Source organism: Meleagris gallopavo, chromosome 1, assembly GCF_905368555.1.
Source record: "Meleagris gallopavo chromosome 1, MGAL_WU_HG_1.1, whole genome shotgun sequence".
Classification (NCBI taxonomy): domain Eukaryota; kingdom Metazoa; phylum Chordata; class Aves; order Galliformes; family Phasianidae; genus Meleagris; species Meleagris gallopavo.
Genome location: NC_139404.1, coordinates 121,286,189 through 121,816,712, shown reverse-complemented (window position 1 = coordinate 121,816,712; position 530,524 = coordinate 121,286,189). Strand labels below are relative to the sequence as shown.

The 530,524-nt window shown below is 39.7% G+C and overlaps 5 protein-coding genes and 1 long non-coding RNA gene across 10 annotated transcripts in view; 5 read left to right on the top strand and 1 right to left on the bottom strand.

The window, feature by feature from the left end:
• Positions 1 to 43,202: 43,202 nt before the first annotated feature.
• FRMPD4 (FERM and PDZ domain containing 4) lies at positions 43,203 to 342,177 on the top strand. Of its 3 annotated transcripts, none has more exons than XM_085212172.1 (17): positions 43,203 to 43,638; positions 217,139 to 217,255; positions 266,522 to 266,682; positions 268,852 to 268,954; positions 310,828 to 310,873; positions 319,076 to 319,180; positions 319,973 to 320,080; positions 323,240 to 323,371; positions 327,065 to 327,184; positions 327,833 to 327,969; positions 329,062 to 329,188; positions 331,501 to 331,590; positions 332,148 to 332,327; positions 335,709 to 335,847; positions 336,393 to 337,451; positions 337,765 to 339,033; positions 340,260 to 342,177. In XM_085212172.1, exons 1-17 carry the CDS (start codon positions 43,598 to 43,600, stop codon positions 341,609 to 341,611), a joined length of 5,286 nt encoding a protein of 1,761 aa, XP_085068298.1. In that variant the 5' UTR covers positions 43,203 to 43,597; the 3' UTR covers positions 341,612 to 342,177. The 3 variants fall into 3 exon arrangements, with proteins under 3 accessions (XP_085068298.1, XP_085068291.1, XP_085068308.1); XM_085212165.1 differs by having other exon boundaries at positions 332,145 to 332,327; XM_085212182.1 differs by lacking the exon at positions 43,203 to 43,638 and adding an exon at positions 52,669 to 52,749 and having other exon boundaries at positions 332,145 to 332,327.
• Positions 342,178 to 377,006: 34,829 nt separating this feature from the next.
• On the bottom strand, positions 377,007 to 387,345 carry LOC146545601 (maestro heat-like repeat-containing protein family member 2B). Its single transcript, XM_085224691.1, has 30 exons — positions 387,321 to 387,345; positions 386,912 to 387,033; positions 386,649 to 386,771; positions 386,348 to 386,513; positions 386,105 to 386,203; positions 385,776 to 385,927; positions 385,288 to 385,431; positions 384,666 to 384,758; positions 384,311 to 384,380; positions 384,082 to 384,195; positions 383,924 to 383,997; positions 383,475 to 383,594; positions 383,222 to 383,329; positions 382,961 to 383,120; positions 382,793 to 382,833; positions 382,475 to 382,616; positions 382,013 to 382,065; positions 381,574 to 381,681; positions 381,181 to 381,300; positions 380,891 to 381,013; positions 380,601 to 380,756; positions 380,257 to 380,379; positions 379,885 to 379,964; positions 379,347 to 379,482; positions 379,140 to 379,232; positions 378,653 to 378,739; positions 378,355 to 378,478; positions 378,043 to 378,152; positions 377,426 to 377,578; positions 377,007 to 377,168 (listed from the first exon to the last, which is right to left on the bottom strand). The coding sequence occupies exons 1-30, from the start codon at positions 387,343 to 387,345 to the stop codon at positions 377,007 to 377,009; spliced, it is 3,381 nt and encodes a 1,126-aa protein (XP_085080817.1).
• Positions 387,346 to 391,738: 4,393 nt separating this feature from the next.
• On the top strand, positions 391,739 to 417,332 carry PRPS2 (phosphoribosyl pyrophosphate synthetase 2). 2 transcript variants are annotated; one of them, XM_003203087.5, is made up of 8 exons: positions 391,739 to 391,933; positions 401,672 to 401,855; positions 404,633 to 404,653; positions 408,188 to 408,286; positions 409,389 to 409,513; positions 412,149 to 412,322; positions 415,552 to 415,711; positions 416,626 to 417,332. In XM_003203087.5, the coding sequence occupies exons 1-8, from the start codon at positions 391,812 to 391,814 to the stop codon at positions 416,716 to 416,718; spliced, it is 978 nt and encodes a 325-aa protein (XP_003203135.1). In that variant the 5' UTR covers positions 391,739 to 391,811; the 3' UTR covers positions 416,719 to 417,332. The 2 variants fall into 2 exon arrangements, with proteins under 2 accessions (XP_003203135.1, XP_010724789.1); XM_010726487.4 differs by lacking the exon at positions 404,633 to 404,653.
• Positions 417,333 to 417,474: 142 nt separating this feature from the next.
• On the top strand, positions 417,475 to 437,036 carry TLR7 (toll like receptor 7). Its single transcript, XM_010726471.4, has 2 exons — positions 417,475 to 423,205; positions 426,489 to 437,036. The coding sequence occupies exons 1-2, from the start codon at positions 423,203 to 423,205 to the stop codon at positions 429,627 to 429,629; spliced, it is 3,144 nt and encodes a 1,047-aa protein (XP_010724773.2). The 5' UTR covers positions 417,475 to 423,202; the 3' UTR covers positions 429,630 to 437,036.
• Positions 437,037 to 479,488: 42,452 nt separating this feature from the next.
• TMSB4X (thymosin beta 4 X-linked) lies at positions 479,489 to 481,075 on the top strand. 2 transcript variants are annotated; one of them, XM_085212111.1, is made up of 3 exons: positions 479,489 to 479,610; positions 480,222 to 480,335; positions 480,614 to 481,075. In XM_085212111.1, exons 2-3 carry the CDS (start codon positions 480,236 to 480,238, stop codon positions 480,646 to 480,648), a joined length of 135 nt encoding a protein of 44 aa, XP_085068237.1. In that variant the 5' UTR covers positions 479,489 to 479,610; positions 480,222 to 480,235; the 3' UTR covers positions 480,649 to 481,075. The 2 variants fall into 2 exon arrangements, with proteins under 2 accessions (XP_085068237.1, XP_085068244.1); XM_085212118.1 differs by lacking the exon at positions 479,489 to 479,610 and adding an exon at positions 479,798 to 479,817.
• A 37,592-nt stretch (positions 481,076 to 518,667) lies between these two features.
• The window catches only part of LOC104915547 (uncharacterized), a 14,460-nt gene continuing 2,603 nt past the window's right edge, over positions 518,668 to 530,524 (top strand). The window contains exons 1-2 of the long non-coding RNA XR_796390.4: positions 518,668 to 518,887; positions 529,468 to 529,566. This is a non-coding gene — a long non-coding RNA (uncharacterized LOC104915547). The remainder of the gene's footprint in view (positions 518,888 to 529,467; positions 529,567 to 530,524) is intronic.

The following is a 530,524-nucleotide window of genomic DNA, read 5'->3' as shown; positions in this document are numbered from 1 at the left end:
ATCTTCTCTCTAGCAGCACATTTTAATTGGCAACTTATCAGCAATATTCCTTGTAGTCATTTATTCAGGAAGCATGCCTCCAGTTTCAAAAAATGGTATTGACACATTATCCTTAGAAACCACGCTACAGCCAGTGGAGTGAAACTGATGTGGAGTAAAAATAAATGCTTAGTTCCACTGTTATGCAACCAGCTGTAGGAAGAGGGATGAAGCTCCTGCTTGTCTCTGTTTAGAAGGCTGTCCCTACTCTCAGAATGAAATTCTGAGACCCAAAATGTATCTCCAAGAAGCTGAGATAGGATATATCCTATATGTGCATAATTCTGTTCTGTTCTTTGATTTAAGAATCTCAGCAGGGGTATTAAATATCTGCACTTAATTAGATGGGTCATATTTTTCCAATATAATTGGAAAACTGTTCAATGGAGGAATTTGTTTTGTTGTGAGTTCCAGGAACGCTGCTATCGTTGTTTTAGATGTTTGTCTTTTTTTCCTATTTTTTTTTTTTAATGCTTTGGCATCTTTTCTGGGGTTAACTTTATAGACATGCTCATCTTGACAGAGTCAATTTATTAAAAACAAATCCTGTAGTGGAATTACCAGTTACATAACCTATGATGCCTTTTATTAAGGACCAATTGTCGTAACTTCTAAAATATACATATAATCACTGCTTTCTTGGTTTTCATGTGTGCATGTCAAGTTTGTGCCAGCTGAGCACCTGGCCCCAAATGTTCAGCACATGCTTCTCAAGATGCTATTAAGAGCATTGTGAGAAAAAGGATTATGTTAAATGCTGGTTTATTTTTGTATTGATTGATTCACAAGAGGTGCACCGAGAAAAGCAAATAAATTAAAACATTATGTATGTATATATACACGTAGATATGTATGTATGTACGTATTTATTCCCTAGCTCTTTCAGTGATATTTCTTCTTGGATTTTAGAGCAGGGAAGTCTGAAATGGAGAAACTGTATTGAAGTTTGGCTTATGGGACCTGCTTGATTTTTGTTGTGTTATTTCTAAAAGGGCCCGTTGAATTTCTAGAGGGTAATGAGTTACTGGATGTGACTTTGAACTCTGTGTCTAGTGGCACATTATTCAGTAGCATGCCTTACATAGCACAGAGGAATAACAAGGCCGTTATGCAGAACAGTATGGTCTGAAACAGAAGTAAGGAAAAGATCCAGCTAAAACATATGCAATGGGGTGAAAACATGGGAGTGTAAGCAACGAGACTATCTAACAATTTCATGTGTGAAAAAATGGTATGGGGTGGCTACCACTTCAACTCCTCCACAGATATTGCCTGATATTTTAGATATGTAAGGTTCTATCCCTGTTTTGGAGATGTGAAAACTAACATTACATAAATAGCTGCTTTACTCAAATTCAGTAGAAACTTTCTAAAAAGCACACTGAGATTGAAATGAAAAACTATGTATTTAAAAGTGGTGGGTGATTACAGATGGGCAACTAGTGATAGCTTGTACCCGAGTTTTAGAGACAGTGATATCTGTAGTTAAGCCCTCAGAATGATACTCACTTTGAAAATACAGCCCTGCACACCTTTGGCTCAAAGCTGAAGGTCAGTAGCTATGTATGAAGAGCTATTTTCCAGTGTCTGCTAGCAATTTGCCCACCTCCAGAAATCAAATTTGTTTCAGTACTAAGATCTAAATTCACAAATTATGTCCAAGCCCATGTTTATACTCAATCTGGAGCTTCTCACCGCCCTGCAGATTTTTTTAACCTTTAGATCACCTGTTCCAACCAACCTCATGAAAATAGCAATTAAAACTGTGATGGGCTCTTTAGCCTGAGTCAAAGCTTATAATGCAGAAAAAAAAAAAAACCAACAAAAAAAAAAAAAAACAAACCTTGCCTGCTCCTTTCTAAAGTGGAGATGTTCCTTTTTCCTATGATCCCAAAAGAAAAACCCAAAAATAAATGTTCAGAGGCCAAGCTGTTCTGTCAGTATGTAGCAGACCCTTTAGACAGCAGCATTTCAGTGAGGCTGATGTTGGATGTGCTCAACCTCTATCTTCTAAGTTCAGGTTCTTGGCTCAGCCTTTGGCAATTTTGGAAAGATTCAGAATAGTATCCATTTCTTCTCCCCACTGTGTGAAAATATGAGTTTGGAAATACAATAAAAACCCAGGTGGATGCCAGCTTTGCACTTGCAGTGAACCTCTGTAGGCCTGGTATGGATGGTCTTGGTGCTTTCTTCATCCATTGAAACCGCTGCCTTCCCTTCTCCCTTCTGATGTCCTGGTCTGCTTGGGGACTGCAATGAAACTTGCTTGGTCTTGGTCATTAGAGTTTTGTTGAAATGGTCTCTGCTGTGTGCTGTCTTCATCAATGCTACCAATGTTTATGATCCAGCTGCCTGCACGTCTGTTCTGGAGGAATTTTTGCCCTTGTTGGGACAGACAAACCAAAACTGTGGTTTGGCAAGAGCTGTGAGAGAGCAGATGATCTAGCTTGGTAGAAGCAGGTTCCATTTCACTAACTGCTTTCAGGACATCCATCTCCCTGATTCGAAGATCCCCACCCCCTGATTCTCAGCTCGGTGACCATATATATCATATTCCCCCTCATTTTGCTCCTCCCCATCTGCTCCCTGTGGTCTGGAATGAAGGGCCAGTGCTCTCTGACACAGTTTGTCACAGGTATGTGGCCCCCAGCCTCCCTGTACTGAGTATCCTTGTTCTGTTCTGAATCAAAGCCATGCCTGGTGCTGTGATCCATCTCACGGCCATGAAAAAACACCTCTTAGAAACAGAGTGGTGGCACATTGGGGCTGGAGGGGGGAAGGAGATGGAGTATTCCCATCGATGTGTTCAGCTGTCATCAGAGTCACTCGGCCAAAGGATTTTTCCAGGTAGGATCACTGGGGAATCATTTGTTCTTTCAGCGCCATTAGTCTTATCATGGTGATGTTTAAAGTGCAGTACAGACTGATTAGGAAAAATCTCTTCATCTAAAGAAACTGAATTTCTCCAAAGTGTTTGTAAGATAATTTGAATGCCTAAAAGAGCTTTTCAAAAACTGGAGTCATAGTCCTCTGAATATCAGAGGTCTACACCAGGACAGAGGAAAATCAAAGTGCAGCAAATGAATATACTATTACTCTTGAATATATCATCAGATTCAATGGACAGGTTTGTAATGCTTTTTATCTTGTGGCACTTACTTGATTAAGATTTTTTTTCTCTTACCATCATTTCTTTTTGGTGCAATTAGAAGAAAACTTTATTACATTACAAATTCAAGGTCACTCCTATGTTCTGAACACTTGCAAAGAAAACAAAGCAGAACTGCTGTTCTCTCTCGATACCAGAAGACACCAACACTTTATTGACGTTAGGCTGAAATCACAAGTAATGTTTGCTATACATTACAGCTGACTACATAAAAGCAGTTCTTTATATTTATTAAGGCTAATCTCAAGGCTTGTTTCAAGGTGAAGCTACAGAACAGTTTTTAAAATAGTCATTAAATCATTAGAGGCCAGCCCATGTGATGCAATTTTCACATTGATCTCCTACTGCCAGCAGCACTGACATGGAATGGCATGTGGAAACACCATGACAGCAGCAAGTAGCCCCCAAGCATCCCTTGCCACTGGCCAGTGCCAACTATAGCTCCCAACCAGCAGCAACATTCGTGGTCTGACGTGGGTTGCTGAGCTGGGTAAAACCAAGCAAGAAGTGCAGAGGGCTTTGTGCACATCTGTGCACGTGAAAAGGGCAGAGCAGAGGAAGAGGCATAGATTTGCTGCCCAAGGCTGCTGGGTCCCAGGAGAAGACCTCTTGGCCAACTGCTTCAATCTACTTTAAATACAATGGACATCTACGAGAATCCATTGGGAATCTTTACCGTGATACAGTGAGTAAGCTAAATACATCTGTACTTCATACTTTAAGTTAATGAGAATATAAATATTTAAATATATACACACTTTGCAAGGGCAGTATGGTCTGGAATACTTGTGCTGCTGTGCCCTTAGCGATAAGACGTTTTGAAATAATTTAGCAAAACACTGAAAATAATTTGACCTTTCTGTTAAGCTAATCTAAGTAGCATTTCAACAAGCAGTAGCATGGACTTCCTAGATAACTTATTGAAAATGCCACAAAACTGCAAGGAATTTCCGGAAGTAAAGTATCGGGCACTTTCTTTGTCCAAAGAATGCTGACCCTCTGAGAAGTTTTAAGAATCCTTAACTATTTTAGCAAGCATCTATTTATTTCACAGCTGGAAAAATACACTTGAAAGATCCTGAAATTTATGGAACTAATATCCCATTACACTAGAAAGCATGATTTTCTTTAAAGAATGAGCTCATATCCTAGATAAATTATCCACGATCTTTCTGTCTTCTGTGTTTCTTGGATCACAGCATAGCAAATGTTTGTTTAAAGCGTATCTCACTGCATTTATACTCAAAAAGGCTGTCCAAAATTTAGAATCATAGAATGGGTTTTAGGAGGGCTGAGAGTTGATGTGCCTGGATTCTGCTTCCACTGTTACCAAAGACTCATGAGGTAGTTTTATTTCATTTTAATGTTTTGATCCATGCTTTTTTTTTTTTCCCCCATCTCTGAAAGGGGTGTAAAGCTGGAACTTACTGAATAGCATTGTGGGAGAAAACTTAAAATTTACATAATCCGATTCTAATATTCAAGAATTGTAAGGCTTTGCATCAGCTGATTCCTTTCTACTTGAATAAAAGTTTATTTCCTTGTGGAACTGGACTGCAGCTGAAATAATTTTTTCTGGGTATTCCAGTGGTTGCTTTGTTTCATTTTTTTTTGTAAGTTATTTACCTTTTTAATGTCTATTTAATATTCCATAAGTTATCCGAAATAGGCTGAGCCAAAAGATATCTGTATGCTTTTATTTACCTCATGAACATAAATTTTGTGTATCATTTTTTCCTACTGTTTCCTTTTCATTACTCTTTGTCATCTTCATTTATCAAGGCAAGGTTTAAATCTGTGCTGGAAATCCTTCTGAATAGGGACCTTTTCTTTGCAGATCTCCAGTGAAAAGGCTGGTGTATTCTGTGGCACTTTAAAATAAATGCCAGGATTAGAGGTAGTTTCTTTTTCAACTTAAGTACATCTTTCATCCTCTGCTTGCACTCAACGGCAGATTGGCCACCACTGCAGGGTTAGCTTTCCCCCTCACACTGGATGCTGCAGATGAATACAAAAACTGTCCTGACAGAAAAAGAAGAGATCAGAAACAGAGACCCCCCCCCCCCCCAAAAAAAAAGATAGCAAATGCAGAACTATATTTATAATGGTTCCTCTTCCCTCCTTTTCCTCTCTCCAAAAAAAAAAGAAAACAAAAATCAAGCCTGGAAGAGACAATGCAGTAGGAATCCAAACTGGCATTTTCCCAAGAGCAGGAGAGGGACAGCAGCTTGAGCTGCACGCACATGAGGGACCTGCCCAGGGTGATGCTGCTGTGGATGCCTGCAGTCTCCCAGGGCTCCCAGCACACTGTCTTTCAGTCCTGCTGAGCTGCTGCGTAAATCGAGACAACTGCTGCCGGTTTGATGGGGCGTAGCAGCTGAACTCCTGCAGGGAGATTTTTCCAAATAAATTGATGGAAGGAGAGGTGATACTTCATAGTCTTTCACATTTCAGTGGGGTTGAAATGTGTTTGTAAATTTGTACTTTGTCAGTGTGGTTGAAGGGAGCTCTTACCCCAAAGTCTGTGTACGGTAGTTACTGTTACTAACATTCATAAGCAGTGGAGTTATACTCTGCTGACTTAGAACAGGTCATTAATTTTTAAAACTATTTTTAAAGCGTAATTGTTTGAACACATTACATCAGAACAAGAGAAGCCTGGAATGAGTGGGCAGCTCCACAGTAGAGCCATGAATAAGAGGGAGAGCTCCCTATTATGCATGTTCCTCCCAAAGCATGAAGAAAGCTGGCAGGTCTTGCACAAGCATAAATAATACCAGTAAGGACTTTGGAGGCTTAGAAAGAAAGGAAATATTCAGAAACAGTCATTACGGTCCCTGTTCTTTCACTGTCTGGATTAGGGGTGGCAGGAATAAAAAAACTGATACACAGCAAATTAAACGAGGACTCTTTTATAGGCATCAAACCCCTGTATTATTTGCTGCAGACCCAGAATTCAGTCATTAGAAGGCAGGTTGAGCTTTTTTCAGAGAGCCTAGCTTTCCCCTGGAAGTCAGTAATGCAGCTGCCTGACTGCTTGTGAAATTCCCACTCTCAAATCTCGACTAGGCATATGCTCCACCATATGAATGGCAGCCCTCATCTCTGTGTGAAGGCCATTTACCTGAATGCATTGTTGCTTTCATAGTGAAGGCAATTAAAAGAAAAACATAACAGCCCACCATAATTGACAAAATTCCCAACACCACAAAACAACAGTAACAATGACAACACAACAAACAACCAAAGAAAGCAGTATATTTCATCATCTTCCTTGTAACAGTTGAGCAGTAAATAAGGGTCACACCAGTATGTCAGGATGTTTTTCTGAGTCAATTTTTGACACGCTCCTTTCTGAGAGCCCATCAGGTTGGCTGTGAAGTGAGCCTGAAGGAGATAGAGCAGGAGAGTCAGCTTTTTGGAATACAGTGTGGTTTCTGTGATTTGGCAGCAATAAGCATCTCCCCTACGCATCCACACGGTGCTGTCCCCAGAGCACCACTCCTGATTCATGAAGCATCATCAGAGCAGGCAGCTCTCCATGGACATGCTTGGAAGATGACAGTCTCTGGCAGTGATGACCTGAGCTGAGTACACTTCAGGAGCCAGTTAGTATCAAAGTGTGACAGAAAATTCTCACAGTATCAAAGGGCTTCAAAATCAGTGACTCGTGCTGCTCATTTTTAAACTTTCAAATTACAGGAAGGCAAGTACTTCCTAATTTGAATCTCTTTGAGAGTCCTAACTATGTAACAGAAAAGTGGGATGTAGTTCTACCTTTGCAGTAAAGAATGACTAGCAGTCATAGTGGCTCATCAAACTTTACAGTCCTGTGTTTGACCCTGTGCTTTTATTAACTCTTCAGTCAGAGTATCTCCCACACAAAAGACTTCCCAAGACACCTAAGGATGTGTCTGCTCTAGCAGTTTAGTTAAGATCAGGAGTGTACTTGGGAAGCAAATATCCTTTCCTATTTACTGCACCCTAATTCTCAGTGTGAAGTTGTCTTGGAGCACACAAACTGGATACCCCTTTGGTGAAACCAGATGATATGGTCCAGGTAGGCACCTGCTGCATCCCAGCCACAACAAGAGCTAGTTTAAAGTAAAATCCTTAAAGTGTGCATATGGTGGCCCTTATCTCTGCATCCACTGTTTCACTCAGTGGATCCAGTCCAACCACGCTGCACCACTTGCTCATGTAGAGATGCCCTGGACTTCTAAAGAGGACAGTCAAAATCGGGCTGGCATTGGGCCAGATCAGCTATTAGCTTGCCAGCCTTTGCAGCATTTGCATTGAGATTACAGAGAGGTGCCTAGCAGGAAATCTATGACTGCGGTGTGAGTGGTGTTTAAAGCAGTTTTTAGCTTTAGGTTAGATGAAGGTTTCCAAGAGAGTGGTCTTAGTGACTGCTTTTGTTGCTAGATAAGATGTGTTGTTCTCTTTCTCTTGTTCGTCACAGTTATGTGGAAGGCTATGTCAGGACAGAGTAAATTCTAGACAAAGCCCATAAAAACATTGCCATTGAAAAACAGTCACAAGCCATACACACTGAAACAAAGGCAAACTAGAGCAAGTATTACAAACCCTGTCAGAGAGATCATCTAGGCGATATAACTTGAGCTGTGACCTTCCTCAACTCACTGGGGAGCTTTTCTGCTCAATAGGGTCCTGAAATAGCTGACTTCTGGCTAGATTTAAATAAGCCACTTGTAAATAATTTTGTCATGTGTACTGGGAGGGAAAAAATCTGGCTGCAATTGATTTTGTTCCTGTACTTTCACAGCACATAGCCATGAGCCCTCAGTATTGACAGACTTCCCAGTGAATTCATAGTGGCTGCCCTCAGTGTCTGCTGTTTTCCTGAATGCTGATGTTGAATAAACACTGAAAGAATTCCTCTCCCTGATTTTTTTGCATACTACAGTAAAGACTCTGAAAAGGCAGATGGATAATTCTGTCCTTTGAACAACTCCTAATAGACACTTTAGTGAAAAGGCTGGGAATCTGATGGTGATGTTATGTTTCTGTCTACTGGAAGGTTTATATTCATTTAAATGGTTGAATACTGATATTATGGAATTTTTTGACTCAGCCATCACTTCAAATTTATCTGAGAGAATTGTTCAGTGATTGTGGTTGACTTCTCCTATTACACCATTGGCCTGTCTTGGTGGAGGGACAGGATGATCTCAGACATAGGCTACCGAGCTCTTGTTGGATAGGAGCACAGTGGTTGTCTTTGAACTGGTGATCTACAGCTGAAAGCAAAATAAATCATTCTGACAGGTGCCATAGAAGGTATATGAGGGAAGAACCTTGCCGAGTGTCTTCTAATGTGGCATAAGGCATTTCAGTGTTGGCCCTGCTTTGAGCAGGAAGCTGGATGAGGGGCCTCCTGAAATCCCTTCCACTCTGAATGACTCTGTGATGGTACTGACAGTACAGAGAAGAAGAAGCATGCTACAAGCAGCTTCTGGAAAATAAGTTTATATGCCTCTCAAGAGCTGCAGATGTGTTATTTAAATGTAAACCAAATGCTATTTTATGATGTTGAAATCAAGAACTGCAGGCAATTACTGTACCAGCATGAAAGACTGTATTAGAGAATCAGATACACAGTTACATTAGCAATTGCAAATTTTGTCTCCTTCCTCTGTGGTGCTCTTCCTTCTACTTCAGTACTAATGGTTGGCAGTGACAGAGAACGTAGGGGAAGATTTAGTCTTGACAAACTTAGTAAACAGGAAAGGCATTTTTGGCTTTGCATACAGAGAGTGGACAGCTGTTTGCTGGTCTTTTGGATTAGGAGACACCACTGAAACACAGCTTTTCAGTGGTCCTGACTGCGTAATCAGAGAAAGAAACACTTAGCTGAAAGAGCTGCAGAAAAGCATCCTCAGTTTATTCAGTTTCCACTGACCCTCAGTGTCAAAGCTTGCCCTGTGCAACCTCACTTGGGCTTGCAATGGTCTGAATGTGGCAGAGAGAAACTTGGTGTTGGCTGGGACACCTTGGCCTTCAGCAGGACAAATCAGTGCTCACTCAGAGCAAGCGAGGCCAACCATACTCTGTAATCCACAGTAAACACATTCTTGCTCCACTTCAAGTCAGTAGCATGTAAGTATTTTTTTTTTTTAAGAGTTGTCTGGCACCTGCATCATGAGTCACCCTTGATAATGTGCCTCTCTGAGCACAGTTTTCAAAGGTATTGACTGCTTGCGCTGCTGCTGACGGTGAGTCTGGAAGAGAGGGCTTTTTCCTGTAGCTCCGCAAATCAAGTCAAAGAATCAGATGTTACTACCATCTGATAGCAGAATCAATGGTCATTTTAAAGTGTTCTTGTGTATATTTCTGTGATTTCATGGTGTTTTTACTGCAGAGCTGCTGAGAAGGAAAATGTTCATTTGCATGCTGCAAAGCATAGGCATGGAGCCAGCTCTGTGCTATTACAATATCTGATCTCTGTAAGGCAAACACCTTTCTGAAAGGAGTTAATGTTTCTGCCCATTCAATTCTGATTCACAGTTCAGCACTTTCTTCACTCGAACACCCTGGGGAAGACTGTTATCTATATTTTTTTCTTCGTCTTTTATCTTTATTCCTGGATGAAGTGAAGAAATCATCGGTTCATGTTACAGTCCCTTTTTCCCCCTTGCAGTAAATCTGCAACATTTTTCATTATTGGTGAGCTGCATGTTGAGTATATTTCTGTTATTTGAGGCTGAAGGTGTGAATTACTTGCATGAAGAACACTCACGTTGCATGGTATGCACTCCATGGGGAGTACGTGTTGTTAACTGATGCATATCCACACATACCATCAAAGGCATCGGAATGTGCTTTTCATCAAAACCGAAGAATTGATTTAAAACATTTCACAGCAAAAGTACTTGATTTTTTTTCCTTCTGTTTATGAACACAGATCATAATATTTGATGTAGTCATTAGTAGAATCTCAGAAAAAAATTGTATCCGCCGTTCCCTTGCTGTCTGAGAATTGCAAACACTTTACAGAAATTAATTGACGTGGATCACAAGGTGTGGCATTTTCTTTCTGAGAGGACATGAGTGACTGTTAACAGGGATTTTTCTTCTGTGAATACAAACTTCAGAATTATTTTTCTATAAATACCATGGAACACACAATTCATATTTATCACTTGTATTCCTGCCAGGAAATTTAATTGCTGTTCACAGAGAGCAAGTGAGGAGAAGCAATTTCATTTAAATAATTAAACCTTTCCAGTATGTGCTTTATGTGGAAAAAAAACCCCACAAAACTCTTCTAATTGGAAGAAACTTTGCATTTATCAGCACAAAGGCCAGTCGTGTCTTTCTAATCAGTCAGCCTGCTTACGGTTTCTCTGACACAGCAGTTGTTCTCCACACCTGTAGTGTCCGTATGGACCCCTTGCTTTTCCAGAAGAACAGACACAGGAGCTAATTATTCCTGCAGCGATCCTCCAGGTAAAACCTGGGGAGCATTTGGACAGTGCAAGCCTCTCTTCCCTCCCACTGGCTGCTTCTTAACCAGCATGCCGCATAAGCTGAAATGCTGAATAAATAACTTCCCTCAAAAATCAATGCGTGTTATACATTGCTCCTCCATTTAAATAACATCCTGTTTATCTAAGAGCTTCAGGCTGTGGCTGTGTAACATGAAGGCAAATTATCCCGGCTTGGTTTCAGGTCTAATTTACAGGCTGGCTATGTTAGCACAGGCTATTCAGCCACCTTTCTCTTTCAAACATTTCTGCTTCTCTGCCAGATTTACCTTATTGCGAGTGATGCTACGGGCTTGGGTCAGGGTGGCTGGAAGACTGCATGGAGGAAAAGGATTTGGGGCTATTAGTTGACAGCCAGCTGAACATGAGCCAGCAGCGTGCCCAGGTAGCCAAGAAGGCCAATGGTCTGCTGTGCAGCCAGCAGGAGCAGGGAGATGATTGGCCTTCTGTACTAAGCTCTGGTGAGACCACACCTGGAGGGCTGCATTCAATTCTGGGCCCCTCACTACAAGGAAGATATTAAGGGCCTGGAGTGTGTCCAGACAAGGGCAGTGAAGCTGTGAGGGGTCTGGAGCACAACTCTTATGAGAAGCAGCTGAGAGAACTGGGACTGTTCAGATTGAAGTATCTACAGTCAACTGAAAGGAGGTTGTGGCGAGGTGGTTGTCAGCCTCAGGTCCCAGGTAACATGTGATAGGAAGAAAGGGGACAGCCTCAATTTGCACCAAGGAAAGTGCAACTCTTTTCTTTTTCAGAAAGAGCAGTGAGGCAGTGGCACAGGCTGCCTAGGGAGGTAGTAGATTCCCATCCCTGGAGGTGTTCAAGGACTGTGTGGATGTGGCACTGAGGGACATGACTAGTGGGCATGGTGGGTTGATAGTTGGACTAGATGATCTTGGTGGTCTTTTCCACCCTTAATGATTCTATGATTCTATAGTTCTATGACAGCTTACAGTAGTGTCAGGTTTGGAATTTAAGGCCATATCAGCTAGTCCTTCCTTTCACTGGGGTACTGGAATCCTGCTGCAAGGTCCCTGTGCAGCTCTATCTGCAGAAGTCCCACCATAGTCGCAGCTTGGGACACATGGCATCAAGGGGCTCTGAACTCTGTGTTGCTGCTGCCGATATAGCTGCCAGAGCAAAAGCATCTGAGAGTTGGCGAGAGAGGCACTTTCTAAACACTTGTGTTTCCACAGGTAGATTTTAGCGAAGAGGTCCCTGTTGCACAGCTTGCCTGGGGTCTTGCTGAATCCTGCCACCAGTCTTTGGGATCTGGGGCAGGGGAAAAGGGCTGTGTTTGGTTATGTTTTTGTTTAGCATTAGATTTTTTTATCTTTTATTGAAAAAAAAAAAAAGGGGGGGGGGAATAATATGTTGTTAATATTGACATATTGAATCTAGGACAGCACAGCTCAATGGCTGTTAATGAACTTTGCATAAAGAGAAAAACACATGGATGGTTTTCCAGTCCCAGCCTTTACCAGCTGCAGTTGGTCACACAGGGCAGGCACTCAGCATCCCATCTCTACCCACATAGGAAAGCGTTCCTCCAACTGTCGCTCCTTCAGCCATCGACAAGGGAAAAAAATTGCTGCAGTTTATTGTGACTACTTATCATTTTAACTGGTGTTTATAAGCAAATATTTTACCCACAGAAAAAATAAACTTCAGCAGTCAAATACAGCACTCAATTGAAAAAATACAAGCAGTATGTGGAAAATTGTATCCTTTTCTGTGTAAGAGCATCAGCAGCAGCAGGGAGAAAAATGTCTCTTGCAATCTTTTTTTATGTTGAATGTTGTTATATACTTATTTCTAAAGAGTTAAACTTGCTTTTAAAGGATAATAAAACACAAGGAAATAATGCAGGCATTTCAAGATCTGCAATTTTCTTCCCTGCTGAAGGTCACGAATTTTGGCTTTGCACCTCATTGACCGAGTCAGGAAGAGACCTTAAAAAAAAAGATGTAGTACTGAGCAGTCAGTGTATCCCTGAGCATTTATGCATGTGGGAAGGTTTCTTATAAATTAATTTCCCTTGTCTCTAAGAAGCTTTCTCTCTGATTCATATGGGTCAAAGAAAGTTCCTCTCGTGAAAACAATTTAGAAAATTCAAAGGTAATCCAATTCCAGGCTCTGAGCCATCCAGGTGCTTGTACCCAGCAGGAAAAAAATATCTTTTTAATCCTTTTTTGTTTTTATAATTACTTGTTTTTCTGCTTCCCAGCAGTTCTTCTATTCAGTTCAAAAGTTACCGTATCCAATTATAATTTGTTGTCCTTGCTTTTAAAATCTCCGTGTCTCCTCGGCTATCTATTAACACAAGATTAATTACTTGATTAATCTCAGTTTTTTTCTCCTCTTCCACAGTGACAACCAGTGACAGCAGTCACCTGTTGGCACATTCTGAGGGTTATGTGTGGCCAATATATACATGTGACTACGTGGGAGATAAAGGGCGAACTGGGGAGAATGCAAGAGGAAGAACATTAGTACTGTACTTAATACAGTGAAAGCCACGGCATTTTGGAAGCCAGCTTCCACACATGACCATCTAATAGCATCTGTTCTACATTGCTTTGTATTTCATTTTTATGTAATGGAGGCTGACAGGAGGGGCACTTCTTGGCAGCTAATGATCTCTGCCATTGACCCAGCCAATCAGTCAGTAACTGGAAATATCTGACCTTTACGTCTTCCCTCCTTTGATGATTCCCTTTAATCATATATTTTTTTAACCTTTCCTGTTAGATCTAATATCCTCTTCTTTGACATTAATGGAATATGCCATGCTACAATGAGTAATTTTTTTTCCCCCTAGATGGCTCTTGAAAGGTACTGTAACCAAAAGGAAAGCAAGATTTCATCCTGAAAGCTCCATCATATTTACCCTGTCTTTTAATGATTTTTCTTTCTCTGTCTTACCTTTGCTGGAGGTGCCATTAATTTGAACCATCTACAGCATCTAATCTTCAGAGCTACTCAGGAAAAGTCTTGAATTTGTCAATGATTATTTGCTTAAGGTCTGCCACAATATAGGGCTTTTAATCCACATGATGTAATGGTGCCCAAAATTGAGTTTTTTGGACAAAAATACATCAGTTGATAAACACTGTAGCCTTTCTTTGAGAAGAGGGTTTTTAGCTTTCACATGATCTGTCTTTATTCTTAAAACAATTATGAGTTCAAACAAAAAGCAATTTCGTAGAGTATATCATATAGTGGCTTCTATAAAACAACTGTTCTTTCTAAGCCACTTTCTGAATAGCTGAATTTATTAGAGCAAACTATTATATGCTTCTGGTCAGGGAGAAATGTTCTGATTTATGTAGGTAGATAGAAATACGAGACTGAATCTCACATTTACAAAGTGTGTGCCCGTGATAAGTGCAGGTGCTCCGTGTCCCAGAGGGAGGGTTTTTCTCCCTGGCGCTGATGCCTGGAAATGTGCAGGCATGGGGTGAGCTCAGCTCCATGACAAAATCGATTTCCATGGTGATATTTCGTTTTCTCTACTGGTTAAGCCTTTAACGCTATTTCACATATATAACAATATATACAGCAATCCACAAGAAAAAGCAGACCTTTTTTGAATGAAAAGTAGCACAAGTCCCATGGCTGATGGTCAGCAGTCTCTCCTATTGCCATTAACATGGAGCTTCTAGCTAGAAAGATCCAGGAAGTTCAACATTTGTTAGTGCCATCCTAGACTTCCTTCAGTGAAACTGAGTTATGCTGTTCTACCCAGTGGTGAATCTGTGAGTTTGACTAATATGGCAAAGAAAAAGTTAGAGGTACTTATGAACTGCACCTTTAAGCAACAGACTTCATGTCTTGAAGCATTTGTGTAGGTTTAGATAACATTTCTAAACTGATACAAATCTTCCTGCTTGATGCCTTTTGAATTACTGTTTGTGAACTGAAATTACTGCTCAGTGAATCAGTCAAAAATCATCTCTCACTGAAAAGCCTGAACACCTGAAATACCCCAGTAAATTTCTATACTTAAAAGACCAGAGTGTAGTATTGCTCTGTATAAGCACTGTGCAATATAATTTAAGATTAGATTTTGTCCTACTGAAAACACATGAATATTACAAGAAGAAAGATCAGCTTATTTGCATGAGTTTTATTATTATTAAACATTTTCCCTCAGTGAGAAAAAAATTGCTTACAAATTCTGTTTAGTAGAATAGTTAGAGGTATCTCAACAAGATTGTAGAATTCACATTTATTAAACCTTATTACATTTCCATTTTATTTCCTGTTGCTGAAGTCATTAGAAATCTGTTTTTTCCACTGTTTACAGAGAACTCAAGTCTTCTTTGAGCTGAACTGTGTCCACATTTTACATCTAGACACAATTAACTATCTGGGTATAACTATACTATGTGGGTACAGAATCAGGAGATAAATATGTAAATATATACTAATATAGGCAAAGCCTAATTTGTTTAGAATGCTGACTAACTCACTGAAGAGTCATGTGCTTTTAACACTGGCTTTTTTTTTTCTTTTAACACTGTTTTTTAAAAATTAAATAGCCTTTTTTTTTTGACCTCACACTTAGATTTGACCTCACAGCTTCCTTAGATTCTATTGACCCACTCATCTTTACACCCTGGGCTTTGTCATGATCTATTATATAGATTACACTGGTAGTATCACATCTGTATCACGGTGGTAATGCAGAATGCGGCATGTATTTACGTTTCATTAACAAGGGCTCCTCACTACAAGAAAGAGATTGAGGCCCTGGAATGTATCCAGAGATAGGCAATGAAGCTATGAAGGGTATGGAGCACAAGTCTTACGGGGAACAACTGAGGGAACTGGGACTGTTTACTCTGGAGAAGAGGATTCTTAAGGGAGGCCTTATAACTCTCTACAGCCACCTGAAAAGAGATTGTGGAAAGGTGGGGGTCAGCCTCACGTCCCAGATAACAGTGATAGGACAAGAGGGAATGGCTTCAAGTTGCATCATGGGAGGTTCAGTTAGATACTGGGAAAAATTTATTCTCTGAAAGAGTGGTTAGGTACTATAATGGGCTGCCCAGGGAGGTGGCTGAGTCCTTGTCCCTGGAGGTGTTAAAGAAACGTTTAGATGTTGTACTAAGGGACACGGTTAAGTGGGGAAATATTGGTGGGAAGAGAGTGGTTGAACTAGATGATCTCGGAATTCTTTTCCAGCCTTGGTGATTCTATGATTCTGTGATTCTAAGATATTCATGAATTCCTGCTGGTATCATTATTTTAATAAATCAGTCCAGTGGGCCATACATTAATACATCTAGAAGTTCCAACATTCTTGCTAATTAAACATTACAACAGGACTGTTTACATTCATATCATAATGCTGAAGCTATACATGCTTTCAGAAGAATAGGCTCCCTCGGGAATAACTCAGTAATAAAAAGGAGGACTGCAGTATTTGTAGAGTGGGAGAAGACGGATGGCCAAGAACAAAGATTTACTGGGGGAAGATTCTAGTTTAGATTCAGTCTCTGTAGAATGACAGTACTGTGGAACAAAACAGATGGCCATGTATTGGAAACAATGGTGGTGTAAAGAGGCCTGCGTAGCTAGGAAATTCATGGTTGTCTCCTCTAATGCCACCTTCTGAACTGACCTCAGCTTTGCACAGACTGAGATGAGTTAAGTAACAGGAGTTGGCCAACTTAGGCTTTGCTCACCCAAATCTGGAAATGTGTTAAGCCCTGGAAAGGTCCCCCTTGCAGGCATCTGAAGAAATATGGGTTTTTGGTTCTCCCTTGCAGACATTATATGTGTAAAACATGACCAGATAAAAAAGCCTGGCCAGAGCCACTCATCCTGAGGGCAGATATTTTCTGCCTCTGTACTTACTATGGTGGGAAAAAGCCCATAAAGTCACAGAGAACAATTAGTCAGTGGGCCTGCCGGTGAGGGTGAGTTCTCATTTCTGATGCCAAGCTGTCAGTAGGCAACATGAAAAGGTCTTTAAAATGACTGGCCTCCCCCCAGCCCTAGAAATACGGGAAACAAGCCCAGTGTCTTGTTCACTGTACAGCCTTGATTCATACAGTAGCCCTAAGCCAGATGCCTACCACCCACCTTCAGCAGTGAGAATTACAGCCACAATTTTGTGAGATGCCTCCAGTTTGGATGACAAGAAATGCTGCCAGTGAGCTGCCAAGCAAACAACTGCCCGAAGCCCATGCTCCTGCTGCCAAGGGAGAGCTGAGGAGCACACCCGAGTGTGCAACTCATCTAATTAAACATTAACAAAATCCCTTGAAAGGAGGAGGAAGCTTGTTTCACCCTTCTGAATGTTTAAATTCGATCTGTAAGTGTTTGTTTTCCCTATTTTAGCTCTTTAATTTACTCCTCAATTTTCTAGCCTTCAAAATGATAACAAAATGTGCTAGATCTGAAATAGAAGTCTCCAAGCAGTATTTTAGCAATCTGTTAGGAGTTGCAATACCTATGGATTACCCTGTAAATCTAAATTATCGAGACTCATGAGATTATTTCCATTTCTTTTGTTTTATTGTGTAATATTTTGCATCAGTGGCTGCAGTGCTGTTATTAACTTGTGGTATTTCCAAGCCCTGGTGGAATTTTACATTGCTCCAAAGCAAGGTGGTGCTAAGCAGTGAAGCCATAGGAGCCCTGGTTACTCTGCCTCTCCAGGATTTGAGACAGTATCACAGAAGGATTGGAAGGGACCTCAAGAATCATGAATCTCCAACCCCCCTGCCACATGCAGGGCCACGAACCTCCCCATTTAACACTAGACAAGGCTGCCCAGGGCCCCATTCAGTCTGGCCTTGAACACCTCCGGGGATGGGGCATCCACAACCTCTCTGGGCAGCCTGTTCCAGCACCTCTCCACTCTCTCTGTAAAGAACTTCCCTCTGACATCCAACCTAAATCATCCCTCCCTCAACTTCAAATAATTTCCCCTTGTCCTGCAGTTATCTACCCTTTCAAAGAGTTGATTCCCTTCCTGTTTGTAGGCTCCCTTTAGGTACTGAAAGGCTGCAATGAGGTCACCCCACAGCCTTCTTTTCTCCAGGCTGAACAAGCCCAGCTCCCTCAGCCTGTCCTCATAGGGAAGGTGCTCCACTCCCCTGATCATCTTCGTAGCTCTTCTCTGGACCCTCTCCAACAGCTCTCTGCCATTCTGGTACTGGAGGCTCCAGACCTGGACGCAGTCCTCCACATGGGGCCTCACAAAAGCAGAGTAGAGGAACACAATCACCTCCCTGTCCCTGCTGATCACCCCTCTTTTGATGGAGCCCAGGATACCATAGTAAGGGAGATAAGTCTCTAGAGAATTTTAATTTGTTATTGCAAACTCTAGTTGTGTTTTTTTTTTGTTTTTTTTTTTGTTTTTTTTTTTTTTTTGTTGATCTGTTGTTGTAGAGATAAGATACAGAAAGCATTGGCATAGCATAGGATGATTTTAATTTCTACAAAGCAGTTAATGACAAGAAACCAGCCTTTCCAAAGACAGTGGTAGTTCACTCATTGCAAACATGGGTTTCAGACCATTTTGAAGGAAAGTGTTTTTCTCTGTGAAAGTTAATTCCTTCTTATATTAGTATGAATCACTTATGTATCTAAAAAAACATAAGATACTTCTCCGTACTAAAATGACAGCTTGTATTGGTGAAGGATAATCTTGCAGCTCAGGCACTCAGGAGATATGGTATTGCTACAAACTCATTGCTGATCCTCAGGCAAGCCATTCTATTAGATTTTGGGACTGTAAAGTGAGATAATTCGTCTTGCATAGCTAAAATAGGATTTTTTCCCCCGTCTCTCCACATTTTTGTATGTTCAATAAATCTGAATTTCCTCATTTAGCAAACAAAATAAAACAACATCTTTGCTCGTGAAGCACCCAAACTGATTTAAGCCCAAATTTTTGAGTATTGCAAAGTCCAACATCAATTTCAGCAGCGAGGAGAAGAGGACAAGTAGAAACTCAGTCACTCATTACAGGTCATGAGGATGCTTTTCTTTCTGGGCAGGAAGAACAATGCTGGGGTTTGTCTTCTGCCAAAGACCTTCTAGGCCTGGCTATAGACACCACCGATGCAGGCAGTACTTGCTCTGGAGAACTTCAGCAGAAATAATCACTGTATTCACAAATCCAACCAACATAAACTGTTTCAGTTACACCACTAACAAAGACAGGAGATGATCCCAGAACTTCTCATTCCAAGTCCTGTATTTCACAGAAGATAAAACCTCTTTCCTTAGACACAGTATTTGATCATAATGTATAAAAATGTATTACTCTTGCTGTGTTATGTCTATTTGGGGTCATTTGATCATGGGCTTTGCTATGATTCTTTCTGTATATACTTTTTCTAAAAAACAAATCACCATAAGAAATAGCATATGAGTTAAGAAGCAGAGATTCTGTATCTTTCAATCATGCAATCTTACCAAGAGAAGTTTCGAGGAACCCTTACAAGCATAGGGCTACAATGTCACCCTTTAGGTTTGCAATTAATGTGCATTAATAACTAAGGGCAACTCACCTAAAAGCAGAATAAAAGTGCAGTTTTCTTTGTTATTTATCCTCTTCCCTACTTCTGTTTTTCTTTCCCCAAAGCAGCTGCTGTAGAACATTTTTTAAAGTACGGTTAATTTCCCATACCAGATGACTGGTATCAATCAAATATTTCAAAGATGACTGAACACAGGTTTTAATTTTCTGTATTTCAGGGAAGTCAGTTTAAGCTAGATATAAAAAAAAAAGAAGGAATTTAACTTAATCAGTTTAGCAGTTTAGCAAAGGATTCTTAAAACAATAGCCCCTCTGAAAATCCCAGCTGATCCTTTCCTTCCTCTACACTTTAATGGCTACTTACCAGAAATTCAGACAGATGTCCTGACTCATTAGCATTTATGGCTTATAAGGCTCTTTTTCATCCTTGTTCTTCTAATAGGGCAATGAGGTCATTCCTAATCTATGGAAACACTTGATTTACCTACTTGCCCCATGCTGGCTAGTCATTTGCAGTTCTCACCAGGCTTTTAGCCACCTGTATGACCAGATATCCCAAGGGACTCAATAACACATGTTAGAGAAGGATGGTGGTGAGCACAAAGATGGAAAATGTGGGAGAGCTAATTTGGGATATTGAAGCTGGCTCTTACTTTTGTCCCTTCACTGTACTGAGAAATTCATATGCCATTGGCAACTCTTTGTTTTGTTTGAACCCAGAGCTAGCATCACTCTTCAGACACAAAGTTTTTAACTTTGATTAAGGAAATCTTTAATACCTGTAGGTGTTTGGAAAGAGATGAGATGCAGGTGCTAAAAATATTTATGGATTGAGATTGTGATTTATAAATTCTCTGGCAAAAGGACTCTCTTCTTTGCATTTCTTTTTGATCTTGACAGTATTCTTTGAGCACATCTTACACAGATGGTTTATGTCCTTTATGTTGTCACCCACAGGATGTCTGATCTACAGCCCATGTTCTGCTCAAACACAACTCATGAGAAGCTTGTTTACTTATTACATATCATGATCTAATCATATCACTCAGCAGAGAAGGTTAAAAAGGTTAAAAAATAGTAGTTTTCAATTATATGAGCTTCACATCCTTATAAGAAGGAAAATATGTAATTTGAATTGCAACAGATCAACAACTGACCTTAGAAAACAAAAGCAGGAGGTCAGCACAGGGTCACTTTCACATCCTTAAAACAACAAAGTATCTCTCATCTAAACATTCTGTCTGCTCTTCAAACTACTGTTCATATGATCAGACATCCATGCACACTGCGGTATGTGTCCCTTCCACATTTTTGTCAGCCTCATCAACTGAGCTCAATAAAGACTAATAAAAAAATATGAAAATCTCCTTATGCTTCTGCTGTGAGGGTCACATTACTAACATTCACAGCAACGTTGCACTGAGCTAAGATCTTGTCGGAGCTCATAAAACCAGCTGAGCCAGGTCTTATTGGCAGGAGATGGCGAATTTCCAGGACTCCCAGGTGCTACAGAGTTCAGCTGTGATCAGAGCTGTGCCACTCTTTTGCCCTGAGCCAAGACCTGGCAGCTTTTAAAGCCCCACCTATAAACGTTGGTTTATAGACACAAGGTGAAGCATGAGACCTGGTGCAAAGGGTCTCTGAAAATCCCTTAAAGCCTTTGGAAGTTGTAGTATGATTCCTTTGCCCTGTACAGGTGCTACTTGGGCTTCCTTGCTCTTTTGATAGCTCAAGGTTCCTGCCTCTGCTGCCCCTGGTGAGTGTGATGGTATGAAGTAAGGGCATGGCTGGTGGGCTTTTATTCCACTGGCTTTTATCCTCTGCATGGTCAATATGAAAGTGAGCTCCTCAACTTTCAGGCCAGCGAGAGAATCCCAGCAATGAGAGCAGGTAGACAGCATTTAATGAGGAAAACGTGTAACTTAATTACTTGAGAAGCAGAGCCACACAGAAGTTTTATGCATTATCCTAAACCTTTGTGTATTAAACTCATTTGCTTTTCCAGTCAATTGCTTCGTAACTGACTTCCTCTCAGAGCTGTGACCTGTAGTTTGTTTCTGAAATCTTTCGGAGTGAGATTAGCCATTCTTCAAACATGCCTGAAGTTCCTACCTACCCCTGCAGACTGGACTTGAGGTGTCACAACTCAAATAACACTACAATACGTACAGTTTGCATTAATATAAATAACTTCTTAGTGTACCTTTTATCTCCTGACTGCCATATTGGATAACTCAATAGCCTGTGTCTAGCTCTACAGTTCCTGCATAGAAAGCAGAAGTTATGAATAGTAAATGCTCTACATTCTCTAAATTATTTAAAGCAGTCTTTTAGTCACTAAGAGGTGGTTGTTGTCTCTCCAACACTGCATATTAAACTGAAAAGTTGGGGTTTGGCAGTTATCAGTATGATGCAACAATTTTCTGACCTGCTGGATTTGGATAACACAATAAAGGTGTCACTGATTTAGGAATAGTTACGGCCTACAGTGAGTTCCATGTCAATATATTTTAGGGAGATGAGAGGAAAGCTTTGTGGATGGATTATGCTGCTGGAATAAAAAATCTTTAAAGAAACAGCTCTAAAAAGATATACAAATGTTAAAAATGTTACGAAAAGATACGATGAGGTGAAGCAGTCAACAAAATAATTCTGAAATGGTCAAAGGCTTAAAAAAAAAAAAAAAAAAAAAAAGCATTTATTGCTGTGATCTGTTGTTCATCAGGGTAACACTTCCGAATTCGTGGACTGTTGCTAGGAGGTCCAGGAGTATTGTGATAAAAGAAGAAAAAGAGTGAAGGTTTGGACTGGAATACAAATGTTTTTCTAAGGCATTTTGAGTGAGACCAATGTGGAAAAAATTGCCACCTGCATTCTCTTCATTCTCACAATAGCAAACTCGTAAGGAATATAAACAACGCAAAAACTAAGTGACAGAGAGCACTGCTTTCCAGAGCTCCTGCCATTGATCTCTGAAAATATGAGGATTCACTCTACTTCTCTTCCACACGGGCTGATTAAAAGTTTTTGAAATTCTATTTCACAGCTTTTGTGTTTACAAAATGCTGTTACCCTCAGCTCAGATCTCCAGAGAACCATTCATCTCTTTCAAAAACAGACATCTGAAATAGGTCAGCAAATGGTGTTCTATTAAGATTATTCTATTAAGGGAGGGTAGACTTAGATATCTAACTTTAAGAAGTCTGTAATTAGATGACATGATTTTCATCCATCATGCTACTGTTATGTAATATGCCTTCATATTTTCTCCCTACTACTCTATGAAATCTTACATTTTATCAGATGGAAAAATACACTACAACCCTCCTAATTTCTTAGTCCTGCACCTAATTAGGTGGGCTTTATTCTTACTTAAGCTAGACCAAGCTTTAAGTAAAAATGTGATCTACAAATCCAGCCATACTTTTAGATTTCTCCTTTTTCACCACCAAATGCCAGAATACTACAGGGGCACTGCTTTCTCTATATTTACAGATGTAACTCACTGCAAAAGTGTCTGAAAACTCATGAAAAACACTGCACTTGTCACATTCTCAGCTCTGGTTCAGAGCCATATCTGATTCGAAGAATCTTCTAAATATTCATACTCTTATCCCAACTAAAATTAAATATCACCTTTCCGAGATTCATCCACAATTGATGATAGGGGTGCCATAAAGAAATATCCAGTTATTCCACTAGAGATGAAATAGAATTAAACATAGTAAAAACTGCGCTTACAGATTTACAGCAATGTAATGCTATGAGCTTACCAGGGAGATGTGCAAAGAGCGTGGCAGACATTTTGCATTCTTTGTACTGGTGCTAAACTCTACTGAAAATATACCCCTAGAGCACTGTGCACAGAAAGAATGGCAAATTCTGTCCACCTCAAACCACCACACGCGTCAGGTCAACTTGAACAGCCTCTCTCATTCATTTCATGTTATCACTCTGAGCCTCCATAGGGCCGGCGCTCACACCCGCAGCTGTTTGCATAACCTCCCACCTCTCCTCCTCTCTGGGCCACAATAAGGAGAAGGGCCACATTGTTTCCAGAAATAAAACAGATTACTTTAATCCTAAACCTCCTGCCCTGCCCTGCCACCATAATAATTCCCAGTTTTTAACTGAGTGTTTAACCATTTTTAAGGAAGTTGAAATAGCTGGTCATTTGTTTATGATTACTGCTTAAGGTGCAGTCCTCAGCTGGGTTAAGGGTTTGTTTGCTTTTTTCTCCAGTTCGAACAAATGTAGCCCAGAAAAATAAAGTCAGAAGCCTTTGAACAAATATTTGCTAGCCTCATTAAAACACACATATTTAGAGTTTTCTCTCACTCAGCATGCTGCTTCTCCAGACAACCATTATGCAAGGTATGTTCACCTTCTTTCAAGGAATGGTTACTAGTAAGTTTTTCCATGAAAGTCTACATCTGCTTTCTTTTCTAATTAACAAGCTAATTGATGTCTTCTGTGAGGAGGCTTTTCTCCATAACCTTTTTCTCCTATATTTTTACTGTGTCCACAGTACTTTTGATTTACTTGCATTTCACAGAATCACAGGAGTTGGAAGGGGCCTCAAGAAATCATTGAGTCCAACCAACTGCTAGAGAAGGTACCTACAATAGGTTGCACAGGTAGGCATCTACCCAGGTCTTAAATATCTCCACAGGAGACTCCACAACTTCTGTGGGCAACTTGTTCCAGTAGTCCATCACCGTTACTGTAAAGAAGTTCTTCTGTATTTTTGTATGGAGTTTCCTAAGTTCAAGTTTTAGGTCATTGCTCCTTGTTCTACTACATACCGCTGAGAAAATCTGGCCCAACCCATCTGCCCTTCATCTTTAGCAATCTACTAATTTACACTCTCCATCATCCATAAGGATAGGAATGTCCAGAGGGTAATCTGTCCCCTGCTAAGATGAGTGCTCAGGGCAGGTGCTTTTAGTGGATATTTGCCCTTACCTCACTCTTTGAGTAAATACAGTACCTTGGTGAACTGGCTTAAATTTGATGCGCAACATGTTGCAGGGTCAAGTTATACAAGATGAGATTTACCCATTGCATTGGAATATAGTTAAGAATCTATAGTCCTAAAAATCCAGCTGTTGCCAGATCATCCAAAATCATATTCACGGAAAACAAGAAGTGCATGATCTTCTATCACATTTTTAAATGAAAATGAAAGCAATCACTAAAGAATGAGTTCCCACTGATTACAGAGTTTTGTTTTCATTTCTGTGTCCTTTTGGAAAGAAAATTGCTCAGCCATCAGAACAAGGATTTAGTAGTAGCTTTGATTATGCGTCACCTAGTAATGCCCTGTTTATATGCATAAGAAATACATATATTTATTATATTGATATGGTGTTGCTAAGAACTGCTCAAGCTTTATGTCTTGATGAAGAAAGAGAAAAGAAAGAGTTGTTTTATCTCACTCATCTTCTATGTATAAACTTGATGCTTTCTAGAATAAATCTTAAAATACCGACTTTCACAAAGGTTGAAACCACAAGAATCTAACAACAGTATTTCACAGGACACATAAAGATATCAAAATTAGTAATAAACAATTCATCTGAAAATGGCATAAATCTGCTTGAGCATCAGTACAGCTATGTTGAACATGTGTCTAAAAGTATTAGTAGATTCAGGACTTAAAACTCTGAGTGATTTTCATAAACCTGTTCTAAACATAACCTTATTCATACTCTTGTAGAATAGTATACAGTTGTAAAGATGAGAATAAGCATTTGACTTGAGTGGAGTGATTTTTATTAGCCAAATGCATTTTACTGCATTGTTTTTTCACTATGCCTTCCTCCTTCTAGACCTAGAGCAGGTGCTGTTAACCTTAACACCACCCAAAATAGCATTACATTGGCAGGAGGATCCTGCTTCTGTACTACCTGAAAAATTGCTATGGCACTGTTGTAAAATGTCCTTATTTCCATCTCTGTTGTATCATGACATGTGTGTGCAAGATTAGAAGGCTAAGAGAAGGAAAACATCTTCTAGGTAATACTAATGGTGTTATCTTTTGGACTGTTTGACTAAAGATAAGCTCTTACTTTTGAACCAGCAAGCAGTGAAATTTTTTTCCCTGTCTCTCCTTGAAAAGGAATTCACTAGTTTTAGGTTGTAGAGTTTAACTCTTGTGAATTTAACTCTTCCATTTGACAGAAGTACAGAATTTAAACACCAAGAGAAGACTTGTTTCTTTAATGATACAGGCTTTGGTTCATGCTCTCTATAGAGTATATACATGAGGAAAACTATTTTGAAAGTAATCTGCTATTAAAGAGGGAATCATTAACGGGTCAGCATGACAGCAGATCCCTGCAGTTGCCTCCTGAAAATGGTTTCGTCATTATAACGAGGCGACAAATTTTTCAAGTCAGTGTTCTATCCTTGGAGAGCCTGAGTTACAATGAACCACTCTAAAGGTGATGAAGTCTCAGACCATTGTAACCATGTTTGTTACCCATGTGTAGGAATTTAGGCTTTCTGCTCTCAGAGATAGAAGAGCGTTTTTATCTGCTGGAGGGCTGAATTTGTGAAGTGTATAGGAAAAGCCCCAGGTCAAAGCTCCATTTATTTAGTGTTGCAAATGGAGTTCTCTGGCAGTAAAAGAGCTGTGATATGGCATGTTTCTTCTTAATATTGCTCTCTTTCCATCATTATGTTCCCCACGGCATTATGGAGGAGGCTTTTGTACCATTCCTGGGTGCTTCTGTAAACTCACTGCACACTGATGCCTGAAGAAGGAGGAATTATAGGTTTACATGCAACTGCATGGCTAAGATCTCACTGGGAACATGAGGATGTGGTGGGGTTGCATAGACATAGAATCTCTTTGGAAAGGATGGCACGATGGGTGAATTGCCCTATATGTGAGTGGGCAGTACAGATGCATGGAGCTCTGCTGTGGGATGTGTGATGAGGAAGCTGAGAGCTTCTGGGTCAGAATTACGAGTAGAGTGATATGGGTGACTGTGTGAGTGTTTATAACAGATTTCAATAACAGCTGAAAGAAAACTAGTCAAAAAACAACAGTCTCAGAGGTTCCTATGGGAAACTTGGCAGAGGACATGGGGAAGAATTTTGGCTAAAGAGAGTAACAGCACAGCCTATGCAGCCTATTATTTCATGGGGCATTATCCAGGGATCTGAGCAGGATTCATTCTAACTTTGGACCTGGTTCACAGGATAAATTTTACAGAGTAAGAAACTTACCTACCGCTGGGACAGAAAGTGATCCTCATTGCTGGTATTTTAGACGATATCTCATAATTTTCTCCAGTGTCTTTGTACGGATATTGAGAAGAAAGAGTGATTGATGTTGAAGCTGGAGGGTCTTCATATCAATGGCAACTAAGACAAAGTGGGCCATCAGTACTCTGATTGCATTCTGTACAAAGAATGTTTTCCACCTCAGTGCTTAACCATTAACTTCCTCAAGGTAAAATAACTACTCGCTGTGGTGAATACACTGAATGCTGTAGAAAGACAGAGAAATCTTTAAATGGGCAAGAGTAGGTCATCCATCATGGCAGACAAAATGGTGTATCTTTTCCAAATCTTGGCCTGAAATTTAAGTGGAAGAAATATCTAGGCCGGGTGATAAGTTCATTGTGAGCAAACACAAATCAAAAGTGGTGGGTGTGCAGAGGTGACAGAAAAATGGCACAAAGCATCTAAAAAAGTCTTCTAAACTTGCATTAATAACTCTGCACTCTCAAACTGCTCTTTTTTTTTTTTTTTTTTTCAATACAGACATTACTATCTACTACTGAAATGACACTTGGGGTCATATAACTGTGGAAAGAACATGGCATTCAAAATATAAAACGTACCTCTATTTTGCAAAATTTCTAACTAGGTACAATGGAAAAAAGCAAATATATTCAATACGAACTACATATACTTTAGCACTTTGACATATAAGGAAAAGTTGTAGACTTCAAGATAGTCTCTTATACCATCTTTTGACACTAAACTACTAAGCTTTAAAAAGAGGACTTTATATATTTGATGGAGATATATGCACACACATGCATACATGGGCTGCTCTGAAAGTAATGCATCCTATTTTAATATGTTGGCTGAAGATGGCAGAGGCAGATGCTGGTGGTATAGCAGTAGAATCTGAACCTTCCCACCGATATCCCTTTATATTTTGTTGCCGTGTGACAAATGGCAGCGGGAGGCCAATCTGACAAAACGGCATCTGACATGGAAGCGTAGATTAATCAAAGTTGTATCACTGAATTTCTCCTCATAGAAAAAGTGGCACCTGCTGACATTCATTGATGCTTCATCGATGAACATTTCTGGAGTGCAAACAGTGGATGTGAGCACAGTGAGGCAGTGGGTGGTGTGTTTCAGCATTGGTGATGGCAATAGTGGCTCACCTACACTGGTGCAGATTTGTACAACTGTGGCATGAATGCTCTTGTTCATTGTTAGTGAAAATGCATAGCTAATCATAGTGACTATGTTGAAAAAAAGTATTTTGTAGCTGAGAATTTGCTCTGTCAAACAGTGTTATTTTGTTTTTTTCTACCTATTTTCATTTTCATGGAAATAAATATGGGGCACTACTTTTGAAGCAACTTCTGTATATATGCACACTCACATATACACAATGATATGTGAAGGTGTTATAGTTAGGAGATCTTAGAGTAAGAAGCAGTAATTGATGCACCACAAAGATATATAGGTATGCTGCTAATGTTTTTTTTGTTGTTGTTCTGTTTTTAGTTAAATGGCATCTATTTAAATTATTTGTCAGTTAATGTGAAGGAGGATAATGGATAGAAAGTATTCACAAAGTATTTTCTTACATTATTGCTCTCGTTAGATATCTGGTAAATTTAGAATTTCACTTTTAATATTAGTTTAACTAACTGAGGGAAAGCTCTTTGGTATACTCTAATGCAGTTGAAACTCTTGAAGTTACAATATAAACTTTATTCTAGAGGGTATTGTTTTCAGTGTTTTAAAATCATACTGGTCTAAAAGAAATCTGCAATGAAACATCTGCCTAATCATGTCTTTACAGTTACAGAGAGAAAAATAAAAATAATCTCCATGGTTCCAATTGCTTTTCTAACCAACTATCCCATACTTACAAAAATAATTAAACTATAGAGAAAGCTAGTTGTAATGTGTTGGGGTTTTTTTTTTGAATTTTTGGTGCTTTTACTAAGATAACTGAGTATCAGAGCCAACTACTGAAACTACATTCTTCAGTGAATGGGTATTGTGTTTACAATAGGATAGTGTGAAAAATGTCAGCCACAGAAAAAACAGTCTGAGTCTATAGAGATCTTATTAGAGTGCCAAGACAAAAGATCTTTCAAGTAAATTACGCTAGCACCAAAATATAAATTATGACCTATAAATTATGAGTGAACAGAAACTCTTAATAACTAATACAGAAATCTGTCTTTTTTTATATCTGTTGTGCCAGCATATAGCCTCAAAAATAGTAATGTCTGTCCTTAAATTGGCATGCAATTACCAGTTCAATACTTCTGGAATAAATAAGCTCCAGAAGGTTACCTGTGATGTTTGAAATACAGGCTAGATATTTTAGGAGGCAGGCTAACAGGGATCCCTCAGCTCCTAAGTCTTACCTTATTCTTTCAAGCTGCAGAAGAAATCAGTAGGCAGGGTGATAAAAGGAGTGAAATCTTGTCTTCCTGAATGTTTTTACTGTTCTTATTGTGTAAACAAAGTGTGTTTTAAAGTTGAATTGGATATTGGAATGTTTATGCATGGGTGCCAAAGATGTCTTCATAGAGCCAAGCATGACAGCATGATATTGGTGGTGGATCATCTGTACACTGGATATGCAAATAACTTAGACTATATACAAACTCAAAATCTCTACAAACTAAATCACTGGAGTCCCCAAATCAATTACAGAATAATAGCATAATTTTGTAAAAATACTTCTGACTTTAACCTGCCCCTTGTGTTGAGACAATTCTTATGCTACAACATTCTCAGCATCACAGTCATCTGTTACGAAGTCATCTGCAGTACTTAAAAAAACAAATTGAAAAAATGTGTTTCCTATCTCTTCCTTGAATTGTTGAATCTCTGTCCACCTCAGTGACCTAACATCTATGACTGATGAATTCCACTCTGCACAGTGATTGCTGATATGAATAATTTAAAACTGTAAATAGATGCTTTAACTCAAAACAGGCATAAAATTGTGTAGAATGCTTATGTGAGTTCAGGCATATTGTGGGATACCAGACTATAAGCTCACATTACTCTGATTTATAGACAAGCCAAGCCACTGTTGATAGTTGGGGAGGGTTAAACTCGTATGACTGCTACTTTCTCTATCATTCCAAGGATTCTGCTCTGTAACTAGGCAACCATGCTATAGAGATCACTACAAAACTGTAATTTTAAAAATTCTTTAAGAATATTGTAGTTATTTCTCTATATTGGTTTCTAAATTTCTCCAAAATGCTGCCAGTCACTTGTTTGTGTCTTCGGACTATATTGTCAATTTAGATGATTTTTTCATGTATTGTGAGTGATCCTCACTCGCATAGCCTGCTTCTGCCTTTAACGTTTGTCACTAATTACCAGTCATTCCATTTTCCACTTTGTGGGAGTACATCCAAACCAAAAATATGATCAGTTCTTCTTCTGCCCTATTGATTCTTTTGTGTAGGATGCTGTGAAGCTCAGCTTGATCATTTCTCCTTTTCTTTTAAGAGGTCATGAGTGTTTTGAGCTGTACTGGCACCATTGGGCTGATGACTCTGAACTCAGTGATTTCTCATCGAAATAGTGTTAAGGTCCATCAGTTTTCCCACTGAGCGGGCCAAAATTCAGATTTCAGTGAGAACTGCAGCAGCATATTTCTTGCAAAAGACAGGGAAGCGATACTGGCAGGATGCTGATAATAGAATTTGTACCTATTCCTCTATCCTATGCATTTCATTATGAAGCAAACAAAAATGGCAGATCAGTCAATATCTGTGGATAGCAGAAGTTTGTATCTGACATCTTTTGGGGAAAGTGCAGAGTGGGATGAGCCAAATACATGGAATGAATGTGGCATGAAGGTACTATCAGCGTTACCCATAGTTTTGTTAGCCCTGCATTGTGTTAGACCAATACAAACCTACTGAAGCTAATACTCCTATTTACTGCTCAGAAACCTCCACAGGGGAAGAGTATGGTGCCTATTTATTTCTGCAGATGAACTTGGGTGTGACTGTAACTGTGCACTGTGTGTGCATCCTTACATAATAATTCAAAGCATTATTTTTGACATAAAAATTCATCTAATGAATGAATGCAGGTGATGACTTTATGAATTGCATGAAAATAAAAAATACGTAGAATAAAAAATAATTGCAAAAATAATTGCAAGGGATGTTAAGCTCATGCTTTGGGATTTAAGTTCATCTTTGTGCAGGAACTGGGATGAGACCTGTGTGTATGTGGTTGCGTGTGTCCCATTTGCCCTTATAGGGATTCCTTTGAAGTGTGGCACTGAAACTGTCAGAGAAGAGAGGATACTGGATCTGGAGTCTAATGCAGAACATCAATTGCTGACTGCCCAGGCTTTCCAAGTTCCTTTGCTTTTAAAGCAGAGGTATTAGCAGTGCTATTACTAGAATCCTCAATTTTTTTTTTTCCCCTAATAAGTTCAGTCTAAAGTGGTTATGAAATTTCTAGCAGCTGCTTGAGATTAGACCCTGTTGAGGAACTGTCTCATTTGTACCACTGCCAAAATGTTAGTTTCCATAGAAGTTTGAATAGACAATGCTTTAACAAACACACAGTAATAACACTGTGAAGGAAGGAAAGAACAGTTGTCCAAGAAACCTCTTTACTGTAGTATATACAACATAGGCTGCTCAGTGAGATATTTCTTAAAGCTTAAGAGTGAGAGTGATACTTGTATAAAGTTGGCAAAGTGATTTTGTTAGAAGAATCATATCCAGGTCTGCCAACTGCAGCATCTACTCTCCTCAAACTCTTGCTTTATCTGGAAAGCTCTTAGACCCCACATTTTAATTTCAAAGGAACAGCAAAAAAAAAATTATCTGATGACTCTAAGGCCATATATATTCAGTATAGACTGAATGTATATTCAGTACAGACTGAAACGTGAAGTCTGATCTTCAGATGAGAAAAGTCTCCATAACTTCCTCTGAAAGGGCAGAAGTGGCTAAAGATAGGCCACATATAACTAACACTCACAATGATACATTCATCCATTTTCAAGACCCTTTGCTGCATCTGACTCACCAAGGTACAATTTGAGACAAAAAAAGATTTAGATTTTTAGGTGATATTTAATTAAGTTGTTCCTGAGAAGAAATGGATGAGTGCATGGAAATTTCTTCTAGATGCGTAAGGTAGATTTAGATCAATTCATAATAGATATTTTAGGAAATAGGTTATTTACTTCACTACATGTTGTATATATTTATATAAAAGTCTGGCTGATAGATAACAGAAAACTAACCCAACACTACAACATGGTTACAACAACCCAACTAACTACAACATGGTTGGATTTCATTGGATATTTTGCCTGAATCAGAATACTGGACTGTATACTCTTCAGGTCAGAGATCCAGCAATCTCTGCAGTCCTTTGACCGCACACTTTTTCATGCCCACGTAAGCTATAATAGAAGAAATAGCGTTGATAAACTTGCCAGAGATCCTCAGGACCTTTTTCATCTTTCATCTGCATTTAGTTTAACTTTTAAAGCTGTATTTCCGTTTACGTAAGGAGAGATGTTTTGATTTAAATTCTGTGCCAAATCATTCCAGTTTGTCTAGATATGTCTGACCTTCAAATGGTTGCAGTCTCACTACTCGTGTACAATTTAACTCTTTTGCAAACAGGACCATGAGTATTTAATGCTAAAACATAAGAATGAAAATGAGAGGAGAAAATCCATCAATCCATAGAGGATTGGACCCAGATGGACAAAATGCTGACAGAGGTGTAACAGCAAGCTGGAGAATAGATAACAGTGCAATACTGAACAAGTGCCAGGAGATTTGGGATCTCTTTTGGCAGGATAGGCTGTACTGAGGAATGAAAGTAAAATTACATGTGATAATGTGGATTCAAACGTGGAAGCTCCTGTATACATAGTGAGTATATCTCTTAATGCAGCTTAGAAAATGATAGTCAGCTGTTCTCCTTTTACTCTTCAGCTGACAGTCAAACTGAGGAATGGCCTCAGCTTACCTCAGCACAGACACTGGCTGAGGCATCTCGCTTTGGAGCACAACTGGTGCTGGGGAAACAGAGACCCAACACCATTCCTCCGAAATACCCATCAGAACACAGCAAGTGCCTGCAGTCAGTCTCTACCATTTAGTAGGGACCTGGAGAGAACCACAGTTTGAGGTGACTTTCAGGTAAGTGGAGTTCATTATTCACATATGTATAGCAAACATTTTAAGCAGGAAGTTGATGTGGGTTGTCATGACCCTTAATGTGTGATTTTAATTCATCTTCATGCTGCAATGGCTTTTTGACATTTCAACCATTCATCTGGCAGGAGCATAAGAGAAATGGACTCTGGAAGATAGCCAGTGTTACCTAGTTCACCTGAAGGATAAAAAGAATAATTATTCAAGTGGATACTGTATCTCTGAAGAAAAAAAAAACCTTACCTTTTGACATGTTTTCAAACTATGTTAAGCCATTTTCATCCTGAGGCAGTCTTAAACCAAATGCTGTCATATCTCTTAAAGAAGTATTTACTGAGGAAATCTTAAACTGTAACATCTAATATGCAAAATCTGAGGCTGATCATGCTTAGAAAAGTAGTACAGGCCTGGGATGGCACCAGGAGAGACTGAAGGAACTGGGGCTGTTTAGTCTGAGGAAAAGGAATCTGAAGGGAGACCTTATTGCTCTTCTCCAATATCTGAAAGGTGCTTAAAGCGAGAGCGGGGTTGGTCTCTTCTCACTGGTGACAGGTGACAGGATGAGGGGAAATGGCCTCCAGTTGTGCCAGGGTAAGTTTAGGTTGGATATCAGGAAACACTTCTTTACAGAAAGGGTTGTTAAGCACTGGAATAGGCTCCCTAGGGAGGTGGCTGAGTCACCATCCCTGGATGTGTTTAAAAACCATTTGGATGTGGTGCTCAGGGATGTGATTTAGTGAGTTTAGATGGTTGTATGGGTAGTATGGTTAGGTTGTGGTTGGACCCAATGACCTTTAAGGTCTTTTCCAACCTGAGTGATTCTATGATTGATTCTATTCAGTAAGACATTGTTAGCAGCAAGACAGGCTGGAGTTGGTCTTGCAAGTCCTCTGTAGTACATTAATTTTCTTTTTATTTATAGTGTTCAGGTTTTAGTTTTCATTCAGTTTTTTTTTTTTTTTTTGTTTGTTTTTGTTTGTTTTTTGTTTTTTTTTTAATGACTGTGGAGGTCTTATATTTGTCTTTGCTGAGCTCTGACTGGAGACTGCACTGAATGCCTGTCGCAGGTGTATGGTTAATTCCTGGCTCAGTCAGTAGAGTTTTGGCATGTTTTTAAAAGAAAGATCTTCCAGATAAACACAAAAATATGCTGATCAGACCACATCAAAAGCCCTCTTTGTACAGTGATGCATAGCATACTATATAAGCAAAAAGTTGTTGAATATTGAAAATCCTGAAATCTGCCTTCTCTTGAATGTTTATTGTTTATACTTCCTGATAACATTTTAAATTAATTGTCACAGCAGCAGATTATTTCCATTCAGTGTTGGATGGAAACCGAAAACACAAGATCCATTATACAAACTGTGAATTAGTATCAACCTGTAGTCTGTAGAAGAACTTGGGATCTGCTGTGAATATCAGAAAAAAAAGTCAATTTAAAAAAAAGAAAAAGTTATTACACAAACTAAGATTTTAAAATGTAAAGCATCACAGTTAGTAATTATTAGAAATGCATATTCAAATTGCACAATATTATCTGTGCAATGAAGATAGTGAGGCACTGCCAGAGGTAGTCCAGAGAGGTGGGGATTCCCCATCCCTGGAGACACTCAAAGTCAGGTTGGACAGGGACCTCAGCACCTGATCTAGCTGTAGGTGTCCCTGTTCATTGTAAGGGAGTTGGATCAGATGGCCTTTAAGGGTCCCTTCCAACTCAAAGCCAAACTACGATTCTATGTTTGGAAAATTTGCCTACCTTACCTACTAAATTTTCGAACATTATGTAAAACTGTATAAACAGAATGAGGCTGTGCATTCAAAAAGTTTGAACAAGATGTTCCCTAAGAAAAGCAGGTCACTCTGCTGTGTCGTAAAGATATCAAATACTACACACTAAGATCAACCTTTTTCAGCTATGGCTATAATTTGCTTTGCTATGCTCTGTCACAGGAAGCAAAGAACACAGCCCTAGTAGGAGAGATCATCCAATTTTGAGAAACATAGGGCCTGGCCCGTCATATCAATTACCAGCTAAATCCTGAAGCAAAAATGGTATTTAGCTTTTCAAAAGGAATATTAAGGATTTTTTAGGATTTTCTCTTTTAATCCTGTGGGCAAATATGTCATGGACCTGTAAAATTTACGTGTTTACTTATGTAACAAAATGCAGACATGCACAAATCAAACTTTGAAGGAATTGTCCTGGGATGCTACTGGAATACTGTAAACATATTGTAGTACTAATCTCAACAGAGAAAAACAGGAAGCTGTTATCTGGACAACATTTCTATCTTCTTAAAACTACTCCTAAAGCACTCATGGGATTGATTTAAATCTGCAGCCACAGTGTATTTCAGAGAGAATGAAGTGTGCAGGTCCTTTCCTCACCTCCCCTTCCTTTCTGCCTCTCCACAAGATGAAAAATCTCATTTAGATCTGTGTTCCTTGCTGCATGAAGCAGCAAGCTTCTTGGCAGTTTCACTGGTATTTTTCTGGCTGCTAAGCTTCAAAATAGTTCTGAATCTCAGCCATTTTATAAGGCTGGCATTGATTTGAAAATACCAATGCCTGTAGTTTACATGGAATATGTTCTGATTTATTGGACCCTACTGCAAATCCATTCACCTCTAACTACTGAGACTAAAGAGATAGGGCAGGCAGTGTGAACCCATGCATTGATGTATGAACATTTCTCCACCAGGCTCGTGGAAATTATGCTAGGTTACTTTTTGAAAGAGCTAGGGATATCTGGTAAGTATGTCATTGCTCTTTCATGAAACAGAATCACCTTTAATTCCTTTCATTATTACATTTGGATGTAAAATGCTTCTCATAAGATCTGGGTGCACTTCACAAAATTTAGATCAGAATTAGGCAACCATTTCTGTGACAACCCCCACACAGTACCAAAATAACTACTCTGAAAAGGAGTGATACGAGGCAGATGATTAAATGTCAGTGAATTCTAAAGACTGTTTCTACTAGGGAGCACAAAGAAAGTGATCTTCCATTGTGCTCTAAAATGTCTCTCCTCTGTAAGCTGATCTGTACAGACTGATGGTTCTTACACTGTGCATTGGCTTTTTGACTCTCATTTGACACTAGGAGCGTATGGTCGCTTGTGTGATCGAAGGGCATGACCTAGGCTGCAGTCGCTGCTGCTGGGGCTGGTGGTGTAAATGGCCTTCTCCTGGGAGTGCTCTGCAGGTGACCCCCTTGCTTTCAGCTTTGGGACCAGGAGTGCTGCGAAGGGGTAGGGTAAGACAAGTCTGAGAAAGGGTATGGAGACAGTGGGGGTCAGTTTCACTCAGACTGGAGCCTGGTAGCCAAAGAAGGAAATACAGATGTGAAATGCATGTTGGCAATCTATTTTCATAATAATCTGGGTAGGTTTTGTTTAGCAGAAGACATGACATGGGCACTTTCACCTACAGATTACTCAGCCACATCACATGTCATCCACACTTGCTGATGGGAATTACAAATCTTATTTCCTAACCAAAAGCACTGGGCTCATACAGAGTATGGGGATTGCTAGGTCATGGCCTGAACCAGTGATCGAGTACCAGGTGAGAAGGCTAACACAGTGTGCACAGATGCAAGCTATGCACCTGGGTTATCGAATGGGGGTGGACCCAGAGTCCACTCCTCCTTGCTCTCCTTTAAGGATGAGGGAGCAGGATCTCTATTTGGAGACTGGCCCTTTTAGGATTCTTTACCAACCTTTGGAAAGGGTAATCCACTTGTCCCTGTATCACCTTCTGAACTATTTTTTGATGAATACCTTTACAAGTGTGCTTGTATTCTGGTAGAAGATAATATCATTGCCTTCTCTTGCTCCACAAATGCAGTAAATAGATAGTTTCTTAATTGTGTTGTGTTTACACAATATTTCTGTTGGCTGTAGTGGATTTCTTGGAATTGCTTGCGCTTTCCTAGGAAACATTTGTGAATTTTATGGCACATTGTCATCTCTTCCAGCTTTGAAGCTCCTATTGCTCTTTCTATATTCCCTCTTTCTATGGTAATTCTGCTCCAGTATTTACAGCTAAGCTACGTTAGGGCACTTACTTTCTGTTCTAGAAGCACTGCATAGCCTGATCAAAATGAAAATCCTCAATGCTTGCTTACAGTAGTCACTGAATAATCAGAAATGCCTTGAGCACGGAAGGCTCCTTATCGCGTTACTCAGTATGCTGAACAAGTGACTACCTTGCTGTATTTTATTCTGCAGGCAGACTGGCAGCCTTGCTTTCACCTAGAAAAAGCAGCATTCCTAATGCAAGTCGCATAGTCTGCTTGACTGTACACACCTTGTATACACACCACTACACCAAAACCAAACACAGTCATTTCTGTTAGTGCTCTGGTCAGGAATAGAACCTGCAGTGCACTACAGTGTGCCTCAGCTAAGAATAATTATCTGCTTTCTAAGACCCTGCACATTATAGGCCTAGATTTACTGAATGTGCTATTAAGATCATAAGGACACATTTTAGTGGATAAAATATGGCGTGTGTGATCTTTAAAGAGATAGGCTGAAATCTTCAGAAGTATGTGCTAAAGAAGTTTGACTCCTTAGATATTCAGGCAGTTTTGTGTAAGCTGCTTGGGTTTTAGGAGAAACTGGCAATTTCTTGTTCATTTGTGAATGCTAGTATTGCTGACAAGTAGGCCACCTATCTGCAAGTGCCTAAATATGGACTGAGAAAACTAGGTTTTGGCACCCAGATATGAATGCTGTGTCTGTGAAGTTCCTAATCATTGTGATTTTTTTTTTTTTTAATCTCTGAATGTAAACTATTTTGCTCCCATGAAACTGCTATTTTTTCCTCCCCTTTTACTCAGATGGTTGCAGATATTTCCCAGGGAAACGCACGCATAACAAAGGTTTACAACATTTCTCAGAGAGTTTCATGCTCGTATCCTATTCTGGCAGAGAAAACAATCAAATATTTTATGTTTGTATATTGACAAGCTGGCCAATTTATAAGCCATAACTAAAAACATATTGTAGTACTGGCAAATAATAATGATTAAAACACATTTATGAAGATTTTAAGCTTCAGACTGTAAACAAAAGTAACTGTTTCCCCACACCTGCCTTTCTCATGTAACTGGCTTTTCCTTTCATTTCAAATGCAAAATTGCAATTGATGCAAAATAGAATATGCATCTGATTTTTCACACTTGCCACATACTTGATCATTTTTATCACAACTGAATAACAGAATGGAAAGAAAACTTCACTGTTTTACCTGATTTTCAATGTTTCAAATGATTTTAAAATTCCTACTTTTATCATTTTCCCTAAAGTTGCCACAAAATTTTCATTCTGCACACTATTTTGATTAAAGTATAAAAAAAAACTATTGGCAGATTCCAGATTTGCCTTGAGACAGGGTGGGTGAGATTTTACACTTCCCTCAATTTTCCTTTATTGTGAATATCTTCAAGCGTGTACATTTGCATTTTACATTTCTATTTTACTGATTCATCTTCATACATTTTCTTATGATTTGTGAAATCGTATTTATTCAAACAACACTTAAACACATGCTTTGCAGTTTTCAAGTTATATGTTAGTCTGAGAAATGCCATGAATAGGGCTTATCTTATATGCATGTGTTAGAGATGTTCCTGAGTTGATCCTTTTGTCAGTGAAATAGCCACTGTAGATAACTCTGCTCTTTTCATATTCTGCTTTGAATATTTCATAGTATCCATTATGAACAAATTAATCTTTTTGTTTTAATTTTATCAGGATCAGTTTATTTTAAAAGAAATAATGAACTGCTATTGCTTTCTTCACTGAAGAAGAAAATGGTACTATCTTTGTGTTGCCTTAGGTTCCGCCTCTTATCTTGATATCATCTGTGGAATGACAGCATCTAGAAACAATTAAGTATCATGTTTAAAGTTCTGTAGAAGTTTTCCATTCGTGATAGCAACCAGTAGTCATTGTTAACTTTTCAATGAACCTGTCTGGATATGTTTGATTATGTGTGTATGGCTTCAGCAGAACTGTTACCCCAGTTCTAAGATTTGTACCTATTTTGTTCCATGCAAAAGCCTGAAGTATCCTTTAGGCTTTTGGATTTATTCATTCTTAACTCACAAGTTAGAAAATCTTGTCTGCTTTTATATCAATTTTCAACCATCTATGATTTAACTTTGCATTTGTATGTGACATATCATATCTGCCTCACTAAATCATATGACAACATCAAAAACATGTAGTGTTTGAAGAACTGCATGGGTCAATAAAAAACAGACATTTGCCTGATAAATCTCTATTCAGTGAAGGTGCAAAAAGTGATGTGTGTATAGATTTGAGGTGAGCAGAGGGATTTCTTAATAACACATAAATGGGGACAGAAAATCTGTAAACGTTACTATATTTCATAGGGATCTGTAACTGTACAGTAATCACTAGACTAAATAAATGGATTCTAGAAAAGATGCAGACTTTGAAGATTCAAGGCTGAAAAAGGAATTTGAAATACAACTAGGCCAAGAGTACTACAGAACAGGACATGACACAGTCATAAACAGCTCTCTCTCCAAATAACCAGACTACAATGCCAACATCATAGCTTTCTTCAAACTTTCCAATCGTCAGCTACACATTAACAACCCATTACTCAACAGATTTTATCATCACGCTCCTCTACACGTATACAACATCTGGATACGAGCAATAGCATGAAGCACAGCAGAAACATAATTGAACCTTCAGCTGTTATCTCAGGAGGTAGAAAGTCATTCCAACTTAATGAATTGAAGCTCTTCATAGAGTTGAAATGCAGCACAGTTAAGTACCTTTTTATGATTTCAAATCATTAAAAAAATCTTGACCAGCCTTAGAGGAAAAAAAACTATAGAATTAAATGGGTAACTTAAGTGAAAGGAAAGAACTTGTAAGATGTCCAGAGTTACTAAAAAAAAAAAAAAAATTATCTACAATAACAGAATACATATCCTGTAAATAATAGAACAGATACTATTGGTGCAGCTGCAGGGCTGAACGTTTGTGCAGTGCAATCCCTAGGAAAGCATTCAAAGCATACTCTTCTGGTGAGCATTCAGTGTCTCAAAAGGAAAGATGAAAAATCCTAAAACCTGTGAGCACGTAAAGAAATGTATGTTCATGCCATTCATAAAGATATTTACATTCTTTCTTCATAGCAGTTTCTGTAGGACAAAAGCAACTCAGGTTGTTAAAAAAGTTTAGTCCTTAGAGTAATTTAATAGGTCTTAAGTTATTAGTAAGTTAAGATCACATAACGTTCCCATGTTTGTTGCATATGTCTGACATTTTCTTCAGAATAAGCAGCAGTGAGGAAAAGACTTCTGTAGAAAAGCATAATATGCAGATGTGACATGCTTTATGAAATTAAGGCTTTTTCTGGCCTACCATCTACAGTAGAATAGTTATGATTACACAAAACATTAGTATTAAGTGTCCTGATTAAATTAGTTTGGGCAAAAGCAATAAAATTATAATAGTACATAGTAACAAAACATCCTCAAAAGGAGGTATTTACTGTTCTGTTCTAAAAAAAGCCAGCTAAGATTTCAGCCAGGAATTGATGTCAGACTCCTGGTTTAAGATTAGGAATTTCATGTTCAATTATGGTTTGCTACTGAGATACTAAATACATGTTGTTTTTCTGTCTTTGGCTGTCTGTTCTCATTCAGCATTTACATGCACCTTTGTCGCCTTCAAATGTTTTTTTATCTCACATAACTTCTGTCATTGAGAAGACAAGCCTTTAGTCAAAGATAGGCATCTGGGGTGCCTCTCATTGGAGCTGACAGAGAAAATAATGCACCTGCAAAAGGCAATATAAATCTTTTTTTCTAGAAGGAGATGCATAGGAGTGATAGGTGCCTGTCCACCATAAGTGTAAGGTATGACTCACTAGTGTTGGATCCCTAAATTTAAGTTACTGAGAAGAATCCCATAGTAGAAACTTAAAGTGTATGTGCAAGAGTTGGGGCTCATTGTGAGTTCACTGTTGTCTTCTTGACTATCTTGTTGATATTTCTACAAATGAAGATATAATCCCAGAACATGATATCGATGTACAGATGAAGGCTCTAAAGCCAATCCAAACTACATATATTTACTCATGAAATAGAGCCCTCCAGCTTGCAAATTTTATCCTTTTCCTGCAGCTGAGATGTGGTTTCATATCCTCTTGCTGTGACGCTGGTACCCAAAAAGCCATGAATGGAATTATGCACACTGATACCACAGCCTCCTTCTCCATGTTGAATTCCTGCATAACAGTGCTCCAAAATGTTGCCAGTATTTAGCACAGGTGGAAAAAACAAGCTCATTGAGCTTGTCTTATCATGCCTGTACATCTCAGAATTATGTCTCATGATACTGCTCTTAGTGCACCCCCAGAATATCAGCTATCAGCTATCCAAAAGTGTCTCCATAGCCATTCTAGAAAAGTTCTACTGTTGTAATAGCTTCTGCCTTGGAAAACAAAAATATAGAAGTGGTTATTAACTTAGTAATATTTCATACAATTGTTTGGGATGAAAAAGAAAGATAATTTCTCTTAAATTTTAATGACTTACCATAAAGCCCTATCATTTTGAGTACATATCCTATGCTTACCAGATGGACATATCCATAAACAGCAATATTTTCAGCTTTTTGTCTTCATTTTGCTAGGCTTAGCTCTTTCAGCCTCTTCTCATAAGACAGACTCATCATTACCTTTAAGTCTCTTTTAGCATTCTTCTGCACCTGCTTTCCTTTGTTCTCAAATGCACTGCTTGAAGGAGCTGAATATGGCATTTCTGATCAGCTTTCTGCTTCTTTATGCATCTTTACATCCTAGGACCACATCTGCTTTCTCACCAACAGAACCTGGAAACCACAGAAGTTCTAGAGACCACTTAACTCCTCTTTCATTTCTCTGGCTCTCACCACTGTGCTTTAAGGCACCTGCATGGGAGAAATATTGGAGCACCAACTACAGAGGACTGGAGCCTTGTTTGATTCAGGACTTACGTGCTTAATTTTATATATGGTATATAAGCTACAGTTGGCTTTGTAAGATCTTGGCCTGTCTTGGTCTCTAAATAAATGACAGTTTTTTATAAATAAGCCAATTTCTAATAGATGAGACTCTATTATCTTTGTAACTTTCACCAATCAACACAGCAATGTGAATGACAGGCACAGGTTCTTCGCTTTCAAAAAAAAAAGTGGCATAAGAATAAATAAATATAATTCCATGCGAGAACCACATAAATATTTTGATGTAGAAACGTGAAACACTTCATAAGGCATTTCTGAATAATTCCAAACTATTTAGGCCTATGGTAGGCCAGTGAGTGTTGTGCAGCTAGTGGCTCAACCTTCTCTCAGTGTAAATAGATGATCAATCATCCTCTCTTATTATTGTTTTAAAGAATAGTTTGAGACTCATTTCACAGTGAGTGTTTGTACTGCCTGTTCTTTTTGCTCTCCTATCAGTACAAGTTTTAATATTTAAAAAAAATGCATTGTTTTTCACCTGGCTGCTAGAGCCTACTTGTTTGGCTCATGTCGGGGGTGGTGGGACAGCACAGGCATAGATCCTCAAAAGAGAAGGAAATAATGTACAGGCAGGAAGCAAAGGGCTCATCTACCTATTTAGCAAAGACACAAATAAAAAGACTGAACTAGTAGAAAATGCATTCCCATGCATTCTGCTGTAGAACTGCATGAAGATAAGTTTGAATTTCATCACCTTTCTATCCTGCTCACTCAAAGGAAGCTCGTGGAAAGCTAACTCAAGAGCCTATTTGTAAGCCTGACACAGGGCAAAAGCAGAAAGTAGTGTGTCTGCATTGCTCATGCATCAGGACATACCATTCATCTGCAAAATGTAAGGTGAAGGCTGCTTACGCTGCTGTGAATTGGCCTGGACGTGCTTCTGGCAGGACCAGGAGGATTCCCTGCTGTAAGAAACCTGCTTTAGCAGGGGGCTGGACCAAGTGATCTCCAGAGGTCCCTTCCAATTCCTATGGTTCTGTGATTCTGTGACTCCAGATCCCCTTAGAGACAGAGGTAGGTCACAGGCTGCTCACTGCCTCCCACAGTGCCAGCCAGGCAGGTGGATGTGTGCCCTATTGCCGGTCAGTGCCCATCCTTGACACACAGTGCAGAGGGCCACTGAGACCTTCCCCACTATACAGGGAAGCACGGAATGGTGCGGTCACTCAGGGAGGACCACCGGGGCAAAGAGCTGTCTGCTTTCCACAGTTTCCGCTTTTGGAGGAGCACTCCCAGCCGCAGCCTTCTCTCCCTCGAGTGCAGCGGAGCGTTCTCCCACTCCCCAGGGCCGCTCGTCCACTCTCCATCAGGCGTGCAACCTGGCCTCGAAGGAAGCGCGGGTGCCGAGAATGCCGGGGAGTTCCGCGGGCAGCGAGGCCTCGAAGCCCGGCCGGCTCCGGCGGCTGCAGCGCCGCCTCCAGCAGCAGCCAGCGGGCGGCGCTCGCCCTGGCCGCGGCCGCCTGCGCCCTCCGCTCCCCAACGGGAGCGGCGCGAGGAGAAACTCCCTCTTCCCCACCCTCCGCTCTCCTCGTGAGCCGCGACACAGGGACGGCGGGGGCCCGGGCTGACGGCGACCCTCCGGCCACGCAGCCCCAGTGTCTTGAGTTACCCGGGGAGGGGGCCGGGCAGGCGGGGAGCGAGGGGGCGGAGGAGGAGGAGGAGGGCTGCGCGCGGCTGAACGCCGCTCCTGCGAGATGCTGCAAGCCCAGCTCCCCGCCGGAGGGGGGTAGCAGCCTCTGCCGCCGCCGGCTGCTGCCTGTGCGAGGGCTGTTGCCGCTGCTGGACGCAACCTTCTCTCCCGACATGGAGCTGTCGCCGCCACGGCTGGAGTGAGCGAGTGAGCGACGGGCGGAGCAGCCGGCCGCATGGATGGATGTGTTTAGCTTTGTGAAGCTTGGGAAGCTCTCCGGGTAGGTGTCCGTACCGGGGGGCGGGAGGACGGAGGGCTGCCGGCGAGGGGTGCCCAACTTCCCCGGCAGAGGGGCGAAGGGGCGGCTCGGGCGGCTCGCCTGCCGGGACCTCTCCGCGCGGGACGGGTCATCGCCCTCCGCGGGCGGGCGGGAGAGAGCGGTGCCCGCCTCGGAGCGCCGCCGTGAAGGGGCGGCCAGAACTGTTGGGAACGGGGAGAGCGGCGGTGGGAGCCGGCGCCGGGGGCAGGGGGGCGAGCCCGGGGGGAAAGGGGCAGCGCCTGGCCAAGGAGTGGGCAGGGAGGGACAGGGCGCGTCGTGCTGTGCTGTGCCGTGCCCTCCCGGCTCGCCTGGCCACAACTCTGCGCTGAGCGCGGCTCCGGGAGCGCCGGCTCCTCCACAGCGATATTTTTAGAGAAGCGGTGAAATCATCGGCAGATGATGAGCGCTGCCCCTCTTTTTCGCACGGTGTATGCTGGGGCGCGAGTGAACCCCTGCGCGCAGGGCATGTGCTTCCCGCTGCTGCTTGGTGAGGGTATACGTGTGCTCTCGAATGGATCTTCATTGAGCGGCCTCGGAGTTGCGTTCAGTGTCTGTACTGTTGCGCTGTCAGCGAGTTGCCAGGCCCCAGGCTGCGCAGAGGGGTGAAGGAACACAGCCCCATTAGCCCGTGCCTCTGTACTGGAGGTGGCCCTCCTCAGTAACAGGGGAAACGACGCTTTGCCTGGGAGACGCGGTATAAAAGTGCTCGAGCTGTGGGATTTTTGCAAGGTTTTGGTGTGGATAATCTTCCTAAAGGATTTAGCTTTGATCGCGGTAACCAAGAGTGCTCTGAATTCTTATGATTTTGTGTTGGTACACCATAGTTACCACAGCCCTTGCTGTTTGTGAGGCACAGAATGAAAGCGGGTGTTATGCAAAAGGAAGGGCCTTGCTGAGGAAAGGCAAGGCTGCTGCTTGCTCCGGTGCCGCTCAGGTGGGAGAGTGTCACAGTGATGGATGGTCCTTAAAGACAAATACTGCGTGGCTGGAAGTCACTGAATGCCACAGGTACAAAGAGAGCTGTTATTTCCCAATTCCCTCCACTGCACCTGGCTGTGATTACAGCTCTGTTCTTGGCCCTGCTGGGGCAGAGCAGCTGTTCTCGTTGAAGCACATCATCGTCTCACCCTGCTCCGAGCGATCTGACATGAGGTGGAGGCTGGAATACAGGCATCCTGCATGGCATTCCCTGTCCGTTCTCCCAGCTGACACCGCCAGAGCTGTAACTACAGTGCAAACTTGAAGAAGAGAAAAATATGTGAGAACAGACAAGGAGCAGGGCATGTAGTGTGGTATTTATTTCTAGGTAATTGAATTGCTCAAGCTCTCATATTTGTTGGTAAGCGGTATTTTAGAGAAGCTCACGAATCTTCATGTCTCATAGTTGTCATGCTTGAGTTAAGTGAAAGGGAAAGAAAGGGATATGCCGCTTGGAGATGTTACTAAGCCAAGTACCTGGCAGTTTTTGTACACGTGGTAGGATTTGATCTTTGTTGGTGTACAAAGGCTGTAGCTTTCTGCATGCCTGAAGGCACAAACACTGCCAACACTGAGGTTTGTGTTTAAGTAATTATGGGAAGATCACGCCATTTCTCCAGAAGGACCTGAAAGTTCTTCTGAAATGAAACCGTGAGTTTCAAAGCTTGTGTCCAGCTTCATTGGAATTGAGCATATGAAGCACTCAGGGATTTAGTTTGCTTGTAGATCACAGTAAATCATTTCTGTACCGAGCTACTCTTTTCATTTCTAATTTTCTGGTTGTTAAACAACCTAATAGTTTACACAGGACTTTACTTTTCTTGCAGTTTCCTAGGTAACAGCTAGTTATCTGTTCCAGTTTCACAAGAGCTTTGTGGAGCAAGTGGGCTTCAACGTAAACCCGGTTTGTAATCCCTTGGTGTGTCCGCGTTGAAAGCACCAGCTCTCCCTCAGCTGTTGGAAGAAAGGCCTTTCTGGAAGAAAGCTCTCATACAACAAACAGTATTTTACTGAGAGGGCGATCTTCAGACAGAGTACCTATGGAAAGTTGTTTCAGACTTGGCTTGTACTGAATCTTTTCAAGACTTTCAGTCTTCTTTCTGTTTTACTGTGCGTTCAGATCTTCTCATTTGAAGTTGCAAGTCATCTCTTAGTGTTGAAACCAGTGGCCTTGATTTTGCAGGCAGTGGCATGGGCAAGCCTGTTATGCATGGCTACTGCAAGGGGATGCTTCCTAATGCTGTAGTGTAATTGTAATACACATGGTGAGAATTTTAATTTTTCCTTGATCACTTTGTGTATTAGGGCTCTTATCTAGAATAATCTTGAGATGGAGCAGGAACTCTTAAATAATGCCTGCCAGATAGAAGATTTGACATAGCATTAGTTTGTTGTGTTTTAATTATCTGTGCAGTTTTCTGCCTGCTACCTGTGGTCTTTTAGAGACTCTCACTTCTGCAGCTCCTTCAAGACTCATCCACAGTTGTTGTGGAGGAATGTGTGCATAATTTGGAAAATGGAGGAGTGCAGAAATGTAAGGGAGCCAAACTGGTATGACGGGTGTAATCTTCAGTAGGTTATATGTGTATGCTTCTAGAAGGTGGGAGGGTGTCCCTTGTTATTTCCTTGCCTTTATGGATCTGTCACGTTGTATACCATGCATCTAATAAAGATGTTCATAGTGAAGTTTCTATTGATTTGTAAAAATTGGAGATGTCCATTGTGGTGTTGAAAATAAAAGTATTGTTTAGAAATACTGATTGCACTTTTGTTGGCATACCTTCTCTCCCTTCCCCTTTTCAGAAATTCATAGACTCATAGAATGGCTTAGGTTGGAAGAGATCTTAAAGGTCACTGAGCTCCAACCATCCTGCTTTAGACAAGAAGCTTGGTTTTGAAAATTCTTGTGTAGAATTCTCCACTGGTCTAGTGAATATTTGGTAATAATTGTTTTGGTATAAATTTTGTGGGGCCATTCTCTGGAAAAAGTTATAACATCCTGCTTTTCTAATGAATGTCCACATATAGAAAGTGTTTGCCAAGTCTTAATGGATCATGTGCAGCTGTACAAAGCAGGTGAATATTTTTATAGTGTGGGCTGCATAAGTATCTGGTGCAGTAGCATCTGTAATTCAGAAAGGAGGATTAGTAGGATAGATAAAGTGCACACAAAAATTGCTGGATTAGGTTGGATCAGAGGTCTGCCTTGCCCAGTGTTCTCTCTTAATTGCTTTTAGGGGGAAGGAGTAAAAAGAGTATAAATATGGAGTGATGATTTTTTTTTTTTTTTTTTTTAGTGCAGGTATGAGGAGTGCTGCTGCCCTGCCCAATGTGAATGAGAACGTTTTCAGACCTAATTAAACCTGGCAAAAGGCACAGTGTCAAGCATCTAGTCTGTATGGGACAGATGAACCATGAAACAATAGGTTGGAACAGTGAAAAGGCATTGGCAAAAGTTTAAAGCCTGTATTCGTGGAACGTATATTTAGTTAGAAGATCAGCAGTAGCTCTTCTGGTGATGCCCACAGAGATTCAGTTTCAGAACTTTCACAACGAGACATAAAACTTTCATGCATCTATCTGGATACCACCGTCATGAGTGGGGATAGTGACCCTCCAGACTGGTCCTTAACAGTAATGCTAATCTGTGATGTGTGATAGGTAAATTTAGCGTAACTGGATCTCAAGTTTTGCATTACTGTCATTATTGTTGGGTTGCTTCAATTTATGGCTGTGAGCAGCCATATTCCTGCTGTGCTCCACGGGATCAGCTTAACAACAGAGCAACCCTAAATTTCTGCAAGGGCTTTTCAGTGAGCTTCCAAATACCACTTTTTTCCTGTGAGGTGGAAGTAGGAATCCCTCACAAGGGTGTTTTTCATTGAGGTGGGTAAATATTATTTTCAATTTTTGCACGTCTTTGTGTAGCTAGCCATCCTTAACCAGGTAGATTGAGAAGGCAGCAAGTCAAACAGTTGTGCTTTTGGGTCTCCACTGCTTATAAAAGTGAAACAAGTCTATACAGAGTCCAAGTCTCAGTCTTACACTTTTTGTCTAGTTTTGTAGCCTCTGCAGTCCTGCTCTCACCTCCTGTTCTCCACAGGCCTCCTGTCTTTAGCTGTCTTATCAAGATGGGGTGAAAGGTCTGCTCCTGAAAATCTATGAAGCCAGAAGGTGTGTTTGTAGGCTGTGGGTGTGAGGCCCTGCTTTTGTGAGGAAAAAGATTGCTTGGCTTTGTGGTCTGGTTGTTTGTACGTGGCCAGGAACAGATATGTCTTCCAGGTTTTAGATTTCCAGATTAGTCTGTTTGTTATTTGACTTTTTTCAAAGCAATATTAGAAGATTTCAGGATGTTTGTCTTCGGTTTGTCAGTATATTGTCTTTCTTTGCTTCCTTATCTATTGCTAGTTTGCTGTGGCGTTTATAAAATCACCTTAGGAGAGACACACTTAAAAGTATACATAAGTTACTGAAGTGATACTGTGTACTATTATTGGAATACTTTTATCAGTGCTCTCCGGAATGGCAATATCATAGCTTGCAAGTTACTTTCAGTATTTACAAAAGAATGTGTCAGTAAGAAAGCCTGTGATTATCTTTTTTATGTTCAAAGGAGGTAATTTAAACCTAAAAAGGATTTTATTATACTGGATGATAATTCAAATAACCACAAGTTCACTTCACCTTTCTTTCTATGCTTCATTTAGTAAAACGTTTGTCTATTTATATTAATATAAAAGCTTTGCCTTATATTTTATTATTCATCCATTTTGTTAGCTGACACATAATAAAGATATGTGCTTTAGTATCTATGGTGTTAGTAATATTCTCTGGTATAACAGCTTCAGCAGTTTAGAGATTTATTAAAAACACTCCTTATGTTATAGACTGCTGTAAACTTGTCAAGTTGCCAGTGAATGATGATGCAACTCTTCTAAATATGTATGTTCTCTAAATACTGTTTGCTTAGATACAGTGCTTAAAGGATGTGACATGACGCAACCTTATTTCTTGAAGTATTTGGAAACCCAAAGTCCACAGGTAATATTTTTATTCCTCTTCTTTCCCTAATAATTACTGAAGAGGATGGAATGAAAACTTAAAAGTGCTCTGATTTAACAAGTCATAGCATTTGCAGTGTAATTCTTGAGATCTTTGTTCTGCGGTGTCAAGCCCTTAGTGACAGGGTTGAAACAGGGATGTGGGGATAGTTTCCTTTATAATCACAACCAGTTCTAATGTTTTTGTATGTGTGCTAAGCCAATCTGATCATTGATATTCTCATATGGTTGTACAGAATCGTAGAATGGTTTGCATTGGATGACCTTTAAGGTGCCTTCCATTTCCAACCCTCCTGCCCAGGGCTGCTCCCCACCAGCTCAAGCTGCCCAAGGCCCCATTCAACTTGGTTTTCAATGCCTTCAAGAATGGGGCACCCACAGCTTCTCTGGGCAGCTGTGCCAACACCTCACCTCCATTATTGTAGAATACTTTTTTCTTATATCCAATCTAAATCTCCCCTCTTTTACTTTGAAACTGTTTCCCCTTGTTCTGTCATCACAGTCCCTGCTAAAGAGTTTGTCCCCTTCTTTCTCATAGCCCGTCTTTAGATACTCGAAGGCTGCTCTCAGATCTCCCCAGAGCCTTTTCTTTCCCGGGCTTAACAGCCCCAGCTCTCTCAGCCTGTTCTCACAGGCAAAGTGTTCCATCCCTTGGATCATTTTTGTGGCCCTCCTCTGCATGGGCTCCAACAGCTCCATGTCTCTCCTGTACTGAGGTCTACACATCTGGACTGTACTCCAAGAGAGGCCTCACCAGCGCAGAGTATGGAGGGGCAGGATCACCCTGCTGGCCTTGCTTCTTTTGATGCAGCCCAGAATATGGTTGGTTTTCTGGGCTGTGAGGGCACATTCCTGGCTCATGTCCAGCTTCTCATCCACCAGTATCCCCAAGTATTTTTGGCAGGGCTGCACTCAGTCCCTTTGTCCTTCAACTTGCCCTGGGGCTGCTGTGACCCAGGTGCAAGACCTTGCACTTGGCTTTGTTGAATCTCATGAAACTCTCCCTGATTTTTAAAAACCTTCTTATTTTGTTGTCAATCTGCAAGATTTATGTGGGAAATTCCAGTTAAATTGAAGGATACCATTACAGAAATGTAAAAATGAGGGTATCTTTTCATTTTTTATAATGTTCTAGGTCATTATGGAAATCCAACAAGCTGTTTGTAGAAAATACAAACTGTTACCTGAAATAACAAGGGGATATTATATGTCTTCAGCTCTGCTGGCAATATGGCAGAGAAGGGGTCTTTTGCAATTCTTGACAGCATTTTCATGTTATGTCAGTGTATCGCAGCTGGGTATCTGACTAATGGGATGAAGTAAAATCATGCTGGAGCTAACACCTCTTATAAAACAAGCCATCATCTGGGAAGGATGCAAAAAATCCAATGTGAGGAAGGGAAAAATGATTTTGGTTCCCAGTGTCATGCTCAAGCACCTCTTTTAAAAGAGATGAGACCATCCAGATGTACATGAAATTATTCATTTTCAAAACTGCTTGCATATACTCTGTTTGATTCTAACACAAGTTGGAAACTTCTGGTGCTTATAAGATGTCAGAGTTTAAAATATTAGAGAGACATGCCTTGAATAAGAAGGAACTTCTGATAATATGAAACTCTACTTAAAGCTGCTTTCTATAATCATGAGTAATCATAATTAAAGTTTTCTGAAGTTCCTTGGAGATGTTTTTGAACTCATAAGATTGTACAGGTTTTGAAGGTATGTTATATAGAGACTTTGAAAGCAATCTGTGAGAGTCTGTTTCTGACAATTATCCCATTGATTTGGAATGATGTAAATAACAGTACCAACAGTATCAATTTTAATAATTAATTGCATGCTCAAATCTTAGTGAATTCAGCAACGCCTAAAATTTGTTTCTGTGTGAAAATACATTGGAACTGGAAAAGTAGAGTACTCCAGGACTTAAAACTACCTCCTACCTGAGTCAGGATCTAGCTTGTTAGAAATCTCTATCAATATTTCTTTAGTGTGGAGTCTATAAAAATAACATTTCATAAGTTGAGTGTTACAAAAACAGAAAATTATTTTCATTAGTTTCAAGCAACAAAGAATTTTGGGGAAAAAAAGTTCTAAATGAGAGAGCGCATTCTGAAGGCATGGTGGAGGGTTATGCAAAGGTCTGTCCTATTAAATAATCTTTTGCTGGTGATTTGAAATAGGAGAGAGATGTGATTAAAAGCTGATGAGTATCTTCTTAGAAAAGTCCTTTGTGAGATTTATTGCTTGGACAAAAATAACTTCCCTCGATGGTAAGGAAAATGATTGCTGATTGACTTGGCTGTTTTTACAACTGTTTTAAGACTTTAACTTTATATAAAATTCTTGATTTTCTTCTTCAATTTTATTATTATGATCAGGGCCTACAGCACAAGATTGCATTTTTATTATTGTGAAGTTAGTGAGGGGAATTGCCAGGTATTTTGTTTTTAGTTTAGGGAGTTTGAAAAGATGGTATCTTTCAGGATTTTGGTAATCATTGGTAAAAAGGAGATTTATACAGAGGAAAAAAGAGATGGTGAAGAGAGAGGAGATGTTTGTATGCCAAAGTTTTGAGAGTGAATCCTTTTCTGATCTTCTCATTCTCAGTAGTTTTTTAGGTTCTGATTGAACATTTTGAAACTTTAAGGGGAAAAAACCTTGGGTGACTGGAATTAGGACCATTTTTTTAAAAAAAAGATATCAATAAATACAGTAAGTATGTATGCATTTGTTGACGGAAACTGCTTGGTGATTTTCATTAACAACCAGAAAAAGTCAAGGAAGTTTCTCCAGTGTTCTTCAGAATTTGATTCTGTATATGTACTTTTTGTATTGGTGAGTTTTTGATCTGTATGGGGGGCCAAGGGGTGGACTGGATTTTGCCATTTTACTGTTTGTTTTTAATCTTGAATTTTTATTAGGTTGCTCTAGATTTGGCAATATTTGTATTTTGGAGAGCAAAATGCTCATTGTGCTGTAAATGTTCCTTGAAGCGCTAGTGGTTGCACCAACAATGTAGAATAAACCAGGAATGTGTTACATGAGGTGTGTTATTTCACTTGAACTCCATGTTTGATTGAAGTAGAGCAGTAGAGAACTGAGGAGAAATCTGGAAAAGGTCTGTATCTACAAGATTGCTAGTGCCAGAATGTGCCATAGCCACCTGAAAGCCTGAACAATGGCGATGACTTAGACCTACTGTAAATTAGACTATTACAAGCTTGGCTTTCTTGAAACATCCATATTACAACATGGACCACAAGAGAAGGGAGGTGACAGTTGCACAGAAGCCCAAATGGTGCTGAAGTTCAGATTTGTCTTTATTGCTTGCCTTTATTAGCCCAAGAAGTTACTACCTTTGATGCCTCACGTGCTTTAGCAAGATGGGGCTGTTTGCTCAGCAGCTCAGTGTGTAGCAGGTTGCTGTAGCTTCAGCTGTTCCAACTTTGGAAGAGACGAGTGTCACTAGTTTGGAGCGTGCAGTGTGACTAATCAAGTCCAAGTGCAGTTTATGTATTCAGGCAGAAGTGATCAACATTCACGGAGAAGTGTTTTGACTGAGGTTAAGTTACTGAGCAAAGTTGTGCTTTAAAAGTATTTGCATGCATTTTTTTATTTTTTTTTTATGGGCTGAAAACCTCAGATGATCTTAACCCAAACATTCGTTTTTATTTCTGAATATGTACATGTATTTTTTTTTTTTTTTTTACCTAGGAGAAAGAAGCAGACAGCTTTCTCATTAAGTTGGCTACCTGCCTAGGTTTTCTGTTTGCATTCTGTATGTTGCCTGCGATGTTTACAAGGGGTGCATTTTCTTCTGCCAGGGCAGAGAGTCAAGAGGGATGGAGAAGAACTGCACACGGGGAATGTTCTGTACTTCATGACTCCACTCTAAGGGCAGGGTGAATAGGGGCTGGAGTGTGTAATAGGGGAGGAGTGTGTAATAGGGGAGGAGTGGCAGAGGACAGAAGACGGAAGAAACCGAAGAAAGTTAATGATTGCTGCATTGAAGGAGGGCTTATTTGTCGTGAGTGTATTGAAGTAATTGTTCCAGGCTGGCTGATCTTTATGCGAAGATGAACTTGCATTGTTGTCGACGTAGGAGTTTATTTGCTCCATAATGCTGCCTGAATTAATTGGTGTGTTTAATCTGTGTGACTGCTATGGGGGAAGAAAAGGAAGATTTTGCTTCTGCATTACAACAGAAAACTTTTTTCCTTTGATTCATCACTTCTTGGATCTAGTGTTATCTAGGGGATATAAGTGACTTGAAAGGTGAAATAAGGAGGTTCCTGTTTTCTTGTGCTCTGGCTACATTCAGACACTGGTGAGGAAGGTATTCTTTCTCAGGGTGAGCCTCAGCCCCCCTGCTGCAGGATTGCTGCAGGTTGACTATTTTTTTTCTCCCAAATGCAGATGACTTTATTGCAAAATTTATAGTAACTGGAGATTGTGCTTTACTGTGGCTTAAAAAAAAAACCAAAAACACACACAAAAGAAGACAATCAACCCGAAGCCCTGAAAACCAGAAACATATGGAGGAGCTGTGAATGTGGGGAAGAGTTAGGAGTAGGTCCAAGCACTTTCAAGTGCTGCAGGAGTGCACTTCCTTCTTGTGGTTAACCTGGCCTAACAACCAATGCAGGGAGGCCTTATGAGACTGTGAGGTCTGATCTCACAAAGGCGGTTTTCCCTTCTCTTGTCTTATTCCCTATAACCCTTTAGATGAATCTTATAGCACGGTGAGCTACTTGAGGGAGTAAAGCCAGCAGTACACTGGTTTTGGTATGTTTCTTTTCCTGCTGGTATTTAAACTGGACCGGAGGAAGTGATTGGGGGATGTGGCACCAGGGAACGTGGTGGCAGGAGGAGAAGTAAAGCAGGGCTCCTCTGGTGAGCTCTGCTACGTTATCAGTTGGTTATGTGAGAGCTGTGGTACGGTGGTAGGAGCTGCTGCAGGAGGTTATGGAGAAAAAGACTCCCATTCTAGTTGCTTGTGGGGAGGCTGGGTGAGAACCCCTCACCTGAGAGGCTTTGGGGAGAGGCAGGCAACCTGGAGATGGGTGGGATGGGAAGAGGCTGCTTCAGCCCCTATGAAGTTCAGCAGATCTTTCCTGGTTCCTTTGGCTTTTCCCTTTCCATTTTCTGCCTTTGGAGATTGTTAAGCTGCCTTTGAGTAATGTGGCTTTTTCTGGACAGTGGCAAAACCAAGTACTCTCAGGATGCTAAATGTGGCTTTCAAGCACCTTGCACATCCCAATGTACCTAGGAAGGATTCCGGACTTCCTTAGGACTGTGAACTGTTTTAATAAGCAGGAGGGTGAAACAGTTGTCCGAGGTATTAATTCATGTATTATAGGAGATGAGCTGTCCAGGACAAATTACAGACATGTTGTTTAATTCAATAATTTATTTATTTTTCACTAACAAGCATGTATTTGTTCATATCAGTAAGCTTATGGTTATATGCTTCTCATGTACAAGTTTTCCTGATTCTGGAAGCTGTCTAATGAGCTGTCTAATTTTCAAATGCTCTGTTTCTGAACTGAGAAAGGACATTACTTAGGGAAAATACTGTGCTGCATCTCTGCTGCTTTTGAAACGACAAAGAATTAGTTGGAGAGTATTAGTAGCCTATTTTTTCAAACGCTCTTTATTTTTAAACTGGAAATCAAAGTTTTACAGAATGTATTAATTAGCCTGAATTTTTAATTCAACTTCAGACACTGTGTTTATTTCTTTTTTAACACAAAGAGAAGTATACTTCAAGGAGTTTATATGCAGCAAATTTTCAGTTCCTGCCATTTCTTCTGTCACTCCTTATACATATATGGCACTTCAGCAGCTCTTAACTATTGCTCAGATGCTTTGTGATATTTACCTACCAATTTGTATTTACAGCACTGAAAATGTGAGTGAGAGAAGGTGGTGGTATCAGCGTATCCAGATTACTAATATTACTTTGTAAGTAATTCTTACAATATGAGCGGTAGAACGAGTACTTCCAATATTTTTCTTTTATGTTAATTCTCTGTTGCTAGATGCCAAGTATATTGCTTTTTTTTTTTTTTTAATACCAGAAATGAACTTTTTTTCCCAAAGCAAAGCAGTAAATTGTTTATTTTTTCCTCTTGATGCTCTTAATAGGCATTAAGGTACAGTGACAGGTCTTGTTGAAATGGGATGTTGTGCAAAGGCAGTGGAAATGGTGATCTGGAAAACTGGCAGATTCTGTGCCCCTGCAAATTGTTTCCATGCTTGCCCTAATTGGGATAAAGGCATCTGTTCTGTCTGGGTATTCTTACTACCTGTAGTGATAATTGTTTAATGCATTTAAGGGTAGTCTGCTGTGTAAAGCCTGTAAGAGGAACTTCCACTTTTCTAGAAGTTAATGCAAGCTTCATCCTTTATCCCAACAAAAGTACTCTGTGTTAATGGCAAAATGCACTGCTGTTGATGTGCTTTTGTTTTGTTGTCTAGAGTACAGCTTGACCTCACACTGTTCTGTGGCCTTGAAGCAAAGAGACAAGTGCATGCTTGTGGGAGTACTTTCATTTATGTTCATTAGCCATTACTGTTGGAGTTAATATTGTTTTCTCATGTTATGTTCTGCTTCTCAAAAAGAGAAATTGTGTTCTCATGTTAAATGTTTAAAATTTTTATTTCACAGGACAAGATAAAGCAGCATTAGTTTAATTTTTCAAATGGTTCATAGTTCGGTGCTGCAATGAACAGCATCCTAATTAGAAGGCACAACACCTATCTCACTGTGCATTAGCTCAAAATGGCTGAAATTGATTTCAGCTGCATAAAATATTACAAGATCAACATGTATTTACCAAGCTGCAGTGATAGCAGCTGACATTTATTCTCTCCAGTGTTTAAAATACTCTTTTTCCAGCTCTAAATGTGGTGGAAAGCAGGGAACAGTTTGTCTCTGATTCTCTCTGGTATAGTTTGCTGCATTATATTCCCCTTCCCAGTTGGTTTTCCATTGAAGCAGCTTTCTTGTGCTAGATCCCCCTTTTCATTATGAATACTCGATGCCAACTTGCAAGTTGTTGGAGGAGGAAACTTCATTCGTTTTCATTTGATCTTCGCATAAGTTTGGTAAATAAGGACAGCATTGGCTGCTTTATATTTCAAATATAGTCATTTTGTTCTCTCTTCACTTACATGTTTTTGACTCTGTGGACAGTGTGATACCAACTCTTATAATTAAGTTGTAGTTTGTTAATTTTTTTTTTCCTTTTGCCAAACTGTATGAACATTGCATAGGCTAAATAACCCTGTGTACAGTGTTTCTCTCTTCACTAAGAAAATAACAGTGTAAGTTCAATCCCAGCCAAAACCTTCTTTTCAAGAAGACCTGTTGGATTCATCTGGTAGGACCTGCACATCTCAGGTATCGGTTGTTTTTGTGTAGTTAACCACGTGTGGCCTTCGGTACCAAGAATGGTGGAATCAAGGAAGCTCCTGTGGCACAGAGCTGCAGTAGCTCCTGTAGGTATGTTTAGCACCTGTGTCAGGTTGACTGAGGGGAGGAAATGTGCTACATAGTTTTGGGTCATCTTCCCGTGCTGATAGAGTACTTCTGAATGTGACAGTTCCCAGGCTTGGCAAATTCTTCATCTGGCATGTAAAATTTGCATTACATTTGCAGATGACATGATTTGCTCTTCAAGATGGCAAGCTTAGTCTAACTACTGATTTGGATAATTTGCTGAATAATGAGTATTAATTATGACAAAGTAGTTGAATGTAAGGGTGTAGGAGTCTGTAAATGTGCTGATGCACATACACATGCACATACTTATTGTATATCTCCTACAGAATATATAGCAAAGACTCTTTAAAATGTAGCAGTCATTTGAGAGGTAGTGTCCACATCTTTCTGTTCACGAGTTAGACTTTCATAAATCGTGCCTGTTGTGTTGAAGTCTATAGCTTCAGAGTAGAAAAAAGGATACTACTTCATCTCTATGGAAAGGTTTGATATGTGGTGACTAGTGATGTTTGATAAACATCAAAAAATGCTAAACACATACAGAAAATACAAATGCTCTAACAGTGATAGTGGCCAACTGAATGGAAATCTTATTTATGCCGTTATCAGGCACTGACCCTTTCTCAGCTTGCTTTTGAGATTGGATCACAGAATTCTGATGTGAACTGTATAAGGGGATGGTTCTTCCAAAGGAAGCCACTAGTCAAAGAATCACAAGTTTGAAAAGGACCTACAGGATCATCTAGTCCAACCTTCCTCCCATTACCACTGCTACCACAAGCCTTTAAACCATATCTTGTAGCACTTAACCAGATGCCTCTTGAACACTGCCAGGGACGGCGACTCTACCACCTCCCGAGGCAGCCATTCCAGTGCCTGACCGCTCTCTGAGAGAAAAAGTTTTTCCTCATGTCTAACCTGAACCTCCTCTGGTACAACTTGTGACCATTTCCTCAGGTCCTGTTCGTTGCCTGGGAGAAGAGGCCAAACCCCTCCTCACCACAACCTCCCTTCAGGAAGTTGTAGAGTGCAACGAGGTCTCCCCTGAGCCTCCTCTTCTCCGGACTGAACAATCCCAGCTCCCTCAGCCTCTCCTCACAAGATTTGTGCTCCAGACCCCTCACCAGTTTTGTTGCCCTTCTCTGGACACGCTCCAGGGCCTCAATGTCTTTCTTGTAGTGAGGGGCCCAAAACTGAACACAATACTCGAGGTGTGGCCTCACCAGTGCTGAGTACAAGGGGATGATCACCTCCCTGCTCCTGCTGGCCACACTATTTCTAATGCAGGCCAGGATGCCGTTGGCCCTCTTGGCCATCTGGGCACACTGTCGGCTCACGTTCATCCGAGCATCAACCAACACCCCCAGGTCCCTTTCCTCTTCACAATCATCCAGTTACTCGTCCCCAAGCCCATAACACTGCATTGGGTTAATGTAGCCAAAGTGCAGGACCCGGCACTTGGCCTTGCTGAACCTCATCCCATTTACCTCAGCTTATCTAGATACCTCTGAAGGGCCTCCCTACTCTCAGGCAGATTGAAACTACCTCCCAGCTTGGTGTCATCTGCAAACTTACTGAGGGTTCTGAGTACCTTGCTGTGTATTTCTTTTGATGGCCTGCTTACTGGAGGAAAAATAACTGAAGACAATTTGTTTTATTTTCCTTCTAGAACTTTTAGTTGGTTTGTCATGATTATCAGTAAATTAACAGATGATGACTTCTAAACAATAATGCCAAATCATGAGCAGTTTTTGAGAATGAATGCCACGTTTGGTGTTACATTACTACAGTTAGGTATTGGATGATATTTAAGGATTTTCTGCAGAAAACATTATTCCCATGCGGAATTGTTTTAAAACATCGTTTTCTGGTTTGTTTATATTTAAAGACACTTATTCACACTAAAATTAAAAAAAAAAAAAAACAACAAACCACAAGCTTTCCTCTGTCCTGTGTCCCTGTAGTGATTCTGATTCATTGCAGAGGCACTTGGTTGTGACAGAAGAGTGGATCACCTGCAGTCTGCTCAGCTTGCTTCTGGATTTAGCCAGAAGTCTGCTCCCTAGGATGGGAGCAGCACCAACACTGTCAACTGCCTCTTAAATTTTTTTCCCCTGGTTTCATCTTAAGCAGGTAAAGATGGCTGCAGGAGTGCTTCTGCTGAGAATGTTTAGTGTGACATGTCTACTAATAATTTGGAAGGAATACTTCAAACTGTTTGCATGTGTTGCCAGCTTACAGCTTCTTAACCATTTGCAGAAAAAAAATTGTATTTTCCTGAATGTGGAGAAAACCTGACAGCATTCAATTCAGTGTTCCCTTTGACCAGTGTGGACTTACCAGTATTTTTTAGGAACTATTTTGTGTTCTTCTGTATAATAAAAAATTAACATTCATGAAGATGTCCATTCTTACGTGGAATGTTATGCTTAGTTTCAGGTACTTTTTTTTTTTTTTTAAAGAATCAGAGAATAAAAACTACAGGAGAGGAAAAGCTTTTATATGGTGATGAATTCCAAAATTTGGGAACTGGTTAAAAGAAGGGAACTTTCTTGAAGATGTACATGTAGCAAAAGTACTAAGTCATGGCCTGAACCAGTGACTGAGCACCTGGTGGCTTCCCAGGGCCAACCCAGGGGAGCTCAGGTGCATGCAATGTACCTGAGTGACTGGAAAGGGTGGATCCAAGATCCACCCCTTCCCAGACCTCATTTAAGGGTTGGCAGTGGAGGCAATAGTATCCCTGCATACCTGAGGCCTTCTGAAGATTCTTTCCTTCCTTTCAATGCACAACTGTTGCACAGAAAGAAGTTCTCACTTGCTGCAGCCTAGGACCTTGCTTCTCTGCTATTGTTGCTGTGCTTTCCAGTGTGTTACAGCATTACAGTACAAAACTAAATTTTGGGGTAAGGTAAAATGGAAGTTCCCCCCCTAGAGAAAAAAAAAAAAAAAAAAAAAGTTTTACGACAGTACATCCAATGAAAATGAGCTTTTGTTTAGTATTTATACTCTTTGCAAATCTTTGGTACCATTGAGAGCCAGATTTTTCTGGAATTTTAGAGTCTGATATACAGTACAGTGTATTAGATTAGTTCAACTTTTAGTTGATTAAGTAAAAAAAAAAAAAAAGTTGAAAGATCAGTTTACTACAAATCGCAGCCATGACTGGCCATAGTATGAACATACAGATGAGGGAAATCTTTTAAAACTCTTTGCTTTGTTAGTGATTGTTGTATTTGGGCCCACTAATATGTTAGTGCAAAGGAAAATACAAACCTTACAGTGTTCATTAAGCATAATTGGGAAAAGTCTTCTCATCCGTTTTCTACATACTATAGGGTATAATACTTAATTGAAACTGTAATGGAGCAAGGTTTACAGTCTCTAGCAATCTATATATATATTGGTGATAGGGAAAATAGAATTTTATAACATTTTCTCCATTCAGAGAATAATACAGTTGAAGTGTTGAGAATCTGAAAGATCTGATGTTGTTTGGCTGACGGTAAATGACTTTATGATGACTTGTGTTTAGATTTCTCTGGGATTTTTTTTTTTTTAATTTTGTAGTTTAAATGTCTGTTTATAAGAGCTGCAGAAAAATACAGAACACATGGAGGGCGAAGAGGTAAGCCACCTACTGAGGGATGTCCCTACATTTGCTATGTGGTATGTGAAAGTGAGCTAGTGTTAGGTGGTTTCATGTATGTTAACTTGCTATCTGTGTGAGCTTGTAAGCACCATTTCTGTACTTGTGTGTCTACAAGCCATGTAGAATCACTTATGTTTGAACAAATATCTTTAGAAAGTGGAATAGCTGAGTAACTTGGTTTCTAAAATGTTAGTGACCTCTTAAGCTTCTCAAGTGTTAAGTAACTTTGTTCTCACAGAAAATATCTTTAAATATGAGAATTTGCACATAATTCCTGATGTTATTAAGTGTTCCAGACAAGTTCATGTTGGCTGACGCAGAATACCAGATGTCTCTGATGAGCAGATCTGGGAAATGGCTTGGCTTTAGATAGTAGAAAGCATCGTTAGGAACAGTAGTGTTTGAGAATTTTTGTCCTTCTTTGGATTTGTGTGTTTCATATCCCCTTTGGATGTGTGAACCAGCAGCTGTTCCTGAGTACCAGGCATCGGGATGTTCCAGGGAGAAGGAATGAGTGCAAATACAGGAATGAAAAATGGAGCTGTAAAGAATGTAACGGCCGACTGTTAAGCAGCCCTAATTAATAGGGTTGCCTGCCTTGGGAAAGTGAGTCTTCTGTTTCCACTCTCTTTTCCGGAGTAGCTGTGGTTTTTATTCTCTCACAATCGTGCAGGCAGCTTTGGGATTGGAGACTGTGTTAGGACTCCCTACTGCCAGTGCTCCCTCTAACTGGTTGCTTTTTGCAGTTTCCCTCCAACACTGCTGTTAATAAAGAAGTTGTGCTCTTGGCAGAGGTGCCTAAATGCTGTTTTGCTCTCTCAACTTATCCTTTGTCTCTGGTCTACTTCCAGTTTGTAGCATGTATCTCATACATTTCAAAGAAAAGCACAGGTTATTTTACTCGTGCTCTTTTCCTGCTCAGAGATAACATTTTGTAAAATGCTTTATTAGAGGACAGTCACAAATTTCCGTTTCATTTTAAAACAAGGCCAGGTAAAATCTTCCAAATCCAGCAAGATTCCTTAGAACATAGCTGTCAAAATATTGTTTTGACAACTTCTACCAAAATGATACAAGAAGGCTACAGTACTGGCAACTATGGTTTTCTCAAAGTAGAGCTCCAGTGCAATATAACACTGCACTGGGAGAGTAAGCTACTGTGCAGTTGGTTTTTTATCCCCTTCCTTTTCCTCTTGTTCTTTGATGCCAATGTCAGTACCAATTAAAACATCAACAACAACCAGAAAAACCCAACACCCCCAGTAACTAACTGGTTTAATTATGAAAATATATTAAAAAAATGATTAAAACGGTTTAAGCTTGAAAATGAATGTCTCTTATGCCGGAAAGACATCCAAAAATGAACTTTTAATGATACTGCCTTTTTTCCTGATGCACTGCTGCCTTTTTCTGTTATATGTGCCAACTTTACAGAGCTAAAATTAACAGTGGGACAGAGCAAAAAATAAACTGGAAACTATTTCTGTGCTGTCCTTGGAAGTTGAGTATGTAGTCTTTTGTGTTGAGCAGTGAAATAAGATAAATTACTTTTATGGTTACTGATCTGTATTTTCACACATTTTATGTGTGCTCTTAATACAGCGAGATGTAACTTGTAGATTGGAAGAACTTTTCTTATGGCTTTGCTTTGATTTTTGGAGGAAAAGCTGTTTTGGTAGTTTTCACATCATTGTGATGTTGTTGAGATGTGTTATGTGCCTGCTAAGCCAGAAGAGGGAGCACAAATTAAGACCTTACTGGCAAAGTATTGTGTTTATATCCTGAAGGCTAATCAGGAACCATGGAAATATTGAGGTCAAACGTGTTAAGTCAGAGCACCTTATTCTGTCATAAGCATGTGCATAGAGAGTAGGAAATAGTGAGCCTAATGAAGGCTAGAAAAGAGGGAAATGAGCATGTTGCCTACTGAAGAAGTGAAAAAGGTTAGTAAAACAAGTGCTTGGTATGAGGCCTTTTAAAACAAAACTGAATGTGTAGGTCAACTTCAAATAACAGGCTTAATAAACCAGTTCAGTCAGTGTGTTTGATTTGTAAGTTTGGCAGTGTTTCTTATGAATAAAAAATGATTTATGTGTCATTGTACAGACCAAATCTGTTGGATACCTGAGAGCTTAATTCTTGCTAGAGCTTATTCAAATGCAGTTTATTGAATAAAGCTCTTGGGCCATAACATTGCTATAGTGTGTTTGTAAAGATTTTATTTTTTAAATGAGAATGCTGATTTGTAGGGTTGCTAATTTCCATATATATGGATATATACAAATACTGCTGTCATGGTTTTATGATTTTTGGTTATCAATATTCCACACCACAACATCATGTAGTGCACTGGGAGTTGCAGAGTTAATGCTCCAAGTCCGGGAACCTGTCTGGAAGAGAGTTAGAACTACATTCCCCAGAAGATTGTTCACTGTTCTGTTACAGTTTCTCTCGGGAACAGATACAAGGCTTCGGTAGTTCCACCTGACGGGCCCTTTTTTTGGCTCTCTTCTCTGGAGCTTGACCCAACTGCATGTCTTACCTCATCATTATGGTGAGGCCTATCCACCTTTATCCACATTTCAGACACTCTCTAATTATATTTATTAGCTTCAATTCTAATTATATTGTATTGGAGTGTGCTATCTTGCATTCTGATAGCATATTTAGTAAATTAGTTTGTTTCTCCTCAGATCATTGCTGCTGTTTTTAATTATTTTGGGGTCTCCTGTTTCACCTTTCCAGAGGCATGGATTTGTGAATCCCTCTGCCCTGCTAGTCACAGAACCGGGCCCAACCAGCCCGTAAACCATTGACACTGCACATACATATATTTATGTAAAAGTACATACTTTATATCTGTAAAAATTCTTAGTATTTGTCCTTTTATAAGTTATATATTTTTTCATGATAATACCAACTATGTGATGAGTGTAACACTAGTCACTAATGACAAATGTGCAAGGACACTGACATATTGATTAAACTTCACAAATTGTTCTTCTTGATGTAGACAATTGATATTTTAGCTCCAAAGAGCTGTTGACAGATTAATAGATATTTTGAGAGTATAGTTATCTTCTGAGTTTGTAATTTTGGGCGCATTAGCTTACTCAAAGAGTGTGATGTAGCTAAATGATATTTTGAATACAGTAATGAAAAAAGTAAAACCACATGTGTATTATTCTCTTGCATGGTGGTGGTTTTTTTTTTTGTTTTTGTTTTCTGTTTATTGTGGGGTAGAACTGCAAATCTTGTGTCTGCAGCTATTTGCTTTATTACCTTAGATGTGCTGTTTCCAATGTTATGCTCACAGACTTAATAAGCTAATCCAGGAAACTAAAGCAGAACTGTCATTTTGAAGCCACTCAGCTGGAAGACTCTTTGAAATCAGTTTAGAAAGCTGCAAGACTATTTTTGTTTTCTCTTTAATTTTTAAAGATGTATTGACGTGTTCTGTTGTTAGTGGTCCCCTTTAGTAGAAGAGGTGTTACAGAAAGTTTGCCTCTCTTTGTCCAATGCAAATTACACCCCAAATGGATGTGATTTACATTTAGGAATGATGCCAGTCTGTGGATGATTTAAGGATGCCTGTTTTCCTGATACGTATTTTTCTTAAGCTGCTAGGGCTAAATTTTGAGAACGTACGCTTCAGTACTTAAGCAAAAGCTCACACAAGCAACCCGAGTACTGGAGTCTCTGCTGATGTTCCACGATATAACAGAAAGGCATAACTGAATTAGGAATGATAGAATAATTATTTTTATTTAACTTGCTATTACTCATAGAAGCTTCCAAGACTGTGGAATATTTACATGGGCTGTGCTTTATGAAATCTGAACTCTTACAGTTTGATCATCTCTTCTTCCTCTCTGCTTAGGAGACAGTTGAAGCATAGGTGTGAAACTATTGTGTTGTTTTTTTTTCACTTGAAGAGGACTAAGGCTATAAAAAATCTGTGGTGAGCTGCCAAGCGATGCATCAGTGGTTCAAGGAAGTGTGATGGGCCACTCCTCCCTCAGGATTCCTGAACCTCAGAGACTTAGTCCTATAAGTGTTTTGAGGTTCAAATGTCAGCACACATTTGATCATCCCTATAGCAAGGCAGTACTGTGCTGATGGCAGTGAACCATGGTGACTCAGGTTAATTTCTCATCCTTGAGCAAATAAATGAAATATGTTATTAATCAGACTAATTCCACACTAGCTCATGCTCTGAATTGTGCTTTGTCTTAGATGATCCCCAGGCAGGTGGTTGAGTCACCATTCTTGGATGTGTTTAAAAACTGTTTGGATGTAGTACTCAGGGATATGATTTAGCAATGGGCTGTTAGGGTAGTACGGTTAGATTGTGGTTGGACTTGATGATCTTTAAGGTCTTTTCCAACTTGAGCTATTCTATGAACCAGAAGATAGCTTTCAATTTCGTTCAATGTGATGGTACCTCCAAAGTACCAGCTTAGAAGTAAGTGTTCTTAGGTAATGTTCTTTTCCCTTTTCCCAATGAAAGTTTAGAACTGTCAAGGTTGTTTGGTCTAGCAAGGATGAAGCATTATTGGACTTGTTGCTTATCAGTGTAGAGATCTTTAAAGAGGTTAAGATTGGAGGCATTCTGGGATGTAGTGACATCTGGGATATAGTATGGAGGAACATCAGCTTGGCAAAGAGTGGCATCAGGACCCTGAACGAGTGCGAACTTTCTAACTGTTTAAGGAATTATTGGATGAGATCCACTGGGAAACTGTCCTTATCGACGTAGGAATGAAACAGAGCTGGCAGCTCTTTAAGGATACCTTTCTGAGAGCACAAGAGCATTCCTCAGCATAAGAAATCAAGCAGAGGAGGCAGGAAACCAGCACGGCTGAGCAATGACTTGCTGGTCAAACTGAGGGGAAAAAAAGAAAAAGTACAAGCAGTGGAAGCAGGGATGTGTGTCCTGGGAAGAATATGGTGATGCTGTTCAGACATTCAAAGATGGAATCAGGAAAGCCACAGCACAAATGGAAACAAAATTGGTAAAGGATGTGAAAAATAATAAGGTACATAGCTATAGGTATGTTGGTCAGAAGAGACATAGACAGTGGGATTGAGTGTACCCTCAGCAAGTTTAGTGATGGCATCAAGCCGAGTGGTGAATTTGACATAAGAGAAGTAGTGCATGCCATCTGAAGGGACCCGGACAAGCTTGAAAAGTGGGCCCACGTGAATTGAATGAGGTTCAACAAAGCAGAATGCAAGGTTTTCTACTTGGGTTGGGGTAATCCCTATGTGTGCAGACTGGTAGAGGAATTCATTGAGAGCAGTCGCTCAGAGAAGGACCTGGGGGTTCTCAAGGATGAAGAGCTCAACGTGAACCAGGAGTGTGTTTGCAGCTTGGAATGCCAACGTTATCCTGGACTGCATCAAAAGAAGGGATGGCCAGTAGGGAGAGGGAGGTGACTGTCCCCCTCTACTCTGCTCTTGTGAGGCTCCGTCTGTGATAGTGTGTCCAGAACAGGGGCCTCCAGCACAAGAAAAATGAGGAGCTATTGGAGCAGGTCCAGAGGAAGGCCCCGAAGATGATCAGAGAGCTGGAATGCCTTTCTTATGAAGAAAGGCTGGGAGAGCTGGACTTGAGTATCTTGGAGAGGAGAAGGCTCTGGGGAGACCTCATTGCAGCCCTCCAGTACTAAAAGGGCGTTTATAAGTAGGAGGGAGACTGACTTTTTACATGAGCAGATAGTGATAGGACAAGGGAGAATGTTTTTAAACTAAAAGAGAGGAGATTTAGGTTAAATGTTAGGAAGAAGCTCTTTACTCAGAGGTTGGTGAGGCCCTGGCACAGCTGCCCAGAGAAGCTGTGATGCCCCATCCCTGGAGGCACTCAAGGCCAGGCTGGATGGGGCCCTGGGCAGCCTGAGCTGGTGGGGGCAGCCCTGCCTATGGCAGGGAGGGTTGGAACTAGATGATCTTAACTTGCAACCAAAACTGTTCTGTAATTCTAAGAAGTAATGATCTGCAGGCTTTAAAGGAGCATTGTCAGGTTTCAATGCAACTGCAACTTGAAATGCTTCTTGAGATATCTGAGAGAAAAATCCTGATGTTTCTCAAGCCAAAAGATCTGAATGAGGTGTAGCAGAGGTATTAGATCTTCAGCATAACTGATCTGTGCTCTTCTTCCCTCTCTATTTTAGCACTTTCAGAGAGAAGAGAGTTAACACTCATCTAGATTTTAAGGCATCCAAGTGGGAATGCTCTGAGGAGTGTGTTGTGTGGATAATGTAGCTATTCTTGCAAGTGAGTACATGAGGAAATTCTGTGAACTTTATTGTCTCTTTCTCTGAATACATTCATCTGAAGCGGGTTATGCAAGCTGAATGGACTGTAAGATAGAAGCATATTCTCTGAACAGGTAAAAAAAGTGTTCATATTTGGGCAATGTGTTTGTGCTCTTTGCTGTCTTGTCTTGATTGTTATTAGTCTGCCAGCAAACTTGTACATGTCATCAAAAGAGGCCATTGAAACAAACTACCTGTTTTTTTTGTTTGTTTTTTGTTTTTTTTTTCTTTTAAATAGCAGGTTTTGGAACTTTCTAAAGATCAGCATGTAAGTAAGTTTAGCTATTTTAGAATTGCTGTTTTATTTTCAAGCATGCAGTATGCTTGAAAAAACAGTTTTAAGAGGATAGCGCCTCCTTAGACTGAGTTATTGCATTGCTGTTAAGTGATTTCTGGGCATTATATTTCAGTTGCAGCTGAAGAAACTGGTGCCTATATGGCTCCTCAAACTGTTTGAGGTTGTTGAGGTGCTGCAGATGCTTGCCTGCTCTTTTCCTTGATCCTTGTGAGTCAAGATGCAGAAAAATGCAAAGATTTTGTAGATCTCATGTAAAAAGAGATCTGGTACAGTCTTGTAGGGAGGAGTGGGTTAGGTCATGCTCCACAGCTTGAAGCTGAAGAACATGTCTGCGGTCCAGCTCTAGACCAGTAGGGCAGCACAGATTTTTTTATAAAGTGAGGTTGACTGAGAATTTACTTCTGTTCTGTTCTTCATATAAGAACAGCCAAGCTTCTGTGCTGACAAATTAAATTTTGCATTCTCTCTGGTGCTGAGTTGGAAGTAGAGTATGTGCCTTAAACATCAGTTCTTTGATTTTCATTCTTATTTTGCAGAATTAATATCACTTAGTTTAAAATGATTCAGGCCATGCCTGGAAAAAAAGCTTTACATTCTGAAAAAGGATGGAAATAGACTGAAGATTCCCATGCAAGAACAATGGATAGAAAGCTCTGGAGACTATAGGAATGGCATTAATTTAATTCATGCAGGAAATCCCGTGGTTTATATGGATTAGTATTCAAAGCATGACTCAAAATGATGCTGAATATATGTAGCAGCAAGATCAGTTAAAAGCTGGTAGGTACTCCAGTTTTAGACTGAATTGGTAAGGTAGCTGAGGAGGAAATAGCCAAGCAAGTCAATGCAATGAGAAGATAGAAGAAAATGACCAATGGGAAGAAAACTGAAGTCACTTATCCTTAGAAAAAGTACACCTGTTCTTGTCCTGCTTGTGCTCTCTAGTAGCAGCTTCTTAAAGGTAACTGCTATAAATCACCTAATTTGCAGGTTATGCTAAATTGCTCCAGCTCTTACAGAAGCCCTCATCTGAGATCTTATCTCAGAAGCATTCCTGGGCAGAGTCCTGATGAGATGTGCTTGTTTGCTTATGGTTTTATGAGTACTTTATAAAGAAAAGTTGGTAGTCCCTAAAGAATTACGGATTTGCAGTGGAGTACTTATTACAGTCCTGGATGATGCTGCGTTTTGTTTTTGGAACAAAACATACAAATTAGTATGAAACAGTTAAGCAGGAAGCAGGGACTATATTGTGGCAATAGCTCTTAAATTATTTTGTCAGGAATGTCACCTACTTGTAATTCAGGATACGTTGATGACAGGGGAAGGTTGTTTCAGGTGGATGCAAAAGATTAAACAGCATGCAGAAGGAAATGAGAGAAATAAATGCATTTTGGGGAGAGAAATAACGGGGATAGGATAAGTGTTTAAAGAGAATGAGATAAAAATCAAGCCATTCTCCAGTTTTGAGGCCAAAATTACCCCCCTTGACTCACTTAATTCTTCCTCTCAGACCAAGAATTGGTTATTTAATGAAATTTCACAGACAGCAAAGGGACCTTGAAAAGAGGGGATCAAGCAGCGCAGTTCATAAGCTTATACCTCTTTTATTTCTGTCTGCTCAATGTAGCTTTCAGTTAGAGATGAGATTTTAACAGTCTTTGTGTTGTGTTTATATGTATGTTATACTTCCTTTCCTACTTGGCATCAAGCGAGATGGTGATTTTACTTTAATATATACAGAATCACGGGATGGAGGAGAGTGGAGGGGCACCTCTGGAAGACATCTGGCCCAACCCCTTTCTGCAGGCAGTGTCTGCAATAGCATGTTGCTCAGGACTGCGTCCAGCTGGGTTTTGAGGTATCTCCACAGCCTCTTTCTGCAGTCTGTCCCATTGTTCAGTCACCATCACTGTAAAAAAATATTTTCTTACATCTAATGAAATGTTCTGTATTTCATTTTGTGCCCAATTGCCTCTTGTTGTGTCTTTGGGCATCACTGAGCAGGATCTGGCTTTGTTGTCTTTATTTTCCCCATCAGGTATTTGTACATGTGGATAAGAACATCCTGAGCCTTTCCTTCTCCAGGTTTAACAGTCCCAGCTGTCTCAGTCTCTCCTTGTATATCAGTTGATCTTCTTCATGGCCTGTTGCTGGACTCACTCCATTGTGTTTCATACTGGAGAGCTGAGAACCAGACCCAGCACTGAAGATGCATCTTACCAAGAATGAATATAAGAAAGGGATCTCCCCACTCGATCTGCTGCCATCTCTCTTCTGAACTTAGCTCCTGTGTGAACATTTCTGTAAACTGAAATATTTTATGAAGCAGTTCAGTACTTCCTGGGAGCCTTTCTTTTAGAGTTGCTTTGCCACAAACTGAGGCTGTGCTCTATGAGCTTGCAGTGTTTTCCTTAGATTGCTGTGCTGCTCTCAAGGCACACATTCGCTCTTGGTAGCTGAGAGGAGTCTACGTTGGACTTTGTTTATTTCTGTCATTGTTTTCATTTTTCTGTTACCAGCTTTCTTTTCCTTGCTCTTAACCCGTCTCAGAAAACAAAGAACCAAACAAATCCCAGCAAAATAGCTGTGAGATTTACAGAATTGCTCAGAATTGGGAATTTTTATTAAGAAATTTGTCCAAAACATTCCTTTTTAAATGTAGAAGAGAAAGATGCTTCTGTCATTCCCTTTCCCACTTACTGGAGGATCGAGGTGTTTGATAATTGCTAAATATTACAAGATTGGTGATTTAATTGCTATTAATAAATTAGCAAATATGAGGTAAGTTGTTATTAGTATATAATCAGTATAAATTATGTAGAATCTACAACATTTACAAAATGTTTGCTCATTAAATTCTGAGTAATGCTTTTCAAAGGACTGCATTTTGAAATCCATCGTACTTCAGTGGAATTGTGAGATAGAGAACTCATTGAGGTGTGTACATTTGATTACAATAATTTCATGTTTCTTATCGTAATTTCTTTCAGTGTTTTTCTTACACTGATACTTACAATTAGAGGAATAATTAGGACTTCTGGGAGAAAGCCTGTGATAGGTTAACTCCATCATACAGTGCTCGAATAACTGTCATTTTGATGAGTTACTCAGTTGTAAGATTTGCTTGCTGGTTGCTCTGGTGCAAGCCAAGACAGCGTTAATCACACTCACATGTGGTTGTTGCTGAGCAATAGGAGCACCTCTGGGCCAGGCCAGGCTGCTTGGGTGGGGTAGAACTGCTCCCATAATGGTGCAGGGCAGGGGCAGGATGGAGCCAGGACAGTGCCTGAATGAGGCTGGGGCCATTGCGTGCCATGTGACAACCTGCAGAGGGCCATAATGCTGTGGGCATTCCTTCCACACTTTGTTTCCTCATGGCTCTTCGATATTTCTTCCTGTGCAGCCAGGAGATAGCTGCTTGGTATTTCATTTTGCCCATGCCATCTCTGTTTCAGATTACCTAGCGTGTGCCTGCATTCTGCAGTACATACAGAATCATTTGCTTTCTTACAGTTGCTTTGTGACATCCATATTGCAGTGTTTGCATGCTCAAAAATATCATGAATTTCTTTTATGTTTCTGTGCTGTAAGATTAGACAGATTTTTTATTTGTTTACAGAATTGGAATTGAAAAATGAAATGATTAAAGCTGGAGCATTTGAACATCTCAGTCTTCATGTGCAGAGCAGGACAAGTATCATAGAATCACAGAATGGTTTGGGTTAGAAGGGACCTCAAAGCCCACCCAGCCCCACCCCCTGCCATGGGCAGGGCTGCCCCCCACCAGCTCAGGCTGTCCAGGGCCCCATCCAACCTGGCCTTGAGCGCCTCCAGGGATGGGGCACCACAGCTTCTCTGGGCAGCAGTGTCTGCCCCCTGAGAAAAGTAGACCTATTGGGGTTTTCTGGTTTTATTTATTTATTTTTTAATTATACTGGATGTTTTTGTAGACCTTTCCAATAATAAGAACCCTTTTTTTTCCCACAAGTCTGGTCTGAAATTAATTTAAAAATAAACTATTTTCTGTTATCTTAGAGAAAAGTCAAAATCCTTATTTGTACAAGTATTTGGCCAATTTTGCTTTACGTGGTCAGTGTCCTGGTACCTCTGTAGGGCAACTGCTTAGCACTTCTGCAAAAAAAGAGAAGAAGGAAAAGCCTTTATTCATCGCCTGCAAAGGGCAAATCCCAGAGGGCATAAGTGATTTGGGAGATCTCTAAAGTTGTCCTTGTTACACTGTGGACCTGTATTATTATTATTATTATTACTTCTATTTTTTAAAACCTATCCATCTCGGATATTGTGGCATTTCCTGTTTTTATGTCTGTGTGCTTCTACAGACAGCATACAGTTATATGTACTTCTTGTTTTGGTTGGCTGATATTATTAAACGTGTTATCTGTCATCCAGAATTTTAGCAGTTGACTGTTACCTTCTGTGTCCATGACTGAACGAAGTAAAGGTAGGATTCTAGCAAACTTTGCAGCTGGTCATAATTGCATCTTTTGGCTCTGGTCTCCTCTTGAATTTATTTATTTCCAGCTTCTACTAGTTCTGGGGTTCTTCTGTCCCGTCCTTCCTCCTCACGTATCTCTAATGCTGTGTTGGCTGCCTCTGACATTTCATCTTCTGCATGCCAGCAAGCCAGTGTGGTAGCACTGTGTGCTCAGTTCTTTTGCCATGTGCTCAGATGCTTCATGTCAGCAGCTGTAGATGCTCAGCTGCTCCAGCTTGCGGGTGGAGCATGCTTACCCCCTTGGTAAAAGTGTTTGCTTTCTTCAGCGGATATATGGATGGCAGGTAATGTGAGAATGTGAAAATTGCCTTTGTTTGCATTCTGGAGAGAACAGAGCTGCAGGCATCCCCAGAAGGATGAGCTTTCCCTGCCATTTATTTATTTATTTCAGTTTTGAAAAGGCTGCTGATTTAATCAGTTCTGCAGCAGAGCAGCAGTAAGGCTGATTCAGGTGAAGAAGACTAGTTAGGCTGGTTAGCAGAACTGTATTTACATTAGGTAGAATTAAACATCTATACACTTTTGTGTAGTGAAATACTGAAATACTTATTGGGAAGGAGGAGGAGGAGGGGAAGACCATGGAAAGCACAAGTGTTTCTTGCTTCCAAAAAAAACCCTAACCGTCTGGCTTCAGGCAGAATTGGTAGAGGGGGATTGTAAGGATAGAGAGAAATCTGTTATATTTCAATCTCTGTATGAAGCAAGTGTGCAGTAAAATACAGACTCTATTAAACCTGAACCATCTCTGCTTGTATTTTGTTCCTTTCTTGGAAGGACATTATTGAATATAGCCAACTGTAGTGATGTGGCTAAAAAAAAATATATATATATTATTTTTTGTACTTCCATTCTTTCTCTGGTTGTATTTTTTCCCCCCAGTAATATCTCAAATTCAGGAAGGGAAATAATGCAAAATTAGCATATTCCAGTGTATGAATAAGTATGCCAGAAAATTCCTGTTAAGTTTTACAGCTGGTTCCTTTTTTTTTTTTTTTTTTTTTTTAATGAATCTGCATTTGTATCTTGAAGGCCATATTATTAGCACTAGGCCTACAGTGATTTGTTATGCCTAATCTTCTGCACTGTAAAGTGATGCAGTGGGGGAAATAAAAATCCAATGTGAAAGTTACCAGTAGCATCATGTATTGAGCAGAACTTCTTGAAGGCATTTGTGCCATTTAATTGTGGCAACCACTGTGCTTTTCTCGGGATTAGAAAACCATTCCTGTTGGTGAAACATTGCAGCACATACAATGATTTTTATGCTGTCGGGCGTTTAAAATGTTTTTGCAATTGAAAGCTGTAATTGCTCGGCTTCATTCACAGAAGCAGGTTTTATCTTTTATTACATAAGTACCACAGATCTCAGAGCATGCTCTGTGACCTTTTCGGGTTATTTATCTTGTTTCTTGTATGCACTGGAGCTTGTGTGCTTTAAGCTTTGTTTGTGGAAAAGCTGCCAAATTGCCTCTTCTGTGCCAATCTATCTCTTTTTGTGTGTGTGTGTGTGTGTGTGTGTGTGTGTGTGTGTGTGTGTGTGTATGTAATCCATGCTCTGATTGATGCATTAAAGATTTTGTGGGGAAAAAAATGGAAACCATCTGTATCGGTATTTGCTTATGAATGACATTTTTTCACAAGTTCATTAAATATGTTAATACTTTAAATATTCAGCTGCGGTGTGTATTAGAATATATACTTGAGTGTTTAAATGTGCTTTTAGCATGTCAGGGTGGGTGAAACGTGGTGCCTTTTCCATGTATGTTTTTCCCTTGTTTGTTGACTGAAGCTTTCAGGTGCAACCTATGTAAATCATTGACAAGTTGATGGAGATTAAATAAATGTGATTTATTCAATTTTCTCGTATGTATAAGTAGGCCTGAAGGGCTGAGAATAACAAGGAATTTGCTTGTAGTGCAGAAAGTCTTAAAACATTGCAATAACCATTGCTGATATGAGATATGACTGCACCAAAGAAATCAGTGAAGAAAATCCATTGAAAGCTGCACATTCTGATATGTCTGCCCATACATTTGCCTTTTTGAAGTCGGTATTATTGGAATATAGGTGCCTAGGTCAGGATCTAAAGATAGCAGGAAATGAACAGGTGGAAGACATCACATGAAACAATGGTGTGCTAATTTATGCTGAATTATTTCAAAATACAGTCTGGCTGTTGGTTTCGGATATTTTTGAGAAGTAAGTTCTTTTGTACTTTGCTAAAATACTAGAAAATACATGTTCTAAAAATTACTGAAATGAGCCAGAATATTTACTGTATGTTACTACTTTGACCTCACAAGTGGTTGCATTTGCAGCCGAGGATTTGAAGAAACTCTAATCCCATGTGTGCTTTGACAGCCACTTTTTCTGATCTAATCTTTAACTGTAACTATTAGAAGGTGTGCGGTTGTTCGGAAGTCTGGATTGATGCCGACCTTATTTCACCCTGCTGTGAGTCTCCTCTGAGACCACAGAGCCCTGGATCCCATTGTGGGTTTGCTCTAAGCTCTTAGCAATGCCTGCACACACTGTGGATTTACTGGCTCTGTTTGCTTCCGCACTTGAATGTACTGGCCATGCGATGGAACAGACTGCTCAGGGTGGTGGTAGAATCCCAATCCCTGAAGGTATCCAAGAGGCATGCAGACATGGCACTAAGGGGCATGGTTTAGTGATAGGACTTTTTTGTGCACTGGAACAGGTTGCCCAAAGAGGCTGTGGATGCCCCATCCCTGAAGGCATTCAAGGCCAGGCTGGATGTGTCTCTGGGCAGCCTGGTCTGGTGGTTGGCAACCCTGCACATAGCAGGGGGGTTGAAACTAGATGATCATTGTGATGCTTTTCAACCCAGGCCATTCTATGATATGATTCTGTGATATGATTTGACTTTGTGTGTCAGGTTGACTAAATCTTCTTGAAGGTCTTTTCCAATCTAAGTGATTCATGTATAATATTTCCCCTCCTTTTTTTTTCTTCTTCCCGATTGTAATGTAGTTATAGTGGTTTTTCTGTTTGTTTATTATACTATAAGCCTCAGGTAGAATCGTAATCCCTTCCATTTCTTATTATGCTGTATAAATAAAATTTATAAGTAAGCAAAAGTAATTTTGACTGAAATATTGATATAAAATGTATGTAGTTGGGAACAATATGTATATATACTTTTTTCCTAGAATTTTGGTGCATGTGGTCTCCCATAGTATTCTCCTTTTCTTCCATTGGTTTCTCAACTTCTGATTTTTGTGCAGACTGTGTGAGGATTGCTCACAAAATGGTTGAAGTTGGAAGATCCCCTGAATCCATCAGGTCCAACCCCTGCTCTGGCAGAGACACCCAGAACAGGTTGCCCAGGATAACATCCAACTTCTCTTTACAGTCTGGGCCAGTGCTCTGTTGCACACACAGCACATAAATGCTTCCTGATGTTCAGAGGGAACCCTGTGTTCCAGTTTCTGCCCACTGCCTCTTGTCATGTCACTTGCTCTACTGCAGTTGAGTCTGTTCATGAAGGCATGGTTATGTTTCTGTCTCGTGCACTACCATGGTAAAGGTACTGGGGTTCAAGAAAGAAGAGAACCACTTGGCTTTGGAGAAGGAAACAAATCTAAGAAAAGTGGCCTTTAAGGAATTTTGAGTAAGTTGTGGTTATTTACTGGAGGGAGAAATAAATTTTTAATATATTTAAAAGAGGGATGCTGGAAGAGAAGCAGTAATCAGCTTTCTATTCATAGAGCGTCGAACAAGAAGCTTAACTGTAGCTCAGAGAATTTGGGTTAGATATTAAGAAAAAAAGCAAAATAAGTTTGTGTCCTGAACCATGTGACCTCCTTAAGTCTCCTTACATGCTTTTCTGGTTATTTATCCTCTCCTCCACATTTGGCCTTGTGTCCCATAAAGATCCACACTCTGTATGTCCAAATTTGGTATGAATATACACTACCCAGAATTTCCCAGTTGTTTTTTTTGGAATAGATTTGTGCAGGTCAATAAGTCCCAGCATCCCATGTCTGTTTACATTATGGTACTCCAAACTGGCATCATTTTTGTCTTTTCTGCTTCTGTATGCTAGGGGAGCAGCTATTTACTTAATGGAACTGTTTCCCATGAAGCAGTCCAGAAACAATGCAGTTTCAGAGACCTGTTCTGCCTCTTTACTTAATCTCTTCTCAGATGTGTATTTGGAGTGCAGGTGTTGTTAGGAATGAGATGAATATCTGGAAAATGCCAATTTAGGGGCATAAGATGCATTTACATTCAGTCAGGGAATATACTCGCTGTCTATGAGTCAGCAGTGTCAAACAACTACTCAGTGAAAAGAGAAAATAATAAAACACAGGAGACAGAAGTGACAAAATGAGTGCAAATTATGTAATCAATGTTTCTGGTTTTATCAAAACAGTTATTTCTAACCCTAATGAGCTTTGCCAGCCAGTTGTAACATTTTGAATTGTTACATTAATAACCATTCATTTAATTTTGTTAGTTTTTTATGGTCTTAATTTTCAGTAATACTGTTTTAATATATAGATTAAATTTATCACAGTTATTGAGTAGGAGTACTGAAAAAAGGCTAAATGTGGTTTTTAAGGTTTGCATGAAAGGATGAAATATTGAAAGAAAAAAGCTTTTATTTATGAAATGAGACAATATCAGTGAAATATGTTGTTATTGCAAGATGGAGATCCTTTGGTCCCATCTAGGTAAGCTGGACATAATACTGAAAATGAAATATCTGTCTGTAATAGAGCTGTGTGACCTTACATGGTTTATTACTGCCAATTTATCTAAGCACTGATTCATATTAAAAGCTCTATAGTACTAGTTCTTTCTATATTTATTCAGCTCCTCCTGCATTAAGCTAGTACTTAGCATAGAATGCATCTTCAAAAAGTATTTGGTCTTCATTTAGAGGTGTGAAAGGACAGAGAAGCTACATTTTAATCTAACTTCATCAGCGGTTGGTAACCCTTATTGCTGAAAAACATAATTATGCTCTATTGTTAATATGAATTTGGCTGGCTTTGGTTTCCAGGCATTGCCTCTGGTTTCTGCTGCAGAGTTCCAATAGTTCATTCTCAGTGAGATGTTTATACTCTAATGAAGTCACCTTTCAATTCTTCTGTTCTAAACTAATCAGTTCTTCAAGTCTTGCTATAAGGCATTTTGTCTAGCTCTTTCTTATTACTGTACTTACATGAATTGGTTTGATTGTGTTGTTATGAAAAGGTTAAATGGAGAAGTGCACGCAGAGCATTAACATCAGTCACCCCAGTACTGTGCAGCTTAGTAACAGCAACACTGTTCTGTGCCTCTTGATTTCTGTGTCTTGGAGCTCAGAATCACCTGCTTGCTCAGTTTTCAGATGTTCCTCATCAGGACATGCATAGAATTCTACAGAATAGGTTGGAATTGTTAATCACCAGGTATGAACTCTGTGTTTGCAGAAATAGTTTTTTTTAGGAAGAAACCCAAGTGATTAACTGAGTGCCGACCTTGTGAGACCAACTTTTCAGATTTTTTTTTTGTTGTTGTTTATTGTCAGATGAGTGGTGGAAATGTTGATTATGATTGCATCTGCACATGACGGAAGTGCATTTTCAGAGTGGAAACTGTTTTTATGAGGTTATGTACTCAGTATGACCTGCATAGCGCTTTTAAATTAAACTATTAGAAGTGAAATGTCCTTCAACCCCATCCCATACTACTTTTTTGGAAATAAAAGAACAGATGACTGAGAGAGGTTGCCTTCTGTAATATATCTTTGGTTTTTCTGGGGCTCTTTGTGCCAATTTGGTGGAATATGTTGGCATTTATGTTTGTAAATTGCTACCAGTTGGGGTTCAGTTTGCTAATACCGAGCATGACTGCTTATTACAGGAAAAATGGCTCCAGTTCTGCAGTTTGTTCGTGTTTAACTTCATAATGAAACACCAAGCAGCTATTTGGGATGCTTGATGCGGTGATGTTTGTATTGAAAAAGCAATAATGATCTTTTTTTGATGAATTCCAGTGATGTTTTAACTATTAATTGCTGGAGTTTTTTTGCAGGTATTTTCTGAAGTGGAGTTATCCCCATTCAAACAGATACATTTCCAAACTTTACGTACACATATTATCCATTATACATTTTTCTGGGTTGATTTACTGACGTGGAACACATCCCTGTTGGTAAACACGTATGGTGATCCGTATGCTTTTGGGTTGAGACTTTCAATGGTAACTTCAAAAGCACTTATCGGAGACAATTAGATTGTGGGACTGCATCATCTGATGGCTTTCACTAGAAATGTATTTGGTCACTTGCATCAGGCTTGGGTGCAGTTTAAGTAATATAACAACTAGATGCCTCAGTACTTGGGGAAAATGGTGGCTCTTCTATATTTTATTCTCTGTTTTATTGTAGGCTTTTCTAAGTACAGATGTTTTCCATGTGCTTTGAACTGGACGCTGCCTTACCCCTATATTTCTTCCTCAGAAGGAGAAATGTTGTAATACACTCATCTGGCCTCTATAAAGCATTCAGAATATTTCCCTGCTGTATTTGCATATGTTAGAATGCATATTTAAGAAAACCTGAAATTGCTCATCAAAAGCAGCCTGTGACTTTTGCAGCAGTTTAACTGACCTTGTGTTCGGGTGTGTTAAGATAAAAAAGAATTCTCAACTCTTTTCTTTTCTGAATCTAACTTCGACTTCTGGCTATTAGATCTTGCTTGACCTTTGGCTGCTCTATTGAAGAAGTTTTGGTACAGCTTTTGTTCCCGTAGGTGACATGGTTGTGGATCCACATGGTTGTGGATGGGGAACTCAGCTACTCAATAATTTCCTTCTTGCTACAGTAAGGAATTTACTACCAACTCAGGATGTGGAGTTTTTGTTTAGGCACCTCCTAAGTAATGTTAGTCTTCATGGCGTCATGCCCAGTTACGTTTTTATATTAAATGATGATTTTTTTCCTTAAATAATTTTTTTTTTTTTTTGGTAAATGATTTGAAGTTTTTAATGAAAATGATGAGCAGACGAATAATGTATCTTCCAAATTCCCAGGTATATTGCATCAGCTCTCTTTTTACATTTTTGTATTAGATTCACCTATTTTTAGCTGTATATCTTCCATGTAGATGTGTCAATTTTAGTGCTGGCAGTCATATTCTGATTCATTCATATAAATAATTATTTAAGAAATTAGTGGCTTAACTTCTACAACTTCTGTCTCTCAAGATTAATGACAGAATCTTTATTCCACTGATGCTTGGGGAAAAATACGCATTGAATTCTGTGGGGACTGCATTTTACATAACTGGGCCTGCATATCTGAAGACTAAGTAGCATATATATCCAGCATCGTTTCTATATTTAACCATCTAATATATTAAACACTTATCTGACTGCTAATCTAATAAAATAATAGGTGTCTGGTGAATCACTGGCAAGTGCTATCCCAAATTTTAAGACTTGGAAAAAAGCTTTCCTTTCCCTGTGTTGAAAACTATACCATTCGTTCTCTTGTGGTTGCCGAGTGAATGTGCCTGAGTTGGACCCGATGAGCTGAACTCAGTGATCCTTATAGAGCCCTTCCAGCTTTGGGACACTGCGTGATTCTCTCAAATGTAGGCAAGAGCATGGGGTGTGTTGATAATTATCCAAGTTGGCATTCTTGGTGCAGTCTGTAATTTACACGCAGTGCTTAACTGGTTGTAGCAATCCCCAGAAAGTTGGACTTGGCAGGCTGATTCATGGCGAAGCTTTGCAACAGCCCTTGCTGAGAGCAGTTTGGGGTTCCCATGTGCTCTGGGGAAGTCATCGGTGAGAAAGGTGTTTCCCAGGGCTCCATTTGTTTTCTGCCCTTCACAGGGGATGGAAGACAGGTGGATGGGCTCCAAGTCCATCTAGAGAGTGGTGGCCAGTTATCTGAATCCTCTTCTTGAGGTAGGCACGTTGCTGTAGGTTGATCTTTTTAAAAATACATTAAACATGTTTTCCCATACTTGCCTGCTAGCACACAAGCTGGGTCACTGGGATTCAGCCCCTCCTTCAGCACAAATGAATTCAGACCCACAGGTCCTTCTTATGTGCTCAGGTGTTTGTGCTCAGGGCAGATGGAGAAGAAAAGGAGGAAGGATACCTTCTTTCCTCTGCAGCTAGAAAACATCAATGAAAAATGCAGATCTTGAAGTGAAAGGGAGAAGAAGCAATTTTTTGTTGTCAGAATACTCCAAGAGTTTATTCAGTGAACATGCAGTATGTTTATTTAACGCTGAGGTTTAGTTTATATCTTGACTATTATATCATTTATGATTTGTTGTTACAGTTGTATTTTAATATTGTAGCTGTTTTTCAACAATTCCTCATAAAAGCAGCTTCTCATTGTACCGTGTTTTATGGTGGTCATGCCTTATTTAGCTCACACATGTGAGTGGCAATGGCCTTTGTATCTGTAGGGTTATTTTCTTTTTTCTTCCTACATCACTGCGGATAATCATCGCTCTCAGCATACAGCTAGAACACCCTTCCTTCCTGTGCATTTGTTGAAGAATAATAATGTGAGTGGGTGGTTTTTTAAAAAATATTTTGTTATTTACATCAATTGGTATAGGCTTGCTGCTTGTACACTTATTTTTTAAATTTCATGATTGCTAGTTTGTCTGCCATTCATTTTGGAGTTCTCTGCTGAGTTGGAAAAAAATGTTATCTTTCTTCATTTATAAAGAAAAAGCCATGGATTTAAAATATATGAAGCTCCCTTCTCATCTGTTGTTTCTCAGTTTTAATTTTTACATTTTACAGTTTACTTGTTGACATTAACTACTCCACTACTAATTGCTTAAGCAGTAGGCGTAGCTGATGTGCTTCCATTGGCTTGATGGCGACTACTGCAGCAGGTTTACTGTTAGATACAAAAATTGTGCCACTGTCCTTAAATGCCTCTGGCCGCAGGATACAGATGGAATAGGAAAATGCATCTCATTGCATTAGCTCTGGACCTTGTTTTTCTTCCCAGACTTTGGGATGCCATCAGTCCTTGCAGCTCGGTTTGTATTTCATCCTCATTCTTAACATTTGGATGTAAAGTAATGCATTATCAGCATGCAGCAGAATGTGAATATTAATTGGAAAGCACGAGAACATCGTTGTAAAAATAAAAGTCACAAGGAGCGTTTGTCTCACTGCTTCTCATTTTCTTTATCCTCTTTCATTTGGCTCTGCTATTGAAAGTGGTGGAATGCGTTACCCAGTGTAGCTCTTGATTTATAGGAAAGACTGTTTGCATCTGGATTCAGCTGTAGCATGCGGTTGGATATATGTATGAGTATGAGTATGTGCAGCTGGGTCATTTTAAGTACACTAGAAAAGCCAAGGGAAGAAGAAAACTTCACGGTTATCTCGCTATTATTGCCCCCCAGCAATATGGCTATTACTGTTGCTCTGTCCTTCTACACATGCAGGTAGTACCACCTCAGGACAGTGGTTTCATGAGTCATACTGCTGGGTAATGGCCATGCCGTAAGCAAACACTCCATGCGAGTCTGTGTGCTTTTAAAAAAATTAGCTGGAGTACGGAGTGCTCTTCCATGCATGTAAACTGCAAAGAAATACCACCTCTCCAAATGTATTTTTTGTCATAGTCTTTTTTTTTTTTTTCCTGCTTCCTGAGGTGTTTTCTTGAGCTGTTCTTCAGAAATAGGTTTTCTTTGATTTATTATCTTGTAGGGTTGTGAGTGTGGTGGTTTATTTATTTATTTGTTTCTAAGCTTCTGTGCTGTCAGTGTCCCCAATATTTGGAGGATGAAATAAACTTTTTCAGGTTGAGAGGAAAAAATCTGGTGGGTGCAATGAGATACTGCGCTTCAGCAGAGCTCTGGTAGCCCATTATTTATAAATACTGGCTTTAGAGTTGGGTTTAAACAGCAGTGCTTAAAATCTTATTTCTGGGATAATTAGAATTTCTCAGATAATTATAATAGTGAACTCATTTCCAAAGCTCAGGCTCTGTGCACATTGCACGCACAGCATTAGATCATAATATTTATGTTTTGTGAAAATCCAGAAGGGGAATGCAGGTGTGAAATAAACGTCATGAAGGCTATCTGAATGACTCGGTAGTCATCTTGGAGGCAGTGAGTTGAGTCTGTGATGGATGCATTTGGAAGGAGAGGATGTGAATACGAAGACAATATAATGATTCTAAGTCTGTTAGTAAAAGCCGTGTGGGGAAGGTGCTAATTTGGGGCTGATAGGTCACCTCTGGCTGTTCTTTAATAATTGATGGACTTGTTTTTCCTGCTAATAGCACATGTTCAAATTCTGTTTAAGGGAAATTTAATTGCAAGTGTTCTGGAAATCTCATCCAGTAAGACTGAATTAGAGAATATAATTTTTAAATCGGTAATGTGGAAGCAAAAGATGAAACAGAGAATGAGACTTTAACTAAGTTTTGAGTAATGTACCCAGGTAGATGATTTGCAAACTTGTTTTTTCTGGATGCCAGAAAGGCATGCGTGCATTTCTTTCAATTTGCAAGCTGTCCCCAGGCTCAGCTGGTGACACCAGTTACACTGCTACATTGCCACCAAGGCTATGGGATTGTACAGATTAAGTGAGGGCTATGTTTTGGTTTGCTGAGTTTTAGTGGTAATACAGAAGGAGAGAACCCAGGTTGACTTTTGGATTTAGTTACGCTCTTCTCTGTGGTAGAGATTTTTAGAAGAAAGAAAACGTTATTTGCTGCAAATCTTTTTGTACACTCAAAGATCAGTGAGGCAGAACAACCTCTAATACTGTTAAATCCTTTAGAAATCATTCATCGAAACGAAGCTGTATCTCCCATATGGCTTCACTAGTCTGAGTGTTAATGCTTTTTGCTGTCCTGTTTAGAAAGTGGAGCACAGGCTGTAGAGGTGTGGCAGAGGTGCAGCATGCCTACCTTGTGCTCAGTAGGAGTTTTGCTTCTTGAAGAAACCAAGTGTTACCCTCTGGCTCATCTGCTGTTCTCCCAAATCTCAGGAAATTGGTAGCAGGTTTATCTTAAGCTGTGGTTTGTGGTTCCTTGAACTGTGGTGGAGGCTGGGCACGGGCTCCTATTTGGGTCACACATTTTAAATTGCTGAGCCATAATTTAAATCCTCCGGAAGCCAAATGTAGGAATTTAGTGTTATGAATTTTTATCTTCCTGTAACTTTTGTGCTTTCTTCTTTCCCTTTCCCTCCAAACAAAGTAGAAAATGATGAGCGCAATTGAAAGAAATGTGCTTTGGGAATTGGAGAGCAGGTGAAGTAGGTAAAAAGCTGTTTTAAAAACATATCGCAGAATCACACACAGAATCACAGAATTGCAGGGATTCATTATAACTAATAGATTGGCATAAAATAGTAACTGGTTTTTACAAAGCATTGTCATAATGTTAGCTGCTTATCCAAGAATGGAGTGAAGAGCTCAATGTCTCAGACAGTAAATCATCTAATAAAACAGACTTAGATGACTTAGATGATGTGATACTTTTAAGTGTTGTATTGAATAAGCAGTTGTAATCTATCTCAGGATTAATGTATGATTTTAAATAAGCTTTGTAGAACGTACGCTATCATAGTAAATATTTAGGTGCATATATACACTTTTAGTAAAAGTGTATTTAGGCAATATTTGTTTTGATCCTGTACAGTGCAGTGATTTGGTCGGTCTGCCTCCTCCATTACTGCTCCTTCTACCTGTTCTGTTACTGAATTACAGTCCCTCAGATCTTTGTTACTTATATTCATTCAGAATCCTGAAACTCACTAAAAAAAATGCATGTGCATACGTGACAGTTGGGATGCAATCGGCTAAAATTTTTAATGAGAAAATTTGAATGAATTTTGCTGTTTAACTGAAGTTGTCTTCACCCATGTCAATTTAAGGATTCTTTAGGTGTTAAAAACAGGAGAGTAAAGGTTTAAATAAAAGGGAGTACATTCCATAGCTGTGGATGGGAATATAGTGAATGTACTAAATGGAGAGGAAGATAAATAGGGGAAAAAAAATTGAGCATTATTTTTATATTTGTATATATTTACAATATGTAAATATATATGTATATATATATATGTACAATATGTAAAAATAAAAAAAATATGTATTTTTTAATAGGATGAAACTCTTATGTAAATACCTGAAGTATTAAATAAGTAAAGAAATAAAAGCTCAAGTGCTGGAAGTCTATGAGTCTAAGAGAAGTAATATATCCAAGAGAAGCCAAAACAGCAGAGGCTATTTAAAAAATGAGGGCTAGGTACATTAATGTTAATTCAGATATATCTATTGCAATGAGAGTAATAAAAAAAAAAAAAAAAAAAAAAAAAAAAAAGACTGAAAAGCTTGTTTGCTAGAGGAGACCTTTATTACTAAGGGCAGCAGTAAAGGAAGTCTTTAACAAGTACATTACAGATGAGCCTCAGAAGGTTGGAAGGGAAGGTTGGATTTTGAATGAGGGAACAGTTGGGATGCAGCCAGATACATCTCACATCAACAACTGCCCCATTGCCAATGGGAGCTTAATCTTTATCTCAATCTGCAAAACTGTTGGTATGTTTTTTAATTTATTAGAATATTTAATTGGTTACATCAAAAAAACTTAAATATTGCAATCAGTGTCAATGCTTAGAAAATTTTAGCATGATGAGAATGCTTTTCATTTTTACCACTTTTCTAAAACCTCAATTTTGTTCACATCTTAACTCTACCTACTGTAAATTTAACTACATTATATGGTAAATAAAGCTTTTGAGAAAATTCAAAGTTTGGCCTTAGCAAATTTGGTCTTTTGCCTAGAATTCTAAATGCATTAACCTGCCCTTGGGCAAGTTGTACTAAGTGTATCCTGTACAAAGTTATGAATTCTTTGACTTCAGTTGTGCTCTTGTGATAACTGGCTGCTTGTTGAACTGTGAAATATTTTGTGAGTTAATGAAATCACAGAATTGTAGGGGTTAGGAGGGATTTCCAGAGATCATTCAGTCCAGGCTCCCTGCAAAGCAGACTCCCTACAGCAGGTTGTACAGGTAGGCATCCAGGTGGGTCTTGAATATCTCCAGGGAAGAGAATCCACAACCTCCCAAGCCAGCCTGTTTCAGTGCTCCGTCACCTTCACTGTGAAGAAGTTCCTTCACATATTGGTGCAGAACTTTCTATGCTCCAGTTTCTGGCTGTTTCTCCTTGTCCTGTCCCCACAGACCACTGAAAAGAGGTTGGGCATGTCCCTTTGTCTCCCAAATGCGTTACTCCAGTTCCCGTGTTCATTCTTTTTTTTCATCTGAGTAGCATCAGAAGCTTTAATAACAAGTAAATAGCCATTTTAATGTGCTCCTATAGACAGATGGAATTGCTCTCCTTTTGACCAATATAGAATAACAACAATAAGACCTAGTGATTAATTGCTATCAGAAGAAATTTAGTGTAGCATCTGTAGATAAATCTTGGAATGTTTGGCTTCTGAATGTGGACTTTCTGTTCCTGATACTTTACCGTGTAAGTGGAAGGTCTCTTTTTGTGTGTGTGTGTATAATTAGTTTTCTAGTTTCTGTTTTGCCTCCTGCTTCGTGACAAGTATTGCTATCTATTTTATTTTCTTTAGCTTTTCAAACGTTGCAAAGTACTGAATATGTGTATCTGATAATTCTCAATAGCTTTGTCTCTATAGTGATAAGAGCACAATTCCAAAAATTCCCGCATTCAGTGGAATTTGTGTGTGCTTATTTGCTATCATTTTTCTAAATAAATGGTAAACTTACAGAATTCAACAGAAAAACAAAGAATGCACCTACACTTCTGGGGAGAAAAGAAAGAAGCAGAATAAAGAATTCTGGTTTATAATACGATTATTAAGGATTTTACAAAATTAGATATAGTTTAGCTACTAATTGCCAGAAGATGAACAAGTCGTACTGCTGGCAGATGGTATAGGGAATTGCAATAAATCTTCTGTACTTTTAGAGCGGTCAGGCTGTCCTGACATACAGACAATTGTCTTTAGGAGGTATTTGAACTAACTTGTGCTGCTTTTTGAAGGGAGGTTATGTTGGGTAAATCTCAGTGCCTTGTTTTGTGGCAGAAAATAACTCTGCTTCCTGATGGTATTTTCTTCTACAAAGTCGTATGGTTGTATGTGGAGATCTGCTCCTTTGAAATACTTTTCCTTTGACAAAAACAAACAAACAAAAAACCTACCACAAAAAACCAACACGTTTTTACAAGAAGGTGCAATACTTCCAAATTAATTTCTTAAAGGGATGGAAGAGTTGTTTTGTTTTGTTTTGTTTTTACTGCTTGTTCAGCAGTTGATGGACTGCAAGAAAAATACGACCACTATCATCACAAAGAGAACACCAAAGTGTGTTAATGTGAACAGTCCTTCATAGCTGTGTGTGTCAAAGCACTGCCTACTCCTTAATCTGATTGCATGGCAGAGAACAAAATTACCTTGCTTAATTCCCCCTGTGCTTAGCATGGCACCTCACTGCATGAGAACAAAAGCTGTGTAGTATGTTTGGTTTGTTTAAGTCTATTGATGATTTCTGGTCACAATTGATGATGTCTTGTGTGAATCTTTTGCTTGGAGTCCTTACATGTAGCAAGAGCCAAGTTGGGATGGTCTCTCAGGACTCTGTTAAGCCACAAACAGAAAGTTGGGTTCATAAATCCTCCAGAAACATTGTGCTCTCAGACCAAATCACAGAAGAATTTTAGTGACTTGTAGCATTCCCTTGGGAAAGTAGTTAGAAGCCTTGGGGAATAAAAGCACCTTGATAGTCCTAGACTAGAAAAACACCAAAGATGTTTGGGAAGCATAACAGCATTTGTTCAGCGAAATCTTAAATAGCGGATGGAAGGTAAAGGGAAACCATATAGTCTGCCCTTTCCCCACTGATGTCCTTTTACAGCAGGCTCATGTGGGTGCTGAGGGAACAAGGACTCTCTGGTTTGGGAGAGGCCGTGCTGTTGGCACACAGTGGGTTGCCGTGGGAGCGTGCTGGCCCTGCCCCAGCTCACCTGCCCACATCACATCAGCTCCCTCTGTCATGAGGTCTAGCACCATATGCTGTGTCTGCAGGCTTGGAGAAGAAGACAGAGATGGTTGTAGGAAGGAGCCCTACTCCTATTTTGAGACTTGTCATTGGTTACCAGATACTTCTGTATGACCAGGAACATGCCCTTGACTGCCTACTCTGTACACGTGTGTACCTGTGCCCTGCATTATTAACTCACAGCCCAAGCATGTTCCCAACAATATAAAATCATGTGTACGTGTTGCCCTGTGGTGACCTCACATAAATAAATTAAACCTTATGGAGATGCTTATTCCCTTTCACCATTAGATGGAGTGAAGAGCTTTCTTCCCCACTGAGTTTTGGAGCTGTGAGATCTTTGCTTAAGTTTGTCCAAGGAAGTGAAGGAAGCGTGAAGACTTTCAAGGGCTGTGTTTCAGTTCAGAAAAATAAAGTGTCTCATGTAAGATCTCAGTGTTTCACCATCTACTTGAAGTTGGAAAGCTGAGTATGTGGTAAACAAATACTGTTTGTAGTGAAGCAGCTTTTCTGGATGAGCTCAGTCTTTGATGCATGATTTCTACTTCAGATCTCTTAGTTGTCCTCCAGAGTTCAGCCAAAAGGAAGGGATATATAATCAAATGATTCTTTGTAAGAAGTCACTGAGAAATACAGTTCCTAGTGATTTGCAATAACTTCTATTGGAGGATGTTTACATACTATGAAGCTATCCCAGTATCACAGGACCATGGAATGGCTTGCGTTTGAAGGGACCTCAAAGATCACTAGTTTCAACCCTGTGCCGCAGGCAGGATTGCCAGCTGCTAGAACCAGCACTAGTCCTTCAATGAAGGGCTTCCTATTTATGTTCTTAAGAATAACGTTCGCTCAATGTTATCTTGCATTTCTCCCCATCAAAGTAAAGAAGAAAAGGTTTTCATTTTACAAAAACATAAATTTGTTCACTTTAACAGACTGATCAGACTTGATACCATTTTTTATTTGTTGTTGTTTCATGCAATAGCTGCTTTTTAAAACTTATTCCTCCTTTAACTCTTGCTGTTCTTTGAATGTTTGTAAGGGGGAAGAAAGCAAATATGGAACAGGGTGAAAGTCTGCTTGTGCCTGGCTTTGTTAAAACACTGTGAATGTTTTTCTGCATGTGTATACAAGCCCCAGTGTCTTCTGTTCATTTTGCAAGGGTAGTTCCTTGATCAAAAATAGTACTTTTGCCTATTTTTGTTGTTTCCTGATGCTTGAGTTGCATCTGGTAGGCACGGATTTGTTTGTGCTTTTAGTTTTAGATTGAGAGCCAGGTTTGTGAACTCATTCTTACTCTCCAGGTGCCTGTCGGTGTGTAGCTGCTTTCTGCCAGCGCTTTTTTTTCTTTTCACTTGCATGGTTTTCTTGTGCTGTGCTGAGCAAGTATTTGACAATGAGCATTTGGTTCTGCAAATAATAATTCATTTGCAAAAACACTGGAGTTTCTTACCTAGATCACATCCTGCAGAAAGCCTGCTGTAAAACTGTCCTGAGGTAGTCAGTGCATGAATAATTGTCAAAAATAAGCCATATTGCTTGCAGCTTGGCATACCTTAGCTATAAGTATGTAGTCATGCTGTACGGTAGTAATTCGCTAGCATAGTCTTCTATGTACCTAGTACTACTTGAGACAGCATTACATCAAGTGCTTTACAGTTTTATGAGGTGAAATGGTTACTCTTTTTAAGGAGGCCTTAGATACTCTCTGGAGATGACCTGCCTTAATTTGTAAATCACTGCTTGTGGTTACATAATCAATTCAGAAAGAAGAGGTTTATGAACTGAAGCACAATTAATAATAGTGTTGGTTTGAGATAAAAAGAAATGAGTTATTGTTCCTTTGTGGTCCTAATGGTGATTTGAGCCTCTTCAGGGCAGTCAGTGGTTGTGGCAAAGCGTGAATCACATTCTATGGGGACAGAGCCACGTGGCAGACTTGTTGCTAATGTGCAAGGCGCTGTGAAGTTGTACAAAGCACTGGCAGGATAGAGGGCCTTTGGAGAATGAAATGAAGATATTACAGGATTTCGTTGGTAGTTCAGTGATTGGACGCAATCTTCAGTTTTATTATTTCATTGAATGTGAGTACTGTAGAAGGATCATCTCAGGATTACTGAAAGTGAGGTGATGCACGGATGGCTCTTTTACATAGAAGTTTCCATTTCAAACTCAGCTTTAAAGTCATTTATCATTCTGCAAAGGTTATTAGAACTTCAGCTCCTCCAGCTTTTTTACAATACCAAGCACAAAGAAATGAATATTTGCTTATTCATAGCAAAGAGTCAGTTGCCTGTGATTCGCAGAGATTATTCCAATCCAGCCTGATTTTTTTTTTTATTTATTTCCCTCTTTTTGCTCTTTCTTGGAATCTAACGAGCAATTTACTTAATTTCAAAATCTATGCTACACCAGTAGCAGGAACATTTCTCTATGACCCCTAAAGGATATCAGTGCATTCATATTACATTAAACAGTTGATGGAAAGTTGCTTGACAGATTTTTGATGTGGTCTCTTTTTTTTATAAACCAAACGTAGTATTCGCTGTTTAAAAAGTGAACTGGATTAACAAACACTGGTAACTCAGTCTGCTTACCTTTATATGTTGAGATCTCTGTAAGAATCCTTTTGGATCAGGCAAGTGAGGTGAGCGATCTGGTATGTTAAAAGCAGAACTGAATTTTTTTTTTCCTCCCCTATTTGAAATATGCAGATGTTTCCTGCTGCTGAAGCAACTTTAACTAAGTCTTGCCTCCATATACAACGTGGTGCAGTATCCAGGGCACTCATTTGGGAATTCCAAATATAGATCAGTTCTCTGTGATATCTGAAGTGGAGATCAGATAAATAGTCACCAGTGGGTGTTATATGGAAAGACCGAGGTCTGTTTTCTAGAAAGTTTTATGGAGTCAAACACTGGAAGATGAAGTGAAAGTTAAGATGAAGCTCTTTGGACAATTTAATTTGTGCTCATGTACATCTTTCTGGGGTGGGTGAAACTGATTGTGTCTTCCAGTCTATTTGTGACAGTGAAATGACCTTTTGATAATTAAAAAGAAATATGTTCCTTAGGTAGATGTTATCCATTTATACACTGTCAATAAGCCTGACAGTGACAAAATGACTTGGCAGAGTATCTCTATTTAAAATGTAAGCAATCCTTTTAAAACTTGTTTTTTTTATGTAGAGACATGTTAATTTCCATTTGTATTTTTGCCGATGCATCATTATGCATGTAATAAAAGCACTATTAACACTCATGAGCTGTCTATGCTGTATTTGCATCTGCTAAACTGAAAGAAGTCAACGTTTTGTTATGGTAACATAACAGGATTCTTACAAAAGGGATAAACTCTTATGAAACACTATTAAACTATTTATTTTAACTAGTGGTGGGCTGAGGACTTGTGTTATTATTGAAGTAAAGGCTTGCTAAAGGCTTCCAGTACCCAGTTGACTTCTGCAATCTACAGAGTAGAGGTTCTCCTCCCCCTCTACTCTGCCCTGGTGAGGCCACATCTGCACTACTGTGTCCAGTTCAAGAGAGACAGAACCTCTGGAGAGGGCCCAGCGGAGGGCCACAGAGATGATGAGGGGCCTGAAGCATCTCCTGTATGAGGAAAGGCGGAGAGACCTGGGGCTGCTCAGCCTGGAGAAGAGAAGGCTGAGGGGGAGGATCTGATCAATGCTTATAAAAAAACTAAAGAAGAGGAGTCAAGCAGATGGAGCCAGGCTCTTTTTGATGATTGCCAGTAACAGGACAAGGGGCAGTAGGCACTAACTGGAACACAGGAAGTTCAATCTGAATATGAGAAAGAACTTAATTACGGTAGTGTGACAGAGCACTGAACAGGCTGCCCAGAGAAGTTGTGGAGTCTCCTTCTCTGGAGGTATTCAAAACCCTCCTGAACAGTTTCCTGCATAACTTGCTATAGAGAACCTGCTTTAGCAGGAGGTTGGACTCAGTGATCCCCAAAAGTCCTTTCCAACATTTTTGATTCTGTAATTTCTGTCCACACTCCAGCTATTTTCATATTGTGCATTTATCTGTATGTTTTGTATGTTAAAAACTGGAAATAAATTTTAGCCCTCTCTTACTCTTTCTGTACAAAAAACGATTTCTGCAAAGTATCCCACCAAAGCCATGTGTTTGGTTTGTTTTTGTTTGTTTGTTTGTTTTTACTTAGAAACTAATAAATCCAGAATTCAGCAGTTCTTTTCATTTGAATCCAACACCATTTTAAGTATCCTTTGTTGCTTTAATGCAGTAACATGAGAATCCAGGAACTGCAAATAATACTTACTGCCTCTCTTCTGGATTTCTGCTGTCAGCAATGGACAGGTGTGGGTGAGAGAATGGAGGCATGATGAAGTTCAAATTAGCAACAGTGCATCTCTTTTACTCATGATTAATGGCAGAGGTGGTTTAATTGTATTGTTTTTATCTGCTGTTGGAAGTAGAAACTGAATCTGTGTTCTTGTGATTTGGAGAAGCTGTGTACACTGAGAATAGCACAATAAAAGAATAATGGCGAGCATGAGTAACTTGCATTTAAAAGTGTCTTTTTACCCCACTTAGTACCTAATGTAGATCCCATTGGAAACGTCCATGCAGGATGTTGCCAATACATGTATTTCCCGTCAGATCTGAGAGATTTCAATTTTCTGTGATTTTTATTTCTAAGAACTATAGGATGCATACATTTTTTTCCATAGTGTTTAACCTGTAATTTATATAGGCAAAAGATATAAAAATATTAGCCTCTTCAAAGTGAATGAAGGGCAAAAATACAATATTTTCTTATTTGGTTATTGTTTATCTTGGCTTTTTTTTTCCCTTATTATCTTTTTCTTTTTTCCATTTCTTTTTGGTCTCCAGACTGTGTTATATGAATGAGAGGAAACAGAAGTGGTCCTTTTGTGCTATCAGAATGAATTAAATCAAAAATGTGCTGTACAAATATGATTACCTTTTAGCTTATCTTTTTCTCCTTTTGTTCTTTTGGTATTTCAAGAGAGAACCATTGCCTACAGCTGGCTGGAAAGGGGCAAAGGGAAGAGTACTTGTGTAAAGAAATGCATGTTTACTCTGCAGTTGCTTGAATTTTAACTTGTTCTCTTAGTGTCCTTGTCCTCTCATCTCTGTTCCTAGGGATGTTGTTATATGGTGAATTGCAGGCCGTATATAATATCTGCAGAGATGTTATCTGCTAAATAACTGTAAATAGAAAGCAGCTTCTTGGATTGTAGCCTGCCTGAATTAGCTGTGAAGTTTGAGGAGCTGCAAAACAAACAAACAAAAAAAAAAACAGGAATTTTGTTTATTCTCCAAGAAGCAAAGGTGATGGGTTTTTTTTGGTCTAATTGCTTGCTTTTTTTAAATGCATATTATTTGAAATGTGAATGAGCTCTCACGTGCCATCACGAAGAGAGCAAAGGCCCATCAAAGATCTGAAGTGGCTGGTAGGGTAACATTTGTAAGCTCCGTCGTTAATGCACTGAGCTTTTGGGCAAGGGAAGGGGGAAGGTCTTGACACAAAAGTTGGAAAATCCATTAATGTTTGGACATAAGTGACCTGCACTGCTCTCCTTTCAAATAGCTTCAATACTTTAGAGATGTAGTTAATGGAAGAAGTATTAGATTTTTAATGTGAACAGGCGTAGCCATCCACTATATATTTAAAAACCTGTAGGAACTTTTTATTGCTAGCCCACAAGTAATAAGTCCTGGAGAATTACTGCAAATTGCTGTAGTGATGCCTAATCAGAGAGGTTCTTCAGAGCCACGAAGTGCTTGGAGGTATTGGGATTTTTTTGTTGCATTCAGCCCAAGGGCTTTGGATGTTGCCGTATCTTTATGAAAGTGCTAAGAGTATCTTCCAGACCTGAAACAGCTGTGCTCTTTAGGGCAAGCTAATCTCAGAAATGGAAAAAGTAAAGGGAATATTTGGATGGATGCCTGAAGATGGTGTGGTTTCAGCTCGGCTGTGCGACGTGTGTGAGGGCTTCCATCACGTGGTATGGGGGAGCTGGGTGGCTGCTGACTAAAATCCTGAGAACAAAGGCCTTGTGAAGGAGCGGCGACGTCGCGAAGGATTTCTGCCTTGACCTTGCTGACCCTTTACCTCTGCTGAACTCAGTCTTTATCTGAATATCTGGCCCAGGCGTAGGGGCACAGGCAGTTGGCAATGCGCTGGTCTTAAAAACGCAAGCGAGGCAACAGTGCTGGGCTTTGATTTGCACATTACGTGAATTTGTTCATAATCCCTTCTGAAGGTTTGGGCACATCTACAGACTGCATTAACAGTGCACCAGCAAAACGTACTTCAGAATACGTAGCTTTTGCTGTTCCACTTTGCAACAGCAGCAGTATGGAGGGAATGAGACTGTGATGAAGTGAAGGTAGGGGAGGTCAGAGTCAGGCTTCGTGTTCAAAGAGGTAATGTCCTTTGTCATTGATTTGTTCTGCTGTGGATACCTATTATGTACATGTGCACAGAAGCAGGTCTTGCAGTTTTTGGATCTTTGTTGATGGTTAATGCAGGCATGTAAGGTAAGACGAGTTTTAGGATTCCTCATGAGGTTTGCAAATGCTCCCTTAGGGATTTGCGTCTAAGATTTCTGTTCAAGCTGTCTTACTTTTAAATGATGTGAGGATAAATGTCTTAGGTTTGCTTCTAACACCTACCTGAAACTTACTGTGAATATTCAATTTAGGAATGCTAACACTTGAAATGCAAGTTATATTTAAAGTGTTTAGAACTTCAAAAGAAAAAAAAAAAAAACACCAAAAAACCTAACAACAAAGGAGTAAACCTTGACTTACAAAGTAACTCTGTGGTGAGTTTGTTTTTAATAGCCCTCTTATTGTTTCCATTTTCCCAGCTTCGTTTCTACAGTCAGTCTTGTTATTTCTCATTTCTTGGCTTGCTGAGTTTCAGCTTCATTACTTGTGCAGCTTTGGGCTGGCACTCTTCCATTGCCATTAAGAAAGTTATCTGTAGCCTTGCAAGCACAAATCTTTTTGGTTTGAGGACAACCTTGTATTTAGTTTACTCTTATTTTCTGTAAATCAAATCCTTTATGAAATGGACGTGCAGTAGCTGTGATTAGAATGTCTTGTGTTTTTTTGCACATTTTTGCATACTGTTTATTGATTCTTATACTTGGCTTTCTTCAGGTTTCTCATCTGTTATTTAATATTAGATGTTTTGGCCTCCAACAGACAAAGCATTGTATTTTTTCAGTTGTCATTTTACGAGATGAGAAAAAAATATAAGTTGGTTACTGGTAAGACCAAGGAAAGTCTTAATCCTAACAGTAATGATGTTGAGGAACAGCAAAACTCATGTTTGTTCCAGAAATAGAATGCATAACACAAAACTGACCTAACTGCGGTGGAGAAGCTGCGTTGAGGAAACCAGAGCAACCCTACATGGTCAGCTTCAGGGTAGCTCTGGTGAGAACAATGGTGTTTATTTTGGAGGATATTGTATGGTTTACTCCTTAAGAAACACCAGTAATCGCTCCTTCTCTCTGTTTTGCGTGGTCTTTGTGTGATGAATCACAAGATCTGTACGTCACTGAACATGCAGGAACTGCCTGAATTTGTGGTTGTGAGATCTCCTAACAGTACATCCTAACAGTACAGTTGTCAGTCTGGATTTGTCTGTAGGTTGCAATTGTGACTAAAATTAACCAATGTGGATATAACGAAACAGACTGACATCCAGCCTAAGATCTGCTGTTCAGCTTTCTTCCATCTACAGTGATTTGTATGAGGAGTTTTTTCCACTGGGGAAATAGAAGTTGTTTTGCATGGTCCTTGCATGTTCCAGAACTGGAAAACAACTGTGCTGTCTCAAATTTTCTCCAATCTTAGACATCAAATAAATCTTGCTTTTTTTTTTTTTTTTTTTTTTTAGTTATGAGGCCAGGGAAATCTTTTCAGAAAAATATATATTAATTCTCTTTTTTTTCCTTTTTAAAATTTTTTAACTTTTAATCTAAACTTTGAAGATAAATGCCAAAATATTATCATATAACGTTCCCAGGACTTTGAGCTGAAAATTCTTCTAGTTCTTGATTTCTGCTGAGCTGAAAATTCTTCTAGTTCTTGATTTCTGCTGTCCTGTCCACTAAGACTTTTCGCATGACGATACAGCTGGCTTTTATTTTCATCTTTTTATTTTCAGTTTCCCCAGAGTATTAGTTTAGTTCATTAGTACAATCAGCTCACCTGCCAAACCGTAGGAAAAAAATGAAACAGGGGTTTTCTCTGTAGGAAGAAGAAAACAAACCACATTTCATTTTTACTCCTATGTCTAAGACTTGCCAGATGTCGTGCAGAGCAGAAGAAATATGCAAAGAATCTGATACGTAATGATGTACCTGGGGAACTAAATAATTGCTTCATTTTAGTATGGCTGTTTATTTAACAAATATTTTTGTCTTCATGATTTTTTTCATAAATTCTTTTGATGGATGCTCAGTAGATGCAAATGACAGCCAGCAGGTAATTTTCCCAAAAGAAGAGCTCTTTTTTGACAAGAGAAAAAAAATCAAATAATTTACTCCAGTCAATGCCAACTGGCTTCATCAAAGACCTTTAATTGAAATGCCATTGTTGTGAGCTATTGTTTTGTACTGCAGATTTCTCCTAACTCTCGCACTTCCAATCAAAGACATTGGTAGACATTATAAATATCTACTGTAGTTCTGAGTATTTCTTTTCCTTGGTTTACTAGTTCATGGTGCAGTTAGATAAGCATAAAAGCACTAATGAAATATTCAGAGTTTTCTCCAAACATCATCTTGTCAGTTGCTCGTACAGACGGGTATGCATGCACACAGAATCCTAAATACAAGTTTGAAGAAGAAAACCATCAAGTGCTTAGTATGACTCAGACTGCCATTAAGGGTGCAAAAAAACCCAAACTCCAATCAAACCCAAACAAACAAACAAAAAAATAACCCCCCAAACCTATGTAGGTATGGGTTTTTTTTTTCCAAGTCTTTTTTTTTTTTTTCTCTTGCCGTAAGCAGATGTATTATAAAATGAAATTCTGTCTCTCAGTTGTTCCTCAACTGATCAACAGTTTTTTTTCTTAGGAGTAGATTGTATAGCAGTGACTTGTCTATGGGAATGCATTTTAATATACCATTAATGACTACCTTCTATACAGAAAATTAGAAATAGAAATTTATTAGTTCCTTCCTCTGATAATTATGTAGATAGATGTTTCTAATCCAGTTTCCTGTGACACAAATATAATACCTTCAGTTTCCTCTGGAAGGAGTCACCCTTCAAATGACAGTTCTAATTATGCAAAATCATTTATGCAAAATCATTTTATTTCACGTGTACTCATCTTCTTTGCGATGACACTTGTTTGTTCATATTTAGATCACTTGTATATCAGTGCAGCAGCGTTGTCATTAAGTAGGCATCAAACACAGGATTGTTCATGAGTTGTGCACAAACATGCAGCATGTTAGGTATTCTTGTTCCTTCTTCTCACTTAGTGTACACAATTTCATTCTTTGCTGTATTTGGATGTTTTTCACAAAAGCTTGTTACAGAATAGAGAAAGGAAAAGGTTTTCAAAGGGGAGTGCTTTTAAAATTTATGAAGTCCTCTCTTAAAGCCTGAGAACTGTTTGAAAATTTCAGGACAAGTAAATGTGATGAAAGGAATAAATCTTGAGGGATGTCAAAGAAAATAGAGTGGACCACGGACAAGGGAGTATAAAACCATTTACAAAAAGAGCAATATTCAGATGGTGGCATTTAGAGAAAACTATTTAAAATATTTTTCCTTAGATAACATGGAAGACACCAAATGATAATTTCTTAAAACTTTACGTATGTATACCTTATTACTCGCTGCTAGACGATTTGTCTGAGGTAGGGTCTTGGAAATGTCAGGTTAAACTTTTTACCGTCTGCAGAAACTGAGGTGACAAATCACAACCAAAAAGACATTATCAGGGCAAAGACAGAATGGAAAGCTGCTGGTATTTTGGAAAGCAAAGAGTAAATGGAAATAATATTTTTCAGTTTGGTTTCCTGTCTGTTTGCAGAACCGTTATCATGAGTATTCATTACTTTCCCAGTCTGATGGCATGTATAGACAGTGCAACTGCAGTACTTCATATGTAGTTATTTAGTTTTCTGTTCCTTTTCCTTGGATTTATGTATATTCTTATATACATAGCTAGTCTATGCCAGATCATATATCTACCGCTCTCATTCATCCTGGCCTCCTACATGGAACATTGGTTGTGCCATCTGTACCTAATGTATCGTGGGTTTACATGGATGGAGGAGGGGGAAAAGGCAGGATTCCATAACACAATGACAAATTAGGATGATCTTTATGGTTAGTAAAAAGCAAATATCTTGGGCGGTAAGGAGCTGTATTGAGGTGATTGTTCTGTATGTTTTGATAGAGTACTTTGGTGTATGCCTTCAACCACAGCAAAAAATATTGACTCTAATAATCTTCCTCATTTGCATCTTGGTTTGTGCACACCCTCTTATTCCTCTCTTCTAGTGAGGAATTAAACCATTAAATATGTTAGGTTAGGTATTTATGTGCTAACAGTCCTTAGTTTAAAACATTCCAAAATAAAAGGTTTGGTAACAGTCAACTCATAAATAAACAGGGTACAGGAAAAGATAGGAGGGATGGTAATTGAAAAAGGAATGAAGAGGATTTTCTCGTAGTAGCAGGCTAAGTGTATTTGCAGTTATGTTTGGTGAACTCGTTGTACCATAGTTGATACTTCTCAATGAAAGGTTACAAGACAGAGTAGGACCAAAAAAAAAATTCAAAATCTTTTCACTCTGAAATGGTAAATTGTCTTTGAATTCTGCTTTGCTTTTTGTTCAGTCTTGTAGTAGTATAGACTGTGGGGTATGAGTTTTGGTTGTTTTTTTTTTTTTTTTTTTTTTTTTTTTTTTTCAGTTATGGGACCACTGCAGTAAGTAGTTCCCCCATCCTCCAAAGGAACCATAAGTCTGAAGAATATTAATGTATTAATTGCAGTGTGTCTCACTGTCTTTAAGTCATTTTCCCACTGCATTGTTGGTGTCACAGAATATAGAATGATTCCATAATTTACAGTCAACTCCTCCTTCTCCTCATCTCATCTTTGTAGAGGAAAAAGCAAATAATACTCAAAGAGACTGGTACATTTTTTGCTTTTTATTACCATATAACCATTTATAAGAGTTGTTAAGAAGCCAGAAGTGAAAGGTTCTTAGATGATCCTGAAGAATGGAAAAATGGGACCAGGAGTGATCTAACTATTGATTTCAGTGTGTTTTGTGGTGCAGGAAACTAGAGGACACTAGCATTGGTACCACTGACAGAATGGTTTTTTTTTTGGTTTGTTTGTTTGTTTTTTTTTTAACCTCTGAATGCCTTTAGGAAACTTACACCTTAGCATTATAAGCTTTTGGAGTCATGGGTAAACTAATTTGAAGTGTAGTGCAGCTGGTACTGTATGCTTTGTTCTCTAATTCCTTTTTGCTACAAAAGCACTGCATGATCTCCAGATAGTGTGATGTAATTGGATGTTGCTGTCTTGTTTGACTCTACTGTGGAGTGTCTTTACAATCTTCAGTGTTTTCTGGCCACTCTGTCTGCAAGCTGTCCTTCTAAAATAATTGATCTTAGAAACAGAAGTGCATGTACGAGTATAGGGAGCACCAAATAAAGAAGTAACTCTTTTTGTTCTGTTAGAGATTGTTCTGTACTCTTGGCCAGCACAGATATCAGAGACTCCATGCAGATTGTCTGTATTTGACAGCTCTTAGTCAAAACCCATCTCGCAAATGAGAATGTTTGTGAAGATGATAATGATGCAGTCTGGCTAGGTGGCATAGAACCTTCCACATCTTGTAGGTGAATTGAATTAGCTATATGCTCCGTTGTTTCCCAAATGTAGATTTAATTGTTAGCAATATTTCACATTTATTTATTTTTTAGTGGCAGACTTCATCCTGAATCTTCAGCGTTGACATTTTTGCTTTTCCCAGTAAGATGAAGAATCAGTGGAGAGTGAATTCATCCAGATATGACCACCCTTCCTTTTACACAGTAAACATCCTCGTATACGGGGAGCTACTGCATGCATCACTTGCCAAGAAGCTCCTCCTTATGAAAGGCTGTAGTTGTTGAAGGGTCTTCTATAGGCTAGTGGACTAGGTTGTAGCTGAGTTCTCAGGGAAATATAATGCTGTATCTCACTTGCTGTAGACCTTCCTAGCACACTAATGCCACAGAATTAAATCTGAACAAAATAATAGAGTTAGGTATGCAAAAAGGGAAAAAAAAAAAAAAAAAAAAACCCACTTTCAGAAGCACTGCAACGCAGATGTTTTTTTTTCTGGAAATATGAGTGGAAAGATTGTTGACGTGACAGTTATGCTGTCTAGATAAATGCCTAATCACCTTTTTTTTTTTTTTTTTTTAATTGAGGCGTTGATCAACTCCAGCAGGCAATAGTGTGATTGGAAGAGACTTGTTCAGATATCGAGATTATTAGTATGAAAGAATTGTAAACAAACCTTAACAGTTTTTAACAATCAACTAATTTTTCTCATGTGTAAAAAGTGTTTTCTGGGGAACGTTTTGTGAGACTATGCAGATAATTATTTTTCACATAATAAGTTATGTAAAAAACCAAATTCCTTACTAGTATAGGTAAAACAATTCATAGCTTTACCTATGGATATGTATTTCTTTTTAAACTTATGAAAGCTATTAAAGACAAAAAAAAAAAAACAAGGCGACAAATCCAGAGAACAGCTCTGATACTCTAATTTAATAAAGAGTTTATTCATCTGTCTTTGCAGAAGCATTACTGTAGCTTGAGTGAAAATATCAAATAATACATGATGCTCATAAAAAGAAGTTAATACTTTGGTAGATTTCTATCAGTGCACGGAGAAATTTGGCCAGTGGCTCCAGAACTGAGTAAATGAGGAAGGAAAATCCTTAAGATTGTGAAGTCCGTACAAAATAAATGATTTTTTTTTTTTTTTTTTCCTAAAAGTTTTATTCAGATGGTGGGAATGAGAGGTATTTATACCTGGCAGCTATTTGACGAACAGCTTATCATTATTTTTCTTAAACTCTTGCAGATTATCTGTGGTCTGAATATGTAATTTGCAGCCTTTTGCAAAAGCAGGAGGCCATTCTCCTTTTGCTTCTGAGTTCAAACAGTGAATGTCAGCATTCAAAAACTTCTTCTCTATTACATTATTACACTGTCATGCTTTCCATACAGACTACCACTCCTTTAAAATTAGTTGAAAAGTTACTGGCATTGTCTGTCTGAAACAAACAAAAAAGCACCAAAATAAAACAAAGCACAGAGAAACCTGTAAAAAATACATTTGTGTGCAAGTGGCGACGGATGAACTGCAGGTTTTTTCTTCTTCTGTTAGTGATTTTTATGTCAATGCATGGAGGCATGCTTAAAGAATAGCATAATGTATGCTGAGTGATCCAGTCTGAACTTGTACCCCCTTGCATAACTGAAAGGATGCCCAAGCTGAAGATTCCTATTGCATAGGGATGATGTTAATTACTCCCCTAAGCCCTAGAGATGCACCCAGTCTTTACTGAAGTCTTTACTCTGCTGAAATTTGGTTCAGCAGTGATGAAGATGCACTGAGGCTGACATCTTATTTCCATGATTGAGTCAGTGTTATCTGTAGTATTCTAATGTTGTATGAGGGAAGCTTTTTTTGTCGTAAAAAAAAAGAAAATTGGACATTCTTTAATACTTTTCAGTTTGTAGCTGAACGCTTCTCATAAAGGGATCACAATTCTTCAAAAGAACTTTAAGAAACTTTTTTATTTTCCTCATCTATTCTGAGTATTATTACAGGACACTGAATGCTGTTTCTGTTATTTTAATAAAAAGGAGACATTGATCAATCCTGTCACTGCTTTCTGATGGTCCTCCCATTTGTCACTATCTTCTGAAAATCCTTCATTTCTGTATTTATTTAGAAAATGAGAATTAAAAGCCATTTAAATTCCATTTGCTTTATTCTCTATCTCCCTCTTGATATGTCTGCTTTGTGCAGGGATGTCTGATGACAGAGCACTGAACAGGCTGCCCAGAGAGGCTGTGGAGTTTCTTCTCTGGAGTTTCTCAACCCTTCCTTGGATGCCTACCTGTGTGACTTGCTGTAGGGAACCTGCTTTAGCAGGAGGTGGGAGTTGATCCCCTAAAGTACTCTTACATATGTGGAATATTGTTCTGGACTGGACTGGAATTTAAAATGGAGGCGAAGAGACATAACAGTGGGAGACAGTGACCCTGAACTTAAACTTGCCAAAGGAAGTTTAGAACAACTCTACTGACTTCAGCATCCTCTTGGGATGTTTGTTCTCTTGGGGATTAATAAGTGAAATAAGGCTAAAGTAGCTACAGAACTTTATTATTTGTTTCCATAAATTGCATCTATCTGTTTTGTGTACAAGCTGAGAGACTTCAGGTTGTATTGTTTTAACAAGGGAGAGCATTCAGAAAAGGTACTTCTGAAACTGTGCTGTGGAATCAGTGTTTGTAGGGCTGCTTAATCTTCCCTCTAATTCTTTCTTTTTGAAATCATTCCTTGTTAGAATAAAAAGAGGCTTTCCAGTCTGTGCTTGATTCATCAAATAGGCTGGCTAAACATGGAATAATGCTGCCTGGCACCTGCTGTGCAGGAAGTAATCATGTTTTAATATACCACAGGAAAAAATACCTTGATAGTAAAAGCATAATATGTGGCATCTGTTCAGTAGACAAAAGGCACAATTAAGATATTTTTGAAAACTATCAGGAGGGTATTCAGAAAGTAATTTTTACTTATTATAAAAAGCAATTATCTGGTATGCAAACTAATTTGATATTAAAATCAGAGTCATTTTAAGAGAAGCACTTTATGAGCAAGCTTGTTTTCTTGGTAGACTTGGTGATGTTGCATATTGGATTGAAATAAACCTTATAGTTGCCCATTCAGTTGAAATGTGATTCTTGTAGGACAATCAGTAGTTTTACAAATAAACTCATATGCAGAGTAGTTTGCTTTCAGGTGGAGGATAATTGTAAAACCAGTTTTCAAATGTCAGATGGGTTCAAGAAGCTGAGTAATTTTCTTCAGCTTCTAATGCACACCATGTTCTTGTGACCTACGTATGTGATCATGAGGATGCTTATACCACTGTTTTGTTGAAAATTTGTCTAGTATTGTAAAACTGTAATTTTTTCTTGTTTGTTTTTTGAGAGGAGAATTCTCTCTACCCCCCATTTTCTACATGTTTTTTGTATTCCACTGGAAATTTTGGGTTATTTTCTTTGAGGCAGCATAAAGGTGCCAGTGATAAGAAATGTAAATCTATAGTTGAACGTATGACCCTTACAAATATTCAGTTTTGTTACCTCCATTCAGAAGGTCCTTTTAAAAATTACTCTGTGTGTATTCAGTCTGGGTGACCTAGATAAATTGTTTTCTTTATAAAACCATAATAACCAAAGGGAAAAAAATACTTAGTATTCTGCTGCTCCTCTTCCAAGAGGAGCTTTCTCTTATAAGAAACAATGCTAACAAATATGAAAGCCTGAGACTGAGAGATAGCTGTAAGTTCCAGCATGGGTTAAATCGAGTTCAGCACCAGTGATTGCTTTTAATGCCTGAAATGTCATGATTTTTAAAAATCTTTTGAAAAATTCTCCCTGAAGAAGTAAAAATGCAGTTGTATTGTCAACCTTTGAATTGTGGGAAGGCGTGACAACAGTCTCCTTACTGCTGCTTCATTGTAAACCTGTTAACAAAAAGGCTAACAAATTTTCCTTTGATTTTCAACAAATGTATGTAGCTTCCTCTTTTTCTGGGAATGCTGGGAAAGATGAAGTCCACGTAAAAATTATCTCTGGACTTCTGAAGATGACTTCTTTCTTAACTTTAAGAAAAATCTGCATTGTTCATCTCCATCTGCATGTATTATTTCCACTTACAATATTTTATGTTGTATGATGTATTGTAGCTTTAAAAATCAGGAAACAAGCTTTTAGAAATTATGTAATTTCTAGAGCCTAGAATGAGTGACCTTTGTTTTCCTCCCAGAATTTGGAAAAGGTCTGCAATGATGGAATTTATAATAGTCCTGCAATGCCAAATGAGATGCAAAATAATCTGAAATAAGATGATGTGTGGGATTAAATTTTAATTCCCCTGTGTTCTTCCTTATGTCCAGAAGGCAAGTTTTTTAGTGCATGTATTTTTTTTCTGTTGATGTTAATGATATCAAGCTTGCAAAGCTTGACATCCCACTGGTGATACAATCTGCTTCCTTGAAAGAGTGAGAGTCTTGAAACCAAAACCTGCCATAAGCTACAGAGAATAAATGTAACTTATTCTCTTCTTTGAAATGATGAGGAACTCTGTAAATTCAGTCTGTCATTTTTATTGAGCTTCATTTGCTAAATTTGCCCCTGCTTGTGTATGAAAAGTTGTTCTGTGTTCTGTTTGAATTTTTCTTTTATTTATTCTCTTCTGTTTTACGTGGCCCCTGTTGTGGCTGGTTCTCTTTAGACACTATAAAACACAGAGATTATAATGGATTATTATTTACTGCACAGCATAATGATGTATGTCAAAGTCCTGCAGTGCTTAGTTACATTTTGAGAAAATACATCATATAGTATGAATATTACTATTGTGATGGTGAAGTACTTTCTCTTTTTAATGGTATTCTTATATTTACGCTTCTAAATCATTCTGTCTTTCTTTCTCATCATGTGCCATGTGCTCCTTCAAATTAATTCGAGGGTACTTATGAGAACTTAATTATGAGATGAATAAAATCTGAAGCACAGTCTACACTAGCAGAGTTGCTAATATGTCTGTAACTAACCTATCCAGGACAGATTTAGCAGCGCTTCTCTGTGAGCACTTAGCAAGCTGTGCTGCTTGAGCCTTCTAACTCTGGAGGCAACTATCGGAAATAGGAACAGCTATAGGACTGGATGAGTCTGAATTTGTAATTTGTTGCACATACAAGATCTTTTCAGTGGTATGCTGAAAAATGACTTCTAGCTCTGAGGTATAATACAAAACTTAGTTAAAAAATTTTGTACACTGATTCTCTGCACTGATCCTTTACGAGCCTATGGGCTAATAGAACAGCTCCTAAATTCTGTTTTTTGTCTGTGGATGTTGTTAAGACTGAGATCATACTGTATAGCTAGAGCTGGACTTTTTGTTGTTGCTTAATTGATTTCAAACCTTTTGGTTATAGTAACACCTTTAATCTGAGAGAAGGCAATTATTTAGTGTTGCATTTCAGTGATGAGACCAATGTTACTCTGAGCTGGGATATTCTGACTAGCCAGTGTAACAGGACGAAAATCATGAAATATCCTGAATTGGAAGGGACCCACAAGAATCATCAAGTCCAACTGCTGGCCACACACAGGACCATCCAAAAATCAAACCCTATGTCTGAGATCGCTGTCCAGACGCATCTTGAACTCCGGCACTGGGGACCCATGCCCACTGCCCTGGGCAGCTCGTTCCATGCCCACCGCCCTGTGGTGCAGCCCCTTTCCCTGTCCCCCAACTGCCCCTCCCCTGACACAGCTCCATGCCGTTCCCTCAGGCCCTGTCGCTGTCACACAGAGCAGAGCTCAGCGCTGCCTCTCCGCTCCCTGTGAGGAGCTGCAGCCGCCATCAGGCCTCCCCTCAGCTCCTCTGCTCTGCGCTGAGCAAACGCAGGGACTTCAGCCCTCCAGACACTTCACGATATTTGTCGCCCTCCTTTGAATGCTTTCTAATAGTTTATGTCCTTCTCATTGTGGCACCCAAACTTGCCAGTGCAGGAGGTGAGGGTGCACAGCTCAGAGCAGGACAACTCATCCCGTCTCCTGACAGTGCTGGGCCTGATGCACTCCAGAGTATGGTTGGCCCTTTTGGGCTGCCAGGGAAAGGAACCAAATCTATATGAAAAGTGAGGGAAAGTATGGTGTGTACGAAAGGAGGAGAGATGAGCAGAAGATGAGTGTCCCTAAGAGAACAATTCTAGTTTTCTGCTGCATACAACCATGGGAGCTGGCACAGCAGATGCTTGGCAGCCTGCGGGCCACGAGGCTGGGTAGCAGTTCTGTACAGAAATAGAAAGGTATATGTGATGCTTTTTCACTTTGGCAATGTGCGCTGTGAAACCACTCTGTCACAGAAGCTCTAAAAGAGGATAAATACGTCATGTGTTGCTGGAAAAGACATTACTTTTAGCATGAGATGCAAACACTGTTATGTGAGCATTAGAAACTTGCCAAGGTACCTCCACTCTCTACTGCAGCCAGTTTGTGTATGAAGTGTACATACTTTTATGGAAAGGGAATCAGTAGCATCCAGGTTGGCATTGACTGAAATGAACAAATGCAAAATCGTTCAGGGTGGGAAGGAGCCTCAAGAGGACTCAAATTCTACCTCTTGCTCAAAGCAGTGTCAGTCCTGGATTTGAGGTGCTCTGGCTCTGGGCTCTGTGCTAATTTAGGTCTTCAGGTAACCAATGCTTGAGCAGCCTTGCACTGAAAAATTTTAAAAGGTAGCTGTAAGGAAAAATGTTGTAGTGCACCCTGAAATATTCGCAACCACTCCATAAAGAGAGCAGCAGCTCCTGCACCTCTAATGGTGTGGAAGTAGAAGGTAGCTGACATAGTAAATTGTAAAATATCCCTTGAGATCATGTTACAGAGCAGTCTTAAAATATAAAGGTCAGTATCTGAACAACTTTGAAGTGAAAAGCTTGGCTTTGTGAACACAGACTTCATGTACATAACAGTTTGGAGGTGTTCTAGTAGAAGCATGCTAGGAAAATCTGGGAGTTTGAACCATGGAAGCAGACAGTGCAAATTTCAGTGGCTTCAAAAGTAATGCCTCGTATTTATTTTCATGGAAACTGCAGATACAAAGAACACAAGCTGTTTGATAGAGCAAATTTTCAACTACAAAACTCTATTTTTCAACATAGTCACCGCCATTACCTATACATTCTTGCCAGCAATGAACAAGAGTCTGCATGCTGCGCTTGTGGAAATCTGCACCTGTGGAGGTCACCCACTGTTTCACAGCTGCTATGACAGCATCATTGCTAGGAAAACATTGTCTACAAAGTCCATCTTTCATTGGCCCAAACGGATGGGAGTCAGAAGGCACCAAATCTGGACTATATGGTGAGTGTGGTAGGGCAGTCCAGCCAAGATTGTCAATGTGCTCCACGGTTCTTCAAACTGATACGAAGTCTGGTATTATGCTGGTAGAGAAAGGTTGTCTTCTCCTTTGGCATTACTCTGAAAGTTCGAGTCATCAGTGTTGTAATGTAGCAGTCAGAGTTGATGGTTTCTCTGGGTTTCAGGAAATCCAAAAGAATCGCTCCTTTCCTATCACAGAAGACAGTCATATTACTTTACCCACTGACAGCTGTGTCTTGAACTTGGGGAATTCACATGTTGCCACTCCGTGGACTGGCCTTTTGACTTTGATTTGTGGTGACACCACATCATCTCATCGCTTGTATTGGTTCAGTAGCTCCTGACAAACTTGCATACGGTGTTCTTTCTGTTGCTGTATAAGCATTTGTGAGACCCAACTGGTGCAAACTTAGTGATATTGCAGCGTTGCCACCATTGTTTCCAGTGCATTGAAGCTGATACTCAGCTCCGTACACAGTTCCCTGGTTGTAATCTGCTGATTCGCATACATGACGTGATTGAGACACTCTTCATTTCATTTGTGGGTGGCCATCTGGAATGTGGCTTATCTTTCAGGTTGCTGTCGCCACTGCTGAAACACACCATCCCACTGCCTCGCTGTGCTCACATCCACTGTTTTGTCTCCATAAATGTTCAGTAAGTGTCAATGAATGTCACTGGGTGCCATTTTTTCTGCATGGAGAAATTCATTGCTACCCCTTTATTTCGTCCACGCTGCCATATCAGATGCTATTGTGTCAGAGTGCCCCTCTGCTGCCATCTGTCTCATGGTAACAACGTGTAACGGGATACAGGTGGGAAGATTCAACCTCTACTGCCATACCATCACCATCTGTCTCTGTTGACATGGGCTAACAGAATTAAATAGGAGGCACAATTTTTGGACTAGCTCTCGTAGTAGTGGCAATGTTTGTGCTGGGTCTTTAAGAATGTTTGTAGCTGTTAGCCTGTTTGTAGCTTCGTGTGGTTTTGTTGGATGATTGGGTGGGCTGCCATTATCTGTCTACCTGCCCAGGAGCAGAGTAAAGCTGGGCACCTCTGCTGCTGTATTCAGCTTTGTGGCAGAAATCTGCATCTGGAAAAGCAGTAACAGCTGCTGCTTTTTGGTAAATATAATTTGCAGCACAAAAAATGATAAATATTCATTTAAATATGCATCCCAAAGGATTGTGTAGAGAATCACAGCTGGCCTAGTGCCTTCAGGAAAAGAAGACCACGTTGCCATTGGTTTCTGTACATTCAACTTTTAGCTGACTCTGTAAAAAAAATCGCCTTAATGTGCAACCATTTGTGTAAATAGTGTTTCAACTGTTGCTGTCATCAATATATTTGCATATCATCTTTATTTATACTGCGTGAGTGCTGACAGCTTCAGTTTTTCTTTAGATAACTGCATTGGGCTAACTAAGGCATCTTCATGTAACAAAGCTTTTCTTCTGTGTCAGTCAGTTGTCATCTAAGCTCATGTGGCCAGCTACAGCACAGGGCAGGGAGAAAGAGAAAGAAGTCCTTACTAGTGCTCTTTCAATTCAAATTCCTTTTGGAATTTCATGTTCTAAACATTTCTCTTGAAGTTAACTGGCTCTTAGCCTTTGATTTCCTCTTCTGAGTACTTCCAAAGATGGTTTTATTCCTTTTTTTCCTACTCTAAGGCAGTGTGGCTACAACTCAATTTAAAGAGCTCTTTATTCTTAATTTGTATTAAGCCACCTCTTTGTCTTCTCTCTGAAAAGCTAACTAGGTTATATGTTTTGATGTGCTCATTGTAAAACATGCTTTTCAGTCCTTTCAGTTATTCTCATTGCTCTTTACTGGACCCTCTTCAATATGTGAGCACCCAAATTGGATATTGTTTTCTGATGTTATCTTTGGGGATCTGTGAGAGCAGCAGAGGTAATAAAATCTCCAATATGTAGGTGTTTAGATTCAAGATCCATTTCATTCATTTCCCTGCAGGTTTTCTTGGATAGTTTGTTGCATTCGTTAGCTCTTACAATTCATAAGCCTTACTTAGAAGTTATTCAGACTGAAGTTCATCAATCTAAAATGTAGGGCTTTTTTGTTGTTTTGTTTTTCTAATTTTTGCTAAAGCTGTGGCTCTTTACTTATAGCCATATGGTTTACTGAAATCAAATTACTGTTGTCAGTGATCCATACTACTGAACTCGTTGGTTCATCATTTATTACCTGTTTTTGTATCATTAGATAGCTAAGTAGTCTTTGTTTTCAATAATTTAATGAAAATACAGGAGGTGATGGAATGTTGCTAGAACTACATTCAACTAAATCTTCCACCATATTTATGTTATATTAACTATATTTTTCTTAGCTATCTTTTTGAAAACTCCTCGATGCTTCACAGTTTAAAAAAAAAAAAAAGCCAACACCTAAATATAGGAAAGTAGTGCTTTTATATTTTTTTTCTGTATTATTGTTGTTGCTCCAACATTTATTAGTGAACCAACACACTGGCACTTTGTTCTTGTATGCCCCCTTTTCCATCCTCCATGTTTTCAGCCGTGCTTGCAGTAGATTTCTCTTTTGTTCTACTGAATGCTTTTGAACTTGGCTTTTTATATATAAAAAAAAAAGGTATGTTGATGAGGAATCTATTAATGGGTATCATGCTTGACTGAGCACATAATTATTTTAAGTTTAGCAAAATTATTCATTTTTAAAAGATCAAGAAATCCTTTGTTTCTAAGTTGAATTCCAGTATAAACCTGTTTTATTTTTTTTTTTAAGTTGCCCCAAGTGTATTTAAGTACAAGTCATTCTCCTTTCCTCCCACTTTCAGTTCCCAAAGATGCTGTAACTTTAAGAAGTAATGATTTCACTGCTCTGTTTATTGTGTTTTTTGTTGTTTGAGGTAAACATGAGATGCAAGTAATTTGTTTCAGAAGTGTTAATTACTAGGGAAAAGGAAGTGACTCTTTGAAAAAGTTGGCTACCTCTCTTGCACCATTGATCCTTCGTAATTAGACTTGAGCCATTGAACTCAGTTTCCAATCATGAACATTCTTTAGAAAATTAATACTGAAAGTAATGAGTTCTGGTGCTACTTACAGAGTACACAACCCCTTGTATAGGTATTTAGGTAATAAAATAATCTCATCTTCATGTGTCCTATGCCTTTAATTGTATTCTCTTAATAGACCTAAGAGTTCCATGTTAAGATAACACTGTTGGGATGGGGTTTTCTTGTAGTAGCTTCTGCCTTTGGGCTTCTTCCTTTGCCTTAAAGTATGAATTGGATTTTAGAGAATGTGAAACAAATTTCAGACTGATACAGCCGGAGCTTTTTATCCATTCAAGAAGTGTTTTGAGTTTTTTGTGATGTAGATAGTGAAGCTGTGAAGTTGGAATCCAGAGAGATGATTGCTGTGAAGTGGACTAACTTTATTGCTGCTACTTGTGTCTTAGCTTCAAGAAAGAAACGTCCTGAGATCTGCCTGTGCCTTATTAAATAGTATTTATATATAATAATAATATATATGTTATATATATATAGATAGATAGATAGATAAAAATAATATATATTTCAGTATTTTGTTCTCTATGAAAACAATAGGTGTTTTTGGATGTCTTGCTACCTCTTTAATAACATTTCTCTGGCTGTTAAATTTCAGTACTAAGGGTCATAGATATTTCTGATTGTATGGATGGAGGTCTTTTTCATTGCATACCATATTTCTACAAAGAACTTCTTGCTCTGCAAAGTGAAACCTCAGGTACTGAAGCTGGAATCCAGTTGCAGTGTCCTCTGGGCTGATAGTGTAGGGTCCCACTCTGGGATCAGTTTTAGATACTCAGAGCCTTTTGGAGATGTTTTGGTTATTTAATTCTCTGCTTATAGCCCTGTCATTCTCCTTGTGAAGCTGGGGTCTGGCTTTCTTTGTGAGACTCGTCTTACCTTTATATCTTGTTTGAGGGCATCTGCTCCTTTTTACCTCCTGTGGCATGGCCATCTGAAGTGCATGGATGACCAGAAAGCTTGAAGGAGTCTACTATGTACTTTGTGGAGATGGCTCGCATCTCATAGGCATTTGCAAAATGAATCTTTTCCTAAGAAAGTGCTATTGTTTGTTATCTAGTCATGAAAAAGCAGATTAGAAATTGTTTATTGAATGTTCTTTAAGTTAATGTTTTAATTTTGCTGTTCTGGCCTTTTGGCTTTACTTTTGTTTTTCCTAAGTGGCATTCAGGGGAAGTATACTGCTTATACAGAAGATCTGAATTCAATTGCCAATCCTATGTCACTGGACTGCATTAAAAGTTCATTTTCAGTCTTCTCATCAAAAGGTATTGGATGTGATTTTTTTGGAGAGTGCTTTCATAGTAAGTGGCAAATGGACAATTTGAGAAAAGGCAAATAAATGCACTCTCTTGTATTTCTTGACTTCTGGTTACTAAGATGCCAGTTACTGCTGTTCTGATGTATTGAGCAAAACCTGAACTTTTAGCCAAGCAGTGTGATAACAGCAGAGACCAAAAATACAGTAGAAAGAGTCTTTGCATGTGAAGTCCTGAAAATAAAGGCTTCTGATGCTGACCTAACTGAACAAATGATTGTTAAGCTGTTGTTTTAAATCCTGCCTATTTGGGTTATCTGCAGCCATCTTAATGTAAAAAGAATCTTAAAATACAAAATACTGATGTATTTATCCAAAATTACATTTTAAGAATCTCTTAGAGTGAGAGATGCTGGAGACTATTACAGTTTAATTTAAAGTCTGTTCTGAGGAACCGGGTGCTGTGACTGACAGTGCAAGTAAATACAACAAGCTATAATTCACTTGGTTGTACTTAAATTATAATTTATGAGGTTAAAAATGTGTTACTCACTTCATTAATCTGTATGCTTTGACTATGATGTCATGGCTGTGAATGTATGCTATAACTAGTGTAGCATATTTATCATTAGGAGCTTTGCCATTTTTGTTGTGACAGTGGGTACGTGGAAAGGGACTGAAGAGGTCTGGCTAATAGTGGAGTCTCAAAAGACTGCCTGTTCACAGAGTGCCAGTGCTCTTCAACCAGGCACACTGATGGCCATATCATATTCATCGTGGCTTTTTTTAATCACGTTCAGTCCTTCTGAACTGTCGGGTAAAAACTGCCTGCTGTGGTGATAATAAGCTGTTTGCCTATTAATTGTATCTTAAGGTGAATGATTTATGAACTTGATGAGTTGTTTTGTATAGGTGAAAATGGGTCTTTATGAATGGAATAAAAGCACGAAGTTACTCTCAGAGAGTTCAAGTGAAATAACATTTCTTTCAGCACTCTGTGTTTGCTGTATCTGGGACTATATGTATCGTGAAGCTGGTGCCACAGGAGCCAGTACTTGGAGCTTTCAAATTCCGTTGTGTAAGTTCTGCTTGGCATTCGTTTTGGAACTGATTAGAACATGTCAAGAGTGGACAGTGAAAGGGGAACTGGGGTTCTGCAGAAGTCTGTATTCAAAGTATTTGGCCAAGGGAAAGAAGAAGTATGGAAACGTTACTCCTGCCATGGATCGAGGGACTCTGTGAGGATGCCCTGTGATTACAAAGTATAAATGTCTCGCTCAAGTTTAAGTGAGGCTTCATTTAGGACATATGAAATAATAATTTTGTTATGTTCAGCTTTGATAAGACATTATAGGAAGATGTGGGCCCATTTCAATCCAGAAGGAAACAATAAAAATAACCTAGGATCCGAGAACTATTCCTTAAGTTGGAGATGGTAATAGGCAATTAGTGCTACAAGGCCTAAAAAGGAGAAGATTAAGGTGAAATGCAAGTCTCCAAATGTCTAAAATGGCATTGTGAGATGGACTGTGTATTTTGCCCTTCCTGTGAACATCCAAATCGTTACAGCCAGAAGAAAAAAAAGCTCAGACTTCAGCAGCTCAGTATTTAAAATATGTATTGTGCAACTGTGAAGCACTTTCCTGTCAGAATGTGGACAGGGAAGGGATTGTTGTTAAGCATAATTAATAATTAATTTAAATAACCATCAACTTATGGGTTTTCCAGCTTAATCTACAGTACTCATCCCTGCATCAGGAATTGTTTATTTCCCACCTAATAGTAGAAAAAACATTTCAGGTTTAGATAGACAGTACTATATGTGTTCTTTGATTCTCCCTTTGTTCTATCACCGTGTTCTTGTGCTCATGGAAAAGCAGAATATAATGTATTTGGAGGAGAGAAGGAATAGCTGTTTTTAAATGACCACACATCATCAAGAGACAGCAGGGTCTGCTGCCTTGAAGTTGTTTATGAAATTATATCTTTCAAAATTGAAAGGTTTTGTGGGCAGACAGACAGTCAAAAGCATCCTGTTTACTGTAGTGCAGGTTATGTGATGTAGAATTAGAGGTCCTAAATCCTGTGAAGGTATTAAGCTTTACAAAGCCTAAAATCACTTTGCTTTTTTGCACAGATGGGTTTATGTATTTGGAAGAGCTGCAGCACGGAAGTCTGACATGAACTGCGTTGATCTCATCAGTTGAAGCAGTTCAAATAAAGTGATTTGGATTTTATCTTTAAGAACAACTGTTTGCATGAGTAGAACCGATCAAAACCTGCACAGGTGTTGAATTGACTTCTTAGAGTATCCATTTAAAGTAGTTAAGTGCTGTTATGCATCATATATTAGAGAATGAACAGGAATTGTGTAAGTGATGCAACTGTAGCTTAGACAGAAAAAGAATGTTAGATGGCTAAGTTTTAGAGGTTCTGGTCAGCTATAGTATATGGTACATGTGCTGTGTTTGTTCCCCACTTTTAAACTGCGTTCACTTTTTTAAGTGATAAGAACGAGATCAACATTATCAATTGCTTGATATTTCTGATGAAAGACTTTCTTAACCTGTAATCAGTGCAAACACGTCAAAGAAAGCTGAAATCTTAAACTGCTGGAACAGATCTGGCAAAAGAGTTCTTTATGATAAGATTTAAACAACTATAACAAAACTTTAGAGAAGAGTTTAGGCGCTCTCTCTGATACAAAGTGAATCTTTAATTTAAATATTTGTATTTTTCTACCGACATAATTTATTAGGCAGTAGATGTTTTTCCTTAAATTTTAATTGCTCATTCATTAAGGAACTGATTTGACAAAGCCCTAAAGAATAAGCTTAATTATAAGCTTGTGAAAAGAGACATTGTCATTAGTGTTATTTTAAGATTGTGTATTTGCTGTGCTCAGTAGTTTCGTTGAATTAAAGGCATGAAAAAGACTTGTACTTCCTAATTGTACTTCATTGTTTTTTCTTCTAAGGAGAGAAATTCACGCAAATTAACCTTTTACCTTTGCAACTAATTCAGTGTGTATTTGGCTCATTTGCCTGTTCCTCCATCCCATCACCATTTGTGAAAGAGGGAAATGTTCTTCTGTAACACTGGTGTCATGGAGGTTGTGTGGGGTGCAGAGGGGGCAGATGCTGTACTTCCATGCAAGCAGGGTGCTTAGAAAAGCTGGGCATCCTAATTTGATACTATGCTCCTGGCATTAGAGGCAAGTTAGCAAGATCTTGTAAACAAGTCTGTTTTAGGACAGATTTTCAGTTTCAAACATTTAGACTCTAGAATTTCAACAGTTGTTTTTTGTGTTGGTTTTTTTTTTTTTTTTTTTGAAGCTTTGTTCGGTGATCTTAAGTGAATCTTGTCAGGACAAAGGCATCATTTTCAGTAAGTTCACAGTACCAGTAGTAAATACTGGATAGTCTGAAGCCAGTTGGTCTCTGCTGTTCTCAACTAGAGAACAAAAACATTTAGTAAACTGAACATATCTTCAGAGTCAAAATGAGATTTTAGATCTGAATTAATCTTTGCTACAGAAGCAGAGGATGTGCTTTTGATCTTCCCAGGAGACCTCCTTAGAAGTATAGTGCTTTGAATTCTGACGTGTGACTGGCAGTGCAGAAGAGGTGTTATGAAGCCTATGTCTGGAGAAGCCTCATCGTCTGAAAGGTCAATCAGATTGAGGGTGAGAATAAACATTTTTCCGCTAATGCATTTTTAAAACACAAAGGTTGTCAGTGAACAGTGCTGCTGAAATGGATGGTAGATGTCTAGAGTGACTCATGGCTCATTATCTGATGGCTCTTTCTAAGATACTAGAGGCAGGAAAAAGAATTAGTGCTGTTTGGCATGTTCTAAAATTCAGAAGATTACACAATGCCAAGGAAATGTCTTAAGACTTACGAAGGCAAAATGTTTTTCTCTCTCTTTTCTTTAGATAACTTTAGTTGTGACACATCTCTTGTCAGTGATGTCTTTGAGATGATGACGTTGCAGATGCTGTATGACAGGGTGCTAGCAGGTGAACTGCAACACCTAGACTGGGCTGCTTGAGATGTGAGGGCTCCTGTGGTATCTGGGCCAGTGACTCTTGATCTCCTTGCTCAACATTTGTTAAGTACTGGAATAGGCTCCCCAGGGAGGTGGTTGAGTCACCATCCCTGGATGTGTTTAAAAACCATTTAGTGTTTCTGTGGTGCTCAGGGACATGATTTAGCAGAGGATTGTTACTTAGGGTAGTATGGATAGGTTGTGGTTGGACTTGATGATCATTAAGGTCTTTTCCAACCTGAGCAATTCTATGGTTCTACAATTTACCATCTTTCCTTTTGTGGCAAAAAGCAGAATGTACGTTCTTTTGTTCATAGATTTATTTTTTGTAAGCACTCATTCTTCTCAAAAAACAGAAGTTCTTTTGTCTTAAAGCAGTTAGATCAGGTATCTAAGAGGCTAGAATTAAGTCCTAGGCCAGCTTCCTAATTAATGTAAGTTTGCACAGTTCAAATTAAGTAAATTGAGTGATAATTGCTTGAACTGGCTGAGAATCTGAATTACTGTGTGCTCTGTAGTTACATGAAATCCAACAAGTCCCTTCATTTCATTACCACTCTCAACATGTGGGGAGGAATGAAATCTTTTGAACTCCTGCAAATGATTCTTATGGTGTTGAAAGATTTCTAGCTTCATCTGTTGATAGTGTTATTTGAAATATCTAATTGCTTATTTAAGTGCTGACTTTGCACTCCTGCTCCTTGAAGGAAGTGGAACAGACTATTTTATTTTTTAAAAATTTATTTGTTGTTATTTCTTTTTTTTTTTTTCCCAAGTGGTTGTAAGTGGAATTTCAGGATTTTCTCGTACAGTCCAAATCTTGGAAAGAATAAGTGATCAACCCAGAAGGACTGTATAGCTTATGAATTTTGATTTCATTGTGTATTTGATGCTAGATGCCAGTATGGATTCTCAAGCTGCATTAAACTGCATTATAACTTAGCTGAAATCCATTACAAATTCATGTGATGGTAAAATGTGACCTCAACCTGTTTCGTAGGTAAATGTAGATGGACATGTTGCATTGGGAATTTTATAAGCAGCTGTACACATTGGTATGTAAAATATGCTGGAGGGGGTAGCTGGCTGTGTCCTACGTTCATGGATGCCATCTGGTAGCTTTTCTTCTTTGTTGTTTCTTCCTACAGCTTCATCCTATGCCCTGCAGTATCGCAACAGTAGATCCTGCTCCTTGTGACATCCTTTCCTGCTACAATACAAAGCTGCAGGGGCTTAGAAATTAGCAGTTAAAGAAAGAAGCGTTCTGACACTTGCACTTGATTATGATGCTGTTTTTTGTACTCATGCATAGGAATCAGTTCACATTAGAAGTGAATTACTTGAGGAGGTTGGGGAATAGGATGGTTGAAGTACCAGATGGGAGCTTTTCATAGCTGGTGTTGGTGAGCTGCCTGGCTTTACTGACCATTTGCCTCAGGAAGGAGCTTGCCTGCAAGCGGGAAGACAAGCTCTCAGAAGAACATCTGCCAGATGTGTAAGTGATGCTTATGTGTATAGAGGGCAGTGCACCAGGGTACTTTCTGAGCTTCTGCTAGTTCCATAGAGCATGTACATGCTAGATCAGTCTAGCACAGAAAATAAATATCAGACTATCTGACTGTATATATGAGCGTACATGCATTTTTTATAAAGATTTCTAAAAAATATGCCACACTGCTATGTTGACAAAACAGATGGTTTTCCTTTTTTGGAAACTGAAATATTGACTATACATCAATCGTCAGACCGTTGACTCTGGTTTCTTGGTTTCCTTGAAGCATGCATGCACTGTTACTTTCTTTTCAAATTCTCTTGTTTTTGTTTCTTGTTTTTAAGCTTTTCCTTTTGACAGTGACTTGATGAAAAACAGGAGAGCTTGGATATGTAAACAGATTTCTCCTTACTTGGTCATATTTTTTTTACTGTTTCTGAATGTCTGTTTTATCATGTCCAGACATAAACCGTGCTGGTTCTTATTGGCAACAAAAAACCCTTCATGAAACAGGTATGTTATCAAGTATTTTCTTCTTCTTCATTCTTACCTGATATTCTTAATGAGTATGGCATTCATCTTTGTTTAATGCCTGGTATTTACTGCCTTTGTCTGCTAATAACAAGACTCTTCAATAACTTGGATATTGTTTGCTAATAACAAGACTCTTCAATAACTTGGATGTGTCCGTCACCGTGTATCTATTTTAATTGTAAATGTTAGGATTAAAAACCCAAAACTCTTGCCTTCATAGAATCATCGAATCGCTCAGGTTGGAAAAGACCTTAAAGATCATCAAGTCCAACCAGAACCTGGCCATACTACCCTAAGTAACAACCCTCTGCTAAATCACGTCCCTGAGCACCACATCCAAATGGTTTTTAAACACATCCAGGGATGGTGACTCAACCACCTCCCTAGGGAGCCTATTCCAGTGCTTAACAACCCTTTCTGTGAAGAAGTGTTTCCTGATATCCAACCTAAATCCTGGTGCAACTTGAGGCCATTTCCCCTCATCCTGTCACCCATCACCAGTGAGAAGAGACCAGCCCCTCTCTTGCTGTAAGCACCTTTCAAATATTGGAAGAGAGCAATAAGGTCTCCCCTCAGCCTCTTTTTCCCCAGGCTAAATGGCCCCTGTTCCTTCAATTGCTCCTCATAGAGCATATTCTCCAAGCTCTTCAGGAGTCTTGGATCTGCCACGGATCTTCATTGGATCTGTCATGGAAACTATATATTCTTAACTTCTGAATACAACAGTCTCACAAACCACGTGCAGACTTATACAGATTTTGCAAGCTTTCACATGCTAGGAGAAGAACAACTTGCTTTGGGAAAATACTGGGTCCTATTCATGCAATCCTTTGTATGATGGAATTCAGCATCTTCAACTGCAGTTCCAGAAGAAGTGCATTATGCTCTTATTTATAAAGTATGAATATTGGTCTAAAATTATTTCTTTCATGAATACCCTTAAACTCATATACTGCTTACTTGTAATTGCAGGAGGACATAATGGCTTACTATCTATTTGAACTGTTTTAAAGCACAATATTGAAAAGTATCCAGAAGTGTCACCAAGTATGTACATTCTTACTGAAAATTAATTGTGGTGGAAAGTCTTTCTTCTTACCTGAACTAACGGTGAAATTTTTCTTAGTTTGAAAGTATTGGAAATAGTATGTAATGGTGGCACTTCCTTCCCCGTGGAAAAAATGTTTTCGTGTACTTGACATATATGTTCAACATTATGTAAACTCTTTAAAACTTCTCCAAGACAGACAAGGAGAAAGTCAAATGCTGCATGTATTTGATTTTAGCTTCTTGAGTCTGTGAAGATTTCAGTTTCAGATCCAGGTAATTGCTGCTTTTTCTTAGAATGAGTTATTCATTATCTAATACGTGAACATTGCCTGTCTTCATAATTAATACCTATCCCTTTTACAGCATGGTGAGTTTTTTGTTTAGAAAGTAGGTTAAAAAGGAAAGTAAAAAACTGTGTTTAGAGGAGAAGCATCTTTGTGTTGATCTGCTTATTTTTAAATCAAGCCCCTTTTTACCAAATACTTTAGATAATTCTATTATATCATATTTGCATGTGCCTATCTGTGAAATTATGGTCTCTAATTGTATTTGTTGATGGTGTATTTCCCCGGAGTTTGTTGACTGTTGACTTTTTATTGTTTCTGGCGGTACTGAATTAAAATTTTAACACTTAAGAGAATTAATTTGATTTCTCTTCCTTCTTTTCATTGCAGTCAGATACTGTGGCCAACGTTGGCTTCAAAAGAGTGTCCCTCTCTAAGGATTCTCAGGTTTCTGTGTGTAGTGGTAGTTTTCTTATGAATTTTTATCTCAGGAACAAAACAGCTGTAGTGGTGTTTATGCTGGGCAAAGTCCTTCAACTCAGAGTGAGAGCCAAAAAAGTTTAAATAAATAAATTAATAAATAAAATGTTTTGATTATTTTAGCTAATTCTAAAACACTTATTGTAGATGCTTTCTGAATACATACAGATTCTATGACCCAGTGTATTCCATAATTAAACTCTTCCTGTATTCCTCTAGAGTGGAAATGAAGTGCTGTGTTTACCATAGCAGGTTTTTCTCAGACATATAAGCTTTTCTTCTTGCAAGCTATTATTCATTAAATTGCATTTAGTCCGTATTCACTAATCTCTTGAATGTCTTTGATTTACTTGCTAACTGCGTAAGGGAGGAAAAAATATGTTGGCCTTTGTTAAGGACCACACTGCTGTTTTGAATCACCCAAAGCTGGAGCAGAAAACTAAGGGTAAACTGTATAAAGTGTCTTTTTTTTTTTTTTTTTTTTTTTTCCCCACTAACAGCAAAGAAATCCCTAAAGCAGGAATTTTAAGCTCAGAGTTTAATACTTTTGTCAGCATGCAAATGGAACTGCTGCAACTGGTGTATTTTCACTGGCAAAAGGAAGGAAAGGTGCTGGTTCTGCCTTTTCAGGAATGTACTCGACTGCAATTCATCTCTCTTTTCTAAATGCTAAGCAGTAAAAGCCCTGCAAACCATGCAGTCTTTCAATAGACCTTAGAGCACGATGATTTGCAGTTGTATATGCTGACTAAAAAGCTTATGTTTAATATATCTGTAAGAGACGGGGATATTAGTTTTCCCTACTCATCTTGGAGTAGACAATAGAATATTATGGCTATTAGGAAATGCTCTATAACAAAGCTTATGATTATGTACTGTCTGCGGTATTTTTCAGTAATGTAGAAAGAATTGCTGACCTTCATAATGACAAATGTCTTACATTAGTACAATAATGTCTAGGCTCTCTTCTTCCAAAGCCTGCAAATACTCTAGTGGCTGTTAAGTATGATGGAGTACTCGGTGGAAGTGAAAAACAGTCATTACTGCTCCTGGCAAGCATGTGGCTTTCTTTTAGTGCTCCTTTAAATATGTACAATTAAAAATGCTTGACAAAAAGTGCAAGCATTGGTTATGTACACAGAAATAGGGGAAGTAAAGTGGATTTGACAAAAGGTGCACTGCAGATGAAATGCCATGGTATGGAGCTTTTTATGTTGTATGACATCTAAAAAGAAGACATGAAGTAGATGGTGTTGCGGATTATAAAAGTGAGCTGAAGGGAGGTAGTTTAGAGAAGGTGATATGAAGCAAACCAGCACATTGGTGAAAGGAACATCCTTTCCACACCAGAAATATTGTACAGTTTAGTGTTGGCCATATTCTACCTGCAGAGGGTACAGTCTGGCCTTAGCACGTGCAGAGATCTTCAGATAGGAAACTAGGAGCGGCTCACAATTGGAGCCAGAGGTTCCTCTGTGTGGTGAACAGGTTGTGTGTGCAAGGATTAGCTTTGGGAACAAAAGAGTTTCTGCAACTTCTCATCTCAGTAGCTTGCTTAGGGTAATGGTCAAGAAGGGTGCAGAGAAAAAGGGCATGCTACTATCTCTGCCTTTGCTGGTTTTGTTTTTCTTTTTGCATAAAGGGAGAATGAATGCTGAGGAAGCAGTAGACCAGTTTGCTAGTCTTCCTTTATGACAGAAATACTGGAGAAAATACAGATTTTTTTAAAGACTTATGGAACAAAGCAGTGTGATCCAAGAGCAAAGTACCTTAGGCCGAGTCAATCCATTACAGTAGGTCAGAAGGAAATGAGATGCAGTAGAAGTTTCTTCTCTTAACTTCTGATGTGAATGTTGATAAAATGTAATGAACACATGAGGTAAAACTGGATTTGGTGATGCTGTGTAAAACAGATTGATGCTGGAAAGGTTCCCTCCTGTTGCCACCACTTCACTCTTACACAGAAAGTCTGGCAGAGATCTGATGTTGTTCTGCATTTCTGTTAGCAGTCTGAGTGATGGAGCAAATGTACTCTGTTTCCGGGTGACATTTCAACCTTAAGGGCTTTTAAGGATAAGTTAGACAGTTGTCAGAATGATGTAGGTAAAGCTGATCCTGCCTTTAAGGAAAGAGATGCAGCACGTAACCTTTCCAGGTTCCGGCCCATTTCCCTGTTACCGTCTGGCTCCTGATATCTCTCTCTGTCTGACAGCCTGGGATGGGTAAGGGCTGTGTTTGCTCATTTTATTTGCTTTTTAATATTCCAAAATTTCCAGGGAAGAGCAGACTTTGTATATTTTTGCTTTTAAGCAGCAGAATATGTTATTATAGTAACCAGGGCCTGATGGAATGTCTCTAGAAACTGCTTTGATCAGTTCTTCACTTATGTCTAGATAGAGGGGAAATTGCTTTTGAAGAGGCCTCCTGCCTTCAGTGCTAACATGCATGTGGTAGACGATTCTGAAAGTCTTACGCAACTAGTTAGAGAACTGGATTGCTTGCTGTGCTAGAATGCAGTGTTTTGTATGCATGCACCATTAAAATGACTTGGTTGTGGTCAGAGCTGCTGTTTAGTACAGATGTACAGTTAGGAAGTGTAGGTTTCCAAATTATTTGAATGTGGTAAGATTTGAATAGGCCTATTTTCTAACACCACTTGAGAAGGAAATACCGTGTTTTGGCTGAGTCTATCTCTTCCAACAGTCAATTCTGACTTCTTAAAACAAGGATAACTAGCCATAAGAGTCAGTAAACTGAAAGATGTTAAGACGTAATTGTTTGGATTTCTTCCTTTAGTGCTGTGAATGTCTTGGTCCACGCTGTCTGAAATAAAGTCCAGGTCCTTAATAACAGGCTCGCTGTACAATGTGCCATTTCTTAATCAGCTATTTATCCCCCCAAATATGAAGCATATGGCTGTTACCCTTCCTAAAATGCATGGTTCGATTTTACTAATTCCACTGGGATGTATCAGCCTGGATTGAAAGGTACAAGGTGACCTTTCTTCAACTCTAATAGGTTAGAATGGTGGCTTCCCATCCGTTTTGTGCCATTCTTCCAAATGTCCAAACCAGATACAAGCTCATATTTTATTTACTGTCATACTGCAAGAGTTCAAGTTACGTACTTTATCTGAGTGATACTTAATTACTGAAACATTTTTTTCCCTTTTTTAAAGAAAGAAGAAGAAAGGGGGAAGAAAAGACGGTAACTTTCATTGAAATACTCACGAAGTATTGCTTACTGCTAAATCTGTGCTTCTTTTCCATTTGAGCTTGCAGAGGCCATTGGAAGACCAGCAGATATAAGTTCTTTGCCATTAGGCTAATAACAAGCTTCTGTCTTCTCTCCCTCTCTAGACCATCCCAACTTAAGGAAAAAGTATGTGTGTCGTGAGATGTCTTGTATTTTTATTAGAAAAATTACTTACTAGAGAATTGGTACGAATTATTCCTTTATTTCTGTCTGTCAGTGCCTTTGTTATACATGTCAGAACAACTCGGCTAACTTTCTCACTTCAGAATTAATGAAAAGCAATTAAAAAACAGGTTTGAACATTGTTCAGCAGAAATGCAATAGTTGGTACTATGATGAAGGCCCACATTAAACAAAGAGAGATTGTAATTTAGAGAGTATAATAAATAATTATAGTTATGCTACAGCTATCAACATAAATGAGCAAAGTACACTTTGCAGTTAAGAATCCTTTTGTGCTATTTGTTCTGGAGCCTGTTCACAATAATTTAATGATTCAGTGTTGGTCTTACCTGCATGAATTGAATTAATGAGGGTCCATTACACTCTATTTCACAATCAAAAGCTGATGGGGAGGCGTGCCTCTTTTTCCATCCCTCTGTTCTCTGACACACTATGTACAATACTCCTCTGCTAAGTACAGCAAATGTGATTGAGTGTAAAGCACACAGTAAAAACTGACTCTGTTATATGCTTAAGTAAAAATGCCTTTTTATTTTAATTAGGCACCTTCGAATGTATGGGATGACTAATTCAGTGCAGTCTGTAGGGCTTTGTCTTGCTACCGCCCATCTCTCCATCACGAGCAAGTGGCTGCCTCCAGTGTGAAGCCTGTGTTGCTCTTTGTGTCTGGCAAGGAGAAATGAGGAGAGGTGGCAGAGTGGGAAAGGGGAGAACGGCCAGAGAACTTCAGAGACATGAAGGCATACTGAAATAAAGGAGACAGAGGCAGATGAGAGGATTTTAAGGAAAATTCACTTAAGAAAGGGATGAAGAAAGTGAATTCTGGGGTAAGACACTGCATAAGTATGAAGAAAAGGGACTGTCTGAAATTTGAGGAATTCTGTTGGCCGAAATCAGGCCCACTCCTCATTAAAGAAGTACTTCATAAATCATACCTTAAAAATATATGAGCTGTTGAAGAGCAGCAGAAGAAAACAGTGTGAAAGGGAAGACTAAAATCATGGAAAATAGGGAGTAACAAAGGATTCGGTAGCAGGAAGATAGAAAACAGAAGAAACATAAAAACAGGCAAAGAATACAAAAGCCTGCATGGAGAAAGTGATAGGAGTTGAAGGAAATGGTAATAAGCAGCAGCAATGATTGTTTTCCTCCACCCTGTCATTAGTGTTTGTGGTTTTGGTAAAGAGGCAATGGCAAGTGGCCATGCTTTTAGTCCATTGTGTTGAGAGGAGGCCAGGAGATTGATGGCTCCCCAGGCGGCCTCTTTGTAGCCTCACAAGTGATGAGCCAGCCAGCTGCTCTCCGTCCTCATCCTGTTATTCTGTTTTGGTAGTCTTACAGTTGGATATGGTCAACTTTGCTAAAAAGGTGCTGGCATTTGTTATTTTTAACATGGGGAAATTATTGAGAGGAACTACGAAACTCTGTCCATATTATTTGAGAGCCAGACATGATTCAGAAGCAATTTTTTTTTTCAACATTAGATAAAAATAAAATCATTTTTCCCTCTTGTCTCTTAAGTCCTCATTTCACAAATAATATTTAGTGACAAATTAGCTACTGTGGCGAGCAAAACCAGTGCAAGTATAACACTAGAATGGATTGGAATAGAATAGAATAGTTCAATTGGAAGGAACCTACAAAGATCATCAGGTCCAACTGCCTGGCCACTTCCCGGCTAGCCAGAAGTTAAAGTGTGTTTTTGGGGGCGTTATTCAAATGCCCTGTGAGCACTGACAGCCATACGGCATCACCCACCTCTCTACAAAGCCTGTCTCAGTGTTTGACCATCCTCGTGGTGAATAAATTTTTTGTAATAGCCGGTCTCAAACTGAAAAATGTTCCAAAACCTGTATTTCTTCTATCTTTATGCTTTGGAGAACTGTGAAGCAGGTGATAGCACTCTGGGGAAAAAGAAAAAAGAAAAAACAAAACAAACAAACAAAAACCCCAACATTTAAATTAGCTTGTATTCCAGCATTATACATCTTAGAGGCTTGGTCCTTGCATGTGAGACTGTTAAAAATGATATCTTGTTAGAAATGATATCTTGTTATGAGGGATTGAAATTAGGAATATAGTTTATCTGGTCAATAGAAAAATCAGAGATGACTCTTTTCTTTCTTCCTTGTTAGATCTTCTTGAATAACGTGATCCATTTTAATTTAAAAAACATTGATTGTGAGAGAAAATACTTGGTAACCATAAAGGCACCCAGTGCAGGAACAGTTCCTATTAAGGTTATATTTTGTGGGCTCAAATCTAGTTTGAAGTTTAGTTTGTTAATCATCTTTGTGCCAGAGTGAAGATAGCGATATATGTATACGTGTATAAATAGACAAACAAAATCAGGTACTGGTGAAATACTGTGTGTTATAAGCACCGTCTATGAGGACGTGGTGTCTCTTGTTGTGCAAGGTAGTGCCAATCAGCTGTGCCCAGAGCAATGAGAATTTGAACAGAGCTGATTGAGAGAGTGGGAAATGTTAGAATTGAAGACCAGCTTAGAAAAGGACATTTTAGTCTGTCTGCTGGCAAAGAAATTCTCATCGTTCTTTCTAACTGATCACAAGTGACTCTTATTTTTTTGTGGGCTTGAGTGTCTCTTACATGGTGTTGCTTTGCCAATTGAGCACTGCTTGAATGTTGCTGGCTCCTGTTGCAGTTGTAATCATCTCTTTCCAATTAAAGAGGAGCCACTATGGTTTGGACTGCTTATTCAGACAGAGCAAAATGTATTCACTCTGTTCTTTTCAGACATAGAAGTACTAGAAGTTCTTTGTGTGCTGGAGGATGTGGTTCTGCACAAATGCTTAGCAGCCATCCTGTTTTGTTTTGAGATAGGCACACACAACATAGATGTGGATATACATAGGTTCTCCTGCAATTTTTAATTTTGTTTTTACAATCCCATGTTAGAATAAAAAATAGGTTTATTTTAAAATTGTTGCTGGTTTTGGATATGTTAGCTTGTGTCATGCATAAGTAGTTTTCTAGGACATAGAAGGCAGCGTTTGCCATCTTAATTTTACCACTGCTGCAAGAAACATTATATCTCAACAGTACCTATTTCTTTTAGTAATGATTTTGATTAAATTTTCTGCTTTCACACTTTATTCATGGTTGCGTAACTTTGATGTGCTGCTCATTTCCAAGTAAAATGCCTTCTGAAATAATAGGATGCTTTCTCATTGCCAGACTCAGGCTTATATCTGTGGCTGGCAATTATTCAAACATTTTAACTTTCCTTCTAGTTGTTGCTTAGTAGTAACTTCGTATTTGCCCATTAGTTCTACCTTGGGCAACTCACTTTTTGTAGCCTCTGTGCAAAGTGCAGAAGAAAATATGTGCTTGACAATTAAACAATTATGGAGCATATTTGTGCTTAATAGATAACTCTTAGATTGTTACTTAATGAAATGTGTGCCCTTAAGGTTGCAGAAAGGGGAGAGATCTGTGTATTTAATAAAAAGCTGAATGTGTTACTAATAACAAGGAATTCCAGCTTGTATTTACTAACAGTTAATTATAAGCAAAATGTATTACTCCTAGAGCAAATTTTAGAACTTAGTTTTAGGAAGCCATTTGTCCTCAATAACCTGATGCAAAAATGTTTAGTGATTACATAAGTGTTGTTATTTTTGTAGGTTTCTAACATTCTTTCAGAGACATGAATACAAATGACAAGAATAAAATATTGCCTGATTTCTCCTAATCCACATTGCATTTTCCCACATTACCAAACTTTGTAATGGCTTTACCATCCTCGCAAAGAGAATACATCTCCTTTGAATTAAATGAAGTTCATAACTGAGTCATTAGTCTCCAACCAAGTGTGGCATCTGTATTCCTGGCCCAAAATGTGCAGTTCCCTTCATGAGCACTGTGCTTTTGTTTTTTTTTTGCATAAAAATTGATATGAAAGTGGCATGCTGCAACCTGTTTTCATAGGTTACTTACGGAAGCTTGCAGAAACTTCATTCCACTCCTAACTCTTTTCCCCTCCCAAGCAGGTTTTCCCCATTTCATTTTCTGTTATGTAGTTTTTAAAAGAATTGGGGCTTTCTATTAGGAAAATGTTTATGCAGAAGTCAAAGTCACAATTTCAGATATATAATTTTCTTACTGAATAGTTGCTTCTCCAAATGTTTTTTTTTAGCTACAAAGCTGGGACAAATGGAAGGCAAGATGGGCTTGCTTTTTTGGTTTGATTAGCTGTTACAATTAGAATAGGTGGCTCCTAAAAGCTGGCCTTAGCAAGGGAGATGGCAGCCTGTGGGAGAGGTTCCATCCCAAACAGTATCAGGGCAGAACTCCTCTAATTCCATTGCTGCGTGAAGCAGAGGCCTTTATTTTAGAGATAGCGGTACGTTTGTTTGTTTGGTACACTGAAATGTGGAGAATGCTGCAAAGCAAAGTGCCCTCAGGTAGTGATATTCCAGTGGATTAGTGTCTAAAGGAAGTGGGTGAGTATAATCATCATCTAGACAGCCTACTTATTTAAAACATTCAAATTCCTGAGCCTGGCCCATGAATCACACAGCTCCTGTGCCTGGTATTCTTCTCTTCTGGGGGAGAATGAGTTATCCATATTGCATTTAATTTATTAATTCTTATTTTCCTTTCCAAAACAGCAATCACAATATGTATCTTAGTCTTTATTTTCTTTCTTCAGTGCTTAGATACTGAGCATGGTTTTAGGTTTTTCATAGTACTTTGAATAGGAAGTAAGTTTAGATAAATACTCCAAAAAATTCTGTTAGAAAGGAAATACTTACTTTTCAATAGAAATGATAACTAGGAATGTTAAGTTCAGAACTCAAAGAGAATGTCTTGTGAACAGTATCATCTTATAAAAATCATTCTTTTATTAGTATTCCTTCTAGATAAGTTATTTAAAAGTTATTTATAAGCACTGGAATAGGCTCCCCAGGGAGGTGGTTGAGTCACTGTCCTTGGATGTGTCTAAAAACTGTTTGGATGTGGTGCTCAGGGACATGATTTAGCGGAGGGTTGTTAGAATTAGGGTAGTATGGTTAGGTTGTGGTTGGACTTGTTGATCTTTAGGTCTTTTCCAACCTGAGCAATTCTGTGATTCTATGATTTTATAAAACATATTTATCATTGTCTATTTCAATGAACAAGCCATCTATTATTAAACACTTAGTATTTTTAAGGCTTATATTACAAGTGTATTCAATAATTTATTCCGTGTTAGAAACTGCATCAAAAAGAGAGTTCAAAAATTGGGTTCCTAAAAATAATGTTTTAAAATAACTTCTTTGTTATTTTTTCTGAGGCCACAGTAGAGGATGAGTGGTGATTTGTGAAGGCTGAATTAAAATGGCAGGAGTTTGCAGAGCTTCTCTGTATATTTTAAAAATGGTTTTAGATGTAACATTAGCACTGAAGCAGAGACTGTTTTACTGGAACAGAGTGAAGGGGTGTGATCTAGCCACAATGGCATTTGATGTTCCATAGTAAGGTGCATGTTGATATGAGGAAATGTCTGAGGAATTGCAAAGACTGTCTTAACTCTGAATGAAGTAAAAAATATTTTTTCCTGCTGAATAATGGATGAAAAGATCATTTTTAACTTAGGAAAGAGTGATTATGATTTTTTTGCTATAATGCTGAGTAATTTTCCTTAGTGACAGAACTTCTTTAAACCAAATGAAAATTGCATCATACATTTTGGCATGCTGGGTTGCATATGAAGGAAGTGCCAATTGTTGTAGAATAATTAAGGGTATTTTTTCTTAACAGTTATATTAGTTTTTCTTATCAATTAGTGTAGTAGAATTTATCTGGGGTGCACTGCTAAAGGTCCAAGAGTTCTAACGTAACAATTTTTACCACTGCAAGCATATCTTAATTACGATTGCGAGTCTTCTGAGAGTGCAGTTCATCAGCTTTTTAAGGGGTCTGAGCTGGAGGCTCCTAACTACAAAAGCATTGGTAGATGTTGAAATTCCAGATAGCCAGGGCACTGCACAGCTCTCTTCTCATCATTATTTTTAGTTTTGCTGATATTACATGCTTTTTTCTGATGGTGGTGGCAGAGGGAAGTTCTAGTTTCTTCCTCAGGTGGTTGCTACTCATTCTTTTTCTTATCTCCCAAACCAGGGAGACAATCTCTGTAGAGGAATAGAAAGTGTAGGCCCTTTAGAGGAGTACTTGTCTCTTGAGAGTGAGGAATGGTTTGCAAGATATGTGCTCTTCAAATAGAAATGCAGTTATCCTTGCGCTGGGACATAATAAGTCTGAGCAGAAAGAAGAAGGAAACTACATGAGATGGTTAAATAGGTTTGGTGATACAGAAATTCTACAAAGGTTTGAGGACAGATGTCAAAGCAGGCAACAAGATTTGCACGCAGTGAAAAGATGTTCTTGTACATGTTAATGACTTCTGGCTGCTGGTGTCCTTCTCCTTTCTCTCCGGGCAGGAATGGAATGAATGAAGTCACCCAGAAAACTTTTCTTGAGACAGATGTGCCTAGTGACTTCCTATGCAACTCTCAGGGCCAAAGTAGATGAATTGCTAATTAAAGTATGAAGATAGGATCTACTATGATAGATGACTAACCCATAATCCTTAATGATACGGAATTTAGCAACTTGATACAATAGTAAAATACTTGCTTTATTAAGCAAGAGTATACCTTGGCTATGTAATTAATTATAAAATAAGGGGAAATTACTAGCAAGGCTTCAGGAAGACTGTTCTGTTCCTTGTCCTTGTCTTGAGCATGTTTAAGTATGTTGTCTGGATTATTCCAAAGAAGAGAGCAAAACTAGAAATTACAGTAGACAAAACAAAAATAAGTATCTTGAGATGATGTGGATACATGCTGGGGTTCCGTAAGAGGAAATAATGAGTACTAGAAGTGTGTGAGGGACTGGCAGTGAATATAAAGTTGTACAAGAGTCACCTCATCAGGATTTTATTTATAAAACTGGGAAATAAAGATTTGATTTTTCTAAGTATTTCTGCTGGAGTTGGTCTGACTTTTTATTTAAAGCAAAACTGTTTGGAATCCACAATTTTATAGGTTTTTAATGTGGAATCTTACCTTGGATTTGGTAGCAATAATGATGGCTCCGGATTTCACAAAGGTTTAGGACAATTTACTGAAATAAGTCAAGAAATAATATTTCAGGAAATAATATCTGCTTGTGTCCTTCTATCATGAAATCATTATATTTTTATAACTTGACTTGGACTGCTCTATTCAGAAGAGATGATATGTTAGAAAAAAAGCATTGTTACAGTTGAACAGTTTATTCTCTATTTATTGTAGATATTTTTGTAGAATTCATTCCCTTAGTATCCTAGAGTTAGGTTCTTGGAAGCTTTGTGGTGGTTTTGCTCGTGTATGAAGAAAATCTTTTTCAACTCTGTAGCTCATCTTACCCCCTAAAGGGATGGTAAAAAATATGTGCTCCATAATTCTGTTCAACTTCGTGTTGGTAGGCCCTATTTCCACATCTCAATCAACTGAAGATTATAGTGACCATCTAGCTGATGAGCATTGTTACTGGTGAGAGTGAATTAATCCTATTTATTCGTCTGAACTTTCCTTTTCTGCAACACTGAAGTCATATCCTTTAGTAGTTGTTTTTTGTTGTTGTTTCTGCTCAGTTTTTTTTTTTTTTTTTTCTGTGAATGTTTCAGTCTTTGAGAGTATTGTCAAAATGCTGGGGAAGAATCATAGAATCATAGAATGGCCTGGGCTGAAAAGGACCACAGTGATCATCCAGATTCAACCCCCCTGCTATGTGCAGGGTCGCCAACAACCAGACCAGGCTGCTCAGAGCCACATCCAGCCTGGCTTGAATGCCTCCAGGGATGGGGCATCCACAGCCTCCTTGGGCATTCCCCCTTACCTTGTATGTGTTATGTGGAGGGGAAGGTGTAAAGCTTCCTGGATGAACTGCAGTGGATAATGCTTGTTTCTTTTAAGCATGTTCTGCATCTATGATCTTCATGACCATTTTGAGGGAACAGTAGCATATGAAATCATTCTTACCAAAACCAAGGCAGACTTGTGTCAGTGTGAACTATCTTGAATTCAGTACTGTGTGAGCAGTTACAACTTATTTTTCTGTCGTTGCCTTACTAGTACTAAATTCTTGAATTGTCAAAATAAAGAAATGAATAATATTTTCCGCATTTGGCTCAGCCTAGCTGTGCAGCTGTTCCCTCATTCCCATTGATGTGCTGGACGTCTCAGCTGGGCTTTAGAGGGCAGAGTTATTAGAGATGTGTGTCTGTGCAAACCAGGCTGTGGGCTGGGGAGAGCAGCGCCATGGTGATGAGGTGCCCACGTGCACAATTTCTGCTGCCCTTAATGGGCATTATGAACATAAAGTCAGGCTAGCGCACCGTGATTACACACGAAGAGCCAAATTAGTACTGTTAATGGTGATGTGTATAGGTTTCAGTGAAGGCTGAATTGCTTCTAATGGTTTTTCTTTTCATTCTTTTTTCCAGTGTGAGGTAATTCTGGCTCCTGAGCTAGTGTTTTAAATAGGTTTTCCCTCTTCTGATATCTGTGAAGCATTATTCCTGGTTTCTGATTTATGTATGATTCTCTTTGCTGACTTTTTTTTTGTTTGCTTCAGCAATAATCATATTTTGAAATGGCATTGTATATAACCTATGTGAACTATGAAAAAAGGCAATAAATTGAGGGAGAAGTTAGCAATTAGTGGTAGATCAAAAGCTAAGAGAACTGGGACTTCATGGAAGGAGGAAAAGCTTCAGTGGGCTTACTGTCACATTACCGAGGTGTGTGTGGGGCTGGCATTGGTCCTGACTTGCATGCAGTCTTGAAGGAGTGTGTTCCTGGCTTTGTGTAGAACCTGCAAGCATTAAATGCACCTCAAGAACTGATAAAGTAAGTGTTCATGTAACTAGTGAATATTACAAGCTACCTGTCAATCTTCCTCAGCAAAAGGCTGAGTTTAGAGGAGTACAGCTGTGAGGAGCAATTCTGAGCTCTGCCTCAGGTGCTGATGGCCTGGCTGGTATGCATGCTTGCACTGCATTCAATAGCTGGAGCAAAGGAAAATTTCTTGGGAATGGTGAGGGCTGTTACCTGCAGGTCCTATTATATTGGCTTATGGTATAGTTGCACCATATGGACAATGTGGTTTAGATATATGCTGTAGACAATGAAAGGAATGGCCAAACGCGTTCTCTTTATCCTCATTCTCCTCCTTCCTTGCTCCCTTCTGTTTCCTTAGATCAGTTTGACTGAGGAGAAAGTGAGCTCATCTCCTGCCATTCCTGGCCTTCCCTCCTGTGCCGCATGTTGGCTCCACTCCCTACTCTCTCATTTAAGGTGTTGGCTGCACGATTGCTACGTGGCCAAAGGGGCGATCCCTCTTGGTGGCTTTTGGGCCTAGACACAACTGAACACATGGGTCTGCTTCCTCAGTGTCTTTACATTGCTGGGGCTGAATTCACTGCAGGGAGGATGTGCAGCAGCTGGGAGGGATCACAGATTGGGAGTGGAAGTGTGCCGGCTAATGGCTTGGTACCAAAAATATTTGTGAAGCAGGTGTAGTCATCACTGCTCCTCTGTACCTGGAAAAGCTCCTCAGCATACTTAGGAAAGCAGTTCACAATTCTGATTCACTGATGTGTAACAGGCCTTATTATTCACTTTCAACGTGTCTGTTCCTCTCTCTGAGTTTCTGTGCTAGGCAGTCCAGCCTGAGATGCTGTCTGTGCTACTTCCTATCCTCCTTTATAATGATACTAATGGTGAAATGGCATGGCAGGTGATGTTTAGACATTAGTTTGCTCAGGGCAAAGGAAGGAGTATGAACAGCCAACCTTAAAATACCTACCATTTAAAAATGGGGGGAAAAAAAAAAAGAAGAAAAAGAAAAAAAATTAAAAAAAAAAAAAAGAATACTTCATAAAGAAACAAAAGTTAAGTGTTATATTAAAAAAAAAAAAAAGTTCTTTTGCTGAAGAAAACCAAAACGAACAAAACAAAGAATTCTGGCTGTTCCCCCCCCCCCCCCCCCCCCCCCGTCAGTCTTCCCTGTGGAAAGAACTCTGTTAGTTGTGATGGTGAAATTCTTTGTAAGTGCTGTTCCTGAACTTGAATCCTGTCTGTTGTTCAGACTGGTAAATTGAGCTTTCGGAGTAGTTTACTACAAAGAAAAAAAGAAGGAAGAAAGAAAATAAATTAATAGTCTTCCTAGGCATCTTCACAGAGGATACCCTTCCTCTTTTCCCAAGTAAGAGAAATAGGAACTGGATGTTTTTAAAAGAAAAAGTGTTTTAAAATTTTATTGCTCCTTGTTTATTTAAGATCAGTGTGCATCTCTCAACAAAACAAAAGAGAAGCCTTGTAAATTAAACTGAAAGCTTCATCTCAAGATCAGACATGTCAGTAAAACCAGAGGGTTTTGTTCCCCAGACATTTCAGAGCAACCCCATTGAGTTCATTTCATTTATTTCGAGTTCTTTCAAGTGCTTCACTTAGAAATTGATGCTTAACTCAGGCTACTCTGTGGTTTTATGTTGTCATCACTAGTTTACCAAACATGAACAAAATTTGCCAAATTTTTATTATAGTTCTAATAAATAATTTCAACCCATGTTTTTTATTTTCTTTACTGTCTCCTGACTGAGAGATTTTCAGAGACCTTCATTCAACTGCTTAATTTACCTAATGCACATTATAGTATTACAAAAGCTATATCTACTTCTGTATAAGAAAGTGGAGACTACAGGCTAGGAATAGCTGGCATAGCAGTTATTTTGTGCTGGTATTTTATTTTTGTATCCACCGCTTTCTGACAGCATTTAGTATTTATAGCTGCTTTTAGTGGAGCATTAGTTTCTATGTCTTTAATACAGATTTTCTTAATTTAGTCAGAATGGAAGGAGAGAAATGTTCCATTGCGTTTATTTGTTCTTTCTTTGTTGTTTGTGCTGAAAGATGCATTGTTTGCAAGTCTACTTGCAGACCATGACACAATAAAACAATAAAAAAGATAAAATTATAAAGGCCAAAGTTTTAGGTTTCTGCTTGTTGTGGAAGGCTGGCATTCCCAGAGATTCCTGGGAAAACTACAGTGATGCACTGAAATCTTAGCAAAAATCTTATTTTAGTGAGTATTAGCCTACTTCTCACGTGATGCCTGAGGACTCCTCCTTTCTTCGTTGCACTCTCTTTTGATTATTCCTGCAAAATGAGGCAAGATCATATATTCATTTTGTCTAGTATTTTACTGAAGAGCCTTTATTGAGGGAGGTGGCAATGTGTGCTAGTGTGGATTGCAAATAACAGGGAATGATGAAAGAAACAACAGTTTAGACCATTTGCTGTAGGCAGTAATAGACTTGCTCTGTTGGAGTTCCGTTGTGAACCAAATTGGACGTGAAAGGATTAATACTGCACAATTCAAAGAAAAGTAGTAGTCTGTAGTCTGTGAGATGGAGTGAGATTAATATGGCAGTGAGAGATAGGTATGAAACAATGGAAATGTGTTGTATTAGGAACTCCTTTAGGGTAAGGAGAAGCAGAAGGCTGCATGCATTTATTTATGATGCATATAGTTTATTCGTTTACTCATGTTTTTTAAAGGTCCCCCCTCCTTCCCCCCCATGGAGAATTGGATTCACTAAGAAACTTAAAAAAAAAAAAAAGAAAAGAAAAGAAAATACAAAAAAGAAAAAAGAAAAGAACCCCTTTTTTTTGTTAACCTTCTGAAATGAACTTTGCAAGTACTGAGTTTCTTCTACTTCTGTCATTGACAGAATGTGAATCCTGAACCTCTAGATCTGCACTGTGCAGAATTTCTGCAGGATGAGAGTAGAAGCAATGCTGATCAGCATGGGATACCAGGTGCTGAGAAGAAGCTCGATATATGTTTGTTTATATGAGACCTGTTTGGAGCACAGTGGCACAGTAGTGGAGACCAGAAGCTGAATTCTACTTTCATGTCTGGGAAGGGAATGTTTTCTATAGGTTAGAGATAAAATGGCCAAAACCCTTGTTTGATCAGTCCAGGACCATGATAATTTTTTGATTTGGAGATAATTTCATAGAGCTGCTCCATGGGTGGGATGGAATTGCTTTATTTTATAGAGAAAGATAAGAAATCTTAGTTGTAAATAACTGGCAACTGTGAACATAAGAGCACAGTTAAAAACTGTTAAAAAGAGGAACGTATATTAGAAAATATACTGCTTCTGAAAGGAAAATGAACTGCAATCTAGTTGGAGTTCTGACATTTAATTAAAATTGAGCATTCATGAGAAGCAGATTTTGTATGATTTTTTTCTCCTAGTTGGTCACTGAACCCTTCTTGTAGAGCTTTCCAGTGTTTGGATTCTATTAGTGCCAGTTGCAGTTCTCACAATTTTCTAAGTCAGAAGCTGGAATAATTGCGCGCATAATAAAGAAGAAAATATAGGGTATTATCATGCAGTTAATCAGCAAAAACTTTGCCTGATTTTTTTTTTTTTTTCCTAATTTACTAATTTATTCCATGAATGTTATGACTCCAAGATTGATGAACAAAATATTGGCAACTATGGAGCTCCACCCCACTTCTGAATCTCTCTCAGGAACGAGTGCTTTTTTTGTTTTGAAGTAACCATTCGGTATACCAGCTTAACTTTTCTTTCCTGGTGTTCTTGTGAGACTGCCCTAAGGAATTAATACTATACTTTTCCTTAGCAATAGCAGAGCTAGCACAGTATACTTTCAATTATGCAGATGGACTTAAGGCTACACATGCTCACTTCATTAAATGCCAAGCCAAGTTTTGACTTAAAAAAATGATAGCAGCTACTTAAAGTTGTACGTATGCTCTTAGAGAGCTAGGTAGTTATCAACATTTCGTGGAAAAATAAGGCATGTTGAGTTTCAGAAATTACTTTTGACTAATTTAAATGCAGTGCTACTAAGCAGGCAGCAGTCAAATTCTGGTTCAGTGATCCCACATCCTCTAAGATCGCAACTAGTTAAGGGATGCTTCCTTCACATACTCCAGATCTTGCAGCTCCAAATTCTCTAGCTGTACTTGATCTAGAAGATCAGATTCTTTCATTGCCTTTTTTTATTAACAAAAGTCAGTTATAAAAGCCAAAAGAAGAAGCTGTCTTATTGAGCATGCTGTGTTTAGTATGTCATAAGTGTAGCTTTGCCAAAGGTCCTCCCGATGAAAGTGGATGTGTCATTTCTTCCCTGCCTTGGCCACAAGGGACACTTATCTTTTCTGTTTATGTGGTGTTGGGATAGGTGTTGCAATCAGCCTAGGAAAGGTTTCCCACCACTCTTTCACATGCCTGCAAGTAATGGGGAATTTGCTTCTGCTGGTGTGAATTCCAGACCCTGACAAGTTTAGTTTGTGAACTTCTTCTGAAAGGATGACATCCAGAGTGAAACTTTTTGTAAATAAGAATATGAGGAATATATATCTCTCATGTTTTTGACAGGGAAAAAAAAAAAAAATCTCCAAACCAGATGCTGGTGTTAATTGAGCAGAGGTTGCCTTGAAATCATTCATTAGCCTAGAGTTACATTGTTCCCAATCTCTTGCAGTTTCATTTCAGTCAGAAAATGGTAAGATAATATTTTTTTAATTAAAGTAACATTATAAATTAACCTGTCAATAAATGGCATTAACATTTTCAGCAGCGCAGTTACAAGTAGATGAATTCATTGCACTGGTCTTTAGCCAAAGGAGAAATATTGGATCCAGTGCTGAGTTGTTAAATGCTAATGAATAATTGATGTAATGAATTTTGTCTTCCTGTGTTCACTGTGTGACTGGCAGCAGACCAGTCTCCTCCAAATGTGCTGTTCAGAATTACTCAGATTTTTGGAGGGGCTTATAGTGTTGAGTTGCTACTCCAGGATCTCAGTTCCTTCCCTATATCACGTAGACACACAGCTTCCCTGGTTTGACTGAAGGCCATTTTTGTTTGGTGGATTTTGGTGGCAATACGTATTGGTAATTAGTTTTTAAATTCAGTTTCTGTGGAAGCTTTGCTTGTGTGTTCCACAATAAACTTGATTGTGTAAATGATCATGAAAGTGAATGTGCAGTGGCTCAGGAATCAAAGAGACTTACAAATATGTTGAACTGCAGAAATGTGGGCTCATTCAGACTGTTACTCTCTTTTACAAGATTAATTGAACTCTTGGAAGAAAAGCAAACTTTCTTCAATAGCATTACTGGAAGAAAATTGGCTTTCAATGGCTATTTCAATTTAGTATAAAGAAATCTATAATAAAATAACAACCATTCTACTAAAGGACTCAAAGCTGGAGGTCCAACCGCATTAGTGAAACATTGACTGCTGGAGCAGCTGCTCTCTTCAGAAGGTGCTCTGAATATACAGTAACTTTTGACCAGGTTACAACAAAACAAAAATTATGAAGTATTTCAGTGTGCTGAGCTCCAGAGGAAATGAAATTCCGAGTGTGTGGTTGGGGTTGTATTGAGATGGGGCTTTTGCTCTAAGAGTTGCTGAGATGTGAAGACGTATTCCTGAGGCATATCTGGAATTTGTGAGTGCCATTGCTCTTATTCACGAGCTGCTCTTGCTGCATTTTGAGCTCATGTGCTTCTGCTGCTGGCTCACTCCCTGCCCTGCAGTACTCGGGTTTCCAGGAAGACACTTGACATTTTAAGAATTTGTTTTCTGCTTATTTTTCTCTTTGTCTGTCATCTTCTGACATTTGCACACGATTTAAAATTGTCACAACACTGTCCTTACGTCTTACTACATCACTTGCTTCCTGAATGTTACCAAATAAGCTTCTGGTGGAAGAGATTCTGTTGTTTCTTTTTTTTTTTCCTCCACCCTCTATCAAACAATAGAGTTTGAAGATTGTTACTGAGGTCTGGGGAGGTGTTTTGCTTTTCTAAGTGCGAAGGAAAGCAAAGCACGTGCAGTAGCTCACATATAGATCTGGGCAGAGGCAGGAGAAAAAGTGTTCCAGCATTCGTTGCTGGACATCTGGTAGGAGCAGCTGTGGGGCTGAGGTCAAAGTATTTTGAGTGCAAATGCCATTTGCTTAGTTCCCAAACACAGATTGCTTGGCTTACCTGATCTGTCAGAAACGGTAGCTTTTTACTGCTCTTTAAAATCAATTGATGCAGTCGTGCTTATGGCACACTGCCTTAACTGAAAAGGTCTGTCCTGTAGAAAACCAAGAGCTAGGTCCTGAATGTGCATGCCTTGAACGGTAGTCAATTATTTGATAGTTGGATTTTTTCATGCTTTTTCCATGACGTTATCTGTGTTACCCACAGGCATATTGGGGTGGTGAAGTGGATTTTTTTTTTTTTTAATTACTGTTTTTGATTGATTTGAGAGGACACGGAGGGCATGAGATTCTACTACTGCAAATTAAAACCAAAAAGCACAAGGAACTGAACAATGTAATTCAGTTGCATTTATTCTCCCTTTGCAAAATATAATAATTACTTTTTAGTTCTTATTTCCTCTCTGAATAATTGCGTTTAATACTTGGTTGTGTGTTTTTCTGAATTATTCTCTTGTTAATGAACTTCCTGCTTAACAGCCTTTCTTCTTCTGTGCCCTTCACAGTAACATAAACGTTTGTGTTTTTCTCCCCTTTTCCCCAATTAACTGTTTGCATATTCCCACCACAGTTCATACATTTCAGCAGTGGTTGGAGCTCCTTTTGTTCTATTCCTATGCACTACAGATCGTTGATTTTCTATCAGGAGGCATAATCACTTTTTTAAGGAAGACTTCTATGTTACTGTGTAATATTGTAGCAGTGAGAAAACCTAGTATTTCTCTGGGACCTCCAAAAGATCTGAAGAAAATGTGGGGATTCAAATGACTTTGAACATGCTCTGCCATTTCTTCCCTTGAGAGACTCCAGTGCTAACACAAGGCTCCTGAATTTCCTGATGTTTGTGAGTAACTCAGGGTGTGGATCAGACCTACAGGACTCTGTCCTGATAAAGAAGAACTGGGGAGAAAGAGGGATAAATACATATAGATGCTATCTGTGCCTTACATCCATCTTCACGCTGGCCAGCAACAAGAACTTCACCCTGTTGAAAATAAAGATGTAAGCAAAGCCAGTGCATTTAAATTTATCTGTTTCACTACATCTCTCACCAGGAGGCAAGAAAAATGTTGGTTAGGTAGTTGAATACCACGTTGCAAATTAAAGGTTGGCCAGCACAGAATTTCATCCTAAGTGGAGGAAGCTACTTTCAGTGCAAAAAGAAGAAAAAAAAAACACAACATGATAAAGACTGTCTTCTTAGGGAAGTACAGGGAAAATATTGTTACTAGAGTTTGTTCTTAGAAGGGAGTAAAGGATATTGCCTAGTGCTGTGACAGGCTGTACATGAGAAAATGCTGCACCAGATGGAGGTATTCTCTCCCAGTCTGACCAGAAGATACTCTTATCAATTAAAATTAGCACTGTTTTAGCACTAGAAAAGAGGAAGAAATCACTCTTGGTTTTGGCACTTGCAATATTGCTGCAAAATTTTCCTTAGCAGCAGGTACGTCTTCGCATGCTATGTGAAGTGGCTGCACAGTGGTCTGCTGTCAGCTCCTCTCTCACCTGTTTTTTACTATTAATAGGGTAGTTATATGAGTCTTCAGCTCTGATTTTATTTGTCAAGTGTTCAACTTGTCTGGCTTACCTCTTACGATTTTTGATCTTGAAAACCAAAAATATTTAAGCAGAAGAGCTGAGTGTATTTTGAACTGCCTAGGCTTAAATGGAAGTCTTGTGGCTTTGGTGGATGGATGTGTTTTGGCCATATGCAGTCTATTTAACTGCCAGCCTGGAGTTACTAAATGGAATGGAAATTCTCAGGACAAAGATGGTGCCAGCAGCCAAGCGCCTGTTCTGAGCTTTCTCATTATGCCAAACAATAAAATAAAGACTTTGTGAAGCTGTGTAACACTTGTATTGTGATTAGTTGCATCACTTATTCATGTTCTGCAAAATAAACACATTTAGATGGCTGACCACGACAAGCATTTCAAGAAATGATGGTCTTTAAGAGTCAGCGAAGACATAATGAAGCTGAATATTGAAAAGAACTTCACAGCTGTGAGTACAGTTAATCAATGAAATGGGTTCTTGGAAAAGCCAGAGGTGTTACACATCAGCTTTCAGTCCTGCGTTTTTGTGTCTGAGAATACTATAATTAATGCCCTACTGAAGGTGGTGAAGACCAAACTTATGAGCCTTGATTTGTGCTTCAATCGTTCTGTAGTGCACCCTCTCTGAAGCCTTTTGGGGAGCTGCTCTGCTGAAATAATGCTTGGGATTGGGGCAAGATTTTAACTCACGAGATTAGATGATTTCATGTCGTGTGTAGGAAGAAGGATTGCTGATCTGAAGCTGTGATAAATGGTTAGCAATAGCCTTTTCAGCAGTGACACAGTGCATGATGATGTGGAAGTCGATACAAATTCATGGTTTCTTCCTTAGCAAAAGGAAATGTAATTTGCCCAAAGTGGAAATTTTACACTTTAGTGTTTCAGCTACAAATGCCTTGCTCTTCAGTGCATTCACATTGGGACTGTAATGTTTTACTAGTAGTTAAATACGTTACTTGCTTGCACTCCTGGTTTTATAAACCTTGGTCTTGTGGCAATAAATTGATTAAGCACAGAGGTTTCACTTTCTGCATGGTGGTTAAGATGATGGAGTGAGTCGTGCTCAGACTGTTACAGTGTGGATCTGTCTGCTCATCTGGAGTTGGTGGAAAAGGGCAGGAGGCGTACAACAGGGAAGGAGAGAAAGCAAAGAAGTCAGATTTTGAAGCAGAAGTAAACCACAGCGTGAAATGGAAAAGCAGAAATAGCACAGTGAAAGAAGAGTTTGAAAAGACTGATGGGACTGCTGGAGAAAGACTTAAAGAAGGAAATTAAAGACAAGGAGTAATGCAGGAAAGTGAATACTTGAGGACCAAATTGGGAGAGAAGGAGGGGAAACAAGTAGTAATTTAATAGTAGTATGTTTTATTTTAACACACAAAAAAGTAAAACCCCTGCAGTGATAAAGAGCGTACATTTATTATAACAGTTGTGCAAGCATGCAAAACCCAGAAAAAATCCAATGCACGTATTAAAAGATGCTTCAGTTGCAGTGGTTTATGTGAGCCACAGACTCTACTGTGTCTCATTTACTCTCCTCCTTGCCTTTTAAGATACATGGTATACACTGGCCTGGCAATATGAGGAGGATGATGGTTGTGGAAAATTCTTCTCCTGCTTGAGAAAGAGGTATTGAAGATTCTATACCATTTAATACAAGACCATCTTATCCGTGTGTACAGGCATTCAGATAAGATGGTCCTGTATTAAATGGAGCCTTCAAGATTGCATGTAAGATGGGTGCTGGGTAAGTCTCCATGCTTAGATTACTTTGAGTGACTCCATAGCCCTGTCCCGAACCCCTAAGTGGGACTTTATAAACACTTCTGTGATTATAAAGGGAGGTGGGGAAGAGAGTCATGTTTCTATATCCTCACAGTAAAGCATAGACTCTGATGTGTGTAGGCTCCATTGCTACACTGCTGGAATCTGCATGTATTAGGAAGACTGGAAAACAAGTCTATCATATCTATTGCTTTTCAGCTGATTTCTATTTGCATCCGATCTTTTGTGAAGTGGGGAAATAGTATGAAGTTATCATTGCTTTGATCTATTACAATGTTTACAAAGAAAAGCCTGATTTGGATAGGTATGTAGTAGTAGAGTGTAACATTCTTACTGGTCCTCTGTGTTGCTAAGAATCAATATTTAAAAGTTCGTATCTGTGGTGTTCCAAAAAGTGAGATGTCTAAATGCAGTTGAAGTTCAGTGGGATTTTAGTTTTTGAAATTTTGGCACCTTACAAACTGAGCTATAAAAGTTCCCTTTGTTCAGTGCTGTCACCCAGTCTCTTTCTTTGTGTTTCTGAACAATCACCTTGTACTAAATCAGACCTAAATAAAGATATCCCCTAGATAGAACCTTTATCTGCTGTTTTAGAGTATACTTGATCCGAACTTTTGAATAATTGCTTTCTAAGGGCACCTCTCTGGGGAGGTTTTTCTTTGTGCCCTTTCGCTGTTTTGGTAGAGCAGTGACCTTGTTAAGTGCTGATTTGATGATCATTTGTGTAAGAAATGTGTGTGCGCACAATTGATATTCTTGGCATATTTCTCACACTCTCATGTAATTCCTCTGCAGCATGAGAAATGTAGGGTTTTGTTTTGTTTTCCCATCTGACAGCCGTATGTTTATCAAGGCTTCTTATGAACCACTGGTGCAGTTATGTTTGAACTTGTATTTGTTTTCTTGTTAACTAGTGGTGACTATAGCCAGTCAGTTGCATCCTTTGACTTCCTGAAGGTAAGCATGCAAATGCATTGAGTAAGAATCTTTGATTTGTACAAACAGGAAAATTTCATCTTGTTCATTTGTTTCTTGTTCCTTGGGATAGTGTAGTATCCAAAATGAGACTGGAGCAAGGTTACAGTGTTCTGCACAAAATGAACACAGCTACATAACAGAGAGATCAAAGTTCGTTCCTGGAGTGGTTTAATCCATGTTTTACTTCCATTTGAGTGATTGCAGAAGAAAAGAGGACCTGCTTATAAGTTTTCACTCAGTTGTTTCAAGCAGTATAAACAAAACTTGGCACATCAGAACAACAAAAGCCTTTGCATTTTGCACATGTGGTGCATCCACTTTTAGGTTCCTGAATGCTGTCTCTTTCTCTGTGCCTTCCTAGTCGTGCTGATGAAGAGTAAAGTAGTTGAAAAGACTGGTTTCCTCAGTAGGCAAAATAAAACGGCCTTGATCTGAATACAAAACACCTAGTACTTTCCCTGGAATTATTCACGGAAGGGCATACTAGAAAGATGATGATTTCTTACCTCTGAAGAAAAGAGAACAAGTGAAACATTTGAACCAAAGCTAGCTGATGCTTTCTTGCTTTGTTAGCTCATAGATTGTACCCCCATACACATCTCATATGTTTATTTCTAATTAAGTTGTATTACAGTCAGCAGTCTTCAGCAAATCTTATTTCCACTGAGTAGAATATATGTACTTCAGTGTGTCTTCTATTTCAGTTGAAAAAAAAAAGGAACATCATTATGATCTGAGAGTTTTTTTCATTGCTTTTCTTGTTTTATTGATGTGCATTCTTTTCCTCCTGTTGTTCGCTTACTGAGGGCAGAGGGCGTTGGTAAATGGATACCTTAAGCTTTTGACAAAAATCCAAGCACAAACACCAAAAATGTATGAATTTGAATGGTGATAACTTACTTGCAGCAGTCATCTTGAATAGGAATAACAAGGGAAAGAAAGGAATGATACTGATAATCACTAATATTTGATTAAATGTTGAATGAGCGAAATTCTGAAAGATGCTCAATTGTTTTGATATGCTGTTTATCCACCACATAGACATAACCTTGAACACGGTGGCACAGTGCACAGAATGTGGAATTAGGAACTCTGGATATACAGAGGAAGCTATCTTAATTCTTCTTTGCAAGTGTGGACTGCAGTCAATAAAATAGGAAGAAAGATACCAAATTAATGTGGTGGAGGACTGTTTCAGCAAACTGTTATGCACATGAATATCTTAGGTATGACTAATTGTTTTCTGTACATGTGACTTAGGTATGACTAATACGTTTTCTGTATTGCCATTGTCATGTCTTTGCTGTTTTCTGGAGATGCTCTTATTGTAGATTCTCTTGGGGATTAAGCCAATAAAAATGACCTCTTTATTTCAAAACACATGGATTGCTGTCATTATGTTATGTTCTTTTTTCCCCCAAACACTTAGTAGTGAGTGACATCAGCACTACTAAAAGAATAGTCCTGTTGTGCTTTATGGTGTTTTGCTGGAGAGAATTCCTTCACTGGATCATTGGGTGTCCTGCAGGACGCATCCAGGCCAGTCAGTGCAGAGGAGTGTAGTTTATGCACACCTTTTGTCCCAGCACTTTCTCAAATGGCCAGACATTTCTGAAGATTCCTAGGGTCAACCATGCAGAATAATTATAAGAAGTAAAAGTAAAAAGAACTGGTTGCTCAGTAAAGACCTAGTGATTGAATGAGAAAGGCAGTTGAAGAGAAATGAATATTAGTTACATTGACTTTATTAGAATAAAGAGAAATGAACGAAAAAAGTAGAAGCCCTTAGGATGAGTTACTCTTAATACTTTCATTTTATTGAACTTTTTTTCTATATTGTTCTATATTGTTATATTGTTCTATATTGTTCTCTATATATTGTTATATATTGTTCTATACAGTGGTGTCTTGCCAACAATTGTGATGCTCTTGAACTGAGTATTTTGAAGAGTTGTTCATTTAGGAGGAAACCAGCATCTCTGTCCCATTACTTGAAACATTTGTTTCTAGTCTAGTACCAGATCTTGAGGTTGGCAGCCCTGCCTGTGGCAGGGGGGTTGGAAATTGATGATCCTTGGGGTCTCTTCCAACCCAAGCCATTCTATGATTCTACTATAAGTAGGAAACCATAGTTTTAAAAATATGAACTTCTTGCTTCTTTGCTGTCTAGGAGTGGAAGATCCTTGCCGTACAGACTTCTTCCTCACTTATGTAGAAGACAGTTACTGCATGGAGAATAGTATTTGAATATAAATAATGGATTGAGAGGAACTGTAGAACCGTGTAGGTGGAGGACTAGAAAAACGGAATGTTTGCCAGGCTCTTTCATTATTTATCAAAGCTGGTGAAATCTAATTGTCGCAGCTTAAGATACTCAAAGTTCTGAATAAAAGCCATTCTATTTCTGATTTTGTTACTTTAACCAAAAACTCTTTGCAGTAGTTGTGGTCTTTATAGAGCTGCAGGCTCTAGAAAGTGATTATAGGTTATTTTTGTTCTTTTAATGACTTTAATGTAAAATTGTCTACTGATAAATTAGGAATTGATATAGTTTACTCATATGGAGCTCTGATACAGTAGACAAAATATTTTTAATTGTGAGCTCACTGGCGTTTTTAATTAAATGGCCAAATTTTCCACTAAGGGCCATAGAGCTAGTTTTTAAAATGAGTTTACATTTAGTCACATTTAAAAATTCAAGCCCCTAATGATTTTGGAAGCCAAAACACTTCTATAATCTGGCTCTTAATGACGAGAAAGTTATCTGTATGCAATATTAATAGAATATTTGTAATGTCAGTATCCCAGAGAAGCACTTTCAGTAGCAAAGTTGATTATTTTTACCTAGCTGCAATTAGGTTATGATGCATATATGATGTGTAGTGTGTTCACATAGAGCATGTGTACATACCAAATATAAACACAAGCATACAGATCACGTTTGGAAGAAGTAAAATAATGGTAGGCGTGTTGCTACATGCCAGAAAAAGAAAGAGAGCCCTGTAATGAAATCTCATTGAGGATGCAGAGAGTATGTTTCACCATTAGACATTCTCCTCATGTTTCACTTAAATGCATCCTGCTCTCATGAGAGGATGAGCAGTGCATTTGTGCCGGCTCATTCAAATTGAATGTTGGTAAAGGAAGAGTCTTGAGCAAACAGTGAACAGTCTGGCATTTTTTAAAGACAGGAGAAAGGTTAAGCTGTCTGCTGTTTAAACTGCTCCTTTATTGGATATTTATTCGCTGATCGTGTGTATTGAAGGTGTTCTTGAAAGAGTCACTGACAAGATTTCGGATGGCTGCATAGCACAGGTCTGGATTAAATTAAACTAAGGCTGTTTTTACAATAAAGTTTAGGTCTTCATAAGTGCCTTGTTACGTTGTTTTTATATTGGAGGATAGATTGACTGGGATAGATTTTGCTGGGAGAGAAAAGAGGACGTGATGTGCCTTCTCTGTATCCTTTCTCTCCCTCAGTTTTGACAGCACTGCATCTTTAGCTTCGCTTACAGCTATCAAAAATAAGAAACTTTGCTAGATGAAGCGCTTGCTAACCTGAAAATTTGGTAAAAATGATTAAAGTCAGGCTTTTCTATCAGTGTTCTTTTTTTTTCCTATTGTTTGTGTTTGCTGTTTCAAAACTGCTGTAGAGCTCACTGAACTTGAACTTGATCATCTCCTCCACAGTGCACTGAGTGACTGCGTGGAGGACAGTCGCTCATTTGCGTAGCACAGCATCATCTTGTGGTGCTGCAGGCATATTTTATAAGCATCACTGGTTCATTACAGAAAGAAAAGGCAAGGCTATACGAGCGCGTTAGATTTAATCTTGCACTATTCACTCAGTGAAGAGATTTCTAAGAGCGAAATAACTTTTTTTGTTATTCTAAACTACTCGCCTAACTCTCAAACTCCAGCACATGTGCACGTGATCACGACCTGCATATATAAATGAACATCAGAAATATCTTCACTGTTTTATCAGATATCTGTTCAGCACTGTCGTAAACATTATGGAAAGTCTTTTCATCTAAAGGCTCCTGAAGACTTTTCTTCCCTCTCTCTGTTTCTGCTCTTGACCTCTTTCTCTCTGTCTTTTGAAGATATCCAGCCTTTACAGGTCCCTGATGCTGTTTTATTATTTTTTATTAAGATTTTTATTTGTTTTTCCCTGCCTTTCCCAGTGATAGGCTTAAATGTTTTATAAGGCAACTGTTACACTGAAACTTAGTGTTCCTGGATTATGCAGTATGTGTTCTATAAGGGAGCTGTCATTCTGAGAAAATGTTCAAAATAAGACTGACATATATATGTGTGTGTGTGTGTGTTTGCATTAGTTCGTTTATGTATGTAAATATATGTCATAAACACAATGTCAGGACTTAGTGTGATTTCTGTCTATGCAAAAAAGGCATGCAGAGTAATTGTGTGGCTGCCTTCAAGCAGCTTCAATATATTTCCATGGATGTTCTGGATCAGAGATCTGTACAGGAGTAATACAAACTCACATGCAGCTAATCTCGGGGTCATCTGGCTCCACTTGGATGACTTACTGTGGACTTGTAAGCTCTAACACATCTGTACATGCTTCCTCAGGCAGTTGGGATGCCTTGTGAGGCAAGCAGCAAAAGTGATCATGCTGTCATTGCTGGTAGTGAACTCAGCAACAGCACATAAACCTTGGGAGCCTATGTAGTGTTTCAGTGGTGTTTTGTTTTGCTGTTATGTTGTGTTTTGGTTTTTGTTGTTGTTTGGTTTGTTTTTTTTTTTGTCATGGGAAAAACTGTATTTCATTGAACTCTGTGTGCATACATTGTATGAGTTGCAGTAATAGTGGGAATGAGAATAAGCCTGGAATCATCAGGTTGTAAAACCTGCTCCAGGCTTCAGTAAATGCTGTCTGTGAGCTTTCCAGGTACAAGGATTTGTTGTAGTGCTCTCTCCTACCATCTCTGTTGCATCTGCTTATTGTGGAACACCTAGATGCCTTGTTCAGCTTATAGTGAAAAGGTTGCTATGGAAGAACTGACAAAAAAAACCCCACAAAATTACTATTTTCCAAGCATTGCTTTTTGCTTCCAAATTGTCAGGTGCTCTGGATTTGACTATAGGTAGTGCATGGTACAATGAGAGAAGTAGGAGGCAACCCTGTAATGTTCCAGCGTTCACAGGCTTGCACCACTTCCAGTACTGGTTGAAAGACTGAAACATGCTAATCATTTACATTCCTGACAGCCTTCTTTCTGCTCAGTTTTATGACTGCATTCTATTTTATGATGTTCCACTTGGGTTATTCTAGGGTGGCTGTGTTTTTTCCTTCTTTTTTTTCTTTTTTTAAGTCAACCAGTTTTTTGAAAACTTGGAGTAGAATCAGAGTATTGTCTTAAACAGTAATTAACTTCCAGTAGCAAAAGTTAGTTTCTTCCTTTTCTGATGATTAATGCTTTTGATTAGTTCTAAGTAATATGTTGTTTGTCATGTCATGAGAATACTTACGTAGTCCTGTTCCTTTTCTCAAATGAGTGTTCTTGGTTTTGTCAGGCAAACATTTCCATTTTGGTTGCAGGATGCTTTGTTCCTCATGGATAATCTTCAAATAGAGAACGGAGTTTCAAAATTGAATTAATGTTAAAACAGTATTTAACAATTAAACCTTAACAGCAAGTTTCAGTAAGTTAGAATTATACCTTTCCTCTGACCGCTGGTAAGAAAGCTGAAGGCGCTGACAGCCCATGTTTCTAAATGAAAGAAGTGTGCTCTTAATGGCATTAATTAGATGGTTGTTCTGATAATCTCAGAGGTCTCTAATTCTGAAGTAATAGAAAATAACCATTCAGTCAGCTTCTCTGCATGTCATTTCATCTTTGAACTTTTTAACCATTTGCATTCTAGGAGAGCTGTTAGCCAGTTCTTTATTGATATTTACAGTACTTAATTTCTTAGACATGTAGAATATCTCCAGTTCATTTTGCCTGTGATTGAGCGTAGCCTTTCATTAGTTGGTAGAGAAATGCCAAAGGGGGCTGTGTGATCATCCCTGTATAGTTCCAGAATGGCAGAGAAGAGCCACTCCGTTTGAGCTGTCCTGAGGAAGACCTAAACTGATGCTTAGAACAGATGGAAAGAGAGATAGAGCTAACGTTACTGGGGAAGGGTTTGTCATTTTTTTGCAAGTGTAACTTCTCTGCCGATGTCCTCGGAGCTGTCCTTAGCTGGTACTGGGCTTTCACAGCAAATATCAATCTTTGTGTTTATACACTTACACTGTAAGCGCAATTACCATGTCTGCTTCAGTTATATACTCACTGAGTGCAAAGTCTGACTGAGCCTAAGAATCCTCTAATGCTGAGTTTAGTAGGCTGCTTACTCATTTTGCAGAAGTGAAAATATCTTTTGTCTTACTGAGATGTTGAGGGTAGCTAGATTCTCAGAAGGCCCAGTTCAAGTGAAAATGTAAATATTTCTTATTGAAAAAGAAAATGTTGACTATTTTCCTATCTACAATTTAATTAAAGAATGGAAATATTCCAAATCGAAGGAACGCACTAGATGTTGTACTTGAAAAGTCTTTGCCAGTTCAAGCTTCAGTAATTTTGGTAAGTTCAGTCATTTCACCACCAACGTGCCAGAGAAACAGAGGTCAAAAAGACACACTTGCAGGGTTTGTGAAAATCTACAGCTGCACAGATTGATAGAGCTCAAAGTTGTGCTTATGCCCTAAGAAGGAGTGAACTCAGCCCTTACGCTCCATGTTCGCTGATCTGCCAGAATGGAGGCAGCCCCAGTCAAACACATGGGTTGCCTTTTTGCCAAGCTGTTCTCACGGGACTGCCCCTCTAGTCAGTGAAAGAGATTTCTTTGTGGAGGGAGAGATAGTGCTGTGTCTGTGGGCAGCTGCTTCTGCCAAGTGCCTCAGTGTTTAGAGAAGAGATTTTTCTTTCAGATCCTGAAGAACAATTTCAGATTGCAATTTCCTTTGGATTTAGAGTGTTTTTATTACTCTGCAAAGAATGAACAAGGTCCTTGAATTGATGCAGCCGTGCTAGGCAACTGAATTATTTATCTACTTGAGTATATGCAGTAGACTTCATCAGTCAAACTTTATTGAAGAGGACTCTGCAGCTGCTGTAAAATGGCATGAATGAAATTAAAGGGTAATTATAACTCGGTATTCTTCTGCAAAGAATTTCCAATAAATCGTAAACTTATTTACTGATGAAAACATTGGCATGCTTTATGTGTATTAAAAAGAGAAGGCTATCAGTGTAGTGGAATATCAGCAATACAGTGCAGCTCTTGCTGAAGATCAGGTTGTCTTGTATCAGGTTTTTGTTGCTCTTTGAAAATCTTTCTGCAGTTATATTTTTGGTCAGTTGTAAAGGCTTTTTCCCATGCAGTGTTTATAATGCTGAAAATGTAAATGTCAATTCCATATTAAGGATTAGCTGTGGGCTTGGAGAAAGTGTAGAGTTAATTGAAAGGTCATAAATAAATTAGTGCTTTTCATATGTGTGTTTGTGCATATACTTCTAAGACCCACTTCTGGAGAGAGAGATGTTTGGATGTATAAAATTTGGATATACTTGTGAAGCTTGTTGAATGTCTGTACTGATATTGAGCTGCAGTATAAAGGGTTCTCCAGCTGTCTCTTGAGAAAGCTGTTGCACAATGACTGGATTGCTTCAGAAACAAAAAATAATCACAGGATGAGAGATGCGATATTCAGTGCTCAGTGAAAATTAATTTCTGATGATTTAGCACCTCATTTCAAAGATAATGAAAGGAAAAGGAGAAAAAGAGAAAAAATTTATTATTGCAGAAGAGACTGCATTTCTTGAAAAGTTTGTGGCTGTTCATTCATGGTGTCAGATCTTGAAATAAGTCGGATTTCTCGGCTGCAGTGAGGCTGTATAATGTGAAATGCCAGCTCTATGGAAAGAGGAGTTTCCTTAAACCAGGAAATGTGTTGTATTAGTGGTATACATTCTTCTGCAGTTTTTGGGTCTTGTTTAAACTGGATAAACCCCAAGTCCCAAAGACATAAAAGGCAAAGTTATTGAACATTACTAGAGTTGCAACTTACCCAGCGCATCAAAAGCTTTAGGATAGGTGACGGCATTGTAAATTCAGTATTGGCTACACTGAAATATTTCCAGGTTAATGAACAAGGATATGCTGCAGATGCATTCGCACTCATTCAATAATGATTATTTTCATTCTGTGTTCTTTTAAAGAGACAGCAGTTAAGATGCTGCAAACATTCCCATGTGTAAATGCCTCTAACTCCCATACAGGTAAGTCTGTCCAATAGAAAGTTTTCAATGAGTGCTGCTCACATCTCAGCAGGAAGGATTTTAGACCTTTCCTGAAGAAAAGTCTGTCTAGATGCCCTGTGTTCAAACAGTGGCTTTTCAGACCTACTGAAGCTCAAGTATTTGGAGTGACAACCTGCAATGTACTTACATACTGTAGTATCCTAAATACTGTTGTGCATTCAAATGAAGATTTACATACAGAACTTAAACAAGTGATGATTTTTGAACCACAAAATATATATGCTGTGTTGCTAGAAGTAATAAGCTAATATAAACAATATTTTGAACATTCAAGGGGACGTTTTTAAAATTCAGAATTGGAGGAGAAAAGATGAAAAGATATCACTGCATTTTCTGCAGGTGTGAACTGCAGGAAGTTTCATTTTTTGTACGGTGTGATCATGTGAACGAATATAATCTTAGAAGCACAGAAATGAATACACGTCTGTTGTTTGAGAATAACAGATTTCCAAGAGAAGTTTGTGAATATATCTGCCGTTAATTAAATATCGAAACTTGTTTAAACACTTGTTACAGTTAAGATGGCTCAGAAGTGGCAGTGAATAGCTGGTTCTGGCTGCTTTGAGCCTCTAACGATTATGGGGCAATACTTGACTCCACAAGGCTGGGCAGAACGGACAGGTGGCAGGGGGGTGCTGCTTTTGTGGCTCAAAACCCAAAGGACTGGGAGCTGTGCAGAAGCAGACCACTCTTCTGACTGGGCAATGGGGACGTTTGTACTCTGTGGTGTTGGTTCATGCACATAATCTTGGATAACCTCCTTCAGTCCACTGTGTCTGTGGAGAGACCTTAACTGTAGCACTTGAGTTATTTGTGGGCATTAGAGCATCTCATTGGACGTCAGTGATTTGATTAGAGCAGATATTTCAAAGATGGAGGCAATGCAGAGATAAAGAGGGGCACATTCAGTTCATATCAAAGGGCTTTGCTAAACCAAACTGCACTGAGCTGATGTGCAGCGAAGACGTTTGCAAGGTACTTTCTGTGTGATGTACTCTCCATTAGTGAGAGTCTCTCAATTTAATGTGAGAATAATGAGTGGCAGTTTTTAGCATTTAGGGACTGTCACCTCACTATTATTTTATTAATTGTTTTTTTTTTTTTTTTTTTTTTCCTAAAAGGACATTGCCTTCATCAGTTTTTTTGTTTGTTTGTTTTTAGCTTTTTTTTTTTTAATTATTCCTCTGTCTTTATAAGTATGAAATTAATACTGAGCAACGTTGTGCATAGAAAACAAACGTTGAACATAATGCTGTTTGGAATTAAAGTGGCAGCATGCCCATATATCATTATTGATACTCTATTGGGCTGTACACAGAGCATATATCAGTGTTCCAGACAGCAGACATTTCTTCTGGGATACCAGAAAAGAGTAATGGATAACATAAGAAAATGAAGTGGAAATTGACTTAGTTGTGTCCCATGTCTGTTATAAATAGGTAATGATTATACACGAGAAATCACTGTTCTGCAAGGTTAGGTTTATGAAAACTACAAGATACTTTCTTTTTGCTCAAAATCTAATCAAAACAGTTACTTGAGCAAATTTGCAAATCTAGTAGTAGTTCAAACAAGGTTAAGAATTTCCGGCTGACCTCTCAATGGCACTTGTCCTAAGAATTTCTTGCCTCTGGGTACGTACTGTGTATGGTGAGGCTGTGACTAATGGCCTCATCACAGGATGGGCTAGAGCTGTGATGACGGTGTTGCTATAAAAACAGCAGCCTAGCCAGTGTGCTCTGCTATGCTTTTCCAGACTTTGTGACATATTAACTTGTAGATGATGATAATAATGGATCCAAGAGAGATGGCAGAGATGGGAAATATAAAAGATGAAACAAGGTAATGAATCGAAAGAAAGGTTCCTCTCCAAAGACTGATGGTGTAACCAGATGAAACCAGCATGCATTTCCAATGAAACTTGTGTGTTGTGTTTTGTCTGTCTTCTGATGCATTTCCACTTTGGCTGGAGAAAAAAGCCTCGAACTTGGCATGAAGGTGCTTGAAGAAAAAGGCTTCTTCAGAAAGGAATTACTATTAGGGATGTAGTTTTATGTACTTATTTATATGTAGATATATTTATACAGGTGCATATATGCATGTACAGGCACGCAGATATGTTGGAGGTGGGAATGGGATTTATTCTGGGCCCTTTTAAGTTTTAAGTACTCAATTGTTAAACAAAATTTAGCTGGAGCCAAGTTGCTTTTTTGTATTGATTAGGTGAACCTCGCAACTGTCTGGCAGAGCTGAAATGCAGTTGTTGTTTACATCTCTGTGCTCATATTTCATTTCTGTTCTCAGCCAAAGTGCTGAACCATAACAAATCTACAATGCAGAACGCTTCTTTATAAAGATTGAGCACAGTAATTTTGTGAACTGGAATAGAGTTTATTTAACAAAGTGCTGGGGAAAAAAACACAAAACAGATTCACTGATGCAAGCATCAACCCATTATTCCTATTTGACTGCAGATAGGCAAAGCAGGCTTCCAGCTTGACACTTTAGGAGCTTGAATTTACTCAGGGTAAAGGTTGGGCACTGACATAATAAACTGAGCAAGCATCTGTTGTAGCGAATGACCAACAGTTACAGTTCTCCATCTGTGAACCTGATGCATCATATGGACTTTTAAAAGCTGTATTGACAAGCATGTAGTCAAAATAATTAGCCTCTGGAGGTGTCACTGAGAGACACGAGGAAGCAGCCCTGCGGTGCTCCAAGGCCAGCTGGTCAGTTGCAGCGGCATAAAGTTGAATTCTTGTGAAATAAAAGATGTGAAACACAACAAAATGCAGTAACACAACTGCTTGCTGATGACACTGTCAATTTCTGGTGATACAGCAAAGCACGAGGGAGGCAAGACTGTCTTGTAGTTGCAGCAGCTGTGCTTGCTGAAGCATCCGTTTGTTAGCTGTGAGCCAGAAGTAATGGTAAGTGATGTTTGGAAATGTGAGCAAAAGTTTGACTCTAGGTTGAAAGGGTTAGGTGGGAGTGAGGGAAATAAGGAAGCATTTTTCTCTGTGCTGCTTTATCTTCTGGAAAATGGCAGCATCGGTTCGGAATGTGAAAATAAGGCTGTAGTGCAAAATATAGCAAAAAATGAGTTTCCAGCTTTAAATGTACTGTTCCCTGTACAGAATCTGACATGGTTTGTACGTTTCCTTCCCTGCATGTTAACACCTCTTAAGAAAAGAATAAAGAAGCCCTGATGTGTTAGGGGCTCCCATCTACCAGTTCAGTTGAGGAAAAATGGCTTGAGAAAGAACGAGACTGAAGTCTGCTCATCCATAACTGTACTTGTTCGTAGAATCACACCTTTTCATTGTATTTTTTCACATTTTTTCTTTGAAAATGTAAAACTTCTGTAATGTTTATTCTGGCTATAACTTTTTTTTTGCTTCTGTTCTTAGGTATACAGTAGTGAAACATGAAATCTGGAAAGCAAGACTTGCAGGAAGATAGATAGCTGAGCAAGGTTGACTACACAACTTGTTTGAAATGTTCAGAAATTGAATAGGAAGAAATTAAAGCTGAATCAAGAACTTTCCAGCTATTCTAAACAGCAGTTTCCAGGAGAATGATGATTCTAATAGTGTAGCCCAGAACTTTCTGTATCTACATAGCAGCTGCACCTGAGTACCAGAAATGATGAGTAATTTGTAGCTCTGGAGCAGTTCTCAGTATGGATTCATTCCTCTTACAGTTTCTAAGCTCAGAACATGAGGGTATATGACAGAAATCTGGGTAGGAAAGGAAGGAAGGAAAAATTATTTTCCAAAATATGGAGTTCCTTAAATATAACTTAAATTCTTCATGTGCTTTGCACTTGCAAACAAAAGAGGAGCTGTCTGCCTGCAGGTAGATGACAAGTGGATTCTTAGTATTGCATAGAATCATAGAATCACCAAGGTGGAAAAGACCTCCAAGATCATCCAACTCAACTATCCATCTAGCACCAATATATTTCCCCACTAAACCATGTCCCTTAGTACAACATCATTTTTGTCTAATGAATGAAGCTGTGTAAAGAGCTCAATAAGAATTTGGAAAGCAAAAAAAATGCTTTACTCATCCTTCCTGCTTGTCATAGGGAACTATTTGTAGAAGACGATGCTGAGTAAACTGCCCCTGTTTGCAGAAGGTATTTGGGGACTTTCCCTTATGGTTGGCCCTTTTATTCTAACATACAACTCTCTGAAAAGTGATTGTCAAAAGCTCTGTTTCAATACATCACCTGTATATTTATATATATAATGCTAGGAATTGCACTACCTGGAGAATAGGTTCTCTTTTTGGCATTCCCATGTCTTCAATTTTTACAGGTAGCAACAGCAATATCCTCCCCAAACTTCATTTCTTCTGTTAAATATCTGCTCCTGCATTTAAACTAGTTTAGAATTCATTACAAAAATGGTGGTTTTTGAAAGATGGTTGTTAGAGTTGTGTGCTTTTGGAATGTGACCAAAAATAAGTTAATAAGTCGGTTCCCCATCTAATTACATGTATACATCTATGTGTAAGAGAAGAGTACAATAGTGTGTATCCTATGCCCCAGAGGAGTAGTGGCCAACTTCCTGACAGTGGTGTGGCTTGGTGGTGGTGTGGGAAGGGCTCAGTATGATGCTTGGCACTATTACAGGTGAGCATGTTGGAACTCCAGGGGAGCACTAATGTCTAACATTGGCAAGTTAAATACTGGCATTTCATAGAATCATTAAGCTTGGAAAAGACCACTGAGGTCGTCTAGTCCAACCACCAACGCATCACATCATGCCCACTAAGCATGTCCTGCAGTACCACATCTATGCTTTTCCTGCATACCTCCAGGGATGGTGACTCTACCACAATTTATTCCTTTCCTTTCTCCCGTGACAGAATGGTGCTGCTCTACTGAATTTACTGTAGCAAACCTTACTCATTGCTACACAGGTTATGTTATGTCTTGGTACAGGAAGTATGTTAACATCCAGCTGTACCTGGGCTCTTTGGAGATAGCTTTGGGATCTGCTTATGCTATGTTCATACAAAAACAAAGAAAAAGCTAACCCAGGTCACTCTTTTCAGTTTCTCCACTTGTCTGAGCAGATCTCAGCAGTGAAAAGGCTGTTCTGGTCAGGTCAGGTACCTCTTATTTGCAAGGTGGGTCTGTATGTGTGTTTTCACTAGCCTGCCTTTCTGCGACTGGCAATTTTTTGCTATATATTTTGCTATATTTATATTGATGTAGGGTCAAAGCCTTTTCTTTTTAGAAACGTACTAGAGCAAAACCCAATTTCATTAAGTGTTGAGTAAAATTACTACCTCTTAATTGTTTGCATTTTCTTTTTTGGAACAGTGGAATATCCGTTTGGCTCTTCGGGTAGTTGTGTATGTAATTCTAAAAGGATATTAAACATATGTGTAGTGCCACGTGTATTATTGCTGGTATGGGCTCAAGATCAGATCTTAAGGAAGTTGAATTCTTGCTCTTAATCTTGCATTGTCTTTTCAATAACGTGTTGTTAGCAAATACTCCCAAGTAAAGTTTATTATTTTAATCAATCTATTAGGTCTTGAAAGATAAGCACATCAAAGGACATGCTGGTTGAATGAAGGCAGAAAAGGTGTGATCTTACACAAAAACTGGTCTAAATAACTCCTTTGGCAACTTTCTGGTTCCTGGCTCTTCTTTCTCTGCTTCATCTTTGCCAAGTGCGCTGTTGTTTAGGAATAATGTTAAGGAACAATTAGTACAGAGTGTGGCTGAGGTGTGCTGGACATTGGCAGCGGAATAACAACCAGATTGCAGTATTACAGTTGCTGCTTAAAGATGTATCCTTTCCAATTTATGTTCTAAGTTTATTGGTGGCATTTTTTGAATATTTTGGTGACACATGTTAAGTTTTCAGAAACTCATTCCAAGTTGGACATTGACATTCTTTAAATTTTGTGTCTGTCTAAGCAAAATTAAAGGCAACTTCTGTGTGAATTGTTCCTTATAGTAAGAAGGAGCTACGTGTACCTTTTTTATTGTGCTTAGGAAAAAATGTGAAAATAACATGTGGAAGTGGGGTTGGCACAGTCATTGTATTTCACAGACCCTTTGAGAATGGTTGGGACTTGTACATAAGCTTTTGGCTTAAGACATTTCTGAATGTCACTTCTGGCCTGATAGAAAGCAAGGACACAGAATTCGCTGTCACAAGTTGGAAGGTGAACTTTTTTGCGGGGAAAAAATGGTGTAAGCTGGTCTTATTCAGATGAATAACTCTGGAGGAATACACTTGGGAGGGTTGTCATGGAGAAGGAAGAGAGGAGGAAGATCTCTTAGGATATTTCAGATGATAGAAAGCACATCCAGAGGAGGACCACAAAAATGATCCAAGGGGTGGAACACCACCCCTACAAGGACAGGCTGAGAGAGCTGGGGCTGTTCAGCCTGGAAAAGAGAAGGTTCTGAGGTGACCTGATAGTGGCCTTTCAGTATCTGAAGGGTGCTGTGAGAAAGAAGGGGACAGACTCTTTAGCAGGGTCTGCTGTGACAAAACAAGGGGAAATGGTTTCAAACTAAAAGAGGGGATATTTAGATTGGATACAAGGAAGATGTTTTTTGCTAGGGAAGTGGGCACGGGTTGCCCAGAGAGAGATGGTAGAAGCCCCATCCTTGAAGATGGTGTTAGGCTGAAGGGAACTCTAAGCACCCTGATGTAGCTGTAAGCATCCCTGTTCGTTGCGGGGGAGTTGGACTGGATGGCCTTTAAGGGTCGTTCCAGAAGTAAAATCTCAACTGTGTGCCAAGGGCATTATTGGTGGCTCTTTGTTCAGAGATGTCTGCTAGGATACAGTGTCATGGTGTAGGATGGTACGGGTCTGTTTATAATTGAGCCTTGTCTGCCTTTTCAAAATACATAATATGGCTAAATGAAGAAACTTTAAACCACCAGGGCAACAGGGCTTCTTTTGTAGGAATGTGTGTTTTGGTTCTTTCTCATTGCCATCAGTCCTCATGGCGCTGTCATGTAAATCAGCGCCTGAGTGGCCTTTCTCATTTATATCACTTGCAGCAATTCATTAGCTGTGTCTTATCCAAAGGGCATTTACTTCTAGCTTTACAGTCCTTTAATGTGCTCCTTTCTGGAAATGACCCATGACTCTGGGCCTGTCTCTCAGGTCCAGATTGAAAATGTGTATGAGTATGAATACACTGGAAATTCCTCCAGTTTGTTCAGTGATTTAAAACAACAACTTACAGGCATGTCCTGTGACATGAAGAATAAGTTCTTGGGTGAAACACTGCAGAATAGGAGTGGATGCTAATGACTTTATGGACGCTGTAAGAGTAGGTTTAGCCACACTGTTTCTTATGCTAGTGAGTGCATTACAATGATTTAACAAGCACAGTATAATGCATTCCAACACAGGCATCTCTCACATAAGGGCTGCCATGCATCCACATGTAGTCTCCTGTTTACTCCATCATAAACAACTTCTCTTAATTTGTTTCATATATTTACCTGTCTCCTATAACTTAATGGAATACATCATCAGTGCATTATTTAGAGCTCCCTTATCTTTCTTTTAGTAGCCAAGCTAATGGGCAGCTTTCACTGTTGAGTAGGTAAATGAAATACATTTACAGCGGTCTTCTCACAGTTGTTAACTTGCTAGATTTAGAGAGCGGATGAGTGATAAATTTCAGCAGGGGTAGGGGACCATGCCTGGAAATTTAAGATAGGGGTCTCCTAAAGTGTTGGGTAAGGAGGGTCTTCAGTAATGCTGATGCACAGAATGGCCTTCAGAGACTGCTGTCCCTGAGCTTTCTGTAATCAAGGGACAGAAAATGGCTCTTGCGAAAGGGAGTTCACGGCCAAAACCAAGGAGCAGCTGCTGGTTGCCAGAGCCTCTTTTCTTTGTCAGTGATTGATGAAGGGGACAAGCATCACTAAAGCAGAGGTTGCTTTTCTGAGTATTTCCCACAGTCTCTCTGAGGGCAGCATTCAAGTGAAATATGTAAGAAGCACTTAAGATTTCTAAGAGACAGTGAGAGCCGTCTGCTCTCAGCGTTTGCTTGGATCACAGAAAAAGGAATAAGCAGTGCAGTGAAGATGCACATATACGTAAGATCCAATAGGAGAGAAAAAGCACCACAATAAAAAGACTGGCTACCTCACCTGCCACATACTTTTCTGTATTGTTACTGTATCTCTAAAAGGGAGTGTTAAACAGCACCGTAAATTTGGCTTATTGATAAACAAGAAAAAGTATTTAAGGGATTTAAAATTCCTTTTCCATTTTAAAGACGAGCCATGAGGGGCTCGTGTGTTGGAAGCAGGATTGCAGAAGTGGCATCTCCACATGTCATGTTTCTGAAAAAGCACCTTGGATGAGGTGAGTGTCATCTGCTTAGGTGTACATTTGCTGGGAGAAGTAGCATCATAGGGGATTTAACTGCATGTAAGTCGGCGGTGCGACTTGGTTAGGATGAGACATGTGGCTGCCAGAGGAGAGGACATCCTGCTTCCTGATGCTCCGGTAGAGGAGTCTAGGTGTGCCGCACTCTTGTTTAGGGCAATCTGAGTACCTGCGTTGGTTTTATTCTAGATGCAAATCAAAGTGATTTTGAATACTTCTGTATTCCCTGCCCCCTTTCTGGTGACCAGAATTTATTTCTCTTTTTAACAAACTTGAACAATGCTGCTCTCTTAGTTGCTGCACAAACTTTCAGTAGTATGTCATGTTACCTGTGGTAGCTGGTTGCCTCTTCAGTAGATGAAGAGCATCTTTGTGGCCTCCTCAGCACAGCTAAACAGTTTTCCAGTTTCCTGACTGAGACTGACTCATTTCAAACTCTACTGTGTTCACATTTCTCATGCAGATGGAGTCACTGACAGGAAGTGTAATTGGGTAATATTTGTGTCTAAATTGATTGGAGGTGGAGTTTTAAAGGGCTGCCAAAACAACCCTAGTAAAGAATTTCTTCAGAATTTCTCTGGATTTGATAAGGATGTAATATATATGTAGTCTGTTCTTTAGTGATAACCCAGATCATGGGGGGAAAAAAAAACTTTATTGTAGGTGTGTCTTTGTCTTCAGTTACAGAACATCTAGCACAGACTTGCAACTGCTGTATTTCTGGCCTGGTTGGTATAGTTCATCAGATGGCAGATGAGAATGCAAATGACTTTTATCCAACACTCTGCTTTTTCCCCAAAGATGGGACCAGTTGCTCAGGCACTGAACCTTCCCCCCTCAAAGCCAACTTTCAAGCCCCCAGCCACGGTCTGATGGAGATTTGGCAGATGGAGAGGTTTTGTGAGCTGGGTAGAGAAGAAAAGGGCAAAAAACAGAGTGTGGCTGGGTCTGCCTGGTCCCTACTGGAGGAATGGGATGCTGCTTGAGGGGAGCGGTGAAGATGCTCACACTTGGGTTTGCTTCCTGTGCTGCTGAAATTGTGAACATCTGGACTTGAAAGGAAAAAAAAAAAATGGGAGAAAAAAATTCCAAAGAGGAATTTTGTTGATGAGAAAAGGATGTTTGTAGTGTTATATTGCAGATACCCCCATGCCTCTTCTTTCAGCATTCCCAAGGATTTGATTTCTTGCCATGTGCTGTTGAAATTCAAGGTTTCTGTGAGCCATCTCTTCCTGGCACAGTGGTGCTCTCGCCAAGCAGGTGTTGTCTGGCTTGTCCTTTCAGCACCAGCTCTCCTCACCAGCCTCTGCTAGCTAGTGGCATCTTCAGAGATGAGGATGGTGTCTGGGGTGCCATCTGGGGGGACCTGAACATCACCGGGGCAAAAAAAAGAGCCAGAGATGGTCTTTGATGGGGGAGATGTGTTTCTTAGCAACTGAGGCAGGTATTGAGTGGAGGTGGTGTCTCTTGTGATAATTAGGATATGAGAGACCAGATAACCACTTCTTTAATGGTTGTCTGCACACCTTTCAAATAATATTGCATAATTTGTTCTCACCAGAAATTCAAGTTCTGGAAAGTAGTAAAACTAACTGCATGATTGAAAGCTTAGAACAAAGAAATAGCATAGGCTTCAAGTCCTTACATTCTGACAGTCTTAGATGGTTCTCTTTCTAGAAAAGACAAATAATAAGTAAATAGAAGTCTGATATTATGGAAAAATGTCTCCCTTCTCTTACCACAGTATGTACGTGTGGGGAAAAAAGATACTTAGAGGAGTTTATCCTTTTCATCATTCCCATCCAAGAAGACACTAATTTTCCTGTCTCCGAAGTAGTATTTCAGGATTTCAGATTTCCTTTTACTTCCATCACATGCCATCCACTGTCAGATTTACAACCTGAAGTTTCCTGTGAGAGTGATTGGATCTGGGGGCTTCTCATTTCCTCCCAAAACATATATCCTAAATTTGCCATCTCAGAAACACTGGTGTGACTGTTAAGTATTCTGAAGCAGTAGATGTGAAACAAACACTTTGTAAACGGGATAACTGCTGAGGAGCTATGTTCTGCAGAGTTATCCAGCTGGAGCAAGCAAATGTTTAGGACATGTTCCACATTTTGGAGTGTAAATAGTTCTCTTAAAGAGGAAGGAAAATAGTTTTGTTATAATCCAGGTTACCAAATGATTTTTTCTTTGTCACAAAACACTTTAGTATCTCAAGCAAAAGAGGGCTAGGAACAGGTGGCCTCTGTACTGTATAATGATTCTTTAATTTGAACAAAGTTGTCATCTGAGAAAAACAAATGTGAGGATTCTCCTTGCACTGTATCACATTGTCAATGCACGGCATCCCCTCAAAGATTATTTATTGCACTTGGCAACAGTTTCAGAAGTGGTCATAAGGAGATAATCCATCAGGTTAAGCCTTTGTATAGGGACAAACAAAAATGTCTGCTTTGTGTTTATGGGATGTTCTGTAGGCAGAAATTAGAGAAGGGACCAGCAGTGTCCTCAGGACCCATAAGCTCAGGTGTTTGGTGCTGAAAGATATTCACAGATGTTAATCCTTCACTTCATATTTGAGTTTCCTGAGTTTCTATCAACAAATTTGTAACGACTAGACAACTTCATTTGACTAGCAGAAACAATAATAAAAAAAAAGGGTACAGTTGCTAGAAAGCTACTGTGTAGTAGTGGTGACTGATACTATGTGCAAACAAGGTTTTTGTTATAGTGAAAAGTCCTGCCTCGGGTCACAGGGCTGTCAGAAATCTTTTGAAGAAAGATGGCTGTGTCAAATTCAAAAGGAAAAAAATATATATTGAGAGAATTGATTAGTTTACTTTCTTTATGGGGATTAGTGTCCTTTTCTGTAAAATAAAAGATTTTTTTTTTTTTTTCTGTAGTGCTGCTAAAGCAAGTGTCTGAAATACCATTGCAACCAATGTACTATTGCAGTGTAGATATTACTCGGCAGCTTAGCTTATTCTCATGTTACAAGAGTCATACTAATAATTCCTATTGACTGCTGTGACCTCTGCTGGAGGGAATAGAGTCAATCTTCTTGTAGCCATACCTCTCAGAGCCTGGCAAAAATGTTCTGCTTTAATTTGTTTGTTCCCTGCAGCAAAATTTGTTTGCTTTCCAGGTAGATGACATGATTTGCATACCTTGACATCTATTTCCTGACATAAATCAAGTTTTAAAATAAATAAATCTAATGACATTTTAATCCTAATAAGCTTTCGTATTGATTCTGGATGTGTGCTTTGTACGCAGCATCATGTAATTCATCATCGCATACAAATGTCCATCTTAAATGTATCTGTGGACTTAAACACGGTGCTTGTCCCCCCCGTCTTACATTACATTAAGACTGTGTTTGTACCGTGTCACACTTCAAATGTCTCCAAGATGTTTATACCTTAGTCCAGATTGAATCCTGCTTTGTACACTGGATCTGCACTTGAATCTCTGTAGTTTGAAATCCATTGCAATTCTGTCTCTGTTGGAAACCACTGACAATAATTTCAGAATAACAAATCTTTGGCTTGAGACTCAGAATAGCTGCTCGTTGAATATTTCTTGTTCTTAAACATACAGGTATATGGCAAACATAAGCTCACAGACTGACTGTGTGCTCCAGCTTACTAATTACTCTTATTTAGAATGAGTCAAATTAAGGAAATCTAATGCTCAACTATTCTTGTTTTGTGAAACTTCATAGTTGTTTATTTATTTTTTTAGCTTGAAGAACTTTTAGCTGACTGTAAAGCAGAGTAATAGTGGTTTCAGAGAAACAACCCCTTTGCCGTGGCCTTATGGAGTAGCAGCGTGTGTGCCTACGCCTTGTTTTTCCAGGCAGTGCACCAGCCCTCTTGTGCAAAAAAAACCCTAAACATGTTGAGTTCTAACCCAGAGGAAGTGACCCCAAGTTACTTTGGATTGATACCTCTTCTCTGAAAATCTACTCATAGCTGAGGAGGAACTTCTGAGAGGCACATGTAGTCCCATGGGTTCTTTGTTCTCTGCACATCTGTGGGCAGTGTTGTGGCCTGGTGGGAGAGGCAGCCTTTTCAGATGAGGAAACAGGTCAGTGGGGTGCTGGGGTTTGGGTGGGAGTGGGAAGTTGTCAGGGAGGTGTGTGAGTGGAGGTAATGCTTCATGTCACCTTCGAGTTCCTCTACATGTTCACTTCCTTTGTTGGAACAGCTTTGTTCTGCACCATCCCTGGTGCCTGTGGGGAGACAGGCATATGGGTGAGGGACGCCTACAGCTAGATCAGGGTGCTCAGAGCAAGGTCAGGCTGGACAAGGCTCAGAGCACCCTGATGTAGTTGTAGGGGTCCCTGTTCATTGCAGGAGAGTTGGACTAGATGGTCTTCAAGATGCCTTCCAACTCGAGGCATTCTGTGATTCTATGAGGTGGGATGCTGATAGATGAGAAGAACTGGGAGGGTCAAACAGAAGGATTGACTTAAAAGGTCAAATCTATGTTTGAGATAGGGAGCCCAAAGTTTCCTATTCTGTTATTGGACTGAACGCTGGAATGGCACCAAAACTGTGGGGTGGGGAATGCCAAAGAAAGCTGAGGAAGGGAAAAAGGAGGTCTTGGGAAATTGAAGGCAACCTACAGGGCATAAAGGAGTTTGAGAGGAACAATAAAGGAGACTGAGTGACCATTATGTGGCACGTGGAAAGGAATCTGCAAATCCAGGCTCTCACCTTTGTTAGAGTCAAGAATTAATTATGAAAGAACTTTCAAGCTTTTGACAAAATTATAAAAGCAATCTCCAAATGTAGAAACAAATAATCAGGAGAAAATGAAATGGAACTTATTTTGAAACATGAATAATATTTTTAGAAATGAAAACCTTCAGGGGTTTTTTTAACCTTTATTGTATAAAACCCTGATCTTTATTCCAGGGGAGCAGTGGTATTTCAGCCCCGTGATATTTACGTAGTAAAGTGGCAGTTATTTCCTCTTCTGAGAAGATTGATTTAAGTAACATTTCCATTGTCTGGCAAAAAAAATAAAAAAATAAAAATCTGCCTGCCTGCTTGATATCTCTTGTTAAAAGCTTCTGAAGACCTTGTGACAGAAGGCAGTCTTTAAAGAATCCTAATTACTCCTTTCAGATTACAAGATGAATTCTACCGTGAGCTTCACTAGAATAGATGGAATACAATGGTTACTGAAATTAGAGTGATGGTACTTTAAATATAGTACCTCCACCCTTCTGGGGGAGCTGGAGCTTAGGGGGGTGGACATATATACTGAGAAAGCACTGTTTTGTGGAAAACTTTTAAATAAGCCTTCATATTCCACCTTAAATAGAAGTCCGTAATGCCAATGAGCAGAGTCCTTGCAGCTTCCATAGGAACAGGTTGAAGTAGCACTTCAGTGACAGATGAAATACTGAGATGCAGAGTGATGCAGTGGTAGAAGAGTTTGGATCATGCATTCTTTGTGCGATACTAAAACATCCAACTAGCAGGCAGTGCGAGTTTAGTAGTGCCTGCAGTGCAATTTAAAGCATCTTTGGAGAGCAAAGGGTATTTTTTGTACTGTTTGCAGTGTTTTCTGTTCTGGTGTGTTGTGATGTTGTTACAGAACCTAGTATGTAATCTTTGAGACTGCTCGTGTCAGTGCCTGCTTTTCTTCAAACCACACCTTTATGGGAATATTCCCAGAAAGATGACAGGAAGGTTCCATTCTTGATGGGGAAGGTCTGAGCTTCTGCTCAGTAACTGCAGTATTGCTTAGTTTGTGTGGTTTGAAGAATTTGCATAGGCCCCTCCTCACACCAAGCAGTCATGGATGCCATGGCTTCCAGAGAGGATTACTTGCACAATGAAGGGACAACATTTATCAGGTTTAGTTGTATAGTTTCTAAAGTGGTGCGTTTTCTTGTTTCTTTGTTACTTTCTGTTGTTTGGTTTAGGTTCTTTTGTGCTTTTTTTTTCTTCTTTTTTTCCAGACTGTAGGGACATCATAAGCAATATTATTTTCACATGGGAGGTGTGCAAATACAATCTTGTATTGAAAAGCCTGCATTAGGATAGAGTTGGAAAGAATACAGTATAATTTGCTTTGGTTCACCTGCCAGAAATGCTTCAATTGAAGACTTTCTACTCCAGAGGATAGGGGGAAGGTTAGTGATAAAGCCTGATTGTTTTGTAATTTTCTGCTTGCTAATCCATAAAGATCTCTCCCCTTTATAAAGAAGACAGTAATAGTTAGCTTCATTATTTTTACAGTTGTTTCTATTTCAGTTAACAAATTTTGCCACTCCACTCCGGAAAAGTGGAACTGAAAGATAAATTTGACTGTCCCTTCTTTAAATGCCAGCCAGCTTTCCTGGGATTGAAACAATTACCTTTACTACTGACTTCTGAAGCATACAAAGCATTTCTGCTTTGTATGAACTGATATAGGACTTTCAGCTTTCCATTGTGTTTAACTACTTACCATTGCTCAGGTCAGGCAATTTAACCTTTTCAAAAACTGGATGTTGAGCTGCAATTTAACTATTAGACATTTCAGGAAAAGCATGTTTTGTGTCCAGGCAACAGTTCTGTGTTCTTTCCCTCACCCTGTAGTGTACTAGTGTCGTACTATCCCCTTCAGTTCCTCATAAGATCGTTTTCTGGCTTCAGCAGCACAAAAGCTTTCTGTGGTGACTCTTGAGAGAGCCTCCTCAAAGTTAGTTATCTTTTTGACATGTATTAAAACCAAGTTTCAGTCATCGATTAGCAGTAGCCTGTACTGCTATATATGTCAAAAATTATGACCCCAAACCTTCACTTGTTAGCTCGACTTAGTAAGAATGACATCTATGATCATCAGTAAGGAAGAAAAAGTTAAGTGATTCTTGAATTTTATTTATTATTAGAAGGACTGCAGGGAGCAATCTGACCTGAACCTACAGGCTATCATTTCTGTTTTTGCTAGTACTGTTTGGTGCTTTCATTATCTAAATCATAGATATTGAATGAAAAAGTCAATATGAATTTACTTGTAGTACATCAGTATCCTAAATCCCACAGGGGTCTCAACTGGTTTTCTTTTTTACGTTACAGCTAATATGCTGCATTTTTATTCCTCATTTTATTAGGAGTTACATCTTGGATTAGCTCTACTTGGAAGAATGTGGAAGATGTTAATCTGCCAAGTTATGGGCTATTAACCATTTAGATTCATCAGTGTGGGTAGTAGTATTTTTTTGTAATATCTCTAATGTGAGAAAATGTGCTATGTTCTGTGAAGCTACATTTTCAATGTTATGGTAGGAAATCTGCAATAAGATTTCAATACTGTTGGGCCATTTAGATTATATCTTGATGGAACCCGAGTAACAGACTGCCCAACAACAGTGGAATTTTTAGCATCTGCTTCATCTTCTGCTTTAAGGCATAAAACAAAACCTGATTTTCATAACTAAGTGCTGGAAGAAGGGAGTTTAGAGAAAATCTTGTATTCTGGAGAAGTCGTGCACCTTTCTTCCAGTGTGTAGAAACAAAAAGAGCATATTTGACTGCATGATCTCAGTAGTGTCAAATAAGATTTAGAGGAAAAGTAATGGAGAAGGAAATCAAGATATTTTCAGTGAGTGGAATAAATACAAGCTGATAGTTTACCTGGATTTTAGCGAGACTTGTTTGCTGATAAGGAGGACTTGTGAGTGTGTGGGAGTGACTTTACAGCCTGATTTCTGAATGGTAACATAAAGCTTATGTAACTTCACTGTCTGTTTATTTGTCTGTCACACATTTTAGCTCATTGTCAGATGTATTTCAAGCTGGCCAGATGGGTGGTGATCTCAGTGGTCCTAAAATAGTCTTCTGCAATCTTTAGCCAAAAGGACCTGTGCTCCCTTCCCAAGTGCTCATCATTGACCTGCTCTGGAGATCTGGCAGTGCTTGCTGGTGGCCCAGCACAGCAGCCATGTGGCCAGCCTGTTGGAATCCCCGTGGGCTTGTGCTGAGTTACACCAGCTCACGATGCTCTCTCTTTCCCATCCATCAGCTCACATTAACCTTGGTAGGTGTCTGCTGCCAGTTTTCAAGTGTTGGACTGGGGGAAGCTGGCAGATGCAATGACACACACAAATGGCTCTATCTCTATTTATGGCTGCTTGCCTGGGCTTCAGCAGCAAAGGAAAAAGGAGATTTCCTTTGGCAGAAGAATTGTAGGCAGGATACTGTGTGGCACTGAGCTTAGACTCATCCTATGAAGATGCAATGACAGGTGTTAGTGGTCAGCAGCAACTTCTCCCTCTGCAGGACAGCGCATCCTGCTTGCCACCCAGATCAGATGTCCATGGAGCTTTGCTGCTTGCCTGGAGCCTGCGTGCGTGATGTTACAGAGAGGGTGCCATGGCTTTATCTGGTTTTCTGACTGTTTCTCTGGCAGTTCATTGAGATAGGCATCAGTGACACAGTCAGGAAAAGCTTCCAGCAGATTGAAGGTGACTGTTGGGTTCTGGGGGCAGAGGTGAGATGGATAAGCAACCAAGTGGCAAGCTGCTCAGACTTCTACCTGACTGGGCAGGGTATATCTCTGTGAAATGCAGCTGAGAAAGGGAGCATACAAAAAGTGGTAATCAGGGACAGATAACAAAGGAGGAGCATAAGAGCACAGCTTGATCACATATGAATGAAATTGAGAAAAGCAAGTTCAGTTAGAACTAAAGTGAAGTTGAAAGGGGGACCACAAGGATCATAATCATATAGTTCCCACTCACTGCTGTGGGCAGGGATGCCTTCCACTAAATCAGGTTGTACAAAGCACCATCCAGTCTCACCTTAAGCACTTTCAGAGATGGGGTATCTACAGGGCAATGTATTCCAGTGTCCACTCTCATTCTGAATAATTTCTTCCTTACATCTAATCTAAACCTACCAGCTTTGGCTTAAAACTCTTCTTGCCTAATTACTATATTCCTTGAGTTTTTCCATGTCTTTCCCCTTTAGTTCCTTGAAGGTCATTATCTAGCTTTCCCAGACTCTTCTTTTCTCTAAGCTAAAAAAAAAAAAAAAAACAACAACAAACAAAACAACAGATTTCCCAGCCTTTTTTCTGATCATCTTCATGGCCCTTGAATACTCGTTTCAGTTTTGGCAGCCACTTGTTTTGAGAGGTAGGTAGAAAAGTTGGAGAAAGGACTGTCAAAGTGAGGGGCTTCAGGAATATGGCTGCCAAAGGAGAAGTTAGCAGAGTTGTGCTTGTGTGGTCTGGAAAATAAGAGGATGAAGAACAGTCCAGTTGCAGCCTAAAACTTCTTGAAGGGCATTTACAAAGATGTTAAAGCTGATCTGTATTCAATAGTGACAGATGGTAAAATCGGGGATATAATGCAGCAAATTGTAATTCGGGATCAAACAGTTGGGGAAAACTGCAAGAACAGAGCGGTGCTGGAAGAGGCTCTCCATGGAATTGCTTTAATCTCCTTCCTCAGTGGTTTGCGAGACTCAGTTGGACAGGGCCATAGTTGACTTGATCTGCTGTTAGCAGTAGTTGCTACATGAGCAGTAAGCTGGGCAGAAACTCACTGAAGTTGGAACTTCTCTGATTCAAACACAGTATCAATCACAGTATCCCTGTATCAAACACACAGGGAGGAGTTATGGAGTTGTGGTGAAAAGAGATCTAGTGGTGATTTGAAGACAGTTTGGTTCAAGTATGATGGAAAAATGTAGGAAACCAGTTTGTATTCAGCAGAATGTTTTTTATTTTTCTGTGTTTTGTTTTTTATTTTTTTTTAAATTATTTTTCCATGATTTGTTTTGTTTTTGTAGGTTTTCACCATCCTGGATTTCACAGGTGGCTGGGGAAAAAAATGGTGAAGGGAAAGAGATTCCCTCTGGACCTTTTAAAAAGCTCCAAATACATACAAAGAGATGGCTGCTCTATTAGTACCAATGTGCATTACTCATAAGAGTGCAGTTTTATCATTAGGGAGCTATGCTTTGCACATGGATCTATAGGCACTGTTATCACTTAAGCTCAAATAAAGAAGCTCAGTATTTTTACACTTGAACGAGAATTTGAAGAGTTTATAATCAACTTTTTTTTTTTTTTTTTTTTTTGAGACATGGGTACGTTTAGCACAGATCATTTCTAAAGCTGTTGTCCATGTACTGTCGGCTCATCTTTTTTTATGAGCACAGATAAGGTAAACTTCTAAAGCCCTGGAAGAGTGGACCGTTTAAGATCTCCCTAGATTCTGAGAAACTGTGATGAAAACACGTGTAATTCTGAGCTTGACTGCCTTTCGTGGTACTGCTTCTTAGTCTCACAGTCTGCTGCCAAGAGAGCATTTTGGTTTCATTGAGCAATGGTCGATAGATGTTTTTATATACTTTATCTTTGTGAGGCTTAGGAGATAGTCTCAAATTACATTTATTACCTTCCTTTCATCCTCTTTCATGCTTGAGATCTGTCTTCACAGAGCAGTGTGTGTGTGCTTGCATGGATGCTTGTAATCAGGTTTGTAGAATCCTGGTTTTCTGGTTGTGGTTTCTTTGTTTGCTTGCTTTTGTTGGTGTTTTAAAATCCCACTCATATCTTTGTGAGAAGCTCTCTTCTGGCACATGAAGTGACTGGATATATGCCAGTGAGATGTGGAAGCAATAAAAATAAAATTTCAGCTGCTTCTTAAATGCTTAAATAAAATGCAGATCTTCCAGTCAGTATCTCAGACTTCTTTAATCTCATCGTGATGCATAGAGCCTATTTGCTTCTGTAGCTTTCATTAGTGTTTATGCAAATTTTGTGTTAAATCCCATCAGCAATAATGTAGTTTTTATTAGGTAGGCAGTTATTTTGCTTAGAAATTTCTGACGCCGTGTTTGATATCTGAGCAGAGAAGATTATCTGAAATATCCATTTTAAGGTGTGCCCGAACTCTCTCCTTTTTGACTAGTTAGTTTGGTTGATAATAATAATGCAGCTGGTTGTTGCAGCAATGGTGTGTTGCCGTGATGACGCAGTTGTTGATACAAGTATGTAGTTACTGTAGGAATTAAAGGAGCATACAAGGGATGTAGCAGGAAGTCCACTGTGCGGTATGGTGAGCAAGTTACATGGGCAGCTGATGCATCTGGTCTTGAAGGTGTAATGCATGTGCACTGATTGGATACATTAAGTACCTCCATAATTAATTTGGTGAACTTTGGGTGTTTTTTCTCATGGTCTTTGCTTCTCAAGGGCTGAAGGGAAATATGAGATACACCGCTCAGAGAGAAGTTTGCTCTACCACCTATCCTTCCACCATGAGATCAAGGCTGTGTTTGTCTGGCATTTGTTTATACCTTTGGTTTATCTGCAGGAAGTATAGTTATACCTTAGTACTGATATTCCTTAAATAGACTCAGGATCTGACCTGAAAGTTAACTGGAAATTGCAGATGTATGAGTTCAGATGTATTATAGATGTTTATGACTGAAGTCCAAAACAGTTGCAAACATGATGTTCTAATTTGTCTCTGTTTATTTTCTAAACTTAGTAGCTAATTCCTAATGCTGATTTCAGACTGCATATTGCTAATACTCTCCACCACTCTGCTCCTGTGGCAAAGAAATCTGAAAGCAGATACCTATTTTAGTGGTAATTCATGAAATATTGTTAGAATTTCTTTATGAATCCACTTATTTTGCAATGCTAAAAATTGATATTTTTTTTTTCCTCAGTTGCTTATATTTCACATATGAAGAAAAATTAAAAAGATTATCTTCCATTCTGTAGGACCAAAACAAAACTGTAGATCTTGTTTTTATGTGTTGGGTTGTATTTTGCATCCCATAGTATGACCTATAGGACACCCCAGTTTCAGAACTTTTCTTGGATATTTACTTGACATTATTGCCTTAGAAATATGTACTAAGACTATGGAATATTCATAATTACATGCTCATTTTGTAAGATCTTCTCCAAATACCAGTTTTTGCAGTTCTGATTTTATAATCTTCAGTTTTCGATGTATATGTCAGGATGTTCCAAGAATTGACTGCATGGTGCAGCCAAAATGCATTTTAGTTTTTCTTCTGCCTGGCTCTGAGTCTAAGCGCCTCCCGTGTGAAATTAACAGCAGTAAAGCCTGAAGTAGCAACTGAATTTGAACCTCCTGACTTTTAAAAGGACTTCTTTAATTTTGTTGCATATATCATTTTTAAATGAACAGTGTTACAACTGGCAGTAGGAGACATGTTTAGAGGATGGTCGATGTGTAAAATAAAATTTGGAAAGTTCATACTTTTCCAAACACTAATGTGGAACTGCATATTCCTTCCATAAGGAATAACGAATTGCAGTGAATACAGAATTACATTCTGATTTTCATTCCCTGTCTTTTCTCATGTGCACATCTACATTTGAAACTCAGAACCGTAAACTCTGGATCATTCTACTGAGTGGAAGATAATTTTTATGTTGTGATAGTCACTGGATTCACTTTGGCTTTGTTTTCTTAGATCTGCTGACCAAAGAATGTAGCAGTATGAAACATTATTTGAAAACTACAACTCAGACAACACGTAGAGGAAAAGAAAGCAGAGCTGAAAACAACAGCAACAAAAAAAAAAGTACATAAGATGGCTTGTGTGGTTGTATAACTTCAACAAGTCAGCAATACCAAAACGTGTATTTGCACTCTTTTTTTTCTCCTTGTTACATACATCAGTATTGTTTGGGTTGCCACTTGTTACTACTAACAGCCAATAAATGTTAAAGAGAAATGGTATTGAGTGCATGTATTCATAAATTCATGTGCTGACATAGTTTGCAAGTCTGTCGTATTATTAAAATATATTTTAATCAATGTTTAGAAAGTAGATATTTTTTCCTGTAAAATTAGGTACGGAAGATCCATCTTCATTTTTGTCTTGTCTAATCTATTTTAGATATTTTGCCTCTCTTTCTTTCATTAATCAATATGAATATGACTGAAGGTAATTATTTCAATGAGCTAATTCTGACTAAATCCTGTGATGCAGAACCACATGTGGACCTGCTTGTGCCCATTCGTTACACAGGCCTGCAGGAGAAAAAGGAAAAAAATAGCATATGTGTCATGGATTATATTTTGCTTCAGGCACTTTCTGACCTACTGTATTATGATTTGGCAGCAACATAAAAAAAAATTAAAAGCTATTTGGGTTCTTACCAAATACATTATTTAAAAATAGAAAATACCAGTTATTCATGCTGTGGAGTAGCTTTAGATGGATGATTATTCTGAAGATTTTAATAGTCCAATAAGAACCTAATCTAATTGCATGTTGAAATGAAGTTAAATATTTTCCAAATAGATTAGAGAAAGGGAATTGCATTTTGGCAGTGTGGTATGACACCCTTCTTTCTCATTGAGCACACACATTTAAAACCTATATAATTTTGACTAAACGAACATCTCCCAGAGGAAATAAATATAACCAAGTGATTACAATATTCTCATTGCTTACTTGGCCAGAGGATTACTAACTGTACTGCACTGTCTCTTCAGTGCACCCATCAGAGCCTACATCTTGGTCTCTGAGTTACAGCCTCTGCAAGACATCTGTTGGGATAAAGGCAGATCCTGGTTGAAGCTCAAAGAGAGGCCAACTGTAAAAAGGCTCTCAGTTTGTTATCAAAGCATTTTGGTACCTGAAAGCCTGCTCACTTGCCTTTAGATACTGTCGCTGGCTGAAGTGAAATAAAGCATTTGGGATAGTTTTATGAATGGTGACTCATCTCTGTGCTGTCAGCAGAGTGAGGCTGAAGACAGTAAAGAGAATGACCCAGGACTTGCTTTTACCACTTGACGAAGCCTTCAAAGCAATTCTTATTCCTGTGTCCCTCTCCTTTTGGTCGTATTTTGGTCCAGATGGTGCTGACCCTGCTTGACTGTCAAGGATTAATCCTCTCTTCCTTTCAGACTCTAAAGGAGAAACCATGATTAGGGTCGGAACTTTTTGGTGACAAGTCTCAGAGTGGTTTATGTTCAGATGAGTGGCACCATTATGTTTGACCTTCTTGACCTTGCACCTCCTTGCACAGGCTGCACAGGGAGATGATGGAGTTGTCATCCCTGGAGGTGTAAAAGAAATGCGTAGATGTGGCACTGAGGGACATGGTTAATGGGCATGGTGTGATGGGTTGATGATTGCACTAGGGGATCATAGAAATCTTTTTTCAACCTTAATGATTCCATGATACTGTTCAGCTGTGGTACCTGAAGCCCATGCAGTTGCTGCCCCTCCAGACTGTCATTCAAATTAAAGGAGTGGTTCAACTAAAAGGCAGCAAAACAAGGTTCTCTAAGGTAGTATGCACAGTTAGACACTCTGCAGTCCTCAGGCATTTTGTCCTTCCAACATCTCCAAGCGTAGTCGTAAAATAAACTCCTACTCTGATCAGACGCTAACTTCTATACGAAGATTTTATTTTTAACAAGGGAAAACAAAGCCTTTCTTCCATTTGAGCATGAGGTACAGCGGTGGGATATGTCTGGGGGAAAGAATACAGCAGAAGTGACTTCAACCCCTAACAGCTCTAAAACATCTATTTTTGAATAATACACTCCTGACTTTTTCCTCCAGAGCTTATTTTGTTATTACACTTGAGAGGAGTATGTTGTAGTTTACACAGTAGGCATTTAAGATTGTGTTTTGTTCACTGTCTGAAATGGCCAAAGAGTGGTCTTTGAGAAGATGATGAGGAGCTATTCCAGACACAGCAGCTGCAGGTATGGGTCTCGTCTACCATTAGCGTAGTTGGTTCAGTGCTTCTGTGCTCAGTGCTGGCGGAGCACTGAGTATCACATACACTGAAAGACTTTTGAGGAGGAAATTTGTGAACTGCTCTGACAAAAATGTTCTGAAAGCGTTATTAGAAAAATTGCTGAAATGTGGCATGTGCATTTCAGTCATCGAAGTGGGAAGGTGGAAAGGAAAATTGTACAGTTCTCGTCAGATGCCCAAGTTTCTGCATTGAAAACGTGATAATTTTAAAGATCTATAACCCCAAGGGACTGGATAAATATACCATATTAACATACTCTTCAAATATTAACATAAGGAATACTTACACGGGAATAATTTCTCTGTTCTTTATGCTAAGTGTTGCTTTAAAAGAGTATGGGGTGGGAGGAAGAATGAAGAAAATGTAGAATGGGAGCAGAAAAGAAAGTTTTAAAAGCACTGGTTTTGTAAGGTTTTGCTTTGTTTTTATTTATGCATGGATCATAGAATGGTTTGGGTTGGAAGGGACCTTTAAGATCACCTCGTTCCCACCCCTACTATAGGCAGGGACACCTTGTTCACAGTCCCATCCTGCCTAGCCTTGAACTCTTCCATGGATGGGGCATCCACAACCCCATTGGAAAACCTGTTCCACTGTCTCACCACACTCACAGTAAAGAATTTCTTCCTGATATCTAGTCTAAATCTACCCTCTTCCACTTCAAAGCCATTTCCCCTCATCCTGTCACTACGTGCCCTTATAAAAAGTCCCTCCCCAGCTTTCCCATAGATCCCTTCAGCTAGTTGAAGGCTGCCGTAAGGCCACCTCAGATCCTTCTTCAGGCTGAAGAGCCCCAGCTCTCTCAACCTGTCCTCGTAGGAGAGATGCTCCAGCCCTCTGATCACCTTTGTGGTCCTCCTCTGGACGTGCTCCAACAACTCCATGTCCTTTTTGTTTTGAGGGCTCCAGAAGTGAACACAGTACTCCAGGTGGGGTCTCACAAGGGCAGAGTAGAGGGGCAGAATGATTTCTTTAGCCAGCTTGGTATTGCCAATTTTTATATAGTGTTATTTTTAATTTAAAATAAAGGAAGAGGAGAAGCCAAAGAATAAAAACAAAACTTGTAACAATTTAAGATGTATTTGTGAGGATCAGTAATCTCAGAAGGAACGACTCTGAGGAAGAAGGGTATTACATTAGCAATACTTATACTAAATAGTAGCAGTAATAAGTGGCATTATTTAATCTTGAGTTAAATATGCTTTTTACATATGTAAGTCTTCAGGAAAAAAAGAAACAACTCTGTTTCTAAAAAACATATTCTTTTCATGAAAGATTATTAGCAGCTCAGAAAACTCCCAGCCTTTACTACAGGCTCCCAGTTTCTGAAGTGATTCTTTCCTTTCATCTAGTTTTGAACTTGTGTCCTGACTGTGACCTCACAGGCTAAAAAATCCCATACCTTACCTCTAGTGCTAAACTGAAACAACCCATTCAAGCAGCTTTTGATTAATTCAAGGCTGAGAAATAGGCTGGGCTTATTTTTATGACTCTCTCCTTACCCTTGTTCTTACATATCCCTGTCAAAAATTCTGTTCAGTATTAAACAAAAATAATAGGTCAGAATGATTCAATTCTTCTATTTCAAATGGAGTCTTTTTCAGTACTCCTTCAAAACATTGAAGGCTTGAGTGTGGTATTTTATATCTGTGCTGCTAGAGGTAAAACCCTACACATTTACAAATATATTGTATTTCAAAGAAAGTAAAGGCTTTCTGCTCCTTTGAATAGTCTGTTTTCATGTTTATATTTACCTCTCTTAAAATAGTTATTAATTAAAGCTAAAGCTTTTTTTTAAGTAAGAAGGAGAGTGTGTCAGTGTAAAATAAAGCCATATGGAGTAAAGAAATTATCAAAAATAGTGATTGGCATCCATTATTCTATTTCAATCATCTTTTATATTCCAAAAGTTTAGTGGTTTTAATGCTTATGTTTTTGGTGTTTTTTTTTTGTTGTTTGTTTGTTTTTGAAGAAATAAGATATCACAGCTCAGCTCTTGACACCTAATTTGTGTCTTCTCCCCTGCTTTTATGAAGAATGAGCTAAATTTGCCTATACTTAAGCTGCATAGTTAAAAGTTCAAGTCATATCTTTATTTTATAATAGACTGTTTCATCTCTAGCATTACTAGCTGAGAGGGTTGCAAGCTCCCTGTAGCTGGAGGCCTGGCGTGCAGCTACTGTACTCTGCTGAAAGGGAAGCTCTCCAAGCCCTGGCTGCTCCCCTCTTTAATGCTTTTAGGAAACCTTGTCATACTCTAGTCAACGTAATAGTTTCTGCTTCAGCAATCAATTACTGGCCCCTTGGCAACTTCATTTTATTTCAAAATTCAGCAGTATGCATTGCTGTACAATTTTTATAGCGCTCTCATTAACGGGAAAGTTCTCTACTACCAAATTCTGCCTTTGGATATCTGATTTTGTAGATAATTCTCTTCATTTGAAGGGAGGAACACCTGAACCCCATAGGTAAAACTATAGCTGCGACTGACTGACCCAAGAGTGCCCTTAGTCTTTGAAATGAGTCCTGGCTTCTTGGGACAGCTTTTAGAGAGGTGGTTTCTTGTGAAGAGTGGAGGAGGGTAAGAAAGGATAAGATGAAAATCAGAAAAACAGTGAAGAAATAGTGAATGACTTGAGGGAAGAATGGAGAGCAACAAAGTAGGAATCTTGGAGAAAAATGAAACCGTTTGTAATTGTTTTTTGTTGTTTTTTTTTTGAATGAATGAATGAAACTCTTGGAAGGATTTCACAGCTGATTTCTCCACATCTGTCATGTTTCTTCCTTTTAGAGATGCTGTTCCAAAATAGGAGAGGTAAACTCTCCCCTTGGAAAAGGTACAAATTACCTTTCAAATTGAAATTTGAGATTGAAATATACCTTATTTAAAGGGGATCTATGAGGCAGAAAAAATATCACAAGATGCTCCGAGGGCTGGAGCACCTCTCTTGCGTAGAAAGACTGAAGAAGCTGGGATTGTTCAGCCTGAGGAAGAGAAGGCTCTGGGGAGACCTCGCTGTGGCCTGCCAGTACTTGAGGTGAGCATATAAACAGGAGGGAGACTGACTTCTTACAAGATCTAATAGATAGGACAACATAGAATGGTTTTAAACTAAAAGAGTGGAGATTTAGGTGAGATGTTACACAGAACCCAGAGAAGCTGTGGTGCCCATGCCTGGAGGCACTCAAGGCCAGGTTGGATGGGGCCCTGTGCAACCTGAGCTGGTGGGGGACAGCCCTGCCCATGGCAGACAAAAAACACGTTAATCCACTTCCCTGTTATTTACAAAGGATTATAAAAAGTGCCTTCTCATTTTTTTTTTGACTGCATATTTTTTATTTTAGTGTTCTCATGCAAGTGGTCTTAAGGAGCGATGAAGGGAGTTGATTTTAGGAAGGGAGTGCAAAGCAGAAGCATCACAGGAATTTTCCTGCTCTTCAATTGATAGTGTCCCACAGTCTTAAATCTCCAAAATGATACAGCAATCTAGAACCCTTTTCAGAGCCAATACAAAGATTTTATAAAGGTTCAAGTGAATAAGGAGGTCGCTTCCTCATCAAACATAGTAACGTTTTTAAACAGCAATACATAGGTTGTTGATGATGAATTTAATAGTATTAGTAAGTAAAATATACATTCCCTTGCTGTTTGGAAGTAGTCCCAAAAATCTCATATGTAGGTAACAAAACATTAGGGAATGTTAGATTCAGTCTTTTTTTTTTTTTTTTTTTTTTTTTTGAAACTATTAACAGAAGAATAGCAATAATCACTGCCTCTAGTATTTTAAGTTAGCTGCAGATTTCATTCAGTCCTCACTTAACTGCTGGACTATGTTTGATGTTCTTTCTCAGTGTCTTCTGACAATTGCTCCTGCTGTCACCTGTGGCCAAGTATTTTGCAGAATTTCTGTCTGCAGCCTCAAGAAACAGTTTGCAAAATGCACATGGATAGCTTTTAAAGTTCTCTAGTACTGGAAAATAAAGCAACAGAAGTTCACATATACAGACAGTTATTTCTAGGCTCAATCTATTGGGAGTACAAAAGTAAAAAAGAACAAATATGATCATGTAGAACTGAAAACTGTGGGGGATGATCAAGTTTTTATTTTCGATGTGGTTCTTTCTCTGTTCTTCTATTCAATAGAAAAAGGTTCCGCATACTCTAACTGAGTATGGCAGGTAAGACTAGACTCCCAGTGTCCTGGGAAGTTAATCATTAACTATTAGATCAATGTCTGTATTTCAAAAACAGATGAGTATTGTGTACTCCCAGAAATGCAGCCATGGGCTGTGAAATCTTACTGAAACATGATGACTCTGTTAACCACATATATTGAGGCTTTTCTAGCTATAAATGAAAGTGCTGAAACAACTCATTATTAACTAAGCTACTACGAAGTAAACACATTTTGTTATCAACAGATTGCTAAACTAATGAAGAGTAATTTCTCTGCCATTTGCAATTGTTATGTCATTCTTTAGAATTAATTGATTAAGAAAGACATGCCTGACCCTGCAAGATACGTAAAATGCACAAAATCTTGCATTTAACACTTCAAGAACTTCTAGATACTGTAATAAAGAAATGCTCATGCATTTAGTCTTTTTTGTTTACTGGTGTTGTTTAATGATGCTCAAGATGTAAGTAATTATAAAGCTAGAAGAAAAATGCTTACATTTCTGATATTTTCAAAAGTTTTCTGTTTCAAAAATTCCCCCTCTTGAAAGTTTGTGATATTTCAAAGTGATGTTGAAACATCAATCACAAACATCTACTGTCTCATTATTATTTATGGTCTCAAAAAGAAGAAAGGGGAAAAAAATAATAATAAAAAAATGTCTTTACATATATAAAATATGTATTTAAAAATCTTTATTTATATATAAAGAGGAAAAAAAAAGTTCCTGACAGCAATCCAACATAATACAGAAATCTCCAGTATACACTTTCCAGTCCAGATTTTGTGTTTGTTTTTTTGTTGTTGTTGTTCTTGTTGGTTTTTCTTTTAATATTCAGGATACTGAACAAATGCAAGAATAATACTAAATAATCTTGACATGATCTCTTAGCTTAGTTGCTATTGAACAGTGATAATTCTAAAATTATTTGTTACTTCTCTTGTCTTACGTCGTTTGATACGTGTTTCTGTCATAGGCATGAAAATTGAATGTTTTCTTTAGCTGCCTTCTACAAAACAGGAGAGGAAAGCGCTGAGGGCGAGCACGCTTGAGAGAGCTGCGGAGCAGTTGTGGAGCAGCAATCAGTCTTGCATATTGTAGTATCTTAGTGGGTAATGGTGATTAATGTTCAGTGGGATGCTACTTCCCTTCAATTTGTATGCAGATACAGTCCGGTGAAGCTGTAAGAAAATCGGGATGATTTGCTTTGGCACAGCCTTGTTAGCACTATGATTTCTTATATCAAATTGCGTGCTGCTCATGTGTGTTTTTATTATTATTATTATTGGGTTGTTTGAGCTTTTTAATTTGCTGTTTTCTTTGCTAGACAGTGAATAAGACTGTGAAAACTTGTTTTGTTTTCACAGGGGAACCTACCTTATGGTAAATAAAAATCTTGTTTTTTGCTTTACTGTAGTGTCAGCCTCTCTGGATGTATGTCTGTAAAATATTAAAGGTTTCCATTAAAATATAAAATAATCCTTGAATTTATCTTCTTATCTAATGACAGACATCTTTTTATTTGGAGATCAAGCTGGTGTTATTTTTTGCTGACTGAAATGGAATGATGATTTAAGGGACGCAGTCATGAATTTGAGTGGGAAGGGCTGGAAAGCTGCTGCTGCTGGGGTTAATTGCACAGTGAAATGTAACTAAGTTCCATTCAAAGACAGTGAATTATTTGAAGAGAAGGAAAGTTAAATGGTATGAAAGGTGTGCTGGTTGCTTTTCTGGGTTTTGTTGAGGATTGTGTGGTGTTTTTTTTTTCCAAATATACTTGTAAGCATCTGATGTTCTGTGATGGAAAGGCTGATTGTGAGGAGTAGGGGTGTAGAGTCTGCTCTAATAAATGTGGGTACTTGGTGGTGTTGAAAGGGGACATGGTTGCAAAATCAAGGTGTTAAGAAAAATCTTTGCCAAAAGATCCAATTTTATGGTGGGTTTGTTGCTTTGAACACTTGGATCCCTTTCTGAGAAGAGAAGACATGCTGGGAAAGGGGCTTTGGGGAGCTCAAGGGCCTGCAAATGTGGAACCACGTGTTGGAGCATGGCCTGGGGGAAAGGAGACTTCTCTGAAGTTATTGTCCAGGGCCTGGAAATGAAAATGGTTTTCTCTTGATGTCTCAATTGTGGGCAAATGTGTTTTTTGTGTAAACAAAAACATGCAAAAAACAACTCAACAGCCGTCTGCATGTCACGAGTATTCAGATCTTCAGTAACTTAGATAGTAATAGCGGTGTGGTTTGAAGATACCACCTTAAAAGTTACATGGCACTCAGTGATCTGAAAACTTGCCCAAGGATAGTTTACAAAACATGGTTATTAACAGAAAGGCACTGATGGGGTGTATCCCAAGAAGTATGTAGGTGAACTGGGATACGGGCAGCTGGCATTTGCAGTTGTCACAGAGCATGAGGAGTCCCCAGAGCTACTTGGTTAGCTGCCATCATTCTGTGTGTGCAGGTTGCTCTTACTGAATGGCTTGGCTGTCCCAGCAGTGATGTCTTTCAGCGTTGATAGTTGTGAGCCCTTTCTATGTGTACATCTAGGTGTTGCTGCCTTTTAGTCATGGGCTCCAGTTGAATTGCTCTAATGCTGCTGCTGCTCGGAGATTTTTTTCTAGAAAAGTTCCATATGTTTTCCTTCAGTTCTTTGTCCATGAATGTGTTAGCTCATAAATGTAATTTAAGATTTCAGTCAGCTGCTTAATGAGTTTGAATGGACCAAATCACTACACAATGTCTCGGTATGGCTGCCTTATCTTTCCCATTTTTGCCCCAACCATCACCAAAAATTTCCATCAAACCTTTGTACCCTTACAACTGTGAAATATGTGTGCTTGAAATGCATTATTGTATAAAATAGGGATTGAAACTGTTTTCATTTTTTGTTCATGTGGAACCTAGTCAGAGCTAAGGGAATGAGACCGTACCTCAATGATTCATTCACTTTAATTTTCATAATGAATTCCAGGTTGGTCTGCCTGGAGCTTGGTAAAGAAGTGGTTATTTTTCTGCTAAAAGCTGATTCTCTTCTTGCATGTGCACTCAATTAAAATTCTATTCAGACTTCTGTGATAATTTTTGGTCAGAATTTTAAAATTTTTGAACGATCTTGTTTACAAAAAAAAAAAAAACCCGATTAAGTAAAGGAGGTTTTTATACAGTGACTCAGTGCTTCTTCTGGAAGGCTTATGGAAATGGAAACTATTTCAAAGCTTATGTAATGGGAACAAATTAATTAAAAATAAATGAGGCTGTTCTTTTTTTATTAGTTCAACATGGTATATTTTTAGTTTTCTGTATTTCTTTTAAATATTTCACTGTTTCTCTCTGTAGGAAATGTCAACAACATACTAACTAATCGTTGTACTGAATAAAGAAGGGTAGGCTTTTTATATATGAGCAGCACCAATCTACTGCTATATATTTACAGAAAATCAATGAGAAAAAATTTAGCTAGAACGTTGTCACTTTCCAAAGGTAGTCAAATTTAATTTTCACCCATAAAAATGCCAATTTGACGAATGTACATAGGACTCTGTACGTCAAACCACAGAGTTAATTGTATGAATATAAACCACAGAGTAATAATTATATTAATTATATAATATATGTAATAAAATAAGTTTGACAGCTCTCTTCTGGTTTTGTTTTTTTTTTTTTTAAATGATTGTCTATATAATTTGCCTTTATTTGAAGAGACAATGACTTCCAGTAACTTCTGTCCTCTGAAGTCATGCTTTCCAGAGCAGTCATGAGGGGCTCTACTCAAACATTTGTTGTTCTTTGTCAGCATCTCCTTTTTAATAGGTGAAAACCTTAACATCCTTCTAAATATTTCTGTTTAAATACTTATATTATGATTGTTAATGCTTTGTCCTTTTCTAATTTCAAATATTTGCTAGTGTTTTGTCTGATTAGTTTTCCATTACTCTTACAAGGTGGGCACCCTAGGTTCAGCACACAAAACCACCAAAGAAGTCAGAGCTTGTTGTTACTACCATGTTGTTCACATCACACTGTCCATGAGACAGTGGTTTAAGCCAGAACAGCCTAGATCCCTCATCTCCCTTACTGTTGTGGTGAGATGAAACCTGGGCCTCTCCTCCAAAAGCAAGGCCAGTACTGAGCTCAGACAAGGCTGATGAGGGCTTGATCCAGCTGGGGCTTGAAACCCTTGAAGGACAGAGGTGACTCAGCTTCTCAAGGTCAGACTCCTCCACTTTTCCACTTATTAGTGGTCTCCTGGTTGTTTATAATCCACTCTGAGCCTGACCATCCAACCAGGTTTTTATCCACTTAGTTAGCTGTACAATAATCCTCTCTCCTTCTCCATTGTCTTCTTGGGCACTGTTTGTATTGTTAACAGTATGTAGAGAATCACAGAACCATAGGTGTTGGAAAGGATCATCTAGTCCAACCTCTGCTAAAGCAGGTTCCCTGCAGGTCTCACAGGAAAGTGTCCAGGTGGCTTTAGAATATCTCCAGTGAAGGAGATGCCACAACCTCTTGGGGCAGCTTGTTCAGTTCTCTGTCATCCTCACAGAAAAAAAGTATTTTCTCATGTTCAGATGGAACTTCTTGTGTTTCAGTTTGTGCCCATTGCCTCTCTTTCTGTTTCTGGGCACCACCAAAAAAAAGCCTGCCCCCTTACTCTGCAGATAAGCGTTGATAAGATCCCCTCTCAGTCTTCCCTTCTCCAGGCTGACCAGTCCCAGATCTCTCAACCTTTCCTCATAAGGAAATGCTCCAGGCCCCCAGTCATCTTTGTGCCCCTCCACTGGGCTCTCTCCATCAGTTCCCTGTCTTTATCAAACTGGGGAGCCCAGAACTGGTCACAGTGCTCCAGATGTGGCCTCACCAGGGCAAAGCAGGGGGGAGGGATCACCTCCCTTACCCTGCTGGTGCACTTTCTAATGCACCCCAGGATATCTTTGGCCTTCTTTTTCTTTCTTTTCTTTTTTTTTTTTTTCTTCACAGTGTGCAACCCTATACATAAAGGGTAGGTGGAATGAGAGTGATGCAGTAAACTGGATAAATAATACATTGGGGAGGGGAGGTTCATATGTATTTCCCCTGCTTGCCTTTCTTGAGAGCAAATAGCTGAACAGTAAGTAGGATAATTAAATTACTTCTTGAAGGGTTCTAGAAGGACAGATCATTGTGAGCACTCTTAAGGTCCTGCACTGCGTGTTTAATCTAATCTTGCCAAGATGGAGTTTAACAGCCGTTATCTCCACAGTGTATCCTTTTAAGTAGAAACCAGGCAGGCTTTAGTGAATTGGTACTTTGCTTTCATTCTCCTTGGTTATCTGCTGCTGAACTTATGTTTGCATGTTTGGTGCTGAAGAGTTGGAGAAAGTTTTGAGAGGCTTTAAAAAGACATGAATTTACACATGAACTTGAAATAAATGGTGCAATTTTTTTTTTTTTTTTTTTTTTTTTTTTTTTTGTCAATACAGGCTGTAGCCAGATTTGCGCATTACTAACACGGTGCCTTTGAAAATATAAGTACAACTTTGTGCTCACCTAATCCTGCCAGTATTTCTGCCTATTTTTTTCCACTTTTGTTATTCTTCCCCATGACTAGGGATATGATGATGGGGAGGAATTTGGTTAAGTTTATTGTTACCCAGAACAAATAATTTCTTGACAAGAGAAAACAAAACCCAGATGCCTTTATAATCTGTGAAACTTGCAACTTTTAGGACTTTTATTGTAAAGTTATCATGGATCTGTTGTCATGATTAATAATGTATTATTCCACTCAGTTTCTGTCCTAAGGCAGGCTTCCTCAGCTCTTTTTGTACCAACTTTTCATGCTGCTCTCTATATTTCAAGAGCCATTTCCTTCATTATAGCTAATTGCACCTCTTTTGGTTCATATATAACTAAAGGAAATTCTTTTGTCCAGGGCCCTTCAGATGGCATCCATTACTTCTGTTGTGTCAACTTCACCACTCAGCTTCATGCCATCATTAAACTTGCTGAGGGTACACTCAATCCCATTGTCTATGTCTCTTCGTTTGCACCGGTACCTGTAACTCTGGTTTAAGAATTATGTACCTCTTAAAAATGAAATGTGACTTACCCATTATTCTCCATGTGCTCCATTTGGATCATGGCGCATGTATCTGATTTTAGGGAGCTGTCTTGTGGTTTGGAAGTTTAAGAACTTGAAACACGTTATGTCTTTTCTTGCAGAGCTGGAGGTTATACAGTGGAGGGAAAAGGAATAGTATACTCTGGGGGAGCTGCACAATTGGGACCCAAAGTTACAGTAGTCTGGGGAGGGCAGTTTGCTGAAAACATTTGCCTGAATGGCAATTCATGCTGTAATAACTCTGTGCTGTCATTGACTTTTTGCAGGCAACATCTATGCCCCCATGGCTTCTGAATACCACCCTGAGCTGAGCAGTGTCAGGATCTGACCCCTGTGGGATTTTCTAAAGCACAGAGGGCTGGGCAGCCTCTTCAGTTTCTGTGTGTCGTAGGTGATAGGTAGCTCTTTGCTTTGGCAGGGTGTCAAATGGGCAGACAGTCAGCAATAAAATACATGTATTTGCATATGCATGTGCTCTCCAAACTGAACTGCTTTAACCTGAGATTAGATTTGGGAAATTTTAGCTATAAGGAGATGCATTATGATAATGTGAAGTGTTGCAAAATAGGGAATGGGGTCTTTGCAGTTTGGCTGAGGAGATTATGGTGCTATTCTTCGTGCTATAGTTTGAATTTAGTAGCACACAGAATTTTGTTTGGCCTATTGGGTGTACAAATTTCCTTTGAAGCATGTACAAGCTTGTGCCATGTTTAAAAGACTGCCAGCAGCCTCTTTAGATTAAATTTTCTTTTTTTTGCTAGCTGTATGAATTGTTCTGAGAAAAAGAAAAATTAATTTTGAACAGATTAGAACTATCATTCTGATTTAAGGAAATACAGAAACACTGCACATAACTGTACAGCATTTGCAGGACATAGAGGAGCTCTTTTCAGATCAGTGCGTATTCTTCCACAACATTGATGCTAATGGTTCATTACTCCCTAAGTAACACGAAAATTAATTTTAAAAATATTGTTAAGACTGATAATTACTGTTTCAACTGATTATTGATGTATTCCAGCTCTACATCTTATTTTGCCTGGAAAGAAGTTAATGTCTTCTCTAGAAATTAGTATTTTGTGGCAGAGGACTTTATGTTACAATTGTCTTGGTGGTTTGATGATGATGTGTCCTCCATCAGCTCTTCTCACCTACCTGCCCTCCCCTTCCAATGACAACCACTTAGCATAGTTTTATTATTGATTTTGAACTTTTCCATTATTCTGCTTTTTGATGTCCGGTCAGAAACGTGATACCAGGCATATGATTTAGCATCAATAAAAAAGCCTTCCCATTACCACTGATGACAGCAAAAACACTGACTCTAAAAAGGAACTACTTCAAGGTCTTCCTGTAGGTACTTCAAAGTGTCATTCAGATGAAGTTGGCATTGGCACAGACTTATGGACTTTCTAGTCGAGCTATGATAAATGCAGTGATTCCAGCTGTCTTGGAAATAGACATGGATATATTTCCCCTTCTATTCTTTGTAAATACGATTGCATATACTTCTGATCGAAAAGGCAGATTACAATTAAAAGCATGGGAACAAAATAATCACATAGTTTGAGAATTAACAGTGCTTTGTGGGGGATGGAGTTTGTCACATTAGCTGGTTCATGCAGCAGTAAGCACGGCTTTAATTGACGTTAGCATGGTTTCCAAAAATCTTGAAAATTGCCATTTTCATGCTTGCAGTCACTGGTTAGTATTTTTAAACTAACTAAAACTTGAAGCTAGTTTGCCAGATTTTAATCTTCTGAAACAAGTATATATTAAGAAAAAATGTTACATGTCCCCTCTAGAAGAAAGTAAATGCCTAATTTGGCTTTTGAATGCTTATTCGCATCTGATGTCCTGAATCCGTGGTAATAGGTCACATCTGATGATGTTTTCTAAACATTATTTTATATATTATATATGTATGTAGTAGTAATGGCACGATGCTCCTAGGTTTGAGTCCCAGCTCATTAAGTGGATGCCTTGTAATTCAAGCTGGGCTGTTAATTTTTCATGTATTTATACAGTAATGAATAATTAATGTGTGTTCCTGAACTAGAGTCAAAGATTTTGAAATGGGGAATAACAGATGATACAGCATTCTTTCAGCTCTGAAAATGTTTCCAAGGGGGACATTGAAACCTGAGAAAGAGTAAGCAGACCAAAAATAGTTAAATGAAAGGAAATGCTTTGGTTTCTTTTCTTTTGAAAACAGATAACATAACTTCCCATGAACACTGAATATCTAGGCTTTCCTAGAACTGTAGGCAACCATGCAATGCAGAAACATTGACGTGTCAGGTATGGTACTTCAGAAACCTTAAATAAAGTGTGTGTGGGGGGGAACTGTTTGTTTATTTTATTCAAATGAGCTTCAATAGGAGTTTATTCAGTAGGTCCCAGGGGAGATGCTGTACCAACAATTCCCTGCTGGGGGTTGCTTTAGCAGTAGCTCTTTGTGGAGATTCTGTTCAGTCTCTGCAGGTTGGGATAATGCAGCAAAGCAGCAATTACAGCTGTGTTTGCTACAAGTCTGTTCTGCTAGATTTCTTAGGTAGAAACTATGAAAGAAACACATGTACAGGGCCAGAAGCCAAAGGCTGCAAATAAAAGAGATAACAAGGACTGGGATGCACTAGGGGATAGTTTGTGCCGTTGAGTCATTCATTTTCCTCTGCTGATGACAATTTAAAGTCATTCAGTGAAGAGGCACTATGAAGTGTATGACTAATGCAAAGGGCACAATGTAAAACAAGCACAGGTTTGTTTGTTTCCAATTGCCATTGTGAAAAACTGCCCTTCCAGTGCTTAGTCCTTCACTGTTGTTTAGGAGATAGACTTCTTTACAAAAGCACAGTATGAATTTTTACATGTTCTCTACCGACTGAACCTCTGAGACTTCTTTCAACAGCACTCCCTAACCAGTAGTTACACTAAGGATCGTTCTCAACAACGCGCTGCCTTCAGAGAGCTGTTTTGTTGCCTTACCTCTCCTACCTCTCTCTCTCCGCATTTTCAGGATCCAGTATTTGCTTTCTGTCCCTAAATCCTGTTCTTCCCATGACCCCCACCCTGGCCCATGAAGATGTGGCTGATGGGGATGCCAGGAATATCTATCACCTGCAAACCACAGCAGGTTTTTGGCATGCCATGAGCATGCCATGAGCATTTATCATACTGCTTTCCTTGTGGCCTACAAAAACACTGGTACTCTTCATCACATGATGTGTTGAGAATCACATGATGTGTTGAGAATACAGCTAATAGAATTTTCATGGAAAATTCTCTCCTCATCATCCTTTCTCTCATGATTTTTGTTGGATACGTGGGCTCAGGCCATGGAAAGAAGCTGAAGAAATACTTGCATTTTGCTGATTATTTAAGTAGTGCTCTCAGAAGAAAATGCATTTGAGGAGGTTTTGGTGTAATTCATTACTTCAGCAGTCCATTTCTGGGCTCCCAGTGTGTAAGAGGCAAGGATATACTGGAGAGAGTCCAACTTATAGCAACCAACATGATCAAGGGACTGAAGCAATCTCTCCTATGAGGAGTGGCTGAGAGAGCTGGGGCTGTTCAGCTTGGAGAAGAGGAGGCCCAGGAGTATCTCATCCATGTGCATAAATATCTGAAGTGAACGTGTAAAGAAAAAGGAGCCGGGCTCCTTTCTGTGGTTTCCAGTGACAAGACAAGAGACTGTGGGAACAAACTGGTACACAGGATGTTTCCTGTGAACATCAAGTGATGAAAAAGTATTACTGTTAATGTGTAACATAAGGCAACTTGAAATTGAGTAAAACTTTTATATGTGATTTTTATTCTCCCATCTTCCATACCCTTTCCTTCTTACAAACAGCATAAAAACTCAGATCTACCAGTCATGCAAATGAAAATCATTGCGACTGTCAGGGATTTGGCTTTGCCAATGTTTTAGGCTCAGAGTTATTAATCACATGTTACCTCAGTGATATGCAGGTATGTATTCACTGAATGTTTTTCTGAGGTTGCCTAAGGTAGAAATGAAAATGCAGTAAGTAAATCCTTCAGTGCAAAGAATGAATTTATCGCAAAATTCCAGCGGCAGTCAAGGAGCTGCTTTTTCCTGGAAAATACTGCAGCTTTTTTGGCAATGGAAAATTTCACCCTGAGCCTTTAATCTGACCCGTCAGTGTATAAGACTAGCCTGTTCGACACAGATTAAGCCTCAGATTTCCTTTAAGGTGGGAGGAAAACAAAGGCTGTGCAGTGCAGTTCAAGGAACCGTGTTCTGGTGCACGGTGGTCACTGCTTTTCAGTCAGCTGCAGAGCTGCAGCATGCACTCCTGCTTCCCATTCATGTGCTGGAGGAAAGCTGGGTGCGCTGGGTGCCAGGAGTGCAACCTCACTCGGTGGTTTTTTTTAATGCTCTTTTTTATTTATTTATTTATTTATTTTTAATTGTGATATGAGTAAATACAAGCTTCTGGTACAAGTTTCTGGTAAGGACAGCAATCACATGAAGGCTCCATATCTGTTCTTTTCCGTCTGACAACTGGCACAAGAATGAGAAGCAAGGTATTGATATCAGGATGTCAGCTTAATATTCAGAGGGAAAAAGTGTTTAGAGCCTGCAAGAGCTGGCTGCTGGGCACAGAATTGCTGTCTGGCTAAATTACTTTGGATGTCATCTTATGGTACTGCTTAACAGGATTTTTCATAGCTCTATCCGAAAAAAAAAATAAAAATACAAAGAGTGGGTAAGGTTTTGTTGATTGCTTATTGTGTGGAGGTAGCATTGAATGCTTTGTGATTGGCCAATTTAAAAACTAAGTGGATAGTTCCAAGAAGAAATTAGGCGGTGCACACATCAAGAAAATAAATGTTAATCTCTCTCTTTAGATGAGCTTTAAATATCCAGTGCTCTTCTGAAAATCTGCACGTTGTATCTTAGCACCAGACAAATTTATTTGCTAGTTCTCCCTTCATTATTATCATTATATGATTATACAAAAAGCTGTCTGGATTTTATAGCCTCTGACGTGGCTGCCAGCTCTCTTTTAATTAATTCTGTCATCTCTATCACATATTGCTTGAGTGGAGGATGCTCAAGAAGGAATATTGTAGCTTTCAAGACCACAGCTATCCATCTACTTTGCTCGCTCGTTGCCTTTCCTGCTATCCTTTGTAGGTAAGACTGGTGCTGTACCTATGAGAAGTTTTGGTTGCTATTTTTCTTTTTCTCTCAACAGACATTTTGCTGTAATAATGCTGTATTTGTACTTCATAGTGATTGGCAGACTCAGTACTTCAGTGTTAGTTTTGCCTCTTAACCTCTGCGAATGGGGCCTGTATCCATGTTGCAGATTAATTCCCAGAGCTAATTAAATCTCATGAAATGCATTTTTTAAGTCTGGCAAAAGCGCTGCAAGTGAAGATGGATTTGCATTGGCTGAGGGGCTTAGCTGAAACTTGTGAAGTGTGCTGTGTCTGTTTGTGCTCAGTCTTTCATGGGTTGGGAGAAAATTTAGTATCTTTTAAATAAGAGGCTGTAAGAAAATAAAATATATTTGATAAATAATACTTATTCTGTGAGGTGGTATGGGGACACTGGCTGATAACAGAATATTCAGTATGGATAAGCATCTGTGCTTGAGTTCTGCCATAGTTTTGTAAAAAATCAGGAGATTAATTTCTCATTGAACTCCAACGGCTTTCCCATTCCAAACAAGTTAACTCAGATTACAAATGTTGAGGTCTTCAACATTTGTTGGGGGTGTTCAAGGCCAGGTTGGATGGGTCTAGTATTAAATGGGGAGGTTGGTGGCCCTTCCTGTGGCAGGAGGGTTGGAGATTCATGATCCTTGAGGTCCCTTCCAACCCTGGCCATTCTATGATTCTGTGAGTCTTCATTCTCAAGCCAGCATCTTTCTGAAACATCAGTAAAAGAGATTTGTGTAGTATTTGTGTAGTCTCCACTAGATAAATAACATTAGTTGTGAGGGGTACACAGGTAACTATCGGCAGAAAGGCTGTTGATACTGCTTGCAAGCAAATTGCTTAGAAGCGGTTTCATATCATCCATGAAAAATGCTAATTGGTTTAGCTGAAAGCTCTATGCTCACAATCTTTCAAAACTGTCTAATGACTCAAAGCCTACTTTGAATTTCAAGTATTTTTTTCTTAACCAGATAAGGATCGTAGATAATATGTTAGTCTTACATGATTACTTTATTACAATCAAAATATATCTGGAGGATATTGTTTTCTTTTGTTACTTTAGTTTTCTTCGTAATCCTATTTCTGCTGCTTCATAGAAACTAATACAGAGGATTTGTTTTCTTATGTCATTCACAAGACACAAGTTTATTTGGTCTGAAAAAAAAAAAAAAGCCTTATTTACTGATCTTGCGTAGGTATCAATAATTTCAGATGTTGGTGCTGTCTCCCTCCAAAATGTTTGTATTCAGTCAAAATTGAATGTATGTTCATATGAGCCCTCCAAGATCTGTTGTCCTTGATTTTGGACCACAAACAACAGTTTGTTCTTAGCAGCCTCGATCATCTCACTAATGAGCATCTCTCATGAACACGCTTTGCTTTATTCTGCTCTCTATTCTGCAAAAGAGTTTAAGAGTACTTCATCTGCCTTTGAAGAATCTCATTTATCATTGCTTCTCATTTTTGTTTACTTCGGTATAAGGTGGAATTAGCTTTCATATTTGAACTATGAAGTTCTTCAGCTGCTAATGTTAAAAAAAAAAAATCAACAAAGAGCAACATTCCCAATATCAGTTTTAACACTGGGAGCCTGGTCCCCATGAGTGGAAAGAATGTGGAGGCCCCATTGGGAAAAAAATGTGTTCCACCTTCCTGGTCTGGCTCGCTATCTCTGTGTCCACTGAGAGTAGAGGAAACCTCATGAGATTATTATCCTTAAGCCAGTTGTTTTCTGTGTTTCCCTAAGTGATACTGAGCAGCTGAAAATCAGAGAGCTGTAAAGAATTCTCTTGAATAGCAGGAGGCCAAATCAGCATGCCGAATGTGTACCTGCATGCTGATTGCTGTATTGTAAATGCAGTGTATTTACTCCTGTAAGAATTGTTATCCATTCAACAACTTGAACTTAAAACGATACAGTGAATGAGCTGTCAACCTATGATTTCTTATACAAGTCCCAATTGAGTAAAAAATAGTAATTATGTGTATACATATATATCTAATATTTAATAACATTGAGATCGTGTTTTTCAGTAATCTAAAATATCTTCACAGTGGAGTAACCAGTAGTACTTCAAGGAATCTATACCTAAAACTAGGTTATTAATAGAAGAACACTGGAATGGATACTGCACATTTTTCTGATGCTTTTTTGCCATTTTAATTAAAAGAACTATCTGTCTAAAATTAAAAAATCAATATGGTAGTAAACTGCATGCTGAACTGTCCATGTAGACATGTTAAATAGCAAAGGCTGCTGGCATTTCATGATATAAGTTCAACAATTACAGATATGATTTTTAAATTAACGTCTGGTAACACAAAACTATGCTTTACATGTTATTTTTTCCTTTACTTGCTGTCACGTATTAAACTGTGTATTATTCCCAATGTAGTCCAGGTTCTGCACTTTAAGAAAAAATGTAGCTTCAAATTAAATTTTGAAGAAAGAAGTTTATATTTCCATTAGAGAGTTTTTTATAGCATTTAATTAATAAGGCAAGTATAATGACACATTGCATTAATTTGAGATAATAGCATTACTCAGTGGTGATGCACCTGGAGATGATCTAAAACATATGTTAATGGAAGTTTCATAACCTTAACAATTAGAAAGTTGTTGCCTTTGCTAGAACTGATATTAGATCCAGATAAAAATAAATCTGTCTCAAAAACAAATTCAAAATTGCTGATACAAGAAAGGAACAAACAAGTATGTGAAGTGGAGTTTCCCAGGGAAAGATATTTTCATTTGTACTCTTGATTGTAGTTGTTTGAAAGTCTTGAACTTCTTGAAATACTCTTGCTGTGACGAGCTAGTTGACAGAACATAGCCTGTAGGCTATTAAAAAGTTTATAGCCTGTTTTTATGTTTTATTGTGAAGATAGTAGTGTGTATATAATAGAGAAGTTTATTAATTTGCATGACTATGTTTGTCTGAATTGGGATTTTTTTTTGCCATGGATAATGAGACATGCAAGTTTGCTCTGTACCAGGTCTGTCTGGGAGACATTTTCTTCCTTTGTCCCACGGCAATTTCATGGCCTCGACTCCTTCGTCCCAGTAATAGTGATTTGAGTAGATAAAGAGCATTTGTAAGAACCAGACTGTAATCTGTTTTTCTAACATGGTGGATGGTAGCCAACAAAATATTTTATTTTGTTCATTTTCACGCTATCATTTCTTTCTTACTAATGTGTTAAAATGTAGCCTCTGAATATGAGTAACAACATAAGCTGTGTGTGCGGTGAGATATCTACCTGATTTCTCTTCTCTCTGCTGCTCTGAATTGTCTAATGAGCAAGCTATTCTTCAGTCATATTACTGCGAAATATGCCAGGAATTAATGTCTGGCACTGGGTAGCAATATTTCACGAAGTGTTACATGTGCCAGCTTTCAGACTTTTAAATGCCAGATGCTCTGATTTTGTTTTGTTTTGTTGTTGTTTTGATGCCAGAGGTAAAGATGTAAACAGGGTGAGGTGGGTTTGTCTGCAAGTTTTTGGTCAGTAGGAAGAGCAATCTGTTCAATTGCCCGGAGTGGAAGTAGTGGCTTTGCATCAGCCTCAGCCCCTCTTGGTTTGGCTCCTCTCAAGGCTTCTATCTCTGAAGCAGCAGTATATGATAGACACAATTTCTAGGCATGATATTGCTCCTTTGTATGGGCTTTGTAAATATATATTTTTAATTATTTAAAATACTTAGCTCAGAATGATCGTTTGTAGCTTGGAACGTACATTCTTATGCATTTTTTTTTTTACTCATCTCTCTGAGAACCTTCAACACGGCAAAAATGCACTGTAGCAGATATGAGTAACGTAGTGCACATCAGAAGAAAGCTTTTGATGAAATTAAATCTAAAAATGTTTGATATTCAGCCAAAGGACATTGCACTGCCTCTGGTTTGTTTTCACAGAATCACAGAATCGAATCATAGAATCATTAAGATTGGAAAAGATCTCTAAGATCATCTAGACCAACCATCCATCTACTATCAGTATTGCCAATTAGGCTGGGCTTGTCCAGCCCACAGGCAACAGGCAGCCCAGCACAGCTCACGCTGCGACCATCCCCTGCCCCGCGCCGTCATGGTGCAGACTGTGCACTGAGCCATCCAACCCCATCTCAGGACATGGGGAGGGCACAGCGCAGTGCTGAATCTTCCTCACGTCCCCTTGAACCCCCATCTATTACACATGGCATGTGCTCGAGCTGGTTGTTGAATAAAATTCAGTGATTGCTGATATTAATATTTCAACTTGTCTAATGGCATCTCGAAAGAAAACAGAACTCAAAAAAAAAAAAAAGAAAAAGTGTGGATAAGAGTATTAACAAAAAAGTGAACAGTTAGTTGAATACTTCTTTGTCAAGACAAATAATGTGGCACTATGCTTAATTTGCAAGAAAATCATGTCAGTTTTCAAAGATTACCATTTGAAAAGACGTTATGTGCAGAATCATGCTGCCAAATTTGATGATTATCAAGGAGTGCTTCATAAAGGCAAAATAGCGGAACTGAAAAAAAATCTGTCACCTCAACATAATCTTTTTACAAAAAATTAAAACCCAAATGGACTCTGACATGTCACTAAGGGGCATGGTTTAACGATAGGACTTTTTACACACTGGAGCAGGTTGCCCAAGGAGGTTGTGGATGCCCCATCCCTGGAGGCATTCAAGGCCAAGCTGGATGTGACTCTGGGCAGCCTGGTCTGGTGGTTGGCAACCCTGCACATAGCAGGGAGGTTGAAACTAGATGATATTTGAGGTCCTTTTCAACCCAGGCCATTCTGTGATATGATATGATTCCACGATATAAACATTAGTTACACGGTAGCAGATCTGATTGCAAAAAAATCAAAATAATTTACTGGAAGTGAGTTTATAAAGCAATGCATAGAAAGTGTGGCAGATATAATATGTCCTGATTAAAAAAACAAAACAAAACAAAAACAGATTTTTCTAAAATTAATTAATCTCACCAGACTGTAACCAGGTGAATAGAAGAAATAGGAAAATCTATTGAAGGAAATTTGGAGAGCTAATTAGCTAAATTAAATAATTAGCTAAAAGCTGCTAATTTCAATTTCTTTTTAGTTTTGCGATAGGTGAAAGTAATGATGCTATAGACATGGCTCAACTTGCCATTTTCATTAGAGGTATTGATAACAAACAAAAGGTCACTGAGGAAATGGCTTCTCTGGTGCTAATACATCTAAATCTCTCGATTTGTATGAAGCAGTAAAAATTACATTAATGCAGTTTTCTTTAATCTTTGTTAACTTATCTGGTGTAGCTGCTGATGGTGCCCCAGTGACGGTTGGTTAAAAAAAAAACGATGATGCAATGGCCATTAGCAGCTCACATTTGCTGAAATAACACTGCATCATACATCAAGCAAAGGTATATGTGAAAGCTTTAAAAATTGATGATGTAATGCAAATCACCATCAAAGCTGTGAGTTTCATGAAGTCTGATGAAACAAATCGTTGCCAATTCCAGGAGCTCCTTAAAAGTATGGATGCTGATTATGGGGACTTCATTTACTTTTCTGAAGGAAGGTGGCTAGGTTGATATAAAATGCAAAAAAGGTTTTATTATTTGCGAAATGAAATCAAGTCCTTTATGAAATCAAAAAGGAAAATTTGTGCCAGAATGTGAAGATGAATAATGGCTCACAAATTGAACATTTTTGGTGGATTTGATCGCTCCTTGAATCGCTACATGGATCTTCAAGGTGAAAATCAACTCTATATCTCTGCTATGTTTCAATCCATTATAGTATTTGAAACGAAACTTAAGTTTACGGCAATTCAAGTTATGGCAAATAACTTCATGCATTTTAATACATTGGCTAAACACAGTCCTGTGAACAAAGAAATTGCTTTCTTTGAGAAAGGAATTTGAGAATAGGTTTCAGGATTTCCAAGAAATCATCAATTCTTTCTGTGTGTATTTGGTACTCTATTTTCAATTGACATAAATACTTCACCTGTGAATTTTCAAATGGGATGTATACAGTTGCAATCTGCCATCCTACTCAAAGAAAAATTTGGTCATCTCTCTTTACCAAATTTTTATGAGCACTATCATAATACAGAAAAATACCTCTCGTTTCACAACCACGTCATTGCCTTATGGCAGTACATACATTTGTGAACAATTACTGTCAAGGATGAAACACAGGAAGAGTAATAGTTCTTCAAAAATCTCTGACAAACACCTTGAGAACTCGCTAAGAATTGCAACTTCAATTGAAGCAGACGTTGATGCATTAGTTTCACATGGCCAAATATTCCACTAATTTAATACCACTGTATTTTTAGAGTATGAAGGGATAGCTAATGCAGGAACATGAGCTGACAAGAATATTTGTGCAAAACAAAGTAAACTTACACTTTTTAGCCAGGTACATTAGTGCCTTCTCTAATGCCTTACTTGAAAATATATTAGTGTTTACAAGATGAAATTAGAAGAAAAGAAATTGCATGAAATTCAGGAGCTTCTGTTTTTCTGTATCATGCATAGTGCTCATGTATTGATATTAAGGGCTTAATTATGTTATATAATCAAATTCAAAGTAGCTCAGCTTCCAAGAGGTTTGCTTTAATCAAGGTAGTGTTTAATCTAGTGGGTTCATCTGATTTCTAGGCAGAAGGTAATTTGGAAATGTTTGGTTTTGCATGGCAAATCTGAGGTGTTTGATAAGGGCTGATGTGAAAGTTTGGAGTATTGTTTTCAGATGACATCAGAAGTTCATAGGCAAAGGTTATCATGTCCTTCAAACCAACCAGATTATTGTGGTGCAAGCAATATTAAGATTCTTCACTGCAGCCTCTCAAATTGAGTCCTAGATTATGTGGACAGAAAAAAAAAAATCTTTGGATTTTTAGATTTAGATATTTAGATTTTCAGCCATTCTGTTGAATTAGAGTGCCTAAAAGAAAGAGGAATCTGAACTTCAAACATCTGTAGTGATTTGGGATTATAAAAATATAAGTATTTTTGACGTGTGAAAGTTCATGGATATAGATTTTTTTTTCTTGTTCACCATTATATCATCTATATATATTCTCTCTCTGTTTATTTAGTGAAGACTAGCAACCTAAAAATTCTTTTCACCTGCATAATATAACTTGTATTTTTCTCCCATTTCTCTGATTTATCACCTTTTTGACTGGTCATATTCTAATTTGGAAAGAACATTCTTCCTTATCTGTGCTATTTTTCTTCATGTTTCCTCTAGAGCCACCTATGAATTCTGTGAGCATCACAGTTCATCATTTGTAGGTGTTCAATTTTAGCTAATATTAGATCTGAGGCAAGAAAACAGTAGCCTATTACCACTTGAACTAGCTTAAGAACTTCTTATATCATCTTGTCTTCTTTTTGTATAAATCATCATGGGTCAACTAGTAGGAGATCTAACCTAGATCTCCTTTGTTTTAGTTTAAAACCATTCCCCCTTGTTCTATCACTATCCGCCCTCGTAAACAGCCATTCCCCCTCTTGTTTATATGCTCCTTTCAAGTACTGGAAGGCCGCACTGAGGTCTCCCTGGAGCCTTCTTTTCTCCAAGCCAAGCAAAACAATCCCAGTTCCCTCAACCTTTCTTCATAGGAGAGGTGTTCCAGCCCTCTGATCATCTGGACGTTCTCTGGACCCAATTCAAGAGCTCTGCGTCTTTCTTGTGATGTGGGCCCCAGGCCTGGATGCAGTACTCCAGATGGAGTACTTTATGAGGTACCGTAGAACCTCTGCAGTTCTCTTAAATGATATTTTCATTATGATTTGTTGATTTTCTCTGGGCTGCATCTATCTGCTGAAGGTGGGGTGTTCCTACCACCCCAAACCCCTATGGCAGATGTTGGGGTGCATTATAAGTCGAATTACTATGCATGGAGTTTCTGCAATTTCTCTTCCATTACCTACTGCTCTCATTTTTGTCATTGATAAACAGGTTTAGTCCCAGCTAAACCAAATAAATCCTGCCGTTTGATAAAAAGGGAAATGAGGAATGTTGTGCCTAAAGGAATATTTCAGCTTGTCATTCCTTTTCAGGAAAAAATGTTACCTTGCTTTACTGCTACTCCCAGAAAGGAGAAGAATATAGAATGCCTGAGACTAATATCTCTTCTGGTGCATCATTCAACCGTTTCCTTTAACTTGAAAATAAAAACCTCACTGATCATAATTCATACTTGGGCTGCTGCTTTTCTGCATCTCTGTATGAGTACTTGCAACTCAGGATAGCAGCTCAATATGGGGACAGCATGGGAGTGAGTTTAATGTACCTTGGGTATGCTGTAGATATCATTTTCCTTTGAAAAAAGAGTTATGAAAAACAAGTTTTCAAAATCGCAGTTAGGAAAGTATATATCTGCTTAGAGGAAAATGACAAGTCTCTAAAGTGCTTTTATAATAAAGCAGCTTCCTTTTGTTTGCCATCAACAGAGAATTCACTCAAGGATATCAAGTGTGTACCTGTTCAAAAAGTAACACAGTGATGTTGATGCATTTGATACAGCTTGGCACCTCCTGGACTTCTAATCTTGTAGCCAGCAAACTGGAAAACAATCTAAAGCATCAGAAGAAATATTTGGAAGCATAAATGCGTAATCTGGCATAACGCAAATTATCCTTATCTTAAGGCAGACTCTCGGTGAGCAGATTGCAAAAAACAAAACAAAACAGCTATATATAAAAAAACCTATAAAGCAAAACTATACTTCAGAGCCTTTGTATTCTGGAAAGCTGCTCTGAGGGCAGTTAGGGAAGAATAGGTATATGCTCCACACAAGATTGTTTGTTCTTGTTTTGTTTGGAGTGTTTTATTGTTGATTTTATTTGTGTGTGTTTGTCTTAATGAAGAGTTTAAAACCTTATCTCTGCAGAAGAGAAGGCTCAGGGGAGACCTCATTGTGACCTTCCAGTACCTGAAAGGAGCTTACAAGCAGGAGGGGGACCAACTGTTTATACGATCTAGTAGTGATAAGACAAGGGGAAGTGGCTTTAAGTTAAAAGAGGAGAGATTTAGATTGGATGTTAGGAGTAAATTTTTTATTCAGAGTTAGTAAGGAGCTGGAACAAGAAGCTGTGGGGCCCCATCCCTGGAGGCACTCAAGCCAGCTTGGATGGGGCCCTGTGCAGGCTGAGCTGTTGGGGGGCAGCTCTGCCCATGGCAGGGAAGTTTGGAACTGGATGATCTTTCAGGTCCCTTCCAACCCAAACCATTCAGTGATTCTGTGAAAATTATGTGATTTGCTCCCTGTCCCTAGGGAGTGCACTTCCTACATCACAGGCAATGATGCTACCTCCCCTCTGCTTGCCCCAGTTACCAGCTTGCCCCAGGCTATGGATTAATGGCTACCAGGGCCGGTGCTTGCCCTTCTTGCTAGCTGTAAATGAAGTGTGATCTTCAGTGCCAGAAGCTTTCAAAATGTCATGAATATGCATCTCAAAAATACAACTAAATGGCCTATGTAAAGACTTTGGCCTTGTGGGACCTGAGCATTGTTCTGTTGTATTTTAGTATACAGTTTAAGGATTTTAAGAAAGCAGACCCTGAAAGAATGCTGTTAAGCAGTAGCTGAAATAAATTCTGAAATTGTCTTTCCTACTTCTTTTAAAATGAGTAGTGTCTGGATTTTTTGTTGAGCTTCTTGTGAAGCCAAATGATGATTCTCAGGCCCCCACACAGAGCCTGCTGAGACCATGTTTCACGTGCTGCTGGGACTGGATGGCAGGACAGGGCCGCATCTCATGGCAGGGTCAAGCCCAGGGGCTTTCTGTTGGAGGTGAAATCGTAAACCTCTGAATATTGCCTTGAAAAATGGTCTTGGGTGTCTCACAGTCATCAGTACACAAAATATTAATGTGCTTTTTTGTAACTGCTGACTTCATTTGAGATCTGAGTTACAGCTTGTGGTGCTGTCTTTACCTGCTGGTATATTTCTTTCTCTTATCCTGGAGTTTAACAGGATTTCAAATTCTGTTTTCCTTTAGTCTTGTTGAGTGGACAAGCTCCTAGTTGCAACACTTCCTAGCCCTATCTCACTCAGCACTTTCTGCAATCCTCTTGTGGAAGCAATAAAGTCAGATTTTGTATGGAATAAGCTCTGATAAAGTGTGTGCATGCACGTATACACTTTCATGTATTTGGTGGATGCAGGCGAATTGAATTTCTCTCACTCCAGGAGTGAATAATACCATCAATTTGTCCTTAAAAGCCTTTTAGGAATTTCTGGAATCACATTTTGTCCTTTCTAGATGATGCAGCAGACCCTGATGACCTAATCCACAGATGACTCAGGACCTGGGTTGATTGATAGTTTGAGCTGAGAAGGAAGCTCCTGTTGCTGAATTCCCTGTTAAGCAGACAGCTCTGTTTGAAGCTTTCTCCATTTTTCCTGGGCTACCTCTAGTGCCTCTGAAAGGAAGCACATCTCGAAGGTGTGCTCTTGAAAGGTGTTTCTTGGAAGATGAATGCTGACTTGATTTGTGAGCAACAAAATGCTTTCAGGAGAGGGAATTGAGAAATATGGAAGGAGTAAGGAATTCAGGCCATTTATGAGGTGCTGCATGCAAGTGAATTGAGAGTGAAATAGCAGAGGAGGCAAACAGATGTATCCACAGGAAAAACCCCAGCATATAGAGTATGGTGACACAAACCTGTGACAGGGACAGAAGCGCTGTTTCTGGCTCTGACCATATGGGGAGTCACTGTAGGATGAGATCAAGAGTCATATAAGTTTAGTACATCGAGAAGGGAGTGATCACTTTAAATAAAAACAACTGAGAAAATTATCAAAGAAGCCAAGATTGCAGTAGGAAAAAAAGAGCTTCACAAAGGACATAAACAGAGCAAGACAGAGCCTGCAGGCTCGTGCTAGTATTTAGTGGAAGTGTTTATCTTCAATGCCTTGGGTAGTGTTAGAGGAAGAGATGAAATTGAACTAATGTGTATTCTCCATGCTTTCCCCCCTCTGCTGTCACCTCCCAAAGGACATGATTATGCTGCCCTTTGGTTGGAGGGGTGACTCAGAGTTTATTGCCCCATCTCACTGCCTCACCCCCGCTACCTCTGGCTTTGCAGCTGGGCTGCAGGGGGGAGAAAGGAGCGCAGGGAGTGCTGGTTCCTGGAGGCTGGGACAGTCAAGTTACAGGGCAGAGCAAGGGAGCTAAGAAATGTACTCAAAGATAATTGTGTTCCACTTAGGTGCAGTTGCAAATTGTTTTGTGCACTGAGTGAAGGGCAGAAAGGGGTGGCAAAGGAAATTTGGTGTCAGTGAAGTTTGCATTGTTTGGGTGGAGAAGGACGCTGCTTTATGACTCCATGTGCAGCAAAGCACATGACGTAAATATGACAGTAAATTGAGAAGCACTTTCCTTCCCAAGAGACACTAAATATTAATGAAGGTACAGGTGGTGCGCATGCAGGCACACACAGAAGAAAATATAAAAGGAAGTAGAGCAGTTATAAAAAAACAACCCTGGAAGAGGCTGATGGCTGGCTTCCCGGAGGCTTTTGGCAGGGGGAAGGTTGAGGCAAAGGCAACAGAAGCAAACAACAAAAGAAAATCAAAACAGGGTTTTATAAACTCCTTAGGAACTGGGAAATGAGACTGAAACGAGAAGAGCATCCTCTTTTTAACAGATAAAAGGAGATGTGCGGTAACAAGCAATATGGAGGTTTGATCTCTCTAGAGGTGACGTGTTTGTGATTGATTTAGGCCAGTCGCTTTGCAGAGGCTGCAGCAGGCCATGCTGGGTCTGACTGCAGCATCTCACAGCTTTGGGGAGCCAGGCCTTGGGGCTGGAAGTGACAAGGGAACAACTTCTGCTGTCGTGAAGAGAGCTCGTAATATAATAATGGGGCTTAAAGCTAAATTGGAATGCAGGGCCAGATATCAAGCACAACAAATACGATGGTTCAGTAGCTACCCCGTGCAGAAGGAGAAATGCCCAACCCAGTAACCCTTAGCAGAGAATGGTGGCCCAGAAACCAGAACTGAACAGAAGGCATTTTAAGTCCAACGTTGCCAAATGTGAACTTACTTTAGCTTCTTATGGGGGAAGGATCAGATCACTGAAGTATTTGTTAAATTTTTACACTTCCAGAACAATGCTGAACCTGAAGCTTCCAAGTCTTTCCCCACACCATTTCCTTCTCGCTCTCACCCAGCAGGTGCTCAGCCTTGGCCTCTCATGGTTTTTCTAGCCCAACAGTAACAGGGAAGGAAGCTTTTACTCAACCTGTTGAAATAGGAAGAGAAAGGTTTGGAGGATCATCATGGTGTTTTGCTATTCCTGCAGGCAGACTGTTGGGAATGGGACTTTGTCACTGTATCTTCAGAAGGGAAGTCTGATGTGGTGAGGGCACAGAGAAATGGCAGTGAAGAAGCTATGCAGCTCTGCGACCATTCAAAACCATCAGCAAAAAAATTATGCATCTGGAAGATTGAGTTACTTTGTAAAGGCATGAATGCAAAACTCACCTATCTCAGAAGAATGGTGCTTTTTGTCACCAGCTTTTTTTAAGCGTGTGATAATTGGATATCCGTGGGAGTAACAGAAGCTGATACTAAACAGGGCCTGGCTACAAAATGATGTTCCTTAATTAAGTCCTGAATGAAGAACTTGCATTTTGCTTGTATTTCAGCTACCTAATTGTATGCTCATTGCATATATCTTTAAAAAGCTTTTGGCATTTCCATTGAGATTGGATAGCAAGATAATAAAAAGTATGTCTGAATCCGAGAGAGAAATGACAAATCTTAAGGTCTAAAGTTTGAACTATTTCTTAGGGAGGATCATAACAAGCTGCCACTGCTCTGCAGTGCTGGCTGATTTGCTGTGTTCTTTGAATGCTGTCCTGTGTGGAGGAAACTTAGAAGTTTCTTCCCTTGGTGTCTGAAAAGAAATCAAAGTAAATGTTGAGTGCAAAATGGAGTAAGCAGCTGCAAGAAGTTTTCTACAGGGGAATGAAGGAGAGTCCATGGGAGTTACAAAAAGGGAAGCCACAAATTGTTCCTTTAAAAAGTTGTCCTTTTAGGGAAAAGTTAGAGCAGGAGTTACCACTTTAAAGTGTACGGCTAGCATGTAGAGACTGCTAGTATTTCAAGACAGATGTTGCTACCATGTAATAGAAAAGATTGATGTATGATGCTAGGAAGCAGTCCTTGGCAGCAAGTTACTCAATTACACAGTGACTTCACATGTGCATTGGAAGAAGTGGAGCCTTGAGCAACATTCACTGAAAAGAACAGGTTGTGCCGACTTATTAATATTCCTCTTTCCCTTTCAATTTGATTCTGTCTGTATATTTTTCCAATGCCAGTTAAATGCCAGTTGAAGTATTTGGACGTTCAGTTGCCTTTCTAGTTTATTTGAAATTGTATGCCTTCTGCTGAAATTATTGCTAGATTCCTTACAGTGTTTAGGAAAAGAAGCAATATGTTTCGTTTTCTGTCCTCTGATAAACAAATGTGGAAATTTTGTATTTTATTTTATTTTTCATTTTTAAACTCTTGAATTGGGACAGTAAGGGTAGATTTTTTTTTTTTTAATGTGGTTAAGAATAAATATAGAAGGACAATTAAAAGTTTGTTGAAACTTCAACTAGTAAGAGGGTATCAGATTGCAAGTTAGCATAAAAAATCAAGATTCTAAGAAGTTTAATTGGAAGGCAAGGTCATGACACTTGCAATAGAATCAGAGGTTTTAGATCAAAAATAATGATGATGGGAAGAAGAATGCTGGTAGTGGGAAGCTGCAAACACAGGTGAATTGAGCTGTGAGTGTGAAAGCAAAGTGCTTTGCAAGATGTCTATTTGCGGTACTTTATGCATAAGCATTTCTGTGCGTTCTTTTTATGTGTAGTTAGATACACTTCTTCATCAGTTGGTCTTAAGAAGCTTTAAGAGTATAAAATGTTTGTGCAAACAATATTTGACAGAAAAAGGGATGGATAAATAAATAATGTTTACCTATTTTGGCAGGATTATATTCTCATACAATGCCCCGTAAACTTGTAGGTATTAAAACATTCCTATTAATGCCACAGTAGATCACAAGCACCGGTCTGAAAAACATTGCTTGCTGCCTGCTTGCATTTCAAATGTGCCTGTGTGTCTGTTCACCGTGACTGGGTTGATGAAAGCAAAACATTGCCTTGTGGTGACTTTTAAGAAAGCAAGTTTATTTTCTGAACAATGAATGAAATATTTACCTTCAAGGAGGGAAGAGAAAAAAGTACACCCTCTCAGATATATGCCTGTTTACCTGCTTAGCAATGAGCATCGTTTTTATACAAACAGTAAACCAACTTCATAGCTTCAGGACTCTGAGTCAACAGTGCTTAAACCATCAGCAGAGTTCTGCAGCTGCAACTCAACTTGACAGTCTGTAAATATTTACCACCCAAACCACAATGGATCTTTCTTTGTGCTGTCAGTTCTGTGAAAGAAATTCTGTGCTGTGTGAGACACTAACATGGACAGCAACATTTCTGGGCACGTGCTGCACTCCAGTGCCCGCAGTCTGACCACATACATACCTGTAGCAAGCATCAGAAAACCTTCCTGTGGGGCTGGTGTGGAAAATGAAGACTGTGCTGCAGAGGTCAGCAGCATCACTAAAGTTTTATGCAGGAGTGCTAGTTTGGGCTGGAATAGTCTGTCTTCTTAATTATTATCATTATTATTGTTCACGTATTCTTCTACTACGAAGGGATTTGTCTCAGCCCAAATCAGTACAACAGGGAATAGAGTTTGTCATTGATCATATTCCAGGGATAAAATAAGTTCTCATTGAAGTGAATAATAAAATTTCCTCCACCTCAGATGGAATTTGACCGTCTCTATATCTTTAATAAATACCACAAAATATAATTGTGTTAAATCTTGTTAAATGACAAATTATAAAAACAATTTTAATTTTAAAAGGCTTGTCATATCTACGTTTATTCTGTTGGAGGGATTGGTGATAAACAAAATTAATTAAGTCATTTAGTAATAATATATATGGTGATATACTCATTTACTTTAAAAATGCCTTGGTCTGAAGTCGTAGAATCATAGAATTCTTAGAGTTGGAAGGGATCTTTAAAGGTCATCTAGTCCAACTCCCCTGCAATGAACAGGGACATGCACAGCTGGATCAGGTCACCCAGGGCCTGATCCAGCCTCTCCTTGAAAATCTCCAGTGACAGGATGTCAACCATATTTTTGGGCAACACAGAATCACAGTATGGCCAGGGTTGGAAGGGACCTCAAGGATCACAAATCTCCAACCCCCTGCCACAGGCAGGTCTACCAGCCTCCCCATTTAATGCTAGACCAGGCTGCCCAGGGCCCCATTCAGTCTGGCCTTGAACACCTCCAGGGACAGGGCAACCTGTGCCAGTGCCTCACCACCCTCACTGTAAGATTTTTTTCCTTTATCTAATCTAAATCTATTTTTAGGCTTGGCAGTCTGTTTATAAAACACATGCTTAAATCACTTCAAACTTAGATTTATTTTTCTAAGTAATTACGAGCAAGTTTATAAGCAGTTGAAGCAGCTAAAGGTTCTGTAGGAACATGAAGAATGCTGCAGTGAATAACTCCACTTACTAAGCATCTTTTTTGCCTGTTTTGTAAGTAAGTAGGCTGCTATGAATGTATGTAAAATTTCTGGATTTCTTTGCAATAAGCAAGCTGTCAAGTTCTGCTCCATGCTTCAGAAAATGAGTGGGAGAATTAATACATTGAAGATACCGAAATAGCTCCCTGAAGTATAGTGGAGTCCTTGGTGATTAAAAACCTCAGGCCTTCAGCCTGCTGACCTGAAGCTTGGGCTTGTGCTTGTTGGCAAAGCCTGACCTTTCTAAAATGTTGGCATGTTCCCCAGCTGGAAGCAGGCTCTGGTAACCTCGACTGCCCTCTGGGGTCTGGGCATCCTGTGACCTGCTAGGCTTCAGAAAACCTGCAGAAGGAAAGACTTAGAAAGATAGCAGAGCAAAAAGATGAGGATGCTTGTGTGACTGGAGTCAAATTTGATGAGGCTTTTCTTGTTGTTTCTGTCTACAGTAGCCATCTCAAGTAGGATACATTTGTGCAAGATAAAATGAAAGGATGACAAGGATAATCTGTCATTTAATGGCTTCTGTAAAATAGGTGATTAAGTAATTTAAGAACCACAGCTGGGAGAGAATCTGTTTGGAAATAATGGTTGCTTCTTCCCCAAGTACCATCGCCTTCTGCAAAGAGCATGATATTGAGGCTGGGCTGAAGCTCACCTAGGTCTTACAGACTGGCCATTCGTGAGGCCATTTTTCCTTCTTCCCTGGGTGAAACGAACTCCTGTGGTGCCCTGCAAGCACCCTGAGCTTCCTGTAGCCTGACACAGCCATTCCTTCTTAGAGCCCTTCTGCTGTGAGGGCCTTACCTACTGTTCTGGGCTGCTGGCAGCAGTAGGCGAGCAGATTTTACTTCTCCCTTCCTTTACTTTTATGCTTTGTATTTCTCAGTTTGTACATTCCCCTATTCCCCTATGCTTTATCTTTTTTCTTTCTTTCTTGGGAGTCAGGAAGATGACTTGCATTTCATGAATGGCATGGGGGAGCTGGTAGTGTGACTAGGACTTACTAATTATACAGAAAAAGTGTGAGAGGACCCAAGTTACAGACAGTGTTGTAAAGTTATTTGGAAACAAGGCAGTTGTGGCTGGAATGATGATAATGTCAAATGTTAAATGGGTTAAGCCTTTTTCATCTGTGGAGCTCTTAAAAGCATGAAGGAAACAGCGAAGAGTAGAGCTGGCTAGATGAGTCTGAGCTTTGCAGTAGAGTTTTCTATTCAGTCACTGAAAACTAAAGTTTATCTCAGAATTGCATTGGCTATTAAACTTCAGTACTCATACGCTCCCAACTCACATTTGCCTATACTGATACCTGGTTTCATCGTTGTTGGTCACCCAGTTATCAAGCTCTAAGAACTTTGAGTGTAGAGAATAGGTAGTTTCAAAAAGCTGAACTGCATTCATCTATGTATACATATATATATATATATTTATACACCTCAGCTACACTCTGCAACCAGATACATCTTTTTTACTATATGAAATCACCCAGCAGCACTACAACTTGGTGTCAGTATTAAACCTCTGTAAGTCCCAGAGTCCCTCTAATTTTCTGACTGCAGGGAAACTTTTTTTCTCTGCTGCAAGATTTCTAGGAATCTGCTTGTCAGTGGCTGTTAGTAGGTTAGCTGTATCTGTTGTACTTTTGCTTGAATCCTTTTTTCTTAGCTATCACCTGTGTTTGGCTGGGTGTTTTTGAACACTTTCTAGTAGCTGTCATAGTGGCAATACAGCTACAGCTTGCCAGAATGTATTCGTGTCAAGCAGAAATATCCATATTTCTGTTGAGGTCTGTAAATGAGTGTTAATATAAAGAAGGATTTAGACGTTGTTGTTGTTTCCTATTGTTTTCTTTTTCAAGAACCTGTTGTTAGGAAGGAAGTTATAAGTCCATTTGCCTAGATATATAACTAAACAACTTCATATCATTTGATAAGAGGGATTTAGGTGGTTAAATTCTTGTTATTCTATGAGTGTTTTATATAGCAAGATCTTAAATTTTTCTTCTAGTTGTAAAAGTACTTAATAGAATCATAGAATGGCCTGGGTTGAGAAGGACCACAATGATTATTGAGTTTCAATCCCCCTGCTATGTGCAGGGTCACCAACCACCAGACCAGGCTGCCCAGAGCCACATCCAGCCTGGCCTTGAATGCCTGCAGGGATGGGGCATCCACAGCCTCCTTGGGCGACCTGTTCCAGTGCCTCATCACCCTCTGTGTGAAAAACTTCCTCCTATTATCTAACCTAAATGTCTCTTGTCTCAGTTTAAAACCATTCTCCTTTGTCCTATCACAATCCACCCTTGTAAACAGTCTTCCCCTCCAGTTTATATGCTCCTTTCAAGTACTGGAAAGCCACAGTGAGGTCTCCCCAGAGCCTTCTTTTCTCCAAGCTAAACAATCCCAGTTCCCTCAACCTTTCCTCATAGGAGAGGTGCTCCAGCCCTCTGATCATCTTAGTGGACCTATTCGAAGAGCTCCCTACCTTGGACTTACTACATTCCAAGAACTTAATACCTTCAGAGTGCATTTTCAGACATTAAATTAAATTGGAGAAAAAAAACCCCACATTTTATGTTGCGTTTTTGGCTCACAGATTATCCTAATCACTGTCTTAGGGAAGGTGATACAAAAATAACAAGGATATAGTCCACATAACAACAAAAAACAAAACAAAAACAGAGAATAAGCAATTTTATATTGATTAATAGAATATAGTAATGGAATTCAACTATGCAGGAGTAACTCTAGGCAACTTATTTGGCATTGTAATATGTATTTTTCCCTCTCTTCCAGACCATTTTCTCCTGTAATCCTATGACACATACAAGCTAGTAGCCTGCTGATGTAGGGTAAACACTGCATTGTTATTCAGCAGTAGCATTTGCTGTTGACTGTGGGCCATGAGCCCATTCATTTGAGGCAGCTGGTATTAGAAATGACATTCCAGTTAAATTGTAAGCCTCGCTGCTAATGTTAAGGACAAACAAAAGAAATTGGTGCAGGCGTATGAACTCGTTTTAGAATACACCTTTGTTTCTCTTTAGCAGAGATTCTATCATTGCTTTCCAAGTCTGGCTTCTGAAGCTCCATGCGTAACTGCATGTTTTGAATTCTCCTCTGTTGCACGTGATTGGGTAATCACAACGTCACATCATGCTGAGACAGAGGCTTGTACTTTCTTGTGTCCAAGGGCTGGCAGGACAAAGGAGGGAAGAAAAAGGTATATATTGCTATGACTGGAATTACGTATGTCTTTGATTGTTGGATCATCAGAGCGTGGATAAAATATTTCTTGGCTACTCATGGCAGCCTGGGAGCAAGAGCATTAGAAGAAATCTAGATTTTTCTGAGCCTTTGGGATCTAGAGGGTACAAAAATGTGTTTTAACCAACTTTAGAAGTGAAATAATGAAATTTCAGTGCTAATGCCCTCATCTTTCAGATTTTTTATTGAAGACAACATCTTATGTAAATTGTGGGCTAATATCATAAAGAGGCAGATAAGTTCAGCTTTTTAATGTCTTAGTAATCATAAAATGACACACTCAGGAAAAGTAGTTGTATTTATATATAATTAAAATATCTCTAGCATTTCTGCTCCAGCTACGGGCTATTTTATGATATAATGCTTTAATACATTTAATGGGAAGTGATAAAATATTAGAATTTTATCTTTTCTAAGTGGCGTAGTCCCTCTTTTGTGAACACGTGATATCTTAAAAGCTGCTTTTTCTGATTTTTTTTGAGAACAGTATTCTCTCTGAGAGCTGAATTGTACGAGTTGTCGATAAGTAAAAACAAAAACAGAAACAACAAAAAACAAAAACCTAATCTGAGTATTTAGGTTGATGAAGAATCTAGAGGTGAATCTTAATTAAAAGTTGACAATCTTAAGAAATGATAAGCTGACCTGATGCTTGATTTCCTGTTTCTGTAGCAACTTTCTTGAGAAATTCTATCCTTTGCAGTGAGGGTGAGAGCCAGTTTGACATCACACCGTGTATTCTGTCTGCCAAGAAAAAGTGAGGTCAGGTAATGAAATGACATTGGCAGAGGTTTAAGAGAATGCTATTAGTTCTGTATTGTGCTGAGTTTTTACTGACTGAGATTTTGAAAATTCAGTGGAGATCATTCCTGACTACGGTGTATGGCAAGATAGTAGGAAAATGTGATTTTAAAATGGTAGAAAAGGTTGGTGCTACTTGTACTCTAGTGCACATGTGGTTCTCGTAAAATGCTGAAGCTTACCCTGTTGTGGTTTCTTTTTGTTTTGGTTTGGTTTTGTTTTTCTTTCTTAAGACAAGTTTTAAGTGTAGTGGTTTAGCCTGGCAGGCAGCTAAGCACAGCACAGCCATTCACTCATTCAAGGCATGCAGTACTGGGGAGGGAGAAGTAAAATGGAAGTAAAATTCATGGGTTGAGATAAGGACAGTTTAATAGGAAAGAAAAAGGGTGTAAAAATATACAAAGCAAGTGTATGTAGCTGCTCCGAAACTAATGATTCCTCTTTTCATGGTAACAGCAACAAAGAGCACAGTATCAGTGTTTGACGGAGCAGTGTTTTTTTAGACACATTTGAAAGAAGGCATTTTGGTTCAGTTCTGTTGGCTCCCTCTTCTTGGAGCCATTAAGTCTAAGGAAGGAGAAGAGAAAGAAAAAATAAAATTGCCCTTTTGGGTTTGTTAATGTTTGTTTTGGTTCTACGTGCATCTTGGTTTGCAGCATAAGTCTGCATCAGAACCTACTGTTGCTGCCTTCCCAGTAATTCAACTACTTCAAATTTGCTATTATTTGCTTGGCTTCATAAGTGGGTCTATTTCTAGACTGTTTTAAATAACCCCATGTCTGGATAAGGACTTTGTAACAATAGTGAAAAGTTAACTTTTGATTATTACGCAAAATATTCTTTAAGTGTGCTGTTTTCTCAGGAGGTTACTAATTGGCCAATAATGCAGATATTTTGATGGAAGCCTATTATAGGCCTCTCAACCATGATGAAGCAGATTAAATTCTGTAAGTAGCCGAGAGAAGTCTCACTATCACTAGCCCATATTCTCATGGGGGACTTGAACATCTCAGATGTCTGCTGGAAATAAAATACATCAGAATGCAAACAAGAGAAGATGCCCTCTTTGACCTGATATTTGCAGACAGGGTAGGGCTTGTGTGTGATGTGAAGGTTAGAGGCTGCCTTAGGCATAGATAGCACAGAATCATGGAGGGTTTGATCCTTGATAAGGAAGGCAGTTAGGAGCACTAGGCTTTCCAGAGGGTAGGCTTTGGCTTATTTAGGGACTTGTTGACAGAGTGCCACGAGAGGTGGCACTAAAAGGCAAAGGAGTTCAGGAAGGCCAGACCTTCTTCAAGAATGAAGTATTCAGAGTGCAGGAGAAGGCTGTGACTAGATGCCTAAAATTGAGCCAGTGTGGGGGAAGACAGTATTGCATTTCCAACATTCTGCTCTGCACTGCATTAAGCCATTAGTAACAATGCATTCAGAGAGCTAAATAACATTTCTATTGCAGGTATTAGGTTTTAGAAAGATAGTAAATATTATATGGTTGGTAAAGTTTTCTGATCTGTTCAGGTCTGAGGGGAAAAAAAAAAAACAGAAAAAAAAAAAGATTTTCTGGAAAATCCAGAAAGAAATACAAATAAACCACTCACTAAATGTGAAAGAGCCAAATATTCTTCATTTTCTTCTTTTCCACCCCCCTCCCCAGAAATACTGAGTAAATCTAAGAAAGCCTGCGGTCAAAATCCCCATTAAAATAGGAAAACTGTCTCACATACACCAGTGTTTAGTGATGTACAAAAAGTGAAAGAGCCTTTTTCAGGCAGCTGAGTACAAATCACAATTTGCTTCCTAGAATCCTTTCTGGCTTTTACAATACAAGGTTCCAAAAAGGAAACAAGTCTGTTGCTGAAATAATGAGAGCTGATGAAAAGGCTAATATGAATACATAGTAGCCCAGCCCTAAAGGTGAATTATTTTTAGCTAGCATTGTGGAAGCTATGTATAGGTACATTTCTAGTTTAAATTACACATGGTGAAACATACGGACTGTGAGGGAGTCCATGACATCATCTACAGGCCCCTAATCCTCAAGAATCTCTCTTCACAAGCCTACAGGTTTTAGGACTAGCGATGCATTTTGCAAAGCTGTCATGTCAGGCAGAGTATTCTTTTTGATCTCTCTGGTCCTGACTAATCCCAAACCTGATAATGAGAGTGATAATCAACTTCACATGCCCAAGCAAACATCTCGGGCTTCCATCTGTTCCTTATATGTGCTCGTTGAGTCTGTCCCAAGGCACATATCTGCATATACACCAGCAGAAGCTTCTCTTTGCTCTTAATGGACGAAGGTGTGCAGACTTTCTGTAGAGGAGTGAAGTAGGTGAAGGCAATTTTTTCCAGTCATGTCGAATTGCCCCTTTTTCCCCCATCAAGTGATGGGCAGCTGCTGAGTTTCCCTGCTTGTCTGGCAGCCAGGAGATCCCCGGTAAAAGGGATCCCTTACTGATCTGACCCACTGCATGGCACTGAGCTCTCATTATCTCACTGCTTTAGATCAGCAGCAATGGCAGGTGGAGGAGGAATTAATGTGAATGCCTCCTATCCTCCGCCCGAGTATAGACTGTCATTTAGACATCTCAGTTTTAGGCACTGTGGAATTGAAAGCTCAGGTGATCTGCAGAAAAAAAAAAAAAAAAAGGCTGTCAAGATTCCCTACAAAGGTGTTTCCTCGACTAGATTGTTATCTGGCCAGGAGGAGTCTACTGTGAAGTTTTGAGTCATACTTGTGTTTTTTTATTCTGTTGCACCGAAGGATCTCAAGGTTGAGTGAAGCCCTTAGCATTGGTTTAGAGTAAGAATAGCTTATACTCTGTGAAACTCGAATAATTGAGGGGGTCTATAGTGGAAGATTGAAAGAGGGGAAAAAAAGTCAGGAGCTATTTTCTCTTTCCAGAGTATGAGGAGTAGCTATTGCCTAGATCCTCTTGCTAAGAAAGCAATATTTACAGTTGGACACAATTTCTGAACATCTAGCTTTCCTCCTATGAGGAAAGGTTGAGGGAACTGGGCTTGTTTCGCTTGGAGAAGAGAAGGCTCTGGGGAGACGTCATTGTAGCCTTCCGGTACTTGAAGGGAGCAGATAAAAAGGAGGGGGAAAGACTGTTTACAAGAGTGGATAGTGATAGGACAAGGGGGAATGGTTTTAAACTGAGACGGGGAGGTTTAGGTTAGATATTAGGAGGAAGTTTTTCACTCAGAGGGTGGTGACACACTGGAACAAGTTGCCTAAGGAGGTTGTGGATGCCCCATCCCTGGAGGCATTCAAGGCCAGGCTGGATGTGGCTCTGGGCAGCCTGGTCTGGTGGTTGGCAACCCTGCACATAGCAGGGGGGTTGAAACTCAATGATCATAAATGATCATAAATGATCATTGTGGTCCTTTTCAACCCAGGTCTTCTATGACTCTGAATCTAAGGGAACCTGGCTTACTCATCATTTTCACTATTAAATTAAAAATAGAATAATAATTAGAAATAAATCACTAGAGAAGGCACCAGTTAACACCATATTCAAAGAAGGCAAGAGGTGTCTTTTTTTTTTTTTTTTTTTTTTTTGAATTTTATTTTCTAGGAGTAACATTAATCTTGTATTTGACTATGCATGGTCTGGGCAGAAATTCAGAATAAATGTGAAATGCATTGTAACATTACTCTGCCTTTGTCCAGACCATGGATTTGTCTTGGAGGATTACTGAGGCAGACACATGGCAAAAATACATTTTTCTAGCATTTCATTTGCATGGCTAAACAAGAGAAACAGTCATTAGGTCATTAGGGTTCCACTCTCTATTTACATGACTTAGCTGTAGGAGGCCCAGAATGATTTTTTCTTAATACAGTGAAGTGCATCTGGGGCAGTTCATTGTCTTCTGTTCTGCTCTGTGATAGAACTGCTTCTATGAGGTTTTATGGGGCTTTGTGCAGAAACATCAATCTTTGCCATGTTCTTGATCTTGAATCAGAAAATTACTGTTCATTATATATGTCTTATTGTACAGTGCCTCTCAGGAGTGTTTTGATAGCTGGGTATGATGTCTGCTCTTGATAGTATACCTGCAAAGTCTTCCAAACTTCTCCCTGCTTCTTCCTTTTTTTTTTTTTTTTTTTAAATTAAAATGGTAGGATCAAAGTAGGCTTAGTGTTGTAGTCTTCTAGGACGGGAGAGTGGGTGAGAACTGGGTTGAGAAAGCAGGCTTCTATTCCTGAGGCAGTAGAAGATTAAATATCACAGAGATACTATTATTGAACTCTGTGTTGCAAGCACAGTCTCATTCTTACTTATAAGAAAGAACTTTTGAAAGTACAGTGTAGCTTTTGTTTAGGGTGTCTTCCTTTTGGAATGGATTGGTGAGGGTCTGATTTCTGAACAAGTACATGGGTGATAGAGGAACTGGTCTTTATGTTCTTCTGCATATATATTCTCAGGGATGAAGAAGTGCTGTAAATAAGTACAGACTATGAGAAGTATCAAGAATTTAAATGAGATCCTTCCGATACATTAAATATCCAAGTGGTAAGCATAGGGGCTATGGAATGGGAATAAATAATCAGATAATAAAAATTAATGATTTATTATGTTATGTGAGAATTTAAAGATAGAAATTCAGTGCTTGTCGAGTTGTTGAGGCTTCTTTTGAGGGTGACATAGAATTCATCTTCAGATTCATATGCATGAAATTCAAATTTTGATATCCCCATGGAGTGAAATATTGAAGTTCCAAATATCAGTCAGTGAAGACCTATCAAAATGGGTAGAAAGACTGCAAATTCACATGACTGCTTTAAAATAGAACTGAATCTAGCTCTTCAGTGAGAGCCTGCATGCTAGAAGTGCTCTTCAGCTCCTTCTTGATATACTTATTTCAGAGTTTCTTCAGGGTCTGTCCAGATATGCCACATCATGAGTGCAGGCCTGAACTGGTTTCTCAACACTCAGAGGAGTGGAGGAATTTCAGAGGATGACAATGAGAATGACAAAGCCTGTGAAAACCATCGCTGCAAGAGTGAGAGGGCATCAAACAGAAAGTGGCAGGTGTCCATGATATCTTTGTTACACCAATGTCAATCAGTAAAGGTGAAAACAGCGGAACAAGCGATACCATGCCATAGAAATAAACTAATTCAACACCTTCCCTTCCTGCCTAGTAAGGGATTTGGCTGGCCTAGGTAAGAGGAATGGGGCAGTGGAGTCAACTCAGATGGTTTAGCACTACTCTTCATCCTTCTCCTAATGGGAAGGGAAAAAGACAGATGCATTGTGAAAGTGAGGAAGGGCTTATAAACTCTGTGTTATGACTTCTCCATCTAGCTACTTTGGACTCCGGTCTCAAGGGGTCAACCAGAACTCATCAGTCCAGACCTATGTAGAGAGATCATGCTGCAAGGGTACCTGCTGCCTGAGATTGCAGGGAGCAAGAGTTGAAGACCGCTGTGACAAAGACTGTCCAGGTTTCTGTCTTCTTCATATCATTAGGGGAAAAAATTGGAAAGTTTCAAGTTCGCTACTGTTTTTAGTCATGGTTTGAAATCTGTCAGCAGATTAGGGGTTCTTGGGCAAGGGACTGGAGTGTACTCCAGTGATTAAGCAGACCTGACTCTGTGTCCAACTTCGTTCCTAAGGAAAGAAGAATATTTGTATCCCGTCTACAGAGAAGGATGGACATAAACACAGTGTCTGTCTTTGGGATGGATAGGCATCTTATTCCTATCTAGCAAGTGTTATGCCTTAGTAGACACTAAGTACACTAAATAAAGTTGGGACATTCCATTTTACTTAAGTGCTCTCTTATTTTTGCCCAAGGAATATCTGAAGCAGGCAGGTTTTGTCCTATCCTTCATTTTTGCTGCTGTGTGGCCTTCTGTGAGGCCATGGAAGAGGCAGAGATGAACCCAAGTGAAAAACTAGCCACTAGTTTTAAGGTGATCCAATTTACTTGTGCTGGCACAGGAGCAGTTGTGACGTGAAGGAGGACTGATTACAGGAGGGTGTGAATGCTGCTTTGTGTCAGTGCCACTTCATGTTGTTTGAAAATTGCAGCCTGGAAGCTTCATTTCCACCAGTTCAGGGAAACATCACATTTGTAACAAAATTTACAGGCTTGGGCCCATAAAGTGGTTTAATTAAGTAGTCTGTCAAGATTTCTATAACAAAGATCTATCGAGAGAGATCTCCAGTTTCTAGTTTTAAAAAGAAGTTCTGGATAAAATTGCATGCATATTGTCTGAATCTGTAAATGCTAGTTTATGTTTTGTATTCAGTTTTCCATAATATTTAAATATTTGATTTTTTTTAATTCTTTAAAAAAAAAACGTTTCTATTTTAGGGTATCTATTAGGCTTTCTGTTTTAGGCTATCTAAGATTTCCTGGACAGCAGGATCTAACAGTAGAGTTTAGATATTGAAACTGTTCTAGTTTTGATTTTTAAGAAGAGATGGGTACTATTTACAGGCTTTTGCTTCCTGTAGCACCATGGTTTATGCTGAGTATATTCTGAATATTGTGTGAGTTGCATACTGCTGATGTCAAGTACAGAATACTTGACATATGAACATGTTTTTCAGCCATGCCTCAAGCACGCAGTAGCAAATAGGCTGACCTTAAGACCTTTGCTGTGGTGTAGCTATTATATTCCCAGTATGAAGCTGCCTCACAGGGCACGTTGATTCCTTATGTGCTACTTGAAGTATTTAATGAATTGATTGTTCAGTGTGAAGCAGTTTGAAGTGATCTGTTTTTCTACTGTTACAAGATATCAACAGAAGGCTGATGCAACATCATAGCTATCACTACCTTGCTTTCAGAACTCTGCTGGCATGATACTGGCTTAGGTTCTTTCAATGAACTTACCTGCCTAAGAGCTGTGCAATGGCGTGTGCTGCAGTGACAGGTGTGATTGCAGAGAGCAGGGATGGTGATGGACAGCAAGCAGTGACATAGCAGTGCTGGAGCTTCCTCCACAGGCAGGCTTGCTGGGGTTGAAGTTGTATTTCTTGATCTTTCCACTCTTAGGAAACATCTGTCAGAGACGTGGGCCATTTTAGTGTGCTCCCTCTCCTCTGCCTATGAGGGAAGGAATGGCAAATGGTGATCAGAGAGCTGAGGGATTTATCCAAGATCATGTGCAGGGTTTGTACTGGAATCTCGTAACAGTCTTCCTCAACAGTGAGGCAGCCCCCTGATTTAAAACATGCCAAAATGGCTTTGTGCTCCTTCCAGGTGAAATGTTTGGTCTTCTTGTGGTTTCCTACAAGAGGCTTTGATATTCCTTCAAGCACTGATCTCTTCCTTGCCATCTTTTGCCTAGCAGTGTCCACTGAATAGAATCCTCGCAGACAAACAGAATAATATTCAACAAGTGAGTTAAATAAATGAGATTTGTCATCTCATTTTTTTTGAGACTCTACTGTTTGAGATGCTGGGAATCACCAGTGCTAATCACCTTGGAATTTCATGTATTCTGGAACAGAAAAAATCTTGTTTTATTGATGTGACACGAGTGTGGATTATTGAATTGTACTAACAGCTATAGCAAGCATTCTGTTGGGTATTTGTTTTTCCCCCACCTTGAGCCACCTCAGTGTTTGTACTCATCTGATATCACATCTTAGGTGTATACATGTAGACAGACAGGTGAATGCAATCAAATGCTGATTTCTTTTCCACTGATCATAAGAAAGTTTGGAGGACTAGAGAAGATATGTCTGTATCTGTAGATAAGTAAGGCAGTTAGTGCCCATCATTATATGAGAGCTTCTGTCATCAATAGAAATTCAAGGGCTCAGAGGAGGTTTTCAGGGGAATTAAATTTACTTTAAAAACTGCTGAAGTTATAATTCATACAAAGATGAGCCCTTAGTTTGAATGCAGAGAGGAGTAGTATTGATCATCACTACTGTTGTGGACTCATACACATTCTGTTGTAATTGAAGTTTGATGTGCTTTACACAGGAATTTAAATGTCCCTGTGCCCTTTTTTCAGATGGAGTAACTGACACAGGGATTGTACAATGTATTTTAATTCATTTGAACAGTACTAAATGTAGGGGTATGCCTTTATAATCCAGGTAAAATATGTTACGTTCTACTTTTTTTTAGCCAACTGCGGTATTTCAGGTCCAAAATGATCTTAAGTATAGTTTGAATTCTAGGGAGATAGTTAAGCTGTCGTTCTTAGGTTGTAGAATGGTCAATCAAGTATAAAGAGAAGCGTGAATGCTACAGCTTAACTTCCCATCAATCTCTATGAGAAACTGTTCAAACCTTGTTTTCTTACCTCAGATGCCTGCTTTTTAATTAATCCCTTTGATCAGGAATGGGTTAGTTACATTTATCCAAGGAAATGTAGCATATTTCACATTTATGTGTTACGCTCACCATGAGTAACTGTCATTTTATTAAGATTTCTCTCATGTTCAAATATTAGACTTAGGCCCTGTCCTATGGCAAATAGCAGTGTTTGAATGTGCTAACAGAAATGTTTTTCTACTCCTAGAAGATAGAGTACTTAATGTAATTGGTAAATCAGATGATATCTAGCTCTTCATTGTAATGCTCTACTTTACATGTAAATTATGTTTTGAAGCACCCTATCTGTTCTCAGTAGTGATTAATCCTTGAAATAAAGGGGGAGGGGAAGTAGCTAGTTTGTTTTTAATGATGCATTCCTCCTTTGGGAAAGATTAACTATGTACAACTTTGTTGAGTTTAGCAATTTGCAATGAATTGTTGAGTTCTCCACAGAGACCAATTCAGTTCTTCCACAAATGCGTTCATCAGGTTATATTACCTTCTGTTTCTCTACGGGAATGAAATTCTTACATCTCTATCTAAGAGAATAGATGTTCATGCTAGTATTTGAATTTAACGTAAATATAGCAAGAAAAACTAAGCAGTAATATATTTCATGGGCAGATCAAAGAGAGGGAGAAGGTGGCTATTTCTAAACATACTCTTATTTTATGTCTTTTGTTTTGCACTTCTAGATTTTAGGCTGTAGTTGATGCTCCTTGCTGATTCATCTTGGCTGTCTATGACACGCTGTCAGCTGGTCTTTAGCATCTTTGGTTACTCTACCTCATTTTCCAGTTCATTTTCTTTTTTTTTGAATCATATACAGCTATCCATGACTTGATTAATTTTGCTGACAGACTTATTTGTTGCCTTCTGGTCCTGTAAGTCCCACAGCAAAAGTGTGAATATGTGGTAAAATCTAGCTTAACTCTTGCAAGTGAGGGGCAAAATGTCTGTGCGAATGTTTGGATTTCCTGTGGGAATCTGTGGAGGATTCTTGTTAACTCCCTTTTTTTGTGTGTGGAGTCAGTAGATCACACTGCACAGAATTTATCAGACCTGTGGAGAAATACTGTCATTTCGGAGAGCTGTTGAATTTCTCTGAGTTAAGTGAACTCTGAAAGCTGCTGTTTTATTTAAGATGGTCTGACTTGGCACATGCTCAGTAGCTGGATATTAGCAGAGAGTGCTCGAGCAGTGATACATGAGTGCACAGAGATACTGCAGAGATACTGCAGCCTTTCAGATGTTGTCCGGAGGAAGGGATTAATGGATAATGATCAAATGCACCACATCTGCACGTTGAATCAGTTTAGTATCCATACACAAACAGTAGTGTGATGGTCTTTCATACTGTCATATGAAGCAACAATGCTAGCAGTGAGAACAGGTGCTTATACCTGTCCCTGGGCATTTGAACAGGAGATGGCAATGAACAGAAATGCTCCTCCTTCCCCGTGCTGGAAACTATGACAAATGAGTATCGTGTTTGTGGGCTGACAATGTGTAACAACTTTCACCTGCTAAACGTTTAGGCTCAAATACCATTGGAAATGGTCTTCTTTCCACTTCCTCAAGGAATATTACAAATATGAGTAGGCCTGCTGGCCTGTTTTTGCTTGGCTGAATTCTGACTGTATTTTTTGCAACTTTGAAAGTATTGAGTTGTTGAGTGAATGACTTGAAATAAGTAGATGTAAAGAATAAATACGACAGACAAGTCAGATGTTCTTTTCTTTCTTCCCTCCAATTGCAGCCACAGGAACAAGTCTTCAGGCTGGCCTCATCCATCAGGGACCTGGAGCTTGAACCAGGGGACACCTTATGGATGGGAGATGACGGCAAACAGAGATGGAAGGGACTACTTCATCAAGTAAGTGGGTAGTGGGAGCTGTACGCACCACAGCATGGTGTTGCAGCACTACTCCTGACAGCACTTCCTTGGGATCCTAATTGCAATTTCAGCATTACACAGTTCTTGTTTCACTGCTTTGTTTTATTGCAAACTTTGGCTGTATTTCTCTGAGCCTTATCTTTTATTAAGCAATGTTTTGGTACTTGGTTATTTAATTTACCCAAGCAAACACTGATATAAGGACCTGTAATTCACTGAAGAATTGCAACAAATGTCATTAACAAAAAATAGAAATAAAAATGCCATGTTTAAAGAGTGAGACAGAAGGTCAGTTTTGACTGGGATTAACTACTCTCCTCCATTTCTGCCATGTGAGCTCTTGTAGCTTGTCTAATATATTCATTATACTAGTAATAACAAGGCACTTGTTTACTATTCTAATTCTTAGGTTACCCATAGTCTTTTAACTCTGGACTTAAAGGTTTACAAAATAAATGTCAATTCGATTTTATCACAAACAAAACTGTATTTCCTTTTCCCAGTAAAAAGTGTACAGAATTATTCTTAAAATTACTTAAATGGCTTGGATAAAATACAGTTTGCTCTTTGAGTACTTTTATGTGGCTTTGGAAATCCTTTGCTAAGAATGGGAGGCGCTAAGATAGCAGAATGACTGCTTGATGCTGAAGCATTAGTTACTTTCACTTATGTGTCATTTTAAGGCCAGTGTATAGATTCTGCTCATGTGAAGGAATGTTTTTTGTTGTTTCTTTTCCCAATTATTAATTAATTTTTATGTTTATCATTCCAATTAGAAACTTGCAAATGCTTTAAAGTTTCCTTCTTGAGAGTTGCAGCTTTTTCTTTTAACACGATACAAGGATCAGACTTGCTTAAAATTCACCATTAAAAAGTCCTACATTTTCTCAAGATCTTTAATCAAAAACAATTCCACAGGGTGAGATCCCCTTTCCTTTCCTTTGCATTCCTCCCCATTTGCCCAGTGCGTGCCTCGGCTTCCCAGGAGGCAATTACTATTGGAGCCAAAGCAGTATTTGTAGCTGTGCGGTAACCTGAAGGCAACCAGGGTAAGGCTTTCAGGGTTTAGAGAACTTTCAGACATGTCCAAATTGAAGCAAGTTGTCCGTGTTAATGAGGGCTCAAAGCTGACTTTGAAATGCCGCATTCTTTCTATTAGAAGTATTTTGCTCTGCTTGTCTGTGAGACACAGGGTGCAGTGCTGGGCAACGTGGTGCTGAATGCCAGGCACAATACAGCTATATTAGCATAGATTTTCTGCCTGAACTAATTAGGCTTGTCAAGAAGTATAGGTGAGCCTCAAAAGCACTGTGCTGATGGGACTGTGCTACTTCTGTTACTCTAATTACTGAGGGAACCTGCACCACTTAAAATTGCAAATGTAGATGTGAGTAACTGCAAGCTGCCTGGAGTGCAGTAGGTCTTTCTCAATATTGGAAACTACTCTTCAGGGGCTTAGATTTTTTTCTGCAGAATTTCAGTGTGTTCTCCTCTGCCTGTCTGAGAATCGTCTGAACAATAATATCCAGCTTATGAGGACTGGCACCACATTAGATTCTTCCTTTTTTCTCACTGGTCACATAATGAGATGCTCTACTAGGCTAACTATAAACAGCTGTGTATAATGCAAAGCATTAATTATCATTAATTTCATAATTTGTGAGCATTTTCTAGCATGCAGATGAAAATGATCATTATGTTTGGGTTTTTCGATTGCCTTTTAGTACCTTGATGTGCCATAACCCTCTCTTAAGTGCAGAAAAAGTGAGTCTAGGAACAAGATTCCAAAACAAGCAGTGAATGATGCCAAAAGCAGTGTCAGATTTTTTTTGTTGGTGTTACTTTAGTTTTGTTTTCAGTTTTTTTTCTGTATTTCTGTGTTGCTGCAAGGTGCTTGCTCACAATTCTCTTTGAGGCCCTAGGCTCCCATTTATCTCTGAATGTAGATTGCAGGTACAAATCATAGAAGCAAACTGACAAGATCTTAGCCTTGGTTTTCAAAAAGAATTTAATAAAAAACATGGATTTAGCAAAGTGCCATTTGCTGTAGTTCATTTTCAGGGTGACCATGATATTGATATGATATCTAGGGGCAGGAAAAACTTACAAGCTTCACGGCAACTGTCATTTGATTAATTACATGCTTTCTGCTTAAAATATGTAGCAAAAGCAATGTAATACAAACATTACATGAATTTTGTGGTATTATTTCAGAAATTTAACAGAAAGAGTCATGCTCTTTCACAAATTTCAAGTGTTTTAACACCAATAACTGCTGTAAAAATACAACATACTCTAGGGGTAAATCTTTCCTAAGCTGCACATGCGAGGATTTTTGAGAAAGCAAGGATCTTCCTACACATCCAGTTGGGTGACCTTCACTCTGAAAATGCAGACTGATATTAGAAAAACTTTTCCATGGAAGAGCTCTTCTTTGCCTTGTTAACTACAGCTGTACCTAAATAGTCACTTTTTCACCAAGCAGAGGTCTAAATGCTAGCCTAGGTTTTACCTAAACTTTTCAGACCTGGATCCAGGTCAGGTCTGTAAGTATGAATGTTTATTCTCTGTTGCTTGTGACCATTTCTTCTCATGGTATCTCGTTTTGGCCTAGATCATTCTAAAAAAGCCTCATTTGCTTTGCAAATGCCTACTAGAAGAGCCACACATTTATCTAGGTATTACTTTATTCTCATACTATATACTTCATACATTTCTTTATTCTGTATGCCACTTTTAATTCTCCCTTCAAAACTTAACAGAATCAAAACGGCGGATCCTTGCGCTGTAAAATAGGTTTGTGGTACAGTAGTAGTGATGGGCTAAGGGATGGTTTGCATTGCAAAGCACAGGTATGGAATTGCATCTGAACATTTGTGTTCTAGGCAAGGACATTAATCAAAGCATATTCAAATAACAAAGAAAGATTGTAGGATGGCTATTTTGTACGAATTTGGCATCTGGGAATCAAGTCGCTCTAGGTTAGAATGATGAAACAGCCCAGTTTAGAATTGACCTCAGAAGACCAAGTCCAGCCTTTTTTGGGAAAAAGTGAGCCTAGATGAGATTATCTAGCACCCTGTCCAATCACATCTTGCAAAACTCCAGTGATGGAGATTCCACCACACCCTTGGGGAGGTTGGTCCAGTCATTGGCTGTTCTCACTCTGAAAAATTTCATACTGATATCAAGACGGAGCCCGTCCTGGTGCAACTTGAATCCATTACCTCTTGTCTTCTCTATGTGGCTCACTGTGAAGAGACATCCTCTGTCCTTTTGTAGCAAGCCTTCAAGTGCTGAATACAATGCTAAGCCTTCTTTTCTCATGGGTGTAAAGACTTACCTCCTTCAGTCTTTCATCAAAGGACTGCTTCTCCAGCCCTTTGAACAACTTTCTGGGCCTCATTTGGACCCTCTTCAATTTGCCCACATCTTTTTTTCAGATTGCAGGAGCAGTGTTCCATGTGTGATCTGACAAGCGCTGAGTAGTGTGGGATGATCACATCTCTATTTCTGCTGATAAAGCTCCCATAGATGCAGCCCAGGGTCCAATTTGCATCCCATGGTGGCTGCTGACTGCTGTTCAGCTGTGAGCCCCCAGGGCCCCCAGGTCTTCTCCAGCAAGGCAGCTCCCAGCCACACAGATCCCTGCCTGTATTGGGCTCTTTGGGTGCATTGTCCCAGGAGCAGGGCCTGGCTCTTATCTTTGTTAAGCATCACACAGCTCTTGCTTGCCCATTCCTCCAGCCTGGCCAAGTCTCTCTGTAAGACAGCTCTCCCTTCTAATGTTAAGTAGGCTGGGAAACTAGAAGAAACTCCTTTTCTATACAGAGAGTCCCATTTTGAAGGGAAATGTCCTTTTTTCCTTTTTCTTTGCATTAATATCCAGGGAAGGAGCCAACGATGCAAAATTCTAGCTTCTATGCTATCACATATTTCTGCATGTCACAGTTGCTCTTTTAGTAATGTCCAGAATCCCCAAGCGTAGCCTGTACAAAGCCAAGAATTTATCAGGCTTGCAATGTCTCTTGAGATCTATTTGAGGATTTAGCATCAAATGTGTACCCATCTAAATTACCTTATGGCGATGTCTCGCAGTTGTCTGTATTGAAAGCTGATGTACAGTTTTATGTTAGTAAAGCAGAACATACTCCAACTGTAATGAAGTCATACTATCTGAAAAAACAGAGCTGTTATTGCAGTCTCTAATTATTTGTCTAAAGAAAAGCCCTCTTTGCTTTTCAAAACAACTATTTTTGCTACCACTAAATGAAACTATGTAAATGAAAACATTATGAAGTTCTCTTCCCTTCTTCTTTTGCCTCTGGATTTTAGGAATGAAATAGTGAGATGATTGTTGACAGTTATGTCAATAAAGGAAGAAGACAGATCAGTGAGATAGCATATCAGATTGTCTCCGAGGGTTTTTATAGCCATACACATTAACAAATTGCATCACGCTAAAGGAGAAAAAGCAATTCAAATCCTCTGCTTGTTTTGATTAAAGATGTGTAAACCAGGTATTGTAACAGAGAAATGTGCACATGAGTTCTATGCGAGCAAATAACATAATTCATAGCAATGCTAACTGCTTTTTAGTTAAATAATTTACTTAGTGCCATATGAACGTATCCATTCAACTGCAAGCAGACATACTGTAATTTTGAAATTGTGGGAGGAATAGAGAATCCAGGAGAATCTCTACGTGAAATGAAAAGTAATTATATAGTGTCGGTGCAAATGCTTTAAGGCGAGAATGTGAAGAGATGTTTATTCTTTCTGCTGACGCAAATTTGGTTTCTTTCAAAGCTCTGAAAGCCTCTATGGCCTGAGCTGATCGGTGGGACTCCCTGTGCCAGGAAGCACTTCGGTGAAACTCTGAGAAGAGTCTTTTATCACAATGTTTTGGAACGTCACTATCAATTCATTATCTCTCTGTACAAATGGCACAACTGGGGTCATTTTGAAAACCTCTAAAATACTTTTCTTCAGTTTAGGCCATGGTAAATTAAAGTTGCAAAACTTTACCTGCTCTCTTTGATCTTGCCGCTTTTACTTGAAATAGCTTTATGAGATAAGTAATTCATTTTAGTATGAGAGAAGAGCAGTCATCTTGTATTTATCCAGCGTATTTCATATCCAGTACAACACAGGCTGTATTAACTAGACCTTCAATGTAAAATAGTTTGCAGTGTGTACATAATCATTTTCTAAACATTTATTACCCATACTGTGTGGCGTTTAGCAATGAGAAATTTCTTCAGTGCTAGTACAAGCATGAATCTTATTAAGAATGTAGTTGGTGTGATTGGATGTTTCAGGGGGATATGCAAAGCAGGAGTACTTTGGCTGGTTTTGTCCGTTTTGTTTAGCCTCATGGCAATTTCAGCTTGCCTAAGTTTCCACTGCTGTGATCTTACCAACTGTCTGACCTGCACAGTTTCACCCTTTCCCTTGTGTCAGTTTTAATGCTCATCAGATCTGGAGAGGAGTTGATACAGGGAAATAAACTGGCAAAAGCTAATAAAAAATCAATCCTGCAGAGAAAGCAGTGAATTTTATGTCAGTTTAATCTCAGCCAGTCTTATGCATGGTCAGATAGAATCTCAGAATAATTGAGAATGGAAGAAACCTCTGGAAACCAGCAGGTTCAACCTCCTACTCAGTGCATGGCAGATGCCATAAGGTGACACAGTGAAATACCTGACTGATAGGAGGACGGGGTGACAACAGGATTGTGTTGCCTTAAGCTGCCCTGCAGTGGTACATTAAGGCATAGGCTGCCATGGAATGTTGTGACCTTTTGGTTCCTATTTAACTCCTGAGGTATTCAGTCTTTTGATATTTTTGTGGATCTGTCATTCAAATAATTCCTGTTCTTTTGGTATGATGTGGTTGCTGTGTCAGTTGAAATATGGCAGTACATATTTTGACATCCTGAGTGCCTGCTGTTGCTTTTTACTGGTGCTTTTGTATTTAGTAACTTCCAGGCTTCTTCCAGATGTCTCTGAAAACTTTTTTTCCTTAGGATACATTATTTTTCAGGTATTATTAGCTCCATGAATTTAGGATTGTGAAATCATTGCCTTTTGGTTGTCCTTGCTTGGCTAATTTCTTCACTGACAAGCTTACTATGAAATTCTTGAATGACACCTTTAGTCCTATCCGTAAACTGGAGGTGATGTGTTTTGTTGTTTAGTAACCAGTGCAGCTCATAATATCTAAAAGCATACACTGTATAATATTTCTTTATCATAGAATCATTAAGGTTGGAAAAGACCACTAAGATCATGTAGTCCAACCACAAAGACGAAATAGGATGTTCTCCTATACTCAAATACTTACCTATTTATTCAGTCTGTGTCTCACTCTTCCACTGCTTGCTTTGCGTCAAAAAGGAAATTCATCCACATTTTCTGAATGGTGAAGTTCTTCAGTATGTGCTGCATGCATCCTGTCTTGCCAGCCACTCCAGTTACTCCTCCCTGTACACACCATTCTCAGAGCTGGCCAGCAGTGCAGGATGACAGAACACACAGTCATTGATAATATTAATGACAATATCAGTGAAGCATCCTGCTTATTAAGGACGCTAATTTGTACCAGATGCAAAAATGAGGCTCACAGCAGGCTAATCAATTTACTTCAAAATAAATAAGCACAGAAGAGGATCAGTTCAAACCATTTACTTACTCGCTTTTTTTTTTTTTTTTTCCCCTAATATTGCTCATCCTACTCCAGCCTTCTTCTCCATAAGTCTGCAGGTTGTATGTGCCTGTTGATAGTTCAATTCTTTCTCAGAGTATTTCTCTGGGGTTTGCTCTATTACAGAAATTCTGAAAACAGAGCATGTGCCATGTAGTGGAAGCCTTGATTGTGGTTACAGTGTTGTTCATCTTCCTGGGTTTTGAAAAGGCCACTGCTATTTGTTCTTCAGGTCTACCTTAGTACATGAGGCTTAAATGTTTAGTTCCACAGGAGCCACCTTCTAGCCTGTAGGGGTTTTGTTACAGCTCTTTGCTAAATACATTGCATTCATTCAGCTCTAGATACAAAAAAAGATATTGATTGGATTGGCTGCAGGATTTCTATGACATTTGTAAAAAAAAAAAAAAGAGCAGCATCACTGCTTCTGTTCTGTCCCCCCAGGCTGGTATGAGAGCACCTACATTTAGTCAATGTATCAGAAAGAGGGTTTGTTTCCTTCTCAGTCTATTTTAGACTGGTGATATGGATGCAGCTGTCTGCATCCCAGGTAGTGCCTTGTTCCCAAGGCTGGCTGCAGGCTGCCTCTCCAAGCATCTCCTCTCCCAGGTGAGAGGCTGAGCAAACAGGCAGTGGCATCGCACTCTCTGGCCCACTTATTCCCACAGCCTTAAAAGGGACATCCAATGAGATTGAATGGCAGTCAGTCTAACAATGATAAAAATAGTGCAACCTATATAATTAGCAAATATAACTTCTAGCTACAGGTTACAGTAAAACCTAAAATGCTTAGAAGGATTCAAAACAGGATTAGAAATGTACATTTGTAATGAGTCCTCCACTGTTAAATTACATAGGATTTAAAAAAAAATTAGAGCAGATAGAAATTCTTATGTTTCAGACAAGCAGGTGAGTCAGCTGCTGACTGCCTAAGGCTAGGACGAAACTTCCTGTATTAATCAGGTTATTCTATAATTACAAGGTTTCTTGCACCTTCCTCTGAAGCGGGTACTGTCAGAGAAAGCATACTGGACCAGGCGGACAACAGGTCTGATTGGTATGGTGATTCTTGTTTTTTTCTTTCTTTTTTTGTAATTCCCTTGCTAGTTATATTGACTGTTGATATGAATAGTGTACTGTGAAAGAAAGATTGCTGCTCTGCTCCTTTCGTGTTGCTTTCTGTTGCTAAGGGTTTGACCTGCTCAAGGACAGGATTGTTTGGTGGAAGGGGGAGTGGGGAGAGACGAGAAGAGCAGCAGCAGAGATGGGTGTCCACAAGCGGCTGTTTAAGGAAAACCTGAATAATTAGAAAGGAGAGAAGAATTATTATACAGTAAACTGCTTGTGTCAGTGGTCTGCCTAAGACAACTTTGGCACATGCTGAAAAAGAAAGCTTTGTGAAATCAGCTCAACCTCCTGAAAAGAGATGATGTTTTAACAATTGCCCTTCCTGCGTGAGGAACTGTTGCTCTAGTCATAAATAGGGCAGGCATGATGGGCAAAATGATATTGACTGGGATAAATCATTTCTTTAATGGAGGAAATAATGGCAAGGAGATGCCGGTCTGTGGGGTAATTTTATTTTAACTGGAGCAAGGAATAATAGAGGCTTCATTGTGCTGCCAGGCAGCTGTACCTAAACCAGTTCATGTGCAGTGACTTGGGACCCAGCCACAGCAGCGCTGCTCAGTTCGTGTGTGCTGGCTTGTCCTTTCCAAATTCCCTGTGCACACACAGGCAATGATCCCTTGCTGAATGAAGAGGATATCTCTTACTGAAAAGATGAGGAGAGCTGTGCAAAAAGGTACGCATGAAGATGGGACTGCTTAGAAGAGAAGCCTTGATCTAGTCACTATCCTTTGCCTTGAGTAGCCTGAATGTAATTGTACGTAAGTGAAGTACAGGGAATTCTTCAGTTCAGGTCTCTATTATTACATAATCAGGAATGCTTAAATTGTAATGCGTACTCTTTCTGCAAACACAAACTGAATGAGGGCACCATGAAAGAGCTATTGCATCCTGAAAAGTATTAACTTTTGTGTGTTTAAGTTGGATTGAGAAACAGAGTAAAACTTTTGGAGTAGAACCTATACATAATTTAAAAGAGAGCCCAAAGGAGATAGAGCTGAACATCTTCCTGAGACCAGGGAGCTCTCTGCAACAACCTGAAGGAAGGTTGCAATGAGATGGAGATCAGTCTCTTCTCCCAGGTAACAGTGATAGGATGAGAGGAAATTGCCTCAAGTTATGCCAGGAGAGGTTCAGGACGTTAGGAAAAAATTCTCAGAAAAAGTGGTGAGGCAGTGGCACAGGCTGCCCTGGGGGACGGTGGACTCACTGTCCCTGGAGCTGTTAAAGAAACGTGGAGATGTGACCCTGAGGGATAATGTTAGTGGGCATGGTGTGATGGGCTGACGGTTGGACTAGATGATCTTAGAGGTATTTTCCAACCATAATGATTCCAGGATTCTAAAAAAAAACCAGGGTATCCTGACCCAGGTTCACCGTGTTCGAAGATGAGAAAACAAATCAGTTCTCTTTTGAATTCATGTGCTTCTGAGTAGAGGTTTCTTTTGGTATAACAGCATCTCATCTGTGCATTGCACACAAAAGTGAATCTGTGTAAGCATTACATCAGAACTCTAAGCTACCATTCCTGGGAGAGTATAAAATGAATTAATTCTTGCATGAGAACGAGAGCCCAAGTTAGAGTCTGCTTTTCAAATACCTCTTCTGTCAAACAAAGTAGAGTCTGTATGGGAGTCTGGTAATGCTTTCTAAGAAACTCATAGGTCATATTTCAAGTCACAATCTGGTGTCTTCAGTTATGCAAACAAAGAGACTCTGCATTTGAGTTTGTACTGGATTCTCCATCCCTGGAGGTACTTGAGACCAGGTTGGATGGGGCCCTGGGCAGCCTGAGCTGCTGGGGCTGGGTGGGCTTTGAGGTTCTTTCACAGAATCACAGAATCACAGAATTGTAGGGGTTGGAAGGGACCTCTAGAGATCATCGAGACCAACCCCCCTGCCAAAGCAGGTTCCCTACACCAGGTCGCACAGGTAGGCGTCCAGGCGAGACTTGAATATCTCCACAGAAGGAGACTCCACAACCCCCCTGGGCAGCCTGTTCCAGTGCTCCATCACCCTCACAGTGAAGAAGTTCTTACGCACATTCGTGTGAAACTTCCTATGCTGCAGCTTATGTCCGTTTCCCCTCGTCCTGTCTCCACGTACCACTGAAAAGAGACTGGCCTCACCACTATGGCCGCCACACTTCAGATATTTATAAGCCTGGATCAGGTCCCCTCTCAGTCATCTTTTCTCAAGGTTAAACAGGCCCAGTTCACTTAGCCTTTCTTCATAGGGGAGATGCTCCAGGCCCTTCACCATCTTTGTGGCCCTCCGCTGGACTCTTTCCAAGAGATCCCTGTCTTTTTTGTACTGGGGAGCCCAGAACTGGACACAGTACTCCAGATGAGGCCTTACCAGGGCAGAGTAGAGGGGGAGGATCACCTCCCTCGACCTGCTGGACACGCTCTTCTTAATGCACCCCAGAATGCCATTGGCCTTTTTGGCCACGAGGGCACACTGCTGGCTCATGGCCAACCTGTCGTCCACCAGGACGCCCAGGTCCCTCTCTGCAGAGCTCCTCTCCAGCAGCTCATCCCCCAGCCTGTATTGGTGCATGCAATTATTCCTCCATAGGTGTAAGACCCTACACTTGCTTTTGTTGAACCTCATCCGGTTTCTTACTGCCCAGCTCTCCAGCCTGTCCAGGTCTCGCTGAATGGCAGCACAGCCTTCAGGCGTGTCAGCCAATCCTCCCAACTTCGTATCATCAGCAAACTTGCTGAGGGTGGCCACTATCCCCTCATCAAGGTCATTGATGAAGATGTTGAACAAGACCGGACAAGCCATTCTGTGATTCTGTGAGATAGAACTACGCTAGTTAACAGTCTGTTTAAAAAAAAAAAAACAACAACAAAAAACAACCTCCAAACAATGAAAAGATAGTATGATATTACAGGCTGTATGTTGGGGCCTTGGTGGCTACAACCGTGAAAAAAATAAATGAAGTAAAGCTGTCCAGTAGAAATGGAACTGGGGCATTTGCTGTAAAGGCTGGGTGAAATTCCCCAGCATTAAGAAGAAAATGTGCTGGAGGTTGGTTAGAGCAGAAAAAGAGGGTGAGGATTGTCACAGTATTTTGTTGCTGCTGTTTGAAGGCTACAGTGGAAGTAGACCAGTTCTTCACAGCATATGTACAGAATTTAAAACAAGTTGTCAAATATGTTATGTCAGGCCAGGAAATATCGTAATGATGATTTGATGTCTTTCCAGCAGTCATTAGAATACTGAACTGCATACTGAGGCATATAGATGCCAGCAATGAACAAGCTGTATTTTTCCTTTGGTTTAATTTCTGTTGCATTAATATATTTACAATATTCTATAAAGAAAATCAAATATAAGCCTACTGTATTCTTATCTGGGTTACTATTGTAGAACAGCAAGGTAATTTGTTTTAGCATAGCAAGTTGATGTTACCAACAAAAGCTTACTGAATTTTAATTCTCATTTAGGTTTTAATTGCCCTTCTTGCAATAGCATACTGCTTAATTATACTCAAAATGCTCAGCTTCCAAATATAATGCTAAAAATCCTCATATTATGTATGTTGTCATATATATAAGATTAAGGTGAAGGAATAGTTTAACTGAACTCAAATTAATCCAGTCACTGACAGCAGTATGACTCACTGCAATATTTTGAAAGCCATTTATCTAATGTTCACTGCTATCCTGCACAGTTCCACAGAAAAACTTCAATTTAAAATAAACCAATCAAACTGTGTGGCTGTTCAATTAAATATCGCCATGGTAACGGGGATTAAGCGCACAAGGTAAAGACATGCTGACAGTGCAGAGATTATTTCAAGTTTCTTACTCTTCCCACAGCCAAATGAATTTACATTTTCTGTATCAAACATCGGGAGACAAAATGAAGGAGATGGAAATACTTGCATGGCATCCTGGGACTTTAAAGATTATTTTCCTGACAGAGGAAGTAATTAGCTGAAATTACTAATAGGAACTCAGCAGACAGATAGGGATAAGTGTTTGCTCATGGGATTTGTTTAGAATTTCATAATTAAAACCTGGTGAGGCTAATTATTTATGATACAAATAGCTTGAAAAAAAAAAATGCTAGAATTTACAAAATTAAACAGAAAAATAACACTGTTTTGCTTATAATTTTTAAGTGAACTTCCTGATGCCTTTTTGTGTGATGAGAAGAGGTGGTTATTTGCAGCTCTGCCACTAAGTAACACTTCTAATGTGTAATATACTTATTAAGTTATAGTGCAAATAAATACAGTGGCATTCAGTGAAGACACAATGATGCATTAATCAATCCTAACATATTTCTTCTTGTCTCTGGTTCTGTTCTTAGCTTTTTATATGTATATATGAAAAACACTGGAGATACAAATTTGCTGGCATTTGGATTTTTCAGCTTTCAGTTACATTTTAGGGTTGCTCTTTCTCCCCCCTGCCTTCCCTCTCCTCTCCTTCCCTTTTTCCTCCCATGCCCTCCCCTTCCCTCCCTTTTTCAGGCTGTCTTTTGATTTCAGTGTACAAGAGCTATTCTGATCATGGTGGAATCGTCTCTCACTTCTGCATAAAGCTGAAGTACCTTGTTTAAATTAGGATCGTTAATCACTACCTTCTATTGATCAGGAAGTGTTCAGTGTGGTGGGGATGTTCTTGTTGTGGGCTCTTTGTCCAAAAAAAAAAAAAACCTGCCAGTGTTTTTGGGCTGTGCTGACTTTCTGTGAGATTCAATTTATGAGGACATTTTCTGTCACTTTTCTGTCAACCTGTGAGAAATTAAACTGAGCTTCCTTAAACGCGCAAATGATTTGCAGCTGTTCATTCTGTAGGCAGATGTAGCCTCAGTACTGCCCCTGTTATCTGAATATCCGGTCAGTATTTTGTGCTCACAAGAGCTGCTCTTGAGAGCACACTGTGTCCTTCCATTGGTGCATACCATTGGTGAAGTGCTGGAACAGGCTGCCCAGAGAGGTTGTGGATGCTCCGCCCCTGGAGGTGTTCAAGACCAGGTTAGATGGGGCCCTGGGCAGCCTGGTCTGGTACCAAATCTGGAGGCTGGCGGCTCTGCCTGTGGCAGAGAGGTTGGAACTTAATCATTCTTCCAACCCAAGCCATTCTATGATTCTGTGATATGATACTGATGATCTGAGGTTAGTTTGAGGATCCCATGGTTCTTATTGTGTTAGGATAGGTTTTCCACCCTTGGAGAGCAGACTTGGTGCTTTGAAAATATTTTAGGAGACCAACTGCATCTTTTCTATGGGAATCAGAACTTGCCAACCATGTCTGAGTACATTTCGGTATCTGCATTTTGTTTGGTTTTGATTACAAGAGTCTATGCATTCTTTGAAGCTTTTAGCTCTCCATTCATTTCAGTAGGTCTCTCAGTGTAAACAGATGTTTTAGCTGTGCTCTTATGAAAATACATTGCTTCAGTTTTACTAGTTGTCTGATGCCTGGGACCTCTGGCTTTAAAGGAAGTTAGAATATTTTTGTTTTTGTTCTTTTTCTTTATTTTTTCTTTTTTTTTCCCCATCACCTTCCCCCCTCATCCTTCAATCATGGGATGAAAAAAATTTGTTAAAAGATTCATGATAAATACTGCAGTTATATCCAAAATCACTGCATCTGGTGAGTTTCTAAAGAAGGCGATCCATACGGAACACGTTTTGTAGGAAGTAGTGAGGAATGTCATGGTTGCTTTCATCCTCCATAAAAATATGCAGAAACCTTTATAAAGTCAACCTCTGGAATATATATCCAGCAAGTATTAAAGGGAAAACTAGAGAAATAATTATGATTTATAGGGTAAATAATCAGAAGGTCAGGGATACATGCGAAAACTTTCTTAAGAAACAGCTGAGGGAGATGCAGGAGGCATTTTATTAGAAGCGCTGTATTACAAACAGCTGTCCCTAGGCTTGATCAGGTGGGAACAACACAGTTTTAGCTCGAGTCTGAAGAGATACTTTCTGCTTCTCTTCCTGCTTATAATCCCTTTTGCACAGCATTTTCTTTTTGCTGCTGTTCTTATTGTTTTTGTTTAATCCAGTTAGTGCCTTGGGCTGGACAGCAGAGACTTGGAAAAAAGCCATACTGATAAAAGACATTTTGTTTTGGGCCACGAGAGGCCGATTCTGGCAGCTCATAGTAATGACATTCAGGGATTATGTTGCATGACTCTTGTTGCCAGCATCCTATTAAAATGCATGTTCCAGCATTTTAATAGCATACCAGAGAAGGATGAGCTAATGGTCCACCCTGAAGAGGGAAGCCATAAAGAGTAGCTTGACATTGTTTTTGCACCCAGAAAAGTCACAACTTTGTAGTTAAATCATAGGTGTAAGAAAAAGGGCTTTCCAAGCCTTCAGAGTTGGGTGAGGATCGTAACTGTGTCTTTAAAGTCTTGGCAGAGCTAAGGACTTTGTTCCCCAGACTGTCACCCTGTGTCTGGCCAGGAATTTCCAAAAGCCTCAGTCAGAGGGATCCACACGTCAGCATCCTCCAAGTCTGTTTAAAAACTGCCCTGTTAGTTTCCAGAGGAGAATTAATTAAAGCAAGTGCAAGCTAATGAGCACATCATAGGACCAGCTGCTTTCATGGCATGAGCCTTCAGGAAAGCAGATCCTGAAGGAGGAACCCTCTCACCTGAACAAGATGTGTAATAGCTGCACAGCTGCTGTGCTAGGCCTGCCTCTGTGACTTGCATAGGCAATCTAGTTTCATGTGGCGCTACTTGGAAAGCCTGGGCACCATTAGGAAGCATGACAGAGCAAGGTTTTCTGTGGAAGGAAGCTCAGCTGAGTTGACTGCCTTCTTGTCTGTGAGCTACTTCTTCAGCACAGAGTGCTCGGAATCAACTGGCTTTTCCCTGGTGTCCTCAGGGAGGAAGGATATCAGGCCTGTGTGCTCAGGATCTGGCAGCACAAGCCAACCTGACCACAGAGCTCATTGTTACTGGAATTAGAAAGTGGATTTGATTTTGTGCTGAAAGCTAAAGAATTGGCTGGAAGGTTGCCACATAAAATTGAGGTCCTCATTTGCTTATTGGTTATACTTTAATCAGCAGGTGCTATCATGGCATTATCGGTATTGTCCATTCTGATCACTGTGCTGAGGTATGGTGAGATTAAGTGAATCGCTCAAGATTCTGCCACTTCTTCCCCTCCCTCCCCCAGCCCCCTGTCAAAACTTAAGAATAAGATACAAATTCTTTTTTGAGCTACTGTTCAGTGACAAATGAAAAGGCTGATCAGTCCCCATGTTGCCATGCTAAGTGCTGTGCCAAATTTGATGTTTTGGAGTAAATATTAATGATAGGAAAGTGATTTTCTGTAGAGTCTTTGACTAGGTTTACAGAGATGACAGTACCAATACTTCTGTTACAGGAGAAGAAAAATGTGCTGTGTATCTGCACTGACGACCCAGTGTAGCACAGGCATGCCCTACCAAGCTTTTAAGTTACTTGGACTGCCGGCTATTCCCAGGTTATTGTAAAGTTCATCATGAACTATCTGGAAATTTGTTTTGCTCCTCAAGCAGGTTTTTACAGCTTGGGTTGATCTCTCTGCTACTACAGCTAAGCTGCTACTGGCATCTGACTTCACTATTTTACAGTTACTTTGATATATCTGTGGAAGACAGCAAGTGCAGATTGCCTCATGGCTGCATTATAGACAGCCTACTGCTTATGCTAACTGCAAATTGTTGTTTTTACTGGAAAGCCAAACTTGGGTCTTTGTCAGAATAAGGATTATTCTCAGTGAACCTCAAAGGAAAAAGCGAGAAAAACAAGGAGTGGTAAATTTCTCCAAGCTTCAGCGTGGTGGCGTGCAGCTGTGTGCATAACAAATGTGTATCTGTCCTCCGTTTGTACAATGATTCCTGCTGACAACAAAAGGTGTAGAAGGTGTATTATGTCTTTTAGGAAGAGATTTTTAATCATGAGTTTTAAATTCTGATTCATAAAGTCTCAAGTCATACAATGATACACGTGCAACTTCAAACAGGAGGAGAGAGGCATAATTAGTTGAATAACCACATCAGAAAATCTTACCATTGTAAGTGAAGACACTGCAAAAAAAGAAACAAATGTGCAACAAAAAGTTAAAAGGACTGACCAACACAGAAACCTTCTGGAAAAGTGAGATTTGCACAAAGTGAGCCTGAATTGTTCCTTACAGCAGTATTATAACACCTTTTAGTGTCACAAAGGATGAACAAAGGAAGAATAGGAATCTCTGTGTAGAGAACATACATTACTAAAATTTGAACATGCATATAAGACTTAATAACACTATCCTTCTAATGTATGTGTTCAAAATGCCAGAGGAGAGGAGTCTTGATTTACTGACTGAATCATCAGCTGAGAGATGTCCAAGTGTTTGTTGTTTGGATTTGACAGTGGTAAATGCAAATGTTAGAGATAGCAAAGTATTGTGGCTAGACATGCTTCAGAGCAGAAGATTCCAACTGCAACACAGAAAATGCAGTTAAGATGATTAGGGCAGGGAAAAAGCAGTGTGTGAGAGGAGTCTAGAAGACATAGACTGGTTTAATATAGCAAAACTAAGATCAAGAGGGAATAAACACCAGGCAGAAATGAGGACTGTTCAAAACAAAATTAAAAAAAACAAAAAGTACTTGTGACAAAGAACTAAAGGAACAATAAATTTAAATGTTGAGAAGTCTCTTGAGCATTAGAGCAGTGGAGTTCATTCCCAACCTTGCAGTCATAGCTCTGGGTTGAATAATCTAAAATACATTTATGACTGGTAGATATTTAAAAGAGGTTATGATACGTTGTAAAATAGCAAGGGATTATAGGTGATCAGGTCTTTTCCCTTCTTTTTTATGTTTGAGTCAAGTGACACTTCTTTCTTTAGCATGTAGAGGGTGAAATGTGAGCAACATGTTTGCAAACCAGACTTTAATCCTCTGCATGCCCTTGGAACCTTTTACAGATATTAATGAAACACATTTAATTATCTCTGTTAGACAGATCACTCAGGGCAATTTAGATTACCACATAGAAAGTGAAATAAAAATCAGTGTTTTTAGAAAGTATGGGTAATAGAAGTACTTAAATGGGATGATATTCAGGAGATACTATTTGACAAGGCCTTAGATTACTGTAAAAATGCAGTTTTCTAAATGCTGTCAAAAATGATGAATTATAGCTATTAAAAAAATGCTTTCATTGAAAGGATAGGAAACGTCTTTTCCTTAAATGTTTTTACATAGTATCAACAAAATGTTTTTCTTTTTTTGGAAAACATGCATTGTCATCAATCTTATTAAAGTGAAAAGTACTGAAGTGGGCTGCAAATCTGAGGACAAGTTCAATGTATCAGCAGTATTTCTTGCTGGCAGTTTTGAGATTCATATGGTTGCCCAATGAGAACAGGATGAGTTATTAATTTTATCAGATTACGTTGGCTGTCCTATTCTGCCCACCTAGATAAAAAAGTAACTGCTGGTATCTGATATCGTTTTTGAAGCACCATTTAGGGAATTCAGTTGCCTGTGTGAACTTCTGCATAGCTATGGTAAATACATCAAATGATGTAAGAGTTGTGACATTTTTGAGTGAGTAGATTTTTACTGCCAATAATACAAATGCTAGTACTTTGGATATGTGCTAGTTTGACAGCTCCTCAGAGACTCAAGAAACAACAATTTGAATTCATTTAACGTGTATACAGTGGAAGTTGCCAAAGTCTCTGTAGTTCAGGCATCCTCTATAGTAATAAAGTTCTTTCACTGAATTCTAGAAGTTATTTTCAGACAGTTTTAGTTATTTCTTTGGTTTTCCTGAGGGAGGGTGGTGGTAGTGGATTCGTTAGTTTCTGTGTGTTGTTTATTTATTTACTTAGTTAGATTGACTTTTATTACATTAAAAATCAATAGCATGTTTTTGTTGGCAGTTGATACACAAGATTCCTTGAGCAGGCCCGTCAACGACTTGGGATATTGCAGCTCAGTACCAACTGTCCAAGAAAGAGCTTCACTTAGAGCACAGTTCATGAAATTTAAGAAAATAATTGCTGGCAAAATGAGGTCAGACAAGTGGTTGATATTGAATCTTGACAAAAGATTTGATTATCATGTTCTGGAGTGTATTTCACATGCTGCACTTTTTTCTAACTGTGCAAATGTCATCTGTATTTGGGGGTTGGACTCAATGATCTGTGGAGGTCCCTTCCAACCCTACAATTCTGTAATTCTGTGATCTCGTTATCCTGATGTAAATAATACCAATGCTCTTGATAAGTTCTCAAACTCATATCCAATATATTTTAAACTTGATTATTTCAATTAAAATAGCACAACTGAAATTCTACCAGTAAACAGTAGATGTTCTAGGAGAGAACAAGTTGGTAGCCCTCTGTATCTAGGGGAATCCTTCCCATTCTGATCTTGTAGTTCTGGGCCACTGCTGTTCCCCATCCACAGATCGATCTGGCAGTGAGGTTGAACATGTTTTTACTGTACACGTGTGCTCTGTACTGACACAGCCCACAACAAAATCTGGTCTCTCCTTAGCAGACTTTTAGCCCCTAGTGTCTCCAGTGTCTGGCTGCAGACTTGTGGTCTCTTTGGCAGCTGTATCACAGACCTGTTCTTCTGCCTTTCAACTGGTCTGGTGTGAAGGTGGCTAATCTTTCTGTCTGTGTGTGTGCCTTGCACACATGCCTTTTTATCCACAATGTACATAAACAGTCAGATCAGACGATAGGAAAGATAGGTGCTCAGCTAAATGTTCTGTCTGAACAGATGTGGCCAGAAGCTTGCCTCTATGCAACCAGTCCCATTTGATATTCTCTCCATTTTACCAGTTTACTTCCTTATCTACTTTCATCTATCCTTTTCTGCATTCATTTCCTCCGAATTAAGCAATGACTCCTAATTTTGCTCCCTAATTAGTTACACATTTGTGGTATCAGTACTTAAATTGGTATTTCTTACACTGTTCTCTAGGTAACCTCAGCTTTCCATAGTATGATGAATCCAGGTCCATCGAAGGGCCATCAAGGTGTCCCTCCAACATGGTTACCTCTCATCACTCCCCCCCACCTCCCTGTGAAATCCAACCGGTCCTCATGGTCCTCTGCAATTTCTGTCACTTCTCACACTATTAGTTACAGCCAGCTGTTTCTCTGGACATTCCCAGTAGTTTTTCACGGTCAGTTTGTTGAACCTCCATCTGTCCATTAAAAAAAGAAAATGAAAACCCTCCATAAACTCCCTTATGTTACTGTGTTTATTGTGTAGTTCCAAGAAGGGGCAATTCCAAATTCTTTAAATAGCCATTAAACTCGGAAAAAGAATGATGGCCGAATACGCCATAAGCTAGAAGAAAGGTGTATGGATTCTAATTTGCCATTATTATTGCATTTGAATCCTATCAAGCAGTACTTCAGGACCTGTATTATTTTTGTTTGTACGTGCTTTCTTTCGTCTTCAGCAAATGTACATGGTTATTTACGCCAACTAATACAGATTTTTGAAAATGTTCACATTTGTCTCAGAAAACCTGGAATGAAATTACCAGGCTCTGTTTGATTCAGACCCTTCACAAAGTCCACTAAATGCTACACCCCTGAGGAACCTTTTTAGTTATTTATCTATAATGTTTGCATACTTTCATTGACTGACATGAAAATTTTTGTTCCTCTCACTTTTCTGAGACCAGATCAATATTCTGACAAACAGCAGCCATTTCCTGGAAAAACAGAAGTTGTTTTGCCAAAGGTTCTCACAAAGGTTAGTTCCTGTTCTTTGAAAAAGATGTTTGAAAGGTCACCCTTTAGCCTTTTAGCCAGAGATGTCATTTCTGATTTTGCCTTCTGCAAATTTTAGAAATTGCAGAAGACAATTGAAGGAAATTGAGGAAATTGAGTAAGTACAATGTGGAAACTGAATTCTCCAAAAGAAAGTCCGTGCAGTGTGTTTGAAAATTACATGGCTGAAAAGAAGTATCCCAAAAATGAATGACCACTAGGCTTGAGAACTGTTGAGGAAACTAGGGAAATAAGTGTCTGAACACGTGAATTACTTGAATATAAGAAATTCATTAGGAAATAGGAGAGGAGAAGGAGAAAATGGAGAAGAATTCATCTGACAGATTTGGGGAGTGGAAAGAGGGAGAATGGAGCAAGTGTTATCTGTGATATTTTTTTTCTGTAACATGATGGCATTGAGTCATGATCCAGTTCTGACCCATAACGATTCTTGCTACAGTTATGCAAGATGTCTTTCCTTAAGTGTTAGTTTGAATGCTGTCTGGTGTTTATAATACATTTTTTGCTTATAAATTTTCCAGAGATAGGATCTAGAATGTTAATATTTTACATTATTGAATGCTCAAAACATACAGCCAAGTGTTATAAGCAGACATATAGTCCACATTACGAAAACATCTGAGTTCAGCTGTGGGATCAGATGAGTTAAAAGTTGCAATTCCTGGTGACTAAATCAAAATTTGTCCCGTAAAATAATGTTTTGTTGTTCTGAAATACAGCTGTCAGTTCTTAGTTCTAGAGTGTTCATTTCACACTGTGTTGCTAGCATTTACAGAGATGTTATTCATTTTTTAATTATGTATATCAGTGCCATTGGCAATATGAGGCCACAAGATGAATACAGAGCTATTGCACAGACTATATTTGTGCTATATATCGTTGTAGACCTTCAATTATAGTTGTATGAATTACGTTTCTGAATTTAGGCATCAGTCATTATAGCAAACAAAGAGCCAGATTCTCTGCCGTAAGTCATCTTAGTTTCATTAATGTCAGCAGAGTTGCACTGATTTACATCAACACAGTTGACACAAAAGGACTTGTTATATTTTACAGCCTTTCCCATGACTTGCACTATCACGGTATTTAATGACTACTAGAAAAACAGCTGATTTTTTTTTTTAACTTCTTTGTGTTTCCGTTGTTTTGTCAGCCGCTTGAGCTTCAAATTATCCTTCCTTAATTTAAATGTGGAAAAGGGTTTGGTATGGTGATATTTGTCCATGGTTGTCACTGAGGCTTTAATTTTTTACTTTTTAATCAGAGATAATAGTCAAAGTGTGATTAGGGGCTTTGTGAATAAGCTGTTTGCCCATAGATTTAGGGCTTAGTTTTGCACTCAAACACACTTGGATGTGTATGAATGTGAATGGAGGTCCTTCTGCTTTTGCAGTAGAACCAAACTGCAAATAACTGAGCACTGAATCTGCTTAATTAGGCTTGCTAAATCAACTGTGGGGACCTTGATGCACTTCTTTTAGTTAAGTGTGCTACAGATTCATTTTGCTGGATTGAGGTCTCAATACTTACTTGTGAGGAAAATAGAACTACCAAAAACCCAGGTATTTTAGGGTGAACTGAAACCTACTTGAGTCAGTTCAACTTGCATTTATTTATCTTTGTTAGGAAATTTGAGACAAAGCTGAGCAGGCAGCTTTTCACACCAGGGACTCTGGTAGGGCTAGGGCTTTAAAACAAATTCTTTTTTTCCCAGCTAAAGCAACAGTTTTGTGGTGTGAAAGCAGCTGCTGTTACTGCCTGTCAGGTACTTTATAAATAAATGGGAAGACAGGTCCTGTCCTGACATAGCAGCCTATATGCATTTGCCTGCACTGCAGTCACAGCAAGATCTGCTCTGAATGCCTCGCAGTCCTGATGTGCTCGATGCATTGCAGTCAGTTTCCTGAGAGGCACCATAGACTCCAGTAACATTCTTGCCACAGCAGCCTGAAGGTTAGGCTGATGCAAAGCTGGGCAGATCAAGCTTGTACTTTGCTCTGCAATGCAGCAGCCAGGCTTCCCACAACACCCCAGCAGCACTGACTGAAAACTGAATATGTTTCAAGCTTCTCACAGCTCAATACTCAAGTCCTTGTTTTTTAGATAGTTGTCTTTAATGATGGACTCAGATTTTTGAGCTGAATTATCTTCTGATGGAGAACTTGCAGCTATGTTCAGTGAATAATTGTTTTTTTCAGCTTGGTTGCTATTGGATCTAATAAAATATAATGTGTTTTACTGTTTCTTCTCTTCCTGGCTTTTTCCTGACTGGCATAAAAAGTTCTCCAAAATTCACTTTCTTCTAAAGAAAGCATCTCATTCAGGGCTAAATTCACAAAAGTGCTTATAGACAGGAAACTGCATCTCTTTTTCAAAGTGATTCATGCTTTCATGTCTGCCAGTTTCATCATATACCTGGTGAGATAAGCCCATAATTCCAGTTTGTTGTGCAAGATCGCCCAGCATTTGATATTCTTGGTCATAATGGTACTGTTTCATGCTGCGTAAGCATGAATGAAACATTCACTGAAGCAGAGATTAGGACCGAGGACATTCCTCAGGAGGTGCATGCAAGGCGTGGTATTACTCTTTATCTCAGTGACAATGGATTTCATGCTTATGATCTCATTGGCAGAAGAAATCAAAAAGAATTTATATCAGACCACTCTTGTTGTTGAGACTCATATGAGTGTTGAGAAACACTGATCTTCAATTTGAATCGTGCTAAGTGAACAGATCCTGAGTTTTTTACTCAAATGGCTGCCGGTTTGTTCCAGGTTGGCAGCTTGTGGTCCATTCAGATGCTTCTGTGCCACAGATCATGAGGCAGTATGGAGTCTGAAGAGATCTCTGTGGTAAACACCAAGCAGTACCATAAAAATGACAAAGCATGTGGAGAAAGTAGATGGCAGGTGCTGTGGAGTTGGACTGCTTTTAAACTTGCTCTCTGTGACTGGGAGAAGACAAAGGACTGGTTCACGTGCAGGTTTCAGGCAGGGTGTGCATGCAGGCTTTTGGAGCATTGCTTCATGACAGAGCCATGTCTTTTTGACCTGAGGAACTTGCTTAGTGCCTATACCTTAGGAGGCTGGGGAAAAGGCTGTTTTTTCTGGGTCCTGAACTTCTTCTGGGTCAGCATGGATCCAGTCTGATTCTGAGGTATCTTTCTCCTCTGGCAACCTTGAAGTTTTAGTTCCTCTCCTGTTGATCCCTAGAACAACATTTTTTCAAGATCAAAATCTGTACGAAAGCCCACAGCAAATAAAGGTCACTTGCAGCAAGTTCTGAAGTGTTTCCCTGGCTCGAGAGGTACCAGAGGGTCTTGTGCTCCTCACGCTGGAACAGTATGTCCTAGTGGGCTGCCCTCTCACCAGCTGCACCAGTCCACACTGCAGTGCTCGAGCTGTGACCTAAGTGGGTCATTGTTCTCCAGGATGTTGTTTTTATGAGGGAACTGAGGGATTGCATCACAGCTGCCTTCCTCTTCTGTTCTCTAGTGGGGATTATTAGGAGGTAGAGAGCAGCTGTATCATTTTTTATGGACACGTAAATCAAGACAAATCAGAGTGGCACACGTATAGTGAATGTGTAAATTCAGGAGGATGTGTTCTGACCTCTAGAGAACTCTTGTTTGCTACAGAATAAGCACTTGGTCTTCCACATGTTTCTGTGAAAGTTCTTTTTGGAAGTGAAATAATTATTTTTTCATGTAATGAAGTGAAACAGCGACTGCTTCTTCGAGTGAAGGCAGGAGAGGGGTCTGAAATGATTAAAACAAGACTATAAAAGTTAACTACCTTACAACAGATTATAGTTTATTTTAATAAACTCTGTAGTAAGTTGCACTGTAAGACCTTGATTTCAATCTTACAAACAGCATTGCTTATAATTCAATGATTTATTCCCTATGCAACCCCAAATATTTCTTTTCCAATAAGTATTGTGCAAGTCTTTTTGACCCTATATGCTTCAGAGAAATTCTGAATAAAGTTTGCAATTAACGTGTCTGAACACGATTCATTACACCATTTGTACTTTGCTTTTCAAATTACCTTTCTTTCTATAGAATATATGTGATACACATATGCCTATTGCAAGTGACCTACTGAAGTCCTGCAATAGTTGACTCAAGTTTTATGGAGTGTTTCAAAATGTTCACAGTAATGTTTTGCCAGCCTGAGGGAGGGGGTCTCATCCCACATAGCTGTAAATGTCTAAGCCCAGGATAATTATTTTAGATTGCATGTGCTTGAACAAAATAGGCTTTTTAGGTTGTTAGTCTACTTCATTATCTGAGAGTGAAGTTAATCATGCCCTATAACTTGATGTTCTCTTTAAAAAGTAAGCCCTGGTGCCTAGTTCAGTCTTGATTATTTTTATCTTGTCAAATGAATTGCCTCTCTTGTTACCTGCTGAAGTCTAAAGTTAAAAGTTTGAAGATAAGGGATTTGAGTAGGAGGAGGAGGCCTAACACATGGGGAAAATTGGTTTCCTTGCATGTGATTTCTGAGACTGCCTGTAGGGATATAAGCTGTTCAGGATTTTTATAGCTTCTTTTGTTTTGATCTTCTAAACCAGACTTCCTGCCACAAAGGCTGCTTCTAAAAGCTGTAATGTGGAACAGCAACCCTAGTCAAAAGTGCTTTTTGAGTGTTGCAATGGAAATGGATCTGGTTGTGCTGTGACCAGTGGATTTCCTGCAATACATGGGTATAATGCTGGCAAAAGTTATTTTTGTGTACTTACCAAACCACAAAAGCATTATCATTCAATTAACTCATTTGGGTAATGGATACGGCAAACTTCTTGCTCCAGGTTCACCATGCATGAAAACAGGATTCCTGCTGTTTAAGTGTCTTCAGCCTGTTAAGGTTAGACAGCTCAGCACTCAGAAATGACAGCGCTGTTTCCTGGGCTATCATACCTCTTTCTGCTTGAAATTATGTGTTACAGCACAGCTGTGCTCTTCTGAATGCTGTGTGGCATTATGGTTTGTACACTTGTGTATTGTGCTTCATACTGTGTTATTATTTCTTCGTTTTCCACATTTGATAAGGTTTTTTGTTTTTTGTTTTTAATTAGCTACTAAATCTGGATGTGCTGTAAAGCCTCAAAGAGGGAGGTTCCTATCTGCTAAAAGTGTGAATTATTTCAATTGTTTGGTGTTTATTCATCCCTAGATAGCTGAAAAATTTTGACCTGTGGTCAAGCATTTTTTAATTGAGGTAAACATGAGTAATAATAATAGTAGTTATTATTGCCCATTGTTCTGTATCCACATATATAATTAATGACTAAAGTGCTTATATGTGCTATTAAGTTTTATTGCCAACATCATATGTCTCCTTAGGAGATAAGCATTTGAGAAATTAAGTCATATATCTTGAATCTCATTTATTTTCATGTACACAAAAAGCATGGCCTTTTCTGAGGCAGTTAACTATAAAGTTAACTTACCCTACGCTTTTTGGCCTACAGACAGCAGCAGCACTTTGCTCATACACTATCTGGTATTTAATCTGTGTCATGTTGTTTGTTCCATACTATTTGTTTGTTTTATAAAAGTACTTCAGACTGGGTTAATGTGGCATGTACAGAATAATGCAAGATATTTACAGAATATGTATCTAAGGTAAGAGATGAAAATGTTATTAGATACTATAGTGCTTTTCATTTGTGTTATGGCTGTATTCAGAAATAACAAGTTTGTGGTTGTTTTTTTTTAACCTCACTACTTTTATTATCCGACACCTGCAAGCAGAAGCATGAAATCTGTTTTCTTTATAGGTTATTCAAAGGGATTTTAATAGAACAGTCCCCATGTTTAGTTTATGCATAGTAAAGGCTTAGGGGAAAAAGTTGTCAATGTGAATTATAAATTAGGTATTTTTAAAGTTGGTATGAGAAGTATTTTTGCAACATAAGTTTCTGGTGTTGCATGGAAAAGACTTACTTCTTCATAATATTCATCTATGTGTCTAATTAATACTATAAGTAAAACTTTGCTGACTCAGACCAAAGTCCATCCAGCTCCTATTCTTGTGTCTAACAGTGGACAGATAGTAGCAGATTCTTAGGGAGGGAGTAGAATGAAACTGTTTGTCTAACCTGATAAGAAAAGCTTTAAAATAGGGAAAGGTGGGAGAGGACAGCAATTCTCAACAGTGGAGGGGAAATGTGGTAGTAGGCATGCCAGAGGCTCAGGGTGATGGTAACAGAAGAGGCACAGCATTCACCAACACAAGGTTGAATAAATCATCTGAAGCATAGATGTGTACAAAAAGAAGTGCCACCAGGACAGCCCTAACATGGAGAGCTTTCATGCCCTTTCTGGGGTACCACCATGCTTTGGTACCTCTATGAAATGCATCTACGCTAAATCCTATGGCATGGGAAACAAACAGGAGGAATGTGTTTGTAGTTGCTAGAACCTCACAGGGGTCACAGGGACATGTTGGTATAACTTATGCGATTAAAGTGCTGCAGTGGATGGATACAGACTCTTGGGAAGACAGTTTGGGAAGTTGAGGAAGGGGAGTGGTCGTGTATGTGAGATTGAAGTTGGGAAGCAAAGAGTTCTGCTGTGTAGATGCATGGTAAGCCAACTGTGAGTCGGTGGTTCAGGACTGGCAGGTAGACCAACATTGTCAATCCTGTAAGTGTTCATTATAGCCACCTGATCAGGAAAAAGCAGGTGAGGCTTTCTTTAGATATGTCACATTCACAGCCGCTGGTCCTCTTGGATGATTTGAACCACTCGTACCTACTGGTGTGCATTAGCAACAGCTTTGTGATACAGATGAGCAGTGAGCCAATGACAGAGCTGCTTTGCTGAATCTTATGTTTACAGAGATGGGGCTAGAATACAAAGGTCAGGATCAGTTTTGGCTGCAAAGACCATGAGATGGTGGAGTTCAGGACCCTGAGGGGAGGGAGAAGGGCTAAAAACAGAATTACAGCCTTGAACTTCAGAGAGAGCCAGTTGATCTTCAAGGATCACTTTTATCAAGGTTTCTTATGATCCATTTCAGCAAGCAGGAAGTCAAGCAAAGGCAGCAGGGATCCTACATGTGAAGAACGAGCTCCTGACTAAACTCAAACATAAAAAGGAAATATCCAGGAGGTAGAAGCAGGTCTTGTGACCAGGAGGAATATAGAGACACTGTCTGAGCATGCAGGGATGAGATTAGGAAAGCCAAAGCCCATCTGGAATGGAATCTGGTGAGTGATGCAAGAAGTGTTTTACAGATACGTCAGCAGCGAAAGAAAGACTAGGGAGAAAATTGGCCCACTGCTAAGTTATGGACCATATTGGCCTTCTGCCAGCAGAAAACACAAAAAAGGCCAGGGTACTCAGTGCCTTCGTGACCTCAGCATTTTTAGTCATAGGCCACTGAGACCAGAGGAAAAGTACTCAATATCAAAGACTTGACATTAGAGGATTATTTAAACAAACTGGATGTAAACATGTCCATAGTGCCTGATAGATTGCAACTGCAAGTGCTGAAGAAACTTGCAGATTTCATTATGAAGTCTCTCAACTATCTTTGAAAGGCCATGTAAACTGGGGAAATTTTCTGGTAGTGGGACTAAAATGAATGTCATTCCTGTTTTCCGGAATGGCAAGGAGGAGTATATTATGTTAATCAGCCTCACCTCACTCGCTAAGAAGGTGATGGAGTAACTAATCTTGGGAATGGTTTCCACACACATAAAGGACAAGAAGATGATCCAGAGTAGTCATTATAGATTTAAGGAGAGCAAATCAAACAACTTGATAGCCTTCTACAATGGTGTGGCTGGCTTGATGGATGAAGCAGATGTTTTTCACTTTGTGAGGCTTTTCACACTTTCTCTCAGTAATGTTCTGGTAGACAAGCATGATGAAGTAAGGATTAGGTAAGAGTGGCAGATGGAAAAATGACAGAATGGCTGAGCCCAGAAGGCTGTGGTTAGTGGCACAAAGTCAAGATGGAAAGCCTGACGGTCCCAGTGGGTACCAAGCTAACCATGAGCCTGCAAAGGCAAAGAGCCTCATTGCAAAGGAGCCCAGAAGCACAGTGGGCTGTAATACAAAGTATTGCCAGCTGGCTGAAGGTAATGATCCTTGCTCTCTGCTTAGCTCTGATGTCCAGTGCTGGGCTTCCCAATACAAGAGAGATATAGGCTTACTGGAGTAAGTCCAGAATTTGTCAACTAAAATGATTAAGGGACTATCAGGTGAGGAGACGCTATTCATCCTGGAGAAGAGAAAGCTCAGGGGGATCTTATTAATGTACCTTATCATACCTTATGGGAGGGAGAGAAGATAAAGATCTCAAGCAGGAGAAGAGGCAACAAACACAAACTGAAATATAAGGAGTATACTAGGAACACAAGAAAGCACTGTGAGGATGATCAAATACTGGAACAGATTTCCTAGAGAGGTTTTGAAGTCTTCATCCTTGGAGGTACTCAGGTGGACACAATCCTGGACAACATGCTGCAGGTGACTCTGTTTGAGAAGGTGGTTGAACTAGATTAGCTCAAGAGACTCCCATCAGCCTCAAACTCTGTGATCCTGTAAATTTCCTGATGCACCTTTTCATCCTCCAACAGTCTGTGAGAATTCCCGTGCAGAAGCTGTGTTCAAAGAAATTGACCAGAAATTAGTTTGCTGTTGTTAGATGTATTTAATGGACCGTGTTATAGATCTTTCTACACATGATAGTTCTACTAGTGTTCTGTGCAGAATGAGACACAGGATGATGATAGACTTAAAACTCCAAAGCTTTTACTTCTATTATCAAAGCTTTTATTGCTATTATCAGTTAATTTGCGCTAAAAATGCTACAGTCTTTCTCAACAATGTCCTATTGTTTTAGACACCACTGAATTAAAAGCCTCTGTAAATTAAGCACATGATGATTTCAGAGACTAGAATTTAATGGGGCCATACAGCTGAATTGTTACAATCTTCATACTTTTACACGTGCCATTTAATTGTTTCCCAAATAATTGCTGGCTATGGGTTGAGATTTGTATGAGCTGTGGTCTGTCCCCACAAGGCTTTTTGGATATGATACCTTCTGCTGTGGAGGCTAAGAGAGTAGCTACTGTGAGAACAACAGAGCAGTAATAATGTTGGCATAGGCTGTTCTGTGCCGCTTGCTCTCAGTGCCAGAGAACAGCCTCTGGCACAATTCATTTATTACCATTGCCATAGTGACAAAAATGTTCTCAGGCTAATACTGCTTGCATATTATCTGGAACTTTATAGCAGGGAGCTGGTAAGTACTGGGAGGCTTTTAGTCCCATTTCCAAAGCAAGACTGGTTATCAGTTGAAAAATACCTGGGGAATGAAAAATGAGTAAGTATTTGGAGAAGGTGTCTATCTTAGTATAACTCTGTCTTCAATTTTCACTCTCTATGAATAACCATTTTTGCTGGTTATCCAGCTGGCTAAAGATATTTTTTGCCAAAGGAGAGTTTCTGTTTCTTACAGAACACATGTAATGATCATTTCCCTGCAAAGCGTGATAAAGGATTCTTTAAACACATGCTGTGTAGACTTGAAAAGGTACACTATTGTGTCATTGAAGCTTACAAAATGTATGATGTGTAACATTATTGTCAAGCTGGTTGAGTCTTTGTACTGGTTAAAAATTGCATAGTAACCCACAGCCACTGTGGGCATCTACAGACACGTCTGTCAGTGGCAGGCTTATTCAGGAAAGAACAATAGTGCTGACAGGGACAGGTACAATTAAATGAGAGATTTGTCATTTAAAAGGCAGAGGGAGAATGAATGGGTTTGTTCTCAAGTTTGATTTATGTTCCATTGTGTCTTTTTAGGCACCTTATTGTCGTAATGAATTATTCCATAAAAGTTACTTAAAAGACTTTAGACTCTAAGGTACACAGGCACTTGTTGGCTCCTTATTTAGTCTCATAATTAGTCATTCCACAATTTTGATAAATATGGGCAAATTAGCAGGACTTTTCCAGTGATTAACCCTTGTCATAAAAGGAAGAAATGCTTTCTGGTTACCTGTTGATTAAATTAAAGAGGAAATCCAAAATATGAGTGCTTGCCCTCGACTGTTCTATTGTGGTTAGCAAGGATGTGGCATTTTACACATTTTGTATGTGAAAGTAACCATATCATTTGTAGCGTCATGAGTCACAAAGCAAAGGGCTGTAGAAGCTTCATCCATCCAAAAGCTAAAAAGGAGGATGTATGGAAAGCTTCATTCACTTTCCATATATGATTTATCATGAGCTATAGCTGATTTATTGAACAGAGCTGCCAAGCAATAGTTCCAGATGATCTGTTCTGATATTTATGGTTGAATTTAATCTGATCTAAGATAAGGCAGGATAAGCCTATACAGTATCCAGTATATTAAAAACAATGACTCAGAAAAACCCCTCCTGAGATACAGTGAACAAATTTGTATGAGCAGTGTTATTGTAACTGTGATGAGTCTAGAAATAGAAATGAGGCAGTGCCTTAGCAGAGGTAGTATCTGTTTTGGGGATGATGGGATAGTTTGGAAAATATAAAAGCAAACAACAACAAAAAAACTTACAGGCAACAAAATCTTCTGGTTAAAAGCTTCCCTGTATGTAAACTGATCTTATAACTTGTTAGACAAACCAGTACTCAAAATATTTTTTTTTGCCCAGAAGCTTCTTAATATTTTTCAGCTACTGCTGTTCTTCATCAAAAGATATCATTCCTAGCTAAATAAATAGGTACAGTAGTGCCTTGATGCAAAGAAGCATGCCTTCCAGCTTGGTTAGAGGATGGTGAAGTTACTGACAACATCATTCTTTATAGAGCTTGTATAAAGAAGTTTGTTCATGAGGATCTGAGCACTCTCCAAAAGTGCATTAAGCAGTTAGGTATCTGTTCTAGGGGCAGGCACAGGTAGTGAAGCACACCCTGTGGTTGCCGCTGGCTTCTTCAGTAGAAGAAACAGGTGAGCTAGAAGCTCTCTTATTGTTTCGTCTCAGTGGATGTGTGTTCCCACAACGTGAGGCCCTTATTTCCCAGCATGCAGGATCTCAGTCTGTGCTGAAAGGACTCGAAGAGTTTGCTACTGAAACTACTGAAACCAAAGGTGTCAAGTATATGCTGTGTCAGGTTCACTGCTCAGGCTCAAAGGATACTGTGTTTTATGCACTGTGGGTTCAAACTGACTCTATGTGCAGTGTGTGATGTACCTATGCCTTAAAACTGATTAAGACTGCCCTCAGAGGAACACTTATTTGCACTAAGACTTAGTTTTCGTTGTCTTGCTGAAAATAAGGAAGAATGATGTACTACATCAAACCTTCTCACTTTCCGATCCAAACATGAGATGTACTTAAACAACACTGATTTTATTCAAGAAACCCAAATATGATAATTCTAGCATATACAGATATACTGGAAGAAGAATAGACATTTACCACATTTAGTAAATACTACCCTTGTTACTTTATAGTAAACCCACAAGGTGTCATCATTATGATACAATAACTGTATAATATAGTCTTTATTAATAAATCCTGATTTATGCAGTATATCCCTTTGATTTGTAGGCTCACATGCTTTGAAGTTTCTTCTGATCAATCATTCGCCATTTCTACATCTATACTTACTGAAATATTCTGTGTTTTAAAAGAATGAGCATTTTTGTCTCAAAACCCTGCCATTTCATTTCTTTTGTTTCACAGTTTTTATAGTACATTCTGTCTTCCAGTTTAATATGTATCAGTAGTAATAACTGACTGCCAGGGTATTTTCAACATTAATTCCGGGTGTCTGTGCACTGGATAGTCCTGCATTTAGAATTACTAAGTAGACCATGCAGGCAGACACTTTGGCTGTAACTTGTTTGCTCATTTATATACAGAAGAATGGAGATGAATAGCTAATTTTACTGCAGAGAGCTGTCTGCTCTGAATCCTAAACACTCCATATTTTGTAACTCCAAGGGTCTCATCAAGCTATTATAGTAGTCTTCTACTGGTAGGATGGGTTAATTGTTCCAAACCCCCTTTTCCTTCTTCCCCTCAACTTTCAGTAAAAGAGAACAAATCATGATTGAGAAAGCAAATTAAATACTTCCAGAATGTCTAATTATAATTTTAATTTCTCCTAAGGTTTATGTGGAAAGGGTAGTCTTGAATAAGGGCTGAGAAAGAAAAACACATGCAAAGGCAAAGGCAGGCCAGACAGGAAAGAACAAGTTGAGAATCTGGAGGTACAGATTTTCTGAAATAAATTTTGCCACATTGTTTCGGTCCAAGGGTTTTATTTGACCCTAACATCACATTACATGCATGATTATGGCCAGCTGTCAAATACAGAAGCTACACAGCAGCATCAATTTTACAAAAGCTGTGCAAAATACAAGCAAAAGTCTGGTCTTTTCATAGCCTTTAGTTTCAACCAGGAAGAAATCTGAGAGAAGGAAAAGGTTTTGTTCTTCCAGAAAGCATTCAGCTGGTATTCATTTTTTATTTCGTCTGGCATCTTGTACTCAGGTGTGGGGATGTAGTAGTGCTGGCTCCTCCTCTGAGGATCTAAGTGCTACTCAGTGATTTCCCCTGACACGTACTCAGTAGAATGGATGATGCCAGTGGCTTTAGCTGTGCTTTTGTGGGCTGGACTAATTAGAACCCTTTCAATTTTGTAAGTTTTTTCAGTCTGGATACAGTGTCTTACCTATGTTTTAGTTGAACAGAAGCATCTCTTCAGTTTATCCAGAACACAGGAAATGCAGATTGATTTAACATGCTGATGACAACAGTATTTGATGGAGGGTGAGATAATAGTTGCCAAGGCTTCCGAATGTTTTCCTGCTTCTTACAAACACCACCTCTGTCTTGCCTGAACTGAATTTCACTCACGTACTGCTATAAGTCAAGCTGCTACTGGTCTCAGAAAGGAGTTAAATGTTGAATGATGTTCACACTGAGCAGTAAGAAAACACTCTTATGTTCACTCCAAGTTCCGGGTCCTACATTTTGGCCTCAACAACCCCAGGCAATGTTACAGACTTGAGGCAGAAATGGCATCCTGGCTTGCACCAGAAATAGTGTGGCCAGCAGGAGCAAGAAAGTGATCGTCCCTCTGTACTCAGTTCTGGTGAGGCAGCACCTCAAGTACTTTGTTCAGGTTTGGGCCTCTCACTACAAGGAAGACGTTGAGGCCATGGTGTGTGTGTCCAGAGAACGGCAACAAAGCTGGTGAGAGTTCAATCAAGTCTTATGGGGAGCAGCTGAAAGAACTTGAATTGTTCAGTCTGGAGAAGAGAAGGCTCAGGGAGACTTTATTGCTCTCTACAGCTGCCTGAAAGGAGGATATGGTGAAGTGGAAGTCCGCCTCTTCTCCCGCATGACTAGTGATAGGATGAAAGGGAATGGCCTCAAGTTGCTCCAGGAGATGCTCAGGTTGGATATTAGGAAAATTTTCTTCTCCAAAAGAGTGATCAGGTGCTGGAATGGGCTGCCCAAGGAAGTGGTTGAATCGCTGTTCCTGGAGATGTTCAAGAAATGTTTAGATGTTGCAGTGAGGGACGTGGTTTAGTGAGAAAATACTGGTGGTAGGTAGATGGTTAGACTGTGTGATCTTGGAGGTCTTTTCCAATCTTGGTGATTCTATGATTCAGGTAGGAGAAGAATAAGTCGTTTGTTGTCAGTCTCTGGGAAGAGACTGAAAGGAGGTTGTGGAAATGATGGAGTTTACTAAAAAGTTTTCCTTGTAATCTTCCTCAGCACTGAGACTGTGCAATATCATGGAAATAACACAGTATATAACACCCCTCCAAGGTATTGAGGGGTTTGCTGATAAGTGGTTAATCCTGTTATTTCATCTCTACCAACTTTTCTTTCCTCCCTATTCCTCTTTCTGTTGCATGGATTGACTGTGAGAAATTGCCCCAGACTTGTTTGCTTATATTCCCTGTTATTTTCTTCTCTTCTCTCACATCAGTCTTCAAATATATGTATATGACCTATGGTTTGGTTTGGTTGTTAGGTTTAGTTTTTCTTTCTGTTCTTTTTCTTTTTTTTTCTTGTGTGTGTGTGTGTGTGTGTGAGAGAGAGAGAGACTGCTTTTCTTCTAGATTATGCATCACATTATTATGAGGATGGGATTCTTCTTCTCACTGGGGTACTCTGAATTGTTGCCAGGTGCCTGCCTATATTTTAAAGAAGAATGTGTATGGTATTTTTGAAAAAAAGTGGTTAGTTTTCCTATACCTATTCTTTTAGGAGAACAGAAGAGGAGAAACTTCATTGAAGAAGTGTAGAAAGACTTATTGCAGGATATTTTCTATTTTTTTACTGTTGTTTCTTTTCATTTGTGTGGTTGTTTTTTTTAAATGCTTTCTGTATTTGAATCTGAATAAAATCGGGAGGTAGAAATACACTTCCCAGAACAGACAGTGTAGCAACCTACATAACTCTACAGAATATGAATGCAGAAGCTTGAATGGAACTTCTTCTAAAATACAGATTTTGATTTTTGTTCTGCTGTTTCCCTATAGAAAATTGTATTGGCATGGCATAGTGATCCTGATTCGCTGATACTTCAGTGGATCTTAATTTTTCCACACTAGAGAATATATTGTCACTTTCTACATGGATATTAGTCTGATTGAAATTGTAAAACATTTGCAAAATCTGTTGCTGATATTTAAATAAATTTTGGTAGATAGTGAGTATGCTGCTTATCCATCAGCAGAGGACCCTTGTTAATTTCTCTTGGCAGATGTTTAAATTAAGTTTAGAAAGTAGCAAAATGAGCTTTGCCTTTTTTTAGTTCCAGTTGCTTTAAACCAATTATGAGGATGCATAACTCCAATGAAGTTTTACAAAATGTTTCAAAACAGAACTTGGAGAATAATTTTTCTTCCACAGTGCTATTTTCTACCCTGGCCCCTAAATGAGAATTACATAGTTTTTGAAGATAAAAAATTTGTCAGAACTGAGTAAAACTTATCTAATTAATCTGAGTTCTTCATTTCTGGAATAATAACAGTTTCATTTGCATATTATGCTAACTAAGAATGGTATATGATTAAATGATTAGAATTGGTTCCATTTATAGACTAGACTTCATGTGATCTGAAAATATAAAAGTTGGTTGTCTGAGTAGCTAAAGATGCGAAGAGGTGTTTTTCTTTTGAGGAATATATGCTTCCCACACAGGCTGATGACTTCTATTAAAAATGGATCAACTAGGTGTCCAGAAAGTGATTCCTGCTTTCACTCAGTAGGCTTTGTCATACCAAGAGCTACATAATCTCTGGAAATGATAGTAAAGATATTATTACCATACATATGAGGATACATATATATACATATTTTGATGGGGTGTGTGTGTGTGTGTGTGTGTTTGTAAAATGTGCTTTGCTCAGCACAGACCTGATGGTCTATATTGCGATTTGCCTCACTTGAACAGATGGCAGTTAATTATTACTCTGTACCCTTGTCCTTATTTAGCACGTTCCTTTTTCAGTAATGATTATTCCTTGAGTCCCTAAGCAGTTCTTCCTTTTCTAGTTGCCGAGTTCATGGTTCTTAACTATGAAAGCTGAAGGCAGAGGTGAGCACCATGAAGTCAGTCTTGTCTGAGGAGGTGTGGGCCAATGAGTGCTACTTAGAAAATGAGTCGTAGCAATGGTGCAGTGGGCTGACGTGAAAGTGTTAAGACCTCAGAATGGTGGCCAAGTTATGGAAATACGGGATATCCATCCTGAGCAGGGCAGCTCTGCTTTGACACTGGTGATACGGAGGCATTCATGTATGGCTCCACCAAATCCTGTAGGCCTAGAGCAGTTCTTTTGGCAATGTGATTTAAACAGCTGCTTGGAAATACCAAGAGCCTGACTCATTTCAACTAAAGTGTGTTAGTGTGCTCTGACATCAGTTGATATGCCATGTAAAAGGAAAACACAGGCTTCTGCCTGAAGCAGCAGACGGGTTTGCTCAGCTTTTCATTCCTTGATGAAGCTGCTCCTTGCATTGAACCGAAGTTTAGCACACTTCACGTGGATATTAAAATAAGACCTCAGTACATTTCATGAAAAGTTGAAGGTTTGACTGATTTAATTGTGCAAAGGATCCTTCCGCCCCCCTTTTTTTAATGAGATGCCATGCAGTCTAACTTCTGACCCTTGTTTTAAAGCATGATGGTTTCAGTGATGCTACAGGAATATTAAAGTGCTTTGGGCCAAGAGGTGCAATATAACTATAGAACATTACTGTAGAATACCCTTTTTAAACGAGTCATAGTGAACTGAGGACTTTTCACAGGAATGTTTCTTGTGATACTGATGTATCCTGATAATAATGACTGAAGCTTAAAGGGAGGTGGCCACTACTGACCTAAATTTAGCTCATGGTGTAGTCAGATCACGTCACCAATGGTGTTTACACAAGTGTGAATTTAAACACTGTTATTTTCTGTTCTGTTTTGCTTTTATAACACACACATACACACACACACAATACCCACAAACAAAACACAGCACTTTCTGAGTGTGGTGTGGGTGCAGAACATCTTTCTTTCTCTTTAACCCTGAGTGCAGAACTGCTTGAGCCTCAAGGTGACCAACACCTACAAGCTCATCTTGTTCATATTCACTGCAGATGACTTGAATATCTCCTTGTTCTTAAATTTGAGAAGATAAATAAGAAATGAACATAGTTCAGAACATTAAGGCTTGTTTTCTTAAAGTTTGGCCTCTTTTATCCAAACTTAAAGTTACTCTAAGTTCTGCCTAATCTGACTGATGTATGTTCAGTGAGAGATTCTAAGTTTCATCTTGTATTGCAGTAAATTGAAAATATGTGAAGTACCAGTGATCAGTGTTTTAATCCTGCTTGTTTATCCTGAAGTCTGAGTCTCTAAACTCTTGGTTTCAGCTCTGCATTTAGCGTTACAAATGCTGTTAGTCTTTAAGTATTCTGAAACACTTTTCATACACTGTCAGTTGTTACTTTAAAGGCCTTTAATCAAATTTTTCATGGGATTGGGCTTTGCAGAGGCTTTTAGAGTCCAAAGCAGAGCAACATGCTTGTTGTTTCATTAAAAAGCAAATCATCTGTAGAATGGTTCAGAACGGCAAAGCGAGGATTGTCGGAGTTCATAATTAACTGAAAAATGTGAAGTTGATAGATGTTTTTGGTACATTCTCACCAATGTACAGGAGGGCTTGGTCACTGGGTCTGCTGCAGGTGTCAGTTGCAGCAATGGTGGCTACGCTCTGTATTTATGCTCCTGTCAGACCTTGATGGGGCTGGATATGACCATAACTCCTTTTAGTGCCCTCAGCTGAGATGAAAGGGACAAGAGCATTTTTAAGACTGCGTAGAATGACATGTTGTTTTTATAAGTTACTTAAAGATGTTGATTAGAGTTTAAAGGTGAAGCTTGTAGGAGTTAATCATCTATCAGCAGAATTAATTGTGGAAAGTCCTAACATTAAATGTATTTATACCATTTAATTGTCTTATAGTCTTTGTTAAGAGTTTATTACACGTATTAAGGCTGCATTTTTCATAAGATTGTGCCAATTATAATGTGATGATAATTAAACTTGAGTCTCATGTTCTCTTTTTAAAATGCAAACATGCTATATTAAAATCTTCCTATTTCCACATCATCAAAATTAAATGTCTATTTAGAAATCTTGTAAAACTTTCTCTTCATGAATTACAATAGGAAAAGAGGAGATCATGAAGCAGTATTTGCTGCACGTATTGCAGAATAAATTTTTCTCAAATTTGTTACATTTTTTTAAACATTTAAAAAATACCTGTTTGTAATAATTGAAGAGTAGTCATTGAGTAACGTGCAGTAGTAAATGAGAATGTCTCAAGATACCTTTCTAGTTTGGATTTACCATTTTTCTCTGCTGATGCCACTGCTCTGTGAGCATTGCTGTGTAGACAAGAGTTAAACAACTCATAGTGCCTGTTTATTTATAGTTTTCTTTTAGAAGCAGTAAAGATTTGTTTTTCTCTATGGGAAGAGAGCATCATCCCGGGTTATTAAATTTTTCAGGCAGTTCAACTAAAATTGTAGTTTTTGTTAGGAACTGATAAAGTGAACATAAAGTTTGCCTGTAATTAAAAAATGACAGATGACATAGTAAATATTTATATTAAATGCATCAATTTTCTTCCATATATTAGGTATAATTGTACCATTATTATAGTTGGATTAGACATTGGCTAGCTTAATAACTAGCTTAATAATTTTTTATTTAGCAGTGGGATTTTTGATCAACATTCATTAGTCTGTTGTACTAATTCAGCCACCACTTTATGAGACTTTCCTGGTAAGAAGGCATCCCAGCCTTTATCCCAGCGTGGGTGCCTGGATATACACTCTTCTCTTACAGTCCTTAATGCAGCATTTTCTTTCACTTTTTTACACTTTCAAATCAGAATGTTTCACCAAAACATTAATGGATCTTCATTCCACAACGCTTGAAGTCCCATTCTGACACTTTTCATTTACTTATTTAGAGTTTCCAATATCCGGCGACTGAAATCTTTCTGTTTACAATGAATTGGGACTTCTTAAGATAAACAGGAAGATTTGATGTGCTGACCAGCATAACTGCAACTTCTATTATCATTTCCTTTTAATTTGTTTTTCAGCATTACAGTAAATGACAATTCTGTTTGACTTTTTTCTTAGCCATAAAAAGAGAGTTTCAGTCTGAACAAACTTCTCAATAGGAAGGTGTCAACCCATTTCAATCCACTTGTTCCAGGGAGTCTGTTCTGAAATACTTAGTTTTGCTTTTTAGTTCCTTTCCTTTCTAAAAAGCTTGAATCATGGATCCTCAACAGTCATCAAGTTCCAACCCCGTGCCACAGGCAGTGTTGCCCACTGCTAGACCAAGTACTAGATCAGATTGGTCAGAGACCCATCCAGCTTGGCCTTAAACACTCCCAAAGACGGAGCATCCACAGCCTCTCTGCACTTCCTGGTCCAGCACCTCACCACTCTCTCAGTGAAAAACTTCCCCTGATATCTGATCTAAGTCTTCCGTCCTTTAGTTTAAAACCATTCTCACTTGTCCTATCACTGTCTACTCATGTAAAAAGTTGATTTCCCTCCTGTTTATAATCTTCCTTTAAATATTTGAAGGCCATAATGAGCTTGCTCATGTTGTTACGAATGCAAGGACGCAATATTTCTTGTACATTAGGTGCGTCATTAGGCTGATCTTAAGCGTGCGTACTATCTTTAATATTGTTTATATACACACTGTCAAATTTAATGGATTAGTAGTTGTGACTTTTTATACATGGATAAATAGAAACTAACACAGGCATTAGCAAAAGCTCCTTGAATGTAATTAAATTGGAAAATGATCATCAGCACCCCTAATTTTAAGGTATATTGAATATCCCGTGGCTACTAGGAGCTATTTCATTTAGACAGATTAGCAACTTACTTTGAAATGAAAAAGAATGCCAAGAAAAATTGTTCATCCATGTTGTGTTCAGGTGTATGAAACAGCTTATCAGAAAAAGAAAGATCAAAGGCACCTGTCTTTTTCTTTTTATTATATTCCAAGTTTAATTTTCACATGACAGCTCTATCTGGCAACGTCACCTCCCATCACTGCATTCTGTCATTCTGGATTATTTCAGTTAAGTTCTCTTTCTCATTTGGATTTACTGAGGAGTTGCAATGGCATACTACCAAATTAGCAATCAAGAAGAGTAATTCTCTCTATTTGTATGTTGTTAAAAGAAAGAGGGATGGAGGAGATAATTTCTCTTCCCCCTCTGTCCTGTAGGCCTTCTCTGGAGTTGTTATAGAATTAGATTTGTTTTGAAGACCAGTTATGAAGACTTAGTTATTGAATATGAAGATTTCGTTCGGAGGTTTCAGGATTTATTATGAGACTCTTTTAAAGTCATTTTTCCCACATTAGTTGCTGGTAGAATCTTTTCACTCCTTTTCGATAGGCAAAGAATAAAAAACTTTCTTGTGCTCTTTACTTCAGTGCAGTAGTTGGACAAAAGCACAGTAACTCTCTTAGGTACTCTGCGCTTGGCTCTCCTGGGAAGTAATTTCATATCCTGCATGTGAAGCTGAACAGTTTTCTGTGTTGATCTTCAGACTGCTTCTCCGCATGTGCCTCGGTGATGCTCACTATTCTAACTGGGCTGTTCTGCTGCTCTTTGCTGAAGCCAGGCCTTCAGCTTGTTTGTGAGTGTGGATTATGGTACCCATGGTATCTCATCCTGATATAATACATCCCTGAATCTTTAAATATAGAATTGTGGATAAACTAAGCAGCTGTAGTACTATGTACCCACCTGCAATCCAGAACTTAAATTTTGTGTTGCTACTTTCATCTAACAGATGCTTGCACTTGATGTTTAGTGCTCACCTGAGAAAAGTTATGTTTTGCTGGAGATGTAGTAGATTAAATCAGTTTGTGATACCATCAGAGGGTTGGCTTTGACTCAGGATCCTTACCATTTATATTGTAAGAGAAAGAAAATTAGTAAAAGCTCTGGACCTCTTTCTGTGACCTGTTCATCTGTTCAGTTGCTGAAGGAATTTTGTTTTTGTTTGTATTTATTATTGCATCTGCTTATCTGAATATCCTCGTAACTGTACTGAGTTGATGCTCACTTCCCTCCTTGTGATACTGCCATAGCTGCAAACAATTACAAAAATTTTGGATGGTCACTTTCTACTGACTCTCTTGGCTCATAACTTTTCTGCTTCTTTTTGTCAGAAGGACTTGAAGCTTTCTATATCATAAAAGATAGTCTTTCAAGGTCTTCAGATGGATGGAGCAGCATTGCATACTTTCTTCTTTTTTTTTTTTCATTGTAAATAACTGACTAGTAAATTAATGAGTATTCGTCCTCTTTTTAATTTGCTTCTAGGGGTTCCATGGTTTGGATTGTTAATTATGCCCATCCTGATGTCCTTTTACGTTGTTTTTCCCTCCCTGTGCCAGAGTGTAGTCCAAGAGGAATTACATGGATACAAGGGTGTTGAAGCAGTCTTTGGTGTTACAGGTGTTTGTTCCTGCTAAGCCCAGCTGGACTGGGGATTACTACAAAACCCATCAAAATCTAGGTTCTGTCATCTGAGGGGTGGCCAGCAGGGACAGGGAGGTGATTGTCCCCCTCTACTCTGCTCTCCATCTGGAGTACTGTGTCCACATCTGCAGCCCGCAATACCAGAAAGACAGGGAGTTGTTGGAGAGGGTCCAGAGGAGAGCCACAAAGATGATCAGGAGACTGGAACTCCTCTCCTACGAAGGCAGGCTGAGGGAACTGGGCTTGTTCAGCCTGGAGAAAAGAAGGCTGCGGGGTGACCTCATTGCAACATTTGAATACCTAAAGGGAGCCTACAGACAGGAGGGGAATCAACTCTTTTAAAGGGTTGATAACTGCAAGAAAAGGGAAAATGGTTTGAAGTTGAGGGAGGGAAGACTTAGGTTGGATGTCAGGGGGAAATTCTTTACAGAGAGAGTGGTGAGGTGCTGGAACAGGCTGCCCAGAGACGTTGTGGATGCCCCATCCCTGGAGGTGTTCAAGACCAGGTTGGATGGGGCCCTGGGCAGCCTGGTCTTGTATTAAATGTGGAGGTTGGTGGCCCTGCATGTGGCAGGGAGGTTGGAGATTCATGATCCTTAAGGTCCCTTCCAACCCTGGCCATTCTGTGATTCTGTGATCTTACCATGTTACCTTTCTACTGTCAGTGTTTATAGACTGATGTGCACATTAGAGCAAGTCAGATTTCCTCAGCAGTTCACAAGACCAGTTTTCTTTTAGTCAGGAGCCTTCCTAATTTAATAAACACATGAAAATCTATTTTCAAGGTGTTTCTCCTTCCCCTTTCTTATTTTAATGTTTCAGTTAGACCAATTGTTCATGTTGAGTTAGAGATCGCAGCTCCTTTCCCTGCAGCATTTGGCATAGGTCTGTGCTTCTTGCTGGCTTTCTGCAGAGCTCAACAAGGCAAGAGCCCACAGATTACTGCTGATCTACTTGGAATGAAACCTGCCAAAGCAGAACAAATAGGAACTGTTCACTCTATTTTCCAGGGGACACTTTCAGTCAAAATTAATTTATTGTGTATTTGCAGTTCAGTAAATCTTCTTTTCCCCTTGCTATGTCTTCAGTTGTATCAGGGTTTATTGATGCATGTGTAGAAGATAATGAAAAGCTATGTTTCAGTTTATCTTTAAAGGTCTCAATATAGTTTATGGTTCTAAATGTGGTTGTTCCACTCACATAAGAAAAAAAAAAATGCTTTTTGAGGAAAACATAGGGTGTATTTCTGGTCCTACCTCTGTGATGTGAGAAGTTGATTCTTTGGAGGAGTGCCAGCAATTCTAATTCCTAAAAAAATGTGGTTTCCTTCTTAAGAAACCGTGGTCAGGTATGCGAGCAAGCCTCCTGCCTCCCTGAGCTGCACCATGAACAGGTGCGGCCTACATGACAGCCACGCTGACGAAAGGCTGCTTCCGTGAGGGCATTGTAGTGATGTCTTGCTGCCCTAAACTTCTGAGAAAAGATGAGGTTGATTCGGTGGTGCATTTGAGGCACATCCAGCTGATGTTCACTCTGGCCATTTGGGTGGCCTTGTTCACTCCCACACTGGGATTACCCTGTGCCCACATAGCCCCAGTAAGGGACTTGCTCTGGAGTTGCTTGTGCAATGCATTGGGCTCCTTGGCCATAGTTTTGACCACTCAATCTAGTACGTATGAATAATTTGTGAGCTTTTGTTGGCTGTGAAAGAAAGCAGTAAGGAAAGCAGAGGCTGGCATCACGCTTTGCCTACAAAGAAAGGAATTCCAGCATTCGCATGGCCAGTGTTACTTGTATTTTCTTCTTTTGTGAAAGGTGGTTATTTGAGAGATTTTTCTAATGTAATCAAATGCCATTAACCTTATTTTTTTTTTTCTTCCATACCTCATGTTGTGATATTCCTAAATCCTCTCTGCACAGTCTCTACTTATATTTCTTACCATCCTTTGTGGCCTTTCCTTAGCTGCAGCCAGTTTGCACTGAGATATTTCTGTGTGATTTCTTCTATTTAACTGGTACCTTGAAAGCTCCGTCCCACTTTAGCAGGCAGAAAACTCAGAACTCACAGCAAACAGAGCTCTAGAAATGCTTTTGGCCATGTTGAGAGAAAAATGTCAGACTGAACCTCTTGATGGTAGATACAAAACTGAAAATAAGCAGCTGCTAGTCTGCAGTGGGGCTTATGGCTTGTTTCCATGCTTTTGTGGGATTCAAGTACAGAATTCTGTTTCCTTCCTAATATATATCATTCATATGTGCAACAGAAGAATTCATGCTTTACATCTAATATCCTCTAATATGAAGTGCTAATTGTTGCTGTAAAATATGCTTTCTGTATTTCTGACAGTGCTGGCCTGAAGCTGAGCATAAATCTTTCCCCCCCCCTACATATTTGCATTCATGTCACTTTTATTCACTGTGATTTTGTTTCACGTTGTCTTGCTTTAGATTGCACATCATGCCCAGCAGTAGAGGAAGAAGATTTTGAATTTTTTTGTGTGTCAGATTTCCTTGTATCCAATTTTATCAAAAAGCTGTCACCAACTTCTGAAACCAGCAAACCTTTTTCTTTCTAATTACATTTTTACCATATGTTCAACCAGATGGCATATGCCAACATTTTCTAGGGTGCTATAAAATGACCTGACTTTAGAGGATTTAACTGCTGAAGAAGTTTATGAAAAAACAGAATTGACGCCAGGGCAGAAAAACAGTCCTAGGAAGAAAAAACAAATTTGATACGTCTTCCCAGTTATATTGTTTGCCTGTGATATTGAATTCTCAACATACACACCTGCAGAAAACTAGTGAAAAAGTAGAGAATGTAGAGTTGTTTCACTGGTGTATCAAAAGTTAACTCCTTTCTGAACAGCTGAAAAAGCAACTTTCGTCCATTGAATATGACTAAAAGGAATGTTTGAGCTGTGAGCAACTATCTTGTTTGCTGCAAAATGGAGTTAAAGAAGAGTTTCTCAAGGCATCAGATTCTCTGCAGGAGCAGCAATTTCACTTAACAATTCGATGACTATTTCGACACTTCTTTTCTAAAATGTCATTTTCAAATAGAAGGCAGATAAAGTTGATACATGATTTTGACGTATCCTCGCTCTTAATAATTTTGTGGGATTTCCTGGAGAAAATAAATTAACTTGAGGTATAGTGAGAGGTGTCAGGAACTTGAGGAAACAGGAAAGAAAAGATTATCTTTCATATTTAGCTACTTGTTAAGATAAAACTAGTTAAGATAAAACATTTTTTGCAGAGTTTGTGTATTTGATAAGTCCTCACCTATAACAGTTTGTTTTGATAGTCTTTCCAGATCAAGGGAAACATGATAAAATATCTTCTACTATTATCAATTTCCATAATATTGTCTCAAGACTTAAGCCATTTTACTTGCTGCTGATTCCTGAAGACAGATGACAGAGTGCGAGTCAGACCTTCTTTATTTTCTTGCTGAAATAACTTCTATCACTCCCAGTTACAAAGGAATTTTAAGCACACAACCCAGGACTCTGAACAGGATAAGAACCAAGATATAGTTTCAGGGCAGGATGGGAATCTGGTGGGCTGAGTGGTTCAGGTGGACAGATGCACCTGAATGTTTGCTTTGTGTCTAATATTATCAGTCTGAAAATCATAACTGCAGTCAGCAAAACAGGTTTTCCACATCCTTCAAGTTAATGAGACAGACTTTTAACAGTACTCAACAATTTGAAGCGTTTTTGCTATTTCTGAATTGAACCTATGTTAAGAATTTCTTATCTCTGTCCTCCAAGCCAACTTCCACTCATCAGTCCATGAGTGGTTTGACATTTCCACAGATTTTTCTCAATCATTGCCCAGGATTAAAGCTGCCCTGCATGAAAGTCAAATGGGAGTCTATTTTGTAGCTAGATCAACTGGTATAGCAGAGAAATTTTACAGCTAAGGATTAAAACCATCAAACAGAGACTTGGTGTTAGCCTCTGAAGTTATCAATGCTAACTGTAATACCAAAATACAAAGTAAAACACCAAAATGCAGCTTGTCTCCAAGCTGTAATGATAAAATGGAAGTATCTGATTATAGTTAAGATAGTGTTTGTGCAGCTATATTTAACTCGCCTTGAGGTAACACCTTCTATGCTCTTTCTTGAATGTCACTGCAGAATGGAACTAAAGTAGTTCAGGTATCTTTTTTTACATATTACCAAAGTAATCTCATGATCAGAGTCACTGGCTTCTTGAGATAGTTTTAAGATTCATAGCATAATTAGACCCTGAAGCAAACTCACCCATAACAAATGTCAGCCTGCTGAGGACAGTACTTTCCTAGCTGCCATGTACAAACCTCTCGGAATTAGCCTACTTAGTATTCCAAATATCAGTGAATGACACAAGAAAATTTAAAGGTGGAAAAACATTTTGCTAGGATACTTAGATTTTGATGACTAATATACATTATTAAAATCAAGCTCTCATTTTAACTGAAGTCTTTGTTTAGGTATTCTTTGGGTTACTCATCATGTCTAATTTGAATGAGGAAAATACTGACAAAATTTCCAAAGAAAACATAAACAAGTTAGCCATTCTGAAGCTAATGATCCAAAGATGCAAAGTACCATCCTTAAACCGTATCTCTAATTTTGCTGGCGTGAATTCAGATATGCACTTATTACACTGGGCAGTTGATTTGTTGTTGTAGTTGATGGCTGCCTTGTCCCAGCTGGTCAGTATTCACCAGGACATTCTTCTTTGTTATTTTTCTTCCTCTTTCACTCATTGCACATCCATTTGGGACTGAGGATGCACGCCAATTTTATTCAACACTGTAATGCCTCCAGTCTGTTCTGTGTCCAGGCACACACAGGCACCTTCTCTTTCATTTTCCACTACAGTCTTTTTTGAATGGAATAATTGCTGCAGAGAGATTTTAAGCACATACTTGGAATTAAACTTTTGCTATGATTTTTCATAGTAGGTACTTCATCTTGGAAGATATAAAATTTCTGTTCAAGAAGTTGTCTGAGAATTACTCTCTTCAATGCTGGCAGCTGTCTCTTACTGTTCACAAAAAGAGTGTCAGAGAAGAGAGCTTTTTGTAAAGTTATTGAGAATGGTGGGAAATAAGGATCTCTTATGAAAAGGTGGTGTAAGGGCAGTTTGTGTTTGTATATGTAAAAAGAAAAGTTCACACTTAAAATCTGAGTCTTCTTCCTTTTCTTCCATTTTTCCTTAAAAAAAAATTAGAGAGAGAGAGTGAGGTATAATCTAAGCACAGTACCATTTAAATGTATTTCTACTATGCTTGAAACAAATGGGAACCTTGCATTGTTGGAGTTATTGTAAGATCTTTCACTGTTTAAGTGATGCTCAGTCTAAGGTTCCCCAAGGTGCTGGTTTTGAGTTCACAGGCTTCTGGTTTGGAACTCTTAGCATATTAATTGCTTACATCAGGAGTCAGTTTTTTCCATAACTGAGATGGAGATCAAATACCTCAAATTAATGCAACATTTAAATAAGTCTTTACTTTGGCACTACAACTGGCATCTGAATAATGAGTTATCCGCAGGAAGAGATGGGTTTGTCAGCCTATTATCACACAAAGCGTTGAGTACTCATCTCCTCTGAGGTCATATGCACATATCGTACTGCTCTCTCGAAATACACTTCCAAAGTACTGAGTGATACAAGAATGCCTGATGCAGCGAGCTCTGGAAGCACGAGATGCAGAGCCTTTTTCGTTGGTGTGTTTGAAGGTGGATAACCTTAAAAATCAATAAAGCCTGCTGCGGCACTCAGCATCTTGATGAACTGCTCTTTGCTGATCCTTTTACTTAGGCTTTGAATAAATGTTACGGTGCTGCTACGGTGCTGCAGAATTGCAGTATGAGATGATGCGGTGGCTGGAGCGAGGCATCCACTAGCGGAGCTCTCTTTGTCCAAACCATAGGTCTGATCCTGGAATTTATTATCTGAAATGTGGCTCTTGAGCTTTTCTCCCTACCAATTCAGTTTTCAAACCAAAGTGCTTGAAGAAAGAGGATGTAAAATGGCAGAAAAGTAGTTCTCAAAGGCTTAAGCAGTATGTTCAACTTGCTTGTAAATACTGCATTTCTTCTTCAGAAACAGTGGCAGATCATAGTGCCCCAATTACAAAAGTGGAAACAGCTATTAGGAAGAAGTGATTAAATAGAGCGTTTTAACTTTGAGGGAAGTTTAGTAAGGCTGTCACCTAGAGGAGGTGACAAATGCGGAACGTTGTGTTCCCTACCAAAGCAAAGTTCACAACTTTAAATAGATAGTTTTTGAAATACCAGTGACAGCTCAGAAAATGTCCCATCTGAGAGACAAAATGTTTGGGTATCTGGGAGCCCTAATTGTGATAGGAATTGATGGGGAGGAGTGTGGCTGATGGATCTGAAGATAATTTCATAGAGGGTCTGCATAAAACACTCTAGACTTTCTAACTTCTTTTGAATGAAAGTAATGGAAATAGACCTAGAATTTACTGATGAAAAATGGAAGAGCAGAAGGGAGAGGAGAATGAAGTCTGAGATATGATTTTATACATAGCAAAAATACATATTCTTTTCTGACTTCACCTAGCAGATGCTAGGACAGCACAGAGATATTCTCTCTCCTGCTTTTGTAAGGACATAGCCTTCTGCTACCTCTGATCATATGCATAAAAAAGCAGCATTTTGCTTTTAGGCAGTCTGAATCTAGTGATAGGGATAGAGAGTTTCTTTGAAGAAAAGCCCTAGAAAAATCCAGTAATGGGAAAAAAACTCCTGCTGAGAGTTTACAGGGATTTTTCTGCTGTTTTGTGTAACAGTAATAAAAGAGCACAGAAGGAATGGAGATTGGTGTCATGCACAGTGTGTATGTGTTAGGAAAAAGATCAGAAGAACTTTCTGCATGCCACTGGTGCTGAAAACAAATCTATGACATTTTTCTCCTTATGAATCACATATGTCTGGAGTACTTTGGGGATGGTAAAGAGAAAGGAGATGAGAGCAGTGATTATGGTTGTGTGGAACATTTCCTAATTTTCATTTTTTAATATTGTATGTGTAAGGCTGTCAGATATGGAAATTTACTTGATTTTTGTATTTTTATTTATTTATTTGTCCAGCTTTCAAAATGATGAAGAGATATCTGCCTCTCTGATGTCCTGCAGAACTTACTTAGGTTGGGCACCTGGCTGTGACCTTTCTCAGAGCAGGACTTTGTGCTTTTCTTGCAGATGGGGTCAGAATTTTCCTTCCTTTGTCTATTGTGTTAACTCTCAAGAACTGGAGTTAGTCGTGCACCTGCAGACTTACAGTCTCTTGAAGATAAAGAAAAGTTACCTCCTGGCCATGCAGCTTTAAACAAATATTTGAGCATTATCAAAGCCAGTGAGGAGCTGATGACAATCTGTCTCCATAATAAATGGATCAAGTGTTGCTTTGTCTTCAGTGCTGCCAGTTTGTCAGTTCTCTTGAATCAAGACTCCAGTGGCGGTTTATAAAGAAGCATGACTGTTTTCCTAGGTTACCTGAAGCATAAGCTTAATTAATGGCATTTTGAAGGATATGAGTGGTTTGGTTGTCAGTGGAAGTAGTGCTGGGAATTGGTAGCCATGATTAAGGAGGGAGCTCCAGTCATTGGGCAGAAAACATGAAGTACAGTCCTGTGCAAAGCAGCGAAGTTCAGTCTGCATGCAGTGGCCACACTTCAGTGTTCATTAATGTTAGCTTATCAGTCTCTATGTTTTTAATCTATTACATCTTTCATGGATATGTTGTACTGGATAGCTTTCTTCCTTTTTTTTTTCTTCTAGAAAAATCAAAATATTTCCCTCCGTGGGAAATGGAGGCCATGATAATTTTTTCTTCTATGTCCAACATGTAAACTTTGTTGTAACACTTAAACTGAAATTAAGATATTTTAATAATTGCTGATAAAGAGATTTTCTCAATAAGTTCTCCCTCCCCCCTTCCCCTCCCCGCCCCATACCTGCTGGAACAGTTTGGTGTGACATTGGAGAGTTTACTCAAGAAGGAAATGAAGATCTGTTACCTGTGCTTCAGGAAGTCTGAAAGAGCTCCGCTCTGAATATTTCTCAATGTCTTAGAAAAACAAATTTGAATACCTGTCGTCTCCTCTTGCAAAAGACTGTTGGAGTCTAATTGGTATGTTTTATATTATAAGGAGGTCACTCTATTATTTTTCTCTTCCAACAAATGAAGGATGGAAATTTCAAACACAGGTGACAAGGATTTTATTGTTGGGTTATTTTTCTTTCATATATGGGATATGATTAAATGTATGCTGTCAAAGAGGGACCTTTTTACAGGTTGATACTATTGATTAGTATTTGAGACCTGTAAACAACAGTATTATTTTATGTATAAGAAAATATAATTAAAAATTATTACATTGATATTTTATTTCTCACGGTGGAAACATTTCAAATATTCATCTCATGTTGTAGCAGAAATTACTTGGTTCAAGTAGATATCCCAAAATCATGTTTTAATAATTTCTTCCTTTTTTCATCTTTTTTTTTTTTTCCCCCACAGTCACATGACACAATCAGCCACATTTGAAGACCCTCGAATAGAGAGCTGCCAAATAACCCCTCCAGCCCCTCGGAAAGTGGAAATGAGGAGGGATCCTGTGCTAGGATTTGGTTTTGTGGCTGGTAGTGAAAAGCCAGTTGTTGTACGCTCAGTAACACCAGGTATGTTTTCCTCACGTGACCACAAAAGCAAACTTGGCACTTCTTAGTATCACTAATTGGCTGGATTGCTAAATGAGAAAATAGCTGTAGTGATATTCCTAAAAAATTGTATTGATTTCCATTGTTTTCTTCAAAAGAAGTGCAATTATTTGAGAGTGTCAACAATAATTCTGTGAATGTATTTATACTGACTGGGAACTTAATCTACTGAGATGAGATATAGTTACAAATGTAAGTACTGTTGAAGTCTTCAAGCAGAAAAACTAAACAAAATTGCTTGGTCGGTAGTATTAGGAGGTAGTTTTCTCCTTTTTGAATCCTATGTAAATACATTAACAAAAAGTCAGTTTTAGATTATTGCTCGGAGCTGTTACTATTGTTTGCCTGAAACAAAATTATCTACTTCATTCGGAAAGGAAAGTCTTCTCCCACTTACGTTCATATTGATTTGATGTCACCCTCATTGCCATCTAATTAGCATTTCAGGAGGTATACTGAGTTGCATGATTATAACTTACATGTTTTTCGTGCTGTCACTGGCTTTAAAGAACATTATTCTGGCATTTTTTCTTTCCTTTTTCTTTTCTTTTTTTTTTTTTAAGGATTCCTCTGTTAATCAAGTGGTAAAAAAAGCAAGATCAAAACGTATCTACAAAACTTCCTAACTGCAGTGAAAATTATTGAAGTTTTTGGTATTTTTGAATTTGTGGGACTGCTTAGTCTCCTGAACCAGCAGGCTTTATGCTTAAAAGTTCAGCTGTTACATAAATTGCCTTGGAGCTAAGGACGGGGATTTGACTTTGCCCCTGTTCAATATGTTCTGCAGAATCCCCATAGAGAGCAGAGGAGAGGCAAAATTGACTGCATGGAGTTCTGATGTCATTTACCCGCGTGTGTGCATTGATTTTATTTGTATTGCTTTCAGATGGAGTGAATGTTGTAACTAATATTTGAACTGAAGCAGACAGATCTTTTCTCCCAAGTTAGCGTTATTAATGTAATTTTTTGTTGTTGTTGTTTGATTTGGAAAAAGTATTACCTTGCATTCCAAGTGAATAGAAGGAAAGATGAGTTCAAAGCAACATTCTTGTATATGGATTTGTATCCATGAATGCTGGATGTATAAGCAAAGTAAAATCTTCAAGTCAAAGAGAGGAGAGGAATAGCATTAGCTTAACTACTAATTGAATTGTTTCTGATACTGAAACATTTTCTTTTAAGACTATCTTCATATTGGTGAATTTTTTTGATACTTTTTGATGTATCGTGGATGCAGAGCTTAAAGGCAAAAGACTAGAGGATATAACTTTTGATTTGGAATTGTGATATTATTCTCTCCTTTGGGCATGTAATCATGCTGGAAGCAAAATATTATGTACATTTTATAAAACATAGCATGAATTTAAATAGTGTTAAAATTCAAAAGCACATAGGCACGTCTGATTGCCTAGTTACACTAATCTTTAATGTCTGCATCTAACTGAAAGTGCCAGTGCTTTTGAACGCATTATGTAAAATTCTGTTCACCAAGCAGTAGGAATGCAAAGGAAAAGAGACTCCAAGACTGGAGGCATAGAAACTTACTATTTTAGGACAGAAGGAAGCAGGTTTGTTTTGCCCAGAACAGGAAAGTCAGAGGAAAGTTGTGCAAATGACTTTCAAACATGGTGAGTGACGTCTCATAGAAAAGAGGAATATGATGTTCTCCAGTGCTACTTTGGCTGGGACAAGAAGTAATGTGTAGACACCAGAGAAGATTTTCTGATCTTAACAGTAGTTAAAGAGGATTACATAATTATAGGAAAAGGAGTCTTTACCAGGGGTGGTCTTATATGAATGTCAAACAAACATTGATAAGCAAGCTATGAATTATGGCTGATCATAACTTGAAGAATGAATTAGGTCACTCTAATGGGCCCTATTTCTCCTCCAGAAAATCTAGCTCTTATTGTTATGTTCCCAAATATAGTTTTGGAACTTAACTTGAGTAACTTCAATAGAAACTGTTTAGTCAGTGGCTTTCAAGATATTCTTGGTGAGGAAGTAAAGTTAAAAAAAGTGTTAAGCACGCCATTAGTTGAAGAGAAGGGACTTACAGCATATGAACTGCAGAGTGTGCATGTCATTTTGAATAGTCTACTAACCTTGCTTTTTTCCATTTATCTGCAGGCGGCCCCTCTGAAGGAAAGCTTATACCGGGGGATCAGATCATAATGATTAATGATGAGCCCGTCAGCACTGCTCCGAGGGAGAGAGTCATCGACCTTGTCAGGTAGTTGATGTCCTGTCACTTAAACTATGAACCCACTGGCTTACTTCCTGTGCAGTTATTTGATTATACTGCAGTCTTGCCTTCTCATGGTGGAAAAAAGAGAAAATAATGTTATTTCAGTCATAATGAATAAGTGTGAGATACTCCAATACGGAAATGAAGTATCCTTTTAAATGTCCTTCGGGTAGCTGTAGAAATATAATGGGGTATTGGAACAGTTCCAAAATGCTTGAGCATCGAAAGAGGAATGGTATTCTCTGGGCATTTTGTTTTGGTATGAGTTATTGAAAAGATAAATCCTGGAGCTAAGCAGCTTCAGTCATTGTTTCTCTGTTGCATTTCTTACAAAAAGAAAGTTGAGACAGTCTGTTGTATGTGAAAAGTAAAGAAAAAGTGTTGGGAGAATTTTGAGAGTGGAGATAGGAGTATGTAGAGAAGCTCAAAGAGTGGTACATGTTTGGGTGGATTGCTGGTGAAGAGTTTGTGTGAGGAGAGCAGGCAGGGCTGTGTAAATATGAGGCAGAAAACAAGAGAAATGTGTGACTGGATACTTCAGGAAAGGAAAAGTGTCGATATTTATAATGGGCCATAGAAAGAAAGGAAAGAGAAACTGAAAATGCTCAAGGTGAAGAAACTGACGTGATGTGGCCAACAAACTGTATTTTGAGTAACAAGAAATGTTAGTATATTGCATTTAAAAAAAAAACAAAAAAAACCTGTTAATTCAAAAATTAAAAATTAAATATAAGACAGCTTATTTTCAGGACCTAGGTCGCTGGAGACGTGTTTGGTTTGTATGTCTTTTTTCTTATTGGTACAAGCTCTGAATTGGTCCAGTTAATTTCTAGGACATACACAAGTTTTAATTGTGCAGGTACCTCTCCTCAGGACTGGTAGCTGTCAGTGTTATCACTGTCACCTGTATAATTTTGAAAAGTTACATTTGCTTCCAGAAATGGATGAGCTGCCCTTATAGTTGTATTCCCCCTACAGATCACATTTTGCACAGATGGATGCTCAATTCCTGGGGAAAGAAGCTACAGTAATATTATGAAAGCCTCTTCACTACAGCAATAGAGGTGCAAGCAACACATGCTTATCTCTATTAGATGATTGTGGTCAAAATACCATGCATTTCCAGATTTTAAAAAAAGTATCAACCTGAAAGTCATATAACAGTCAGGAGGGAACTTTGACACTTGCTTTTTGCTGAAAAAAAAGATCTGAGACCACATAAACTGCAGAAACAATCTTACTCCTATTAAATTTGTGACTTACGGTCTCTTGACCACTGGCATAAGCTTCACAAATGGATCTTAAATTCATTTTTGATATCATTGTGTCTTCGTAAAGGGTTCATATTGAAGTCTTCATTCTTTTCTTGATTCTTTGATAACTTAGTAATCAGAATTAGGATTTCCGTCTCATTTATATGCTTCCAGCAATATATAGTAATAACAACTAGGAAAACTAGACTGATTGCAACTGAAACAAAGAGGGCTTACTATGTGGCTGATTCCTCTGTCTGCTCTCAGATGAGAATAAGAATGTAGCCCTTCCTGATTACCTTGACTCTATAGGTAACAAATTAGGTGCTGTTGTATTCCAGTAGAATCTTTCGGTGACACTTTTTTTAAACTATAAGCCCACCTCAGCTCTCAAAATCTATCTGCCATTGGAATTTTGTCAGAGACTCATTCTTTGATTAGACTCGAAATGAAATGTACTGGAGTTGTATATTACAGCATTTCAAATGAAGAGCTTTCTTTTCATGCCAGTGGGACACCTGGAATGAATAGAAACTGTCGCTGTATGTCCTGACATCATAGCAGAAGCTTTTCTCTACGCCAATAAAGTGATGAATTCCTTCTACTATAACAAAATATTTTCATAAGGATAGGATATGTCTGCAACTCTGAAAACAATACTTGCTTTCAGCTTTCGATGTGGATGGAAGCAATTTTGAAATCTTGTTTTCCAGCTGATAGCAATGAGTATGTTTTAGATGCATAGAGGAGGCAGTGAGTATAATCACAAAATCATTCAAAAATTGAGGTGGAAGGGATTTCTGAAGGTCAGTTCAGAATCTCTTGATCAAAGCAGAGCTAGTGTCAAAGTTGGACATGTTTTCTCAGCACCTGTCCAGTCAAGTTTATCTTCAAAGAGAACCATACTGAGCAGATGTTTCAGCGCTTAGCCAGTGGCATCATAAACAATTTTCTTCCTTATATCCAACTGGAATTTCCCTTGGTACAAATTGTGGCCTTTACCTTTTGTTCCATGTCTTACCGCCTCTTTGGAGGGTCTGGCTCTGCTCTCTCTGTAGCAACCTATTAGATATTGGAAGACTTGGCTTTCTCCCTAAGTTTTTTCAGGCTAAACCCTCTTTCCTTAGTCAGTTCCAAGTCTTGTGCTTGAGCCTTATAGGTATCTTAGAGGCCCTCCACTAGAGTCTCTAGTTGTCGTTAACTGTTAGCAGCTTTTTGTCAGTGAACATCTGAGACCCAAAACTGGAAAGAATGGTAAATGTACAGCTTTGCAAGGTAAAGAAATAATTAGTTCCCTCAGATTCCTGGCTATGCTTTTGCTTGTGCAGCGCACTATGCACTTCACTCCACTGGCAGAGGACGCTGTAGACTCATGTTCTAGTTGTTGTCCAACAGGATCCCACATCATTTTCTGTGGAAAATTTTCCTGAGACTGAAGTGAACTTTACTGATCTGGAGTTTCCTAGCCCCCTTTCTCTGTTTTTTTTTTTTACTTTTGTTTTGTTTAAGCAAGATATTCCTCTTTTTTTCGGTCATTAAGAATCTGCTTTGATCAATATGACTTTGCAAAGATGTTAGAAAGAATCAAGTACCTCAGCCTTTTTAGTGTCTTCTTTTAGGTTTCCCATCCTATTCAGCAGCTTTCCCTTGGTTTTTCTTTCATTGCTGATGTATCAAAAGAGGCCCATCTTAATCTTCACATCTTTACTGGTTTCAGTGATAGTTAAGCTTAGGCTAAGGCTGACTGGAAATTCCATTCCTGCCTGGCTAAGTAGTATTTTCCTGTTTCTCTTAGGTAGCCTGTCCATTTCCATCTCCTGCACACTTCTGTTTTGTGCTGGATCTTAGCCTGGAATTCCCTATGAAGTGAAGCTGGTGTTTTACTTTGACTACCCACTTCCTTGCAGATCAGACTGGACCATTCTGGCACTTGAGGGAGGCTCTCCATGAAGATCAACCAGCTTCATTAGGCTTCTGCTTTTCAGAGCTGCATCAAATTGAAGTCTTTTCTTTAGGTTTGTGTTGTGCCATGTCTTGCACAGTACTGTAACTAGTCAGTGGAAAGTTGATATTCCAACACAGTATTCTTCTGTGATTATATGGTCTTTTGCTGATTAGGTATAGAAAGGTATATATTATATTTGTGATGTGACATTCTATGACTGTTTTCATGCAGCTTTCCCTCACAGCTTTTTGTAAAGACAAGAAATGCTTTGACTTTATGATTGCAGAGAGTAAGAGAAAAAATAATCTTCTTTCAAATTACAGGCATAAGGATCACAGTATACCAAACAAAGAAAACAAACAAACTTCATGTGAAAAAAGACAGATTTCATAACTGGATAATCGTAAAGCTTTATCAAACTTAATTGGATTCAAAACTTTTAAATAAAAGTCTATACAAATGTTAGCTGTTAGGTGAACCTTGAAAAATGAACAGAGTTTTTAGTCTAATGCAATATGTAATTGTTTTCCAAAAAAACACTGCTGGGAAATTTACTTTTAAAAAGTTGTGGTACTGAGGGAAAAGGAAATGGAAAATGAAATTTTTGCTCCACTCTATCTTCAATCCAAAAAAATTACACAAGATTCTGAATTTCCACCAAGGAGAATGTTGTGGTTTAACCCAGCTCCACGGTCATTTGCTCACCTCCACCTCCCCAAACTCCAACTCTCAGTGGGATGGGGGAGAGAATCAGAAGAGAAAACGAAGTAGAAAAGGAAGAAGAAAAAGATAATAGTAATGATAATTGTATATATACAAAACAAGTGAAGCACAAACAATTACTCGCCACCCACTGACCAGTGCAGAGTCAGGCCCCAAGCAGCAGCAGCAGCCTGCCCTGGCCAACTCCCCACCATTTTTCAAGGTTTTTTTTCCACATTTTTTTTCTCAGCCTCCCAGTGCCCTCCCAGTGCCTCCTCACTTCACTCGCAGGACAGTACCAGAAGCTGAAACAGCCTTGGCTCTGTACAGCACTGCTCAGCAGTAACTAAAGCATCAGTGTGTTATCAATATCATTTTTGTCCTAAAGCCAAAACACATCATCATACCAGACACTATGAAAGGAAGATCAATTCTGTCCCAGCTGAAACCAGGACAAAGAACATTTGAAAAATGTCAGTTAAATCTTTTTTTCATTAGCAAAGAGCATGTCCCTAAGCAATACATTTGCTGTATTTCTAAGTTATCCACAAAATTCATAGCATCCATGTTTTCAGATTATTTTGTTCATCTTCAGCAAAACAGCTGCAATTTCAGCCATCTTATCAAGTGCAAATTCATAATGTACATTTAACTCCTAAAAGATGGCTAAAAGTGGTTACGCCAGTCTTTTAAGGAAGTCAATTTTGTGTAGCAGTTTTACTACATGAAAATGCAAGAAAATAAGGGGAATACACAGTACACAAATTTTTGCAATGTCTCTATTGCATGTTAATATTTTAATTATGTTTAATTATTTCTAACTATTTCTTACTGAAATGAGCTTTCTTAACTATAAAACTGTATTTAAAACCAGCTCTTCAGACTCCACGGCTGCAGAGAAGGAATATGGTGAAAGATTTTGTTGGTGGTTTGATTTTTTGTGTTTTTGTGTATGTATGTGTTTTTTTTAAATTAATTAAGGGATACTATTGTTATCCTAAGAGGTCTCAGGACTGAGAATTATCAGAGTTATTCATTATAAATATCCCCTGTAGATCATTTTCATCCATCTAATTCCTTTAGTCCTGTTTTACTGGCAACATTTAATTAGTGTTCAAGTCATCCTTTGAAAGCCAAGGTTGCAGAGAGATGAATACTGCGTGGTTTGCAGACCAAATACATAAGCACTCATTATTTCTGGGTAATGCTCAATGGCTTTTGTACCATATTGAGTTCTCCTGAGCTATTTTCAAGCAGAAATCTAGAAGTCGTGTTTATGGTTTCCCATACAAAAAGAGGTCACCTTTGTGAGAGTCACTTGTGGTTGCATTCTAGAAGTGTTCCATTTAAGACAGAAAGTTATTGAAGTTGGAAAAAGAAGAAACAAGCCCAGTTTTCTAAATGTATTGTTAAAATCAAAGCAAGAAGCAAGTGAACACAATACTAAAGAAAGAAGGTGCATTTGAAGTACGGATTGTTCAAAACTGTAGCCCAAGCTACTCATCCTGTTTTTATTTTACTGCCAGTACAGATACTGTGATGTACAGCTTTTTATTCATCCTTAACAATTCGTACTTTGAGATGCCATTAAAGTAATTGCAGAATATAGGATTTTTTTAAGTATTTGAAAGTAACCAACAATGTAAATCTGACACATTATACAGTGTATTAATGTACTGTGTCAGTTGATTTGCTTAGTGTTACATTTATTTTACTTTTCTTGGTTAATTTTAAATGTGCATCTTTGTAGTTAAGAATCAGTATAACCTCCCAAAGCTGCTTTTAAAACACAAAGAAATATATCCAACTAGTAATTTACTTATAGTATGCTTATAGATAACTTCTATAATGTCTTACTCAATAGCCCTGGATTGTACTAAGTATACATTAGTCTACAAGGTCCGTAACATGAGTAAAGGGTCTTTCTATTTAGCAAGATGTTCTACTGATAGTTTGAGTGACACACAGACACAGTGCTTACTTGTAAAACAAACTTCAAATAGGGCACAGTAATGGTACTTTGTTCATACTTTGATTAAAATAATGATCTAGGTTCCCTATATATCCCAAGTGCAAAGACATTGGAAGAGCGTGATCTGTATGAAATAATTGCCTCATTTTAAGGGAAACTGTCCTGTTGCAGAAAGCTTTATTTACTCATTGATTACAGAAGGAGGACAGAAAACCATCTTTGAAAAGAAACCTGACTTAATTGCTAAATTAGAGCAGACTAGTCTCATTCCTTGAAACTGTAGAAGCAATAGATCAGTATTTGGCTTCCTGTGGAATTCCATCAAAAGACTTTAATTGCAGAGCTGTAACAAAAAAAAAAAAGGTGAAATTCATTAAAGCCTATTCTTTCCTATTGTCTCTATTTTCTATTTAAGAGACATGAGATAACAAAATAATATGATGGCAAGTTTTTTGTCATGGGGATCTGGAGGATTCTTTCAATTCTGCAGTGGCATTTCTGTTTGAATTTGTATTACAATATGACTGGAGAGAAACAACCCTCCAGGGTTTTAGGCTGTGTTGCATTTTAAGTGCCAAAGTAAATTTAATCAATACTGACCTTCCTCACCATCATCCGGCAGTGGATAAGGATTCTGTTGCTGCCATTTGACTGTGAGTGTGTCAGGGGACCAGTCTGCCTTCTCTTAACCATCACAGTTAAATGTGAGTGCAAAAATGAGCTCAGTAGCAGTGCCTGTCATCACATCACAGCAACTGTAAAGATCAGTTCTCAAATGCAGTTTCTGTCTCCTTCTGCTTAGACTACTTCATATTTTGTATCAAACAATTTTGGTGAACTTAATATTAAAGATATTCTTTCTTCATCAATATCATATAGCAAAAATCAAGCATATTAAGTTATTAACTATGATATTGCTTAGTAGTCAAGAATCTTGGAGCCTACTTTTCCTGAAAAACCAATCATGCAGACATTTCATTTGAAGGTACTCCATTATACTCCCAGTTCAGTACATAAATTCAGAGGCTGTACACATTTTTGCTTCAAGCCTTGACACTGTGAATGACTGATGTTTTGGTTTTTAGATGCATAATGCTGAACTGAGGGACAAAGTATTGGACCAAATTCTCTGTAGTTGGTAGGAGTTTTACAAGTGAGATCAATGGACATTTTTTCTGACAAGACTTTTAATTAAGTGCCTCTAACAGCTGGCCCAAGCATAGAGCTGAGCTGCAGGATAGGAGAACTCAGTTCCTGTCAGACTCAAGGCATGCTGTTGGATATATATCTTCTACATTTTGAGGTATTTCTACAAGGTAACAGAGATAACAAATACCTTAAATTAGCTGCTGCAGCTTAATTGTGATAGCACAGATTTAGCATCATCTACTTTGCCTGTTTTCTTGGCTGCCACGTTGAGGTACTTGAGCTAATGTATTGAGAATTTAATCGGGTCTCTGTAGATTTTTATCCTATAATATGGTTCCAAATAGCTTTTCCACCTCTTTAAAGGCCTGTAAGAGTTAAACTGAGGTAGAAGCTGTAGAGAGATATGACTTGTTAGTGTTAAAATCAATACAAACTATGGATATTTTCTTTTAAATTGTTTGTATCAGTGTAAGCATGCAGTCTCATATCATTCCTGTGTTCTTAGCAGCAAGTTAGCTGATACAATTTAGACAAGCTTGGGCTCAATAGTTCAAAGGTTTGGAACACTCAGAACTTAATTTATAAGATTCTTTTTATGTTCACCAAGCTGGATACCCTCTACAGTTAGCGAGTTTGCTGTCGTTCTGAAATTCCAAGGCTTGATGTGTCATCTAGTTGAAGTGTTATGTCATCATCAAACTCTGTTATCTTTTGGAGTCATGGTGAATTTCAGGTCAGCTGTTCCATAACAAGTTATTTTATGGGAACAGAACACAGAGGTACAGACAGAGATATGGAACAGCTGTACCCTATGCACACATGGCTTAGATGAGTCCTTTTTTAGATATGAACCAGCAAATGTTGCCATCACTACCATGCCCTGACAAGCAGGCTTTATTTGTCTGCACAGGGCATGAGGCATTTACTCTGAAGCTATGATTTGCTTTAAAACAATGATGCAAAAGTTTTGAAGTAATTGCTTTCATGTAAAAACGTATAGATGAGTAGCCAGCTTTTATCTTGTCTTACGTGAATTAACCCTTTCACATGATGAATTTCCTCTAAATAACATGCTCTGTAATAGACTCTTTGTGGTGTGGCTGCAAGCTCTGTGCATCTGAGGATTACTTGTTGTTGAATAGGTTGGAGGAGGTGCCTAAAAATCTCATGTCTTGTGTCTGGGGACCTAAAGGGGGTTTCTCTTTCCTGACACTGTTACTTGTCTCCTCTTTGGATGCCATTTCCAAATCATAAAAGATTTTGTTGGACAAGATAGCCCACTACATCCTGCTGCTAATACTTGAATATTATGTGGCTTGTGAGGCTGCCTGGGAGCGTATTACTACAGGACAGCTATACTTCTACAAGATAAGCACTGTGGCACAAAACAGTTTAATCAGCAGAGAGCAGAAAACAAGGAGGAAAACAAGATACTTCAGGAGCTTGCTTGGGAAGTGTCAGTTTGTGCTGAACAGTTTCTAGGATTGAAGAAGAAGCATGGGCTGCCTGCAGGCAGTAGTTGTGAAGTATGAAGATAACAGATGTGCCTTCACCACTGCATGCGCTGAGCCACTTTGCCCTTCCAGTAAGGTGTTGCAGTCGTAACTGAGAAGTTTACAGCTCCCTCATCCTGCCAGTCTGTTATTGACTGCATATAGATATAATCTAGTGAAGCTACAGTAATGGAAAACGTTGACATTGTTGAGGAGCCATGTTAGTTGCATGATGTAAGGCCTGTAATGCTTTTTGGAGCCTCGTATTACATACTGGGTATTTCCAACATTTTTATCTGCAAGTAGAAGTTGCATTCTGGCTGTTTATATTTGCACACAATCTTGGCTACACATACATTGCTCTAGGAATCACCTTGTCAGAATTTCAGTATTCTGATCTGTTTTCCTTAATGAAATGTGGACAGTGATAGCATCAGCATTCCCTTTTAAGCTGAGACAGTGCTGGATATTTGGGCCCTAGAAGTTACCTGTTTTATTTGTTGCCTGAGTAGCTACAGTGTGACAGAGAAATGTGCCTTAAACAAGTGAAAGGAAATGAAGACACCAAGCACAGCGCTGCTTGTAGTTACTGTGAATTACCCAAATGCTGTTTTTGACAGAAAGACAGCAATGTTGATAGCAAGCACTGGGAGGCAAATGAGATGTTTTGCTGGTTTTCTATGTTGACCCTTGGAAGGCTGTGTCTGCTACAGGTGCCTTGTATCAATGAAAAGCATAAAGATTTTAATCTCCTGCTTTAGGAATCCTGTTCTGTGTGCACCAGTGCTCATAGGAAAGTAAAAGGTAGTTTAAACTATTGTGAGAGGAGGGTGAAAAGACCGTGATCGACTTGCAATATCTTGTGTGGTTTCATGAATTTGAAATAGCTTTATTCTTTAGCTGTTAGTTCTGCAGAATCTCCTGGCAGTGTCCGTGTTTGAAGGCTTTTGTGCATTTTACAAAAACTCATTTGTTTGTCAAATTGGGGAAAATAAAGCTAGCGTAACTGCTAGTGTTGTTGCTATGTCTTTGTTATAGCACAGATAAAGTGGATGGGGAAGAAAAACAAAAATGAATAGCTTTTAAAAATCTTGAACCATACAATCAGAAAGAAAGAAAAAAAAAAGAACGAATGGAGGTTTTAAGCACTTCTCTTCGAGGCTGCTTATATAATATGAGGAGCTGGCACATTGAATGGTGTTGTAACCCCAGGTTTGGTGTTAAGGGAACACTTCTTTGTTGCCAGGGTGGAAGTAGCACTGTCTGTGGTGGGAAGGAGACTGGGGGAGTTTGTCTAACTGAAAAATGGGTAAAATCCTTTTGCAAGCAAAGTGAAGGGGTTGTGGAAGCTCATAGTCCATTAGTATAATGGTGGAATTTTTAAGAACTGTGTAATGAAATGCTGACTCTGGAGTTCCAAAAGCTGTTAAGAACTTCATCTATCTTTGGCATGCCAATGCTTTGTCTTTCCAGCTTTCTGATTCAGAGTTAGTTTTTAGCATCATAATCCTGCTTACGTCTCAAACTACACTTAATATACTAAGTAAAATGAATTTTAGTCACCTTCTGAGACTGTATGTGCACAGAAGGTGGCAATCCCTATTAACATTAGGGTCCAGGTACAGTGATTATCTCTAAATTTCCATTTCACATCCCTGCTCTGACACTACAGTTCCTTTCTGTCAAAGCATGTGGCAGTAATGGTGATTGATACTATAACTTGTGGATTGTCTATGCAGCTGGAAAATGACAAAAGTAGTAGAGATGAGAAGAACACGGCTGAATCCTATTCTGGTAAAACTCTCTTGTTCCAAATTTCTTTTTGATTCAAAAGGTATGAGATGTCTAGACTTAATTGTGTTCTAAGAAAAGCAGACCTGGCTCTCAGTGCAATTGACTTGAAAATTTTATGAATATTTTATGAAAATTTTATGAATATTTTTGTGTAGACAAGGCCTAAATTTTATTGGAAGTTTTTTTAAAAATACTGATAATTAAGATCATAAGGCTTGCTTAACATGGTCATTAGCAAGTCACAATCCTCTCTCCTTACTGCTCCCCCCAGTGAAGGTAATTTTGTGATTCAGAGTCTCTCTTAGCAGTAGATAGTATAATGTAGTTGGAATAGAAATGTTTCAGGACCTTTTGAATTGGTTCATAAACTAAAAAAATTAGAACATATATTTAGATTATATTTTAATTTAGCTATAATATAGCCTATGGGACTCCCAAAATTGCCTGGAGAATTAGTATCTGTATTTAAGTTTATCTGATGTGCAAATCAGAAGTTTAGTTAACAGAGAAGGAGAACACTTTAATATATTCTGTCTTACTAGTCCTCAGCATGAGGTTTCTTGTTTAAAAACTGATGCTGATTGGGATGACCCTGGGTCACAGTGAGAGGTCAGAGAACAAACACAATTTCTCTTTAAACAAACATAAGACAAAAGCTACCAGCAAATAAAAGTGGCTAAAAGTAAATTAATATTTTAAAAAATACCAAATGCTTCAAAAGGTAGTTTAGTATGATAGATTTTTTGGGCATTTATCAGTCACTTCTGCCTTTTTTTTTATTTCTAGCATCAGAAGTGTTCGATTATAATTCATTACAAGCAACACAAGAAAAATAGTGTAAAAGAAGCATTTTAGCTTCAGTTTTAGCCTTTTTTAGGCTTTTTTTCCCCCCAAATATACTATTCTCTGATTTTTTTATTTGACTTTAAACATCTGAGTCTTCTCAGAGCTCCTGGAATCAGCAACAGTAATAGGGAAGGACTGATCACATGTATTTTGCTGCAGGTGATTTCTGCTAGATCTTATTTCTCTTCAGGCAGGCCAAAGCTTAATGTATTTTATCTACTGCATAAGGGAAAATCCCTGTAGTCCAATGTCTTTACTGTTAAATAAAGTCAGCTTGGTTGGAAGTTTAGTTAAGACCAAATTTGTTCGGTTTGTGAATCAAACAAGATTCCAAGAGAAGCAAAGATCTTGTCAACCTTTGTTGTAGATCTGCCCATTTTTTTTATGAATACTTGAACTTTTCAACAGGCTTGTTACTCAGAAAGCAGTATAAAAAACAACACTTCTTTTGGGGAAGAAACTTGGTTGCTATAGCAGTTTAAAGTCTTTGAGGTCATCTGTATTAAATAAGAACTGTAGAAGTCATGAAGTTTAATCATTGTACTGAGATATTCATTCTTTATGTTGTATTTCTGCTCAGTATGCTTTTCTGTGCATCATTACAGTGTGCTTGTGACGTAAAGAAGATGCATCATCTGCCTAAACGTTTACTGAGAGTAGTAGCAGCATCTCTCAATTATGGAGGATAGCAAAAAAAGTTTAAAACTACTAATTAACTTAGTTTGCAATCCAGTTTCTTTTTACTTCTTTATCTCATGTCATTCTCAGTACTGCTCAGTTTTACAAGGAAACTATAGTTTTGCAACTAAAAATACCTCATTGTTCTGCTGTTCTGTTATCTGAAATTCTGTTTGTGTTCAAAGCCTTTAATTAAATATTAGAATGAATGTGTTAGTAAAGATAGCATTTTTTCTCCTTTGAAAGTGTTGAAACAATTTCTTAGTGTTCTACACCAATTATAATCATGTTTCAGTGTCCTGCAGGCTTGAGTTCATGAATATTTCATATAAATTACTATGAATTTAAGGAAAGAAATATACTACATATTGGCATGTGAGAGTAGAAGAAAATTCAACACACTCTTTTTCAACAAGAAAGAGAGAAAGAGAAGATTTACATAGGTTGATTTGATAGTAATGCCTCCCATATATTTCCATGGAAATTGCAACAGATACAAACAGCATAATAATGCTATTTAATAGAGCAAATTCTCTACAAATCACTATACAGAACAATTTTTCAACATAGCAACCCCCATTAGCTATGTGTTTTTGCCAGCAATGAACAGGAGCCTGCATGTGGTACTTGTAAAAATCTGCATGTCATCCGGAGCATGCCTTGTCTTTCACATCACTGTTTTCACTGCCTCACTCATGAAAATCTGCACCAGCAGATTTCACAGCTGCTATGATGGCATAGTTGCTGGGAAAATGTTGCCCATGCAGTCCATCTTAGGCTTGGGTTGGAGGGGACCATACAGTCCTCCCAGTGCCAACCTGCTGCCATGGGCAGGGCCACCGCCCTTCATGCTGCCCAGGGACCCATTCAAGCTGATGTTGAACATCTTCGGGTATGGGGCGCCCACATCTTCTCTGGGCAGCTGTTCCATGGCCTTACTGCCCTCTGAATAAAGAATTTTCTCCTAGCACCTAACCTGAATCGTCCCTCTTTTATTTTAAAGCCATTCCTCCTCGTCCTGGTCACTATTAGGCCATGTTAAAAAGTCAGTCTCCTCCTACTCCATTCAAGTACTGGAAGGCCGCAGTGAGGTCTCCCTGGAGCCTTCTCCAGACTGAATAACCTCAGCTCCCTCAACCTGTCTTTATAGGAGAGGTGTTTCAGCCTTCTGATCATCTTTGTGGCACTCCTCTGGACCCATTCTAGCAGCTCCACGTTTTTCTTGTGCTGGGGGCCCCACATCTTAGTGTTGTACTCCAGATGGAGCCTCATGAGTGCACGGTAGAGGAGGACAATCACCTTTTACTCCTTGCTGGCCATCCTTTTTTTGATGCAGCTCAGGATACATTGGCCTTCTGGACTGCAAGGCTGTTGGCTAATGTCTGGTTTTTCATCTACCAGGACCCCCAAGTCCTTCTCCGCACGGCTGCTCTCAATTGGTTCTTCCAGTCTGTACACACACCTGGGATTGCACTTGTCCTTGCTGAACCTCATTTTGTTCACATGGGCCCACTTTTCATGCCTGTCCAGGCCCCTCTCAATGACATTCCTTCCTTCTGTTTTGTCAGCGACACCCATCAGCTTGGTGTCATCAGCAAACTTGCTTAGGGTGCACTCAATATTGTTGTTGATAAACAGTACACAGTATGCTTTATGCATACTGTGTACTGTTCGTTTATGCATACTGTGTCTTCTACATTTGTGTATATGCATTTGCATATATTTCTATTTATGTGCAGATAAAAAGGGGAATGTGTTACATAAAGCTTTTATTTTATCGTGATTTTGGAATATGAGCATTTCTTAAAAATGAAAACCTGAAGCTTTGCAGCTCTTTAAACCAAAGCCTTATCATGACATTCTATTAAAAAAATTGTGTCATAGAGTTTAAAATTATATATCTTAAGTATTTACCATATTTCTAGCAGGGAGTGGTAAATAAAAAGTGACAGTTCTGATATGTCATTGTGATTCTCTCCAGCATTAGAAACTGTGTCTTCTTCCTGCTTTATTAGGAAATTATATGTTAAAGAAGAGAGTGATGTGAACATAGGTGTTTTTGTTTTGTTTTTATATGTATAACCAATACCACTTGTATATATAACCCCTACCACAGTATTACTAGGTTCATCATTTTATTATTATTTTTTAGATAATTTGTATTCATGGGATATTCAGGTAATTTATGCCTTAATGTATATATACTGCTTACATTTTTCTAAAGACACTTAATCCAGTCAATTTAATCCATTTGAGATGTAATGTAACAGAGTTTCATAGACACTTTCCCTTAGATGTCAGTGGTATTTCCCACAGGGAGTGCAGAAATGAGACCCTGTTGGTGACAGTGGGTCCTAGGAGAGGCTGTGGGTGTCAAGAGGTTTGGAAGTCAGGCAGCAGCAGCTGGAACTACAGCTCCTGGGAGAGTCTGAAGAGCTAAGGAGGGCAGAGCTGGAGGTCAGTCTGATCCAAAGCAAAGCTGACACTTCAGGCTGACAAACTAAGCATTTCAGTGTTTCATCATGTGGTGTTTCAGGTGGAGCTGAAATACTGTTGAAAATACTGAGCCACTCTCCCTGTCCTGAAGCAAAACTTTTTCTTAGCTTTTTCTGTCCTTGTGGAAATGTACATTGGAGTACAGAGTACATTGGAGTACAGAGGACTGCCTTGTCCTTCCAGGAGTTTTTGAGGAAACAGTATTGAGGTGGCTGTATGCATCAGAAAGTATCTGCTGGTTGGTTATTAAGCCCAGGTGTACACCCACTAGGGTTATGTGCCAAATACCACAGTTGTCCTCTGAGAGGAGTCAAGATCCTCTTGCTCAGTCTCAAAGCTCTGAAAGAGCAGTGCTCAGCTCCTGAAACATGCCTTAACCAAAGGGCTAGTGAAGCCCAGGACCTGTGAGATCACAGTTTCCAGCCCTTGAGCTAAGAGGATGCATGTTGAGGGTAGAGTGTGACCTTTGGTGAACAGCACCATAAGATCAGAGAGAAAAAAAACAATTGTGGGAAAGAGGAGGTGAGGCAAATAAGGCGGTTGTGGAAAGAAGTTATGTACAGGGCATCATTATTAAGATGCATAGATGCATGGTGCCTGCCTCTCAGAGGCAATTCTGCTGTCTGCCACACTTTTTAGCTGAGGGAGAAGTCTTGATATACTGACTTCTTTGCAAGCTGTTGATGATGCACTGCATTTGGTAGAGCAGCATCAAAGAAATCATGTAGTGTCTGCCATCGTATGGTTAATTGTGTGAAGTGTGGTTTTGCAATAACCTGACACTAAACATTCCTATCTCTCCCTGACTGCTCTACCAGCACATGGCAGTAGTTGGAGCAGTCATATTCCAGAAATGCAGACACTTAGGGACAGGAGCTTTGGAAGACACATGCCAACATTGCAAGGTGGGGTATATTTCCCAGCACAGTGTGTTGAATGTGGCCTCTGATAGGTTTAAGCTTTGCTTCAGGAGAAGTGCGTCCAAGGTGAAGTGCACAAGGATGTGCTCATTGCTTGGAGTAAGTGGATTAAAAGTCATTAATGTGAATGTTCCTGTGTTGGTCCCTTTGGCTACAGAACTCAGCCTAGGGAAAAACTTCAGGGAGTATTTCATGCTTCAGCATGCCATTGCAATAAATAATTCATTCAATTCAATTCAGTAAATCAGATCTTTCAGGGCAGTACATTGTAGCTAATAGAATGATTATAAATGGGATATAAAAAGGAAAAGAGTATCAAGTGGGAGTAGAGGAGCAATATAAACTTTATATGTAACCACGTCTGCAGTGCAGTCCTGTCTTGAAAGTGTACTAGTAATTAGGGGTAGTTTGGGAGGAGTGACGAAAATGAGCCTGAAGTTGTCCCTTTTATGAGAGATGTAAGAAGTAAGATGTTTTTGATCGCCGAGGTTGCTGCTTCGGAGCTGCCCCAGGCAGAGCTGAGGCGGCTGATAGCGGGTGCATAGGGGACTCGCTCGGTTTTCCCTCATCCAGGGATTCCCGAGGCATCGGTGCAGCCCGGCACCTCTCGCGAGAGCGGTTCACGTGGCGGGGGCGTTGCCAGGGTAGCGGCGGGAGATTTAAACGGGCGCAAACCCGGAAGAGACCCTTTTGATCGCCGAGGTTGCTGCTTCGGAGCTGCCCCAGGCAGAGCTGAGGCGGCTGATCGCGGGGTGCATAGGGGACTCGCTCGGTTTTCCCTCATCCAGGGATTCTCGAGGCATCGGTGCAGCCCGGCACCTCTCGCGAGAGCGGCTCACGTGGCGGGGGCGTTGCCAGGGTAGCGGCTCTCCGTTCCCTGCTCCCTCCCCCTCCCTAATAAAGGCGTTGAAGAGGGCAGTCACCCAGACGGGAAGGAGGGGTTTTTGTCTCTGTGAAGAGGGTGGTAATTGCGGTTGCACCCATCGACGACCTGTAAAAGAGCGTGGGCAGATCCAGCACTTTCAGTAACAGGGCGGAGCTGTTAGTCACACTTGGTAACGCTACTCTGATTGTGCTGGTGCTAGTGGGTCTTCTGGATTGCCATGGCTGCGTCCCGACGGAAGGCTACTGCCAGGAAACATGTGGAGACCCAGACAGAGGTCCCCTGCACACGTAAGAGGAGGGATGTAGCCAAGAGGAGCGTGGCGACCCAGACTGAGATCCCAAAGCAGCATGCTAGCGTTCAGGTTGCTGGCTGCAATGAGTGCCAGAGTCTGGCCCTTGAAGTGCCAGGCGATGGAGGCAATGCCTGTGTAAGGTGCGACCAGATAAATGACCTTCTCAGTCTGGTGGCCTGCCTGAGGGAAGAGGTGGAGAGGCTGAGGGCCATCAAGGACTGTGAGAAGGAAATTGACTGGTGGTGCCAGGCCCTATCGGCCCCGAGGTCCCAGCATGCGACTGTGGCTCCCTATGGGGCATGTGGTCTCCAGTCGCCTTGCAAACAAGTGACGGAGAGGAATCGACAGACAGACTGTGCTCCGGATATAGTGAGCCCCCAGTCTGCTCCTTACCCTCACAATACTTATGTAGAACTAGGGGGTGTGGGACTGGGACAAAACTCTCTCCCAAAAGGGCAAGGTGATATCCACTGCTCAGTGGCGGAGCCTCTGCCCTTTTGTTGCCGAGCAGAGCAAAGCTGTTTGAGAGAGAAGGATGGGTGGAAACAGATACCTACTCGGCGTTGTGGGCGTCCCCCCCCAGATCATGCTCGGTTCCCCAGGTGCCTCTGCGGAATAGATTTGAGGCCCTGGAACCCGAGGGAGAGGTGTGTGCAGGTGTGGAAGGAGGCCCACCTGTGAGGGTGCCTCGGGGGAAGCGGTCAACCCCGCGCCTCAAGACTTCCTACACCCGAAAGGATAGAAGGGTGGTTGTCATAGGCGACTCCCTGCTGCAAGGAACTGAAGGCCCTATATGCCGGCCCGACCCTACCCGCAGAGAGGTGTGCTGCCTCCCTGGGGCTCGAGTCAAAGACGTTGCTAGGAGAATTCCCAGACTGATCTGCCCTTCTGACTACTATCCACTATTGATAGTACAGGCTGGCAGTGAAGAAGTCGGTAAGATAAGCCTGAAGGCTATCAAAGATGACTTCAGGCAACTGGGGCGGGTAGGAACAGGTGTGCAGGTGGTTATTACATCTGTACCTTCAGTGGCAGGAAACGATAGTGGGATGAGCCTAAAAACCCATCTCTTGAACAAATGGCTTAGGAGTTGGTGCAAACGCAGGAGTTTTGGTTTTTTTGATCATGGGGCAATTTACTCGGCACCTGGCATGATGGCTGCAGATGGATGCAGCCTGTCTTCACGGGGTAAGAGGGTTCTAGCTGAGGAACTGGCGGGACTTATTGACAGGTGTTTAAACTAGGTATGAAGGGGGAAGGGGACAAAATGACGACCGCTGGGACTGAGGGGCCAGTTCGAGGCTCCAAACAGGACTTGATGGGTGGAGACAGTGGAGTTCAAAGGCTTGGAGAGAGGTGGAGGGATGCTGCTTCTCTTAAGTGCCTGTATACTAATGCGCGTAGCATGGGGAATAAACAGGAAGAGCTGGAGTTCTGCGTGCGGTTGCGAGGTCATGATCTCATCGCGATCACGGAGACGTGGTGGGACAGCTCGCATGACTGGAATGTTGTCATGGAGGGCTATGTGCTTTTTAGGAAAGATCGGCTGGCTAGGCGGGGTGGTGGAGTTGCTCTTTATGTGAGAGAGCAGCTAGAATGTATTGAACTTCACTTGGGGGAGAGTGATGTAGCAGTGGAGAGCTTATGGGTGAGAATCAAGGGGCAGGCTGGTAAGGGTGACACTGTTGTGGGGGTGTACTACAGGCCCCCTGATCAGGATGAGGAGGCTGATGAGGCCTTCCAAAAGCAACTGGATGTAGCGTCACGTTCCCAGGCACTGGTGCTTATGGGGGACTTCAATTATCCAGATATTTGCTGGATGACCAACATAGCCAGGCACGCACGGTCCAGACGGTTCTTGCAGTGTGTTGAAGACAACTTTCTGATGCAGGTGGTGGAGGAACCGACGCGGGGAGGGGTGTTACTGGACCTTATTTTCACCAACAGGGATGGACTTGTTAAGGAAGTAAAGGTAGGGGGCAGTTTGGGTTGTAGTGATCATGAGATGGTGGAGTTCAAGATCCTGAGCGGAAGAAGCAAAGCAATAAGTAGGATTGCTACCCTGGACTTTAGGAGAGCCAACTTCGATCTCTTCCGGGACCTACTTGGAGCTATCCCGTGGGCTCGGGTGTTAGAAGGTAAGGGGGCCTCTGAGAGCTGGTCAGCATTTAAACAGCTCTTCTTCCAAGCTCAGGATCGGTGCGTCCCTGTGAGCAAGAAATCGGGAAAAGGTGGCAGGAGACCTTTGTGGATGAGCAAGGAGCTCATGCGCAAGCTCAAAGGAAAGAAGAAGGTCCATGAAATGTGGAAAAAGGGTCTGATCACTTGGGAAGAATATAGGAATGTAGGCAGGGCCTGCAGGGATGCAACGAGGAAGGCTAAAGCCCGTCTGGAATTGAATCTAGCTAAAGTGATAAAGGATAATAAAAAAGGCTTCTTCAAGTATGTTAATAGCAAAAGGAAAACTAGAGAGAATGTGGGCCCCTTACTAAGTGAGGGGGGGGTCCTCGTAACGGGGGATGCTGAGAAGGCAGAGATACTGAATGCCTTCTTTACTTCTGTCTTCAGTGAAAAGGCTCCCCTGCAGGAATCCCACACCCTGGAGGTTAGTGAGAGGGTCTGGGGAATGGGAGACTTCCCTTTAGTCAGGAAAGAGGACGTGCGTGAGCGCCTAGGCAGTACTAAGGTCCACAAGTCCATGGGACCTGATGGGGTGCATCCACGTGTGCTGAGGGAGCTGGCGGAGGTCATTGCCGAACCGCTCTCCATCATTTTTGAGAGGTCTTGGACAACAGGGGAGGTCCCTGAAGACTGGAGGATAGCCAATGTCACTCCGGTCTTCAAAAAGGGCAAGAAGGAAGATCCGGGTAATTATAGGCCTGTCAGCCTCACCTCCGTCCCTGGAAAGGTGATGGAACAGCTTGTGCTGGATACCATCTCCAGACAACTGGGAGAAAAGGAGGTTATCAGGAGTAGTCAGCATGGGTTCACCAAGGGGAGGTCGTGCTCGACCAACTTGGTGGCCTTCTATGATGCTGTCACATGCTGGGTGGATGGGGGAAGAGCGGTAGATGTAATCTACCTTGATTTTAGAAAGGCGTTTGATACTGTCTCCCACGACATCCTTATAACAAAGCTGAGGAAGTGTGGGATAGACGAGTGGACAGTGAGGTGGGTTGAGAACTGGCTGACTGGCAGAGCGCAGAGGGTCGTCGTTGGTGGTGCAGAGTCTGGCTGGAGACCTGTGACCAGTGGTGTCCCCCAGGGGTCTGTGCTGGGTCCGGTCTTGTTCAACATCTTCATCAATGACCTTGATGAGGGGATAGTGGCCACCCTCAGCAAGTTTGCTGATGATACGAAGTTGGGACGATTGGCTGACACGCCTGAAGGCTGTGCTGCCATTCAGCGAGACCTGGACAGGCTGGAGAGCTGGGCAGTAAGAAACCAGATGAGGTTCAACACAAGCAAGTGTAGGGTCTTACACCTAGGGAGGAATAATTGCATGCACCAATACAGGCTGGGGGATGAGCTGCTGGAGAGGAGCTCTGCAGAGAGGGACCTGGGCGTCCTGGTGGACGACAGGTTGGCCATGAGCCAGCAGTGTGCCCTCGTGGCCAAAAAGGCCAATGGCATTCTGGGGTGCATTAAGAAGAGCGTGTCCAGCAGGTCGAGGGAGGTGATCCTCCCCCTCTACTCTGCCCTGGTAAGGCCTCATCTGGAGTACTGTGTCCAGTTCTGGGCTCCCCAGTACAAAAAAGACAGGGATCTCTTGGAAAGAGTCCAGCGGAGGGCCACAAAGATGGTGAAGGGCCTGGAGCATCTCCCCTATGAAGAAAGGCTAAGTGAACTGGGTCTGTCTAGCCTTGAGAAAAGAAGACTGAGAGGGGACCTGATCCAGGTTTATAAATACCTGAGGTGTGGCGGCCATAGTGGTGAGGCCAGTCTCTTTTCAGTGGTACGTGGAGACAGGACGAGGGGAAACGGACATAAGCTGCAGCATAGGAAGTTTCGCACGAATGTGCATAAGAACTTCTTCACGGTGAGGGTGACGGAGCACTGGAACAGGCTGCCCAGGGAGGTTGTGGAGTCTCCTTCTCTGGAGATATTCAAGTCTCGCCTGGACGCCTACCTGTGCGACCTGGTGTAGGGAACCTGCTTTGGCAGGGGGGTTGGTCTCGATGATCTCTAGAGGTCCCCTTCCAACCCCTACAATTCTGTGATTCTGTGATTCTGTGAAGTTCAACCCAGGTAGGATATTGTGGGAGAAATCAAGATAGCTTTATCTGAACATGAACATCTGAATGGGGAAGAATTTGGACAGTAGGCATCTTACGTACTTAGTAGAAAAATACATCCCATCTCTAAGAAAATACAGCTAGTAAAACTGGGGAAGATGAGGGAGAGTACACATAGGGTGATGAAGAGGTGAGTGCCCACGAGCACAGTCTGTGCAGAACTGTGGCTGCTCACCATTATTTCAAGTCTTTCAGTGAAGATCTTATATCCCTTTGGAAAATTGTGCAATAGCTCAAGCAGATGTTAAGGCCTTCACAAAACAGCTGCCACCTGTGGTTGGCATTGAAGGTTCATTTTGCTCTTAAGATCTTTTGAAGCAGTAAGTAGCTCAAAAAACTACATCTTTTGTTGTGATACAGCTGGTAATCTGCACTTAGTAACCAGTCCAAACTCTAATCCAAACTCCCACCAGCTCTAAGTTTACCAGCGCAGAGTCTGAGTGTGTGTATGAAACTACTATGCCTCATTCCCAGCATCCAGTAAGACAGCATGCTCAGTGAAGATAATGGCATGCATGCCTTAATCAGACAAGATTTACTGAACTAATATTAAGTTTTTATTCGAGCAATAATTTATTTACAGTAAGGATTAACTTCTCATAGCATCTTCATTAGAAATACAGTGTTTTACCAGAATGCTGTATGCAGTGCGTACTTTACTGCACAATTTTAGGGTGTATTCCTATGACACATTTTGTATATTTCATAGAAATGATAGTCTATTGAGCAAATAGAAAACTTAAAAAACTATTCCAATATATGCTTGTATAAGTCTTTGATAGACGCTTTGAACAGTTAAATTGTCTCAAGCAAAAAATATTGGGATTTTGAATTGCCTGCTGTCTTCATAATGCTCTCTTTATGACAGATCACCACTGTCTCCATGAGGGTTTTTACTTCAGCTGCTGTTTTTAGAATAATTACAGTGCTTTTGCATATGTATCATTAACAACAAGGGGGGAAAAAAGGCTTTTGTCAAGACTGTTCATTTAAATACCTGATGCATGAGGCAGCATGGTATGAATTTCCCAGTAGGATAAGTAGGGTAGTGGTTGCTGCTCATAGTGCAGGAACAACACACTCTTTTGTTATTTCAGAGAAGGTGATATCATTATAAGCATGACTTTTTATGTCTAACTTAATTTATAAAGGTAAACATCAGGGGCTCTTTGGTCAAGAATCCACTTGTTAGAATAGCTGTTTAAAAATGCAGGGTTATTTTGTAAATAGAGTAACAAAATACAGCATTTTACAGTTCTTAAACAATGGCAGTGATAGTGCTGTTTGCCTGACTTTCCAGTGCTGGATTCATTTATTTAAGTTATTTATTATATCTCTTGCCTATTAAACAGACAAAGGAAAATAAAGCAGTTCTGCAGTTTTGTAAATATATTTTTTGTATAAATAATTTTATATTTTTATATAAATAATTACATATTTCATAAATTATTTTTTATTTACCTGGCATAGATGATGAATTTGCAGGCACAGGGAATAGCGTCCATTTTATTTTCTAAAGAAAACTGTTTATCATGCAGTGTGATTAATACTCTACTTGTTGAATCCATAAATTGTAGCAATAATCTTAAAGTGCTAAAGTGTATACTGCCTATTACTAGATTTTTATTTTTTTTTTAACTGTCTAGTTTGGAGTGCCTAGTTCTTTAAGGCTTTGTTAAATGAAATATTTGACAAAGATATCTTGAAAGGGAAAGTGCTGTTCTTCTGCTTGTTCTTAGTTTTCTTAGGAACTATGGAGCGATGTTCATCCTTTAGCAAAATGGATCTGATCCAGAGCCTGCTCAAGACAGTGGAAATCCTTTAATTGATTTCAGGGGGATTTGAATCAGGCTGTTTTTTGATTACTCCATGGATTACTTGTAGTAGCTGCACTGTACCCTGACAATTTATGGAGGATAAGGCTATCAAATGGTAGAGAGTGTTTTAAGAAAGCATTTGCTTATTTGATCTACGGTAATTCAAAGAATAGTTTTGTGATGTAGCATTACCAGTGGATACCAGTGCTAATCATTGCGGATCTCTTTTGCTCTCCCTAGTTCCTTCCCTTCAGTTTCCTATCACTGTCTCTGTTCTACAGCAGTATCTACCAAGAGATTCATGAAACAAAAAGTAAAAATTACATATAACGGGTGTGCCAAACTGGTTTTGAAAATAAATATTGATGGTATTTATTGCAAAGCAAAGGCAGAGAGGGGTGAGACACTGGAAGAGTTTTTAGTTTGTTAGTTTTTGTGAATCTGTATAAATCAAAGTAAATTGTAAATAAATGAAACCAAGCATGGATTTGGAAAAAAAAAAAAAAAAAAAAAAAGTTTTGTGGTAGCTTTGTGTCTCATTAGGATGATCTGTTGCACTCATTACCTTTTTTTCACTGCACCACTCTGCAATGATTTCACATCAGCATCTTTAGAGCGGGATGCAGAGGTTTTGGGTACACAGTAAGGGCTGTTGTAGCTTGCAGTAGTAGCTTTAACTTTGTTTCCAGCTACAAAAGAAAAAAACAGTGACTATTCCTATATAATTACTGAGCTATAGCCATAGTACTTGGAATTCTTTTTCCAGTATTCCTATTACAAGTTGAAGTTAAACCATTAGCTAATTTTGTTACAAGTCTTGACATTCACACAACTGAGTGAAAATCTGCCTTAAGTGTGAGCCCAGTCTTGCTGGTTATGGAAAGAGTATAAAATCATAAAAGACCGAAAATGAGAAAACAAAAGATCCATGGTTTATAATTACTGGAGCCATAGCTTTTAAGTTGTGGTAGGCTTTGATACACCATTATTTCATGCATGGACTTCAGAATACTGAGATATATTTCTGATATAAAGCAGTTCATGTTCCTTTTCCTGAGGCTGTCATACCGTGAAAGGAGGTTAGAAGGGGTTAAAAGGGAGACCATGCCCTGAAGAGTTGCCTTTGGCACATCTCCTGTGTTCATCCTCTTCCTCACAATTGTCTCATGTAATTTAGCCACTTTCCCAATAGATCCTAAGAAAAACCTCTGGATGCATCATCACTATCTTCTTTACACTAAAAATAATAGTAATAAAGTTTCAAAATCAAATTTCATTACTTTTTACCTTTTTGTTTTTACTGTCCCTAAGTTATTTGGTTTAATTTTCCAATCCTCAGCATGGTGTTAGAGCTGGAGACCCAAAGCTGGCTGAATCAGAAATGTATTTCAGCTTCTGACCCATTAAAATAGTCTTTAAGTAAGCTAAACAAAATATTTAGCAATTTGATAGCAAATATATATATATATATAAAAATTATAAATATTATATAATTTAATATATACTACATATATGCAGTACATATGTTGTAATCTGTTTTTCAGCAAAATGGTCTTCCTTTCTGAACAGCATTTTATGTGGAGCAAGTATATTAGATTCTGAGTTTACAATTACAATCCATCCAATGAATACTTAATTGGTGATTTCTGAAGTTCAGGAGAACTTTGATGAAAAGCAAATGTCAACCAAAAATGTCAGTACTGTGTCTGCTGTGTAACCTCTAAATCTGAGCATTATCACAAGCTTTTATGAAACAAATTAATCACTTGTAAAGGGAATAAACAATTTACGAATCACCAGAACAAATCAGATCTAAAGTCCATTTATTCTAGCATTTTGTATTTGATAGGACCAGCTCTGGCTGTTTCAGACAAAGGTCAGAGGGAGCACACAGTGATTTGTTTACATAATACTCTTTCTTAGGGAAGATTTATTTCTACAACTCTTCTAATTAGAAAAACCATAAACTTCTTTTTTTGCCTGTCTGTTTTTCTACATATGCCATAGCAGTACTGAATGAATACTACCGATAACTTCTGTTTTGTAGAATCCTAGAGTCACAGAATGGTTTGGGTTGGAAGGGACATCAAAGCCCACCCAGCCCCACCCCCTGCCATAGGCAGGGCTGCCCCCCACCAGCTCAGGCTGCCCAGGGCCCCATCCAACCTGGCCTTGAGTGCCTCCAGGGATGGGGCACCACAGCTTCTCTGGGCAGCTGTGCCAGGGCCTCACCAACCTCTGGGTAAAGAACTTCCACCTAACATATAACCTAAATCTCCCCTCTTTTAATTTAAAGCCATTCCTCCACATCCTGATCACTATGTGACCACATAAAAAGTCAGTCTCTCTTGTTAATAAGCTCCCTTTAGATACTTAAAGGCCACAAAGAGGTCTCCCTGAAGCCTTTTCTTCTCCAGGCTGAGTGAGTCCAGCTCCCTCAGCCTTTCTTCATAGGAGAGGTACTCCAGCCCTCTGATCATCTTTGTGACCCACTTCTGAACCCAGCGTAACACAACTGTGTCTTCTCATGTACACATCTACTGGCTGGCTGTGCATAACCAATGAATTTGCCTGTAATCCACCAAAACATTGTTCTCATGGGAACATATGTTTGGTTGTTGTTTTTTGTTTTTTTTTTTGCCCAGGGTCAGAAAGGGAATAGTTCTTCAGGACTCTACTTGAACAGGAAAAATGCCTTCCTGACTTCCAGCAAGGCATGATGAGCTTTGCAAGTGAAGCGAGGAGTGGCTTTGCCACCAAAATGTTTTGCAAAACACTCAGGTGCATCAGGCTGAATAAATAGGTTAATGATATTGGCACCAGCAGCGTGGAGAGCAACTAAGCAGAAGCGAGACAGTTGGTCTCACAGGATGAAGCAAAGAACTAGCAGAGTGCATTGTTTCTAATGGCTGTAGAAATGCTGATAGTACATGGTTCAACTGCTAAACTTCTGGATTTTGAGGGGCAAAGAGCCCCTTTACAAGTTACCTTCCTGAAGCTTTCCTCCTGGAAATTGGATCTTCAGAAAAGCCACAGGGAAGGTATGAACTTTGAAAGTTTCCTAGGAAGCTGCAATGGGGAAGAGGGTGGAGGGAGGGAAGCAAGCAAAATAAATCCTCTAGAGCTCTCTGCTCTCCCTCCTTCTTTTTTTTTTTCAGTGATTAACTTTGAGAATCTGGCTCTGTAGCTTCTCTCCTTTGCCCCTTTTCTTTATATAGTGGCTGTTGATCCTTTGTAGACAGAGAGCTAATGCACTGACATTGTCTTTATTTATACTGAAATGCAGAATGTCAGGATAGGACAGAATTGAGGAAAAGAAAAATACCTTAATAAGATACCTTAAAAACGGAAAGGAAAAAAAAAAAAAAGGAAAAAAAGGAAAAGAATAAAAAAAAGGTTACACCATTTAAGATATTTTTAATAACAGGATCATTTTCTGTGATCAATAACGTTGAAAGTTTTGTTTTCTATAACTGTTATTCTTTTGCTGTGCAGAACATGAGGAAGTAGAGAAATGCATGGAGACAGTTTTGTATCTAGTTTAGCTTGCAGGTGATAAAAGTACATTATCAGTGTTCTGTGACTTACCTGTTCAGATCTTTTTTTCCTCTAATCTACTTTTAGCTGATAGGTTTATCGTAAAGGCCAAAATGATGCCTGAGGGTGGACTCTTGAACTGTTCTCGTTTGCGCATGTGACAAAAGCCTGACCTGTATATGTGAAGAAACTGCTAGCCAGTACTCATAATCTGCCACTTTTCATCAGCTATAAATGTAATTTTGAAATAATGGTTTAATTTTCTTTTTTAAAATCACATTTGCAGTATAATTAGACTCCCGGGAAATTTCCAGGTTGCTCAGACAAATTACTATTTGAAGAGTATTATATCCATTGGAACATAGGGAATGTTATGGTGATTTCTGTCAGACTGAAGTTTGACAAGTCTTTTTTAATTTTGCTGTTTAACATACAGTCTTAAAAAACATATATCCTTTGTTTGCTAAATCTTCTGTTATGTCTCCTCTGAGGTCTGAATTTTAATGCATGTCCTTGGAATAGGGAATTTATTCTTGTGCAGATAGATCATTGTCAATGTGTACAAATGAACAAGATAAGACTTTTGAAACTGTTTTATCTCATGATTGCAGCTAAAGTGAGGGATATCTGTGGTGCCTAATGGCTTCATCAACCAGCTTTAAATGAAAGTCCTCTGTGTACTAACAATGAGATAACAGTACGAGCTGTTCAAGAGCCTGCAACTTGCACCCAAGAGAAGAAATCTGTGGGCCCTTAAGGTTGTCCTTTCGAGAAGTTATTTTACAGAGTAAAAACATCTATTTTTTTGCAAAATCATTTGCAAAATCATTGCGAAAAATTTTTTTTTGCAAACCTCCTGATGTCATTTTGCCTGTTTATGTGGAAGATGTTTGTCTGCAGCATACTTTAGTTGGCTCATATCGCAGGAGACAGCCCTGCAATGTCCATGTTCAGACAATGGAGTTTAGTGCCTAGACCTTACATGCAGCTGCACAGCACCCTGCTGGTTTACTAGTGTGTGCAACCAGCCAGTGTATTATTTAACAATAAAATTGCTCTTGTACCTGATTAAAAATCCACTCTGTGAACTCCAGCTGCTTAAAGCTAGACTGCTGGTCTAACAGGTCACCTGTAGCCATTCTTAAGATGGGAGAAATTACATGAAGCTGGCCCTCTGATCCCAGAAAGTGTCTGGGAAATACCATAAGCCATGGTACCTCATATTGTGGTACCTCATGCTGCGAGGCAACTGCAGGTCTGTGGTACCTCTGAGGCACTGTTAGTAGGAGTGTGCGTGCTACGAGCTCTGCAGCTGGATTGTACATCTCAGCTGCAGTTTCTCACCTCCTTGGATTTGAGATTTGCTGTGTTGCATCCTAGAGATGTGCCAGCAGCAAGCACAGCCCAGGCTGACAGCGCAGGCTTTGCACAGAAGATGATTATTGACAGACTAATGTAAAATGGCAGCCGCAGGCTACAGCCGTGGCATGCCCTCATCCCTTTTATGTAATAACCCATGCTTAAAGCATTGCATAAGAAGACTCTTCCTGCTTAAGTGCTTTGTGTCAAATAACTGTGGCTTTGCTGGAAGCAAAGGCTGTGGCCTTCCCAGGGGTGCCCGCATCAGCTCTGAGCCCTGGTCCTGCCTCCTGCTCTGGGCATCAGCGCCCACGTGGGCACTGGCAGAGCCCTGTTCAGCTGCAGAGTACACAAATGCCAGATTTCCAGCTTCGTAGAATATATATTTTTCAGGATACATTCCACCATTTCTGCATTCAACCAGCAAGGCAGAAGTAAGTTTCAAAATGAAATGATATAATCTCATATCCAGGAGTGTGGTGATACTATCTCTGGCTTGAGACAAACTTCCCGTGGCAGTGGTCTTGAAATTCAGTGGAGAAGGTCACTGGTCACAAAGCTCTGTCTCTCTTTTCCTAGTTGCCCTGCTGCAAAATTGTGAAACAGGCAGACAGCTTTATATTTAATTTAAAGCCTAGAAGAGATAATAGGAACTAACTTTTTCTCAGAGAATCTGACTCTAATGTGAAGAAATTCCTCTGAGAGAAGCAATTACGATGGAAACTGTTCAGCCATCCATAGGATCTTGTTTCATTGTGGAGAAGAAATTATCAAGTCCTTTAAGTTCCTTGTGGGAAACTTTGGAGAGCAGCTTTGAAATTTTAAATCTGTTCTGAAGCAAGGATATCTACTATTTCACTGTCAGCTCTGAAGATATAGCAAGGCAGTCATACAAAAAGATGTTAACTCAGTTACCCTTAAGTTTTCTCTTATATAGAACCTCCCATGTCTGAAGAACCAAACGCCTTTGAAAAATACGTAATTACCTTTTGTATGTAATAAAGTAATCCATTCACCAGTCTGGATCTTGTGACATAGATCTGGCTCAGATTTCACTGTTCTCCGTATGTATAAATGAGATTAGGAGAAATGTTTTGCTCTTTGCAGTTGTTTCATCTGTGGAATGGAAACCTTTATGAACAAGATTAGTGGTGAGTACTCAAAAATTCCATTATTCCAAAGGACAAGAATGTACTTCAAAACAAAACCTTTCTCCAGCAATTGCATTGTTAACTTCTCCCTCATCCACTTCCTGCTTATTTTAGTTCCAGAAAGCAAGGATCTTATTGTTGTTTAGGCCATAACATTGATAAAGAAGTGTCTTTTCCGTGAGTGAGAATTGTTCTTGGGTGAAAGAAGTTTCTCTAAATGATAACCTCACTTTTTGCATGTGGCCAGTAGAGGTTGAGATTGGAAATTGATACCATGATGTTTGGATGTTCGTAGAGCTTGCCACAGCAGAAAATGCACTATTTCCCTGCTCTGGAGCTAGTTTTCCTGTCAGGTTACCTGCTTTTTTTCTTTGCCTCTTCCTTAGATGGCAGGGAATGTTGTAGCCTGTGGTGCCCAGCATTGCTGCTATTAGATGAATTAAGTTACAAGTCATGTAAGTACTTTTAAGTCTACTGATAAAAAGAATAATTCTTCTCAGGATCAATTTCTTTAACAAATTGGTCTACTTGACCTGTGCTACTGTTGTATCCACTTAGAAAACTAAGAGTCTACTCTGTGAAAAGATGGGCTTTGACCCACAAGGACAATGTTAGTGTCATTGCATTGGCTTCTGGCAGTGACCTAAAAAAGAATTCTGGCAAGAATCTTCATCAGCGTGAATATTCATTTGGGAAATTGTATGTAATAGTCCTTATTATGTCTATCCAAAACCAGCGAGGTAGAGGCAGAGGCCTGCACCACAGACCAGCTGGATGAGAGATAGCTCTGCTTTCATTTCCCCAACTGATTCCACAGCTGAAAGGGCAAAATAACTGAGTTCATTTTGTTGGGAGATAAACTGTGCCTCTATAAATCTACTATTAGGATTGTCATTAATTTTGTCCTGCTGTTCTGTGCACTGGGGTGATTTACCATCCTACAGAAGAACATAGGCTGGAGCCCTGTAGTGAAGGGAGGTGACAGACACAGACCACACTGCAGCCAGGGTTGCTCCCGTGCTCATTTTTCCATTTGTGCTGCAACCATCATCATGACAAAGGATATAATGCTTCCATATAGCAAATAATCTTTGTCCAGTGATTTTTACTTATAACTCTCTTCAGGGCAACAAATATGTGCTCAGCAAGTAGTCACAAGATCTATCTGAAAAATACAATTATGCAAAATAAATTATTTTGAAAATACCTAGAAAATTCATTTAGCAAGTTGTGTGAATTCAGTCCTTTTTTCTTTCTTCCCTGTGCCAATATCCATCTTCCCTCCTACCACCTTCAGCAAATTACATCTCCGCCCCCTCTCCTTCTCTGCAAACAGCTTCCCCCTTACTGCTTTCCTAAAGAGTAGAGAGGTGTTTTAGTGTCCTCCTCTCCACTCCTGACTATTGGCCACAGCTTAAGGAGCAAGAGAGGACTGTGATAAAACCACTTTGTTTTCACTTTTTTTGCCCCGGCACAGAGATCAGCAATGCTGCAGAGGCAGTGGGTTGGGCAGCCTTGTGTGCAGCACGTGCATTGTGTATCCCCATGTGAACTCTGGAATGGTACGGATAACAACACACGGGCTTGACTCTGCAAGCGGGGGTGTTTTCTTGGGGGGAAATCAGTAGTGAAGAGAGTGGCATTGTGTTCTTACTGCTTTTGTTACCCATAGTTTCTAGATTAAAGCTAGCATTGGTATGTCCAACTGCACTGCAATTATGTCTTCATTTTTTGAGTGGATGTAAGAATGCAACTATTCACCATTTTATGCTTCGTTTTTTGTTTGCAGGTAATTTTCTTCTCCCCATTTCAAACGTTCCTTCTCCCCTTATATTTTAAAGTACTTTTTGCATTTATCAGGGAAGAATTTCTACTCCAGAATAATTTGAGTTTTGTCTTAAGGAGCACCTTCGTGTGCAGCGTACATTCACTTTTAACTGTTCATTGAGACTTTTATTAGTGATCCTTTATAAATGTAAAATAGGCTGTGTAGTTCTTGTGATACAAAGGGGAGCAAATAAAGAGGGCATCAGGGTAAACATATTATTAAGTTAATCAGTGCAAATATTTAGATGCATCAACTGAAAATCAACAAATTTTGAAAGGCTGGACAGAGCTTTAAATAGATTTCTAAAGCCATGTCTTATTGATTGCAACACAATAAATAAATAAATGGTACCTTAGTAAAAAACAAACAAACAACAGGGGAAGAGAACCTTTGAATTTTGTACATTCTGAATGTTTCATATATATTCATGGCAGGACTTTTCAATAAATGCTACAATTTAACATTTAAAAAAAAGAAAAAAGTTAACTGGCTGGGAACAATTTTTACTCATTTTCTCCACATATCAATCTGCATCTTAAATATATTAAATAATGTGTGAGGACACAAACACAGCCAAGCATTTTGCACATCAGCTCTGCTGCTGCCTGAATTACTGTACCATGTGCACGGTAGTTTGAGAAGAGGAACTTCTTTTGCTGCCTGTCCAAATCATTATAGAATCACATTTACCATGATTTATGCTGCTTCAGTGGCACATGGATAAGTCTTTGGCATTTGACCAACCAATTTTCTATTCCAGATTCAGTAAGAAAAATCATTCTGCGTTAGTCTCTGCAGCTCGGTATCCATCAGTTGTCTAACCTTGCAGATATAATAACAGTAATAAAACCCACAAAAACCCAGCCACTAACCACTGAAACTTTTCTTAATGAGGAATTAAATGACTCTTGTTCCATTGAAACAGTTATTCTTAAAACTATTCCAATCAATCTTTAATTATTTAAAACATAATAATAAACTTGTACTATAGCAAAGAAAAAAAAGATGCTCTTAGATTGGGTCAAATAGTCTGATTCTCAAAAAGATGGTAGGAGTTAAAACCAACAATAACAGCATTCAAACATCTGAAAAAAAAATACTATTTACTCTTTGAATGAATGTTGTTTTCTTTTCTTAAGGAACACTAATAAAGTCAATAATATTGAACAGAGAACAATATATAAATACAGTGTTCTTCAGAATTCTAGAGCTTTATCTCATTTCTGAATGCATCTTTCTTTTTCTTCTTTGTCTGAATTGCTTAGAGCTGAGATGTTTGGGAAGGATGTCTGACCCAAAAGAGCTTTAAGTGAATGTTATGTATTATTAACAAAAGCTCTGATAACTCTCTAAAACAAGATGCTCTTAAAGCATTTAATACATAGATTCAGCTTAACATTTTCTCAGTGAAGTCTTACCTAATGTTCTGCTTTTTGAGAAGCACTAAGGAAATGTAAAAATAGAATAGCTGCAGGATGTGTGTGAACACCTGACCTTTCACTACTACAAGCACAATGCCCTAATCCGAAGAGGAGAATACCAGTGCAGTACAGATTATGAATAGCAGCTGTAATGATTTCTGTTGCTTTCAGTACATGTGGAAATACAGATCTGAAGGTAGAAGATTATGGTGAAACGTAATAAAAATATATTTGAGATTTTGTTGTCATTTTTTGCGATCTTTCCTCCTCTTTAATATCTAACTCATATAGACCTCTTTCATATTTGTACTGATACAGGTGTCATTTCTCTGACACCTCTGACTTCTTCAACTATCTTTTATTTCATTTTCTTATTTCCACATTCTGTATGCACCCTGTTTTAGAGCATGCAATTTTGTTGATGAAAGCACCAGCACTTTGCCTGGTGCCAGAAGATTCTGTGACAATTGCAGCAAGTACACTGGTCTGCAAATCCTTCCGTGTAGTTGCCATAAGCAGTCACTTGTCAGACTAGCTTCAGTTTTGTGATTAATGGTAGCTGAGCTGAACCTTGCTCATTCTATCACCAGTGCCATTTAAAATGAGTATGACCTGTATGTGGAGTAACATTTCTGTGAAATTAGCCATTAGATGTGCCATGAAGTTTTTGTTGGTTTCTTCGCTAATTTTGTGTTTTTTGCTGAAGGAAAGACCATGCATAAAATCTGCTTTATTTAAAACCTGAGCTGTCATAGTTTCTGAGTCTGCTGGAACTGATAGACAGTGCTCACACACTGGTCCAGAGTTGTGGAGTAAGTAGCCAGCTTTTTCCATTTGGCATAGAAAGACTGATTTAGTGTAACGACAAACCATGACCGTAGCTGTTGGTCTTTTGCTGCTGATTTTTCCTAATTGTGTGAAACTATTCAGACAGTTTTTTAATCACTGTTCTTTTTTCCCTCTTGTCAAGATGTCCACATCTTAAGCATGCTACTCTGACACATGCAATGAAAAGAAGTAGCCCAGCATCAATGAAATCAAAATGTTGCCTTCCCATGAGGCATGAGAGATATGCTGCAGTAAAACTAGAGAAAAAATTAAAGAGATGATGATTATTACTTTGTAGTATATTTTCACATGTAAGAGTAATTAAAAATAAAACTATTAGAAAAGAGAATTTATTTCCTAACCGTAAGTTTATATTGTGTCTCCTTGAAAGAAAAAAAAAGTCTGGAATGAATAAGGCTTCATTATGTGAATTGTTTAAATTAAGTTAGCTTTTTCTCTGAAGAATCACTTTCAATTTCTAGATCAAATTGTTAACCTCTTTTTTTGCAGTGTGATAAAGGAATGGAATAACACCAATTTTCACAGCTTGGAAAGTCACCTCATCATTTCCTTTCCTTAAGTCCTTCCGTTATTTTGTCTGTTTCCACTGTTGATGTTGAAATTCAAACACCTATGTGACTACATCAGGATTTATAAGCAACTGCTGAAAATTCAGTATAGCACCAGAAAACCCCACTTCATCTAGTTCAGATCACAGAATCATAGAGTAGTTTAGGTTGGAAAGGACCTTTAAGATCACCTAGTTCCAACCCCCTGCTATAGGCCCAGACACCATCCACTAGACCAGGTTGCTCAAAGCCCCATCCAGCCTGGCCCTGAATGCCTCCAGGGAGGGGCATCCATAACCTCTCTGGGCAACCTGTTCCAGTGTCTCACCACCCTCACAGTAAAGAATTTCTTCCTGATATCTAGTCTATATCTACTTTCTTCCAGTTTAAAGCCACTTCCCCTTATCCTGTTGCTACATGCCCTTGTAAAAAGTTCCTCCCCAGCTTTCCTGTAGGCCCTTTCAGGTGCTGAAAGGCCACTATAAGGTCTCCTCGAAGCCTTTTCTTCTCCAGGCTGAAAATCCCCTGCTCTTTCAGCCTTTCCTCACAGTGGAGGTACTTCAGCCTTCTGATCATCTTTGTGGCCCTCCTCTGAACCTGCTCCAACAGCTCCATGACCTTCTTGTGTTGGGGGCCCCAGAACTGGACACAGTACTCCAGGTGGGGTCTCACAAGAGCACAGTAGAGGGGCAGAATCACCACCCACGGCCTGCTGGTCATGCTTCTCTTGATGCAACCCAGGATACAGTTGTCCTTCTGAGCTGCAAGCACACATTGCCAGCTTATGTTGAGTCTTTCATCAGCCAACACTCCTAAATCCTTCTCCTCCGGGCTGTGCTCAAGTCATTCTCCACCCAGTCTGTATTTGTGGTAAAGAAACATCTGGAACACATAGAGAAAAGCACTCAAAGTGTTCCAGCATTTTTCTTTCTGTCATAGATAAAGAAGTTCTGAATCTCGTTGGGGCATGCATATGTATTTACAAAAATTTAGAAAATTAGAAGACTATTTTGATTATATTTAACATTTATTTTTTTAATTAGATTTTGCTGTTATCACGTGTAGAAGTGTTACAAATTCCTGATGGCTTTAGTTTAGGAAGTTGAGTTTAGGAAATGACAGAGTAATTGTACTGGATTTCATAATCATTACAAGGTCTCTGGTGGCTGCACTGAAGGATCGGTATATGTGAGCTCATGCCACTGCTTCAATACATTGTCTTTTGTATCAGCTTTGGTTAGATCTTATAAGATGGTTATAATTCATCATTCTGTGCATTTTGCTCTGCAACTTCACTATGTTGGTCCAAGTTCCTGAAAGTCCTCAGTTAAGTATATTAGTGCAAAGTTGTCACCAAGTTATTTGCATTGGTTTAACACACCTAAATGTCACTGCTATCTGATGGAATCAACAGTTTGGTGAATGAAGGTGAGATATAGACACCACCTTGTTCTGTAAATATCTGAGAGTATTGTTTAGTAGATCCATAACACCATTCCTAAAGATGTCTCATAAATAGATATCCTGAGGCTGATGTATATTGTACTGTGTTTATTGTACTTTGAGAATTAACTTTTCTTCACAGCTACTGAGACTTTGGCAGTTAATAGTAGGAAAACCAGCGCTGAAATGTTGGTCACTGAAATGTGACCTGAGAGACCAATATTATCTCTCTTTATTTGCCTTTGATCCTTTAGAACTAATATGCAGAAAGTCTAATTAGAAGAGGACAGCTGAGCAATTAATTAATAGGGGAGTAAACTCTATGTTTTTCTCCTTGGGAGTATAGCATCTCCATGCAGCGTGAAATGATTTATGCTATGGTAGTGTGGCAGTAACATGCTAACAGCATGACTTGGTGAAAATCTCATTCCATCAAAAACACATATATACCCATCTGTCTCTCTCTTTTTCCAGTGGCCAAAATAAGCAAATAATGATCCTGTTGCAGTAGAGTACACTAAAGCTATTAACTCCTAATAAGTTTTCTTCTCCTAGTCTAGTCTGGGGCTTAGTGAGGAACATCTTAAATACGTCCAAATAGGAAAATGTCTATCTAAGGAATGACCAGTCACTGCAGGGTTTTCTGTACGCTGCTGATACTCAAAGTTGCATTCCAGAATTAATTGAAGACTGATGTAATAAGAAGAAGCTAGCAAGGTACTGCCTGTTAAAAGATTGCAGGTGGCATTGCTCAGTAATTAGATAGCACTGTAACACTGCTGTTGGTATTCCAAGCAGTCTTACCAAGGCAGTCTTGTACAGTGCACACAGGTATTTACAGTTTGACTTAACAGTTAGGTAACTCAGTTATAAAAAATTATAACCTTACAGTTGAGAATGTTAGCAGCTGGGCAACTGGGCAACTCTGGGTATTTGTGGACAGAGGGATATTTTGGCTGGAGGTTATTATATGTCTTTGTGAACCACTGAAATTCAAGAACTTCTGCTTCATAGGATTTTCCTTACCACAGTGCTAATAAAGGAAGAAACACAGAGTGAATTTGATACATGTGAAAGCTTGACAGATAGAAAGCCTTAGAGAAAAGGAGGGTTTTTTTTATTCTCAAAGCCATTACTGCAGAGGCATCTGAAAAGGTATCTTCTGTACGAAAGCCCACCAGTGTGCCACAGCCCTGATCTGAAGGGACCACTTCTGTCAGAGCAGAGCGTAACTCAGCCTGCAGACACACTCACTTCTTGGCCCCTTATGGAGAATGCCAACCAGGGTTCCAATTAGTGCCAGTTGCAGACTGTGACAATTTTGAAGATTGACTTTCACACCATACCAGACCTTTAAAAGACAGTACATTTATATAAAACACAATTTGCTTTGACAGTAATTTTCTGTATGCTATTACTGAAGTTATTTATGTTAGAATCAGAGTATCTTTTCTCTCAGCTGAGTTTCTGCTGCTCTTTGATCCTGCAGTGCAGTAATAATCCTGTGCTTATATCTTTTCAACTTTATAGGACAGTATTCATCTCAGGCATCCATTGCTTGCTGCTTTTAGGGCTCAGACATTTGAACCAGAATCCTGTAAAATTCCCAGATTCTTGTGTGGATTGCTTCTGCCACTGAATGTCCTCACATATTTAACAGCAGACGTAAATTTATAGGATGCTGCAAAGCAGAAGAGCTATTCTAATTAAACTGGGGGCCTCAAGAGTTCACAAGTTGACGTTGCTTGGATGTCAAGGTGATTTTACTGCAATGACAGTGAGGCTAAGGGCAGTTACATTACCAGTAACAGTGGAAGAAAAAGTAACTGCAAGCTTTCCAAATGTGTGATCCCTCTGCCTTCTGAAAGCAGGGACATGAACACACCCTTCTTATCTTCTTTATCCATATACCATGCAGCATTACCCATTCTCCCTTTGCTTGGACTCCACATCTCATCCTTTATGGTAACATGCTTTATTTCACAAACCTCTTGCTACTCCTTTTTGCCTGCTTCACTCCTGCAGCTCTCTGAGATGAAGTTGAGTTCCAATGCCATGTGCGGCATACCCTGCCTTGCCTCCATGATGGCAGCAATGCCCATTCTAGCAGTGCACAGGATCTCCGGAGAGACTCTAAAGAGGTCCGTGCAGCCAGCTGGATGGTCACACACTGAAATCCCTCTGCTGTCCTTTGAAAAGTTATTGCATTGTGAACTGGTAGCCTTTTGAGAAAGTTTGTTTTCCTTTCTTCTCCGAGAATTTGTCTGGAAAACATGCCTAGAGTTTGAGAAGTCAGATTCTTCAGCTGGTACCAAACTGTTCATCTATGGGTGCATGTAATCCAGAGTCCAGAAGCAGACTGCCCACAATACCTTGGCTTTTTTTTCCCTTTTAATGTTAATTCTTAATTGAAAGCTACTGAATCTTGGAAAAATTGTCTGTTGTTTGTGTGGTTTAGTGTTGCCTTCAGAAAATGGAGAGAGAACCCCCATACCATAATTCCTGCTGGAGGAGTTCTGTTAAGTGAAGATGAGCAGCATGGGTTTTTAGCTTGAATGTTTGTGTTTATGCAGTGCTGCCTCTCCTGTGACAAAAATAGCCTTGGGAAAGTCATTATCTTCTTATAGCCCCTCTCCTTCATCCCCCTACATTGTTTCATAGGCTTCACCTGAGTACAGAATTTGTTCCCCAGCTTGTCACGGTTCTGCTATCCACCCAGGCAGGCTGACAACATTGCATGACCTGGAGGCACACACTGTGGGAAGCTGTGTGATAAAAGGCTGAGACAAGTCCACTCTGTCCCACCAAGTTCCCTGTCTCCAGCAGTTTTCTCCAGCCTTGGAAATAAACCCAGGTAGATCTCGGGCAAACCCTTTTTTTCCCACAGGAGCCATCGCATGTGACAGAAGTCTGGAAAAGTAAAATTTGGAGCTCCCTCAGGTGAAAATAACTGCTGTAAAGGGAACGGGCTTTATGTAAAAATGTATATACTGCTCAAATCAAAATGATCCTTTAGAAATCATTCTTAATGTATGACAATAGAGTGACTTTATCTTTCTCATGCAAACTCTGTTCGTTATTACTGCCTTAATCTTCATAATAATGAAAGACATTCAAATGTTGAATGATTTTTCTCTAGCCTAGATACTAGATAAAGATGAGTTCTACTTTTCTTACCTTTGAACATGGCATTTGAGGTAACTTGATATATTTTGTAGTTCGTTTTTGACTCACTGAGATCCATTTTCTTACTTGAAAATTGTAGCATAACACATACCGCCAATCACGGCGTCTCACTCTGTATCTGTGAATTTGGACCTATTTATCTCATAAGACCCAACACACAATAGAAAGTCCAGAAATAGAACAGAACAAATTATATTAAATTATATAGCTCAAAAATGTAAATTATATTGTTTATTATATGTCAGTTTCTAATTTCTTCATCTTCAGTGGGAAAGAAACTTTGTACACCTCTAGTATACAAAGCTGTTAAAAGTTTATAAATTGGTATAGTTTTCCATTCTCAGTTCTTAAGAGTGAATACATGTAATATACGTTCTTTGTCTTTACTCATGTACTGTGTCTGCTACAGGACATGTGGAAAGAACAGAGATACTTGTTCCGTATCATTCAGATACTGGGAAGCTTCCCACTGCCCCCATTTGTCCCCACATGCCTTTTTCTCTTTCAGCTCAAAGAGAAGCAGAAGAGTAATTTCCAGATGCAAGTTTACAGACAAAGTCAATGGCTGGAATTGTAGCAGAATGTTAACATCTTGTGTAGTCCGAGATGCCTTACACTTAGTAATGCAACTTTAACCTTTATAATGTGCTATAATTTGATTCTCACACCATCTATATTCTCTCATTGTTGCGGCCTAAGTAGCTGTAAGAAGTGCCAGAACAGACAAATGAAATCACCATTCAGGGCACTGCAAAGGACAAATAGATGAATCACCAAAATTCCCATTGCAATTTTGAGATTTTAGCCTGTGCTCACCATTTGATTCTAATGTCAGGAAATGAAAAAAACATTATGAAACTTTTTTTGTTGTTTTCTTTTGGTTTGTTTTGTTGTTGTTGTTGTTGTTTTCCTGAAGTCAGCTGGTCAGATGGTAGGGCACCCAAAAACTCCAAAAGTGTTATCAAAGCTTGGAAATGCATATGATTGAGCTTGAGTTTTGCTTCAAAAAGTGTATGTAGACGAGTCTAAATTTAAAAGAGAAATAATTAGGTCATGGTTAAATGAGTAGGGAAGTTAATTAGATATCTGCAATATATGCATATCTATTTTCCTTTACATTAGTCAGGTTATTAAAGGGGGAAAAGACAATTCAGAGGGAAAGTAAGACTACAGTTGTTTCGTTAGCCTTTGCCATTATCTTTCTGAAGTTGTTTAGAAGAAGTAACTTAAGTGTGGTAACCTCATTTATGTGATTTCATCTAAACTGTTGATACGTTCTACTGTCAAAAATATATATACATACATTTAAGCTATAGAATTTGCAGATCACAGTGTGTGATCGATAATTCCAGTACTTTTCCACTGTTTTGATATATACAATATATGGCACGATAGACAGTCTCCAGAGCAGTACAAGGATTATCATTTAATTATATATGATCTTCTAACAGCACTGGAAGTAGAAAATGATGTCAGGTTTTGTCATCGTGTGTTGAGGAGGTTTTGGAACAAATGGTTGAGTTGTGACTGATTTAATATATATTTCTCTTGCAACTATGCTGTGTTATGCATGTAACGTGTTTTATAGAATATGTTTTCTCCAATTATGAGAGGGCTATAAAAAGTGCTCAGCACCTGCTTTTTGTATATGTAACATGCTTGAGTCTGGATGCTCCAAATGGCCTAATTATAGCCTCAAATATTGAGTAGGTCCTGGCTCTGGTGTTCTTCCAATGCAAGTGCCTGTCCTATAAGAAAGTCTTGTCTCCAAAATAAATCTTACATAATGACTTTTTGTTTTAAAAATGCTCTTGTTAGTCTTGCCTACATCGGCACTTGGACAGATAGATAGGATCCAAGAGTAATGAAGAACAGGAAAACATATTCCTTAGAAGCTGATTTTCTCTTGTAACAGAAACTCTCTAAGGTAACTGGACAGCAGGAGGCAGGGCTGGTTGTAGTCTTAGATTTCATGAGAAACATAAATTAATGGATTGAAAGTAACATGGAGTACTTACCTCAGGGATGTGGTTTATCCTGTAAGTAACAACTCTGAACTTTTCCATCTACACATATTCCTAGATTAATAGAGCAGTGACAAATTGGATAGAAGCAGATAGAATGGACAGGAATGTGAGATTCTTGAAATAAATTACATTTCTTATCGTGTATTTTCAGAATCTCTAATGTATGATGGGTAGAGTAGAAAAAAGTAGAGGGAAAACTATTGTTAACCAAAACAGAATGGAAATTGCTTCTTTCTGGACTACAAGCTATAAAATTTTCAAGAATAACAATGGAGAATGATAAAGAATAATTGCAGAGATTTCCAAAACTGCTGTCAGTAGCTTACAGATCTTAAAACTAGACTGTAAATTTTCACAAATATGAACATTGTAAATAAAGACTATTTCATGATTGAGGGAATAATTTCCAGAGCTTTGGAAGGTTTTATTAAAATGAAAAATAATTGTGGGAAATTCCTTAAAGTATTTATAATTATATCTGAAGTAGAAAAAACAATTCTGCTTTGTGGCATTTAATTTTCACCACATGTAGCTCCTCTTTTTAACATCTTTTAACATTTTTTCGAACTAGCTTTATTTCTGTTGTTCTGAGCACAGACAAGCAATGCAAACCTTCAATTCCTCCTTTTGGAAAGTCTGCTTACACACTTTTCATGCAATGATACAAATATCTAATAAGAGGAGCAAAAATTGAAGGTTAACGTATTTTACTTCAGTTTGGAGATACTTGGTCAGACCTTGCCCCTTGTGTGACTGCTGGCTTAGACAGAAGTAGAATTTACCATGTCAGTTGGCTTTCAGAGATCTGCCAGCTTCAAGTATACCCTGACTTTCAGGACCGGTTTTCTGACTGAGCTTGCAGACTCTTCTTTTTTCTCATTGCTTTTTGGCTTTTTAAATGGTGTGTCAGTGTTGTGAATATGCAGTATAAGGTGACACTATGTAAGACCAATACAGTGTGATTTATTTTAGTTTGTATTGCTGAACAGTTCAGGCATGTTAAATCAGCTGTACTTCAGTTAGCCAACCAATAAATCACATAAATAAGCAATTAATTGTGTTCAAAAGTGAAAGCAACAGAAAATCAACTCCATCTCAACAAAATAGCAACTGAATTTTTCATAGCTAATATTGTCCTCAGAAGGCCTCTGGCCAACAGGGTAATAAAATATATTGACTCCAATTGACGTCTTTTCCTCGTTATTCCACTTTACCCTTTCTTTTCCCTAGTTATTCATGAGTTCCAACCACCCAGCAGTTCATGACAAAATATGCATTTATTTGTCATTTGTTTGGACCACTTTATCTTACCGAGTTTCTTCTCTTTATGCTGTTAATAAGTTTTTGTTTGAGAGCTGCTCATCTATTCTCCATGCACTAGTTTCATCCTAAAGAAGAGCTGTACCATTTCAAAAAAGACCTTTTGTTCAGCAATCTTGTGAAAACTGAACATTCTAACTGGGATATTCAACAGATATTATTCTTCGTCTACCAATTTGAAAGACCAACTAAGGAATATGGAGCTAAATTTTGCCTTTAGTTTTGTTTTGAAAACACTGCTGCCTTCATTAAGTGTACAAGAGCTGGATGACATAAAAAGTGACTTTCGTTTGTAAAGTAGCCAAAATAAATCTGTAATCTATAGATGATGAATTGATAGTTAATCGAATATTATTCCATTCTTACTGGAAAAAGCCATAATTAGAGGATTCAGGTCTCTGCTGGAGCAAAAATTTCACAGTATGAGCTGCAAAATTAAGACAATTCTGTTTGTTATATTGGAGAAAAAATATTTTTTTAATATTCATTGTAATTTTGGCATATTATTAATCGCTTTAATTCTCTGATACATGATTGTAATAAACATTTGCTATATTAATGTAGTTTTCTGTATGAGAAAGAAAAGCTGGTTAGATGTAGTGCATAAATGTGTGACTTTTTACTTGATTTTACTTATTTTTCTTTTTACAGAAGCTGCAAAGAATCAATCCTTCTTACCGTTGTCCAACCTTACCCTGTAAGTATCTGCAGTGTTTTCTGAATGTTTCCTAGCAACATAGCAGCTTTTTCTCTGCCTATGTTCTATCTATTTCTTTACCTTATCTGGGCAATAAAAAGAACGAAGGAGATAAGGGCTGTGTCTCTAAAAGGTGATGTTTCAGACTGTGTTATTGCATTCTGCACTAAAAGAATGTAATGCAAGTGGAATAGTAACAGCATCTTTAAACTCCAGCCAGGGAAGTACACGGAGTGGGATGCTGAGTTCTGCTTCCATCATCCTCTCAGGTCTGGGATGTGTCCTATGTCAGGTCCCCACTGCTGCACTGCCTCTGTCTCTGAGAAGCAGGAGTAACTGACCTTTCAGAGCCTGAATGGAAGCGGGGAGAGGGCATGGTGGTGCAGTAAGACTACTAACAGTACAGTCCAGCTAAATAAAGAACCTAAATTCTTTGAAGCTAGCCAAATTGTATGTAATATGGGGGGAAAGTCCTCACACACTTTCCTTTTTATACAGATTGTTTCGTCAGCTGACAGGTTTCATCGTTTTCTTTATCTATCAGATGACAGAAGAGCTCATGATTTGGTGCTACTGGTTATGTGTAGCCCACAGAAGTGGACTGTAAAGTGCAGTACTGTATGCCCTTGAGGTGCTGTGGCTTGTCATTGCTGTGCTGCTGGTGTAAGGGCAAGCCTTGATACAGCGGATGTAAGGGAAATTGAAACCTAAATGAACTGTGCACTTCACATTCAGTGGGAGACCTTTACAGCACAGGTACAGACTTTCTCCAGGCTTTGACCTGGAGAAGGTACATCGTGACCTTCTATCTTCCCAGGTCTTTGTGTCCTAGCCCTATTTGCAGCAAAGCAGAAACTGTTCCACTCATTGCATAGCACCTAAAGCTAATTAATAACTGATCTACCTCCAGACATTACTGAGACAGAAATGGCACCAAAGCATTGCATGTGTTTTGTGTCAGCTGTGTGGACTGATGTGTTCAGCTTATACATGTGGTTGTGTTGCTCCTTTCTGGTAGGTCTGTTGGAGTCCCTCAGCTCTACCTCTGCAAAGGAGGCACTCACGCTTTTGGGAATTATAGAAGTTTTATCTCATATAGTCATGGAGTTTGTCTTTTTAAGAATGTCTACGGAGCAGTCAGTAGATATGGTAGATGGTGCTTATCAGTGCTAGCTTTAATTGATCCTTTTTTGTCTCAAAGTTAGGATGTTTCAATGGCATGGGCTTAGTGGGTGAACCTCAGCTACAGGACAGTTGCAGCTGGCAGGTCTCCAGTTGTCCCCCTCCCATTGTATCTCACTATCTGTCCAGTTCAGGGCCACGCTGGTTCACAGTGTCCTTCACTCACCACTTTCAAGCTCAAGTGTTCTTGCAGTGAAAACAAGAAAACAAGATATGCATAGAGATGGGAAAGCTGAGATGCTGCTAGTGTGTGAGCCAGGTTTGTTCCCTGCAGCAGCACAGGTTCCCTCAGTTTATGCAAACCCTGGGCTCTGAAGTCTCCTAGGGGCTCCTGAGTCACTCTGAGCAGCTGGCTCATACTGGACCTCGTACTGCTTCTGTTAATAGTGCCTGAGCCTGTTATGTGACATCCACCTTGACTTTCCTTCCTGGGTATTGCCATACTCCATCTGTATTTTTCCATGCAGGAAGCAGTTGTAATGAATGTAGTTGCTCCTCTGGCAAATACATTTTGTCTCACAGTTTGGAAACAATGTGTCTTCAAAAATTATGATATTTTTGTTTTCCTCTTTAATTTTTCTCCCTCCCTTTTCCTTTTACAATTTTGCCTGTAAAACTGGAAAGATGAAATAGAAGCCAGTCAAAGGAAAAGTAAGAACTTTTAAATAAAGATGGAACCTCTTCCCCTTTCTTGTCAGAAAAACATCACTAGAAGTATTTCAGCTAGCTGTCTTTGTGATGGTGAACCTTTCTGTTTCTATAATTGCATGAAAAATATCTGCCAAGGCAGATTACAGGAGTGCTACTTCTTAATAGCTTTTATTTGTGCTACTTAGAGCGTGTTTTCATCCTTTTAAGTTAACCATTCTTTATGATTGCAGGTGAATGTAGAGGTAATTTAGATTTATAGTACTGTGTAGCTCACCTAGTAATTTTGAAAGCTTTTGCAAATCATTTTGTTTAAGTACATTCTGTTTCGTTTAATGCTTAAACTCATTAAAATTTAATTTAATTGTTACCAAGCCAAAGCATTAGATTTTCTTGTTCTTTCCATCAATATAAAAATCTCTCCTATGGTAATATCACCAGTGCTCAGAAGAAGATGACTGAAGCACTTGAAGCAGTTTAAAGTTTTGATTTTTGCAAGTATAACATTTGATTTTCATTTCTGAGCATTTTATTCTGTAAGTGGACTATCATTCTTATTGATGCCTTATTAAGTTTTAAGCATTGCTCAAAACAAATAACTTGCCTGTTTTGTTATCAGATTTTATGCCTAGAGATAATTTGATAAGTTGCTCTCATGATTAATCTCTTAAGTTCCTTGGATACAGTCCAGGCCCAGCTAAGGTCTGTAGCAATTTTGCTGTACATAAGCTTTGATATGGGAAAAAGTTGACATATTCTATGGGTTTTGCTTTCATTTGAAAGAGATGCTTCTTGTTATAACATAGTTACATGTCTAAGATAAAATGTTTACAGAAAATTGATAGATAACACTTATTTCTGACTTGTAATGATGTAGCAACATATGATCCTGTTGAGAATCACAGTGTTTTTCATGCTGCTTTGCCTTATGGAGTCATTTAATAGGATCAACTACAATATCTAGAATTGTGGTTACAAAGACAGGTATAAAAAATAAACAAAATAAACATCCCAAAGACTTCGAAAATGGGAAAGAATCCTAAGGCTGTAGTTTCAGAAAGCATTCAGAAGTCAGATATGAGTGCTGAATAGGATGACTTGAAGCTGTAAGGGCTGTGTAGAAATGATAACTTTTTTTTATTGTACTCATAATGGCCTTTTTCCCAGCCATCCTTAGTACCTTTGTCTCTGCATATCTTCGTATGAGTTTTTTTAGTACGGTCAGTTATATGTATAGTTTTAACTCTACACTGTTAGAGATCGTGGTGTGGTTACTGATGAATGTAACATTACTGTGTTTCCTCTTAGAAATGTAGGATGGTACAAGGCCTCTTCCCAGCAACTCTTTCTTGTTTGAACCAGACTCCACTCACGTCAAAACTGTGCTGCACAGCCTTCATCTTTCACCTTTGTGCAAATGCCAGTGAGCACTGCTGCTCCTATCTTTTCTTTCAGAAGGCTTCTTCTTTGGCTGTATGGATTTTTATGGAATATAGTTGTACAAAATATGTAGTCTGTTCATCAGTGAACACTGAGAAAATTCTTTGTGAACTTACATGTTATCTCAGCAAAATGAAAGCTCCTTCAGCCTATCTACCCATTCCTCTGTCTAGTTGTTTCTTCAGTCTTACTCCCCAGCAGTTGCCATTTGATCTCTTCCCTCTTTGTGAGACATATCTCCCATCTCTGATGCATTATCATTACCATTATCTTTCATTTTTAATGCTTAGTTTTGTATGGACCAGAGGTTTCTTTCATACCCAGAAGTCCTTGTGACAAAGTTAAGTCACGTGTATGAGAAGCAATCATTAATTTAAAACAATAATCTGTCAGTGTAATGAGCTGAACTTTGGAGAAGCAGGAACCCAGAAGGCCAGTGGAGTGTATTTTGTAAATCCTTCCATATTTGATGTCTGCACCCTCCGCCAAATCCAAAGCATATCTGTGATTTCACCTATAGTTTTTGGGACAAGAGAAGAAAACCAGGCTGTCATTTAGTGTAGATGGAACTTCTAGAATTTTTGGAATGCCCAGGTTAAAATAAGGTTTGGCTATTCCTCACCTGGCATATAGATTAGATATTGATTACCATCAAAAAATACTAAAATATATCTGATGCAAATATAATTGTCTCTGGTATATCAACTTGTTTAGGAAGAACAAAACAGGAATCTAAGAGAGAACCCAAATCTGACTGTTATTTCAGCAATTCAATTTGTGCCAAGTTTAACAAAGAAGTACTTCTGATGATGATCTGTCAGTACCCTGTGGTGATAACAAATTACTGCATGGTAAAATTTCTCAACATTATTACTTACATGTCCCTACCTGCTCTTCTACAATGCTCTTGTGAGCCGGTGTCGTTTCAGCCTTGCTCACAGCTCTGAATAGAGGGTTTTAGTTTGCCTTTGGGCATTATGTACTGTTCCACTTAATAAATTTAATACTTCCTCTTATTCACATTTTATTTGCTCACTAAATTTGCTTTCACATAATTGCCTTTAGGGATGGACCAAAAAGTCAACACATTTTTGCAGTCATGCAATTATTCCCTATTTCCTAAGAAACATAGTATTTCATGTTAAAATAATAACTAATTGTGGGTAACAAGCTTAGCATTAATTGCATATGTACAGTTTAAATAGCCATATTTAAAACTACCTTATTTCTATCTGATTTGACACTTATTGTCATGAAGAAGATTTTCCTTTCACCTTTGGGACTGTCCCATACTGCTGCCTTGTCAGCTCAGTACTACAAGTATCCTCTTGTAAGAGTTAAATCCTTTTTCTTGAGTGTGAGTAAAGGTTTTGTTGTTGCAACACTGTACCAGAAAGAGGTGGCTCAAAGGGGCTTTTGTTGCAAATAAAGACCATTTCACCTGGAATTGACTCTAAACTAGTTTACTTGCAAAAGTGGACGTCATACTAGACAGTCTTATTTTCATTGAAAGATGGTTTCCCTCAAAATGAAGAGTATTGTTTCAAACAAAAATAGCCCATGACAAGGCTGCTGTCAAAAATAGGATCTGATTCTGAAAAGTCCGTAGCATTAGAAAAATAATGCTTTCCAGAAAGCCTCTTCTTATTGTGGTAGTCTCTCATGTTTTGACTCAGCTAATGGGATGCGCATGTATTGCCCTCCCCGGTAAGTTGGGTTGAAAAGGGGAGTCTCAGTCTTCACTGTCATTTTCTCTAAGCAGATCTCTGTGCAGTGACTCATCTCGCTTGTTAGCAATTTCTCTAAGCAGTGTTGAAATGATCAGCTGAGTTCTGTGCAAACAAGTAAAGATTATTTAAATTTCTGTTAAATTTGAGCTTTTAACACTGCTTAGGTCACACAGTGTGAAATTTGCCTTTGTTGAAGTATTTTGACTCATTGTTAAAATGCCCCCTCATTTTGCGAAAGTCACACTAATTAAGCTGTTTTTATCTGTGACAATGCAAATACTTTACTTGCACTGATAAATGTTTTGCAGTATTGTAAACACCTCCTGCTTAAGGTCATTAACTGAGCATAATGGCTTCCATTTGGCTAAAAGACGGCGTCTCAGAAACAAATGAAAATGGCACTGTGAGAATCATTAATTAATAGCATTCTTTGCCAGCACATCTAAAGGCATTAAAATCTAATAGAATGGCACATCATTCTGTTAATGTTTTGTTAGACAAGCAAGTTTCGATAATCAAAATCAAATTTTTCATAGGTATTTGCCTCAATTTTTTAGAAATAGTCCCTTTCTCAAAGGGAAAATGTCAAGTGCCAAGTTGATGCAGAGATAGAAACAGTGAGACTGTGCAATTACATGCAAAAGCTGTGATACTACTCAATTCTCTAAACAACCAATGCCCCTCCAAGCAGTCAGCTCAGCTGGTCGAGTTTTTGCAGTACAAAGCAACCAACTTTCACGCTTACTCAGATTGTCTGGCAAGGGGCCTGAGTCGCAGCCCCTTTACCACATGCAGGAGGAAACGTCAGCAGAAGTGAAAAGGGTGGGAAGCTGCACATTTCGTACCTGACCACGATATGCTTCTCTGGCTGTGCACTAATGCACATTAAACCCATGACTCAGAGGAGTTCCAGGGAATTGCAGATATGTTCCAACCTTGCAGTCTTTTTGGGCTCCCCATCAATGGTCAATTTTCAATCCCTATTTTTTCACTAATGTAAGTGTTTGTGCTTTCTGCAAGTGAGTTTTGAGATTGCAGAAGGAAAGGATGACAACGCCACGTACCAGATTGCTATATTTGTTCTATGGGAATAACCTCGCCAGAATCTAGAAGAAAATTTGGAAGTCTTCCTGTAAAGAGAAGCCAGGCTGGTGACCCACCTGTGATAAGCTGTAAAAAGCCCCTTCCAGCAAGAAGAGCTAGTGAAAGCCACTCCTTTTCCCTTGCCCTTGCAAAGGAGAGCCAGTTAGCCAACTCAGGTAGCTGTGCTGTTCCATGACAGCATGAGCAGACAGGGTGTAGTCCATTATTGGATGCCATGTAGAATATCTCCTATGCACACTGCAGGAAGGGATTAAATGAGGAGGAGGGAAATTAGACAAGGCATGTGTGTGATTATATTTGTCATGGTATTACTGTAACCTGAGTCTTTCTAGGAATTAATCTCTAGACTATAATATGTAAGCAGTCTAGCATTTCTATGTTGTCTCTTCTTGAAGTGTATTGTTTTTTGACTCACATCCTGAAACACTGACTCTTTTTAACATTTTTTTTTCCTATTACTGTTTCTAATCTTCTACAATCCTTCTACATTTTAACACTGGTTTTAGAAACTGAGCTTGGTTTGATATTGGGGTTAAACTTTCTATCATTTACTGGTTAAAAGCGTGTAGACATAGTTAGAGAAAAGGTAAGAATGAACTGTAGAAACGAAGAAGTGTTCATTTTTAATTCCTGGTTCTGTTTTGCACTCCAGCAATTGTCAGGTGGCTGTGATATTTCTGGGATATATCAGATGACTGTGATTTTTTCTTGGGACAGTGAAGCATCTTTTATTCCTTGCTCATCCTGCTTGATGCTGAGCTTATGGTAAAAGCTAGCATATATTCAACGTGATGATAAATCAGAGGCACTCTGAAATAAGCTAAAGACTTACTCCTGACAGTATCTAGAAACAAAGCTTCTCCATCACAATAAATAAATAAACTTTTTCACTTCTTCATCTGTCTCTCAATAGAAATCAGTGAAGACAAGAACAAGGGGCACTGAACTACTCCATCACTCCTGCAGATTATTAGTGAAGTCAAAAATTGAGTGATGGTGAACAAGACCTTCAGTGTTTATGAGAACTGCTGCCACGCTGCACTGATAATAGGAAGCTATTTCAGGATCATCACCACTGATACCTGCTATAATTTCTCATAAGCAGACCAACATGAGTTAGTATTTTCAGTATTCAAAACTAGTAAAGCCACTTCCTATAAGTTTGGAAAAAATTCTGAAAGTCCTCGTTCACATCAGATACACCAAAACCTGGCCTCAAGGAACACAGTGATTTTCAACAAGGCCAGAATTGCTTCCATCATCTATTACAGTGGTTATGGAGTTGGGCAATGCCAGAAGGTCTGTATCTGTGATTGACCTGAGAATGAAGAGGAAATCTTTTTTACTGTGAATACCAAAAATTGGTCAGATATGCCAGTTGTTAGTCAAACCCCTCTTTACTGGAGAGTTGTTTTTTTCCAAGGGCTGAACATTTGGATCTCAGGTGATTCCAGGGTCACAGGTAAAAGTTAACTAGTTCACAGAAGAAAATTTGGAAAGCATCTGATCTTTTAATCGCTGAGGTCCCACAAAATGTTTACGAGGTTTGTGTATGGGATACTTCCAGGAGAAGCCTACATGTGCCTCTTGGTGATTCTAATCTCTGCTTCAAAGTGAGCTTATATAATGAGATGCCACTGTTCTTGCAGAGCTCTCAGACACTTTTTTTTGCAGAAGTTGTGTTTATAACTGTGTGTAGTGGATGACAGGCTTAAGAAAAAAATTCTCATTCTGTGTTTGAAGGAAAGATCGCGCACTGCTCACTGAAGAGTGTTCATTCATGCAGACAAGTTTGCTTTACAGTGATCTACAAGGAATTTGTGCATACACCAGGAGCTCCTCTCCTTGCTGCAGTCTGACTGCAGGATACGTTTCAGTACATGAAGTACATCAGTGACTGCTTGTATGTATGTGCATGTGTGTTATTTCTGGAAGCATTATGGTTTGACTACGTTTCTATTCTTCAGTGAATGGTGTGCAAAGCGTTGCTGTAAATGTGGAGTTCCCAGAGTATGAGAAACAGGGAGAAACTGAAAAATTAATGATAGGTGTTAACTTGAATTTATGTGATCTGTTTTGTCATCATTTTTCCTTCCAGTCTCCTAAATCAGCTTTTATTAGTGCTGCAAAAAAGGCAAGATTGAAGTCCAATCCTGTCAAAGTGCGATTCTCAGAAGAAGTAATAATCAATGGCCAGGTGTCGGTGAGTATTCAACTATTTCAGCTTAGGAAGGACTGAGCATTTCATCCAAAGGTATGCTTTCAGGCTAGAAAGTGAGGGAATTATATGGCAGGAATAGGAACAGGAGTGATAGGCTTACAAAGGGGAGGGCTTTTCTGTATTTGAAGTTTCAAGAAGGTCTGTTTTTGAAGTCCACTGGGCCTATAGTATTGTGAAAAACTTGTCCCTTCTTAAAACAAAAATTAAAATGTTAGAGAAGGCATTTTGTGATGATAGCATGTATATGTCTTTCTTTATACTCTTTAATGCATAAAGGATACCATAAATTCAAGGCAAGTAGCATGTCAGCAAACCAGATTAACGCCACCTTAGGGACCTCTTAGAGATCTGTTTTACCAGCCTGAAGTTGTTTCCAGCAAAATGAGCATTGTTTTGAGAGGCACTGAGATCCTTCTCAGACATGAACTGCTGGCTCATGTTATAATGGCATAGAATATTTTTCCACACTGATATCTTTATCCAGCTCTATTCCAAACATGAATTGATACTAAATTTTTTCAAAAGCAATTTTTTTTTTAAACAAAAAGGCTTTTTTTCCTTTTCCTATTTATTTTAACATCCTTTTTATGAATTGTCATATTTAGTCGCAGTAATGGCTGGACACTTGCAGGGCTTTGTGAATTCTGCTATAAATTAAACTCAACAAACTTATCTTCGGATGTTACCTTTACATCTGATTGATATTCTTTGTAGAACAGCATTTTTATTTCCCTTGTTATGTGGTGTAATATGATTCACTAATTTGCTTGGCAGGAAACAGTTAAGGACAATTCACTTCTTTTCATGCCAAATGTTCTGAAGGTGTACCTTGAAAATGGACAAACCAAATCTTTCCGTTTTGACTGCAGCACTTCAATAAAGGTAGGCTTGATATGCAATGCTAAGAATGCTCGTTAACTGTCTTGCAAGACCTTCAGTAGTTATTTTTTACTTTGTATGCTTAAAGAACAAAATCAATAGTGTCTTCAACTGGGGCTGAATTAACAGCTAAGAAATAATGAGGCTTTGGTCCATTTTTCAGCTGTTTAAAATGTGTTGTATTGTCAATAAAGAAAAAGTAGAGTGATTGTTTTAATGTGAGTGGAGTCCAATTAAAATTGCATGGACATGCCACTTTGATACACTGCCAAATATTTAGTATGATTTGTCAGCAAAAGTCAAGATCTTAAAAGATTAAGATGTTAGTTGCTAATTGAATATCATCTAGCTTACCGTCCTGTGAACTTGGAATGGGATACTTAAGATTACGCTAGTCATAAATTGCTTATCTCAGTTTAATGTCATCTAAACTTTCTGTAACAATTTTCAAATAGAGAAATAAAATGGTGAAGCCCTGGCCTGCAATCCAGGCTACCGGGGAGTGTCTGTGACACTCTTTCTTGTAGGTTCCTAAACTAGAGCCAGTGTTGGTGTTTGGCAGTGCCATGGAGTAGTGTAGTAAGCAGCAAGACTAGCGTATGCTGTTATTCTCTCAAGGATTTTGTTTGGGTGAGCTAGTTTAACCCAGATCAGCTACCAAATCCAGGTCACTGCACAGTAGCATGCACCTTGTGACACTGAGATGAGAGATGTATGGGTGGGAATAAGCAGCAGAGGCTGAGGATGTAATTTTCAACTGCCATGCGAGGTTTTGCTGGCTTTCAGAGATTGTAATGTTATGCATATTTGAAGAAAGGCTAGTTTTCTGCTCACTGTGATTATGTAGTATGCTTAATCAATTGGAACGGCAAGGAGAGTGATTTACTGAGTTAAACACAGGGCATTTTACTCCAGTCTTCAGGTGAAAGGGCAAAACAGCTATTGAACTTCCACATAAGAACAGTCTGCAACTTCTGATTGTAGCTCATACATATACCTGAGGCATAAATTGAATCCGAGGAATGGATAAAAACCTCCATTTTACAGCTGTGAGACAAGGAAATTCTTCAGTCATTTTGAGAATTTGATTGGGTGAAAAATTCTAAGTCATGTTTTATGTAGATATTGAGGTCTCCATACCCTTCTAAGGCCTATGAACCCACTTTCCTATGAGCCCACTTTTTAGTATTTTATATTATAAGCATGCAACCAATCTGTTTCAGGATATTTTGCCTCCAAAGACCAGTCTTTGGTTATCAATCACATGAGTTTTTTGGTGACTCTGTCACGGCTGTGTCATGTACTGTAAGATCATATATCTAACTGGAAGATACCAAATGTGGATTCCATGACCAAGCTGTACTGATCTTGAAGCCTGCTTCGACCTTAGTCATTCTGATTATTTGTAGGAATAATTATTTTTTAATCTGCTTACAGTTAGCAGCAAACAATGCACTGTAAGTGTCTTATTACCAGCATATAATAGAATACTTTTAATATTATGTCTTTTCAAGTTACTGTTACACCTCTTGTATTTAGGCAGCGTTCGGGAGTTTAAGTAGATTTAATGTAGAAGCAATAAATTCCATTTTAGTAAAAACAGCACAATATTAACCTCTGTTATTTAGAGTGATTGCTCGTTATCCATTAATACTGTCTTTTATTCTTAACAGCATACAGAGTTTCCCCCATCCTCCTACATACATTTTTCATCCTTCCATCAACGTGGTGTTGATTTTCAATAAACGCACTGTAATTGATCAATTAATCTTCCTAACTTATTTTAAAACACTTCGGTTATGATTCAGCATGATCTCCTTAGTAAATCCTATCCATCTGGATACTTACGCATATCTAAAATCTCTTAGATTGAAATGCTTTAATCTTTTTATGAGCATGATGTGAAACTATAAGATAGGTTATTATATATTTCTTTTTGCTACTGCATTCATTAAAGCAGAAGGTACCTTACCAGATGAAATAACACTCTAGGTATATTTACAAAGCATTCTGTGAAAGCAAAGTACAGATCGGTTAAATGTGTTTTGAGATTTGTTTAGCTGTTCTTTCAGAAACAATTGTTCTCAAACTGATTCCCCTTTGATGTAAGCCAATGTGAAAAAAAAATGATAAAAACTGCTTAGAAATAGGTTTTATACTATGACTTCAGTTGATCCCTGAATTCAGAGCTGCTGCTTGGCACAGGTATCGTCACATTTTCCATCAGTGTTTTAAACTCAAGTATACTCATGAAGCACAACTATCGATAAGTGGATTTCAAAAGAAAAGCAACATGCAGTAAGAACAAAGAAAGGCCTTAGTTTAATTTTTGCCTTGGACTTATAAATTCTTTTTATATTCTTTGGTGGCCTTATCAAAAATAAGAGAGGAAACTGGACTTGTTCATTCTGGAAAAGAGAAGGCTCCAGATATACCTCATTGCGGCTCTTCAGTACTTAAAAAGAGCTTATAAACAGGAGAGAGACAGACCTTTTGTATGGTCTGATAGTGATAGGGCAAGGGAGGATGGTTTTAAAAGAAAATAGAGGAGACTTAGGTTAGATGTTAGGAGGAAATCTTTTACTCAGAAGGCAGTGAGGAGCTGGCCCAGCTGCCCAGAGAAGCTGTGGTGCCCCATCCCTGGAGGCCTCAAGGCCAGGTTGGATGGGGCCCTGGGCAGCTGAGCTGGTGGGGGGCAGCCCTGCCCATGGCAGGGGTTGGGGCTGGGGGGGCTTTCAGGTCCTTTGCCACCCAAACCATTCTGTGATTCTGTGATAAGTAAAGAGCAGAGTGACAAGACCCTCTTTCATTTTCTTATGGAGAGGTTCTATGTACAGAGAGACCAAGAGGTATGATTTAAGGGCCACACAAGTATGATTTGCATATTAAGCTGCAAGAAAGCTGTAATTTCACTGCGTGTATGTATTTTTTTGCATACATATATGATACTAGGGATGTTTGAATATAAAGGCATCAGTTTTTTCCCATGGTGAATGTGGGTGTTGTCTTAATGTCTCACAGAGAACATGCATGAAATACAACCGTTCTCTCCTGTAATTGCTGGGCTTCCACCCTAAGCTATATACATACTGAGTGTGTGAAGAACTTGGACCCAAGCTTTTCATATACTAAAGCATATTTTATAAATCTTTTGTGAATTAGGATGTCATCTTAACACTGCAAGAAAAGCTTTCCATCAAGTGTATTGAACACTTTTCACTGATGCTGGAGCAAAGAGTGGAAGGATCTGGAACAAAACTTCTTTTGCTACATGAACAGGAGACTCTAACTCAGGTTTGTGGGATTATATGTGAAAGATATTAAAGACACTTGTTAATGAGTACATTTAAATATTAAATAACTTTTAACTATTCAAGTGAACTGCAAGATTTTTAGGTTGTTATAGTCTGTCAAATAGTGGCAGTATTTACATATGGCTATAAGAATCAAATTGTCATGGAATAATTATTTTTCTGCTACACAGGCATCTCATGTCATTGCTTCACTGGGCCATTAAAATGTACTAACAAGTTCATAAAAGATCAAACTTAAAATATTTACCAAGGCCATTCTTCGTATCGTATGTGTCACAGCTAATGAACATTCTCAATAGCTGGCAAATCCATTGTAATAGTTCTGAGAACCCCAGTCTGCCAAAATTCCTTTAAAAGCATATTTTGATCTTTGATTCCTGTCTGATTATGCAGATCTGTATCTGGATAATGGGAAACGATACTCCTTCTGATGAAGCTTTTTGTCTTGGTTATGCAGTGACACTATGTCATTTCTGTGACTCAGAAAATGCTGTTGTGACTTTTCTTCTTAAGTCAGGGAGGCAAATCAGGCTGCTGACAGGCCAGTTCTGGGTAGACGTAAAGTTGTTTCATGATTCCCAGCAGACAGCCCTGATTTCAGCTGCTATTCCTTTTGGCCAGGCTGTTTAGCCTGAAATTCTCCATGCCATTTCTGTGTGTCAGGAGAATGCTTGTATTTTTAACTTTTTCACCTAAATTAAAAAAATATATATATAACTGGATTTTTTAAAAGAGAAGGAGAACCGTATTTTAATTTAAATGTCAGAATTCCCTCGATCATATAACTACACTCTGTGCAGCGGTATGGAGGAAGTCAGATCAGCCACTCATGATCTTTCTAGTGTTTTCTAACTTAAAAGCATTTAGCTTTGCCATGTTAGCATTCTTTTTCTGTGGTACAAGCTACTCAATGAATGCACAATGTCCAGGAGTACTCAGTGCTGGCTCTTATGGCCTAGCTGCCTCTCTTTGAAGTAATGGTAAAATTCCCATTGAAATCAGAGGGATCAGAGTAAACCAACACAGAGAGCTTTTGAAAATCCCATCCTGAGCTTTTATTTATACATACAGACTATGTCTGGATACTTGGGAATGAGGTCAGAGACAATGTGCGATAAACATACATTCAGAACATTGTTAGTGCAGTACAGACTGTCCACTGGAGAATTTTAAAAGTATAGTCTTACCAATTAAAGATGCTGATAGTAAAGTACTCTAACTTTCAAACTACATTAACGTAATTAAATAAACTACATAAACTTCATTAATTTCTTCTTTGAAGTTCCTGTAAAGTCAGCAATACTCTAATTTGCTATTATAGCACTGCTGCTGACCATGGCTCACAATAGTTTTATTGGACTGTTACTCTTTCATCCAATTATTTATTAGCTCTTTGATGGTGCCCAGTGAATATGTCCAGATTACTGTATCATATTCTTAGCAAACAGTTGTGCTGACCAACAGAAAAAGAAGTCTTTTTTACCTTCTTAAGTAATGGGAGATCTGTTTTGGTCAGAATTCTAAGGTAGGTATCTTAATCCAGAACAACTCAGGAAAACTGAAAAGACACAGTTTCTTGCAAATTTTGTATTGGATTAAAACAGTTGTGCTCACAGGCTCTCATTCTAATGGGAAATTTCAACCAGCCACATATCTGCTAGAAAACAACAGAAAAGGTCGTTAAAGAAGTTAAGATTGGAGGCAGTGTGGGCTGCAGCAACCATGTCCTGGTTGACTTCGTGATCTTGAGGAACGCAGGCCTGACAAAGAGTAAAGTCAGGATCCTGAACTGCAGTAGAGCAAACTTCAGGCAGTTTAAGAAATTGTAGGATGAGATCCCCTGGGAAACTCACCTTACGGGCAAAGGAAAAGAACAGAGCTGGCAGCACTTTAAGGATGTCTTTCTAAGAGCACAGGAGCTCTCCATCCCCCAGAATGAGAAGTCAGGCAAATGAGGCAGAAAACTAGCCTGTCTGAGCAAGAACCTTCTGGTCAGGCTGAAGGGAAAAAAATGAAAAGTATAAGCAGTGAAAGTGGAGATGGGTGGCCAAGGAAGAATATAGGGATGTTGACCTGATGTGTAGGAATGGGATCAGGAAAGCCAAGGTGAATATCATATTGAACTTGGTGAGGGCTGTGAAAGACAGCAAGAATTCTTTAGATGCACTGGGCAGAAGACACATGCTAAGGAGGCTGTACTCTGATAAATGAAAAGGGAAAGAGCCTCCTCAGATATGAAGAAGGCTGAGGTACTTCACAAGTTCTTTACATCCATCTCTTCATGGTCAGTCAGGCTTCTCACACTTCTCATATCCCTGAGCTTCTAAGTGGGGTTCAGGGAAGTGAAATCCTTATCCCTACCAGTATAGGCACAGAGCCCAAAACCATCTCAAGAGGCTGAATATGTATGTACAAGTCTATGGAGTCAGATGGCATGCATCCCAGGGTTCTGAAGGAACAGGCGTATATGGTTGCCAGGACGCAACCATACTTGAAAAATTGTGGCTGTCAGGCAAAGTCCCCGGTGACTAGAAAAAGGGAAGCATCACTCTCATTTTCAAGAAAGGGAGAAAGGAAGACCTGGGGAACTGCAGGCCTCATGTCTGTGCCTAGGAAGACATGTTAAGGCACATACAAGTTGAGGAGTTGACAGCCAGCACGGCTTCACCAAGGACAGATAGTATCTCACCAATCTGGTGAACTTCTGTGATGGGATGACAGCATCAGTGGAAAGGGAAGAGCAGCTGCTGTCATCTACTTGGACTTGTGCAAGGCTTTTGATGTGGTCCCACATCTTATCTCGAAATTGGCGACAGATGGATTTGAAGGGTAGACTATGAAGTGAATAAAGAATTCGATGGATGGTTGTAGCCAGAGAGCTGTGGTCAATGGTTCTGTGTCCAGTGGGTTGCTGATCACAAGTGGTGTTCCACGGGAGTCCGTCTTGGGACCGGTGCTTTTCAATATCTTTATCAATGACATAGATAGCGAGATTGAATGTATCCTCAGCAAGCTGAGTGGTGCAGTTGACAAAACAGAAGGGAGAGACACCATCCAGAGGGATCTGGACACTCTTGAAAACTGGTCACATTAGAATATAGTAAGGTGTTGCACTTGGTTTGAGGCAATCCCAGATATGAATACAGACTGGGAGGAAGTCCTTTCCCACTCAATCCATGCTGTGATTCAATGAAGAGGATGTGAGAGTAATAGCTACCAGGCTGTACTTTGCCTACCTGTATTGCCAATTGGTCTGAGAAATAAGATGTGACCTCTCCTAAAAAGCCTTATCACCCTTCTAGTTCACAAGTGTTTTGATCCTGCTGAAGGTCACCTCGCTTTGTATTTTACTTGGGTTGGTTACCATTAAGGTTTGTTTTTTTCCACTCTTTTCACTTCGACTTTAAATAAGTGAATTCCACTGCTTTGAGAATGCGTTACTTTAGGCAGTCATGCCTATGCAAATCTTATTCTTTCCATGAGATTATATATATATTATATATATGATATTCTGATGTGCAGTATTTAATAAGGAGCCCATAATAAAGCTTGCTGTTGGGCAGAATTATTTTTCTTGTTACCACGTTTCTGTTGAGGAAGGGTCAGTGCCCATGACTACAGACTATCGCACATAAAGAATTGACACAATATTATGATTATTCTGCTATCCTAGGTGACTCAGAGGCCAAGCTCGCATAAGATGAGATGTCTTTTCAGGATTAGCTTTGTCCCAAAGGATCCCATTGATCTTTTAAGAAGAGATCCAGTTGCTTTTGAATATCTTTATGTACAGGTAAGAGAAAGCATGGGCATTGCTAACAAAAAGCATTAAAAAGATGACTGTACTCAGTATATACATATATATATAAATCTTCATATACAAAACTGTGGCTGCAGTAAGCCCTGGGTTATATTTTTGCTGCATAAGGCCAATGCACTTGGGGAATGTATAAATCTTTATCATCTGCAAAGTTCCCTTCCTTCCTAAGTCCTGCCAAATAGTGAAGCTTTGATGTCTTTCCAAAATATGTTTGGCTTTTGAAAAGAGTAAAGCCAAAATAATTGCTTATACTTACTTCTGGTATTATAATATCAGACAGAAATAGTGTCTGAAAAGGGACTTCCAGTAAAATGGATGAGAAAACTGGTGTATGAGCAATGTGGTCCTTCTCCTGGGCATTTCACCAGACAGAGTTCTACTATCCTGAGCCCAGATAGCCTAGCACCCTCCTAACACTCATGAAAGAAGATTACTCAGTTCCTCAGAGGAAGTACCTTTATCCAGGTGAGCATCTGACATCTCTGAAAGCAGCAGTTCTACTTTCAGCGTGGTCTGGTTTCTGAGTTCAGGGTTTCTCTTCACACTGTGTTTAAGAAAATGGATTATAATTTTATTGCAACATTTTTGAACTTGATGCTCCCTCTACTGGTTCCTTGGCAGAGCTGTAATGATGTGGTTCAGGAAAGATTTGGACCAGAACTGAAATATGACATTGCCCTGCGGTTGGCTGCACTACAAATGTATATTGCGACTGTGACCACCAAGCAAACTCAGAAAATCTCCCTCAAATATATAGAGTAAGTTGAGGATACAGTGTGATCTTTAAAAGTGAAACATTTGGAGAAGTTCACAGATTCTTTGTTTGGTTCTTTAATATTCCGATGGGAGTGCACCTATTTTAAGTTCATTATTCGTTACTGAAATTTATTCTTGTGGGTTAAGAGCTGTAAGTATGGACAGTACTTTTACCATTTAATCGTACATTTAGGCGTATGTGATAGGCTATAAATGTAAATAAGATTAATTCACACACTTTCAGTGGTCAGATTTAAGTTTATGTAGCCTGAATCCAAAGATTTTAGTAGATTATTATAGAGATTCAGTTGATTTCTTGGTTCATAAGACTATGGGGCCTTAGATTCCATTTGAAAGATTTCTTAGATACAGAAGAATCCAGTGGGCATTTGTTTTATGTTATCTTCATGACTCTGTAGGTGAGGTTAGGCATTATGTGTATTGAACTACAAGGAAAGAAGAAAATCCAAAGTGCAGATTTGTGTATATCTGCTAGGATAAAAACAAGCAACAACTTTTGTTCTGCTGTTATATTATATCCTATTAATGAATCAGCAAAAACTACTTACAAGTGAAGAGTCAGCCTTCTGTCAAAAGGGGTGCATCAAGTAGAAAAGCAACTGGGCAAAAGGAGGGGAACAGGCTGTCTAGTTGGCAAAGTGATAAAAACAATGATTGGCTGATTTGCATGTTCTAAAACCTTAGAAAATGAAATTAAATATGGCACTGTTGTTAAGTCTTCTACAACTCTTCTACAACTTTTGCTACTTTTCATACAACAGTTCCATAATGGCGCTTGCCTATGTAATTAGTTGGGGTTTAACAAAGTCTAGATTTTAAACATACAAATTGTAAACTTCTTTTCTGCATGGTATGTTGGAAGAGAGAGAAATGATGTAAAAGAGATAAAATACGTTTTATAGCATCTTCATAAGTAACATATAGTTTGAATATAGAAAATAATGCATTATTGCAAAACTCTGAACTTAACTCTCCTGTTTACAGGAGTTCATTCACTTGTCATCACAGTCTCCAGTCTTTAGATAAATAATCATCACAAGAATGTGAAATTAAATATATGCCTTTTATTGCAGAAAAGAATGGGGATTAGAGACTTTTCTTCCATCTGCTGTGCTGCAAAGCATGAAAGAAAAGAACATAAAGAAAGCGCTTTCACACCTTGTCAAAGCAAATCAAAACCTAGTTCCTCCGGGTAAAAAGGTATTGCATTTGCATCTTAATGGAAAATATGTTTTTAAAGAACAGAAGGGGTGGCATGCATGGGAAACCTATAAAATTAATCCTTTAGAGAAACACCTAGCCATTATATTTTCAGAGAACATAGACAATTTTACTTACAGTGCTCAGTACAGCATAGCCAAGAACAATTAAAAATAATTAATTATACCCCAGCTAAACTATCTTCTTAATTGGAGAATGCCAGAAAACTGATTATTAACACTTCAGGTATGATAAAGATATATATGTATTTAATTCATGTAGGGCTTCCTATTAATGGCAGATTTGTTAGAACGTTATTGTTCTCTCTTTGTTGCTCTGATCTGAAACGCATTAACCTATAGGCCAGTGTAAATGCTTTTTTAGGGCTGTTTTCCATTAGATATGTTTAATGTCCAAGGCCTAGCAGTATAGATGATGTTCCTTATAGAACTGACCACCCTTGCTATTGTAAAATGCTTTTCTTAGCAGTAAGCTTTCATTTCAGCTGGAAAGAAGTGTGGAAGACATTGTCTCTGAGAAATGCACTCATCACTGTTGCATGCATAGCTCTGTGTCTGGTTTTAGACACCATACAGAGGTTTCATTGTGTAAGTCAACTAGTCTCTCTTCGTAGTCAACAGAGAGAAAATAGGCACTTTAGGGAGCAACTCATCCCATCCCACATTAGGCACTAGAAATAGGTCAGATTACTTGTCCTAGAAATGCCTATTTCTCTCCATTGACAATAAACAGAACCTAAGAGTGACTAACTGAGACACAAAATGAGCAGTGTCCTGTTCCATGAGACTTTGTTTCTGAACAGGAAAAGCCCCAGACTTCAGCTGCTTCAGCTAAGGTTCATTGTGATCAGCAGAAATCCTGCTTGGAGATCTTTGTGTTTGATCTATAATGTCCAGGGAGAAAAGTCATCTTTTTGAATGGAACACTGTATGTCTCTAGTACTGCTGAAGTTAAAGCTGAATAATGCCGACTACTTTTCATTTATCATAATAGTGTATGTTCAGTTTTATTTTGAGAGCCATCACTACTGCTGGAATCACAGATGATGGCAGTGGCATTCAGTGCTGATTCTTCATTAGAAAAGAAGTTGCAATAATGCCTTCCTGCAGGCTTTGTTATTTTTGCTTTATTCTTTTTTTATATACTCTTTGGAAATACATTGTATGCTTACCCAGTTTTTTTTTAGCAGACAGTTTCAGAAACAAAGATCTGAGCTCATCATAACCTTCTGTCTCACCTGTATGTACTAGGCTAGGACAAGCCTCTGGGGTCTTGTTTCCTCTTGCATGAGGGGCAGCTCATAACTCTTAGGATTCTCCCTTTTTTGCAAGCCCTGTGTATTTCTCCATCCAATTGAGCACTTACTGAAGGGAAGGGGAACACATTACCCCTTTGCTCTCTGCTTCAGATTCTTTCCTCCTTGGAGTCTAAGAAAACCTTAGTTTAGGGACTCTTAAAATGCTGTTTGAGATCAAATAAGCTTTTGAACTAGAAATCCAGTGGCTGGTGAGAGAATAGAAAATGAGATGAGCTCGATAAAATCCACATGTAAAGATTTACACGAGGGATATGTAAGTTCTGGCTCCAGATTGTTTGGGTGAAATGAACTATTTCTTGGTTCCATTCAGTCTCATAAAATATGTTCCAGCTTGTTCTTTTTAAGTAGGTAGTTTACGCTAAAAGGAGAAAAAGGAGGTAAATTATGGTATATACTGCATGATAGGATTGTATGTATTGATGTTCTGTATTTGGCTTGCAGATTTATTCCCTACTAAATATAGTGGAATAATTTTATTTTAAAAAATGGATATTGCAGTAATGAGGTGGAATTATATGCCATATGCTGCAAGTACCTAACAAGATGTAATACACATAGCTGATAAAATAAAATTCTTTCATCTCTTTCTTTCTATCGGTACATAAACGTTTAAGAACTGATGGTGATTATGAATTGAAAGCTGTTGACTGGCCTTGAAATCCTTCAATGAACAGATGTTTAATCTGAGTAGTTTAACGTTTTCCCTTCATTGGAGCAGTGATGATGTTCTTGCAGTGCCCTGATGTAACCCATAGCTAAGTCCTCAATGCATTTGAACTAAACAACCACGGTTTGAATTTTGAGAACAAAACTGTTTCCTCATCTGAATTTCAAGCATCTAATGGTTTGGTTTCAGACTCTGAAGAGCTCTTATTTCAGTTCCTTACAATACATTAACACATTTTAATTGTTTTAAACTGGGTAATGTGTTGGTTTCCACCACTACATCTTACTCCTGTTTCTCTTTCCTCAGCTGTCTGCTCTGCAAGCCAAGGTGCATTATCTAAAGTTCCTCAGTGATCTCCGATTATATGGAGGGCGTGTTTTCAAGGCAACGCTAGTGGTAATATTTCTCTTCTTCTGATATTTTTTTCTTCTCTTTGCAAAAGTAGACCACAAAATTTTCTTTAGAAGTTCTATACGTACATTTTAAAAAGTAGTTGTTAAATTGAATGGATCATTTTTATTTTTTCATGTTGAAAATAAAATTGCTGGTGTAATTTGAATTTTTACTGAGGGTTTGGAAATAGGGTTTGGCCAATAATGCCATCCAATTAACTGAAGAATACTTAAACTGTTACTCTGGAAAACAGTTGATAATGGAAACTTCTGATTAATGGCAGGAAATCCCATCCTTCCATCCATCCATCCATCCATCCATCCATCCATCGAAAACCTATCCATCTAAAAACTACAGTACAGTCAATATCCAGGAGCAGATTCCTTTGCTTTTTGTAATTAATTACCAGCATTGTATACTCTTTTATGTTTTATCTTAGAAAAATACAATGATCTTTAATCATGCAAAGGAAGATTCATGAAAATGAAAGAAGGCAGTGGCTGTGCAGTGCCTATCATGGTTTTATTTTATTTTATTTTTTCCTTTTTATGCTAAAGCAGGGAGAAAAGCGTTCAGAAGTGACTTTGTTAGTAGGGCCACGGTATGGCATCAGTCATGTGATAAACACCAAAACAAACCTGGTGGCTCTTCTGGCAGACTTCAGTCACGTGAACAGGATCGAGATGTTTACAGAAGACGAAAGCAGTGTTAGAGTTGAGCTGCATGTCTTAGATGTAAAAGTAAGTATTTTTTGTTGATTTCTGATGATATAATGTCTTTAAATAAAGCTTTTGTTGTTTTTCTTCGAATATTTGATGAAATTGTACTAACTGTTCCAAATGTTTTCATGAGCGATACCCTGAAATTGTGTTTTTAGCTCTTTTTGTGGTGAGAGTGCATGGAGAGCACTCCTTAGGAATTTGAGAGGTCCACAATGTACAGGAGTGCTTTGCTCTTACATTCTATTTCTGATTTTTCTCTTGGCTGGCCCTGGGCAATTTGCTTTGTTGTTGTATTCCTTGATTTCCATGGTGGGAAGAGGTGATGATGAGATTGAACTTCTTCTGAAGTTCCTTGAGCTCCTAGAAGCCTGTTTAGTCTTAATAATGTAATTACTGTTAAAGGATTGCCAGCTGTATGAGACCAGCATCCCATGTAACCCAGTGTTTTATCTACTAAGGACACTGCATGTTATTACATAGTTGTTTCCAGTGAAATAACCTGTAAAAAGACAGTTTATTTTCTGTCAGTCTGTATAACTCTAATTAAGTTCTTTGCCATTAATAATGCGTTATTTGATGCTATTCTTCTACCTACAGTCATCAAATTTCTCTGTAATCCCACCTAACACTTTACATTTGTGGCGTTTAGTGGCAATGACTGGAGTTTTGTACGTTGTATTGTCCCAGATCTTCTTTGTATGTCTCCTATTAGATTGTGAAGCGAAAGGCTTCACAGACCTTGTAGAGCATTAACCACAATGATAAGAGATTAAAGGAAGAGTTCTCATTATACTTGGAACTTGAATATACTATTAAAATAAATAGAACCTATTAAAACACATAGGACTAAATAGTCCTCTGTAAGCCTTTTTACTTAAGGAGATATACATTTAAAAAAAAAAAAACATATACAAGCGATATTTTACTAAGCTTTTGCTTTGAATGCTTTAGGCTTACTGACCTGAAAGTGTTCCCCTGTATTTAAGTCAATGAAAAAACACTACTGTAAATTAATAGATTTGACAGCAACTTCATGGAAATTTATAGGCTGGGGAACACAGCATCTCTTTCACTGTATTTAGCAATATAAGCATATGAGGCTTCTTTGCTTGTGATAGTGTGCTAAACCCACAGCCCATAGACCTTTTGAGTGAAGGCTGTTATCCCCTCTTTCTGATGGAGAAAGTAATGCAGAAATTAAATTATTCTTATCTTCTTGCATATAAAATGTGGCACTATATACCATGAAATTTTATATTAACATATTATATATAATACTGTTACTATCTTATTGCAAACCATGGATATTCCCATCTAAATCCCCCTCTCCATGCCTTCCAACTATTCAGTCTTAAACCCAGAGAGATTAGTTTGACATCAAAATTACAAAGTTAGGAAGCCCTGGATTGAATTTGACAAAAAAATATAAAAAGTGTGGGGAATGAGTATGGAATGTAACAATTTCTTACAGAGTAAATGTGTGCACACACAGGTAGTTACTCTCAACTGATGTTTTCATAGCTTGGCATACGCTAAGGTATCAGGTTCATATATCCAGATTTCAGTATGCCAATAAATGTCATTTTCATAATGAATAAGCAGTTGTGTTCTTTTACTTTTCATTCCTTGTAATGTCTTCTCAACCATAAATCACTTGGGAGAAGCAGCCAATAAAAAATTAATTGTCACAACTGTTCATCAGATTAACAACAATGCACGGCACTGTTTTCAGCACTGTTTTCTTTGGAGATTATCTGTTTCTGTCAGTCATTGCACAAAATTGAGATCGATGCTCACAGTATTTGAAGTACTCACCCAAAAGAAAAAAAATATTAAGTAGCCTGTTGTAGGTTTGATAATTAATTTCATAGCTGTTTTTGAATTCTTTTGAAAGAAGCACGTGTTGAATAGAACCTCATACTGTATCACAGAATACTTTAAAGAAAGCAAAATGCGTTGTTTTTTCCATGAAAACTGTTCATATGGCAGTTTTGAGACTGGTGGTAAGCTGTGAACATAAATTATGTTTTGGCCATTAGCTCCATTGCAATCAGTTGCCTTCAGGTTGCGAAAGTCCACATAGCTGTAAGTCACTACAAACTGTGTGACTGCTATAATGGTTTGTCTACAGTGTAACTTCTACCTATGTGTCATGGTAAGGACTTCGAAACTTTTATTTCCTCCGTGAGTTCAGGGGGTAGCCACCTCAGAATGAATTTGAGCTTTTTGGCAGCATTTGGTCTTAAAGTCTGTAGAAACATGAACAAAAGTTTATTTTCTTTACTGTGGCAAAAGGAAAACAAATAAAAGAGAGTATGCTTCACTCGAATTTTGTATGTTTAATGCTCTCTAGCCTGTCGGATGCAGTTTTTCAGAACCATGGCATTTTTTCTGTTAAATCTGACTATTTTCTTTAAATGCTTTGAGTTTATTTTCTGTGCTGACCTCCCTTCTAAGGGTCTCTCTCTCTTCTCTTTGTCTCTGTTTGTCAGCTTATTTTTTCATCGCATGTCTTTTTAGTAGTGCCACAAGGTCATAAATACTGAAAGTTTTTAAGATCTCATTTTAATGCTCAGTGCTGAAGCTGTGTATCAATAGCTTTAGCCTCACTGCTGTATTTTTTCAACTTGAATTTTTCCATTTTACTTCTTTACATGGGTTTAGGACAGCTGATTTTCTGGCAAGCTACAGTGATTCCCATACTACTGCAACAATCTAGCCCCTGATGTACCAGGCTTTTAGTCTTTGCATTTTCAAAGTAATAGTAAACAGTTCTTAGGTGAGAAAAAATACATCTATACGAGAGAAAGATGGAACCAGAGCCTTAAAGTAATCATTCAGAAAGACAACTGTTAAAATGTCCAATTGGACTTCTACTTTATCCCAGTTCCAGTTTTTTTCTAAACCACTGAGTTATTGAGGTACAAAGAGCCCTGTGAGTCCATCACCAGCCCCTGCCCCAACAGGACACCCAGAGCAGGGTGCCAGGCCCATGGCCAGATGGCTTTTGGAGGTCTCCAAAGAGGAGACAGCACAGCCTCTGGGCAACCTGTCCCGGTGCTCTGTCATCCACACAAAGTGCTGCCTGCTGTTCAGAGGGAACCTCTTCTGTTCCAGTTTCTGCCTGTCACCTCTTGTCCAGGCACTGGACACTACTGAAAAGAGCCTGGCTCTGTCCTCTTTTCACCCTCCTTTTGAGCATTTATCCATTTTTATAAGTTCTTCCCTTAAAATATTTGGTATTGCTTGATATTAGTAGTGAGGAAAATAAGTTATCATATATTTTTCAGTGTGGCGTTTGCAGTGTAATTTCCTTTGATTCTGTGCAGTAGTGTAGTTGGCAAGTAAACAGATTGAGAAGGAACAGCCTTAACCAAGACTTGGTTATATTCTTCTCAGCCTATTACTCTACTGATGGAGTCATCAGATGCAATGAACCTTGCTTGCCTAACAGCTGGATACTATAGACTGCTGGTTGACTCAAGGCGTTCCATATTCAACATGGCCAACAAGAAAAATGCAGGGAACCGAGAAACAGGTATTTGTTGCACAGTGTGATAATGATGATCACAGATGTAAAGCAGAAGTCAGTGCACTCCAGATAAATGCAAATGCCAAGTGAGAGTGCCTTAGACTTGGCACTACAGTGTACTCATTCAGCTTTATGATGTTCTGATATCCAGCCTTTGATAGCATGAATTTCTTTTGTAAGTATAGTGAAACAGATGCATGCTCCCTCTGAATGTTACTGTGTTATATATCTTTATAAGAATACACACAGTGTTGGGGAAACCAGCTCAGAATTTGATTTTGTGTTACTGCTCCTGGAGTGGCATTTGTACTAGCTATGGTTTAGTTTTGCTCTAAAGTACAAAAGTCATATTTAAACTTTAGGTCATTAAATCAATAGCTATTTATCTCAGAGCAAAAGTGAGCTTCAGAATGTTTTTGTGAAGTCTTTGGTGGACTGGCTGTCCTGTTCAGAATGTTCATTGCTCAGTATTAACAAGTTATTGTTTAAAAAACTGTATAACTTTGCTTTGTGTTTTCACAGTGTTTCTTTTTTTTTCTCCCATGTGACAGGAATTGAAAATAGAGGGAAGCACAATCTCCTTGCTTCTGAGTGGAACTGCATACCAAAAACTACCACTTTCCTGGCTGAAGGAGATCAAGAGACTCAAATGTCTTTTGGTGATCCTAAACAGAAAACTATAGATGTTTCTGAAAGTCTGTTATGTCAAAAAGAACACAGACATCTGTACATAGAAAATACCTATAACTCAAGCGGATTTGATCAGCATCTGACCAAGCAAGACCCCACTGAAGCAGAAGAAAGTAGAAATTTTAATCAGCCTTCACTACTGTCACTCTCAGGTTTGGAATCTAGCAAGAAAGCACAGGATTCTCCCAGGGGAGCAAAAGTTTCCTTTATATTTGGAGATCACAACTTGGATGGTATTAATCCCCAGACTCTTGGCTATGAAAGGCTTTTGGATGAAAGTCCAGAAGTACTAGAAAAACAAAGAGCCATTTACATTAATAATGCCAATGACATTAAAGGTCTGGAGTTGTCACCAGATGCTGAAAGCATTCAGTTTGCTACAAATGCTGTTTATGCAACCATAAATGATGGTAAAATATTTGGAGCTGCAGAAGGGATAGAAGAGCCTTTGCTGCATGATATTTGTTATGCAGAAAACACAGATGATGCCGAAGATGAAGATGAAGTAAGCTGTGAAGAAGACATTATGGTAGGAGAAATCAATAGGCCTGCTCTTCTCAGCCTTTCTGGTTCTAGCGATGACATTATTGATTTGACTTCACTTCCACCTCCAGAAGGTGATGATAATGAAGATGATTTCCTATTGCATACCTTAAACATGGCCATTGCTGCTCCTCCACCTGGCTTCAGGGACAGTTCAGATGAGGAAGACTCTCAGAATCAAGCAACGCAGCCTAGAGATGACAAGGAGCAAGCCAGTAATCTAGGCAGCGATGACATTCCAGTGTCGCTTATCGATGCTGTCCCTACTAATACAGAGGGGAAGTGTGAAAAGGGGCTAGATGATGCTGTAGTCTCTACGCTTCAAGCACTAGAAGCTTTGGCTGCTTCAGAGGAACAGCAGACGAATGACAATTCAGGTTCTTTCACCATAGTTACATTTATTCATTGAAAATCATTCCATCTCATCCAATGCTCCATTTTGTGAGGGTTTTTGGTTTTCCTTTTTTTTTTTTTTTTTTTTTTTTGCCATCATTTTCCATACTTCACATTCCATATTATGTATTGGAACTGCTGTTAATGTTATTAAGCTACCTGTCCTGGGAACTGTGCAATAAAGTCAGAGTATTTTTACAAAGAATATTTTTGTCTCTAACACACGCCTTTGCTTGTCACTTGTGCAGGTGCTTCAGCTGCTGTCATTAATTGACTCTTATTTTTTGTGGCTTGCAGGTGTAGCTATCTTGCGAGCATATAGCCCTGAGTCATCTTCAGATTCTGGCAATGAAACAAATTCCTCTGAAATGACTGAAAGTTCTGAATTAGCTGCAGCGCAGAAACACTCAGAAAATACTGCACGCATGTTTTTGACCACAAGTGAAGGCTACCAACCTCTTGTGGAAGAGCAGACTGAATTCCCCATTGCTAAGAGTCAGGCTGGAGGGCCAGGCATGAAATCCTCACAGCCTTTGGCTGGTCGTCAGGCTGCAGACCTGCAATCAAAAGTTGTGCCTTCAAAGCAGATTCTTCATTCAGATAACATGGAAATGGAGCCAGAGACCATGGAAACAAAATCTGTCACTGATTATTTTAGCAAATTGCACATGGGATCCTTGGTATATTCTTGCACTGGTAAAAGGAAAAATAAGATGACAGAGAGCGAAGGAAAAGCACCCTCTGATGGGAACGCTACTGTGAAAAAGCAGGGAACTAAAAAAGCAGAGACTGATGAAGATCTAAAAGCTAAATTTGGAACTATTTCAGCAAGAGACAGTCAACGCCTAAGCACTTTCAATGTGGAGAGAACTGCCTTTCGCCAAAGATGGTATGGTGCCGATGATGGGGCAGCAGATAAGCCAAGCCCAGAAACAGCGAACGGGAAGACTTTTCCAAGAGTTCCTGCCCGTGGTAAAACAGAAACTGACTGTAAGGATGAAGTGGATCCTGAGGTGGATCAAGATGACACCCCAGGGCTTAGCCAAGGTGAAAACTTTTTGTCAGATATGACTCCCGTGTCTTCAGCCAAAGACCTAAACGATGCAGAAGATACCGATTTATCTGCAGATGACCATCCTTCAAAGCTTCCAGAAGCTGAGCAGAGTGTGGCTAGACTTTGTGAATATCACTTGGCTAAGCGCATGTCATCTCTGCAAAGCGAAGGCCATTTCTCGCTCCAAAGCTCTCAGTGCTCTTCGGTGGATGCAGGATGCAGCACAGGCAGTAGCACATGTGCTACCCCCGTTGAATCTCCCCTTTGTACCTCTGACGTTAAGCACATTATCTCTGACCCATCGATGAAGGGCATTGCCTATATTCCAGCAGATGAAAGAGCTGCCATTCATCCAAACCATGGAACAACATTCAAGGACCTGCATCAGCAGCCTGAAGCTGTGTGTCACAGGATGGCAGTGCCTGTCGTGCATTCAGCAATTAATGCTGAGCCACTGTTTGGCACTTTGAGGGAAGGATGTCATCGGATCCCCAAGATAAAAGAAACTACAGGTAAAGCAGTAATAAAGCGTTTCTTGTGTTTGTTCTTAAAGCTGCGTGTTAAGGTTGAAGATTAGGTGTGATGTTTGCATCCTGTTTACCTGAAACTACATCAACAATCTGTAGCATGTGGTGAGATTAGACTTTACTGTATGTATTCACTTTATTTATATAAGTTGAGATGTTGTTAAGATCTGCTTACAAATACTATTTTTTTAAAAAATCTCTCATTACAGTTAAGAATAAGTCTCCTAATTTTATATCTAATGTTTGTGAGATAGTTATGTAGAGGCCTAGGGGAGAAAGTGTTCTGTGGAAGCCTCTCCAAAATCCAAATTCATTTGAGTTCTAGGATACTTCTTAGATTATAAGATCACTTCACAAGGTGTGTTAATGTAGGAGAGAAAAAACTGTACTTCAGTTATTATGCTTTTTTGCTATTTTAGCAGATTGTCAGAAGCATGCCAGTATCAGTAAAAAGCTTTAAATGTAAAGGCGAGAAACAGTCAATCTCAAGTATGTATTTACTTCAGCATCTGATAGTAGGTGTTTCTTTTAAGAATAATGTACATATTGAATCATTACCACATTTTGAAGTTCCAATTTCAAGTGTCTTAATGAACTTACTGTTTTTTAAAAAATGCAGTTTTTCAGGGATAGCATTGGAAATGCTTTCTGTTGGGTTTTAAACATTTCCCTCTTCTCGAGTTGCAGCCCACATGTAGCAGTAGTGTAGGAATGCATGAAAATCTGAAAATGAAACGAACTAGAAACAAGAATGAGAAAAGTGAATTCTCTGCCAAAAAGCTCTAACATAACAAACCAAAATTACCATGAATGCATTTTTCCATGCTCTCTTGGACATAGCTAAGGAAGGTATTTAAACTGAAAATATTCATCTAATTATTTAATAGAAAGCAACCAGTTCGTATGTTGAGGAGTATGTAAAAAGTTTTATAGATTATTTTCTATTTCCTTTTTTCAACGTGTAATAGGATGAACAGTTAACTATTCTTAAGTTAAAATTTGTTGATAGATTTTGGAAGGCATTGTAGTGAAATAAAAAAGACACGAGGAACTAGAAATGCCTGTTTTTGTGAAATATTTTGAGAAACTGAGACTACTGGAAAACACCAGCAATTTACCCTACTATTAAAGATATTTAAAATCTTCATCTCTGAATATTATCAGGGTGATGCTTAATTATTCTGTCTGCTCTTCTACTACCCCTAGTGTAGCTTTCACAGAGCCTGAAAAGGGAAGACAAGGAGGCATGCCTGCAGCTTTTCCTAGACAGCCTCTAGCTGACTCCATCATGCTATCATCCATGCTATCAGAATCAAAGGTGCCAAGTCAAAATCAAGACTCTTGTGACATTCCCAAAGTAAATCAGGCTTATGGGGCAACAGTTAGTTTACGGCCATATGACATGATAGGAGGAAGCCTCAGGATGCCGCACAACAGGAAAGTGCTGAGACGCAGCAGCAGCATCATTGGAGGATCTGCAGGCATTGAGATGCTGGTTGAAAGTAAGGCAGCCACAGCCAGCTTGAAAAGCCTGGATATTACCCAAAGAGAAGAACCCAGATCCGAGAGAAAGGTGGAACTCTCTCCAGGCAAAAAGCTGTCAAAAAGTTTCTCCCAGAGCTGTGTTTATGTCAGCACTGATAGGAAGGACAGTAAGAGGTGTTCGGGCACAGGCACCAGTCAGAAGCACTCCAAGCAGTGTCGAGCGTTGCCGTTGCGGAAGCTGGACACCAGCACCTGGAGGTGTCGTGGTCCCTTTAGCTACTGCTTCCTGAGCAGGGGAAGTGATGACAATGATGATGAAGATGATGGAGACAGCCATCAGCTCTCGTGTCTCTTCGAACCGGAGATCCTGTGTGAGCTCGCAGAACCAGCCAGTCAGTCTTTTTCTAGTGAAAATGAACAGAAAGACTTGGAGTCCCCAAAAGCTGCTGAGTTCCCGCAAGATGAGGCAGTTAATGAACACGAGAAGAGCAGTGCTGACACCCAAGGTGGCCAAATTGATGTGAATCTCAATGATGTGGCCTTTGAGGCACGAATCACACAAATAAATGTGATGAAAGAGAAGATGTATGCAATGCCTGATGGATTTATTGCAGCACAAAAGGATGCCAATGAGTTACTCTCACTGGTCCGAGCAAGCATGGGCAAGAGAGAAGATTTACATCCTGAAACATATGACCTTAAACTTTCTAAATACAAACAACTGTTATCTATGGAATCTAGACAGTTGGGAAGTGCCTGCAGGAAAATGGCCATGGCTGATAAAAGCCCTGAGGAAATGCTTTTAGCTATGACTTCCAGCTTTCAAGTACTCTGTTGCTTAACAGAAGCCTGCATGCGTTTAGTTAAAGTCATGAACTCTGAAACTCAGCAGCAGGAAATTATAGCTAAGATAGATGAGGTTGTAATAAACTACATTTGTCTTCTGAAGGCTGCAGAAGCCGTGTCAGGCAAGACCTCCAGTGATCCTAGCATTAAACTCTTGGCTCGACATTCAACTACCATGGCCGCTATTGTAAGCACACTAACACGTTCTCTTAAAATGCTTTTAAACAAATAAAATACAAAAGTCACTTCATAATCTACCTTCGCAAAGCCATACATTAAAAAAAAAACTTTTATTTACTCTATGTGTATGAACTAATGTAACAAATCCAGCTCTCTCTGTATATTTTGTTATTTTATATAAAATAGGTAAGCGATTAAAAACAAGATAAAATACTGAACACTGGCAACAGTGTTGACCAGATCTGTCCTTTCGTTTATACAAAAACAAAAGCCAAAAAATCCCCTCTCCCCACGACCAGAAAAACAAACAGAAAAAATCCTGTAGAGGAGCAAATTGACTTTTGGCTATTTTTCATATAGTCAAACCTATGGTTGTATGAAGTGAACTTTTAAAGTCTGCTATGTCAATGAAGTTGTTTTCTGTTTAATCCAAGTTTTCACTTGGAGAATGCTCCATGTTTAGAAATGAAAAATGAAATCATAATGTACATAACACAATATTTAATGTTTTAAAATTATAATTTTTAAGCATTGAAAATAGCAAAGAGACATTTAAAATCCAAGAGACTATTATAAGTTACTAGAGAATATATATATAATAAATGACTCTTTTGTTCATATTGCCTGAATTACCTGATTCTTCTTTTCTAGAAATTCTATATTAAAAAAAAAAAAAAAGTATTGAATATACTGACTTTAGAGGGTGTCTGATGTATTGAACATTACAGTGTTGCATTTCAGACAGTGAACGTAACTGTGGAAGACAGACTGAGGACATAGGAACAAGAATGGTGGTGGTCTCTGACATGAGAATTTGATGCCATACTGATCAGATCAGAATGTATAGGGCAGATCTGCCCTGGTAAATGAGAGACACAACCGTCAGGAAATTCCTGTGCTGTTTACTGTTTCATCATAAATCTATGGTGCATCGGAACAACATGAACTGCATCTATTTTGTTAAATATTTTATACTTCATATTTTATGATTCTGAATGTTTAACTGTAAATAAGTTAGAAATAAAATGAAGTTTTCAGAATACAATAAATATATATGAAATATTTCAAGCCAGAAACAGTCCTTCTCTGAGTGATGACAAAGGCAATTTGTGAATAATCTGTCCCAATCTGATTTCCAGACATTTTGTAGCCTTGCATTAGAGAGACAGCCAAAAGCTCTGTTTCACATAGCAAGTACGCTTTATCAAGAACATCTGTTAATCTTCCCAGCCACTTAGGAGCAGCAGCCCTTATGAAAAGTGCAACATACCATTCTCCAAATTGGTATAGTTTATTTTCATCCATTTTTCATAATGTCACGTTTAAAGAATATGACCATATATTTTGGAAAGTTAACCACTCAACTGAAGCAAGTATGAAGCTTTCTATGCTGGACAAAGAGGGCTAAACCAACAAAATTAAATCTTTGCTAAGGAAGTTTTTTTCTTGTATGGAATAATACACATCACTATGAAACTCAGGTAAGTGTTTTTTCTTTGATTTCAGAGAAACATCCCCAGAAACTCAATATCAGAAACTTTGTTTTCTGTAGTAGAAAAATCTAGTTTCTAGACCAGCTCATTCTGCATGAGGACCAATGGGTCCACTACTTGACTGTTGCTCAGAGGCAGGCTGCAGGATGAATTACTTTGATGGTGGCTGATGGCAGCATGTCCTACATATGTCTAATGCTAGTGCTCTCATATTGAGAGCCACTGAGTGTGCTGCTGAGTGTGCTGCTCTTTTGCTGTGGTTGCCAGAGAATTATTTTCTTATGTTTTTTGGGTATTTTATACTGATGAAAATATGCTTTTTTCTTTCTTTCTTTCTTTCTTTTTTTTAATATATACATATCCCTTTTCTGCTTTGTGAGTTTATGTAAGAATTTCATCAGTTATTTGGAAATACAGTCATCAGAACTGGGCATCAAGATTGAGCATGGGCACGTGGCTCCTTCAGGGTTGATAGTCCGGTCATTTTCATTCCACTCCCTTTCATAATTAAATTATGAATTAGGTTATAACTGTATTTTAAAGGTAACTAGATTTTTGTTGCCCTTCTATCTAAGAAATGTTCTGATTGGAAGCCTGCTCATTTTTGCTTCCTGTAATTAACTATAGTATTTTTTTTGTTGTTGTTTTTGGTTTTGTTTTTGCTTTTTAGTACTTTTTCATAGAATTGTAGAATTATTTGGGTTATAAGTGAACTTCTGGAATTCATCTAGTCCAGTCCCTGCTCAAAGCAGATCTAATCAAATAGGATTACTGGGTTGATGAGTATTGGAATGCTGGACATCCTCCAGTGATGGAGGTCCCACACTCTCTCTAAGCACGTTTGAGAATCCTTATGATTAAAAATAAGTAAAATAATTATTTCTATTTCTATAAAAAATATTTCTGGTCGGAATTTCCCATGTTCCAACAACATCTTTCATTATATGTGTCCACACTTTAGAAGAGTCAGGCTCTGTTTTCTTGTCTGTCCTTCTGTTGGGCTGCAAGTAAGTCTACCTTGAGCCTTCTGTGAATAAACCCAGTTCCTCGGGCTTTCTTATCACATGCTCAGCCCTTGACCAGCACGATAGCCCCCCAATGAACTCACTGGTGTGAGTTCATAAACCACTGCTATATTTCTGTCTCAATTTTGATAAATAGTATCATCTACCCAGGTTCTCCAAGTCACTTCATAGAAGGTAGTTTCAACTTCTCTTATCCCCCAGATTTGTGATAATCCCACCTGGTATGGTGTGAATTTCTCTTTCCTAATCTTACTGTGCAGAATTTTGTGCAGGCTTTAAATGCTGCCTTGTGAGGACTTTGCACAATGGCACAGGTACTTTCCAATCCATGCTGGACATATTTGGCTGTGGTCTCCTAGAATCACGTGTATTCACAGACATACTAGATTTGTGGCTCACAATCATATTTTACAAGTATTTTCATTTTTCTTCTGCTTATCATGTTCAGCTAAGGACACCATCAGATGATAACAGTGATAACTGTTAGTAATTCTGAAATGCATTACCTTGCACATCAGTTACTTCTGAATTATAACCTGTTTCAGTTCATCTTCAGCATTAAGATATCTCAGTCTTCCTGTGTGGTATCCTCATTAATTCCTGCAATAAATTTATGTCTCAACTTCAAGTCATCAACAGGTGCCACCAGTTTGGCCTCCTTCTCGCATTTAATTATTAATGAAATTTTAAATAAGATACTTTGGTCTGGAGGATATTTCATGTTTAGTGATGTTTAACTTGACAACACTACTATTTTATATCCCTGAGTTCAGACTATTTTGTAAAACAGTATTTGGCAAAGTACCACTTTGAAATTGAGAAACAAAATTACATACTGACATTTCTCCTCCTGTTTAAGTGTAACTAAATCATTTCATGACCACTGGGGGAGCCAAAATGCTGCACGATGTCCTCACTGCTCACCTGAGACATGAAATAATAATCTGTCTTATACTAGAGCATTATCTGAAGCTGAGGAATTGGCCTATCAGTAACTTTGTCCTGCAAGTTCTGGGAGCTGGTCTCTGATTTTCTAAGAACAAGGAGAAAAAATGAGAAAAAAAAAGTTATAATTATTTGACTATTCTGTAGTTATGGAATAGTAAAAAAAAGAGTGCATGAGTGAGTCTCCTGCTCCACAAAACAAATCTTCTAAATTATTATTTTTTTTTTTAAACCCTTTCCTACAGTTGCAATTGGGTTCATGTACATCTAATTGCTCAGCTTTGGGGGATGTTTGCTGTTATGGTACCTGCTCTTCATCTGTCTTCTCTCGTTCTTAGCACATTATCTGTGACAGAAGATAACCTGCAACTAATTCACTGCTCCTCAGCTACCAATCAAGTTCTTTTTTGTTCATGTAATTGTCAGGGATTTATTTCAGGATTATCTTTTGCCTTGTCCAGTCTGAAAGGTCTCACACTCTGTTTGAGAAACAGATTCAAACAGGGACTAGTCCAAACTACTGGAAGCTTCACATTAGTGTCATGGAGTTCCAGTTCATCTGCCCCCCATGCGAGTCAATTTAATATGCATCTCAGCCTTGAGCTCCAAGATTATCAAGATGTTTCCTTCTGCCAAGTCAGTGAGCAGTTATCAATTTATCATTTGCTATCATGGATTCTCCTTCTGAATAAGGGCAACTTTCTTTGTTGTCATCTTCTCTGTTAGTAAAATGAAATAAATTCGTACCCCTCTGGTTGCTCCTTCCTTGACCTTATTCTTCAAAGACAGATCATCTCTTAGATGCAGACATCGTTGCTACTGGAGATAGCGTCACTTTGATTTATGTATGTTTTCCTTCACATCCCTTTCTCCTTCTAAGAAGCATGCATTCCTTCGTATTTTTAATAGCAAAAGAACTTTTTTTATATTTGTAGGCCCAGACTTTCTCAGAAATTTCATAGACTGTGGGCATCTCTAACAGAGCCAGCAGTTACCTGAATGAATGGTTGGGTGCTGCACTTTGGAACTGATACCTCCATGGAGCTTATACAACTTCTGTGAGGCTGTTGGCTTTCTAAACTGTTGTATATCTATCATTGTTTCACCAGGCACTGTGCCATGTCTGGTGAATTGTCTCAAGAGCAGTTGTAGAGTTGATCTAGAAGTGCAGTTTGCATGAGGGACATCAAGGTCCTTTGCTAAATAATTTATGGCAGATAGTTGTATAATGATTCATAATGGGAACAAATATATAGATATTAATTCGAGAATGGGTGGAAAAAAAAAAAAAAGACAACCTGAATTCCATTAGCAGGACTTCCTTCACTATTTTAGACTTTGTGGCTGAAAAAGGATTAAAATTGTTTATGGCATACTTTGTTTTCTATATTGTTGTGCCAGAGGTGGTGACAGCAGTATGACTGCATCCTCCATAGTTACTGCAGAAGGAAAGTACTCTGCCTTCTGGAGTGATAAGGTGTAGCTGTACCCCTCCAAACATATTTGTTTATAGACTATGAATCTTAGAGAAGGCTATTTAATGGTAAGTTTTATTTCTTTCTTGAAATCAGATTCTATTCTTTATCCTGCCTATGAGCTACTGTTGAAAGATAATAGGACAGAAGACTTTCAAAAAAGATGGAATTAAACTTATAATAATAAACAACATCGTTGTTGTTTCTTACTGTAAGAGAGAGCAAAAAGAAGTTAGCTACCTTTAATATGGAATTTGTTGAGAACAGATAATAACAAACATAAATGCATGTTTTTGCACTGTGGTTTGATACAGGAGACACTGAGTTGTTACACAGCAATTTTTAGAGTGATGTTTTTCAATTTGCGCTTCAGAGAGAAAGATGTTTTGTAAACCCTCTTTGGCAGAGCATTGTAAGATTCCTGTGCATTGCATATGCCATTAAAACAACAGCATGAGGTGACAGTAAATGCCATCAATAGATTCATCCTTGAAAGCATGCTTCTGTTCTTCTGTGCTGAACTTAAAGTTCAAATGTAGAATAGGTTTGAGGCTGGTGTATTTAGATGTTAATGCTGACAACCTGAAGACTTCAGCTGGTTCTTCAGACTTCGATTTCAGTAGAAGTGCTAAGTTCCTTAATATAACACAGGGTATTTTCCAGTGTCCATGGAAGGATGTGGTGTTAGCAAAGCCTCATGGAAATGCTATTTTCCAAATGGCCAGGGCTGGTTTTGCTGAAAAAGATGCCAAAGGATCTGGTTTTACTTTGTGTCTCTCTCTTTCATGAACAGACTCAGTTGAGGGTCTTGTCTGCCCCTGAGTCAGCAATGGATGGTCATGGATGCCTGAAGATTTTTCCATAGTTGTGTCAAGACCGACCATCCTACTGCCATGTCTGCCATTTATGATACCTCTCATATCTTCATGGATGGCCCAAAGAACTGACAGCCTTCAGAAAGAACAGCCTCAAAATCAACCTTTTTCTAGTTGTAAGACCAGGCTTATTTCTCCATCTTATTTTCAACTACTTTCTGCATTAAAAGCAGAAAACTCCTTGTACGCCTTCTCTTCATTCTAAGCCAACATCAGCATGTTTTGTTGGAAAGCTTTAAAGCTTCCCAGCCCCACTGAATAGTTATTTTGGCGCTTCTGCTACAGGTCACTTCTACAAGCAAATACATTTATAGCTACAAATAGAGCCAATTGCACCACTGACATTCTCCTTAACAATGCTGAACCATCACTAACTGAAGCAGGCAGATGTGCCTTATAACTTATTCCAATTCAAAAGATTTAATGTCTCTGAAGCATACAAAGGACACTGCTTGGCTTAGGCACTTAGATGCAAGCTATTTATCATGCTAACTTTCAGCTTTCTATAACTGTGATTTTCAATTATTTCATACATTGTCTATAGTTATGTTTAATTCTTCTTGGTTTACACTTTTTTTTGCCAGACTTTATTTCCTATTTTATCCCTCTCTCATTTCATTTTTTACTTTTTCACATTTAAATGCCACATCTTAAAAAGAGATATAGTGGGTATGCCTCTCATCAATGATGCCTCACAGGCTTTTGCTTTTAAAGTAGTTCCTGCCTTCTTAAAAAAAGAAAATGTTTACTGCAGCATTTTCTCTCTAAATTACTGAAACAGAATAGTAAAAAGAAAATCTATTTTAAATATATGGAAGAAAGATGAGAGCAAGGCATCTCTGAGAACTGGGAAAGGGTATTTAACAGTATAAATGGGGGCATGTCTCTCAGTTGCTTCATTTGTATAGTGATTGGACTTAAGGTAAAATATGGTGCCTAAAGGAAAAATGCAAAATGTCACCTTGGAGATGCTTCTGTGGATATACCTGCCAGCATGCCCTCCAGAAGGATGAAGTTATACCTGGTGGAAAGGTTCAGTGACCTCCAGCAAAACTCAAAGAACATCTTGAGGAGCCTTGGGAAGCGGAAACGTCCCTGGAGACAGTCAGCTCAATCCTCACACCATCACTTGTGACATGAAGGTAAGACTGCAAATGAAACCATTTTTCATGTTCTATAAAGTCATTTCCAGTGATATCAATTTTTTTCTTCCTGTCTTACTGATTAAAAAAAAAAAGAGAAGAAAGTTATTTTGAATGTCTTTTCTTCCCTCTCTTTTTACATGAAACACCTGCGGATGATAAAAAGAAAACTGATTCGATGCTTTGTCTTATATTTGAAACAATACATCAGTATGGGTTTAGAAGATTCTATACCAACTATAGTATTGAGAGTAAAAGATGTTAAAATAAATTTGATTTTTATAATTGAGTTACACACTGACATCTTATTTAAACAACATCTGAAGATTCTGTGGTCTACATTGCTTGGGTTTTATTTGCTGGGTTTTTTTCAGCTACGTTTTCCATTTCCAACTTATTTTGAAATTCAGGAAAATGCAGCTTGCTCTGCAAAGTTTGTGAAAGAAGAACCTCATTTAAAATTCTGTTATTCTTCCTCAATGTGCATATTTGTACTTGGCAAGTTAAATAGGAATATGTTGGAAGTCTTCTTCTTTGCAGAGTAATTTATGCAATTTATATCGGTTATGTCCATAGAACCTTTGGATTGAAAGATGCCATCTTCTCACTGTGTCTACTTGCGTGTTCTCAGTGCAGACAGGCAGAACCAGGACCCTTCTTGGTATTTTTGATTCTATTTTTGTAGAAAGCTGTACCAGTACATTACTGATGTAAGCTTGAGTGACCTTGGCTATGAATTGCTAGTCAAAGTCTATGAGAAAAGGCTAATTCTAACACTGTCTTTATAGTTAAGTAGTTCTCTCACTGATACTTGTACATCAAATTTCAAATGGGAACTTACCTGTCTTTCTATAGGAGCATTATTAATTCTCTGTCCATAGAACATTTGTCTGGCACGTCACAGGACCCCATTTGCCTTTCACGCCTGAAGTGTATTAGTGGCTTAGAGTCATTTTGTGAATTATTGGTATGCTCAGTTCTTTCTCCTCAGTCAATTAGAACTGAAGTTAGGTGGACCCTTTTGCCGTTATTCCCCAGGGTAGAATCCATCTTGCTTGACTTTAGTTGTCTAGATGTTGAGAATCAGGTATAAATCTCCTAAACACTCTCTACAATCAATGCAGGAAGAGAAAGAGACACCTCCAGAGGTGCATTCAAAGATTGCTGGGATAAATCACATTCTGTATGTGCACTTTTCCTGTTGGCAATATAGGAAGCCTAGACAGCCAGCTTGGTCTCAGTGATTAATAGAGGGAGATTAATATTCCCCCATTTGTCTTCCCACTATTTCAAATTTTAATACAGACCAATTAGTATTTGTCAAGGTCATCTGCTCTTCATTTTTGCTAGTGACATCTGATCGTCTCTAAATTGATGAGGCTTCTCATATTCAAAAGTAAACAATGTGCCCCAAAAGGCAGTAGGCACATTGCTTCTCCAAAAGAAATGCATTCAAATTAAGGAAAGTGTGGTTTTTTTTCCAGTATCTGTTCAGGTCCAGTTAGGCCACAAACCTCATTTTTTCAGTCTTTTTCCTTGGCTAATTGCTTGCCATGCTTGTACTTCTTAATATTTTGCTTATAAAGTTTTGAATCACTGAACATTTATAGGATAGTTTTGTCAAAGTTAGACACAAAGTTAGTAGAGAAATTTTTGTGGTCACTTCTCACATTTTTTCATGCTGAGTAATTCTGTGATTGCTTTCTTCTGTTTGATCTTTCTGCTCATTTAAGACTGAAAAGAATATCAATTCCTCCAAAGGTGCTTAAGAATAAAGTTTCGATTCAGTTTAGCAATGAAGAATAAACAACAGTTCCAGATCTCCTGGTATCATGAGAGATTTTATTTGAGCTGCTTGGGCTGAATGTTACTTGCTCAAATGCACTGGGGAGGTTCTTGAATCTCATATATTTCCTTCTCTGGAAAGTAAATTGAATGTATTTAGTGAAACAGGAAAAATTAGGATTCATTTAAAAAAAAAGTAGATGTTTCCATTAGATATATATATGTTCGAATGCGAGCTGGTCACGGTGGTCTCCCTTCAAACTGGAGAGAAGTTGGCACTAGTAGATGCTACTCACATCATTTGAAAGTAGACATCATAAAGAGATAAAAGTTACCTTCTTCTATCTGATGAATTATAAAGGGAGCCAGAAGTAAGCAGCTCAAATGTCCATCTTTGCCTTGTAGGTGTTAAAATGTCTGTGTTCTTTATGGCCACAAACGAAAGAACTCAGCTGGAAAACTGCAAGAGTATTGCAATGTATGAATTCAGAAGATCTATGAAGCTTTGTAAATTTTTGCTTTTTAACATGGAGCATTATTTTCATGATATTTTCCCTCCTTACTTTTATGTTAGAAGATTGCATTAGCCCTGCTGAAACAAATAATCAAGCCAGTAGGGGTCAGCACAGTAGAATAACTGTGATAGCACTGCACAACTTCATAGGCCCAATCATGTCTATGCTCAGTCAAGATGGAACATCTCAGCCTTCTCATTCTCTCGCAGTTGAGCCCAGCACTGCCTTGTACACATGCAATGCCCAGAGCACCTTGTACACATGCAATGCATTGTGCCTTACAGACTGTATGCCATCAGCTCTGAAAATAAAGCAAAGAGCTTTGTAAGCCTCACTGGGAATGTTTGAATCTCAGCAGTTTATTTAGCAATAAACCTAAAAAGAAGGTTCATCATTGCTCAAAGTTTAACAGTAGTTATCACTGAATCCTCATTAGTATAGAAATCACATAAATTGTATTTTGCAAAATTTAGAATGGGCAGGATACCTTACTACATCTTTCCTTATATTTCTAAATCCTAGATAAAGTAAATTCAGATCAATATTAGTAAATAATATCAGTAATAAATGAACCGGTTGAAAAAAGGCAGATGGAAAATGTGAAACATTATTTCAGGTATAATGTCACAATTTGAAATGAGAAGTCAAAAGACCGTTTCCCTTTTCTCAGGCAAATGCTATCTTTTTTTGTAGAACATATATTGATGGTTTGGCAGAGGTTCCCAATACTTTCACATAGTTCTTACATTCTGATTCAAATGCTCAGGTTTTGTACAAGTGATTCTCAGCCTCACGTGGGCCATTTTATGGATTTGTAGCAGCTGTTTGTTTACACTTGTAGTTTAGAATGCACATCAATTTCCATGAAATTACACTCTGCATACTCACAGCTTTTGTTAAATGTCTTTTTCAGCTTAAAATGGGCAACCATGGTACCTACCTGAAGTTTAATTTTTCAAAAGCCTTCAGTTTGTTGACAGAGAGCAAAGTGCATTTTGATGGTTTTAAAGTATTCTGCCAGCACTTCAGAAAAGAGCTATATCAGAAGCCATCAAGTGACATTCATTCTTTGCTTTGAATATGCATCATCAGTGATGTCAGTGGGACTCTAGTAAAGCAGTTGTCCATTAACTTATGTTCCTTCATTGGTACTGCAGAGTGAAAGCACAAAATGTTGTAGGAGAAGCCTGAAGTGCAAACATAGGTTTGTTTGTTTTCCTTATTAATAATTTATCTAGACATGTTAAAGATATTCTGAAGTTATCAAATTCTCCCAACTGGTGACCAGACCCTATCAAGCTTGCTCCATTCGGATCATTACAATCAATGAGTTAATGTAAGGCTTGCTCCTGCAAACACTTCTTGACTTAGCACAAGTTCAGTTCTGGCTGACAGCCGAGAGTGTTGGTGTCCTTTTGAACACAGTAAAATAAGAGACATTGGAAATCTGAAATGATGAGGATTGGAAGTCTTTAAAGTTGTTTTAGATGCTCTCCCGCAAGGATAGCATCAGAACATACTGGTGGTTTATGTATGAAGATCAGAAAATTACAGACAAGAAAAATATCACTTACTCTTTTCAAATGTACATTTGAATACAGATTAACATTGTACAGAATAAGCACTGAAAAATGTATATCATTTTAACATCCTTCATTTGTTAAGGCCAATTTCTTTCCTCGTGGATAATCGTTCCTTTAATTTAAAACACTGGCTACCATTTGTCTGTTAAACATCCATATTTCCTCATCTCACTTAGCGGAGAGTCAAAGTTGACTCTGGAAAATCAGGAAAATACAGAGGACTTTTGGACTTCTGTTGTACTGTAAGGGGAAAGACACAGAGAATGCTGTAAGCCATCATGAAATAGCAACATCAAATTTGTGTAGCAGGAGTAGAATACTATTCTGTAGAGCTGTGTCTCATTACTGTCTCCTTTGTGTCTCTTCTTTTTGCATGTCCTGTTTCATCCATGGCTGAACATCCCAGTGCACCAAACTAGTTTTCAGTGGAAATCACACATATGAGAAGGGTAAGATTAATTTTGAGGAAGTAGACTTGTTTACTTTTGAAGTTTTTTAACTTTTGATAGGAAAAAATTTAAGTGCTTGATTAGAGACCTGTTCAGATGTATTTAATTCTTCTTTTTGGTTATTTTCTAGAGCTAAACAAAGCAAAAAAGAAAAAAAAAAAAAAACAGAACTAAAAAAAATTCCTTTACACGCAGTGTTGATATTCACTTACATTTTGTACAGCCTCCTCCTGGATAGTTGATCTTCAAGCTTACTTCTTTCACCCCTAGAAATTTCAGTTTACTTTCCAGATTAAAATACTTGTATTTGTTGTAGCAGTAGCCTTTAAACAGTTCTCGGCCAACTTCTGAAGGCATCTTTCCACTTTGAATACAGACAGGTTCCTTCTGTTTTTCTTTAGCTAAATTCAACACCTCTTCTACTGTTTTGATGCAGGAGATTCATCAGAATCTACTTAATCAGGCTGTTGATAGTAATCTGTCTCTACTGAGATGTGTGCATAATATGATCTCATTTACATTTTTCAATATCAGCATGTCAGTAGCTCCTTATCATTCTGGCATTGATTAGTACCAGCAGTTAAGGCTGTTAGCATTATCTGTTGACACTGCACATTTATCCCACTTCTATCACTTCTAGTCCTTAAGGACATCTGATTCTTCTTAGTTTTATCCTGATCTTCCTGTCTAAAAATCTAAAAATAAATGAATAGTTGTTTTGTTTTGAATTTATGTTGTTTAACATACACCAAAACATTTTTACACTTCTCTAGAATTGTTTTGGAAACACTGGAAACTTGCAGTAGTATAAAAGATAGATAGGAAAAAGTAATAGTCAACATAATTTTCTACTGTGAAAATGAAACACAAAATTCCTGAGGTGAAAACAGTACTCGTAAAAAAGCAATGGATGTCACAGCAGCTGTCACTTGAAATACAAATGCTACAGACTGACAGCTATTATGCCTGCCATACCCCACTAAGGAGAGAACAGGGCTTAGCTATAAGGCCTTACTCCTTCAATATCTGAGATGCAGAGCCATAGAACTATACAGGATGGAAGATCAAGTTGCTCTGGGACCAGTTGAGTTTGAAGTATTTCAAGGGTAAAGCCTTTTTGGGCAGTCAGCACTAGTGTCTGAGAACCCCCTGGCTTTCTGTCTGTATTCGGAATTTCACCAGCTCCAGCTTGTGTACTTTGCTTCTCATCCTGTTATTATGCAACTTTGAAAACACTTTGCCTCTGTCATCTGCATAACCTCCCTGCAGGTAGCTGGAGGCAGCAGCAGTATCCCTCTCAATCTTCTCTTCTTGAGTCTGAACTGCCTCAGCTCTCTCAGATTTCTCCATTTTCATCACTTCCTCTAACAGTGTCTTTCCTTTACTGGGGTGCCCCAAAATGGGCACAGCATCATGGATGGTATCCTTTGACCTGCTGGTCACCCTCTTGCTAATGCAGCCCAGGATGCTGTTCATGTCGTTGCCTACCAGCACCTCCTTACCTACAAAGCTGCCTTCCAGCCAGTTGTCCCTGCCTGTACTGGTGCCTGGTGTTATTTGTCTCCTTTCAGGTATCCTTGCAGAACAGTTCACAGACTCCATGAGTAGCTTTAGTTAACGACCTAGTTAATTTTTGTAGTCAGTGTTGATAGTTGTGCTGTGAAGCTTTTATATAAGACTGGGTATTTAAGGGCTGAAATTCTAGAACATCCCACCAGTCAGTAGAAAAGTTCTTACTATAAGGCACAAGCATTTGGGGAAATCGTAGAATCGTCATAGAATCATAGAATGGCCTGGGTTGAAAAGGCCAGATATCTTACAATTATTTTAAATTCTGAATGTCTTTAGCAATTGGCCTTCCAAAAAAGCTATATGAAGTCAAATGAGAAAGTCATATAACTGCAGATTAAAATTCTCATGAGAATGGAATTGTTATTATTTTTAAGCTGGAGATTTTTCTGTTTCAGTATGGCAAAGAAACTGTGCAACAAAGCCTGCAAACCAAATATCCATCAGATGCAAGAATAGCCACAAGACCAGCCATCAGGCATTTGATAATATTTCAAAGGGAAACTAGTGTGCAGGTTTAGGTAGTCCTCACAGAATTGAACTTTGTCCCAAATGTGTCAAAGCTCAGCACAGCAGAGCAAGCTGTGTTAGAGGAGGAATGGGGAGGTGAATAAGAAGATGCCTGAAATCAAGGTTGCAGTTCCCAGAGGAGTTGGAAAAAGAAGCAAGGAAAGCTGTTGTCACTTCTCATTCTTATAAATAGAACAGACTGAGAACCTCAGTGAATGTGCCAGCCCTGGCAAAGTGCGTAGGTTCTTCAAAAGTAATGCCTCCTTTTTATTTCCTAGAAAACTACAATAGATACAAAGAGTACAATAACATTATTTGATAAAGAGTATTCTCAGCTACAAAACTGTTTTCCAACATACTCACCACCATTAGCTATGTATTTTTGCCAGCCATGAACAAAAGCCTGCATGCTGCGCTTAGAAACATCTGCATGGCTGCCTGGAATGTGGCTTGTCTTTCATATAGCTGTAATGACTGCTGAAATGCATCACTCATCACCTCACTGTGCTCACATCCACTGCTTGGTCTCGATAACTATTCAGCGAGTGTCAATGAATGTCGATGAGTGCCATCTTTTTTTCTCATGGAGAAATTCTGTGACACATCTTTGCTTCATCCTTACTTCTACCAGTTTCCCAAAAAACGAAGTCATTAAAGATTTGTTGTTGCTATTTTCTCTATATGCAGCTCATCCCATTGGATTGCTGCAACATTATTCTTGGAGCTCAAAGCAAGATTTCTGAAGGTAAAGCACCATCAGATCAGTGAAATAATTTTTTAGGTCACTAAGCACAGCAAAGAAATAGAGATATAGATTAAAAATTCACAAATTTAGTTTTGACAGAACTTACAGAAGGAAAATTCACTTAGACTGGGAAATAGGTGTCATCTCTGTCATTTTCAGATTTGATTCTTAATTCATTACATGACTTTTTACATAAAGCAGATAGAAACTAAGGAAATTGATTTTTTAAGTTATATTGAGTATAATGACGTTAAGAATTAGAAGAATATAGAAGATTACATTCTTAAAAGTGTCAAAACCTAAGTTAAGTTTGGCCAACAATCGTCTTTTTTCATTCCACACTGTCTAAAGAGGGTTGTGATCAGCTGCTTACAGTCTAGTTGGAGCCTATCTGGAAAGTCTCCAACTAGACTGGAAAGGAGCTCTGCAGAGAAGGACCTGAGTGTCCCCATGAAAATCAGGGTGACCATGACCAGCAGTGTGCCCTTGTGGGCAAGAAGGCCAATGGTGTCCTGGGTTGCATTAGAAAGAGCATGGCCAGCAGTTCAAGGAGAGTGATCCTCCCCCTCTACTCTGCCATGATGAGGCCAGATCTGCAGTACCGTGTCCAGTTCTGGGCTCCTCAGTTCATGAAAGACAGGGAAGTGCTGGAGAGATCCCACCAGAGGGCCGCAGAGATGACTGGGGGCCTGGAGCATCTCTTTATGAGGAAAGGTATAGAGAACCTGCTTTAGCAGGAGGTGGACTAGATAACCTCCAGAGATTCCTTCCATCCCCTGTGATCGTGTGATTCTGTGATACAAGGTCTGCGCTTGTTTTTCTGTTTCATGCTTTTACTGAGATCCCTAGAATATTTACAAAGTAAGGGAAAACAGTGAATCATTCTGGAATATATTTTAATTAATTTTGAAATAAAAAATCACTTCTCTTTCTTCTGTGCAAACACTAGATCAGTGTTTGATAGCCAAATTAGCATCCTGGTGCATTTAGTGGCTTGATTACATTAGAGCAGTCTTGTCTCAGTCTGTCACCTTAAACTTTTCAATTATTTTCAGTCTCAGATAAGCTTGGTTAAAAGGCTTAATCTTTTTGTTCGTGTATTCATTACAGATGGAATTAAAATCAATCCTTAATTAAGATCTGTTGAACAAGGGCAATGCTGCCAGAGAAATGTAATGCTGTATCTCCATATGGTGTGAATCAGAGGCTTAATGGGAATATCTTCCGATTGTTCATGTCTCCTTATTGACGAAGGTATGAAAAGAAAATTAATCTTTGTAGATCCTTATCAAGTTAAATAAGCAAAGCAGAAGTCCATTATGGTGCATATTTATCTTTCTTCCAAGAGCTAGAGAAACCAAAAGAAAAAAGTGTAGAGACCAATTAGGGAAAAATCCTCGAAATAATATTTTACAAGCAAACTATGAAAGTGATGGGAGAATATGAACTTTCTCAGGGCTCATAGCTATCCAGATACAGATTTTAGCAATTCTTACCTATCTGTCTAAATGGATGTGAAGTGGGAAGATAATAGTTAATACGTAGCTTTGAATCTCACAAAAAAAATAGAAAATGTTGATAGAGATTATCTAAACTGAATTTACCTTTGAAAATGTGGGATGAACTACACACTGCTTATTCATTTTATGACTTATTCTACTGCCCCTTCTGGTAAAAGGCACATTCTAAATTCATGGGTACATCTTTTGGCATTGTTAAAGGCAAGGATTTTTGGTTGCTGCATCTGTGTATTTTTGCATAAATCTCCAACTGTGGTTTTTTGCATTAAGATTCACTATGATGTTTATCAGACAAATCCTACTAACGCCACCTTGGCTTTAGACTCAAAGGAAAGGCAAGGGTGATTTCTGCAGCATTATTCCTAATAAAGATGTCTAAAAGATCCACCTCTGACCTGGTGGGCCAACATAATAAAATAGGAGGCATTACTTTAGGAGCAGCCCTAGTACATATGAAATAAAGAAATCTCAATAAAAAACTTCTGCAAACTCTCCATATTCAGCTGTGCTGTATTATTCCCACACTGTAGAAAGCCAACTTTTTATTACAAAAGTCTCACACATAAATGATGTCTCTGTATTTCCTGAAAATTGCCTTCAAAATGTAAGAAAGAAGCACTGTTTTTGCAGTGAAAATGAATGTGGGAAAAATACTTTATTCTGGAGAGACATTTTTAGTACTGGGAAAGAAAAAGGAAAGAACGTCATTCAAGAATGATTTTCTTCTACTTGCATTTAATTTCCCACGGAATGCTTTCTAGACAAATGGCTGGGGCCATAACCGTAATTGTTCGAAACTATTAAGCAAATTAGTCTGTGAATTTATTTAGAAGTACACCGGATTCTCTCTTACAGTACTGGGCTTTGAAACTTCACAATAGGTTTCACACGAGAAGCGTGAGGCTGGTGCTGGCAGTCAGTTTATTTGCTTAGGTTGGGGCAAGAGAAAGATGAGAGACAATGCAAATGTTTACAAAAAGTAATGTCATGGCATGCATTAAGACTGCGAGATGGGGTCAAATCACAGAAACTCGTAGTGTTGGTAAATTGCTAGCTACTGTCTGCTCAATTATGGGGAAACATTAACGACTGTAACGTTTTATTAATGCTGTTAATTTATCAATTTTTTAAAAAATTAAAGGTCAATAAGAATTACTGCCTGAAACACCTTGAGGGAAATTAGATTCAAACAGTGTTGTGTGATTCATGCTCTTTTCATTAAAGTTCTCAATCTACTGTAAAATCTGTACGGGTATAAAACCTGCGTGTGATCATTTAATTCATCAGCAAAGCATGACAGATAGGAATTTATAGGGTAAAGCCATCTCAGCATGCATGTCTTAAGATACAGCACTGTTCTCTGGGCCCGGGGTGTGCAGTCAGATCAGTAGGAGGCCCCACACCTATCTAAGAAAGGGAGGGAGGCTTTAGGGCCAAATACTTGTCCTTGACTGGTTTGTGTTTTAAAGTCCTCTGTTCCATTATGCCATTTTTTCTGCCATTGCAATGTCACTCTTAAAAATACTGTTTTGTGAAAATACTTTATATCTCACCTTTGAAGTTCTGTTTCCTCTCCCGCCTCTCTCACTTTTGAGATTTGCTGTAATTTTGAAGCAGAACTAGAATTTAAAAGCAGAAAGAACATGACAGATAACATCTTCCCCCTTCCACCCAACCCCCCTCATTTTTTTTCGACTTGGAGGAATAGGAAGAATCAGAATTTGTACATTTCTCTACTGAGATGGGAGGGGTTGAAGGTTTGTTTTGTGATCTCTGAAATTCAAAGGATTGCAGATGTTTTCTTTGCTCTAGCAGTAAAAACAAGCAGAGGCATGCATCTGTATGTATAAGGCTCAGATAAAAGCCACACAAAGTACTAAATTCATTGTCTGCACTATCTCAAAACATTTTCTGAGTAAGGGTCAAATTCTCCAAATAATTCTACTAAGAAAGCATTCAAGTTTGGAGACACAAAGCACTACTGACTGGGAGAAAAACAGACTTGTCCTCATATTTTATAGTGGTCAGAGCCATCAGGAGGTGAGATTCAGATTCACCGTTTCTCTTGCCTTGGATTATTTTGGGCCCACATTCCACACTTGGGCTATAAGCATGATACATCTCTTGCAGTTCCTTCTGTGGCAGCTGTTTTACTTCATACAGCATGCTGGATTAGGAGACTCTAGCACAACAAACAAGCCATTACATCAGCTCTATCTGTACGCAATGATTCCATTAACAAAATGCATCTGTAGGTAATTTTTTCCCCCTCCTATCCCATAGGATATGTCCCTTGGGCAAAACACTCCAGATAAATAACAGTCTGGAATCCTGGTGTTTTCCTCACACTTTATCAGGATTGTGAGAGATATCAAAGGAGACCATCTCCTTTGCAGGCTGGGCCATTTGAAAATGTTATAGGTGTAGATAAACCATGTATGAGGGCTTCAGAAACAGTATTACAGAGCTGGAAATAACCTACTTTAGTTTTCAGAGCCCAAATGCAGTGTTTGGATCTGAAGTTAATAAACGTGAAAACTTGTGAAAGATTCAAGCCACACATCTATCAGCATATTGCTTCCAAGGAGAGATACAGATGATCCAGGGTTTTATCATCTGAATCCTAAGTATTGCTTCTTTTACAGTAGCACAAACTGCAGAGCCATAACATCAAAGAATGATAAGGAGATAAAAAGTAATGGAGCCATTCTAACCTCACTGCGGTACAATTATATATATAAAAATCAAATTTAAATATTTGCTTAAAATAAAAAATAAATGAATAAATTACTAACAAAGTCAATACAGTTCCTGAAACTGCCTTTGGAAAATCACTGAAGAATTTTTCTGTGCTCCCCATAAACAAAACCAAGCTACTCCCAGTGGTAAAATTGATTTGACGTTTTTATATCTTAATCTGAGGCTGCATCCAGGTACGAGCCTTAGGCCTGCATGCAAACTAACAGAAAACATAAATATTTTATTCCTATGTATTCCAGAGGCTCTTGAAGACTTCATGAATGTTTGTAGAATGTAGAATGTTTATGCAAAGGGTAAATGTAGAAGTAAAAGTTGCATTCCCTTGGTAGGCCCTCTGCCACATCTTGTAGTTCGTATCTAGCCTCCTTATAGTTCACCTCTGTAGAAATGGTACAAGGGGCAACATCTCTGAATATTTTTTGCCTAATGTCCATTTGCCAAGTGCTGACTGGAGACAGTTAGCAGATTGTGCAGGAGATGGAAGGGGAGGGGAGGGATGCACTGCATTCCCCTGCTTTTAAGACTAACAGGGAAAATTGATCAATATTTGCAGCAACAACTCTTCTTCAGTGCCTTAAGGAGTATTCCACTTTACCGGGACAATACCTTGAAGAAAAGCAAGCATATTTATAAAGCTGTGTGGGGGCACTGACCTTCTGCTCCTCTTTCAGTAGCTACAAAAAGCAGGGGCTGATTCCTTCTATCGAAAGGCAAGGCAAGTGCCAGCCTCAGCTGAAACACTGAGAGAAAACAAGCGTTCCTTCTCGTGAGAACGCAGTACACCCTCTCTAATGAAATAATTGTTCTTGCTATGCCCATTTGTGGAACTGTTGCATTTGATTTTCGTTCTAGGTAGAGGAGTGATTTAAAGAGCTTAGCTAGACCACATAAACTTTTGCATGAAATTTCAGTTGCTTCAGAAAAAAATAATGAAATTCAGGTGAAAATATCTGTGTCTTATTCTGTGGTTGCTGGAAATGCCTATAGTCTAAGTCTTTTTGACATATTAATGGGTCTCAAAAGTTTGACTATGACACCACGTAATTTTTAAATTTATGTTCAAAGTTGAACACAGGCACACTAATATGTTTTTATAATTTAATGTCTTCATATTTAACTGAAAGGTACAAAGACAGACACTAATAGATAGCATTCATAATGTGCAAACTACATACCATAAGTAGGGGAAGAACAGTAGCCCTGTCCTATTGAACTCACAGTTAAGAATTCAGCTCTGAAATCTACGTGCTTCCAAAACATCAAATTGCAACTTATTTATTTAATGAAAAGAGGTTGTGCAATGCCTTAGTTGAATTCACATGCCTCACTCACCTTCATCTTCTCTGTCCCTCTTCTGGAGTGGTACTGAAATAGCATTCTATTACTTCATTTTCTTTTTCTCCAGGGAATAACATACATTGTGTTTTCTCTTCACTTACAAGTAGAGGTTAGGTTTTCCCTTTTACAAGGATGTTTAATCCAAGCAGTGTGAATATTAGGACAAAAAAAGTGTAAAGTCATCTCACATTGAAGAAAAAGAGGTGAAGTTCATTTTTCCTCTAGTTGTTAAAAACAAGACAAAGAATGACAATGAATTAAAACTCTTTTGGAACAATGTGAGACCTGGGGCAGGAAGCAAAGCTTTGTAATACCCAAGCAATTACACCCAGGTCTAGAGAAAAGAAAATCAGTAGTATTACTATACGTTTGCAGCATTGGCTGGAATTCAGTGTTTTTATATACATAAAACAGATCAGGCTTTAGAAGCAGGTTTGTTTTGCCCCTACTGATGAGCTTTAGTTTGCTAGAGAGAAGCGTCTGCATTTTTCTTTTTCCACCCTGGGCAAACCTGTTGGGAGCAGATAACTATTAAAGAATTCTCCCCCCATTCCCCATTGTAGCCTTGGAAGTACTATAGTTTACTGTTAAGAAGTACTCATTAGTCAAGTAATTCTGAGCCACCCATTTCTTAAAAAGTACTTATATGCAGAACATTAGTTCTATAACTGATGGAAAATATAAGTTAATGGACCAATTTTAAGTCCTTAGCAGAGATAATTCTATGCAGTTCAGATTATCAGAACTATCGGAAAATGGGTAAGGGATTCCTAATGAACTGTAAAACAGTAGCAAAAGGTTTCCCTCTGCATTAGCACAGAAACTTCTCTGAATGCTTTTAGACCAGAATAATTTCTAATGGTGGCAATGAGGACCTCTAAATTTCAGGCTACTGGGAAAAGTGATTTTGCTTCTTCTGTGTATTAGGCTCACTATGGCTTAAACCTTGTTGCCATTATGTTTTGACAGGTAGGAGCAGTCAGGTCGTAGGACTTTTTAGCACAAACAGATTAAGTGACAGCTATTTCTGTGAAAGAAAAGGGATGGTTCCTCTGAGGTATCTAAAAAGCCCAATTCTTGATTGCCTTCAAAAGCAATTAACACTTATTCATAATTATATATATATTCTAATGGTTTTAAGGGATATCTGGAGTTTTAGTCTAGCCTCCTTTTCAAAGTAAATCCAATTGTATTTGGATGCTCAGGGTCTTGTTGAGTTTAAGACAGCTTCAAGGATGGAGATTTTACAGCCTTTCTGGGATAAGCAGCCTGTAGTAGTGTCTGACCATCCCAAGGTGAAGTAGGTTTTCCTGTCTTTAATTAGAATTCCCCCTGCTCCAACTTTGCCTCCTTTGCCCCTTATCCTGATGTTGTGTATCTTCTGAAAAAAGTCTGTCTCCACTATCTCAGTCCATAGCCTCCTGACATTTAGTAGGTAGCTGGAGGCAGTAGTAATACCCTCTGGCTTCAGGCTAAACCTGAATGTCCCTCTAACAATCCTTCCAGCCCACTGTTGGATGCACTCCAGTGTGTCACTGTCATTGATAGTGAGGAGCTGAAAGCTGAGCACAGCACCTGGGATGAGGCAGGCAGTGCTGAGCAGAGGGGGAGAAAAACACCTCCCTTGACCTGTTGGCCATACTCCTGTCAAGACAGCCCAGGGTGCCATTGGCTGCCTTTGCCACAGGGGTGCATTCCTGGCTCATGTTCAACTTGTCCAACAGAAGCTCCAGGTCCTCTTCTGCACAACTCTGTTGGAGATGGCCAGCTCCCGGATGTGCTGCTGCCTGGACTGACTGTTCTCTGGTTGTAGGACTTAACATTTTTCTTGTGGAATTACGTGAGGTTCCTGTTGGCCCATTTCTACAGCCTATTAAGGTCCTTTTGAACAGCTGGCCTGCCCTCCAGCACATTGTCCACTCTCCCCACTTTGGTACTCTTCATTAACTTCCTGAGTGTGCACCTTCATACCATTATTTTAGTTGTTAATTAAGAAATTAAACAGTATTAGCTTTTGTATCAATGCTTTGGGCCTGCAGATGTCAACTAGCTGTCAGATGAATTTTTTACAATCAGCCACCATCCTCTGAACCTGATGCCAGTTTTCCACCCATCTTATCACTGTCTTCTGCAATCCACATCTCAGTATTGTGATTCTAAGGATACAGTAGAAGATTGTGTCAAAAGCATTATACTTTTTAGGAATGTTTGCAATGGACTGTTTAAATTTGCTATTTTAGCCCTTTCCCCCTTCTCCATTCATTCTGTAGAGCATTCCCTATTAACCACTGAAAATAAACTGTCTCTCAGAGTCCTGACAGATAGATAGAGATGCCTAATTTTTTTCCCTAGCTTTTAAGAGTCAGCATAGGCACTTCCAAAAGTCAATCAATTTGCCAAAATCTGAATTAACTCCAGAAGAGTTCTTCTTTCCTGGTAAATCATTATTCTATTTTATTTTGAGCCCTTAATGTGTTCCCTAACCTTCCTGAATTTGTCTTTGTGTGATTTGCATGTTTTCTCTTTAATTCTTGAAGAAGTGATTTGTTACCTTTGCTTTCTGCCTGGCATCAGAGGTTTTCTGTTCTCCATCTAAAGTCCCTCTCAGTTAGCATTACCTTTTTGGCAATCTTCTGTCACTTACTTTAAGTTTCCATTTCCAGAAGGTTCCATTAGCCGAATCACTGAGTTTGTTACTGTATGCTTTACTCTTACTCTAATGCTTTGACTCCTTATTCTCCTTACAAAAATAAAGTGTTCTCATTCACTTTCAATAACCTTCATTCTCACCTTTGCATTTCCAGTCATTTTCTGGCAGAAAACAAATTGAATATATCCATGTCCTCAATAACCACTTCTAGGCGTTTTTTTGTTTTGTTTTGTTTTGTTTTTGGGGGGGTGTTGTATTTTTTATTCTGTTTGTTAGTTGACTGAGCTGGCTTTGGGTGTTGTATATTTTTAGGAGGTAAGAGAAGGAGGAAGGACGGGGCAGAAATAATTGCCCTAGGATCTTATTGGACTAGCTGAGCCTCAACTAGGAGATTTCAATTTGCCTGAGAGTACTGCTGACCTTTATTGCACAATTCTTTATGCTAACTGTTTGTGCCTTGGTGCTCTTCCAGCTAGTGCTCCAGATACTTCTTCAGTGCAGTTCTACAGATCATCATTCTGGGGCACATTATCACAAAGCAGCTGTCATGCAGACACTGACTTGGAAGCTAAGAGATTTTATTTTATTTTATTTTCACAGTACTTCACCTTAATGCACAGAAAAAATATTGTGTGTGTTAATTCTCTATTATAGAATATTGCTCTGCATCCTGTTTATTTGCTTCTCCCAGAGATTTGAAGGCTTTGTGTATCATTCAGTGCTGTCTTGTTTAGGCTTCTGATGAAAAATCCCCCTTCCTCCTGATTAACTTTGCAGATTTTCATGGTTAAATAGGCCTGCATCTCATCTCTTTTTGAGCTTTACAGACTGTATACATTCTTGACATGAGCCTTGGCAGTGTTTCCACTGTCTTGCATTTCTGTTCTTAGTCAAGAGGACACATCTGTGCTTTTCCCAGCCAAAAGGACCTTTTAACAACAGCAGCCATGATGTGCCTGTTTGCAGTCTTCTCAGTGGTATTGGTGGCCATGGCTTAATCACCAATCAAGTCATGATCAGACTTAATGAAGGTTGCCTCTCCCCTAGTCATAGCTAGGAAGATTTAGTTAATTGATAACCAAAACAGGTTCCAAGACACAACACTGGAGGCAACCTAAGATATTCTGATGATTCTGATGCTGATATCTCAAGGGAGAACTGAGAGTCTTCCACGTCTCAGAAGTTAGTTGGACAGCACTTTTTAAATGATTAATATTCTAAGTAATTGAAATTATGCATTCTACACAGTTTTAAGTATAGATGCTGTTGACTTTTCACTGGGAGAAGGTAAAATACTAAAAATAGTATTTAAATTTAATATACCTGAAGCACTGTAACATTTATGAACAAAGTTCTACAAAGATATATTTGTAGAGGTTAAGGAGATGAAAATAAAGATCTCTTGAAAATAAAGATCTCTTGCAAACTTAGGCACAGACAGATTTTACAGAATCAGATCAAGAGCTGACTCACAGAGCTTTGACAAAAAATAGGTGAAATGCAGTTTTGAGAGAGGGGTTAGAGTGCTAAAATGATTCGTAAGGGGAAGACTGATAAAAGCAGATGCTCTGAAGCTTAGTAAAATTGGTCACACTATGGGATTAGGAAGTTTTAGGGAGTCAATGCATTGGAAATTAGAAAGAAGACAAGATTCAAGTGAGGATCTATGGGATGTCAGAACATTGTAGAGATGCTTTAGAAGGGCTAGCAAGAACAAGAGGGAGAATATTTCTTCTTTCCCCCTCTTTTTTAGCTGCTCTCTCACTCTTGTCACCCCTTCTTTCTTTCTCAGTCCCCTGCTATAAAAGGTTCATCCATAACAGCAGGGAAAACAGATGCCTGTGCAAGCAGGAGGTGAGAGTTTAGGCTATACATGCTTCTGTAGCAGCTTTATCTTTCAGTATAGTTAAGGCATGAAGTCTTCTTCCCTGAAGTCCAAGGACTGTACTGCACTAGGCAGCTGCCTAATTTGTCTATTCCAAGCTCTTCTCAGTTACACTGTGAATAGTAGGAAGAGAGTTATGATTCAGAAAGGAATATAAATATGTTTTTCAAAAACTTTTTTTCCTCCAGTCTAGAACCCACTTCACTAAGAACTTTTATACATTTTCAGCAGCAGATGTCCTTTTGGTTTTTGTAACAAAGCTAAATGGTTGTTATTGCCAATAGATTACCAAGACTACTGATACAGTATATTTGCTCATAGAAATGATTTAACTTCACTTTTAATAAAACAGAATATTTGCTTGTGCTTTCAAGTGCATACATAGTCTTTATTTTTTTTTGTTCCATAGAGAAAATGTCTCCTTAAGATGAACAGGAGAGAACGGGCTGATAGGACCCACAGAAGGAAAAAAACAGAGATTTGAAAGATTTGTAAAAGACTTAAAGATTCTAAAGATTTTTAAATATAGTTATCTTTCAATATAAATAATACACAAACCCTGAAGAATGATCAGATGAAAATGGACCTCGACCACAAGGCAACAAGTCTATACACAAGTATAGTTTTAACCTTCATCAGAATCATGAAGTTCCTCAATATATTCCTTATATATTATCTTTATGGGTAATTTTATTCACTTAAATGCTTCATAGAATATTATAGCATAACTTCATGAGTAATTTCATGTCAGCATACAAGACAACATCAGGAAGCAAACCTACATAGTACTTCTATGATCTGTTGCTATGATACCATGATTCTGAACCTAAATTTGAGCCATTTATGTCTTAAAATAATTTCAGAAAGAAATATGCTTCAATATTTATTTTTCTCTGTGTCATCTCGTAACAGACAATATTAATGCATGGATGGTTTGAAGCAGGTTTGTATATCTATATATGTGTATTTTTTTTACTTTAATAAGGGCTTCAGAATTTTTGTTGTTTGTTTTGTTTTTGTTTTTTACTATAGTAAAGTATCAAAAATCTGGCTGTATGTAGAAATGTTTATTGAACCTGTATGATCAATGCTTTTCAGCTTATGAAATTACAGATTTCCATATATTTGCTTGAAAGTCTCCAGTTCCTTCTCATGTTGGATGAAACCTTTAGTGTGAAGCAACTGTACTCAGTTGTACAGTTAGTTGCCAAGCTGTGTGGGAATGACTGCTATATTTTTATGTCTGTTTTAAAAATTCTTTTTTTGGTCACGTATTAATTTTTATACAACGCTAAGTGTCTCAGAGCAATTACAACACTCAAGACTTAAGTTGGTCTACTTAAAATAGAAATGTTCTCTACGTATGTTTCATCTTCAGAAGTCAATGACCCTTCTGCTAAGGAGAGTAGCAGCCCAACTGGCAATCTCAGCAAGCCCATGGCAGTTCCTTCTAAAATTATACAACCTTTGAATACATGCATTGCAGCAGTCAGTGCTGTAAACAGGTATTGATCTTTTTCACTTTCCTGCCTTTCATTCTGTTATAAGTCTGCACCTGATCATGGAGAATGAAATAATTTATTTTTAATGAGAACAAATCTTGAACATAAAGTACTATAGTTTTCTCCTCGGAGCTAGAATAGAGGAGAACACAGGGTGTCAAATCCTGAACACTACAACTGAAGCTAGAATAGTCTAAAGACTAATACTGTTGTGTTAAAACTGGTTTGGATTTCTTTAAAATGTTCATGGAAAAATGTTTTTCCAGTCCTTGTCAATTCCTTACTTAGAATTTAAATATTAATTCTAAATACTTACAATTTGGAATGAATAGACAGTTAAATAAAAACATATTTTGTTTCATTTTTAAAATTTTACAAAAAGGTTTATAGAAACCTTTATCAGATTCAGAAAAAAATATTTACATTTTCTGCCCTTCTATGTTAATCTTTGTTTATGTTTTTGTCTACTGTTGTATGAAGATTCTATGCCCATTTCTTAAATATCTAGCAGCATGTATAGCAACTACGTGGTGCGATCAGGGTAGGGGAAGAAAAGAGAAGTGGGTTTGACTTAGGAATGTATGGGCTCTTTTGTAGTTCTGATTTTGTTTGGAACATTTTTCAGATCTCTTTCTTGCTGAGTGCATGGTTGGTTTTTTGTTTGTTTGTTTGCTTGCTTGCTTGCTTGTTTATTTGTTTCTGTTGAACCAGGTAATGGTTCTGTTAATGGCTTACTTGCAGATACTATTTTCCTGACATGGAACATTCATTGATATGTAGAAGCAAGAAAGTGTTTTGAGGTGTCACTGCATAGCCAACACAGCCAGAGAAACAACAGGACAACTCCTAGGAGCGTCTCTTAGTGAGCTTTAAACAAGACTGATTGAATCTATATAATCCAAATATATGATTTTCACTTCGAAGTAGAACCACAATTAAGTTAATAGAGAGACCACCACAGACAATGCAGCAACCTACTGTGAGATTTTCAATATAGAGTTCAGGCTGTCTCCTTTAGTGGAATCTCTAGTTCAACATGACCCCCTACATTTCTGTGCTGTCAGAACATAGGAACGTAACAAAACAACGTGAGAAAGCTATACCGGGTCACACAAAATCTGACACAGATATCTGACATTCTGTCTCTGACTAGAGCCAGAAGCAAATGCCTGTGGTTGTAAAAGTATGATGTGGAAGAGAGATGATCTTGTTTCTTCTCTTTCCTTATCTTCTGCAAGTAGAAAATGTCCGTGTGGAATGGCTTTCTTTTGGAAAATGTGATTTGACAGAATTGAGACACAGCATGCTGATGTGTTGATTTAGTAGAAGATTAGAGTGGAGAATAAGCAGAAAGGCTTGCAGCCTATGCGGCAGTCCTGTGGCTGCCCAGACAGAACCAAGATGCATAAAAGATGAGCTAAAACTTTCTAAATTAGCCTGAAGCAGAATGCACAAGCTTTTGTCTTGCAAAAGAAACTGAACGCTTTGATCTTTTATCTTGAAGTAGGCTATTTTTCTCTAAAAGTTTAAAAGGGGTATAAAATGTTTTTTTATACAGCTTTGGTCTTGTGCCTCTGTTATGCTGAATAGATGATACATACTGATCTCCTTCTGCCTTTCACCTTTGCTTGGTGCCAGTACTCTTTCAGCCTAAAGCTTGTGTTCTGTGAAGTAACAGCAATCTTCTTCATATACACACTTACAAAGAAATATTTAATTTCAAGGTTAGTCTGCTGTTTTTCCTTTATATACTCATGCAAGTGATAAATGAGGATGCTGAATGCTAGCTGTTGACTAACTGGGGGAAATACAGGTAAAAGCCCTCATACTTGAGGTAAGATGCAATTTTCAAGGATGCACGTTATGAACTAATGTCCCTTTAGAGCAAAATCATGTGCAAAATCATGGCTGAAACAGTGAAACAGTGGGAAGAAATTAAAAAGTAAGAGATATAAAAACTGTAACGTCGGTAAACACTTTAAAAATTGTTTAAAGCAAGAAAAGAATGAAAGCAGCATACATATATTTTCCTAGAAAAGGTTGAGAAATGACCATCTAGTAGGAATTAAATATTTGTGCATATTATTACGATGTTTCACTGGGAAAGCCAAAACTGAATGGCTTCAGCCTAGACTGTCATGACAAAACAAGGGGAATCAGCTTGCTTCCTATTAAGTAGATAATATCTTCCAACTAGGATTCTCCTAACAGGGAAAATCTGCCACAAGAACTTTAAAAACTGGGACTTCATGTTGAGAAGGAAAAAATGTGTAACAAAAATGGCTGGACAATATGAATTTAGTAAATGGCAATTCTTGAAGTTTTAGAACCACTTCCAGTTCCCCGTGATAAGTCATTTCAAGAGTTAGTTGGGACAAAAAATTAATATTGCACTAAATAAATGCAAAGGAAAACAAAACAAAGCAAAATGAAGAATAACAACAAAAAAAAGCCACTGGTGCTTTAACTTATTTCATCTTCAAAACACTTCCATGATGGACACAAATGCTCATTATTATCATAAGAGAAGCATTAAAATAGGAACAAAAAGTCATGACTCTATCATACCTTACTATGGAAAAAGTCTAAATGGTCAGGAATTATATTACTGTGAAAGCCATAAGAAATTTCAGACAAAATCTAGAATAATAATAGCACTACGGGAAATGAGACTTTAAAAGGATCTTAAGAAATCACCTAGTCTGACTCTTTCCTCCTTGATATATCTACAGTGCCTACAAAATTATGTTCAGTAGAGATTTTCCCTACTATTGCATAGCTGACAGTCTGTGCTCAAGACAATCCACATATCCCAGATAGTGCTTCTTAGACATGACAGTCCAGGAAGGCAGTTTTTAAGCTGTTTGAGGCAACCACAGCATTATAACGTGAAATGTATGCAAAAGTTTGAGAGCCTGTCATAACTGCAAGAATAATGAAATGATTGCATACTGTAGTTGAAACATAACCATTGGAGCTTGGGCTGCAAAAAACAGTAATAAGTTTTCAAATGTTATCAACACCAAAGGTCATTGCCCATAAGAGAAGATCTGTTCGAGAAGACAGAACATCACTACAGAGGTAAATGGGGGGTATAAAACATCCTACATCACTAACATGGAAATGTCATAACATACACAGCAAATAGTGTATAGTTAAGAATATACGTATAGCTTGCTGTTTGAAAATCATTTCCTATCTCTCCATTGATCATGCATTCTTTAGGTGCCATTTGTTAGATGATGGCTAAAGCTAAGAAACAAGTGTTGTCATCTGCATTAGGAGAAGTCTATGAGAGTGTTTTGCCTTAGCATCTTCCCTCAGACTACACGTAAGCACAAAAAGCATTTTTTTTAACAGAATAAAGTAGGTGAGACAGCAGGAGCAGCATCTACTGACAAAGAGAAGTGGAGGTAAATGATCAAAGAGATTCGTCTAGAAGATGAATCATAGAACATGGACTGGAAAGAGCAGCAGCAGCAGAAATGCTCAGTATTCAGAAAATATCTAGAGGTAACATTAGAAATAATCAGAGAAGCAAGCACATGGCTATTTAGGTAAACAAGGAAGCAATGGGGAATTGGAAGACAGGTAGGAGTAAAACAGGGGAGGGAGGTGGCTGGAGATAGGTAAATGGAATGTGGGAACATCCAGGTCATTTTGGGAGCAGTAGGTAGCCAAGATTATGAAGAACAGGCTGAGTTACTGGGGAAGATGAATAGGGGTCTTTTGACAAACTGTTGTTCTTGGCAGCATTCTGCATTTATGTTTTTACAAGCTCAGGAAGTGTCAGATCAGCATTTGAAGACAAAAAATTACAGGTAACACAATGCAGTGCTAATATGTGTACAAATTATGTGTAATGGCATCTGCTGCTGCTATTCCAGATCAAGGCCTCTGATATCTGCTGTTTATTAGAAAACCTTTAAATCGTGACCCAAATATACACTGTTAAAAACGCACATGACAAATAAAATAACCTGCAACTGTTCATTTTAAACCTTAGATTTTCATAATCAGTTCTTTGTATGATTTGTTAACAATTGGCAGTTAAGTGTTGTAAGTGGGGGCAAAAAATGGCCAATGGAATTTCATTAGTATGAAATGATAGAAAGGAATAGCTTGATATTCAGATTACATTGTTGGAGAACCAGTATGGGTTTTGGCCTTTTAAAAGGCTGTTATTTTTTCCCCAACAAGTTATTTCCTAAGTAAAGATATTTATAATTTGGAAAAAAATGTAGTTAGAAGTCACTGTGATATGAAAAGTAATTAAAAAAAAAAAAAAAGCTTTAATAGTCTTTTTTGTCAGTCTATAACGTTTTTAATACTGTAAGGAGAAACAGTGCAAGTTATAGGCTAAGACTTGCAACACTATACATTGCCAATTAAACTAAGGTAGGTGAAAACTTGCCAGATTTCTGAAAATCAGCCTCATGATAGTTCAATTTCTACTTTTGATTTCTTAGATGTTCTTATTTTTACCCTTCCTCTCATACCTTAGCTGGACGGGCTGTCTGTTGCTAAAGCAGAATTGCATGTAGTTTCTTCAGCTGAGGAGTAGTTGTTGCACTTGTGAGACCAGTAATTCCTAACATGTAGTCGCAGAAACAGTCACCATTGCTTCTTTGCTGATATTGTGTCCTACATCAGGCAAGACCATTTCTACCCACAAGGTGATTGTGTAACAAAACAAAAATTCCTGTTGAAAGTTTTGTTTTCTGCTTATTTAAACAAAAGAGAAACGGGAAATTGTAATACTTTGCTCTAGAACATTTCTAATTTGTAGCTATGTGGCAAACAGTAACTAGTTGTGCACAAAAATCTTGCTGTTTTTTTTTTCCAGCCAAGCCAAAAAAAGTATTTTCCCATTAAGTCAGAAAATAATGAGGGAGTTTTAACTGGACATATTGGTAAAAAAGTAGGTGAGTAAAGACATTCACCAAGTAACCTAGCTTATTGTTTGGCTCAGTGGTGCCAAATATGTGTGTGTGTATATATATATATATAAAATCCTCCTGGAAGCTGTTTTCCTGTCTGCTACAGACTATTACAAAAATTCTAGTGTTTTGATTCTACAGTTGTGTTTCGTTTTCCTTTGTTGCATTATTTTGATAAATTACTCTTTTCTGTCTCACAGTACTTTCAGTTCTGATGATTCTGAGGTCACACCAGCCAGTTTTCTTTTGTATGTCATACAAACCTGCAGTATCAATGAAAGCTGAGATCTGCTGCCATAGAAAATGAATATTTTAGAATAACTAATATTAAAAATCACAATGAAGTCAGGATAGCTGGCAAAAGTCAGAGCAAGTAACTCAGAACAAAATGTAGCTACAGAAGTAGTTGTTGAAAATGAAGGATGAACTAGAAGAAACCAGCTTTCAGATTTTATTATGGACCTATGGTATTAACAATTAAATCAATTTCTTTTTAATTACATGAAGACAAAACACAGGAGAGGGCAAATAGGTGACCACATCAACAGAGAACAGGGAACTGGGCTTGTTTAGCTTGGAGAAGTGAAGGCTCCAGGAAGACCTCATTGTGGCCTTCCAGTACATGAAGGGAGTATATAAACAAGAGGGGAAATGACTGTTTACATGGGCTGATAGTAATAGGACAAGGAGAAATGGTTTTCAAATAAGACAAAGGAGATTTAGGTTAGATATTAGGAGGAAGTTTTTCACAAAGAGGGTGGTGACACACTGGAACAGGTTGCCCAGAAATGTTGTGGATGCCCCATCCCTGGAGGCATTCAAGGCCAGGCTGGATGTAGCTCTGAGCAGCCTGATCTGGTTGGCAACCTTGCGCATAGCAAGGGGGTTGAAACTGGATGATCATTGTGGTCCATTTCAAACCAGGCCATTCTATGATTCTGTGATCTCAAGGAAGGTGGCTGGCAAATGGGTGAGGCCAGGCTCTTCTTGATGGTGTGTAGCAATAGCACAAGGAGTAATGGCCTAAAACTTGTATGTAGGAAGTTCCGTACTAACATGCAGAAGAACTTCTTTACGGTAAGGGTGATGGAGCACTGGAACAGGTTGCCTGGAGAGGTTGTGGGATCTCCTTCTCTGGAGACATTCAAAACCTGCCATGTGTTCCTGTCTGACCTAATCTAGGCATTCCTGCTAAGGCAGGGGGATTGCACTAGATGAGCCTTCCATAGACCTTCCACAGAGTTGGAAGGGACCTCAAGGATCATGAATCTCCAACCCCTCTGCCACACGCAGGGCCACCAACCTCCACATTTAATACTAGACCAGGCTGCCCAGGGCCCCATCCAATCTGACCTTGAACACCTCCAGGGACTGGTCATCCACAACCTCTCTGGGCAGCCTGTTCCAGCACCTCACCACTCTCTCTGTAAAGAACTTCCCCCTGACATCCAACCTAAATCATCCCTCCCTCAACTTCAAATAATTTCCCCTTGTCCTGCTGTTATCTACCCTTTCAAAGAGTTGATTCCCCTCCCGTTTGTAGGCTCCCTTTAGGTACTGAAAGGCTGCAGTGAGGTCACCCCGCAGCCTTATTTTCTCCAGGCTGAACAAGCCCAGCTCCCTCAGCCTGTCCTCATAGGGGAGGTGCTCCAGTCCCCTGATTATCTTCGTGGCTCTCCTCTGGACCCTCTCCAACAGCTCCCTGTCTTTTTTGTACTGGGGGCTCCACACTTGGACACAGTACTCCAGATGGGGCCTCACAAGAGCAGAGTAGAGGAGGACAATCACCTCCCTGTCCCTGCTGGCCACCCCTCTTCTGATGGAGCCCAGGATACCATTTGCCTTCCAAGCCGCAAGGCCACACTGCTGGCTCATGTTAAGTTTTTCATCTATCAAGACCCCCAGGTCCTTCTCCACAGGACTGCTCTCAAGGACTGCTCCTTCCAGTCTGTATGGATGCCTGGGATTCCTCTGGCCCAACTGCAAAACTCTGCACTTTGCCATGTTGAACCTCATCAGGTTCACCCGGGCCCACCGTTCTAGCCTCTCGAGGTCCCTCTGAATGGCATCCCTTCCTTCTGTCGTGTCAACCACACCACTCAGCTTGGTGTCACCAGCAAACTTGCTGAGGGTGCACTCGATTCCATCACCGATGTCATTGATAAAGATGTTAAAGAGCACCGGTCCCAGGACAGACCCCTGGGGAACACCGCTCGTTACCAGCCTCCACCTGGACATAGAGCCATTGATGACCACCCTCTGTCTGCGGCCTTTCAACCAGTTTCTTATCCATCGAGTGGTCCACCCATCAAATCCATATCCCTCCAATTTGGAGATAAGGATGTGGTGGGGGACCATATCAAAGGCCTTTCTCAAGTCCAGGTAAATGACATCAGTCACCTTTCCCTTGTCCACCGATGCCATCACTCCATCATAGAAGGCCACCAGATTGGTCAAGCATGACCTTCCCCTGGTGAAGCCGTGCTGGCTGTCTCGGATCACACGCCCATTTCTCATGTGATCAAGCATGTCATCCAGGATGATCTGTTCCGTGATCTTCCCAGGCACAGAGGTGAGACTCACCAGCCTGTAGTTCCCAGGGTCCTCCTTGCTCCCTTTCTTGTAAATGGGAGTTAAGGGAACCCTTCCTCCAGTCATCCGGGACCTCACCTGAGAGCCACGACTTTTCAAATATGATGGAGAGCGGCTTGGCAACCACCTCAGCCAGCTCCTTCAGAACCCTGGGATGCACGCCATTCGGCCCCATAGACTTGTACACATTCAGTCTCATGAGGCAGTCTCAGACCTGTTCTCTCCTCACAGCGGGGAGGGATTTACCACCCCCGGTCCCCACCTATAGGTTTAAGGATGCAGGGCTCAGGGATGTGAGAAGAACTGGAATTCTGGCCGCCAAGTCCGAGGCAAAGAACTCATTCACTATGTTGAAGCAAGTTCTCTTTTTACATTTACCAAAGGAGGTACACTAGCTTTGGCCTGTCTCTTCTGGCCAATGTACCTGTAGAAAGTCTTACTATTGTTTTTCATATCCCTTGCCAAGTTCAGTTCCAGCTGCGCTTGGCTTTCCTGATCCCACATCTGCAAGTCCAGACGGCATCCCTGTATTCTTCCCAGGTGACATGCCCTTGTTTCCAGAGCTTGTACGCACCTTTCTTCTCCCTCAGCATGCCCAGCAGGTCCTCACCAAGCCACAACGGCTTTCTACCTCTTCTGCCCGCTTTCTTATTCAGAGGGACAGAGAGTTCTTGTGCTCTCAGGAAGACATCCTTGAAGAGCAGCCAGCTCTCCTCAACATCTTTGTTTTTGAAGACAGCATCCCAGGGAATCTCAGCCAACATTGAACATTGAACATTGAACAGCTTAAAGTTCGCTCTTCCAAAGTTCAGGGTCCTGACGACACTCTTTGCCAGGCCCGCATCCCTCGAGATCACACAGTCAACCAGAGTGTGGTCACTGCAGCCCAGGCTGCCTCCAACCTTAATGCCTTCAGTGATCTCCTCCGCATTGGTGAGCAGCAGGTGCAGCAACGCTTCACCTCTGTCCAACACCTGGACCAGAAAGTTATCATCAACACATTCCAGGAGCCTCCTAGACCTCTTGCAACTCGCCGTGTGGTCTTTCCAAGAGATATCCGGATGGTTGAAGTCCCCCATCAGGACAAGAGCCCGTGAGCACGAAACCTCCCGCATCTGAAGGAGGAAAGCCTCATCAACTGTCTCCCCTTGATCAGGTGGCCTGTAGTAGCTGGCCTTTGTTAGACCCATCCCTAATTCTAACCTACAGGCTCTCAACCTGTTCCTGACCGTTTCTCAGAGGGAGCTCCTCACAGTCTATCCATTCTTTGACGTAGAGGGCAACTCCCCCACTCTTCCTACATCGCCTATCTCTTCTAAAGAGCCAATAGCCCTCAGTGGTGGTATTCCAGTTATGGAAGTCATCCCACCACATTTCTGTGATAGCAAAAAGGTCATAACTTTCTAAACGCATCATGGTTTCCAACTCATCCTGCTTATTTCTCAGGCTGCATGCATTGGTATAAATCCCTGACATTCGGTGATTCTGTGATTCTGTAATCAGTATGGAGAAGAAACAGCAGCTATAAAAATGAAGACTGGGTAAAAAAAATACTCTTTTCACATCTTAGCCAGGATTCTGGCATTTATTTATTTTTTTAATAAATAATACAACTTTTTTTATTTCATATTCTCTCCTCTCCTCTCCCCCTTCTCTTCCCCTTCTCTTCCCCTTCTCTTTCTCTTTCTCTTTCTCTTTCTCTTTCTCTTCTCTCTTTCTCTCTTCTCTTCTCTTCTCTCTTCTCTCTTCTCTTCTCTTCTCTTCTCTTCTCTTCTCTTCTCTTCTCTTCTCTTCTCTTCTCTTCTCTTCTCTTCTCTTCTCTTCTCTTCTCTTCTCTTCTCTTCCCTTCCCTTCTTCCTTCCTTCTCTCTTCTCTTCCTTCTCTTCTCTTCCTTCTCTTCTCTTTCTTGCTCTCTTGTCTTGTCTTGTCTTTTCCTTTCTTTCCCTTTCTTTTCTTCTACTGGCTCCACCGTTGAAGGCAAAACTCTATTATTCTCCTCCACGTCTCACTAGAAAAAGGAGAGTCTCAAGTTGTGACTAATTTTCACCTCAAACAGACTTTGAGAGGAAAACAAAACTACCTCCTCCCTGGATCTCTCTGGCAGAGGCAAGCTACAACTGTGACCTCAGCAACAGCAAAGGCAGGAGTGTCAGTACCTGTCTGTGGGCTCAAGCAGCCGGGAGAAGTTTTCAATCATGAACTCCTTGTGACAGAGGGTGAGGATGGCCACTGCCTGGCACAGGAAGGGCATGAACGTGCTCTGCTGCGGGGATGACGTGCAGCTGCGCAGGATGTAGAGGATCGGTGGCACCTGAAAGAAGAAGGGAAGAAAGAACGATTTGCTGCATCCTGGACACTGCAGGGCCTAACCATGGCCATTCAGTGCATGAGCACTGCCTGCTCCCTTGACATGCTGCCAAGGCCTAAGCCTAAATTTCAAACCAGCTACCCTGTCCAAGCCCTGACCCTGTGCTCAGGCTGTGCTTCTTTAGGACAAGAGGCAAACGGCACAAGGCATAGTGCAACAGCCAGGAAAAAAAACAAGACAGGTGGAAGAAAGTCTCTTACGTTCCAACAGATGTCCTTCCTGATCATCTGCAGAAAGGTGGTCATCCACTTCCCAGCAGCACGCACGCGCACTCCTTTGGCTGTCCGGATGGTCTCCTTGATGGCCATCATGAAGTCGACGGTGCGTTCGACAGGGAAGTTTCTGCACACGATCTGCAGAGAAATGAGAAGCAGGAGAGATCCCATCACTGCTCTGCGGCAGCTCTTCAAAACAGAAGAGCAGTCTTGAGGGCATTCTTAGTTCAGTGGCTTGCTGGTCATCCAGGCGGCAATCACAACGCTCCTGCTGTCTGTACCCTGCTATTTATATGGAAGGCGGTTGAGCCTTCTCTCATCTTCTGCACCCATGGTGTTTGCTTACATGCAAAGCCTACCTCTCAGCAGCCACAGTCAGTCTCACACACGCACACACACACACAAATGCACATCATGGTGTCAGCTCCTTGGACTGGGTGCCTGAAGAACAGACATAGCTCAGGGCCTCCTGCTACTTGCTGAGAAAAGAGGACTCACGGTAACAGCTCATTTTGGAAATAGTGTGAAAGGCTGGGAGCAGTACAGGGTCGTGCAGAAGCCTACGAACAGAGATCCTACCACCCCTTTTTGGGCCCACTTACTCTTGCCATTTTGGACGTGGTCTGGAGCTGAGAGACGACACTGCAGGCATGCAGCCCCTCACACAGGCTCCTGATGTCTCTTGTCTCAATGACTCTGTTGGCTGCTTTGTCTGGAAAGAGCACAGGGAGAAAAGGGAAGTCATGCTTCTGGAAATGGAACTGCTTTCCACAGGGGAGAGACGGAGGACAGGGTGGGGACAAGAAGAGAGCTGTGCACGGTGCCTCTCCCTCCTGTAAACAGGGCCCAGCCCATGAGGCTCTGGTAGTGCTCCGGAGGAGGGCAGAGGGCTGGTGCACACCTGCTCGACTCACCTTGGATTCGGAGAAGGGAGCTCAGACAAGTGGCAGCCAACTGGCGGGATGCGGGCATGGGGTCGCACGTCAGAGGCGCCAGCAATCCCACCAAGGAGCCAAAGTGCTCGCAGGCATCTGCTCTCTGCAGGGGTGAGAGGCAGGAACAAAGCTGTAGACAGCCCCAGCTCTCCCTTGCTTCTCCCACCTGTGCCTTCCCCGCGCCGTGACACAGCATGCACAGCTGGGCGAAGCTCACCTTCCAGCTCAGGGGCACTGGGGAGGGAGCAGGGGGCATGCGCTGCGGCTCTTTACTCACTTGAAGCTCTTCACAAGCAGGCAGAAGCTGGGAGCAGGTCTGCAGGGCCCTCTTGCGCTCCCACATGTTGTCTGAGAGCAGTGATCTCTGCAGGACCTGGGGTAGAGCATCATTCTCACTGAGGACGTCTTTTCTTTCCCTTCCTGCCACCCCTCTCCCTGTCCCTTCTTTCCCAGCACTTTCCCTCAAGGCCTGCCCTGTTGCTCCATGTGGCCTCCCGCCTCCCTGAGCACCGGCACTGCTGCCCCCGCTCTCTGCAGTCACTCCTGCCTCCTGACCCAGGAGCTTTTCCTCGGCTGTGGCCTGCCAGGGGCTGGCTCCTGCCTTTCCCCCTGCAGGGCCCTTTTCTCTGCCCATTTCTGAGCTCTCAGTGAGCTGGCACGTCAGCAGGAGATTTCTCCCCCTCTGATCGTCCTCTCAGTCCCCAGAACCCTGTCCCCACAATTGACAGGCACCGTGCTTTCTCCCTTGCCCCACACATACTCACATGAACGATGCTCTGAAAGAAGCCGCCGGTGGGCTCTGTCTCGAGCAGGACCGCCATGAGCCGGCCCAGAGCTTTCAGTGACCTTTGCTGAAGCTGGAAGAGAAAAGGGGAGTGAGATGTAGCATCACGGCTGCTGCCAGAGCATAGGCTGTGTGTGCTGAGGTAGGGTTTGACCAAGAGGTGGCTGGGAAAGTTACGGCAGGTTACCTGCAGGTACTGAGCTGCTTGCTGTGACTTCCTGATCTTCAGCATCATCTCTGCTGAAGGGTGTGTCACAATGTTTTTGCAGCACAGGACCAACATCTCACCCATGTCCTTGCTTTCAAAAGAGGGCTTCAGCTTGCTGACAGGAGGAAAAAAAGGAAGAGAAATAAGAAAGGGTCTTTACCAGTACTTTCCAGACTGGTTCAGACAACGAGTTTCTCCTAATCGACAGCTACAAAGCCAATATCCCCAGCTCATGCCGCTGAGCACTGTCTTCAGTTCCAGCAGCGCCCGCCTCCTCCCCGGCAGCAGTGTACCACCTCCCACTCTGAAGGGAAGGAGACCCCAGCACTCCCTTCTCTTCCCTGCAGGGGACAGGAGCACCAGGGCCTTTCTCCCTGCCCGGAATCTCAGCTTTGCTGGGCACAACAGCCCAGCCATCTCTCCTGGAGATGCGGCTCCTCACCCTCTCCCCACTCCAGGCATTCAGGAGCTACCCAAAATGGGGACCACCATCCTGCCTTGCAACCTCAGTCCTTACCTCAACTGCTCCAGGGCCAGAACCACCTTGAGGGGCACCGGGGAGACAGGGATGCCCGAGTAATACTTCTTCAGCAGGTCCTACAAGTCCCAGAGAGACACTGTCAAGGTGGGCAAGAGGCACACGAGAGCTGTTCCGCCCGGCCCAGGGACAGACACAATACCGACCCCATCACTCCCATGTTTCCCATGGAAGCACTGCAGCTCCACAGCTGCTGGACCTAGCCTTCTGCCTAGCCACTGTCTGCCAGCATCCAAAGTCCCCACCAGCTGGAGACGTGTGGCTGATGGAGACCTGTATGCCTCCAGGGAAGCGAGCCTCATGGCATAACCCAGAACTCCACTGCAGACAGCCCTGTCTCTAGGCACTCACCATCAGGATCTCCAGAAGCTTTCCCTTCAAGGAGGGGTTAAAGCAGGCCGAGTCACCCACAGCTTGGAAGGCAGAGCTGAAGTCGGTGATGCTCTGCACCAGCGCGAGGTTGTTCTGCAAGTTCTAAGGCCCAAGAGAGAAGAACATTCTTTGAACTGCGGTAAGGGCCAAGGGTTGCAAGGGGGACACATGGGGGCAATGCTAAGGGAAGGGCTTGGATCTTCATCTGGGCACAAACCGTTCCCTGAGGAACCTTTGGAAAGAGAAGGCCCATCTCAGCATCCTCCCATGTGGAGGGGCTGCAGCTGGGCGCTCAGACACCCTGGCACACTTTGAGCTCTCACCCGGCAGCTGCAGCTGTAGAGCATCAGGATGTTGCCTGCGATGTCTCCCTCCAGGTGGGCGAGCAGCTGTTCCTTGGAGGCACGCAGTGCCAAGCTGCCGTGGGCAAGCATGAGAGCGCTGCGTGTGGCATGAGCTCTCGTGCTGTCCAGCTCCATCTGTGTGGGAAGAAATGCCTTGAGACACTCACTCAATGGCCCCAGTGCCCCGCGATGCACCTGGGCTCCCAAGGCAGGAGCTGCAGTGAAAATAAGGCAGAAGAATGCCAAGATGGAAACCCGTAGCGCTTTACCTTCTTGCGCCTGGAAATCCTTGCATTGCGGCCTTTGCACAGCCTGGACGCAAAGATAGTGAGTGTGGCCAGGACTGTCTGGAAGTTGCTCTCAGCAGCATGGCTGAGAAGAGAGATGATTCCCTGCACAAAAGAACAAGGGGCAGTTGGCACAGGGCCGGGCCGGTCCTCGCCTGAGGAAAATGGCAGCCGTGAGGAGATGGAAAGGCCCGGAGCAGGGCCAGGAGAAGCCCTCTGCCCCAGGGACAGAGCGGGGATGCTCGCAGAAGCTGAAGGAGAGGAGAGCTCACCTGGGCCTCACATGGCTCCTCCGCATTTGCTTCCTCCAGGTGCTGCAGCAGCTTCTCCTGGACATGAAGGACTCCCTTACAGGCTCCCAGCACTGTCCCCAGAGCCTTGTACAGGAAAGACTGCATGGGAAGGAAAGGAAGAAGCTGAGATGTGGCAGCAGCCTGACCTGCTGGTGAAGGGCCAGGTGGGAAGGACTGAGACAGGGAGTCTCTGAGAGCAGCTGCAGGGCTGAGCTTTAGCCAGCCCCAGGCAGATTGCAGGGAAAGGTCCTCTGGGGGGCATGGGTCAGGGAAGCAGCATCAGCATCCCGCATGGGCAGAGCACCAGCCGCAGCCCCAGCCCCAGTTGGACACCTGCAGCTGCACCGCTGGGTAGAGCTGGGAGAAACTCACCTTTTCTCCAGAGCTGCAGGCAGAGCTGCTCAGCCACCGGCTCAGCTCGCAGCTCAGGGCCTCAATCCAGGCCTCATCCTGTGTGGTGTCCACTGATGCCCTCAGGAACTATTGGAGAACAGGAGAAGATAATGTTCTCTTGCCCTTTGCCTCTTCCCTCACTCCCAAGTTGCTGCAGCCTTCTGGGGAGAGGTGCCTGGAAGAACAGTCCCTCTCCCAGCTCCCCCAGCATTCCCTCCATTAAAGCCTCCTGCCGCTCTTCTCCTAAGACCCCCCTTGGCCTTGGCACAGAACAGAAGAGGCAGCACCACAAAGGCGTGCGGCCGCTCCGCAGCAGCGTTTGAGAGGCTGTTCCTGTCCCACAGTGGCTCATATGGGAGCGGGGCTACTTGGGGCAGGCAAGCACTTCTCTGCACCGCGCCTCCCAGCAATGCTGTACCTTTAGCAGACGGCGCTCAAACTCTGCAGAGTCCAGAAAGCTCTCCTCTTTCCCTGCACAGCAATAGGAAGCAAAAGACCCTTACTTGGGATCAAGCCACAGAAGAAGAGCTGTTACAAACCTGGGTTGGCCTGGGCACTTGACACTGCCAAGCTGGGACCCGCACCCCCTCCACAATGACCTGTCCCTCCCCACAAACACTGTTCCTGCAGGAACACGGAACTAACTGCTCCAAAACCGCTGTCTGAGGGGACGTGAAGGGCCCATCCATGTCCTGGAATGGGCAGATCCCCGGGGAGGATAGGTCCCCAGGCCTCAGCGCTGTCTCCCTGGAATGGGAACAGCAGCAGAGCAAGCACTGGGCTGCAAGCAGGAAATGCTTCCCCTCTGCCACTCTGCAGAGCTGCCTTTTCACTCCCCCCCTTCCCTGCCTCCGCCTCTTCCTCCCCACCAGCACCTTACCTTCAAGGCACTGCAGCAGCAGGGGGATCTCAGCAGCCCACATGGCCCCCACAGCTCTGTGGAACCTGCTGTGCAGGTTTTGCATCAGTTGTAAGGCAGCAGCTTGGAGTTCGCTGCCTGCAACAGGGCTCCCTGCCACCACCTGAGTGAGAGCAAGGAGAAACAGGGTCACTTCTGCAGCAAGAGCAGCGGCTTCTCCCCAGGATGGAAGCATCTTGGCTCTGCCCTGGTGTGCAAGGAGTAGCCAACAGCTTTGCCCATGGCCGTGCTGCTTCCTCCTGGGGACTCGTGGCATCAGCCTCTGGAGCATCTACTCACCAACAGGCGCGCCAGCAGTGTCTGGGGAGTCAGTCGTGGGCCTGTGAGGAGAAAAAAGTGCTGAGTAAGACTCCAAGACACTCCATGCCCGGCCACGTGCACCTGCGCTGTCCCTTCTGGGTGATAACACCGGTCAGCAAAGCTCACTGGTGGAGTTTCTGCTCCTACCTTGAAACATGGAGCTGACAAAATGGGGATCCAGGTCTTCTATCCGCCGTCCAGTCAGATTCTCTCTCTCGGCTAGGGCTCGGACACAGCGGGAGACCGGGATCAGCATGCCAGTGTACTGGGCTGGCACCACGAACAACAGCAGCCGCGGCCACAGGAGCTGTAGGGAACGAGGCAGTTGAGCGTGTCAGCATTCCTGCCTCCGCTCAGAGATGAAAAGGACTGTGAATTTCCCTGAGTGCAGGGCAGAATGTGACTTACTTTGGACATCCCTCTCATAGAGACGTCCAGTGACCCCAGGATGTCCATGCACAGTGCCTGGAGAGCTCCTTCTTCCTGGGCTTCCTGGACGGAAAGGTTTCCAGCTGCCTGCACAACAGTGGTGTTGAAACGCTGGTTACGCTCAGTTCTCAGGAGCCTCTCAGGAGGCTCAGGTGTGGCCCCAGCGGTGCTTCTGTGCCACCCTCTGAGCAGCACAGGTCTTCCAAAGGAAGATGCTGCCCACTGTCCTTACCCTTCTTTCCGTGGTGTGGCTGAACTCACTGAAGATGTGCCCCACCACATCCCAAGCTGAGCAGCTCCGGGCATTAGCATTCAGCAGATCATTAATGAAATGCAGAACGGCCCTCCTCACCTGCCAAAGAACAATTGTGAGTGTGATTTTCCTGGTCGGAAGGCAAAGGGAAGCAACCTGCTTGTTGGGGCAGCCCTTTGGGCATGAACGGATACAAGGGCAGAGGAGAAGCTTTGGCTTCTGAGGGGAGGGCCAGGCCTTAGCACCAGGCTGTGCACTTTCCATGCACAGCACAGGGACCTGCCCGCTCTACCCTGCGTGCTCTCCCCACAGGAACCATCACAACCATGTCGTCAATGCCCCAGCACCCCCCTGATCACCCCAGCCCTGCCTGTGTTTGCAGCAGCATCACCACCCTGACAACACTTTCCTTTCCCAAACCAGCTCACCCGAATCCTGGGGTCGCTGCACAGACGCTGCACAGCCTCCACAACCTGGGGCAGCTTCTCTGTCATCATGGGATCTGCAAGAGATGCACAGAAGCATGAGTGGAAGCACAACCCAGATGGCAAAAGGGATCCCTGAAGTCCCAACCTGTGGTACTGACCATCAGAGCAAACCAGAGCACCAAGCAGACCCAGGGCTGCCACGCATCCAGCCTCCCAGTCATCGCCCAGCTGTGACTGCAGAAACAGGATCATTTCATCTGGGCAGATTCGGGCTGCAGGGAGGAAATCCCACACTGTATTAGCAGGCAACTCAAGCCCATTCCTCAGATTTATGAGAGAGGTTTTGGCCAGGGCACCGCCAAGCATTGCCAAAGCTTCTCTCCTTACCCTGCAGCATGATACAGTGGGTCAGCTCTGCACAATCAGCCTTGCTGTGCTGCTTGCTGTCGTCATAGAGCTGTGGGAAGAAGGTCCATTTGAGAAAATCACATCAGCACTGAGGACAAAAAAGACACTGTGCTGCCCGCTGACGTCTGCCTTGGCACTCTTGGGAAGAGAACAGGCAGATAAAACCCAGTCCTCTCCACACCATCCCCGGGGGCACACGCACGGCTCTGGAGTAGCCTTGGGCATGCAGAAGCTAAGACTGAGCTGCCTTACTCAGGGGCTCGGAGCTTTGTAGTCCTCCTGAGACTTAGCCAAGAAGGAAACTGCTGTGGTTGCAAGGATAGGCTCCCCTTACCTGGTAGAACACGGCACTGGTGATGTCCTGAAACTTGTCCTTTGGGATGACAGAGTCAATGCCCTCTAAGGCCTCCAGGAAGAGAGTGAGGCTCTGCAAGAGACCAGGAGAGGAAGAAAGGGATGAAGCCACATCTAGCCACTTGGGAGTGGAGAAACTGTTTCCCAATGGTTTGTCCACTGGGAGAAGCTCCCACATAGGTATGCTTGTTTGTCCCCCACCTCCCAGCTGCACCAAGAGAGTCTCTCTGCTCTCAACCATGCTCTGTTTGGGCATCGTTTGCAGGCATTTCCCACCCAGCAGCCCTCTTCTCCCCCATCAGATGCAACTGGATGTGGTCCCCCCGTTCTTAACACAGAGCTCCTCAGGCACTCAGCGCCCCATGGTGTGGTGATGAAACCTCCCATCCCCAGGAGATGAGCCCCAGTGACTCTTGGCTCCCTCCTGGCTCCTTTCCAGATTGTTCCTTCTTTGAGTGAAGAGCTCAGGAAGCCTCAGACCTCTCTTGAATACCTGTTCCTTCTTTCTCCAAGGTCTCCCCACCTCCTCCCTGCATCCCCCTGATCCCTCGTGGCACTTGCATGGGCCCCACGTCCACTCTGAGCCCTGCACAATGTCTCACCTTGGCCACCCTGCACGTGTCTTGGATCTCCTGACACGGGTGAATGAGCCAGAGGAGCTCCTCCCAGACGTGCTCTCGGTGCAGCTCCTCTTGCAGGAGAACATCCAACATGGCAGACACAGCCCCAAGGACGGCCTCTCTGTCCTGGAGGGGGATGGCAGAGGCCCAGCATCAAAGACTGAAGGTCTGTCCTTCCTACAGAGAGGGCTTTCTCTTTCCCTTCCCTTTCCCTGTACCCCCACGCCCAGAAGGAGATGGGCTTGCTCTGGAGAGCAGGCAGGTTTTCCCCACACCCTCATCCCCAGCTCTTCCTGCCACAGTGCTGTGACATGCAGCTGCTCCCTGGCACAGAGCCAGTTTGGGACCCTTTGCAGAGCCAGCCCACTCCCTCTCGTCACCCCTCGGCTCTCAGCCTGCTGGGCACAGACAGAGCTGCCGACATGGGTGCCCCTGCTGCCATCCTGGGCTGGGAGTGCAGCAATGCTCACCTTCTCCTCCTGGCAGTCCTGCCAGTTCCTCAGCACAGAGAAGAGCAGCTCGTGAAGGTTCTCATAGATCTGCCCTTTCTCCATGGCAGGCCAGGGGCATTGCATTCCAGAGGACAAGTTCATCTTGACTTCATCCAACCACTGTTTCACAACTGAAAAACAAAACAAAATAAAAATTAAAAAAAGAATAATTAATTAAAAAAAAAAAAAAAAAGAAAAGAAAAAAACACTCAAAAGAAAATGAGAGAAAAGGGAGCCTATGAGAGTCTGCAGCAGGGCAAGGTGCAAGGGCTGTCCTGAGGCCCCCCTGCTCTGGGGCCGGCACTCACCAGCACAAGCAATGCGCAGGATCTGGCCGCTCCTCACCTGGCCCACCACACTGCGCAGGCCAGCCAGTGTCAGCCACACAAAGGGGATGCATTGTGGAGCTGCAGAGAGGAAGGAAAGGGCCACAGTCAGAGTCCCAGCAGTGAGGGAGGGGGGCTGCAGCCCTGCATCCCCCAGCTCAACACAGATCATGCATCGAGGGGAGAGACCCCTTTCCCAGTTGTTACAGATGTAGGGCACTCTACCATAAGTGCTAAAGAGTTTGCTCAGGGTGATGAGCACAAACTCCTTGAACATGTCCCCCGTGGCCTTCAGGTGGCTCTGGAGCTCGGCCATCACCAAGGTGAAGTGTGTCCGGGCCAGAGCCACCAGGACATTGCTGGCAGCTGTCCTCACATTGCTGGTCACGCCCTGAAAAAGAGTCTCTGGTGACACGCGGCACAGGAGATTGCCTGAGGCCCTTGGAAGGGCTAAGCCACCACCATCCACCAGCAGAACACTAGCGTGGGCAGGCGGCTCCTTTTGCCTTTGGCAGTGACCCCTCACCTGGGCTGCCGTCAGGTCCTGGGACACCTCTGCCAGCAGCCGGTTCACCACTCCGCATGGCAGGCGGCTGTCATCTTCCCACAGGGCACTCTCCAGCTCAGAGTATGCCTGCGCTCGGTCACCCTGGGGACAAGGATCAGTCACGCTCGCTTTGCCCGCTGCCACCCATCGCTGTGTGGATGTGCTGCCGGGGCCTGGCACCCACGGAAGCATGGCACTGGGCCAGGAGAACAAGGATTGATGGTTGGATGTCCCCAACTCACCTCCCGATCTTGCAGGCACTGCAGCAGCAAAATCACGGCGCAGGTAGGGACAGGGCTTGACACCCTGCTTCTCTCCCTGCGACGCGTACGCCTGGGCATGCAGCCCACACAAGCAAAGAGACCTGGAAGGAAAGAGCAGAGCAGCTGCTGCTGGTGTTGCTTGGAGCCAGGGCCAAGCATCCGGCCAGCTCTGGGAGGAACGCTCCTCCAGCCCCACAGCACGGGCCTGCATGTGGTTGGCGGGGACAGGGGAGGGAGCTTTCCCCTTGCTGCGGTACTGGGGAAACCATGGTGGGCAGCTGCACTCAGCAGAGCAAGGACAGTGCTGCTGGCACATCCTAAACAGACACTGGAGGCACACATGTGCTCAGGCAGCGTCACGGTGTCCAGAGAGGTGGAGGGACCTCACCTCGAAGGGCTCTCAGACGCTCCATCACAGCAGGATATCTCCAGACAGACACAACGCTCTCTCTGGGTTCACTTCCTGCGGGTCCCACAAGCGGACTGAGCCACCGCTCCCACCGCTGCCACAAGGGTGTATGAGGTACCACTGTGACATCACACCACAGTGTCACCTCACAGAGAATGACGCGCCCCGGGCTGGGGACCAGGCAGCATGCAGGGCAACCTTGCAGGTCACAAAACACAGCACGTTTTTGTGACGCAATCGGCTCTGGGGTTCTAGTTCCATGCCGAAGCAGGGAATCACCTCAACGGGTGAGGGAGATCTCCTGCCAGGGAGCAGCTGCTGGGCACCGTTGCCCGGCATTGTCTTAGTGACTTGGGACTCCATGCCGGGAGGCACTGAGGCCCCCATCTGCTGCCCAGACAACCTCTCCAGAGAGCTTTGCTGTCTTACATGGGCATGTGTCAGAGACATTAGGGAGACTCCTCCGCATCTGATCAAACAAGACCACCATTGAAGAATCATAGAATCACAAAATCCTAGAATCACAAGGTTGCAAGACTCCTACAAGATCATCTAGTCCAACCATTATCTCATTACTACTCCTACCACAATGTACCATATTTCATGGCTCCTCATCCAGACGCCTCTTGAATACTGCCAGGGACAGCAACTCCACCATCTTCCTGGGCAGGCCATTCCAGTGCATGACCACTCTCTGAGAGAAAAAGTTTTTCTTATGTCTAATTTAAATCTCTGGCACAACTTGTGGCCATTTCCTCGGGTCCTGCTTGTTGCCTGGGAGAAGAGGTCAAACCCCTCCTCATCAAAACCTCCCTTCAAGAAGTTGTAGATTGCATTGTGGTCTCCCCTGACCTTCCTCTTCTCCAGACTGAACAATCCCAGCTCCCTCAGCTGCTCCTCATAAGATTTGTGCTCCAGACCCTTCACCAGTTTTGTTGCCCTTCTCTGGACACACTCCAGGGCCTCAATGTCTTTCTTGTAGTGAGAGGCCCAAAACTGAACAACACTAGAATACACGATACTTGAAGATGCAGCCTCACCAGTGCTGAGTACAAGGGGATGATCACCTCCCTGCTCCTGCTGGGCACACTATTTCTAATGCAGGCCAGGATGCCATTGGCCCTCTTGGCCATCTGGGCACACTGTCGGTTCATGTTCAGCCGAGCATCAACCAACACCCCCAGGTCCCTTTCTTCTTCACAGTCATCCAGCCACTCGTCCCCAAGCCTATAGCGCTGCATTGGGTTAATGTAGCCAAAGTGCAGGACCCAGAACTTGGCCTTGTTGAACCTCATTCCATTCACCTCAGCCCAGCAATCCAGCTTATCTAGATCCCTCTGAAAAGCCTCCCTACCCTCAGGCAGATCGACACTACCTTCCAGTTTGGTGTCATCTGCAAACTTACTGAGGGTACGCTCAATCCCCTCATCTAGGTCATCAGTAAAGATATTAAACAAGATGGGCCCCAGTACCGACCCCTGGGGGATACCACTTGTAGCGGTTTGCCAGCTGGACTTAACTCCATTAACTATTACCCGTGGGGCACAGCCCTCTAGCCAGGTCCTTACCCAAAGAAGGGTATACCTGTCTATGCCATGGGCAGCCAGTTTCCTCAGGAGAATACCGTGAGAGACCATGTCAAAGGCTTTACTGAAGTCTAGGTAGACTACGTTGACAGCCTTTCCCTTGTCTACTAGTCTGGTCACCCAGTCATAGAAGGAGATAAGATTGGTCAAAACAACCCGCCTTTCATGAACCCGTGTTGGCTGGGCCTGATCCTCTGGATGCCACCATGCATGTGCCATGTGATCTCACCCAAGATGATTTGCTCCATAACTTTCCTTCGTACCAAGGTCAGGCTGAGAGGCCTGTAGTTCCCCAGGTTCTCCTTATGGCTCTTCTTGTAGATGGGAGTCATATCGGTAAGCCTCCAATCCTCTGGGACCTCTCCAGATAACCAGGAGCACTGGTAGATGGCAAAGAGTGGCTCTGCAATCAACCCTGCCAGCTCCCTCAGCACCCTAGGATGGAGCCCATCCAGTCCCATGGACTTGTGACAGTCCGGATGGAAGAGGAGCTCTCTAACTTTCCCCACCTTAATCACAGGGATGTATTCTGAGAACCAGCCCAGACTTCCAGATCAGGGTGTAAAGTGCCCTGAGGATAACTGATCTGACTATTAAAGGCAGATGTAAGAAGGCATTGAGGACTTCTGCCTTCTCCTTATCCTCGTCAGTCACATTCCTTGCTGCATCAATTAAAGGATGGAAGTTCTCCTTGGTTCTTCTCTTACCATTGATATATCTGTGAAAGGATTTCTTATTCTCTTTTCCTGCAGTGGCCAATCTGAGTTCAATTAGGCTTTTGCCTTCCTAACTTCCACCCTGCATACCAAGCAACATCTCTGTAATCTCCCCAAGTAACTGTCCCTTCTTCCAGAGGACATAGGCTCTCTTCCGAAGTCTCAACAGTAGTTCCCAGTTCATCCACCATCTGCTTGTTGTCATTCAAGTAGGGTCATGGGAGGCTGCCATGAGGAAATGGCAGAACATCAGGAAGAGACTTTGCAAGACACGAAAGGGATTGGTAGAGACCTCATTGTGGGCTTCCAGTACTTGAAGGGAGCATATAAACAGGAGGGGGAATGACTGTTTGCATAGCCTGATAGTGATAGGATAAGGAGGAATGGCTTTAATCTGAGTCAGGGAACATTTAGGTTAGATATGAGGAGGAAGTTTTTCATTCACAGGGTGGTAATACATTGGAACATGTCGCCCAGAGAGGTTGTGGATGCCCCATCCCTGTAGGCATTTAAGGCCAGGCTGGATGTGGTTCTAGGCAGCCTGGTCTGGTGGTTGGCGACCCTGCCCACAACAGGGAAGCAGGACCTAGATGATCATTATGGTCCTTTTCAACCCAGGCCATTCTATGATTCTATGATCAAATATGGAAATAGATTCTGAAGTTATGTTGTGGGAAGTCAATACTTATTCTTCCCATAGTTGTGCCCCTTTGTTTACGTATACTGCCTCTACAATTAAGCAACACTTAGCAAGAAATGTCCATTATATATATACATAACAATATATAATTATATATATACATAATATGTATATGTATATACCCGTGGCTGGATGGCTTAGACCTTGGAGAATGGCACTCAAACTATTAACTCCTAGCTCCTTACATCAAACTATTTATTACTCAGCTGGTGGTTAAAACATTCATTTTGGAACATATATTCACATTTGTTCTTTTGGAAGTGATTTTATTTATTTATTTATTTGTTTGTTTGTTTTGATGGAGAAAGTTCCTTACTAGAAGAAAATAAAAAGATTAAAAAAAAAAAAATTCTGTTCAGAAAATTTCTTTTCAGAAATTCCATTTTATTGAAAATCCACTAAACAGTTGAAAAATTACTTTGATAGGACCTTTTGACCAGCTCTAAAACTGACCTTAGGGATGAACTATGCAGTGCTGGGGATTATATGATCAAGAGTGATCCCACCAATGAAGTATTAAGAAGCACTATGTTCAGAACTCTGCTCCTTTTTGCATAAGTCGTGAAAAATGACGTAGTTTTTATGTCACTTACCTTGTGCAATCCATTTATTGTTATATAGAGAAGCAACATTTCTTCATCTGGCAGCTAACACCTTTTTGTCTTCGTTCAGTATTCTGACAGCAGTTTGTAGGTAGAGCCTATTTCTAAGCAGTAACTGAGAAAAATAAACACGTTAGTGGAAAATGAGTGGCATATTTATAACACTAACTTCGGGTTATTCAAGGACACCTCTGGTAGCAAATACTGAGTAGGTCACTCCAAAAGCAATGCCTCCTATTTATTTCCACGGAGACAATAACAGACACAAAGAGCACAATAACACTGTTTGATAGAACAAGTTCTCATTTACAGAACACTATTTTTTCAACGTTGTCACCACCATTAGCATTTTTGACAGCACTGAAGTAGAGACTGCGTATCATGCTCATAAAAATGCACCAGTGGAGGTGACCCACAGCTTCACGATGTTTCACCACCCACCCCTCGCTGTGCTCGCATTCACTGGTTGGCCTCCATCAACATTCAGCAAATGTCGTTGAATGTCAGTGGGTGCTATTGTTGCCCCGTGGAGGAATGGAGGAATTCAGTTCCCACCCCTTTGCTTCATCCATGACACTTCCATGTCAGACATCACTGTGTCAGACTGCCCCCTGCTGCCACCTGCCACACGGCAACAACACGTAACGGGATATCGGTGGCAAGCTTCAGCGTCTACTGCCGTACCACCACCATCTGCCTCTGCATCCGTCCCCGGCTCGCCCCGCCCCGCCCCTCCCGCTCCCGGCAGGACAGGGGCGGTCCCGCGGCGCCGCTTATTTGACCCCGCGCCAGGGGGAATCGTTCTCTCTTTCTGTCCCGGCTGCAGGAGTGCCCGCTCGCCGCCACCTTCCCCCTCCCCACACGCCATGCCGAACATCGTGCTGTTCAGCGGCAGTTCCCACCACGACCTGTCCCAGCGGGTGGCCGACCGCCTGGGGCTGGAGCTGGGCAAGGTGGTCACCAAGAAGTTCAGCAACCAAGAGACCAGGTGTGTGGCGCGGTGGCGGCCGCTGGGGGCGCGTGGAGCCGCCTCTCCCCGCCCACGGCTCCGGAGCGCCGTCTCCTGAGCTCGGCCGCCGGAGCGCGGTGTGGGTGCGGTTGGGGGCTATGAGCAGTCTTGTGTTTGAGGGTCGTATCTAGCTCTCGTATGACCTTTTTCTGAGTCCCGAATGTGTATGGTGCAGTCGCTGTGTTGCCTTCGTCTTGCTGCTGAAGGCACAAACAGGTTAGTTTCCTGGCCAGCAGCGTGCTCTTGCTGCCAAGAAGGCTAATTGTCTCCAGGGCTCCGTTAGGCAAAGTATTGCCAGCAGGTCAAGAGAGGTGATCATTCCATCCTACTCAACGTTGCTGAGTGTTGGCTCCAGTTCCAGGCTCCCCGATACAAGAGAGATGGTTGTACTGGTAGGAGCCCAATGAAGGGCCACCAGTGTGCTTGGGGGCTGGAGTGCCTCACCTGAGAGGAGAGCTGGGGCTGCTCAGCCTGGAGGAGAGGAGATTCGGAGTAGTCTATCTTATCAAATTCTATAAACACCTGAAGCGTTATTTGTAGGTGCACAGAGAGGGCACCACTGCCCAGAGGGACTATGCAGTCTCTTCCTTAGAGATCTCTAAGAGCTGTTTGGCCGTGGGCCTGGCACCCTGCTCTGAGTGTGCTGCTGGGGCAGGGACTGGAACAGATGAGCTCCAGAATTCCCTTCCAGCCTCTAATGTTGGCTGATTCTGTATGAGCCTACGTTTTTACCTGCTTCTGAAACACCAGTTCCTGACTCTGTATAGCCTCTGTGGTTATTGTATGTTTATTTTCATCTGTTCTTGTTCTGAATTTCCCAAGCAAATGTGTTTGCATTGCTTTCTGTGGAAGATTAATATATTGTGCTCTGAAATTGCTCTCAGAAATCTCTTTGTTCTGTTCAGTCTGTGGGTTTTTTGTTTTTTTTTTCGTTCTTAGTCAACGTGCCCTTGTACTACTTATACTTACTGGCAGTATTTTAAGCTTCCTTCTTCCACTATTTACACCACCTGATGTTTGCACCCTCTTATTCTCTTCATTCCTGATTAAATGAAGTTTTAAATCTCAATTATTTCCAACCCCATGATCGCTTTATTGCTTTTCGATCTCTTTTCTGCATGATTAAACCTAACTTGTGTTGTGTATTTGATTGCATGATTTTTATGCTAACTTATCATTTTATTTATTTGTTTGTTTCCTCTCCAAAGACTCTTTAGTTCTGCAGCTTGCTAAGTTTTACACAGAGATTCTTTGATTTACATTTTGTCCAAGGTAGAAACTTATCCCCAAAGTTTGCCTATCTAGTTTGATGCAAGTGAAATAAATGCCAGGCATCAGGATAGAATAAACTCTTGTCTGCCTATTCTTCCTGGTGAGCAATATTGGTCTCTGCCATCAAGTAGGTAGGTAGTGCTGGCTGCAAGATGTCAGTGGTTTGGCTAATCTGGCAATGCCAGTTTATTTTTCATGGGCAAGTAGGGACACATTGTGGTATAGATAGGAGGATGGAATCTAATCTAGCAATTATTTCTGGTTGCTTCTGTTGCAGCTTTGCTAAGCAGACATGAATTTTTGTTGCTTCTTTTTCCCTTCCTCAAGAACTTAATGTCTTAACACTTACACTCTTAAGTGTTTATTTTCTTGTTCAGCTTCGCACTCCTCAGATTCTGAAATGAAGTTCATGTTTCCCCTTCAACGAGTACGTCTGTACCAACTAGATTGTAAATTTTGAGTGGGTAATCTTTTTAATTTTCTTGAGCAACTTATGCAGGATATTTTATCAACAACTATTCAGGATATTTGGCCTTTCAGTTTTGTAGACTGACTCTGAGAATTCCTATACAATATATTTAAAATTAAATTGCAGCTAAAATGTATAAGATATTTATGTTGCAATGTTCCTTTTCTAGTTAATCATACTGTCTCCTTAGCAAGTTTTCTTTGTGTATATAAGCAGAAATTTTTCTTCCCATATAAAAAACAGTTCTTTAAAAGGTAGTACTTGCAAATTTATGTGTAAGTTAATTGGCACTGCAGAATACATTGCAGTATTGCAGAATAACCTAATATTTAAAGGACTTGGGAAACCTTAAATCTTCCAATGGCTGTCGGGGCAGAACCTTGTGCAAATAAGTAAGCTGTGGCCTGAGGGTTAATTAATTTTTCTTTGTCAGATCTGCTGACAAGTTTCAGAGAAGATTCTCCTTTTGTTGAAAATCTAATTTTTGCTGTTTGTTGCTTTATATTAAAAGTAAATCTGAATTATATGTATCTCGATAAATGTGTGCAGTCGTAGGCTTAAATGTGTGCCACAGGGTCCAAGCTGGAAGCCTTTTACTTGAGAACTTCATTTAGTCTGGCTTGCAGAATGGAGTGCTTGGAAAGTGACATTAAAGATTTTACATTATATTTTGGCTCAAAGATGCTCTATGTCCCCATCCTTGGCAGATACAAGTGATTTTGAAGAACTAAACCCTGAGGTTAGCCAAGGATAGGGCTGCTATTGACAAGTGTAACTAAATGAGCAGGTGCTTTATCATTTTCAGGAGAACTTAAAATTGTCAGTGCTCATTGTAATTTATATTGAGATTAGGGCATCTGTCAGTATCCCTGTTCTCATGTTCTTCAGTCATTCAATATTCCTACAGATTTGGAACTAAGAAATGTCATATCAGTGCTAGAAGAAGTGCTGGAAGTCACAGGTAGCATTGACAGATGTCCATCATCCTTCATATTTTTTTTTTTCCCTTTTTCTATCTAAACAATATGGAAATACTTTTCTTCAGCTACCAGAGCAGCTAACTTTAACTAAAGCAGAAAAAAAGCTCTTAAATGATATCTGATTGTGGAAGATGATTGTTTTATTTATAGCTTGTACATTAAGCATGTGTGCTGGCCACTGTGTCATCTTCAGAACATGGTTGGCACCACCCTCTCACTCACCCAGTGAAATGCTAGGACTGTAGTGGGAGTGCTTAGTTTGTTGTCTTCCCCACAAGCACCTGCCATCAGTGCAGTTTGGAAGGCTGGAGCAAGAGGGCAGGAATGAAATCCTTGAACAGGCACCATGTGAAACTGGTGGATATATAATAGAAATACATAAACACACGTGCTGTTTTCACAAAATTGTCTCCAAAGATACTTAGAAGGTACCTGATTGTAATAGATACGTAATTAAATGACACTGTATATCACTTCTTAAATACATTGTATGGAGAGATTGTGGAATCTCCTTTTGAGATATTTAAAACCTATGAGGATGGTTTCCTGTGCAACCCTGTTGTAGGGAACCTGCTTTAGCAAGAGGTGGGACTAGATGATTCCTCCTTACCCAAGCAGTTCTGTGGTTGTGATTCTCATGTTTAGTTTTCTAAAGGCTATTTATTTTAACTCTCTGTTTGACGTACTTGTTATTCTCAAAATGGAGAAGTTGAAGTCGTAGATTACATCCTCTCGCACATCTCTCCCAGGGGAGGAGTTGTCTTCCACCCATTTGTATGAGTTTCTTAACTTTCAGGCTGAGTCCTTCTAGTCTCAGCAGGCTCAGAAAGAAGGGAACTTGTGAGTGAATTTGGAGGCTGCCTGTCTGCAGATTTTTCTGGCTGCTGGAGCTGGGTTATTTTCGAATCATCTGCTTTAAGTGTGTGTGGTTCAGCTTTTACAGAGGAGCACATACTGGCTACAGAGAAACATTGCATACTATATGAAAACAGCTCTGCTGTTGGTATGAGGGTCATTTGTTTGTAAATGAATACATTTTAGTCCAAGTTACTTATTTTAATCATGGAATTGAGAAAATAGCTGATGCTTCCTCAGTTCATTTTTACAAGAATGAATAACCCTCTGTTTCAAAATGGGATCATGACATCAGTTTGTTATGTAATATAAATGAAGAACAAACCTGGAAACTTTATCAGTGCTACTTATCATGGATGCACAATTCAAATGGCTGAGATTTTCTTTTCTTGAGCACAGTCTGTAGCATTTCCTTCCCGTTTTCCTCTTGATGTACTTCAACTCTTTTCTTGCAGTTACTGTATGTATTTGGGATGCAACTTTACTATTTTTCCCACTCTGTTGTTTCTCTGGGCTCTGTTGCAGATCTCTAGTCACGGTGCAAGCAAGCTCAGTTGGTAGGATTTGGGGTATTGTGGGATGTGCAATCTCTTTTCATACAGCCTAAGTACTTAGCAAATGATTCACACCTGGAGCTGTAACACTTTGCTTGGGATAGCTGAGTTGGCAGGGTCCCTCACTCCTGGTTCTCACTATAGTGAGCACAGTGAGACTGGAGGAATTTTTTTTTTATTATTTATGTGGCTGGTTAGGGTAAGAATTATTTCCAGATTGCATGTTTTGTATGTTTTGCTTACGTAGGAACTCAAGATACAGTTAATATGCTAGTGTACTGTATTGCTAATAGCTCAGCCTTACAAAAAGGCCTAAAACTCCTTCTTCTGCATTATTGACTTTGTTGTATATTGTGTGCTGCTTATGGGGGCCAAACACATGAAATTAGGAGGGAAAAAAGAAAGAAAATTGCTTGTTTTTTTTCCCCGCCATTAGGACAGGGACAGTTGGAAATGAAAATCTAGTTGGAGATTGGCCTTGGAGCTCCTTGTCACAGCGAGAGAGCCAAGAGCTGGAGAGAGAATACAGGTGCCAGGAGGTGTGGAATACTTACAGACCTACAATAAAAATGCCACGGTTCTTGTTTTCTTGCTGCTTCAATGTTCTGTTATTTAAATAATTGTGCACAGTGCAGGGGATGGGAGTGAGCAGGAAAATTGCTGAAGAAGCTGGGATTCCTCATCCCCTGCCCCAAATGGAATTTAAAAGCATCTGCAGCTTAAATGACCTGATTTTTTTTTTTCAAAGGAAATTCCAACATCAAGGAATTTAGGATTTTTCCTGAAATCTCAGCTCACGTACTGTGAGGGAGCAAAATCTCACCATAGCCTGTCTCCAAACCAGCCTGATGTAACCCGTGTGCAGCTCCACAGTCCTGTAGTTCCTTTCAGTACACTCTTAGCTGTGCTCTGCAGCACACAGCTATGCTCAGCTGATCAAGCAGGAGCTGATGATTGGTCTCATGAATCTGACATTTTTATTGTTTGATATTGGTGCAAAATGATATGTTCATTATATAACATCATGGCAGTTAAAATATTTACTCAATAAATTGGAGGTCTTGCATTAAAGACTTTGCTCTGCAAATTTGTTCGCAAAGGTAAAGTTCAAGCACACCCCTCTGCTTAGCGCTTCCTATTGGATGCTTTTTGATGACTTGCAGATTCAGTACATGGATTTTTTCGGATTGCTTTTGAGGTATCGATTCCTCTTGCATGCTGTGTGAGGACTCTAGACCCTAAATTTTGGTGGTATCTGTTAGTTTCAAAAACGTCTGAAGTACAAAGCTCTCTTATTGGCACCTAAGCTGCTTGACAAAACTTAATTATTACAAGTACGACTAGAAAATTCATCTGCTGTTATATTTTCTTTTTAGGAAGTACACAGAACCCCATAACTGCATGGTTTTGATTTTTGGAATGAATCCTAGTCATTGTCTTGTATTATTTACCCATTTAGTATGGCTTCACATACTTTCCCTGCAATGTCTTTATGAGTTATGATTATACAAATTTAAAATTCGTAGTTCTGTTAGTTCAGTTGAGAGTGTAGTATAGCTCAGCCTGCTGTTACCCAGTTTTGAATTTTGCTTTATGAATGTTTCAGTCATTTATATGTTTCGTATATAAGTCATTCTCAAAGCTTATCCTTAACATATGGTTAAAAGTCTGCCTAGGTTCCTGCTTATTTAATTGAGCTCTGGAATCAGTCTTCATGAGATGAAAATAAGTATCAACATTCAAACTTTATTTTCATTATGTCTTGTCTTGCACTCATCTTTCCTGGCTAGCAGCATCTGCTTGTGGATCCCGTGCAACTGGGTCGAGTAAACTTAGTTAACTTTGTGAGCTATTAATTGGTGTAGTTCTTACTTTAAAACACTATTAGGTGATTTCAGGGCTTTTAATGTACAGGTTCTGTTTACTCTTCTTGAATGAAAAGTTTATGTAAACTGTTGCCAAAGAGCTGAATTTGATTCAATTGCATAAAACAAACAGAGCTTGTAATCTTGAGGCAATAGCTTGTTCTTGTGTCCTTCCTCTATGCCCTGACCATGGGAAATTGTTTAAACAACGGCCCCAAGTGTATTGGCAGTTAATTAGGTCATGATACAGATAGTTGAAATGAAATCTAGTAGCAATGCTAATATAATAACAAGCATGAGGATGCCTGCTGCTAGCTTATGGTCTTTAGTAGAAATTTAAGATACTTTATACAGTATTTGATGCTGTAGTTGATAGTGTCTTATTGTCTGCCTATTCAGATCTGAGTGTTTAAAAATAAATAATAAAAAATTTTAAATAGTAGAGATAAGCAGAAGTTGGCTGAGCCTAGGCAATAGCTCTCAATACCTAACTTTAAGAAGGTAGGCAGTGAGAGATACTAATCTGTTGTTTTCTAGTTGATTGGGAGGAGATTTGTGCAATAACAACATTGTTGTTCTCTGGCAGCTATAATTAGATTGCTCTTCAGTGCTATGTACAAGTATTAATTTAAACTTGATTTATTTTAATCTGCACATACCTTCTGTGTCCACGAGGAGAGATACAGATACAGATATAGATTACATTTCTGTGTGCTGAATATGTATGTCATTTTGACCTGAAAAACATAAGCAAAAAATGCAGAAATGCACCAAAAGATGAAGTAGCAACACTTTTATTTTTCTGAGTTGTTTACAAGATGAGAAAGTTATCCCAAACCCAAGGGCATTGAAAAGACGGTGGTTAATGACAGTGTAAGAAGCATCACTTCAGGGCCATTGTATCAACCAGATCTATATTTATGTCAAAATATATTCCCTTCTTTTTTTGAAACTTGTTATTTCTTAGTGGGGTGCTTAGAAATGACTGTTTTAAGGGAGTAAACATTTCAGTACGTTATAAATTCAGTGTTCTTTGTGTATATAATAAACATTAAAGTAATATATTTTTGCTTTCCAGCAAAGCTTGTTGCTATTACATAGTGCATATAGAAAATTACTGGCTACATCTTTTTCTGCACGTACTAAAATTGTGTACTGCCATTCTTTGTCACTCCAGTGACATCCTTCCCTAGAACTGGCAGTATTTTTGCTTTCTACTTACTCCTCTTTTGCAGCAGTTCCTAGGTTAACATCAAGAACAGAAGTGTAACTTCACAGTCTTGAGTTGACTGTGTCATAGAGCTTTTGCTGTATGCTGGTCATCTTCGAACCTATTCCAGAGGGTTGATATGTGACAGCACTTGCTTTAAGCAGTTTTGTGCAAGTGCCAAGTGATGATAATTTATTTTTTTAAGCCTCGTCATAATAGCTGCAATCATCAATGGTGAGTAAAGCTGCATATGCAAGCTAATGGGTCAATGCTTTACTCATAGCTAAACTTCTGAGATGAGAAGGAATGACAGGTTTCTTAATTTTGTTTAATCTGGGAATTGGACCACGGTATTCCAACAGATCTGTTTTGCACAGGGCTTCTAATTAAGGTCAGCAGCTTCTAGTCATGGGACTAGATGCTCTAGCTTCTGTCTGAACTTAAACTGTGTTGAATAAAAATCAAGCTACAAAAATATTTAGGATTTCAGAAATATTTTAAATGTTTTTCTCCAAATAGAGCTATTGCTCAGAGAGAAAAAACAGTGTGTAACAGTTGTGTAACCACAAATTTAATCTTTCCACCTTGATGGGAGCCTCAAAAGATTGGAGAGACTACCACTGAGCTACCTGAAGATGGCACTGTTACTGACTATCTCTGTCCTCCCTCCTTACCTTTACTTGACGTTTTGTATTCATTTGGCCATAAGAAATTCCGTTGGTAAATCCTTAAGCAAAAAGTTATTAAATTAATGAGATGGAGAGGTTCTCTTTATAAGTTGTTTTGGGAATATGAGAATTGAGGACAAGGAGCCACTCATTCTCTCTTTAGTGATCTTGGTGGCCTTCTTGACGGTACCATAGGTAAAGTGAAAATGAAAACACATTTGAATAAAAACTGAAAGCAGAAGAGTGCACTGAAGCAGAGACTGAACAATGGGATGAGAGTCAAGGAAGTTGAAGAATAATATGTAACTGGAGAGATAAATAGGTTAAATTAGAAGAGAGCCACTGCTAATACAAGGGGTCACAGGCAACAGCTGGATGTATATGGCTAATAGGGTAGGCTCAAGTATGAGTATGGATAGTGGAGCAGGCTCAAGTAGCCAGGAGGAAGATGGACCAGAAATTAGGTTTAGAGTTAAGGTTGCAAAATAAAGCGCTCAGGTCACGTGGCTATGAAGAAAGGGTGCTTGTATATTACCTTCTGCATCTGGTTTATGACATTTTCTTTAATTGCGTGATCACATGTATTTTCCACAAGACTCAATCTTTCAGTGCTCAGCATGAAGCTGCACATTGCTCAATGAGGGGGAAATAAAATAATAGCTGCTACTTAAATTAGCACAGCCTGTTTGCTGCCAGTTTAATTTTATTCTGTTTGCACACCTTCAAAGAGACAGGCATTCCTCTCTGACAGGTACTTTGTGGCAGCTTTCAGAATGTGACTGGTCATACTGAACTCAACTATCATGATGGTAATAAATCATGTGTTTGCATGTCATTAAGATGTTCTTAAGCAGTAAATTCCTTTGTGTTTTGCAGCTACAAAAAGCTAATAATCTTGTACAGCACCCTAGAAACTGATAAACTAAATCTGTTCAGACTATGCTTGACTAGAACAAGCATCACTGTGAAGAATGTGTCAGAGAAACCATTTTACCCATATCTGGACCATTTGGATGGTTTCCAGCTTTTTGCTTATTTCTGTCTTGGGGCAGTAGTTAACCTTTCAAATAAGGGCCCAAGATATTTACCTTTCAGTGATTTAGACTAATTTGTGTTAGCATGGGTTTGAAAGATCTGATTGCCTCGTTTTGGAATTCTGTCCGTGTATTTTCTGGGTATTTTGCCTGGAATCAGAGGAAAATGCAGGTTAGTCTGCTACTTTTGTGAGTAATTTTTGGAGTAACAGGTGTAAAAATTGAGTACGGTTTAACAGTAGATTTCTCTTGATTTGATCTAGAATGGAAAAAAATCATATTCAACTGCTCTGCTTGAATTTTCTTAATCTGTAGAAGAGTAAAGTAACTCCTTGATGCCAATATGAGTACATGAGCTCACGTTGAGCAAACAGAGCAACTGACAAAATGTGCTAAGATTTGAGTTGCATTCAGCTGTTGGCGAACAGGTTTTTACTTTAACTTTTTGCAAGTTTTTTGTTCTGTTTTAAATATCTTGCTTAGATCTTGTGGTGTGCCTTTTAACTTCTAACTTTTAAAACTGATTTCTTTTGTCTTCTAAAATGCAGTGATTTCTTGAATTTACTCTTGTCTTTATAACAGAAAATAAAGCTCTATTTTTAGGCTGAAGTAAATTTTAGTCTGGCTTCTATTGAAATAGACTTTGTATCAAGGGCAAAATTGTCCAAACCTATGTTTTAAAAAACCAAAATCTTACTCTAAATGGACATAAACCTACAGATGTTTGTTAAAATGAAACTGTCTGACTGCTCTTTAATAATGCTTTTCCTGTAATTCTAGTGATTAAACAGCCATCTTCTACTCTTTCAGTGTAGAGATTGGTGAAAGTGTGAGAGGAGAAGATGTGTATATTATCCAGAGTGGCTGTGGAGAAATAAATGACAACTTAATGGAATTGCTCATCATGATCAATGCTTGCAAGATTGCATCGTCCTCCAGAGTCACTGCAGTAATTCCATGTTTTCCATATGCCAGGCAAGATAAGAAAGACAAGGTAAGTGAGAAATGTGTGATTTCTGAAGTGTCTTCTCAGCTTCTTCCTTCAGAACTTTGAGGTTAAACATACTTTCATGAACATTTTAGAGTTTTAGAAGATGTTTTTCCTTTTGCTCTTCCTTTAATGTTCTACTGTGATAAGAAAATATATAATTTGCAAGTGAATTAAGTGATACAGTACACAATTTTTTTCTGTATGTTTTCCTAACTGATGAGGCCTTCAGTTTGAAAAAGTAGATTCATCTATGTTTGTGATATTCCAGAGTATTCTGCTAGGAAATCTCACTTTGTGAGACTGCTTTTTCTGCTTTTTTCTAGTTTTCCTTTTTCTTTTCTTTCTCTCTATATGAAGAGAGTACACATAATTAGTACAGTTGCATAGAATTAAATCCTAAATTTGGAGTGCTGTGAGCATTTTGCACGTAGTTTTTACCTAAATGGAAGGAACTGATTTGTTTTACAGTGCATAAGAATAATGAATGAAAACAATTATTTATGCTGTAAGATAGATCTAAAAAGAAAAAAGTTTCTCTATATGTAACAATTTGAAATAATTAATTGTAATTGATGAAGGCCAAAAATTGAGTAGAAACCCTGAAACACTTCTCTCATTTTTCTCAGTCAGGTTGGATAAGGCCCTGGGCACCCTCGCCTTGTGTTAGATATGGAGGATGACAGCCCTGCCTGTGGCAGGGGGATTGGAGCTTGGTGATCCTTGAGGTCTCTTCCAACCCAAGTCATTCTATGATTCCCTGAATTTGGTCTGCTGTAACTGATGAATAACATACCAGTTAAGCCAAATTAATGAGGGACTAACAAGTTTGATATAAAATAAAATTCACAAAGCTTAAGAAACACTTAAACTTTTGTCTCCAGTATATATACAGAAAACCTGACATTACGTGAACGTTACTTTCATCAAAACTCACTTGAAAAGAACTAACAAGTGTAAATTAAAGTGTAGTACTTGTCTTCTGAAAAAGTTTTCTTCGCTCATACTTTGTATAAATGGACTGCCCCTTCCTTTTTGCTTTGTACACTGGGCAAAATCTGGAAGCTCTGTTTCTTTCATTCAACTATTTAAAATGTAACAAGACTGACAATGCAGAAGATAAAAATACTTGCAGATATTACAGAAGGCAGGATTCTCAGCCTCTAATGGAAAAGGTAAATGGAACAAAATTACTTTCTAGTATGTTTTACACCTTAAGTGTAGGCTTTCTTATACAGTACTGATATTGTGTTTCCAAAAACTGAATTCAGGGGTTAGGTAGAACCGCCCTGTTCTTCACATAGATCTTCTGGAACTTCATTTTGCTGTGTTCCTATATTGATTAAAACTCTCCCTTGACTAGGAGTGCAGAGGGATGAATGTATTTTTTATTTATTTATTTATTTATTAATCAAAAGAGCTTGGAAAGGAAACAAACTCCTTTGAAAGGAAAGGAAGGTATCTTTGTATGGTTTTGTTTCCAAATTAGTACTTAAAGGTTCTCCTGGACCATCATAAAAGCTTTTAGTGAGGGAAAGGATGAGCATGTCCCAACTTCTGTGTGCATCTAAGCAATAGCTTGTTAGGGATACCCAAAATCCACGTGGCAGGCTTTCAAGAGATGGTTAAACCATTTGCTGTGGTGGTTCAGTATCTTTCTTAAGAACAAACTGTTTTGAAATACCATTGGAAGATGAGTAGTGTGGAAAAGTAAGACACTAATAGAGATTTTGAGTATTGTTTCAGACTGTTCTCTAGGCATCACTGTGTTCTCCTGCAGTTTTAGGCAAACTTTTTCTTTTTTTCCTCTTTTTAACCTCTGTTTTGCAATTGAGAAAACATTTGTAATCTTTGGAAATTAACCTTGGTAGTTAACCTCCATGTTGCACAGTAAGCTATAATATAGATGTCGACATTAGGCAGCTTATTGACCACGAGATCCTTCCCCTTGCTGGTGGATTGCATCACATCACTTGGTCTTTGGCCTGTGTTGAGCTTTGTGTGTACTGCTTGAAGCATCAGTGAAGTGCTCACTGTTTTCTTACAGTGGTTATAAGTGAATTTTCTTCTCTCTGGCCCAAGGTACTGCTGTTACTTGTTTGAATGTGAAGTGAAGCCCTATCACTGCTATTTGGATGCTAGCTTCTGATTTAAGTTGCTGACTTCAATTCATAAAGAACTAAATGGAATGAGTCCTTGCTGTTTGAAATACCACCTCATTCTTCATGGAGTTAAGATGACTGAAAACATTGCAAGTCTTGATTTATTTAACTAAAGGGCCTTGTAGTAAAGCATCGTATTCTGAGCAAGGCCTGTATAATTCACCATGAGAATATTAGTATTAAGCCTTGGACTAACTATATGTGAGGTAGTTTGGCTGTCAACAGCAGTTCCAGTGTCTGTGCCAGTTTTCATGCTTATACAGCTGAAGAAACAGAGGTTTAAAAAAGGAGGAAAGAAAGAAAGGGAAAAGGAAATTAAAAAAAAAAAAAAAAAAAAAAAAAAAACTTGTCCAGAGTCCTAGAGAAGTTGATGAATTGATTTAGACATCATCAAGTGCTGTCATAAACTAGAATACTTCTGATACACAAACTAGCTACTTCAGCTCAGGTGCTTTGACCATGGTTGCATTTAGACATCCTGTAATTATGCTAACCTTCAAAGCCATGGGAAAAACACATCTATGTAGGATGCTTCAGAGATGCCTATGAGATGTTAGAAGTATAGCAACAGGTGAGTTTGGTGTTCTGCAGCTCATGTAACTTTGTTTTTTTGATTTGTAGAAGGGAGCCGTGGAGCGTTGGGTAGGTATCTTTGTTTTGTTTTTTTGTTTTTTTTTTTTAATTTTTCAAATCTAACTCTATATATTTCTATTAACATGGCCTTAAAGGGTGAAACTTATTGGGTTACATTATATATAACTGGGAATGTTTTCAGTTTCACTTCTTGATTTCAGTTGTGTTTCACCTGGGCCATGATATTAATTCTGTGGAATTTGCTAATAGAGAAGTCCTAGCTTCTACTTAAAATTTGGATGTTTAATTATGTCAACTTCTAAAGCTTCAAAGCTTACCTCATATTCAAAATATAAATTTAGGTAATAAATTAGTGAATGTTCAGTATCGATACATTTCACAACTGGCTTTCTTGGAAGTGAAAGTTCCAGTTATAAATCCTGGGATTTTCTTGGACTGTTTTTTTTGGTTTGTTGTTTGTTGTTTTTTTTTTTGTTTGGTTTGCATGTGATGTATTTTGAGCAAGGCAATGTAATAAGATGCTTAAAGGCAATGGAACATTAATCTTGACAGACTCCTTTTACTTTCCTTTGCATAGATATTCTTGTGAGGGTGTTTTTATTAGCTTTGTGGATTCTTCCTCTGCCCCTGGTAATTTTAAAAATTGCAAATAACTTTGTAACACATCATAAAGGAAGAAATCATTTATTTAACTGTCTCTATAAGTGAATGGGAAATTTGCTTAGGAACTAAAAACAGTGCTTTTATTTTTTTCTGTACATAATTTAATGTTGTTTCATGCTTATAATTCTGAAACTAATCTCAAACTGTATCAAAAATGAGACAATGAATATAGTGAATCTTTTTGTGTTCTTACTTCTCATCTGAAGCAAACATCACAAATTCTCCAAGATATAAAGGAAATCTTCAGTTCTCATCTACCTTTGTTTCTGAATAATGAAGCCAGGTTATCTGAGGTTCTCATGAATATACTTCTTTTGATTTTTAAAATAAACTTCAGTTTGGCTCATTTTATAATAATTGCTTACCCAGAAAAAAGTTTTTTAAAACTTAAATTCTTCTGAACATGTCATCAAATGTGTTGGTTTTGTTTATTTCTTAAGGCACAGTTTTGTGTAGAGGAAACTGTCAGATGGCTGCACGCTTCATTTGTCTTAACCTCCTGTTAGCCCACCCATGGAAAACAGGTTTTGATGTCTGGCTATCTTTCCCTCCAAGACCCTATGTCCAACATGTAGGCAGTCTGTGATGTGCATATCTACTAAATGAAGTTACCTAGTGGTAAAACTTCCAACTTCTTCCTTCTGGAATTCAGCCTGCAAGGCCAATAGCTGAAAGAAGTACCAGTTGGTAATGTATTCAATTGTACTTGGTGCAGGAAAGGTGGTTGTTGTTACGGCTTTTATTTGTGCTGATGATACTTGTGGTATTGACACATGAGACAAGCAAGTGGTAATCTCATCCAACAGAAGTGGACAAAAGAAATTCACTGTTCCATCTGGAGGTAGAAATGGCAAACTGTTTATGGGAATCTGCCTCGATCAGCTAGGCTGAAGCAGTTACTGGTTTCCACCAGAAGGAGTGGTCCTGTTTAGCTATCTTCCCTTCTGTTTTAGCTTCATTGTCTGGCTGCTATGGGTTTGGACAAGTAGCAGTGTGAAACACAAGGGAAGCTTATAGCCTGGGAAGAAGGAAGGGATGGGATAAGCAGGGGAGCGGACGTCTGGTTTCAGCATTGTCTGTTAATCCACCTCAGCTGTAGCATCAAACCATGCTTTCACAAGGAGCGATAAGGGAATGCGTGGTGGTGGAGTCTAAAGAGTAGGTACTAAATCTTTATTCTTCTAGAAGTTGTCAGGGATTTGAGTATCATGAATCCTAGCTTTGAAATGTCAGTTTGAGCTGCTAAGGTGATGAACTGAAATGATTAGGAACCTGAATGGCATGAGCTAGAACATTTCTACTAATGATAGAAATATTCAGAAAGTTTTGGCCAGGTTGCATGTAACAGAATCCTTATAGAATTGATCTTAAATAAGAAGCAGCATAGTCCTCAATAGAAAATCATGTTTGCAACTGTAGTGGTTGCAAACTTTTATGAAAACCATATGCATATGAATTGCAGAGATCAAGGGAAGTTCAGCTGCCATTCACATCTTCAATGTTTCTTAAACCAAATGGGGACACGAATCAAAAGTAGTGTCATTTTGTAAGTGAGAATTTTGCTGATGATAAACTTCAAACCATAAATGAATGCAGTATCTTGGTCTCTTTTCTGGAAATATGTTGTCATTTCATATATTAAAACATGGAAGTGCTGAGTTTGTATCTAAATTACCAAAAGTTCTGAGGAAAGTACTGTCTCCTTGGTTTGACATAGACAGAATAGCATCCATTTTTAATTAGCAGTAGTTCAGATTATTTTTGGTGATGCTTTTTAAGCATCAGTGGAAGAAGAGCAGAGATACCCCATAATTATGTGTGGAGGAGGATGGTGTTCCTGAGAGGTTAAATGAGGCTATTTGATAAAGAAATGTAATGGGAGAAAACACCTTGCCATCAAAACCCAAAGTCTGATAGTGAGATGGCAGCTCTGAATTACAATTCTGCTTTTATGCTAATGATGTTAGTGCTAGCCACCAGTTATATTTAAAGACTGGTAAAAAGAAAAAGAGGTTTTGTTTAATGCTTCCATTACAGACAAAGCTGTCTAGGGCAACATAGCTAAAAAAAATCTGGAAGAACTTTAAGGTTGACAAAGACTGCAAAAAAAAAAAAGCTATTTTCCAGTCATGATTTTCTTTTCACATTACTGTTTGTTCTGCATCATTGTCAGCTTAAAAAAAGCTCTTGAGTTTAATTTTGCTAATTATATTTTTGCTCTTCCTTTGCTCTTCTCACTTCCCTGTTTCATTTTTTTTGTAGTTTTTTTCTCTTTCACGCCTTCCCTTGCCCCTTTTGGTTGTTCTAGATTACTAATCACATCCAATAATTAAGCCTGCATTCACAAAACAGAATAAATAAATAGGTGGGGGCTTGTTCCTCTGCCTGTATGGATCTCTTACAGGCTTTACTGTGTGATGAAGAAATGCTTGATACTAACATTGTTTTTAAGTGCTTTTTTCCTCAAAAATTGGGTTTCCTCTCCCTTTGTTCTTCATATTTGGTTGCTTTTTATTATTCATTTTTTAAACAGGATAGGTGCCTGAGAGTTGGATATGTACATATGGATAGTGGCTTAGAGAAATTGAGGTTCTGTTTGTGTGTTATGGAAAAACTAACTAAAAGTTTGAAATAAAGGAGCTGGTAAATCATATCTCCAACTCTGTTTGTTGGTAAAAATTAATAGGAGGCATTAGGCAGATTTTTCAAACTAGTTTAAAGCTCCTAAAAGTTTTGCTGAGTTCAAAAATCCTAGTGGCATGAGTAGCTATTGACAGGCTAGCTTGACTGAAGTTGTGAAGCTCTTCAGACCTAGATTCCAGCTATTCTAAAGAAAAAGATAAAAGTAGCTAATTATCTGACACCATGTATTCTGCCTAAATGCTTTTATAATGTAAATATTTGTGCTTTATTTCTCAGAGTCGTGCTCCAATCTCTGCAAAACTTGTTGCCAACATGCTGTCAGTTGCAGGGGCTGACCACATCATCACCATGGACCTGCATGCTTCTCAGATCCAGGTAACTACCTATAAGTTCTTCCTAACTGTGAGGAGGTGCTCAAATGAATATAGATGAAAGACAATTATTACTGCTGTTTATTTTTTTTCCTAGTTGTTTTCAGAGGCTGTATTCAGAAGCACAATCTTCAGGGCTCAGAGAAAGTTTTGATCATCTCAGAACCAGTTTCTAAATTAATCTGCTTTTTGAAGGAGACCGGCTTTTATCTTATGGGATGATTTTGTAGGCATTTTGAATAGGTATTGGACATTGGAGTCTTCAGTGCAATTTCTCAAGGCTAGTGTAAGGGCTTCTAGAACATACAAGATACTGTTATGGGAGGAGCTCTTAATCTCGCACTGGTTTTATCAGAGTGCATAATACAGTTTGGTTGGTACAACCAGGGGAACATTATTTCACTTAAGAGAAATGGAGACAGAGACTGGAAACTCATTTGATAACTCTACTATTGAACCAGAAAATCATAAAACTGCTGCTCGGACACAGAGCAGATGTTTGTCATTCTATCATGTAAAACTTCTCAAGTGAACTTTTGGGGCTTTTTTTTTTTTTTTTTTGGAAATATTTTCTTTTCCCCTTTTGGCGTTCTGTTTACTTAGAGCTCCAGTTATATACTAGGTGGTTGTCATGCTGATAAAAAGCAGTTTTTATTTGTGGTTCAGTATAGATTTGTTGTTTAAAAACTGCACAAAAAGAAACATTCCTGCTGACTGTTGCTAACTTAAATTCTCCATATTGAAATAGTACTGTTTGTGTCAAGTAGTTGCAGTTTATGGGAGTTAAATATTCCTCACTGGATTTTTTGAGAGCTTTTCATATGCATGAGTTTATGTAGGTGCCTAAAGGGAATCTTATCTAATTTAATATCATTTGATAACAATTGTTCTTCATTTTCTGCTCTTAAGTGAGATTTTTAGAGATTTCACTATTTGTTGAACTTCCATTGAATTTGGTAGAAATGAGAGGGCAGAACTAGGCCACTGTAAAATACTAATTAAAACCTTGTATACCTGAAATGCAAAGGCTTGATTCTTTTCCTGTGCCTTCATTTGAAGTAAGGTATAAATGTGTATTCATGAACCTCTTTTTCTTTTCGAACTAGGGTTTCTTTGATATTCCAGTAGATAACCTGTATGCAGAACCTGCAGTGCTGCAATGGATTAAAGAAAACATTTTGGAGTGGAAAAACTGTATCATAGTCTCACCTGATGCAGGTGGTGCAAAAAGGTACTATACGAGGCTAAGACTATTAGCATTCCATACAATCAGTGATTAATGAACTTGTTAGTCTAGTCATCTTTTTGATTATATGACTTTTGCAAGATATAGAGTACATGTCTGATGAATCTAATTGCATTGTGAAAACAGAATGACTACTTTTCCAATGTTTTTCAAGCTTGAAAACGTTCAGGAGTTTTCTGTACTCTAAAGAAATGTTTTCTTTCTTTCTCTCTCCCTGGATATGACCTTGTTAGCTGAATCCCTATGCAGGAGGGAAGATACTTTTCCTGCTGCTTGCTTGCTTTAGTCCAGTTGCTGCACCTATTCCTGCTTTATTCTGGAACTGCCTAAGTTTCCCTTCTCTTTTAAAGCATTTGGCCTATCTCCACTGTACCTGCTGGCATCTAGGTAAGCTCTTGCTTGGATCAAGTTTCTTTTTTTCTTTAAGTTATTGCAAGCTTATCTTCAAGTTGCACATTGTGTATATTGGAAAAAGAGATGAAATTTTGGTTTGGCTAAAGTTGAAAATAGAAGAGCTAATTAATTGGAGTATTTCTTCATTTGCAGCATGTGTTACTCATTTAGGAAAACTATTCTGTTGCTTTCTAATCTTTTCAGTAAAAACTAATGCAGAAACTCAGGAGCATGCTATCTGTGAGGTCATAACCATGTTTTACTCTCAAGTTACTGGTCACAAGGCTGCTAGAAACTGAATGGAAACGAAGAGAAATAGAATAAGAATCCTTTAATCCCAAAATGATTTAGATGTTTGGAGTGTGACTTACGGGAAATAACAAAACACTGCCACACTGTGATTCTAACTGAAGTCTTTTTGTCTGCTGCAGTGTGTTCATGGTGTTCATATTCAGATAATTGGGAAGTGTTATTAGAACTACAGAGCTGTTCCTGTTTAGATTATTCAAGTTAAAGATGTGAAGAATGTGAACTATAGAAAGCATTTTTTGTCAAAGTACTCCAGTCAATCACATTTCTTTCTGTTACTATGTGAATATTGTTGTTTTCAAATGAAAATACATACAATTTATTACAAAATAATCCACTAGTTAAAAAGTCAAGTCAGAAAAACTTTTTCTCATAGCAGATATTTTTATCAAATATTATTTCTATTATTTATTTTTAATTATATTTTATCAAGTCGATGATAATTTATTTTTGTTACGTTACTGAAAGGCAACCAAGCAGCTGCTGCTGAAGCAGGGGAAGAATTTGCTCTCTGTAAATTCAAAGCTTCTCCCTCACACCGTTTAATATGATGCCTAGAAGATGGTTGGGCATTTCCATTCAAAACATGTGGACCTTCAAAATAATTCTTAAGCTAATGAAAACTGAAGACAATTTTTTTTCCACACTATTAAGTTTTAACTCAAAATCATTAAAGAAATATGCTTGTGCACTCATTTAAAATATTTTTTTCTTACTGCTTGCTTGTTTTTGTTGCTTACTAAATTTTGTGGCTGAAATAAGGCATATGAATTCTATTGATACCTCAATGCCTCTGAATTAGTGAGATGTACTATGAAGTTACTTTTATTATTCATGTACACAAATGTCCTTGTGAGTTTGTAACAAAAAACTCCTTCATTTTTAAGTGGCAAAGAAACAAAACTGTTTTCTATTTAAACATGCACGTTACCAACCTTGCTAACAACGATACCAAAATATTCTTCAAAAGACAGGCTGCAAGGCTGTGCTAGTGTGGAACAGCAGTGTTATTTATTCCTGTTTATTGCTATCTTGTCAAACCTGCTAGCCCTGGTATAATGAAAGGTTTGAATAGAGCAGTCAGAAGTCTATAACAAAGTTTGCTATAGGAAGTGTGTCTGGCCACCAGAGGTTTTTCTGAAGAGTTTAAAAGGTCTTTGTCAATCCAATGTATTGCTAGGAGAACTGCTGGTGAAGTAAACTACATGATTTGTAGAATCATAGAATGGCCTGGGTTGAAAAGGATAACGCTCACCTAATTTCAAGCCCCTGCTATGTGCAGGGTTGCCAACCACCAGACCAGGCTGCCCAGAGCCACATCCAGCCTGACCTTGAATGCCTCCAGGGATGGGGCATCCACAACCTCCTTGGGCAACCTGTTCCAGTCTGTCACCACCCTCTGTGTGAAAAACTTCCTCCTAATATCTAACCTAAACCTCCCCTGTCTTAGTTTAAAACCATTCCCTGTTGTCCTATCACTAAATTGATTGCTTGTCATGTACTGCTAAAAGAATTGTTAATTACAATCAACTGATTTATCTGCTCTTTACTTTTTTTTTTTTCCCCATGAGTTTTGTTTCACATTCCAGCAAGGGTATTATGAGTTAGGATGCTGAAGTGCTTGTAGTTAGAGCTATCTTAGACTACATATTGCAGCAACTTAATGAAAGCTTGTGAACAGCTGAAATGTTTTCAGAGCCAAACTGAATTTAGAAAATACTCATCTGGACAATAGCCTAAGTCACTGGTTAAGTTTATTAAGGGTGTTTCTAATATGTCTCACCACTTGCAAAAATCCGTGCAAACAGTTACTTAAAAGCAAGAAAACTTGCAAACTGTTTCAAGGCAAATAACTAAGTATGATTCTGTTCTTTTAAAATAGTATTCTGAATGTATTGTATTTCTCCCTGTCATCTAGGGTTACTTCAATTGCTGATAGATTGAATGTGGAATTTGCTCTCATTCACAAGGAAAGAAAGAAGGCAAATGAAGTGGACAGAATGGTCTTGGTGGGCGATGTGAAAGACAGAGTAGCCATTCTTGTCGATGATATGGCTGATACATGTGGCACAATATGTCATGCAGCAGACAAGTAAGTATTATTATGAAGTTGTTCAGTGTCTCATGTTGCAAACTGCAGATAGCAGATGAACGCAGCTGCTACATACTTATAACTCAATCTGACCTCTGTGCAGTGAAGTCACTATGATTCTTGACTCGTTGTCTTGTAATCAAGCTATGTCCTTCTTTATAACGTGGAAATGAAAAGACTTACAGAAATAATATGTGCTTGCACCCTGGAAGGCCAACTGTGTTCTGGGCTGCCTTAAAAAAAGGGGTGGCCAGCAGGGATAAAGAGGTGATCGTGAGGCCCAATCTGGAGTACTGCGTCCAGGACTGGGGCCCCTAGTACAGGAACGATGTGGAGCTCTTAAAAGCGGGTCCATAAGAGGGCCACTAAGATGATCAGAGGGCTGGAGCACCTCTCCTATGAGGAAAGGTGGAGGGAACTGGGATTATTTAGCTTGGAGAAGAGAAGGCCCCAGGAAGACCTCATTGTGGCCTTCCAGTACTTGAAGGGAGCATATAAACAGCCATTCCCCCTCCTATTATTTACAGGGGTGGATACTGATAGGACAAGGGGGAATGGTCTTAAACTGAGACAGGAGAGGTTTAGGTTAGATATTAGGAGGAAGTTTTTCACACCGAGGGTGGTGACAGACTGGAACAGGTTGCCCAAGGAGGTTGTAGATGCCCCATTCCTGGAGACATTCAAGGTCAGGCTGGATGTGGCTCTGGGCAGCCTGGTCTGGTGGTTGGTGACCCTGCACATAGCAGGGGGCTTGAAATTCAATGATCGTTATGGCCCTTCTATTATTCTATATCTGGGTATGGATAGAGGGCAGAATAAAGAAAAAGTTGTGAAAGGGACTTTAGCCATCTACTACATTTTTCAGTTTTGAGGCAAAAATGACAGTTAGGAAATGATCCTTTTCTTCACTAGATTTATATAAAGAAAAAAAAACAAACAATTTTCTCCTGATGTTCAGTGTAGATTTAATATTAAATTTTTAACAAACATCTTCAATTTGAAGTGCACTTATCTTTTTCATCCTAGGAGTTGAGAATAGGTTTTTTCACTTTTTGTTTAGAAGGTAGTTGAAGATTGTTTTCATTTCTCCCCACCGTTTCCCCTCCAGACTAAATAACTTCTATTTCTTCAATCTTTCTGAGATTTCTAGGCCTTTTCTCTTTGCTAATACCTCATAGTTCTTCTCAGGTTGTCTAATTCTTGAAGTGAAGTATGTGAAAGATTCGCTGTCTGAACTGAGGTCCTATTAATGCTCATTAGGAAGTATTACTTTATGACTTTCAGACTGGCCTTACAATGGTATATTTAAGGGTATTAGTAATTGTATGTTTTTTCCTACATAAGCTGGAATTACTGGCTGTGCCGAACTTTGTTACTGTTTGTAGCCTTAAACATCTCCTGTGACTCTCACTCCCCTCTAAAAAGAAGTTCCCCCAGAAAATAAAAGAACTGGTAATGCATGATAATCCTTACTGTTGTGGCTTCATGAAAACTCAAAAATGCGTAATAGCTATTCTAGCTTCAAAGACATTTTGACAAAGTGGAGAAATAGAAATTCCTTTAAGAACAGATGTTAGGCATTAAGTGAGCAATATTAGACTGATGTGCTCCAACTCTTCCACCCATATCCCTGCATGTGCTGCCAACCTAGGTTTGGGAGGTGAGGGGCTGCATTCTGAATTTGGCCCAAAAGCCTGAGTTTTAAAATCTTTGCTTCAAAGATCTTGTCTTGAAACAGTTGATATCAAAGGCCACTTTTGTATGACTGTATGTAGTTGCATTTTGAAAGTGGGAAGGAACAAAGCATGGGATTATTTTAAGTGTCTGCTGCTGAACATTTACTGCAGCGTTGCTTCTCTTGCATGTAATCCTTTATAAAGCTAATATTTCAGTTGAGATATTTGGAATTTTTCTTCCTGCCTGATGTATTTGTAGATGCTGTGAATGTACAGAATAGACTTGCATTCAGAATAGGGCCATGTGATACTTCCTGCCTGAGTCATTTCAGTTCTGCTGAAGTAATAGAGTGAAGAAAGAAAAAAGAAAGGTCCTTTTTGAGTTATATTGTCTTGCATCATGTTCTTGTCAGGAAGTAGTGACTTTCCTTAATGCCAAATCTAGATGGGATGTACATTATGATTAATCAAACTTGTTCATCAAAATACCTTAGATCTTTCTTTATCTTAGCAACATAGATGCATATCTAGCAGATGAACTAAGGAATTATAAGGAGTTAGTTTCTGAATATAGCAGGTGAACTTGCTGTAGTGTTCATATTGCCCTCCTGGTACACACTCAGTCTATTGTAGTGACCCTCCTTGTAGATTGCAACTATCAAATGTAGTGCAAGGAATGATCAGAATCCTTTTGATTCTGATGAGTCATTCAAAATAAGGTGTTTGTGTTCTTTCTTTCTTTTTCCAGTCTTTTTGTGCTCATGCTACAATTTGATAACATATCTACTGTTGATGGCTTCCATCTGTCTTAACTGCATTTGTAGTCTTTCATAGCTGTGAATGTCTGGAGGCAGAGAGGCCAATCAAAGCCAAATTAAGTGATTGTGACTCATTCACAAGTTTTTCTAGCTCTTCAATCTGTGCAGGTTTTCTCCTGTGCTGTATCATTTCGCAGTGTGCTTGGATCAGCAGCATGTCTTCCCACAAGATTTGCGAGAAGCTAGGCTTTTAATCATTAAATACTTTTCTTCCTCAGTAGCTTTGTCCAAGCAGAATAGTTTGAATTACAAATTAAAGCAAAACTGTGCAATAATGGAGGCATGGAGTTGTGAATACCACTATCTAAACTTCAGCTCTTCCTGATAGGAAAAGTTATGCTCTGAACTAGTTCTATGATCTGTTCATGTGGTCATAAGTACAGCACATTCATTTAGTATTACTGCTACTGTTAAGAAGTTTGTTAATTAAGATTTTTAGCAGTTACTTTTGGTAAGACTTAGTAGTCATGAAAAAATTAGAATAATTTTTTATGAAAATTTTCAATTTAATTTTTTATGAAAATTATGAAATTTTTATCATGAAAAATAGAATAATTTTTTCAGTAGTCAACTGAAAAAATTTTATCTTCCTGTAGCTTTCAGAGGATTTTATGTGTAAAATTCCTCTTATTGTGGGTGATTTGTGAAATTTCAGCCTTATGGAGATCTTACCTGTCTTCGTGTATAGCCATATATTTAAACATGCATTACAGCTTACTGCTTTGTATTCTGCAGGTTAGTATCTGCTGGAGCCACCAAAGTTTATGCTATTCTTACTCATGGTATCTTCTCTGGTCCTGCTATTTCTCGGATTAATAATGCAGCATTTGAGGCTGTTGTGGTAACTAATACAATCCCCCAGGAAGAGAAAATGAAACACTGCCCCAAAATTCAGGTACTCTGCTTTTTTTTAAGACTTGCTTAAACTCTGGATTTACCTTTTGTTATTCTCTGGTGCTAGAGTTTGTACCTTTTGCTGAAAAAAATATTCTCAAATATGCTTTGTTGTCGCAGAACATTCTGCTAAATCATGCTAAAGAAAGGTTGATTGAGGTAGCATAATAAATTATTAAAAATTTGCAGTATGATACTGCAGCAGATAGAGTATGCCTGGCTGAAAGAGTAGCAAATGTAAAATTTGCTGATTTCCTTTTTAAATGTATATTAATCATATGAAGTCTGAATGCAGAAACTCTAGTTTATCATGATAGAAACCTTAGGCTTCTTCATTTTGTTTGAAAATACAGTATAGAAAATGTCCAAGATAACATATGCTTGCTTTCAAAAACCAAACTGTAAGTAAAAAGTTAGCTTACCTCAATAACTTTTACATGAGGTTTTTCTGGAAGGTCATGTCCTGTTTCTTAATGCAGAGTGGAGGAAAGCCTAAAATAGTGCTTTTTAAATGTTACTCTGAATTAAGCAAAAATACTAATGGTACAAGACAAGCATTTAAAAGGTGTATTTCCATTAAACTGTACTTGTGTGGACACTGCCATCTGATGGCTGGAACAGTTTCTGCTTGGCAGCATGCCCTGTGCAGCATTGAAGTCTTCAGCAGTATTCCTGTGTAGAAGGAAATCAGTATTTTTTTATCTTAGTTTCTACTTTTTATTATTATTGTATTGTTATTTTCATATAGGTTAATTACCTAGTGCTTTAATGTAATTTTCCTACCTAGAAGATGTAAGAGAATAGAATAGTAAATTGAATTTTTGTATACAGTTTCTCTGTAAACCGTGTAGTTTATTGTTCTTGTTATCCTACAAGAAAGTGTCATCCTTATTTTTATGTATTTCATTCTTTCAGTTTATTGACATTTCCATGATCCTGGCTGAGGCCATTCGAAGAACACATAATGGTGAATCTGTATCTTACCTGTTCAGTCACGTTCCCTTGTAACTGCAGGAGGTTACATCACAGCTTTCTGAAGGTCCTGTCAACTAGCACTGTTGTTTTTAGCAATGCATCTCAAACACAAGAAATCGGTATACTTGTAAAATTCCAGAGCTTGTATGTTTAATTATTATATTTGTCTTGTAATTAACATTTTTTCGTTGTAAATGGACAATAAATCTGTCTTGCAGAAGCTTTTTGTGGATTCCCTGAATTGGGAAATTTCTGTGTTGTGCAAGTTCTTTTATGTACTTCTCACTTTCTAGTGAGCTGCTGCTTCAGATCTTTTTTATATACAGAGCTACGGAATGTCTGTTCACAGAACTGAATGAAATTTATGCATAAGTTTGTCTGCGTTAAGCTAAGTGGTGCAGGGTTGGACATCTTGCAACTATTAATCTTTCAGGCAAGCAGATGTTGACTTGTGTTTAACAGCCATGGCTGCTATTTTGTAAGCCATAAAAGTTTAAACTTCCTTTTAATTTTAAGGAACTGTTGACACATCACAGTATTAACTGTTTCATACACTTTGTGTTCCTTTTCCACATGATATATAGGGCTGCTGTTTTCTTTTGTAAAGCTCTCAGTGTTTCACTGCATTAAATCACTTTGTTAATGTCTGTTTTGTGCGGTTACTGTCTTTCTCGGATTTATGCTTCAGTATCCTGGGATGATTCATTTCTTGCATTTCAGTAATAAGGACCAATCTTGAATCATGAGCAGTTTGTTTTGAATTTATTTTGTTTCCTGTAGTTTTTAATATTCCTTGAGTCCGTACAAGTCATTTCATGGCTGTTTTCCTGTTAGTATTGTAAAGCTTCATTATGCACAGTCCAAACAGTAAACTTAAATACACTTACATTCATGAACATTGGTTTCTACCCACATTTACTTGATTAAAAAGAATCTGAAATACTGGTCTTAAACTGCATGGTCAATAGAGCTTCAGTTTGCTATCATGAAGTACTGCAGAATTAACTCTGCAGTCAGTGCATTATGGTAGATGAGGCAGTCTTTTATCCTTCAGCATTAGAGAATTGAAGTTGTTACGAAAACAGTTCTGTCTCTTAAGTTGTTACAACCTATGGTTAAGTAGTGGTAATGCAGACAGTAATGGATTATGGGGAGAAAATATATCTGACACTGTACTTCTGGGTCTACAATTTTCTATGGGGCATTTTCAGTCTTCCTGTTAGGTTGTAAGAGTTGGTGTGTGTTGAGGTATTGTCCCTGCACCTAGATAATGGGAAAAGTTAATTTTCTACCTGGAATTGCAGTTGTTAAATGGAGGAGCATAAGATAGGATGAAGTAAGACTACCTTATTTATTTTAAAGTGTATTTATAGTGACGTGGTGTTGTACTATGAAGTGCATTTTTTCCCTGTAAGACAGTCTTAAGACAGACAGTATTTTTTTTTCCCCCTAAGAAAGTTTCTGGGGAAAAAAATAATTAAAAGGACAAAGTCTGTTTCTTCTGTGTGTTTCTCTATTCTATGAATCAAACATACTACTTTTAGTAATGAACACAGAAATGTGTGTATAAGATACTGTGATGGGAATTCAGTTCTCATGAGCTTTTTTTTTTTAAATACTTCATAATACAATGAAAATTAGATTATTCTGACTAGTAAAACAATTCATAAAAGTAAGATTCTTTTTCCTACTGTCTTGAAAATATTACTGTGCAGTTAAATTTTTCAGTTGAAGTCTATGGCTGCGTAATTATACCAAAATGTAGACCTTACGTATAGTGATAAGGTCTACAATATACTTAATATGTGATGTCAGTTGCACTTCTTAAAAATTACATCTGTTTATGCTGAATTGTCTGCCCTTACTGTGCACCGGTATTGTAAACACTAACATTAAAATTACTTAAATTACTTGTCCAGAGAGATTGCTTTTATGCCTTAGTTACTTTTTTTCTTCTACACAGGTCAAATAGGGAAGAATGTGGTGATATTCATGCAAACCTTGCTCATAAATCATCCACAGCTCTCTTGGATGTAAGAATGAACTGTTATTCACACCAGACTGGTACACAACTGTATCATAAGATCATCCTTCTCCTTTATACAGTCTGAGAATGACACAATGTTTAAATATCTATGGGAATTTGAATTAATGCTTTATGAACGGCTGAAGCTTTTATTTCTCAAGTTGTTGTAAGCAAAACCACTGTATTTAACAAGATTAAATGGTAAGGAAAGAGAAAAAGGAGAATGTAGTAATGTTTGTGTCTGCCACATCTTTCACATTTGAAGTGATCATGAAGTTATTGGTGAATTCCAAGAGCTGTGTGAAATATCCCATCCATTTTGACAGCAGTCATAGAAATAGCTTTTTGTGGAGGTAGAAAACTTGATGTTATTATTCTTTATTGCTTTTTAGTGCTTTAAATTTTCCCTGGCCCAAGTGGGGATTTTTGTGTGAAGATTAGTTAGCATAGTTCAGTTAGGTAGGAATTATGAACAGAAATTTTGAAAATAAAGAAAAAAATACTAGACTGCGTAGCTGAACTTAGAGGTTTTAGTTGCCATTTACAAAACTTGTTTTCATTAGTTCCATTCTGCTGCCCTAATGGGAAGTACAAACTTTTGCCTTTCTCAATAAAAGTACTTAAAGTTTGCAGTCTTTCTGAAAGCTTTTGCTATAAACTCCAGCGTTTTAACATCAAAGGACCAGGTCATGTTAAGACTGGGAATGTATCTGAGCACAGGTATGAACGTTCATGTGTGCTGCACAGGTCCCTTTCTGGTAGCCAGCAGGTGGGTTGATGTTGGCTGGCAGCCTAGCTCGCGCCTAGCTACTTGTTCACTCCGCGGTAGCAGGTGGGACGAGAGACTTGGAAGGACAGAAATGGAGAAAGATTTGTGAGTGGAGATCATGACAGTTTAATAAGGAAAATAGGAGTGTGGATGGTGAATGTGCTGCAGAAGCAATCAGTTGCCACGTCCTGCTAGCAGCCCGGTACCTGAGTCACGCTCTGAGCAATGGCTGCTTGGAAGAAACTTCCCCTCATGGTTCTATCCCTGACAACAGTGTCATAGGGTAAAGAATGTCCCTTCCGGGTAAACTAGGGTCAGCTGTCCCCTTTCCCAGCATCTTTGCCTAATCCTGTAGAGTGAGGAGCAGAGAAATCTTCAGTGCTGCAATCGCTGCTTGGCAATAGCAAAATCACTGGTGTCAACACAGTGTTGGTCACAAACCCAAAACACAGCGATGTGCAGGCTGCTATTAAAAAGTTAATTTCATCCCTGTCAGACACCTGTGAGTGGATTCAGTCATCTCTTCTCTAGGGCTGTGTTGTATTTGGAGGGAAAGGTAAAAGAAGGGAAAGATTATTAAACGTTGATTTGAGCTCCCAGGTAGTTACTGCAAAAATTGAGTGAACATCAGTGTGTGTGTAGGTAGAAATAGATATCTGCGCTTACTTGAGGAGCCTTTAAAGTTTTTTTTTAAAAGGCAATATCAAGCCTCATAATAACTGAGAATATAAGGTTGCATTACCTCTAAAAGCCTGATAAATTGGTGAATCTGTTTGTCTTTCCATTGTTTGGCCTGATCTTAAGCTATTTTCTTTCTTTTTCGTTTGATTGGGTTTACCAGTGTCCATGTTTCAGTTTGTTCTGCAAAAGTTATTTTAGCACTCCTTCAGAGCTCTTACTTATGAAAAATGTCATATACCGTGGCAAGATTATCTACATGAAGCTTTTCAAATCACCATGGTCCTGTAGGCTAGTCACTTCACCCGTAAGAAATTGGATTGGAGGATATCCAAGCTATAAATGCCCAAACTCCCCCCGAACATGCCAGCTGTGTGCTTTGCCAGCATTTGTGCTCATCTCCTCTTCCAGTGTTGCTGCCTTAGCACTTCTGTTCCTTCAGCAGAGGAAAGAAGTCATGCCTCTGCCTACCCTATCTATTGATCCTTTAGGAAGAAGGGAACAGAAATGCTACAGAAGCAGCGCTGAGTGTAGAAACTGTCTTATTTCCAGTGTTTTTAGATGCCTGCTTCCTACTTTGTCGGAGACTCAGGAACAGAAATGCCAAGTACCTATGCTTTCAGAAAATGCATAATTGATTTGAAAACACCAGGTGATCAATTTTGGTGCTGTGATTGCCTGGGCAATTGGTTTTTAGAAGTTGGAGTTTCTGAAATGAAATGGGAATTTCTGTGATGCTGAAAGCCACTCTCAATTCTTGGAATAGTCTGGTCTTCTCTGCCATTGTTTGCAGTTTACTGTTTTGGTTATTTTTAGTGCCTACAAATGCATTTCTACAACTGCTCTCAGCAGAGGTTCTATGTTTGTGTGCTCCTTAAGGTTTCTGCAAATGATTTCGTTATCGTTTCCTCAATTCTGCTATCCATTTTTCTCTGTGGTTTTCTTTGTACATCTGTCTGCAGTAGTTTAAGGAGTCAGCTTATGTATTTTAAAAGTTGAGCAATTTCTGTGATCATTTCCTTGGTAAATTAGGCAACGCTACACTGAAAGGGATATTCACCATGAATACTTGGGGTGCTATCACAATGCTTGGTGTGAGGATTATCTCTTCAGAGAAAAGACATTACTGTAAAACTTTACAACTTGAACTATGCTACCCAGCTTTAAAGCAAATGCAGTGGCATCCTGATTTTGTAAATAAGCTACAGCAATATTCTGTAAGTTTTGATTTAGAAGAAAAAAGCACAAAACAGTTCTACGTTCATCAGTCTGATTTCAAGCTCAATGAAAGGCAAATCAGAGAATGAGGGATGTTAAAGTCTCTAGCTTTGTTTAAGTTGCATTCTCTGTTCACAGAGGTGGCAGAATACGTGCGTTGTGACTGATGTGTCTTTTCCAAACAGGTGATGTGATAGAAAGGACTTTGCTTCTTTCAGTTACTTTGTGTTTCACAGCAGGCCAAAGAGATTTTGCACAAAGTCTGAGGGAAACCTGTGCTTTAAAACTCAGCAAGTTAGTGACTCCCTCTGCCTCTAGAAAACAAATTACAGCTCTGAATTTTGTGAATCCCGAGCTCCCCCTTGCTTATGTCACCCATAGGAAAAAACTGTGCTTTGCTGCCTGTATTTCTTAGCTTGGAAAAAAGAAAAACAACATTCGCACTCTGTGATTAAGTTAGAGTTCAGCTAAAGTTACAGTTTCACTCTGTGCGGAATTGAAACTCTCATGCTCTTGGCTGAGTGACGGGCAGTTCCTAACATGAGAAAAATGAAATCAGTCTCGGTCTGAAAGAGACACCGATGTGACGGTACAGCTATCAAAGTTATCAAAGTTTGAAGCTGCAGATTGCTGGAGAGGTTTCCAAAGGCCCTGAGTAGCCATAGACAGTCGTTGGGTTAGGTGGCTGCACACTGTGCCTTAGAAAACTGACATGTAACTCATGTTAGTGGGCATTAAGCACTTCATGCTTAAAGTCTGTTCCAGTGTAATGCTCCAGATCCAGAGACGTGTCAAGGTTCTTGAAAAAATCAACGGTTGCAGTCCAGCCTATGCCCTGCCATTCTCCTATTTAAATGATGACACAATTAATTAAGCACATTTGCTTTACAACAAGGTGAATAACTGCAGTTAAAGCTCGCTTTCTGCTCTGGTTTTCTGGTTTGTTTTGGTTCCCTATCCACAAGTCTCATTCACTTAATAGACATTCTTACACTAAGAATTAATCTTAAGAGACTTAGCTGCTTACAGGTCTCGGTTAAAGGCCAGTTCTTAAAGCTGTTAGCAGCTGAAATGAACCTCCAATAATAATAAAAAAAAATGATTGAACTTCCAAATCTAAAATATTGTTTATGTCAAGCTCACTTTGTCTCTTTGTGGTCATAGAACTTGCAATTAAAAAAGAAGGAACTCAAGCTACTGCAAATCTGTATTGCCTGAAGTGAATGCTGCCCTTGCGTAACACATCCCTCCTGTCTGATTAACCTCACTTTCTCATTCCAAATACTTGGCAATTGCACTCCTTTGGGATTCCCTGTGGCATCTTGGATTCTTTATAGATCCTTGAGCTCTAACACCGTGGACAGGTAAACAGTGGAGTTTAAAATGAAAAGCATGCTCAGAAGTGGCAGAGAACAGAGAAAGTTTCAGCATGAGATGAAAAATAACAACAAAAAAACCCTGTTGTTGCAACAGCACATGGGTTTATGAGCAACATGGGAATCTGCTTAAAACGGAAAAAATATGAGTATTCAGTTATTTTTATGAGGAGTGGAGGAGTAACGGAGGTAGTGCTGTTTTAATTTTAAAGCCAGATATTTGAGGAAGTGGATTGCAGCAGTTGTTTCATGTTTAATTATTTCTCAAGCGGCAGTTCAGCTGAAGAGAAGAACGATAAAGCACTGGTTGCTGCTGTTGTCTTGAGTGAGTTATGCCACTCCTCTCTACGGGATCTGAACCAGTGAAGACCTCCTTTATGCTGTTTTTTCCTGCTCTGATTTACAGTTTCTTCTCATGACAAATCTTTCAGAGGTGGCAGCACACAGAAAATGGTAGGTGAAAGTTTCATTTTAAAGTTGTTAGTGCTCTTGGGCTGGAACTACTGGGAGAGGTTTTCAAGACTATATTCTCAAATTCTGCTTTTAAATGTTCAAATTTGCTGGGGTGGCTATAAGTTGCAATTTTAATAATGATAGGAAATGAGAGTTTTATACTAATATACTACGTGAAGAGTATAGTAAAGTGTTTTCTACTAGTTGTAATTCCTGTGTTGCTCATTGCTCTCTGGCCTTTCGCTCTTTCACCTTTTAAAATGCATAAGGAACACTTACAGTCCTGCTGCTTCTGAATATTTGAAGAACGCCACAAATCAGATGGAATTCAGTTATGGATTTTTATATATCCTCAGTTAATATTGGAATAGAAGTATTTCTGAAACTATAAACACAAACATAGATCACAGAGAAAAGGACAACTCTCATGCATATCTCAGCTGTACTTCTAAACTATGTTTCTGAATGCAAGGACTTTGCACAAGTCAGCATTGCCTACTGTTGGTAACCAGCATTAGTATGGGACTGGACTCTGATATCCAGAGGTCCCTTCCAACCTCTATTCTGTGATTGCTTATTCCTCTTAATTTATCTGTCTTCTTTATTTTTTCTAGTACAGTATTGGGTACAAAGCGTGTTGCATGTGAACAGTTACACAGCACCAGACTGCAACAATTTGCATGCAAAATAACACAGGGACATGGAGATGCAAGTTTTGCAGAGAAATGAAATGCAAAGAGAGTAAGAGCTAGGTTTGCTCTGCAAAGACGCCTGGATTCCTAAAAATATAGCAGCAGGTGTGCATTCAAAATCTGAGCATTTTACAAGTCTCTGTAGGCAATTTTTTGACACCAGAAGGAACTTTCAAAGATGTTCCTGAAGACTTTGATGTCCCAAATTCATTGCGCCTGCTTTCAGGCCTCTAGTAGTGCAGTGCCTCTATATCCGGGCAACTCCCTCCATGCTGTGAGGGCTGAGCAGCTCTGGAGAGGGGCCCCACCCTTCTCCCCTGCTTACTCCTAGATACCAGTGCAGTCCAGGCTGATGGTACTGCATTGAGGAATACAGTTAAGTGCCTAGAATTTAGTCCCCAAGTGTAGGATCTGAGTACAAATGCACAGAGAAAGTTGGCGATGATCTAGGCAGCAATGTCATGTTGTCCAAGTCCTAATTTAGAGCTTGGATAGAGGGGTTTAACTTGAGTTAGCAAACCCCAAAACCTTGATTCTGACTGACTTTTCCTCAACAGTAGCAAACCTGTGTTGGCAGCAGGTTTTCCTTCCTTATTTTAAAATAGCCACTCAACACAGGTTCCAGTGGTTGCCACGGCCATTCTTTTTCCCAGGCTTGCTGTCATGGCATGGATTTAGTTGAATAGCACCAATAAATAAAATTAAATGCACCGTTACTTAGCATTTTTGCTAGTCTAATAAAATGTCATTACATGAATAATTCAGTGTGTTTCCTTGAAAAGAAGGAAGGCAGAATTTTTACAATAATGTACCCAAATGTCTCTTTTCATTGAAAGACAGACCCTCAGTTTTCTATGTAATTAATTTTAATGGTAGTGTCCCTCCTTCTCCCTCCCACTTTCTTGTCCGTATTAATTCAGAAATAAAGAAGTCTTAAAAAAAAAAAAAAAAGGATAGTCAAATGAAACAAATGTATTTTATCTTCTCCAATTAGCTCCCTCTTGCTCTGATTATTCTTATTCATCATTTTCATTCAAGTGCTTGTCTATGTTAGGAAATTAGAAAAGTTAAGCATCCTCTAAAGTTTACTGGTTAGACTGTACTGCAGACACTGGTGAATGATCTGATCCATGTCTTCAGTCTGGGTGAGTTTCCGAAGCGAACTAGTATGTAGTAAATGAAGATTATTTTGATACAACTAATGATTCACAGGAATTGAAGATAATGAGATATGACTCATTGCTTTGGAATTCATGAGCAGCTTTCCTTGAGTACTTGTAAAAATGTTGGATGATGACTACCAATCTGGATATTTAACCAAATTTCCATTTTCTGTGGACTCATTGAAGAGAAGAAGATTCTGTAGCTCTTCCTCAGAAAAGGAAAAGAGATCACAGTGGAGGAAAGGCTTCCAATACTAGAATATTTTCAAGTGCAAAAATAGAGAACTCAAGATCTGCACTAGACTTCTGCATTTTTCCATCCATACTGGGGCCTTGTATTCAAAAGCTCACTGAATGAATCCCCAAAGTGATTCTGTCTAGTTGTTGAATCTAGAGAGCAGAAATGCAGAGAGATTTGATCTAGCTTCGCTTCCATTTGCTGCCTCGCTAGTCAGTAGAGCTCTCCTCCAGATACATAGATGAACAGGAGATTTAGCATTGTTATCTGAAATAACAAAGAAACTCTTCCATACTGAAAGGACTACACACTATTGTATGTAAACAGAGCATAAAACAGGAAGTCCCAGTTAATCTATACATCATACACATATACGTCATACACAAAACATGTTTAAGGAAACTCTCAGTAGTGTTTTCCCATACTGTCTATGCAGTGAGCAGGTCTTTCTATGTATTGAATTACTATGATACTTTTAAGAGACATACTCAGTTTTAAATTCCTTTTATTTTTATATTTAGACCTACAATTAATGTAGAGCCCCCTGGACCCTTTCTCCTTACTGGACAGTGAAAATGTAAGCTGCTATTAAAGGATATTGAAGCACATCCATTGGCTGGTTTTGGTCAACCCTGCATCTGTTCTGGCTCATAACAAATAAAGAATGCTTGCATGAAATTTGAATTAGACATGCAGCTGTTTGTGTGTTTTTGAAATTTTATACTAGATTTTAACTGGCTATTTTTTCTTTGTTTCAATTCCTTCTAAAAATTTACTTTGCTCATTTATGTGTATTATAAAGCTGCATTCTGCTGGATATCTAACACTGCTTACCCTTAAATAAAGAAAATTCACAGAAACATAATTACATACCTTGTCTTTTTTTTTTATCAGATTCCTTAATTTCTTTATGATTCACTATTTAGAGAGTGATATTTGTCTTATCAGTGCAATATTTAATTATAATAGAAAAAAAAAAAACATTTGAGGAAACATTTGAGGAAAAAAGCATTTGAGGAAATGTCAATACATGCTTTCTCCCAGACTTAGAATCCTTCCTACACATCCGTTTCTGGCCAGCGTGAGACAAGATCCTAGGTTAGACATGTACTGGGGCAAGCCAAATACATGTCCTGTGACATTTGTTGCCATTGCATTTGATTAATACCTCCCTACTTCCTTATTTTTAGGTACGTCATGCAAAGATGTCAAATGCACTGCTGATTGTCTTGCTCTTCTTATTTCCAATGCTGCTATTGGGATATTGGTTTCCCAAAACTTTACCCTGTGATGTGGAAGCCTTTGAAGGTACTGTGAGAGTAGACTGCAGTGATCGTCACCTCACGGAAGTCCCCAGAGGGATCCCTGGAAACGCTACTAACTTGACCCTGACTATTAACCATATCCCCCATATCTCTCCAGCATCCTTTATTCAGCTTGAAAACCTTGTGGAGATTGACTTCAGATGCAATTGCGTGCCTGTCAGACTGGGGCCCAAAGATAGCGTGTGCACCACACCACCATCAATTGAGAATGGCAGTTTTGCTGCTCTGACAAGACTGAAGTCATTGTATTTGGATGCAAACCAACTGTCAGAAATACCCCAGGATCTTCCTGCTACTTTACGACTGCTGAGTCTGGAAGCAAACAGAATTTTTTCTATTAAAAAAAACACTTTTTCAGGGCTAAGAAATATAGAATTACTGTATCTGGGACAGAATTGTTACTACCGTAATCCGTGCAATGTTTCTTTTGGAATTGAAAAAACAGCCTTTCTGAATCTGAAAAATTTGACAGTACTATCCCTGAAGTCTAATAACTTAACTTTTATTCCACCCAATTTGTCTTCAACTTTAAAGGAATTGTATATTTACAATAACAGAATTCAAGAAGTTCAGGAACATGATTTAAGTACCCTTCACAACCTAGAAATTCTTGATCTCAGTGGCAATTGCCCACGTTGCTATAACGCTCCGTATCCTTGTACTCCCTGTCCTAATATCTCAATTAAGATTCATTCAAAGGCTTTTTATTCCTTGAAAAAATTAAGAATTTTGAGACTTCACAGTAACTCTCTTCGGAGTATACCAAGCAGCTGGTTTAAAAACATCAAGAATCTCAAAAACCTTGACCTCTCCCAAAACTTCCTCATAAAGGAGATTGGAGACGCTCAGTTTTTGAAGCTTATCCCCAGTCTTGTAGAGCTGGATCTGTCCTTTAATTTTGAATTGCAGATGTATTCTCCATCCTTGAATCTGTCTAAGACGTTTTCCTCCCTCTCTAACCTGGAAACCCTAAGAATCAAGGGTTATGTCTTTAAAGAACTGAGAGAAGGAAATCTAGATCCATTACTCAGTCTTAGAAATCTGACAGTGTTGGATCTTGGGACTAATTTTATTAAAATTGCTGACCTAAGAGTGTTCAAGAAATTCCAAGCTCTCAAAATCATAGATCTCTCACTGAATAAAATTTCTCCTTCTTCAGGTGAAAGTAACTTTTATGGATTTTGCTCTGATCCCAGGATTACAGTAGAGCAATATAGCAGGCAGGTTTCACAAGAGATGCATTACTTTAGGTATGATGAGTATGGTCGAAGTTGCAAGTCCAAAGACAAAGAGGCTGATTCCTACCAACCTTCAGTCAATGGAGATTGCATGAGTTATGGAAAAACTCTAGATTTAAGCAGAAACAATATATTTTTTGTTAACTCTGTAGACTTCCAGGATCTTAGTTTCCTCAAGTGCCTCAACTTGTCAGGTAATGCCATAAGTCAAACTTTAAATGGAAGCGAATTCTACTACCTGTCTGGATTGAAATATCTGGATTTTTCTAACAACAGGATTGATTTGCTATACTCAACTGCTTTCAAAGAGCTGAAATTTTTAGAAATTCTAGATCTGAGCAATAACAAACATTACTTTCTGGCAGAAGGTGTTAGTCATGTGCTTAGTTTTATGAAAAACTTGGCCTATCTGAAGAAGCTGATGATGAACGAGAATGAGATTTCTACCTCTATTAGCATGGGGATGGAAAGTCAATCTCTTCAAACTTTAGAATTTAGAGGAAATCGTTTAGATATTTTTTGGGCAGATGGGAAGACTGAGTATCTGTCATTCTTCAAGAATCTGACCAAACTGGAACAACTGGATATTTCCTCTAACATGCTCAGCTTTTTACCTCCTGATGTTTTTTCGGCTATGCCTCCAGAACTCAAGATACTAAACTTAACCAGTAACCACTTGAAGACATTCAACTGGGGAAAACTCCACCTGTTGACCAAGCTAAAAACTCTGGACCTCAGCAATAATCTTCTGACTACTGTTCCCCGAAAGCTGTCCAATTGCACTTCAACTCTCCAAGAACTGATACTCCGAAACAATCGTATTATACGGATAACCAAATATTTTCTCAAAGGTGCCATTAAGTTGTCATACTTGGACCTCAGTTCAAACAAGATCCAAATAATTAAGAAATCTAGCTTCCCTGAAAATATCATAAACAACCTGAGGATGCTGTTTTTGCACAACAATCCTTTCAAGTGCAATTGTGATGCAGTGTGGTTTGTTGGGTGGATCAATCAGACTCATGTGACAATTCCTCTTCTGGCCACAGATGTGACCTGTGCTGGTCCAGGGGCACACAAAGGAAGGAGCTTGGTTTTCCTGGATCTGAATACCTGTGAGCTGGACACATCCTATTTGATCATGTATGCTTTATCAACTTCAGCTGTCCTAAGTTTAATAACGTTTGCAGTTATGAGTCACTTCTATTTCTGGGATGTGTGGTATAGCTATCATTACTGTACTGCCAAGTTGAAAGGCTATAGGCGTTTACCTTTACCAGATGCCTGCTATGATGCTTTTATTGCCTATGACAATACTGATCTGGCTGTGAATGAATGGGTGATGACAGAATTGGTTGAAAAGCTGGAAGATCAAAAAGCCAAACAGTTCAATTTATGCTTGGAAGAAAGAGACTGGCTTCCAGGGCAGCCAGTCTTTGACAACCTTTCCCAGAGTATTCAACTGAGCAAAAAGACCATATTTGTGCTGACCAACAAGTATATTAAAAGTGGCACTTTCAAGACAACATTTTACATGGCCCATCAACGACTTCTTGATGAAAAAATTGATGTGATTATCTTGATATTTCTTGAGAGAGTATTACAGAAGTCCCGATATGTTCGGCTGAGGAAGAGGCTGTGCAGAAGTTCTGTTCTGGAATGGCCAACTAACCCTCGATCTCAGCCCTACTTCTGGCAGTGTCTGAAAAATGCCATAGCTATGAACAATACCCTGGCTTACAACAAACTTCTCCAGGAAACTGTTTAGCTTTACTGCTCCTTGTAAAATACTGTTAACTATGTGTGGTGAGGAAAAGATACTGAAGTTGCTATGGAGAAAGTGTGAAAGTGGAGAGGATACATATAATTGTGATATGATACCCAAAAATGAAATGCACAGTCTGTTCCAAAGATAATGATTCAATTGTTTTGCTATGACAACATTAAATATAAACTGTTGCCAGCACAGATGTTTAGCTGATGCACACCTCATTCAGCATTTGCAGCAAGAGAAGATGCAACAGAGTCACCACTCGCAGTTTCTATTCACTGGAGAACATCTGACATCACCTGGCTGGGTCAAGTGTGAATGAAACAACTGATCAGCTCAATCTAGTTCCCAAGCTGCCAGGAGGAGTTCAGTCATGCTTGAGGTTGCTGCTCTTTGGATCCCTGTTGGAGTAAATGTTATTTTAATAGAAAAATATTGTTAATGCATTTGTGTGTATTTATGAAAACAGGAAAAAACACAAAATGTTAATTTCAGAAAATAGGTGAATTTCATGTTTAGGTGTTGGGGAAGTGTATGCATGATTAACTTTGCAATTCAGGCTTCCATCTGCTGAGCCTACCAGTTCTTGAGGGGGCAACACCCCTAGCCACTGGGGAGATGATATGCTGGTAGAATTTATGGCAGAAGCTTGGATGTGGTATGGGAGATCTCCCATCTCCCACTGCTGCATTGTCACAAAGGTTGTAAATCGGAAAAGATTTTTAAGAACTTGCATGTACCAAAATGGGAAAGTGTGAGAGAAGAGAAACAAGTCAGAAGAACTTGCAAACAGTGAATCAGGAGGAACTACAAGATAGAGGGAATCTTTGCATGGAGCTGTCACATGGGAGTGAAAAAGGAACGCAGGACAGCAAGCAGATAGGCTGGGAGGGAAGCAAAAAAAAAAAAAAAAGAAAAAAAAAGCAAAGAAAAAGAGAGAAGAGAAAGAAAGGAAGGTAGGAAAAAAGAAGTTGAGAGAGATGGAAAGAGTAGCAAAAAACAGTGGCTGCGTTATGGAGTGATAGAAATCCTTTGATTTACTGGTAGTTTCCAAACAATATGTTCATTTTGTGTTTCACTTGCTTTCTTGATTGCTTTCTGAGCTATCTGCTTCCTGAAGTTTCAGACTTTCTCTCCAGTCTTGCGCAGTCAGCTGTAGAAGCGCAGCTTCCCTGTTTCCATCAAGGCCCTCTGTGTTTATGAACTGGAACCACGTCAGCAAATCCAGCCAGTGCTGGAACATGAGATCATGCTAATATGACTGATTCATTTGCCTCTGGCTGCCCAGACTTTCTCCACAACAAAACACTATCAAAGTACAAAACATGTAAGACCAAGTTGTAAAAGGATAGCACCCACCTGACTGTTTCTTTAGCCATGTTGTTATTGCTACAGAGCATCTTCGAACTTTCTTTGCCTTCTTGTTCTCCCAGCAGATCTATTTCCCACAGCAGCTGTTGAAAGTGTGAACTGGGAATGGGCTTGACTTTAGACTTATCCTAACGAGGTAAAGAAAACTGTTCAGGAAAATAAATACTTGAGCCTGCTCCCTGCTTTAGTTCATAGTGCATCCTTATACAAACACATGAAAGTAATTCAGCTGGAGTCTTTTCAATGACAATATAAACTTACGTGTGTTACACCTTGCACTTCTGTCTACAATACAGTTTGGACAGTTTCTCTCATCTCTCTCAAAGCCTTACTGCTGCTTAGAACTTACTTAGCTGCCTCCTGCACTTATTCACCTACATTTCTGCCCAGTCCTTTCCTCAAACAACTCCTTTTTGATTTAGTTCTAGGCAACTAGACGTACAAGAATGCAAACACAAACAAACAACAAAAACAAACCACACTTCACATAATGTTACAGAAAATAAGAGGGTTATTTTTCCCCCAGTTTGTCACAACAGTTTTATTGATGAATATCTGAAGCATGAGAAAGAGAAGGGCATAGTTAGCAGAGTGGGCGTTTTATGGTTATATTTTAAGTAATACCTTGTAAGGATTGTGTTTGTAAGCCTAAACAATCTGTGTCTGCAAATAGAATAACGTGAGATCTAATGCAACTCTCTTCATAAGGGAATGCTAAATTAAGAACTTCTGTCCCTCAATTAGTGCCACGCCATGTCTCCCTTTCTCCCCAAAGCACTTCTGTCCAGAGCAGTTTTCTTTTTCAGCCTGAGTGGATAGTGCCAGGACATAAAACTTCTTGGAATACCTGAGGTTGAGAGAAATATTTTCTACTCTTCTACTGAGAAGTGACCAAAGGATGGGTAAGCAATGAATGGCAATGGGTATATATACAGAATTCTGACCCTGTGGTGTGGCAAGGGACTTACTCATGCTGTAGTGCAAGATCACAGAGAGTCCAAGGATGCTGCATGAACACTTTTGGGAGTATCTGAGAGAGATGCTGAACTGTGCTGTGATCTGAAGTGGAAATCAAGTGATCTACTGACATGGCACTGCTCAATGTTAGGGCTATTGCTCTCAGACATATCCTTCATTACAGAGAATAGAGTCCACTGCCACTTTCATGTGGCAAAACACTTTGCAATACCTGTGCTTTTACCCTGCAAATAAACATGTAGCCAGGGGAAAAAGGAGAGAATGAGAAAGACTGAAACACCAATTTCTCTCTCTCTTTCTATTTTAAGCTAAAATGATAATTTCTGCGTCCCTCATTCTATTTCTGTGTTCTGTGGCACTTTGAAGAAGATGTATTATGGCCTTAAGTTGCATCAAGGTAAGTTTAGGTTGGATATCAGGAAACATTTCTTTACAGAAAGGGTTGTTAAGCACTGGAATAGGCTCCTCAGGGAGGTAGTTGAGTCACCATCCCTGGATGTGTTTAAAAACCATTTGGATGTGGTGCTCAGGGACGTGATTTAGCGGAGGGTTGTTACAACCAGGGTCATATGGTTAGGTCATGGTTGGACTCAATGATCATTAAGGTCTTTTCCAACCTGAGTGATTCTATGATTCTATGATTCTAATTAGCTGAAACAGGCCTACATCCTTCTCTTAAAATGCTTCAGGATATATTTAGAGATGGCTGTCTATTGTCCAGGACTTCACATGTTTTTCAGGCTAAAGATTACTCCTGTACTCAGAGGACAACTGAATTTGTTCTAATATTTCTTTGTTTTATTGTTGTTTGATTGATTGATTGTTTGTTTTTGAAGTCATTTCATAAATGGCAGCTAGCAGCTTTTCAGTGAGCGTAGGCACAATCTAAGTCTCTAATTGGAAAAATAATTGAATTTAGTATTAGCTAGGATTTTAGTGAATGCATTTATTAAATAAGCATGTCCCTCATCCCTTCTGGAATCTTTCGTTATAAGGGGGCACCAAGAAATTGAAGTTTTTTGACAGATTCAAACTACTGATTTTTGACTTTGGGTATTGCTTGTGTGATTGGTGTAAGAGTGTCTGAACTTACACAGCACTGTAGAGTGAGAGGTTTTCTATTCCAGTTTCATATGGTTTTACAGTGGTATATCTTGTGAACTGGTGTGAAGTCAATGAGGAAGAAGAGTGTAAGGATATTTGGCTAACCTAAAGGTAAGCATCTACAGCTGCATTAACAGGTCTAACCTTCATTCTCCTTTCAGAGATGAAATAGAGGCATATGACAAATATCACTTATCTCATCCTAATTCAGAGGCTTAAGGTGAGTCAAAGTAATTCCACACCAAAAGTAGGATTTCTCCCCATTAGCCATGAGATGTTCCTATGGTGACTAGGTCAGATGTAAGCCACTATACTGCAGATGCTTTCAGTTACATGAGTCATCATCTTGCTCCAGATTTACATATGCACCTGTGCCAAGCTGATCTTCAATATCATGTGGACAGAAAAATATCAGAAATACTATAAACAGCAAATGTGATAACCAAAACTATTCTTCGTCAGTCTCTGTTTCACTAGCAAGATTATACTAGATAATGACTACACTTGGTATTCAGTCTATATGGCCTAAAACAACTACACATGGAGTAAGGAGAAACAGAAAGAAGAGAAGGGAAGAATGTTGGCAAACTTATCACATTTTTACAACTCTAGTACGATCAGCAGAAAAATGCAATGTTTATAGATATGGTGGTATTGTTATTGTGGCACAAGAACAGTGAAAACTAAATGAAACTCAGTGAAAACTGGCATGTAACTATGCATGTAGCGTAGAGAGAGTGGTGATGAACTGGGTTAAATCCAGCTGCTGACTGGAAGTGAGTGTTGTTCCTCAGAGGTTGATATTGGGTGTTGGCCTCTTCTGCCAGGTAGCAGTGTTAAGATTAGAGGGAATAGCTGCAAGCTGCACCAGGGAAAATTCAGATTGGGTATTATAAAGAATTTCTTCTCTGAAAGAATGGCAATGCATTGAAACAGGCTGCCTAAAAGGGTGATGGAATCACTGTCCCTGGAGATGTTTAAGGAAAGGGTAGATGAAGTACATAGAGATGTGGTTTAGTGGGCAATATTTATGGTGGGTGGATGGTTGGATTAGATGATGTTAGAGGTCTTTTCCAACTTTAATGATTCTATGATTCTATTATAGTTTTATATGAATATATACTTTGCTTCACATGTGAGGAATTTAAAGTTGACTCTCTATGAGAATGATTTACATTGGAAAGGACCTGTGGAAGTCAAAACAAGTCTAATTTCCACATAGCATTATCTTACGTCCTTGTTCAGATGACATGAAGTTGGAGTACTTTGTAGGAAACATGATATCTTGCAAAGGAACTTTAGAATCTTTAAAAGACTCCGTAAAGATCAGGAGACCTTGTTCTGTAGTAGATCCCACTTTTGGGTAATGGGTATCAAAAACAGCAAAAATTTTTTGTCTTTTGAATACCGTTTGCCTCTTCTTCTCCTAAATGTTGATCTGAAGGTATCTAACTATGGAAATAAGCTCTCATTTACTCTGAACAAGATAATTAGGTCATTCAAGTTATAATTCTTCCCACTTGCCTCTGTTGTAGCTCATTATCATTGATTGTGTGTGGAAGTTAGCCTCCTAATTTGGGAAGATAAATTATGTGTCTAAATGCAAAAGATGTACACATTCATCCACCATTATCTCCAGCAGTATAAATGGGAAAAGTAAGGTACAGAGAAGTCAAACTACTTCTACATTGTCCATTTGCTGATGGTGAAACTGGAAAAATGAATCTACACTCAGCCATCCAACCTGTAAAAGCAACCTGAATGTATTGCTTATTAATGAGCACATTCACTTATACATGGGATTATTTACTTAGAAATATAGCTAAGACGAGAATCAAATGTACACACTGAGAGAAATTTGTAATTTGGGTGTACAGATTATTGAGGTTGTGCTGAGGTAGGTGAAAGTCCTGTTAAGTTACATTAAAAAAAAATTGTTTTGATGGGAGAGTATTTTTGTTCAACATATGCAGCTGGTGATGTGATATTAGAATAACCAATGATATAAACCTGTGGCCTTATCGATTTGGTCTTTTCTTTCCTTCCTTTATTGTTACTGAGGCATACTGCTAATAGCAGAGTTTTGAACAAAAGCAGACCTAGATAACTGTGCCGTTTTAAAGGAAACATACACAAAATAAAAATCATCTTTGCCAGTGCAACCTCACTCAGGAACATTTAAGGAAATAAAGTTTCAGGCTCTTCCTAGCAATGGTATGATAAAAGGATTAACAATGGATTTATACAATCATAGAAACTGAAGTAAGCTTGCATAACTGAAGTTTTTAGATTTCCATTATTCTTTTTTCATGAACATTTTCTTTCTTTTTAAAAGTTATGTTCATTTTCACTGCCTTAGCCACTGAGTTTATCTGTACTCCGTATAGTGATATCTGCAAGTCTAACATACTTAATATTTTTTTAATGATTTCACAAGAATGAGAGGTTCCAGAAGTAGGTGTTGCTTAAAAACACATTCCCAGTTTTGTGTTTTTCCTGATCATGTTCAACTTTCAATCAAAGAGAGAGGCTGTCAATTAGACTTTCTCTTTGCTCTCCGTTTATGAAGGAAAAAATCCTGGAAGTTAAAGAAAATGAATTTTTACCTTATATTCTTGTTTTCTTGTTCACAGATTATTCTGACCCAGCACTTACTCAGAATATTTGAGATCCACAAGTCTATGTGGAAGAATTATATTCAGACAAGATTATGCTTTTGAACATTGTAGCTGGATGCTACATCCCATTCATAATAAAATCTCATAACTTAATTCTCCAGTTATCTTGGAACATATTTTGAGGGCTGGTAGGAACACAGTCACTAAGCTGTGCTCATTTATTTATTCTGAACTCACGTTTGTGATGCAAAAGCAGCAACTTCCAAAAAAGGATTTTAGCAACCCTTGCTCCATTGGACAAACATATTGAAAACACAAACTGAAGACACACTCCTTCCCAACCAGTTTATTTCTACTTCCTGTGGCTGAAATTATGTGAACAAAATCCTATTCTGAGGTGAAATCCAGTCCTTCCAAGATTCTTGAACTTCAAGCAAAAACATTAATCCCATAGCAGTTACGTAGGTATATGTACACATATATGTACATATACACATATATCCAAAACACATTCAGCTATAAGAAAAAAAAGTAATTTTTGATGTCATATTAACTCAATTTCAACTATTTTGAATAATCCATCAGCAAATCTCACAGAAAGAATGTGGTTTATGTATTCATAGGAAAAAAATCCTACAAATCACAAACCCCATAAATCATGCTAAATAAATAAATAATTCTAAAGAAAGAAGAACCTAAAAGTGCAAAACACACATTTTCTCAAAGTAACATTCTACGCTCAGGAACAAAAATGAACTGATGGTCTAAGACTGGAACAGTTCTTAAGTATTTTCTTGTACTAGTAATTTTACATGCAGTGAGTGACAGAAATATATAGAGAGAATGGAGGGATTTTTTGTCATCTGTTTCTTACAGAAATTTATACATTCATTTTAAATCACTGAGCTTCTTTTGCAAGAAGCAAATTCTTTTGAATATTTTATTCAAAACTAATACATCTACTGCATTATCTTCTATGGAAATATATTCATTACTTACCAGCTTAACTTACCCATTGTTCACTGTTAGACTTCCTATATTACAGTATATTATCCAAGATGAGTACACTCTAAAGACCTTAAATTGTATTTGGTTATTCCACCAATAGCCTTCTCATCATTTTGAAAAAAAGAAATACAAACACTATTTCTCTTTTGTATTTTTCTGGTCCCATTTTTCAGACCCCCTTCTATCCCTTCATCTAGTAGACTAGAGAATGCCCTCCTTACAGACACTTCCCCCCATTTTTTATCCCTGAGTTATGATCAAATCAATTCCTCATTTTCTCTCTCTTGAATAAATCAGCTCTGCTTTTCAAACAAGAAAAAATAAAGCTCCTTTTTTTCAGTGTCTCATGGGAAGACATTTGAACTAGCAAATGCCACAATGAGCAGAGAGGTAAAAGAAGCAATGCTCAGCTTGCTTCATATGGAGGCAGCTGGCTTGCATGACAAAACTAGGAGGGAGCAGCCTGGGGAGCCCCAGCCCAGCTTTTGCCACAAGCAGCAACTCCAGAAAGAGCTGGACTGCCACCATCTGCTGTGGACTCCTAGGTGCTCATTAAAGCTCTTTTCTTGGGAAAACAAAAAATCACATTTTAGGCCATCAGGCTCAACTGTTTTCTCAGACTTTCTACTTAAGAAAGTAAGCTTAAGAAGGATGAGCAGATACTATGGAATTCTGCAGACAAAAAGAACCCCTGAATGAAAGATAAATATATCCGGATCCTATGTAAGCATCACACTCATTTCCAAATCTTCTATGTGTTTTTTAACTGTGGTACATTGGTCATATATGTGTGTGTGTGTGTGTATGTATGTATATATATATATCTTAAGTTTAAAATTACATTAAATTTGTTCATAAATTCCTAAATTTCTGGTAACTTCTTGCACTCTCTTTCTCTCTTCTTCCCTAATAAAGGATCATAGAATGACTTGAGTTGGAAGAGACCCCAAGGATCATCAAGTTCCAACCCCCCTGCCACAGGCAGAGCCACCAACCTCCAGATCTGGCACTAGACCAGGCTGCCCAGAGCCCCATCCAACCTGGTCTTGAACACCTCCAGGGTTGGGGCATCCACAGATTCTCTGGGCAGCCTGTTCCAGTGCCTTAGCATTCTTTCTGTAAAGAACTTCCCCCAGCATCAAAGCTAATCATAATGGATCGTAATACATAGCCAAATACACAGCAGAGCAGAGTAGCTCTTGTGTCTCGGCAATATAGTAGTTATTTTTCATGGACAGATCTGGAAAATTTCATATACTATAGCTGAATAGAAATTATATGGTGGTAGAATGAAACAGTATAAACTACAGCGTGATCAGAATTTCAATCTGATGTGTTTCTGTTCAAAAAAAACCATCATGAGATGGTTAGTTCTCAATGAATCCCCACATTCCCCTGCCTGCTAATCATCATGTGCCTGCCCACCCAGCAAGTGAATATATTGACTCTACTTCTTATTTTTCTTTATACTTTTTATTGACCTTCTCCTTTATCTTATTTCCACTTCCTGTTTCGTGGGAACTCTTTCCGCAGAGCAAACAAATGGACTCAACATTAATCTCAAATGCCTATATTCTGCATTATGCTTTATCCTCATTTTAGATGATACAATTTCTCGTGGCAGCTATTTGCTATGAGATATTTCATATGCACCCATATGCCTATGCATTAAATAAAATCATATTGCATACGATTTTGCATATTGCATGTTGCATATTGCACAAAATCAAAGTATATCCAGGAAGCAACTTCATATCAGTTTAAAGGGATAAAGAAGACATGCTTATGTTGCAAATCCACAGGCATTTCTTTTTCAGTTCATTGCAGAAAAACCACTAAATTTGTTACCACCATTTATTTGTCATTTCTACAAATAAATAGTTATCTCCTTCAGCACAAATCCTTATTTATTTATTTTTTTTCTGTTCATCGTGAAAATGCTTTAGGTTATTTTTAATTTGTGTTACTGTGCCTTGCAGTGTAGGGTAGCAAACTGAACTGTATTTCAGCTTATTTCTGCATCTGTTGTAAATGTAAACAATTTTTGAATTATGTAGCAACTACTATAGTAGTTACACTAATATAGTGACTTCATAACATTTTTCATCATAAAAGCCTTTCCTTCAGGCTACTTCTTATCTTACTAGAGAGTCTATAAAGACTTGCAGTAGCTCATGCAGATGTTCCCTACATGTTTTATTCATGTGGAGGTGTTTGCCCACAAGTCAATGACCAGAATACAATCTATATTCACGTTGGCCATTTTAATGGGCACACTGCTTCGTCTGCACTACTGTAATTCCTTATTTTAGTATGTGAAAAGCAACATCACTGAGCTTTGAGTTTAAGCGAGGCTTGGGAGAACTAAAGGAATAAAGTATTCTAAAATCATGACAGTTTAAGAGCATTCAAGGGATTACTCAAGTGTATTTTGACAAATTTTAGAACTTTCAGATTTTTACACTGGACTGGAATTGATACACTAAGCCTAAAGAATACTCTAAGAAAGGTCTCCAGCCTTTTTGTACATCAAAGGCAATTTTATCAACTTTAAAAATGTTAAAGAAATGGTATCTGAAATTCAGTCATTACTGAGGACACTACCCAGAGGTCCTCCACCACCTGTTACATGGTTGAGGTTTGTGACAGGCAGTGTTGTGTGCATAACAACTGTTTCTGAGCACAACAAAATTGAAGGAGATGGGAGAGGAAGAAAACTGGTGCTATGGTGTCCGCTCTGGAAAATCTCTTCCCACAGTATATGGGACTTCCTCGCTCTCACTAACATGACCTTGCAGAAACTGTCTCACTGTAACCTGACACAAGTGCCATATTACTTACCCATATCTCTGTAGCACCTTGATCTACGTCTTAATGCCTCAACACTAATTTTCCGTGTGAACATCATAGCTGTGGAAGCCCATTCAAATGCATCCTTAACAAAGATTTCAATTTTGACTAGCATTATATTTCCCCAAATACCTGCCATCTGCTTTCAGAATTGGCAGAGCTGTAAAAATGTCCCTTCTGTGGGTGATTACTACACATGGGTGATAGCCTTCGAAGAGCTCATACAGAGTTCATGCACTCTTGTGGAAGAGGATTTATCTTTCAATTACCAGAAGAAAATGTAATACCATTATCTAAAGCTTTCTCAGCACTTGTTAACCCTGATATCATTGCAGCATATGAACTTATGATTGAAGTAATTATGTGCTTAAAGGGCATTTTCAAAGAGCTAAACAAAGCATATGCAAACATCAATTTACTCTTAAAAAAAGTAAATGTCCTTGATCTCGGTCCAAACTTCATTAGAAAAACTGACAGACATGTATACAAGGAATTAGATAATCTTGCAGACCTATTCTTGAAAGAAAAATCATATATTCCCACAATCAAGGGGAAATAATATTTTTCTTAATAGCATGAGAAAAAAAAATATTATTACCCTCAGCTGATACAGAAACTCTAATCACAAGCATCACTAACATAATCTGATGGATAAAAAGAGCATATGTGCTATTCAGATAATCAACACTGTAAACAATACAAAAGTATCTTGGATTTGGGTAAAAAAATATTTTCTTCATTAATATGAATGAGTTTAAATTTCTTAAGGGTATAGCTTGTTTGATTTTTTTCTTCAAATACTGTGGTGAGGCTTTCAACAACACTGAATTAATCTTTCACCTAATCTGTGATATTTACATCTCTTAACAAATTGAACACACCAGTTATTTTGCATTTAAAGAGGTGCATAATCTCGAGGTAATAGACTTCAGCTATTACAAATTATATATTTTAGTAGTAGATTTGGCATATTTATTGAAAACATTCCTGAATTAAAGATTTCTCATTTAAACTTGAATGAGATTTCTCCATCATTAACATTTTAACTAGGAAGTTCTTCCCTTCAGAAATGAGGCTTCAGGGAAAGGTATATTTTTATTATATGACGAAATGGAAACAAATTATATAGGATTATATAGGTTAGAACTCTTCTTATAACAATCTTTTATATATCTCTCTGAGGGCATTTGAAAATCTGCCAAAGAGCTTAACTGAACTGTATTTCAATAACAACAAAGTACACATTCCCATCTGGGAAAAAACTTAGCTACTTTAAATCCATGAAGCTGCTTGAGTTAGAACTGATTAAAGACAGATATGCAATTAAGTCTACTATATAATTTCACACAGCTATTTCATACTCTGATTCTGAAACAGAACAAAAATGATATGATTTCTATTGAGTTGACTAATGGAGTTGCAGATCACTGCATCCAGATTTGAGTTGTAAGTAGCTCCAAGGCTCAGACAAATCAACATTCCCAGTGGAAATTAGAGAAGTTCTCTTAAATGAAAAGGGAGCTATTTTCATCACACTTGTTCATTTCAGGAAAGACAAAATTCCTATCTTGCAATTGTGCAGTGCGTCCTATTTATTTCCATGGAAACTACAACAGATATAAAGAGCACATCAACACAGATAGAGCAAATTCTCAGCAAGAAAACACTCTTTTTCAGTGTAGTAATGACCATGAGCTATGCATTTTCACCAGTGAAGTAAAAGACCCTACATGCCATGCTCATAACAACCTGCACAACTGGAAATGACCCACTGTTGCTGTCTTCTCTGTTGAAATGCACCACCCACTGCTTCACTGCGCTCACATCCACCAGGTGGTCTCCATAAAAGTTCAGTAAGTGTCGATGAATGTCACTGGGTGCCATTTTTTCCACCTGGAGGAATTCAGTGCCACACCATTACTTCATTTGCACTTCCATGTCAGATGCCATTGTGTCAGACCACCCCTCTACTGCCATTTGTCTCACAGTAAAAACCCTTTCCCATTTGGTAGAAAAGGTCAACCTCTACTGCCATACCACCAACATCTGCTTCTGATGTTGTGGGGCAACACAATGGCACACTAGGCATTACTTTTGGAGAAGCCCTCATACCATCCACAAGAATCCACTTAACCAAACATATTGCATAGGACATCCAAGAAGCACATGACTGGCCAGAAAGTGCTGAGCTTTCATTTCACCTGAAGGAAAAGGGGACAAACATGTCCTGATGTGCCCAGAAGGAAGGGCCTGAGAGATGGGCAAAGCTGTGGCCAGCAGATGGGTGCAGAGTGTCTGAGTGGCAGAAATACAGTGCCTGTCCCATGAGAAATGTAAGAAAGGGTCAGTGGAAGTACTGTGAACATGAAACTGTGACAGCTGTCTGAGGGAGGGCAGAATTATTGAAGAATTTTTAATTGCTGATCCTCAATACTATAGATCGCTATTAAAAGCAAGCAAACAGAAATGTCATAAATTTTCCTTTCACTGAAGTTTTGTGCTGCCATTTTCAGACCTATTGGCTTTCTGTATGCAGTGTAACAACTGTAGTCATCTTACCTTGTTGCAGTGTTTGCATTAGAAGGAGATGGTTTATGTTTTGGAGATGCTCTTTTCTCCCTACCAATTACAAAGGAATTCATGAAGGCCCTGGAGTGTACTCAGAGAAGGGCAACAAAGCTAAGAGATGTCTGGAACAGAGTCTTATGGGAAGCAGCTCAGGGAACTGGGATTGTTTAATCTGGATTAGAGGAGGCTCAGTGCAGACCACATTGCTCTCTACAATAACCCGTAAAGAGATTGTGCTAAGGTGGGAGTTGGCCTCTTCTCCCAGATAACAGCAATAGGATGAGAGGAAACAGCCTCAAGTTGTGCCAGAGGAGATTCAGGTTGGATATCAGTAAAAGTTTTCTTCTCCAAAAGAGGAGTCAGGCAGTGGCACAGGCTGCCCAAGGAGGTGGTGGAGTCACCATCCCTGGAGGTGTTCAAGAGCCACGTAGATGTGGCACTGAGGGACACAGTTAGTGGACATGGCGATGATAGGCTGGTGGTTGGACTAGAATGATATTTGAGGTCTTTTCCAAAATTAACGATTTTATAATTATGTGAAAACGTGAAGTTTGTGACATTTGTATTTTAACAAATGAATCCTACATAAGCTGTGAACTTCATGTTTCATGTGGGCAGCTGATAAGTTTGCTTACAACCCACAGCCGGCAAACATCTGTAATATAAATATCGATCCTGCCTTTGGCAATGAAGATGATCATGTTGTGGATGTTGCAAACAAATACGGAGTGTATGTCATCAGTAATACTCGTGTGGGTAAGACTTAATGCTTGTGAGCTAACCAACTACGGAGGGTTTTTTTTTGCAGGACATCTGATGTTTCCCAGCAATGTTGAAGCTGTTACACAGCTGTTACAAATTTATGCTATCTTCATGCTCTTGACTAATTGCCCTGCACCACTTCACATGTGCAGCTAGGATTGATTGGCTAGTGCTAATGCACATCCAGAAAGCCTTCATACCTACAGAAAATCCTTGATGTCAGTATATTTAAAACTGAGGAGGCAGACCAAAGAGAACAAACCTACCTGACTCATAGCCACACTTCTTTCCAGTAGTGGGGGTCCCTCCCCCAGTTATGGTCAGATTCTGCTTTCCTCACACTGTGCTGGAATATTCCCACAAAAATCAGTTCTCCATTCATAAGATTGACCTTTCTGTAGCCGATTCCTCTGCATTCTCTGCAGCAGAGCTGGTGCTGCATATAGCTGGTCAGGTGCTGCCCTGTTGGCTGCAAGCTTGGTACTGACGTTGAGTTTGATGCAGAGCAGTTCTGCCTGCAGTATTGTTCTCTAGTGAACAGGTTTAAGGTCTTTTAAATTCAGAATTGACTCACTTATGCTGCTGACTAATTGTATGCCACTGTACCCATGTTTTTACTTTATCTTCCTTCTCCTTTCACTAGCAATAAAAAATTGAAAAGCACCTGGTTCCTGTTTCATAGTTTTTGATTCCATTAAAAATTTCAGACTTCCCTTTAATCCTTCTTTCACTTCTTGATTTTAAGACATCCAATTACATAATCTCAAAAGAAATTGTTCCTGTATTTATTCTGCAGGTAGCTTGATAACAAGTTTTCCCATTTTTGTTAATATATTTGCTTTGGTGCTTGCAACTGCTTGCTGAAATTTTGGCATTAAACTTCTTGTCATTAGACATTTTTAAATACTGGAAAGGATTCATCAAAGATAGAGTTTATGTACTCTGCAGCAATGTACAAGTCAAACTCATGCAGCCTGTTTCCAAGAACATGACGTTTACTGCAGAAACATGAGGGTCTTTCAGCAAACTTACCACATTTAGTAAGGTATCACAATTCTTGCAAGTAAGTGGCGTGCACTCTTATTTTTATTTGAAAAAGTTGGAATATTTCAGTTTTAATTTATACAAACTTGTAAAGATTCACCGATCTTTTGAAAATTTCCACGTAAACATACTGTAAAGATTTAAATCTGTTTTTGTGTTGAACAGATACTCAAAACAAGAAAGAACAGTACTTATTTTCTCATGCACTACTGCTAACATTTCTATCTTGCAATGCCATAAGGGGACAATTCAGGTCAGAGTGTGGAGACAACAAAAGCCAGAAAAGGAGTGTGCATTGCTGATCTAAATGGAGCCCCAGTGAAGCGAATGGTAATTCTTCCATGACTTCAAGGGCTTTGAATTATGCCCTGAGGGGCAGATTTGTAAGGTAATGTAGGCACCAGCATTTTTGTAAAACCCACTTGATACTTCTCTGTGTGTTCAGGCAGCTGAATAGCAGTGAATTTCTGCACTATCGGATACCCTATGTCTCAGACGGAGTTACATGTTTCTGCTGTTGCAGACTGAGTTACACCTTGCTGATATTCTTTATATAGTCAGTCAGTCTAATTTCTAGATCTTTTCCCTAAGCATTTACTTTCAAGGTTATTTAGCCTCTTGCTTTTACCTTTGTTTCTCCCAACATGCGCACATAGGCAGGAGGCATGCCCTCTAGCATGCCCCATCATCTAGTCTTTGGCCATATCTTGACTGCACAGTTGGGGAAAAGATTTCTTTCCCCCATCTGAGTTCCTACTCAGAGAAACCCCTGAACTGCAGCCAGAAAGGGATTTGCAATGTGTTCCAACTAGTCTCCAGGCCAGGAGGCGGAAGGTATGTGATACACTATGGAGCACACCTGATCTCAGGCTTAGGTAGGGGCAATTTGGTCTTGTTGAGACTATTGATGATGAAATTTTGTTGGAAGGAGTGGATGAAGACCTGATTACATTCTTCTCCTCAAGAAACTGCCCTTGGGCTTGTACTCTCCTGTGAGCTAGAGATGACTCATAATTGTCATGGCATAGTCTCTTACTGCAGTATTTCAGGTGGGAGCAGCTCAGTTGCTCAGTATGCCCTTTTTTTGAGGGCTTTCTCCTTTGACTGGTAACTATGCTTGTTTTTGTGAGCAGTGACAGTACTTAAGGCTCTTGTTTGTGTATTTAGAAGGGCTAAGCCAACAGCATCATTATGTTATTCTAGTATTGTGGTTTTTGTTTTACTTTTTTTTTTCTTTCTTTTTTGTGTAATCAAGTCAGTGTTTATGTTTGACAGGCAAGTTTGATTAACCCATTTGCACAAGATCCCATTTTACCTTAACTTTTCAAGCAGAACCTTGGCACAAGACTTTGATGAGGTTCATTTTTGTTGGCATGCAATAGACCTTCAAGATGTTCTGGTGTGAATTGCACTGACAGCTGACAAAAACTTCCATAAGCCCAGATAAATTTAAGTCTCTAAATACTTCTAGAAATATGTATCTAATTGAACTAGGTTCTGTAACTTTTGGATTTAAAACATTCTATCAGTATTTCTGGATTTAAAATCTGCCCTATTTATCGGCATATGATGACTGCACTGATTGGATCATCTTTTCAACTTTCATGCCCATGAAAGCCACAGTCATCTATAAATTGCAGATGCATGGATCACATGAAATCACAGGCATTTCCTGCTTTAGCTTTCACAAATCAAATTACGAATACTTACCTGTATAGTAAAAAAAGCTCTAGATAAAAATCCTTTACATTCCTTTTTATTTTCTCCTTGGCTAGAGCACTGCTACTGAGGCACTCTTATTGTCATACACCTTCCCCTCACACTCAGGACACACACTGAAACACAAATCTGTACTCTAATTTCCTCAAACTTTTCTCCATATTTAAATCTGTGTGATGACATCAGCAAAGCAGGACGTTTTCTGGTAGTATGAAAATACTACTCTGTTCCCACAGAAAGCAGATAAGTGCTAACACCCCTCTTGAAGGAATGCTTATCTGTTGCAGATGCTTGACTGTCTGCTTCAGGTCATAATCAGAAGAATAAATTTCCTACCATTTTCTGAACTGAAAAGTTAAGGGAGTGAGCCTGACCACTCTACCAGCTGAACATGTTTTAGTATTCAGAATATCTTCCTTCTTCAATAGGATAAAAGATGATGAAGATAAAAATTGAAGTGACTGAAAATCTTATTTTTTTCTTTTTAAAAAAGTTTATATAAGAGAGTAAACAACCCCAAAACTGTTCTACTAATTACTGGTATTTGTTACTCAGTGCAAAGGAGAGGCAAAGAAGATATTCAAAAATAATTCAGAATATCCTGTAGTCTTCCACTTACAAGAGCTGTAGGCTGAAATATTCATATGAATAGGAGGGAAAAATGCAACTACTCAATCACCTCTGTTACCAACTGCAAACACTGAGCCTGGACAGAAATAAGGGGAAGTGATCCTAAACCAATTAGCAAAAGCAATCACAATGCATTTTGATGATATATCTTAGAATCACAGAATCTTTTGAGTTGGAAGGGACCCCTAAAAGGCCATCTTGTCCAACTCCCCTACAATGAACAGGGACACCTACAGCTGAATGAGGTTGCTCAGGGCCCTGTCCAGCCTGATCTTGAGTGTCTTCTGGGATGGCTTTCACTACATCTCTGTTGTATTCCAGTGCCTCACCACACTTATTGTAAAAAAATTCTTCCTTATATCTAATCCAAATCTCCCCCTTTTTAGTTTAAATTGTCCTATAACAATAGACTGTGCTAAAGAGTCTGTCCCCTTCTTTCTTACAGCCTCTCCTTAGATACTGAAAGGCCACTATCAGATCTCCCTGGAGCTTTCTCTTCTGCATGCTGAACAGCCCTAGCTCTCTCAGCCTGTCCTCGTTCCTATGAGGACAGAACTCAGTACTTTTATTCTCTTAAATTTTCCATGTTATGTTTTTGAAGACCTATCTGACTATCCCTGAAAAAGTCAGTTTTCTTGATCTTGGCATCAACTTTATCAAACAACTCAACTTCATTATCTTTCAAAGCGTTAATCATCTCACAAAAGGTAATTTACAAGGTGCCACCTTTAGCACAAAATAGGTCTAGTCTGTTAAAATTTGTTGAAAAAAGTGTGTATTTTACTATGTAAAATGATAAGTAACTGAGACATTTCATGCACTTTCTAGAACAAAACCAGGGACATTTTATTCTGTCTATCTGTTCTCAGGTCACAGCACATCTGACCTTGCAAAGTGCTGAAGCTCAGCTTAAAAAGCCGCACATTTATTAACTTGGATCAGTTTAAGCTCAGATCAGTTAATAAGCTTTGGGGAAATGGCCCAACTGAATTTGTCTGCAAATTGTGTTAGTCAGGCATTGAATGAAATTGAATTCAATCAATGTGGCTTCAAATATTTAAATCTGTCTATCAAACAATATATTGGATTTTACGTGTGGTTTTGCATTACAAGAAATCAGAAATCTAGAAGCATTAGACTTGAACCACAATAGGCATAAGTAGCATCTCAGCTGGCACTTACTGAAAGTCTCCATTGCCTGAAGGTTTTTAGCTGGTCGTACATTCTGTACTGATAGAGGCAAAGCAGCAATTCTCCAGAGGAATCAGCTTTCAAAGGAAATCACTTCAAAGTTTCATGGGGAAACAGATACAGGGAACACATACGATTTTAAAGAATCTCAGCAACATAACAAATCTTGATGTATCCCAACATTAAACAGCTAACAATCCCCACAGAAACATACTTACTATTCCAGCTCCGAAAAGCAGCAAGCTGAAAGCCTTTAACTTTACACCCTCCACTGCATTTATTTTTGTGAAGAGGAATGATCACAGCTTTGGACTAAGCATAATCACTGATGTTTCCCCTGGAGATTCCTGGCCAACTCTGTTGATAAGACTTAACAGGATTTCAGGGATTTTTGTGAACTCTTCTGTTGAAGAAGGCTATCCTTCATACCTTGATCTGAGTTACAGCATAGTAGGAGAGCCAGTCATCCTGCAAGGTTTGGAAAAGCATACAGCTAAAAGGCAACCTGTCAAAGTAGTAACTTCATCAAAAGGAAGCAGGATCCTGACAGTTTTACACTGTGGGCAGCAACAAGAAATTGTGCAAGTCCATAGAACCATAGAATCACCAAAAATTGGAAAAGACCTCTAAGATCATCCAGTCCAACCGTCCACCTATCACTAATATTTCCCCACTAGACCATGCCCCTTAGTACAATGTTTCTACAGCACCTCCAGGGATGATGACTCCACTACCTCCTTGGGCAGTCTGTTTCAACACATTACCACTCTTTTGGAGAAGATATTTTTCCTAATGTCCAATCTGAACCTCCCCTGGTTCAACTTGAGGCCATTTCTTCTAGTCCTATCGCAAGTTATATGGGACAAGGAGCTGACCCTCACCTCATCACAGCCTCCTTTCAGGCAGCTGTAGAGGGTGATAAGGTCTCCCCTGAGACTCCACTTCTCCAGACTAAACAATCTCAGTTCCCTATCCTCTCCCTGTAAGTCTTGTGCTCCAGATACTTCACAGTTCAGTTGCCCTTCTCTAGACATGCTCCAGGACCTCCACTGTAGTGAGGGCCCAAAACTGAACACAGTACTTGAGGTGCAGCCTCGCCAGTGCTGGGTTCAGAGGAATGGTCACCTCCCTGCTCCTGCTACAAACACTATTTCTGATACAAGTCAGGATGCCATTGGTCTTCTTGGCCACTTGGGCACACTGCTAGCTCATGTTCAGTTGAGCATTGACTGAGACCTAGAACATAGAACATAGAACCACAAAGACCATAACCTTGTAAGAGACCATCAGAGTGTGTTGAAGAGTTTATGATCCATGTAGCAACTGATCTGAGGATCTGACTGGGCCGTGAGGGCTTTGCCATGCTGCACACATCCCTTATCATATGATAAGCATAGCCAGCTGGTCATAATCAGAAGCCTATAGGCAGCAACTACTTGGCGCCAGCGGTGATGTCAGCAGTATGTCCCTGGCTTTATCTTAGTGAAGTCATATGTTTTCATGTAAGAACCCTTTAGTACCACAGTAACAAATAAATAAAAAAATAAACATAGAAATAGATCTGATTCAAATCCTATGAAAGCTCTGAAGATGACAATGCCAGCAGACCTCGTCATTTATGGGAAGCCTGCACAGTTTACACACTGACAAGAGGTCTAACGCTGTATCATTTCAGGGCTCCCAGCATCAGAAGGGACTGAAGATGTTACAAGTTGCTGTCTGGTTTTGTAGGATATCAGTAACACGATTATCTCTCTTGAGAGTGCTTGCAGTGCTTTTACTGGAATCTAAAGCACCAGCACTTTCAGTGCCAGACAGATGATATGTATGCTGGTCTGGGGACCTGCAGGTGGTTTCTTCCTTGCTGTTATTAACAGCATTGTGATAGCAATGACAAAACATTTATTTTGCTGAGAATTCTGGGACTCCTACTGCTCCCATCTGGCAAAGTGCCTGGCTTTGTGGCCACGGCCACATAAGGCTCACTCTTACAATACACAGATTCTGTAGAACACCTGAGAAACAGCAATGACCATTCAGAAAGCACCGGGTTTCAATTTTTTTAATTTTAATTTTAATTTTTATTTATTTATTTATTTCTGGGGAAAAGAGAGTCAAGTGTGTCCTGGCATGTCCAGAAGTAAGGGGCTGGGAGGTGGGCATGGCTGTGAGAAGCAGCTGCATGCAGTGGGGCCAGGCAGCAGAGAAACAACGTTTGCCCCCATTGTGATTATGTGAAAGGGTTCCCAAGGTGTAGTGGCCATTGTTCAGGGATGAAGATCTTTCCTGGCAGTCTAGAGGAGCAGGGCTTGTGGATAGTACCCTGCCACATGGTGGGGTGTTTAGGAAGTGAGCAGTATGTTTTACTCTCTGAAATGTGCTCTGTTTTGTTGCTATGACAAGCTTTGTTCCTGGGAAACCCTTGCTTTCACATTTGTAAAATTGCAGACAGATGCTACACAGGAGACATGCAGGGAAAGGCATCATTGTAAATTTTAAAGGAATTTCTACTTGTAAGATTGTTTACTACTTCCATGTAGGACATTCATTTACTTACTGAGTGACCTAGGGTACTCTCTGAGTCTATCTACCCTTTCTTCTACAATTTGTGCAATGTGGATAATAAAAATCACTTTGTAAGTCATTTTGTATTCATAAAGTGATTTGGGATACCAGGATGTAAGGCATAGGGACTCTCATCTTGCTAGAGGGAGATGTGACAGGATCTCCAACAGCAGTCCTCAGTCAATATTCAAGCTATTAAAGTTATTGACAAGATATTAGAAGCATAGAGTCATAGAACTGTTAAGGTTGGAAAAGACCTCTTAGATTATCTAGTCCAATCAACAATCCATCCCCACCATACCCAATAATCATGTCCCTCAGTGGCACATCCACACATTCCTTGCTACCAAACATTTAAAGTGATTCTGCCTTTCTCGTGTGTAATGTGATCATGTGTAATGTGTAATCTGTGTAATCATTATGGTTGCTTTACACATCGGTCCCCTTGCTTACAATCCTTACAATCACCTTGCTTACAATTCTGTCCAACCCCTGGGATTTATGCATCTAATTTCCAGTCTGAGTATATTTGGTGTGTGTACATCTGTGAAGCTGAATACAAAAGAACCAGGACTGATCCCTGACTCAGGACAAGTAACATTGGTGTGTGGTTTCCACACAACTTAAAGCCAGTCTCTTGCTTTCAAGCTTTGGGATTGTAGCTGGAGCAGTCCGAAGCAGGAAATGAATGCACCAAGGAGGGTGTATGACTAGATTATGCAGAGCTTCGTTCACTCCAAGTGTGGATCCTTCTGGTGAGGATGAAATTCAGTAGGACTTCTTGGGCTTAGATGAGGTTTAAGAACATGGAATGGGTAATGGTAATGCTGAGATTCTCTACATTAGCCCAGAGGTTATAGCATTCTCACAGGTCAATCAGCAACTGGTTTTGGGGCTCTTTGCCTGAAGAGGTTGAAATGCGGTTTTACCCGCTCAGGATGAGGGAGAGTTGCAAGAAAGAAAGGTATCTGAAGGGGGTTTATCTGGAGATAATTGCAGCCCCTTTAGGCACGCGGATCTTATGCATGTGCGTACTTTATGTATTCCTCCCATGCCCTATCATTGTAAAAATGAGGACTGATGAACTCTTTGGCAGTTGAACATAAAAGGAGGATTTGTGGAAAAAACAAAATCAAAATCCTCCAAAGTTTAGGGCTAGTCTCCTTCCTTAACTTCACTGAAAGTGCAATCAACTTGAACTAATATGACACACACAGCAAAGTCGGCTTATCACACAATGACGTGTTGAGATGTGAAATCAAGCTGTCTCCTCATGAAAGATGGATCAAGACAGAAAATTATCATCTGAATGGGTTTTTTGAAGATAAGATAGCAGAAGTCATGTCAGTGGCAAAAACAATGTAAAAGGAAGTGTTTTATTTCTTTTCTGATTAGAGAGTGAGACTGTGCAACTTAGTGAATTGCAATTAATCATTTTAGAGTGATTATTTCTCTTCATCTTCGTTTCTCCGTCTTCTTTCCCTAAGTGAAATCTGTTGCAAATCCTATCACCTGTGAATTTCATTAAATTGAAAGTGGTCAGTTGTGGCTTGTACATACTTCGATATTTCTAATTTATGTCTGTCCCCAAGTATCCAAAAATTTGCCAGAGGATGTTGCAATAAACAATTCCTCTGTCATTCCTGGATGTAGTATGCATTACCTGAAATGAGTGCATAGTAATGCAACAGAGCTAAAACCCCCGAACAACTGAAATAAGGTTTTAGAAATTTTTTTCAGGGCCTGAATAAGCTGATAAAAAAACTTTAAACAGGAATCACTATCCAAAGGCAATTGAAACGTCTCAAGATTTTTGCAAGAAACGGGTAAAAATGAATATGCAACATTTGCTAGCTGAGCAAATTCTAAATAATTGCTGTCTGATGAAAACCATTTATGTAAACACCTTTAACCACTCTGAGGTTTAGAAAGAAATACTGTATATTTTCCATCAGCAATATTTCTTTCAGCACTTGCATGGTGGAAGAACTCTACTTGGACACAAATTATCTTTATAATATCCCCTGTAGAAAAAAAAAGTTTCTTTGCTGAACCCTGTTTCTTCCACACTTTGCAACCACATCTCCACCTCCACTCGCTTTTTTTTTTGAGGCCTAAGGACACTGGAAACTGTCCAAGGTACTTCCTGGGTGCTCACACACAACTGTGCCCCCCACTAACCAGTACTTGTGTCATTGTGTCATTTAAGCCTTCCTCCTATTATAGTTCCTAGCAGGCTGTATGGCAAAAATAATTGTTCCTCTTGAATTCAGCTGCTCAAAAAAGGATACAGCTTCAGGTGAGTTTTTGCTGCACCTCATTTTGTTGCTTCTTGATTCATATTTTAATTACAGGGGGAAAAGAACAGCCCAGTATATATAAGCATTTCTAGCAAGTCTTGTAACGTGCTTCTTTTCAGCAGCTATATTTAAAATATCTGATGTTCAAGGATTTCATTATAAACAGCAAAGCCCGTTGGAAATCTTAAAATCTTCTTACTTGCAGTTTTGGAGTACTATTTATCAAGCAAGTTGATCTCAGTCTTTCACTGAGCGAAGTACACTGAGCTGTCTTGAAGCAGAATATCACCTTCATCACAGGGTAACAACAACAGTACTATTAGTAGGAAATCAGTCAAAGACCTGGAGGAAATAATATGCCCTTGCCAGAAGATAAGCCCAGGAATTGATATATCTTTGCTCAAAGCTCAGTGCAGGAGGTTTGATAAATCCTTCAAAGTTAAAACAGCGATTTTCTTCACTGACAAAAAGCAATTTGAAGGTGTTCAGTGGGTATTTTGTTTGAATTTGTCTTTTGATATCATTATCCATGGTCTGGATAGTATCTATTCTGTCTTCCAATATTATTTGAAATATTTATGTCTGAGTAGTAATAAATTGGAGTTTCTCATTATGCTTTTTTGAGCCACTCTCTTTAGAGGTAATAGATTTCAGTGAAAATAAGCACTACTTCACCATGGCAGGGATAAAACATAACCTGAGTTATAATACTTTTTTTTTTTTCCTGTGACCTTGAAAACACTGAAACAGCGCTTAAGGGGGCCTACCTCATGTGTAAACACATGAATAAAGAAATCTTGAGAGAAGAATCACAGAATCATAGAATCACTGAATGGCCAGGGTTGGAAGGGACCTCAAGGATCATGAATCTCCAACCCCCCTGCCACAGGCAGGGCCACCAACCTCCACATTTAATACTAGACCAGGCTGCCCAGGGCCCCATCCAATCTGGCCTTGAACACCTCCAGGGACTGGGCATCCACAACCTCTCTGGGCAGCCTGTTCCAGCACCTCTCCACTCTCTCTGTAAAGAACTTCCCCCTGACATCCAACCTAAATCATCCCTCCCTCAACTTCAAATAATTTCCCCTTGTCCTGCTGTTATCTACCCTTTCAAAGAGTTGATTCCCCTCCTGTTTGTAGGCTCCCTTTAGGTACTGAAAGGCTGCAATGAGGTCACCCCACAGCCTTCTTTTCTCCAGGCTGAACAAGCCCAGCTCCCTCAGCCTGTCCTCATAGGGGAGGTGCTCCAGTCCCCTGATCATCTTCGTGGCTCTCCTCTGGACCCTCTCCAACAGCTCCCTGTCTTTTTTGTACTGGGGGCTCCACACTTGGACACAGTACTCCAGATGGGGCCTCACAAGAGCAGAGTAGAGGGGGACAATCACCTCCCTGTCCCTGCTGGCCACCCCTCTTCTGATGGAGCCCAGGATACCATTTGCCTTCCGAGCCGCAAGGCCACACTGCTGGCTCATGTTAAGTTTTTCATCTATCAAGACCCCCAGGTCTTCTCCACAGGGCTGCTCTCAAGGACTGCTCCTTCCAGTCTGTATGGATGCCTGGGATTCCTCTGGCCCAACTGCAAAACTCTGCACTTTGCCATGTTGAACCTTATCAGGTTCACCCAGGCCCACCTTTCTAGCCTGTTGAGGTTCCTCTGAATGGCATCCCTTCCTTCTGTCGTGTCAACTGCACCACTCAGCTTGGTGTCACCAGCAAACTTGCTGAGGGTGCACTCGATTCCATCACCGATGTCATTGATAAAGATGTTAAAGAGCACCGGTCCCAGGACAGACCCCTGGGGAACACCGCTCGTTACCAGCCTCCACCTGGACATAGAGCCATTGATGACCACCCTCTGTCTGCGGCCTTTCAACCAGTTTCTTATCCATCAAGTGGTCCACCCATCAAATCCACATCCCTCCAATTTGGAGATAAGGATGTGGTGGGGGACCATATCAAAGGCCTTTCTCAAGTCCAGGTAAATGACATCAGTCACCTTTCCCTTGTCCACCGATGCCATCACTCCATCATAGAAGGCCACCAGATTGGTCAAGCATGACCTTCCCCTGGTGAAGCCGTGCTGGCTGTCTCGGATCACACGCCCATTCCTCATGTGATCAAGCATGTCATCCAGGATGATCTGTTCCGCGATCTTCCCAGGCACAGAGGTGAGACTCACCAGCCTGTAGTTCCCAGGGTCCTCCTTGCTCCCTTTCTTGTAAATGGGAGTGATGTGACCCTTCCTCCCGTCATCTGGGACCTCACCTGAGAGCCACGACTTTTCAAATATGATGGAGAGCGGCTTGGCAACCACCTCAGCCAGCTCCTTCAGAACCCTGGGATGCACGCCATTCGGCCCCATAGACTTGTACACATTCAGTCTCATGAGGCGGTCTCGGACCTGCTCTGTCCTCACAGCAGGGGGGGATTTACCACCCTGGTCTCCACCTAGAGGTTTAGGGATGCAGGGCTCAGGGACGTGAGAAGATAATGGTAAAAGCATTCATACTTTTGGGAAATCAAGCACACACAGAATCATAGAACCATTAAGGCTGGAAAAGACCTCTAAGATGATCTAGTCCAACCACCAGCCCATTCCCATCTTGACAATTAACCATGTCCCTCAGTGTCACTTCTACACAGTTCTTGAACACCTTCATAGATGGTTATTTCAACACCTCCTTGGACAGCCTGTGTCAATGCCTCATCACTCTTTTGGAGAAGAAATTTTTCTAATATACAACCGGATTCAAGGGATTGCTCTGTATACCTCCTGCACATGTTAACAGCCTGTGTCCAAATGTGATTGCAGGATTAAAATAAAATTAATTTTGTTGGTGTGGAAAGCTGATCTCCTCTGATGCTTGCACAGTTCACTGAGCAGTTCTATAAGCCCTCACATACACCAACAGTTATATGAGCCCACATGAGTATTTTCCTCCTTATGTGACCACCTCCAGCCAAACTGATCCCATCCTCAGGCCCCCTTCAGCCCTTCCAAGCAGTACAGCTGCTCCCCAGGATTGGATGTGTGGATGTCTTCCTGTATGCTAATGCCTCCAGTGTGGAAAGCAAACAGAAGGAATTAGAGTTCCATGTGTAATTGCCAGGCTATGACCTCATTAAAATCACAGAAATATGGAGGGATAGTTCACACAACTGGAATGCTGCAATCATGGATATGCACTTTTTGAGAAGCACATTCCAGGATGGTGAGGAGATTAAGTTATTTTCTATGTGAGAAAGAGTAATGAGTCAGTTGAGGGTGTATGGATTGAGATTAGTACATAGATCAACATAAATTACTGTTGTGTGTGTTTGCTATGGACTATCAGGTCAGGAAGAAGAAAAGGACTTTTTCAAAAACTGAAGAACTCTCATGTTTACACAATATCCTCCTCAGGAGACTTCAACCACCTCAATATCTGAGGGAGGAACAGGTGAATAGGACATAAGCAATCCAAGATGTTCCTGAAGAAGAAACAGTTTTGAACTTCTTCAGAAAACTGGAAGAACTCTTGTGTTGGAACACTGGCCCCCACGGTAGTCTTCAACCACACCAATATCTGCAGAAAGAATAGAGCAATAGGGCATGAGCAATTTAGAATGTTTCAGGAGTGCATCGATGACAAACTGATGAGAAGCCCGTAAGAGAAGACAATCTGCTGGATCTCATACTTACAAAAAATGAAGATCTGCTCAAAGATGTGAAGGTTAGGAGCAATCCTAACTGCAGTGGTAATGAGATGGTGGAGTTCTTAGAGGAGGAACAAGACAACAAACAAGACTATATTTGTGGTCTTCGAAAGAAAAAAGAAAAAGAACATCAACAAACCATTTCTTATGGTGAGGATCCGGCTTCCCAGATCACACAGAGTACGTAGGACAACCAACAGTGTTTGACAGAGAAAGTTTCAAACTTCAATTTGGATAGGAGAAAAGGGTTTAGGTCTGGGAGCTTGAGAATGCTGAGGGCCTTTTTTGTCATAGTCTAGAAAGAGCAGGGCTCACAGAAATTTTCAGCTACCACAGCAGATTTTCATTATGTAATGGGCCAGGAAAAAAAAAAAAAGAATATTTGCCTTAGAAACTGCTAAAGCAGCATGAAGAAAGTATCTAAATTGTGAAGATAGCTGTATTTTCATCGGAAAGTAGCATTTGTTTTAAAAGAAATGCAGAAATATGGAAGAGGCAGAAACAATAAAGCTTTGGCCTGATTTTATGAGAAATGTAATAATATTTTATAAACAGGAGATTGTATCATGCATATTGTAATGCTAATTTTGGGGAAAGTTTCATGACACTTTTAAATTACTGTTACTAAGCATAAATACTGTGGACACAATTACAATCTCTAGTCAAATTTCTAAAATCTTTTTGTCTTTGTCTCTCACTCAATTCATTTAAAATTTCTCTTCCATTATTCATTTTTAAATAATTTTTTGCAGTTCCCTGTCTGCCAAAGTACTGAACTGCCCACTTGTATTTCAATATATTTTCCTGGAAACTGGATTTATAGTTTCTCTAATTTAATTCAATAGAGGCACAGAAACCACGGTTGAAATCCAGACTTTTCATGGATCACATCACCAGCTAAGTATCATCTGCTTAATGTGATTGAAATAGAGCTGTTTAAAAGCAGACAAGAAATGCAAAGCAAGCACACGGGCTTCACTGGAAGACATAGATCTGCTCCTTAGAATATTAGTTGTGTTAAAGGAATGTGACATTTCTCTCATAAAGGGGAACACCTGCATTTTCCCAAAAGAAGATTCTAATATTCATTTACATGATCTTTCTTTTTCTCCTTTCTTTGTGTATAGTATCATGTACTTCAAAACTGTATTTAAGAAAAGACAAAAATAGTTCCACATGAAATCAACTTCCTTTGTGGTTTCTTATGTAATTGTACCTTAAAATCTATCTGCAATTACAGTGGTACAAATAGATAAGATGGGGCACAATATCCAATTATGGAGTCAATCTGAATAACACCTATAACATGGGCTACTGCTGTACTTACAGGCACTTTTAATTTGGCATTAATTAAACTAATTAGCCAATCTATCTATTTTTCACCATCAGAATATAATCTTATGTGACATTGTAACTGCTCATGCTGGCAACATCAGCTCCCTTACAGTCAGAGAGAGACAACTTTTTCCAAAAGGGGTGGACTCTAACGCTTGGGTCATCTCCAATGATCCATTTAATCCTAAAGAAGTATAGAAAATTTTTGTCAAAATGATTTGTCAAAATGATATCATGTTTACTATATATTTTCACTATCTTCTTAAATTTAACAGAAGGCTTATTTCTGTGAAGAAATGAACTCTCTCAGATTCAGGGTGCTCTACAACTACTTTCATATTTTACTTTAATTTCCTTACCATTAGAAAGACAGTAAAAGTAGACTAAGTTTCATTATTTACACACTGTGCTGATGTTTAACAAAAACTTGAGAAGTCAGAAACTCTCTGACAAAAGGTTTCTATTTGGTGTCACTGCTAGTATCTGGTAAAGAGAGAAAACTCCACAGTAGTTATCAGTGCATTTGGAACCTGCAAAGGCATCCAGTTTTCTTTTACGTATCTTCAGTATCAATGTTTGCATCAAAAAAATAAAAATAAAAATAAAAAATAAAAAGGAAGGAAGAAGGAAGGAAGGAAGGAAGGAAGGAAGGAAGGAAGGAAGGAGGAAGGAAGAAGAAGAAAGAAAGAAAGAAAGAAAGAAAGAAAGAAAGAAAGAAAGAAAGAAAGAAAGAAAGAAAGAAAGAAAGAAAGAAAGAAAGAAAGAAAGAAAGAAAGAAAGAAAGAAAGAAAGAAAGAAAGAAAGAAAGAAAGAAAGAAAGAAAGAAAGATAACCTTTATTTAACTGTTGACCAGAATGGAATGCTGGATGGGGGATCCTTGCTCCATGATGCTATTAGTGCAGTAGCCTGAGCATCAGCAATACGTTTACCTCAAACTGGTTCTTTCCCTTTTCAGTGCAAATCTCTCTCTTTGTTTGTTCATTTGTTTTTAAACAGCATTTTTCTGAGTGGAAACTTGAAAAAAATTAGAAGTTTGAAATCTGCACAAGAACTTCTCATATACAAAACTGCATGGTTTTGGTTCCTTGTCCTTAAATCAAATATAGAATATTTGCTTTCAAACAAACATTAGTTCTTGATGGCCAGCTAGCTGATGCCTTTTGAACCAGCATAGCAAGAAAAACTGAGGCATTTAAAACTAACTGAGCTCCATGAAAACTGCAGTTTGTCATTGACCATAAGAAAAAATATAAATGTCCTTTTTTCCCAGACAAAGGAACATATTCCTGGAAAGGTCTGATAGCTGATCTATGGAAGAGTTTAAGTCTACAAAATGTAATCTTCAGGGGCTGACCCAGAATTCAAGAGTGGAGGCTGTGTTTTGTAGTAAAGGTGGGTTACCACTTCTTCCTCCACAGATAGAATAACGAAGGTTGGAAAAGACCACAGAGATTACCTAGTCCAACCACCAGCACACCAGAACCATGCCCACCAGGCTCCTACCTTCCCAGGCCTACCTGGGCTGTGACTATCATCAGGCATCTGATGATAGTTTATAGCTATTTGAAGTAAAAATTAAGCACTGAATGAGGCGTTACAAGGTATCAACCAGCATCCCTATGGTGAGAAGAGAGAGAGGGAAGGCTTGCAAACAGGGAATTTTGAATGCTAGCATAGTTCCTGCTATTATAAAGAGAAAGGCGGAGGCAAGAGAAAGGATTCTCGTAGAAGCATGGACACGCAAGCATGTTTGTCGGCAAAGGACTTGAAGAGAGGAAGCAGGCTACAGAGGGCGGACAAGATTGCCATCTAACGGCCAGAAATCAGAACACGGAGAATAGGTCCTGGTAGTAGGGCGGCAGGGCAGCGACGTGGGAGGGTAAATAAGCACAGGACTCCAGGGTGCAGCCTTGGGTCTGAGTTTCCCTTTTCATGTTTCTAACTGGAAATTCAGTCTGTAGGATTATCATCAGGATATAGTAAAGGTAATCAGAATTTTACACAGAACTGAGAACGTTGGGTACAAACTGCCAGCACTTGTTATATAGTTACTGATTATTTACTGCATAGATGGTACAGAATATCTCCTTCAGTACTTTCCCCTATTTTTTAGAAAGTAAGCACGCAGAAGGGAAGAAAGAACGTTTGTTCGTAGGGATTTCATAGAGACAATGCATTCCCTTGGTTAAAAAGTATTAATTGCTCAAATAAGCCGTTTTTCTTTCCCAGAATCTTCCCGTGATACATGATGGGGAAACAGTTTTCACCCATAGAGTGCAGTGTTTCCCTAAAAATATAGGAATGAATGCCGCAGTGAATGATCTTCAACAACACAGTAAAAGGTGATCTCCCATTCTGTGCTAAAGATGATTTGGTTGTGGCTTTGGGGTTTTTTGTTTGTTTCTTTGTGAGTTGTTGTTGTTTGTTTGTTTGTTTCCTACAGACTGCCTGAAATAAGGTGCTCTTATTAATTATGTTGTGAGGTTCATAGATACCTTGCTGTAACAAGCTCATGACAGCAACACCTTCTGACAGCATATCCATGCTTAACAAAGTGCTTAAGTATTACACTTAGCATTTGAATAGGGAATGAAATTAATTGTGTACTTAAAGCTAAGTAAATTATTAAGTTCTGTTGTTAATTGCCTTCACACATAATGTCCAAATTTCTACCAGGATTCTTTCCTATTTTTCAGAACAGAAACAAAAATTATTTGCTTGAAAAAAAAATCTTAGTTTTGAAACACATCTCTGTCTATCTGGAGGAGATTCTTTCCATTGCTTGGCTTGGAGCACCAGCAGCTCTGCTGTAGACTTCTCAGAAGCATTATGTTATTATGTTGAGATTAAGCCTTTATTTATTTATTTATTTGTTTGTTTGTTTATTTATTAAGTTGGAAGAAGGAAAAGAAACAATAAATTTTGTTTGAAAAAATGCCTGTATTATCCGCTTATTATGGCTTCTGTCCAACAAATATAGCATGTAGTTCAAACACACAGCCTGAAAACTTTGAGTGCAATCCTTCAGTCAAATAGAATGAGTAAATACAGTCAAGCAAATGGAAGAATAAAACAACTGGCCTCTACTACAGCAGTGAATTCAACATCCACATAACCTGTCATGATGTAGTTTAGTAGGAGCTCTGCTTGGAAGTGATCTGTGCTTTTGCACCTTGCAAATGCATGTCTATCTATCTTCCTTACTTAAGAAATGAAGGTACAGAGAAGGTTGGTCATGCTCACCAAAAGATGAACTATTTTATTTTTGACAGCTCTCCATCCACAATAGAGCAGGACTACATTTCTCACTGATGTAACAAGTGGGGGATGCACCACCTTTAATCTTAATGATTAAGTTGGGCTTTGGTTGTAGTCAGTGGCAAGTACCACGTACACCCAAAGAGGATTTACCTGAACTACATTAATATGTAGATTCTGAAGGTGTGTATTTCCCTTTATGGCTGCAGAAAGGGAGCGTGGGTTACTCTCAGATTTAGATGACTAACCTTTCAGACAATAGGCTTAAAGAAAATAAATTCCAATTATTTTAGGAACGTTATGGCTTAATACACTCAGAGCATTACTGTGACAAGGTCATGCAGAGGTGATAGATGAATATATGTAGAATTCAGTGCAATACTGTTGACTGCTACTATTCTGAAGGTGTCATACAGGCAGAGAAAACTAAGAGAATATAGACTTTTTTTTTTGCTTGGAAATGGAAATAAATTATTATAATAGATATATATATTTGGTATTGTGTTTTGTCACAATTCTTAAGCATCCTTGTACTTTCAAATCCAGTTTGATATTAATGTTAGAAAACTAGGAAGCAAGTGAGAACAGCTGTGCTGGCAACTACATAAACAGAGTGAGAGACATGCCAGAAATTTTTCTGTGGGCAGAGGAAGAATCTGGTAGATATGCAGTTAAGAATGTGTGAGAAGGCCTGGAGAAGGAAGGGGCAAACATAAGAAAAGATAAACTGTGATTTATTTTGTTTTGCACATTAAAACACACTCTTAAAACTATTTAGCATGATGGTAGTTAGTTATTTTGAAACTTTCACCTACTGAAGACTTAAAGAAGTATATTGTGAACTTCAAAATAAAATCAGGATACGTTTTTTCCTTGTGGAACTACAAGAGGTAAAGGAGCTCCTTTCAAGAGAAGTAAAAATATCTACTGATCCTGTACAATAAATAAATAAATAAATAAATAAATAATAAAGTGAACACAATGGTATACTTTAAAAAACAAAACAAAACAAAACAGACACAGGAGTTCTAAAGTTCACAATGTCTTACAACACATCCCATAATTTTCAAAGAGGTATGAGTGAACGGGAGTAAGGTGATGTACTCCATGTCCTGCCCTGAGAATCACTAATTGCATTCACCACAAGAAATATAAGAATAAAACACTGGTTTCCAATATATTAGCCTGTGGGGTTTTTTTCTGCAGTAGGAAATGGCTGAATGACACCATGGGGCAAATGTGCTTATTTTAACTGCAGTTCCAATCAGTGTGTGGAGCCTTTTAAGGATCTAACCAGCAGTGGGCTGTCTGCCTGAGATCAGTTTCTTCCTACAGCTAGATAAAGAAAATACAGATATATGATTAAGCATTTATCTGCATATTCTACTAGCACAGAAAGCTTAAGTCTTTGAAAAGGAACTACTCATTTCCTGTTTCTTTCAAACACCTCATCCTCTGCCCTGCCAAATACAGAAGAAAGCACTTTGTCCTGTGAAAGGCTGTGAGTAAGCTTTAAAACACAGATTAGAAAAGGAAATAGGTAAGGAAGTATCCACTTTATCTATCCTTCTCACAAAGCTCCTGTCATATTAGCATGTGTTAATAACATCTTTATTCAGACCATGTACATTTCTGATCCTTCTTTTATCCATGTGATCATTACTATACAAAGTTTTGTATTCTGGAGCATTCCAATCCAGTCTTTCTCACAGCACTCGACAGCAGCTGCTCCCATGGTTATTCAACGTCCTGTGGCCGCCTCATTACAACATCAGTATCTGTGACTCTTCTGTAGAATTCCATGATTCAGCTGAGCAGCAGAGCCACAGCAGACACCACAGAAGCTTCCCTCACAAACCAAGTGCTGATATTTGGATCCACCTTAACGTCTCAGCAGTGCAAACCTCTCCTTGGTCTTGATGAACTTTGACAGGTGCTGTGATTCAAGTCTCCACCAAATGGAAGGGAGAAGCCAATCCTCTAACCCAACTCAGACAGCTGCCTGTATCTAAAATCATTACACCGACCTGAAGACTCATCCTTTGTCTTTGCTTAAAGAACCACCGGCTTAAGACAATGGGGTGCTGGGACAGAATCCCATAGCTGTGGCCAATTGCTGTAGATGGAGTGAGGCCTACATTTCCACGGTGGACCAATGGGCTCATAGCAGGGAGGAAGGCATGCAGGGGGTGCGGAGTATGGTAGTGGCCTGGGCTGCCAACCTACAGGAAAAGCCTGCTTTGTTCCAGTCCCAAGTGAAGATGAGGCCACAAAAGGAATGTAAGTTCCCACTCCAATTCTGTATGCGGTGCAGGTTTCTCCAGAGATAAGAAGTGGCAGAAAAACAAACAACAACAACAGCAAGAAAATCTGAAAAAGAAGAATACAACTTGCATTGAAAAGCTACGTGGAAAATCCTTTGGGGTGGCATAGTTGTCTCCTGGCCATTAATGCATTAATGGGAAAATTATCAGTGTAATTCTTAGGTAGGAGGAATTATCAATACTTATGGAGCCACTATTGCTCCTGAGTGTCTTCTCACTGCTAAGGACCAGGTCTAAGGCATAGTTAAGCCTTTCCATTCATGAACTATTTCTTATAAGATACTCGTGCCTCTTCATTTCACGAGACTTTCATTAATATCACTATTAGCTCCATGGATTTATTTGTAAAAACTGTACTTCCTTACTCTCAAAAATACTGCATAGATCTCTTAAACTCTGCTTAAACTGCTTAAACTCTAAGTTTTGTATTTCCTCCCAGCTGATAAATAAGCTATCAGATAATAATATGGTCTTCCTCTCTCGTGTATTCAAAGTGATCCCAGTGATTTACCTGGAAAATGCAGGAGTAGGAAAGACTACGTCCTTGTGTAACCTATTTCATGTGGGATCCTCATCACTCATCCACAGACACCAGGTCAAGTCATCTGCTTAATGTCTACTTTATCTGAAATTATGTACCTAGATACATCTTAGAATATAAATCTGGGTGATTTAGTGGCTGCAGAAGGCGGGATTCAAGTCACCTAAAGTTAGCTATTTAAAAGTTTAGTGGCTACTATAACATAGTCCCTTTATATTCCCCTAGAGTCAGTGGGATAGCAGGGAGAGGAAGCCATGGGAGTGATTTAATTCTCCTAGATGTCTGTCTTTGTATGGGATGAATCACCTACCTTTGTACTGATTAGGAAGAGAGCCTGGATTACAGCTGCATATTGACTTGAAGTTGAATGACTTTTGCAATCTGTGACATTTTCAGCATCCGGGGCAATCAGAAAACACTCTTGCTGCTCAGTGGGATGTATATTCCTGCCCACCACTTCTGCAAGCAAGAGTAAAATTTCTAAGCAACTTCTTTATTTTTGAAAATCTGCTAATAAACTTTCCTCTCTCAAAACACCTCTCACTGTGATAGAGAACCAACTATTGATTCTTCCTCACAGCAGATACTTTTCCTATAGGAAGACTCCTGTTAACAGCTATTTATCATCACATTGTCTTCTGAGTATTTAATTTTTCCTGAAGTTCGAAGTTAGGCTGCCAGGACTACAGCTCTGGATTTATCTATATTATACTGTTAAAAATGGGTGTTGTATTTGACCTTTACTGCTGTTGAGAAACTTCTCTTATCTTTTGCATACTCTCTGAAGAACTACCTCTGCCTAAGGGATTACTTTGGTTTGCTCTGTAAATATTTTAAGTAAAATTTCATCAGAATGGGTCAGCTTGAATAATTAGTCACAATGTCTAATCCAATCTTCACTTCCGACTCCACTCTGTCTGAATTAATGTGATTAAGCTTGGCACAATTTACGTTTTGGAAAGACCAGAGGTAAAAGACACCTCAGCTTTATCTGCCCCATCTCCTTTTCATTCTCTCTTTACTTAACAATGAGCTATGACATGGGTGTCCAATCTTTTGTCTTACCTGGGCCACACTGAGTAAATAGGAATCGTCTTGGGCCGCATATCAAATTTATAATGTAGTTAATGTATATAAGCTACAAAACTTATTTTTAATGCATTTTTATTAAAGAATAAAAAACAGAGAGCAAAAAAAACCATAACAGTAGTGGGATATTTGATTCTGTTTTTGCGAAACTGATGCTTTGATGTCTAGTTTGATGGCAGCGGTTGCAACTCTTAGTGAGTTCTCAGGGTGTTGGTCAGAGATTTTTGATGAAATGTTCCCCTTCCTGTGCTTCATCCTTTACAATAATTGCTCACAAATATACAGACTGCCAAAAAGTGACACAAATAAGAAGTGATTGTGAAGTGAATAATGTTTTTCTCTGTTAAGACAGAGCTTACAAAAGACTGATAAAGACGTGATCAAATTTTGGAGTTGAATATCTGACTGCAACTCTACACCATTTCTCCATTTGAAAATTCTCTGATAAAGTATTTATATCAACAAAAAATGGAGTTGCAAATATACAAAAAAATATTGATTTTTTTTTTTCAAATCTTGAAACCTATTCTCAAATTCCTTTCTCATAATGGAAAACACAGCTGTGTTTAGCAAACAGGACTGTGTTTAGCAAACACATCAAAATGCATGAAATTATTTGCCATAACTTGAGTTTGCCATATTTTAAGTTTCATTTCAAATGTTAATAGAGCACTGATAAGTTGATTTTCACCTTGAAGATCCATGTTTAACTTATTTCAAGGAGTGGTGAAATCCACCAAAAATGTTCAGTCTGTGAGTCATTTTTCATCTTCACATTCTGGTGTAAATTTTTCTTTGATTCCATAAAAGACTTGATTTCATTTCACAAATCATAAAATCTTTTTTTGCATTTTACCCCAACTTAACCACTTTCCTTCAGAAAAGTAAATGATGTCCCCGTAATCAACATCCATACTTTTAAGGAACTCCTGGAATTGGCAATGATTTAATCCCTTGGACTTTATGAAATTCAAACTTTTGATGACAATTTACATGACATTATCAATTTTTAAATCTTTCACACATAAATTTTCTTGATGTATGATGCCATGATAGTTCATCAAACATGAATTGTCAGCAGCAATTGCATCGTCTTCTATTAATTTTATTAAGTCTCTCTTTTTTTACCAACCATCAATGGGGCACCATTAGTAGCTACATCAGATACGTTGACCAATATTAAAGAAAATCACGTTAATGTATTTTTTTTACTGCTTCATACAAATCAAGAGGTTTAATTGTGTTTTTGCACTTAAGAAAGCTATTTCTTCAGTGACATTATGTCCATTATCAATACCTCTAATGAAAATGGCAAGTTGAGCCATATCTGTAGCATCAGTACTTATTGCCAAAGCAAAAAAATTTGAAATTAGCAGCTTCACTCTCCAAAATTCTTTCAGTAGATTTTCCTATTTCTTCTGTTCACATAGCTAAAGTCTGGTGAGATAAACTGATTTTAGAAAAACCTGTTGTTTTTGTGTTTTTAATCAGGACACATTATATCTGTCATTCTTTCCACATGTTGCTTAATAAACTTACCTTCAATAAATGGTTTTGATTGTTTTGCAATCAGATTTTTCACCATGTAACTAGCTTTTGTAACAAATTCCATTTGACTTTTTCAAAAAGACTATGTTGAGGTGACAGACTTTTTTGTAGTTTTGCTATTTTGTCTCCATGAAACATTTTTTAATATTCATCAAATTTGGCAGCATGATTCTGCACATAACGTCTTTTCAAATGGCAATCTTTGAAAACTGATTTCCTTGCATATTGAACACAGTGCCATATTATTTGTCTTGACAGAAATAAAAAAAAAAGTACTCATTTTTCCATTTTTCATTAAGCACTCTTCTTTCACCCATGATTTTTCTTTTTTTGGGGTTCCGTTTTCTTCTAAGATGCCATTAGGCAAGTTGAAATATTAGTGTCGGCAATCACTGTGCTTTGCTCAAGAAGTGGCATAAGCACACGGCACATGTAATACATGCAGGTTTTAATGCAACTGAGTGTGTGCTACGGCCATGAGAGGCAGAGTCACCACTGCACTATGCAGCTAGCTAGCTGCTTTTTCCTATGCTTTACCATTTTAATAACAACAGTAGGTGCTGATAGAATATATTTTGCACATCAAAGCAAATGGGACAGATGATAGGAACACACCAGATGTAGAGGATCTACATGTGTGTGGTCCCAATACAGACAGAAAAGGGAAACACAACTGCAAGTAGAATTCACCTTCCCTTACAGGCTTCCCAGGTCCTTAATAAGCTTGATGTGCAGCAGCTACATCAGGGAAGATTTGATTTTCCCCTCCTTAAGTGTTCAGTGAAGTATTGCCTATGATGGGCATCTGAATTATGGCAGACTGGATTTCACCTATCTGCTGATGTATCTGTAAAACTTCAGAGGAATATTGATATTAAGTAACCACAAGAGAGCTTTAATACATCATTTCAAAAGTTGCAGATTTATGTAAACTATTTAAGATGCTAAGAGAAAAATTATCATACATTCCCATTTATATAAAGTCTCTTGAATTTATAAATTTATTTATAAAGAGTCTCTTGAATTCTTCCCAAAAAAAGGCTAGGGACAAAACTTTGTGTCAGAAAATAGTTAATCCATTCTCTGAGGGAGGTTGATTAGTCTCATTTTGTACTTCATTCTTTCTCAATTTACCAGCACTTCATTTATCTCTCATTCCTTTGCCCATTAATTGAAAATATACACTAACTTTCCCTTCATAAAACAGTTTTGATGAGAAGCAGCAAAAGAAATGTCTGATTCCCCCGCTCTTAGATAACGTCAAACTCACTCAGTCCTCCTTATAGTATGATGGTAATGGAGGAACGGGAAAAAGAATGACCTATTTTGGCACCAAACCACAGGACAAAAGAGAATGCTAACATAATACTAATTTAGATATTATCTATAGCATATTTTTGCTTGCACAAAGAAAATAATGGATGCTTTTAAAGATTTAAATTTGAATTACTATGTGAGCTGGGTGCAGATGGGAAAGTACCCAGATTAATAAGCATAAATGAGATTTTATGTTGGCTGACTTTTCATTTAGTCTTTCACTGATTTATAAAAGGTTTTTGGATGTCAGAAAGAAGACTCGGTGGCTGGAGAAGAAAAAAAAAAAAGCAGTCCCATATGTCACTTCTTCATCCATGGCTAGCTCCAGATATAAGACTAATACAATGTGCTCAGGTGGCCAAGAAGGCCAAAAGCATCCTGGCTTGTATCAGATATAGTGCAGCCAGCAGAAGCAGGGAGGTGATCGTCCCCATCTACTCAGCACTGGTGGGGCAGCATCTCAAGCTCTGCTTTCAATTTTGGGCCCCTCACTACAAGAAAGACACTGAGGGTATGAAGCTTGTCTAGAGAAGAGAAGCATATCCAGATGAGAGAGAATGGCCTCCAGTAGCACCAAGGGAGGTTCAGGCTCAATACTGGGAAGAATTTCTTCTCAGAAGAAATTCCTTCTTCATTGGAATGAGCTGCCCAGGGGGGTGGTAGAATCACCATCTCTGGAGGTGTTCAAGAAATGCGTTGATGTTGTGCTGAGGGACAAGGTCTAGAGTAGTCACAGACTGATGGTTGGACTAGGTGATCTTAATGGTCTTTCCAGACTTAATGATTCTATGATTCTAATCAAACTACTGAAGTCCAAAAAATTGCTCAAAGCTCACATTGAGCAATCAATTAATAGGTGCACTAATATAATTCATGCACAAGTACACTTGATCATACCTCAGCAAAATAATACCCCCCACAGATACCCACTTACCCACTCCTGGTTTCATGGTAAGAGAGGAGAGAAGGAACAAAAGAAGAAAGTCGTGAAAGCCATGAGAAACATCTGTCTGAAAGGAACCTGATCAGACTGCACGTGTTTACTTTCAAAGAAAAAAAGAAAAAGAAAAAGGATCCTGATGAAGATTAAAGAAAGAAAAGAAACAACACACAGTGAAAAAAGAGTAACAGAGGATATCCCTTTATCACCTGTTCTCATGCAACAAAAATGGGTCTCCATTGTTAGTGGAAGATAGTGCATATGTAGGGGGTGAAATGATTTTTTATACAGCTAAAATTTAGTTTGGGGAGTTCTTGTCATAAGGCATTAACAAGAGCATGTAAAAATAACAGAAAGGCTTATGAAGTATAGTCCTATACTCTTCCATTCCCCTGAAGGTATACTGAGCCTCATGCTTCACTCAGTACTGAATGCCAAGGACACGAGTGGGTCTTTGAAACTCTCCCATATTCATCACACACTACACTCAAACTGGGTCATTTCTCTGTACTCCCATCTTTCTTGCTGCTTCTAATCTATGGCACTAGTATTTTAATTTTTTTCTCACTGTCTCAGTTTGGAGTAACATAGTAGATATCTCCCAAGGGATTTTTTTTTTCATGTAAGGTAGTTACTGATTCTCTTTCATCCTCTGCTCTACGAGCTCTTTTATTATAATGTGTTAGGAAGCAACATCTTAATATTTTCCAGAAGCAAAATTAACTCATCATAGAATATTTTCTGAGCATATGTTAAAAATCTAATTATAATTCAGCTAATGAATCCATATACACCTTCAATTAAATAAAATGTAGGCAGCCCTATCTACCCACCAAGGCGTTTGCCCAGCAGTTGACGGTAATGCGATTATGTGTATTGCTAGCAGATCTGCTGCTTCAAATCTTCTGGGGTGACTTACTGACTATAATATTTCAGATGATTATGTTATTGCAATTTCTTGCTTTTTAGCTGCAATACAGCTTCAGTACCCCAGCTCAGTGACTATTGATCCGGGAGCTGAGAACAACTATAAAAATGCCATGAGAAACAATAAGAGAAAATTATTTTAAACCATAATCGCAGATCTAATTTTCCCGAGAAATTTCCAGGTGTTCATTGAGAAAAAAACATCAAAACCCATTTATTAATGTCAATACATATAAGTATGTCTGCTGGAAGATACGTACAATTTGCTGCAGCTTCCCAACTACAGAGCAACTGAGATCATGAAGATTCCTGCTCTGCATCTGATGTGTGCTTACATTCATGGCTGTCAGGTTAATTTGCCAAATGTTTTTACTGCAGCCACTACAAAGTGAATGAACCCCTCTACTTGACTGCAGGTTTCCCATTTCTGGGTCCCTGATTATAACTAAAAAGAGGAAACTGAAAAACTACAGCATTTCCTCTTGACTTATTCTCTTCACAATCCTTGCTTTTCCCTCTTCCATTAGGGAGACAAAGTCCATAAATCGTAGTGTTTCTTTTTTTTATTTTTATTTTTTGATGTTAAAAACAGACAAAACTAGTCCTCAAAATCTTCATTTCAACTTCAAAATAAATTATTATTTTCCAAGTATTATGAAACAGCAGCTGTCAGCAAATCCAGCAAATCTAATGAAAGTTATTTTTGGAGCACATAACCACAAAGCTGGAAGCCCACATGTGTATATGGTTAAGGGATACTGAAGTGATTGTGCTCAGTAGCATGAGCTGAAGAAATTTGAACAAACATCAACAAAATATTGTTCTAGAGATTCATTCCAATGGCCATGAGAATGTCCTCCTGTTGCTAATAAAGTTACATTCTTATTCTTTGTCTAAACTCATACTGTTCCAGGACATAACATGTAACTTCCTTTTCTTCATATTATGGAATTTTAGAAAAGGAGCGTACTATTTAATGATTAAGCAGCATTAAAAAGATTATGGCCAGAAGGGTGAGATCCATCCCTCTACACTGCCCTGGTGAGGCCACATCTGCAGTACTGTGTCCAGTTCTGGGCTCCTCAGTTCAAGAAAGACAGAACTTCTGGAGAGAGCTGAGTGGATGGCCACAGAGATGACTGGGGACCTGGAGCATCTCACTTATGAGGAAAGACTGAGAAACCTGGGACTGTTCAGCCTGGAGAAGAGAAGGCTGAGGGGGATCTGATCAGTGCTTACAAATAGCTGAAGGGCAGAAGTCAAGCGGATGGGATCAGGCTCTGTTCAGTGGTGCCCAGCAACAGGACAAGGAGCAATGGGCACAAACTGGAATACAGGAAGTTCCATACAAACATGAGGAAGAACTTCTTTATGGTAAGGGTGACAGAGAACAGAACAGGCTGTCCAGAGAGGTTGTACAATCTTCTCCAGAGATATTCAAAACCCACCTGGGTGCTTTCCTGTGTAACTTGCTGTAGGGGACCTGCTTTAGCAATAGGTTGGACTAGATGATCTCCAGAGGTCCATTCCAACCACTACAATTCTGTGATTCTTTGAAATCCATTTTGGATGAGGAGCCTCAGTTTGTCTTCTTAAATAATTTTGTTTAAGTTGGTAATCTGTCCAAATAGGAATGATCTGCCATTGCCCTGCTTCCTTGTTTTCATCTCATTGGTATATAAACTGGACATTCTATAGTAAGCATTACTGCCTTAGCAGGATATTTTCTAGCAGTTAAAAGCTATTAATCTGAATCTCTCTCACCCTAAGGAATATACCTAAAACCACAGAGCCAACAATGTATTATAACACAATATTATATTACAAATACATATCTAACTATTAAATCACATTGCATTGTATTATGTTACATTATGTAGTACATGTAATGATGTTGTACTGATACAGTAATTATATTATTTGTATATTACACTACATTTACATTACATTACATTATGTGTGAATTATATACATTTATGGAACAGTTTCCCCAGGAAAGTGGTGAAGTCCCTGTCCCTGGAGCTATTTGTATGATGTGTGAACACGGCAGTAAGGTACAAGGTTTAGTAATAGGACTCGGTAGGTCAGGTTGGTGATTAAACTTGATCCAGAAAGTGTTTTCCAACTGAAATGATTCTATGATATTCTTATTCTATATATAGTATGCTCATAAACACATGTGTAATGATTATCATCAGTACAATCTTTTGCAATATTTTATGAAAAGAAAAAAAAAAGGGGGGGAAATGTCATGCTTTTGAGGAATCAGGCTTCCTTGTGTCTCTTAGTCATGGTCTGAGTGAGCACTAAGGCATTCTCAGGTGATTCCATTACTGGATCTTTGGCAAGAGTGAGGCACTGGACACTCAGAGGTGTCATACTTCATGTATGTCAGGACACAATGCATACCTTTTCTTTTGAAAATGCTCTTCAGTATCAGAAGTTTAGCCCGCCGTTAATACGGATGTCTGACCTGTGCAAAATGACAATCACTGCCAGTTAATTCCTATAAGTTATACATATTCAAGTGTATTTCTACCAAGTATGCCATTGTGGAAAGACTAACACTCCCAGATGTGCAGTGAAGTTTATCAGGAGAAAATTACTAGCAGAATTTGCAAGTGAGTGTAAAATCAACAGAGTAACTGCTATGTCTACTGTGTATTGCAGAGCCAGATACGACTTTCTGGATTTCAGACACAGCTCTCTACAGCTGCCCTGTGCAGGCATGCCTTCACTGTGGACCTGGAAACACAGCACATTTTGGCTTTTATTGTCATGTCCTAGATAGGCAGCACTATAAGCGTATGTCAATACAAACTGCAGCCCACTGATGGCAGCAGTTCGTTACTAGTGGACACAACCCTGCTAGAACAGCACGGGCTCTGTATACTTGCATGATTTATGGGAGCAAACAATGAACTTTTACATCTAATTCAATCTGCAGGGCTGCTCCTGTTTCTCATCCCATAATTCTGATTTTATCAAGGCTGTAGCTGTGAAATAAAATGTATTCTGAATGTAGGAGACAAATCAGCAGAAGATGAATAGGCTACATATACATGTAGATGTGTTCCCGTTTGGAACTTTGATAATCTCTGGTTTCCCATGTGTTCTTTTTGAGGCACTTTGAGCAGCTGAAAAAAATGGAAGTTGGTCTCAGAATCATCCTTATTAATATCAGTAGAAAAACATCCATGAACTAAAAAATGGAAACCTGCCTATTTTTGCTCTTTCTGTTCCACATGGCAGTTTGCATTCTGGTGCACAGTAGTGATGTACCTCACTATAAGAAATGAGCTCCCTGCATGCCTGCCTGCAGTAACATGTTCTGGTCTCACTGCTACGTCAATGCACATTCATGTTGTTGTTTTTCCTGTGCATGTTTGTGGTAACTTCCTACCAGCCCTAAAACATGCCAGGAAATGCTTTTGTTTCAGTCAGATATAAACAAACTTGTGCCCAGCGATAACGAGCAGCAGAGGTGACAACTGCAAACAGATGCAACAGACCCCACTGCTATCTGGTACTGTGAGCAGCTCTGGGGTCCTCTTTCTGCAAAACAACTGGACCCTGCTCCATCTGCCTCTGCCACCACTTTTCTCCTGCTTCTGACTGTGTCCTTGGGTAAATTTCTCTGAGCCTGGCACTGCAAACAGAAAAATCACAAGAGTTATCAATCTTTAACCTTTAGAACTGCTCCATATCCTTCTGCATGGAATAACCTGAAAACTTCCAAGTAATTGAAAAAAGCAATGCTTTCCCAAGCTTACTGCCTGCCTGCCCTAATTGTCCCAGTAATGATGGTAGATTATTTGAAAAAGAAATACAGAGAAGTCTCGGAACACCCTAAGTGCCTGCCATATACAGTTGTATTCAACCCAGCCGCTCATGGTACCTTTCTCCTATGGTTGACCCTTGCAGTCCCCACCTCTGCTTGCACTCAGACCTCAAAACTTCCTTCCACTTAGAAAAGGAAGGGCAAAGAACTGCAAAGGCTCAGCAGCTGCATGGAGGCCAGGAGAGAGCTTTTGCCTCTCACAGGTTGCGCTGTGAGAGCTGTGCCTTTTGTCCTCAAAAAGGAAATGCCACACACCCCGTGTCCCTGTCACTTGAGTCAGCTGAAGTGCATGGCTGTGGCAGCCCAAACGCTTCTCCTTCACTTTTCACAAAGCAGTTCTGTGAAGAAAGCCTCCTGCCAATAACAGCTTTACAATGAAGCTCCCCCAGCAGCTTCATCTTTCACTCCCTCACCTAGCAAAGAATGAGATGAGCCAGGGTGTGAGCAGATCCCACAGCCATCTCTACACGTGATTGTGCAGCAAGCTTAGGGGATTTTGTTGTTATTGTCTGTTTGTCGGAAATAAATTAATTAAAGAAGGGATTTGTGGAGAAAAACAAATAGATCAATCAGATAGGCAAACACACTGAGAAATCTTGCCTGCCTACAGTCTTACAAGTGATAAGAACAAAGACTGTTGAACCTGAATGGGTTTAGGGGGGAGCCAGAACACAAAGGAGCTCAATAGCTGAGTATGCTTAAGGTGGTTTCAAAGTGAATGCATCAACAGGGGCCGGCAGCATCTCACAGGAGATTACATCCACCCATGAAAACCAACACAAAGCAATAAACCTGGAGTGAGCTCCAGACTGCTGCATGTTTAAACTTAGCTCAGAGATAGCTATGCTGGGCCTGCACAGCACAGGCACGTTCTCCAGGGTTCTGCTATTTTACAAGCTAAATTAATAATTCTGCTGTGCACCAACGCATACTGACTTGTGCTACTGTTCTGTATCACGTCCAGTTATGTTATGGAAACATCAGCTTTGGAGGGATGGAACTGCACTCTTGGCGTGACACATTTCACCAATTTCATGATTTCAGGTACATGTTGATACTGTGCAGTTTGCCTCTGAGGACAGTGTGCAGAAGAGGTGACCTAAGGAGGTTGCCTGGGCAGCCCCCTTGGGTCAGCCCACTGCTGGGTTACCATGGCTACCTACAGCCTGTTTGCCTTGGTCATCTCTTTATCGATGAGATTCTGATCAGAATGACTTCTTGTCTTTGGCATATGTGGACTCGTGCATTGAATAAAGAGACCACAGTCATTTGAATGTATATCTAGCTTTATCTTTGCATTGAAAGAAACTTGTATTCAATGGTAATACAACAATCCAATCTCCCCATTGGCCTGAGAGCTCTGTTTGCCCTCTCTGTTGACACCTATGCACATGACTTATAGGGGAGATTAATGTTTGGAGGATAAGGGGTTGTTGGACAGGGCCAAGCAGCTCTAGAGTAGTGATGCATTCCAAGTTTATGATGCGTTACGCTAATGGTGCTACTTACATGCTTTCAAAACTATTACTTTTCCTCATCTGAATTAGAGGAAAGAAAAATAGCTGCAAATTTCAGAAAGTGATGACATGCACTTGTGAAAATTTGGCATGGAAACACCTCCTTCAGCCAGGAGATGTGCTGGGACATTGTTTTCACTTCTCTCAGATACTTTGTGGATCAGACACTTTTTCTAGAGCTAGCTTTCAATCTCAGCTTTTGCACACACATCTGGTAGGAAAGCACTCCAGACAGAGGAGGTAGTTTGGAAACTCGTAAGTCACAAATCTTCTCAAATTAGCCCTGGTCATAGCAATAGCACCATAGCAATGGTAATGGGAGGACGGTTGGACTAGATGATCTTGTAGGTCCTTTCCAAACTTGTGATTCCACGATTCTGTGATTCTATGGTGAAACACATAAGACAGAGAATCAAAAGCTGGGTTGTTCCCTGCAGACTCAAAGAAATCTTTCTGAAGGCTGGAAACAGACTGCTTTCCCCTCTGTTAATTAAAATTTTCCAAACACAATGAGAGTAAATTCCTAGCATCCCTCAAAAGCTAGAAACCACAGCTAAAGGCCTCCTGGTCTTGCTGGCTTTGTTACAGGCTGTATGCTGCCTTCTGCTCCAAGTTTGAAGTAACCTAGCCCAAAGACTGGAGCTTTGCTACAGCTTCCGTGTGTGTTCAGAGCAAGACACAGCACTCTTCTCTTATTGCTCACGGGTGTAGGGAAGGCAGTAAACCAGAGTCAGGCAGATTGGTGTGGGAGAGGAGCATCTGCTGCTCTGGGGTACTGCGCTTCCTGTGCAGCAGCTATCTGAGTTTACTAAGCTGCATTCTCCGCTCCCACAAGCTTACAGTCCTGACCTGTTGCAAAATTCCCTTTGTCAAGCACAGTAAAAAAGGAAATGTCACTATTTGCAAAGCCAGTATCTGTCCAGCTAGAGCAGGCATTTTGCAATTCCTCTGCTGAAACCAAGCTTTGTGGAGATGGAAAGGCTCTCCCTTTACACACACTTTTCTGTGAATTACCTATTTTTCTGTATTTTGTCCATAGCATTCACCGGAATGTTACCCAAAACAAATGCTGTGCTCTGCTACTGGACTAGCTGAGCACCCCAAATCTCTATGTCACCATAGAGATATGCTGGCCACATACTGCTGGCAGTGAGGCACTGCAGCCAGAAATGACAAAATGTGATTGTCTCCTCCTCACTTACACCCTGAGGATTTCTGCCAGCTCGTGTTTCCTCTAATGGTATATGGAATGAGAGGATGCATTCTCCCTCAGCAAGTCAACCCTGTGAAAATATGATTTCACATGTGAAACTGTGGCCTGGAAAACAATCATTTGGCTTCTCTTCCTCTAATTTATTTCCCATATGATAGAGAAATTTACACACAGTTTATTTTTATCTTGAGAGTCATCTGATCTGCCAGGGATTCCATTATGAATAATAAGCTGAAATGGGAATTAATCTTGAGTGCTTTATCACAGACATTTTGTGTCCCCTTGATTCCTTTATTTTACTGTATTTTAATAAACGCAATAACTGTATGGAAGAATTAGCACGAGGTCAGAAGATCTGAGTTCCCGATCATGCTTCAAAACATTCTTCAGACAGAGTTCAAGCACAAGCTAAAGTCAATTTAGATACAAACACTCCCACCGACATCAATTAATATCTGATTAAGCCCCTCTGCTGTGTGCCCTTGAGAAACTCTTTTATTCCCTCAGTCTCACACTCTCACAAATGAGAATAGCTGATACTTACTGGAAAAGGCATGTTGAGCTTTGTCTCAAGGCTACAAGTGTGGCCATACGAAGGAGACAAAAGAAGTACAGGTTTCCACTTACTAAGTTTCCCATTCTGAGACTTCCCTACAGTGTAAGGCAGAACCTGCTGCCTCGAAACAGTTTAAGCCCTCTATGTTTTTAGCTGAAAACCGTAGAGAGTCCACATTCCTTCTTGCAAATGAGATGAGCTCTGTGTTGAAAAGTGCTCTCCTTTAGCATGCAAATGCATGGGAAACTGCATGCCTGGAAGGGTATTACATCACCGAATATTTGTTGGCTGCTGACACCAAACAAACAAACAAGCAAATGATTAAGAAATGCAGAAGCTCATCAATATCAGTAATAAGAACTCCTAAGAATCACAGAATGGTTGGGGTGGGAAGGGACCTCAAAGGTCAAAGATAAGCTAACTGTCTTTTAGATGATATGACCTAGGGAATTTATTGAGGATGGCAGCTTTGCCACACTCTAGTATCCATGGAGTTTGTTACCCCCTGATGCAGTTTGGCACGGGGCAGTTTTGCATGGATGTTGGCCGACTCCATGTTGTCCATATAGTGACAAAAGGACACGCAGATATGCCATTTCTGTAATTATGTCACTAAGACAAGATACCGTAGTTAGGATCGACTTGTACAGATTCAGCTTGCATCCTGCCAATGGAACGTAACACCTTCCTTTTACTCACACACATAGTAAGGTGCGCATGGCTTTTCTAAGGGGCTGGGGCTATGTCAGTACCAATTCACTGAAAGATAGATACAGGAAGGCAGAGAAGCAGTAGAAGTGTAAAGCTTTTCTCTGTCTCTCAGGACTGTAATTGAATCTCAACTCAGCAGCGGGGCCTTGTTCACGCACATCAGCAAAGCTCCATTTAAGCATGTGGATCGCACTGATTTAGGCAACCTGTGGCTCTGTCCCAAAATGAGCAAAAGTGAAGGAAGGCAGTGCTGCTGCTAGACAAACTGCTATTGAAAAATCAGACCCAGCCCCATTAGCATCCCCTGTTCTTCAGTTTCAGGAGTGCATTACCACACAGGCTGGGGCAACGTCGCTTTGACCAAACACATGCATGAGTGACTGCAGTAGTCACAGAGGAGAAAACTTCTAAAGAAAATTTCTATTAAATTTACCATCACTTAGGAGGCAAAAAAAAAAAAAATCTTTGATAAAGATGAAAACTGAAGCTGTAACATGTCTGGGGATGCTGATGAAGTGATAATTAGGGAGATTGCACAATCCCCAGTCACAAGGTTCAGCACTCAAAAGTGTCAAAGAAGCAAAAGGCCATGAAGTCATTTTGAAGAACTCACTCAAAAGCTGGCAAAGTCAGCCTACTTTGAACATGGCACATCCCTCTGAAATGCTTTTATGTTGTTATTATGGAAATCTGTAAATATTGCCAAATGATATGCTGTGCTCCTTGCCATTTCTTCCCAAAGCAATTCCTGTGACCTTCAGTCCTGCACCATTCCTGGCTCATCGAAGTACCTCCAGTTCATACCACATCTCCCAGCAATAATCTCTGTCCATCTCACTTTTGGAGGCATTCATGGACAAGGGAAATAAGGCAGATGTTAGCCCCTGCACCACCAAAAATGAAGGAGTTCAGCTTTTGGCTGAACTGCAATGAATCTTCTTCCCTGGAAATATTTAAGACCTAACTGAACACTTCCCTTTACAATCTACTGTGGGAAATCTGCTTTAGCAGGGGGTGGGACTAGATAGATCTCTGGAGGTCACTTCCAATCCCTACAGTTCTGTGATTTTGCAAACTGGAAAACCCAGTCTGCTATTGCAAAACCCTATTGGGATGGCCATGGGGACAAGATATTATTCCACGACAGTACATCTGGCAGTGCTGTGAAAAACGGCCAGCCAAGGCAGAGAGGCAGGCCTCGAGAGCAGCAGCATCCCCAAGGAATGTACTGAAATGTATTTACAGCTCTGCTTGCATACATTAATCCTGTTCGCTTCCAACTCAGCACCAACCACACCGCACCCGACGTGCTGCAGAAGGGCACACACAGCCACACAGCCCCACGCACGCGTCCCACAGCAGCAGCACTGTATGCACGCCTCCCCCTCCCTTTCCCCCCCCCACCGCCGCGTTGCTGCCAGACAAAGGCGCGGAGCTTCCCTTCTCGTTGTCATCCCTGCACTCTATGTACGAATATTTCCGTTTATTGCCCGGCGCCGTAAACACAGAACGCAGAGCCTCCCGTTCACCCCACCCATCACCAGTCGCCCCACGATGCTGCCCTTAAGGCTGCTGGGGACCCGCTGCCGGCGTGCCCATGAGGACAGCGGATGCTGCGGCGCGGGGAGGGACTGGACCCGCGTTCACGGCGCGGTGCCCTGGCAGCAGCCCGGGAGCGGCCACGCAGCGGCCGGGGCCATTGTCTGCGGGGCTGGCGCGGAGAGGCACGGCTCTCCTTTGCGGCCGGATTGCAAGGGCAGCGATGGGCTTTATTCTTTCCCTTGTGGCGCGGTTGCAAAGGAGGTCGGGGGAGGGAGAGGGGGAAGCATCCGCAGCTCTTAAAGGCCCGAGGGTTTCGTGTTTTCCTTCGAAATGAGGAAATCCGCGTAACGCAACCGGCCGGCTGACATTGCTCAACGGGAAGGAAAGGGGCAAAAGCACCTCAAATGCTCAAACCTACAGCCGCTGCCCGCTTTGCCCCTGCCCCATCCCCTGTCCCTGCCCGGGAGCCGCACGTCCCCGCCCCAGGCGCGTCCCGCTCGGGGTCCCGGCGGCGGTGCAGGGCGGAGGCCGGGAGCCGCGGGCAGCCACAGCCCCCCCGGGGCGCCTCCATCGAGCCAGGATCAGGGCCAGGGCGGTTTTGGGGTGTGCGTGTGCGTATGTGTGTATGTGTGTGTAGCTGTGCGGACGGGGAGAGTTGGGCGGCGAAGGGAGGGGAAGGAGGAAGCGGGTGTGTGGAGAGGGAGTTTAAAAAAAAAAAAAAAAAAAGAGACACAGTAAAGGGCGGAAAGCGGCAAAAAAAAAAAAAAAAAAAAAAAGAAGTGTGACATCACCGCGCGATTTGCATAGGCGCGGGGATAAAACCGCCCCGCCAGCGAGCCGTCTGTACATTGGCGTGTGGAGCGGCGGCAGCAGCGAGCGGCCGGGCTGAGCATCACCGCGCGGCGACACCGGTGGGTCCGCCGGCCCCCAGCGCGGGTCCGCCCGGTGCCCCCCGAGGCGGGGGGGGTGAGGGCAGGGCCAGGGTGGGGGCATGTTGGCCGGGGAGGGGGGGCGGGCGGGTTATTGTCTTTAGGGGGAGGGGGGCTATTGTCTGGGAGCTGTGGGGCGGCGGCCGGCCGGGAGCGGGAGGGCGGCTTTGTTGCCGTCCGGGCGCTTCGGTTTGAAATATTTCTTTTTCTTCTTTTTTTTTTTTTTTCATCGGGCTGAAAATGCGGGCGCTGCCCCTCTATTGTGAGTGTACATATTGAGGGTGCCACCGGCTTGTGGGCTCGGATGCTGGATGAAATATCGGCTTTTTCCCTTAAAAAATTAATTATGTGTGTGTATATATATATACGTGTGTATATATATTTAATTACCCGCCGGGGTTATGCGCTGTAATTTCGGCGTGCGTGGAGTTTTCGGCTCCCGAGGCGGAGCCCCGTTGCAGTCGGAGCCGCCGTGCGGCGTCGCTGCCGCCTCGATGCGGCGGGCGCGGCCGCTCTGCCGCCGGGGGGTGTAGGGTGGGGGGCCGGGAGCTGTGCCTGGGATAACGGGCTGTTCCCTCCCCTTGTGCGCTCAGAGCCACCTGCCAACATGTCCGACAAGCCCGACATGGCCGAGATCGAGAAATTTGACAAGTCCAAACTGAAGAAGACAGAGACGCAAGAGAAAAACCCGCTGCCTTCAAAAGAAAGTGAGTGTAGGGGACGGGAAGGGGGGGGGGGGGGAAGGGAGCGATGGGCGGGAGGGGACGAGGCGGGAGGAGACAAAGAGGGGCGGCGGGGCCAGGGGGCGGCGGGGCTGCAGCCCGCAGCCGGCACACAACGCTCGGTGCCTCCTTTGTGGCGCATCCGTTCTTACAATTCATGCACGTCGTGCTTCGGATGCGCGTTTGAGGCTTTTTGATCCTTATTTCTCCTTTTTTTTTTTTTTTTTTTTAATTTTTTTTTTCTTCTTTTTTTTCCTTTTTAGCGATTGAACAGGAGAAGCAAGCGGGTGAATCGTAATGAAATCTGCCCTTCCAAATTATGCACTGTACATTCCACAAGCATTGCCTTCTTATTTTACTTCTTTTAGCTGTTTAACTTTGTAAAATGCAAAGAGGTTGGATAAAGTTTAAAAATGACTGTACTGCCCCTTTCACATCAAAAGAATAGAGAGAACTACTGACAATGAATGAAGGCGCTGCCTTTCCCTCTGCCTGTCTGGCTTTGGTCCTGGTGGCATGAAAGAGCTTGCATGTTGATGGAAGAAGAACTTGGGTGGGACTACAGTAAACTAGAGTAACACACGAATAAATGCAAAGCTGTACCAAGGTCCTGCGAGCTGTAAAATGCAGTTAATCGAGTGCCATTTTTTTTTTTTGGTTCAAATGATTTTAATTATTGGAATGCACAATTTTTTTAATATGCAAATAAAATGTTTTAAAACCTGGATGGTATTTCTGTCCTCTATCTGGAGAAGCGTATCAAAGGAATGTGAAGCGTAAGAGCCGGTGCTGAGGATGCTAGGAAGCCTCTGGAGATGATCCAAACCTCCATCACCATTCTCAGGTTCTGATACATGTTCTCAGCAATAGATGTGTTTGCGTCCCTTGGAGCTCGCTCTTAGAGCATCACATTTAAACACTGCATGTCTTAAAATTGGTTGTCATGTGAGTACATCACTTTAAATACGACTTTAATATTTATGTAGAGATTTGTTGAAAAGCAAAAGATTTGGCTTTTTTTTTTTTTTTTTTTTTGCTTTGCCCCACCCATAGCGTAGCACTGTTGGTAAGAACCTTTCTGTATTGCTGCACAGATTCAACCTCAGTTGTATGAATTGATAGCAGGTTTAATTAATAGGACTCATTCTGCTTAACAGTATTTAATAAATTTTCGTTCCAAGACTGTTAGATGTTTAATATCCTAAACCAGTTTTAGTGGGTGGTGTCCTATGCCAACTAAAATCATTTTACTAAAATGTTGATCGTGCTTTAAACGCTTCTATGTTCTCTTAATGGCTATTTGATCTTAAGGATTGATACAGAAGAATATAAAACTACAGTTTCCTCCTAATTAATTGAAAATTAATCATTTGCGTGCAAAAGTAACAAATCAGGTTATGATACATTTTATCTGTGACTAGCAACCCTGCACATTGCTGGTTGATGGTGGTTCATTCAGTCCTGGGATAATTTTTGTTTGTTTTTACCTCAAATAACTCAAATAACTGTGGGTAAAATCTCTCACAGAGAGGTAGTGGGAGTAGTCATGATATAGCCTATTTTAATACAAAGGACAAAGATGTCAGGCCTGCAGCAGTGTGTTGAGCATGATTCCAGAGTGCCTTGGTTGTCTCTTCAGGCTCAGCCTGTATTCGTTTCAACCATTTCCTATAAAGCATCGAGTTAAGTTTGGATTTGCTAAGGCTGCTGATGGTAGGTTTGGGGAGGTGGCATAAATGTGGGAATCTAAGCATAGCAACCAGCTTTGTCCTTGACTGAGGAATGGTGGTGAGGGTGGTGGGGCTCCCTTGCCTGCCTGGGGTCTGGTGGAGAGAGCAGACCTGGAGTCCCTTGTGTGCAGCCCCAGCCTAACGACAGAGAACTTTCAGAACCGTGCGTTTGGTGGTAAGATGAGATTCAGTCCTGAGAAGTTTTCATGCAGTCTATGGGAAGATTTTGAAGCCCTGATGGCATAGGGACCTCGCAGCAGTTCAAGCAGATGAGCTGAGGAAAAAAAGCAAACCATTTCTTGTGATGGTAAATGTATTAAGCTTTTATTCCCTGTGTACAGTGGGAAAGGCACAGGAAACTTCTAAGCTGAGTTTCTGAAAAGTCAATTAAACGGCCAACGTGCAGCTACTGATGGTAATCAGGTAGCACAGGAAATAGCATGACTAACCTCAGAAGCTTACAGCACAGGCTGTACGTGCTCAATAGCGGCAAGCGCTCGCTCACTGCGGATTCACCTATACAAAGGAAATTAAAGCAGCACATTTCCAAAAGAGGAAGAGCAGAAGATACGCATAGCTCTGGGTGAGTGAATGAAAGCGTGTGCTGTAGGTCGGTGTGGTTGGGTAACAAAGTGGGAGGTCTTCAGGTGTGAATAGTTAAAATGACAGGGGTGGCCAAAGGGTACCACCAGCCACTATGCGGTCAAATTCAGAGGTGGCTGGAGCAATCAGAATCATAGAATCACCAAGGTTGGAAAAGTCCTCCAAGATCATCTAGTCCAACCGTCCACCTGCCACCAATATTGTTCACTAAGCCATGTCCCTTAGCCTTGTTCAGCTCTTCTCATAGCTTCAGAGATGGCCAATGCTCTCCAGGCTCTGCGCAGGTAGCATTGAGGTGGTCACATATGACAACCAGAATAGTTGGTTGCACGAGGACTGATGGCTTGGGTGGATCAATCATAATATTCTGAACTGTGCTAATAAAGGTACCCAATCTCTTTGATTCTCAGTCTGAAAACTTTCACCAGCAAGAAACTGGACAGCAGAAAAACAAAACAACAACAAAAAAAGATATGAATGGCTGAGAAGTTGGTCATGAAAAAGAGTCATTTGAAAGAGAAAAGCATGTCTGGTTTCTGATCTCAGCAGCCGTGCAGTCTCATTCTCCAGCCCTGCGAGTCCCAGGCTGATGTGCTCCCCGCCCCCAGCACCAGGCTGCTCTTTGCCCTGCAGCTGAGGAGCGATTTTCTCTGTTTCCTGAACCTCCAAAGATACTATTAACTCTGCATACATTGCACAGACAGCAGATATTAACAATATCCCAAATAGATCCCTGTGGTACTAAAATTAATTAAAGAAATGTCGAGACTTTAACGCAAGCATTTTGGTCTTCTAGACTATTTTTGTGCAGTGCTGAATGTGTGATAAAACACACTTCCCCTAATAACCCTTTACTTCCCTAGAAACAGTGTAGAAATGAGCAGTTCCTATTGTGTATTGTATCACATACGGCTGCTGCGTACAGCTGCTGAAGGAAACAATTCCATTAATGCAGAGCTACGCGCCAGTGCACGCATCATATCGAACACACTGAGAATGCAGTGTGCAGTGCAACGATTCCATAGGGCCAACACCAAAAGGGGTGTGAAGACATAAAAAATGTAGCAGCTGCTTATTCGTTGGTCGGCGGTAGGATGACTATGCAAAGCAACCTATGATGGGCTGGGAGAGCCGCCCGCCATCGGATCATTTGATGTGGCAGCTTTGTGTATTTTCAATTCAACAGGCAGGGTGGCTGAGTTGTAAATAAAAAGGGGCTATTTTGTTAATTTGTAGACAGACAATTCCGGGCGGTATCTCACTATTATTTGTACACTGACTGACAGATTAATTTGCTATTGTCCCTGTGATATGATTTCTTAAAAAGCCTTGTTCTTTACCATGCACCTCTTTCAAAATTTGGTGACTTCTGCCAAGAAAGGGCTCGTTCTTCTCTCTGTTTTCAGCAGTTCACATTCATGACTTGAATTTCAGCAGTGCTTTTACCAAGTTTTAAAATGATGTCAGACTCCTCTCTGACTTTCTCTTCTTCCTGCCTAGAAAAAAGACACATATTTTTTCATTGTGGGTTCTGAGAGATGATTATTTTGCCTTCGGGTTAATAAGATTTCAGCATGTTGGGAGAACTGCGAAGATACATTTTTTTATCTTGCTTCCCCAATCACGAGGACTAAGATATTCCTTTTTTCCTTGTAATCAAAAGCTGAGGTTCTTGGGAGACTTTTTAGTCTCCTGGAGCCTCGGCTTTATGAAAGCTGTCAAGCATGATGAGATCCATGCAATGTAATGAGAATTGGCAACTGGGAGAGTCTCCAACCACTGCTCCTTCACAATAAAAGGATTCTGATTGCAAAGCAAAGTAAAATCTATAGCATTATTTTCAGGCTGTTATAAGGAAAGAATAGCAAGGTGAGACTGTAAAAACTACATCTTTTTTAATTATGATAATTTTAACTTCAGAAATCCTATGGCTCCAGGTTTTCTGATAGCTTTGGATTTATCCTTTACCTAACATCAATTTTTCATTCACAAGTATTTTGCAAATGAATTGATGTATTCACTTTAAATTAAACATGTTTCCAGCATTTGAACTGTCCCCAAATGTTCACAATGCTTTCAATCAAAAGAGTGCCTTGAACAAAAAATGCATCACTACGTTGATCAAAGACTTCTTGGTGATGAAGGAACTTTTCCCACTGTAATCATTTCACGCAGAATCATAGAATCATTAAGGTTAGAAAAGACAACCAAGATCGCTTAGTCCAACCATCAATCCATCTTTGGCATAGGGCCCAGGGCTTGAAAAACAATCTCATGTGGCTTTGTAAACATAGCATGTTTCATGAATAGACCTTTGCAGTGCCCTTTGAATTTTCAATACACTCACAAAATGGCTACAGATGTGCTGGAAAATTAAGGAAAAAAAAAAAAAAAAAGAGAAACAAAAAAAGAATGCATTTTTATGTTCTGTAATATTTACCATAATAATAATTTATTTATCCCTAATATTTTCTGGTGTTTTGAAGCTACAGCAGCAGCATTCAGTTCTCTAAAATAAGAGAGCTGAACTCACTGCAATCAACTTCTTGCTAACTTAAAGGATGAAATCCAGGCTCCCGGATGGCTCAAATCTCACCTAAGGTTTTTATAAGTTTTCTTAAGCACTAGTTTATGTTTGATTTCCTCTAGCAGAGTTTTCTTTCCTCATGATATCTAACCGTAGATAACATGGCATATTTTACTTTGGTTGTATTTTAAGTTATTTTGAAACAGAAATATTTATTTGAGCTATCACAGCTGTAGAATTAATTTTTAAGGACTTCTGCATAGCTAGATTTTATTGCAAGATGATGTTGAAAATTTTGGAGCTACATTATAACTTGAGAAATCACTGGCTAGATTAATTTTTCATGCATCTTGGTTCACCTCACCTGCACTGTGTCATCTGGCCTCTGAGAGAAAATTGAGCCAACAGAGAGATATTCCCCCTCCTTTCCCTAAACTGGGCATTGCCTCTCAGAAAGGAGACTGACCCACTGTGAACTGAGAATAGCAGTCAGGATTATGCATGTGATGAGGTCTGATGGGGCATAACATTTCCTTAGGGATGGAAATTGCAACTTTTTGGCAAAGGGCTCACAGTACTTGCTTACCACTCCAAAAGATCCTAATTTGGAATCAGACAACGCTATGAATGAAAGCTAATTCTAGGTTAGCCTTAAAGGATTTTATGGTCATCTCTGAGACTACAGAGTTAGAATGATCAAAACAAGGTGTAAACCAGACAGGAAAATAGAAAGAAACCTTCTCTAAGTCATTTCCAGGATGCCATATGTGTGATTCCACCACTTGTGAAGGATGTGGCCAAATCAAACTCAGGCAATAAAAAGAAGATATGGTTTAGGCCTTGATGGAAAGCTGGATAAGAGGATAGCTGTTCAGACTTGTTCTCTATTACTTTTTCATGGCATTGAGGTAACACCTTGGTGCCTGTCATAAAACCAGGGATATGAAGATGTGCACAGTGATGGAATAGTTCCTGTGCTAACAGAGCTAACTCCTGAGCACAGACCTGGTGAAATCAGATCCAAAAGAAGAAACTACTTTTGATGTGTGGAGCACCCTCTGGGCTTGCAGCAGCTTTATTTGCTGTATTTGGAGTCTTTGTAAAGAGGAACCATGTGGGCAGTCACTCGCAGCATCACCCTGCAGAGCGTGCTGGTGGCAAAACCACAGTGTGTGCTCTCCCAGAGGGCATCCCCAGGACACTGTCCAGAGCAGCCAAGCCTTTTATTCTAATATGCTCTCCAGCTTCCCTGTCACTTCATTTCATGGCAAGATGGTCTGCAAGCTGTTGTTCAAATGCAGGCCAACTCCAGCTCATCTTGGGGCTGGTGCTGGCTCTTGTGCTTTTGGATGTAGGTGCCATGGGCTCTTGTCCTGAGCCTTTCCATTCAGTGTGTCCTTTGCCTCTGTGTGCCCTTTGGGATCTCCATCCTATGCTCTTGCTGACTAGCCTAGAGTTCAGGAGGTGACTGTGGATGGCACCAGGATTTCTTTGCCACTCTGGTGTCAAGAGGAACAAGGAGAATTTTTTTTTATTTTTTTTATAATTGTAATTTCTTTAAAGAAGAATAGTAGTGGAAATAAAACTTTGTAAGAGAAAAGGGGGTAGTTGAATTGGAAGAAACTGGCAAAAAAAAGCTTTTTTTCTAGTTAATTTGGTTTCCAGTCTTAATCCTGGATCTTCTTTTGAAAAATATATTTCAAGGAACCTACTAGAAAAATATATTCCATATTTTGTGCACTGGCAAGATGGCTTTTTTTCAGGGAGTTTGCAGTCAATGAAACTATTGATTAAGTTTCAGCCAACTTGTAAAACAGTTGAGCCCTACTACTACTATGTAGAAGTAAAGATCAGCCATAACCTTTCTAATCCAGGCTCAGCGTTGGGTGTACAGCTGCTACAAGCCCTAAGAATGGGGTAAACCTGCTCATACAAAAACAGGACCTGAACACAGTGACTAAATTAAATTTAGTTACTATACTGTGTATGAAGGCTTTTCTTGATAGGCAACCTGATGCTTAGATCTATAAAAAATCTTGTGTTTAGATTAGGTTAAGGACTAGAAGGTCCAAAAAAAAAAAAGTATCAGTGGTGATGTATTAAATGACTTTCATGAGAAATGCATGATTAGGATAACACAAATATGCCTATTCCCTAGCAGCAGCAAACAAAGCAAAACAAAATGAAGTGAGCTGATGAAGACATAAATTACTTTAGTCCCTCCATATTGTTTCAGCGTTAATTAAGAGTAAGAAATCACATAGCAGGATGTATGTACCCTGCTGCTCTGACATGTTAGGGCAGGATAGATGGATCCCAGACAGTCTTGTCTGTAAAGAAGCAGCTAGTGCTTGCTTGTATCATATAGAACACAATGCTCCCAGGAAGGATTTCAGGTTTGTTTTTAACGGTATTGTTTGTTTTCTGAGAGACTTTAATTACCACTCTGTGAGACACATGAAGGTCTGCTGACTGCTTTGCTCTTCGTCTTTGGCTTGTTAGCATTAAATGGAGGGGGAAAGAGGAAAAAAGCTCTGAGCGTAAGTGAGGCTATTATGGATGACTTCTCAGCATGAAGTGTTAGTGTGATGCCAAGAGGAATATAGGTGAAAGTCCTTTTTGGGAGAGATGCAGTCTTTTACACAGGTCCATGGATCATACATACCCATGTACGGCTGCTTCCCTGATACTCTGATTGTTAAAGTCATCTCTGCTGTGTGTGGGAGGTGTGGGTTATGCTGAGAAATGCCAATGTAGCTCTCAAAGTCTATGCTGCATTTTAAAGGTTAAAACTAGGAACAGACTGGCATTCTCAACAAGTTCTGTAAATGAAACAGAGCTATTTAATCACATGCATTGCAGCATGAGAATGAGCTCTTCTCTGTCATCTTCAGCCGGACTGTGTGAGCTGATAGGCATAATTTCTGCCTTTGTCAAAAGCCACTCTGGCTGTCTACATTTTATATGTTTTCCAAATCAACAAAAAACAGCAAATATTATTCTGAGGGATGATTTCATAGTTTTCATTTTGATAGCCTGAACTAAATGCATGTTTAGGAATAATACAGCTCCTTGCCAAAAGTAATGGCCCCTTACCTGTCAAGCTGTGGCAGCCTTCATTTCAGTGAGTTGCTAGGTGTGTAGGGCACCTGCAAGTCAAGCCATTTTTTAATTTGAGTGCCTAATTAAGGATAATGCTATGGTTTTAGTCTCCTGTTGTTCCCTCAGTTTATAACAATAGCTTCTACAGGATCTCTCATGGAAGACTTGTCACCATAAGCACTTTTTAGATGGAATGGGAGTATGCCCTATCTTTATCTTTGCATGATACATGAAGAGTAATTACCTGTCTCAAAGTCCTCTCTACCTACAATCTCCTTCCACAAATTATTTCCTTATCAAAGCCAAATCCAAGTTCCTTCCATTAGTTTGTTACCCTCCCTCTGAATGGGTGTCCTAATAATGCCACTGTTACATGCCCAGGAAGCTTGGCCTTCTCTTTTGCCCTCACTCATCATACCCAAGCTGTGCCATCCTGCCAGCATCTATTCCCTACTTCACATTGTATTTCTGACGCTGTTATCCACTGAATCATCTGCCAGACTGCTCGGTATCTTCAAATCTCTTGCTCTCAACAAGAGTTTGCTGCCAAGTTTTTGACAGGGGATTCCATCATCTATCTTCTGCCTTGGATGTCTGTGCCTTTAAAATACTCTGTGTATAAGCTTCACTCATTCCTTTCCCCTCTTTCTCAAATGGACGGAATTGGTTCCTAAGAGTTGACCCAGCAGAGGAAGCAGCAGCAAGCCAGCAAGCTGGAAGGATCACGTACTTTATGGGCTGACCAGCCGGAAGAAACAGCTCTTATCTAACCTTTATACGCTCCTTTCCCTTGTTTGTCTCAGCTTCACAGCAATGATTTTTCATATGTATGTATTTTTTTAAATGAGCTTGTTTGTTTCTAGTGATAAGTCCCTAGCCGCCTCCTCTTTCATGCAGTTAGCCAGCAGTTGGGAGGTTAAAAATGCAGTCAGTAACCAGTGGCAACATACTAGTGTTGTAAATCCTGCCCACACATCTTCAATCTACTGACATTTGAAACATCTAGGCCTTTTCTTACAGATATACCGGTATAATTATGTCTCGGTGTATCTTTTTTTCCTGCATGTCGTCCTCCAGGAGTGCTCAAACAAGTATACATGAGCAGTATGTATCGAAGGAGAAAAAAAGGAGGCTGAAGTTATAGAGAAGCCGTTACAAATTGTTCACCAGGGCTTTTGAAAGAGCACTATCGCATGTTAATAGTTGCCATCTAATATCAAATTACTGATTTATTTGAATTATTTTTGCTATCCTGCCTCTGAGCAGCAAGTTGGGCTGTGCTAGTGAAATCAATTACATTTTTTAACAGTACCTCAGGCTTATCTTGCACAGCAGGAATGTGGAGAACTGTATGTCCTTCTTGTCAATGGGGCTATGCTAACAGACTCCAGGCAGTGGGAGTGGCATCTACTGAAAGGCAAATGCATATGAAAGCTGGATGCAGAGACCAGGGAAAAGTTTCTGCTTTCCATTATAGTCAGTGGGGATTGGGAAGAGCCCTCCTGTCGGACCCTTTCTTTCTTATAAAAAATAAAATAAAAAATAGATGCAATTTCCATGCGGGAGTGTGCTTTTAAATGCAAGCTCGTATGATTTTGTTGAGATTTTCTTCCCCATTCACTGCTTGGTACAGTGGCTGAGCCTTCTGGCATTTCTGCAGGACTTCACAGGAACCCAGTCCAAACTGGGCAACAAAACAGAGTGATGGGGGACAGAGTAGGAGACCACATTTTCAACTGAATGCAGCCAGAGAAGCTTCAGTCCCCAGCTAGAGCCTTGCCTTTGGTGGCCTTCTGCATGTCTTCAGAGAGAGAACAGGGGGAAAGGCCATCCTTTCATGCCAATCTCTGGCGTGGGACCTAGAGATGAAGGTTATTTCTGTTGTTTTGTGCTGACACATGAACAGCAAAGGGGGGGCAACCTGAAGTATGGGTTTTCCTGGGACAAAGCATCTTGCCCATCACCCTTCTCACATATCTTTATCCAAAGGCGTGCTTGACTTTAAAAGGCAGACAGAAAACTGGAATAGCAGGAGTTACTTAACACCTGCTTTAAAATTCCCACATTGATTTTTATACAGAAGTGGCTTACATCAGCGCTGTATTATAGGTCTGTTCATCACATGGGGCTTTGGGCATGGAAACTTTCTAAAGTATTATCAGTGTTAAAAGAAAATAAGCCACCAGAGAAAACAACCTAATGAAAGCTCATGATTATAAGGAAATCTCTAGTAGATTACACCCTTATAGACCTTTGCAGGGAGAACTTTTTATTGGGCATGTACGCACCGGGCTGAGCAAAGCGGGCAGTCACCGATGAGACTAATCATATAGGCCATCACCATGCTGATGAATAAAGATTTGGCAGGATTCAGCACCCTGTTCTTCTCTGTGCCAATAAATCAACTTATTATCAGATCAGGGCCAGCACTTTGTTCTTTGCAGATGTGAATTATTTATAAGAGTATGCTGAGTTTCAGCCATATACACAGAATTCTTTCAACAGATTTAATGAAGTCTGAGCCTCTACCTGTGAAATGCCTTCATATTAATGGGCACTTATAGATTGCTTCTTCACTAGATATAAAGTATAGATTTTCACTCTGGTAATGGACTGTCCACTGCCTTCAGTCTTTGTTCTTGTTCTTTCAACCACAGTCCTTCCTTTTGACAGCTGTTATTACAAATTTAGCACAATTTATACACATTGTTTACATAGGACGTATCACAGGTACACATTTCTTCCTCACTGAAAAGCAGTGATTCCAGTGAGACAGACAAACATACTTGTGCCTTTATGAATATAGAAACTTACAATGATGAAGAAATATCACCAGCATAATTTTGCAGTATCTGATCTATCAGTGTTCATACTGTGCAGCTTAAGGCAAATCATATACGTAAGAGATAAAAACTGTTAACTTGCATATGCCATTCTTGTTAATATTTTAAGAATTACTGTATATTTGACCAACCTGACAAGTGTTCCTGATGCTAAATCATGCTTTAGTTTTATCTCAACAAGTAGGGGGATATTTGGCTAGCTACTGTAGATTGGCTATAAAGGGAACTCATTTGCTAATTTTAGTCTTTTGAATTACACAGAATTTTGAAATACACAGAATTTAGATCACTAAACCAGTCTTAAGTAGAAGGAACAGATACTCTTATAAGAATAACCCATTACTATACTCTTTGTTTTGTGGGATGCATTTCAGATCCTCAGCTGGACTGGCTGAAGGCAGATGGTTCCACGGGTGGAGCCTGGGGGAACTGCGGAGACTCATATCCACTCTGAAAGTTAGCACTTCATTTACTGTCTGGCATTACTGGCCTTGGTGAGGAAAAGAAAGCAGCAGACACAGACCACTTCTTTAACAAGCAGAAGGGAAAGGATGTTCCTCCTGTTCTTCCTCGTTGTCATCCCTGTGTCTCACAGGTGAGGAGTCCCCACTGAGAAGCAGCCCTTCCTTTTCTCACCCCTCAGCAACAAGCAACATGCTCACCGAAATAAGAAGGTAGCCTGAGGCTTCTTGATCAGTGCTCAATGAAATGTTTCGTGTCTAAGTCAAGGTTTGTCTGGAGCTAGACAGAAGTTGTGAACTCAACATTTACACACATAAGGCACTCCCCTTCGATTCCCTCTAGGTCTACTTGTGTTTGTTCTTTGCCTTTCAGACATTCAGTCAGTCATACATTATCCCTTAAGGCAATGATGATTTTTGAAAAAAAACCCACACTTATAACTCAGTCAGTAATTTAATTGACAAGACTATACATACTTTACCACCTCCAGAAAACAAGCATGAATACATGAGGACTAAAAGAAGTTTCAAATATGCAAGTTTTATTATTCTCATCTTTGTAATACTTTTCACAGTTATGACCAATGATTTTGTTACACATTAGAAAGTCATATTCCAGCAGCAAAATAATAGGACTAGAAATTAATAATTCCCATTACCTCATGACATCTTAAGTGCCTCTAATGCCACCTCTTTTTTGTCACCTATTCTTTACTGGGTCTTCTAGTTAGTTTATCTTGATGGTAAACATCCAGGCAGTACTTGTGGAATTTGTATGATATAAATGTACACCTTCGTTGTGCAGCATGCTCCTATGATTCATATTCTCAATATAATTTAAACAACCACCAATATGAGCTATAATTTCCATCATTTAGAAGATAACATATGGAACAGGACACTATTGTTTTTTCTTATGAATACTGAAATATGCAGATGTTATTTTGTTGATTACAACTTCTTTGTGGTGAAAACAGAAAAATTTAGTCCACTTTAGGCAAAACAATCTTAGTAAAAATGTTATAAAAGATGTACCTCATAAATCACCCATGAAATGAACCAAATATCAAGGGCTATTATTGTCTTTATCTTTGTGTTGTCTTAATTTTCTCCCAGTAACTAAAACGTGCACTAAAATGTGCATCCCTGATCTCCCATATAAAAAATCTAATTAATAATGTGCAAGCTATTACCTTGTTGTTTTGGGTGTTGGTTTTTTTTTTTTTTTTTTCAGAATTATCTGCAATTGTTTTAGTAGGGTTATTTCATATAGATCTCTGTGTTGGGTGAATGCTGCATTTAGCAGCGTGAATATTTAAGGCCCATGGAGCATTAAATTAGTGAGTTCTAAGTATAGAGTCTCATCGTTGTGTGAAGCACATATAGGACAGTATGTATCTTTATATATCCTATTTACCACTTATCTGCTCCCATTGCTTTTATCAGTCTGGCTTTCTTCCTCATTTGCCCATCCATTCTTGAGTTTAGTCACATATGTTTCTTGATTTACAATATTTCATGGTCAGCTGGTCTGTAAGGACAGATTCTTGCATTTCCATGAAAATAAAGGATCCCAAGGTGTCTATGTGCATTTTTATGCTATATTCACATGGGCTCTCAGAAATGAGTTAGCTTGTACAGGTAGGGATAGATTTGCAAAAGCACTCTGTTGATTCAGGTGCATACATGCTTTGAAACCTTGGCTTACAGTAGCTCTAGCTATTCTGTAAAGTTGTCCTTATTGAGTGTTTAAAAGTTGGGCTCGGGACAAATTTGTAAAAATGGATCCTCCAGAGTCCATCAAGCACAATGAGAACCATAGGTATTATTGTGGACTGGGGAATGAGCATTACCTCATCTCTTCCAGTAGGTAATTCAGTGTAGGCCTCATTCACTCTATGCCTTAGTCATTTTTTGTCTATTTACATAGACTGCTCAGCTCATTTCTGTGTTACAAGGAATTGTCAGATCCCATTCCTTTTGTCCCTTTGTTCATAGTTAGCAAAACTCCCACTTACTCTATGACATTACTATGTCACTTATGTTAAAATTTAGGTTCTGTAGTCCCACTTTTTTTACAACTTTTTACCTGTAACTTCCCTGTCAGTTTTGTTCTCATTAGTTGATCCTATGGATAGTTATCTCAAAGGTAGCTAGAAACTGTTTCTGTACAATTGAGTAGTTGTGTTGGACATTTTGCCCTTTGTTTGATAAGAGAGCAGCTTATTTTTATGAATCATTAGCCATCAGACTTCAATAAAACTTGAGGGTTAACATACTGAGAACTATTTGTCTGTGGAGAAATTTAATGAAACAAAGGAGGAAATGTAGTCCAAGGCCTTCAAACAAAGAAACCTCTCTTGAACAAGGACTCGTTGTACTTGGCATCACTGACTTGCCTTTTTTTACCTGGAATCCAGGCAAAATGGTACTTTAGAAAATCAAGCACTGAAATCTGATGCATGGAAAAAGCTTTAGAAGTGTGCAGACTGAAAAGGATTAAAAAGTCCTTGTCTTCTTTTAAGTATCCTCCAGAAACAACTATCCCCAGCTTAGCGTAACTGTGTGAGAAGCACCAGTGCTGGGACCTAAGTGTACAGAAAGGCACACCCTGGCAGCTGCTGGCCTGATGCCTGGCTCAGATAATTACCTGGTCAGAAGAATATCAGTGCAGGTCTGGTCCCAGGGAGTAGTCTGGTAGACAGGTATCACTAGTTTTAGACCAAATTTACATTTAAATGACAACCTGTTAGATGGTTAGGTAGTTCTGAATCTTTCTCACACCTCAAACCCTGTTGAATTACATCCAGGCTAGCACTGTTTCCTCCACTGAGTTGGCAGAGCTGTTGGTAAGGCACATAGTGACCTTGACTGGGGTGAAAAACAGCCAAAAATGTTTTCTTTTCCAGTGAGAGCATTTCCCTGCCCCAACTCTCCAGGCAATTGCATGAAGACTTGTGCCAGCTCAACAGTGATGTGCAGGAGGGAAGTGGAGGGGAGAAGGTCAGAGGTCCTCCAGCACGAACTGGGACTGGAAACTTGCGGAAGCCAATGTGCCTACGATACCAAATGGTCGTTTCTGCTTTCCTCCTTATTTTGTGCTAAGCAGTCAGCAAGTGCTCTGTCCTTTGGCTACTGCAGTGCTAAAACCTCTGGGGACTCTAGCTCTCAATGAATGATGAATGTATTTACATAGGTATACTTATATAGGCAGAGAAGACAGTTGCTGTTTTGGCACATCTAAAGTCCTCTCTGAAATGGCAAGAAAGAAGGCTAAGTATGACAGATTTACTGTGAACCTCCCACTGACATCTACTTCCAGTTTTGGCAGCTATTTGTTCCCTGTCCGTAAGCCTGCTCCTTCGTGGCTTTGTCATTCCCCTTTCTTCTCACATTGCAGGGCTCTGTGCAGGGAGAAGCAGAGGTGACAGCCTTCCGGAAGGGGCTCAGCCAACTCCAGACCAGCACAGTCAGTGTGCTTTGCACCCTCTCTGCCCTGTTAAGCATGTCATTTGCACCCTGTGAGAAGAGGATTCTCCTTGCCTCCCACTCCCAGGTGCTCAGCGAGACTTGCTGACACTCAATATATGGCTGCTTGAGGGGGGACCCCAGGGCACGACTGACTCAGAGCTGTCAGCTCCCTGCCAAGGGGCAAAACAAGAGGTGCGAACTACAGAAGATAGAATTTGAAACGATGCTGCTCACGATAAATAGCAAGCTGAGCCTGCCATAAGGCAAACAGATGGATGCAGTGCCCTTTGGTTCTCTCCAGCTACAGAAGTAATTCTTCTTTCTTGAGTCATGTGTAGCAATGGTACAATTATTTTTGGACCACCACCAAGACGCCACTGATATAACGATTACGTCTGTGGTACAACCGCTGGCAATTACTTGTTGCAGCAGTATGTAGCAGTGTGTTTAGATGCATTACTTTTCATTGTTAGATGTTTTCACAGTTCAACTTCAAATTTTCTGAGAGTGTCATGTAAGACAGAGCGTGATTGTGTCTGAGTGCTCAACCTGAGATACATTAGAGGACTCTGGATTCAGTTAAGCACCAAAAAAAAAACTTCTCTGTAAAAGATAGCCAGGAGGACACATGACAAATGCATGTTTTTTTCCTGGGATCTTCTCTCTGGAAATCTGCGTATATTTCATAGAAATTACTGCCCACATTTGAATCCTGCAAATATTTGCTTGTCTTGATATACTGTTTGAAGAGTACATGGGTATGAAATTCATCACTACTGATGTGATGCTGACCATGCTTTGCTGTCATGGATTGATAGCATCACTATGTATTGACTGCACAGCAGTATTAAAAATGGACCCTGGGGATGCATCTTAAGACACCTGTTTGGAAGGTCCAAGGGTGAGATCCCAGCATTGTATTTAGCTGAGACCAGGCATCTTATTCTTAGGCAGTACAGTGCTGAGCTCTTCATACAGCCGATGGCAAGTCATCATGCTTGCCTCTGAATGACAGAGCCAGCCATAGTGTTCCATTGTTCCGGGCATGTATAAAACTTTTGCCCTCCCTCCCATCCTCTTGCACTCACCTCTCTATGGCCTACTGCTTCCATCCTTATTTCTTCATGGGCTTCAACATCTCACAAGTAGCCATTGCTTTGTCTCTTCTTCTGCAGTCTTTAATGAATGTTCTGACTCCAGTCTTTTGCCAGAACTTATTTACCTGGCAGATGACTGCAGAAAATGTTTCCATCATTTTAAGATCTACAGCAACTAGGATATACTACAGAGAATGTCTGGTGCTGAGCAGGATTATAAAGCTCTATTTTCCCCTCTTCTCCTTCACACCAGCAGTTGTGGCATATGCTCAGAATTTGACATGGCCACAGCTGAGCAGCAACCCATTTAGATCTGGGTTGCATTTGCCTCTAGAGACACAGGTGGAATGTGAGCCATCTGTCCAGTGCTAAATGCAAGACAGCCCAGGGATCGTGCCCTTGCGTGACTTTTCCTTTTATTTCCTTTAAATAAATAGATTAACCATTCTTGATCTTCTTGCAAGTTTGAAAACAATGGAGGGTTGGAAATTGCAGCTGGGAAAATGTTTTTGGGGGTACAATAAAGTCATTGATATACTGGAGCAAGTCCAGCAGAGATCAACCAAAATGACTCGAGGCAGAGCACATGATGTAAGAGGGAAGCCTGAGAGAGCAGCTGGGTTTGCTCAGCCTGGAGAAGAGAAGCATTGCTTAATGAGATGTTGCAGAAAAGATGGAGACATTCTTTCTGACTACAAGTTACAACTGACTAGCTATCAAAAGCAAACTTGTGACAATCAGGGGGTCAAACACTGGAAACAGAGGGGCCTGGGAACTGCCGTCCCTGGATATATTAAGAACACCAAAGGTCCTGAGCATCCTGATCTAACTGCAAAGCTTGTCCTGTCTTGAGTGCAGTATTGGAGCAGGTAATCTCCAGAGCTCTTTTGTAAAACAAATTATTCTATGTTTCCATTATAATTGAGAATAGGAAACAAAGGCAGCAGACCAGCAGGGCCTGTTAGGGGATAGCTAAGCAATACACAATTTTTATCATTTATTCATTATTGCACAAATGGTTTCCTTGCTCTGTCACTACATCTGTATTGCTTGGCTTGGTCTAAAGTCATTGCTTTTCTCCAAGGGGCAAGAAGAACACTGGCACTGTGGTATATCACCCAGTCACACAACAGCTTCAGTGCCAGCCTCCTTGCAAGACAATAGGCTCACCAGCCTCAAAGATAACAGGGCAGTTCTTTGATTTCAAGCGTTTAAAAGCTGTATTAAGGCAAATAAATGCATTACTTGCATTTCAACATTCTCACCTCAGGCACTTGTATCCCTTGTTTTCTGTGCTGTCACATGGCCATGATGGAGTCCTCACTAGCAGCAGGGATACCCATCTGACTCTGAAGTTTGGAACAGAGAAGATCCCCCAAAGGGAGAAGCTAATGGCACTCTTGACTGGCTAAGGCTGCAGACCCAAGCCTGTACCCGTACCAGCCAGTGCCCTTGATCTATATTCCCTCAGCAAAGATCTTTGCCATGGGACACTATGAGATTGTGGTCTCTTAACATTTGTTCTTACTTTAAGAGCTGGAATTGACTCTGCTACTTTGTGATTTCTCAGTGTTCCTTTAAGCCTTATTTTCTGGAGTTCTGCAATAAAATATATAAATACTAGCTCAGCTAGGCTAATGGTGAAGGGTTCACATACAGGAAGACAATGAATTGACTGAGTCAGAGGGAGACCATGAAGAACTACTTTGGATGTACTTGGAAGAGAATGTGTATACTCTGTTATAAACACAGGATGTCTTCACTGACTCGATAAGTGCTCAGACACCTGGAGAATTACATGTGATATAGGAAATATGGAAATCCATACTGGAAACTAAATTTTGTGCTTTCGAACTGGCATACAATTTTTTTCGTGAGCAGTAAGACAGTGACAAACAAGTTGAAAACCCTTGACCTGTAAGTCTAATAAAATACAAGAACTGATATAGTATCAGATAGTATTTAAAAAAAAAAAAAAAACAACCACCAACAATAAAAAAAGATAAACACAAAATCGGTATGACTTCACAGAGGGATGAATCATGGTTAATTTAAGGAGCCCTCCTGTTGTTTCTGTCAATTGCATCAGGTACCTGAGTGAGCAACACCTTAACTCTTATCTACTGGCTCATAGAGCTCTGCTGCAGGTTGGAAGACAAACAGGAGGAAAAAACACACCCTGAGGCTGTATTTAGCGACAAGAGACAGGGCGTGGGGCAGTTCTGTTGGAAGCACCTCTGTTTCACCCTGTTTTTTGCAAGGGCTTAGAGACATGGCTTTGGCCTGTTGCTGCAGAGGGTGGTGATTTCTCAGAGTGCAAACAGCTTTGTGAATGCACAGTGAAAACCTCCAGGGCCACTTTCAGGATGACTCAGAGACTAGAAGAAAGGTGTTCAAGTGGCCGTCCCTGCAGTCCCCTCCTGTAGTGTTTTGGTCCCCAAGCCTGCCTGTGGTAAAGGCTGGGGTGGTGGGAGCTGCAGCACTGCTGCAGGGCAGGGTGCTGCACTGAGTCACCACAAGCCACCCAGGGTGACACACTTTGAATCTAACTGACAATAAACTGAGTAATGCTTGATTGAACCGAAGGCAAAATACAAAATGAATAACATGTGGATGTCTTACTTGCCCCCGGATCTCTTTCCTCTTTAAATCCACAATAAAATGTCCACAGATGTTCTGGAGCACCTCTGTCAGGAAGAAAGGTTGGGGGAACTGGGCTTGTTCAGCCTGGAGAAGGCTCCAGGGAGACCTCATTACAGCCTTCCACTACTTACAGGTAGCTTATAAACAGCAGGGAGATCGACTTTTTGCAGAGTCTGATGGTGATAGCAGGGGGAAATGGTTTTAAAGTAAGAGGAGAGAGTTAGTTTAGATGTTATACAGAAGTTCTTTACTCAGAGGTTGGGAGGTGCTGGCACAGCTGCCCAGAGAAGCTGTGGTGCCCCATCCCTGGAGGTGCTCAAGGCCAGGTTGGATGGGGCCCTGGGCAGCCTGAGCTGGTGGGGGGCAGCCCTGCCCATGGCAGGGGTTAGGTCTGGGTGGGCCACGAGGTCCCTTCCAACCCAAATCATTCTATAATTCTATAATTGTATGGTCAGGACCAGGCTTTGAGCTACCCCTTAGTGTGTGCGAAATACGCAGTAGTGGGACTGGGCCTCAGACCCCAACCTTTCATTCCTTAAAAGGTCACTTGCATTTTTGGTGCTTATGGAATGCTAACAAAGGTTGATGGTTAGCCTCACAGCTGTCTTGCTCTCATGGTAGTAACCACCACTCATGTTTGTCAGAGGTTTGGTAAGGCAAGCACTGAAGTGTGACAGGAAGTGAGGAGAAAATGTGCAAAAACAGGAAAAGGAGGGGAAACGGGGGATGAATTTAAGTGTTGTGGACTTCACTGGAAAAGACTGAAGGCCAGACAGGGCCTCGGGATGAAGAAATAAGGTAGAATGTCACCTCACATGAAATGGAGAGGGCAAATACATGCGGGAGGTAGATTATCCTGTCCCTGTTACTGACAGTGTACTTATCCCAGGTATGAGAGTTCCACCAAGATTTGTGAGGAGATCAGTCTGGGAATCTCTGTTATCGTGTGAAAATATTCGAGGTTTCAAGGCAGGATAGCAGCCAATTACACAATGGACGCAAGAGTCATCTGGTAACTCCTAGCGTGGCTATGAGGGTGACCTTTCTTCATATACTCTACTTAGGAAACATGCTTGGACAATTCAACATGTTTTCTGCTGGAAAACGATGTTCTTACATAGGATCAGCAGTTGTCAGAGGAAGGCCTTCTCATTGCTCTTCACTGTAAGGTCTGCAGAGGACAGCTCTTATACCTTTTGCCCAGAGGAGCACAGACGATCCCTGACTCCAGCTCAGGCAAGACAAAGACTTTGCATGTGGCTCGAGGAAGATCATCTGCAGAGCTGTGGCATCAACAACTTTACCTTGCAAAGCAGCTGTGCTCACAGGGGTGTCCTTCTAACCCCAGTGTTCAACAGGGCAATTCCTAGGGAAGTGAATGGGCTTTAACTTCCCAGAAGCCATCCGTGTGAAAACTAAGACAGGAAATGCAAACAGCTTTTAAATGAGGAGCATCTTGAATGGAATCACTCCCATTGCTGCTGCTGTTAATACTATTACCACTATTCATAATGAATTGCTCTATTCTCCCTGATAATTGAAAAGTTCCCCTGGGTAGGAACTGGATGAGCTTCTTCCCTAGAGAGGGTGATATTTTCAGGCCTGTGCACTGTGGTGGGTCACACCAGGGCAGCAGGCTGAAGGGGGACTGAAACTCTAGGCTCATTCTGTAGTACTTTTTTCTCATGGGCAGTGGGCAGTAAGTACTACCAGCAATGGGCAAGAGTGAGGCCTTACCCAGTAAAAGAGAACTTATTCAAGATTTTGAAAGCAGTACAGGAGTAGATGCAGTTTCATAAGCCTCGGTCCTGTGGGAGAAAAGAAAAAAAAAAGCTCTGCCCCAAAACACATGCAGCTGTTCTTGGGAAAAGGATGGATTTCCTCTTACTTCAGACTTCCTGCTACACTGCTCAGGGATATCACAGAGATAGCTACGCATGGCCCAGCATGGGGGAGCAGAGCAAAGCAGACACATCTTGTGGGCACCTGTGGCTGCACCTGTACAGGTCTCTCCCTCTTTCCACACTCACTGAGCCCTTGCTAAAGCCCCTTTGCACTGGGAAGCACAAAGATGAACAAGGCTGAAATGCTGGCAGCAGCATCCTATGCCACATACATATCTGGCAGCGTGTGCCAGCGCTTGACCCCAGGGTGTTCATGTACATCTATGGGCAATGCTGATGTAAAACAGGTGGTAACAGGCACCCAGCTCATGAGGTGCGAGTCTCATTTGAATTCCTTGACACATCAACCTTTTATTTTATAAGACAGGAAAGAATGCCTTAAGTGGCAGCTTAGATAGAGCATTTTAAACTGATGTTCAGCTCATGGTACACATCCCAGCAGAGCTATGCCTGAAAATTGAAAACAACTGCATTCTAATTTCATTTTCATGTCGCGAGTGCTAAAACCACATCTTTTTATGCAGCCTTTCACACAGTGTTTACTGCTTTCATGCTCAATGCTGAATTTCTTGTGTGCTCTAATTGGTTTTGTATCCACTGTAACATGACCTCACTGAGGCAGCACACATGAGCTGCTTTGGTTCTATCCCCATTTTACTCAGTACATGTACTACGTGCATTTGTTGAAGTTTCTGCTGTGTTTTAACCAGTTTTGACTCAACTGCAGAATAAGAAAAAAATAAAATCGGTGAGACATGTCTGAGATGGTTCAGCCTTTTGTTTTCAAAAAACACAGCATGTAAGTGTATGCATCTTTACTTATTAAATAAATAAATAAATAAAAGAAATTTAAAGAAATTTAAAAAAAAAAAGGAGGGGGGGAAGCAGGAAGGCAAAAGATGTTTAAAATATTTTCATGAACTGCACAATGATCGGCTCTTCCGGGTTCAGCACAATCTCTTTCTCTGGCCAAACATGGTAAGGAAGTGACTGTTCCCCACAGCACATACTTCCAAGTAGCTCTTTTCAGCAGCTAGAGGAAGTGACAAAGCTTTTCTTTTGTTTTTACTTCTAAGCTCTTCTTTACAGCCACTAAGCTAAGATTTAGAAAAGACCAACAATCTTCAGAGACACTCTCATTGTACCAAAATGCTGAAAAATAGCTTGTTCCAAAGATGTGTCCTGATAAGTGGATTGTTCTTAAGCTACCCTGAATACGAAAATCAAAATCTGCTCAAGTTCAGGACTTCCACAGAAAGGAAACTGGAACAAAACAGGCCCAACAAGCCCACCCCAGGGCCTGCAGCCAGCAGCAACTCCTCACATTCCTCCAGGCTTCTCTCCTCCAGCTGGCAGTGACATGGCCACGACATCCCAAATTTTAATAGAACCACCTCTGTTCCTGCTTCTCACCTCAGGCTCAGCTGCTGTTCTGGACATTTACATCCAGTAACAACATTTCATGTTTGTGCTCAGGTATTCAGAGTGGGGCTGTCTAAAAGGCACCCACCTGCTCCCGAGCCCAGTGGCTGGATGTTTACCTCTTGCCCACTGGGGAACACAGAAATGAAGAAAGCTGGTAACAGGGAGCAGTGATTTAGCAAAGAAATAAAACTGGAATTAGGCAAATTCGACATTTGGGACGGGATTCAGCTCATGAATCAATGTCTGTATGCATGAGAGATGCCTGGGGTCCTCGGAGTCATTACTAGGAAGCTGGCCAGTGGGAGGTGAGGAAACATGTACCGATGAGATGCTTCAATGTGTCTGCCTGTATTGCTAAAATTCAACAATGTTAACCTGTGAATGGAAATCTTTCCTGCTTTGTGAAATACGTAAATGGTGTATGCTCTTACTGCATGTTGTGAGGTAATTTGCATTCATTCACTTTCACTGTGCTTGCTTGATTTTTGGTATAAGCCTTTGCTCCATAAAACCTCAGTGGTTCACATTCAGAATGGCGGGGACCAGCCCTGCTCTCTAGGTGAGCATGTCAAGGGGATGCTAAAAGCCACCTCTACCTCCTGTCAGCCACTGGGGAGCCTTCCCACTGCCCGGTGTGGGGAGCATAAAGAGGTGCTGAAGCTGCTTTATGGCTTTGTGAGCTTGATATTGTGACAGTGCCTCTGAGATGAGCCTGGAGACCAGGTCACCTTGAAGAAGATGCTTTCTTCTGTGAGGAAGACACACTCAGGCTAGAATCCTAGAGTACAAGGATTATTATTAATATCAACATCCTGACTCTGGAAATGAATGGTAGCTACCTCCAATGGAGACAAGGTAGAGCTTCAGCTCCGATCCAGAAGTTTTCCTTGGCTTATATGCGTATTGAAGTCTTGTCTGCACTGGTGTCATCTCATGCCAGTAGCAAAGGATATGTCTGTAAAGATGGGCAAGGCAGAAAATGTTATGAGAAATAGATGTCGTTTTGCTCAACAAAATTGTATTTGAAGTAGGATAATGTTCAAGCAATTAAGAATGTAAAGAGTGTCAGGGAAACCTGTGACCCCTTGACAGGAGGAAGTGTGAAGGCCGCTGATTTGGGCCACACATTTCAGCTGGGCTCTACTTGGAGCCTCCTGGCCCCCCAGGAAGGAGTGTGAAGCAGTGTTTCTGGAAGATAGGGAGCCACAGCTATTAGGAACAACTGAAGGAATACCCACAGAAGTGAGCTCTGTATTTCTGTCCTCTATCCAGAATCGCCAAGCTTTATATGTATCTATGAATCCATCACTTTCTAACCATAAAACCGTGTTTTTGTGTTTTAATATGAATTGATCTGAAAATTTCACTGGATGGTATTTTTAGATAATTGAAGAAGAGACAGTTGATTGTAGACCTTAACAAGTGCTTTAGAAAATAAATAGAAAATGAATAAAAGGATGACTTGATGTTTTCAGTGGCAGTTTGGCAGCAATTTTCGCAGACACAATAGCGCTGCATGCAAAACGTTTCCCTTTTCATATCATGGCTGGCATGATCCAGATATCTCACTGTCTTTTATACCAGCTAATACTTCTCCGAAAATTTATGTTTTGAATATTTATAATGCAATGTCAGAAGAATTCACTGACTAATGCTCTTTGAGGATTTTCCCATTAATAATAGTTATGGAGCTAGTTCCTCATAACTGAATAATGTATTGATTTGTACACCAGATTCCTGCCCAGGTTTTTTAAAGGTAATTTATGACTGTAATATCCTGTGAAGGTTAGCTGTTTCAAACTTCTCAACAATTCACAAAAATGGTTTGTTTCCAAGCTTTCTAAGGTGAGTAAGAAATACAGAAGGATACAATAAATGTCAATAAATATTTGCTATACAACAATTTACTAGGAGTTATTCAAGCGCATGACTTTCTTTTTTTATTTATTATTCTTAGTAGTACATTTTAGAATGCATTATTCTCATTATTCTCAATATTATTTATATTTAGTAGAGGTTGTTCAGTTTCAGCTATTTTGGGATTCACCAGAAAACAAGCAAAGATTATGTACACCTTGTAAGTTCTCATTTCAATATTTTTATTTTTAATTTAAAATAATTAAAACAAACAAAAAAATTCTAAATCCACTTTCCTCTAGCTATTACAGCCTTCATTAGTACTTTTACCATTCGTTAGCACTGTTTTTTTTAAGACTCTAGAATATTATACTTAACAGTTATTGCCTATGCTTCCTGTGAATAAGAAGTTCACAAGCCTTGAGCAAACACTTATGTAATGAGGTAAGCAAGTTTCATGCAGGACTCAAAGCAGTGACCAGGTGAGAGTGTCAAGGAACGGTCAGGATAAATGAGGTTAGTGGTGTTCTTCAGGGACAGGTTTGGAAACCAACACTATCCAATTTTCTCATTATTGAACTTGGCACAAGAAGTCGATGTAAGGTTGAGACATGAAGTAGCACAGGGTTGGTAATGCTGAAGAGGACAAGACTGTCATCTGGGGAGGACTGGAGGACCATGTGAATTAGAGCAACAGGAATATAATGAATAACAGAGGCATAAAGTGCAAAGGCTCATACATGGACTCATAAGATGCAGAGTTGCTGTGTCAGAGGCAGTAGGGAAGATGAAGTGTGGACTAATATCTGAAGATCAAGACCACCAATATGATACAGCTGGAATTCAATCTCAAGGGACAGAGAGGAACAGAACTGATTCATTTGTGTAGTTTCAGGTAATCCTTTACTAGCTTTACATTGCTGTGCTTCTATAATGTATCAATCAAATTATTTTTCAATAGAAAAGAGGAAGTCCTAGTTCATTAAGTATGAATACCTGGAGAATATTAGACTCATTTTATATATTAAAAGATAAGAAAAAAAAAAAAAAAGATTATTTTAAACTGAAAACTGAAATAGGAGAAAAGCTACCAAGGTGATATGAGAACTGAGAGCAACTAATGAGATGAGATTACTGGATACTGGCTTATCTAACCTAGCAAAACGAAAGTTGGGAAGAAATAGGATTATGTCTACTAAATACGTTAGCCTGAGTGTGGATACTGAAGAGGAAGAAGTATGATTGAAATTAGAGGATAAGACAAGCGATACAGGCAATCCTGAATGAGACACCCCTCCTGCCCTTCCTGATTAATTAAATAACCATTTTGGGGAAGATGTGTGAAGCGATTTCTACCTTTGCTATTATCATGAGAAGTTGGCCACAGAGATGAGAAGTTGGGTAGGCACTGCTAACTGCCTCTTTGATATGCTTTGCTGATTTGCTCAAGTTAAACTAATTACCTAATTTAGGGCTAGGAGCAGATTTTCCAGTAGGATTAGAGGGACTGTTGGGGGAGGGAAAATGCAGTTTTTGTTAGACAAATGGAGGGGAGAAATCTCTACTGGCACTTCATAAATTTGCTGCTAACCCAACAGAAGTACCTAGGATGATGATAGTGGCTTACATTTGATTTCTCTGTAAATCTGTTGACTGGACTTTCATAGAACTCCCTTATATTTCAATTACAAGCTGAAAATACTTCTGTGGCTTATGAGGAAGGCAGCGACCTGTGGATTGGACTGAATTATACCTGTTCTGCTAGTTATTTGTAACCATAAGCTACAGTGGACTCAGCTGCAGACAACACTGAGACCTGGGTGCCTGATCCTCCAGAGAATGTACAGTATTAGGGACACCTTGATCCTTGGGTTTTGCCTCCCATGGAAGCAGCAGACTGAGAGTCTGTGTTTTGCCCAGAGTGAGCTACATCAGAGTGTGCTAGGCTGGATGCAGCATTCTAGCTTCTGTGCTATAAATATTTAAACCATTCAAACAGAGAGCAGTCCCATAAAAAGCAGTGACTTACAGTCTCTAGTGTTCTTGGGGTTTTCTCAGGGATATCACACATGAATTGAACTGCCTGGCCCTGCATAGTTTGTTAGATAAGATGAGCTCACATTTGGCAATTGCCAACATCAATACAATGAGGCCCAGCAGAAAGAGAATCCCTTGAGCACTGAGCCCTTTTTAGCGCATCTACGCTTTGGACACAGACTGGAGAGAAAGGTTTTATAATCTGTATCAACAGACTCGGAAAGAGTTACCCTTCTTTTTCCCTGTGAACACAAAACCATGAACTTGAAGAGCTAGCGACTGAAGAAATGAACTACAAATCTGCATAGATTAGAAGGTGAGACCCTGCCAAGCAGCTCAGTCACCACATTGTTTGCTGTTTTTTTGCTTCCCTCTTCTTCTGGGTGTTCAGGATCAGTTCAGTGTGTTTCCAGGCAGAATAAGGTCACATAAAGGGAAAAAAAAGAGTTGAAAACATAGCTCGTTCCCTAGTGAGGTGTGTCCTATCTTTACATATGCCTAGATTAGGTGCCAGAAAGATATTAAGAAGAGTAATTACTGAGGATTAGCAACTGCAGACTATCCTTTGTATGTGTGTACAACACACCTTTGTATGGAAGCATCACAAAAAGAGATTTGGGGAAAAAAAACAACTTCATAAATATTTTTAATGAATGTGCTTAACATTACAGCACAACACATGCCTTTTAAAAAGAATACTGAGAAAATAGTCATTTGCTATAAAAATTCAGTCTGTTTTTGACCCTGGAAAATACTGCGCTGTGTAGTAACATTCACTTACAATAGGCATGGCACTGACTCCATGAGCATCATTTACATGCTAATATCAATGCAGCTTGGGCTTAATTCATTCTATTTTAGCTTAGATTGAAAAGATTATTTTTTCATCAGAATCTAAAGAAGTCAAACTCATGAAAATATTAAACAATATTCATGAATACAAAAAGAGGAAAAAAAGAGCTGTGGACGGAAGAGTATTTTGGAGTTATTTGCTGAAGGCAGTGTCTGAATTTCTGTGGATGTGCATAGATCTTCCAGATGTGCAAATTCTGGCTGTTATTGTTCAGAGTTCTCTTATTTCAGATGTTTATACCTGTAAAAAAAATAATTTATCCACAGAGATTACTGTTCATCTGAAATTTTGCAGACCAGCACTTATCTGAAGAAAGATCCATGATTTTTTAACCTAGATGCTCTGGGCAGTTCTACTGTCCTGTGTGATAGATCTGCTATCTTGCTATCCTTGTTTCCTGTAGCACATTCAAAGAAGCTGCATATTGAGAAGAAATACTGTAAGAATCTCTATGACCTCAGTGTTTCAGTGCTGTACTTAAATTTATTCACTGGACTATTCATGTCAGGTATTCTTCCTTCATATTCGCTGGGAGAGAGGACTCCTAACTTTCACGAAGAACGGCAGACACAAGCAATGATCCTGGGCAATTAAATTTGAGAGTGGATTTGAAAAGAAATGTCAGTACACAGCACCATTGCACTTTGCTGTGATATTTTAATAAGATGTTCTGACAAGAGAACCGAATATTGTAAATGTGTCTGGAGATTTCAAATAGTCACTTTCAACACTTCCAAATAGCCTAATTTTTACTGCATGATATGTGCTGTAAATAACTCAGCATCCTCCTGGGTGGGGTGAACTAATCCAGTGCGTTTCTTTCTGAAGAAGAGGAGGTTTGCTCACCCAAACCCTCTCTCTGTGCCATTGTGTACAGATAGCAATCTTCTCTTAAAGGGCAGGGAAGGGGAATGAGAGCAGTGCCATTTTCAAGCAGAACAGCTGTTTGCAAAATGAACATCTGTTCATAGATTAGTGGGTGAGTGGGGGGATGGGGAGAAGTTCTGCAACATCTAAAACGATGGGGGTAAATTGAGGGAATGCTGACAGTGTTATGGGTTTGATTTTGTCCATCTAGTCCTCAGACCTTGGACACAATTTTATTGGGCATTAGAGAGAACACAATTTAAAATTTCTGTTCCTACCTTCCCTTATTGAGCACTTCCCAGCAGGCGTGCACTGCCGTCTGTTTGCCTGTGAGGGATGGAGGCTGAAGGAGGCTGCCTCTCTCTCATTGCCCTCTGAAGTGGAGCACTGGGGCTGTCAGTCACCTTTCAGCCCTGAGCGAGCTTGTCTGCAGCCTTCACCTGATGTAGGGAGACAAAGAGAGGGCCTTCGGATCAACAGCTCATCTCTAATAATAGCCTCTGGGTAACCTTGAGAGGCTGCAGCACGGTTTACCCTACATCCCCTCCTCCTTGCATCCTGTATACAAAAAGTCGGATGACCAGTGACAATCAGCAGGCCTCAGCCCTGAAAGTCATAATCAAGGAGTTGCACAGGGTGCTTAGCAAGGGGAGACCCTGAGGGCCCTTCCAGCTAGAGCAGCTTTGGGATCTGAAACAAAAGCTGAGTGCACAAGGGAGACAGGGAAGTGGCAACCTAGCAGCTGTTCAAGGAATGGGATCAGTTATTCATAAAGTGAAAAGGGCATCTGCTTCAGCCTGCCTCAGATGAGATGCTTTATCCATCTTTTTTCCCCAAATGAGCACAGCGCTGTGCCTGCCTATGGGTGAGGTGATCTAGTGGTGCTGCTAGAATGGGGTGCTGAGCATGTGATGTGTTGGTGAAGATGGACATGCTGCTGCGGTGCTGCCTCGACTGTCAGGATCCCTCTCCTTCCCACAGCCCTGTTACAGCTGCGTCCATCACTCTTAGTCTGGTCACTACATACTTGGGAAACCACTTTCTCACCCATTCTTCTGGGATTTACACAATGCCCCTTCTACAGCTCCATCTATGCAGACATGGAGAGAAAAGAAATCCACCCAGTGGGTCATTGCTTTTTGTTCTGTTTTGAGCAGTGTGAGAAGTTCCCACAAATAGTCACCTCCTCGACTGACAAAAAAAAAAATATTATGGACTGTAACATATTCATCTGTGTGAAACCTAGAAGCAACTGCATCCTCACAAGGACTTTTCTTAGCAACCACAAACTGAAGTAGAGAAGACCAAACCCCCAGAGCTGCTCTGAACTTTAATGCACCAAGTGTTTAAGCATGTGCCTAACTTTAGCTGCTCAGATAATTCCATGCTTAAACTTGTGCTGCTTGTGTTGTCTTGACTGTGGTCAAAAGGTTCTTGGGACTCTCCACAAATGGGGCCTTGGGTATTTAGGGAAGGAAACATAATAGACTGGTTCCTGCTTACCTAGCTCAGTTGTGTCCTTCTTTTCACTGTGTGATTGCTCATATAAATAAAGTGAATAGGAGCTGACCCAGGCTTTGCACCTAGAAGGAAATAATCCCTGTTCTGGATTTTGAATGCAGTTTCTCAGACAGCCTTTATTCATTCAGCCACTAAACAGGTGGATTGCCTCCAAACACAATCAAATTCTGATTAAATAGTTGTGCAAGAGTCAACATGCTGAATAGGCTGTGAGATTATTTGCCATCCAGAATGGCTATACCGTGTCTAATTAGAGAAAGAGAGATGAGGCTGGAGTAAGGAGACACAGAGCTGCAGCAGGAGCTCAGATGGAGCCAGGGGAACGGATACCTAGTGCTGTCTGCAGACCTTTGACCACAAGCTTCAGGGTCTCCTCTGAGAATTGATTAAACTGGGTCTTTCCTTTTCCTCCTGCTTGTTTTTCATGCCAGTTGAGGATGCTGTAAGAGTGAGAACATGATGGGTCCTTAATGCGACCCAAGCAGAAATAAGAAAAAATTCCCTTAAAGAAATGCAACAGCTCTAAGAGGATTTTGAGCTGTAGGATAAGGAAGTTCTGAAATCTTAGAATAGGAAGGAAAGCCTTTATTTGACTTGCTGGTTGTTGTACTTCCTGTTGTGAGCCCTCTACTGCGTTTCATAACAGCTTGGGGACTGCTAAGTCTAATGCTCTAATGAGGAACAAAGATTCTTAGTTCCTCCACACTATCCACCAGGGCTAAAGGTCTTTTATCCAGTGCTGACAGAAATTGTAATAGGAACTGAACAGAAAGAAGATGGGGTGCAGAATTCCCCACTAGCTGAAGGAAACTCTCATTTCCATATTCCCAGAGGTACATCCACATGGTTCCTGGTTGGAAATGGACCCATTAATTTTCAAAGAGCTTTGTTGATTGCTCTCTGCACAGCAAGGCTCTCATCCGTGCTCACTGGCAGAGCAGAATAGCAAGGACAGTAAGGAAGGCTGCAGGTGGGGAGGTAGATCTGAACCGTCCCCAGACCTAGTGTCATCCCCTGCAGCTCCTCAGGGGCTGCTCTCCCACAGCAAAGCAAGCAGACTGCAGTATGCTGTAGCCCTCTCTTCTCTAATGTGCTGACTTCACTGTGACCTCAAGCTGAGGCTGGTGGAGGTGAGGGAGGGATGGAAAGAAGAAAAAGGGAACTTTTTGATAAAGAACATGGTGGTAACACATGCGTACAAATGCGCACAAGCCCAGACTCAGTATCTTGCTCAAATACCTTTTGGACCCTTTGATTCCGTTTATGAAACTTACATAGATGTCTAATTCTCTGCTTAGGCCTTTGTACTAACAAGTGGGAGGAAGCATCTACAGAGCTGCCGAAGCCCACGCACAGGCCTGCAGATCTGAAAGAGAAGTTTGGGCAGGAACATAATATCTATATGTTGTTAATACTCAACTTTCAGAGCTGCTACTGCACTTCAAGCTCACAGCATTTGCAAAGTAAACCCAGTTAGGCTTTGTTAACTAGCAGTACACCCACACAACAAATAGTACAGCAAGGGGGCCAATAAGATAAAATCTGGAAATTCAGCTATGGATCAAAATAAACACACCTGTTGGGACAGAGAGCACATATGCCATAGAAGTAGTTTTGAATCATATTAGCAGAAAGACATCTTGATTGACTGTACTTTATCCCGCAGTACCAGTGACACAAACAGTTTGTATTGTAGATTTGTTAGCTAGTGTCTACCAAGAAGCTAATAGGAGATGTCCAAAGAAAAAGGGAGGAATTTGGCAGAATAAAAGGTCTTTGAGTACAGCTTGTGATGGTTAACAACATATCTGTTCCACTGAAAAGCTGTGTTTGAGCAGATCAACACAGTTTGTCATGAGAAACAGAGTTCCTAAGCAGAACAGAACAAGCTTTTATTTTCACAGTACGATAATTTTGTATGTAACAGGACATGGTCTCTGTTGCTTTATCAGATTACTGCCTTTCCTTTCATAGAATCATAGAATCATTAATGTTGGAATGACGGCTATGATCATCTAGCTCAACCATCAATCCATCATCACCATACCACTAAACCACTGTGACATTTACATTTTTCTTGGATACCTCCAAGGATGGTGACTCCACCACTGCTAGGGCAGCCTGTTCCAATGGCTCACCACTCTTTCTGAGAATAAATTTTTCTTAATATCCAATTTGAACCTCCCCTGGTGAAACTTAAGGCCATTACTTCTTGTCTTATCAACATTCTTTCCTTTCACTGTTTCCATCTTCTTGCCTGTTCTCTTTTTTGATTTGTTAGGAAATTTCAATTGCATTCCATCACTAAAATAGAAACATCTTTAGATGAGATACCCTCTTCTGTACCTAACAATTATTTCCTGATCAAAGTTCCTAAAATTGGTCTAACTTCAGTAATTGTTCTATTTTCAGAGAAACTGCGTTTCTCCACAGACTGCCAATCTCGTTTTATCAGAAGGAATCCTAACCTTCTCTAGCTTAAATGCTGTGAAGAGTCATTACCAAACTGCCTGGAAGATAGTAAGCATCTACTGAGTGTGTAGTTAACAACATATCCCAGGGCTACTCAACCCATCTACCTTTTCCAGAAAAATTGCCAGTCTCTGCTAGGGTGTTGGGGGACTATGGGTTTTGATGGAATTAGAAGGTAGTAGTTTATCCCATCTTGGAGATTCTAGATGGATCACAGCTAACCAGGAAGACTGAGACCTGCTGCATGACAACAATGGACAGTAACGTCTTGTGACTAAGATTTGATGCAGAAGGCCTTATCCTCTTCTAGTGCAATGGAGCCTGCTTAATGTCACCACTGAGTTTTGAGTGTTTAGGACAGCAGGAGTAATGTAGATGTGGATAACATCTGCTTCAACGGTACCTACTGCCTCTAAAGCAATAGAAATTAAGGAGAAAATAATGAAATTATCATGTCAAGTGCTCTGCATAGACAAAGCAGAACACCCCCAAAAGGGTTCTGATATAATCAAAATTTTTAAAAAGTTAAAAGAAGTAGTCTAAGCATTGATGAGAACCCAGGATAGAAACTCAGTTTGATTTCAGATGAAGTTTTGAAAGCAGACATCTGCAGCCTCAAGAGCAGATTTTTACCTCACTGGGTCAGAAGAGGCTCAGAATTCTTCCAAGTTCTAACAATATTTTGGATATGCTAGAAGCATAAGTCTGAAGGGAAAGCTTCAGTGAAAAAAAAGGTGAAGCCGAGAACCAGAGTCTGACCAGGAAAGTGCAGTTAGGCAGTGGGGTTGAACTCTCATTCACCTCGTATAGTACTTATAACTTTCTAGTAACAGAAAGAGTTCACCACCAGAGCAGAGAAATTTCAACAAAACAAGAAGTCAGAGAGCTAAACTTGGAAATGGGTTAACAGATGGAAAAAGAAAATTATTGCAAGCTTTTTCTGTGATGAGAAAATAACAGTGCAGGTCTAGAAAGGAAGCACAGAAAAATCAAGCCTTGGAGGGAAGTAAAACAAGTCCTAGTGCACTCTTTTGGCCTGGGAGAATAAAATCATTTCAGTGCAGAAGAGTGATTTCCTGGTATATCTCAGCCTCTTTTTGAAATTTAGTACAGGGTACTTTACAGCAATTCGGTTCTTGGCACAGATTGAGGAAAGTTACAGCTTAATGACTTATGGGAAGTGTGCTGCTTATGGCAGAGTGGAGCCAAGGTCAGCTCTGCTTCTGTACTGAAGGATCAAGCATCAACGGCTGGATCAGTCCCAGCTTGGTCTGGCAGCAGCAGGAGGAGCTGGGAAGCCCCACAAGCCTGCAGGCAGCCCCATTCCACCTCCAGCAGGGATTTAATCCTTCTCTTGCAACTTCTGCCAGCAGGGCTTCTGTGAATTTATCTGCAGTCAGAGCTTCAGCTGTGAGGTGAGCTGCTCCAGTGAATGAGAGCACAGACAACATCTGTGTTTCCCCAAAACAAGTGTTGCCAGGTAAATGGCCTCTTAAATTGGTGTGGGCTTGTCTAAAGTTGGCTTACGTGCTTCCATCCTGCACTGCAGTCCACATGCAGTCAACTCACCATTTTATGCTGATTTGGTCCATAAAATGTTCCCAAATGCTTCCCAGCTGGGCAGAGTGTATGAGATAACGTCCCCAGCACAGATTTATCAATAGGCCTATACAGCTTCTGGATGTGTTAGGACTGCTCTGCAGCTTTCTACTAGCTCAAGTTCTTTTCTTAAAGGGATTATATTCAGTGCTTGCAACAAAGGATCAGTCAGCACCTTTTTACAATGCATATAGAAAAGTCAGTCAAAATTACTGAAGCTGAAAAGCCATTTTTTTCAAATTAGCCTTGAAATGTTACATATTCACCATTTCTTCTCCAAGTATTTAACAATGAGTGTAATATAATTCTGATTTTTTTTTAAAGTAAGAGAATGAAAAGTTGGAAATATTTATTAAAAAAAAAAAAAAAAAGGAGAGATAAACTGAATATTTCTTGGCAAAGACCAGTAGAAAGAAGTAATTATAAAAAGCTGCCTTTGATTAACCTTTCCATTCAGTACACGCTTGTGACTCTATTCACTTGTGTCTCATTGCAGCAAATGCATAAAAAGGCCCTGACTAATGTGATGGCCTTAAAATAATTTTTATTTGTCACAGCTTCCTAATATAAATCTGCATACTCAGGACATCTGAGTGCCAACTATCTCCCTGCCCTTCCTATAAGTGCCTTGCAGATGCTCTTCTCTCAGAGATGGTGAGCAGCATAAGAGGGGCTGCAGATGGGGTGCTGATGCCTTCCTTCCTCTGTCAGCCATGAGTCCGGCATGTAGAAATGAAAGTAATAAGTAAGCAAGCAATTAAGAAGTGAGTAATTTTCACAGTAAGTAATAAAAGCATAAGGGACAGCTGTGTGACAGGATGTGAGCTACATGCCTGACCATCAGTGTGATCCATTAGGAGCAGGGCAGGGTGCTGGAAAAGCCAGGCCACACCAGGCAGAAGAGTAGAGATGGCTTTGTCTGGTTGTGCACCCATCCATTCTGCTTGGTGTACCAACCACCAGTCTTACGTGATGCCTGCAAGTGGTGCACAGGGAATTTTGTTGCTCTCAAACAACCTTTTGTTTCTTCCTTTCTTTCTTCCCTTATTGCTTTTTATTTTTCTCCAACCAATTTCCATCTTGAATTTTTGCTTTCTTCTCTATTCTCCATCTCATTCTTCTTTCCTCACTACATTCCACCCTCTTCCCATGACTCTTGGCACTATCAGCCCGCCTGCAACCTAGGCCAGCTCTTAATGGTTCTGGAGCAAGCTCAGTAGTGTGAAGAAGAATGGGCAGAATCCTGCCAGCACCAAGCCCTGGACCTGCACTGGTGAGGAGGAGAAGAAAGCAACAGGCTCATCCAGTGTACCTGCACCAGGGTCTAACCACGTACCTAGGTTTAGCATTTGAAAGTAACTACAGTCTGTGCTATCTCAACTTCTTCTTTAGCCCCTCTGAGGGAGATGTCAAAGGTGCAAGTCTTTTTCTGTTGTTGCTGAGTAACCTTAGACATCCAACTTTGACAAGATACCCAACTTTCAGATGACTAGATCTTCATAAAAGAACTCTATCTCTAGGGCATAGGTGAAGCACAGGTAACACTGCCATCCACAATTGTGATTCAGTATTCACTGTGTTCCAGGAAGAGTTGTGGCTGCACCTGGTTACTGCAATGGAAATTGGACCATTTCTAAAAACACTCCATCTAGTTGTATGGATCCAAGGAGGGATTGGGAAATGTCTGGCTGAAGGGGAACACATAGAAAGGCAAACTTGTGTTCCTGATCAATTAGGAGTGAGGCACATCTAGACATGCTCTAAAGTACATCTCCAGGGTGGAGAAATGTAAAACAATGACTATTAAAAATTCTTTAAGAATCAAAGCTAGTGGTTTGTTTGGTTGGTTTGTTGGTATGTTGTGTTGTTTTGGATATAGCTACCTACATCCTCCCTAAATCCTAGAGCTACTCCATTAGAACTGGTCACTGGCCTGTAATGTATTTTGTCCTGACAGCTGTGTAGAAATCTTATCAAATATGTATTAGATTTGGGATGCTAAACCAACTTGCATGAGTTTCTCCTCTCAGCACAGAGTGACTGAACTGAGATGCATCATCTCTCTAGTAGTATTTCTCAGCAAGATAAAATAATCATGACATCAAGGCAGGCCTGAAACAGCATGAGATTGGAGCCCGATGTCCTAGTTTTGTCTGCCAAGCAACATCCCTTCCTTTTACAGCCCTTCTTCTGCTGGTGCATAGGAGGCTGTCTTTTACCAGTAACAGTTTTTGCAGACGTGAGACAACTTCTGTTTCAGGCCCAAAGCCACAGTGAAGAGCTAATCTTTCTGCTGGCATGCATAATACATCATCTGTCAAGAGTGCATTCCTAAGGACTGCAGTGGTTAGTGGTACAGTGGACTGAATGATCTGTAAGAGTTCCTTCCAACTCAAATCATTCTCTGATTTTTACTGTAAGCATTATAGAGGAAGATGCATGTAGAGGCTGTAATAATAGTATGAACAGGGACAGCGTATATGGTGTGGAGGATGGGAAGATGGGAACAAGATCATTAACAAAGGAGACTTTTTTTTTTTTCAGAAAAGATCACTGATATGATCATGGTTGTTTCATCTGTGAGACTGAAAGAGCAATGCAGGTTTTTCAGTGTGAACTTTCTTGGGCCGTCTTTAAACAATTACATTCTTGTAGAATCATCATGCCTCATATGTGTTAAGACACATTAAAGGTGCAGGATGACAATGCAGTATGAAGTGAAGAGTAGAGCAGGCTATTAAGTGGCAGCTTCAGACCAAGGGATGGAGAAGTGACAGAGAATGCGGCATTGCTGTCCGGGGGTTAAATGAGACACAAGAGAGGATGTTCTCCTGATGAGTGTGATGATTAAGGGAAATAAAAACAAAAGAAAGGTTTGTCAGCACTTATTTTCACCAAACTGGTTCTCTTCCTTGCTTCTTTGAGTACAAGAGCCAGCATATTCAATTATGTGCTTACATCTAAACAGTAAGCGTGGTCTGTATTTGATTTTGGTAGAGTTCAGGAACTGACAGAAGTCAGATCTCCACAACATGTGTCAGTGTGTGAGCATGTGTTTCTGTGCATCTGTATTCTACTAGCAAGGAAAAATCCCCATTCAGTACTGCAGGCGGGCTTGTGAGCAGGGATCTGCAGGCAATAGGGAGATTAGCTTGGAGGCAGCTCCTCTCTCTGACAATAGCATTCCCTCTGGAACCAGCTCTTAAGTGCAAGCTGTTTAAAAAAGACAAAAGACAGATGCCTCATTTACGTCAAGAAACTTTGTATTTAAACTACATTTTCAAATGAAATGTGCCCTCAAGGAATCTCACTAGTGATGTCAGACACTCATTTGCCTTCCTTACGCAGAGGTCATGGAAATGTTGGAGATCAAGCCAAAGCAGTGAGAAGCCTACCCCTCTGTACTGCTGTAATTACAGCACAGAAAGCGTATAATTACCACACAGAGAGCATTAGCCATTTGCCTCCGTTCTGTAAAGCGCTGCTTTACGGTTCTCCTCACATGGAGTTGTGAGCAGTGAATTTCCATGTGCCAGAGGTGACCTACATTCAAGGCAGCAGCCTTGCTGCCAGCACTCAGCGCATGCAGGAGCATGCCCTGGCTGCTTTCCAGGTCAACTTCGAGATTTGCAGAGTTTCATTTCCTGGCCCATCCTCATCAGGTTTGTCATGGACCATCTTCACAGTGGAGCATTTGCATGGGAAGGTCACCACAAAAAGCAAGGTTGGAATGAATGTTTGTGATGTGCTTGCACTCTTGCCTTACAGAAGTTACAAAAATACAGCCAACCACAAACACAAATTAATAAGTGCTGAAGAAATTAGCAGCCTGATTCTAAGAATCAAGGCTGTGATTCAGTCACAACATGATTCTTTCAAGCTTTGTCAAATTATTCCCATTAAAGGAGCCGTTGAATTAAGTTTGCCATTGGTACTTCATCCTGCTCTGTACTTTCACTTACAGTTTAAGCTATCCAATCTGCGAAGCAGACTAAGAATTATGAACAGCCAAACATAAGCATAATCACAAACCTTGGCGTCAACAAAATGAGAGCATTTAAGCTGAATGCATGATTAGTTTATTAATGTATTACTTTAGCTCAACAACACTAGCAACCTGACTGTGAACTTCCTATTTCTGGTTTGAATTTTGTTCTGCAAATGAAGCAGCTGCTCAGATGGCTGCAGAAAGTCATGGTTGGGTTAAACTGTATGAATCATCAACATTTTTCAGAAGGAAGCTCTGCTGTAAGTGTGGCTGTCCCAGTAGTGTGGTGGTATGGAGACTAAGTGGCTCAAAACCAAAGCAAAAATAAAAGAAATGAGCCAAAACTACTCAGAAGTAACCATTTCTTGAGAAATTCAGACCGACTGCTGCCTTGGATTCGCACAGCACAACTTGACAAACACTTCAAAGTGGCATTGATCATCTCATTGGCAGCTTCCACAGCTATGAGAGTAACTGAGGATCAGAGCATGTGGCTCGGCTTCACCATTCCAAGTAACCTCTGCCTAACATGAAAATGCTCAGAGGAGCATGGGGAAAGCATTCCTGTCCACTCTGCTCTGCATAATTCATAACCACACAGACCAAAAGAGGAACAAAATAAATAGAGCAACCCAAACCATTAAAAAAAAAAAGTCCCCCAAAACATACAGCACAAGGACTGCAAATTTCTGCAGCTTTGGCAAACCAACAGTAATTTTTTCTTGACTAGTAAATGAATTGGGAATATACAGGAATAGGCCTTTAAGGTTTTGACAAGGCTACCTCAGAGTTCAGATCTTGTTTTGGGAGTTTGCCTCGGGCAACTGACAGCCACTGGAAATGCTGAAGCAACAGAATCAGAATGATGAATGATCATGACTGCATAAGGATCCCCTTTGCATCACTCTGTTCACCTACCAGAAAGCTACTGACAGTGGGGAAGTAGCAGTCTCTGTTTTTTGGTTTTTATTGATGTTATTTCAGCATAAAATGGATAAAGAAAGATATCAATACCAGCAGTGTAAAAGCTTTGAGATTTTACATATTTTAACTTCTGGCTATTTCCCTTAACCAGAGGGGGGATTACCCGCCTTATTTTCCAGTCATCTCTCTTTCCAGAGGGGCCCATTTAGTCCTGCTCTGTCTGACCTAGGAGAGCAGACTGGGGCAGTTTTGGCAGCTGAAGTGCAGAGGTGTCCCTAAGCAGCAGCTGGGGAATCACATGAGATTCCCCAGCATGAGAGCACTATGGCAGAGCAGCACTGGCCAGTCATGGCTGGATTGCTGCTAAATGTCCCAGCAAACATCCCATCTTTCACTTCCATTTCTGCTTTCAGAGCTTCTGCACACCACTGTGCCTTACTTATTTCTGCCTTGCTCTGTCTGCTTCTCCTTTCTTTCCCTCATATCTTGCCTCCACTTGTTTTCTCTTCTTCTTCTCATACTGCTCTTCTTAAAAAATGGCTGCTTTGGCTTTCCACCACCACCTTCTCAAGCACTGAGCAAGACCACGAGCTCAACCACTACAGCAAACCTGGTGGGTGAATTTTATCCCTGAACTTTTTTTTTCTGGTTGCTAAGCTACAGAAAAGGCCATTTTTGGGCATGAGGCTGTAAAGCTTTCTTCTAGCTGTACTCTACCTGGAGAAATGTGAAAACTGAAGCTATGCCATTCTAGTACTTGCTGCTATGTCCAAAGCTAACACTGTGCTAAGCCAGGGTTTTAATGTGTGAAAACAAACACAAATGTAGAGCTACATTGTCCAGCCAAGAATTCAGTGATCTTGTTTTTTTCATGAAGAAGCATGAGAAACTGAAGCACACTGCCACCAGGCACAGCATGAAGCAAAATAAAGGCAAATGAACAGTACTGGGCTTCTTCTCTATATAATTTGCCTGGGGAAAGCACCTAACGCAAATTAGAATGCTACGAGGTGTTTAAAGGGATACAAACATAAAACAAATTTTAGTTAAAAAGAAGAAGAAACCAATACTTTGAAACTTGACTATTTCCTCTGTACTGAAAATTGTGTTTGCTTAGATTCCATCTCTCCTGTTGATATAGTAAAAGGTTTTCTGAAAGACACAAGGCACACTTGTGTACCCTCTCCATTCAAACCAGTAAATTCTTCTCTTTCTAAAGCTGCAGAACTCAGAATTGAATCGTCAGCTATAGCTGTAAGCCAACACGTTACATGTCAGTATAAGCAGACTATGCCTTATGTCCCCAAACTTTCTCTTTCCTTTCTATTCAGTCTGCTGGAAACTTTCCAAGATAACTGAGGCAAAAAAAATGCAATCCTAGTGCTAGTATCCCTGCATCATGCTTGGATAAAATAATAGAAATTGCTAAATTGAGAGCAGAAATTGGATATTATTAATGTTATTAATAAATATAGACCATACCTGGGCATCAAGTGTAATATCATCTGGGAAATTTCCCAACATTAACTTTTCATTTCATCTATTTTGAGTTCTTACAAGAAAAGAAAAAGAATCTTGTCACTGTCTCAATTTCTTCTATGTTAATGCTATTTTCAGCCAAGCCCAAAAGCGTTGTATGAGTACTGAGGGGCTATGAGATAGACCAGCAATGGGTACATTGTGAATTCCCATTTCATTAGTTAATCAGTGTGAATGTGTTGTACAAGCTGAAACAAACAAAGAGACAGGTGTGGGCGAGACTGCAGGGTGCAGATCACTGATGCTGAAAGGGGGATTCACTCTTCTTGCTTTCCTCCCCTCTCTTGTGCCATTGGAAGCACTTCTCTGACTGCAGGGTGGTGAGCTAACCCCTTCTTTTCATAGGGTAAGTTTTTCACCTGCTTTGCTCCATAAGGAAACAAGGCTCTCAGGGCTGGGCATGGGGGAGGCAGGAGGAAGACTGCTACTTTCAGCACTTATACTTGTGGACCAGGTCAGCCAGGCTGCAAAACTACCCATTTCAGCGAAGGCCTTCCTCCTATGAGCATCCTCTCTTCTTGGGTCTACCAGGGATGTGTTACAGGCAGAATCTGTAAACATTTCTCTGTTTCTGGTGTCCTCATGAAGTCAGTGACTGTTGTTTGGTTAAAGAGCTGCATTCTGTGCTTGTTCAGAAAACTGTGCTGAAAAACAAGGGAAAAGTATCTTTTTCACCTCTTTCATGACTACTTCCTTCTGTGCAATACACTAATCTGACTCAAAAACTACGGTAATGATTTAATTGCCTATAAAACACTTCATACACCGACTATAAAAAAATAAAAAAAATCATACCCTTCTTGTGTTTCCTGGATTATATGGCCCAAGTCTTAGCCTCATAAAAAGAAAGGGACATATGGTACTGGGAACAGTACAGCTCCCAGTGACTCAAGCAGCCAAGGATATGTGTGGGAGAACAACAGTGTAAGGGTTTGCCACTAACACTGCTTGCTTGGGTCCTGCTTCTCAGACATAAATGTAGTTCTGCATGTCCCATACTGACACATACAGTATCTGGAGTGCAAAGCCATTTCTCTTGCATGAAGAAACAGAAAACTTTGCTGAGACATAAGATTCACACCACATGTAAAGGTTGAATTTTTTGCAATATCTATAATAAACTAGTTTTACAAATGAATTCCCAGGGTGCTTTGTGGGCTGCAAAGATCAAATGATATTGTCTAGAGTGGTTTGGAAGATTTCAGAAAAGGAAACAGTGCCCAGGGATTTAAGAATGGCTACTGTACACAAGAAGCCTGAAAGTACATGTGGGTGGGAAGGAAAATCACCCTCTTTATGATGCAAAATCATGGTCAGTGAGAGCAAGATGATAGCTAGGATGTGAGAAGAGGGTGATGTTGCAAAGAGGATAGTGACACCAGGAGCTGCAGTCAGTATAAATCTTGCTATGGAGTATGCTGTTCTCTACTAACAGTTTGGTTTGCAGGTCTTTGAAGGCACCATTAAAATACCCTCTGCTCTTTTTCCAACAAAAACCTAACACAACAGGGTGCACCTTCATCTTCCTATACTGATCAACATTTCCTCATTTGCTTTTTTACATATCCACGCCCATCCATGTCCATCTTCTGTACAGTTTCTACTTAATGGGACCAGGAAAAGCCTTCTGTAAGCTCTCTGGTTGGAGCCATGCATAACAGAAACCACAGATGATGTTGCTGGGCACTGCATCCTTTAAACTTGTAACAAGCAGAAATATAAAAACTAACATCAAGCAACATTTGACCTGGTCTTTTTCCATCGTTTCTTGATTGATGAGTTGCAAGGAGTGTTGCCTCAGCTCTTCTCATTCTGTACAGTTTTCTCAGGCTATAGCAGAGAAGTGCCACAAATGCACCTGAAAAGTGTAGAGGGCAGTCTGCAAGTGTGGCCATACTATGGGTTAGCATTTATTCAGGATTTAGTGAGCGCACTCTTTAGATTTCTCTTGTGATAATCAAATAATGAGGGCAGACAGAAATAAGAAAGTGGGAAGGCACTTCAGGGATAGAGTTCCAGCTGTTAGCCCTGCTTTTCTGGTCCCGGCCTGTAGAGTCCGTTTCTTCCTTAACCCTAGTTCCAGCAGCCCTGGCTTCTGCCTCTGGAGCTCAGCCGATGACAATATTTTGGTCCTGTGTAAACAGACAAGACATGAAGATACAACATACCATAAAGAGAATGCCACCAGTTAAGGAATGTGAAATCTAAGTTTCTCCTTAGATACACGGGCATCAATGCCTGCACAATGCTTGGAGTTGATGCACCTGGAGCCCTGTACCCCTGTGTGACGCTATTCTGAACTGCTGATATGTTGATGGGGAGAGAAGCGGAGGGGGATGATCCACAATAGGCAAGAGCTTTAAAGTTAGCCAAAAGGCTTCAAGGAAACGTGGACATTACAGTATTGGATCAGCTTCCATTTACTTGTCTGCAGTCTGCTTGAGGAAAGCACCAAAAACTAAGCAGTATCAGACAGGCTGTTCTCTCGGCTGGGTTTATAATTGGAAATTACTGTAAACCTGACATGATTTACTATACTTTCAGAAGTATTTCTGTCTCTTGTTAGTTATTTAAATGCCCATTCCTTGGGTTAATCACTCCTCCTTGGGAACAAAGCAGCTCTACCAGTTCTTGGCATCTGAGCAACATCCCTTCCTCTACTGTCATCACCCCAGTGCTGCTTTGCAGCCAGCAAAAAACAAAAGCCTGAGACAAAAGCAATGACAGCAGTCTCCCAGGCTAACCTTGCCCGTGAACTCACAGCTGGCCACTGACTCGCCTGTGGAATGGGAGGAGTAGTGAGGTTTTCTCCCAGAGGGTGGCCTGATGCCTGGGATGTCTCAGAGGATGTTTCTCCTGAAGAAACATGGAGTAGGTCTGGGGAGAGGGTGATGGCTGTACCCAGGGAGCTCAGGGAGACCTGCAGGGCAGTGCTGAGTGGGCACTGGTCTTGGCTAGCATCGCCCCTTCTGGGGAGTGAACAGCTGAGCAGAGACATGCCCAACTCTGCAAGTGCATCCCAATGTGTCTGCCATCATTGGTATGGTCCTATGCAGAGGACCAATTGCTAAGTACCACCAGGGGAAGTGTTTACTTGTTGCTCAAATGAGGGGTGTTCCAAAAACAATGCCTTCTATTTTATTATGTAGGCCCATGATGTCAGAGGCAGATGTTGGTGGTATGGCAGTAGAGTTTGAACCTTCCCACCAATCTTCCTCTATATTTTGTTGCCATGTGACAGATGGCAGCAGAAACACAGTCTGACAGAATGGTGTCTGGCATGGGAACGTAGATGAAGCAAAGACGTGTCATTGAATTCCTCCATGCAGAAGAAATGGCACCCAGTGACATTCGTCCATGCTTGCCGAATGTTTCTGGAGATCAAACAGTAGATGTGAGCACAGTGAGGGGTGGGTGGCATGTTTCAGAAGTTGCAACAGCAGCAGTGGGTAATCTCCGTCGGTGCAGATTGTTACAAGTGCTGCATGAAGGTTCTTGTTTATTGCTGCTGAAATTGCATAGCTAATAGTGGTGCCTATGTTGAAAAAGAGCGTTTTGCAGCTGAGAATTTGCTCTATCAAACAGTGCTATTTTACTGTTTGTATCTGTTGTAGTTTCCATGGAAATAAATAGGAGGCATTACTTTTGGAGTGACCTATGTACACAAAAAAACTCATCTGTGCTATAGTTCCTGCAAATTCATCCTCAGCATTTTCCTTCTCCTTTCCTCTGGAGAAACTGTTCACCCAGTGGAAGAGATGTCTCTTCATTCTCTCTGTTCTGCAGAAATAGAACATAAACAAAAGCACAATCTAAACACGAGTCTCCTGTGTACAGCTCTAACAAGCAGTGCTCCTTCTCAGTGCTGCTTGATTCTCTCGAAGATGTGGTGTCTCTGAGCACTTGCAGTGAATGCTTTAGAGCAAAATAGGAAATACCTGAGCTTCAGTCTTATAATAGTTGTGTTTGAATCAAAGCAGACGATTCAAACACAGGGGCCAGGGTCAGGTTCACAAGAAAGGGCGAGGTTGCTAGAAAATCATAATGATAAAGCTTCCTGTTTTTAACGATATATTTCAACAGCGATTATTGCTGCCTCAGAGAAGGAAAAGGATGCTTGTGAGCTGAAAAGTACCTTGCTATTTCTCCCTGCACTTTAGTGCCAAGAAGTTGCACAAACAAGTGATTTGTGTTGGAAATGAAACAAGGCTTCCTTCTGGAGTTTTCAGCTACAGCAAAATTACTACATGTTGCAAAAGTAAGGCAGTGCTGATTTCTGCTGTTATGCAAACTTTAGGCTTTCTCCTTGGCAACAATGAGTGCCCTTAAAAGCTAGACATGCTCAATGTCTTATTTAGAAAATGACTTTGTTTTTTTTATATACACAATGATTAAACAAAAGGCAGCTGTTAATTTCAGGAAAAAGAAAAAGAGAAACAACACCCATGTAATAGATCTTTTGTGCTGCATCAAAATAACTCTCCTCTTCAGGCAGCCGCAATTTAGCATAAAACTTGTCTGCCCTTGGTACCACTTCCCATAATATTCTTATTTACTAAATATGTAGAAGAGTCGTCTGTATGTTCATGTTACAGACATAAACTGAAACCTCACTTACATTCTTCTTAAATGACAACTGACTGAAGGCATCATGTGCTTTCCATCTTCTGAGATAAGTACCCACTGTAAGCTTTTCACCAACGCCATAAAGTGCTTTTGCACTACAGATGACAGATTTTGTTCTTGTTACCATTTGCCTGTCAATCATCTTGAGTCAGTGGGTCAGAAGGGTCTGAATCCCCTCCTTATCACCAAGGCTCACCTTAGCCACACTGGGAGGTGTGAGGCAGGAGGAGGTGAAGGCCTTGTGATTTCCTGTTTATCCAGCTCAGAAACCATCTCACTTTGCTCCAGATTGGAAGGGAGAGTGAGAATGAGCTAACACATAGTGGAGAGTTGTTAGAGTTAGGGTAGTATGGTTGCAGTTGGACTTGATGATCTTTAAGGTCTTTTCCAACCTGAGAAATTCTATGATTCTATAATTCTATGATTCTATAGTCAGCTCTCCTTCCACCTTGCCACGAGCCATCCCTGTGGCAAACATCTGGTTTGTTTCAGCACACACTGAGGAGCACCTGAGATGGGCTGTCATGCAAATCCTAGGCTTGTCCTCACTGGGGAATTGGTCTGCACTGTCTGCTTGAATTGGAAGGGTAGCCATAAAACTAAGTGGACAGCTGTCTTTGGAATAACACTGGTTTTAATTCACTCTGTCTTGACGCAAGCTTTTAAATGCTGGCATGGGAAAAGAATCCTGCCTGGAAATATTAGGTACTTAATGAAGAAAGTTTTTCTTCTGTGTGTTGAGTTGCTGCTGAGGAGAGTAATGCAGTAGCACAGAATTCAGATAGCTAGAAAACACTAAGTCAGCCTTCTTGGTTTAATCGTTTCACAGGTTCTTCATGAAAGTCTTCATGAATTTTGAGAGAGGTAAAATTTTATATGCCAAGTGTTATAGAAGATTTAGTGATCTCTCTGTTTCGACAGTGCTATAGAAGGTGATACTTTCTTTGTTGGGTTCCTCCTACACATCTTTGTTCTCAGAGACTGAAGTTAAATTCAGTCACCTTGAATCTCATCTTTTTCAGAGTATTTGTTGTACAAGTAAGTAGGTAATTTGATACAAAGGATGTACAAAGAAAGTAAATTGCATAGATCTTATGCTTAAAAAATGGGGGTACTTATGAAATGAAGTTTATGAGGTGATAAACTTCAGCAGTAAAACAGATTCAATTTCTCTCAAGGTCTTCCCAATGTTTGGTGATAAGCAAATTTAGGGTCTTGACTTATCTTCTGAAAAGGCAACAGTGTGTCTCAGCTCACTAATACTAATACACTAATAATTATTGCTTTGAAACATCAGCAAAATTTGTAATTGCTGCCCAGTTGTAACAGGCTCACATAGATTGACCATAATTCTGGTTCCAGCAGGCCTAGTGCAAGTCTGAAGAATGTAAGAGCAGCAGAAGAAACTTTCGTGATGGTATTTTAGAACAGTCACATTGGAGGCTGGACGGGGCTCTGAGAAACCTGATAGGTGTCCCTGTTCATTTCAGGAGATTTGGATTAGGTAACCTTGAAGAGTCCCTTCCAACTCAATCCATTCTATGATTCTATAAAGGCAATTGCACACCCATGCTATTTCATCATCTCATATTTACCCGATAGCCTGAAGGAGTCTACAGGTTGCACACAAATTCTGAGATATGAGAATAGCTGACCATTAGCATTCAAAAGGCATGGCTTTTTTATTGTTTTTGTTTGTTTGCTTGTTTGTTTGTTTGTTTGTTTTGGTTGGGTTTATCTGGGCTACACGTAAGGGATTTTTCTTAAAAAGCACTGGCTTGTTTTTCAAGTAATTAGAGTGTACTATTTAAGTTTACAACGTGGTTGTCCTTCTGAATGATGGCTAGTTCTGCAAAATAGTAAAACTCTATTGATGGAGAACAAGTAGAGAGATTTCTCAGTTGTTACAAAGAATGTGTTATGCATGAAGTGTAGCCTAGATTTAACAACCAGAGCATGATCAAAATGTAGACAGTTGGAAAATATCTCAAACTTCTAAATGGAAGTCAAATGACCACCTAGCTAGCCCAGCTATTTCTGGTGATCTAAGCAAAACACAATGACTTTGGATTTTTTAATAGCAGTCCTCAAGGCAAAATAAAGAAGGAAGAAAAATGCTTGAGGAGTTCTTCACCAGGACTCTGATGAACTGTTTCTTTGTGGGTAATATGGAAACTAGGCTTATTTCAAAGTGAAGGAATAAAAAAGAACAGAACTGAAGCCCTGTGCTAAGTGGAGTCTGAAGTCTCAAAAGGGAACTGCTTTCATCTGCCATAGATTACAAGCTTAGTTTAGCAAGGGGAAGTTTACTTCAGAGGCCAGTGAGTAAAAGATTCATCCAAATCATTTGCTAGTGGGAATTAGGGAGGGAAACACTTTAAACTCCTGTCATTGACACCAGCTGCAAACCTTTCCGAGGAGGCCTTCAGCAAGTTTTCTTGTTCCAGGCAGCATTGCCACTGCACAAATCCTAATCTTTGTACTACGAATTAACAGATTTTCTGTTCTGGATTAAGCCAAGATTGCTTGCTTGACATATGGCAAACAGAACATCACTTGTAGTGATGCCCAGCAATAGCTTCTCATTCAGTGTTCATGCAAATCCTAAAGCTGTTAGAGCTGCATAATTATTTACTTCACAAGGAATTAGTGGCAATGGTATTCAAGTAAGGACAACTTGGGTTTTCTACTTAGTGTTGATTTTGTTATGGATATTTGTCCTTTAAAAATATGTCACGTGCAGAATATTTTGCAGAAAAAGCAAAACTCCCCAACACTTATCAGATTCTGAACTGATGAGCAAGGAGCACTTTGATTTCTCTTTTGCTTTTATCAGCCTTTGGGAATTGTTCTGTTTCAGAGAGGCAAAGTTGAGCAACTGTTGCAGGGTATTCATACCCTGCAATCAACCTGTTTTTAAAATGCAAGCAAACATACTTCTCCCTCAGTGTCTGTGAATTCCAGATATCCAGCTGGGTGCTGCTGATAATGAAAAGGGACTGACAGCTATGTCCCATCTGTCCCTATGCAGGGCTGCCTTCTCTGTTCATAAAGAGAAAATCAGCCCTGAGGCTTGCTGGTATCCCAAAGGGGAGCAGGGTGATCTGGCATTAAAGGTGATGTCTGGCCTGGGTGAAAGTAAATAGTGAGTGGTAAAGTGAAGAATCTTGCACTTTTAAAGCTGAAAAAAAAGCAATCAGCCTTTTAATATTCAGTGAAGCATAGAGCAATCAGTCAGCTTCACATGCAGTGCATCTCCTTTCATTTCACATCCTTGCTCAGTACATTCCTCTAAACCAAAATATTTATGTTAAGGCCGGATGCACAACAGAGCATGATGCAAGGATTATTTCTGAGATTTGGGAGCAACACCTCTTTGGCAGTACGAAGATTGGGCAGCAATACGTATTCCCTGGTGTCACTCTGGACATGTCCAAATGTGGCTCTTTGTTCCATCAGCTGCTCTGTGTGTGACAGGGGCTGTTTCGGAAGCAGCAGTTCCTTGTTTATGCTGTTCTGAGGATGAGTGAATGTATCCTTACTTAGCAAAATATCCTCACACTGCAAGTCCAGCTTTCCTGCCCTGAAGAGTTAATGTTGCTATGGCCTTTTCAAAAGCACTATCAATTTTATGAAAGCATTCTTTTCCCCTCCCTCTGGTGTCTGTGAGTAGTACGTGCCAGCTATAATGTCCCTCAGTGCATTACAATTAAAATTGTATGGAAAAAGCCACAATTGCTTATGTATGCTCCTGCCTGCTTTTCTTGATGTCAACTGACTGCTGTTCTTCAGACGCATGGTACAAACCCATAGCCTTCCCTGTACGCAGCCATCCTTAGAAGGGAAGGAGATTGTAATGGGGGTATTCCTCAAAGATACATGCAGCCTGTTTGTTGTGTTGAACTAATTTTCTACATTAATTACTTCTGATTTTTTAAGCTTCAGAAAAGGTGATTTTCTGTCTCCTTTTTCTACTCTGTGATACCAGTGGAGGAATTTTTGCAGTGACTGATTGCCTCTATTTCCTAATAATTACATGCTAATTACATTTTGCCAGTGAATTTGCTAATAATTACCACAGCGCTACCTAAGATAATACTTCCTCTCTGTAAGGAGCATGTAAAGATATCTATAGCAATTGTGGAGTAATATCTGGTAAATAAAACTTTCTCAGTGAAATGCCAGTGCAAGATTTGAGTGACGCTCAATGATCTGCATGTGACTTTTTAAGAGTTGACACACATGAAATTGGAAAAAATATTCTGTAAAAGTAAATTTTCCATCCATAATTCCAGAAGTTATCTCTCCTTGACAAAGGAAAAGACACTGTTTCCACTATAGAGTTCACTGCTAAAGGGATTTTAACATTGTTCTGCTTTGGTACCTGCCATTGGCGCATCCACCTGAACTAAAGCCAACCAGTCCCATGCCATGGTATGCTCTGGAGGAGGCAGATGATGCTGTGAGATGATCCCACAGCAGAACTGTGCAGCTGACAAGATTAGGGGTGACTGGGGGAATTTGCTAGGGAACTTCTATATGGCCAGCTCTACTTCCAGTGCAGATCAATGGCTGCATCATAACCTGAGATCAGTCAATATTACCTCTGCTCCTGCAGATAGGTAGTGCAGTGCCATCTCCAGTCTGCTTGAGGTTGGATGGAGGGAGGAGGTTGAGTGAACACTCAGAGCAGGAGAGCCACCATCCACGCATCAGTTTTACCTATGTATGCACTTTCCTACATAGAAATGCTCTTTTCCAATTTTCCCACCTTCTTCCATCACCATCATCACTGCAGACACTTGATTCCTGTGGTGCAGAGGGAAGAAATCGAATGTAGTGGTGTTGTTCCAAAAATGTTTGGGTTTCTGTAGTATTTTGTCATTACAATCCAGCTCTGTCCAGATAGGTCAAAGTGCCCCATTTGCACTAGCTCCACACATCTCTTTATTATAGGCCATGTTTCTTTCCTTCTCACAAAAATAATTTTAAGCACTATGTAATCTTTGATGCATCAACTTATCATAGATGTGCAAGACAACAGAGATCTGAACGTGTAGTGCACAAAATATCCAAAAGAAGATTCTGCCACTGCTGAAAAAGACATTTCAATACTTGGAGGCCAAGGTAAGCTTGCAGCTTTCATGTCATTTTCTGAACTTCACTGACCATAATCTCATTTCTCTTCCATTTCTTTCTCCTCTCTACCTGTGCAGCAGAGTTGAGGTGCTAATACTGACATGCACAGAGGAGCAGAGATTTATGCCACAACCAATTTCCCAGTTTGCAATGGCAATGTGACTAGAGGAGCACAGGCAAATGAAAGTCAAAAGTACAAAGAGTAAAAAGTTCTGAGCCGAATTAATATATTTTTTATTGAACTTAATCCTGCTTCAAGCAACCAGTCATCACTTCCCTTCAATGCATCAGAATTAGGTGCAGATACAATCTGAGAGAAGAGAGAAGATTCAAAATCATATAATTATAGAATCATTATGGCTGGAAAAGACCACTAAGATCATCTGGTCCAACAGCCAACACATCACCACCATGAGAGGTCAAGAGCCCAGGTTTGTTAATATGAAACCCCACTGAGCTTCTAAGCTCTCTGCTACAGCCAGGAGCAGCATGGAGCCGTTTGGACATGGGTCACTGAAATGACCTCCAAAAGGCCAAGTGAGGCACTCTGGGGTCTCAGGTTGAGTGCGATGCAAGACCAGTGTTGAAAGGCTAAAGGCTGTGGGTCCATTGGGCATCACCATGTGTGCCCTTGAGAGGAGTCCCTCTTCTGCCACCCCAGCTTCCTCCCTCTTATTCCCTGTGTCTAGTATTGTGACATCGCACTAAAATGCAACACATGGCATTTCAACATGGGAAGAGGGAAGGGGATTTATAAAACTCCACTGTCTCATAAATCCACCTCTGATTTATCAGAATCAAAAGTAATCCCTGGGAGACAAGGAAAAGCAAAGCCTTGGGTCTGCCCAAGGATGTTTTATGCAAACAGGTTGAAGTTCATTCTGTGCATATAAAAGAAATCCATGGATGCAACAGTGTTAAACCTCCATGGTAACAGTGGGGACGA

Excerpts from the sequence above, each read along its gene's own strand:
- LOC146545601 (XM_085224691.1), bottom strand. The coding sequence starts at position 387,345 with ATGGAGCGTCTGAGAGCCCTTCGAG. Across the intron at positions 383,595-383,923 it reads GCAGCGACCCCAGGATTCGG|GTGAGGAGGGCCGTTCTGCA; the intron begins GTGAGCTGGTTT and ends GTTCTTTGGCAG. Across the intron at positions 383,330-383,474 it reads GCCACACCACGGAAAGAAGG|GCAGCTGGAAACCTTTCCGT; the intron begins GTAAGGACAGTG and ends ACTGTTGTGCAG.
- FRMPD4 (XM_085212165.1), top strand. The coding sequence starts at position 43,598 with ATGGATGTGTTTAGCTTTGTGAAGCTTGGGAAGCTCTCCGG. Across the intron at positions 320,081-323,239 it reads ACTGCAGCACTTCAATAAAG|GATGTCATCTTAACACTGCA; the intron begins GTAGGCTTGATA and ends TTTGTGAATTAG. Across the intron at positions 337,452-337,764 it reads GCAGACGAATGACAATTCAG|GTGTAGCTATCTTGCGAGCA; the intron begins GTTCTTTCACCA and ends TGTGGCTTGCAG.
- PRPS2 (XM_003203087.5), top strand. The coding sequence starts at position 391,812 with ATGCCGAACATCGTGCTGTTCAGCGGCAGTTCCCACCACGACCTGTCC. Across the intron at positions 391,934-401,671 it reads TTCAGCAACCAAGAGACCAG|TGTAGAGATTGGTGAAAGTG; the intron begins GTGTGTGGCGCG and ends CTACTCTTTCAG. Across the intron at positions 412,323-415,551 it reads ATATGTCATGCAGCAGACAA|GTTAGTATCTGCTGGAGCCA; the intron begins GTAAGTATTATT and ends TGTATTCTGCAG.
- TMSB4X (XM_085212111.1), top strand. The coding sequence starts at position 480,236 with ATGTCCGACAAGCCCGACATGGCCGAGATCGAGAAATTTGACAAGTCC. Across the intron at positions 480,336-480,613 it reads CCCGCTGCCTTCAAAAGAAA|CGATTGAACAGGAGAAGCAA; the intron begins GTGAGTGTAGGG and ends TTTCCTTTTTAG.